Source organism: Catharus ustulatus (genome assembly GCF_009819885.2).
Source record: "Catharus ustulatus isolate bCatUst1 chromosome Z unlocalized genomic scaffold, bCatUst1.pri.v2 scaffold_29_arrow_ctg1, whole genome shotgun sequence".
NCBI lineage: Eukaryota > Metazoa > Chordata > Aves > Passeriformes > Turdidae > Catharus > Catharus ustulatus.
In genome coordinates, this window is record NW_024879446.1 from 7444197 (window position 1) to 7889396 (window position 445200).

The window sequence follows — 445200 nt, forward strand, 5'->3', positions numbered from 1 at the left end:
AAGAGATTTGCCGTCAGTTGTTGGTATTGGTAACACCAATCTCTCCTTAGTAATGGTTTTCCCGGTTTTTTGATATCATTCCTTCAGTATTGCTTCAACAAACCATTCACTGTACTAGTAGTTATAACTATCTTCACTGTGTAGTAACAAGTTCTGATTAAGATCCCTTTGTCTAAGCATTTTATCATCAATTAAAATAACTAATGCTTTTACATTGGCTTGCTATCCTTAACTGCGCAGGACAAAGCTGTACTAAGGTTCAATTATGCCTATACAAATTATTCAAACAGAAAGTCTTGACTGAGTCTGGAATTGGGTTTGGATCCAGCCGTGCTTAGGCTCCTCTCTGTGGAGAACATTAGAAAGTTAGAACCTTTCTGAATGTCATGATGCAGCAGGAGGGTTTCCATTGTTCAAAGTTTCCATCCTGCCTCAGTGTCTCCTAATGTTAACCCCTACACATAATATCTTTATGCTAGACCACAGATGATCAGCATCAGTACTTAAAACCTGCTGGCTTGGACAATGGTGGCATTGAAGCATTATTTCAGACCGTATTACAAAACTGCCTCCCAAGAAACTTGGCAAGAACCTGGACACATGCCAGGCTCCATGGTGCAACTTCATCAGCTACCAGGCAGAGTACTTCATAGCCCCACCACCTGAAACAATAGCAACTGTCTGGTAAAGATACCTGAAAAAATGAGTTCAGTATCCTGGGTTATTCTTCGCCTCTCACATGACTAATTTCCTGTAAGCTCATGCTTTAATTTCTTGTGGCTTTCGAACTGCTGGAGAATTTCCAGTCTATCATAATCTATTCACCCACAATTCTGACCCTAGAAATTCCAGGGATTTGCTTCTTAAATAGTAAAACTCTTGCATTATTCAGGTAAGCTAGAGGTTTCAAGAATTATTTTCCCTTTATTCTTCTGTTTGTTGCAACTCCTGTGGTATACTGGAAGTCTATAATTCAGTAAGTATATTTTCATAATTTTTAATGCTACCTTTGGCTAGTTTCTTTGTTTATAGTTCATTGCCTAAAATTCCTGGATGTGACATGCAAGTTATCTGTTGTTCTATGCTGCTGATACTGATGTCGAGAAACCTCAAAATTATTCTTAGGAGACATACTATAGCGTTATATTACTTCAGGAATAATAATTATGCTAAATTACATGTCTGGAAGGGAAACATAAATGTAGGAAATAGAGAGATTCCTCATTACTTCCTCATTATCACTCTGTCTTAGTGCTGAAGTAAAATGGGAGTCATTGCAAAGCTCAACATTAAAAAAAAGCTCCTAGATATGCTAAAGAATTCTATTATATACAAAGCAGCAATGCAGAAATAATAATACAGATATATACTCAGAAGTAAAGATTGTGAAGAGATGCCTGTGAAAGATAAAATAATAAATTTTAAAAGAAAACCCAACAAAAATGTTAGCTCAGGCTTTTAACCTGCAGTATGTTTTCTTGCTCCCCAGCAAAAGCATATTAATTCCTTCCTGTTTAGATTTGCTGCAGTACCTTGATGAATTAGGCATGAATGAGTGCTATTTTCTAAACTATTGAACATATTTGAAAAAAAAAATGCAATTTACCATTTTACTTACTCTTTTTCTATTTTCTGTTGCTATTATTGTAAGGAAATGCCAATAAACCTTTAAATAACTGAACAAATCATATTAAAGCCCCAGAGCTTTTGTGTCAGAAAGAGAATAATGTTGCTACCACTCTTACAAAAATTACAGTGGTTCTTCTACTGCATATCCAGATAATAACATCATGAAACTGAGACATGTTAAAGCAATGAAACAAAGAGCATGTGAATACAGAGCTAAGTGAACAACTGAACTCTCTTTCTATCTCTGCCATAGGTATTCTACTTATGCAAAACACTCTCTGCCTCAGTATTTCTGTCTATAAATATTTCCTTGTAGGATGTTACAAGGTGTAGATTGTTAATATTTACAAAGCATTTTCAAGTTTTTTAAGGAAAAAGAGAAAACAATGCAAATAATAATAATAAGCAGAGCAATGATATTATAATTATATATATTTCTATATTATAGAAATATTATTTTCATATTATTTTTAGAGATTTTTCATTAATCCTTGCTATTTTTCTCCTCTCTACCCTTCTTTTTCTCCCACCCCCATTTTGCACATCATATTCTGAATTTCAATGTCTGTTGCTATGACAACACCATGATCTAACTAGTACTGCCTTCAGACCCTTTTCAAATCTATGCTGTGCTATTTAAAATGACATATTTTGTGCTTAAGGGGCCTGGAGCTTTCCTTAGGATTTTCCCAGCTCTAAGCTATGGTACAGATACACCTTCCTAAATCCTAGTACAGTAATTTCACTATTATAAGCCGCACCATTTTGACTAAAATTTTGCTCCCACCCCAGAAATGTGACTTACACTCAGGAGTGGCTAATATGTGAAAAATTTTCTGAAATTTCCAACCCCAGAAGTGCAGCCAAGGTGCCGAGCCCAGCACCTGCCAGTAAAACCCGGGATTGCGCAATTGTTACAAATTGGTTACTCTGTTACGCGGCGGGTACAGGCGGGCTTAGTGCCAGCAGTGTGGTGGCGGGGAGGGAGGTGGGGCCTCGCTCCTTTGGGCAGCGCAGCCTGGGGGAGAGGCGAGGGGCTCCATACTGCCATCCCAGTTGCCCGGGGGGGAGGTGAGGGCTCCATGCTGCCATCCCCACAGCCCGGGGGGAAAGCGGGGGCTCCCGCCCCCGCCTGCCGCCACAGGAGCAGGCAGGCTCCTTCCCCGCCTGCCGCCACCTCCACGGGAGCGGGGGGCCTCCTTCCCCTCCTGTCGCCAGCGCCATGGGTGCCGGTGGGTTCCGTCCCCGCCTGCCACTGCGGGGCGACGCCAGGCCAGGGCAAGCGAGCCTGGCAGCAGGGGTGGCTGGCCCCGCCGAGCGGCCCCACCGAACTGGGCCACCTGGCCTCTTCGGCAGCCCCGAGCGGGCCAAGCCCGCATGACCCAAGCCAAACCAGTAAACCCCGTGATCCCGTGATTCTCTTACTATTTGGCAACTTTGTTGCACACGGGTCCTCGCTGCAAGCGACAGAGCAGCTTATAATCAGGTGCGGCTTATTTATGGACAAAAAATGAAATGTTGCCAACACCCAGAGATGCAGCTTATAGTCCGTGCGGCTTGTAATCGTGAAATTACTGTACTTGCCAAGGCTTTTCTATCCCAATTCACATTAATTTGACTATTTGCTTCTCTATGGCAGCTAAATAAATGATGGTGGATTTAACAGAAGTAAGCATACTTGCACATTTCCATAAATATTTGCATATATGCTCATGTGTGTGTATATACATATACAAATAAGCAGGCTTAATATACACATACACAATTAGTTTTTCATCAGTGTAAACTGAAATCTGCCACAGAACTTCTCAGAGAAGTAAAAGGAACCAGCAAGTTCAGGTTTTTTTCACAATGAATTAAAACTCAGAAGACACAAGGAAAGATTCTCAGTGGTGTGGGGGAATTCAACTCATGGTTTTATTCTTAAAAGTAGCTACTGATCCTTGCTAATGCCTGAGTATAAAGACCAAGTGTGCAGTGAAGTGTCCACTCACAATCCAAAGCTAAAGACACGTATTCAAATTTCTGATTTAACATTTAAATTTCTGATTTTACATTTAAACACCTCATTTTCTAAAACTATCTGATAAATTTACTGCTGTTACCATTAATTAGAATCATAAGCTACAGCCTAGTAGCTGGTCACAGATACACTGTTCAAGTACTGGAACACATACACAGAAATGTAAACAGAAGGTTTAAATACAGTAATTTCATAATTATAAGTCACACCATTTTGACTAAAATTTTGCTCCCAAACCGGAAGTGCGGCTTACATTCAGGAGCAGCTTATATATGAACAAATTTTGGAAATTTCCCAACCCAGAAGTCTGAGCCAGCAGCAGCCCCGAGCTGAGCCGCAGCCCACCTGGCCCCGAGCGACGGGGCCATGGCGGCACAGTGGCAGCGCTGCCCAACCCTGGGGGGCACAGCGGCGGCACCAGCTGGGCACACCCCTCTCCCTTCTCCTGGCAGCAGCAGCTGGGCATGCCCCTCTCCCTCTTCCTGGCAGAACCAGCTGGGCATGCCCCTCTCCCTCTTCCTGACAGCACCGACCAGGCACACCTCTCTCCCTCCTCCCGGTGGCAGCGGACAGGCATGCCCCTCTCCCGCTTCCTGGTGGCACCGGCGGGGCAAGCCCCTCTCTCACCTCCCGGCGGCAATGGCTGGGCGCCTCTCTTCCTTGTCCCAGCGGCACTGGCCGGGCAAGCCCCTCTCTCTCCTCCCGGCAGCATTAGCTGAACACGCCGCTCCCCTGCCTCCCAGCGGCAGCAGCCAGGCAAGCCCCTCTCCCTCTTCCCAGTGGCACCGGCCGGGCAAGCCCCTTTCCCTCCTCCTGGCAGCAGCAGCCGGGCACGCCCCTCTCCCTCCTCCCGGCAGCAATTGGCTGGGCTCCCCTCTCCCTCCTCCAGGCGGCAATGGCCAGGCAAGCCTCTCTCTCTTGCCGGCAGCACCGGCGGGGCATGCCCCTCTCCCTTCTCCCGGCGGCAATGGTTGGGCGCCTCTTTCCCTCTTCCCGGTGGCAGCGGCCGGGCAAGGCCCTCTCCCTCTTCCTGGTGGCACTGGCTGGGCAAGCCCCTCTCCCTCCTCCCGGTGGCTGCGACCAGGCACGCTGCTCCCTTGCTTCCCGGTGGTAGCAGCGAGCGGAGCTGGGACCACTCCCTGGTGGCTACCCCGAGCAGGGCCAAGCCAGTAAACTCCGTGATCCCGCGATTCTGTTACAATTTGACAACTTTGTGAAAGTTGCATGTGGATCCTCACTGTGAATGAAAGTGCAGCTTGCAATCCGGTGCGGCTTATATATGGAGGAAAAATGAAATGTTGCTGACACCCCGGAAGTGCGGCTTATAATCGGTGAGGCTTGTAATCGTGAAATTACTGTAATATCCTGCTTCAACTTGTGATAAGGGAGGAGACCTGTAAATAAGTTCCTGAGCATTTAGATCAATTAAAGAATAATTACAGAGTTTACACAATGTCATTACAATGATCCCACATTCCTGATATGACAAGCCCAAGTTTTATCCTGTGCATTAGACGGCATTACAGACTGACACAGTGATTTAATTTTCCTACCTGTAGATCTGTGGAGCATCATTGCTAATCCATTCTATTAGGCTCCTGACTAATTTATGAAAAAAAAAGAAACAAACAAAAACACAAAAACCAAACAACCAAACCAATGAACTCTGGAATAATAATTTATCAACTAAATGTCTCTCCTTGAAAATCATAGGATTTGTATCTTACTGCTTATTTATCCAGACTAGAAAGCAGTGTAAATGTTTAACATTCAGATGGTACAGAAGCCCACTTAAAAGACTTCAGTGGTGTAAAAGCAAATTAATTTTCCAGCTGGTGGGTAAAAGCCCACTGAGCTTTCTGTTGGTTGTATTTCAGACTGCAGTTCATGATTTTAAATCTTTGGATACAGTGCCTGAAGTCAGCATCTATTCCTCTGCCACTCTTCCACCTTAGAAGTATTTCCCTCCTCAGTCTTCTGAGCATTCTTCTCACTTCTGCTCCCAGAATTGTTTATGCAACTGTTCTGCAAAGGAGATAAAGGAGATTACCTGGCTTTTAATAAATAGTCTTACTGTATTTTAAAATGTACATAATTTAATTGTGTAAGTCTTGTTATGATTTTTCAGACAAAGTGTGTTCCCTATCTGCTAAATACCACAATCAGAAAGGTGTTGGGCCAGCACAACTCAGCCACACAGTGATGAGTCAGGGAAGGAGGATTGCCACTAAAAAGTGCCTTTCCTGAAGCTACAGGGTTGAATTACCTCTTTGGTGGCATCATGCTGACCCCTCCAAACTTGGGACAGGAAATTTTTTCTGATCTGAGAAGACAGAAGTGTAATGCACGTGGTAAGCTACTGTATGTGTTTAAATAAATCACAGCCTTCACTGTGAATACATTTGTATAAAACAGTTTTCAGTATATTAAAAAACCCATCTTGAGGACAAATTCCATCTTAAAGTATTCCTGCATCTCACACACAATATACATTCCTCCTCCCATGCTGCAATATGCTGCTACCCTTGGTTGTGCTGACACAGCTTCTGTTAGGATTACATTGTGAAGAAAACTGATAAAACTAAATAAAATCCTACAAGCAAACACAATAAAAACCCTTTAAAACAGAACTTGTTAATCCATGGTCTAGAAGCTCAGCCTTTGCCTTGAGACGGTAGAACAGGTTGATGATTTAATAATTCTGGACAGATTATATCTACTACAGTAAAGGAGTGTAAGCAGCAGCAGAAGATAAAAATAAACTTCATTAACCTGAAAATCCTCAAGAAGGCAGACATGAAACAGACTTAAGCGTTTATAAGATTACATAATTCTTAAGTGTTGTTCTTTTAAGGCAAAGCTTTTTTAGGGTGAAGGGTTTATAAATTTGTTTCCACAGCATCATGGCTGGTTAAGTGTCTTGACATCTTTATAGGAAAGTGATAGAGGTATTTTCCAGAGCCAGTGTACCAAGAGATGCAGCTCTTCCCCTAAACCTCTCCCTAGATGCAACAAAAAAGGTTGCTCAGATTTTATTTGTGAAGTTGGACTACTGTTATTTTTACCTTTCTCTGGTGCCAAGGGTAATTTGAAATGAAAACCTGTTAAAATATTTTTCTCACTTCCTCATTTTCATACTTGGGAGATTTTTTTCTGAGTGGGATATCAGTTGTCCCATATTTCATAATTTTGTTTTTTCTACCTAGATAGATCTCAATGGAAAAGCCAAAGTATTATTGCAGTCCTGATGTCAGATTAAAATCCTACATCTTTTTGTAATAGAACTGTCCTGTTGAGCAGTATTTTTTCGCTATCTATTAGTAAGAGCGTACCTGGAGGTACACCATGTCATTGTAAACTATGGAGCTGAATAATTTAGGAAGAGGTAACAGTAGAGCTCCCAAGGCAAAAAAAGTCAATTTTGCCATTATTTACTTTGTAGCTTTTATGAAGAGACACAGGGATTTTTTTAGAAGTTCTCCAAAGTGGAATTTCTGGTAATCAGAAACTGCTTTAGGTTCCTGGAGCTCAGTACCCTGGGATACTTTAAGCATCATTACTCTTTTTGAATTAGAGTGTATTTCCCAATTAAAATTGTCTTTTAAGTATTACACAGCACAGCAATAATAACTGGGTATAAAGAGCTATCTGCCATGACGTCTGCCAGCTAGCTGTCTGTTTTTGATATTCAGTCCATCCCAAGCTGCTTCTGTCTATGTAAGAGCTCACACATCTTGCCTGGAAAGACTAGCTAGTCAGGTATGTGAATAAGCATACATACATTAACAAATAGATTAGTTAATTGAGGAAAAAATAATTAAATAAAAGTATTTTAAAATAAGAGAAAGAGAGAGGCAAAATGCAGATCACCAGTTTGCTCAGATTTTAATGGAAATTTGACTGCTCTCTGCTACTGGTAAAATTACAGCAAGCTGACTAGATCATAGACCTGGAAATTAAGCTGGTGCTATCTAATATTTTGTGTCACTAGACATGTAATGAGTACTTATTAGATTATGTCACATTTATACAGTTTAGGTAGCCTCTAGCAGACCTACACCATGTTTTAAGGATGGGTGAGTATGCACACAGTGGACATCTGGCAAGTGAATCACCCTGAATGAGCAGTAGGATTTGCAAACAAGGGTTTTATGCAACAGCGACTGTTAATCCACATAGAAGGAAGCCTTTCCTGGGAAGTCCTGATACCCTGCACGTTGAAGCCAGCATGTATCAACACTGATGGAGTGGGAGCATATCCAAAGGCCAGCATCATGAATTCCACAGCTTGCAGCAGTATGAAACAAATGAAAAATAGGCAGATATCCACCTTCCAGCTTTGAACACCTGCAAGTGAAGGTGTAACAAATTGATGAGTAGGTTTTATGGTTTTCTGCCCTTGTGTAATCAGCTGCAGTAAATCAGTTGTGCCCCTTAGAATCTATAGCAGGGTAAGACAGGCTCTGACTTAATTCTGTTTCATTAGTTAAATAAAAAGGTCAACAAAATACATCTTAAATGAAACAATTATCAAAATAGTGTGCTTTGTTTCATATAGGATGGCATAATCACTACTTTATTGACATGATATGTAATTACGAAGCATGTAAAACAATGGATTTTCCCTGCTCATTAGATATTCTAGGATTACGTTTAGAACATTTTTTGTTGAAACTGCACTAAAATTGTTTGTGAAAGTGCACAGAATATAATGTCTGTAGCTTATCAGCATTCCTTACTTTCAATATCAAATTACATAAATTGCTTGGCTAGTTTATATTGGATATCTGGTTTGTGCTTAGTTAAACTGTAGTAAATTCTGTTTTGATCTGATTTATTATAATTGTAGATGATGAGAGAAGTACATTTAAAGACACCTCTTGTTTCATCTGAGTGTCTTCTTGTATAACTTGTAAATGCAACAACTTGTGTAACCTTGAACAGAGTGTATGCATCAAGATTGATTTTACTGCATTAATCTAAGATTTCCATTGGCGCTTTTTCTATGGATTACTCAAATAAACATCTCTAACTATCCATGTCTCACATTATTTTTCTTCTTTCAAGCAAGACACGTCAGAGTTGTATCTTGAACTTTCTATGCAGTAGCAAGGATAGCTGTGAATCCCACATGTTAGTCACCATGTGACAATGTCTTGTTTCCAGTCGCCTATGTCTAAACATTTGAGCTGTGAGTGCAGAGAACCAGTCAACTGAAAATGTAATCATGACTAGGTGCCAGACCACAGTAGAGAACCAGGGATGCCCCCCAGGCCCAGGAAGACAAGGGAAACCCGTCCCTCTCAGGACAGGAACCTCACAGCAATCAATCTCAGCATTCCAGGAAGGGAGCAGGGCACAGGCTCAGTGCAGATAGGTTGAATCTAAGATCAACCCCAATTCCAGGATGTCTGACAAATGCATGAGGAGAGGGCAGGTCCAAGATCAAGCCAGGAAGTGACCCTATAGGTTAGCTAGCATATGGGTGGGTGGCTGGAGAGCAGTACTCCTTAAATGTGCCCTGTGCCCATGGCAGAAGGCGGCAGTGTGCCACACAGTTGAGGGTCCCATGTGAGGCTGAGCAGAGCTGCAGAGGTCCACTAGTGCCCCACCAGAAGATGGCCAAGAAGGGATTTTTGGGTGACATGAGTATCCTCTCCGTGACCTTCTGTTTCACTTGCTCCAGTTTGCCAATGTTTCTTTCACTGTATGTCCAAAACTGGAGGTAGGAGTACTTTAGATGTGGTCTAATGAGAGTTGCAGGAGGCAGGATAATCACTTCCCTTAGCCTGTGCTCATGTTGTTACAGGCTGGGAGGCAGTAGGCCTTCTTTGCTACAGGGCACAGAGCTGAATCACTCAAATTGCTCTACACCAGGATCTTCATCTCCTTTCCAGCAGAGCTGCTCTTCAGTTTGTTGCTGCATCTGTAACATCCTACTCTAGGTACAAAAGTATTGTAGAAGAGAATGTTCAAAGACTTACAAGGATCACAACATATTCAGTGAATAAATGTGGGAGTGCAAAGGTAAAAAGTAGTTAAAAATATATAAGCCGCAACATTTTGACTAAAATTTTGCTCCCAAACCAGAAGTGCAGCTAATATATGAACAAATTTTGGAAATTTCCCAACCAGGAAGTCCGAGCCAGCAGCAGCCCCGAACCAAGGCGGAGCCCACCTGGCCCAGGGCAGAGGGGCAGTGGTGGTGCAGCGGCAGCTCTGCCCGGCCTCGGGGGGCCCGGCAGCGGCACTGGCCGGGCATGCCCCTCTCCCTCCTCCTGGCAGCAGCAGTCAGGGACGCCCCTCTCCCTCTTCCCAGCGGCAGTAGCCGGGCAAGCCCCTCTCCCTCGTCCCGGCGGCAACAGCCAGGGACGCCCCTCTCCCTCTTCCTGATGGCACCGGCCAGGCACGCCTCTCCCCTGCCTCCCGGCGGCAGCGGCGAGCAGGGCTGGGGCTGCTCCCTGGCGGCCGCCCTGAGCAGGGCCAAGCAGTAAACCCCGTGTTCCCACGATTCTGTTACTACTTGACAACTTTGTGAAAGTTGCACGTGGATCCTCGCTGCCAATGAAAGTGTGGCTTACAATCCAGTGCGGTTTATAAATAGAGGAAAAACGAAACGTTGCTGACACCTCAGAAGTGCGGCTTATAATCGGTGCGACTTTTAATCGTGACACTTTGTTATGAAGACCTTGTATTGTTTTTGCCTGTTGGTAAATGTTCTCACAAACTTAATACTTCATAGAATCAAAGAGTCATGGAACAACAGAATGGTTTGCTTTGAAAGAGACCTTTAAAGGTCATGTAATGCAACATCCTGAAGTAAGCAGCAATATCAAAAAAATCAAATTGCTCAGAGCATGATAATTCCAGGAATGGGTCACCTATAGCTCGTCTAAGGAACGTGTTTTGGTGTTTCACCACTATCACCACAAAAAATTTCTTCCTTATCTAGCCTGAATCTACCCTTTTACAGTTTAAATCATTATCCACTGTGCTATTAAGGGCCCTGTTAAAAACTGCCTCTGAATGTTTTTATGGAGCCCATTTAAGTACTGGAAGGTCATATAAAGGTCTTCCCCAGAGCCTTCTCCTCTCCAGGCTGAACAATTCCAACTCTGATAATTTTGTGGCTTCCTCTGGACTCTCTCGAGCAGCTCCATGTCTTTCCTGTGCTGGGACCCCAGGGCTGGAGGCAGCTCTGCAGGTGGGGTCCGAACCGAGTGGGCAGAGGGGCAGAATCTCCTCCCTCCCCTGCTGCCCACGGGGCTCTGGATGCAGCCCAGGACACACTTGGCTGTCTGGGCTGGGAGTGCCCATGGCTGGATCATGTCCAGCTCTCATCCCCAGCACCCCCAAGTCCTTCTGAGCAGGGCTGCTCTTGATCTGTTCATCCCCAGCCTGGGCTGGCACCAGGGATTGCCCTGACCCAGACGCAGCACCAGCACCTGGCCTTGTTAAACCTCAGGAGATTCCCAGAGGCCATTTCTTGAGCTTTTCCAGGTCCCTGTGGGTGGCATACTGTCCCTCAGGAGTGTCAGCTGCGCCACTCAGCTTGGTGCTGTCTGTAAACTTGCTGAGGGTGTACTTGATCCCTTTGTTCATGCCATTGAAGAAGGTGTTAGAAAGTACTCAGCACTGGCTCTTTGTCTTGGTATGTAGTTGATATGTACTTGATGAATACCTGATGTATCAACTACAATGAGCTTATTTAAAGATAGGCCTTCATATGCAATCAAATGAAATACATCAGAGTTCATTAAGTCCTTCTCTTCCCTGCAATTCTGGTTTTTATGAAGCACTTTAAGCAGCAAATGCTGCGTCTTTTCTGCTTTTTAAAAACAAAGCAGTACTTAAAAATGTTTCTCATATCCATCTTTAAGTGACGTATGAATAGTCCAGTTTAAAATCTGGATATAGCCAGCTGTCACAGTTTAGCACTACAGAGAATTTGGTATAACTTTGATGTAAGTTATGTAATAAGATCCACCCTTAAATCTAAATTCAATTGATTGCTTTGAGAAGCAACTATAGTCAAATTTAGAAATAAATTGTTTCTTCCTTTCATTGCTTAGCAAAAATAAACTTCTGATGAGATAATGAATGTCAAGTCTCACCAATGGGCAAGTTGAAAGTATATTCAGTGTTGTGAAAGCCGGTAGCACTTCTTCAGAAGGCCAGCAAGGTTTGTGGCATATTCTTGTGGGGTTTATGTTGATTTCATTGTACTATTTCTGGAAGAAACTCATAGACAGCTGAAATTGAAAATTATTATCTGATGAATTGGATTAATAAAAAATCAGGCTCATAAGTTTGTCCTAACTGTAACTTGACAAATTGAGAGTGAGTATAGCTTCAATGGGCAACAAGGTTGTGAAACTATAAAGTGATCACCAACTTAGATGACTATCAAATTCCAATTGTCCAACTCCAAAATTGCCTCATTTTATTTAATCAGTAGCCATTCTTCTGATTTTCAAATAAAATCACCTGCACTTTTAATTAGAAAAACAAAGGTGAAATTTATCTTAGAATGCACCTCTTATTTCAGATGGATACATGTACCATATTCCACCTGTGTATTACATTTTTAAACTTTCTTCTCAGGCTCCTGGATGATAGCTATGAGTTCTGACATAAATCTCTTATTAAGACTGCATAAATCATTCAATGTTTTTTGAAATACTTCTAAGACTGGAATGGCAACGAATAAAATCTCCAAAATTTATAGAGCACTGAAAGGAGCAATGCTGGAAGAATGAGCAGTCTTCTATTCTTGACTTGCAGTAATAGCAATGGAGTCCGTATCTGTGTGTAAAGTTTTTTTTTGATAAACCACAGAAGCTACTTTCAAAGCTATTAGATCCAAAGCTCTTTGGGTATATCCTGCCATATTTTTGTCTATTGCTTAACATTGCCTAGAATTATTTGTGGGTGTGATTTGGGAGTCAGAATTCATTATCCCCTTCCACCTCTGACAGATAGCTTGCTTGCAGCTCCTCTCTTGAAGACCTGTCCGAGACTTGACTAGAAGAACTGCAGTCTTTTGTGCCAGTTGCTCTCCATTATCACAAATATTTTCCTAGTACCTGTAATTTACTGATGCTTCTGAACATACTTGACAGGACCTGCAGTTTTCCTCAGTGCTGTTTCAGGGTGCTCTCATATATACAGGACAAGAGGAAAGATTTTTCCTAAGACAGACGCCTCTCTGTGTATGCTTAAGTGACCTAAAAATTACCCCTTGGCAGAATGATGTGTTCAGAGTAGCATAAAATTATTTCCCAGCTATGATTCCCTAAATACATCCCAGTCTGCAAGTCCCATTAGTCTTGCCTACATTGCCCTCTGTCATTATTTCCTGACACTGCAGCAAGGGAAGAACACAAGACATGTGGGCATCACTCAGCAGAAATCCTCCTGACCAGTGCTGTCTTCATACTCATACATTAAATATTGTATGAAATATTAGTCATGCACCAACTGTGTGATGCTTGAGGTCCCTGATGTGTTACAGGCTCTCTACCAAGGGCAGGCAATACTGATTGTGATCACAGAGCTGATTAAAATCTTTTTTGCTTGGACAAAAGTGTTTACCCTCTATCCCTCTTTTATTGATAAGGCCTCTGGGTCACAGTCCCAATGGACAGCTCCAACAGCAGAACATAAATGGTCTTTTCTCACGGCCACATACTGGGATTCTTGAAGGGAGATGTAGCACTGAGAATATCTCATAAGGGCACATTTAAACTTTCTTTGTGCAACGAGATTAACCAGGGTCATTTTAACAGGGTATGATCCAAGGGGAGTGGAGGGGAGGGGAGGGGAGGGGAGGGGAGGGGAGGGGAGGGGAGGGGAGGGGAGGGGAGGGGAGGGGAGGGGAGGGGAGGGGAGGAGAGGAGAGGAGAGGAGAGGAGAGGAGAGGAGAGGAGAGGAGAGGAGAGGAGAGGAGAGGAGAGGAGAGGAGAGGAGAGGAGAGGAGAGGAGAGGAGAGGAGAGGAGAGGAGAGGAGAGGAGAGGAGAGGAGAGGAGAGGAGAGGAGAGGAGAGGAGAGGAGAGGAGAGGAGAGGAGAGGAGAGGAGAGGAGAGGAGAGGAGAGGAGAGGAGAGGAGAGGAGAGGAGAGGAGAGGAGAGGAGAGGAGAGGAGAGGAGAGGAGAGGAGAGGAGAGGAGAGGAGAGGAGAGGAGAGGAGAGGAGAGGAGAGGAGAGGAGAGGAGAGGAGAGGAGAGGAGAGGAGAGGAGAGGATTTGCATCAGTTTATTCAGAATTGTAAAGACTATCTGCTTTAAACAAGCACTCCTAATTGCAATCTGGTTAGTATGAGTTTTAATAATGGATCTCTTGAAAGAGTGTCACAAATCCTTTAGTGACAGTAAGGCAAAATTATTGTGCTACATTGTAAAAAACGCACCCTTGCACTGTATCATGCTTTAAATACTGCACTACAGCGCATGGCCATAAGTATATTAGAGATGAAACATCCATTTTAGAAGCTCTGATACCTTTCCATTTCACACTCATTTTATCCTTTTTATTTCTGAAGATGGGAAGAATCCATCTTGTTTCTCATACAGATAAGTCTAGTAAAGAATATTGCAATCCTATTAAATTCTGCTATGGAACAATAATATTTTAAGAGAAATTGGAAAGGTAAGGAATGGAAAAGAATTACTAAATGTCAATTATATGAGAGTAATTTTCTACTGTAATTTATTTTTTGTTTGGCTGTGCACATTGATGGTATAACATACACAGAGCTGTGTTGTGTTTTGCTGATAAAAATTTTCTGCCCACTGACATATCAACACACTATCATTCTGTGGAATCTTTTTTCTGCTTAATTTTCTACTGTGTTGATTTTTTTTTTTAACTTTTGCTTTGCTTTTTCCAAACTTGATATTTCTACTAAATTTCTACTGAGTTTTTCTTGCTTGCCTTTTAATTGTGATGTTGTTGGTTCATGACATTACTATAACTAACAGTATTTTATGGTAGCTAGAGGATTTTTCAGATTTCATGTCACTCATGGACTTCATGGACTCCTTTTTTAAATTTATTTTTATATTTCAATCATAGTTAACAGAACGTATCCTGGTTTTGTAGATGTGTGTTTGCAAAATTTGGATTTCTCTGATTGATATATTCATGACTGCGTACCTCATGTTACACTCCAGAAATCAAATTATGAATTTTTTCCTTGGCTACTACCTGTGATCTGATAAATTTAGACAGCTGCTGCTGTTATCTCCATGGAGGGATGCATGCTAATCCCAGTGGAATAAATGTATAATCTCTGTACGGTTTCCCATTACTAACAGTAATGTGGGATTTAGGTGTAAGGGAGATATTGACAGGATATCTTTTTATATGTTCCATTCATTCCATTAATTGTTTTCCAGATATCAGAATAGACAGAACTATTACAGTAAGTGTAGCAGATATTACAAATGAAGCTTGTGACCTGAAACCTGCAGCCATTCGTATGGCATTACATTAGTTTACATATTAGAGTTTCCCCCTCTGTTCTCTTGTATTTCCTTTTTTCCTTTGCCCAAAGTGAAAATTCAGATCTGAACAGTGGTTACACTATTATATTTTAAAGGATTTTGCCTTCCATTACACTTAAGTGACCAAGAGAGGTTTCAGAAGTACTCAGACATGCTGAAACTCCTCTGCTATGCCTGGCAACTTCTTGATGCTTCTTAGCAAACATCTGCCAGTGGCTGAATTTTCCATCTATCTCTCTAAAGCATTCAAATTTACCTGGGGCAGAGGATTTCTAAAATACATTTGAAATCTGAAACCCATTGCCAGGGCAATAAAGTATGAGAACTTCCCACTGTATTATGGTAATTGGTGCCTGGAGCACAAAATGACATGCTATATACTGTTACACGGTCTTCTTAGACACATCTGTTTGTACTTGGCTGGGATGATGAGTTCAGACAATTTATCCTTTGGTTCCACAGAGAATCTTCCTTCTCTCAAGGGTTACAATTATGGCTTGTCTTATACCTGTCTCCTTCTAGCCTTGCTTCTGGAAAGATGCCCAGTGATTCAGGTAAGGTTAATATGCTGTTCTATATGAGGAATACTGCTTGATATCTTTCAAAAATGGAACATTTATCTGGCAAAGTATGACAGACTTACTTAACTTAACCATTATCTGTATTTCCATGACATAAAATCTTGCAGTTTTAAGCTTTATAATTTTTTTCTTCACAGGTTACAGTCATATTTGGGGTTTCATTAGATTCCTATCAATGTGGGAAAAACACAAAAATGGAAAAGCACTGAACCAAGCTATTTAAAACCGGCACTAAACCCAGCAATAAACTGCACCAGATAATAAACCGCATGTCCAGGTGTCGGCAACTGTCTTGGATTACAATACAGAGTGTGATAAAAGGGATCTATTCTATCACCATCTGTTGAGGGTGGGGGCAGTGATCCTTATCTCCATGGGAAATATTCTGCTAATGGGCCATCCATTTAAACCAGGCAGGGCATTCTTCTTTATCTTTTCACAACCCGTCCTTCCTCCAGTGAGTCATTTTCTGCTAATGGCCCATTGAGTCCCACTATGTGACTGATAAAATTACTTCATCCCATTGGAAGTTGCTCAAGCCAGGGGGAAGAGCCCAACATTTCTTACCAAGATAAAACCAGAGGTTTTGGGACACTAAGGTAGCCCCTTTCTCCACTGGATTCCAGAGGAAAACTGGATTTCTCCACATCACCACTGGACCTCCGGAGGGAAACTGCACCTTCCACCGAACCTGTGCTTCAACTGAATCACATCTGTCACTGAAAGAGGACTGCAGCCACCATCTAATCAAACTGCTACCAACACCCTGCCTGACGGGACGTCAGGTTGTACTCTGACTTTGTCAGGGTTTGGAGTTTGTTTCTTTGTAGTACTGTATTTCTATTTTGATTTCTCTAGAAAAGAACTGTTATTCCTAATTCCCATATCTTTACCTGAAAGCCCCTTGATTTCAAAATTATAATAATTTGGAGGGAGGGAATTTATGTTCTCCATTTCAAAGAGAGGTTCCTGCCTTTCTCAGCAGACACCTGTCCTTCAAACTAAAACAGCAAGTTCTCATTCTTTGTCCACATATAAGCAACACCTTATTATAAGCCGCACTTCCAGGTTTGGACCAAAATTTTAGTCAAAATGGTGCAGCTTATAATTGTGAAATTACTGTAATTAGAATGGGAATAAATTGAATCCCATTTCTGTACTGTCAATTTAAATTTTTTCTAACTTTTAACCTTTAAATCTATATGCAAATAGAAAGGAAGTCTGAAAGACTTACATCCATACATTAAAACACACTTTATCCATATCAGTTCTTGATTTAGTTTGTAGCCTGTCAATTCTCCTTCATTGTAAAACTAAGTTGTGTACAAAAATACAAGAGTACTACAAAGGTATTTTCTTCTAAAAAAGTAGTATTTTAAGCTTTTTTACCTTTCTTTCTCTTTCATATGTACAGTAATTTCAAGACTATAAGGTGCACTGGATTATAAAGCACACTTCCAGGTTCTGGAAAATTTCCAAACTTTTTCCATATATAAGATGCATCACATTATAAGGCACACCTTTTTTTTTTTGCAGCGAGCATATGCGTACAAAAAAGTAACCAATAGGAAACAGAATCACATGAACCCCGCCGAGCCGTGCGGCCCTGCCCCGGCCAAGCCGCGTAGCCCACCCCAGCCCTGTCGAACCGTGTGGCACACCCCCGGCCCCGCCGAGCCATGCCACACCCCGCCCCCAGCCCCGCCAAGAAGCACGACCCTGACCCTGCCCCGCCAAGCAGTGCGGCTCCACCCTGGCTGAGCCACGCAGCCCCGCGTGGCTCAGCTCGCTGCTCTCACTTCCGGGTTGGCAAATTTCCGGACATTGTCCATATATAAGGCACACCAGATTATAAGGCGCACTTCCAGGTTTGGACCAAAATTTCAGGCTTTAAGGCGCACCTTATAGTCATGAAATTACTGTATGAGAAATTACCAAATATTAAGATTGTTCAGTTCTCTCTGGGAAAAGTGACATACCAGTTTTACATATTTGTGAAAAAACAAATAAAACAAACAAAAACCAACAAAAATAAAAACAAACCCCTGGAATTCTGAGGAGGAATACTAAAAATTTAGGATAAAAGTATTTTAAGTTACTTATCTGTCTCTGCTTCTTTTGTAGAGATCTTGAGAATAAGTCTTCCCCTTTCTAAACAGTTTTAAAAACTACAACAAAAGGAGTATTTCTTTCTAAAAATTTAATGTTCCATATTTGTAACGATCATTAGTCTATGTTTTATTAAAAGTTTTCTGTGAAGCAAGAATATGGGCTACTGGGACACTATGAAATATGCAGAGTTTCCTGATTGACTTATTAAGATGCTGCAATCAAGGTGATGAAAAACAGTCAGGCAATCACTGCCAACAGAATTAGAAAGGTGACTTTCTGAAAGTAAAACAAAACTGTCAGTGTGAATTTTTAATCTAATTTTTATACTTACAGATGCTGAGAGCAGTCTTCTCTTTGTTTGACTTTGGGTATTTAAATTGAAAAAGATGCTTCTGTAGTTAGGGATATCAGGTGAGATTAATGTCTTCCAGATAATTCAGCCAGGAAATGTTGGGTTTCATTCATATAACAATTAACTTTCCTTCAGATTCTTTTAACAGCATTCATTTAACTTGACACTGTTTCATTAAAATTCAGCCATCTGTGGTAGGATCCTAAACTTTTAAAATAAGGTATTAAGCTGACTTGAGAGAAGCAGGAGAAATACTACCTGAAATCTATTGGATCAGCTGTTGCATCAGACTAACCTGTGGCCACTGCCATGTCTTAGTGAAAGGCGTTAAGAGAGATAGAGATCTCCTAAACATTTTACATACTAAATATAAAAACCATTCTGGAGAAAAATTACCATGTATTTATATCCAAAAGCTCAACTCTTGGAATTCAACCTCTATTTTCTTATCTCCTGGTATGCACCATAAGCCTGCTTTTAATTAACTGATCACATACATCCCGCTCCCCACCTGGATTCCTTTTTCCTGTGGTGCACAATACATAGATAATGGCCCCTGAATGAGGAACTATTAATAATTTTGTTTCTTTGTTATTGTTCAGTGTATGGTCCCATGTCACATTTTTAAGTTCTGCTCTGAAGGCAGAATTTTTAATTTTCTCGTGGGCTTTTCCATGGTTCTCATCACTACAGTGTCTGAATGCTTTACAAATCTTAATTGATTTATCTTCACAGCACTTCTGTGCACTGAAGAGGAATTATTATTTGAATCTGACAGAATAAATTAGAAAATATCCACTATTTTTGACAGTCAATTTGAGATGCTTATGAGCTGATTTTTCTGATGGTTGAGATACAGGATATGTTTTAGTTGAGACATGGTACTGGATACATTCTATGCCTGCTGCCTCTGTTGCAGGTGTAGATACCTAAAGTTTTCAGATCCCGCGAAGGGCTTGGAGTTGCAAGAAAAACTTGGCAAAAGTTGTATTTAGGTGATGTAGTTGTGAGAGATCCACAAGAAAATGAGTGGTCACCATTCAATTTTCCTGAATTTTCAAACCATCCCTTCTTTTCACTAGGTTTCTGCTACATCCACTGCTGCAGATCTTCTAACTTCTGCAAAATATTAATGGAAGGATTATATAGCATCCTACTCTGTATAATTCTGATTTGTCCCTAGAGCAAGACTATTCTGAGAGCATTGGATGGGGAACAAATCTTTTGCAAAATAGATTTCCAAATTATAATGCAAAGACAAAAGAGGAATTTATTAAGTTTGTATAGGAAACATCAATAAAGCTTTAAGCTATGTTTTTGCATGTGATCTCCCTTTATTTTTTTTTTAATTCCCAAGCAACAAAACAAAGCTGTGGACTACAGGTCACCATATAGATACTTACCTGAATCATGCTGGGTCTTTATGCAGCTCCAAGGTAGCTGCAGCATAGTGTCTTCAAAAACTGAGTGATAGTAAGGATGATTTGTGAAGCATTGCTGAGAGTCTAGGAACTCTGAGATTTGGGAATTCACAGTTTAAATCTAATTTCTAAAGAAGACTGTGTCTCTGTGAGTTCACGCCCCTTTTCCAAATTTGATCCTTTCTAGTCCTTTCCTTCCAGTTTATGACAGATCCAATTTTGTTCATTTATTCCCAATCTGAGTCCTTTCTTCCCCTTCATACCCCTTTCTCCCCATTCATCACAGTTCTTATTATCTTAGTTTGCTCTCCTCTGGAGTCCCTAATCAAACCAATCAGACCCCACAGCCAGGCCTCAGAAAAAATGGCACTAAAAATATCCTTTGGTACATATTTGTCATAATTCTGTGCTATAAGTAGTACCTGTTTGTTCAGAAATCTGTAATTTGTGCTTCTGTTCAACACACTGCAAATCAAAACACTACTGTTTCTATGCTGTTTCGGCTTAAGCCTTATTCCTCCTGTTGATAATAGGATGCAAAAAATAAAGATCCATAAGATTACTGACTGAAAAAATAGTATCTGTCTGTGCCATTAATTCCTTGTGTGTCCTCGATAAATCATGAAAATTTGCTGTCACTTCCTACCTCACAGATAAAACAGGGGCAGCAGAATTTTCATTCTTCAATCCACATATTTCCTTGTCCATGTCTAGCCTGGACATGCTTAAGATCATTACTGAGTTTAATTCCACTCTTTTCACAGGGTCAGAGGGTGAAAATTTTTGCCCTGTGGCAGTGCTATTGTAATAGGATTCTGATCTCAGTTAGGGCCTTTGAACTCTATTACAGTTCCAGCAAAAATAGCAAAGTGGCAGGACTTATTACACAATATATAAAACATACATGGTGCTGTGTGGAAGATTAGTTTTTAACAAAATTGGCTTTCTATCCCACACAGGAAAAAGATCAAATTATTCGTCTCAAAGCATGTTTGATAAGACAGTCATGATATAATGGATTTTAAGAATTTATAGCATTTATTCTAGAAGGAGAATATTGTCTTTCTTCGATGACTACATATCTGATATTGCCTCTGACTATGTCAAGGTGTTATCTATGGCAGCAGACATACAGGACTGCTGAAGAATACAAAAATTAAAAGCTTGTTCAAAGAACACAAGTTGCTTAGGGGGAAGAAAGAAAAGAGAAGAAGGTACAGAGGAAAAATTAATCTGGGAATAATGTAAATAAGACTTAGGGATAAAAGAATTTAAAAAATTATCTCACACTAAAACCAGATTGCTGAAACTATGCTAAAGAATTTTTAATCACCTCTGGTTTTTTCTGTGACTATTTATCTAAAGAGAGAAATATGCACTAGCTCCTACTTTGAAAAGGATCTACATATAATATGTTCCTAAATTTATAATCACACATCTGTTAATGAAACATGTTGGAATGATTCAAGTATGAGATGAAAAGATATTGTTACAATCTATTTAGAAAATGCTGATTGTCCAGAAAGAAATAGGGTGTGGTCTATATGTCACATACGCTTAAAATTATTTACAACCTGGAGTGAAAGTTATCTTGGATGCATATGGATTATTTTCTAACAGGTAAAGCACAAAGTAGCACCTTTTATACACCATAAAAGTGCCACGTATCACTAAATGTCACTGAAGTGCTTGGTGAGCAGCTCATGGCAAACAATATATAACATGTAGAGTGGTAAAAACACAGTTTGAATTACCAATCTGAATGACATTAATTCATTGAGTTTTTCTACCAGCACTACATCATCTTTGAAAACTTTGAAAATTCTAAAGAATAAATTCTTGAACAAGATTCAAGATGAGGGGAGAGCATTCTATATCACTCATTATTTTGTAATGTGACAAGATTTTTTGTGATGAATTATGAGTTTGGTACTGTATGACAGCTTGCTATATCTGATTACCTGCACATGAAAACAGAACTCAGTCTCACATGGAACACATGAGACCTCACAAATGTATTTTTAAATCTCAGTAGTTGCCATACTCAACAACTTAAGCTCAAAACTGCCACCTTCCAAAAGTCAGATGTCCTACAGTCTAATACAAGAGAAATATGAAGTCAATAATGATGTCAGTTGCTGACATCAGCATGCACTGGGTACCTAACCTTGATTTCCGCACATTCTGCTCATAAAGCTCAGCATTTTCAGTGCTGACAAGCTCACTGTGCACCACCACAGCTCTCTAGATCCATGTCACAAACCATGCAGCATTGGTGGGTGCTTGATCCATCTATTTGTACACCAAACATAGTCACAACATAAAAAGAGATGAAAACTTCAGGCACAACCAAACAGAACACCAAAAACTGTTGGAATTGCCTATACATTAAGTTTGTGGTAGAGTTTGATGGTGAAATATATTCTAACTTCTTGATAGGTAGATGCATGCCTGGGTCTCCCTCAGAAAAAAGGAGACATCCAATATTGTCAAAGACCAGGGAATTTCCAGGAAGCTTTCAGAGAGAATGCTTCTTATGAGGGAAGAATAAAGATACATCTCCAGGTTTTATGCGCAATTCTTACTCACTTATATCCATGATAACAGTTTTATGGATGTAATGAATTAAAAGTGTACCAATGAATTGCAATTACAATAATTGTATTGCAATTTAACTAAGAGTAACTAGGATTAGTCTCTCTTATAGGGCTGCTAACTTCAAAGTTAGTAAAGGTTAGAATTACTATCCAGTGGAAACTGGGTAAAGAGATAAATAAAGAAAATCTCTTACATAAATAGCACTTAAACTCCACAGTTTATGCTGTCCGTCTTTCTGGAAAATTATCTACACAGGCATCTTGCTCACTCAGAGTCTGTGAATTATTCTCCAAGATGCTTTTAGACTGGTTTATCATTTAATAAAAGATATGATGTTTGAATATTTAGAGCATCTTCTTATTCTACCACATTCAAATGACAAAACCTTTCTTATTAAGTATAATAGTTGTATGAAAACAGGAAACATTGGGATTTCAATATTGTTTAGTCAAAGACGTAGAATTGGGAAAATAAGTAATTGTTAAATAAAATGGTTGGGCTTTAGGAAGCCATTTCAAATAGGCATTCTTTGCACACAGATGTATTTTTCACATCTGTTAAATTACTTGGATGGACCCCCTCTTTATCAAGTTTGGCTTAGTGAGAGGAACTGGCTACAAAAGCATTGCTATGCCCTTTGTACCTGCTTGGAAGACAATAACATCACATCCGTTTATAAAAACAAAGAACGGTTTAATTTCAGGCCAGTTAGCGTGCTGTATTCAAATGAAGTGTTGTAACCCTGTACCCTGATGCTTTAAGAATGGTATGTCCCTTTAACCCTGTAACCCCTGTAAAACCTATGGACTGACCCCCTGAGTTCCTACTGGAAAGAAGCCAAGAAGCTATTCCCTCCCCTTTTCCTGACCCATAGAAAAACCCTCAGACTGTGAAGATCTTCCTCTTTTTCTCCTGCTCTGCCCTCACGGAAGCCTAATAATTAAACTGCTGAGATTAAGAGCCTCTAATATCTCATCTGTTCTACATGATAGCACCCCAGGCCAGCTCTGCAGAGTATTTGACGAGCAGGGCAAGACCAGGGTGTTGTGTCAATGAAGGAATGCGGAAGCTACTCACAAGTTTAAGGACAGAACAGCCCGTGAGTCTGTTCACAATCTTACATCTTTACAAAAGAAGTTTGCAAGCAGTTGCATGTTCTTTCTCTTTCTAAAACCATTTGAAACCAAGTGCATCTGTATTTCTACTTATAAACAGCAAAAATAGACAGGAGAAATTTTAATTTAAGCACTGTCAAGATCTAAGTATAACTTTCTGTTCAATAGTGTTAAATACAGCTGAGATATGAAGCTGGTTATTACCAGTTGGGAAATGTTTTCTAATTCCATGAAAGTTTCATGAATTACTCTTAAGAGATCTAAAAGTAAATTTCCACTCGCCTAGGAAACTTGAAGTCTCTAGCTTCTTCAAGGCTTGCTCTAGCCAAGGCCTATGGTAAGGAAACCTTCCCTAAAATGCATAGTTATTAACTGTTATTAATCATTGTGCCAAGGTGTTCTACTTTCCTCAAGACCTTTGACAGTTGAGCTCACGCAAACCTTGTTGAAGTGCTTCAAAACATTCTTTTCCCAGATGTTTAAATGATCTTGTTCTGAAGATTGTGCCCAGTAGCCATGCTGGAAAACAGAATGAAGTTTTTGAGATTCAGTTGCTCTTTAAGCCAAAACTGTAATGTAAAATGTGTCTGACAAAGCTGAGCTTTATGATAGTCTTGATGTATGTAGAGCTGACTGTGAAGTAGGTTGACTTCGCTGTAGATAAGTGACTTCTACAACAATTTTGGTGAGAAGCAGCTGCAAATTGGTAGAATCAAGATGGCCACAGCTGTTTGATCATGTATTTCAGTGTTCCTACTCTGTTTTCTGCCTAAGGAATACTCAGTTTATCACACATGAGAGAAACATCTTTGTAGTGCATTTTCCACAATCAGCATAGCTCTTTAATATAGATATCAAAGACAACTGATACATGGGTTGATCATTTCAACTGAGGGATCAATAAGTTTAGTGAATAAATTGTTCTCTTGTCTGAAGTAGAGATGAAATACAGCATAAATATAACAAGAAGAATTACTTTTCAGTAATTTTTTATTATAGGAAAAGATGCTTATCAGAAAAATATCAGTTTTCTACTTTTTGACGTGTATACTCCAATTTATAAGAAGAGTCTTTAATTGCCTGTTCTAATCCAAGGATTCAATCCCTTCAATTCATTAAAGAAACATCAGAGCATGGACACACAGAGCACTACTTATAGATGCTCCTTCTGAATTGAAGAGCAAATGAAGATGCTGAGCTGTTTTCACAAGAGATTTATGAACAGAACTTCTCTAATACCAAGCCACAAAAATGAGAACACAGACATAAAAAGCAGCGTGGATTTGCCTCTTTGCAGAAAATTTATTCACTTCTTGGACCCAAGGCAGAAGGATCAAGCAATTCCTAAAAAGGACTGAGAAAAGTTTGCTGGAAGGGATTAAGCAGCATTTTCTGGCTGCCTCTTCATTGCATCTCAGAACGGAGAGAGCGCTAAAGACAAAGGACCGTGGTTACCTTAGATTGCTTAAATTTACTGTGCAATTGTTATTTGAAGAATGAAATTACGGGAAGGGATGAGATACATTTTTTTTACTTCAATTAATTAATTTTTGAATCATATGCATAGAAATGTAAAGACTTCTTGGAGAATGTCTTTTGTCACATTAGACATTGAGCATGTCATGGGTAACATGGTCTTCCTGTGCATCATGTATCCCCAGAAATGTTACACTGGCAACACACTAGGACTTCAAGAAAAAAAAAATTTAGAAATCCACCATACCAGAGGCTTGTGCAGAATCTGCCACTTCCTGTGGCTACTGAGTCCTTGAAGACCATGGAAACTCTAAAAAGGATATCACTCATGAATACAATGGTCCTTGAATTCATCACTTTCATCAGTGATGAATTCAAGAAAAATTCAAAAGCAGAGTACCTTTTTCTTCTAGTCTATCCTTTCACTCTGCCTGCTAATCTTATCCTTTGTAAACTTGCGTGGTCTGGGAGATGTGCATAATTCATAAATATCTTGCTAGTTTGGAATGCATTAATTTCCAAATGTGGTTATTTTATCCATGAAATGATCTTTGCCTCCAGCACTATTTGGTCAAATTATCAACCATACCTTCCTGTCTTTAATCTTTGACAAGTCCAGCTGTTCAGTCTCAATCAGCACAGGCAAACAAACTTGCTTCCAAGTCATGCAAAGCTTCTACCATGTAGCAATTTACTCCTCCTACTTCTGTTTTATTTTTCCCTCAGCCACAGCTGAGTCAGCCTGAAGTTGGAAGGAAAGTTCTTACTCCCCCCTTAGAGAAAAATGTTACAGCATTTGGTCTCGTGCAAATAGTTTTCTTCTTTCTCTCTGATAATACAGAGGAAACACTTTGAAATATTTAGCAGAGTTTAATGAGTTTGGAAAAACAAAGCCAGTATTGTTCTGCAGTGAGTGTTCACTTTCAAAAAATGTTTCCATACGTTTATACTATCTGTCTGCTACCACAGAAGATGAGATCCTGAGCTCACTCTGACTGAGCAGACCTCTGGTGTGACTTTTGTATCTATACAGAAAATGAAAAGATTGATTGATCATGAAACACGCACGCAAAAAGAGAGAGAACTCCATGAAAGTGACTTAAGTCTTCCATATATTACAGCCTCTTTGAAAATTTGTTGCACAAGAAGCTGGCACAAGAATAAATTCATGTGCAAATGAACTCAATGCGTTTTTTTTTCCTTCAAAGATAGTTTAGGAATTAATCAGCAGTGCAGAAAACTAAGTGCAAGGTAAAATCCTGGTTTATTACTCAGTGGTAAATTAAAAATGTGTGTCTTAGTATAAGCTGTCTGTTTTCATGCTGCTCATTCTTTTGTCTCCCCGCGATGTGAAGCCATCTGTTGTGTTAACAGGACTACCTGGGAAAAGAGGACAGCATGTACAGACACTAATCTAAGTGCTGAAACTTCTATTTTGCCAAGGGTTTTTTTTTGTCAGATTAGTCTCCATCTTTTATCCACAGGATGTCCCTGCAAGCAGTTGTGCTGGCTGTAGAAGGAGGGAAGTAGGAGGACTGTATCATGCAGAAGCAGGGCTGAGTCAGTGAGCTGGTTCTGGCTGGGGTAGAGTTAAGAAATGAAGAACAGTTGATGCTAAAGTAGAATCATACTAGTGCTCAGGGCAGACTTTTATTTTTAAGAAGGCATTTCAGCAAAATGTGTGCAGCCTGTGGAATTTCAAGTATACCTCAGGCTCTGATGGTGAAATTGAGTTTATAGAATCCACTGGTTTTTTTCCTATCCTCATCCCAGACATCATTCAGGATAATAAAATGATTAATTTTTCCAGATACCAGCAGTCTTCTCTCACAATACCTTCAATTTAAAAGCTTTGCTCGTAGATCTGCTGTGATACAATACATCAGTGCTGGCAAAAGTATAAAAATGATGCCATCTGTTGTTGGATTAGATACAGACATCAATTCCTTCAGCTGGGCAGCCAAGTTGAATTGCTCACAGCAAAAGCAAGCAGGGCATCCTGAACATTCGCAATCAGAATCGGCAATCATTGTGATTCAATAGGTACTCAAGCACCATTCAGTAACTTAAAAGATCTCTTAAACACAAGCTAAACTATATAATATCTTTCACCCTTTTAAAAATTCCAATAGCAAAATTAAATGTGACTTTGCATCTGGCAGCTGAAAATCAGCCTGAAGCCTTTATGGTCAGTGAGAATAAGTGAACAAACAAGTTCACAATATTCTATTCCTGCCTGTCAAGTTATAATTTTGTTTTCCATCTCTCTCTCCTGAAAATTAAAGAAGCCAATTCCTGTAACAGTCAAGGTGAAAGCACAAATACCATGATGTAAGATCAAATTTTAAAGAATTTTTTAAAAATCTGTGAGCCCAAAAAGACCATGTTTAAACTCAATGACAGCACCCTGTTTCTTTTGTACCATGCTAGTACAAAATTATTGTTAGAGATAACTATGTATTACATGTAAAAATATTATTATAATTATCATTGTGATATTGACTGTGATGTTTATTTTGCATTATATTCAAATAATTTCAACTCTTTTGAACCAAGAAACTAGACAACAGCATGGAGTATTGCCAGCTCTTCTAATTAGGACAAATAATGTTGATGCCCTTTCTGCAACTCCATTTATTTTATTCAAAAGTAGCCTGGCATTTTTTCTTTCCTGTATTAACTCCTATTTTCCTGAACACTGGAACAGCTGAATGTTTATTCCATGTTCACTGTCTCATGTTATGTCAGCTGTGCCTATGTATAATCTTATTCTCTTAACGATTTTTTGAGGGTTGTATTCTGGTCTTCATATAAGTCTTCAGCTTTAAATAAGGCTGTCAGGTTTCATACTATGAACATTAAATGCATTTGGCTTCTTCCTCCTAGTCCCTTTTAGCAACATTGGCATCTCTCCCCTCACCCGGGGGGTGCAAACCCCAAAAACCCTGTGACACTGGTGCTGCAGCCACTGAGGGGAACCCCACTACAGCCCAAGCTCAGCGTGTCCCTGAAGGCATTCACACTATTGCTGGTTTAGCCATTGGAAAGTAAGTTACAGAGTCCTGCTCACCAGGAAGAGAAGAGAAGTGTACTTCATACAGAGGGTGTCAAACTGAGAATTATGTGAGACACTTGCTTAGTGTAAGGAACAACTGGATTTTGTGTTTAGAGAGACTGTGGTGTGATTACCACACCTTGAGAATCATACCTGATTGAGTTTTTCCAATTTTAGCTGCAGAGAGAAAATTACTGAAAGAAGTATAATAGTGGGATACAGAAAATATCCTACAAAAAAACCAAAATCCCCCAAACCTTAAATTAACCTATGCAAATAACTGACTTTTGGATGCTTTTGCTTCTATTTGTCTCTCAGTTATGAGATTGAGTATAAGCAGCTGTTTCATTCAGTGGCAATAACTTATAACAGTAACTGGAAAATTTGGGGAAAACATTTCTAAATTAGCCTTTGAATTTAAAAATTTTAAAGGAGAAACAAATGTTTGTCTGTTTGGTGTGATGTCTTGTAAAGAGGAAGACATCAATCCAAGTGCCTGTTCAAAATCAGGCAATTGATGTTCAATTTCTTTGTAGCCTCCAGCCAGGATTAGAATCTTCCAGCTCTGTGGAATATTCTGGGATGGGTTTCCCGCTCTTGAGGCTTTCCAGCTATACATGAAAACTCTCCACTTGAGAGCTCTTGCAACCTAAAAGCTTCCATTTCTGTTAGTTGTTTTTTGTTTTTGTTTTTGTTTTTTTTTAATGTTAATCAACTTTAACAGAATAGGCTTCAAAAAGGCTGTGAAATGGTTAATCACAACAGAGCAACTAATTGACTTCCAAGTTGTGATTGGTGAATCTGTCCCACAGACTGTTCATATCCAGCTTGATGTCAAGGGCAGCTAAGTGCCTCAGAAACTTGAGAAAATGCTGCATCTGGGGCTGCTGTGACAGAGGTGATGATGCTCAGGTGTCCTATGCTTCAGGAAAAACAGCAGCTGAACAACGAGAATGTTCAGGGCTCCAACCTTGAAGTGCATCCTTCAGGAGATTGCATTCAGGGTGAATACTCATGGTGGCTGCATCTTCACATCCCAAGTATCTTCCCTAGAACAAAGAAAGTTGGGATTCAGTAGTTTTTCCTTAATAATTTGATTTTAATTACATACAGGCATCCCTGAAAATCCTAACCTTAGATTTTTATTTATATTCTTAAGATAAATATGCTAGTCAGTGTCTGCCATTTGCTTCTAAATTCTGTCTGATGCATTTTTTAAATTTATGTACAGAAAAGGAAGGTCTCTATATCTGGAGCTGAAAAGACAGTCTTGCCTGTCACAGCATGTAATGTCAAAATACAAGGACAGTGGTCTGATTTCAATCAAACGACCTTTAATTATTTAGTCTGTTTAATCTATTATTGAAAAACTCTCATAATGCAGGTCTAGAATAGCTTCCTATACTGAACTCTTTTTTCTTCTGGCATTGTATAAGAGGTTTCCAATATTCTTAATTAATCATGGCTAGATTATCTCACTAAAATATTAACAATATATGAAACTTCAGTATTTCATTTCATCTTGGTAAAAATGGCCTATTAGAACCAGTGAGTTGTTCAAAATGGATTAAGGTACAAAACTCAAATTATTAAACATTGTTTTCTTTTTCAAAGAAGAGATCATTCTCAGATTTCTTCAGCACATTCTACAGTTAGAATGTTAGTATGTAAAACCTAATTTAAAGCTTGATCCTCCCAAACACACTTCTCAGGGGGAAAAATAAAAATCAGTATTTATGGATTGTGATTACTTAAATTCTTTGAGCATTTGGAGGTCTGTAACTCTGACCAGATAATTAAAAAGGAAGGTGATCGTTTAAATTCCAGCAAGCATATATTCTCATTCAGTCAAGGTCACTTATCAATCAACTGAATGTCATTTCATAAACACCCTTGAACAACTGTGTTCTATTATCTAAATGGGAAGGAGAGGTGTTAATGGGTGTCTAAGGGATGAAATCTATTTAGCTTGGAGGCACTCAGCTGTTAGAACAGTTGTGAACATGTCTGGCTGCTAATATATGCTGATTGGTATTAATACCACACAATGACTGATATGCAACTGGCATGACATTTCTAAACCAAAGAATGGTGATTATAACTCTCTTTTCTTTATCCTCTTATTTGAGTAATCACTTTTGGCTGTGTGGGCTACCAGGTTTGCAATAGGCACAGCACTGAGTTTGAAGATTTGTACCCACAGGCACCTTCTCGTCATGGTGATCTGGCTGGGAGAGGAAAATAAAGAGCATTTGTACCTATTATTTACTGGCAGCAGAGGATCCTGCATGGCTCACTGAAAAAGTAAGAAGGATCTCACTAAGGAATTGGAAATACAGGTTTATCACAAATATCTATGCTCACAACCTATACTTAATGATTTGACACTGACCAATGGAAGTAGAGTTTTCAAGTACTGAATAACAGAATATACTAAATAAACTTCTTTTCTCTTTGTGATTTTTTTTTCCTCTCGAACATGATGTCAATACTACGAAAAAGTTTAGTGCCAGAAGGGAAATAACATTGATTAAAGTTACCAAAAAACCCATGACAAAACAAAAGTTTTGTTGTCTTTGCAAATGAGTAGCTTAGTAGTAGTAACTCTGCCATTTGAGTAAAAGAATGCAGAGGGTTCAGGTAAAATCAGTCATGTCCAGACTGCACCATCTTTGTGAAGGCAGCTTTGCTACTTGGGCTACCTGTCTTAGAAAAATAATCTCTTCCATAAAATCTATTCAGGAGAAGAGATGATTAAACCTTTGCTCAGAAAACTCCCCATTTTGACTTCAGAGTACTCAGCAATTTCTGAGGGTACAGGCAACAAAAAAAATCAGAACTTAGGGGAAGAGAGGAAGGAAGGAAAATATAAAGGAGTTATCAACACTGGTAAAGCTCTTTATTATAACAATCCCCCTGCCCCCCAAAAACAACAACAAAAAACAAAACAAAATGAAAAAACCCCACTAAAACAAAAACATAACAAAAAAAACCACAAAGAAAAACAAAAAATTCAAACAGAGGGTAAAATTGGAAGCAGAAGACAGAATTTCAAGATCTTGAAAATAGAATTCTTAGAGAAGATAAGCTTTCAGATGTCTTTATCTCAGCTTGATAATGCAAGTGGTTTAAGTCTGGGTTATAAAGTAACAAACTGTTGAAGAACATTACAAATAATTCCAATTTTATACATACATTCCTTATATAAGAAAATATCACAGTATACCTAACTTGTGTGCAAAAGGAAACCACTTCCAAAATCTAAATCTGAATAAAATTGTTTTCAAGCTTTGTATTAAACTAAACTGTGTCATACAGCCTAATTTAAAATTGACTAATTGTAATATTAAACTTTATTTAAAAAAAAGGACAAATAGAAACAATTCAAATTTGCAGTATCTCTAACACTGTCTTGAATATTGTGTCAGCCAAGGTCAAGCTGGAAAACATGTTGTGATGTGTCAAAAGTCTAAATGTTAAGCATCAGTTCCAATTTTGTTCCCCCCCTCACAGAGGAATGAGAGAAAGTAATATTTCTATAATGCTGGAATGCCACCAGGGAACATTCAGGATAGTACGATCCACCACATCACCTTGGATGAAACACACCTTTTCTCCTGTCTGCTTGTCATACCAGAAGAATAGACAATTTGAAGAGAAAAAATTTCATGGGGTATAAACAGAAACAATAAAAAACCACTTTCAGCATATCTGTATAAGAAAACAAGATCTCTGTTAATTGCTAGGAATCAGTCCTTAAGCTGTATAGAACAAAGAAATTATTGCAGTTACGTTCTCATGGAAAAATTTTTCTTTCCATATTTTTAACTTTTTTTCCCCCCTCAAATTAAGGTAGTTTGCACATGCATTCATTACATTCCAAAGAAAGTAAAATTCTTTGCATCTCAGATGTGCTTAGATCTATCCAGCAATTTTGCATATATATTCAGAACGTTACACTAACAGTCTTGTTACTGATACAAAACCATGGGCTAACAAAGACTACAGCATATGGATTTCATTTCTAAATAACTATAGCTACTTTCTATTTTTGCTCAATGTAATCCAGATAACATAAATATTAGAAATTAATTTAGACACTAAAGTTAAGATACAGATTTAAGGCAATAGTGTAGATAATTCAGTTATAATTCTTATGTCAAAGAGGTACAGTAATTTCACGATTATAAGTCGCACCATTTTGACTAAAATTTTGGTCCAAACCCAAAGTGCGGCTTATAATCAGGTGTGGCTTATATATGGACAAAGAACAAAAAGTTGCTGTTTTAGTTTGGAGAACAGGTGTCTGCTGAGAAAGGCAGGAACTTCTCTTTGAAATGGAGAATGTAAACCCCCTCTCTCCAAATTATTATAACTTGGAAATCAAGGGGCTTTCAGGCAAAGGTATGGAAATTAGGAATAACAGTTCTTTTCTAGGGAAATCAAAATAGAAATACAGTACTACAAAGAAATAAACTCCAAACCCTGACAAAGTCAGAGTACAACCTGACACCCTGTCAGGCAGGGTGTTGGTAGCAGTCCCATTAAATGGTGGCTGCATCCTCCTGCAGTGACAGATGTGGCTCAGTTGGAGCAGTGCTCCTGTAGAAGGTGCAGTTTCCCTCCGGAGGTCCAGTGGTGATGTGGAGAAATCCAGTTTTCCTCTGGAGTCCAGTGGAGAAAGGGGTTCGCTTAGTGTCCCAAAGCCTCTGTTTTTATCTTGGTAAGAAATGTTGGGCTCTTCCCCCTGGCTGGAGCAACTTCCAATGGGATGCAGTAATTTTATCAGTCCCACAGTGGGACTCAATGGGCCATTAGCAGACAATGACTCCCTGGAGGAAGGATGGGTTGTGAAAAGATAAAGAAGAATGCCCTGCCTGGTTTAAATGGATGGCCCATTAGCAGATTATCTGCCATTGAGATAAGGATCACTGCCCCCATCCTCAACAGATGGTGATAGAACAGATACCTTTTATCACACTCTGTATTGTAACGTGTGGCTGATAATCAGGTGCGGCTTATATATGGACAAAAAACCAAAAAGTTGCTGAAACCCAGAAGTGCGGCTTATACTCAATGCGGCTTATAATCATGAAATTACTGTAATTATTTCTTTACTGTCATTGTTTTTGTAGTAAAACTGTAGGTAGAGCTTGTGTAAGAAATAGAAAACAGAACACAAAAGGAGATTTTAACCCCCCCAACAAAAAAAAAAGTTTCAAATTCTTTTTTTTTTTTTAAGAGGATTCAATGCGTAAAAATCTTACAGTCTCGTGCCAGTACGGTGTTAGTAACCTAATTAAGGCATAAGATTTAAAAATTTACATTTCTGAAGATAATTAATTAAATAGTAAGAAAGGATAGAAATAACACACACTTGGTTTAGAATTAATCTACTTTCAAAATAGAATTTTAGATAATGCAGAAGAACAATGTTATACTATTATTGATATTCTAAATAATTTAAGAAATATGGATTGTGCTCTAGTATTTCTTTTGAGACAACATGAAGACTTTGAAAGTAATTTTTCACAATTTGATTCAGGAGTAGAACTGGATAACTCTTTGAACCACTTCAGCTGTGTCCTAATTCCCTCGTGCATTTTTAAGCAGACAATATTGATCAGAGCAGCGTTCCTGAGTTACCAAAAAGAAAACCAAAAGCCTACAAACAAAAGAAACCAAACAACACACCAAAAAAAAAACCAAAACAAAACCAACAAAAAAACAAAAGTTCCTGATCTTATACAAATTAGAAGAAACAAGAAATTCAATGAAGTTACAGGCCTAAGGGTTTTTACCTTATTTTGGGTTTTTTTTGGTTTGTTTTCTCTGTTCCTATTTTCAAAGCTATAACTGATAATCAATAAAGCAATTTAACCTAGTCAGTAATGTTATATTTTTTTAAAGTATTTAAAATTATGCAGATCTTAAAAAAATTTAAACACATTTCTAAAAGGATAGTCTGATTTTGCTGTTTGAAGCAAACAGAAGTGCTAAACCCTTTAACCAGAATAAAAGTATGCTCTTTAAGGAGGGCTTGCAATGATGCATTCTTGAAAAATACAATTGTTTAGCTTTTTGTAATATTTAAATATTAGGCCTGTTTGTAATATGTATATTTAAGAATACAAAACAATGGGGATGAGTTAAAGAATAGAGATGGATGAGAGAGAATCATCTGGGCAAGTGGGTACCTTTTAGAAAGGCAGGGACCTGAGAGAAGGAAAACTTTCATTGCTCATTTGAAAACCCTCTGTATCTTCTCCAAGGAGACCAACATGAACATAGGGCAGTTCCTTTTCCTCTTAAGGAAACCTGAGGGGCACAGCAACATGCATGTGAGCACTTTTTGAGTGAAAAACAGCACTGGGAAGAAATAACTTCATCCTGGGACAACTGTATTTCTTGTTTCACAGAAGTTTTGCCTTTAAAATTTTCAGCAGCTGTCCTGTGAAAGAGGTTCAGGATGGAGAGAGCTTAACCTGCCCTGTGTCATTCACGGCCTTGTGTTTTACTTGTCATCTCAGCTGCAGCAAATGCCCTGGTTCATGAAATAGCAGTGCCCAAATACAGGCTTTTGTGCTGCCAGTAACCCGCACCATTGTACTTGTTCAGTGTCCTCTCATGGGAGCCACTAAGCTTTGTTCTTGCAGTAAATAATGACCAGGGAATCATGTGCTTTTTCTATAAGTGTCCACAGCAGTAATATGAGTGAATGCCCTCCTGACTTGATTGATCCTTCCTTTCTGTAGTTCTACTGAACCAAGTTTGCTTGAAATACTGTAACCCATGGTCCATATCTTATCCTATCATATGGCACAAAAGAAATGTTTCTTTGAACTCATGTGTGTTAGCCTGTTTTTTCAATAAAATTGCTGTGATACGAGTAGCCCCAGCTGAAATGGAGGTGTGTATGATATTAATGATATAGGCTAAGGCAAAAAAAAAAGACAAAACAACCTAGGAAACATTTTATCACCAAACTTGTTTCTCTAAAAATAAACAAGATTGGACTCTGCACTTAGTTCAGTAGAAGGCTTTTAAAGAATGGTTTATTAAAAAGAAAAACTATCTCACTTGTCCTACAAAAATAACTAATTTTTTTTTAATTACTAGCATTACTAGTTTAGGATTGCCTCTGCTCCATGATGATGACCAGAATCTTACTAATTACTGCAATATCTATTGGGAGTTTAATGCAATGAAACAGCAAAAGAAATCTTATATTTAAAGTGATCACATCAGTTTTAATTTCAGAGATTCTTCTTCCACTTTCTTGACAGAATGATATTGTGCAGAAGAGTTTTTCCACAAAGGTCTTATATATAGCACTTCTGATGCCTGCTGGTTTTGCCTTTTTTTTCTTTTATATATTCTCTACATTCTTTACACATATATATGTACATACACATATACATATAGCTCCGCAACCTGTTACTGCATTCATAGCTAGTTTTCCCAGTACTTTGCTCTGGCCTGATGTGTAGAAAGCCAAACATATTCCAAAGCTCCTATCATACCTTGATCCTCCTTAGAAACCAGAAAACCAGCTCTTCAAGACACATTTTCATCAATGAGTTCAGTTTCCATCTGAGGGGGAAAGACTTAGAAGGGGCTTGGCCTGTAGGGGGAATTGGATCATCACTTGAGCTCCTAACTGGTGATTTTTGTCAAATATTCTAATTTACTAAACTTATAAAAACTGTTTTCACCCCTTGTGGTGAGTTTTTGTGGACATTTTCCATATCTGCCCCTGGAGGCCTCCAATAAAGATTAGCCGTATATTGCCTCCTATACCAATATTATCTCAAAAGAATGTAGTTTTATTGCTAAGTTCTTTAAGGCATCCCCTCTACTCCAAACATCAAAATATCAGTTATGTGGAGCTTGTCACTGAAAGAGAGGGCTGTTCACAAAAATGAACACAATGAAGAAAGAAAAAACACAAATGAAAATAGTGGCATGCTAGTTGGAATTACAGTAAATTCACGAATACAAGCCGCACTGAGTATAAGTCGCATCTCTGCGTGTTGGCAAATATTTAGGTTTTTGTCCATAAATAAGCCGCACCCGAATATAAGCCGCTCTGTCGTTCACAGCAAGGACCCGCGTGCAATTAGTAACAGAACCACGGGAGGGCGGGGTTTACTGGCTGAGCTAAGGCTGTGCAGGCTCGGCCCGCTAGGGGCTGCTGACGGGGCCAGGTGGCCCAGCCCAGCGCTGCCGCTCGGGGTCGGCCGGCGCTGCCACTGGGCTCGGTCACCCCAGGTCGGCGCTGCCCCACGGTGGCAGGCAGGGATGGAGCTTCCCCTGCTCCTACGGCAGCGGCGGTGGGCGGGGACGGAGCTTTCCCGCGCCCATGGCGCTGGCGGCAGGCGCGGACAAAGCACCCTGCCTCCTCCCCGAGCCGCGGCAATGGCTGCGCGGGGCTCCTGTCGGCTCCCCGGGCCGCGGCAATGGCGGCGCGCACTTCCCCCCCCCCCGCCCCGGGCCGCGGCAATGGCGGTGCGCACTTCCCCCCCCCCCGCCCCGGGCCGCGGCAATGGCGGCGCGCACCCCCCCCCGTCCTCCCCGGGCCGCAGCAATGGCGGTGCCCCCGCCCCCCCCATCCTCCCCGGGCCGCAGCAATGGCAGCGCCCCCGCCCCCCCCGTCCTCCTCGAACCGTGGCAATGGCAGCGCGGGGCCCCCCCCCCGTCTCTCCCCTGGGCTGCGGCAGAGGAGGAAAGAGAGCTCTCCCACCTCTCTCCCCGCCCCCCGTGCTGCCTGCAGGGAGCCAGGGCAACACAGTAACACTGTAACAATCGCAGAATGCCGGCTTTTACTGGCAGGTGCTTGGCTCGGCGCCCTGGCTGGTACGTCTGGGATTGTAAATGTCAGAAAATTATTCACATATTAGCCGCCCCCGAGTATTAGCCGCACTTCCGGGTTTCCACCAAAATTTTTGTCAAATTGCTGCGGCTTGTATTTGTGAAATTACTGTACTAACATTCAGTATAACATATAAGATGCTAACTGAATACCTGGGATGTCAAAAAACCCCATCATTTTGTATCCCTACTACCTCAAAAGAGAGTTGTCATAGGATCAAGAAACAATTTAAGGATGTACTGTATAGAAGAGATAATATATGCCTGTGCCTCATCACTTCCTATTAGCGCCAAGCAAGGTTATAATTTCATAAGCAAGTTACTGACATTCTTCTTTTTGTTTTGAAAGGTTAGTTTTCCATGTCTTACAAGGAATTACCACAGCAAAATAGTTCCGTAAATTGATCCTTGTTCGTGCCTTTGTGCTTGTAGAAGTATAAATTCATTAGAAGGCTGTCAGTGACCCAGTTGAGCCACAGCACTGCACAACTCTCTAAGATCTGCTGGATACAGACATCTGGATGCAACTATATTTAACTGTGACTAAAGTCACTACATAAAAGGGATGAACATTGTCTCCATTATGGTCATAAGCAGAATACCACTGATACAATTTTGTCCAAGTAGTTTATGCTGAGAAACAGAATTTTGCTGCATTTTCTAAGTGTACAGGAGAAAAGACAGTTTAAACCTGTTGTAGGTCTTAAACTACTGTCTCCTAAGGCTTACAAGTCTGCAGGTAGATAAAAACTGGCCTGTTGTGCTGTGCCCTACAGCAATGTTGGAACTGCGTCTAATTAACCTTCCGATAAACCTGAAATGTCAGGAAGGAATAGCACTAGACTTCAAATGCTTTTTCACTAAGTTAAAATGCTATAGGTAGTACTAGTTTTTCTAGAATTCATGCCAATTGCTATAAAAATTGACTAGACAGTAATGAGTAGTTACATTTAGGAACAGATTGTACTAGACAGTACAATTTTAAAATTGCAAAATACATTTAAAAGCCAATATTATGCCAGAAGGGAATTTGATTTTTTTCTATTTTGTCAACCTAATGGGTTAGGCAGAACCTAATACATGAAATTATTTTTGTGCTCTTCAATTTTAAGAGTGAGGTTTATTTGTAATACTTGCTTTTTCCTAGTGTAGAGCTTTCCCCTCCTGTACATGCTTGTACATGCCTGGAAAAATTTTAATTTATATGAATGTGGTAAAAGGAAAAGATCATGTGTAGTAATTTTAATCTGAGTGCTCTATTTATTTGGTATAATTTTTGATGCTCAAAGTTGGATCTGAATCTTATGAAAAAACATTATTTAACATTTTTACAGGTAGCTTAGTAAAACCAGATAAGAGGCAAAAGTAAATGTTAGAAATTAAAATACCCTCTGTGAATATCTGCCTGGCTAGGCATATATTAGTTGTCACATATTGATCTTGCATATGTGCATCAGAAAATAGAGAGTATTAATTTCCATATTTTAATTACATGTGGTCAAATTTACATTCCCACATGGAAGAAAGTTGATTTTTTCATTAAAATCAGATTTTTTTTTTATACAAATCCAGGAACTCAATGAACAGGGAGGCATATATATGGTTCCCATGTTTGTCTTTTATTATTGATGAATTATCTTGCTCATATTCAAAAAAATTTGGTTTGGGAGGCTTAAGTTTAATGCAAATTCACCCTCTCAGTAAAGGTTCCTATAAGGACTAAAAAATCTGGTTGCTTCTCCTGCCACCCAATTTCAAAAAACCCAACTCCTAGTTGTATTTTACTAGCATTTTGCTCCATCCTAAAGTACTCCAGCATTCCCCTTATCTTCTGCAACTTCCCCAAACCAGCTACTGCAGAAATGAATGGTCCAGTGGTTGAGGTTATGCATGAGGAGGAAGTGCTTGCATACAAATAAGAAATTGTGCATGACTTTTTGGAAAATATGTATAACTCTTCAGAGTCTTCCAGACTTCTTCCAGAAGAACCCATAGCTACCCTCAGGCCTCACTGTAATGGATGAGGATACAGATTTAGTTTGAGAGAGATCTCTACTGCCTATGAAAATAGAAGATTAAGGGCTTTTTTCCCCAACTATTCTACTGTATCTACTGCCAGTGATGAAAAATATCAGTCGGCTCTGAATGGTGCTAGTTTGGTCTGGCTTAAAATAAAATAACAGAAAAATACTGTTTCTGGGATATCTGCCTAATTCTAGTTCCAGGAGGCTTCAGCAGTTTGGGACTAGACTGACACTGCCCTCAGAGTCCTGTGTGCATGTTTATTACATTCTTCGGGTTTAGCACACTGACACTGATGTAAGGCTGATTGTTACCGGATTTCAGTTGGGCTGCAATATTCAAGTATTATGCTTGAGAGAAAAAGTGGTAGGAATGAGTTGTTACAAATCCACTATCTCCTCAAAGCAAAGCATTGTGGTTTAACACACGTTAAAAATCTTGTTAAAAATGAAAAATCCTTCCAAAGATTTACAGAATTTGGTTCATTAAACAAGTTTATTTGCACACATTCTCTAGCCTCCTCACTACTTGAAAAAAAATTCTAAAAAATCTGAATGATTTTCAGTCCTAAACCCTGACATTCAATGACCTTTCCACTTAGAAAATCCTACAGCATAATTGCACTGAGCATGAATAACAAAAAGGGGCAGTAAGCCACTCAGAATATCTGAGTTGATTCTGCAATCTAATAGCAAGAACTGATGGTACTTGAGGACTTTTGGAGTCACCAGGTGAATAACCGGTGATTTCAGATAATAAGTGGTATCTGGCATCCATGGCAGTTTGTGGTAATACATCATGTATCTTCAACACCATGCCTTTGTATTAAACACTCAAGACAGTTATGACAGCTGCAGTAAGTGACCCTTGACACCTCTGACAGGATACCAAAACATTAGGAAAATAGGACTTGGTGAGATGAGTACAGAAGTAAAAACCACAGAGTGCCAGTGTTTGCCCAAAGGCTTTTTGAGGTCTTTTCAGTTACAGTAATTTCACGATTATAAGCTGCACCATTTTGACTAAAATTTTGGTCCAAACCCAAAGTGCAGCTTATAATCAGGTGCGGCTTATATATGGACAAAGAACGAAAAGCTGCTGTTTTAGTTTGGAGGACAAGTGTCTGCCAAGAAAGGCAGGAACTTCTCTTTGAAATGGAGAATGGAAACCCCCTCCCTCCAAATTATTATAATTTCAAAATCAAGGGGCTTTCAGGCAAAGTTATGGGAATTAGGAATAACAGTTCTTTACTACGGAAATTAAAATAGAAATACAGTACTACAAAGAAACAAACCCCAAACCCTGACAAAGTCAGAGTACAACCTGACACCCTGTCAGGCAGGGTGTTGCTAGCAGTTTGATTAAATGGTGGTTGCAGTCCTCTTGCAGTGACAGATGTGATTCAGTTGAAGCAAACAAAACAAAACAAAACAAAACAAACCACCCTATTTTTATTTGAGGCAATCACAATAATAATATTCCTTAAGAATATAAAAGGCAGTTAAATATAGAATTGCTCCTAGTCCCAAGACTGGTAGCCTTGAGAGGTAGAAGAATGATAGAAGAATGCAAAGGAGTATGCCAAGAAGCAAACATCTGTTCAAAATAATTTCACTGTAAGAACAGCCCCGTACTTCTGTCAAAAAAAGTTTGTCCAAAAGGTTGACAGTATATTGATGATTATAGATCTGGATTTTTGCAGGTATTTTCTTTATCTTCAGTTGCTTAGCACAACATTACATCTGTCCATGGTACTTTATGATCCCTTTATGTATGAACGACGAATAGTGCAAGAAGGACTCAGTTGGACTAAAAAGTCTTTCTGTCAGACTTTTAAATGGTGCCAGATGTGCAAGGTACACAGACTTGTGGATAGGGCACACAGACTTCTCTGAAAAAAACTTTGGCCCTAGATTTTGATATTTTTCTTAATAATTCAGTGGAAGCCAAATCTCTACAAAGATCTGATGAGAACTAGTAACTAGACTATGTCAAGTTGTTCAGTTGAAATTACTTCCCTAACTAAATGTTTGCATCCCATGTGACATACTTGTATTTCTGCTGTCTGAATCAAACTTATGTATGGAGAGGAAACCAAGTCCCAGATTGTGTTTTAGATTTAGTAATATTTTCAAACTCATAAAGGAAAATAAAAAGCATCTTTTTGGACCTTTCTTCCTTTCATAGCAGGAGGCAAACCTTGCTGGGTAGGCCCACAGAAGCACATCTTGCCTAGGACCCCTCTGCAATTGCAGTGTTTCAGTCACATTTAGCACTCTCTTTTGGTCCTTCAGTATGTGTCCTTCAGTGTGTGATGTCCTCCTGGAGTGAGTATCGCCCCGCCAGCAAAAAATAGGAGGAAAAGAGTCAAGGCAGACCCAACCATCACAGATGGTACACATCAGCAAGGAAGAAAGCACTGTAAACAATACAGAAATGACATCTCAGAAGAGGTAGAAAAAAAAAAAAGAAATGCTCTACTGTATGTAGTACAATAGACCTACCAAGCACCTACGGTCAATGGGATTTGGAGTGGGATTCAACTTTTGGGTTCTTTTACTCCTTCCACCTTTTGTTTGTTTTCTAGAGAAAGATTAAGCTTTTTAAAAGCTGTAATACAAGGAAAAGGCATAATGTGACAGAAGGATGGTAGGTTGGGTTTTTTCTGTTCTATAGATCTGTATTTCAATTCTCTGAGTTACTGAATGTAACAGAAAATAATTTGGTGTTAACCTCTGGCCTATGGCATTCATTTCTATCATCTGTGAAACTATAAATAAAATGAGATCATCCTAATCACATATGTTCAGCTGGTATGTTCACTAATGATATCCCTATCCCACTAATGAATCCCTTAAAATCAGGAAATAGACTACAAATACGTGTTACACAAAGAACAATTGCCTTTTTTGAAAGCTCTGTGACATCAGCAAGATGACAGAAGTAGCTCTTATACAACTACATAGGTACAATGAAAATGGTTAGATGAGAATTTTGAAGTAGTTCCACCTGTACAACAAAGTGGTTTTGAATGTTTAAAGTTGTCTTTCATTTCAGCACAAACTAGGATAGGGCAAAGCTTTTATAAAAACACAAAGGAAATGCAGACAGACTTAGCTAAAGGTTTCCCACAGGAATATGTCCTTACCTTGTTTGCTCATGGCAAGGCATTAATCTCATTTAGGCTCATATTGAGATGGAAAAACTTTTATTGGCCTCCTGACTCTCCAGGACTCTCCAAACCTGTATAGAAAGTCAGAGTTTCAATAAGCCCTCTGTCACCTTTCTTTACCGGGCCTTGCCCTGTAACCTGTCATCATCTTCTGTCGCAGACCATGCTGCAGAGACCCACAGGGAAGTAAGGTCTTTTCCGTTCAGACACAGCGCAACCTCAGGCAGAACAAAGAAGTACCCTCTTCTTTGTAGCTCAGTCACCCCACTGAACATGCCCAGCTGTCAAGATACAGCAGACTCTGAATCAATCAGCAGCTGCACAAATTACTTAAAAAGAAGAGCTTGCCACCAGAGCAAGAAGCTGTGAGGACTGCAAAACAGTGAGATAGTCAGCTATAACTTTCTTGATTTGCAAATTGTCAGTCTGTCTTGAAGGATGTAAGTACTAAAGACATGGAAGAAATATTAATTAAAGGGTACGTACAGTCGTATGATACCTTTTGCTCTGTAAAGGCTTTTATTGTCTCGCTCACAGCATCTTTCTGAAGAAGTGATCCAACTGTGAGATGAGCTGGTACGTGGTGGGCTGGGTGAAGAACCAGCTGAAAGGCAGTACTCCAGTGTTGTAGCAAATGGGGCAACATTTGGCAAAAGACCAGTTACCAGCAGCGCTCCTTTAGGGATCAGTACTAGGGATAGAGCTATTTCATACATTTACCAATTGTCTGAATGTGGAGGCTGGATGCATCACAAGAACATTTGCTGGGAAATGCTATTGACTCTCTTGAGGGACAAGGGGTTTTGTAGAAGTACCTAGTGTCCTGGTTTAAAGGGACAGTATTGCCAGGAAAAGGAAATTCGGGAACTCTCTGGCAAAAAGGTATGGGTTTGGAATAACAGTTCTTCACTGATATATTTACAAGACAAACAAAAACAGCATCAGCTATATGAAAGAAAAAAAAAACAGTGACAGAACAGAACGAAACTCAGTCTCAGTCCGTTTGTCCAGTCAGAGATGCCCCTCCTCGTCCGTACAGTCCTGATGGAGCAGGGCAGGCAGCCTCTCAGTCGGGGCTGCTGCAGGAGCAGGGGGACGAGGCGGCAGTGCCGTCCCAGGTGGGAGAAGGGTGAGGGAGGAACTTGCTCACCATGGGCGTCCCGGTTCTCAGCACTGTTCTCAGAAGCAGGAAGCTTTAGCAGTCAGAGTCCAGGGGACCTGATCCCACCATGGAGAAAGCAACCTCTCTCCCCGAGGTCGGCCGGCGAGCTGCCAGTGTCCCCCCACCTGCCGAAGGACAAAAGCAGCACTCCACCTTCTGCAATCAAGAAAATCAGGGCCAGCCCAGCCATCCTTTTGTCTTGAGCACTTAACAGCTAAAAGGGGAGCCACCCCAGCCAGCTTAACATAATAATGGGAAAAATTTCTAAACCTCCCCCAGCCCACAACACCTAGATAGATTGAACATATGCTAATCATCACTGGTGTGCAATAGAACAAGTGTCAGATTCTGCATTCGGCACAAGCCTGAACTGGAAAAGGATTGGTTGTATATCAGCTGTGCAGAAAGGAGTCTGGGGGTGTTGGTGGACAGCAGGCCCACCTCAGTCAGCAGGAGGGGAAATCCCATCCTGAGATGCATCAGATACAGCACAACCCAACAGCCAACAGAGGGGATTGTAGAGTGTGATGTTTTCGCCCAAAATTTAGGAAGGATGTGAAAGCTCTTGGATGCACTCAGAGGGGGAAACAGAGCTGGTGGAAGGGCTACAAGGCCTGTCCAGTGAGAAGCAGCTGAGCAGACTGAGTTTGTCCAATTTGGAGAAAAGGAGACTGAGGGGGGCCCTCATTGCTTTTTGCGGCTTCTTAAGGAGGGGCAGTGGAGAGCGAGGTGCTCTCTTCTTCCTAAGATCCAGTGACAGAGCCTGGAAATGGCTCAAAGCTACTAGAAGAGTTTAAGATTTGATATTAGGATACAATTCTTTACTGAGAAAGTGGTCAGACCCTGGAACAGGCTTCTTAGAGAAGCTGTCAATGCCCCAATTCTGCCAGTGCCTAACAGGTATTTACACAATGCCCTTTGTAACACAACTTCTGAGCCCTGAGGTGGTGAGAAAATTGTATTGGATGTACATGTCTTCCAATTGAAATTTGCCATTCTATTTTGTTCTATTCCATTCTGTTCTGTTCTGGTCTATTCTAAATGGGCATTTATGACAGTTTCATTCATTATTATTTCCACAAACTGTACAGAGCAGTCACCAACTTCTAACAGAGAAACAAAAAGATTCTCCACCAAGCAGCTCATTATTGCATTGAATGTTCATGCCCAGGCACTGGCGCAGTCAGTTTTGCCCATGATGGTGACTGGTAAATAAAGTCCTTGTCTTTAATCTTGTTTCTCAAGCTTTGACATCTTGTTTTCTCTCCTGAGTGGAGGAAAGAAGTGAGAGAGTAGCTGGGTGGTCATCTAGCAGCCAGCCAAAGTCAAACCCCACAATTACTGTCTCCAAGTCCAGACTAGAACTAATTTTTCCAACAGTTTTACTCTTATGAATGAGTTTCCTTCAACTTTTTCTTGATCTTTGGCAAACTGTGAAGCAAGTAACATGATAATGGCAACACACTAATCGCAGTTGAGTCAGTGTGAGCTGCAAGGACAGACGATACACTTGTTCAAAAAAGTGGTTTTCAGAGCTTGTGAGTAATACATTGCCTGTGAATCAAAAGCTGGGAAATACTGATAATATAACACTGTAAAACTAAAAAAAAAAAAATCCAGTTAATGTCTTCAAAATGCTGTCAAGTCAAGTACAGTGTAGATGAGGAAGGAGGATGGGTTTATAATTTTCCATCTACATTCTAATTAAGACTTGATTTTTTTATAGTCGGAAGCCTTTCATGCTGATAGATCACAAGTTGTGTGTCAAAAAGTAATATAAAATTTTCTGAAGTCTCAAAATAAATCTCTTCAAACTGGAAGCTGTTCTCTTTTCATCTCCAAATTATTTCACACACATTGCATCATGAAGTCTTCAGAACATTTAATCCTAATGAAGCTGAATAATCTCAGACATTTTAAGACACTCCAACATTTTAGGATTTATCTCAGAGACTGTTGTTATTCAGGATAGCATGACAGTCCTGAACACTTCACCTCTCTTCCCCCACATGAGGTTCTATGAGTATTAAGATGTGGAACTAAATTAATTCCCAGCCCCCATTACGGGGGCAATGAGGTAAGTAAGTAGATCATGGGAAATGCCTGGCAAATTTTGCGCCTTATTTCTTACTCTGTCACAGCTTTCCTATGCAACTATAGTCTGTCTTATCCCATCTGTTCCTCATATTCCCCTCCTGTGCATGTAGAAAATAGGCTTTTTTCTTTCTTCATGGTAACTGTGAATCTGAGTTCATTAATCTTTACAAGTCACATTGTCCTTCAAGAGTAAACTTGTTGTGCATAGTTCACTCAGTAAACTTAGGAAGGCTGACATTATTCTCTTCTCTTTTCCTCTTCCCTAGATTTTTGAAGGCATTTCTATTTCAGTGTTGGCTAAGATTTCCAAAAAGCCAGGACAGCAGAAAAGCCCTCTGTCCTTCTCTTGCTTGTGGCTGTAAGCACCAGTGCCAACATCAAAACTTTTCCTTAAACAAAGTTGATTGAGAAATATGGACTACAAGGAAGAGAAGAGGAGGCTCACTTTTGCAATTAATTCGCAAAAGATAAGGATCTTTTGAGGATCCCTTTTCCAATTCATCTATTTTTTACAAAAAGTGCCCCATTGATGTGTATGAAAATACTTTGCAGTTACATAGGAAAAGTGTTTGATCTTATAAACAAGTCAAATGATGAACAAGCAACACATCTGATTTGTCTGATTTGTGAAGAAACATTAAAATACTTCATTTACAAGAAATTCAAGTTTCATGGCTTACTGTGCTCTGCAGTGGTGTACCTGTAAGTGCACCAGATCAAATGGGAAAGAGCAAAGTGAATTTATAGCATTTCACTGCTCTCATGCATTCAGATCAAAGCTTTAATCTGCAGTCTCTGATTTTAATGATATTTAAAAACTTTAAACAAAAAGTTTGGGGTTTTTTTTAACATGAAATGCTACTTGTCTTAGAAAAATGTGCTTTGAACGTGAAATGCACATGCCTTAAGGAAGAAACGCAAGATTACTTTGTGCATGACCTATTCCTACACTTGAGGACTTGAGGAGTTGCAGGCAGGACTAATTGACTTTTCACCAGTAGAGGTTCCCATGGAAGTAGAACTTAATAATCAGGCTTCAACTTGTACTGCACTGTGTAGCCCATGTTAGTACTGACAAGCCTAAATCCAAACACTCAATTTAAGAAATGTATCTAAATGTATCTAAACACTAAATGCAGAAAAACAGTAAAATTACACAACCCAGGTGCACCTTTCTTTCGATCTTTACTCTAGGTTACGGTCCTCTTCTTTTCAAAATCACAGCTTCACAAAGCTGTTTCTACCAGTCGCTTCATCATTTGTACCTCTTTCAACATAACTTCACTTGGTGCAACTGGTACAACTTGATTTCATACAGATAATTTCCAACATCTACTGCACAGAAATTGTTGTGATATATCTAAGATACTTTATGTTAGAATAGTATGTTTTCTTTTCAAAGACTTGTCAGTGTACAAAGCATTCTGGGAGAGCATAAGGCACTACAGGGCCATTTTAATTACATATTAATTATACTGAAAGTGACTTAGCTACAGTCATTTCATGACTATAAGGTACACCCTTTTGACTAAAATTTTGGTCTGAACCCGGAAGTGCGCCTTATCGTCTGGCGCTCCTTATATATGCACAAAGTTTGGGAATTTGCCAACCCAGAAGTGTGAGCCTGCAAGGGCCCCGAGCTGAGCTGAGCCCGCTTGGTGGCAGTGGGATAGTGCCAGGGTGGGGTGAGCCTGGCAGCATCGGAGTAGTGACAGGCCGGGGCGAGCCCAGAGACAACAGCGGCCCGGGCGCGAGGGGGAAAGGCGGTGGCAGCGGCAGCCTGGGCGCTAGGGGAAAGGCAGCAGCAGCCACAGCCTAGGTGTAGGGAGAAAGCCAGTGGTGGCAGCAGCCTGGGCACCAGGGGAAAACCAGCGGTGGTGGCAGCCTGGGTGCAGGGGGAAAGCCAGTGGTGGTGGCAGCCCGGGCATGGAGGGAAAGCCGGTGGCGGCTACAGCCCAGGCACGAGGGGAAAGCCAGCGGCGGCCATGGTGGCCGAGTCGCAAGCCAAGCTGCGCCAGCCAGAACCAGGTGGGAGTGCTGGGGCTCGCGCATGGGGAGGGCAGCTGGGGCTGCATTTAAAGGCTACGTCGATCTGTGAAAAATGTTTGCAAATTGAGCACCTGCCAGTAAACCCTGCGATTGCGCAATTCCTTTACTAATTAGCTACTTTGTTGCGCACAGATCCTTGCTGCAAAAAAAAGTGTGCTTTATAGTCATGTGCGCCTTATTTATGCACAAAGTTCAGAAATTTGCCGACTCCTGGAGGTGCACCTTATAATCCAGTGGGCTTTATAGTCGTGAAATTACTGTAATTTAAAATACTTACATCATGACCAAAGCATTTACGTGAGTAAAGAACTTCATTCTGTAGATTTACCAGGAAACATTATCATAACCAACTCAAATTTACATTGAGGTACAAAGTGGAGAATAAGACACGAGGAAAATCTACATGGACTACAGATTTTTAATTAATGAATATTAGGTACTACTCTCCAAATAACTGAAACTTAGAGAGTGTCCCTCAAGCAGTAAAGCAATATTGTATGCAGCAAGCGATTTTTGCAACTACTTCTAAATAATCCCACTTTGCAATAAGACAGTGTGTATGTTTCTGAGAAGAAGATGAATAAATACTAAATTTCAGAAGTCATGTCATTCTGCAAAATTAGGTAGCAAATGCTCTAGTTCTTGAAAAAACTGACATGCAGTTATTTTGTTACTGATTTCCTGTAACAGCATGACACTTTCCGCAACCACCACAGCCATGCACTGTTTTTTGCTTGTATTGCAAAATGCAACCATCTCTCTCTGAATCCTGTGAATGATACTTGCCTGTGGGCTGGACAGTTTTCTGCAAAACACAGGTAGAAGAGGAATATACTGTACTTAATGGATTGCAACAAGAGTATTAAATGTACATTTAGAAGAAAGCAGACACTGCCTAGCAAGGTTCAGATGGCAAAAGAGTATATTTTCATTTATATGGACAGTGAAATAACAGATTTACTTTTTTCCTTAGATACTTTGATGGTCTGGGTTTGTATGCCCAAGACACACTTTCAAAACGTGAGTTAGACTCAAGGCTAAATGTTTTTCACAAGTGATCAAGATCTACAATGGACACCAGTTTTCAAGAATCCTCTGAAGCATCTAAAGAACCTTTCAAGGTGTCTGCAACATCCTGGACAGTTAAAGCAAGAATCACATTTTCAGTTTGGTGGATTTTTTTTCTTATAAAGAAATCTATATCAATAAGCTAAACTTTTCCTGTTTTAATACTTGGAGAAAAGCTGTTCAAATACTGACTTATTTCTATTTCATTGTTCCTTTAGCTATATGAAGCCTCACAATCTTTTATTTTTCTTCCCAACTTTTCCCTTGCATATTTAAACACGAGTAAACAAATTGCACAGTACATCTGTGACAGAGAAGTTGAGTCTAAGCAGCAAAAAGCGCACATCTTTTACAGCGTGTTGATGCACAGGTGGGAGAAAGGGCTGTGGCCCTGTTCAATTCCTTGAAAGCGGCATTACAGGCTTTCTCCCAGCTTGGGATCCCAATTACCTGGCACAGACAGCCAACAGCTAATGCCAACTGTCTGCATCACAGGCTCTTTTCACACCAGGTCTACATGCCAGATATTGTTAGACAAATGCATCCGGAAATGCATCCAGCCAATTCTGCAAGTCCTGCATGGAGCACAGCAGGCAGCGGCGGTCCACAGCTGTCTCTGTTGGTCCCTACACACTCGAGAAATTTTTGTGGCAAGGTCCCTCATTTAAATTTCTAGTGCAGGAGAATTGTTGCAGTACATAATTCAGGACTCGACCTTATAACCCAAAGTCCCACAGAGCTATGCTGGACCTTGTACATGGATAAAACCTGATGAGTTGGGAACACCTATCCAATATTCAACAACCTGAGTGCAGTATTACAAAAGTAACTGGAAGAGCTCTGTGTGAAGGCAGAGCCTTGGTGTCTTCGAACAATCTCTACCTCTCTTTGGAAACACACTGGTAGGAAAAGTTAAAAGGTGCACATGAAATATACAAAGCTTGCTTTATGCAGTTTTTATCAAATAGTTATGTTCTCTATCATCCCTCAGCCATGGGACAACATGGAATCCAAATAAAAATGCATTCTTTTTTTTCTAGTTAGGCTAGCTGATCTCATAATATATATCACATGCATTTCCCTGGCATACTGATGGGGAAGATGTGTGCATTTCATTCAGTATACATCAACTCTTCAGCCTTATGTCCCCTCTTACTAACATGTGCAAAATGCAGAAGCTATCCTAACAATAGGATTAATAGAATCTGCAAAAGTGCCTCTCATCTTCCCAACTTTTTATATTTGCCTTTAGATATTTCTTTGATTTTAAGGATATGCATTTTGCTGGAGTAATAATGCTCAACAGAATTCCTCTTATGGGAGCAAGGTGAGGAAACCTTGAGAGGTTACTGAGAGATACATTTTCTCTGAAATGTTGGTTCTGCAGCTGCTACTTCAAGATAAAGGGCAAGTTTGCCTGTAGGTTTTGACAGTAGTAGTTAACATGAATTCTGGCAAAGACCCCAATTTCTCCTCAAAGACAAAGACTGAAGGGAGTTGGCACTGCTTAAAAATGTTGCTACAAAGACTACCTTTACAAAAATATTTCATAAATATAATAATTTTTTATTACATTTAATACATAAAAATACATCTGCCAAGGTTTTAAGTTTATGCCATCAGTCTAATAGACAGACTCTGACAAGGCAGAATACTATGACAGTGTGAGCAATTTATTTGCAGCCATTCTGTTGTTTAGTTGCTTGAAACAAACATTTGTGGGCTGGACAGAGATATGAAGAATAGACCAGATGTGAAAGAAAGATATCATTACATGAATGATGTTATAGATTTATAAATTTATCATAAAGATTTCTTACAAATTTTGTTTGCAAGTGATTAGTCAAACATCCATTTTTATGGAAAGAAGCATGGACTATTTACTTGCTTTCTTGGGGGTTATCAAGATAGAACCCTCTAACTTGTTCCTTTATTTTTTATGTAATCTTATATAAGAGAGAATCTTATATAAGGTGTTGTTTTCAGAAGGTTTTAGCATCTACTTCTATATTTGGACATCCTATACCTAGACAGATTGTATTCTCTGTCTGTGCCCGCTGGTAATCTAATTTTCCTACAATGCAATTTTCCTACTCTTCCTTAGAAGTATATGGCAGAAACAGCAATGATGTGGTTGGTTTCCTTGCTTGCCCTTAAAAGTACATGTATGAATCCTGCTTGGTAGTCATCCCCTGAAACACTTAACAGTTTTTAAAAATTCCTGCCATCTTTTCTAATGCTTTTAAATTACTTTAATAACCTCTAAATTACTGTTCCAGTACCCAAACACCCTCTGGGTGTAAAACATTTTTCTTGGGTCCATTGTAAATTTCCGCTGGCACAAGTTCATGCCATTCTCTCAGGTCCTGTCACTGGTCTCCTAGGAGGAGAGATCTGTGTCTGCCTCTCCTTTACCCCTTGTGAGGATGTTGAAGGCCCCAGTGAGGTCTCCCCTCAGTCTCCTCCAGGATAAACAGAGCAAGTGACCTCAGCTGCTCCTCCTAAATGCCTTTTCCCCTCTAGACCATTATCTTCATGACCCTCCTTTGGACATTCTCTAATATCTTTATAACCTTTGCAAGTTTCAACACCCAAAACTGCCCATAGCACTGGAGGTGAGGCTGCCCCAGGCCAGAGCAGAGCAGGACAATCCCACCCCCCTACCAGCTGGTGATGTTGTGCCTAATGTCCCCCAGGACAGGGTTGGCCCTCCTGGCCACCAGGGCACTGCTGGCTCAGATCCAACTTGCCAGTGACCAGGATCCCAAGGTCCCTTTCTACAGTGCTGCTCTCCAGCCTCTCATTCCCCAGTCTGTGTGTACATCCAAGGTTGTCCCATCCCAGGTGCAGAATCCAGTATTTATCCTCTTTAAACTCCACCAAGCCAGTGATTGCCGATCTCTCCACTTTTTGGAGGTCTCTTTGCAGGCCCTCACCACCTTTGAGGGAATCAACAGTTCCTCCCAATTTTGTATCATCTGCAAACTTAGTGTACTTTCAAATCCTTTGTCAAAATAATTTATGAAGATGTTGTAGCACACAGGGCTTAAGACAGAGCCCTGTGGAACCTCACTAGTTACCATTCTTCTGATCTTGTAAGACTCAAACTCCAGTTTGAGAATCACAATTCTACTTTGGAAGCAACTGTCATAAATCGTAAAAGGTTACCAGAAACTAATTTCTCAAGTCTGGTAGCAGCCAAGAACATTGTAGTTATTATGTCCACTTTCCACTTGCATTGACTTTGGGAGTATTGTGCAGTATTTTACCAAAGCAATGAAAAGAGGTTCTTTCACTCATGTAACCCTCTTAAATTAATAATTTGGAATGGTGAAAAAAGCCCACCTGCATAACACAGACAGGATTTCCACAAATACATTGAAAATAAGACTCGGCCAGAATTTCTGTTTAAGATAACTTCTATTTTGATTTGTGCTTTTGTTTTTTGTTTATTTGTTTACACATGATTTTTTACATAATGCTCCTGTAAAGAAGAAACTTGCAACAAGGTAACTGTAATTATTCTGTGAATTACTGAAAGATATCTAGAGAGATTAATTAGTAAGCTATCTCCTTTTTCTCTTAAGATTGCAGCCCTTTTGTAGCTGCATAAAATTTTAACTTAAATATGGCGGTTCATAGCTAACCTTGAAATACCTGGATACTAAATTCAATGTATGCTCAAACATAAAAATTGTGAAATGGAAACATTATAGTGCAGATATTTTTATCTTTATCACTTAATTGGAGGACAAGTCTTAATTGGTATTTTATTAAAAAGAAAAACCGTAAGAAATTAGGGATTTCTTAGGTAAGGATTTCTGGAGGTTTGAATGCAAGTGTTGCAATATCTGAAAATAGATTATTACTACACACTCACTAGAGAATCTTTATGCTGAGAGAGAAGGAGAAATTATGGCAGGTCAGAAGGCTGTGAAACATGCCCTCTCTTCTCCTACCCTCCCTTTAATTATTGACAGCCTGTCACTTAGGTGCCATGGTATGATGAATAATAAAACAGGATCTAAGCTGCATTTCTCTCCAGGATTTATTCTTCCAAATGAAATACTGCCATCTTCGGGCAGACCATTCTTCATGTTTATAAATTCAAGGATTATTAGTTACTGAGGGGATCGTCACCTCAAACAAACAAAAAAATGATTATTTTGAAGACCTTTCAGATTGATACGTTATATGAGATAATGAAGGGGATCTCCAAATTTTGCCTTCTACCTTTGGGAATAAAGTTACAACTACCTAAACACACCTAGATATTATTTGGGGCAAAACATTAATGAAACCATTCAACTATTTCCCTTGTTGTAATGAGAGATAGGCAGTTAAGATTACAGCCATACAAGAGACCCTGCCTGCTAAGCTCTTGCAAGTATGCATACTGTGTATTCTCAACACAAGCAGGTCATTGTGGAAGCAGAGTGTAAACTATTGCAATTTAATGGGTTGAAATTATTTATGTCATATTTATGCTTTTTTCCTTCCAGCAAAGTAGAACTTTAGGTGACATCTGAGCATTAGACGATTATATCCGCAGAACAGATATGGCAAAGTACCTCTGCAAACAGATAATTCATAATATATACTACCCAAATATTCATCAGAGTAGTGACATTAACCTTCGTTTTCATTGTGAAGTGCCCTGAAACTGAGATTCAGTCATGAGAATCATGGCCTCCATTCAACCATGAGAATCCATTAGACAAGGAATTAGACAATATAATGATTGCGATGAAGAGTATAACTTATAAGGAATCAATAAGTAGGCAAGCCTTTCATCTAAGCGCTGCTGATTTTGGCCAAGGTAGAGTTAATTTTCTTCACAGTACCTGGTATGGGGCTGTGCTTTGGAATTGTGCTGAGCACAGAGTTGATAATACAAAGATGTTTTTCTTATTGCTGAGCAGGGATTGCAGAGTCAGGGCCCTTTCTACTTTTCACACTGCCATGTTGGCAAAGAGGCTGGGGGTGTGTGGGTGGCAGGGGACACATCAGGACAGATGACCCCAAACTGACCAAAGGGATTTGCCAGACATTGCGACATCAGGTTCAGTGTATAAAGTCTGGAGAAGAAGGACGAAGGGGGGGATGTTTGGAGTGATGGGGTTTGTCCTCCCAAGTTACCATTAGTGTGATGGGGCCCTGCTCTGCTGGAAGTGGTTGAACACCTGCTCAACTGCAGGAAGCAGGGAATTCATTCCTCATGTTGCTTTGCTTGTGTGTGTGGCTTTTGCTTTCCCTATGAAACTGTCTGCGTCTCAACCCACCAGCTTTGAAGCTGTGACCCTTTTGATTCTCCCTGTTGGTGGGGCAGCAAGAGACTGTCTCCATGGGGCTGGGCTGCAGGTGGGGTTAAACCAGGACAAACATTGAGACACATTTTCTAAAATTTCTTATTAGAGTACAGAACCAGATACTTCTATTTAAAAAGAAAATTTAATAATGAGAACTGCTGTTGCTATCTTATGATTCTGGTAGGATATGGTATTTGATAATATATATAAATACTGTATTGAGTACAAACACAACAGAATACCAGCCAACAAAAAAAAAATCAAGAACGATCAGATCCTGACTGCCATTTTCAATTAAGTAAGCAAGTCAGTCAAAATTAGATAGACTTTTTTATATTCATTAATACAGTAATTTCACGAATACAAGCCGCACCAATTTGACCAAAATTTTGGTGGAAACCCGGAAGTGCGGCTAATATTCCGGGGCGGCTAATCTATTAACAAAATTCTAAAAGCTGCCAACACGGAAGTGAGAGCCCGCGGCAGCCCCAAGCCAAGCTGGACCCCGGTCGGCCCCGGCAGAGGTGGGAAAGCCTGGCAGAGGCGGGGCCAGTAGTGTGGGGGGCGGGCGGCAGAGCCTGAGCCAGCAGGGCGGGGCAGGGAGGGCGGCAGAGCCTGAGCCAGCATGGCGGGGGAGCCCGGGAGAACTGGGGCTAGCAGTGCAGGGGAGCATGGCAGAAGCAGGAAGGCCGACGGGTGGGGCTGCCTGGCAGCGGGGGAAGCCCAGCATAATCGGGGCCAGCAGCGTGGGGGAGCCCGGCGGTGCGGGGGCCTGCAGTGCCGGCCAGGGCGAGGAAACGCGGCGGCGGTGCAGACGGGAGGGGGCGGTCGGCGAGCCTGGTGGCGGCGGCGGCAGCCCTGCCGGCGGGGCGAGCGAAAGCGCCGCCGCTCGCGAAAGCGGCGCTCGGCGAGCGAAAGCGCCGCCGCTCGCGAAAGCGCCGCCGCTCGCCGAGCGAAAGCGCCGCCGCTCGCCAAAGCGCCACCGCTCGCCGAGCGAAAGCGCCGCCGCTCGCCAAGCGCCGCCGCTCGCCGAGCCAAAGCGCCGCCGCTCGCCAAAGCGGCGCGGGGCGGGCGCGGCGCGGGGCGGGCGCGGCGCTCGCGAGGCGCGGCGCGGGGCGAGCGAAAGCGGCAGCGGGGCGGGCGGCGAGCCCGGCGGCGGCAGCCCTGCCAGCCGGGCGAGTGAACGCGGCAGCGGGGCGGTGCTGACGGGAGAGGGGGGCCAGCGAGCCCGGCGGCGGCGGCAGCACCACCCGGCCAGCCCCGCCGAGCCGTGGCGCTGAGCTGGGCCACCCGGCCCCGTCGGCAACCATGAGCGGGCCGAGCCTTCCTGGCCCCGCCCCGAGCCAGTAAAGCCCGCTATGCCGCGATCCTGTTACTAATTGGCCAATTTGTGAAAGCTGCGCACGGATTCTCGCGACGAACGAAAGTGCGGCTAATATTCGGGGTGCGGCTTATCTATTGACAAAGACAGCAACATTGTCGAGGCACCGGGGGTGCGGCTTATAATCCGTGCGGCTTGTATTCGTGAAACTACTGTATCTTATAACGGAAAAGAATTAAACCAGAATTTGACTAGACTCAAATTTTATATTATGTCCTTACAGATTTCATAATGTTTCATTTTTTGCTTGTGCTGTGTCTGAAACTGGCATCTATTACTACGTGTGAGCTCTTTGATTTCAGAGAACATCTTACCTCATCTCTATGCTGGAAAATTCTGTATTTTCATATGCAGCCTTTGTGTTGGGGGAACTTACCCTTTAAAGTATTCCTCCCACCATCCAAAGAATCAGTTTTTTCCAGAAGAACAGTATCTTTAGAAATTTTATGATGTAATTCATCAAACATATAATGACTTCTGAAATCTTGCCAACTCTTCCACCAAATCTTCAAAAATACAAATCTCCCACACTGTACAAACTAACAGTCTCTATTATGTTTTCAGGATAAGGGCCATAAGGCATTATTCCCCTCAAATTGTTTTATCTCTGGGTTTATTGTGAGAGGCAGTCTGTCTTACTATTTTCCAAATGCACATTTGAAAGCAGAGGTTGAAAGAAGATAACTGCTCACTTCTTTTTTATCTTCCCGCCTTCCCTTTTTCCTCACTCCTACGCCTATAGTTCCTTATCACTGCTCATCCAGTGCAGCGCAGTCAACACTCTCTTTGTTGTTGCCAGCAACCACGCCTTCCTCTCTATGGCAAAATCAGCCAGGAGGAAAGATACTTTCTCCACCTCCAGTACTCTGCCTGAGCAGAAGTGAGAATAACCCAGGGAGTAGGAAAGCCTAATTTAATCTTTTAGCTGAAGAGATCTACCCTCCACCAACAATACCTTACTGTTCTATAGTGGTGCACTTTTGAGCTTGATAAAATGGCAGGTCTTCAGGAATGGAGAACTGAGGAACATCCGTTTACACCCATGTAGACCAAGGGCACCATCAGGGTGCAACCCCAGCCAGCAGCTAAACCCACACAGCCCCTTGCTCACTGCTCCCTGTGGGATGGGGGAGAGAATCAGACGGGTGATGATGAGGAAACTTCTGGATACAGATAAAAACAGTTTGACAGATAAATGCACAAGCAAAGGAAAACAAGGAGTTAATTCCCTTCCTATGGGCAGGCAAGTGGTCAACCATTCCCAGGAAAGCAGGGCTCCATTACATAATAGTGACTTGGGAAGAGAAACGCCATCACTCTGAATGTCACTCTGCCTCCCTTCATCTTCCCCTCACTTCACTGCTGAATGTGATGTCACGCGATCTGGGGTATACTGTCCCTGTTGAGTCCCCTCCCAACTCCTCGTTCACTGGTAGGATTGAGAGAAAAGCAGAAAAAGACCTTGGATCTCTATAAGTCCTTCTCAGTAATAAACAAAATATCTAATTTCACGAATATACGCTGCACCATTTTGACTACAATTTTGGTCTCAACCTGGAAGTGCAGCTTATAATCAGATGCGGCCAATATATGAACAAAGTTCAGAAACTTGCCAACCCGGAAATATGAGCCTGCCAAGCAGTGGCAGGCGTGCCCCGGCCCTGGAGGGGTGGCCGTGAGTCGGGCCCGCCTGGCCCTGAGCCAATAAACCCCGCGATCCCGCAATTCTGTTACTAATTGGCAACTTTGTGAAAGTTGCAGGCGGATACTCGCTGCGAACGAAAGTGCGGCTAATAATCCGGTGCGGCTTATTTATGGACAAAGAACGAAATGTTGCTGACACCCGGACATGTGGCATATAATTCGGTGTGGCTTGTAATTGTGAAATTACTGTAGTCTTTCAACCACCAATCAAAACACAGTCCCCTACAAACTACTGTGAAGAAACTTAAGTATATTCCAGCTAAAACCAGCACAAAAGTGAAACAACTAGGATTTTACAAAAGAGCTTTTAATCTTTTTCTAAAACAAAGCTGGAAATTCTGCTATTTCCTTCCATCTGTTTCATAATGGCATTCCTAACACACCACTTCAAAGCTACTGATATTAAGCAAGCAAAGCTATGCAAAGAGAATAAACACACTAAATCACGCAGTGTTATAACTTCCTAAATCAATGAAACTAATTCTATTTCAAACTCACTTAAGCGAAATAACTACTATCACTCAACATTGGCAATATGGCCAAAGATAATAGACCCTGTTTTCTAAAGGTCAGTCCTGAAACACAGATGAACATGCACTTAAGGGGTATCAGGACTAGATTCAAATGGTAACTTGCGGAAGGTTTCGGCGAGGGAAGAATGCAATCAATCAGTATGATTGGTAAAGCATTGTTCAACTTTATTGCTCTTATCACTCATTATTATACCCTTGCTAAAAGCGTACAGCATACTTGCTATTATTTCATTGGTTCATCGTGTATTCAGCAGGTACATGATTGGCTAAAGCAAGGCAAGCAACAGAGGGTTCCTTTTTTAACATGCTTGGAACACATTCCCTCAACCACAATGATTAGGACACCTTCTCTCAACCACAAGTTCCTCATCTTCATCCTGTGTCTGGTTTGCAGCTGTCTCAGAGGCAAGCTGACCTTGCAACATATATATATAAGTATATGTAGACATACAAATGCTTATACTCAGCATTTGTCCTCAGCCAGAAGACACTCTAATGAACTATGGCCTTGTTCTATCAACCATTCCCCAACAGTAACTTAAAAACTTTCTTGTTCCCTTGCAGTGCAAACTTAAATACCGTACTTATCTTGGGTCACCAGTGTTTGTGCCTATTCAAATATGCACAGAGAAAAGAATGGAAAGTCTCATATCTATTGCTATGCTATGTGTGTACTAAACCCTTACTATCATAAATTGAGGGGATTTTACTGCTTAATTCTGAGATTAAGTTGTAGTAGCTTTCAGGTGTCTCATATTACTGTCTCACATGACTTCTAATTTAATGAAATATAAGAAGTGGTAATGAAGAAATGAACTATTAGCTACATCTGCTTTCAGACATTATTCAGTGAAGATTTCACAGCTGATATTTGGACATGTAATATTTCCTTCTGCTTTTACTCTTCAACAGGTGGTTACTGTGCTTGCCTTCCATGAAGCAACAGTGACACTCAGTGTTAAAACCCTTGCATGGACTAGAAGCACCCTCCTGCTTCCTTGTATTTCTCATCATTCATTTAAATTACCATAGTAATTAAAATTTGTTTGGCTCTCGCAGGCTGTTAGAAAAAGAACAGTCTACCATAGAGAAACATGAGCTACACTCTCCCTCTATGTTTGTATCTAAAAAGTTATGCCCAGATTATTTTCAAAAAAAGCAAACCCAAAGCTTTGTTATGGTACTTACATAACTCTCTTTTTGAATGAAGTCTTGATTAGACTGGATTGCACAGTACAGAAATTGAAGTGGGTGGTGTTTTGGGAGAAGTATGTCTCAACTTCAGATGGAAGACTGAAAACAATAAAAAGAATTTCTCCTTCTGCCTACAGATATTGCAAACCTTTGAGGCACATTGAATATGTATTTGGTTGAAATAGTTAGACATAAATATGTAGGTTTATGTAATAAAGACATTTGAAAACAACTGGAATGTGGTAAAGTTTGCCTCTGGTCACAGCTGGTGAAGCCCTATTCTGCCCTGCCTGATGCCCTGACCCCCACAGCACTCTGACAGCGTAATTGCCTTGGAACTTGCCTACTACTGTGATAAAAATTTTATACATGCAGCATCTTCAGAAATACTGTAACTTCTGATACACATTATGTCTGCTAATGGTGGTCCAGCTTTACAAAGTAATTCTGGGATACCAGGGGAATAAAAATCTCCCTTTCTAACCAGGTGACCCACCAGGCAGAGGAGAGAAAGGCAGTGGGTGTTGCCCGCCTGGACTTCAGCAAAGCCTTTGATTCCATCTCTCCAGAAAAGCTGGCAGCCCACGGCTTGGACAGGTGCACTCTTGGCTGGGTTAAGAATTGTTTGGATTGCTGGGCCCAGAGAACGGTGGTTAATGGTGCTGGATCCAGCTGGCCTCTGGTCACGGAGGCATCCCCCCAGGATCAGTGCTGGGCCCAGTACTGTTTAATATCTTCACTGATGACCTGGATGAGTGGATTGAGTCTAACATTAGCAAATTCACAGACAACACCAGTTAGGGTGGGCGTGTTGGTCAGCTACAAGGCAGGAAGTCTCTGCAGAGGGATCTGGAAAGCTGGATTGATGGGTAGAGGCAAATGGTCTGAGGTTCAACAAGACCACAAAAAATCCCTGCAGTGATACAGGTTGGGGCAGAGTGGCTACCTGGTGGAAAAGACCTGGGGATGATGGTTGCCAGCAAGCGAACATGAGCCAGCTGTGCCCAGGTGGCCAAGAAGGCCAAGGGCACCTGGTCTGTGTCAGTAATAGCGGGGGAGCAGGAGCAGGGCAGTGACCATCCCCCTGTGCTGGGCACTGGTGAGGCCACACCTTGAGTGCTGTGCCCAGCTCTGGGCCACGCAATTCAGGAAGGCCATTGAGAGGCTGGAGTGTGTCCAGAGAAGGGAAAAAAGGTGGGAAAGGGTCTGGAGCACACGTCTGATGAGCAGCAGGTGAGGAATATGGGTGCACTTAGCCTGGAAAAGAGGAGGCTTGGGGACTTATTAGTCCCTGCAACTCCCTGACCCGAGGCTGTAGCCAGGTGGGGTCTCTTCTCCCAGGGAACCAGTTACAGGACAGGAGGACATAGTCTTAAGCTGCTTTAGCGGAGATTTAGATTGAGCATTAGGAAGAATTCCTTCATAGAAAGGGTGATTAGACCTTGGAAAGAGCTGCCCAGGGACATGGTGGCGTCACTGTTTCTATAGGTGTGTTTTCAAGGAAAAGCTGGGTGTGGCACTTAGTGCCATGGTCTAGTTGATATGGTGGTTTTTGATAAAATGTTGGATTAGATAATCTCAGAGATCTTTTCCAAACGAATGGATTCTGTGATAATGTAATCTACTTGAAGGGAAAATAATCATACCAAATATACTTACAAACATAACATATACTAAATATACTAACAAACACAGTTGTTGTGGTTTAATTTTAGCTGGCAACTAAGAGAAACACAGCTGCTCAGTCCCTCTCACTCCCCCACCCCAGAGGGAGAGGTAAAGAACTGGAAATGTGAAAGTGAGAAACAAACTCATGGGCTAAGGTAATTAATAGCAGTTTAATAAGTTAGAAATACTAATAATAGTAGTAATATTGAATTGCAAGGAAAAGAGAAAAATGAAAACAAAACAAGGAGAAAAGAAATAAAACTCAAGAAAAACAAGTGACTAAAATGAAAAAAAGAACAGCTGGGGTTATACCATGTCAGTTGTTTTGGCACCCAGTGCTGTGCATGAAGGGTTGAAATAATGGCAGATTTGATTGGAATGTGCTACATTGAATTTATATCTGTTACTGCTATTTAGCTACTAATGGCAGGCTACTGTGCTTGCCATGGGGATCGCTTTCCTGTTGGTTTGTTTGAATCCAGTGCTTGTAAGTGGCTGCTCTGATTTTGCTGTTTGCTGCTGCTGGTCACCTCAATGTGTTGTGCCTGGGAACACTTTAGTGACAGCCATGGCAAAGTGCCTGGGCTGGAGGGTGCTTAGTGCCATCTGTGCTCCAGTGCTGCTGTACATGCTGGAACTCCAATGTGAACTTGAGTCCAAGAGACTGTGTAGGAAGGACACATATTGGAGAAGTTGAAGGCAGTATTTATTCTGAGTTCTGATTGGTTTGAAGATTTGACTTGGAGTTTCATCTTTATTTAACACTGTTTTTGTTTTTACATACTGAAGTAAAATTTTGCAGTCTGTGGGAGGAGAGAGTGTGTGAACCACCACTGGCAGGCAGCTGCGACAGCCACAAACCAATGGCTAAGGCACAAAGAGAGAATTTATGTCCATTACCTTGCTAACTGGAGGAGCCCTGAAGCAACACCTGGATGACACAAGTGCAGAACAGGCACTGTTAAACTCAGTCCATGTAAGAGGAATACTGGCCTGCTGTTGACACAGTCTCATTAAGAGTTACAGTAATTTCATGATTACAAGCCGCACCGACTATAAGCCTCATGGCTGGGTGTTGGCAAACATTTCGTTCTTCGTCCATACACAAGCCGCACCCAATTATAAGCCACTCTATCATTTGCAGCGAGGACCTGCATGCAACAAAGTTGCCAAATAGTAACAGAATCACGGCATGGCGGGGTTTACTGGCTCAGCTCGGGCCGTGAGGGCTTGGGGCTGCCGACGGGGCCAGGTGGCCCAGCTCGGCGCTGCCGCTTGGCGGGGCTGCTCAGGGCCGGCCGCCACTGCCTCTGGGCTCGCTTGCCCCGGCCCGGTGCTGCACCGCGTTGGCAGGCGGGCACGGAGCCCGCCAGACCTGTGGCGGTGGTGGGAGGCGGGGACGGAGTTCCCTGCTCCCACGGCGGTGGCACACGGGGACGGGAGCCCCCTGCCTCCCCCCAAGCCGTGGGGCCAGCAGGAGGGAGCCCCCACCTTCCCCCCGGGCCGGGGGGACGGCAGCAAGGAGCCCCCCACCTTCCCCCCGGGCCGCAGGGCCAGCAGGAGGGAGCTCCCCTGCCTCTCCCCCGCCCCGTGCTGCCTGCACAGAGCCCAGCTCCACCCGCCATGCAACGCAGTAACCAATTTGTAACAATTGCGTAAATGCCGGGTTTTACTGGCAGGTGCTCGACTTGGCAGTTTGCACTGACTCAGTTTGCACTTCCGGGGTTGGAAATGTCAGAAAATTATTCACATATTAGCCGCTCCTGAGTGTAAGCTGCATTTCTGGTGTGGGAGCAAAATTTTGGTCAAAATGGTGCGGCTTGTAATCGTGAAATTACTGTACTTCCAGCTAGCTTCTGCTTTCAACCCATTCTTCCAACAGAGCAGAAAAGGCCTTGTCATTTTTTTTGCAAAATTTTGCTGTGGTTTATATTGATGTAGCTCATTGAATTATAAATCCAAACAAAACATTATATTGCTCTGTTTTTATTCAAAGATATATTCAGTACTTTTCTCATAGGAAACATTTTTACAGAGCGGCTGAAGACTAATAATAGAGGTAGCAAACAAAAATAATAGCAGCATGGGTATTTTAATTCTAGCTTAACTCATCCCTGGGCAAAAGGCCAAAACAAATACACAATATAAAATACTGTGCATTTCCTCTTCTGCCCTTTGCTGTTTAATATTAGTACTGAGCTGTATATACTCCAGCTATAACTTGACTTCTCCTTTCCCAAACACCTTTTACTAAAGACAAAATTACGCATATATTTAAACTACATATCTAAACCTGTATAGCTAAGTCACCTGTTTAGAACCGAATGCTGAAACAAATTGCTTTTGCTAGGCACTAAGCAGAGTCTTAATTAAAGCAGTGCAGCCTCCAGCAAGGATTTACACACCAGGGCACCTGCATCGAAGTTCAACACACTGCAGTTAGAGTGAGTGTCTGCAGGAGGGCATAGGAGGTCAGAGGTGCCATACGAGCCCTGTTTCTGGATGTACAATGAATAAAAATAGCAGAAAATAAGTATTTTCTGGGAAGTGTTGGTGGGAAGATGATGTTGACAGAGGAAAATTTGGAAGACTCTCTCTTGGTGGTCTCTAAGCTTGTGTTCTTTAGTACTGCAAAACTTTGGCCACTGTCCTGCATATAACCTGAGACCAATGGGCAGGAATCTTCACACATTTGACTACAAAGTATAGCACAAAAAAATTTTATTACAGTTACTCAAAAATAGGCCATGTATTTTATACGCCTTATGTATATATATATATAAGGCAATGAGCTAAGGGAGGGGGTCCAGCAGATGCCACAAAGATGATGATGGGGTCTGGAGCATCTCTCTTGTAAGGAGAGACTGCAGGAGATGGGCCTGTTTACTTTCGAGAAGAGTAAAAGGGGTTGCCAGTGATGTGTATAAATATCTTCAAGGCCAGTGCCAGCAGGATGGTGACAGCCTCTTTTCAGTGCTGCCTAATAAAAGACAAGGGGAAGTGGCCATAAACTAGAACACAGTAAGTTCCACCTGGACAAGAACGCCACGTCGAGGGTGGCAGAGCACTAGAACAGGCCGGCCGTGGCGTCTCCCTCTCTGAGGACACTCCAAAGCCACATGGACGCGTTCCTGTGATCCCTGCTCCAGGCGACCCTGGTTTGGCAGGAGGGTAGGCCGAGATGATTCCAGAGGCGCCTTCCAACCCCTAAAGATTCTGAGATAACGCGTACACGCATCTATGACAGGCGTACGTGCCGTATGCGGTCTGCAGAGACGCGCTGACACAGTGAGCTCACTGATGTGACACACAGCAGGCACCCACCCGCGGCGGCGCCTCCCCGGTCCAGCGCGGCCGCAGGCGGCAGCAGCGCCAGCCCGCGGAGCGCCGCCCCCGCTCCCCGGGAGAGGTCAGCCCGGCGGTAGCGGAAGCTTCTCGCTCCCTCCCGGCGTCCCGGAACCAGCCCCACCGCTGCCGCCTCCTTCCCCGGCCCGCCGGCAGCATGTCAGCTCCCAGCACCGCCTCCCGCAGGTAACACCCGCCCTTCCGCTGCCGCCGCTTCCCCTCCTATATGGGCCACCTGCTCTCGAAGGAGGCAAGGAGCCTGAGTCGGGACCACCGCCGCCGCCCGCGGGGGAAGGTACCGCCGCCACCGCGCAGCCGGAGCTGCTTCCTGCGCGGGCCCTGCATGCTCTGCTTCATCGTGCACGGCGCCAGCCCGCCCGCCCCGGAGCAGCCGCTGCCCGCTGGGGAACCGCTGCTGCTGCTGCTGCCGCCGCCGCCGCCCTACGTGTCGCTGACTGCCGCGGAGCAGCGCGTCGCCCGCCGCCTCCTGCGCCTGGCGCCCGCCGCCTGGGAACCTCCGGGCCGCTGCCAGCGCCTCTTCCTCTCCGGCCTGCTGCCCTCGCCGGTTCGGGGCCTTCTGGGGCCGCCCGGCGAGGTCTCCTCCGAGATGGTGTGCAAGCGCAAGGGGGCCGGGCTGCCAGCCTGCCCGCCCTGCAAGCAGCCGCGCTGCGCCGCCGCCGAGCCCGAGCCCGGCGCCTGCCAGTGCCCGGCGGAGCCGCAGCTGCTCGCCCTGCCCGGCGCCGCGGGGGAGAGCGGCGGGGGCACCGCCGGGCAGAGCGGCGGGGGACAGGCCACCTCGCCGCCGCCTCCCGCACCCCAGGACGAGAAGGAGCTGGGCCGGGAGGAGGAGAAGGAGCGGGGCGGCGAGGCGGGCTGCGAGGAGCCGCTGGAGTTCCCCGGCGACGGCTGCCGGGACCTGCCACCGCCGCCCACCCCGGATATCAATCAGCTGCCACCTTCCATCCTGCTCAAGGTAGGTCGGGATGGGGGGGATGGACGGGCGAGCCCGCTCCCTGAGGATTTGGGAAGGGGCTGTGCTAGTCCCCGGGGCGCCGGTGTCTTCGGGCGAGCTTGGTGCAGGGGGGGAACCGGAGGAAGCCGGCCCCTCAGCGCCTGGCTTTGGGGAGATAGGGTTCTGGGGGTGTCGTCTGCTTTTGTCCCGTTCCCCGACCGCATGTGTTGGTCGTTGGAAATGGCGTCGTGAGCCGTTACCTGGGGGTGCAGACATACAAATCAGCTCCAGAAGCTGTCTCGCAAATATTTTGACTGTACTCGTTGCCTTTGTAAGGTACACTTCACAAGCTGACTTTTCCTTGCATCACTGGTGTAGTACTCGCCAAGGGGGTCTGTCACTGTAGTTAGTGCTTCCGTGGGTGTTGGAGCTACATAGAAAAGTTTTCAGTGTTGATTATTAAACAGTTTGTATTGTGGATCAGTTTTGGCCTTGGTAGTTCCACAGTGTTTGCAGCCTTCTTGAATAACATACTTTCATAACCTCTTATGCTGTATATCCAAGCAACAGTCTCGCCTCTCCTGTCCCTTTTGCTGTCTTTCTGTTCCTTTAATACTGCTGTCTATTGGAACTATTTTCCATTTTTAAGCTACTCTCTTGACCACTCTGCTGACTTCCTTCAGCTAAACATTAGCTGAAAGGCTGGAACTGAGTTTCTGATGTTTTCCATAATCTGATGTGAGTGTGCCTTTAAATTTTGGAGAATAAGTTTTCAGGATTGCAGGAGTTTCTCAGATGGCAGAACTTAAAGCAGGACATAATAATGGAGTAAGAGACATGACTCTGGGTGTTGATATTTTGCTAGTTGTACATCCAATGTAGGAAGTACTTCCTTTACTCTTTTGTTGTCAAACAGTAGCAACCTACTTATCTGTCTGTCTTGCACATAACACTAATTCTGTGGGAGGTTTAGTTGGTTCGAGGGGGTTTTGTTTTATTTGTTGGTTTTGTTTGCTTTTGTTTTTCTTTAAATATTCCTGAGTGAGTTAGTAATGGTATGTCATCTTTAATGGATGCGCTATGCAAATTAAGTCTAGGCAAATATCACATGAGAGATCATCTGAATTAATCTCATCTGTGATTACAAAATTGAAACTTTGTCTTGTAGTTCTTCTAGAAAGGAATCCATTTGTTTACCACTGTTAATGGAAAATAACTTTTTTCTTTGATATTTAGTTTTAGGATTTGAACCTGGACTAATTTGATTAGTGTAGCTGAAATGCTTTTTAATCAATGGTGTGAGCACTTTTCCATGGTTACTTCTAGTACAGTAATTTCACGAATACAAGCCGCAGCAATTTGACAAAAATTTTGGTGGAAACCCGGAAGTGCAGCTAATAGTCGGGGGCGGCTAATATGTGAATAATTTTCTGACATTTACAACCCCAGACGTGCCAGCCAGTGTGCCGAGCCAAGCACCTGCCACTAAAAGCCGGCATTTTGCGATTGTTACAAAGTGTTACTCTGTTACCCTGGCTCCCTGCAGGCAGCACGGGGGGCGGGGAGAGAGGCGGGAGAGCTCTCTTTCCTCCTCTGTCGCAGCCCAGGGGAGGAGTGGGGGGGCCCGCGCCGCCATTGCCGCAGCCCGAGCAGGAGGAGGGGGGCCCGCGCCACCATTGCCGTGGCTCGGGGGGGGTGGGGAGCCAGCGCCGCCATTGCTGCGGCTTGGGGAGCCGACGGGGGCCCCGCGCCGCCATTGCCGCGGCTCGGCGAGGGGGGGTGGGGGGCTCTGCCCCCGCCCTCCGCCGCCATGGCGGGAGCAGGGGGTGCTCCGTGCCCGACCGGCGCTGCGGCGGGAGCGGGGCGCTCTCTCCATGCCCGGCCAGTGCCGCGGCGGGAGCGGGGCCGGGGTGAGCAAACCCAGAGGCGGCGGCTAGCCCCGAGCGGCACCACCGAGCTGGGCCCCCTGGCCTCGTCAGCAGCCCCTAGCGGGCCGAGCCTGCACAACCTTAGTTGAGCCAGTAAACCCCCCGCCATGCTACGGTTCTGTTAGTATTTGGCAACTTTGTTGCACGGGGGTCCTCGCTGCGAACGACAGAACGGCTTATATTCAGGTGTGGCTTATTTATGGACAAAGAACGAAATATTTGCCAACACCCAGAGATGCGGCTTATACTCAGTGTGGCTTGTATTTGTGAATTTACTGTATTCAGTTTCACTTTTTCAAAAATACCTATTTATAACTCTACCATAACTTTAATAGTGAAAGATGTCATGTCCATCTTACCTGTGGACTAATTTAAATGTTATTTAATCTATTTTTTTATATAGACTCAGTGCTTTCAAGGTTATGGGGATTTTGTGGTTTTTTTTACAAACATGGGATTTTGTTTTAACCCCAGCTGGCAATTAGGTACCAGGCAGCCACTCACACACCACATCCACAGACTGATTGGATGGAGAATTCTGGGGAAAAAAGTGTACCATGTGAGTTGTGATAAGAACAGTTTAATAAGTGAAGAAAAATAAAGTATACTACTAACAATGTTTGTATAAGAAGAGCAAGAAAGAGAGATTGAGGTGATGCACGATACATTTCTTTTGTACCAGCTACAAAGCACTGTACCAGCAGCTGAGAGGAAATCTGTCCTAGTTGAAACCAGGACAGACATCTACCTTCCCCAGTGATTTTATCTCTAGAGTTGCCCTGTAGTTCCAGTTCCTTCTACAATGTCTTTGAAAAAACAGACCGTTATTTCCAGCACCGTGGTAGGAGCCAACCTACTCACCCCCAAATTTACCATTCCATCCATAGTTATATAACAAGTTTGGTTTGTGTTTTTTTGGTGGTTTTTTTTTTTGTGTGTTTATATGTATATATATACACACGCACACAAGGCACGTATCTTTATCTGTGTCTCCTAACTATTCCATTATTTTTGGATTTTTTGGTTGCTTCCAAGATACACTACTGTGTTATGGAACTTTTAACTTCGGATGTCTAATTAGGTGTCCTGTCAACTGGATTTATAATTCTTTTCTTATGATGGATTTTGATACAGATAGGATTATATTCAGGATATTCTTTCTCCAAAGGTGTTTTTATGTTATTTGGGAAGACCAATATCCCCATAATCTTTACTGAGCTTTTTATGGTAGGAGACACAAATCTTAATGCAAGGACAAACAATTCCATCCAGGAAAGCATTAGGAGACAGATCCTGATGTTTTTTTATTGATTCTCACATCTGACCTTCTGATGCAGTGGTGCTGGTGCAGGAGTACCAATGTCTTTAAGTGGCCTCAAGACAAGTCCAAGGAAATACGTCAGGAACTCCTTTAGTAAGAGCTTGCCACTTTGTCTGCTCAGGTGCTGTTCAACTGTTCATAGTCGTTCAGTCTCCTCTAACCCAAGGGTTTGGAATAGATGGATGGGTTTGTTGACTGAAGTTGGCCTGCAGATCATTTGATGGGCCCTGTGGAATTTGGGGGCTCATGATGCAGTGTGCCAGTTGATCCTATTTCCCTGGCTAGTGAAAGGTATCCTGGTCAGTATGAAGCGTTAAAAGAATGGTGCTTCCACAGTCAGCTTTGCTTTTCATTTTGATGCTGAAACATGTATGAGAAAACAATGTTCAGTAGTGGGCAAAATGTCGTCTTTAATCTTGGTAGAGGGGGTGATTGCCTTTGGCTAAAGGGTAATTTTTAAGCCATTCTCTTTAAAACTTGAAGAGAATCAAGGAATTGTAGATCAGCCAGGTATAGACTGCTCAACCATGTCCTAGACCTGTGTGAATGAAAAAAAAAGGGAGCTGTTTCTAAGCATGCATTACAGAAAATTACAAAATCTTCTGCTGCATATGACTAAGTTCTGCAAATTTTGAGCTGTATATGACAAATTTGTGCCTATTGAAGTGTCACTGCTACTTATTCCTGGAAAATAAACTAGAAAAATAAATTTTCCTGTTGTATCTGTTAACTCTTTGCAGTGCTACTGTTTAATAAAAAAAGGTGTAAAATGCTCTGCAGGCTGAGCTGTGAACTTACGAGAGAATGCCAATTCAAACACTTCACATTTCCTTCTGAGGTGTATTAACAGGAGTTTTGCCTATAAAACACAGAAAGGAAATTCTGTCCTGTGCTTGGTGCTTTTAAAGCCTGTGCTGGAGTACTGCATTAGGCTGTGGGCACTGGGATCTCCTTAGAAAATCCATGCACAAGTGGGAGATGCATCAAAAAACATGGCCTATTACAGTAGTTGGAGCATTCTGGACAAACTGAATGACAGTTCTTCAGAAAGAAGATTGAGATGCAATCTTTATTTAAGAGAAAATTGATAAAAAGTTCAACTGTGTTCCTGTCCCTTGTTGAATAGAAGGAAATAATAAGCTTAATTTGGGTGAGATATTTAAATGTTCATACATTGTATAGTTTTCCAGGTCATGTCAACAGTCATTTCCCATCTCTTAGGTTATGTAACAAGTTGGGTTTTCTGTTTGTTGATCTTTTTTTAACATCAAGGGGAATGCCCGTATCAGGAATATTTGGGGTGTGCTTGAACTTGATTCAAAACAGAAGTGTCTAGAATAGATGATGTCTTCTTTTTGAGGTCCTCTTTCTCAGTTTGCTGATCTTGTTTTTATAAAGCGTGAACATGTACCTGTAGCACAGACTCTGTCGGTTTTTGGCTTAGGGCTAATACACTGTAAAAGGAAGATAAATGTGTGTGTATTTTATTTAATGTAGGGTTTTCATAAATATATTATTTCTGCTATTTGAAGCCTTTTATAATATTACTGTTATATTGACTCCTTTTCTTGTATCTTTTACTCAGTACTTTTTACTTATTTTTTCTCATTCTTCCCTTGTTGCAATGTTAGAAGTTTTCATTTGTTGCAATAACAACTTAACATGTTTTTTTTTTAATAATGTTGATTGCTACAAAATGCATTGCTACTGTCATTGTACTGCTAGCACTAAATTTTAAGATAATCTGAGTGATAAGTGATGAACTAGAGATAGACCATTAATTTTGTCTTCTGGTTTTTGAATGCTGGTATTTATACCTGAAAAGACTGCATGTGCATTTTATTAGTTGCACTGTAATTTTCATTTAAAAATTATTTTAAAAATTATTTTTGGCTAGTGAGGAGACAGAGCTGTCAAAATACATCACTTGGATTGGACTTTATCTACAAGTTCATTAAGTCACTTTTGCTATACTAGCTAAAGTTTATGTTGAGTCTTAAATGTAGCACTATGAGAGATGGAATGGATTTTAAACTTTGTGGCTGATGCTAGGAGGTAAAATGTCCTTTAATTTCACAATTATTTCACCTGAACTCCTTTTTCTTTAGTAATGCTCAACATAGCAAGATGGTTTGTTATGGATTTGTTTTGGGTTTTTTTGGCTTCTTGATTGTTTTTTGTTTTTCCCATGAAGCTTACTGTCACCCTGTGATTCTAGTGGGGGAATGAACCCCATTGAGGCTTATTGTGGTGTTACTGAGCTTCTGGAATACAGCTGAGGGGCAAATTTGTGAAGGGAAGGTGTGCCAGTAGACTAGTAACTAAAGAGAAGACAGTATATGCTCATTATTTCAATAGTGAATTTCTGAAAGATATTATTTAGATGTGCATTTTATGATTTATTGCAGAATTACAAAAACAATTGTTTTCCTTTGCAGAGGTGTGTTTAAAAAGGTGACTTTTGTTGAAGCATGTAGTTTTTAACATCACAGAATGAGCTATGTGATGGAGGAGAAGTGTCTTGGAATGAAATTTCTGCTTTTTTTGACAGTGATAGATGCCTTAACATTCACTTAATTTCTCTAATGTTGTTTAGGTTTTTCTGCATCTCCAAAATTATATTTTAGTGCATGGAGAAAAGTAACAGATTACAAGTTGTCCAGTGTTGGTATGTAAAGTAAATTAAATGTAACTTCTGCTTTCATTCCCTATTTATTTCCTTCTTTTGTTCAGATTGCGTGACCCATATTTGATCTTTCACAGATTTTGCTTTGTTTTTTTTGTCTTTGCTTTCAAACTGGCATGATGACTCAGAAGCACTACCTGGTGTCTTTTAGTGAGGACAGTTGGGTTTCTGAGAGTAAAAACACAGTGAGCTCCTGGAAGTAAAGCGACTCTGCTTGTTGGTCAGGAATCTTCCGTTAGGAGGACAGTAATTTCTTACAGAAAGAATCTAATACTGTGTTTTGCCTTGCAGGTAAGGCAATTTGTAAGTGACTGGTAAGGCCAGTGTCTGGCTCCCTTTGTAACTTCTGGGTGTGTGTTCTTCTGGCTGTGTGTTTCTGCCACTGGCTTTGTGCTCTGTAGAGTGATCATGCAATTGCAGGGCAAGTAAATTCATCTGGCTAATCTGACACCAATCTAATGTTGCAAAACTTTTCCTTAGTTTCAGCCGCCTGACAAGACTTTTTCTAAGTACAGTCGCTAAGTCCAGTACTAAAATTCAAGTGACTGGAAGTAGGGGATTGGAATGGCAACTTGCCAAGAGAATCCTGACTGTGATGTGAAATTGCACCATCACTTTTCCTGGCTGGCACATTTGTCTTAATCACAAGAGCAGTTTTAACCTGATTTCCTTCATGCGTGTACTGTATGTGAGTTCAATACTCGCATCTCTGTCATAAACTCAGAATCATTCATATTTCCATCATTCTTTTCAAGTTATGTGTGGGCAAATTGAAGAAATCTCTTGAAAGCAAAATAGATATTTGTTCTTCCTTCCTCTTACCTATAATTCTTGAGTCTTCTGAAATAGAATGAAGCAGTCTTTAATAAACATAAATCTACTGGTAGTTTAACTGATTTATGCCTGCAATTAGCAAATACTGTGTTTTGCTGTTCATAGTAAAATGTAATGCACTAAGCATGTTCTTTTTGTGAAATGGTACTTGAGAAATATTTTTGTTAATGGAATTTTGGTTAGTTGCTGAAAAAATTGATGAAACAAATGAGCAGTTTTCTAAGAATGAATGTCTCGAGTTACTTAGGCACCATGAAATATTTGAGTGGTATTTTATCGTTCTTTTGCTGTTATTTCCATAAGCTTTTAGGTTTCAAACAAATCTGTCTGATGCAGTGTAATGAAAACAATTTGTAGATACCTGTTTGTGAATACAAAAGTTTCTTATTGATAGAGGAGAGCTTCATTCACAGAAATAAAGCAATTTCTTTCAAATGAAAATGGTGGACTGAAATAGATTAATCTTTTACAGTCTCTTCTACTGTGGGGTCTTCATGTCCATAGAGGTATACCTTGTTCTTAAAGTTAGCAGTATCTTTTTAAAGGATACTATTAGCAATCAACTGAATTCTCTTGTTTCTTTTCTTGAGGCAAAAGCTTCTTTAGTATGTGCAATCAATAATTCTAACTCCTTGATTATGGTTTTTAATTTTTTTAAAATTAATATTGTCTTTTGATAAGTTAAAATTATTTCTTGAATTATGCTCATGTTTACTTTATATTTGATTTTGGTGATGTGAATTACTTTTTAGAAAACTTAATGCTGAGGATATTGTGTTAACAACCACATAAACTATTTTCTACTACCAAACTTTTTTTCTTAGTAATTCTAATGGATATGGTTGACTTCTCACTATTTCCTTTGATTAAAAGTGGAGTTAGCTTCTTCTCTTGATTCACTTTGAGGAACTTGATTTAAGGCCAAAATTACCAAGTATTTAAAGACAAGCTAAATAAATTCAGTATATGGATTTCTGATTTTTCAAAACTGATCTTTTTAAAATAAAAGGTATTTATAGGATGCTTTGTGGCGTTTTTTTGTTTTGGTTTTTTTTGTCCCCTCTGTTCCTGCTGAAATATTAATATTTCACACAAATGTTCTTTGTGCAAACATCTATCCCTGTCACAAAAGACTAAAAAAATAGTCTTTTTAAAACACACAGGTTGAGCTATCTAGCACACATTTAATTTAGAAGCAGTGGGGAGATGTTAAGGGTGTAATGTCTGAGGCCCGTTATGCAAGGACTTGGTGGTAAAGGAGAGAATTACGCAGAATAACTTCATCTCTAGTTTTTCTGGTGGTACCCTTCACTAATATTAATCAGCATTTGCTTTCCCCTTTTCTCATCTATTGTCTTACAAATATTCAAAAAAGTTGAAGAAAACACTGAAACTTGGTCAGGCACTATTTTTGGTGGTCTGAATTGTGTTGTGCAAGGACTTGGTTTAGCTGGTTTAAAATCATTTGGACGTTACCTGATTCAGTATGTTGGATTGACGCGTGGGGTACTGTGGAATTAGCTGTGTTTTGTTGTTTAAAGGTAAAACAGTGTGGCTTTTGTCGGGGATTTGTGTAGGTGTATCTGTCAACATAAAATTGGACTGTTTGAATTGAGTGAAGCAGGTAGAATGTGATTTGACTGAAAACTTCCTATATCTGTTAGTTGACTTTTGCTGTTTGTGGGCATTGCATTTTTGTATTTTCTTTTGATGTAGGATCACTTAGGTTGGAAAACATCTCTCAGACTGTTAAATCCAACCATTAACCTGGTACTGCTAAATCCACCAATAATCCATGCCTCTAAGTGCCACATCTGCATGTCTTTTGAATGCCTTCAGGGATTGTGACTCTGCCACTACCTTGGGCAGCCTGTTTCAGTGCTGGATAACCCCTTCAGTGAAGAAATTTCTCCTGATGTCTAAACTGAACCTCCCCTGCCTCATCCTGTGGCCATTTTTTGTTGTACTGTCAGTTTTTGCCTGGGAGAAGACCCTGAATTCTCCTGGCTACACCTTCCTTACAGGCAGGTGTAGAGAGCAATAAGGTTCCCTGTGAGCCTCCTTTTCTCAAGGTTGAAAACTCTCAGCTACTATCCATTAGACTTGTGTTCCAGACTCTTCCCCAGCTCCAGTGCCCTCTGGACACACACCGACACCTGAGGGTTTTTCTTGTAGTGAGGGACTCAAAACTGACCACAGGCTTGAGGTGTGGCTTCACATCTGCTTGTAAATAATGGAAAGTGGCTTGGTGAGCACTTTCTCCACTTGGTGAGCTTAGGTGGCCCCACTTAGGGCCCGTGTATCCTATTTTGCCCCATAGACTTGTGTGGGTCTTAGGTGATGTAGCAGGTAACTGACCATTCCCCCAGTCTGTGGGGAGACTTTATTCTGCTCCCTGTCCCTGTCTTCCCATTCAGTGGGCTGGTACCTGGAGAGCAAGTAGTCTTGCTATTAGACTGAAGCAAGGAAGGTACTTCTGGTCTTTAATGAGTCTGCATGACCAGTTCTACTTCAAAGCAGGAGCTTGTTAAAGAATTTACTGTGCCTGGAAGGTATGATAAGACTGTCAGTGAGGAAGATCAGGTATCCTTAAATGGAATGTAGCCTGCAGGCTCAGCCTTGCAGCCATTCAAGGGGAAGAGAAACCCACTGATCTTAGCAATGACATGAGAGGGTGAAGCAGAAGGAACTGACATCTGCATTAGGAATTTGAGCTCAAAGAGGGCGAGATGAGAGAGAGGGAGCTCCTTTTCCAGAGCTCTGCTTCCTTTATTGCTGCCTTTTGCGAACAGGGAAAATAATGTAAAATGATTTTAGAAAAAACTAATAAACATTATTTTTCCTTTTACAGTGCTGAAGGATATTTTGATATTTGGAAGAGGGATTAGACAGAGTTGAGGAGGAACAAATTGAATGGTGGATATGAAAGTGTATATGTTTGCATACAATTTTCAGGAATTACATGTGCTAACTAGTAGAACCATTGCCATCCAAGTTATCAGTCATAAGTAGGAGTTAAATAAAGAGGCTTGTGGGTATGAATGGTTTTAGCTTTTGGCTGTATTTATACGTCCTTGGGAATTAGAAAATTTAAGTCAGGACAATTAAACTGCCACAATATCGGTGTATATCTGGAGAGTAATATTGAATTAAAGGGTGCTGAAGTTATCAAAGTGAGTCAAAGCATTTTATACACTAGTATAGTATTTTATCAGTAGCTTGGCTAATCCTGTAATGTAGGGGTGGTGTGCCACCACCTGGAATGTGTATAGTCCTTGCTACTAGTTCCATTTGGTGTAATTCAATATGTCATCTTTTAATAATTGCAAACTCTGAAGAGAAGCTCTTCTTTTACAGCATTCTTTTATAGCTGGAATTTTTTAGAGCTACTACAGGTAATAAAACCGACAAGATCTTGTTTTTGAACACATTCCGCTTCTGTAACTTACATGACTACTCCTGTGCACACTGAGGCATCTGCAATGACTTGGTCTCTCTTCTTGTCCTGGTGGCCTCACATACTGTTTTCTGTGAAGTTGGTTTGCCACACCTGTACTCCTTAATTGTCTCTGCTTCTAGACTTTAAGTACAGCGTGGACTAAAACATGACTACAAATGCTTTTAGACGTTTTTCAGAACATTTTCTATGCAGCAGTACTGTTTATGTCAAGTGCTTAATCAAACTTGTTTCTCGATTGTTTTGTTGTTGCTTCAACTACTTTATGCAGGAGAAACAGGTTAGCAGTAGGTCTGTGATTTGTGAGGACTTTCAGCTTTTGGTGGGATGGTAGTGTAGTGGGTTGGTCCTGGGTAGACACCAGGTTCCCTTCCAAAGCCCTGACACTCTCCTCTTTGGTGAGAGGCAACATGAGGAAAGAGTCACGAATTAAGATCAGCGAGAGATCACTCAGTGGTTACTATCATGGGCCAAACAGACTGAACTTGGGGAAATTGGTTGAATTTATTACCAATCAAATCAGAGTAGGATAATGAGACAAAATCTACATCTTTCCTAACCCTTGTATCTTTCCTTGGCCTAACTGCATTCACAATTCTTTACCTCCTTCCCCCAGCCATTCAGAAGGACCAGAATAGGGGTTACAGTCAGTCCATCATACCTTCTTCATGCTGCTCCTTCATCATCACATTCTCACTCCATCTCTGGTAGCAACTTGCTTTTGTTCAGTGACTTTTTTTTTTTCTCCTTACATTATCCCAAAGGTGCTACTGCCATCACTGACTGTCTCAGCCTTGGCCAGTGTGGGTACATCTTGGATGCTGGCTGACATTGGCTCTGTAAGACATGAGGGAAAGTTCTAGCAGCTTCTCAGAGAAGCTGCCTTTATAGCCCCCATACTCTCAAAACCAGGCTATACCAACCCAGGATTAAGAAAATAAAATACAAAAATTATTTATGAACTTTCATTTTAACAGTGGCAGCTGTATTAGGAACAATCTTTACTGTATCATGTTTACTTGTTCTTCAGAACTGCAAGCTTTTGTTTCTCAAAGGTGGTATTTCCGTAAATAAGCATATTTATTTCCCACTTGAGTAAAAATTAGTTAAGTATTTTGTAATGCCAACCTTGATGTCCTTTGTTAATATTAATTCAAGTTGGTCAAACGTCTGTCTGAACATAATGTGGATCATGTTGCTTTATTCTCTTCTAAGGTTTTTATAACTGTTAAAAGATTCAATCTTCTGTTTCATGCTGGTAGCAGGAATTCAAGTTTCCTACTATTCTTACTAACTTAGAATTACTGAGTATCATCAGACTGTCACTTTTTCTAATGTTTAGAATTGCACTTTTGTGGGAAATGCCAGATGTCAAATTACTGCTTACTATTCAGTACTTTTTTTATGCTTGACTGAGGATGATGGTATTTTTTGAGTGCTGATTGCAGCCACCTCCTGGTTCTGCACATGAGTTCACCAGTACGGACAAGAACTGCAGGGAGAAAGCAGGCAGTGATTGTTTTGCTTGCACTTCTGTCTGCTGTGTTTAACTGACTGTCTAATGAGAAGCGGACACTGACTTGTAATGGCCAGGCAAAGGCCTGCAGGAAAATGGGATTCGTGCACAATCCTTCAACACAGACTACAAGTTTCTCATAGCTAGAAAAAGAGGAGAATGATAAATCTTGCAAGCAGGTCACAAAGTGTCGTGAATTTGACCCCCTCCTCTCTTATTAGAGCTCTGCTTCATCAAGGGGTCTTCTCGGGATATACATATTTATACATATTTAAAACTGCTGCTAGAACAAGGGGTACAGTTATAGTTGTTACTCTTAACAGTTTATTGTCTTGTCTGTTCCAAAGACCGCCAATGACCAAAGTTCTCTAAGTTACCATTGTAGTTCAGTGCTTTATTACTCCTTTTTTCTTTCGTCTCTTTTTTTATTTTTTTTTTTTTGGTGTGTTTTTCCTTTTGCAATCCCTTTTCCTTGGCTAATCAGTCCTATTACAGTAATTTCATGAATACAAGCCGCACGGACTATAAGCTGCATCTCTGGGTGTTGGCAAACATTTTGTTCTTTGTCCATAAATAAGCCGCACCTTAGTATAAGCCGCTCTGTCGTGCACAGCGAGGACCCTTGTGCAACAAAGTTGCCAAGTAGTAACAGAATTGCGGCATGGCGGGGGCTTTACTGGCTCGGCTAAGGCTGTGCAGGCTCGGCCCGCTCAGGGCTGCCGACGGGGCCAGGGGGCCCAGCTCGGTGGGGCTGCTCGGGGCTAGCCGCCGCTGCCACTGGGCTCGCTCGCCCCGGCCCGGTGCTGCCCTGTGGTGGCAGGCAGGGACGGAACCCGCCGGCACCCGCGGCGGCGGGCGGGGATGGAGCCTGCCTGCTCCTACTGCGGCAGGTGGGGGCAGGAGCCCCCAGCTTACCCAACGTGCCACAGGGATGGCAGCACGGAGCCCCTCGCCTTCCCCCCAGGCCACAGGGATGGCAGCACGGGGCCCCCACCTCTCTCCCCCGGGCTGCGGGAGAGGAGGGAAGGAGGGAGCTCTCCCGCCTCTCCCTGCCCTGTGCTGCCTGCAGGGAACCGGCTCCACCCACGGTGCAACAGAGTAACAATTTGTAACAATCGCAAAATGCCAGCTTTTACTGGCAGGTTGCTCGACTCGGCACCTCAGTTTCCACTTCTGGGGTTGTAAATGTCAGAAAATTATTCACATATTAGCCGCTCCTGAGTGTAAGCCGCATTTACCAGTGTGGGAGCAAAATTTTAGTCAAAACGGTGCGGCTTGTATTTGTGAAATTACTGTAATTTCCTTCAATGTTTTCATGTTTGCTAGACTTCATTGCTTTCCTATTGGACACTCTCCGGTATTTTCAAATTTTCATGAGAAAATTGCCTGAGATTGGCAATAGTACTTCTATTTAGTACTTGTGCTCAGATCAGTGGGAGGACTTTTTCGTTTTTTGCTGTCTGTACTCCTGTGTAGGTATAATGCCACTGCTGCTTTTTCTCACTATAGGATCACATGTAGATTTGAGTTCATTTGTGTTGACAGGGTACAAGAGTTCATGTGAGCTCTTGACAGAACCTCTTTATATTTATTAATAAACAGCAGTAGTTTTAAGAAAGGGATGAATGTAACACATACTGTAGCAATTTATGATCTTGCTGTAAAGTTACAGTTTATTCTTTTTTTGCCAGCTGCTATAGCACTCAAAACCTTGGGGTATAAAAGGCTAATTTTGTGCTTCAGTTCTGTTCTATGACACTGCTTTACTCTGCTAATCTACTGTACCATCCCATGCCCCCTCCTCTTTATAACTCTTCTTACCAGTTCAGTTAAAAATTGAAAAGAAAGGTTTCCCATCCATTTCAGGATGGGAATGAAAGCACTTTAGAAATGGCTTGCAAATAACACTAAGCGAATTTGTGATTCTTTAGGTGTGTCATCTCAGAAGCGCTTCTAAAACTTAGTCTGTGAAATGAGTACTTATGATATATTCTATTGTTGGTTATGCTAATATGACTTAGTAATGTTGTCAATTCTTGTGGGATATAGGTATTTTTGTTATTTCTCTGACTAAACAAATATATCTGTGTGTTACAATGTGTGCTAATACTTTTCTGTCTTTTACAGGTTGTATTGGTAATAATTTTTTTTTTCTCTTTACAGATATTTTCCAACTTGTCTCTGAATGAGCGTTGCCTTTCTGTGTCATTAGTCTGTAAATATTGGCGTGACCTCTGTTTAGATTTTCAGTTTTGGAAACAACTGGATCTCAGTAGTCGTCAGCAGGTATGAAAATATCATTGTGGAGTAATTGTTTTCATGACTCAGAATTTGTTTTTGGAACTTATACTTTTGACCAGGGATAAACAAAAGAGTGATATCTGTAGCTTCACGGATTTTTCTGCTGTTGACTGAAAATGCCTGGAGCCTTAGATTGGTTTCTTTAAATATAGCGTGTTTTGTCTGAGATCAGTTGTTAAACAGTGTGAGCACAAGCACTGTTTGAAATGGGTTGTGGGTTATCTGTCTCAACTCTGCGGTCTGGAACTATAGGACCTCTTATTAATTCAAAGACAAACATGAGCATTTCTGAGGATGCTGTAGTTGGAAGAGTGGTCACATATGTGGTGCTTACTCTGTTTGTTTTAACAAATTTTCTTTATTTTATTCTTCAGCTGGTATGGATCCTACTCATTAGAGAAGGGACTGTTTGTTTTGGTTTTTTTAGGCAGATCCTAGAAGGAAATATTTGTGGGTTTAATTTAGTGAGATCCCTAGGAGCCTAGCCTTAAACTGTACGGGATAACTTCCCTCCATGAAAAGCTTTAGGGATGTCAGTATTGTTTGGTCAGTGCCCTTGGGTTTCTTGTTGAGTAGTGACTTACAGGGATTTATAAACAATATCTTGAGAGTTTCATGAAAATAGAGGGTATGGAGAAATAACAACTAGATGGTTGCATTTGTAGAAGGATTTTCTTTTTCTTTGCAATTTGTTGTTGCTGTGGTTTGGGCCAGACAGCAACCAAGACCCAGGCAGCCCTTTTCTCACTCCCCCACCAGTAGGGTTGGAGAGAGAACTAGAAGAATAAAAGCTACAAAACCCATGAGTTTAAAGACAGTTTAATAGTGAAAGCAAAAGTTGCACACAGACAAAACAAGCAGGAGAAGGGGAGCAGTGAATAAATTATATTGGCTGGCAGGTACTCGGGCATCTCCAGTAGAGCAGAGCCCCATCACACAAAACAATGACTTGAGAAGACAAACCCCATCACTGGAAATGTCCCCCCCTTTCTCCTTCTTCCCCTCACTTTATACACTGAGCCTGATGCTACATGCTCCAGAATGTCCCTTTGGTTAGCTGGGGTTACCTGTCCTGGTTGTGTTCCCTCCCAACCTCCCAGCCTGTTTGCCTGTGTGGCTAGGTGAAAAGCAAAATAAGCCTTGGCACTGTGCAATTTCTGTTCGGCAATAAGAAAACCAGCACAAATACAAAACACAGTCCCGTACTAGTCACTGAAGAAAATTGTTTCTACTTCAGGCAAAACCGGCATGGTTCTTTTCCATCTTAATCTCTGTCTGATGAAAGAGGAAGAAAAATGATCTAACTCACTACAAATGAAAACCATATTGCATGCAGCAAAGACTTCGTCAGCTGTATAAGACAAAAAATCAAAAGGGATTCATGTTGCTCTCTTGCTCCTTTTGATTAAAGCTCAATCTCATCTATACCAAGTGATGGATAAGTATTTCTTAATAGTCCTTTGTAGGATTATCTTCTTTTAAGATTATTGTCATTTTGGGTAACTACAATGTGTATAGATACAAAATGGATGGAGTATGTTTTTACAAAGGAGTTAATGAAACTCTGTGAGCCGTACTGGTACCACCTGCTTGGGAGTGAAGCCCTCCACAGTGGTGGCACCAGGGAGGTGATGGATGCCCTGCTTGGCTCCCTGCACACCCCACACAGTCAAATAATTTTTCTTACTGCATTGACTTCAGGCTTCCCACAGCAGAGTCTCAGACCTCTGGGCCCTCAAAATAATGTAATCATTGTGCAACAGCAGAATAACACTTCAGGCTGGAGGAGGAGGGACCCCAACAAACCCCTCGCAGTCTGTGCATGGGTACATCTTGGGACTCTTGGCTCCTGCTGTGTTTCCAAGTCCCTCACCTGACTGTGCCACAGGTCTCTGTGCCCTTTGCTGTGTAAAGGATTGACACCAGTTTGTGGCCTTTTGCCTCTGGCTGTGTCATGCAGAGCTCAACCTGAGCTATGTGCACTGAATGTATTCCTCAACAGTCCTTCTTTTAATGAAATCAAGCGTACCTGCTAATATATTAAAATGAAAAAAGAGAAGTTTTAAGACATTGAAACACTGCTCTTCCATAAGGTATTGCTATTTGCTACAAGTAGCAAACAGAATGAGGGCTAGCACAATTGCCATAGGGGAGAAATTATTATCAATATGAAATCACATACATTTCAGTAAACAAAGGCAGCAATGTTTGTTAGCTACAAGTTACATAGTTATGTTATTAGTCAGTATTCTACTTTCTGTTGGTTGAGTGATTCCTGGAATTCTTTTACTAAGCAGTCCACATACTCAGTCTTTCTGGTCTTTTGGGTTGGTGGGTTTCTTGGGTTGGTGGGTTTCTTGGGTTGGTAGTCTGTGGTGTTTGCCATCTCCCCTTGCCAGAATCACCTTTTACTCAGTTGGAGTTGATTCAAAGCAGTAGCCGAGCTGCCTTTGTTAGTTTCTTCCTTATCTAAGAACTTCTGTCAAATGTCATTGTGGTCTGTGAATTCTGCATTCTTTTTCTACACTGTCAGTAGAACAGCTTTGTTAACCTTCCCTAGGAGCTGAGGTCATTGAAGCACATCAAGCCCTAAACCTTAATAAGGCAATTCTACCAACAAGTAATTTATCTTTCTAGTACCTGAACATCACAGATGGTCTATTCATAGCTAAGAAGAGAGGTAGGTCTGTGGTTACACTCCTAACTCTGGAGCTCAGTCTGATGCTTGAGAACTTCTCTCAAGTTGGGCAGTTGTTTGGGATTCTTTTTGTGGCAACATAAATTCTGGCAGGTGCCCATATTTTCTGTACTTGTCTAGCTGTTGTCTCTCCCTCTCTGAGCTTTATCATGAAACCATCTGGCTAGAGTCTGCATAGTCAGAACTGGCTTTCCCTCAAATACCCATATTCTGTCAAAACCATCTCCTCCAAAAAAACCCAATTGCAGTAAAATATATTCAACCGTAGGTAAAGCAGGTAGTTTCATTTTTGCTATAGCTCATGGATGTGCATCCTAGAAACAGCCATTTTTGTCCTAATGGCATTAAAGATCTTTATGGGAAAAGTTATATATGAGTATTTGTTTTTTCTTTGCAGGTCACTGATGAGCTGTTGGAAAAAATAGCGTCAAGAAGCCAGAATATTACTGAAATCAATATTTCTGATTGTCGCAATGTATCTGATACAGGAGTATGCATATTAGCAATTAAATGTCCTGGGCTTCTGAGGTATACTGCCTACAGATGTAAACAGCTTTCTGACACCTCTATTATTGCAGTTGCCTCTCAGTGTCCTCTTCTGCAGAAAGTGCATGTGGGCAATCAAGACAGACTCACTGATGAAGGCCTGAAACAGGTAACCATCCATTCCACAAATTCTTTCTGTAAACTTAGTATGTTGCAGCTTAGCAAGTAAAATAAGATACCCTTTCTTAGGATTTAATTAAAAGAACAAAAATCTTTTAAATGTTGATGTATGGAAACTTTTTTTAGTGCTATAAATGCTGTTCTCTAGAGACTGCACTTTCTGCAGTCTCTAGACTAAACTTTCTTTTTTCCCTGGGATTAAATGATAACTTTTGTAGTTAAGTCTGCAGTTTGACATCTTATACTTCACTTCTGTTGGATTCAATTTTCCTAAGCTTGGTTGCTATTCAAAACCTGTGTTTAAGTATGGTAATTTCACGATTATAAGCCACACCATTTTGACTAAAATTTTGGTCCCAACCCGGAAGTGCAGCTTACACTCAGGAGCGGCCAATATATGAACAAAGTTCGGAAATTTCCCAACCCGAAAATGTGAACCATGGGCCGAGCTGAGCTCGTGAATTGAGCACTTGCTAGTAAAACTTGTGATTGCACGATTGTTACAGATTGGTTACTCTGTTGCATGGTGGGGGGGAGGTGGGCTCCTGCCAACCCCGCGATGCTGGGGAGAAGGCGGGAGCTCCGTCCCTGCCAGCCCTGCGGCGCTGGGGGGAGGTAGGGGCTCTCTCCTGCCAGCCCCGTGGCATGGGGGGGAGGCAGGGGCTTCCGCCGGCACTGCGGGGGGAGTGGAGCTCACAAATTGAGCACCTGCCAGTAAAAAACCGCGTTTGTGTGATTGTTACAAATGGGCTACTTCCCTCCGAGCGAAACTGCAGCTTATACGCCAGTGTGGCTTGTATATGTACATAGAACAAAATGTTGCTGACACCCGGAAGTGCGGCTTACAATCAGGTGTGGCTTATAATCGTGAAATTTCTGTGCCTTGTTTTTGCTTCATGAATGGTGGAGGTGACTAAGATCTTTATTAGACATGTAAGAAGGCTTCATCAACTCTCTGAGAATGTTAAAGAAGCATAGTTAAGGTAAATCAAATAAGCTGCTGACTGTAAAGGCATTGTTAGTTACCTGTACACTTAGTAAATAACTTAGTTCTTATGTGCTGCTCTTAGCTCCGTTTTGTTGACTGTAGTTAGCCACTTCATTTTGTCACGTACGTAATTACAGTACAGTAATTTCATGAATACAAGCCTCACCATTTTGACTTAGATTTTGCTCTCAAACTGGAAATGCGGCCAATATTCAGGAGCGGCTAATATGTGAATAATTTTCTGACATTTACAACCCCAGAAGTGCCAGCCAGGGTGCCGAGCCGAGCGCCTGCCAGTAAAACCCAGGATTTCACGATTGTTACAAATTGGATACTGTGTTGCGTGGCGGGTGGGGCCAGCTCAGCGCCGGCAGCGTTGGGGGAGGGAGGGAGGCAGGGGAGTTCCCTACTTCAGGCGGGGGAGAGGCAGGGGGCTCTGTGCTGACATCCCCACACCTCGGGGAGGAGGCAGGGGGCTCCGCCCCCGCTCTCAGCCGCGGCGCCGGGAGCAGGGGGCACTCCGTGCTCGCCCGCCACCGCCGCGCCAGGACCAGGCGCCCGCCGCGGGAGCGGGGTGTGCTCTGTGCTTGCCCGCCGCGCCGGGAGCGGGGTGTACTCTCCGTGCCTGGCCGGCGCCGCGGCAGGAGCGGGCCACTCTCTCCGTGCCCGGCCGGCGCCGGGAGCGGGCCGCTCTCTTCGTGCCCGGCCGGGGCCGCGGCGGGAGCGGGCCGCTCTCTCCGTGCCCGGCCGGGGCCGCGGCAGATACGGGGCACACCGCCCGTGCCCGGCCGGCGCCGCGGTGGGAGCAGGGCTGGGGCGAGCGAACCCAGAGGCGGCGGCTATCCCTGAGCGGCACCACCGAGCTGAGCCACCTGGCCCTGTCAGCAGCCCCTAGCGGGCCGAGCCTGCACAGCCTTAGTTGAGCCAGTAAACCCTCCGCCATGCTGTGGTTCGGTTACTATTTGGCAACTTTGTTGCACGCGGATCCTTGCTGCGAACGACAGAACGGCTTATATTCAGGTGCGGCTTATTTATGGACAAAAACCGAAACATTTGCCAACACCCAGCAATGCAGCTTATAGTCAGTGCGGCTTGTATTCGTGAATTTACTGTAATTTCACGACTATAAGCCGCACCCTTTTGACTACAATTTTCCCCCGAACCCGGAAGTGCACCTTATAGTCCAGTGCGCCTTATATGATATACAAAGTTGCGACATTTGCCACCCTGGAAGTGTGAGCTGTGAGCTGTGGGGGCAGCTGGCAGTGCCACGGCAGCTGGGTGGAGGCGGGCCCAGGGCCCATGACTGCCGGATGGGGGCGGGCCTGGGTGCCTGCGGCACCGCCCCTTCTGGGTCCGAGCGGGCCCAGTGGCTCGCAGCACCGCCCCTGCTGGGTGGAGGTGGGCCCGGGGGGCCCATGGCTGCCAGGTTGAGGCGGGGCCTCGGCCAGCAACTGCGCGGGGGAAGCTGGGGGCAGAGCCTCACTTCAAAAAAAAAGTGCACCCTATAGTCCGGTGCGCCTTATATGATCTACAAAGTTACAAATTTTGCTGACTCCCGGGGGGTGCGCCTTGTAGTCTGGTGCGCCTTATGGTCATGAAATTACTGTAGAATCTTTGTTTGCACATAGTATTTCAAAGTCTGAAAAGAAAGATAATTTTTAATGGAGGGTGGAAAAGCAGAAAAAAGTATCTTTTCTACCATCTCTTCATTTCAGTCAAATTCTGTTGTTTTTTTTTCCCTTTGATTTCATTAATTGCAGCTCGGTTCAAAATGCAGGGAATTGAAAGACATACATTTTGGACAATGTTACAAGATCTCGGATGAAGGAATGATGATTATAGCTAAAGGCTGTCTGAAGCTGCAAAGAATATATATGCAAGAAAACAAATTAGTAAGTACATATTGTGAATTTTTTCTTCCTAAGGCATTTTGATCGTCAAAACTTTCTGTTGCTCTTTATCTTTTAAAATTTTTCTTTAAAATGGCTGTTTTTTGCATGTGAGTTTCTTAAAAATGTGTCTGGCTGTGAAAATTGCGGTTCTACAGAGATGGCTCAGAAGGTGATGCTAAGTACATGTTAAGCTGAATGTATTGACTTCTTGTTTTTAACACGGTGTTTCAAGAGTAGTTGTTTGGGAGATGTGTGGTTTGCAGTCTCTGAAATGATGGTTTCTAGTGTAGAAAGAGAGTGTCTTGTAAAAGGTGTTGAAGAACACTGAATTACGTTTTTTTGAAAATTTTATTTTATTTTTTAAATTTGTTTCTAGCAGTAAAACTTGCTTGTGTTGAATTTTTACCTGTCAGCTAACAGCAAGGTCATAACCATTTGTTTCAAAAGTGCTGAACTGGAACAAATAAATTGTGTTTGTAAGAAAATAGCATACCTTGTATTCAAAAATAATTTGTTATTTCGCTTCAAATAAACAAAGAGAAACTAATGTTTGAGGGGTTTTTTTTAATATAAACTATTCTCAAATCAGCAAAGTGAGGAAAAGGTAGCCAGTTACTGGTTTTGATCAGACTGTAGAAAGTTAAAAAACAGGAGATAAAGACCTCAACAGAGATTTCTGCATAGTTTAAATGCAAAAAAAAAGGCACATCCGTCCTCCTGTATTGAAATTTGATCTTGAATACTGTCAAAGTTAATCCTTCTAATACTTACCTTAAAGCATAAAAAACTTTAAATATGGAAAAGAAAAATGAATGATCTGAGAAACCTGGAAGGAAAAGCATCTTCCTTCTCTGGAAAGAGAAAGGTGGGTTAATTGCAATTATTTATCCTTGAAGGGAAGGAGAAAATAGTTAAGATTTGCATAATTGTATGTAAAAAATGGCTTATTTGTAATTAAGAATGCACTATGTTTAAATACTGCGTATGTTCTTGATCACTAGAGAATATGGAGGCAAAGTATTAACTTACCTTTCCTTGTAGATACGTCTTAGAGGTCTCATCATTTAAGTTTTTATTTTCTTTGTAGCATGAAATCTAACCTAAGAAGTTGTTATTGCAGTTATTAGCACTTAGACTTTGTGGTTTTAATATCTTAAATGTTATCGAACTTCCTGGTTGAAATGGAACATAGGAAGTATCTTAATTCTTTTTAAGAAAATAGTGAAATATGCTCTTAACTTGCACTCTAATTGATTGCCTTTGTTGTTGAAAACATAACACTGATTTTTAATTGCAAATAAGACAAAAATATTTGCTGTCAAATGAATAGAAAATTTCTCTAAATTTTGTCCCTCCTGGTAATTTCTCTAGTGACTTACCAAAACTGAATTTTTGCCTAGATTTTCATAGTTGTACTTTCTTTTCTTAGTATCTAATGGTACTTAAATTCCTGCTCATCCTTAATTTTTCAGGGGGAAGAAAAAGTCTTGGGGCAGTCTTAAAGCAAGTTCTGTAAAATTAAAATTCAGCTCCATAAATCTTCATATGTACACATGAAATAAATTTTGAAGCTGTTATAAACTCCAAGGTGTTGAATCGTAGAATAAAATAATGCCTGAACAATGCCACTAGATGACAAAGCTGAAGAAGCTGCTATGCTTTCCCCTTGCTCAGGGCAAGAGACTTTCAAGTCTTGCCAGCATTGTAGTTTTGTGTGATGAACCATATCAACATTTAAGGATTCTTATGCAATTGTAAAATAGAAACTTTTACAGCCCAAAATAGACTAAAAATACAGGGATTGTTTAGTTGTGGGATTACCTTAAAAGGGGATAATGGTTGGCATATGGTTTGTCAAATTCTGTCAGTTACTTTTCTCCATTCTGAAAAATCTTCTTAGTATTTGGTGTGGCACATATTGCTTCCTACTCCTCTGGTGAAGAAGGTGGTTGGGGAAAATATGTGTTTGTATGTGTGTTTTCAAAATGAACATGTCTTCATTCTCTAAAATCAAAATATTCTGTGGCTAGAAGAGTGTATGTGACATATGAGAGCTTGGTCTGTGTATTTAAAATTTGTACATTATCAGTATGCTAGCAAGAGGACTCCTGTCCTCCCTGTTTAAGCAGCTGCTGTAGCATCCATGTAAATAATATAAATTGTCTTGTGTAGTCTTTTGTGTTTTCTTGTTTATTCCTTTCTCAGAGGTGCTCAGAATCACGTGACTCTTACAGGCAATTTCTGTTAATTTCAGAATGTGTAGTGCATTACTGGTAGTACATGATGGTTGCATTTTCATGTAGGCTTGCCTCACGCTAATGGATTTTACATTTCAAAAATACATCTAAGCAGAGGCGACCATCATCTAAATAATGCCTTTGTGAGTGTTACTTTGCAGTGAAATGTATGTGGATCAGGCAACACAGTTCAGTTGCTTCATCTGTTGCTAAGTAACTCTGTTACCAGACTGCTGAACAGAAATAGAAAAAGGAGAATTTATGTTCTGATTGTTCAATATGCTAGCCATTTTACAGAAAAATAGACCCTTTCCTGTCTTTGAAGTGCTGATTATGTCATGGTAATAAGCAAAAGCTGCAATTAATAAATGGAACAAAGGACATAGGAGAAAAAGTTAATGTTACATGGCTAACTCAGCAACATAAGGTTCTTGTTATTTGTATAACTGTTTAGGATTTGTGTCTCTTCAAAACATGTTTATTTTTTCTCTGTCCTTTGAGTGAAAGAACAATTATATGCTGAGCCTCTTTTCTGAAGCATACAGGTCAAATTGGGAACCTATTAAAAAAAAACAAACAAAAAACCAGAAACAAAACAAAAAAACCCAAGACCCAATAAACTTTACTGGGCTTGGAAAGTGTTCCACTGTGTTGTCTCTCCTGATCTACCCCCAAGCAGCCTGATAAAATTGAATAATTTCGCAGAATTTCAGTGCAAATGGAAGAATAGATGATAGCTCTGTCCAGACAAAACTAGAAAATGTCTTAATTTCTTGGCTGAATTTAGTTGGACTTCTTGTTTTATGGTGACTGGTCTGGTATGCTATAACTTCTGTGTTTGCATTATGTGAATGTTCAATGTGAGTGAAACTGGAGAGGATGGATAGGTAAATTTCATTGTTGTCTTTGTACCAGCTACTTTTTTTTTAATCTTCCCCCCTGCCCCCGGCGTGCATAGTGCATAGCTTAAGTGCAAAATCAGAGGACTGCTCCATGCTAATGTGTAGTACTCTCTCACTGAGACACAGAGTTCGGGGGTACTTAAACTGATTTGCTTTTATTGCAACCTTGCATGGAAGAGTGGAGTCCTAAAAGGTTTTATAGGTTTTGTGAGATGCAGAACTCAGTGACTTCAGTGCACCCAAATGGAAAGGTTATCTCCAGAAGCTTTTGTACAAGCTGTTTTCCTTATTTTAAATAGAGTAGATCTAGATATGGGAGCTCACTGTAGAGCTGGAGAAAACCCTTCTCCACTTAACCAATTTGATTTAACAAACTATTTTCTTTCTAATTGCGTTTCCTTAACTGGGTAACAATATAATGCAATAGTTGCTGAAATTTAACAGGTGATAGTTGCAAGTTTGTTCTTTCCTATTCCAGCCGATGTCTGTGTTTTTTTGGTGGTGAACTAGATACGGATAATGAGAGCTTCTAAAGATAAAGTGAGGTAGAGTTTTAGATATTGTAATAGAAGGACAACATGCCTACCTCTATACTTTGTTCCCTTGTTCTGTTTGCTTTTACAAGCTCATTTAGGAGTGGATGGATTACTAAAGTAGGTCCTATGGCAACATTTCTTCCTTTCCAGTAAAATGCTGTTGTGAAGTGGATCCTCAAAGGCAAATTATTTGTTTGAGAGTTCACAAATATGTTCATGAGGACAGTTAGACAGTAAACTTGACCATGTTTCTATTTCTTTGTTAGACTCTTGATGCTTCAATTTCAAGATAGCCAAGTTTTCACCCAGTTGGCAATATGCTTGATATGTGATAACACTTTCTAAGTACATATTTTACAGGTTTTTAAGATGAGTATTCTGTAAGTGTTCTACGTACCTTTGCAGTTTGCAGCAGATATGAGTTGAAATTCAAGTTAACTGTGATGCTATGTTTGATAGAAACAACAATGCTTAAAATATGTGAATAATACACTTTAGTGTCAGTAAAAAATAATTAAGATAGACTGAACAGATTATCACAGTTTTGTCACACAATTAAACAGTTAACATATACTTTTAGAACATTTACTGGAATCAACTTAATATAAAATGCGTAGGAAAAAGTAAACTTAATTCTCATATTATCTGGATAATCAGCATTGTGTAAGCTGATAAATTTATTTTTGTCTTTTAATTGCATTTCCCTCCTCTCTTCTGTTTTTACTTTGGGAAGCATTTCCTTTCCTGCTTTGTACTTGCCACCTACGAAACACTTACTTCAGCATTGTACCTTCTCACAAACATTGAGAGGAAAGAGTATTTTGTTTTGAGTTTAACCCAGGCAAATTGTTTCAGGAAAAAAGTATTATAAGGCATATGAAGTGCACAGCATGTATGGAAATAATTTACTTTGTTTCAATGGTAACAAGTAAATGAAAGAATTTTTTTAACAATAGTCCAAAAGAATGTAATTTCCTTGTCTGTTTTCCATCCCCCAAAATATATTCCATATGCTATTTTACTTTTTACATACATGATTAAAACTGTTCTTCCACTTGAAGAAACTTCAGAAAAAGAATTGTTTTCCCATGATTCTTCAGACATACTTTCCCAAAATACTTTTGAACCACTTTATTTCATTATTTGATGTTTTGAAAAGAACTGTAGTTTTTTCAGACTTCCCCCTTCGATTACTATTTTTTCAATTAAGCCCCATGTTCAACCATGTTGCTGGTTTTCTTTGCAGACACAGGCACGTCCTCCTCCTTCAGGTGTGGCCTAGGTTTCCTGCAGCAGAATCTCAGATATTGGATTTATAAAAATAGTGGATTTAATGGAGATACAGCATCAAGTCAGTGAAGGTCAAGTGCCTTTAAAGAGGGACCCAGAACAAAGAAAACACCAGGAAATTATACCGTTGTGACTGAAGCCCCCACCTCTCACATGCTCTTCTCATGCCTTGATCAAATGGGAAATTTGGTTTGTGGTCTTCTAGCACTTTCCTGATTTCTCTCTCCATGTCCACCACACAGGCAGACCCTTGAATTCTTTTCTTGTTTAGATACAGCTTCTGCTGTCAACTATAGCCTCCATATTTTCTGGTTTTTTTCTAGTGCACCTGCTCACTGGCAGAGCATGGAAAGCTAAAAAACCACTAGTCTTAATATAATAAATATTGCCTAGCAACAACTGAAACGTCACTATGTTATCGATATTCTTTTCATACTACAGCTAAAACACAGCACTGTACCAGTTCTTAGGAAGATGACTAAGCAAATTAATTATTCTGTCTGAAAGCATGTTGAGATCTAAGTCCACAGGTTCTGGCCTAAGGCTTCAGCAAATCCACCTACTGATGCTGAACAAACAACACACTAAATCACACAGCTTTGCAACTTCATGTAGCTAGTCCTACTTAGGACTTGTTTGTGCTGAGTAGCTACCATCTCTCAACTAATTGCTGGCTAAAAGTGTATATACATTGTGGAGTCATGGGATGGTTTGGGTTGGAGGGGACCTTAAAGAGCTCTGGTCCCAACCCCACTACCACTACACCAGCAGGCCAGGTGGCTCAAAGCCCTATGCAACCTGTCCCTTTCCAGGAATGGGGCAGTCCACAACATCTCTGGATAACCTATTTAAAGGACTTTGTGCATACCGAGATGGATTTCTTTCTCACATACGCTGTATATCATAGCTTTGGATAATGACGTTTCATCTTCTGTCAAGTATTAAATTAGAGATTTCTCAAGCAGAAACTTTGTGCAGATGGCATGTTGGTATATGCACTAGTAATGATAAAGCCAGTCTTGTATTATAGTTTCTCAAACACTTTACATATGTACCAGAACCACGTAATATACCATACAAGTAAAGTTCAACACTTTAAAAATGCACTTAATAGTATACTGATACTAAGATGAGATATGAGAAGTCATATTTTCGTAAGAGCTACATGAGACATCTGTCTGGTAGTAAAAATATTATGTAAAAATTTACCTTTTGACAAGCTCTTTTGAAACATTTACCTTGTTAACTTTTTAACAACATAAAATGATTCAGTCAATTTCTTAGAAATCTAACCTACAGAACCTTTTTTTCTTTTTTTTTCTTAATTTTTTTTTAGATCTGTTGCATTTTAACATAGGCAATTTATGTAATATTTTTCCTGCAGTGAAACATTTATACCAAGTTTGATGTTAATAGAAGGGAAGAAGGCAAAACTTGTGTACCTGTGCATAAATCAGGTACATATATCTGCTGTAAAGGCATTAGAACCATAGTGCAGGAGTCATACCTATTTTCAGTGTAACTCTGGAAGTACTGTGCCTATAAACACTGTGCGGTGTTGCCACCCTTAGGTGGCGACATTGACTTCGTAATGGTGATGAGCTCCTGCCCGTGCTGTGGGGAATTGCCAATGCATGGCAGATAATTTCTGACTTATTGTGCTGGTTCCACACACCCTGTGTTCCCTTCAGCTGCCAGGATTGTCATCAGAGTGATTCTTAAGTATCAATGAGGTCAGCTGTATGGTTTCACCACTTTCTGCTTCTTTTCTATTTTTTCTTTTTAGACAGGTACTGCACTTCAGTGTTGTGAGTTTACCTGACATGTACACTGTGTGTGTGTACACATTTAAAGGCACCCAAGAGCTGGAGTTGTAATCTGTATTGCTGCATTAATTATGACTTGTGTCAGGTTACATGTGGTTGATTAATGGCTGTACCTACTCTACTGTTTAAAAATGTTCCAGTTTTGATATTGATATACCACTTACAGCATTTCTTTGGGCTGTAATTTGTTACCACTTTTAGTAAATATTCTACGTATAAAATGTGTATTACATATGCTGTGGATTAATACAATAACAAAGAAGTGAGTGGTGGAATGAAAGAGTGGAAAAATGGCTGATACAGAACTTTTTTCTACTTTTTGGTCAGCATTATAAGGTGATTATTTATTGGATACTTGCAGATGATGTATTTTGAATATCATTTTAGTAAAGGGTAAGTACATTTATTTATACATTCAAGTGGCATGTTTTTATGCCTGTACCGTGATGGCTGGCATGTTAGTGTTGTACATCAAACTTAGGAATAATGTTCTCAGTGTTTAAGATTCTGGTATTGAAAGTCCAAGAGGATGGAGATAATGCTAAAATCCTAGATGCAATATACTTGTGAGTTATGAATTTTAAGTTAGAATGTAGGCACTTCAGCTTTTTTGGTTTTTTTTTTGTGTGTTTTTTGGCTACCATTGTTGTTGAATAAGTTATTTGAGCGTTTAATTAAAAACTTAGTGACCAGTAATTGGTAACTGGATATGGAGACTTTTCAATTGTTTAAATTACCCGTATTTGATTTTCCTTTGGGATCACTGGTATTACAGTACTTTAGTCACAACCAAATTCCATGATACTAGAGTGAAAAATCCTTCAACTAATATGTATGCTGCTAGATATTAAAGTTACCTAAATGGAGCTGAAATTTATGCAGTTTGTTTGTTTTCTTGTTGGGGTTTTTGTTTGTTTGCTTGTTTTAATCTGGTGGTATCTTGTGTCAAAGAGAGCACTGGCAAGCTTCAGATGAATCACTTGTAGGTTCTTCATCTATTAAGTTGGTGTCTTGACTCATACTGTATTTTGTAAGAGTCTTCAGCCATTCACTAAGGATAGCAATAAATCAAAACTGATAGCATTTCTCCCAGTGAGCTGCGATGCTTACTGAAAGAGATCATAAATATGATGCTGTGAAGCAAATCCCTTAAAACATCAGTGTCATTATTTAAAATAGTGGTAATTTGCATCAACCAAACAGAATTTATATATGTTTTTATTTGTATACAGCAGAGACAAGATTATGTAAAAGTAATGAATGACAGGCAGATATCTTTGTTTATACAATTTCTTTCCAGCAAATTCCAGTTGAACTTTTTTATCTTTATGAAGGTAGAAAAATGAACGTGTCAAATTTCTGTAGTTGTGAGAAAATACTGTTGTTTCCCAAAGAACTTCACTGTAACTTACATAGGTTAGTTTTCATTATGAGAGATCAGATCGTTGGGGTACACTTTCTACAAATTCATTCCCTCTTTGCCTTTTTCTATCGTGACTAGTACCTGGAAGACATCTATGAATGTGTGCTCTCTGTAGTGCCCTTCCAGGTCTTCTCCAAAATGCTACATTGCTGGAAGACAATGTTACAGAGTAAATGGAGCAGGCACCCAGACCAAACTGCTGAAATCATGCTAAATACTGTCTTTTTTGAGTCAAGGTTAAATTTTTACAAGTTTTAAACTGCAACATCAGTCCCCCCAGTGGTTAAAGTTTTCCATTTATATTTGGATTTACACTTAAATTGCAAATTTGTCATCCATGCAAACTTTATGCACTTTCATCCTAAATTACACTGTTATTTATTTTAGAATTTGCTATAGCCTTTCAACTGTCATTGTTATTTTTAATCCAGAATGATAATGTCTAAAAAACTGTGTCTGAACTTTGGACATGGGTACTGTTGTAGTTATTGTAGTTAATTTTGATCATCCTATTCTGCTATGTGAAGCTTTGCCCCAGTATTTTTAAACGTTCTTAGCTTAGTGTTTCCTTTTCATTGTTTCGTAGTTTTGTATTTTTGGGTTTTTATTTTTATCTTTTAATTCATATTTTTCAGTAATAACTATTGAAAGTTCTGTTGTATCTGAGGCTTTCCTTAAAAATTGTCTTGCTGGGGTGATCCTCAGAGACTAACTTGTGCTTGTCTTTGGTCTTCTTGTTCCATTCTATCCAAGTGTGGTTTGCTTAGGTTTTTTGGGATTTTTTTAATGTATGTCTCTCTGGGAATTGTACATTATTGTGAGATTATGCAATTGAATTACAGTTTTCTAAAACTGCAAAATTATTTTTAAACCTTTCAAGTTTTTATGAGATTTCAGATATATGTAATATATAGAATATGGAATATTTTCTATCTGAAACATCAAAATGTAAATTAGAAAAAGAATCTGGATTACAAAATCATGAAAAAGATCAAATATTATTGGAAAGTGCTTATTTTAAAATATTTTTCTTCTTAAGCATAAAAAAACCCAAAAAACTTTCAAGGGCAAGTTTTTCATAAAATGTTTTTGTTTTACTCACTCTCAAAAGAAAAAAATACTGGATTAAGTAAACGAGTCAATGGACCAGCTTCATTGTGGGTGAGTGTGCTTTGCCAGTGGAAGTTTTTCAGAAGACTTCTTAGGACTGCCTCCGAGGGCTGCATTTTTGCAGTGATGATTGCATGTAGTACTACTGTTGGAGACATAGCTGTGCCTCTGCAGTGGTCTCCCTCATTAACACAGCCCTGTGCTCTGAACATGTGCCTTGTGTGTCTGGGGATGTTACCAGGCTGGTGATGTCAGTGGTTTTGTGCCATAGGTACAGCTGTAGAGTTCACCGGTGTGAGGCTTTGCAACGATGTATAAGTATGACCAAAGAGGGGATTGCTTTGCATAAAATGTCAGCTTTGCAACTCTCCTCATCTGCACAACTCTCCTTTGTTGTTTTTCCCAGTCTGTTCATGTTTGGAGATGTTAGAGTTTTTAAAAGATGCCTTTATAAAAGCAGTTTTATAGTTTTCTTTAAACTAGTCTTGCTTTTATTGATTTGCTGTTTAAAATATGTGAAAATGAAAGTTGTTGATCACCCTGAAGTTATAGGATTGTTTTGATGGGAGGGGGAGCATTTGCTGTTAATCTTGTGCAGCTTCTTGAAGATAAGAGGGATTACTCAGATATGTAAAAAATATCTATATTGCATAACATGGGAGAGATTTGTGATTGTATTCTTGAAATTGTATTATTTCAGCTACTACATAAGGCTGTTTAAATATATTTATTACTTCAGACAGATGGGAATTTCTAGAATGAAATAGTAGTTGATAATTTCTGGGGTTTTAGGCATTTCTGAAATAACCTTATTGGTGCCTACTTCAAAAGTCTATACTTTATACATTTCAGGACAGCACTATCTTGTACTGTTTTCCTTCCTATTTAGTATGTCACATCTCAGAATACCTTAGAAAATTTATTCTTCCTATAGAGCTTATTCTTGAGCTAATGTTCCTGGGGTTTTTAAAAATGTCTCTTAGCACTGTACAGTCTACCAAACATCGTACTGTTCCTGTTGCTCATACACTACAATTTCTCCAGGTTTTGAAATATTTTCAACAAAGTTTCAGGAAGTTTTGGAGTGCTTTTAATGAGATGTGTGGGTGTTTGCTGTATGTACATCTTGCAGATGTTCTGTGCTTTTTAAATGTTTTTTTTTAGTCTCACTTGGGAAAGGTGTTGCAAATAAACTATTATGGAAGGATTGCTACAGCTGACCTTTTGTTTTTTCAATTGTGATATCTATCCTCCATGAAATGATGTGAATCTCTGGTGCCTGTAGAGATAAGTGGTTGATTTTTTATATGGACAGTGAATTTTAAATTTGAACGGCACTACCTTCTTGCCAGTTCTATTATACAAATGGAAAATTGGGAGACAATCATCCTTTGGAGGAAGTAATTTTTTGTAAGGCAACAAAATCCTTGTGATTATGTCTGGTAGGACTGTCATGTCCTGTGAAGGCCACTGCTTGCCTCCTCTGTGCTTCATTCTGTGGTGGATGAAGCTGTTTGGAAGCTCAAAATGTCTCTGTAGGTACTCCAGCCATTTCAGATGCTGTGGCAGTGACTTAGTTATTGTTTTCATGTAGGTGACAGTTGGGCTACATTACAACTGAAACTCCAATCATTGTTTTCCTCTCTTGTAAGGCATTCTGTCCTGGGACTGAGAAGTATTACAGTAACAGGGGATCCTGGATTTTCGTGATGAGATACTGCTGGTTTAGTTCATTGTCTTGTGCTTTTACATGGCAATAGTGATTCTTGGACTGTAGAAAGAGATCTAATAGATCTGTAAGCTGACACCTTCCCAAAATAAAACTTGGGTGAGGTAATGAAAAAAGGCTGCCATGCTAAGTTCTGTATTTTTGTTGCTAACTTTGGCTTAGCTACTCATTTCCTCTGATATTTTGGAGATAATGGTAGTAGAGTTTATACATTAAAGTAGGCACAAGTAGAATATTGCAACAAATATTTTAAGCTTCTGCTCTCAAAGTACAAGTATTTGTAAGGAAAATTTGAACTATATTTTATCAAGAAGTATCTCCAGATACCTATTTTGATTATTTTTGTGAATTTTAACCTGTTTACTTAGAAATGCATAGAAATGTGGTTTTCATGTGACATTAATTCAGTTATTTGTAATGTATTAGGTATTTTTGTGTCTGCAGAACAATGTCTACTTGCCATTTAGCAGTAAATAGATTTTAAGTTTGAAGATGGACAAGATGATAGAAGGTAATTAAAGATACTAAATGTACATTGAATACAATTGAAAACTTGGTGGTTTTTGTAGTATAAGCGCTTTTGATCTGAAGAGTATCTCTCTGCAGTTGGTTTGCATTTAGATGCTGCTAACTGTGCAGAAATTTTGTAGTGCAATATGTATATAAATGCTCCATCATTTTTAACATTACATTTGAAGAAAAAGAACTTATATGTTTCATTCTATAATATTGTTTGGCTTATATTTTCAAACAATATTTGCAAGTAAAAATGTAATATTTTAGTCCAGTAAAAAAAAAAAAATACATTCTTCTTGAATTAACCATGCTTAATGTCTTTCTGTCTTTCTGGTCTTTTTGGGACATGCTGCTTTGAAAGAAGACAATCTTCAATGCGTAATAAAAGACGACAGGCAGATCAAATATTTAGATACTTAATCAAAGATTTAGGGTTATGAATGTGTGCTTTGATAAATTGTTCTTTTAATCTGGTAATTTTGTTAAAGATGTCATTCTTTATGTATCAAATCTGCCATGCATGAATTGGTGTGCTAGGGCTGTGGTTACTAGGACAGGCAACTTCTGTAATAGTCTCCATCACAGGAGACTGCACCCCTCTTTATCTTTTTAATTCTCCGGGCATATTTGTTCCTGACAGATTTGGCTATCTTAAAAATAGTGTTCAATTAGTTTTATTTTTTCAGATAACACTGCAAATTATTTTCTTTGCTTAATATATTAGGTGGAATTGCTACTGTTTTTGCTGGTTAACCTGTTTGTAATTGTATGTTCAGAGCACATATGTTTATGGTTTTCTTGATTTATCTTTTGTATGGCTTCTTTTCTTGTCCATCAGAAAAGATAGGCTCCTGCATGTAAGGAGTAATTACTAATGTTGTACACCACAAAATCAACATTTTTGTAAAAGTAGCTGTTGATTCTGAAAGCAAATATTATTGAAGACTTACCAATTAATTTCCTATTTCTATCACTGCAGTATGTCGTACCTGCATAAATGTAGCATTACAATTTCCATTTTGCTCACATTTTTAGTTGCATATAGCTTTCCCTTGCTTTTTACTTTATACTGAAACTCTCCCATTGGCTAGAGAGTTTGTGTGTGTGTCAATGTTTTGTTTAGAGAAGTTCTCATTTTTCACCAATAAGTATGACTATCTCCTTATGAACCCTTAAAATCCCAGGGTTTATCTGCAGCAGTTAACAGGAGAAGCCACAGCAGTATGACAGATATGCTTTTGCTGTTTTATTATCTTTTGAAAAATACAGCTTGCCTATGTTCAAATCCATGTTTGAAGAGAAGCATTATTATTTTCTGTGTGTACATGCCATTTATGCTTAAGATAATTAATTTTGAGATGGATTACTTAGATGTATGTAGAGCAGTGTGACATGACTTGGCACAGGATGAACATTTTCTACTCAGGGTGTGAAAAGGTTTGGTGAAGCTACCTGGTACTTCTTTCACTGCATGCTGTGGTCTTCTCCAAGTGTAGGATCAAATAAAAGCAGGCAATGGTGATTTTATGTTGTTTTGTCTTGGTTTACTTTTACTCATCTATGCTTTTTTCTTTGGTGGTTTTATGAGAGAAACATGGAAAAATAAGAAAAGTTAGTAGCTCTTGACTCTCTTTGGTCTTGTATGAGAGGCTTTCCATCCCTGTAGTAAGTCAGTGGAAGGCACTGATATTTCTTTTGCCAGCATTAACCAATATGTCTAGGTTTTGTCTTGGAAAAATAAGAATAAATTTCCTTGGTGATGGGTTTTGGGTGGAGTTTTTCACTTGTTTGCTTTTGAGGTTTGGGGGGGTTTTATGATCATTTGGAGAATATGGCTTGGGGATTAAAGAAAGTGATAATTCTGGAAAAACCCTGCTGCTGAAATCTACAAGATGATTAAACAAACTTGCTTTCCCAAAAGACCTATGTTCTCTGATACTGAAAAGAGACTTTGATAGGTGCTGTAAGCTCCAGTCCTACTCTTTCCGTGGTTCTGCCCTAAAGTTGAAGCTTGGCCTAATCAAAGGATAGATCAGTTCTAAGTGGTACGGCTCTCAAAATACAGCCCATTCTGGCTTTTTTCTGCTGGAAGAGAGTGGGGATTGGCAGTCAGACTTTCCACAAACTCATGTTTGTTTGCTTTTTTGTTCTCCCTCTCCCATTTCTGGGACATGTTTAAGTCAATGATGTTACTAGTATTATTTCTGAGAGTGAATGTAAGGCATTTTTATCATACAAGATTGCTAATTTGTGTTCCACATGATCTTGTCTTTCAAATGGAAGATTACTAAAGTAATGGATGGGTGTGGAATAAAAGGAATAGATTATGAGCATCAGACTAACTTGGGAAAATTAATTCTTGAACGTGTTCCCTGGTGTATAGGTTCCTCAAAACAGAAGAAGGGGAAAATCACGTCTTAAGACATTGAGTCTGGGAATAGGAATAATGAAAAATGGTTTTGGATCAATCTTTAGCGATGAAATCTCATACAGCTGTACAACACAATGTGAAAGATTATTTCACTGCTGAGCTGGAGTGCTTTTGCCATGGGTAGACTTTGGCTGTATAGATTGCATGTCTAAATTGTCGCAGATATCTTCTATGCTACCATTTTATCAGCATTTACCAGTGGATTTCAGTGACAGAAGAATGTCTTTTTTAAAAGTGACAAATGTGTTAAGCAGAGTAAAGACTAAGAACTGACTAGTAGACAGGTGGTCACTCAGTGGTGATGCACTATTTATAAATTTGTGAACTTATCACTGAATTGATATGTATTCCAGTACCTTGATGAAATCCAATCTATTATACTAACACTGTGATTTTTGTAGATAAGTATAGAAATATAAATAAATCAAAAGTCTTTATCAGTCAGTTTTAAAACTATTTCTGTGTGATATTATGAGCCTAAATCACTACTTTGACTATTTAGAGGCGAGTTGCACAGATGGTAACGTTTTAAATTACAGTAATTTCACCATTACAAGCCGCACCTGATTATAAGCCACAGCTCCGGGTGTCGGCAACCTTTAGGCCTTTGTCCACGTATAAGCTGCACCTGATTATAAGCTGCACTCTTGTTCACAGCGAGGACCCATGTGCAACAAAGTTGCCAATTAGTAACAGAATTGCAGGATCACGGGTTTTACTGACTTGGCTCGGAGCCAGGCGGGCTCGGCCCGCTCAGGGCTGCCGAAGGGGCCAGGTGGCCCAGCTCGATGCTGCTGCTCGGTGGGGCCGCTCGGGGCCGGCCACTGTTGCTGCCGTCGGGCTTGCTCCAGGGCGGCAGAGAGCCCCCTACCTCCCTCCCCCACTGTGGGGCCGGCAGGAGGGAGCCCTCTGCCTCTCCGCCGTACTGCTGGCACAGAGCCGGCCTCCACCCGCCTGCGCAACAGGGTAGCCAATTTGTAACAATCGCACAATGCTGGGTTTTACTGGCAGGTGCTCAGCTCGGCACCGTGGCTGGCACTTCTGGGTTTGGAAATTTCAGAACTTTTTTCATATATTGGCCCCTCCTGAGCGTAAGCCGCATTTCTGGGGTGGGAGCAAAAGTTTAGTTGAAATGGTGCACCTTATAGTGTGAAATTACTGTAGTCACTATTCCATAGCTACTCTTTCTGCAGCTCTTGAATGACTGTTGTGATTAAAGGTATTTTGGTATGCCATATGCATTTTGTTGGGTTTTTTTTTCCTCCTAAACACTAGCTTAATATTATCTAAATAATTAAAATATAATTTTATAAAGTATTTAGGAATAAAATTAGTTGGGGTAAATTATATGTCTCTGTAATGTGAAGACCTCTCCTATGTCAAATTTTTTTGAAAGGCACATCACACAATATTATTTGTCAGTTGTACAACTCTAATACACAGCTTTTTGCCAATGTATGAGGAGTTCTGATGGATGGAGGCTGACAATTCAACCTTAATATTCTATTCTTGTTAAAAATGTGTTTTTTCTGACTACTGTGGACTGCTTCAGGGGATAGTGGTGTGAGGGCAGGAAACGTGCAATTTTCCGCTACTTAATTATTGTATATTTCAGGGGAACTGTTTATTTGTTGCCATAATCAAAGTTGGTCTGTGCAATGGTTTTAGAGTATCTTATCTTTTTGAAAACTTTCCCTACTCTCCAGTCAAGCAAAGAATTTCCAAAGCTTCAGATAGATGAAAAAATACGGTGTTCTGTTAATTGAGAATTTTGTTTTGAACAGTAGCAGCATTAAATGCTGACCTTAATTAAAAATACAAAGAAAATCACATAAAAACTGTTATATTTTTGATTCCTCATAAAACTGTATTTTTATAGCCTTGTTTTTTCTTTACAACTCCTCTGAAATCCAAATACTTTTGCAAAGGTTTTATCCTTGTTATTGAGTCTAATCTAGTTGTTATACAAATAGCATGTCATTTAGTAGCTAACTCATTTTTTCTATATAGTGCAAGTGGTATTGAAAATGTTTACTGAAAGTTATTTGTCTGACAAAGATTTTAGACTTTTTTCTTTTTATTCTCTTGCAAACTGTTTGAAGGAGGCAAAGGGCTTCTGTCTTTGCAGACCATAATTCCTTTTCGAATTCAGGTAGTAGATTACAATTATGATGCAACCCGATAATTTTCACCTTGTTGTTATTCAGTGTTGCAATCCTTTTAAGTTGACTGAAGTGATTTCCCGCCCCCCCCCCCCCCCCCAAGCATTCCTTCTGTTGAACACTTTTGTCTTTGCCTTATGTACTTTCAGAGCTTATTTTAAGTTTTCACTTGCTGACACTGAGTTTGTTCAAGGTCAGTTTGTTTAGCTTTATCTGTCTGATACCATTAACACTGGCATCCTCGCCCAGTAAAAATAAACAGGGTTTCAAAAAGATTGTTGTTTTGCATCAGAATGGGTGTTAAGACTTCCATCAACAGTGAAGACAAATTATCAGCAGCAATCCCTGAAGTAGGGGGTATCACCCCGAGTTGGTGTAAGATGTGCTCTGTTCTGCACAAAGCAGCTTTTCAGTAGGATGTGACCTGCAGAGTCCATCATACCTTACTGCAGGCATGTAGGGGTGTTGCGTTGTGGTTTTTTTCCTTTCCCCTTCATACCCTCTCATGCAGAGAGTTGTGTTGCTGCTCCTTGCAGTTGGTCATCGTTTCCATTAAAGTTACAATTTCAATCATTTTTTGATCTATTTCTGGAAAAGTGTCTAGCTCTAAATGTCTGCTGTCTTTCTAATTATTACTTTCATTGTCTTTCAAGATTGCTAAACTTAAGTTTTGTTCTTTTTTCCTTTGCCTGAGATTTGTTTTTGTAATTCCAGAACAGCTGAAATATTTGTTATTTAGGCTATCTTTAAAGCTTCACATAACCTACCATATGCAAAGGTATGTCATCAGTTTGATCCACGTACATTTTTTTTATTCTGTTTCGATAAGCCAAGAAATATATTAAGATACTTTCTGTCTTCTTTTCCTCAGGTATTTCAGATGTTTTTGTTATCTTTATGATTTTCATCTGAATTCTGCAGCTTTCTATTTCAATTCAAATCAGAGAGAGATCTGTTCCAGTTTTATTCTCACAATTTTGTAAACTTTTCCTCCCTGTATTATTTTGTTTTGAAGATCTATTTTTTTACCTATTCTATTCATGTCTTAACCCACTTGTAGGTTAAATAGAATCCCATTTGGAACAAAGATGCTGTAGGGATAGACACTGACATGTAAGACTAAATTGTCAGACAAAATGTGATTGTTCTATTTGAAAAAACTGAATTTTCTCAAGAAACCATAGCTACATTAAAAACTATGAATATCATTATTTGTCTTAAGGTAGCCAGCTTCTTTAGATAACACTGAAGTGTTCCTTAAAGAGAAATTGTAGTGCCATGATGTTCCCACTTAGTGCCTCGCACAAATTCTGACAAATCCATCTGTTGTCATGACATCCTATTACAGTTTTTATATGGTCTTGCAGGAATGGACTTGAGTAAATCTTTCTGATGGTAACGTAGTGACCTGAAGTTTCTTCATAGAAAAGGGATGAAAATGAGATGCCCCATTTTCTATGTATTCTTTCTCTTCGTTTCAGGATTATTCTAGGATGCATGTGGGAATGTCAGCAAGTTATGATGCTCTATTGCTCTGTGTAATTGTTTTGCCATGACAAGTTCAGTAGGCCTCAGAAGAGGTCATCTAGCTTCTGGAGTTTGAATGTTACTTTTCAAAGGCAATAATTGAAAAAAAAAAAAAAAGTTGAATTTTCAACAGAATTTAGTCTAAAATTAATAGTGATTGGAGGTACTGATTCCTGAATTGTGTTAATTAAATATGCAGCTCTTTAGAATATCTGATTTCAGTTTTGGAAGTTAAGAAGTTGACATAATTGAGTTCCTATACTCACACTTAGGTCTTCAAAAAGTTACTTCAAAATGTTTTTATAGTCTCCAAATACTTTTAATGTGCTCAGTTCCTATTAATTTTGAAGAATGATCAAGCAACACTCTCTAGGAGTCAGGAACCTCTTATTTAGGGTATTAAATGTGTGGTCTTTAATATTAGACTCTGGTCCATGTAATGCAAATCTGTGCTGGAAAAGTGTGATTGTGTCCTTTGTGATATGAATTTCAATTCTTTGACTGGACTTTCAGACCCAAAAAGATTGTATGTCTTTCAAATATATACTACGCTGAAATTTGAACAACCATAGCACATGCAATTGCAAAGCTAAACTGAAATTTATATTATTATTATTATCGTTCAGTATGTAAAAATATGTATACTTTTTTCTTTTGTATGTTCTCCAAGTAACATGATCTGATTTAAAGTCCTCCTATACTTTTCTTTACCTGCTGTTAAAATATCCAGTTGCAGAGAAAAAGTGGATATAAAGAATTTGCTCATTTAACTCTAAAACACTTTTTTTCAGTAAAACAAAATCATACCCTGCTCTTCTCACGTCTGCCCTTTGGGTGGTATGAACCAGCTGGCCTTTCATGACTTCCTCCAACACCAGTTGCAAAAACTTTAATAATAATATTGGGGGGAATATGTGCCTCTAACTAGAGGACATTTACTGGCTTTTCTCTTACAGGGAAAGAGGATTTAAACAAACTTTCCATAACATTTGTTGGTTGTGTATTTCATAGTAACCACCATGAAGTTCACTGCATTTAGGGAGACGATGAAACAGAGATGAAAAGATAGAAATTCATGAAGACTCAGCCTCACAGCTGGTGTATAATCCTTTCTGTTGTCACAGATGCCCTGGCCCCGGCACCCACAGAACAAAGGGAGCTGAATTGGAAATGTTGGGAGCTTGGAGCCTCTCGCTGGCAGCACATCTCACAGCCATAGGCCTTGTCAGGGCACAGTGTGATATCCTTTATTCCGGGTGACAGATGCGAAGTCGTTTCTGCGAGGGGGAAGTCATTACTAGTGTGAGGGCAGTGTCAGATCAAAAGTAACCAGTGATCAAACAAGGTAGAGGGCTGTGGAAAACAGGCTTTCTGTCTAGTCTCCGCACCTGCCGGATCATGGAGGGACCAGCCCTTGTGTGTCAGGTTGTGCTGATTCCCTTTGATCCATGGTGAATGAGCCAGGATGGAAACTGAAGGGGAGAGGGAAGAATTTTATTTCCCATTTCTTCAGGGCAATTGAAGATACTTTGCTATGTACTGCTGACATGGACTTTGCAGCTGAAAAAAATCACTAAAAGACCCCTATCAGAAGTAAAGTGTTCAGGGCTTGGGTTTTCTATTTCTAACCTGGTCTCACTGACGAGTTCTTCAATGATGTTTCTTTTTGATGACTGAGGATAAAATCTGCAGTTTGTATTAGAACATATTAATATTCTAATATTAATTAATATTAGAATATTATTACGATTAAAATATTTGGAACATTTGTATTATTTTTCTTTAAACAGGGATGTAGCTGCGTATGCTACATATAGATACAATATTTCTTTCTGTGGCAACTTTAACTCATAAAGTCTAACTAGCTATAAAATACATAAGGGATTACTTGTAAACATTAAAGTAAATGAGGGGTTATCTGTAAACATTTCAAGTGCGATGATAAGCCATACATGGTGTTCCACAAAGAGTATTCCAATTCTGAAATATTTTCCCATATATATGCACACCTGTGAATCTAAGTAATGTTGTTTTCAGTGTTCCATGACATAATTCTGTAAATTAATATATTTTATTATGCAAAATTTCTTGTACTAAAGATAATTTCCTCATGTCTGAACCTTTTTTATTCTGTTAAATATATTATACAGTTAATTTTGTTATGGATGACTTTCCTTATACAGCTATGCAGTAATAAAAATTAATTTTATTAGGAGACATACTTGTCACATTTCAGTTATAAATTTAGTTTTCTGCTAAATTTAGTTTTCTTTCCCAGAATGAGGAATATCTACATACATCTTGTAGCGTGTATACTAAAAAAATTGTAGTCAAATAAACTATTAGAAATTGTTTTGTAGTTTAACTATTACATTGTTCTTTTTTCTAAGATCTAAGTATTTGTATTTTAAAAAAGATTCCTAACTCTCCCCTCCCTTCCTTTCTCCTCTCCCCTCTTCTGTCTCCCCTCTCCCATCTCCCCTCCCTCCTCTTTTGCTTTTCTTTTCCCCATAGAATAATAGAATGGTTTTTGTGGGAAGGGGGAGCTTATGAGTTACGTGGTTCAAGTTCCCAGCCATGGACAGGGACACCTTCCACCAGACCAGGTTGCTTCTAAGCCCCGTGCCACCTGACTTCCCAGGGATGGGGCAGCCTCAGCTTCTCTGGGCAATCTGTGCCAGGACCTCATTAACCTCACAGTAAAGAATTTCTTCCTAGTATCTGATCAAAACCTACTTTTTCTTTTTTTTGGAAGCTATTCCTTCTTGTCCTGTCATTGCATGCTCTTGTAAATAGTCTCTCTTGCATCCTTCTCGTGGGCTACCCTTTGGGTAGAAGTCACCCCAAAGCCCTTTGTTTTCTAGGAGGAACAATCCCCATTCTCTCAACCTTCACTTGTAGCAGAGGTGCTCCATTCCTCTGATCATCCCTACTCTGGACTCACCCCAAGATATTCGTGTCCTTCCTGTATTGGGACCTTAGAGCTGGATGCAGCAGTACAGGTGGAGTCTAATGAGAGTAGAATATAGAGTGTTTTTGTCTTAATGAGTATGTTTTGTGGTTTTTGTTAAATCTCAAAGTGTTACTGTGTGTATATTGCCAGATATTTCAGAGAGTAAAAAGGTGCATAATCTTCCTTGATAACTTAAAATGAATTTAAAAAAAAAAGAAACCTAATTAAAAATACTCCAGCAGTTTTACTATCAGCTCAAAAAGTTTTACATAATTCAGTATTGCCTAGGCAAAATTGAAATGTCCTGTGCTGCTCTGTAATATTTTTACTGTTACTATGGAAAAAAACCAACCTGGTGTTCTGAGCTCATTCTCTGCTTTTATGACAGGCCTTTTCTTCTTGATCTCAACTTTCATGCAGCTTCTCAAGCTTTACACTTGCATTAATTTATCTTCAAGTCTTCCCTTTCAAGTGACCATGTATTTTAAAATCAAACTAACACAATAATTGCAATGAGTAACTAGTATTCCAATATTTTTTAGAGAAAAATAATATTTAGCTCAGTTTGTTCTTTTCATCTCTGAGATGAAGAAAATAACTACAAATCTACACAAAAAATTCAGAATACATTTTTGTATTCAGAGAGAAAACAATGTATGGTATGCAATCCAGATAAATGGGAATGGGTTTGCTATGCCTTTGGTACTTCTTTCCTTTGTTATTTCTGTTGTTTTTATTATTAAGTAAAATGGCACTTTTAATGTTTCTGTGAGCAGTAAGTTATTATAAAGCTTCAGCTGCAGTGCCATCTGAGTCCTTCTAGTACAGTAATTTCACGATTATAAGCTGCACCATTTTGAATAAAATTTTGGTCTGAACCAAAGTGCAACTTATAATCAGGTGCAGCTTATATATGGACAAAGAATGAAAAGTTACTGTTTTAGTTTGGAGGACAGGTATCTGTTGAGAAAAGCAGGAGTGTCTCTTTGAAATGGAGAATGTAAACCTCCTCCCTCCAAATTATTATAATTTTGAAATCAAGGGCCTTTCAGGCGTAGATATGGGAAATTAGGAATAACAGTTCTTTTCTAGGGAAATTAAAATAGAAATACAGTACTACAAAGAAACAAACTCCAAACCCTGATAAAGTCAGAGTGCAACCTGACACCCTGTCAGGGAGGGTGTTGGTAGCAGTTCGATTAAATGGTGGCTCCATCCTCTTGCAGTGACAGATGTGGTTAAGTTGAAGCAGTGCTCTTGTAGAAGGGTGCAGTTTCACTCTGGAGGTCCAGTGGTGGTGTGGAGAAATACGGTTTTCCTCTGGAATCCAGTGGAGAAAGGGGCTACCTTAGTGTTCCAAAACCTCTGTTTTTATATTGGTAAGAAATATTGGGCTCTTCCCTCTGGCTGGAGCAACTTCCAGTGGGATGAAGTAATTTTATCAGTCACACAGTGGGACTCAATGGGCCATTAGCAGAAAATGACTCACTGGAGGAAGGATGAGTTGTGAAAAAATGAAGAACAATGCCCCCGCCTGGTTTCAATGGATGGCCCATTAGCAGACTATCTCCCACGGAGATAAGGATCACTGCCCCCACCCTGAACAGATGGTGATAGAATAGATACTTTTTATCACACTGTGTATTGTAACCCAAGACAGTTGCCAACACCCAGAAGTATGGCTTATAATCAGGTGCGGCTTATCTATGGACAAAGAATGAAAAGTTGCCGACACCTGGAAGTGTGGTTTATAATCAGGTGCGGCTTATAATCGTGAAATTACTTCACTTTGGCCTAAAAATTTAAAACCCTATTGCATTTGCAATCATTTCAGTAAAAGTAGTGCGAGACCTGTGTGTAGGAGATGAGCTATTTATATTTTATTTACTTCTTTTTCCTTTTTTTTTTTTTAAATCAATATAGACACTACTACAGCTACTTTGTAGATTTTTTAGCTCTAGCTTACATACAACCAAACAAGAACAATGGCAAGGAGACACGAAAACTGGCCCAGATTTTATAAATAAAGCAGCTAGTGTTGAATTAGCTTTGTTTACTGGGCAGTTTTTTTTTCCCACTACAAAGGTAAATAACTCTATACGGTTTTAAAGTAAAACAACTTTTAGTAGGAACATTAAAATCTTCTGGTTATCTTTGAGAAGTTAACATTAGAGAAATTTGCGTACATGACAAGCTCAGAAAATTTGATTAAGTAGTATATACATACCAACATCCCACAGGTGCATGCCAAGAGGGATGGTACCAGTCATTCCAGTGGTGCCCAGTGGCAGGTTGAGGAGTAATGACTATAAATTAAACTATGAGAATTTCTACCTCAATATGTGGTAGAATTTCTTTACACTGAGGGTGGCAGACCTGTCAAGGGAGAACATTGAGTCTTCCCTTCTGGAGACATTCCCGCCCCAACTGGACATGTTCTTTTGTCACCTGCTTCAGGTGGCCCTGCTGTGGCAGGGGTGTTGGACTGGATGATTTCCAGAGGTCCCTTCCAACCATGATAGTTCTGTGATAAGGGGTAGATGAATAATTTAACACAAATACAGGCTAATCAAAACATTAGACTCAGAAAGAATAAGAAAGTAATTAATTCATCCTTTTTTAGCTAATAAATTGCTAGAAAGATCAGAGTAAAATATTCCTGTTCACTGAAAATAAATAAACGAATAGAGAGACTTCCATGATCATCCAAGTCCAAAATCAATGGTTCCTTGTGGGATATGTGGTAATATTTGTTATAATCATTAAGGCTTGCATTTACTGGAAAGGCCTGTAGGAAGGCACAGCTGGAGGCTGGATGGTTGGAAGTCGTTCGGAGGGTGAGAAGCAGTTTTGAGAAGGAAAACGTGGACGGCAGATGAATGGGAAACCGATTGGGTGGAAGGACTCAGGGACAGCAGACTGCAGAGGAGCAGCCAATGGGTGCCTTTCTGTTAAGTTTTGGTTATGTCTGGTAGAAGTAAGAAGTACAAAAAGGGAGTGAATTCTACAATAAAGCGATTTCTTTGGCATACATAAGGCAATTGGTGTCTCTTTGTTCCCTATTGCTACAGTTCCTTATATTTACAGTGTTGTAATTGGAGAGGGAAATATAAAATGAAATGTGTTTTAGCTGATGCAGCTTGGAGGAAGAGGAAATGGGTGAAGTTCTGAGTCAGAGCTATCTAAGTCATAATTTCTATTAATGCAGTCAAGATTTTTTTGAAGACATTGCTTGTCCCTTAATCTGATACAAGGCTTGTTATATAATTTACTTTATGAAAGCATTGCTGTGGTAGAGGATAAAGAATTCAAAATGGTAATTTTTCTACTCCAGTTAACTATATAGCATGTCATTTGAATGTTTTGCATTAGTATGTATGGAGTCATCCATTAGTAATGTAAGAATATATTGTTTTACTTAATGAGTTCATAATTAGTTTGCATACTGAGAGATGTTTAATTTTGTAGTCTTTTGAAAAGAATGTGGTGTACTTCACTTGTAGGTTCATGCTACAGAGTCTTTAACTCTTTTGAGCTATCTGATGAATGTATCACAGTTTGAGAGAGTAATTGGAGGTATTAATTTCGGCTGACTCATTACTTTGGATGTCTTGAGAGATGTTCTGCTGTGCCCACTGGGCTTGCTTTTATTCAAGGCTTCTTCTTACATGTAAAATTATAAATGTTTCCAATTTCAATTTTGTCCTTCGAACAAAAACCACAGTGTTTCCTGTGCCCAGCTTTTGCTTAACTAATGCTGAAAGTACAACTCTATGTGTGTTGGATGCTTTAGGTACTTACTTCAACAACATTTCTGTAACAGTGAAACAATTAATTTTAAGAACAAGATAGATTTGTGTCATAGGATGTTGTGACAGTGTTTGATAAAGCTCAGCTCCAGAATGAATAATAACAGGTTGTAATGGATTTTGGAGTATTTGAGGACATAATTTAACAAAGGCTCCAACACAAAATCTGTATCATATCCTACTGATTTTGGTGTTTTGTGTGTTGGGGCTTTCTGGTGGATGTTTTGGTTTTGTTAGTTTTGGTATGGTTTTTGTTTGGTTTTATTTGAGCTTTTGTGTGTGTATGTGTGTTTGTTTGTTTTGGCTGGTTGGATTTTTTCCCTCCATAAAACCACTGAGCTGGCACAATGTGCTTTCTTTATTGTTGTGCAATATATTTGCACAAAGTCTGGTCCTGTAGTGGAGGGCAGAGCTTAGTGTTAAATATTCCAAGCTATTGTTAAATATTCCATGAACTTCTAAACGTGGCAAAAATAACTTTATAGTTTGGCATAACAGAAATACTGCAGATAAAAAGATGAAAATCCTTTTGATCTGCAAACATACCCTTTTGATGTGTCAGCTGTTTATGTAGTGACTAATGACAGCATATTTCTGTTTTGCATGAATTACATAGGGTGTGTAGCTGATGATTTCTATTACAGTGAGATGAACATATCTGTGTATTTCCCTTGATGACAGCATTAGCAGTATGTGTAGCCTGTACACATTTTCAAGGATTCAGTTAAAATTACTTTTTAACACAATTTCAGTAAATTTAAAAGGGCTATTAAACTCTGTATTTTGTTATGGTATGTACACTAGTGATTGTATTTCCAGCATAAGGATGGCATTTGCAATTGCAAAAAAATGCTACAAACTGACTTTAGAAACTCCACTGTATATCTTAGTAATCCTGCTTGAACATTCTCTACTTCAGTGAAAAAAATGACTCCACATTTTTGAGTACTCTTTCACAGTTGGGGGCCATCTATTTTCAAGAGGGCGTCATTCAGGCAGCAAGATAAAACCCTTGTGGTGTAACAAAGTGTTGACTACCACTTCAGTTTATCTGTTTGCCAGAGTGCACAGAATGAACAGGAGGGGAGTGGTGGGAAAAAGGAAAGCTTGGACATTTTCCAAGGCCTGCCAGTGTCTGTGTATGAAGGGCTATAATTATAGGCTGGGAGGCTGACTTTTATTGGGCAGGCTTTTCTGGTGGACTTACAGCCCCCCTCCATCCCCTCCCAGGTGGTAGCTGGCTTTTATAGCCAGAATTGCTTGACATTCTCAGACATGGCTAAATGGAACCTTGGCCCTGGGGTTCACATGCTGCCAACTAGAAGAAAGTAACAAATGAGGGCAGATGACAAAACAGATGTGCATAGTAAGAGAGGGGAAGAAGAAAAGGAAAAACAAAAGGTAGGAATAAGAAAAAGAGAGGAGGGAAATCATAGGGGAGGATAGGATGGGAAATGAAATGGTGGCAAATACTGAGCTCTAGGAAGCTCTTATTTATATGGAAGAAACTCTTTGTTGCTACATGAAATGCAGTAGCATTTGTTTCTCAGTATTTTCTTTTACAGTGATAGTGTGCCTTGTAATGATAAACAGCTATCAGGATGGTGAAATTTGAGGGTCATTTAATGGTATTCTATGTCAAGGCCATGTGGTTGTTGATTCTCTTGTAATAATTTTGCTGAGTGGCTTATATTATTCCTTTTTGAAAAGTTTCTTCAAATATTTGCTTTGACCTGCTTTGTACTTATATGAGCTATATCTTTGAGGTGGCAAAATGGTGGCAAAACTCATAATATAGAGATCCCTCTAACTCTGATAATGGATACTAATAACCACCACACAAATTATTTATGAAGGAAGAGAAGGGAAATTAAAATGGAGAGCAGTAGGTCTGAAAAATGAATTGAGAGATCCTTCACTTGATGTGCTAGCATGTGTTCAAAATTACTTGTTTTTAGTTCACGTGTAAGTCTTTGTTTACTGTCCTGTAGGGAAAGAATGCTTCTGTTTTTTACATTAGATTGTTTTTCATACAAAAAAACCTTTTTGTGGTTAATGATGCTGTTACCTTAAATTCTTTTTGGTCTGCCTGGATTTTGTAATAAGTTAAGTTTTAATCTTAACAAGTCAAGTCAGAAATTTGCCCAATATTACAAATTTGAGTATTGATCTCATCTAATTAACTTGGATTCTTAAGATGCTATAAATTAACTTAACTGTCAAGTACCAGAAACATCTCAGATATTTTCTAAATTTAATTTTTTAAAATACAAAAGCATTTTAAGTGTCTTACTGTGTTTGGACATGGTAAATACCAGGTTACACATGCACTGTCTGCACTGGCTACTTGGAGCATGCTGTGTTTTGTCCTTTTTATATTTAAGACTATGCTATCATGTTGACTGCAATATGAAGTAGGTTTACTGCATGATACTATGGTAATTGTGGAAGTACAAGCATTTGTCTGAACTTCTAAAATGTTAAACAGCAGTAGGAATTAAATTTAAAAGCGCCATGGATTATGCTTTCAAGTGTAATATATTAAGAATACAGTCTGCACATAGTTTGATGGTACTGAGACCTATCATTCGTGTCTGAATTTGTAGCTCAACTAGAAATCCTTAATGACTTAATAAAACAGAAAATAGCTAATGTAGATAAGTGCTGTGGCTTGTTCTCATCCCTGCTTTTCTGTACCAGGCTTGATGACCACTCATCTGCTGGTTAGTCTTGCACTGGTAAAGCATAACTAAAAGTTTTTAGGGATTGTTTGAGAAGGGCAAAACACCAAGTTGCAGTATGAAGATGGATGGAAATGAGGAAATCAATATTTCAAAATTTATTTTGAGCACAAGTTATAGTGATGTAAGGGATAGAAAAAATTCCTGCTGCAACTAGTACTGTTCCAAAAAAAAAAAAAGAAAGTGATTGTGAGTGGGAGATGTGTGAGATTTAGTAGATGAATTTTTAAAAGGTGATTTTCTCGTCATTAGATCCAGTGAAATCTAATACTTCGTTTTCCTCAACCATCTAATTTGCTTTTACTCTTTAATTAAGAAATTATAACAATTAATTAAGAAACTTTACAATAAAATATAGTGATAGAACATTAGTCGTGCAGCTCTCCAGTTAATTCTAGTGTACCAAGTTCTACTACCTCACAAATAGAGTAGTTTATCACCTTATGAATATGTTTAATTACAAATTAGTACTGATCACTTTTGTACTGTCAAAAAAGCTTTTGTATAAGTTCACAGTGAAAGTATGACCAAAACATGTTTGTTTCTCAGCTATAATTTATCAGGAGAGGGTTGGAACATGTTCTTGTATGACAATCTTGTATAATTTACTGTACATTCATTTCCATATTCCTGGATTATCATGGTGCTTCATATTTTCAAGATATCTGAATGAACTGTTTATCAAAAATGAAGAAAATCTGAGGAAACATATGATTTGGTTGTCATGCTCTCTTCCTAGTGCTGTTTTTGTGACAGTGCTTTTTCTTAAACGTGTTAGTAAGATCTCTCTTGGCATGTGTTTTGTTTGTGTTGTTAAGTCACACCATAAATGTCCACAAAGTAAAGAACAAGTAAATTAAATCCTTTGAAAGGGATCTATGTTAGTATCTTTTTTTTATTTACTAGCTCAGAAATATTAGTTTGAAGTTAAATGCTAAAAATATTAACAGAAATGTTGAAAAATGTTAAAAATGCTAAAAAAGTTAAAAAAATTGAGAGAGATGTCCTGTGTCTGCTTTTCCAGTTTGCTTTCTGTGTTTTGAACTTCTTTTTGAGATTGTCTTTAGCTATATGAAAAATTATTATTTTTATTGAGCCTCTTTCATGTAGCCTTTTAGGATCAAGCTTTCATTAGAGGAATTATGATCTTAATTTTCATCTTTAATTAGAAATTTTTTTAATTTATTGTTCCATAAAATACTATTCCATATTTTTGTGTGTGTGTGTGTGCAGGGACTCTAAAGGCTATATTAAATTTGTTAAAGTCCTTGTTTTTAAAATTTAACGAAGTTTTTTTAAAAATTAATAAATTTTATTTGAACATAGCTACACAAAACATATTCTGTTTTGTCTTAAATTTTTCTTTTTATTTTTTTTAGCTTTTATTTTACTTATTTGTTTTATTGAACATTAATGTTGCTACGTTTACTGAGCTTCCCCATGAGCAAAAAGAACTTGCAGATTATGACAGTCCTGTCTAAAAGTATGATTATTGAGAAAAACTTGCCTTTGTGTTTTTCTTTGTTTTTTTTCCCCTCTCTATTTTCAGTTGCTATGCTGGACATCAGTATTAGTGAAAGGCTTCTTTTTGCTAACTGTACTTACTACTGTCTTTTGTGAAGCTGGTTAGATGGAATTTACAATGTTATAATCTATGTGGTTTTAATACCAGTGAACTCAGACTGGTATTCAAGATACTGGTAAATGTAATAGCATGGTTTTTGTTTTGTTTTTCAGTTTGTATAAAAAAATCACCAAAATCATACCATTATACTAACTGTCTTATAAAAGAAAAGTGCAATTAGTAATCTAGCTACAATACTTGCAGTAAAATCTAACCAAAAATGGTGCAAATACCCTTCTTCTTCTTAATATTTTCTGTATGTGTGAATTTAACTACTGAATTTAAGATTCTTTTGTTTTTTAAGAGGTGTAAACGTGCCAGTGATTTCGCATAACACAAAATCATTGTTTTATAGAGTCAGATATATAATTAAATGTAGAAATTAATGTAAATCTGTTAAGCAGAAATTGTTTAATACTTCCAGGCACAGATTAAGTTAATTTCTAAGTTTATGTGGTGTTTTTTGAATATGAGAAAAGCACCTCTATGTAGACTATTTTAAATGCATTTTTGAGTCTCCATCAGCTGAGAGTTCAACACAGGCATGCGCACAAAGGGGGACATGGGCATTACCTTCACTGTAAGCTTTGTACATGGGGCAAATCCTTAGAAGCAGGGAGTTTGTAGATTAATGCAAGAACTTGAGACTTACTTTCTAATAAATTGTTGTAAGGAAAATTTTCGGGATAAGTGCAAGTCATTTGGTAGTGCATGCGTACAATTTAAGAACCAAAAACAAGATCATGATGAGCATCTATGTTTCCTTCTAAATTGAAAACGTAGTGTGCCACACTCTTTCTCAGTGAACTACCTCTTATTCACTGTAAATTGCATGTGTAACAGAGTAGATACTTTTAAATTAATGGAAAGAGTACATTTTATGTAATAAAGAAAAACCTTTGAGTCAGAAGTGCAGCTAACTAGTCAGTGTTACTACTGTTCAGTTAATATTAAATGGTATTTTCCTTTTAAAATTGTTCTCAATTTTTTTAACAGTAATGGAAGAACTTAATACATTTGATTCTGTTCCTGACATTTGTTTGTGATTAACCATTATATGGTTGTTCTTTGAAATTGAAATTTAATATATGATAAATGAAGTTCTTTAAAAGAAAAGTAATAGTTGTTAGCCTGTTACCATAATGCTGTGGTTCTGTAAAACAGTGCCATTGTTGCACTCTGGAATTTTATAGGCGGTTTTCTCCTAACTTCAGCGTACATTGTTGCCACAAAGTTTACTTGTGTGAAGTTTGTTCTCTAGTAATATATTAATTTAAAGAGTAGTATTTATGAAACATTAAACATTAATTTATATAATGTCAGGTACCAATGAAAAGAATGTCAGAATATTTTCTGTCTCCTAACTTACAAAAATAGTCTTGAGGAGTAATACGCAAACAGTTTGAGGTTTTGAAGCTTGATGGCTTTGTATTAGAAGTCAGCTCTTTGTGCTAAAGTATACATTGTAAAATTTTTATAGCTGCAAAATGTTTAGTGTGCTCATTAATAAGCACCATAATTGTTGAGAAGAATGGTTAAGTGTCCTAATGAGAGAAATAGTGTCATAATACCTTGTGTGGTTTCATGTATCTTATGATCATTAGCAATAGAAAACTATTATTTACACCATTTATCTTTATTGTATATGTAATACAAAATTGTTTGTTCCTGTGATAGGATAGACCATCTTGCTACTGTGAATATTCAAGTAGCTTTGTTTTTAGGTCTTCCTTTCTGTTTTGTTCTGTAGTGTAAGTAGCATCTTCCTTTAGGTTCACTATCTTTTGAAGATTATTTAAAATGTGTTTTCTTTCGTTTAGGTAAAAGTGACTCAATGTAGGTGACTACAGGTCAGGCTGTACAAAATAAAATACATCCTTACGTGATTATTTCATAGCCTGTTTTTGGAATATTGGAATATTGGATGTTTGTTTGAGCAAGCCCTTTTTGAAAATTTTGTTCAGGACCAGTGTTACACTGCATAATCCATGTGGTGCTGCAAGAGAGTAGCTTCATTTGCTCTGTTTATATCTCAAATAAAACAAAACATATTTCCACCTAGCTGTTCACTGTTTTTATCTCAGTATATGGATAATAATAAATCTGGAGAAGAAGAAAAAAGTGCATAAAAGAAAGCGCCTCATCACAAGAAAAAGGCTCATTTTTGAAAAGGGACTAATAAGTGACACTGATGAAAAGAGGTCTCTGAATCTTCATTATCTGATGTAGGTGGCTGAGCTCTTGAATTTTGTACTTATGAGTCACATTTTTCAATGCAGTTTATCAAACTAGAATGTGATTAATCTATCTGTCATTCTGAATTGATATCAGGAAACTTGTCAGAATGTACATAATGATGCATGACTTTGTCAGCTTTTGATAGTAATATTATATTTACAACTAACAAAATTTAAGCATGCATCATGTTGACATCGAAATGAGCTTATTCTGTTCCCTTGATTTGGGAATCCATGTGGCTCTTGATAAAAAGAAAGTGAGCACTTTGCTGGAAAAATAGACCTCATTTTGTAGTCATTAATTAAGAATGCTTGTTGTTACACACCAGCTCGTATGCTAAGAGTTTGAATTTTTTTTTTATTTTGCATTTTCTTACTGCCTTTGTGTTTGTAAAATTTGAAAGACATGAAGTATCTTAAAGCATTGTTTATATTTTCAAATGCTACCTAACATATCAAAATAATGTTTTGCAATTTATATTTACCAATCATGTCCCTGAGACAAGTTTAGAAGTGGTCCATAAATATATTTGACTTGGAAGTTGAAGTGATATTTTTTTTTTTGCATTACCAGTAAATCATGGCTAAAATCCTGTAGAATGTCGAGGCAGAGGAAGGGTCTGTTCTTTCTTTGTGATAAGCTTTTCTAGGTACTGTAATACTGAATTTTTCAAAATTAAACAAGCTTTTCTTGAAGTCCTGTGTAAGTCACCTAACTCCTCTGTGCGTTGACTTGCCCGTTGATACAACATTATATAAGAGCTACCTCATAAACTGAGGAGCAGGAGTATTCTTAGTCTCCTTTGAAAATGAGACTTATGCCTTACGGAAGATGTTGTTTGAATTGTCCATGTTTCAGTGTTGAAAATATATTCATTTAGCTGTGAGTCAGAATAGGTGTTAAACTATACTGTTTGTCAGTAACAGTAATGGATAATAACCAGCTCATACAAATCCTTGAATTGTTTGTCATAAAATTGTGTAGATGAGGGTAGACCTCCAGATGTTATCTAGTCCAGCCTCCTGGTCAAGGCAGGTTTTTCAGGTCTTCTTCAGTTGAGTTTTGAGTACTGCAAGGATGGAGATTCCACATCCACTCCAGACAACCTGCTCCAGTGTCCAGCTGCTGTCTTACTGTTGTACTTTTGCTGGCCCAGCCTGTTACTCATTCCAGTGAGGCAGATATTTGGAATATCCATTCATCTGTTGTCTAGCAGTATTTTGTCTCACTGGTGAAGATTGATAAATTACAGTGGGACAGAAGTGCTTGATAAATTGTGTTCCAAAAATAGGAAATAATTTTGAAAATCAAGAGCATGTTTTTTATTTCTTCCAGACTTTTTGTGTAACAGATAAGAACTTTACATATCAGTAATTAAATAATTATTAACAGGAATAAGAAAACTAGATGAAGAATTTTAAATGCTTTCAAATATTAATCTTTTCTTATACAAAACTAATTACAGTAATTTCACGAGTAGAAGGCACACCCTTTTGTCTAAAATTTTGACCCAAACCTGGAAGTGTGCTTTATAATCTGGTGCACCTTATATATGGACAAAGTTCGGAAATTTGCCAACCCGGAAGTGCGAGCCGGGGCGGCTGGGCCAGCTGAGCTGAGCTGCAAGAACTGCGCCAGTTGGCGCTAGGTGCGGACGGGAGTGCTGGGGCCTGCGGCACGGGAAGGGTGCCTGGGGCTGTGTTTAAAGGCTACGCCGATCCGTGAAAAATGTTTGCAAATTGAGCACCTGCCAGTAAATCCCGCGATTACGTGATTCCGTTACTAACTTGTTACTTTGTTGCACACGGATCCTTGCTGAAAAAAAAGGGTGCCTTACAGTCCGGTGCGCCTTATGTGTGGACAAAGTTTGGAAATATGCTGACACCTGGAAGTGTGCCTTATAATCCAATGTGCCTTATAGTCATGAAATCACTGTATATTAATAAATATGTAAAGAAATTATAAGGATAAATAGAATGGAAAAAAATACTTAGAGGTTGTAAGAATATGATTGTCAGTTCATGTTCTATGGTACCTTTTAGTCATGGAATTGTGTCTGAACAGTTAATCTGGCAGTTTGTGGGAGGACTGTTTAAATTAAAGTCAAATGGTTATGAAATTTCTTGTGTCATTTTATGACATTGTAAGCAATGGATATTGATATTTTCAATGGATAAGTAAGATGGGAGAGTATAAACATTTTATAGAATGTTCAGTGATACTGCCCTGTATGGGAGAATTTGTTTGCTAAAATATATAATTATAAAGAGCATGAAACAGCTAAACGCATGAGGAACTCCAAAAGCTCTCCTTTCAGGGCTGTAGTTGGCTATATTGTTTTCAGTAAATGAAGCTTTTTATGAGGGTAGTAGCTGGTTTCTTATACATGAATTTATTATGTTGCTGTATGACTTGATGGTGGGAGGAATGGCACATTTGACAGAGGAAATGGTTGATTCTTTGTGGTATCCTTGTATACGTGCAGGTGCCAGAGAAGAAAGAATAATCTTTTGTAGTAATGACAAATTCAAGAAACGGCAACAAAAAATGCTGCAAAACCCTGAAAGTGCTTATGTAACAAGTATAATTTGCAACAAAGTGAGAGATATTGTTCTTTAATAAGGAAGTGTTTTAGGAGAGCCTTCAGAAGTCTCTGAGATGTGGGCAGTGGTAGTTTATCTGTGGACAGGTCATGCTATTAATGAAGGTAACAATACTATTAGACACCCCCTCCTATTCTCTCCCTTCCTGTCTACTCCCTCCCACCTGCCCCAGTTATTTCAGTGCCTCAACCATTCTTTTCTTCCAAAGTTTTCATTTGGAAATATAGGAATGAGTGGAGGTAACTTAAACAAACCAGCTGAACATTAGAAAGGATGAGTGCTGGAAAATTTGTGATATTTGTGGCTGGCATTCTGCTTTGTAAGGTCATTGACATGAGAAAAAATTATAGGGGGCTCAGGTGCTCTTAAATATGTAATTTTTGAATGTGAAAAATTAGAAACCTTAATTACAGCTTGCTGGAATTCAGACTATTTTACTGTATTTTTAAGTATCTGACAAAGGAAAAGTCAAAGGCAAAGTATGTAGTACATGCTTCTGGGTTTGAGAAAATTGTTAATCTCAGTTTTCTGGATGGGGAAATTGTTAAGCTCAGTTTTCTGAATGGGGAGTGTTTGTGGTTATAAAATTGTAATGGAAGGCAATTATTTTTATGCTGGTGGGATAGATATAGGAATTCTTAATCTACTCTAATGGTTGATATTCTGATCTTAAAGGAAATTATTACACTATTCATTATTCTTTTATTTAGTATATTGTTAAAAGTGTAATTTTTTGAGTAACTCTCAGTAACTTTGGTCAACTGATATTTATTTGAAATTGTTCCCCTGATGCACTTCGACAGATGGTTAAAAAAAATATTTTTGTCAAGTTCAGCTTATTCTGATTTGACCCAAGTCTTTAAAGTGTGTCTCTAACTGTACCATTCCATGTGAGAAAAACATAATAAAAAATTAGGAATTTAAAAAAAAAAAAAAGTTCCTACCAGGAACTGAAGTCCAATACTTTTGAAAATCCTCTTTCTAATGCATTTAATTTTTTTTTCAAGAGGACAATACCTTGTCTTCAGCCTATTGGTCGGAATGATTTGAATTATAATACCTAGCTCTTAGATAATTCTCTGCATTTCTAAAGTATTTTATAAATATGTAGTAGTTAATCCTCTTGAAGTGTATCAGTATTAAACAATGAAAAGTTTCGTGAAACCCAGACATTTTCTGATGTCTCAGATTCTCAGGCTGGCAAGTATTAAATCTTCTTTTGTCTTCTTATTCTTCCAGCACTTTGGTGGAGTATTAAAGACACGTTTCTATTCTAGGGATTAATTTACCTCTGCTTATGTCTTTTACAACCAGGAGATTGTATACATGATTCCTGTTCTTGTTCTCTAACTGCAACAGAATCATGGTAGGGACTTGGAATAGTGCCTACCAAAACATTGGTTGTGTTGCTGATATTTGTTTTTGTAAGTCATCTGCAAGAAGTTCGTTGATACATTTATGCTCTAGTGCTGAAATTCTGGTAGTCTTAAACTCATAGTTGCCAAGAAAGAGTGAAGGCTGATAGCTTATGATTCAAGTGGTTAACTGTCGTTTTCGCTAAGATTTGGAAGGTGAAAAAGTACTATGTTAAATAAACGTTCACAGAGAAAAATCACAGAATTTAAGAAATATTTCCTAAAGGACATTTGTAATGATGTTTCTAAAATTTTCTGTGTCAATATATCTCTTTTGTTGTTCTGCTTAAAATAAAATTTGAGTAATTTCTTTGTGTATTGCAAATAACTACCGTGTGTATGGCTTCTGCTCTATGGTAGAAGCTGTCATTAAAATTTGCATTAAGCTGCGCACATTTTTTTAATTAAACATGCTGGATATAACAAGGAAGTATTTAAAGCAGAGATGAAAGAAACGGTGAAACTTACCGGTGTACCACAGTAAACACATGGATCAGATAGGAAAGAATTCTTTAACAAGCCTTGCTTTTTAAAACATCATATGCATTAAGTTTTTAACCTGTGCTTCAAAAAATGACAATATAATTATGTATAATATTGAGAGAGAAAACTTTAGTTGTCTATCAGTGATTATTTGGCAGCATGAATGAAGAATCCTTCCACATTTCACTTTATCATACTCTTGGAAAGATCTGGCAGCCATAGCTATGAAGACCTTAACAATAGTGTAGGGAAGTTGTGCACCTGATAAAACAAGCTCTTATTCTTGTGTGAGATAAGAGAGGTAAGTGGTACTGATTATTTTACTGGTCTACAACATACTCTATGTAGACCTGGCAATAACAAGGTAGGATTCTTTACATCAGTGCACTAATGCTTGAAATGATGACCTACTTCGAATGTGTGATGTGTTTATAATCAAATCCTTTCTATAGTGGCAAAGCTGACTGGTCAAAAATTAGGGAAACCTGATTTAGCACTGTGCATGTCACCTTTCTTAGCCTTATTGATTATGATAAAAGATTTAGATGAAAAAAATAATATTTTCCATTTTGTATTTTTGAACTTCTTTTCATTAATTAGTTTTTATTTTACAGATGTTGCTTATATTATTGAGAATTTAGGCAATATCTTCTTTTTCACTTAGTTTTCAAATTATAACCAATGGTAGTGGTTTACACTTTGCTCCCTGTTCATATGCTTTTCTGAGGGGAGAATGTTTTTCTCTCCTGTTCACACACTGTTGTTGAACTGAGGAGGCAGTGGGGAGAGGGTTAAGTCTCAAGGATCCAGCAGTCAGGGTGACCAGGTTGGGAGCAGTTAGGAGAAAATGCTCAGCTTCACTTTTCCAGCAATTCAGAAAAGAAAGGCTGGAAAGTCTTCTTCTGAAGGATGGGCATAAAGATTTTAAATTTTCCAGCCTATTCTGTCTTACTGAGTGATGTTTTTTCCCTTTGTGATTTTAATGATTTAGTAGTCTAGAGGGAGGATAATGAAAGACAGAAAAAAGTAAATGTGTACCAGCTTATTAATATTCAGGAGAAGTCTTTTTTTCAGATGATCTTCAATAAAATAAGGAAATGTTACCATCGTAAAAGAACCAAGAGCCAACAATTGTATATCGTTAATACACTGGGATTCTGTGATTCATAAATAGCTCCAGGAAGGAATCGAGGATTTCATTCAGTTTTTATTTTGTATTCATGCCACGAGCATTTTGTAGTATCGAATATTTTGCAGATAGGTGGTAGTTACTGTTGTAGAGAAAAAGAACTGCTTTATTTCTGTGTCAGTTTAGGGGAAAATAGATAAAATCTTGGTTCACTGTTGTATCAGGTTTTGGCTTAATGTTTACTGAATGTTTTAAAGTAGTAATATAACCTAATACCAGAATGACAAATTATGTTACTTTGTGACAAAGGTATATGAGTTTGGAGTTTGTAAGGAAAATAATAGTCTAAGACAATGGATTGAACGTCCTTATCTTCTTCAATTAAGATTAGCATTGTATCAAACAACAGACTTTCAGGTAAATAATTGAGATGAATCCTATTTGCTGTGTAAAAATCTCAAAAATTTGAAATACTTGTCTCAGATTATGTAGAAACAAATTATTTGGTGTGTGTTACTTTATCATCTTCTGTTATATTTCTTGAGGAAGAAAGCCCTTAATTTTCTGGAGACAGAAATGCATGTCCCAGAAATGGGGTGTCACTATTTCCATTACTTTTTCCACTTTCAACATTGTTTTATAAGCAGAACTATACTAAGAAAATACTGTTTTCTCTTTAGAAATGTCAGAGAGGGAGTCAACTTTAGAGAATGCATATATGGATACCTTAATTGTAGTTCATGAATTGTTCTCTCCAGCTGTTTCTGGCAGCTGTGAGGTTCCACATCAGCTTAAATGTATTTGGTGTTTGCAGTTCTAAAGCAATGCCTTAAATAGCAAATTGCTCTTAAATTCATATGCAGAAGAATGTGAGGAAATTATAGTACAGGATAAAAACTCAGATTTCGATAGGGTCTTCCAGAAAAGCAGGGTATTTCTTTGTGAAGAGCTATAGCTGAAGATATGGTGATGATGATGGTAAGTTGATGATTATAATTGATAAGATAAAAATATGTGACAAGTATTACTGAACTGTGTTCTTTGAGTTACCTATGGCAACAGGAATAATGTTCAGTATTAGTACACTTGCAGATATTTGCTGTAATGATTCAAAACTATGTATTTTTCCTATTAAAGCTTCATTTTGCCATAGACATAACTCTTCAAACCCTCTTGTCATCTGTCAAGATTTGAGCAAACAAATTTTGACACAAATCAGAAAACTGTGACATTTGAATGACAAGCTGTCAAAGATTCCAGATCAGTTGTACCATTTATTGCCTTAACCTCTGCTAAGCAGATAAATACCAGGAAAACCCCTGAAATTAATATTACAAATACTGCAGAGGTTTAAATAGTAGAAGAGTAGTAGATATGGAGGATCTCAATTTTTATTTCAGGACTAGAAGAAAACATTGCAGCATTACTTTTTGTAAGAATCATCAATGCTAAATAACATTTCATGTTTAGGAATGCTGAATATTTTCAGATGGTAGTAGAAACATGACTTAAATTGTAATGTTTAAAGAGAAGCATGGAAACTGAAAGGTCAGTAGGCATTTCATACAGAATCACAGAATGGTTGGAATTGGAAGGGACCTCTGGAAAAAAACTAGTCCAACCCACTTCCTAAAGCAAGTTCATCTACAACAGGTTGCACAGGATCTCATCCAGATGTGTTTTCAGTTTCTCTAGAGATGGGGACTCCACCACCTCTCTGGGCATCCTGTTTCAATGCTTTGCCACCCTCACAGAGTATTTCCTCCTATTCATATTGAATTTGCTGTGCTTCAGTTTGTGCCTATTGCCCCTTGATCTTGTCCAGAGCACAAGTGAAGAGTCTGACCTCCTCTTGATACCTGCTATTAAGTTACCTTATCCTTCAGTCCCCTCATTGCCTTTTGTAACCTCTGCTGGAGACCTTCTCTAGTAGCTCCTTGTCTTTCTTGAACTGGAGAACCCAAAACTGGACATAGCACTCCAGATGTGCCTCACCAGGGCTGAGTAGATGGGCAGGATCACCTCCCTTGTCCTGCTGGCAGCGCTCTTCCTAAAGCACCCCAGGTTCCCTTCTTGACCCCAAGGGCTCTCATGGTCAGCTTCTTGTCCATTAAGACACCCAAATCCTTCTCCTCAGAACTGCTTTCCAGCAGGTCAACCCCTCACCTGTACTGGTGCCTGGGTTTTTTCCTCCCCTGGTGCAGTGAGCTTCACTGGGTTCCTCTCTGCCCAAATCTGCAGCCAGGTTTCACTGAACAGCAGCACAGCTCTCTGGGTATGAGCCACTTCTCCCAGTTTTGTAAAATCAGCAGACTTGCTGGGGGTACAGTCAGTCCCTTCATCCATGTTATTGATGACTGGACCCAGTATTGATGCCCAGGGAATGTTAGTTACAGGTCTCCAAGGTAACTCTCTTCATTGCAGTCAATATTGGACTGAACTTTGTGTTTATGATTGAACAATGTAGGTATCACACCAAGATTTTGACTGCTGTTGGAGAAGTGCTTGTGCAGGGTCAAGGCTTTTACGTCCTGCCCCATCTCTCCCAGAGATCTGTAAACTGAGTGTGGGTTAGAGGATGGGAAAGGACAAAGCTGGGACAGGTCGCAACGTTGACCAAAAGGATTTTTCCATACCATATCCTCAGCAATAAAGATGAGGGTAACGGGGAGACTGCAGTGAGATTTGTAGTTACGGTTTGTCTTACCAAGCAACTTCTATGCATACTATGGCTCTAAAATACTTCTGGTGTTGCCTGACAATGAGAGTTACTGAAAGAACTCTTTTTTTTTTTTTGCTTATATGGTGACCTTTTGATTATTCTTCAACTGTCTTTATCTTGATCCACAAGCTTTTCCACCTTATTTTCTCTCACTGTCCTTATGAGGAGGAGGAAATAGAATGCCTGTGTGGACATCTGGTAGCAACCAAAGTCAGTGCACCACATCTTTGTAAAATTTCAAAATGTGCAATTACTGAATAGAATATTTACAGGATGCACTACGTTGAGGTTGGATTTAACTGCAGAAGATATTCAGTAGATTTTTGAGGAGCAGAAGGTAACCTTTGCTTGAGAAATGGTCTAGCATGTTAGGTCAATGTAGACTAGGACCCTCTTTTCTTATGTTGGTACTCAGTCAACTGGTGTTTCTTTTCACCAAGCATGCTTTGCCACCAGCCTACTATAAATGTGACTGTAGCCTTTTTTTGTCTCAGTGACTTCGGAGTCTGAGATGGTGTACCTGTAGGAACCAACATGTTCAGAATTTCATTGTCCTGTCACTTCTTCCTCATTCTGTAACTAAGGTAGCTAAGGATTGCATGAAAAATAAAAAGCAAGACTAATTCTTTGTTCGAAACAAATGTGTTTAATTCTCAGAACACCAGTTCATTATTGGTGGACTTGTGAATTTCACTTTTCTGTGAAGTTTGAAGTCTATAGATATTTTCTTTTAAAAATAATAAATCTAATTTTGACCTATTTGGTAATTCAAGTTTTCCTCCTTCAAAATCATTAGATTTTGAGTTATCCTAGGAAAAAGAGATCAAATGTCTTCAGTTAGATTTAGAACCTCAGTCAGACTTACGAATTAAATCTTTTCTCGGTGCCTAATTTTTCTACTTTTCCTTGGAGATTATGCTGTCATTATGAAGTTGAGCTTAAATATCTGATAATATTTATTATTTCTGTATAATTTTGAAAAATATTTTTACATATGATTGTCCAGTGTATATCTCTCCCAGTTTTCTTTGTTCTGGTCTATTTTTTAAGAAGGAACAGCTGCTCAACATTCAGTAGTTCATTCAATAGAACTACAAATGTACAGTAATTTCACGAATACAAGCCGCAGCAATTTGACAAAAATTTTGGTGGAAACCCGGAAGTGCGGCTAATACTCAGGGGCGGCTAATATGTGAATAATTTTCTGACATTTATAACCCCAGACGTGCCAGCCAGGGCGCCGAGCCAAGCACCTGCCAGTAAAAACCGGCATTCCACGATTGTTACAGTGTTACTGTGTTGCCCTGGCTCCCTGCAGGCAGCACGGGGGGCGGGGAGAGAGGCGGGAGAGCTCTCTTCTTCCCTCCTCTGCCACAGCCCGGGGGAGAGATGGGGGGACCCTGCGCCGCCATTGCAGTGGCTTGGAGAGGAGTGTGGGGGGGCCGCACCGCCATTGCTGCAGCTCGGGGAGGACGGGGGGGGGGGGGGGGGGGGGGGGGGGGGGGGGGGGCGCGCTGCCATTGCTGCGGTTCGGGGAGGACGGAGGGGGGCGCACCGCTATTGCCGCGGCTCGTAGAGGATGGGGGGGGGGGCGCGCCGCCATTGCCGCGGCCTGGGGAGGACGTGGAGGGGGGCGCCGCCATTGCCGCGACTCGGGGAGCTGACGGGGGCCCTGCGCCGCCATTGCCGTGGCTCGGGGAGGACGGTGGGGGGGGGGCGCGCCGCCATTGCTGCGGCCCAGGGAGGAGGGGGGTTGCTCTGCCCCCGCCGTCCGCCGCCGTGGCGGGAGCAGGGGGTGCTCCGTACCCGGCCAGCGCCGCGGCGTGAGCGCGGTGCTCTCTCCGTACCCGACCAGCGCCGCGGCGTGAGCGAGGCCGGGGCGAGCGAACCCAGAGGCGGCGACCAGCCCCGAGTGGCAGTGCCGGGCTGGGCCACCTGGCCCCGTCAGCAGCCCCTAGCGGGCCGAGCCTGCACAGCCTTAGTTGAGCCAGTAAACCCCCCGCCATGCCGTGGTTCTGTTAGTATTTGGCAACTTTGTTGCATGTGGGTCCTTGCTGCGAACGACAGAGCGGCTTATATTCAGGTGCGGCTTATTTATGGACAAAAACCGAAATATTTGCCAACACGCAGAGATGCGGCTTATACTCAGTGCGGCTTGTATTTGTGAATTTACTGTAAGATTTTGTTCTGTAGAGAAGAAATGAAACGGTGAGATAAAAATATAAAACTTGGAAATTGTTTTAAATTATTGAAATTTGGATGTCAACCAGAAAAATTTCTTCATTCTTGGGCTGCTATAAAATAAAGACTCAGTGGCTACAATTTTTATCTGTCTTGAGCAAGTTGCACATTTGAATTTAGAGAAAAATGTTTTTCTCTGGAGTAAATTTTTTTTTTTTGTTGAATTCAAACAGTCTGAATTTAGAAAGCCAGGAGTTTCAGTTTGCATATTTGCTCTGTTTGGGATAAGATGACATAACAATCATAAGTTATCTTTCATGTTAGCTGAAAAACAAGGGATTGAGAAAACATGCCACACTATCAATGTCTTACAAATATTTTATTCATTTTTCTTTATGGTGCTCTCCAGAAAATCAGAAGTATAATTTCTTCACTGTATATTTAAACCTGATATGAAGAAAAATTTAATTTGTTCCTAATCTCAAGATTGTTAGAAGAATAAGGATACAACTTGAGTTCTTGACAGTGTACTTGACTCAATGTGCTTATTTCCAATTATCCATGCATAAAAGATGCTCATTGAGATTGTAAAAAAATCTTTATGAATGTTGAAATTTTACAATAACCTTCCACCCCTAATTTTACCTTAGTTATGTTTTGCTAGGTTTTCTTTTTTGTTTCGGGTCATGTGACTGCATTTTCTGGGCTGAAAGCAGTAGGGTGTTTATGGGCACAGAGTCCCTCTGTCTGCTGGTTGTGATTTCATTTAGATTCCAGATTGTGTCTATCTGTATTTAGGTATATTGACAGCAAGAGATGAAACAGACTGCATTTCTTTGTCATTGTCTAATGCAAAAAGTGAGAAAACAACAGAGCCTACACCCCCTGCCACCTCAGTACCTTCTGTTTATATTCAGAATACCTTGTTTCGTTTATTTAATGTTTCTAATAATGGATATTGTCAGATATAAATATTGTTTTTTAAATGTCATTTGCCTTTTATTAAACTCGAGGGTACCAGGAAATATAATATCCTGACCATGAATTTGAAATAATTTCCCTTTTTTGGATAGCTACGGCATCTGTGTTAGAGCTGTATGATTTGCCTCTTAGAGAAACAAGCAAGTAAATGACTAGTGCAGTGTCTTTAGGTGCTCAAAAAATGTTTCAATATAATTGTGGTGCAATATGGAGTAAGTCCAAGATGACATTTCGTTATGTCAAAAAAAAAAAAAAAAAGGCATTAAAAATATACATTGTTCTGTAAGGTGACAAAGAAATTTGTAGCTTTTTTTTCCTCCCCTGCTGCTGACATTTTAGAACAAATGTCATCCAAATCTTAATCTATATCAATGGCTAATAAATAGGTAGTGTATCTTTTTATTGTTAATACAACCAAAATGAATCTTGTAAGGAACATTTTTAATTTGAAAATTTTGGTAGTATTAGTAAAATGGATATAGATTTTTAATCAGAAACTTCCTTATAAATCCCAATCTTCCTTAAAAATTAGTTTTTAATTCTTACTGCATGCTTTCTCATATGTTTCTGTAGGTGACTTCTTTCCTTCTAAATTTGAAGTTAAAATATTTCATTTACCAGAAGTAAAAATTCAGAGATACTGCACTTGTGATATTGTAATAATCTTTTGGAAACAAATTTAAAGAAGTACTTTACAAATTAGTACATTTGCTTACTTATCTGGAGTTGTGAAGTATGAATGTAACATTCTATAGAAGTAATACTTTACTTTCCATGAGTGTAAAGCTGTTTCAAGAGTTAAAATTTATGTTCATCTACATTTGAAGGGGAAGTTATCTTTAACCTGGATAGCCAGCAATTTTGTGTAAGCATAGAAGGTTGTAGTTTATGAGGAAGAATTGCACCTGTCTACTACTTGTATGTGACTTCAGGGAAGAGGAGGAAAATCTGTTTTTAAATTAGAAGTGGGGTGTTATAAATCTAAATTTCATGTCATAAACACATAATTTTCATAGTGAATTTAGAATAGCAAACCTTGTTGAATGCTAGGGCTGTTTTGAAGAGTTTTTATGAACTGCAAAAGTGAGGTAACAGTGAAAATAAGGGCAGAAAAAATGAAAGGTGCTTAAAGGAGATGCACTGTCAGAATAATGTGTTTATTTATGTTTATTATATGTTTATTTTAGATTTTAGAAACATTTTAAATTTATTATATATTTATTTTACACTTGTTGATATGAAATCCAAGACAATATGGTATGTATAGATTGCTGCTTCTAAACCTAGTAGTACTGGGTGAATATTTCCAATTTGTTAATTGAACTCTTGTTTTGTAACTTTGTAAAGAGAGGCTTTTAGATTTCACATATACTGGCTTTCATTGAAACTTTTTGTTGCAGTAAAAATACAAGGGGAAAAAATGCTTTTTAAAAAAAAATTTCAACATTGGTTAGCTTTCTTATGCGGTGCATTTTTTTTAAATCACTTGAACTTGACATTAAATTTTATTCTTTGCACTAAGGGAATTACATTTTAGAGTGGAAGCCAGAAGAAAAATAGTTTTCATGTTATAGGAAAGTTGTTATGATCACTAGCTGCATGGAACATACTGAAGGAGATAGGAGAGCAGGAAAGTAAAACTAAACAACTTATTGAAAAGAACAGAAAATGTACAGTAAAGAAAAATTAAACCCCCATAATAGTCAGTGAAACATACTTAAGAAAGAAGAGGAAATACACCATTAAAAAGATGTAAAAACGTGTCACAAGATAAACAAGCAAGGTTAAACAAGTCAATGAGATAAATCAGTGGAGGCCAGAATGCATCTGTTACAAGATGAAGTTTCAATCAGATAAATGAATCAACACCATAAAACAAAAACAACATTAGGTATTTTGCATCTTGTTTTTTTTCTCATTTAATATTTCTGTGCAGGGAATTATAGGATTGTAAGCCATGTAAATGCATTGGACAAAGTAGCTGAAAAATAATAGAGGGCAGAATTTACGAACACTTGAGTAAGATCCTTTTGGAACAAGTGTTTAAAGATAGAATTATTTTGGAAGAATTAACAAACATAGAAAAAATATTTTGATTGGTGAAGTCTATTTGGAATTCCAATTCTTTTTTGCAGCCATTAAAAGGTACTCAGGAGATTAAGCATTAGTAGGATAAGAGATAATATTTCTGAATGACCAAAAACTATCTTAAAGTGTAGTAAGCTAGTGGCAATGGATTATGTTAAATTTAGAATGTGAAGTCACAGAAACATTTTTATATAACCTTCAAGTCATGTTGTTTTAGAAAGCAATAATGATTTCATTTTTTTTTCTTGCTATCATCCATGCTAAGTATAGTATAGAGGCATTAATAGTTGAAATTTATTTAATTGAAGAGACCTGAAAATTATCTTTTTGCTTAGTATGTGGTTAAAGTTGTTGTTTCCTTGTCATATTTATCTAAAGAGGAAGAACATTGCATTATGGTTATCTAAACAAGAAAGTAATCTTTGTGCTTTTGTATTGTAATTGTGATTATAGCTAATCATATGTAAAATAATTTTGTTATCAGTGATATTGCTCTTCAATATGTTATTGTATATTTAAGGAGTTTTATTTGATGCTTTTAAATGTTTCTTTCCTTTTTCATTTAGAGATCATTTCAAGTCATACTGGAAAATAATTTAGTCAACTATATTCAATTTTAGTAAATAAAATTATTTAGTGGATTTTTATATGCTAGTTGAACAACAAAGTAAGTTTGACTGGAGGCATTACTTAGAAGCTGTGACTAAAAAAATATTTGTCACTGTTTAATGCCTTCAACTTTTATGTGTCAGATTTTTAGCCTTAATTTTTCAAATGTCTTTTCAGTTTAGCTATTTTAAACAAAATGTAGCAATGTGTACATATGGTAATATGTATGAAGATATTTTATTTAAATTATAACCAGGAGTGGATTTTTTTTTTAATTATGGAATATTTAAAAATACAGGTGTTTTATTTGTCCAAATATATACTGACTTCAAATATACACTGATATTATTAAGAACATTTGGGGTTGGTGTATTTTCATAATTAGTGAGCTTCCCACATTAATAGTATTTCTATAACATCCTTAATTTATTTCACATTAGGAAAATACTTGGCAACAAGAGTAGCAGTGGCACTTCAGGAACTTCTGTTGTGAGAAAGTCATAGAATCATGGAAGGGATGGAGTTAGAAGGGACCTTTCAATGTGGTCTAAACCAAGCTCCCTACCATGGGGGCAGGGACGTCTTCCACTGCATAAAGTTGGTCAGAGGCCCATCTAACCTGTCTTTGAATGTTTCCAGGGATGGACCTTATCTCATTGTTTTAGTGTTTTACCTACCTCATTGGAAAAATACCATCCTTCCAGCTGATCTCACTCTACCTTTCTCACAGTTTAAAACCATTACCCCTTGTGCTACTGGATCCTAGTAAAAAGTCCATTCTCATCTTTCTCATAAACATCCTATAAGAATTGAAACAATGCAGGTGGAGAGGCAGAAAGAAACCACATCATAAACGAACCCTCAAAAACTATCACTCTCCATCCCCACCCGGAATAAACCAAGCAAAAATTATTATTTCTTTCTTAATTTTTGTATTTTTCATGTGGGAGAAGTTTTCAAAATGGGAGTAAGTGCAAAAGTTCGGGCAAAATATCAACATGTATGTTGGTCTAAAAACCATTTTGTTTCTCAGACGCAATTTAGGACTTGAGAAGAATCTGAAAATTAGGTTTATCTGAATCAAGCAGCTCTTCATGTACATGTGATATACTCTTGTGTTGCCCAGGAAAATTACATACCAGTGAATATTTTGGAAGAAAATGCTGGTTTATTATATAAACTCTTACAGCTCATTTTAAGAATGAGAGAAAGAAATGGTTCTCTTTTTTCAGAAGAAAAACCTGTTATTATTCCTAGTTCCTTGCTGTTGTTAATGATGAGGGAAAAGTAGTTCAGTTTTTCACTGAGGCTGTATCATGTCTTTTTATGTAAGTTTTGCAAGTAAGAAAACAGGTCTGTGTTCTTCCACCTTGTGCCTGAAGCAGTGAAAGGAGCTATGATTTATTTGTTTACAACAGTATATCTTCCATAATTGGAAGATTCTTCTGTTTTTGATAAAGGCATTTATTTGTATGTGTTGAAATCTAGTTACAAGAGCAGAAATTACCACTGATGTTGATGAATCCCAGTTATCAGAAGATTGTTTTCAGTTTCCGAACAATCTGGGTACACAGCTTAGCAGACACAGCACAATACGGTCTTGTTTAAATAATTTCAGTGAAAGTTGCAAGTTGTAAACATAGAGGGACTCAGTGAGTTATGCTTCTACAAAACAGCGCAACTAGGACAAAATGCACCAAAGTAAGTGACTTTGTCTCCAGAAAAGGTTTGTTGAGCAAACTTGCAGTGAATGTACTTACAGCAAATGTGTTTCTACTCCGTTACTTAAGTATAACCGTATTACTTAGAAATTTTAGGTGGCTTGTTTGATTTCTGCTTTTGTCTGTGCTTTACCTTGAATCTGCCCATTGGCATTTGTAGCATTTGGCATAGAATCCATGGACCCAGCAGGTTCCTTTCAATTGTGATCCCAGTAGAAACAGTGGAATCCTTTGACAAACTTGCTTTGGAAAATTAATACAGATTTAAACTTCTCTGAAGATGTGTATATTCACTGACTACTGTGGAAGTGTACATATATATATGATTATACAATGAAGTTTACACTGTAGTGCATATATTATATTTTTATAAGATATTGTTATATGGTAGAAAAGAATTTCTTAACCTGAGGTTTTGTGTATAGGTTTAGATAAAGCTTTTCAATGCTGTAGATAGTTTCATCTAGCACATGTATTCGGAAGTGCTAAAGGAGAAAGAGATAAGATGTATTGAAGGGCCAGTGAAATATCATTACTACCTCAAGAGACATTTTTAATATTGGGTTTGTTCATAGTTTTATGGGCAACTCAGTTTTCTTGTGTAGTTTAGCTTCTGAAGTTACTGCTTTAACCTTTAAAGGAGCCTAATTAAAGTATGTGAAATTATAGTTAGAATATTAATGTATAGGATTCTGTGATTTGAACTTAAAAATATTTAAAGCTAAAGCAGTGATGGTAGAAACAAAGGAGTGGGATTGAATAGCTTTGCAGTCTTTCATGACATTGCTTTGGATCAGGTATGCAATCTGAAGTTCTTAATTCTGTGTTTATGTAATGGAATAATACTGGTTTTTTGTGACAAACCATGGAGTTTGGCTAATGACTGTCAAAGCTATGTATTATCATTTTAGCAATATGAGCCTGTAATTGTGACTTTTGTGAAACACTCTTGTATATCCCAAAAGCCTGTGTCACGGCATGGGTTTGAACCTAAACTTCCTGGACCTCAAAGTGACAAGAAGCAGTAACGTGGAAGTAGTCACTATTGGGAGGTCTACATCTAGTTGTCATCTTCAGATCCATTATATAATAATCTTATATAATTATATAAAAATTCCAACCAGTTTACTGGATTCTTTTTAGAGTTTGGGTTTTTAAAAATTTGTTCATTTCTCAGTGCAGTGTGTTCCTGGCAATGAGATGCTGGTGGTGAGATGCTGGCAATGTCTCAGAGGGGTGGCACCTCTGGTGAAGTGTATGCTTTGAAAAGCATAAAACTATTGCACAGCACATGTGAGAGGGGAATAAGAACAAAGTGTGAGAAACAGCACTGCAGACAGCGAGGTCAGTGAAGGAGGAGGGCAAGGAGTGCTCCACATGCTGGAGCAGAGATTCACCTGCACACCATGTTAAAGACCACTGTGGAGTTCATTTCTACATGGCACTCTGTGGAGGTGCCCAGAAGGATACTGCAGCCGTGGAGAACACATACCAGAGCAAGCTGCTCAAACCATGGCCTATGCAGGGAAGCCTACATATTTCCAGCAGGAACTGTGGCCATGGAGCAGTATTTTCCTGAGGACCTTATTTGGTGGGATGGAGCCGCATTGGAGAAGTTCATCAAGGACTGTATCTAGTAGGAAGGATCCCATACTAGGTGGAGAAGAGTGTGAGGATGGAGTAGTAGCATAAGGGAACTGTTATGGACTAATCTCCACTCCCATTCCCCATTCATCTGATTCCCTCAGAAGGGAAAAGAAGAGGGAAGAGTTGAGTCTATCCTGTAACAGTAATTGTGAGTGGTCTCCTTAACCTGACCTGTGAGCTTTTCTGTGTAGTGTTCCTCCTGTCTTGCTGAGGAGAAGGTGTGGGAGAATGACTGGATACATGTCTGACAGCCAGCCAGAGTCTGCGCAGCACCATCTTACAGTAGTTTCACGAATACAGGCCGCACCATTTTGACTAAAATTTTGCTCCCACACCGGAAATGCGGCTTATACTGAGGAGCGGCTAATATGTGAATAATTTTCTGACATTTACAACCTCAGAAGTACCAGCCAGGGTGCCGAGCCGAGCACCTGCTAGTAAAAACCGGCATTTTGCGATTGTTACAAATTGTTACTCTGTTGCTCGGGGAGGCAACGGGGGCCCCATGCCGCCATCGCCGTGGCTCGGGGGGAAGGTGGGGGCCCCGTGCCGCCATCACCGCGGCTCGGGGAGGAGGCAGGGGACTCCATCCTCGCCCGCCTCCACCGCTGCAGGAGCTGGGGAGCTCCGTCCCTGCCTGCCACCACGGGGCAGCGCCAGGCCAGGGCGAGCGAGCCCAGAGGTGGCGGCCGGCCACAAGCGGCCCCGCCAAGCGGCAGCACTGGGCTGGGCCTCCTGGCCGTGTCGGCAGCCCCGAGTGGGCCGAGCCTGCACAGCCCGAGCCGAGCCAGTAAACCCCACCCTGCCACGGTTCTGTTACTAATTGGCAACTTTGTTGCACGCGGGTCCTCAGTGCGAACGACAGAGCGGCTTATACTCAGGTGCGGCTTATTTATGGACAAAAAACAAAATGTTTGCCAACACCCGGTGATGCGATTTATACTCAGTGCGGCTTATATTCGTGAATTTACTGTATTTTCCTGGAGCAGTGTCTGTAGCAGGTACAAACCAGTAATACCCATGCCTGAATCTCTTCAAATTTCAGTTCCTCTTGGAGGCTGCCCTCTTTTGGGCTCATTTTTTGATAAACAAAGTTGATCAGCAGAGAAATTTCCTGACAGTTCTTTCAACTTTGCCTTTGTGAATCTTTGAGGAGAGCTTCTTTTAGATCCTTTGGATCTGTGACATTCAGGAACCTGGGTGTCAATGAGGAAGCTTCCTGATGCTATGCAGAAGATTTACTGTACCATGTAGAGATACATTACTTCCTGAGTACTATACCTGAAGCAAGCTGTCTGCATGGCCTGATTATCTGTGTTTCTGTATGAATTAAGATGTACTATTTCAGAGACTGAAAGTAATAGAGACATTTTTATCATGCATATGAGCCAAAAGAGTAAATGCTCTGAATATTTTCTGTCTCCTTTCAAAGCCCTTCTGGTTATCATTGCATCATGCATTCTGTCTGAACTTACTGTGAGGGAAGTACAGGTGAGGCACACTTGAGTAGCTTATCAGGACAGACTGCTTGTGATCAGGTCGAGAAGATATGTGTTGGTTACAGTTTTATGATTAAGTTTTTACTTTGTTTTTCTTTCATTGAATGAACCACAAATCACCTTTTAAGAATCTGTAGGATTCCCTGTCTGTTCACAGTGCTGGATACTTGTGAGCTAGGTTTGAAGTTGTTTTCCTGTTATTTAGAATTATGTTCTCTGCTAATGCTCTGTCATGGCACACTATTAGCAGAAAGATTGCAAATACTTTTTGTTGAATGTTAGTATTTTATTCTTGCACAGTATTGATCCATAAACACTTTAAGTCTATTGTGAAATCACTGTTGAAAGACTAAGGAACAAATTAAGAAACTGTGCTTACAGAAGCCATCATTATATGACAGGCAATTTAGTTCGAGGTAACTGGTGCAGCAAAGAGTATAATTCATCATATCAGCAAGTATCTTTACAAATTTTATTAGTCTGACAAATGTTATACAGACCATCAAGGTCATTTCTTAGTGTAAGATGGGATATTGTTTTCATATTCTAACAGCAACAATAGTGGTTTGCATAAACTGTATGTCAAGTTACCTTAGGTTCTTGCAGTGCAGCGAGACAAAATTTGCAGTGAGCTGAAAAGTGAGACCTTTTCCTATTTGTGTAGGGCTCATTATCAGTCTAAGAGTTCTAGCTTTGTGGAAAATAGCTCTTTTAGTGACAGTCACCTTCAAGTATTAAAGTTTCCTGTCTTTTTCTGTGAAATTACTTTACCCCACTAAAACACATTCTGTGGGCCTTGGGTTAAGTGTTTTTGCACAGGATATTTACTGGATGTGTTTCTTACAAGAAAATTACCACCATAGTTCATAACACTTGATAGAAAAGTGCATCCCTTAGATGAGATCTCATGAAATAAAAAACTTCATTTGAAAACGTAAGAAGTTTTTTAATATAGATGCAATTCTGATTTTTTTTAATAGAAATTTGTCAGTATATACAAGGATATAGAAGGTTTTTTCCTTCAAAAAGCATTTTTTTTCTTACCTCACTCCCTTGGAAACCATGACTCAATAAGCTTTTGATATTATATGTGTTATTATACCAATTTTTTTATTTCCCCATTTTTATTTTTGAAAAAAATTAGCATATATATCATATGCATATAGTCGCTCTGCTGGATGAGAGTCCCAGCCTGGTGGGTACAGTTGGTTTTGTAGGGGTTTTGTGTGATTTGGTTTGGTTTGTTTGTTTAGTTTACTTCTGCTTTTATGTTTGACCCTAGTCTACTTTCTCATTGAATTTCTAATTGTGATCTAGAGGAATATTTGACAGTTCAAGTCATTAAGAAGACTGAAGTAAAGGCATTAAGTAAAGTCAAAACCATTAAGCAAATTTGCTGCAACCATGAGTATAATTATGTTTTTCTTGTTAAACTTTGACTTTCCTGCAGTATATGTCACTTAGCTAGTTATTCTAAGTAGTGTAAGGAATATAGGGAAACATACAGAAGAGACACCCATTGTTTCAGGAAGTCTCATAACTTCCATACCTAATCTCCGGATTTAGAACTGCTTATATTTGTTTTGATCCAATAAATAGATTTCTTATACTTTTAATACTAGGAAGTTTAATTGCTGTGAAATTTGTAACATTTGAATTACAAATCTTTGTTACAAGTCCTTCCACTCAAGAGTTGTAGTTATAATTATGCTTAAGTAATAGTTTTTCCTTATGTTGTCACCTCCTAGGGTATCTCAGGTGGGAGATCAGATCATTCATAAACACTGCTCTCATTTGCTTAAATTCCATTATTTTGGTACCCCTTTTCTATGTTTGACTCAACAATGAGTGAATAGAATTGCAAAGAGCTTTTACATATTTTTTTGCTGAATGCATTGTGGAATTGTGTTCCTTCTTTCTTCTAGAAGACTTTACCTGGTATGTTATAGGGCATTTATTTGTGTTGATTATACTCCCAGCTTCACCAGTAAAGTTCATTGTCTTCTGCTTTTTGGGGATTGCATGTCCTTCTTGATAAAACTCTGTAATACCTGTTTCAAGACTGTTACACAAAATCTGTTTGTAACTGTTTAGCTCAACTAACAGCTGAACTATTCTCCTCCTAGTCTAGTTCTTTGCTATCTTCATTATTTTACTTTTCTGCCCTTAAATTCCTGTATTGATTTCAACTTTCCTCAGTTTAGTAATTTTTTGTTGATATTCAATGAAAACCATTAGTCACATAAATAGTTGATGCTGTATCTTCTTCATGCATGAAACCCCTCCAAAAAGTTGTAGAAATTACAGATACTAAGTAGACCTACTTTAGATAAATGTGTGCTTCAGGTTTTTCATTTGCTTCTACATCCTTTTTCTTTCCTTAAAATGTATTCCAATAATTATTGGGATAATTTATACTAAGGAGGTCAGGAGAAGAGGGATTGAATTAATGAGAGACAAACACTGACCCTGCAAGTCTCATTTCAAGGTAATGAGACAAAGACAACTAAGGATCTAACTAGCCAAGGATAAAGGAGCAAGGTAGGAGGTGAATATTATCGTTGCGTAGGTGGTCATTCTGTTTGTTTCTGAAGAGAGAGGCTGCCAAGGAGAGGCTAAAGAAGTCTGAGGCTTTATTGTTATTCTGCTCATTCTGTAGAGGATATGAGGATGAGATAGTGTGTTGGGGATGGAGAAAGACAAAAAACAAAAAAAGTTTCTAATACCTTTCCAGATATTACATTAGGAATAGGAATAACATGTTTTTTCTTCTGTTTGTACTTGCATGTAGGGAGAACTTCATTCTTGCAGTCTCTGTCTCTCTCCTCTCTCCCCCAAGAAAAAGAAAATAAAAATTGCTGATGCAGTATAACTGGAAGTAATGTAACAGTGTACTTGGGCTCTATTAACAATGATTTGAGAGCCGACCTAATTGATTGCTTTGCCAGAAGCTGGAAATGTTGAGGACGCATTGATTATGCAGAACATTGGATATTGTATATTTTTTGCTGTTTCAAAAATTGCAGCTGATTTGTGAAGGAATTCATTGGAAGGTTTAGGAGGCAGGCAATGGTTTGTGTGTTTTTCAATAATGACTCATCTTCCCTTATTGATTTATAGAGCTTCCTTTTCACCTCTGGCATAAAAATTTTCTTTCCCGGTTGTAATTGTAATATTTTACCATTTAAAGAAGGGTGAGGTGAAGGGTGTTACATTGGGAAAAATTAGAATGATCTGGAAATAAAAATGGTTTCTTTTTTATAATCTTGTCAACAATGTCAACTCAAAAAATTTACTTAATATGTCTGGGGTCTACATATCTATTCACAATTGAGTTTATTTGTTTAATGTGGGGTTGTTTTAGGGTGTTTTTTTTTTTTTTTTTTTTTTAAATTTGAATTTCTTAATCCAAAATTATAGTTTGTGATAATACTGTGTGCTATTTTTTTTCTGGGTTAGAGTGAAAATCACTGTATCTGGCAAGTAGCTGTGTTTGGTTTTGTGCTGCGGACAGTATTGATAACACAAAGATGTTTTTGTTACAGCTGGGCAGAGCCAAGCCCTTTTCTGCTTCTTACCCCACCAATGAAAAGGTTGAGGGTACACAAGGAGTTGGGGGAATACAGCTGGGCTGGGTGACCCCGGCTGACCAAAGGGAAGTTCCAGGCCATATGGCATCATGCCCATCAAGAACTCAGATGGGTAAAGGTGGTTGGCCAGACTGCCAGTGTTTGAGGACTTGCTGGCTTAGTTGTGAGTGACTGGTTTGGGTTTCTTTGCAAAATTTGTTTTTCTTAGTTTTCATTTTATCTTTTCTTTTTATTTTTAAAACTAAACTTTCTTTACTTAGCTCACAAGTTTCTCACTTTAACCGTTCTGATTCTGTCCCCTGTCCCACAACGTGAAGGATTCAGTGAGTGGCTGTGTGATGTTCTGCTGCCTACTGTGATTTTAAACCAGACACAGTGACATGTTGAAGGTGTTTCATAATTTTTCTTCTTTTTACCCACTTCCTTGCTACTTGCTTTTTGGGTTGGTTTGGTTTTATTTCCTTGCCTTTTCCATGGTGACCTAGAGATTTGTAGCAGTTGTGATCTTTGCTTTCTGAATGTGCTAAGCTCTGGGAAGAGCAAACAGGTGTTCATTTTTCTTAAATTTAAATTGATGAACTTCAGCATCCTCTTGTGCTGGTTCTGCTATTATCACACAGGAGGCAGGGCTTCACACAAGCCTGGCAGCCACTGGGTTCTGCGCTGGGGTTAATCAGGATTGTAACCTGCTTCCAATCGTAATTTACGCAGCAGTTCCTCTTAGATTTCTCATTAGCATGGTGCTGTTCCGAAATGCATGTATGCACTGATAGAATGATCTAATCTGAACAGGTATGCCTTTGAACAACATGTAAGGATAAAAAAAGCCACATCTAACTCATGTTCATATTCCTATCGTTATTACCTAGTTGTTTTTGTCTCAACCATGATTACCTGAGCCAGGTTATGCCTGGATATGATGGCAGAGAGCAATGTGCTGCAATTTTAGTTTCTGTATCTTTGTACGCATGTTGAAGCTGTAGATTGTCACTCCTTTGTTTTCTTCTATGTCAGGGAGGGCCCTTATGAGATGATTTGTCTTCCTAGTTTAGTCTTTGGCCTTGATATTGTAAAATTGTTTAATCCAGATGAAAAAAAGGCAAATGGATATTATTGATATATTTAAATGCCTCCCTGAATTTGTTCTTATTGCTGTGTATTCTCAGTTTTTGTTTTTGCTGTCTGCATCCAGGCAGCATCTTCAGACTTAACTCTAATAGATCAAAACTAGCATTGCAAATTATGCCAACTAGGTATTCTAATGGATGTGTGATTTTCTTGCCAAATAAGAACTTTTTTGGATGCCCATTCAGAAAAGAAAAAAATCAAGATTACTTTAAATATTATGAGATCAAATAAAATACAACAAAAAGATTCCTCTACTTCTGTGTTCTGACAATCTACTTGCTAAAAGGTCTTTTAAAAACTGCAACTCTCAGAAATGTTTGTTAGGAATTCTTTGAGTAGATCATCTGTAACCATCTATAAATACCCTTTTTTAATGCCTTTTGGAAGTAATTGATTTTTCTTGCTATTGTAGTTAGGACAAAGCAAAAATCATACTTTTTCATTTAGTTTGGCCATTTTTGTTGATGTTTTTTAATGCAAGAATTAAAAAAAAAAAATACGATAATTTCTATCTTAACAGTTTAAATTTTTGTCATTAGATGTAGTAGTGTATCATTTGCAGTTAAACAAAGGTGTACAAGAACTGTGCAGATATTCCACTTGGTTTGCCTTTCTCTGGGCTAGAGATGTTTACTTGCTAGAAATCTATAAATAAAATTTCCTCTGAAGTATATGCAAAGATGTGTACATGTATCTATGCTATATCAATTTTTTTTTTTAACCAAAGTGTGTTTTGGATCTGAATCTTTGCTACATGCATATTAAAGTTCCATTTTAGCAGGTTTATGGGTTTTTTTCTTTATTGTTGCTGTGTTTGGAGGTAGCTCCTACCAGTTACTACTGATATCAAACTGTGATTCTAATGAAGTAGTCAATCACAGTAGTGAATGTGGAAGATTACCATTTTAATGACTAATTTTCCTGCAACTTTTCATTGTTGGTTGATCCCATTCATGTAATAATTTTCACAGGATGTAACATGTTTACTTCCGACCATAAAATTTCTACAGAACTCTGTACCAATTGGTACATGTAGGGGCAAGACTCGAAAGCCACTGTGAAGGGAATCTTGATATCCAGCCTGTTCCAACAGTGCGTGCGCTGAGTAGCCTGAATGTCCACTGACTGTAGTGCTGATTTGATCAGAAAGCATGGAAACAACTGTATTTCATACAAGGGTGAACCGGAGAACTACAGTAATTTCACGACTATAAGGCACACCCTTTTGACTAAAATTTTGGTCCGAACCCGGAAGTGCGCCTTATAGTCAGGTGTGCCTTATATAATGTACAAAGATGCGAAATTTGCAAACCTGGAAGTGCGAGCTGCAAGACAAGTTGGGAGCCGCGGCTACCAGGTGGAGGGATGCCGGGACGTGGCGTGGCTGCTGGCTGGGGGGACGCGGTGCAACTGCCGGCCAGGGAGAAGCGGCGGGAAGTGGCACAGCCACTGACCGTGGGGAAGCGGCAACAAGCGGCGCAGCTGCCGACCACGGGGAAGCGGCGAGAAGTGCTGCCGCTGCTGACCGGGGGAAAGCCGGGATGCAGCGCGGCCGCACGGTGGGAACTGGGAGCCGTGAGCTGTGCCAGCCGGCACCGGGACGAGCAGGAGTACCACGGCCTGCTGCACGGGGAGGGTGCCTGGGGCTGCATTTAAGGGCTACACTGATCTTTGAAAAATGTTTACAAATTGAGCACCTGCCTGTAATTTGTTGCTTGCCGCGCAGCTCCTTGCTGCAAAAAAAAAGTGCACCTAATAGTCCGGTGCGTCTTATCTACAAAGCTGCGAAATTTACTTTATAATCCGGTGCACCTTGTGGTCGTGAAATTACTGTATATTAAATCACATCCTGTTTCTATACATGTTTTCATCAGATCTGATGCATTTCAATTTTTTAACGAATTCATGCCTAAAGCTGTTTCTTGCATAAGATTGATAGGATATGTTGGTATCCTACTTGATCTGACTAATATAACAGAGGTTTATTCTAAATTAAATTTTCTGGTAATGCATGCATTACCAGTAGAAAAATTGTGAAGAGAAAACTTCTTCATATTGTTCCTTATTATCAAGTATTCCTGTTTAGTGTGACCTCTGTTTAGTGATGATCATATGCAAATAAAATCGAAACCATTTCCACTTCCGTGCAGTATTTCTCTTTTTCACTGATTGTACACTGATTATGCTTCTCAACGGCATCTGTAATTGTGGTTCTTTTGAAAGGTGTTTTAAAAAGTCCCCTCCAGTTAGGATTTGAACTCCGACTTTGTCTGTTTTGTATGCTAGAAGAGCAGGGAATATTACATATTTTTCATTAATGACAGTTGAAGACTGGAACTGCATGGGGAGGGAGGAAGCCAACACCGGTCCCGACCCCAGCGCGGGGGGAACGAGGAGCCGCCGGCCACGGGGGGAGCGAAGAGCCGCAGAGTGCCACCGGCTGCGGAGGGAGTGAAGCACCGCGGGCCGCGGGAAAGCGGTGGAGCGCCGAGCTGAGCGAGGGAACGGCATGGCGGCTCCGCAGAGCCACAAGGGGGAACAGCATGACGGCACAACGGAACCGTGAGGGGGAGCAGCATGGCAGGAGCACCGAACCGAGCGAGGGAACGGCATGGTGGTTCCGTGGAACCGCGACAGGGAACAGCATCGCGGCAGCACGGAGCTGCAAGGGGGAAGCGGCCCCGCGGCTGCACCGAGCCGCACCTGCTGGCACCAGGGACGGGAGGGAGTGCCAGGGCCCACTGCACGGGGAGGGTGGCTGGGGCTGCTTTTGAAAGCCTACGCCGATCTGTGAAAAATGTTTCCAAATTGTGCACCTACCAGTAAACTCCACGATTGCGGGTTTCCGTTACTAATTCGTTACTTTGTTGCGCGCGGCACAGATCTTCGCGGCAAAAGAAAAGTGCGCCTTATAGTCCGGTGTGCCTTATGGTCGTGAAATTACTGTAGGGTGTGTTGATAGTCTCATTTAAAACAAATACATGTAAACTGTACTTAATAAAATTGTGAGATGATAAGAATCAGAGATAATTGTATTGAGAATTTAGATTTGTTTTCTAACTCAGATATTTAAACCAATTTTAAGACGGTTGTCAACAGTTATTTAGTATTTCAAACTAAAGATGTTCCCAGGATGTTGTTCTCTTTAGTACTAGGTAACTTGCAGGATAAAATAGACCAAAAAGGAAGGACAAGTCATCTTTTGATGACTCATGTCAGCGATAACAAAAAGATACTCTGTACCACAGAAACAGAGAGAATACTTTGTCTGGTTTTTAACAGAGGTGCTTAGAGTTTTGTATCTAAAAGTCATGTTGGAGTAATTAGGAAGGATTTCTACAGGCTTTCACTATTATGAAGATAAAACAGGAACGCTGTCTTTATAAAAACCAGGGAGAAACTTTGCAAATCCACATGCATTCTAGAAGAATTCCAAAATTATAATTCCCCCTGAGTATTGAATTGAGTATACTGCAAAATTTTAAGATTATTTTCACACTGTAAGGTATTTTAAATTAGTTGGTGTTACCATGATGTTGGTGGTCAGACCAGCTGCTAAATATAATGTAAAATGCTCCTTTTAACTCTTCAGTCCTAACACTCTAGTCTATCTTTTCCTCTTGTATATGGTTAGATTAGTGGTACTAATTCCTGGAGTGAACATAAGAGTGAGGGCAAGTATAGCAATTCTATCCTGTGACTCTTCTGCTCCACTCAAATGTGAGGCTGGGGTAGTGAATTGTTACAAAATACCTCAGAACAAGTAAATATTCTTATGACGTCTGAGGTAACAGGTGTGCACAGGACATCTAAAACTAAAGTTAGTCTTAAAATACTTAAAAAGAATTTTTGATTCTAACTTGTTTGTGAAAAGTCACTTATGCTGATGAATTAATTAATCCATTTCAGTTAATAATGGAACATGTTTTGCAGCCATTAGTAAGCAGCAATATTGTATTTTGTGAAAGACTGTACATTTGTTTTGTAAAAAGATTTTTTTTTTAATGAAAAGTACCTACTCAAAGTTATAAACTGAGAAAATACTGAATATCTAACTGAATCTTTAAAAGTATATTCTTCTACCATTAGTATTGCCTTGTGTAGTGAATACTTTGCTTCATGACTGACTCTGTATTTACATGACAACAAGTTTTTAATCTAGCAGAATTTATTCTTCTGAGGAATATTTTCATATTTTTGCAACTTTTATTTATGTATATTACGTGAAAAAATATGTATATTAAGATCTGCTTACTGACAGTGTAGTGCACCTGTTTAAGTAAGAAAACATGTTATTCGTTCTGTGCCAGTTGCTTTTTATATTCCTATATCTTTTTTCAGTTTATTCTGTTTTAGCTTCTGTAGGTGTTCATTAATTATAAGACTTTTTAGTTGGAATTTGAGTGGCTTTTATTGTTGTACCTCTTTCTTTTTGAATTATCATCTCTGCTTTTTCCCTTTTGCACTTTCATTTATTGAATAGAATGTCAAATAGAATAATACTTACAAAATTTAATTCAGAGTAGGCAAAATATTGAATTTCTGTAAAACAATGCAGAACTGGAATTTGTATGTAATGGGCTGCAATACATAGAAAGAAAATTATTAAATCATATCTCACTTATCATAGATCTTTTTGATGGGAGCAAAATCTGTGCCATTAGTTCCAGACCAGCATATTTCCCATTCACAATGCTTTAGTGCATAACTTATAAATCTGTCCTCATCATCTTATATTACTTTTTCAAAGCAAGACTAACATGAAGCAAGACAGGATGAATGAAAGTCAATGAAGGTCGACTAGACAATCCAATTACTAGAGATTCTTGGAAGAACAGTACTGTGATCTATTATAGAATTGTGTGTGAATTTCTGTCTTTGTTGACAAGGGTAAATTCTGTAGTATATTTTTTATAGTAGTCTAGTTTTAGATTATTCTAGTCTAACCTGTTTGTATAATACATCAGAATGTTAGTTGTTAAAAAATTGGTTGGTTCACAGAAGCCATATTTATAATAGACATTTTATGTACCTCTTCTGTCTCTTAAGTAGTGAAAATTTAACATATGGTTACATATTGCATAACAAAGAGGCACAGGGTTAAGTTGCATAGTCATTGAATATATATCACTGCTAATTTTCCATGCTTTTTTTTTCATCACTCAATTTTCTTTCATTCTGCAGAATAGACCATCTCTTGTGAGTGTAAAACACTTCATGCAGTAGAAGAGGTTTCTATTTCTGGCCCCTGCCTCTAATAGAAATAGGACCCAGGTTGCATGTTGGAACCAAACACAAAAGTTTGTCTGTATAGAAACCATCTGTGCTGGACAGTGCAGATGATGAATAAGAAGAAAGCCTTGTTAAGCAGAATAGATGCTTCCAAGACTGGAAGCATCTTCCAAGTCTTGGAAACGTCTTTGTACTTCAACTTCATTGCTTCTGTATCACAGAATCACAGAATGAGTTAGGTTGGAAAAACTGCTGGGGTCACTAAGTCCAAGCTTTTACCAAACATTTTGTTGATGAGCACTGAGTGCCGTGTCCATTCTTCCCTTAAACACCTTCAGGGATGGGAACTCCACTTGCTCCCTGGGCACCCTTGTCTGATCACCTTTTCAGGTAAGGCTGAACTTTACCTACTTTTTTTCTCCTTGATACAAATACATCGAATGGAAGAAAGAAAAACACTACCACTAACAACAAAATAACAATAACAAAAACTCAAGGGAAGAAACGAAAACCCAACCAAAAAAACCCCATTATGGTTTTGACCCATATATAAATGAGGACAGATAGGATTTAGTTATTTGTTATTGTAACTGAAGACTAGGTGATTTTACCTGACTATCATTTTACACATACAGTAATTTCACGACCATAAGGTACACCGGACTATAAGGCACACCCCCCAGAAACCGGCACATTTCGCAACTTTGTAGATCAGATAAGGCGCACTGGACTATAAGGCGCACTTTTTTTTTTTTTTGCAGTGAGGAGCTGCGCGGCGCGCAAAAAAGTAATGAATTACTGGCAGGTGCTCAATTTGCAAACATTTTTCAAAGATCGGTGTAGCCTTTAAATGCAGCCCCAGGCGCCCTCCCCATGCAACGTACTCTGGCACTCCCACCTGTCCCTGGCGCCGGCTCCCACCACGTGACTGCGCTGCGTCCCGGCTTCCCTGCAGCCAGCGGCGGTGCTTCCCGTTGCTTCCCCGCGACCACGCCACTTCTCTCCACATCCCCGGGGCTGTACCACTTGTTGCTGCTTTTTGGCGGCCGCGGGGGCTCCGCCGGCGCTGCGATTTGGCAGCTGCAATGGGCTTCCCCGCCGCCACTTCTCAGCTGCCGCAGGGGCTCAACCGGCGCCGTGATTTGGCGGCCACAAGGGGCTTCCCCGCCATCGCTTCTCGGCTGCTGCAGGGGTTCAGCCGGCGCCGCGATTTGGCGGCCGCAAGGGGCATCTCCACTGCTGCTTCTCGGCGGCCGCAAGGAGCTCGGCCGGCGCCGCGATTTGGCGGCTGCAGGGGCTTGACCACTGCTGCAATTTGGCGGCTGCGGGGGCTCGGCCGGTGCCATGATTAAGCGGCTACAAGGGGCTTCCCTGCCGCCGCTTCTCACCGACCGCAGGGGCTCGACCGGTGCCGCGATTCAGCGGCTGCAGGGGCTCGGCTGCTACCGCGATTTGGCGGCCGCGGGGTCTCCGCCGTCGCCGTGATTTGGCGGCTGCGGGGGCTCGACCACCGCCGTGATTTGGCGACCGCAGGGGCTCCGCTGGCACCGTGGTTCAGCAGCTGAAGGGGCTGTGCCAGCACCGCAATTCGGCGGCCGCAGGGGCTTGGCCAGTGCTGCGATTTGACGGCTGCAGGGACTCCTCTGGCGCCGCGATTTGGCGGCCGCAGGGTCTCCACCGGCGCTGCGATTTGGCGGCTGTGGGGGCTCTACCGGCGCCGTGATTTGGCGGCCGCAAGGGGCTCTGCCGGCGCCGCTTCTCGGTGGCCACAAGGGGCTCCGCCGGTGCCACAATTCGGCGGCCGCAGGGGCTCGGCTGCTGCCACGATTTGGCAGCTGCGGGGTCTCCGCCGTTGCCGCGATTTGGCGGCCACAGCAGCTCGGCCGGCACCGCCTTTTGGGGGCCGCAGGGGCTTCGCCACCGCTGCTCCGATGCCGCTGCCAGCCGGGCTCTGCTCGGGGCTGTTGCGGGCTCGCACTTCTTGTTCCCTCTGCGCCCGGGCCAGAGCCGCCCGCTTCTCGTTCCCCCCGCGCCCGTGGTGGCGCCACCCGGCTTCTTGTTCCGTCTGGGCCAGGACCGGCGTTGGCTCCCTCCCTCCCCTCATGGTTCCTGCCGGCTGTGGCCGCCCACTCCGCCCCCACCTCGCGACTCAGCGCTCCCGCAGCACCGCCCCCCCATTGCGGCCTGCACTTACGGTTTGGCGAATTTCGCAATTTTGTCCATCAGATAAGGCGCACCGGACTATAAGGTGCACTTCCTGTTTCGGGGAAAAAATTTAGTCACAAGGGTGTGCCTTATAGTTGTGAAATCAGTGTAAATTTTAAATACATTGCAAATTGCTACATGTTCTTGTTTTCCCCAAACCCTGTAAAAAAAATCCCAGAAAAGCATAATATAAATTTTACCTTTTAATCTTTTAGCAGATGTTTAGATTACAGGTATTTTGATCTCATATTTCCGTGCACAGTCTCGTATATTCATCTTAGGAGAAGCCATTCTAGTGAAATTACAAGTGCGTATGTATGTAAATATAGCAATACGTATACATATATTCCTTCCCAGCTAATACAATCATATTAAAAGTATTTAACCAAACAGAATATCATTTTATTACAGGCTGTCAGAATGGGAAGCCTGATATTAAAAAGTCAATTGTTGTAAATGGCATAGGGTCTGGAAAAGAAGTAATGAATTCTTAGATACTGGTGTAACAATGCTGAGAGGAAAGGTACAGCGTTGATTGAGACAATTTTTACAGTGTTTCCCAATTAAAGTGGAAGTAATCTTCTGTAGATAGTCAGGTTTTGTTGTCTGACAGCAAAAGACAGAAACACTTCTTTTTCTGTTTATTAGTCAAGATAAGAACAAATAGTCTAAATTGTTATTTGCAGTAGCAAAATATGTGTCTAAATTACCACAGTAATTGTAAGGCATAATCAGGTTATGTCACCCTCTTTTTGGCTGGAAAATCATGATGCTTGCCTGGCATACAGGAGTAGTGAAGAATCTTTTTCTGATTAAAAAGATGCTGCATATCTAAGTAGCACTGAAAAGGTTCACTGCTAATCTGTAAACTGTTTCATGTAAATAATCATAATCTGCTGTTATTAATTGTTATTTAAACTATTTTTTCCACTGGCTTTTTTAGAATAGAGAAAATGCTATAATATGGAAAGAATATATTTTAAGACATAGTAATTTTGTTATTTGCATTCAAAATGTCATTTTTCAAAGTCTTCATGCACCTAAATGTTAGTTGTAAGTAAGAAATTGTTTGTAGATTGAAGTTTTAAGCTCTGTAATGAATTTGTGATATTGGGCATTTATACTATTGATTTTTCATTACTACATTTTCTTGATAGGTAGGGCAAACTGGTTGCAACAGTGAATTACACTTAAATCTTCTGTAGGGAGGGTAGACTGAGATTGTGATAGAGTCCTTCTCTAAGATCAACAGCTGAATCAGAAGTTTTAATTTATTTTCTTCAGGAGATAAACATCTTTTTTTCAGCCCTGATTTGGTGCTGATAGCATCATAAATACTACAAATTTCTAAACCTTTGACTTGTGATAGTATTTGTCACAGGTTTTTGGTAATCAGTATCTCAAAAAAAGTAATCGTTGTTTCGACTGTCCTTAGCTGAGAGGGATCTGCAAAAATAAAAATCTAAGACTGTGTCAGATCAAATCACAGAAAAAATTCCTTACTAGAGTGGCTGGCTTTTGTTCAAGCAGGCAGACCTGACATATGGGTCTCTGCTATCCAATTTGTGATTGATCTGTTCGGCTGACCCTTTTTCCTTTCCTTTTGACCTGTTTTTAGTTTAACCGGGTTCTAAATACACAATACTAAAATACTTGCCTTTTATTTGGCAGATGTGCAGTAATAACAATCTCTGCTCGCTGAGAAATTGTTGCTTTGAGAAAACTACACTAGGTCTATAACAATTCTCAGTAACTCCAAAGAAGTACAGCTTTTATGAGGTAGTGGGCCTATAAGCTTGTATCTCTGGGTTATCTTTTCAAAAGTTGCTCTGCCAGAGTCCTCCTCAAGGTCACCATGTGCTGCCAGGGTGGACGAACATGACATGTTGGGCAAGTTGGAGCTCTGGGTTTTGGTCATCCACAACACAGCAGGAATAGTATTCCTATATGAATTCACTGGGTCTCAGCTGTGCACTAGATATTCCAAAACTTGTTTTGCTTTTCAGTTCTGTGGTAACAGGAAGATATCCATAGAAATTCGGAATGTTCTCAGCATTCAGGAGTTAGGATTCCAGACATAGTGGGACTGCACAGTTCCTAAGCAGTGTAGCTGGAAAATACAGGCTTTTCCCCACAGTCAGTAGTTTTAAACAAAAAATGTTTTTTCATTACTGGCATTTGCACTGGGAATATATACAGTAATTTCACAATTATAAGCTGCACTGACTATGAGCCGTACCTCCAGATGTTGACAACTTTTCGTTCTTTGTCTATATATAAGCCACACCTGATTATAAGCTGCACGTTACAATACAGAGTGTGATAAAAGGTATCTATTCTATTACCATCTGTTGAGGGTGGGGGCTGTGATCCTTATCTCAACGGCAGATATTCTGCTAATGGGCCATCCATTGAAACCTGGCGGGGCATTATTCTTTATCTTTTCACAACCCATCCTTCCTCCAGTGAGTCATTTTCTGCTAATGGCCCATTGAGTCCCACTGTGTGATTGATAAAATTACTTCATCCCATTGGAAGTTGCTCCAGCCAGGGGGAAGAGCCCAACATTTCTTACCAAGATAAAAGCAGAGGTTTTGGAACACTAAGGGAGCCCCTTTCTCCACTGGACTCCAGAGGAAAACTGCAACCATCATTTAATGGGACTGCTACCAACACCCTGCCTGACAGGGTGTCAGGTTGTACTTTGGCTTTGTCAGGGTTTGGAGTTTATTTCTTTGTAGTACTGTATTTCTATTTTAATTTCCCTAGTAAAGAACTGTTTTTCCTAATTCCCATATTTTTGCCTGAAAGCCCCTTGATTTCAAAATTACAATAATTTGGAGGGAGGGGGTTTACATTTTCCATTTCAAAGAGAAGCTCCTGCCTTTCTTAGCAGACACCTGTCCTCCAAACTAAAACAGCAACTTTTCGTTCTTTGTCCACATATATAAGCTGCACCTGATTATAAGCCGCACTTTGGGTTTGGACCAAAATTTTAGTCAAAATGGTGCAGCTTATAATTGTGAAATTACTGTACTTCTCATAGAAAAATAAAAACAACCCAACCAAAACAAACCGTACTTGTTTCAAGGAAGGTGTGTGTTGTAAGTGTACCTATCTCACTATTACATTCTTCACAAAGTTCCTGTTGATAATTTGGTTTATTTACAAAGCAATGCATTTATAGAATAGATTGTGTTTTGTAGTTATTATTTTTTACTAGACAAACTTAATTATAAATGAAAAATAGTTGTATAAATAAACAAATCTCAATAATAAACTAGATAACATCTCCATTTGGCTGATAACTGACACAGTGGTATATTGCCATGAGATTACCTAGTCTTATATGAGAAACAGATGTAATATTACTTTTAAGTTGGACTGTTCAATTGCTGTGTTTTAGTTAAAAGAAATACAAGACTAGGCATAAAAATTTAAGATAGCACACAATTGAAATTCTTTGCAGAGTTAATGATGGGTATAGCATGAGTCTACAGCTTGGCGATAACGAATTAGTATTTTCACTTTTGTGTATAATTAATGAAAATAGTGGGTACAGTTGTCTCTTGACAATTTATTTGCACATAAACAGGGTGACAGTAAGATCTGAATTTGTGATTGTCTTCTCTTACTGTGTGTTTCTTTTTTCTCTGCCTTTTGCCAAAAATACTTTTTCTTCCTGGTTTTCATGTATATATGCCCATGCGTATCTATGCAAACCGTGCATACCCAATGTTTTCTCTGAAACTCTTAAAATAAACAGTAGTAGTGGTAATAATAATACTAAAAGTCTACATAAACTGCTTACCAATGTTAGTGGAAATTTCTTAAGCTGTGTTAGGTATGTGCCTAATATCACCTATTCAACTGTTACCTCTTTATCTTTTCTGTAGGTGACAGATCAGTCAGTGAAAGCTTTTGCTGAACATTGCCCTGAGCTGCAGTATGTTGGTTTCATGGGCTGCTCTGTTACTTCAAAAGGAGTCATTCACCTTACCAATGTAAGTATCATAACTACTTTCTGGTGGTCAGTAGTGTACTGGACTATAACCATGTCGTAGGAATCAGCCAGGATAAGATTATGTGTATGATTTATAGAACTGGCATGGACAGAAACATGTTTAAGTGAGTGAACTTTACATCATTTAGATTTCACTGTATAAAACCACTGTAACAAAAATATATTTGTGGGATTATACATTTTCTCACAAACAATATGATATTCAGGTTAAAACTGATTAAAATGCATAATTGCAGCTGATTCCATCACAAACATAACAAAATTCCGTATTAAAATGCCAAATTCTACTTGCCAGAGGTTTAGACAGACCCCCTGTGTACTTATAGTTTGACTATATTCATCTTGTTTTATACAGATAGTGTGGCAGATACATTTTCTTTCTTTCCTTTTTTCTTTTGCATAAGAGGAGTGATGTGTGGGAAAGCTATCTTGAGTGAAGCTGCAGAAAGTAATTAAAGTGTTCAATAAAATTGATGACTTGGATGAGGTGCACTAACACCATCTAATTAAAATTTGTAACTGAAAGCAAATCCAGGGAACATGCAAACATGAAAATGGTTAAAAGTAGGAAGTAGAGAGCATATTTAATGAAAATGGAGTGTGCCTGATGAAGGCAAAAGTTTTTTGATGCAACTGTAAAGGTCTCCTATTGTTATACAGAACTGTTCAACATATCTGTAAATTTCATCATTTTTGAGTTGCTTAGCTGAACCTACAGAAGAATTAAAAACATCTTGGAACACACGCAAAAAGAAATAAGCCAGGGAAATCAATTTGTATGGTAAAGTCAGGACCTCACAGAATGCTGTTTCAAAAGAACTGTGTGTTAATAGGATGAGTAAAAGGTGTGCATATCTGTTGGAGAAAGAAATGATACAATTATTTTCATATCCGATGAAAATAAAGGTTTATGTACACAACGTAAGTATAGGACGTACACAATTAAAAAATTTAACATAGACCAAGTAGTCCAAGGCTTTGTGTGAAATTTCCACAATGATCACTTTTCAGCTACATGTTTTGGTTACTGCATTAATCTGACTTACATTTATTGAGTGTTTAATAGATGTTAGATGTCTTACAGTTCAACAAAATGACTTCATAATCACATTTATTAGATTGAAGAAGGGTCAAGATCTTGACTTTTTATTCATATATTTTTAATTTTCACATGTTTAATAACGATAAATTATTAGAAATCCTGGTTTACTTGGAACAACCCAGCAGAAAATAGCTGAGAGGCTGCTTAGACTCTTAATATGTAATCACTTTGTGAGTAATTGGTGCATGTTGGGATTTGGGATTTAGGTGTTTCAGTTTTCTTCCCTCAATCTGTATCTGTACAACTTCTGTAGGGTGTGAATACTGCAAAGACAGTGATATGATAACACTGAAGGTTAGGGACTGCTTAACCTGGAGAAAGCTTAAGGGAGACTTTACTGCAACCTTTCAGTACTTAGAGGGGGTTTATAAGAAAAATAGGGACAGGCATTTTAGATAGACCTGTAGCAAGTAGTAACGTTATTTGCTGCATTTGTCTTTCCCAGAATTCATCTGTTACTGACATAACTTTTTGTTGTAACCATCGTGCACTTCTGTGGTTGATTTTGTGTGGAGTACTTAACTGGTGGTTTATAAGTGTTTACTAGTAATTCCATTCTAGTGTTCTAGAGAATGTGGAAATCTGCTCTTTTGCTCTCTGTGACCTGTGAGTGTGTCCCTCCAGGCTGTGCAGAGCTAGTTGCCTTCTGTCCTGCTTCCTGTGTGCAAACTGGAGATAACAGCAGTGGCCTCAGTTGTGAAATTGCTTTAGGGCTGATGGATGTATAAATATTGAGTGGTTTATTATTACTGTATTTCCCCCCTGGTAATGTTAGCTCTCTTTAAAAATACTGGCACTTGAAAAATTCTAAATTATAGTGCTCCTACATTGCAGAGCTTTTTTAATAGCTAATTGTGGGGTATGGAATAGAAAGTGTTGTATACTTAAGGAAAAGAAGAAACATTCCGGCTTTATTATCACTATTTTTCTATGGAACAGAATGACAGTCAAAAAAAGATTGTTTTTTGAGCAAGACCGTGTCATCACACTGGTACCTTTTTTCCTTGAAGTTATTATAAACTGAAAAAAATATGGATAAAACAAATAATGACTTTTGGCTAAGATGATAGGCATTTCATGTGCAGAAGAAAGAGAAAAAAGGAGGGTGTTTACATGCAATTCACAGTTAGACTCAGTTGAAACCAGTTGTTTATTCTGATGACCTGAATGTTTCATTTTTCTTTAGAGTTTTAGTGTGTGAAACATTGTCACAAAAGAAGTGACTGACCTCCTCCATGACATCAGAGTATTTAGTGCAACACTTACCAACATTGTTTCTATGGAGGAGGGAGGAACCTGTTTAGTGTAGTAGTTCATCTTCTGTTTTCACCTCAATCTCCATGTACTGTTTTATCTTTCTTTCTAACTTTTTTTATTATTTAGTTAGCTTTCCATGTGTGATTTTTTCCCCCTTGTTTGCACTCTTTCTCCCCTCCACATATCTTTGTTTATCCCTGGTCATTTTTCACTTTGCTTCTCCTGTAAGAGTGAAGATCAACACAAATGTGAAAAGTGCCTGTGTACATTAGTGACTGTGTTGAAGACAGACCAAGCAGAAGGGTAACTTCTGTTCATTAACTAGATGGGAATAAGAAACTTTGTATTCTTTCTAGTGAGGTAGTGATTTTTTGATGTTGCATCTTTGACCTCAAGACCAGTGGCATTTTCCTCCCCTGTTGTGGTAATTCCTTCTCAGCAATGTAATTGTTGCACTTCTAATAGAATTGTGACAGCTGGCATCAGCAAACCTTGGCATCTAGATATAATTTTATTACTACGCCACTTCCTTGGCTTCTTCCTTTGGTTTCTTCTATATATCTATATCTATATCTATATCTATATCTATATCTATATCTATATCTATATCTATATCTATATCTATATCTATATCTATATCTATTCTGTGTCTGTATCTATATCTATATCTATGCAAGGGGAGTTACTTTGAAGCAGTATAAAACTATGCTTCTACACTGTGTACTTCCGACAGACTGTCTGATAATATTTGTTATTGATATTTAATTATATGTGAATACTTGTACAGAACCTTGACAGAAAAAAAATTCTGACTCAAAAAAAGATTCTGCTAATCATCAATGCATGAAGACAGTTCGTCTGAGAAGTACTTTCGGAATAATGTGATCTTCACTTTTTCTTTATCTCATAATAGTTACTCATGACCAATCCAGCTTAGTGATACCTGTGTCTGAGTTGGTGGTCAGTATGAAATCAATCAAAATTCAGATTGATGGAGCAAATTCTTAGGGTTCATTCAGTGTAGACATCATCAGCATGACAGATATATAATGATAATCTACACATGACAGGACTGATTTTGCAAAGCCTTTCTAATCTGGGTTAACGTATGGTTTCTTTCTAGTAAATGATTTGTTTTGACACAATTTTCTGCTTTATGCTCTTACTATGGTAGTATTTTAGCATACCTTCTGATCTTAAAATCATTAAACTTCCTGACTGAGGGCATGATTGCTGTTCTTTGACTAAGTACAGAGAAAACAGTATTTTAATCAATTTTGTATAATGGACCGGATTTCCTAAGATAGAATATGATTTATTTCGATCCGTTTGCCTTTAGTACTGTGTCCTTTTAAATATTAGTCTTCCAATCACAGGAAAAAGGTATTAAGTGAGGTTTTTTGAATACAGTGATTCTGAGACATTCTTCATGACTGCTGGCTTGAAACATTAATTGACATGGTGCTAAGTGAATGTTTTTGCTTCTTGTCAAACTCAATCTGATGATTTTGTTGAATTAAGTCAACTGTGTCCCTCTTAAGAGATGCTTGTTGCCATTCGGAAGAATCTGATGATTGTACCCAAATGTCATTACTTTCAATGAAGTAAAAAACATTGCAGAGAAGACTGCATGGTTGAAATGGTTGGCTCTGTGAAACTTCCACTTCCCTTCTACTCCCCCAAAAATTCATTGGAAGTACTTGACAGTAAATAGCATGAAGATGTAAACTATGAATCAGCAAAAATGTAATTCTACAGCAACTTTTAAAGTTTATAAACTGGAAATGAGTAGCAGAGTATACTATATGTGCAGTTGATATGTGTATGCAGATCCCTGTTCTGGAGGTGATTAAATATTTGTGCTTACACCTCTGTTTTTGATTGTGTGTTTGTTACTTAAACAATGGGACCTTAATATTTTGCAGTACCTGAGAACTGAAATGAAACTTATTAACATGCAAAACATTTAATCAGTTTATGAGAAAATAGACCCCTTGGTGGCTATTCAATTATTTTGCAATTCTTTAGACTATGTATGATTACTGTTCTAGGATCATGGTATAGCTCAATTGTGTAGTTCATATATGGCAGCTCTTCAGCAAAAATTTATGCATGTGACTTTTATAAAAATAGTTCTAGTTTATAAAAATAGTAGATTCTATTGACATTGCAATAAAAAGAATCTGGTTTAGAGTTTTTGTCATGTTGCTGTTTTTCATTTCCTGCGATCATACATTTGCTTTGGGCGACTTAAGTCAGAGAGCAGTTTATTCTCTGAAGGCATGTATACATAGAGAGTGTCAAGAAAATTAAGCTTAATTAGCAAAAGATGTGAGTTTAAAGCTCATTAAGTCCTTATAAGCACTTTCCTTCAGAAATAATTTGCTTTCATACTGAAGAGGATTAATCTTGCATGAATTGTTTAGTGGTGGACTTGGCAGTTTTAGGTTTCAGTCAAAGTTCTTTTCCAGCCTAAATGATTCTATGGTTCTGTTCTCTTCTATGCTTTTTAGGGCAGTGTGTCTGTACAGGAATTGTAGAAGCATGCAATAGGAAAAAAATTGCGTACTGTTTACATTAGCACTTTCAATACAATAATATCTAAATATTCACAGGAGTTGATATACTCACACTTAAATTATCTATGATCCCAATGTAATAGTGATTTTGTATTCCAAGTTTCAGTAGCCAAGATAAAAATCTTATTAGTTGCATGTGATTCAGGCACTCAAACAGTATGATAATCCCTGAATCTTCAAATATATCAGTTGGCATAAAATTTCATTTAAACTAATCATACAAAATAATTTAAAAACCCCAGATATTTTTAGCATATTTTAAAATACTTGAGATCCAAAAGAAGTAGGTAATAGGCATAATATCAGCAAGAATGTGTTTATAGGTATCGCACAGTTTAAGTATTGCTGCTTTTAAAAAATTCTGTTATTTTCTGTTTCATATTTTAAGCCCTCTGCCTGCTTATTTACATTGTGTTTTGCCACATTAAGTATTTCTTTTTCTATTAAAATGTTTTGACTGACTGACACAGTTGGGTTAAAAGTTTAAATTCTGCTCATGCATGCTTATTTGCAAAGCTATAAAATCAATAGTTCAAGAAAACCTTGAATATCCACAGAGGAAGGGCCTTAAAATTACTCAGTAAAATGGTGTTGCTGCATGAACAAAAATAGGTCTGGTTTAAAAAACAAACAAACCAAACAACTTTATGCATTCTAGTTCTGTAAACCTGGGCATTTAAGTCACAGAATATCCTCTTTTTGTTGAAAAAATGCTGTTTATAGCAGCACTATTTTAATCTCAATTTCTGTGAATGCACTGTAGAGTCTAGCATCTGTTTTTTCATTACCTACTTTGGAGAACTTTGATTTTTCTTTGTAATATTCTATTTTTATCTGTGAGGGTTAGTATTTGGATGTAAGACTTAAGTATTTTTCTCTTCCGAATTTTTCCTAGTAGTGATTGTACCATTGTAGCATTATCCCTCTAAAATTACTTCTCAGGTGAGGTATAAAATAGGAAATTTGTCATTAAGGTATATATTTATTTTTTAAAATTAATAATTATTACATGCACATTTATTACAATTCTCTCACCACTAATGAGATGTTAATACCTTTGATTTAAGTAGACAGAGAGGTATTCTTTTCACTGTCATATTCCGATTGTCTCAAAAGGGAGTGTACATTCAGTCTGCAAGTCTTGAAAGCCATTGATACTTCTGTAATTACAATTTTGAGGTTGTAGAAACCAAATTATACTTGAGTATGTATCAATCTGAAGTAGTCTCTTCAAACTTCTAAAACACAAAACTTTTCTTCATTGAGTATGTTGTGACTGGGAAAAAGAATTAACCTACCAAGTAGGTCAGGCGTTTAAAATGAAGGAATGTGACAGTAAAAAAGGCAAGTGATGGCTGAGTTACAGTATATTGAATATAATAATAGACTATTACTAGTATGAAAGAAAGAAGCAGTGAGGGAATGATCATTCTCCTGTGATGGTAAAGGACAAAACCTACCTTGAAAACCCTATTAATTTGGTGGATAGGAATACTAGGTATTCTGTGTAGATTTTCACTCTACCCGTGCAATGCCAAAGTTTTTTTCTGTGGGAAACTACAAATGCTTTCTGCTACATTCATCATTGCATCATTGAGGTAAATAATAGACTATTGTTACCTCTTACCTAACTTGAAGCCACATTTTTAAGGCACTTTTTAATGAAGCACTTCTCTCCATGTATTGATAGTTTCGTTTTAATTTATAGGTTTAAGTCCATAAGTAATAATAATGGCAAAAAAATCACCAGTATTGCTCATAAAAAGAATGTTGTTGAGAAAGAAAGCTTGGGGTTTTCTTAAGTGGGAAGATTTTCTACTTGTCTTTTAAGTCTCCTTTAATGTTTAATGTCTAGAACATACTCATTGTTGAATTGTCCAGCAGGTATATTTTTTTATGTCACAGTATCACCTTCATGATTTAATGGCTGAAATATCTAATATGTATAGCTGTATGAAGGTGAGGAAATCTACAGTTGCTGTAAGCTTCCTCTTCTTGTAATTTATGCAGGAAAAAAATCAGAGATTAGTTATGAGCTTTTTTTGGTTACATAGAAGATAAGACTTTTAAACTTCATGCTGGAGTATGTATGAACAAACATGTATGTATGTTCGTATATGTATGAGAACAGACAGAGCTTGTAAAAGGTGTCTATTTTACCAACACACAGTATCAACTACTATATGCTCTGTTCCCTAATAAGAAGGCAAAGAAGTTTATCAGAATTTGAGTGGGAATACCACAAGTACCTCTACAGTGATACCTGTGGTAGTATCATAATAATAGAAATTTATGGTCCTGGATTCTGTAGACATACCCTACTGGTGCTCCTTAGAGGTCAGGATTCTTGATTTTATGCTTGTTTTGAAGAATTTTTGGGAACGCTATGTAGTTTATCTTCAGCTTTTGTATTGGGGATGTTAAAAAACTTAACAAAACTCCATTTTCTGTAGGAGGCTACCTACATTTGAAGTCCTTTTCTTCTCACACTATGTGCCACCTCTCCCACAGACCCCCTGCCCTAAATACCTTGACTTAATAATTAACTACCGAAATGGACCAATTTTGTGATCTCAGTTGTATGCCTTTACCTAATCAAATCCTTAGTGACTTAAATCACTGATGAGGATCATTTTTTCTCTCTTTACAGGAAAAGTAAATTTAATTGAAGTGTCAATTGCCTAATGCAATTATTTTTCTGGAGTAAAACAGAGATTATTTCAGACAGTTTAAAAAGCAAACAAGACTTGGAGGTTATTATGACTAAACTGATACTGGAGAAGTCTGTAAAAAATTATTTTTTTGCATTCATAACTCATAAAAAGGCTTTGCTTTTGAAGGATACTTCTTGTGAAAGGGTTTGCTTTTGAAGGACATGAGAATGATTAACACTAGTAATAACTCAGTTTAATCAGCGCGTAACTCTTAATTGTATTGTTCTGTGACTCCAAGTTTTGTTGTTCAGAATATCTAATCTTCTATTGATAACTGTCCAGGTGAAAATAATAAATAATGTATAAATAATGTATTTTGTAGGGAGTTTATATTATTTGTTTACTTTGAAAGCCTTATACTCTGAAATTGTTAATTGCATTCATTTGAATCTAAGCACAAATGTGCTGTCTCACTTCCTTCCATGCCTTATTTTTGTTGTGGCTAAATGATATTTTACCTTGGTATCTTATACTCCATGTATTTAAGAAGAGAAGGAAGGCCTGTGCCCTTATTTTAGGTTGTATTGCCCCTTGAGTGAGAGTGTCTGGATTATGTGTAGTAACTGAGTCCCTGAATCACAACTGTGCTCAAGCTGAATTCTGTGAATATCTCTAGTATGTTTGCTTTTTGTAAAAGATACAGTTATCTTTCATGACTGACTTGCACATACTGTGAAACTTAAAAAAAAAATTAACAGTTTTTTCAACAGTTATGTACTTGAATCAATTTCAGATTATTTCTTTCTCTCATATTTGTCTCAATAGCTAAGAAATCTTTCGAGCTTGGATCTACGTCATATCACAGAACTGGACAATGAAACCGTAATGGAAATAGTAAGGAGATGCAAAAACCTTAATTCTCTCAATCTGTGTCTGAACTGGATCATTAATGACAGGTAACTTCATTAGCGCATCCAAAAGTAGTATAATGCAGATCTAACTAGTTGTGTTAGTTGAGAATAATTCCTCATGGCTTGGGGGTTGGAGGAGATTGATTAAAGCAAAGAGTGTTTGCTCGGTGCTTGTTCTTGTTTTTTTGGGTAAATCATCCAGACACCTATTTTGTAGAGTGTTTGCCTGTATCTGCAAAGGAGAAAAGTTTAGTTATGATGGCAGCACTAATTTGTTTCATGTGTATTTCAGGAGAATGTGCTCTGTACAAAGTCTGATTGAAATGTTCAATTGCAATTGAAATGGCTCCTTCAGTAGGTGTCCAGGATATAGATAAATTTAAAAGCACACAAACAGTGAAACATACATTTGACTACATAAGTAAAAATAAACTGCTTGTGAATTAAATAGTGAAATTCCTGTATTTTTAGAAGGCAACAAGGTTGTTTGGTTGGTTTTGGGATTTCTTTTTTTGCAAAGAACTCCAGAATGGAAGAATAACTGGGTTGTTACATAGACTTTTCCTTTTGACCAGAATACTTCCTATCCTGCTGTATTCCAGTCTTTTGATCAACTAATTTATTTCCACATTAAGTATGTGGAAAAAGACTATGCATACTTATATCATAGACCACATGAGAAATAAAAATACTGAGAATTTTAAAAGTGAACATTTTCTTTTAAAATGAAAAACTTGAGCAAACTCAGTGCTTGAGAGTACACAGGAAGGAATATTTTTAATTACAGTAATGTCATGGCTATAAGGCGCACCCTTTTGACTAAAATTTTGGTCCGAACCCGGAAGTGCGCCTTGTAATCCAGATGCACCTTATATATGGAGAAAGTTTGGAAATTTGCCAACCCAGAAGTGCGAGCTGCGAGCCGAGCTGGGACCCGCGTAACCTGCGGCCATGTGGGGTGAGCCGGAAACTGTGGGAGCTGTGGCCACCAGGCAGGGGGATGCCGGGACCCGCCGTCGTCGCTAGGTGGGGGGACGCAGCGCAGCTGCAGGCCAGGGGGAAGCTGGGACCCGGTGCGGGCTACCAGCCGGGGGGAAGGAGCACGGCCGCCGTCCGGAAGGAGGCGGTGCGGCTGCTGGCCGGAGGGACACCAGGACCTGCCGCAGCTGCCTGGGGGACGCCGGGATGCGACGCAGCCACGCGGTGGGAGCTGGGAGCTGCGAGGAGCCACAAGCCGTGCCAGCCGGTGCTGGGGACGGGAGGGAGTGCCGGGGCCCATAGCACTGGGAGGGCGCCTGGGACTGTGTTTAAAGGGTACACTGATCTGTGAAAAATGTTTGCAAATTGAGCACCTGCCAGTAATTCGTTACTTTGTTGTGTGCAGCGTAACTCCTCGCTGCAAAAAAAATGTGCACCTTACAGTCCGGTGTGCCTTATGTAATGTACAAAGTTGCGAAATTTGCCGACTCCTGGAGGTGCGCCTTATAATCCGGTGTACCTTATAGTCATGAAACTACTGTACTTCTACCAGACTATTTCATTGTAACTAGTGCTTTAAACAAAAGGGAAGAGACACTTTAAACAGAAAGGGGTTTTTAAAACACTTTCATATAAACCAGAATAATGTGTTCTAGCAATTGTACTTCTTTTCCATGATTACTTTTTGAATTTTTAGTAAGGTATACTTTCAAGGTTTTCAAAAGTCATTGATGGTGTACTGAAGTGTAGATGATCTCAGATTTTGCTGAAAGTGTAGTGTTCTAAAAGTAACAAAATTGCAATGTGTTCAGTAGGAAGTACCAGTAACCTTTACCATAACTCTTTTTCACCCTTAAGACGGTTTTTTGGATTTGTTGGTTTAGGTCAGACCTTTGATGCAATTTCATTGGTTTCAAAAGCATTTAGTTGCCTCAGATTTTTCTGTCTGTAGGACCTTATTTTCACATGTAGAATCAGGTTACTGGAAAAGTCTAAGAGAAGCTAGAACAAGTAATAGGAGTAAAAATGCAAATTAAAAAAATGGGCAGTTTTCAGGTTTTAATTAAAGAACTTAGAAACATATCTCCATCTACTTGAATGTTTCAAGTATATGTCCTAGTTTAGGGGACAGTATTGACAGAAAAGAAAAAGAAAAGAGCTTTTTCCCAAAATGGAGAGTGAAAATTCCATCCCAGTTTACTATAATTTGGAAATTAAGGAGCTCTCAGGCAAAAGGTATGGGTTTAGGAATAACAGTTCTTTACTGATATATCTACAAGACAAACAAGAACAATATCTGCTACGAACAGATCAGTGACAAAACAGAATGAAACTCAGTCTCAGGACTTTTGTCCAGTCAGATGTCCTCCTCCTCTGCACGGTCCTGGTGGAGCGGGGGCGGAGTGGCCTTCTCTCTTCTCTCAGTTGTGACAACTGCAGGAGCAGGCAGGCGGCAGCGGCAGGGAGGGTCCCAGGGGGGAGAAGGGTGAAGGAAAAACCTCCACTCACTGTTTGCATCCCAGTTCTCAGCGCTGTTCTCAGAAGCAGGAAACTGTAGCAGTGTTGGAGTGCAGGGCCTGAGAAAAAATTATTTCTCTCCTCCCCTGTTCGGGCTGGCGAGCGTGAGTGCCCCTTGCAAGGACAAAGCAACTTATAGCTATTCTTCCCTACCCCCTCTTTTGTGTTGAGTAATTAGAAATCAGGGAGTTGCCCAGTCCAGGTTCCTTTGACATGCTAATGGGAAAAATTTTCTCCAGAGTAAAAACTCCCCCAACATTATCTACCCCAAAATTTTTCCCATGCTAACATTCTACATCAAATTGGAATCTTTAAATTACATATATACATGCAGTTACAGACACAGTATCATATACAGTTCACCCTAGAACAAAATCTCGTTGGGGTATGCATCGGGTCTCTCCATCCTTTTGCATCACCCACCAGGTGCGACCTGGTCCTTAAGCAAAAACCACCCCAGAGACAGGATTGTCTTTGCTGGAGGCAGAGTTCACCCAAACAGTTTTCCCTAGCATACCTCTCATGTGTACCACTGGAGCCTTATCCCCATCTGGTGTTCCCAAGAGCTCAGACTGGGCAGGGCCTGCTCAGTTAGTGGAGCCTCGGGTATTCACTAACCATGTGGCATTTAGTAGATTACTCTCCCAGTTCTTAAAAGTCCCCCCACCAAGTGCCTTCAAGGTGGTTTTAAGCAGGCCATTGCACTGTTCGACTTTCCCAGCTGCTGGTGCATGTTAGGAGATATGGTGGACCTACTCGATGCCATGTTCCCTAGCCCAGCTGTTTATGAGGCTAGTCTTGAAATGAGTCCCGTTGTCTGATTCAATTGTCTCAGGGGTACCATGCCTCCAAAGGACCTGTTTTTCAAGGCCCAGGATGGTGTCCCAAGCTATGGCTCCAGAATCCCAGAGGTCAAGCTCGAGTCTCCCCAGGCACCTTCTGCCAAAGGCTCCAGGACAGGCTGTGGTTCCCGGCTGCAGTGTAAAGCACGTTCTTCACCTCTGGTATCATCCTGACTGGGCCAAGGGCTACCTCATGAGCGATCTCCTGCTTGATCTGGGCAAAGGCTTGCTGTTGCTCAGCACCCCAGTGGAAATCGTTCTTCTTACGGGTGACCAGGTAGAGAGGGCTCACAAACTGACTGTACTCAGGAATGTGCCTTCTCCAAAAGCCTATGGCACCTAGGAAAGCTTGTGTTTCCTTCTTGTTGGTTGGTGGAGACATCACAGTGATCTTATTGATGACCGCAGTGGGGATCTGGCACCGTCCATCTTGCCACCTTACTCCCAGGAACTGGATCTCTCTGGAAGGTCTTTTTAATAGCAAAGCCGTCTCTCAGCAGAATCTGTATGATCTTTTCTCCTTTCTCAAATACCTCCACTACCGTGTTGCCCCACAAAGTGATATCATCAATGTATTGAAGGTGTTCTGGAGCTTCACCCTTTTCCAGTGCAGCCTGGATCAATCCATGGCAGATGGTGGGGCTGTGTTTCCACCCCTGGGGCAGACGACTCCAGGTGTACTGCACGCCCCTCCAGGTGAAAGCAAACTGAGGCCTGCACTCTACTGCTAGAGGAATGGAGAAAAAGGAGTTGGCAATGTCAGTGGTGGCATACCACCTTGCTGCCTTGGACTCCAGGTCGTACTGGAGCTCCAGCATGTCCGGCACGGCAGCGCTCAGCAGTGGAGTCACTTCGTTCAACGCACGATAGTCCACAGTCAATCTCCATTCTCCATCAGATTGTGCACGGGCCAGATGGGGCTGTTGAAGAGTGAGTGGGTTTTGCTGATCACCCCTTGGCTCTCCAGCTCACGGATCATCTTATGGATGGGGATCAAGGCATCTCGATTTGTCCGGTACTGCCGGCAGTGCACTGTTGAGGTGGCAATTGGCACTCGTTGCTCTTCCACCTTCAGGAGTCCCACTGCAGATGGGTTTTCTGACAGTCCAGGCAAGGTGTTCAACTGCTTAATGCCCTCTGCCACTACAACAGCTATTCCAAAAACCCATCTGTATTCCTTTGGGTCTTTATAATAGCCACTCCTGAGAAAGTCTATGCCTAGAATGGGCGGTGCCTCTGGGCCAGTTACAATTGGATGTGTCTGCCACTCCTTTCCAGTCAGGCTCACCTCAGCTTCCAATAAAGTCAATTCCTGTGATCCCCCCGTCACCCCAACAATGGAAACACGCTCTTCCCCCACATTTTCTGATGGTATTAGGGTGCATTGTGAACTAGTATCAACTAATACCCTAAATTCCTGTGGCTCTGATGTGCCAGGCCATCGGATCGACACCATCCAATAGACTCTGTTATCCCGTACCTCTCCCTGGCTAGAGGCAGGACCCCTCTAGCCCTGGCTATTATTCCTTTCCTGGACATATATAGTGGAGGTTCCTTCAAGTGGGTCTGACAGATTATCCTCTCTTCTGTAATGCCCAGCGCCTTGGTCATGGGAGGTTGAGGCTACCTTCACTTTAGTGTAGCTCCCTCGGTAAACATTTCCCTCCCTGAGTTGACGCACCCATGCTGCCAAGACAGAAGTGGGTTTCCCATGCCATTTTCCCATGTCTTCCCCATGGTCATGCAGGAAAAACCGTAGGTCAGCTCATGGGGTGTACCCTCTTTCACTAGCTGGGTGGCGTTGGGCTGTAACCTTGGGTTACGAGGCTTGCACTGGTGCTACCTTGATCTTCCTGATCTCCTCCCTCATCTCACTTATCTCACCTCTCATCCCCCTCACCTCCTTCATCTCCTCCTTTATCGCTTCCTGTACGTAATCCTTGACCACGGCAGAAACCTAGGCCTGCATTGTGCCATTCATCATACTGTGAAAATCCCTAAGCTTGTTAGCAACAGAGCTCTCTGTTTCTCAGTGTTTATCAGCATTAATCATTGCAATGAAGGGGGTATACTGAGATGGCCCTCGGTTTGCCAGATTCCACAGCATGTGCCCTGTACACCTGACCTTGAGAGGGTCATTGTCATGCTGTCCACCCCTCTCAAGGAGGACCTCCAGTACTGCCACTTCTCTCAACTCTTGAATTCCTTCCTCAAGGAGCTTCCAGTGCATTCTGTGGTGGTGCTTCTACATTCTTTCTCTGTTGACAAACCTCTCTCTTAACACTCATTAAAAGCCTCTCCCAGAGGGGAAGGGGCCTGGCTCCCTTACAAATATCTGGTCCACACCTGAGTCCTGGGACAAGGATCCCAAATTCCTTGCTTCTGTACCATCCAAGTGCACACCTGTACCCATGAGGTCCCAGACCCGAAGTAACCAAGTTGTCAAAGCCTCCTGTCCCCGTCGTGCAATATCTTTCTGCAGATTGTGGAGATTTTCATAAGACAGGGACTTGGTGATGATTTCAACCTCTGGCTCCCCTGCTGGTTGTGGGGGCCCTCCTTTCTGGTCCTCTTTGTCTAGGTGCCTTGTTTTCATTTTAGGCTTTCTAGTTTCCACAGGGGCAACTGCTGCTGGCTGTGAGTGCCCTTGCAATTCAGCTGTAACCTGGGCAGATGTAACACCTATGGGTTCCACTGCAGAATCACTGGATTCTCCCCCTTTAAGGCAAGGCTTCTGACTAGCTGGGGAGAGGTACTCCTTCATCATCTGGTCTATCTCACGTATCTCCTTCATTAGAACCCCCACCCACTCTGGGTGGTTCTGTTCTGAGGTGTCCTGTGGGGCAGGGTCAGGCTCTGGGGCAGCATTTCTAGTCTTTGGGGCAGGGTTAATGTCTGCAGCACTATCCCTATTTCCTGGACTAGGTATCAGGGTTGTTATCTAGCTCAATCTTATCTCTAAATGTTAGGTAAGACAAACCTATCAGTAACACCAGCCACTGTATATCATTAGCCTTTAGAGGTGATTTGAACCTTTGAAAACTGGTGGGGTAGACCCAAAAATCTGGGTGAAGGGTTGGGAGAAAATTTTCCTATGGTGTTATTCCCTCACAGTAGGTGCCATTATTAAAGTAACCTCAAAAACATGCAGTTAGTTTGTGGTATCCCTGAATCCATGTACCCGCTTTCCAAAGGAAATTAAAAATCCATGAATTCCTCACCTTATCAACCCATAAAGCAAGATGGATAACAGTCACAGTAGCCTTAGTTACAGGGCCCATCTTTATGTAAGGGTTTGCAAATGGGAGAGATACATGTGTGAACACGTGCAGCCCAAACCAGGTTAAACTGGACCACATGTTGCTAGCACACAAAAAGACAATCTTAGGTAATGGAAGAACTGTTATTCTTTTTTTCTCTTCCCCATGTTTGGGCACCAAGATCTGTCCTGGTTTAGGGGACAGTATTGTCAGAAAGGAAAAAGAAAAGAGCTTTTTCCCAAAATGGAGAGTGAAAATTCCATCCCAGTTTACTATAATTTGGAAATTAAGGAGCTCTCAGGCAAAAGGTATGGGTTTAGGAATAACAGTTCTTTACTGATATATCTACAAGACAAACAAGAACAATATCTGCTATGAACAGATCAGTGACAAAACAGAACGAAACTCAGTCTCAGTCCTTTTGTCCAGTCAGATGTGCTCCTCCTCCACATGGTCCCGGTGGAGTGGGGGCGGAGTGGCTTTTTTTCCTCTTCTCTCAGTCGAGGGAACTGCAGGAGCAGGCAGGTGGCAGTGGCAGGGGGTGGTACCAGGGGGGAGAAGGGTGAAGGAAAAAAACCTCTGCTCACCGTTCGCATCCTGGTTTTCAGCGCTGTTCTCAGAAGCAGGAAACTGTAGCAGTGTTGGAGTGCAGGGCCTGGTCGCACCATGGAGAAAACAGAAGTTCTCTCCTCCCCCATTTGGACCAGGGAGTTCCAGTGCCCCTCACAAGGACAAAGCAACTTATAGCTGTTCATCCCCACCCCATCTTTTGTCTTGAGTAATTAGAAATCAGGATGTTGCCCAGTCCAGGTTCCTTTGACATGCTAATGGGAAAAATTTTCTCCACTTAGGGAAAGAGTGAAAACTCCCCCAATCCTCAATAGTATGGCAGTCTGCTAAATTTGATCCAAACTGCTGTCAAACTGTTCTTGAAAATCCTTTGTTAGAATTGCTATAATAATAAGTATATATTTTAATTCTACACATATTACTATAAAATTTCACACTGAGTATGACATAAGAATTGTGAATCCTAACAAGAAAAGGAAACCCTTTCCAGCAATAACAGATTATCTGCTTCTGTATGTAACTTCTGGTTGTTTATTTTTGTTTCTTAAAGTTTTCCATTTCATGTTTTTTTCTAATTGTACTTGTTAGTACTTACTATAGAAAATGAAGTTTGGCAATTTGAATTAATTTTTAGTTAAAAAAAAAAAGAAGAGAATTTAGAAGATAATTAATGTCTGTAAATCTTATTCATAAGCAGCTATTTGACAACTCAGAAATTTTTCTAATTTTAAAAGTGGTGTGAAACTCCAAGTACTAGTCTGAAGTGAATAAAGTTGTTTTCTCTACTCTTTCTGAAAGCTCAATTGAGAATAATGGAAAATTATATAAAAGCAACATGATACAACTGCAGGACTTTAGTTGAAGTAAACACCAGTTTAGCAGAGTATTTTGAGTGTACTTGCTTTGAGAATACAAGTGAACCTTTGGATGCTCACAGGACTGTTCAGGTGCTTGGGTTAAAATGCAAATTATTTTAAACTAAGTAAATTAACATTTAAGTTTAACCTTTTTTTTTTTATTTATTTTTTTATTTGATGCCATTGGGTGGCTCCTAGCGAGAGGGAATGTCAGAGGAGATTCTGTGTCTTTCCAGTGCATCTGATATAGTAGCAGTCTAATATTTTTCCTGATTCCTGGTTTTAAAATATAGATTAGTTTCAGCTCTCCCCACTTCCCACCCATTTTGAAGCAGGTTTACTTGTGAGATCCAGCTGATTTACCAAAATATGAGTATTGATCTAGTACCGATACTCCACTGTGACAAACAAAAGACTCTCTAACCATTTAAAGTTAGAAAGGGTATGTTTATTCAGCGCTGGGCAGCAGCGTGGGGTAGCCCCCTTATATTTGCTGCAAAATCACAGATGATCACAGAGTCTATTTATTGACAATACATATTCATAATACCAGCCTCTCCCATTCCCTGCTTCCTATGGTAATTAGCTGGAATGGCTATTAAACATGTGTAAATGGCTTCCTAAATTAAGTCTGGGGTGTTTTTGTGAGGAGGGGTCCTAAAAGGAGGAAGTAAGGTGAGTCTTTCTCGCCCTGAACTTTCGACCCTTTTTTATTAATGACAGTACAAATGATTTCTGGGGATATTCCAGTTTTTCGAAGAATGGGTTTCTGGTTGCAATTGTTCGTGCTTCTTCAGGCCTACCTACCAGTTTCGTCTTTTCCCATTGTAAGCACAGCTGAGCAAACATAAGATGGCAGATGATCAATCAATGATTTAAGTTTAACTAAAATCTAATTTTTCTAATATTATGCTTCACAGCTTCATAGGACTTGTATTCCAGTTATTTTCAAACTTAATGGGATAGTATTTTGCTCACTTTAGAGTTCTGAGGGCTTAGGCTTCCTTAAAGCTGTGGAAAATTCCATTTTTTTGCTCCATTTCTTTGTGCATAATATTGAGTGTGAAAGAAAACTAGAAAGTTTTTAAAGTACCAGTTAATTTACAAGACCTGAGTAGCTCTTAAAGGCAGTTGATTATTGCTTGGCAGAAATAAATGACTGGTTTTGAAACTTTCTTTTCAATTTCATGATTGTTTCTAAAAATCAATTAAAATTCTTTCCTTGAGCTGGAGTAAAACTTTAGAACACTTACAGTCCTTTCTTGCTTGTGATGTGGTGTTAAGGTTAATCCTTTGATCATTACAGTTCTTCTTAAACAATTGAAATTTTCAAAGTATAAGAGCTTTGCTTGGCAGGCACTTGCTAAGATTTTTACTGCTGTGATTCTTCTGCATATGCAAGAATTAATGAGGACTATTATTTCTGTGTTTTGATTAGAACTCTTTTGTTGTTTTGGACATATGCATCTAAAAAGTGTATGTGAGGTAGTAAAAAAAAAAAAATTTACGTTCACCTAAGGCAAAAAATACATTCAGTCGAGATACTCTTGACATTATTTCAAAATGAAGGATAAAGAGGTCTCTTCTGATGTCTTGTAAAAAAGTTTGTAGAAGTTGTGAGTTAAGCAAAATCATAAAACACCTATTGAAGAAATCTAATGTAATGATTTCTTCTCTAAGTATTTCAACTCACTCAAAAACTTCATGTACTATTTTTCAGATTGGTTAAGTTTGTTATAGAAACTATTCTGCTTTTTTCAAATATGAACAAGACCAAGTTTTCAATTCTTTCCATATACATCATGAGTAGATTACATCAAGTGTTTGCAACTGGAAAGCATTGAGTTCTTTGTACATTGTGATGTAAATAATATACTCTGAAGCTTACTTTTGGTAACCTTATCACCTTGAAGTTGTTTTTATGGTCACTGCTCTTGTTCTTTTGAATTTCAATTGATGAAGTAAAAATAGAACATCTAGAAATAAGTCTTATGGGGATTCAGGAAATGTAGTAAGATGTGCTGGCAAAGTTTTCAGGGGTGTGTGAGTTTTTTAATAGTTTGAGGAACATCTGCTATTTTATTATATCCATAATGATGAGGAAGCAAACAGCAGACAGTCTAACTTTTTTGGTGAATCACTGTAGACTGAGAGTCACAATTCACTTCAACATATGTGTAACATAATTCGCCTATGGATAGATATTTAAAAGCCATGCAGTGACTGTCAAATCTTAAGAGTATTTCTTCTTGCTTCAGTCATTCTCTTACTAAAATATTTCTTTATATTTGTGTAATATTTGTATAAAAGTTGTTTGCCAGCCCTTACTGTTTCTATGTTTTTTCTTAGAAAGAAAGGAATAATGCAGATAAGGCAAAGAACTTTATTTACAGGTGCAGTATGATTTTTTTGTGCCATGGCACTGCCAGTCACCCAAGATAAGATTCCACCTGCAATACAAAATTATTGATTGGATTTGTAGTCAAAGAACAGTATTTTCCCACTCATTAATGAACTTTGGTTCTTCCTCTGTAAGTGGTGCCACATGTTCTTGTAATAACATCTCAAAAGAACTGTGTTTTTTCATGTAATTTATTACATACGTTGTAGGTGACTTCGCTAGCAGATGCTGAGATTTGCAGAGCATCTGGATGTCATTGACAGCAAGTTATGATTGTGACTTGGGAGCTGATAGGCGGTATCTCCATGGCACAGTAAAACAGTGAGAATTTTGCTTATTGACCTTGTGTTGGTATCATTTGCCATCACTGGACTTCTGATTAGTGATGGGAGAGAAAGAGGGATGTTAATTTGCACCTCCTTGAGCTGATAGCGCAGATAGAAAACCTGGATGTCTTATTATTCCATTTCTGAAAAAACTGCTTTTTCTTCTTTTGTGTTTCCATGAAAATCCACTATGGATAAACCAGAGTAGGCAGTGTAATGGGATAGTCTACCCATACTGTAATGATTAAGATTTGTTGGTGAGGATTAGGATTATAGTTGGAGTCCAAAGCAGAGGAACTTGGAAATATGGACATTTCACAAGGAGAGTAGTAAGGAAGTCAATATACAGAAGAAATTCAGTGGAAACATGGAAACAGACCATAAACCTGAAAATCAAGCTGTTTGTAGAGCTTCAGAGTCAGGAGAAAGGAGAATTCACCTTCAGAGAGTCTCTATCTCCTTTATCTGACTGGGTCATTAATGCACTGCCATTAATTTCTCAGGTCTGGGTATCATAGTTGGCACAGAGCATATTGGGGTTTCCATGTTATTACTTAGTAAATTGTTAATATGGTCTTCCATATATTAGAGAAGTCTTCAAAATTTTATGTTTTCTGCCTGCCATGAGTTCATGTAAACCCATGTAATCAGCATTGGGAGCATCTGATGAGACCTGCATGCATTGTGGGTAGAGGAAACAGTGCTGAAGATTATCTCAACAGGAAATCAACTCACTGTACTTAGTCCCTGAACTGCTGGTGTATGTGGATGCCCCAACATTTCATTAGCAGACATGAGCATCACAATAGCAGCTCAGTTCTTACGGTGTATTTTTAATAAAATGCAAGATTAGTGAACACTAGAATTATTTTCTGGAAAAATAAGATAAAAAGTTTTCTTTTTCTGAAATTAAAAGTCTCTACATATTTGATGTGCAAATTATTTTAATGAAATTGCTTCTAAAGAAAAAATTCAAGGCTTTCATCTTGCCTATGTTTTTTCTGATCAAAAATGTCCATTTTAACTGTGATGACTACAATGCTGGCGTAACATTTTAGTATTCATTACCTTAGATGTGACTAAAGTTGCAATGTAATTCAAGAACATTGGTACTTATTTCTGTAATTTTGTATAATCTGGATTTGTGGATATAGTAAAGTCTTCCAGACTTTATACAATTTTATACAGTATTTGTCATGAATCATTCTAGGTGAATACTAGCATTTTTAGTTCTGATTTAATTTCGCCTATTCCAAGTTATCAGGTAGATGATCTCCTTAGAGTACTCTGCATATATATCAGATGTTTAGTCAGCTACATTAAAAACTTGAACTCAATAAAAACTGGAATAATGTAACACAAATCAATTTTGCTTTTTAAATTACTTACTCCTTTGAATGTCATATTTTTAAATTAAATTTAGAAGAAAATTTTCTTCACCTTGCAGATGTTTTGTGAAATTATTTGAGACTGACTGTTAATTTTTTTAAAAAATTCAGAACAAAGCATAGAAGTTGGACAAAGGGTACACCTAAGCATGGCAATTTTCTTTATCAACTTCAAATTTGGAGTCTTGTTTTTTTTTTTTAATGATTATGAAAAAAAGAGAAAAACCCCTTTGTGGTTAGTCCAGAGTAGTGGGATAAAGTGAAATGAGACACCCACACCAGGAGCAGGGGAAGAAAATTGTTGCCCGACAGAGAGACACGAAACAACTAGGTTGTTTAGTGCGGTGCTTTATTGAGGGCCCTGGGGTCTGAGGACTAGCGTCCAAAGTCAGAGCCCACCGTTCCCCTTTTTCGACAGGTTTTTATATCCTTTTACAAAGTGATTTACATACAATAGTACACCTTCTTCAAGACAATACAGTTACATAATCTCGTAGATATTATTTCTAAAAGTCATAAATTCTACACGCTTGTCTACTCAAAACTATAGGTTACCCCCCTTTAATCCCCCTTGCTCGTCATCCCACCACCAGAACCCTTTATCATTGATTATACATTAACCTTTATCATTTATTATTTCACTGTGTTCTGCATGCTCTACTAGATCCTTTAATTATTTATTTCACTGTGTTCTGCATGCCCTACTAGATCCTTTAATTATTTGTTTGTGGTTCTTAGTACATTCCCAGGGCCTGTCCAGACCTGTTTCTTAAGGCCTGCTTGTGAACTGCTGCTTTCTAAGCCTTAGCATAACTACTGCTATTGCTATATCTACATTAGTTCTTTTTCTCGTTATTTCGGTATCAAAATGAGAAGAAAGGAGCAACAGAGAAAAGTATTGTGAACTGACTGCAACCCACATTCCTCATTACTTTCTCTGGGAGAAGAGAAAAGGGAGTTTTTTTGCCCAGAAAAAAAACAGCAGCTGAAGTGTTTTGAAATTTGTTTTTATTTCTCCTGCCCTGTGTACTTGGCAACTGGATCAGTTTCTCCAAAACAAGTGTGTTTTGCATAGGTGGCAGGTGATCTCCTAATCTTTATCTTGACCTATAGGCCTTTTTCTTCTTATTTTCTTCCACAATCGTGCTGAGGAGAGGGGCTGAGAAGCAGGTGGGTGCCCACCTGGCAGGCATTTAAGGTATCCTTACCACCCCATCCCGCACTTCCACACTCTCCTGAACAAACTGCTCCAGTGTATGTCCTACCCATGGCCTGCAGTTCTTCAAGCACTGCTGCAGTGTGGGCTTTTTCTTCATAAAGAACAGGTTGCTCCAAGCATGGATCACTCACAGCTCAGTTTCTGTGATTCTGTGAACCTCAAGGTAGTGCTTATGCTTGCATGTGTCCTTTGGTGGACTTGGAAGTTGTCATTTATGACTTATTTCAGTGAAGTGATACCTTATATAATTTAGTTTTTGCTCTTATTGCGCAGTACTGTTCATGCCCATAAGTACAGGATGAACTTCCTCCAGAATCAAGCAGGGGCTGTATATTTGTGTCATTATGGGTATCTTTGTTTTAAATGTTTTATGGAAAAAGAATGTGGAATGTGATTCCACACATATCTCAGCAGTTATCCCAGAAATCGCTAAACTAACCAGTGTTAGTCATCCTTTCGGCTTCTATTAATGTACCCCCAATCCACATTTTAGCAACTTCTGGTAACTAGTTCTTCAGCATTGTAATCAAATAAATAAAATTTTCCAAGCATTTAATTAGAACAGATCACTCTTGTACTATCTGCAGAGTTTACCTGATGATAAAAATCAGAATGCATTTTATATAATTAAGTGTAACTTTCCATTTATTGAGGCTTTAACCTGCTAATTCTATGATCTCTATAACTGAGATAAAGCTGGTATTAAAATAAATAGTTTTAGGGACCACTTTTTGGTAGAAATGGATACTATCAGAGTAAAACTTTCAAGCTCTTGTCATGATTTACCATGCTTTTATCTGTCTTAACATACTTGGAAAATGAGGAAAATAGTCCACTGTTGTCACACTGCTGATATGTATGATAAATGAAGGTCTGTAAATAGGGAAAATATGAGGAGGGTGTTTAACTCTGACAATTCTCATGTAAAAATCTTGAGATGATAAATATCTCCTGTGATTAGTTGGTAATGTAGTGCAAGGGACTAGCATCAACCTAAACAATTTTATGGGATATGGCATAAAAAATATTCTGTGAGATAGGTATGCAGTTTTTAAGCCAAAGGAGAAATTCCTTAAACTTAGTTGCTGATAATTAAAAATGGCAGACTTGACACAAAATGTGGCTTGATGATTTTCTATATGACATTCCGTACAGAAATTAAGAAAGTGCATTGCTCCCTGAAGGCATGGAAATGACAGTGTGTTATAAATCTGATTCCTCAGTGCATCGTGAAAACTGAAAGGTTTTGTGTATATATATAATTTCTGTACAGATAAAATACTTCCAGTGTTACAATTTAAAGAAGTACAGAAAATTAAAAAAAAAAATCCAACCTGCCAAGACTCAGAAAAGAAGATGTAGTCTTTATTGCAATTACTATTGTATTATGAGGTTGCAACCTGTAATTCACCGTGCAGTCAGAGTAGACACAATACTTGAGATGATGAGAGAAAGAGGAATGGGTGTCCCATTGATTTACTGCACTGACTTAATTGTTTACAGCCTGTCAGTATATCTAGTATAAATACCATTTGAAAGGAGCATAATTATGTTCTAAATTCACTTTAGACTGTTTCCTGCTGCACGGGTTCTAAGTGTAAAATGAAAAAAAAAAAGCAATTGTTTAGCAATTAATAGCAATTAGTGTATGTGTGTGTGAGCATAAACTCATCTTATGGGGGATCATGCAATCACATAAACAGGAAATGTGTCAGATATTGCATATTAATTATCTTCAATCCTGATCTCAGTGATCCCTGCTTTTCTTTTGTTAAAAACAAAGGAGACTGGTGTATTATGAATTTTCTTTGATGTTAAGTGTAGGGGTATTTTTTGTTTAGAATTCAAGATTAATCAATAGGTACTGACTTGTAAAGGATACAGTAATTTAATGTACCTTTTGAGAAGTTGTAGTCAGCTTGAAGAGGAAGATAGTGATAAAGTGGAAATTGAGCTGAGAATGAATAAACTGGTAATTCTAAAAGTGCATTATTAATGTAATGAGGGAAATAACTTGAAGTGGTGATCATGGTGATGCCTATAGGGCATAGTCAGGAAAAAATGAGTGAGCAACACAAAGTAGTTTTAAAAGGCTAAAACTGTGTCTCTCTGCTTGAAATCCTACTGACTTCTGTTCTTGTGATTGTGATTTGCTGTTTTTCAGAACCATGATGAAGTGGTCTGAGACTTCCTTCAGTCCATGCATCTAGTTTTTAGTTTCATGGAGTAGAGAAGAAACTGGTAGATATTCACCTCCATGTGCCTGAGGAGAGCTAGGACTTAGCCAGCTTGTCCAGCTAACTTTCAGAGGAGCAGAGTGTTCCCAGGCCTCACAGTTCTATACAGACAGAAAAGACAGGAAAAATCCTGCCCACTCGTTAAATATAGCCTAAATTTTTCACTGTCAAAAACATTTATATTCATTTATAATTTAATAAATTCTGGCACAGTGGAAGTGATATGTCCATTTCTTGACTCCTCAGTACAAGAAAGACACGGACATACTTGAGTATGGATCAAGTCTTGCAAAGGACCATAAATAGGATGAAGATATGTGAGCAACTGTCATGTGAGGGCAGGCTGAGAGAGCTGGGGCTGTTCATCCTGGAGAACAGAAGGTTCAGTGTGCATAAACACATGAAACAAGGGAGCAAGGAGAGCAGGCTCTATCCAGTGGTGCCCAGTGACAGGTGCTGGGCAAACACTGAAACACAGGAGGTTCTCTCTGAACATCAGAAAACATTTCTTCATTGTGGTAGTGACTGACTGCTGGCACATGTTGCTCAGAGAAGGTGTGGATCTTCCTCCTTAGAGACAAGGATTCTAGGTGCCTACCAGGCCTCTTCCAAACTTACCCATTCTGAGACTCTCATACTAACCTTTTCTGTTAGTGTTTTGGTTGTTAAGGTAGATGGAGATAGATGAAGTGAGGTTCACCATAGCAGCCATCTTCCTTGCTTGCTTCTGATTTTTCAGAATTTGTCATGATATATTTGGAAAGACCATTATCTCATGACTCTGGAAAATGTATTGGTCAAGGAAGTCCTAATGAAGGCCCACAAGAAATGTGAGATACACTGATATCAGCATCATTGATATTAATGCTTATAGTGAAGAGTGGGGAAAATTTGTGTCTTGTCCTCATTCTTTCCATGCCTTTCTAGTGTCAATTACCTCCTCCTACTGTTTTATTTCTCATCTTAATTTTTCCTCCCCTTCAGACTTTATCTGATAAAGTCTAATTTATCTAGCCTATGGCATTTAGCAGATGGTTGTGTGTCTGTGGTGGTCAGAGAGTTAAGTGCAATTCCAATTACTATGCATTGGAACAAATTTACCAAGTTCCAGTCACTCTAGATTGAAGTTTGCAGTCTGCTCCCTTGCAGCCCAGTATCAAAAACTTTGTTTCCGAAGACAATGATTGTGTACTGTATTTGTTGTCATTCCCCTTGTCCTTGCAACACTTCCTCATTAACATGAAAGAGAGTGATCAGGACTTTCTATCTTGTTTCTAAAGGAAAAGTTTTATTCAAGTTAAAATAAAACTAGTTTACTTGCACTTACTGCTTTGTATTTCAAATTTTCATATTTTTTCTCAATTACGTTAGTTCATTTTTTTATAGGTGGTTATTGCCTCTGAAATGATAATTTTTTTCTGATTTAAATCCCATCTGTGCTTAACTGCTTAGTTTCATGCAGGGAAAGAGCCACCTTTGCTTTCCTGAAACTGCTTAATTCTATACAGTAGTACTTTTTTTTCTGTTTCCATTGAGAAAAGAAATCCTGTTACCTCTTGTCATGCTTTAGCTAGTCAAATTTACCAATACCTGCCAACTTGTCATTAGTAGAGGCGTTTCAGTGAAGTACATAGATCTCTAGTAAATGAAAAGTACTCCTAAACAAAAAGATTGTCTGGAGGCAAAACACTACCAGTAGTGTTTTCTTGACTTCTTTCTTGAGTTTCCTACAGACAGCATGGAAGCAAGCTACAATGAAATATTAACCTTCCTGGAAAGATTTTTAAAGTCTGTGAATAGTAAAATTACAAGATTGGTCTTCTTTTCACTTTTAGAAAAAGAGTCTTCACAAATACGAATGACAAGTCATTAATGATTAACACTTTAATTTCATTCTTGTAAAATTAGCTAATGTACTTTTAAATGAACATTTTATAGAAGTCAGCAGAATAACAGACCATACATGATACATTGGGTTTTACACAAAAAAATTGGTGTGTTAAAGTATACCTTACACATGTTATTTGAGATCAGTGTAGTAGTTACAGTTTCAGAAATATTTTGATTTTATTTATATGTTATTACTTTTCTTTCAAAAAGAATGTATCTTGAAGTTTATGCTTTTGCCTTTTTATTTCATTTTTTGTATGCAAATGCGCACGTACATATATATTATATTCTCTGAATGAGTGATAACAGATTTTTGCGTATGTGTAAGTCTGCTAAAGGGGTTGAATGAATGAATGCTTCCTATTTAGGGAAGTCTTAGGATTTAAGGGAGACGTATAGAAGTCTTAAGTGTTACATCTAGGCAAGTTTCTAAGTCTGATTTACTATAATTTGTTGCTGGAGGAGTAGTAGTATTTTTTTGCTGGAGCCACAGTACTTTTCAGTCAGACTTTACCAAGAGTTAGTGATACTAAACTCTTTGTTTCAAAACCTGAGGCTGGATGCAGCACCTATAAACCATGGCTGCCAGAAAGAGTAATCAGCTGCTTGTGGATCCTGCCCAGTGCAGAATAGAACAGAACCCAAAGGCTGATTTTTGTTCCCCATCTACTGTTGAACAGTGGGAATTAACTTATAAAATTGAATTTCAAATTCACAGATGTGTATGGTAGATTATCTATGAATTGTTCTGCCCTCCTTTGATTCTTTCCAGATACATATCGCTATTAGCTTAACTTTATTAGGAGTTACGTAGTTCTGCCAATTAATGTTTCTAAGCTCCTTGAAAGTCCTTTCCAATGCTAATGAAGTTGCACAATTTATTTCAATTTGAAAAATCAAGCATGATATAAAAGGGAAAAAAATTCAGCCGTACTGGAAGAGTAAATTCGGGAGGTACATTTGATTTGCACAGTACTAACAAGAGACAAAAGGCCTTTTATAGTCCTTAATTAATTCTATGCTTGGTATATAAAATACATTCATTCCAACATTTTTTCAACATGTTTATAAATCATACATACATACATACATACATACATACATACACACATACATATTAATCGACTTAGGATCTAACAAATTTAATTTTTTATGGTTCTGATTGCTGTCACTGAGAAGATACCCAATCTTGAAATGTTTATGCCCTTATTGAATTGATTCAGGTGAATTTTACTCATGAAGTCTAGATACCTTTCTATTGTTTAAGTTGTTTTTCTGTGGTCTTGGGAGCTTTTTATCAACAACGCATAACAATTTGCTTGTCAGGATGAAAAGCTGACAAAATATTCCTAAGAAAAGTCTGTCAGATGGCATTCAAATATTTATTCAGTCTTTTCAGATACTGAAAATACTTACCTAGTGTGAATAAATTACTTAAAGCAGAAGATCTTGCCTTGTATAGCTCTATTTTCTTTCTATCTACGTATTTCTTTTGGCTGATAGTTTTCAGCAGTTTCTTTTTTACACATCTGTATGTAATGCTTTTGGTTTCTTTTAAAGTGTTCCTTTAAATTTTGACATAGGTAGGCTGTGTTGAGAGAATGCTTTTCTTCACATATGTGATGTATTTCATGCATATATAAAATATATATCCATTTTGTTACACTTGCTTAAAGAATGTGTTTCTCTATATTGTAAACTGTGGTCCCATTTCTATTTTCAGGCATAATAGTTATTAACCAACTGAATTTAGCTTAGAAAATTTATGCCATCCTGTAGCAAAAATAAAAAGTGCGTGCTCGAGCTTTCATCCATTAATTGTCTTCTGGCCTGGGAGACCGTGTCAGGAATTTTAAATGATACTAGATTCTCCTGGGGCAACTGGAGAGAAAAGGAAAATACATTCTCTGTAACTAATTTGAGCTCAGTGGTCTTCATTTGGACTGCTTTCCTGCCTGTTTCTGGTCTCTTGTTGATGACAGTAGCAACAGATCTGCCAATAATTATTGTAGGTTGGAGCTGACTGTAATGGATGCTCTTGGTTTTACATAATAGCAAGAGTAGCTCAGAAAGTTCAGGTTGTATTCAACCCTCAATTCAGCATAAAACCACAAAAATATGTTTCTATTTTAAAACTGTAAAAACTTCCAAGAAAAATAGTGTTGGTTTGGGTTTGTTTTGGTGTTGCATTTAACATTCAGAATTCAAAAGAAGAAAATTGAAATACAAGTAAAAATTAGATTTTCTAGTAGTATTTTGCTCATGTATCTCCTTACCTGTGATGCTAAACAATTGTTCTAAACATGCTCTAAGCAAACGGCTAAAGATTCCTACTATGAGGAGTTTGTTGTATAATTCTCTTCTAAAAGATATTTTGTTGATCGTCATTCCTATAGATTACTATAATGTAATGCTGTAATAAACATTCTTCTTTGCTGTTCCTGACAGATTTAATTTTCTAATTAAAACATAGTCATGTTTTGAAAAAATCTTACCACAGAATTGAGGGCTGTTAAGAATGTGCTTAAACACTTTAGGTGAAATTGTAAAATATGCGTTTCAGAAGAATTTTCAGTAGCACACAAACGTTTATTTTTGCTTATAACATTGCTTTTACTAATTGTTCTTCTATATAATGAATGAATCCCAGTAGCCAATACTGTCAAATATTTGCTGAATGAAGTTTTCAGAGATGTTTCCTGATTAGTCATGGTCTAATGGTGATATATTCATATATCTATTAATTTTGAATAACTGAGTTTTACGAGATAATTAAGATGAAGCAATGTGAAAAATACAGTTTTTATAAAAAGGAGTACAAAAGTTATAATTTGAATTTTCTCTGTTGTAGCCATTTTAGGCTAGCATGCCAATCAGAAAACATTGAAATTGGAATTTAATTTTTAATTTTTTTAACAGCTACGGATAGATAGTACTGCTCCAAGTACCTTAAGACAATGGATGTTCTGTACTGTACTGTAACATACATTAAGACGAAACATGAACCTTTTAGAAGTTACAGGAATATGTAGAGTTTAAGCTGGTTTTATTTTTTCCTTCTTTCATAAAATTGTTTTCTAGAATTTTACATTATAAGAATCTGTAAGTGAATGATAGACCTTTGAAGCAATTTTTTGTATTGGCTGTCAAAATGGAAACTGCTAGGAGAGAAGCAAGGTAGCAGAATTTTATTCTTCTTTAGATCTTTCCCTAATCTCTGATCCTTTCCTTTAGAGTCTTATGAACACATTAATATAGTTTAGGTGATTAGGCATTTCTATCACATATTTTTGCAGTCTCCAGGTCCTAACACGAGGGCTCAAAAAATGAGTTTACAGATAGATTTTGTCACTGGATCTGCATCGTTACTTCACCAAATTTTTAATCTCACTTCCCTTTTAAGTTTGATCTTGCATCATTATTTTGAGCATTCAAAGGGTCAAAAAAGTATTGCACAGCAAAATAAAGCTTCTCTTTCTGAGTCTGCAAATTATGCTACTTGTCAGGAGGCAAGGCTTGGAAACCCTTTTTCATATCCTGCTTATTGCCTGTCAAAATTAGTCTTTCTCAGCAAGTGCTGTGAGAACAGTGGTGTTAAATAGAAACTTGTTTAAATTGTCTTATTATAGCAAATCATATGGTCATATATGAATCATATATGTTTTTCAATTGCATGATAAAAGGACTACAGGAAAAAGAAATAACTTTTAGGTACTTTGGCTGAGCATCCGCTCTCAGCTTAGAGTATTTTAAAATTCACTGGTGATATAGTTTACATAAGTAATCCAACTATGTTCAAATTAAAAAACAGCATTCAACAGTGGTATATTTGTAAATGTCTGGAAACAAAAGTTGCACAAAATCCCTCCACTTTTGGGAAACAAATTCTTACAAGAAATACATACTGTGAGGTGATGCTTTACGATTTTCTCTATAAAGGTTTCGTTATTCAATGGAATGCTTTAATTTTATTTTGAAAATAGTTTTTGAATTGGGATACTGAATACTGGATGACATCTATATATATAAAGGTATATATGTTCATGCATGTTATGCAGTTTGTTCAGGAAGATCGAAGTGAATTTTTTTACAGAATTTTCCATAAAGGATGTATGTTTCAACACAGAAGTTTTACTGATAAATGTACAGTGTCCAGATTTAGTCATATATTAAGATCAAACCCTATTCTAGTAACATGAGATGAAAATTAATGATGTATTATAAAGTCTGTATTATTAACTTAGTCTTAAAAAACTGATACAGTTTTCACGGGCTAATTGCAACATTACACACATTCTATAGGAGATTAATTTCAATGTTTTTCAACATTGCTAGTAACTGTGCATTTATTTCTATCTTATGAAGAAATCCCTTTCTAAAACAAGATACTCTGCAATTTCCCATTAACAATCATGGTCATTTTGAATAATAACACAACATAAAGAGTTTTGTGGTTGTTGTCTCATCGTAGGAGGTGGCAAGTAAATTCCGGCAGAGAAGAGGAAGACGGAATGAAAAACAAGGAGACAGCTCTAATACTGAATTGTTTGATGTAAAATCCAAATGTTATGAATTTCTGGGTATTTTTGATATGCACAGGTGGTTCGGAATATCTATAAAAGTATCTAGTTACTACTACTTACAACACACAGGCTCTAAATGAGCTGAAATGTAAGTGAAAATGTGAACTGTCATAAAAAAATATTACAATAATAGTGAAGGACACAAATGTTCATTGAAGACAGTGTTTGGGAGATCAGAGGATTTAAAATATTTCTAATATTTCATTTCTGTAGTTGTCACTTTTCATTTATTGAATTATATAATTTAAACAATTTTTTTCACTCCAGCTTTCACTCATCTATGCAAGTGAAAAATATTCTGCTGCAACATCAGCATGAAAAGGTGATTAACTGTGTGATACTTCTGCTTTTGCATATTATGTATGAGAAATAATAGAAGTGACGATTTGTCTAATTGCTCTACTGTAGTTACAGTTATAGAGAAAAGGTCAATCTAGTCATTGTCAATTAAACTGCAAAAGAAAACACATTTTATAGCCCTGAAGAACCATTATGTCAATTTTATGCTATTCATCGGTGTATGACCTAAGTGCTAGGATATATAAATCTTATCTTTCATGGAATTACAGTGGACTTGCTCTATTACAGGCACTTGGTGCTGCTGAGTAGAGATAACATTAAGTACTCTGTGTTAATTGTATGGTCTTTCGTTGTCTCATGCTTCTCAAGATTTGTACAGTAAAACCCAACTACCAGAGTGCAATTTGATCCTTCTATTTTCACACTGTTAAGAGACAATGAGTGACAGAAAAAGATCTTTAGCTACAAAAGCTACAATAGTGTTGGCATCAACTTTAACAAATGTGGTAATGTCAAATATTGAAATACTTGTGCTGAATTTGGTGGTATTGTACATATACAAAATAGTGCAGTGGTATCTTAACTGTGACATTCTTTTTTCTATGTTCTTCTCTTTCCCTGCTCTTTTTCCTTCGCTCTTGGTCCTCATCAGGATACACAGATAAAACAGAAGTCAGTTATAAGAATAATTCTGTTTAACTACAGTACTGACAACTCTATTAAGTGTAGTTAAGTTTCTGTAGGTTGTTCTGAAGGTGTGCTTTGCACTAAGAATATATTTTTATTCAAAAAATTCTTCCAGGAATGTCAGGTTATGGTAAAATTTTATGTGCAAATTTTGTTCTTATACAAGTAATCAACAAAACAAGGGAGTTTTTTTGTTAGTACTCATACCTGGAAATACCCTAAGAGAAAACTTGAGTCTTCCATTATACCTCTAAAAAAAAGGTTCTCACTATGTCAGACCATAGTATGTTACCACCACCTAACATAACTGTGCATGTCAAATTGGAACATTGAATCAATATTAATTTTTAAAAAAGTAATTTAGAAATTGACATAAGCCCTCAATTATGCCTTTAACATAGTTATTTTGTTAACATATGATAGGAACAGAGGAAATGTCAACATAAGAAATGTACTGTTGAAAGATTAATTGCTTTTCGGGTACATTCTGTATCAATGTACTAGAGGTACTCAAAAAGATATTCATACCTGTGGAGGTATCAAAAATACCTAGAAAACAGCAAATACCAAGACACCATATTTAGAAAGAGGATGTAGAACAGTAACAAGAGACAGAAGCAAAGACAACTTGTGTCTGGTCCCAGAATAACAGTCAGCGAATTTTTTTTATGCACATGTGTAGATTGGCATAATTCAAAAGAACGCTGACTGCAAGTCTTAACAGGCTTGCCCTAGGTGACATACAGGGGTGTCCTCCCTAAACTTAAAGCAGGCTCTGAACTTATTTCAGCATCCCATAATTTGTTTTATTTTTAAATAACATTTTTTCCAAACAATGCAGATTTTTTTGTTCACTTTCTTTCTAAGGTCATGGGGAAATCTTGTATGCAGAAATCAGTGGTAGTTAGACCATGATTATCTCTGTTTCCAAACTCTGTGTACCTCCAGATATCATCTTTTCTTGGTTGTGTTTGTGTCTTTGTTCTGATTAAAAACAAAACAAAACCAAAGAAGCACCAAACAAACAAAAGACCCCAACAAACTGGTGTAGTCTAATAGAGCTGGTATTAGTAAGAGCTATGCCTCAGGATTGCAAGTGCTGTGCATGTGAAGGAGTGAGGATCTCATCATCTCCATATTATTAAAAATAAAGAATAAATTGACAGTATGTGGGGCTAGATTCTATGTCTAGATATTGCAAGTGAAACTGCAATTATTTATCCTATTCATCCTATATCTGTGTTGTCGTCTGATTATAGAGTCAAACATTCAGGCAGATAAACTTTGTGCATTGAGCAGAAAGCTCTGGAAAAACAATGAAGGGAGAAATGTAGGGAGAAGAATTGTGCCTGGGCTTGGAGTCACTGTGACCTTTGCACTTCCCTGTTGTATGGAAAACAATCGACAAGATGGAAACTATTGAACTGATTGTCATTTCATAACCTTTGATACATCGTAGTATGTAGGATATTTGCTGTTTGGAAGCTGTGAATAACCTTTTAAAATGATTCTCCTTTATGTAAGTATGTTTCTGAGTTCAGCAAGGAAGGAGAACCTGGATACCTCCTGTGCTTGTCTTGAGCTCTTGATATGCAGAGCAGGAAACTGGACTTTGAAGGAGGAACTGATGGATTGAAACACTGAAATTCACAGTCTGGAACAGTGTTGTGCATGATATCTGGTAGTTCAAGTTTGACCCACACATTTTGCTAAATAGTCTTTGTTAAATAACTTATGCTCTAAAGTTATGAAAAAGTGGTTGAGTCTTTAAGTTTTAATTAATTTCACACTAGATGGCAAGTACATGAAGATATTTTTATTTTTAGCATAGTCCTCTATTGCAAGCAGAATTAGTTTTATGCTAAACAAAAAGAATTAAGCATTATGTATTTGTTTGCATAAAAAATTGGTTTAAGAAAGAAAATTTAGAAATGCTGAGATATTTTGGAAAACTGTATGGCCCTATATATAAAGTATCAGAGTTGAGTACCATTATAGGCTTTACTGTTAATGTCTTGGTCTTGTTTTTTTAATCTCTCAATGATCTCATTTATTCCTTTACAAAATAATAAGAAGAAACTATCTTTTTAAGGACAATTAATTAAACCGTCTCAAATATTTACTACAAAACACAGATAAAGTGAAGAGAAACTGTTCATTGTATAAACTGGGAGTTGAATTTAAGCTATATTTCAGTGTCTCATGATTTGAACATGTCTTAAAATTTAAGCAGCTGCTTAAATACATCAGACTTCTAGTATTTGTAACTCTGCAGAATTCTCTTAGTATAATGGAAAAAGATTAAGTGGAGTAGAGTTTAGTATAATTTATTTATAAAGACAGTATTTTACAGATTTGAGATTCACTGTATTCATTTTTTATATTTGCTGTGCTTCCCAGGAAAATGAACAAGAATCTGTTAAATACTTTGAGAAAGAGGTCAGAATGAGTCATTTGCTCCTGTAGCACTGCGAACTCTCTAATACTTAACAGAAGCTGAGATTTGTAGCTGTAATATTCTGCTGCAAGGGACATATGGCTTGATTTCTTGGGAAGTTTCTTCTTCCTGGGTAGTCTTATCACATTCATTTCTTTGTCAAGCAGCAAAAGAGGAGCTAAGAAATATTTATTTATTCATAAGATGACTAACCAGATTTATAAATCCAATTTTTATAACCCTCAGAATGAAGCTAACAGCATCTCTCTTTCACTTTAGAATCTTACTCTTACTTTTTCCATGAATTTTGGTTTCTTAATTTGAAACTAGGCTGGTATCGTATAGTGAAAGAGACTGGGGAGAGATCAACAGTCATTTGTTATTTGGATGTATGTCTTCTAGGTGTGTATAAAATTACAGCTATTGAAATCTTTGGGTGATACAAGGAGAGAGGTAGTAAATAACACTGAAGATAGACTGCTAAGCAGTCTAGATTATTTTAGTGAACTAAGATCATGCTGGGAAAAATGCATTTCAGTATAGCCATATACCAAATTGTATATTTAGTAACATAGAATATCCGTGCACAATGGGAAAAGAGGTACACCTTTGAGAATAATGATTCTTAAACAGATTTAGGGATTTTGAAGAATAAAATGAACTCATACTATCTAAGCATGGCGAAACAGCATTTTTTGAAAAGGCCTGGAGTGCAGAAACTTATTTAATCTTTGATTACACCCTTAAAAATGATAATACCACAGTGTGACAAACAGCACCCATATTAATAGTTTTAGAGTAAAGGAATATGGTCTTACAGTAAAAAAAAAAAATCAAAGACAATTGCCCTGCAAAAAAATGTGGAAGAATTTTAAGATAATAGGTGGTGACATTTAAAAATCTGTAAATAAGAATGAAATCACTTGCATTTGAAAATAGACATTTACATCTGAAATTACAAACATTTTAAATAGTTGTCTTAGAATGAATGAAAAAGAGAGTTCTGCTTACCTCCCGTCCCCACCCTCCCCCAAAACTGTCAAATTGCAAATGATGTGTTTAACTTTGAAAAACCACTGGCTTACTACAAACAATATCGATAGAATAGGGTCATTCAGCCCGGACTTCAGGGGGTCTTTAGTCTACTCCCGTGCTCACGGCAGGGTCAGCTGTGAGCCCAGACCAGGACAGCTTGTCCAAGGATCATGTCTGCACAACCTCTCTATGCCACTGCTTGGCAGTCCTTATGCGGGGAAAAGTCTGAAGCAGACATCTAATCTGAAACTCTTATTTCAAATTACACATTTTTTTTCCTCATTCTCACAGCATGCATCACTGTTGGAACCTCACTTTGTCTTGATGACCTTGCAGGTCCAGGAAAACTGCTTTAGGAAAGCTGCTTTATGTGCCCCCAAGCCACTTTTCCAGACTGAAAATGCCCCTCTGTCTCTCAGTAGGGCATGTGCTCCAGCTCTAGACCATCGTGGAGAGGTAATGTTGACCTTCTTTACTCCTCAAATGCACTACTGACTCATGTGCATTTTGCTGCTTTCCAAGATACCAAGTCCTTTTCTGCAGAACTTTTTCCCATACAGCATGTCCTTACTCTTGCGAAGAAGTGCAGATGAAGATCATAGAATTGTTTGGATTCTAAGAGACCTTTAAAGGACTTCTAGTCCAACCTCCATGCCATGAGCAGAGATATTCAACCAGATCAGATTGCTCAGAGTTCTGTCCAATCTGATCTTGAATGTTTCCAGGGATGGGACATCTGCCAGCTCTCTGAGAAACCTGTGCCAGTGCTTCACCACCCCCACTGTAAAAAAAACTTCTTTCTTATCTTTAAATTCACCCTCTCTTACTTTAAAACCATTACCCCTTGTTTTATCACAAGAAGTCCTGCTGAAAACTTAGTCCACATCTCTATTGTAAGCACTCTTTAAGTATTGAAGGCCGCAGAAAGGTCTTCCTGGACCCTTGCCTTCTTGACACCACTTGTCACAGATGCCCACTGGGTCTCTGAGCCATTGACTGTTACTCTCTGGATGCAACTGTACAGCCAATTCCTCATACACCAAACAGTCCACCCATCAAATTCATTGTCTGGTTTGGAGAGAAGGATGTTATTGAGGACCATGTAAAATACTTAATAAATCAGCTGACCATGGCTGATAAATTATGTGGTGCATTAGATGGTTATTCAATTTCAGATTTATTTAGTGCAATTATTTCATTGTTATGAAATGTACTGCTGCTTGAAAATCCTGAGAAACAGAAATTGCTTTGTAGGTTTTTTGTGTTACAAGCTTTAGAATTGCTTGCCATTTGTATCAGGATTTCAGTAGCTGCATGACTTTATCACTGCTAACCTCTTTATACTGAGATAAGTGAAATTGAATTGTAGCTAGTTCACGAAACAGTAGTAGTAGTGTCTTCTGAGAGAAGAATGTGCACAGACTGTTGATACTGTGTCACAGAGCTCAAGAGTTTGCTAATACAGACTTGTTCAGATGTGTAGAATAGCTAATTTCATTTCACTGCTATTTTCTGTGGATACTATATGCATATTCTGAGCATTTGTGGAAGTATTTAATTAAGGTATTCCTGTACAAAACTGGTTTTTTTTTGTATTAGTAAATCCAGATCTGGTTTTACCCAGTTTTGGGCTTTTTTTTTTTTTTTTTTTTTTCTGTTGTTGTTGTTGTTGTTGTTTTTAAATCATGGTGCTCTAAAATAGACCCCTGCAACTTCCTGGGATGCTCACATGCCTGGCAAAATTCAGGCAATAATACCTGTAAAACTTTTATCTGTCTTCATATACCAGCTTCTTTTTTTGTTTAAGTGAATCAGTGACTGTAGTGGGTTTTACATAACCAACAGTACCCTTTAAAGAAAGTATCCTGTAATGTATGCTTCAGGCAGTGATTAACCTCATAAATTCTGGTTCACAGTACTTCTGTGTAATTATTGTCAAAGCCCTAGGATATTAGTAGGGCATTAAACAGGCCTTCTTTACATATTGTGTGTCATTTCTGTAATTTCTCAGGAAAGAAAAGAAAGGTATTTAGATATAATTAACCTAAAGAGCTTTTAAGAGATTACAAGTTGAGCTAGGCAAAATGGCATAAGCCCTTCATGTTATATTAAAGAACTGCTTTGAGTAGCTTGTACTGTCCCATTGCTTTAACAACTTAAATGTGAGATTCTTCATTTTCACTGGATATAATCATGGTTCTTTATCATGTTTTATGCAAACAATGTCCTATGCAATCTCTTCATTTGAGCCTTTTGTTTAACTTACTAAAATTTAAGTTTTTCTTATGGGAAATGAGAAACTCAGGAAGAAAGTCAAGTAGCCTATGTAATTTGTGAAAGGAAATTTGAAGATGAAATATTCAACATGAAACTGGCAAGGTAGCAAGTACTTATAGTAGGATTTACAGATACGTGTATTTTCCTAAATAAAAGCTACCTAATACTTATTGGAGTACTTTGAAGGCATTAGAAAAAGACTAGAACTGATGAGAAACAAAATTAAATGTATTTCTTCAAGTAATACTTGGAAACACTTATTTTCAGTTTGCAACATTTGATATGACTATTGAGATAAGATATGTGCAGGACCAGATGTTTTTTATTTTTGCAAGACGAGGCTATAGTAATAGATCAGTGTCTCTCAACCTTTTCTTATGAGAAAAGTAAAGCTTCTACTGGATCTGCTCCAGGAGCACTTTGTCTATTGTCCTGAGAAGCCCAGAACTGTGCAAAGAATTCCGGATAACTACTAGGACTGAGTAGAAGTACCGGATCCCCTTCCCTGACCTGGTAGTAGTGCTATTCCTAATGCACCCCAGGGTGGTTTCTTGGACAAGGGCACTACTGGCTCATGGAGCCCCTGTTGTCCACTCCCAAGTCCTACTCAGAGCTGCATTCCAACAGGTGCCTGAGGTTATTCTTCAAGTGCAGGACCCTGCATTTGCCTTTGTTGAATTTCAATGATTTCTCTCTGGCCATCTCTCCAACCTCTTGAGATCCTTCTGAAGGGCTGCGTAGCTGTTGGGGGTATCGACCACTTCTCCCAGCTTTGTGTCATCAGTGAATGGGATGAGGTGTGCACTCTATCCCTTCATCCAAGTTAAATACCAGGTCCAGTACTGAATTCTGCAAGAGACAACTAATGGCAGGCCTCCAGTGAGAACCTGTGCCACTGATCATGACCTTCGAGAATTGCTGTTCAACCAAGTTCTCAGTCCACCTCACTGTCCACTTGTCCAGCCTACACTTCCTGAATTTGCTTATGAGACTATCATGGGACACAGTACCAAAAGCCTTGATGAAGTCCAAGTAGACAGCATCCACTACTCTCCACTCATCCAGATAGTTCCAAAAATAACTAATGCTGTCTTTGGAACTCTGGAATAGGAGTTGATATTGTTATGGCAAGTGTGATGTCTTCTTTGCCTGTATTTTTATAGTACTTACTTTCCATTTATGTATTGTTTGTTCTATATTTAGAAATTAATATATATAGAAATTGTTTAGGGCTACATTTACCTTAGCTTGGTTTGGGTCTTTCAATAAGTTGTAGTTAGTATTTAAATGTAATTAGAGTTGCATAATAATTAAAAAAAAAAATAAAATAACAACCAAGCCCCAGAACAAAACATAATAGATGGATGTAGAGAACTGTACAATATTTAAACTGTTACTGTTCTGTGAATATATTACATCCTCTGATGCAGATGTGTGTGTTGTAATACCCAAATGCAGTATCATATTATTGGAATGAGATTAAAACGTCTAGGAAGGAACTAGATATTCAGTGAGTTGCTGTCCCAGAGCTGTTACCTGTCATTCCATAGCAATCACTTCGTACTTTAATCACTGAAATCTGTTGACTGATCATGTACAAACTGGTACAGAAAAGAAAAGGTTCATTGTTCCAGTGCTCGTGGAGTACTTGGCAATCTTGTTTTGCTTTGGGTGGCTAAGGGCTTGTGACATTGTAGTATGCCCCTCAACTAGCTTATTATTACTGTGCTAACAGCAGTCGTCTGTTCATGCCCTCTGCATAGTCAAAATGAAAAAAAGTCCTTTGAACACAAAAGCTGAGGAGAGATTTATCCTGAGTCCCAATATCTTAGGTGATGAAGGTCGGAGTGGAAAGAGAAGCTGTCTTGCTTTGACAAGCAAGACAGGAAACTTCCTCCTGATATGCATCTACTTATGGCAACTGGGAGCAGCCACACACAACTGGGCCAGCCAGAGAATCTGTGGCATAAATACGGAGAGATGGGAATGATGGAGTCATCTCAAAACAAAGAACTTAAAATGTAAAAATAGCAAATGTAGAAACCGCATGGTACCAGGAACAACTTCCAAAGACCCCAAAACGTCAAAAACACAGAGATATATAGATGAGGTAGAGGGTCCAATCAAAATGAGGATAAGGAACAGAAGCATATATGTAGCTGGCCATTAACCAGCCAAATATTGGACCTAAGAGCAGCACGTTTTCTGTAACAAACTATTTAACATATTAGTTCCATTAGACAGCTCTTCTTTCTGTTCTTTCACCACGATGTAAAAGATGTCCTTTCTCCTAGCTAGGTGTCTCCCAGGGTTTGAAGCTGAAGCTCTCTGTATCTGCAGGTGAAGCCAGCTCCCTGTCCACTCCAATTTCTGCATCAACAAAAAATAGTGCGGCCATGTATTGTTAAGAGGAACCTTGGGTCTACCACAGAAAGAAAGTATACCAAGAAAGAAAGTATACCAAAGTTTCATTGTGTTTAGGGCTTTTAGTACCAGGAGAATAAATTGGTTCTGTTACTATAAATTCACTTTCCAGACAACCTTTAGCAAGATACTCGTGTGCTGCTCATTATTATTACTGTCTGAAGATGTTGCATGTGAGACATTTATACCTTCATTAGGTAACACCATGGATAATCATTATAGGGAGTGTGAAAAAGTAAGAACAGTGGGGGTCACTTGTGTAATGAAAAGGTGATGAGCCAAGAGTTTTACGGTTGCTGAGAGATTGCTGTAATGGGGACATATATTCAGGTAGAGATTCTAATACTGCTCTGCTGGATAGAAGCTTAAGCTCCCTCATTTGAAGTAATAGTCTAGGTTTTTCTGCTTGCTTGTAACTGCAAGTCAGAAAGTTTCTTTAAAAGAAGTACGTGAATAATCTTGTGCTTTATTTGGTTGCTAAAATCTTGCTAGTCTCATTTGGATATATTCAAGTGATTAATTTGAGCATATGCAGAAATACTTTGTTGAAATGACTCTTAAATTGGTAGAGTGGAAGAAGGAGTCATAATCTCTTTTTCTTCAGTATTTAATCTTTGAAAAAATGGGTTTGAATGAAAATGCTATTGTGAGGAGAATGTAAAAATCAACTTCTATTTCATCGCTGAACTGATTTGAGAAGGAGGATCTGTGATGTTAATTTAAGCACTTCTCAAAGCTTTATTACAGGATAGAAGTTCTTTACAGTGATAAGCAAGTGGTTGTGGAATATCTGTACTAACATTTATAGTGATTAAAGTTATATTGTTTGTAAGTCCATTAAAACCTTTAGCATACTAAACTTTTGCCTGTGGAGACAAAGGAAGTCAGATGCATGTTGGTTGTACAAGGTCCAAACACATGTGCTTCTTCAGGACCTAAATCTTACGACCATACTTTTTCCTAGTTCTCATATGACCTGCATTATTAAACTTCTGTTTTCCCAGTTCACTCATGTCCTAATTTGTCAACCCTATAGTGATATCAAAAATTCTGGTTTGTTGGCACTGTGTTATCTCTGTAAATCTCAGTACCAAATGGCCTTGGAAAGGAGAAGCATTTCTTCAGAAGTATTTCCTTTGCATTATTTTTCAAATTTTTTTTTTTTAAGTAATGTTGATACAGTATTTATGAATTTTGGTTTAATTAAAACTTTGAAATCTTAACTTAGTGTTATCTGTTATACAAATAGCAGGCATTTGCTTGGCAAATATTTGTTTTTATTTCATAATACTGGTTGAAAAATGACTGGAACTAATGCAATATGCCAATTGTCACCTTAAAATGTGTGTATTCACAATAAAATCATAGCTCAAAGGATTACAGACACCTGATTTTTATGGATGCAGTTAAACCATGCTGATATTAGTATGTTTTCTTCACCAGTTTCTTGGAACTGTGACACTACCAGAGTGTGGGGTTTTTCAGGGCCTTGGTGGGCGGCTGGGGCACTGCTGGACTGGACATTGGCCAGCAGCACCCTGGTAGCCTCCAGGCTTCCCAGTAGAGGAACATGTGACTACTGAGGTGTATCTGTTCATGTGAGCTGGACCTTCAATGAAACCTGATGAAATTTAGCAACTTACTTGGAAACACATGCTGGAAGGTTTACTGTTCCTTCTCAATATAACAAAGCCCAAGAGTTTGTAAGTTGCTGTGAGGAAAAAACTGGCATTATGTTACATATAAATAATTTCAGAGTACCCTCCAAATGCAAAAAAATTATATGCTACCTTGATCTTAGTATTCCTTGAATGAACAGAATGTATCAATTTTTTGTTTAATATTGCATTTTCTCTACAGAGTGCTGTGTACTGTGTACTAAAGTAGTCTGTCTACATATGTTTCATTTAGCCATCATACTGTCTCATTTTTAATTCTTTAAAACTCAGCGAACTAAAATGAAACTACTGATGTACAGCTTTTTTTTGGTTTGGATTTTTTTTTTTCAAATTTCAAAAAAGCAGTAACTGCAATTAGCATGCAGTTAGTTACCTAGTAATTGTAGAGGCAAAAGGAGTCAAAAGATTGTAACAAATAGAAATTTTAAGAAATACTTGCCCAGTGTTTTGTGAACCAAACCAACATTGTCTCCTGATGGTCTTTAAATAGACTTTAAAAAAGAGATATGGAGTATTTGGAAGTTTAAAACATAACTTGTTATAATTCTGGAAATGAATACAGCTTTAACTTATTAAAAACCTCTTAAAACTCTCCTGCTGCTCTAATAAAGTAGGAGGGAAAATTTGCATAAAACAGAAGGAAAGAAGCATTGACTGCAAAGTACGGTAATTTCACGACTATAATGTGCACCCTTTTGACTAAAATTTTGGCGCAAACTCGAAAGTGCACCTTATAGTCCAGTGCACCTTATATAATGTACAAAGTTCAGAAATTTGGCAACACAGAAATGTGAGCCGCGAGCTGTGGGGGGAGCTGGCAGGGCCGTGGCAGCCGGGCAAAGGCGGGGCCGCGGTGCCGTGGCTACTGGGTGGAGGCGGGCCTGCAGGACGGCGTTGCCATGGCAGCTGGGTGGAGGCGGCCCAGGGGCCTGTGGTGCCCCTCCTGCTGGGTTCAGGTGGGCCTGGGGGCCCATGGCTACCAGGTTGAGGCGGGGCCTCAGCCAGTAACCACATGGGGGGAGCTGGGGGCGGATCTGCGCTGCAAAAAAAGAGTGTGCCCTATAGTCCGGTGCACTTTATATATACAAAGTTGCGAAATTTGCCGACTCCCGGAGGTGCGCCTTATAGTCCGGTGTGCCTTATGGTCGTGAAATTACTGTAGTTACAATTACTGTGTAACTTCTGACTTTGCCCATGAAGTTGTGATACAGCTTATAAGAAAGGTACAATTGTCAAGAAATAGAAAAGTAAATATTTGTGATTATTAACATTCTAGATACTCTATTATCTTATCATGAGTTGGTGATGTTAAATCTGCTCTACAAGGATCATGCAGCCACAACACAAGTTGATTCTAGGCTAGATCAGTGTTTCTTTTGTAAAAAATCTTCCTGAGAACATATCTGGTGACATAAAAAGAAAATAACAAATTTTCTGAGTACAACCACTTAGAACTTTGTTAAGACTATTTGACTACAAACTGGAAAATACTTGGAGTAGAGTAAAGCAATTAGAGATTTTAAGTAGGTTTCTAAGGCCCTCTAGGACATTTCATAGATGTAGATACTTAAAGGAATCGGAGCACATTGTTTCTTCCTTCTCATTGCTTCTTATGCAATGTTATTTTCCTTTTCTTAGTTTAGAATCACATTCCTTTGCCTTTCCAAGAAAGTTTTAGTAAAATAGCATTCATCTTATTTTATATTCAGACAGGCAAAGGGGGCATGCCAAAGGAGAAGAATCTGTCTAGAGGCATTTTAAACTTCCATCTGTGCTCACAATGCTGAGTTGCCGACTTTCTTGGCTGAGATTAACTTGTACAATTAAGGATGAAAAGTTAATGCTGCAAAAGATTCACCCTCACACACATTTTCGTCCGTGAGAAAGTACTTGCAAGGGAAGAGTGCTCAAAAAATGGACACCTGCTTGATGCATAATTTGATATATTTGGCTTGAAACTTCACATTCATTGTGTGTTTCAACATTTCAGTCCCTCACATCTACCACCAAAACCTGTAAAGACCTAAAGGAACTGCCAACAGTTACTGCCCTTGGACTAGAGAAACCTGAGCTTTTTATTCAGTGATTTTAAAATGGTAAGCAAAGATAGGGCAGTGCTGCTAAGTGCATGTGCTCTGGTCTGATTTGCTTTCTGGATCTACTAGCTGCAGACCAGCTGTGCTGGCCTGAGTGCTGCCAGAACTGCAGGTAACCCTGCAAACAGGCTTTGTGCAGACAGGCAGCAGCAGAGGGGGCTCAGATTAATGAAATCTGTTTTTCTCTGACCTCTTTTGAAGGAGTAAGGGAGGCAAGCTGGGCCCTGGTGACAGCCTGGCTGGGCATGCGTGTGACAACACAGAAATTATACATTATTTCAGTGAGTACTGAATGAATCTGGTCTGAGGTTTTTCTAGAAAGCCAGACAAAGTGACTCTATCCAGTGATATTATCCTGGTGTTCTATTTGGAATGGTGCTAGGAGCACTGCTACACCTAATATTGTGTCCTACTCTATGTCTGTATCTCTGCTGCTGTCTTTATGATTTCCGTGGAAAAGAGTTATGGTTTAGCTTTCCTTGCTTTATGATTAGATAGCATTTGCTAAAATCCAGTCTCAAAACTCTGTGTTTAAAAATAGAGAATTTTCTACATACCAATTCCAAAACTGAATTTTCTCCTCTCTTCCCAGTTATCACTATACTACCAGCAGAGGATGATAGGAAAGGAGGGGATGAGAGACAGAGACCTGTAGACCCAGATACATAATTAGATTGTAAATCTCTTGAGGCACAGGCATGAGAGGCAAAAGGATAGGAACAAAACAGATTATTTACTGATGTTTCCAGGTGAAGCATATTCATCTGCTGCCTCCAGACGGCATTATAAGGGTCTCATAATTACCTTGAATAAGTCCCTCTCCCATTTTTTTTTTGCTCTAGTATTAATGCACTTAGTCTAGGTTAAGTAGATTTTTTACTCTGTCTTTTCTTCATGCTTTTTATAATTGGAATTCATATGTCTTGGTAAGTTCTTCCTCTGCTGTTCACTTCCTGCTCCCACAGTGGAGATCTTCACCAGCAGAGGGCAAAATCAGACCCATCAGTGCAGCTTATAAAATAAGTCAAGCACAACTAGAAGTGTTTTGCAGAGTTATCATATGGTTCACCATATTTATGTGATGTTTGCCTTGAATGACGTCTTTCTTTCCAGGAATATGTACAACACCAAAAAAAAAAAAAAGTTGCATACTAAGATACATCCCCAAATTCTCTTGTTTTTGGAAACAAGAGATTTCTTTGTCAGTATATAGTGTATTGCACCAAATATTTTTGCTCTCACTTGGGAAATCGTGTGGTGTCTATACCTTCCCAAAACTATGATTTTGACTGATGTTGCCCTTGTATTAGCTGCAGCCTATGAGCTTTCCTGTCATCCTTTCTGCATTTTTAATTGACCTTACACATCTCATGTCATGATGGCTTTTCTTACGCTTGTCCTACTGCTGCTCATACATCCTTTCTCTCTTGCCTCATGACACAGTAGCATTTTCTGTTTGCTTTCTTTAAATTAGGTGCATGGAGATGGCCTATAAAGTTATGTACTGTTGTGTTAACCTCAGAAGTTTCTGCTCTTTCATATCTCATATTTCATGGTTGGTTAGTGTTTTTAAATGAAGAGATTTTGTTCAATAGTAATTTAAATAAGTTTCTGTAGTTTGATCAGCATTCACATACTGAAATCTGTTTTTTGTTTGTATACTTTTTCCAGTTTCTTACTGCAGTTTGACACTTCAGTTTTACACACTAAAAATTCTTCCCTTGTCTGATGTTCTCTTTATTGATCCTTTACAATGATACTCTTCTTCAAACCACATTCTGTAACTTCTACAATTAAAAAATAGTACAGCTCTCTCCTCTGTGTTTAATCTATTTTTATTGTTCCGCTCAATCAACTGTATTACTGTAGATTTTCTGTTTCTTGATTTTTGGAAAAACTCTTCTGCGTATCTTGATGTTGCAGATCTTCTAACCATTAATAGCTGTCCCAGTGGTACTAACTTGGTCAGTTGCATAGTGAGTATGTGTGACATGATGAGGTTTCTGTTTAGGTGGCATTGGCATGCTTGTGAACTCGACCAAACTCTTCCATCAAACCTGAAATAGTTGGAAAAATGAATTGTGAAATATGGTTAAAAATACTAAATTTTAGAGGCTAGTACAAATGAAACTTGTATTAATCTGCACAATACTGACTGGTATTTTGGGATATATTTATGACTGTGTTTGTCTGTGACTTTGACTAAGTTACATGAAAAAATGATCATCTGTGTGCATTGCTGCCTGATCTTTTTCACTCTCTTGCACTAATCAAACTACTTAAGCATGACACATATTTCACTGCTTTTGAGAAATGTGGATCATTTCATAAATCTAATGCAATCTTTACATTTCTCAACAAATTTGATGAAGGCTACCTTGTAACTTTGATCACTTTGAAAAGCTGTGCCTGGAAAAGCCAGTTCTGGGATCTTAGTTTTCCTTAAAGGATTTCTAAAAGAGTTACAGTACCTAATTTAACTTGAGTGAGTAATATTCTTGCCAGAACAGTCATGGCCTAAGCTTTGTGTAATGCTTGTTTACATTGCCAGTACCACAACTGAGACCCATTCTTTGATGTCTTGCTTCCGGAATGAATGAAGGCAGTGTGTTAATTGGAAACCCATTTAACTTCTTCGTTTTCAGGTCTAAATGCCAGTTTCTCACAATGAGGTAACATTTTTACTAGATTTGAAAAAAATTGCTACTTTTTCAGTAATTCTGACTTTTTCAGCCAAAGTCAGTCTCTATGCTTGAGTACAGTAAATTCAGGAATACAAGCCGCACTGAGTATAAGCCGCATCGCCGGGTGTTGGCAAACATTTTGTTTTTTGTCCATAAATAAGCCACACCTGAGTATAAGCTGCTGTGTCGTTCGCAGTGAGGACCCGCGTGCAACAAAGTTGCCAAATAGTAACAGAATCGCGGCATGGCGGCGTTTACTGCCTCGGCTCGGGCCATGAGGGCTCAGGGCTGCTGACAGGGCTGGGTGGCCCAGCTCGGCGCTGCCACTTGGCGGGGCTGCTTGGGGCCGGCCACCGCCACCGCTGGGCTTGGTCACCCCGGCCTGGCACTGCCCCGCGGCGGCAGGGGGGCCACAGAACCCGCCGGCACCTGCGGCAGCAATGGGAGGCGGGGATGTAGCCTGCCTGCTCCTGCAGCGGCGACACGTGGGGATGGGAGCCCCCCGAGCCGCGGGGCCAAGCAGGAGAGAGCTGCCCCTGCTTCCCCCGAGCCGTGGGGCCAAGCAGAAGAGAGCCCCTGCTTTCCCCGAGCTGCAGGGCTAAGCAGGAGAGAGCTACCCCGCCTTCCCCCAAGCCACGGGGCCAAGCAGGAGAGAGCCCCTACTTCCCCCAAGCCGTGGGGCCAAGCAGGAGAGAGCCCCTGCCTCCCCCAAACTGCGGGGCCAGCAGGAGAGAGCTACCCCACCTTCCCCACCCCCTGTGCTGCCTGCACACAGCAGCTCCACCCGCCGCGCAACACAGTAACCAATTTGTAACAACCGCGTAAATGCAGGGTTTTACTGGCAGGAGCTCGACTTTGCAGTTTGTACTGACTTGGTTTGCACTCCCGACGTTGAAAATGTCAGAAAATTATTCACATATTGGCCGCTCCTGAGTATTAGCCGCTTTTCCGGTACGGGAGCAAAATTTTGGTCAAAACGGTGCGGCTTGTATTCGTAAAATTACTGTAATCTTGACAAACAAGAAGAATGGTAGAGCCTGAAATTCTGTAGGTTGACTAAATTGTTACAGAATATTCTATTTTAGTCATCTTTTTGAGTATGTGCTAAATTACAGTACAAGACAGGCGGTACTGTCTTCTCTACTACTGAAAAATGGACTACTCAAAAGAAACACTGGTCAAAACTGGGGAGAGTCATTAAAAGGGTTAACAACTCACTGGATGCAGTCTTTCTTTTGGCACAGATGACCTAAAGCACTAGTTGGAATAGGTCATTTCCTTCACCAAAGAATTCAAATACTCCGATTAGATTTTTCTTTCTACTCTTTGGCAAAGCCATGCTTATTTCAAAATTTATCAGCTTCTGTGATGATATCCCAGTCTGTTATTATTCAAAAACTGGGTTGTGCCTGACCTTGCATATATTGGAAAACAAAAGGCTTGCATGTCTGTGGTTGATAGGCAGTCTTGTAATGCATGATAGGTTTTGCTACCAGCTCTTAAAATTCTTCCAGCTCATGTTTTTTCCAGCACCAGATGACAACATCTCTGTGGCATTCCACTGAAAACTCATAAATTTCACATGGATTCTAGGGGATCAATGCCAAAATGGATTCTATCTGATTGCAAATCTGGTTCACAGTTAAGATATTTGTTACACAGCAAACATCACATGTGATAGATGTCATATAATGGAAAGTAAGTCCTGCCTTCATATTTCACTTTATTAGTAAAAATGTATTCTTTCAAAATAGCATTTAGTTCTACAATAAAGAAGAGATATAATCAATCAAGGAAAACTCTTCAAATTAATTGCTCCCATCTTGTAAGTTATCAGATAGGAAAATTTTTCTTTTAAATCATGTTAATTAAATGTGGATGCAGCAGTTATTATTGTGATAGCGTTGCTCTGGAATTATATGATTATGCATTTTGTGTAAATAATCTTGGTATGTTTTGTCCTTAAATAATATATACAGTAATTTCATGATTATAAACCACACCATTTTGATGGAAATTTTGCTCCCACCCCAGAAATGCTACTTACACTCAGGAGCGGCTAATACATGAAAAATTTTCTGAAATTTCCAACCCTGGAAGTGCAGCTGAGATGCTGAGCCAAGCACCTGCCAGTAAACCCGAGATTGCGTGATTGTTACAAATTGGTTGCTCTGTGGCGTGGCAGGTGGAGGCGGGCTCCGTGCTGGCAGCGCAGGGGTAAGAGGGAGGCGGGGGGCTCCGTGCTGCCATCCCTGCGGCTCGAGGGGGAGGCAGGGGCTCCGTGCTGCCATCCCCGCGGCCCAGGGCAGAGGCGGGGGGCTCCGTGCTACCATCCGCGTGGCCTGGGGGAAAGCACGGGGTTCCTGCCTCTGCCTGCCGCCACCGCAGGAGCAGGCAGGCTCCTTACCCTTCTGCCACTGCGGGAGCAGGGGTCACTCCTTCCCCTCCTGCCACCACCGCCACTGGTGCTGGTAGGCTCCATCCCCGCCTGCTACCGCGGGGCAGGGCCGGGCTGGGGTGAGCGAGCCTGGCGGCAGCGGTGGCGGACCCTGAGTGGCCCCGCCGAGCGGCAGCGCTGAGTTGGACCACCTGGCCCCGTCGGCAGCCCCAAGCATGCCAAGCCCACACAACCCGAGCCGAACCAGTAAACCCCGCGATCCCGTGATTCTGTTACTACTTGGCAACTTTGTTGCACATGGATCCTCACTGCAAACAACAGAGCCGCCTTATAATCGGGTGGGGCTTATGTATGGACAAAGAACAAAATGTTACCGACACCCGGAGATGTGGCTTATAGTCAGTGTGGCTTGTAACCGTGAAATTACTGTAATTGAAAAGTGTTTTTTTCTGAATGTATGACTTTATATTCTTGAAGCCTGTTGCTGGAATCATCCTCAGCTGGGTACTGAAGTGTCTCCCTGTTGCTTCTTCTTACAAGTGATATGAGAGATCAACATGTCATTAAATTTTAAAAGTTCATTGGAATAAAATGGTTCTATGGAACTTACGACTTTCAGCTGTTCTTTTTAGACTTTTATGGTGTTTGAAGTTGTATGAGTGACATGTCAACTACCAGAAGGTTTTTCTTTTTTTTTTTTGCTTCAGAGTAAGTTATGATAAGGTGACAAACTAAAACCAGTGGGATGTTAACCCTTGCAATTCTCCATGTATTTTCCAGTGCTTCTGGTTTTGTAATAAAGCAGTGACAAAACTAGTTTAACTGTAAATATCCAGCGTTTTTGAGCTGTATGTCAGCCATCCTTCCTGGAAATGTTCTGCTACATGTTACCACAAAAAAATGTTTGAGAGAAACAGCAGTTTTTGCTAAGGCATGTTTATTTTTAGTTTTACTGTTTCAGGGTGCTGCAAAACATTAAGTCCTACTCACTTCACTTGAAGCCTACATGAATTTAAAGGACTCTTTGGAAGTCCTCTAATCTGGACATTGCAGAATGATCAACTAGAACTCCTTGTGTGCTTTAAGTACTTTTTCAGCACAGAAAGATTTTAAATAGATGCCGTATTGGACAAAATTGCTCTTCACTCCATAATCTGAGTATGATTCTGTCATTACTTGATCATCTATAGTGGAACATACACACAAAGTTGTAAAACAACGTGTTTGTTTATAACTGCAGTTTTCAATATATAATTTCTCATTGTGTCTTTCTGTGTCTGATACTGTGAAAAGCAGCAAATGAGAAAAGCAAAGGTTGTGGATGAATTTAGAATGGTGGCTGAAGAAAGTTGAGACCCATGTGCGTCTTTACCTCTTCTTCAGCCACTCAAAAGAGGGGATTATCGCACTGTGTTGGTGACGGCTCACCTGGAGCACTGAGAGCAGTTCTGGGCCTCACAATCTAGGAAGGATATGAAGGCACTTGGATACACCCAGAGGAGAACAGTGGAGCTGCTGGAAGGGGGCAGTCCAGTGAGGGGCAACTGGACAGTCTGGATTTGTCCAGTTTGGAGGAAAGGAGACTGAGAGATGACCTCACTGCTCTCTCTGCAGCTTCCTGGGGAGGGGAAGTGGAGAGGGATGTGCTGATCTCTTCTGTCTGGGATGATACCATTCAGACCATTAGTGAAGATGTGAAACAGGACTCAGTATTGCCCATGGAGTACAATTCTGGTAGACTTCGTGCCAATTGCCATCACTCCCTGGACATGGTGTTTCTGTCACTTTTCAGTCTGTTCCACTGCTCATTCATCCTGTGCTTCACCAACCTCTCTATGAGGATCTTACAGAAAGCAGTGTTGAAAGCCTTAGAAAAGTCAAGAGTAGACAATATCCGCTGCTTTCTCCTCATCTACCAAACCAGTTATTTCATCATAGACAGTGATAACATTAGTCAAGCATTAATTGCCCCTGATGAATCTATGCTAACTATTCTTGATGATCTTATTGTCCTTCTTGTGCCTGCTGACAGTTTCCAGAATTAGCTGATGCACTACCTTCTGATGGATTAAGGTGAGGCTGGCCAGCCTGCAGTTCCCAGGATCACCTTTCCTGTCTTTCTATAAGATAGTGACATTTGCTTCTCCTTACTTCTCAGGCACTTCTCACAGTTGCTATGATTGTTCAGAAGTTACTGAGAGTGGCTTTGCAGTGCCATATGCCAGCTCCCTGAGCACTCAAATGCATCCTGTCAGCACCGCTATATTTATTTGTGTTTAATTTGTTGTAGTAGTCTTAAGTAGCTTCCATCATAAGGATATCTTTTTTGCTCCAGACTTTTCCCCTGGTCTCTCAGAGCTGAGATTCATCAAGGCCTACTCATGGAAACTGAGGAGAAGGCAGCATTCATTACCTAAACCTCTTTCCTGTTCTGTGTCCCCTGCTTCACTCAGCAGAGGGCCCAGATCATTTCTACCCTTTCTTTTGTTCTCTGTGTACTTAGAGAATTCCTTTCCATGGTCTATGACATCCTTAGTTAGACTCAACTCCATTTTGGCTTTCCTAACCTCATCTAAACTTCATCCCTGGAATGACTGAACAATTCTTCTATATTTTTCCCTCATTTGCCTGTTCCTGTCTCCACTTTCTATATGTTTTCTTTTTGTGTCTGAGTTTTGCAAAGAGCACCTATTCCTATTTCTCTTGTAGAAAAGATCTACGTAGAATTGCTGGTTTTCCTCTGTTCCATGAAGAACATTAAACACTTACCAGAGAATTTAAGCAATATAATAGTCCTCTCTAGATGGAACACTTTCTTGGATAAGCTACATCTGTGGGAAAGGAGTACAGTAATTTCACGATTATAAGCTGCACCATTTTGATTAAAATTTTGCTCCCAAACCAGAAGTGTGGCTTACATTCAGGAGCAGCTTATATATGAACAAATTTTGGAAATTTCCCAACCCGGAAGTCCAAGCCAGCAGCAGCCCCAAGCCGAGCCAGAGCCCACCCGGCCCCGGGCAGCGGGGCAGTGGCGGTACAGCAGCAGTGCTGACCGGGCCCAGGGGGATGCTGCGGTGGCATCGACTGGGCATGCCCCTCTCCCTCTTCCTGGCGGCAGCGGCCAGGCACACCACTCTCCCGCTTCCCGGCGACAGTGGCCGGGCAAACCCCTCTCCCTCTTCCTGGTGTCACTGGCTGGTCAAACCCCTCTCCCTCCTCCCGGCATCATCGGCTGGGCAAACCCCTCTCCCTCCTCCCGGTGGCACCAGCTGGGCAAACCCCTCTCCCTCCTCCCGGCGGCACCAACCAGGCACGCCGCTCCTCCGCTTCCTGGTGGCAGCGGCAAGTGGGCTGGGGCCACTCCCTGGCGGCCGCCCCGAGCAGGGCCAAGCCAGTAAACCCCATGATCCTGCGATTCTGTTACTAATTTGCAACTTTGTGAAAGTTGCACAGGGATCCTCACTGCGAATGAAGGTGCGGCTTACAATCTGGTGTGGCTTATATATGGACAAAGAAGGAAACGTTGCCAACACCTGGACCTGCGGCTTATAATCAGGTGCGGCTTATAATCGTAAAATTACTGTATTTATGGATTTTAAAAAGGATGATCTTTCTAAAGCTGTATTGGCTAGATTTTCTGTTGTCAGCAAGTGGAATATTGTTTTCATTTATTTGTCTTTTAAATACTGTTCAGGGACTCATGTAGAACATAATTGATGCCTGCAGAAAGATTTAGTATTTTATACTCTTTAGTGTGCCACACTTATGTGAAATAGATTAGACTAGCAAAGATACTTTCCGTTGAGAATGACAGAGATTAGTGCCTGAGTGATTGCAACTCCTAAACCTTTTTTGTAGTATATTTTCATACCAAGCTGGTTATTTAGCCAAGGTGTTGTTATAGAATAATTTTTTAGGACAAGAAAAAAACTTTCAGTTGTTTTGTTAATACAGTTTTAACACAATCTAGATTTATATATGCTATTTTACTTACATAATTCTAAAGGTGTTTTGGGACAAGAAACACCACGCAATAATTCCTTGCCCAGTGGACGCACTGAGGTTTACCACATAAAGGTCTTATAGTTCTGCTAACAAATCATAAACTCTTACATTGCCTCACAATTGTTTTCAGTAGATGATCTGCTTAAGGGAAATAATATATAGCAAATATGTGTAGGAAGCAAATCATGCTTCTTTTTCTTATTAAAACATTTGGCTTCATAACAAAAACCATTCCTTTGCTTCATTGTCAGGAAACACGTAAAGGTTTGGCAGGGTGTGAAAAGAGAAAAAAACCATGATTGTTAATGACCAAAATAATTTGCCCAATCTAAGAAAATTTTCTTAGATACTGGAGTGATTTGCATGCAAGACCATAAGTGGATTTGTGTGTGTTATGTACAAAGTCTGTGATTGCCTGCATAATATGAGTACATAAGTTGTATGGGAACTTCTATGCAAGTAATTTCAGTCTTTTTTAGGTACATCAGAGTGATACTCTGTTTTCAAACGCCCCCTTCAAGTGCAAAGAAATCATAAGGAGGCAAGTTTAGCTGAGCCCTGTGCTGTGAAGTACGGAGAATGGCGTTTATGCTATTGAGTTTTTTGTGTCTTGTGTTTTTCCTTTAGTTACATGCTGTCACATATATAGTAATTTCACGACTGTAAGGTGCACCTTTTTGGCTAAAATTTTGGGCCAAACCTGGAAGTACGCCTTATAGTCCGGTGCGTCTTATATATGGACAAAGTTGCGAAATTTGCCAACCCGGAAGTGGGAGCTGCGAGGGAGGGCGGTGCCGCGGAAGTGCCGAGCCGCAAGTGGGGACAGGAGCGGGCAGCCCTGGCCCAGGAGGCGCCAGGCAGGAAGACAGGGAGCCAGCAGTCCTGGCCCGGCAGGAGCCGCGCGGTGGGGCAGGGAGCCAGTGACCCTGGCCCATAGGAGCCACGCAGGGATGGAGGGAATCAGTGGCCCCAGCCCAGTAGGAGCTGTGCAGGGAGGGAGGCATCAGGTGGCCACAGAAGCCGCAAACTGCGGCCACCCCAAGCCAACCCGGAAGTGCGAGCTGTGGTCACACCATGGCAAGCTCGGGCTACCCTGAGCTGCCCCAGACCACGGGCAGCACTGAACCACCCTGGACCACTGCAAGGTGCGGCCGCCCCAAGCTGCACCTCGCCAGCCGGCGCCGGGGGCGGGCGGGAGTGCTGAGGTCCGTGGCATGGGGAGAGTGCCTGGGGCTGTGTTTAAAGGCTATGCCAATCTGGGAAAAATGTTTGCAAATTGAGCACCTGCCAGTAAACCCTGTGATCGCGTGATTCCGTTACTAATTAGTTACTTTGTTGCACGTGGCACTGGTCCTCCCTGCAATAAAAAGGTGCGCCCTATAGTCCGGTGCACCTTATATAATGTACAAAGTTGCGAAATTTCCTGACTCCCGGAGGTGCGCCTTATGGTCGTGAAATTACTGTATGTCCCATTGCAACAAAGATCGATATGACACTGACAGGATTAAAGTTTCCATAATAGAATGTCAGTGCTCTAAAAGTGCATTTATGAAGTCAAGGACAACTGAAAGAAAATAATACAAGGTAGAAAGGGCTTAGTGGGTACCCCACAGAACCCACAGTATTAAGTAGAAACCTCATACTGTCACACAAATAGAAAGACTTGGATATGTACACTTCCTCTATTCCTATAAGTAGCCTTCTCACACTGAACTGAGATGATATAGATAAGAAACTTTGATATTAATGAAGAAGAAACAAAATAATAAACTCACATACAAAAGTGGAAAAAAATACCTTTTATTTTTTTGAGGAGGAGAGAATAAGCAATTATCTCTTGTCAAATCAGACCATACTTGTCCGTATCACTAAATGGTTCATCAGGGCTTTTACCTCTCCTTCTTTGAATGTCCCCAAATAATATTTTACTTGAGACCACTTTGAGTTTAGAGTTCTAGGTGTCATATGTATATGCTTAAAAATTATAGTTTGGACACCCTGTATCAGCTAAGGAGTTAGGTGGTTCAAAATGAATAGAATGAATAGAGCTAGGTGAAAGAATTAAAGTATGGAATGACAGAATGCCCTAAATTAGTATTTTATGTAGGTAATACTTTATAGAGAATGGTAAAGCAGAAGTAAAGCATAATGGACTAGTAAGTGTGGTTTAGGTTCACAAAGATAGGTTTAGTATTCTAGAAGTTTCTAGAGCACTGAATTTTCTAGTACTGAACTAGTACTGAAAAGTAATTGCACCTAAAATACAATTTATTCTCTTCTACATTTTCTGCTAAGTTTAATGATGATTATTACGCATTTTTAAAATGTATGGGAGTTATAGTTGCCTCCTTTTTCTGTGCTAGACATGAGTTCTTAAGTTTGTTTTTTTGCCTCATACACAAGATGTAAAAAGCAAAAACCTTACTTGCGTATTTATGATCAGTTTTCAAAGTTCCAGTAATGAGGTTTTCTGGTCTCCTGCAATGCCCCACCGTGTTGTATTCAAGGGGTTTAAACTCTATTGTGTTGGGCTACAATACAGGGTGTGATAAAAGATCTATTCTATCACCACCTGTTGAGGGTGGGGGCAGTGATCCTTATCTCCACAGGAGATGTTCTGCTAATGGGCCATCCATTGAAGCCAGGCGGGGCATTGTTCTTTATCTTTTCACAACTCACCCTTCCTCCAGGGAAGTATCTTCTGCTAATGACCCATTGAGTCCCACTGTGTGACTGATAAAATTACTTCATCCCATTGGAAGTTGCTCCAGCCAGGGGGAAGGGCCCAACATTTCTTACCAAGATAAAATAGAGGTGTGGGGGACACCAAGCTAGCCGCTTGTCCACTGGACACCAGAGGGAAACTGGGTTTTCTCCACATCACTATTGGACCTCCGGAAGGAAGCTGCACCTTCTACAGGACCACCACTTCAGCTTAACCACATCTGTCACTACAAAAGGACTACAGCCACCATTTAACGGGACTGCTCGCAACACCCTGCCTGATGGGGTGTCAGGTTGTACGCTGACTTTTTTGGGGCTTGGGGTCTGTTTCTTTGTAGTATTGTATTTTTATTTTAATTTCCCTAGTAAAGAACTGTTCTTCCTAATTCCCATATCTTTGCCTGAGAGCCGTTTGATTTCAAAGTTATAATAATTTGGAGGGAGGGGGTTTACAGTCACCATTTCAAAAAGAGGTTCCTGCCTTTCTTAGCAGACACCTGTCCTCTGAACTAGGACACTATTCAGTAAATTAATTTCCTGATCAGCAAAACAAGCCAACCTCAATGTAAATACAGTAACTTAAAGGTGAGTACTTAGCTCAGTATTTTTTTGGAAAAGGATGAACTTAAACATTCTGCTTGCCTGATTTCACCCAAGAAACTGTAGATCAGTACAGGGCCATATTTTTGTAAATCCACAGTGGTCAGTGTTCCGACTTTTACTTTCTTAAGTATTTGACCCATGTGTTTTCAATTAGTGTCTATATTTCTTGATTGCTTTTTTTTCAATTTCATCTGTTTCCTAGATAGTATCTTCTGATCTATTTTTTTTAAACTCCTTAAGTACCCTTCCCACAACCTTTTTTTTCCCTCATGAATGGCTGTGTTTGCGTGGGCAGTGGTCAGCAGCTTATCAGTGCTTTCAGATTTAGTGAACTCAGTCAAAATCATAGCACATCCAGGCCCCCTAGTTTATACCTCTGTTACAGTTGTTTACTGACCATTCCTTAGTATTGCTTTTAGAAATTTCCTGTCTTTTACAAAACCAGTGTATATATAAGAATGATTTAAATGTGTACTTAAACATATGTTAAAAATTACCAAGTTTTGAATCCAACAATTTTATTTCATTTTACAGCCATAAAATTATTTTCTTGCATAATTTTCATCAAACATTTAGTGATGTGTGTCATTCAAGAACAGTGAAATTCAGTTATGAGAAATTATGATAAGTGTTTAATTTTCATAAATTTTCATACCTAATTTATGATAATTTAAAAATCATAAATCATATGGAACTTAATGCAATGAAATAACTCACTTGCTTTTCACTAACAAGTGAAAAGTACCTTTAAGATTTTAAAAGCTGAAATGCCAAGAAAAATTTAAAGGGCACTGTTAAATGGATAAGCAATTGTACAGTTTCTAAGAGGTGGGATAGGCAAGAATTAATACATGTGTAATTATGTCATGAAATGCTGACTCCTTTGTTACATTTATCATTTAGTATTTGTTACAGTGAGAATGATCAGAAAATTAATTAACTGACCTTCACATTTGGCATTAGTTTATAGAAATTGTATTTACTATTCAATACAGACTCCTCATGAAAAAGCAGAAGATAGCTTTGATTGAAACAGGGGTTAATAGGCATGAGTGATTAAACTAAGATACTCTATAATAACAATACATCCTAAATATTTGTGTAACACTGGCTCAAATTTAGGGTCCCTGATTTTGTATCACTACAAGAAAGTATGGGGTTTTTAGGATATTTTGAGTCTTCATGTAATAAGAATACATAGCTTTTCTTAGGTAAGCTCAGTATATCTTGACCAAGGCTATTGGGAAATATATAATGTATTTTAAAAATCTTTATAATGAAGTCTGAATTGAAACTTATATCTTTGCAGTTTTGAGGTATCTGCAGACAGATATTTTTTTTCTTTTGATGAACCATTCTGGCCTTTAAATAGAATTTTAAAATACAGATTTGGAATAATGTTTGTTTTAAAAGTCCAGCATGTTAACATGGATTTAAGGTAGCTTCTGAATACTTTTCAGTCAAATCTACAACCAAATAAAGACTTCAGAATTTTTAATGCTCAAATATATGTATTTTAGATGTAGTTCAGGTGATACATTATTCTGAGAATGGAATTGAATAATAAGGTGATTTTGTTCTAACTTAGTGCTATAATTTGTTGTGGAAGGCATTACAATGCTATTACATTAGCTCAAATTTTCGTGTTTTTATTTTCACGTGTCTCAATTGCTTAAGAGATGTGCAGTAATTTCACAAGTGTAAGGCACACTGGAGTATAAGCCGCACTTCTGGGTATCAGCAACTTTTCGTTCTTTGTCCATATATAAGCCACACTGGTGTATAAGCCTCACTTTCATTTGCAGCAAGGATGCTCACGCAACAAAGTAACAAATTAGTAACAATCACGTGATCGCGGGGGTTACTGGCTTGGCTCAGGGCTGGGCAGACTCTGCCCCATCAGGGCTGCTGACAGGGCCGGGTGGCCCAGCTTGGAGCTGCTGCATGGCAGGGCCACTGGGGGCCGGCAGGGCGGCGCTGCCACCACTGCCACCATTCAGTGGGACCGACCGGCCGGCTGCCGCTGCCGCTGCTGCCAGGCTCGCTCGCCCCTGCCCACCACCTGCACTACCACTGCTGGGCTCACTTGCCCCGGCCTGACGCTACTCCGTGGTGCCAGGGTGAGCCCCGCTTTCCTCTGCGGTGCCAGCACACGCAACAGAGTAACCAATTTGTAACAATCGTGCGATCACAGGTTTTACTGGCAGGCGCTCAATTAACAAGCTTGACTTGGCCCACGGCTCACACTTCCGGGTTGGCAAATTTCAGAACTTTATCCATATATAAGGTGCTCCGGAGTATAAGCCACACTTTTGGGTTCAGACCAGAATTTTAGTCAAAAGGATGTGGCTTATGAAATTGTGAAATTACTGTAATTGAAATTATTTTTAAAATCCTTTAGGATTAAGTCAGTAATGAAGGACATCATGACTTCTATTTTTCACTTTAGCCAGCTGAAAACTAAACTATTCTTTAATTAGATTTTAGTCCCTTAAGCTTTTTGGGATTTTTTTTTATCTGAAAAACACTGTTTTCACATAATTGTTTATATTTATAAATTCTCCAGCTCTTTCTAGAGCAAAACAAGTCATTCTGTAAGATATGTTACTGAATTTCAGCAGCTTTTGCTGCTCAGATGGTTCTGCTGAAAATGGAAAAATTTCAGATTAGTGATTTTTTGAGGTTACTTTAGTTGTCAAAGCAGGCAACATAATGCTAGTGTGTAAATTTCCACCTGACTGTATATGCACTATAAGAAGCAACTCTGTACTAATAAACAATTGGATTAGAATAATTATAGAATTATTAAAGTTTTAGACAGATTTTTTATTTTCATTCTTAAGAGAAAAATCATGTCAATCTTTGATATGTCCAATTTCTGTGTTTTCTCCCACTTTTGACCCTCTAGTTGGCAGCACATTGTGAAGAATTGAGCCAGTATAATTTGTGTAATTAAACCTGTTGCTTGAGTCTTGATTCTACCACTCTTAATCTTGGAAGTTGTACTTCTTTTTAAAATGCAGGAAAACTATATCTGTGATTTTTGTTCTATTAGTATTGGCTTCTTTGTACTTCTTGTGCCTGTGTTACTCGTGCACGTGATTTTGGGAGTGAGGGCAGAAGGCAATAGACTGTGATAATGCTGTTGAGCCATCAATAAGCTGCCTTGTAATCACAAGCCCATAGCTTCTCTGTGCCTAACAGAGCACTGAGTGCAGATCAGGGACTGATGTGAGAAGGAATGTAAAAAACTTAAAATATTTTGAACTTAATTTTCGGATTCAGAGGCTAATCTCAGGGGAGAAGGCGGTAGACTGTAAATCAAACAATAAGGTACAAATCATGTCAGGTGTATAAACATTTATTTTACCAGCACAAAAATTAAATACCACTTGTTCTTTCAGGACATGAAGATGCATCCAGGAAATCTAACAGTAATCACGTAACACATATTCAAATACTGATCTTGAGTTTTTAGCATTCAATCCTCTTTGCCATTTCTGATTTAAAGAATGTCCAGAATCCAATCTGTAAGACAGAATACCTGTAGTTACTTTTCAGAGGTACTATTTCAGTATGTATTTACTATTTCAGGGGCCTTTCCAAAAATGGAATGCTGAAGATCTGTGGCTTTGAATGGAGATAAAGTATGGAGGTTTCAGGTTGACAGATTTAAACAGACTTTTAGAAACCACTCAGCTTCCTCAAATTTGCCTTAGTTCTCTTCTCATTTTTCAAGTCTTAAACTTGAGCACAATCAAATCTGAATGTTCTAATCATCTGATGAACTGATTTTGCTAAGGGCAGCTTCAAATCTCACCTGAATTATATTTGTTTGATGCTGTAAAAGTAATTTTTAGGTTTTGACTAAAATGAAGAATTTTGGTGAAAAACTGAACGTTTGGACATTCCAAATAATTGGTAGGATATGCTCCCATTTTTAATTGAGATGTAAGCAGACTCAGTTGATTTCTAGTTTACCAGTGGCAGTCTTAGGTCCATTTCTAGTTTCTATCTGATAAATATAATTTCAAAACTTACAGGTTAGTCACATTACTGTTCAAGGCACTATGTGGGATCTTTATTATCCCATTTCTCCAGGAAGTAACCCATAAATAATCTGGTGTGCACTTTGATGCTGAGCTGGGAAGTTATCAGTGTGGGTGTTAACCTATATCCCTTTCAAATGCCAGGGATATGTTTCTGAACGAAAAAAGAAGGAAACTGACAATCTTTGTTAGATCACACAAAACTGTGTACTTTCTAATGTTTATATACTTGCTTTTTTCTTTCAATTTGTCCATATACTATGTGGGTTTTAATTTCCTTTCTGTACTGTAGGGCAAGTTAAAAGTTAATTTATTTTCAAATTCAGTAATTATTTCTCCACTTTCTGCTGAATGCATCTGCAGTTCAAGAGAAACTTTACATAGTTCAAAGTCACTTTGTAAATCAGAAGAGTTAACTAGAACAATACTACATTTAACTGTATTGTCTGCATTTGCTACTAGAATCTAACAGAGAAAATTAGGGAACTAGTATTATAGTGGTTTGAATTTTGTAGTAGAAATAAAATTTGTAATGTAAAAAAAGTAATCTGCAGTACATTATATGCTGAATAGCTCTGAATTTGCAGTCAGACTTCTAATCTACCTCAGAATAAATTTGATGAACCTGCCTTCTAACAAAATTCTGCTGTATGAGTGCAGAAGCATATGAGAGATAAGTGATTCTCTAAGGTTGTGGGAACTGATCTTTCATTTCTAGAATTCTTCCTGAACATTTTCTGCACTGTTTCTATTATCCCCTGAACTTAATAACTTAACAGTGTAAGAGATAATTGAGAAAAACAGTCAAGTAATGAATATAGGCCTTTTATTGCGAATTTCAAGTATGACTCACTATTGTGTTCAGTAGTTCTGCAGTCGCAGAATTCTTTTTGTAAAGTGTCAGTTTTTCTGCAGAGCTTCCTAGATCATAGAAATTATATTGAATTTATCTAAAGAAACATAAATCATTACTATGCATAACTGTTGAACTCTGGGCTAACATCATGGAAGGGAGGAATTCAAGTATTTAGGAATTCATCTTACAAGAAACAGTAATACTTCTTCATGAAATAAATACACATTTAACAAAATGTATATGAAATGCAAGAGCATTACCGAACCTCAGTAAGTGGCTCAGGCGCAGAAGTCATTCAGATACATTTATATTGTTTCATGCCTCAAGTATTTTTCAGTTGCATAGGAAATGTTTCTGGACTTTGTTGCTTTGAGCAAAACTATAATTACTTTGTAATGCTTGCTGTGTAAATTGTTACAGTTGAATAATTATCCAGACAAATTAATAATTTATGTTTATGGGGTTTTTTTACATACTGAAAAACACTGGTCATATTGAGAGAATTTTGCATGTCACAACTGCCTTGTAAAGTTCACCTTTCAGATCTCAAATTTTTGCTATGAATTTCATTTTCATTTCAGTGTCCTGGTTTGGGGGACAGGTGCTGCCAAGAAAAAGGCAGGAGCTTTTCCTAAAATGGAGAGTGAAAATCCCCTCCTTTCAATTTATTATAATTTGGAAATTAAGGGGTACTCACAGGCAAAGGTATGGGTTTAGGAATAACAGTTCTTTACTGATATGTCTACAAGGCAAACAAGAACAACATCAGCTATGAAAGTCAGCAACAAAACAGAACAAATAACTTAGTTCCAGTCCCGTTTCCAGTTGCAGACACTCTCTTCCTCTGCATGGTCCCAGTGGGGACCAGGGCAGGGCCCTCGCAACCGCGGCAGCAGCAGACGGGAGCAGGGAGGCGCGGGCGGCAGGGCCGTGTCCCAGGTGGGAGAAGGGTGAAGGAAGGCTCTCCGCTCACCGTTTGGGTCCCGGTGCTCAGCCGTGGTCTCAGAAGCAGACAGCTGTAGCAGGGCAGGGTACAGGGCAGATCTGACCGCAGAGAACTTCACTCCTCCACATTTCGGACAGCAAGTGTCCCAAGAAAAAAAATGACCAACCTCTCAGACCCCCAAACCCTGCCAGCGATTGAGGGAGGGAGACAGTTCCCACCCATCCCTTTGTCTTGAGCAATCAAAAGCTGGGAGAGCTGCCCTGCAGACTTCCTTAGAATGATAATGGGGAAAATTTTCCACAGAGGAGGAAGAGTAAAACCCCCCCCAACCCCCAACATTCAGTGAATAAGCTTGTGACTCTAACTTATTCACTGACTTGTGTTTTATAAAAGATGAAGTAATAATGGGAAAGAGTTGTGATTAAAGTTCTATGAAGGTAAAGAACTGTGAAGAAATTGTAACCTACCAAAATTGTTCTGGCATATTTAGTTCATTGTGGTCAAGCAAAATTAGTAGTGTTGGATCAGTGCAATGAATATTATGGGAGGAGGCGGGGAATTTAATTTGACAACATTCTTTTTGGTCACACAAAGTGACTTTTTAATAGGCTTTAAATATTATGTTATTTATTTACTTGTGAACAAAAAAAATTACTGTAAATAGTTCTGCAGGCAATTTCTTTTTATTTTGAAAGTGAAGCTTGTTTCTCTAAAAGTAAGTGGATTTTTTTTTTTACAGTGTTTTGGAATCAAGAATTTATAAATAGCATTTGCAGAGTTTAAACTCATAGTTTAAAATATTGTGGAGTTCCAAAAAGATAGTTGGTTGCACTGCAATTAATTTTAAAAAAAGGTAGTCTCAGTGGTGGCAATCTATGTGTGTCATGAGAAAATGTGTCTGACATCTTCAACAAGGAATGAAGAAGAATCCTTTATGTGAAATTTTTCTTTTTATAAAATCACTTTAGAAGTGTTACTCATACCACTGCATTTTACTCATATTTTTCCTAACCGTCTACCAAGTTTTTAATTTCTCAAACTTTGTAGCAGATTCAATCACCATTAATATATAATTCATTTTTTGCTTAAGTATTTCTAGAGGTACTTTTAACTTGTTTATAGAGGGTGAATAGCATGTGTGCTAGTGAATAGTTCCAGATTGGCGGTACAATACTGTAAATTGCTTCCAAAACCATGGAGTATTTATTCTGTTTTACTCACTGTTTCTGGTAAATGGGCTGCTTATATGATTATTTAAAAGTAATGCTAGCATGCTGACTCTTTTGTGTATTCCACTTTATCTAATAATCTGTTCTTTGTTATTGGGCACAAATGGAAGTGGAAATGCTAATTTTAGGAGTATTGTGTATTTCCCAGTGATTCTGATTTCATGTTTATTTAAATTACAGCAAACAATTCAGCAGGGTTAGCTCAGAGAGCATTTCAATTACATCTAAAATAGCATGAAATTTAAGAGGGTGAATTGCTTTTTCCATGCTACCTGCTCTTCTTCTTTGTGACTTCTCTATGCCCTGTAATGTTCAAAATTGACACATCCTCAGAATTCAGAATTTTAAAGCTTGTTGAACACTGTTGCAGTATGTTTGTCCTTTTGGGTTACATGTCTCCCTGTATAGTCTCTTACTAACTAAAATGCAGCGAGGGTACAGCATTTGTAAGAATAATCCTTCAAGAAGTTAAAAACTTTTAGATTTTCTCTTAAGTTATTAGGGGGAGTAGCATGTGCTATATTATTGAATTAAGAGTATGTAGCAGTGCAAGTTGTGTTTGTGTCTTTTAGCTAAGTTGCAAGATACATTTTGTGTTAAAATTAAAAGGAGCTACTTTTTGCCACCTTATATTAGTGTGTTCTATTTGCATCTTTTTTACTGTGTCAAAAGAACAACTGGCATGCTTTTTTACTTTGTTATAGAACAGAGTGGCAGTTCTGAGAAACAATACAAGACTTTTACACTTGAATTATTTAGATCATATTTCTTTAAAGTATAAGTCAAAAATAACAGTTAAGTTATGAGTGGGAAAATTCCAGCTGTTTGTGTTTGTAGTTGTAGTCAAGTGGTTTGACCTAGTTATAACAATGGTGGTTGTTAGCTGTCTATACTTATTTTTTCTTTTGATGTACATTTTAAAATATTATTAGAAACATAGGATCGCTTACCTTGGAAAAGACCTTCAAGATAATTAAATCCAACTGTAAAGTCCTTCACTAAACCATGTCCACAAGTACCACATCTGTATGTCCTTTGAATACCTCTGTGAGTGGTGACTCCACCACTTCCCTGTGCAACTTGTCCCAATGCCTGACCAACCTTTCCCATGAAGAAATTTTTCCTAATACCCAATCTGAACCTCGCCTGATTCAACTTGTGACCATTTGCTCTTGTCCTGTCGCTTGTCACTTGTCCTGCCACTTGTTCTCATCCTGTATGGGAGCAGAGCCCAACCCCTACCTGCCTCTACCCTCCTGCTGGAGAGCTGTAGAGATAAGGTCCTGCATGAGCCTCCTTTTCTCCAGGCTGAACACCCCCAACTACCTCAGGTTCTCCCCATCAGACTTGTGCTTCAGACCCTTTCCCAAGTCCATTCCCTTCTCTGGACATACTCCAGCCCCTCAATGGCCTTCCCAAACTGAAGGGCCCAGAGCTGAGCACAGGATGTAAGGTGTGACTTCACCAGGACCAGGACAGGGGGATGGTCACTGCCCTGCTCGTGCTGGCTACAGGATACCCTTGTGCTTCTTGGACACCTGGGCACAGCTGGCTCATGTTCAATTGCTGTTGACCAGCACCCCCAAGTTCTCCACCAGACCGCTTTCCAGCCACTTGGCCCAAGCCTGTAGAGCTACATGGGTTTGCAACCATGTGCAACCATTCTTATTCCTGCTGCAGGGTAACAATTGCTCTTCTGGGAAGAAAAAAAACAATCAAATTTTAAAAGACTCAGTTTGTCAATACACTTCGAGAACTGGAACATAGCTTTTAATATAATTAAAATTTTCAGGCTTTCTTTTAAAAAACTTTTTTTTTTTCTTCAAATGTCAGTGCAATTTATTTTAGTTCATTAGATATGCTCTTAACTTTTGCTTTATTTTATTTTCTGCAAAAAGATTGAATCATGCATCTTTATGCTTAGAAGAAACACAGTTAAGGACTCCAAAAAGCATCTTTGATTTCAAGATAGTGCAAGGGATTCCCATCTTGTTTTCACAAAAAAGCAAAGGGCAATATTTCAGCACTGTATTCTTGTAGAGAAATTGTAGAATATAGAGACAATCTGTGTGGTATTTAAAATAGATAAATGTTTTTTATAATTATTTTTACTAAGTCTGTCTGTTTCGTGTATTTTGATCAAATATCAGTACAGATGTATGACAGAAGGCTTATGAAGTGACCAGAAGAAAAAACCAACCATTGCATGCCATGTTTTAAGGAATAGTAGTAATAAATGACCAGAAGTCAAGAGGGTTTTATTACCAGTACTTATTAAATTGATTGAAAACATATAAAGGGGCATGTAAATGTATGTATAATTTGTTGTATATGCCTGCTATAATGATATTTAAAAATGTAATTTTATTTCTCTGTTAAAAAAAGTCATAGCAAGTGGTGAGATTACAAGCCTAGTTACACTTATTAATTATGCTAAATTTTTATTTTTAATTAGAGTAACTCTTTTGAGACTAAATCTTTTACCATTAGCTTTTTGAAACCTATGAGATAAAAAGGAAGAACTCTTTCAGAATCTTATTTACATTATTTTAATTAATGATTATAATCTTCATGGTTATTTTTGAAAAAGAGCACTTAATCCCTTAACCAGTTTTAATGATTTGCATTTTGCAAAAAACATGTAAGCCCTGAAGGCTTGTTATCTTTGATTTTTTCCAAAACAAACTTATTTTTAGAGAATTGTATTTTGTTTCTGCTCCAAGTCCCATTTCCTGTCATGACACCTGTTTCTCATGCAGAGTGAACTGATTGGTCGAAAAGTAAAGTTTGCTTCCTTTTGCCAAGACAGAACATAGCCCTTGGCAAGGTTACCTTTGAAAACAGTTTTTCATGCAGACACCGTATGTAAGCACTACTGCTGTTGCCAAGATCCTCTGACTAATGAAGGGTTGGAGCAGTAGTGTATTTTTTCTCATTGCTGGCGGCAGGTATATGTAGCATTTCTTCTGAGAAAAGGCACTCTAGTATTTCAAACAGAAGCTAGAAGTTTAACCTTCCAGGAGGAAGGTCAGTGTTAGTTTTTATTGATAGCACAGAAGAAAGTGACTGTATAGGAATATGAAAGATAAACTCTGTGGCAAGCTGAAACTCTTTAAAAGACAAAGTTTTAAAATGTTTTTTAACAAAAATTAGTTCTAAAACTTCCATGTTTGCAAAGTTACTTCTTTGAATCTCAAAACAGGATTATGCTTAGTGTTCCATATTGATGATTTGAGGAACCGATTCCTAGCTAGGAGGGATTAGCATATAGACTGAATTTAAAGGTCAGAACTTCTGGTGCTTACTTGCAGATTATTTTTTTTTCTGTTTCCTACTTAATGGAAAAATGTGTAGCAAAAAATATCAAAATTGCTCCTAGTATCAATTGTGTTCAGAAACCCTTTAAAATTTCTTTTTTTTCCAAATGTGTGGAGCAAGTAATCTTTTTTGTGACAAAGAATAAATGCTCAGGTATCTTCAGCTCAGATTTTTAAATAAAAGCTTGTGGTAAAACTTACTTAATATGGATGGCTACAATCCACTTAGAAGACAAGAATTTCTAATGTAAAATTTGAATAAAATATTGTGTCTCACAGCTATAGTAATATAAAGTATATATTCTAGCAACAAATGAGGAAATTAAAACAAAGTGAGGTAAGTTATTTCAGGTAATCCAATATCTACCCTGTGGGTATCCTCAGATAGCTAATGAAAGGTTTTTACTCCTGGAAAGTTCTTGGGCAACTTCCTTTATATTATCATTCTTAAGGAAATATAAAAGTCCATCATGTGCATCACTCATCATGAGGTCAGTAGTGAACTCAGCAGCAGCACTCACAATGATTAAAATTTGCTGTGCAATAAGAGCAACTGAACTCTTCTTTTATATGAGTTTTCCCAGAGTGTTAACTAATTTCCAGGAAAAACTTCTATGTCTTGTGTCTCAGATTTCAGCGGACTTGTTGCAGGAGACTTCTTTCTCTGCTTTTGTGATAGTGTTGTATGTCAGATACAACATTTTTTGTTTGTTTTTGGTGTCCCAAGTATGCTGTGTTCATCTTGATAGAACTTATTTTTATTTTAGCAACTTCTACTCTTTTTTTAATAGCAAATACATTTTTTAAAATTAAGCTAATCATCCCTGTCATGTAGCTTAGCCTTAAACAACAACTATGTGTAGATGCAAAGTAAGTGCAACCCTTATTAAGGAGCTGCAGGATGCTGTTTTTTGACTCTAGCTTGTCATTTGTTCTTTCAAAGCAAGGAGCATCTTTTTTCCTGGTTAAAATCTTTTTCTGATTAAAAAAAAAAAACTGTTTAAAACTGCTATATAGCACGATCATGGGCTATTGTATTTAATGCTTCATTGAACTGTATTAATTGGTTTGAAACTGTTTCTTCTTCATTAACTTGACATGTACATGTCACTGAGCTGGTTTGGGCTGGGGTAGAGTTAATTGTTTTCACAGCAGCTGTTATGGGGCTATGATTTCTATAACATTCAATGATTAGAATTTGTGCTGAAGATGATGTTGATATTGCAGGGTTGGAAATTTTAGTTATTGCTGAGGACTGCTTACATAGAGGCAAAGCCTTTTTTTGCTTCTCATGTTTGCAGCAGAAATCTGAAACATAGCACCCTGATACTTACTATGAGGAAAATTAACTCTATCACAGCCAAAAACAGCACGTAAAATGTGTCTGAAATAATATTGAAGCTTTCTCTGTGTGCTCGTAATGATCTTTCCAATTAAATTGGCTTAGCTTTCGACTGGCAGGATAATTAGCTCATCATTTCAGTTTCTTTTTCAGATGGAATTTACTATGTGTTTTCAACCCAATACATTTCCTTGCTTACAGTGAGGCATATGTATCCTATTATGTGTATAAAAAGAAACTGTTGAATCTTGAGGTCAGTATCAGTATATTGGATTTCAATTTTAATTGGATGTTTACTCTTGGGGTATAAAGCCAAAAAGAGCAACACCACAGGAACAACACTGGGTTTTTTTAGCAAAGTTAATTAGTCTTTCATGAGTTCTCCAAAGTTGCTTCTGAGTAGTTGTTGTGTATACTGGACCCATGTCTACAGTGGTGATAAACAAGGTACCACTCATGATTGTGTAACATAGTATTTACCACATATTTAATAATTTTCAAACTTTATTGTTATAATTGGTTAAATCTCTACATTTATGCAATGATGAGCTGATTCTGTAGTTCCGGTTATTGAATTAGCTATTAAATGCAGTCACCAAATGTTTATGGTGGTAGTTTTATATTTTCTGTAAGTTACTCCTACTGAGACTACAGAAGTTTTTGTCAATCTGAAATGCCAATAACTCCCTAAAAGATACTTCCTCTCAACCCTACATAACATAAGTAAGTATGTGTGATCCTAACAGAGGAATAGCAGAATGATAAAATCTTTTGGAAACTGGGTGTTTTGTTGTTCTTGTACTATGCAGAAATCTTCACGACTTTGTCTTTTCCTCATTAGAAACTTGAGGCATGAACGTCTCAGGTTCAGACAGCAACTAGATTTACCAATGATTTAGACAAGGTTTAGAGAAATGGGGACTACAACCACTGAAATAACTCAAGTAGTAACTCAGCTGATGAGAAATTCCTTATGTAAGATTACCCATATAAAATCAGTGGTTTTTTAAATTAACAAATCACTTCTGGGTGCTCCTCTGAGCATTCAAAAGTCCTAGCTTTTACAGTTTCTTTACATGATACTGAAAACGTGTGCATGATCTCATAGTCTTTCAGCTGTTCACTTGCTTGTCTAGTGACCTGCTTCAATCCTAACACAAATGAGAAACACAAAGAGCAGGAAAAGAAAGTAATTGGTCAGTTCCTTATTTTACACTTCAAAATACAGAAGCAACACTACAGTAATTTCACGACTGTAAGGCACACTCTTTTGACTAAAATTTTCCCCCCGAACCCGGAAGTGCACCTTATAGTCTGATGTGCCTTATATGATGTACAAAGTTGCAACATTTGCCACCCCGGAAGTGTGAGCCATGAGCCGTGGGGGGAGCCAGCAGTGCCGTGGCAGCCGGGTGGAGGCAGACCCGGAGGCCCATGGCCACCGGGTGGGGACAGGCCTGGGGGCCTGCGGCGCCCTCCCCACCGGGTGGAGGTGGGCCCGGGAGCCCATGGCTGCTGGCTGGAGGCGGACCCGGGGGCCCGCGGCACCGCCCATGTCTGGTCCGGGCAGGCCTGGGGGCCCATGGCTGCCAGGTTGAGGCGGGGCCTCGGCCAGCAACCATGCAGGGGTAGCTGTGAGCGGAGCTGCAAAAAAAAAGTGCGCCCTATAGTCCGGTGCGCCTTATATGAGCTAGAAAGTTGCGAATTTTGCCGACTCCCCGGGGGTGTGCCTTATATTCCGGTGAACCTAAAAAACGTAAAATTACTGTAATTTTATTTTGTAAACACTTACTATTATTGTAAAGTTTTTACATATTTTAGACCTTTCTGAAATCTTGTTTTACATAACACATCTGATAAACAAGAGAGACAGTTGAAGTGAAGCTTGCAATGGTAAGATAAATTCTGAATTTAGTGCAGAATCATGAAAAGTCTATATCACTGGTGTCTGTGGGAATGAGCTGGTCCTACCATTGTCTTCATACAAGATTTTGTAAAATGACATCTTACTGCCACATCTTTTCAGGTAGTTTTTCTTATTTAACATCACAGCTGGTCTTCTTCAATACACTGCAGTTTTACTTTTGGATTTAAAAAAGTGAAACATATTGTACTGCAGTCTGAACAACACCACTGATGAAACCTTATTGTGTTGCTTCCTTATAATCTATTGAGAACAGTCCAGTCATCAGTGTTTTCTTCCTGCAGCTATTTTTAACTTGAATTGATGAAAAAATCTGAGGGACTGGCTCAGGGACAAACTCAATAGCTACAGTAGTCAATCAGAAGAGAGCAGCTGAGGACTTTGGGCTGTGGTAACTTTGGATCTACAGCTGTGGTTTATGAGCAGGCAAAAGTAAGTGTGAAGTTAATGCAAGTACTGGATATTTTGCACCAGATGACTGCTTATCAGGGAGTGAAAAGAAGGATGAAAATAGTTTTTGGAGTAGTAACCATTGTGTGAGACTGGCTTTTTGGGACTGATCTGATCTAGAGAATTTTTCTAAAGGCAAGTTCAGACAGGGTTGGGAGGATTAGTGAGCTGAGGTTAATACTGCTGTGGTCATTTCCTTGCTAAAAAGGTCAAGTGGAATGAACAGTGGGGGTCACTTAGCTGAGCTGTGCTCCCTTGTGTCTCTGCCTTAACTGCAGTGAGCCATTCTGCTGGACTGTTAACCCTACATGAGAACCTTACCTACCTGTCATTTTAAACTTGTGATGTGGAATAGCTCTAAAATAATCCTAGATAATAATAATCTAGATACTCATTCAAAATACTCTCATACATAAAAGACATAAAAGCACATAAAAGAAAAGAATTAATTGAATTTCTATTGTAGAAAAAAGAACTACTTACAGTATTTTCACTGCTATTTTATACCTTAGTATATTACATACCTCTTGTCTGCCTCACATTTTTTATTGAATTCTCTTATCCTTCCTCTTCTCCTTCCTTGATCTGATGCAAGAGTAACATGAATAGTTTAAAAAACCAAAAGCAACACACCAAAAAATTACAAAACCACAATCATGGAGGTACTTCTACATGCTCTCTGATTTTCCCAGCAGAAGTGCAGTGGTTGTGGAAGTGTTTTACAAATGTCAGGTGATGGAGGTCAAACCACTGAAACCTCTTCAGAAGCAGCATAATGTTTCATACCCTGTGACATCATCCAGATTATGGCAGTGGTCACTATCCAGAGGTTTTCAGAGCCTTGCATGTAGATTGCCACAAAGCCATAGAAAATGAGGCTTGAAGTTCATGTCTTGATGAAGTTATTCCATTGTATGTTTTTTTTTAAATACCTTTAAGATTTAATCTTATTTGTAGATAAATTATTGCAGTGTCTTATTTTCTCACCAGTGAAAGGCTTATGTTAACATTATCTGGATATTTCTTCCTGTAACTGAAGACCACCTCACCACTGATGAGAAGCAAGATTTGTTTTTGATTTAAAGAGATTTTAGTCCATCATCCAGGTCAGTCCTTTATAATTGTTGTAATTGAGTTAACCATCCGCTCATGAACTGAACTTTAGTAAAGTCTGAAGTTAAAAAGGCATTTAATTCTGGTCTTTCAGAATCACATGTTGACAGATTTCCCTAGCAGTAGAGTGACATAGCAATCTTTTCCCAAGTTTTCCTGTAACTACTGAGCCTACTTTTTGCATAAAATGTGTTGTTTCAGTTGTTTACTGGTTTTGTTTCAGTTTGTGCTTGGTCTTTTCTGATTTTGTCCCTAAATTCTCAGTCCATTATACTTACACATTTGATACAGTATCCATTTCTTTTAAATCCCTACTGAGTTTAAGAGCATGAAGAGTTTGGCTTAGTCTGCAACAGCTTTTTCTTGCTATTCTTCCTCGTTCTACTAAATTTTGTTTCATGAGAATTTTGTTTTCTAAATGACTGGAAAATAAGAAGGAAAAAAAAGAGAAAGGAGACTACTAAGTTCAAAACTTGGGGTGCACCACGTCAAATCGTGTGCCCAGTTCTGGACCACTCACAACAAGAAGACACCGAGGGACTGGAACATGGCCAGAGAAGGGCAGTGGAACTAGGGAAGGGTCTGGAGCTCAAGTCTGATGAGGACCTGCTGAAGGAGCTGTGGGTGTTCAGTCTGGAGAAAAGGCGGCTCAGGGGTGACTTTATTATCTCTACAATTACCTGAGAAGAAGGTGTAGTGAGGCAGGGGTCATGCTCTTCTCACAGCTAATAAGCAACAGAAGATGGGAAATGGTCTCAACTTGAGGAGCCTTAGATATGATATTGGGTAAAAATTCTTCATGGGAGCATTTGGTTGGGCATTGGAACAGGCTGCACAGAGCAGTGGTGGAGTCACCATCTCTGGAGAGATTTAAAAGACATGCAGATGTGGAGCGTAGTGGTTGGTCTTAATCTTAAAAGGATGTTTTCCAACCTAATTCTGTGTTCCCAAAAATCAGCAACCAGTAGCCTGACTTGGTATGATGGAGAGCCTTAAATAACTAAGAAAGTGGCATTTTATTCAAGGTAGCAGGAAGTTTTTTATGGGACTGATCTCACTAATATAATCTGTATGAAATAATTATTACATAACTGTGCAAGATGGCCCTAATATTATGAAAATACAGCTAGAAAGCTCCTTTGATTCCATCATTAGTAAAGTGTCATCAATTTACATTTCCTTAAGAAAGCCATTCTTCATCTTTAACATGGCACGTGTTAACGCATCTTCTTTTCCATATAGAAGTAAATATAGTAATTACATCCTAAATAATAAAAGAAGTGTTTTTTTCAGTTAAGAGATTGTAGATAATTAGTTTTTTTCCCTGCAGTTGATTCATAGCAAACATTGTATGCATTTCTCAGCCTAGTATAGTGCACTCAGTGATTATTTTACTAGGGTCCTATAAAAATGGAAAAACTAAAATTCTCATACTAGATAATTGTCTTTAATTGCTTTGAGAAGTAAAATGCTGCTGGATCTTAATTTTAAAATACTTATGTAGAAGAATATTGCACCTCAATCTTACGATAACACTTTTTGAAAAATTGACTTATTTACAGGAGTTTCTTTTTCTTATATACCCAGATAGCAATCAGTTGTTCTTTAAGTGGAAATTGTTAGTTATTGGAAGGTTTCTGCCATTAGATAATACAGGACTGTAACAAGCGAATGTCATTCTACTTGAATTTAGAGGCTCTTAATGTGAGGAAAAGGATATCCTCAGGATGTTTTACATATATCAAAGCATGGAATTAAATTATAAATCAAATAAAACCATTATGTGCATCTTAGTCACATAGTAAAGCTGATCTGTCCAACAAACCAGTCAATGTGGCTGAACAATGGTACAGTAAGTGGTTTCTAAGTTATACATGAGTTTCAAACAATAACGGCATAATATTTTTCTGCACTGTTATTTAAGATAATGCAAGTTCGATCTTGTTAAACTTTGTAAAATTAGAAATTAGAGATTACAGAGACTGGATTGTAAAAATTTATTTAATGGAAGATTTCAGCTGTTCTACGGTTCAAAGACACTGTGAAGGATTAAAAGTGTGTCTATTTATTTAAACACTGTATATTCTTGTGTATTTGCATAAAAGCAGAAATTTAAAACAATAGTTAGTTGACTGTCAGTGCTTCAACATATTTCTGCTAACCTGCTTTCTGAGGGAACCTTCTGTCTGTTAATGAGAGCATCCCTTCCAGAGAAATCGATTCCCAGGTAGACAGCTTAGCAGGATCACTGCTGAGGTAGGAGGGAGTGTTACAGAGCTGTATAGCAGTGCTGCAGCCTGTGTGGACAAGTTTCCTGCTTCTCTGAGTGCAGAACTGGGCTCCATCCTGTAGCAGTCATGGTACAGCACTCTGGGACCTTCCTGAGGCACTTGTGGCCCAGCAAGGGGACAGTGTGTCATGGGGTGATTGTCATAGTGACACTGGACTGCCATGCTTGTGGTCAGGGTGCAAGGGAGAGGCTCTTGGGGGTGAACTGATACACTTGTGGCAGGTCACATTTCCACATTGCACTCTGTAAGGATAGTGAATTTTACCTGGAGATGAAAGTGTGTTATTACTCTTTTATTTCCCATGTTTGCTTACCTTCAAAGCAGATAGAGTCTTTTCATACTGTTACTTTATACTGCTTTTATCTTTATTATTAGCCTTAAAGTGCATGCTGAGGTCAGGAATTTGACCTATGAAGCATAAAATTTGAATGATGAATTTCATAGATAGGATAAAATGTACATAAAAACAACAGGCCATGGAATGACTCAAACAATTCAATGTACTGGTGTTGTCTAGTGTAACAGTATACATGTGGCTGTGGGAAGGTGAAACGTGTTTCAGCTAGGCTGTAAGAATTTACATTGAGCTTGTAATGAAGAGCATCGAGTTCAGTGAAGTTGATAGTGAGGACCAGAGGAATCCCAAGGAACTGTCAGCATAGGCAGGGGCATTGGTCCTCCAGTCACCCTCCCATTTACCAGGGCTCCAAAGCTTTTTGGGCAGTCTTCCTACCCTCTCTTCCTCGACTTTATAATGAGTTTCCCCTAATAGCTTCTGCCTCTGAGAAACCCATCCAAGTCAGTGTCTTCCTTTTATCCCTCTTTAAAGCTTCAAGGGCTAAATCCTTGCCTTGAAGGGAATGCACACTAAAGCCCTTAATGGCTTGTTGTGTTCATGCAAGAGAACTAACAAGAAACAGACAAAAAAAAAAAAAAGCAAACCAACTTTTGAAAGGTTTAGTAAATGGGGGGATAGAGAGCAGAATGACTGTGTTTATTGTTGTTGAGTACCATAGCTATCTAGTAATACACATAATACACTTATGGAAGTCGTAATGTGCTATTAACTAAGTAGTTTCATTTATTTTGTTTACAGAAACCCCTTCAGAGATATTGTCTTCAAACTTTTAAACATTCATACACAGTGCAGATGAAGAGAAAAATAAATATGAAAACAATTTATTTCTATAGTTATTACATTTATAATGCTTGAGGTATCCCTGGAACTTCCCATACCACCACACTTAAGAGTAAAGTAAAAAGTGAAAATAAAAATAGAGTATTACCATCTTCTCTGATTGAAGGCGATGTTACTCTAAAGATTGTGCATGTTTTTTAAATATACATGAGTTACAGTTACATTTGATGTTGAATGTGTTTCTGTAAAGCTATAAAATGCTGATTTCTGCTCTAGTTTCCCTGGGCTTGACTTTTCATCCCCTCACCAGAGTTAATGTTAAAAATAATATTGGTTAAAGGCCGTCTCATAGTCTTTTGTCTTAATTACACATCTGGTGCATCCACTTACCCTTTTACCATGTAAGCTGCAGAATGGTTACCTCTGTCTAAAATATTAACAAGATAAGTCACTTCTAAACCTCTACTAGCAACACAATGGTCAGTCTCTGTTGAGGAAATATAAAATTAAAACCATTACTCAAGACAGAACTGTAATAACACCATGTATCATTTGACATAAAGTGCCCAAACTTTGTAAAGTGCAGAAGTAATATCTCTCCCTCTTTGCTCTTCATTGAACAATTGTGTGCTTTCACAGGCTTTTCAAGAGAACATTTTAGACAGTGGAAGTGCCTGGAAATTAAATATTTATTAAATATTTATGGGAGAGAACACCTAATGACTTCTAGGGGACCCCACAAAGAGACTCAGTATCCATAGAGTGCACTTATCATTGTTTTTTGTTGCTGTGATTGTTGATATTAAATATTTAAGTAGTGACAATTTGCTCAAAGCTGTACAAGGCTGAAAAACCCAACATATTATTCCAGCCTTTTAAAACTTCATATTGGTAAAACAAGTGCAGAAAGTACATTAACTCCCTATGAAACATACCTGAAAATTAGACCTGAGGAGGGCATCTTTTCACATTGCCCCTGCTTTCTCTCTGCCGTCCTCAGTTACATGCCTTGCAGCAGCAGGAATTGCTGCAGGAGGAAGGTGCTTCCTGTTGAGGAAGGTCTAATCAAAGGCCACTGTTTGCTTCCTCACCTTTACAATAACTGCAGGGACACGTGTTTGACTTTTTTCACTTCCCTTGTGACATAGTGCTAGAGAGGATGGAAAGGGGCGCTGTTACCATCTCCAGAAAGACGAGGCTCAGGTACCCAAAGGCTTCACTAATCTAAGACCAGTCACAACAAAAGAACTTGTTGATTCGCTGGGTGAAAACATGAGAAGTACAGGAAAGTGTCTTAGTTTGGAGGACAGGTGTCTGCTGAGAAAGGCAGGTACCTCTCTTTAGAATGGAGAAATGTAAACCCCCTCTCTCCAAATTATTGGAATTTTGAGATCAAGGGGCTCTCAGGCAAAGATATGGGAATTAGGATTAACAGTTCTTTACTAAGAAAATTAAAAGAGAAATACAGTACTATAAAGCACAAACCCCAAACACTGACTATGTCAAAGTACAACCTGATACCCTGTCAGTCAGGGCGTCGGTAGCAGTCCCATTAAATTGTGAAGCAGTGGTCCTGTAGAGAGGTGCAGTTTTTTTCCAAAGGTCTAGTTATGATGTGGAGAAGTCCGGTTTTCTTCTGGAGTCCAGATGGAAAAAGGGCTGCTTTCGTGTTTCAAAATCTCAGTTTTTATCTTGGTAGGAAAGGCTTGGCTCTTCCTTCCTGGCTGGAGCATCTCCTAATGGGATGAATTCATCTTATCAGTCATACAGTCGGACTCAATGGGCCATTAGCAGAAGATACCTCCTTGGAGGAAGGATGGGTTGTGAAAAGGTAAAGAACAATGCCCCACCTGGTTTCAATGGATGGCCCATTGGCAAAATATCTCCTGTGGAGATAAGGATCACTGCTCCACCTGGTCTCATCAGATGGTGATAGAATAGATACTTTTGATCACATCCTGTATTGTAACCCAAGATAGAAAGTCTGATGGGAACTAGAGGAAACAGATATTAAAAAGGCGTAACACCCAATGCTGCTTGTGAAAAAAAAGGGTTATTATTTTTCAAAGCTATTTAACATCCATGCTAAATAGATCCTCATGATATCCTTGAAAGACAAAAATTATAAGGAGAAGGCTTGTTGGGAAGGACAATACAATTTGATATAAGGTGGTAGTTTGTAGAATGTGGTGTAGTAGTAGTAGTAGTATACCAAACAAGCAGCTTGACATTATAATGGTTTTGTGGATAGAGACAGGGAGGATACAACGCAGAACTTAAACCTCTGACCTTAAGAAAGGAAGAAATTATGCAGAATAAAGTGTTGCCATCTCCCTTGGATAATATTGTGTAGACTCAGACTTCTGTTTTGCAAAACAGACTAGCATAGGAGAATGAGAAAGGGTACAGAAGGAAGTTTGAGAATCATTAGCAGTTACCCACCAACACAGAAAGTTGTAACAAATAAGAAATTGGTATGACTGTAAATAAAACTACAAGAAAGAGAAGGCATCACAAATTTGATCTCTGGAATCCCTAAGCCAAGAGGTGTTCAAAATCTTTAGAGAAAATATGACTGAACACAAAGAGGCCTGAAGGACTTTTTAGGATGGGAAAATAAGAGCTTGTGGGAGCACTTCATTTGAACATGGAAATGAAAAATACTAAATCGGATGCAGGAACACATGAATAAGGAGGTGAATATGTATGCATTAGTTTCTCTTGCAGGTGGTGTTCATTCCAAGTTACGATGAACTTAAACCATTGTGTGTGAAGCATCTTTTATGTTAATTAGGAATTGATTATGATTAACTAGCACAGTCCTAATCTGTGACTCAGCTACCATGGTATTGATAGATCTATGTATGTAGTTTAGTGTGTGTCTGTCAGTTAGCAAAAGAAAGACTTTAACTAAACCCGTAAAAAAATTTGAAGTTTTATTACAGTTACTTTGGTTTTGTCCATTAGCAGATTTCCAAAAAGTATTTTAAAATAGAAAGCTTTAACTTTTTAGCATCAATGTATTCCTGTTTCAATTTATTTAACATTTTCTGAATAATTTAATTACAGTAATTTCAAGATAATAAACCGCACCATTTTGACTTAAGTTTTGGTTCAAACCCGGAAGTGCAGCTTGTAATCCGGAGCGACCAATATATGAATGATGTTCAGAAATTTTCCAACCCAGAAGTGCGAGCCCGCAGCAGCCCCCAGTTGAGGCAGAGCCCACATGGGCCTGGCGGCAGGGCAGCGCCACCGATCCAAGCCCATGATATTTCTCTGTATTTTTTTTGGTGTTTTCAGTCTTGTGCGGCCGCCTGCCTGTGCGGCTGAGTGCCTGGCTGGCAGAACGGTTGCCCGCCCATGCAGCTGAGCGGCTGTTTAAAGGCAATGCAGGTCCATTGAAAATGCTTGCAAAATGACCACACTATTGTTCGTATCTTTTTCTGCTTGTAAGTAAAGCTTGCGGGTAAACTGCCGCAGCTATTGTCTATCTTTTTTTGCTTGGAAATAATGTTTCCAGGGTTGGCACCTGCCAGTAAACCCCGCGACTCACGATTCTGTTACTAATTTGCAACTTTGTGAAAGTTTGTTGTGAACGGAAGTGTGGCTTATAATCAGGTGCGGCTTATATATGGACGAAGACCTGAACGTTGCTGACACCCCAATGTGGGGCTTATAATCAGGTGTGGCTTATATTTGTAATTAAAAGAATGTTTGCTTCTTCAAAAACAATTACACTGATTTTTAGTATTTCTTTATTTTGTAAAGGAGAATATGCACAGATTTGAACTATTTTCTGAATTTTGACAAGATAATGTTTTTCAGATGTTAAATGCGTTAAAAAATGAATATGTTGCATTGTCAGTAAAGTTTACAATAGTACTTTTGCTCTCAGGCATAATTTTGCATAATAAGGAAAAGAAGGCAGAAAGCAGTTACTAAGTTTCTAAAGGTTAAAATAGAAGAAATTAAAAAATCATAAAAATTATAGGATCATAAAAATGTAAACCTGGAAGACCAATAATTTATTTTAAATTCACTCTCTGCTTGAGGCAGTTGAGTGTGCTAGGACACCAATACAAAATTGTGTCTAACCTTTTATACCATGTTGCTTCCTAGGAAACCTGTTTTAGCATTTCACATGTTCTGACAGTAAGGTGGGGAAACAAAAGGAAAGCAGTCTTTATTACAAATAATTTTTTTTCTTGCAAAGATCATGCAGAACAATATATCAGTGTCTTTTTTAATAGCTTCTTTTGACATATGGGGAATCTGTTACACGTTTTCATTTTGGCTTTTGAATCAGATCACATATGCCCAATACCTTCAACCTGACATTTAATTACTAAAGTCTTCTCTAGAACTGATATTGTCTGTTTTGGAAATGGGTCCCTTGAACTGCAAGCAGAATGCAGTGTGAAGCACATCAGTTGTGCCTTTCACATCTTAGTTTTATTAATACAGTGCTGCATGAGATTCTCTTATATCATGATGTTGGCTCTTGGCTAGTCTGTAATAATTTGAAATATTTCACCAGTCTTTGTTCTGTTTGCTTTTATTTGTTGTACTAAAGCAGGAACAAAAATTCCTGTTCATTTTCTCTGCTTTAGTCTGAGGAGGAGTCTAAATTTGTATATCTTTAAAAAGAAAGCACATTGAAGATGCTATCTGGTTGTATATTATAGTTTCATGAGTAATAAATTAATTAATAAAAGCCTGCCTGTGAACTCTTAAGTACTTCTTAGCATGCTAGGAATTAGGAAAAATGGGAAAATAATATTTAAGGTTTTTTACCATGTGTAAAATTCAAAGTTTCTTCTTGTAACCAAAAAGGAGAAGGATGTGATTAGTACAAGTTTTGTTGTCAGTTGTGTGCGCAGGGATGTTTTAAAGTAAATTTTGGAAAACTAGTGTTGTGGTGCAGGACAAATGTCTAAAAAGGCTTGTAATCAGAAATCTCAAGTCACATAGTTGTTAATAATATATTAAATATGTGCTGCTACTCTAGCTGTCAACCTTTCTGTTTCCATTTTCCTATCAGACAGACTCCCTCCTTCTTTCCTCACACTTATTTCATCCCTTTCCTCTGTCTTAACCCTTGTATTTTCTTTCATTGTCTCTCCACTCTGCTCTTTTTTTCCCCTTTTGCTACACCCTCAGCAGTTCAGCAGTGATTTTCCACACCAGGGTTACAAGAAAGTGGAAGAAAGCTGAAAAAAATTCTGCTAGGTTTTTTTTAGTATTTGCAGTATGAAATGCAAATAGCTCTCCTTACAAATAAACTACCAGAAGAAAAATCAGGTGGAAAACTAGTCTTGTTTTTAAATTACTGCATTTAAATAAAATTAAAAAGTTGAGACCAGATTTGGGTAAGAATGGGAAAATTGAAAGAACAATTTGATTGTGCAACTCTGATAAGAATTGAGAACTCTACTGAGGCAAAGTCATCACACCCAAGATCATCAGCAGAACAGGCAACATGGTACACCATCTCATCAGATAACACTGGTTCAGGTTTATCAAAATCAAATTAGCAAGCAGGAAGCCAGGATTCAAACACTGTTGCTTACATTTGTACTTTTAGTTCCTGACCTGATGTTTCTGTTCAGGTGCCAGCTATCAAAGCATGGCAATTTGTAACTAAATGGTGGAGAAGTCTATATTTATATGACACGGTGTAGTGCTCCAGGTAAACCAGGGACATCCTGCATTATATCCTCCTGAGGATCCCTATCTACATCTGCACAGCACTTCACTGCACTCTGCAGGGGGAACCTGGACTTAACTTTTTGTTTTGGGGGTTAGGAAAAGCAATCTATACATACCAAAATATTCACGGAGCCCAGTATATATTTAATTGCATTCATATTGTTTACATTTTATTAGACAGTGATTAGGATAAAGCTCAAGTGTTTTTTTATTTACAGGGAGTGTGTAGGTAGCTGTGTTCAGATGAGCATTGAATATGGTTATAATCCACAAAACAACCTAATGTTTTGTAGTGATTTTTGTTCATGATTTGTTTCACATGTTCATAGGCAATTTTAAATAGCTTTATTTCTAATGCAAAGGTTCATATAATAAAATTTTAAGTACAGTAATTTCACAACCATAAGGCACACCGGACTATAAGGCACACCCCCCCAGAGTCAGCAAAATTCGCAACTTTGTAGATCAGATAAGGCACAGTGGACTATAAGGCGCACTGTTTTTTTGCAGTGAGGCTCCGCCCCCTGCTCACCCCACACAGTTGCTGGCCAAGGCCCCACCTCAACCTGGCAGCCATTGGCCCCCGGGCCCGCCTCCACCCGGCATGGGCAGTGCCGAAAGCCACCAGGCCCCACTGGACCTGGCAGCCATGGGCTCCTGGGACTGCCTGGACCCGGGAAGGCGGGTGCCGCGGGCCCCCTAGCCCGCATTCATCCGGCAGCCATAGGCTCCCGGGACTGCCTGGACCCGAGAGGGGCAGTGCTGCAGGCCCCCTTGATGACCTCCACCCGGCAGGGATGGTGCCGCAGGCCTCTGGGCCCGCCCCCAGCCGGCTACCATGGCACTTCCGGCTCCCCCCACGGCTCACAGCTTGCACTTCCGGTTTGGCAAATTTCGCAACTTTGTACATCAGATAAAGCGCACCGGACTATAAGGCGTACTTCCGGGTTTGAGGGAAAATCTTAGTCAAAAGGGTGCGCCTTATAGTCGTGAAATTATTGTAAATCTGACAAAATAATTGGAGATGTGTGCTTGAATGTGATTGTATATCTACATATCTCTTGAAATGCATCTTAACTTTTAAACAAAATTTTCTCCTCCCCAGTGTGAAGAATACAATTGATAGAACTGTTCATCCAAAATTGAGGAACAAGTAATAAAAATTTGCATAATCCATCAAGATATTTTTCCCTGCACAGAGTCACTATGTATGAACTTACAATTACCTCTTAGAAGAGATCTTTTCTACAGATATGAAGAGGAAAATACTTCCTTTTAAGCAAAATTTGAACCAATTGACTGCCTCTTGAATTACTTTTTACCATTAGAAAGAAGTACTGTATTCTCTGAGGTGCTCATAGGAAGGAAATACACAAAAGAAAAGTAGTTTTCTGAAGAGATATGAAATATTAAATAGTTTATGGTTAACATTTTAGTGATGGAAATTGTAAAATCAGCTATTTAGTTGGTCTCTGGTCCTTAAAAATTATGAGGATAGATCAAGTTTTCTAGAGAAAATCAATTCAAGAAATAGCAAGTTCATTCAGTATGTTGTTGAGGCAAGTCAGATTTACTTCTTGTTATAAAACTTTTTCTTTATTATTGATGCTTCATGTCCTACTACTTCATATAGGCTCTGTGGCAGGTTATTGCCTTGGGTTCTGTTCCTGTTTTTCTGATTTGCGGCATTGGAAATGTTGTGGGGAGGCAATTTTTGCTGTGCATTGCTGCCCATAAATGTTTTTGGTAATCATCAATTTAAACAGTGAAATAGGTATGGAAGGGATACTTTATTGTTACTACTATGGGTGTCTAGGATTGTTAGTGGTCAGGTAAATTGATGAAATTAGTAGGGATATGTGTTTTCTTTCTGTTCTGTTGATGGGAGAGTATGGATTCATCTGCAAATCACACCAGTGGAGGGACAGGGAACAACTCATAGAGACCTTTTGTCTCTCTAAATCTAATTTTGGAGATTAATGAGAAAGTGCTCAAGATCCCTGGGAATCTTCCTGTGCATTACTCTGTCTTGTAATACATGCTTTTCAATATTAAACATTTCATTAATAAATTAACAAACATAGACTGTGGTGATTTCAGTATGAATGCTTTTATTGTGGTTTGAATGAAATGCAGGCACAAGGAAGTGTTAACTACAGAGATTGCATCTCTGCAAAAGGGAAGCTGAATGTAGAAGTAAACAAAAGGCAAATCAGGACTTAGTATTTATTCTTCAGATATGTTTCTACCGTCATTGATCAGTTCTGACTAATTTCCTTATGAAATCAGTGGTTGACAAGCTGGTAACTGGAATAGCTGTAATCTCTCACTAGTCTATAACACTGAAAAAATCCAGTATTTTATTTCAAAATAGGATTTGGGTGGTGGTTTTGCTGTTGGGTGTTTTTTTAAAAATTATTTACACTGTATTTATAGAGTTGTCAGCATTGAAAATAGAAAAAATCTTCTTCACTTTCCTGTTTTAATTTGTTTGCTTATTTGTTTGGAGTGCCAAGGGAAATGTCTTTGTGGTGCTGACTACAGCTCTCCTCTGCTTACTTTCTCTTGGAGAAATCATGGGGTTTTGAAAAACAAAAATGAAGCATTAAAAATAGTTGAGCAAAAAAGCCCCACAAAAACTTGCAACCTTTTTTTGCATATTTATTTTTAATATTTTCTTTATACTTGTATTTGTCTTTTGGAAGCCAGTATTATTAAATTCATCATTATAATTTGTTCTTTCATGGTTTAATTTTCTTTATTCCCTTAAAATTAAATGCTTTTAATTCCTTCTGACAGAGGAATTAAATTTATGAATGAAAAATGTTTTCAGGTAGTAATTCTAATAAATTACTTCAATTAGCATTCAAGGATCAAACAGTTGTAGTATCCAGGTCTTTAAAAGTAGTTTTATTAAAAAAAAAAAATTAAACCATTCTACCATGTGTATTTGTGTATAATGTCTGTCATTAAATAATTCAAAGAAAACTTCCAGCCCCTACCCGATGAAGTGGCCTTAGAACCAATGTCTGCTAGAAGAGAGCTTTATCATTTAATGCCTAATCTAAAAAATACTGTACTTTCATATCTTTTCAGTGAATCAGGTATAACAGATACATCAAAAATATAGTTACATTATTAAAATAGTTTTGCTGTGAGCTGAAGGTGTTAATCTCATAGATTTCTGTAGGTTGAATTCTAATTCATTCTAATTCTAATTTACATTTTTTCTGTCATATAATCATGTCTTTCCATGATTTATACCTATCTTGTCCTTCTTTCATGATATATTCACAGTCATGACAATATAAGAGAGGGTACAGCAAGCAGTGGGTTTTTCTGTCTTCACTTTAAAGATTTAATCAGACCAACAAGCAAATGATTGGGCTTTATACCTGTGAACATAAATAATGCTGATTATACTGTTTAGTTTTTTATAGGCTTTCACTGATTGAAAAATGCATTTTTATATTAATTTCCTGATAATTAAGTCATGTTAACGAGTTGGTTAAAAGGGGGAAAATTGGGGTGGATGTATGGAATTATGCTTTCTATTTTTCAAGCAGTCCAGAAAGTACAAGGAATTTAATCTTTTGTCATGAAGTAGTTGTTCTCAGAGCAGCCACTGTTTTATTCAACAAAAAAAAGATTCAGGCTTTCATATTATACAGTATACGTTATTCTCTTTGCACTGATGAGCAGATAATCACTTGGACCACAAGAGTTGTGTACTCTGTTTCTATTGATTTTTCTGCTTGATTCTTCTTTTATTGATATTGAAGTATCTGGATATCTTTAAAAACCTTTAAAAATTTTGAGTACAGTAATTTCACGATTATAAGTCACACCATTTTGACTAAAATTTTGCTCCCACCCCGAAAATGCAGCTTACACTCAGGAGCGGCTAATATGTGAAAAATTTTCTGACATTTCCAACCCTGGAAGTGCAGCTGAGGTGCCGAGCTGAGCACCTGTCAGTAAAACCCGGGATTACGCGATTGTTACAAATTGGTTACTCTGTTGCAAGGCAGGTGGAGGTGGGCTCCGTGCCGGCAGCGCAGAGAGAGGAGGGCGGGAGGCAGGGGCTCCTTCTTTCAGGCAGCGCAGCACGGACGAGAGGCGGGGGGCTCCGTGCTACCATCCCCATGGCTTGGGGGGGAGGCGGGAGCTCCATGCTGCCATCCCCACAGTTCCAGGGGGGAGACAGGGGCTCCCTCCTGCCAACCCCAGGGCCCAGGGGGGAGGCGGGGGGCTCCTGTTCCTGCCTGCCGCCGTGGGAGTGGGGGACTCCTTCCCCGCCTGCTGCCACCACCATGGGTGCCAGCGGGCTCTGTCCCCACCTGCCGCTGCAGGGCAGCGCCGGGCTGGGGCAAGCGAGCCCGGTGGCAGCAGCAACCAGCCCCGAGCAACCCCACTGAGCGGCAGCCCTGAGCTGAGCCACCTGGCCCTGTCAGCAACCCCGAGCAGGCCGAGCCCGCACGGCCCGAGCCGAGCCAGTAGACCCTGCAATCCCGTGATTCTGTTACTAATTGGCAACTTTGTTGCACGTGGGTCCTTGCTGCAAATGACAGAGTGGCTTATAATCAGGTGCGGCTTATGTATGGACAAAGAAGGAAATGTTACCAACACCCGGAGATGTGGCTTATAGTCAGTGTGGCTTGTAATCGTGAAATTACTGTAATCTTCTGACATTGTATAAAACCTTACACATAGTGAAAGTGATACCAGAAAATTGCTAGTATATCTATTTTATTTCCTGAATTGTTGTTGTGGCCTTTCCCCTGGTAACTCTCACCAATATTCAGTGGGGCAGTTTGTGAATGCTGCTGCTATCCCAACAGTGTATGAAAGACAGGTCTAAAGTGTAGGATTTCAGGTTTTCTGCTATTGCGCTGCATATTTGTAACGATGTGTTTCAAGGCAGGGGCCTAAGTAACTTTTTGCTTTCTGAGAAAGGAGAACTGAAATGTATTAAAATTTTTCATTTTGATGTTCTGTTGTACAAACATGTACCTGAAATTCCAGTGATGCTTTGAAGTTGTATAAATTTTTTTTCATTTACAAGAGTCTATATTCTGGTATTATTTCTTAGATATTTCTAGTTTATTCACACGTCAATATTATTGTCTTTTAATGTGTTCTGTAATGACTTAATAATCATTCATGCCTGTTCTAATTGACTAACAGCCAAAAAATGTTATAAATGTAAATATTTTTTTTATTATTAATGTGTAAGCCAGTACTAACTTGTGTAATTTGTATTAACCAGTACAGTCTTTATGGCAAGATTGACCCTTTGTAACATATCCTCTGTCTGGGTCAGAAAGTGAGTGCGTTGTCCCTTGACCAGAAATGAGAATGTCACATTTACACCTGGTTGCCCTTTCTCTTCATGCATTAAGGTTACAATTTTTAACAGCTAAGTAAGCTGAACAGAACTGCTATTTTCCTTCAGAATTTTACTTCCCAATTTCCTGTGCAGCTATTTGATTTTATTGATGGTAAAGCTTATTGAGATATAAATGAGAAAAGGCAGCATTTCTCAGATCCCAGAAATTAATGAAAGCACATGCATGTTTGTTTTCTTTAAATGTGACCATTTGTGTAATATATCCTACTTGAAATTATTTTTGCTTTGGTTGGTGTAGACTATATTACAATATGTCTATATATTTTGAAGGATTAAGTTTACTTGCTATTGAATTAGCTGCAGCAGCTTTCACAGATGCATTAATTTAACAAATGCATTTGTAGTTAACTGCTCCCTTGGAAATAAAAGGAAATGAATCACCAAACCCCAGAGCTAAAAACCTGTCCAGATTAGCCAAATAGCCATGCTTTCTAACTACGGGTTTCAGCAGCTCATACCCCTGTGTACTGTGACAAAGAGGAACTTCTATGACACTATTATTTCTGAGGAAAATACCCGGTTACGCTGGAGCCATACTGCAGGCAGTCATCTTCCAGAAATCCTGGGTTTGTCTAAGTGAGGGAATTCCTGTCTCAGGAACATGCTGGTTGTCCAAATTGCCCAGAGTAATAGCTGTTCAAATCAAAACAGGTGTTACGCTCGGGTGTCTTTTTGGCATGTCACCTTCACTTAGAAAGGCCTTCCATGCAGAGTATTTGCAACAGTTCTTGAAATATCAGAGCAGCATCACAGATTTTGGTTAACTCAGCGAACAAAGGATTCCTGACAGGTTGGGACATTTTTTAGCAAGCATTTGCATGGAATGTTTTCCATGCTTGTTTGGATGACATCTGCATAGAGAAAATCTTTGCTTTATGAGCTTTATCTCACTTTAAATGCTTTGGGGTGTGTTTTAAATAGTAATGATGTACAAAAAATGCCCAATTTGCCATGTAAAAGTAGAAAATAGCCATGCCTTAACTCCAGTCAGCAACTAAGTACCATGCAGCTGGTACCCCCACCTACTCCCACAGTGGGATGGGGAAGAGAATCAGAAAGAAGGCAAAACCTGGGGATTGAGATAAAAAACAGTTTAATAATTGAAATAAAATAGCAGCAGCAGTAGTAGTATTCTACAACACTACTGTTCCTGCTGTTCTATTATTCCTGTTGTTACAAAAAGAGAGACAACAAAATGAGAGAAATAAAACCCTAGAGAAAGAAGTGAAGCACAATGCTGTTGTTCGCCACCCACGTACTGATTCCCAGCCTGTCCCCCAGCAGTGCTGGGCCACCCCCAGTCAATTCCCCCTGCTTTGTGTACTGGGCATGACGTTCTGTGCTATGAATATCCCTTTGGCCAGTTTGGACCAGTTCTGACCATGCTTCCAACCAGCCCCTTATCCACCTCCACACTGGTAGAACTTGACTTGTGGTAAGCACAGTTCAGCAACAGCTAGAACATCACTGTATAATCAGCATGATTCTCATGCTAAATGGAAAAAACAGCACTGTTCAGTGTCCTTTCAGTCTACTCCACCCCAAGTGATCTGTTGAAGAACCTCAGTAACCCCTCCTCCAGAGGAAGGTTTTAACATTAAATTAGAATCAAGGGCAGTCTAGGAGCGCTTCAGCATGTTAAACCACTTGAGGTTTTTGCTGGCTTACATGGCTTTTCTTTTAAACTCATGTTCAAAATGTTTCAATTCCTTACCCTCAATATTTTAATATGTGTGTTATGTTTTTTCAAAGGAACAGATTTACAGTTGACATGCTCTTCAGGGAGCACAAGGAACTTGGGTGCAAAGAGTAGCTTTCAAATCTAAATAGTGTCTTGTATAACAGGCCTTTAGAGTAGTGTCTAAAGAGTAAGGACCTGTAGATTGATTGTTTCTCTGCTTCTTTGGCAGTTAATATACTGCATTTTGCAGAAAGGATGTTGCAACTGGACTGTGATAATTTTGTTCTGATGCCTTCTTGTCGCTGGTATCTTTAATTATCTGTTAAGATGGTAATGCACTTTTCATTGTCTGATATTTAGAAGGTTTTCTTTTATTATTGTGGGCTTGGATAATTGCAGCTATAATTTGGATGTGTTCAAAATGTCTTCATAAGCAGTGTAAGTCTCCTGACAAGCTTTATTCTTCAGACTTTTAAGTCAAGGTGGTTGACAGACCTGAGGTTTTTGATTGCAGTGTTAAAGATTTATGTAGGCTGTCCAAGACTCATGAAAGAAAATAGTTTCTCCTCCTCGCATAGGATCTGAACATTTGATGACTTTTTTCCAAGTTGTCATTGATGGTTTTCCATGTTCCTTTATGGAAAGAGCCACTTAATTGTTCTTTAGGTTCCAGCTAATTAGAGTATGGACAAATAATTTGCTCATCCCAGTATGAAGCCAGATGAACTATACTTGTTTTATCTTCGGCAGAAGAAACTTCTTTATCATTCATAATGAATCTGAACCAGCAACAGAGTAAATCCATGAGGCTCTGGAGGTCAAATTATGGAATTCTTTTTTATATGTCTGGCAGGAAGACTTGTCAGCAGTTATCTTCCTCATCTTTCTACTCTAACCCACTTCAGAATCATAGAACAGAATAGCTTCTTCCAGAGCTTATTTAAGAAAGGGCAAATAGCCAGGTGATAAGGTGAGAGGAAAAGAACACAGGAGGTTCAGTAGTTGCTGATCAAGAGCTGAAGAGAGCCACTGGTTATTTGGATGTTTTTAACTCATTGGCACAGCCAAATAGCTACAAAAGTAAAAGGATGACATTCAACTCATTTATAGGTTGGGGACCCTTTAGCCTTCATGAAAGGAGATATTTATCCAGGATGCTTCATTTTCTTGCATGATTCTTAAACGTAACTGAGATCTATAGATGAAGGTCTAGGGTCCTTTATTTGCAATGTAGATTATTTGCAATGTAGATTCTGATGGTGTTTGAAACTTTTTTTACTGGTTAATTCTAGTGTGTCTTCAGTGGCCTTCGTTTTTTTCCCATATTCCTGTGTAGATGGTATTTTGTATGCTAGCAATGGTACATATAGTACTTGAATATATATAGTACATGTCTTGGTACCTTGTGGGTTGCTGTACCCCAGGTTTCTAGATAGATAACTTCTATCCTTACACTTCCTGTCTTTGGTTGCAGGCATTATTGTCTTTTCTGGTAAAGAAAAGTAAAAAAATGTTTGGAATCAATTTTAAAAAGCCAAAAACAAAAAAAAAAAAAAAAAACAAAAGAAAAAATAGAGATGAAGATATGCATAGGGCTTGTGCCTCAAATCATATGTCAAAGCATCTTTGCATCAGAGTATGCAATACAGGATAAGAATTTAGTGTGGGAGTGAAAGTGAGAGTTGTGTCCGTTCTTTTTGTGATGTTGAAAAAAAATTGAGATGGTTAGAACCAAAACACTTGCCTAACAGATGGGTAAAAAGAAAAATTTATTTTCTGCTCCAAGTCTATGAAAAAATGCTACTGAAAATATTTTTGACAAGATGTCAGGCGTAATTTTTAGTTTTCCAGGAGTGTTCTGGCTAAAGTAAATTGTCTTATTGAAACACAAAACTCAATATCGCTGTAAATCTTCAACAACTCTGATAGAAAATATATAAAAGTAAACATTTGTAGATGGATACCCCACCTTTTCAGGTAATGCTTTTTCATGTACCCTGAACTATTTGAAACTTATGATATTTCTATGGGCTTACCAGAAACACTGAAAACAAGATGTTTTCAATACCAGTTTCAGGCAAAATGGATTTCCTTAGAATAATAGATTTCTCCAGTAGTCCTTGATTTCTTTTCTATGACTTCCTCTAATAAAACCCACTCCCATTCTCAAATACAGTTTGAGACAGTACTTATGTGAGGGTTTATTAATTCTTCTTTCCACTGGAAAAGGGCATTCCTGACTTCTGATGCTGTTAAGCATAAAGATATTTTTATTATATCAGAAATTAATGAAAAGTGACTCAAGAACATTCCCCTATTTGGCACTGTAAGTTGAATTATCTTTAATTTTCTTTTTCTTAAACTGCTGCTATCAAAAGGTTTTCTGTTTAGTTCAACTGGCAAATAACCACACTGTTAGAAATATTTCTATTTTTATACATAAGGTGAAATATTTTATCTTAATTATAGAAACCAGACAGCTGAAGCATATGCTTTCAATACACTTAAAAGGAATTGCACTGATGTTTTTTTTACAGAAAGAACAGAGTATGTGTTTTTCCTATATGAAATAAACTAACTGATGTTAGGAAACTGTGATTTTTTTTAAAAAAAAGTCATATGTAGAAGGCAAATCATATTTGCCGTATATATTTCTGCAGTAAACTACAGTGATTTCACGAATACAAGCCGCACCATTTTGACTAAAATTTTTCTCCCACAGCGGAAATGCGGCTTATACTCAGGAGCGGCTAATATGTGAATAATTTTCTGACATTTACAACCCCAGAAGTGCCAACCAGGGTGCCGAGCCGAGCACCTGCCAGTAAGAGCTGGCATTTCGCGATTGTTGCAAATTGTTACTCTGTTGCGCCACAGGTGGAGCTTGGCTCCCTGCAGGCAGCACGGGAGGCGGGGAGAGAGGCGGGAGAGCTCTCTCCTTCCCTCCTCTGCCGCAGCCTGGGGCAGAGACGGGAAGGCCCCGTGCCACCATCGCCGCAGCCCAGGGGAGGAGGCGGGGACCCCCTGCCACCGTCGCCACGGCCCAGGGGGTAAGCGGGGGGCTCCTGTCCCCGCCTGCCGCGGCAGGAGCAGGCAGGCTCCGTCGCCGCCCGCCGCCGTGGGAGCAGAGGGGGCTCCGTCCCTGCCTACCACCACGGGGCAGCGCCAGGCCAGGGCGAGCAAGCCCAGAGGCAGCGACCGGCCCCGAGCGACCCCACCGAACTGGGCCACCTGGCCCCGTTGGCAGCCCTGAGCAGGCCGAGCCTGCACAGCCCGAGCCGAGCCAGTAAACCCCGCCATGCCGCGGTTCTGTTACTAATTGGCAACTTTGTTGCACGCAGGTCCTCGCTGCGAACGACAGAGCGGCTTATACTCAGGTGCAGCTTATTTATGGACAAAGAACGAAATGTTTGCCAACATCCAGAGATGCGGCTTATAGTCCGTGTGGCTTGTATTCGTGAAATTACTGTATTATTGGCTATGACACATCTAAATGTACACTATGTTCCAAGGTTCATTTGGAGTCTTGATTTTTACTGATTTTTCGTGAGGATTTTAAAGGATGCTCATTCTTCCATGTACAGGTTATCTGTAAGGAGCCGCCAACCTCTAATTCATGGCTTGAAGCCCTTTGATCTGCTATAGATAGTGGCCTCTATCATTTATTTTGAGCTTCCCACCTATTCTGGAAAGCTGGACTGATTTTCTTCTATGTCCTGCATTTTTGTTGGGTATTTTAGAATTCAAAATTTCAGCTGTTTTCCTGAGTACTGAACACTGCTACAATTTTCTGAAACATGAGTGTCAGCATGAAGGGCTTGAGGAAGTGTTGAGACATATTTCTGGAGGACTAGGAAGAAATCTTACTTTTGAACTGAATGTTAGTAAAAATTTGCTAAAGGTGGTGTTATGCAACAGTTTTCTGCAATTTTCTAAGTTTAAAATAAAATGTAAAGTCTGTCTGCCAGCTCCTCACTTGTAGATAAATACAAAAGGCAACTTCATGTAAAATTCTTTGGATAGATTTAGTTCTACATCTGATTTGTGCACTTTCAGGGCTTTTTTGGCTCCTTGTCATATTTGACAAATTCTTCCATTTTACTGTGTAGCAACTTATATTTTCAATAATAAATTTATTGTCCATACATAGATAAATAGTTATCTGGCTTTTATTCTTGTTATTCTTTATTTGTATTTATTCTTTTTTCTGGCCTTTATTATTATTACTATAGATTCTTGGGAAGCTGTGTATCTGTTTGTATCTATTTGTATTATTTGTGTATCTAGTCAGATGTACAAACATAGATGTTAGAGTTAGTACTCTGTTCAAACTGCTTTCCAGAAACATGAGCTGTTGCTGTATTAAGAACTTTACTAAATATTAAAAAGTCTTGGGTTTTTTATTAAATTTTCAAGGTATCTAACTTGTAACAATTTCTTTATGAGAACTGTAAATCTTTTTGCTTAGTATAACAAGCTGAGAGAATCATGACCAGCTATTTTTTGCCCTGTATAAGGTCTTTAAAATAACCCTAAAATCATTTATAACGCCTCAGAGTATTTTTGGGAAACACATGCATGTAATACATACAGTAATTTAACGATTATAAGCAGCAACTGATTATAAGCTGCACTTCTGGGTGTCGACAGCTTTTCGTTCTTCATTCGTATATAAACTGCATCTGATTATAAGCCGCAGGTCCGGGTGTCGGCAACTGTCTTAGGTTACAATACAGAGTGTGATAAAAGGTTTCTATTGTATCACCATCTGTTGAGGGTGGGGGCAGTGATCCTTATCTCAACTGCAGATATTCTGCTAATGGGCCATCCACTGAAACCAGGTGAGACATTGTTCTTTATCTTTTCACAACCCATCCTTCCTCTAGCGAGTCAGTTTCTGCTAATGGCCCATTGAGTCCCACTGTGGACTGATAAAATTACTTCATCCCACTGGAAGTTGCTCCAGCCAGGGGGAAGAGCCCAACATTTCTTACCAAGATAAAAACAGAGATTAGCCCCTTTCTCCATCGGACTCCAGAGGAAAACTGGATTTCTCCACATCACCACTGGATCCCCGCAAGTAAACTACACCTTCTACAGGAGCGCTGCTTCAACTGAATCACATCTGTCACTGCAAGAGGACTGCAACCACCATGTAATCGAACTGCTACCAATGCCCTGCCTGACGGGGTGTCAGGTAGCACTCTGACTTTGTCAGGGTTTGGAGTTTGTTTCTTTGTAGTACTGTATTTCTATTTTAATTTCCCTAGTAAAGAACTGTTATTCTTAATTCCCATATCATTGCCTGAAAGCCCCTTGATTTCGAAATTATAATAATTTGGAGGAAGGGGTTTACATTCTTCATTTCAAAGAGAGGCTCCTCTGTTTCTCAGCAGACACCTGTCCTCCAGACTAAAACAGCAACTTTTTGTTCTTTGTCCGTATATAAGCCGCACCTGATTTATAAGCCGTACTTCCGGGTTCAGACCGAAATTTTAGTCAAAATGGTGCGGCTTATAATCGTGAAATTACTGTAATTACAGGGGGGAATCTACATTGACAATACTTTCATGCAATTGCATTTTTCCAGGAGTCATAGGATCCAGTATAACCATCTGGTTGTTGACTGGTACATTCAGCACATAGCTTAAAAGACTTGGTTTTATCTTTGATTTTTAAAAGTTGTTTCCAAAGGCATTCTTATAAACATTATTTTCTTCTAGTATTTTTTCCTATGTAAAACTTTTTTTAGCTCATTTATTTTTATATTAGGAAATGCATTTTTCCCTGATGTGTTAGTCTTTTTTGTTTCTTATTTTCTTTCATCACTTGATTAACGTATTGCAGTTTTTTATTTATCTGGGTCTGTGGTTTTGGAAGCTTTTCATGGTTTATATCTCTCATCCAATTTTCTTTTCTATGAAAGAGTAAAACAAATTATTTGTTTTCTTGTGTTTTTTTTTTTTCCTTGCCAGTATTTGAGTGTATGTTTGTAGGGGATTACAAAGTATGGTAATAAATTGTTAATTGCATTAATTTGATTGTCTTCAAAGACCACTGCTGAAGTATTTGAGAATCCTTAGGAACAGCTTATTAAGAATCTTTATATGCCTTTGACTCTAACTGGAGTGCTTATAAAGATTCCTGGCCACTTCTGTCTTCCTTGAACTTGTTGATTTGAGAGGCCTATGAAGAGTTATTTGAGTGGAGTTTCGCAGGTTTGCTGAAACATTTTATGTGAGGCATAAACAAAATTTAGAACCATGTTATGTATAAACGAGGGACTATATTAATATTTGTTGCTCTTCTAATACTCTATTTTTTTATGCTAAGAACAGAAACATACTTTAAAAGTTCTTGGATATTGGCAAAACAATTGTTTTTTCCCCCATGACTTCAATACTTGGAGAATTTCTTGGTAGAAGCTTTAATTCTTTGTATGTTACCCATCTGCCTAGCTTTTCCTTTTTTTGATAGTTGTAGATACAAATTTTTATTTTATGACTCTTTCTAATAAACCTACTTGATTAAAGAAGTTTTCCAAATAGTGCAGGAAATCAAAAACTCCTACTGTGTGAACATAACCTGAAAATTCTTTTTCCACTGTGTTTGACAAACATCACGATTTTCACCCTCAGTAACCTTCAAACTCTTATCTTTTCTTTTTGCACGTTAAGTAAAATTAGTCTGGATGAGTACAAATGAACATTATTTTGAATGTATGTTGACATAGTGGACCCTGGAGGGGAAGGAAGATGATGGTTAAGAAGGCAGAAAGAGAATAAGCAGGTTCCTGTTCTAGTTCTTCTAGTTCTGGAGCTCCTACCTGCCAACCCTTCGAAACCATCTTGGGCTACAGCCACCTTTGCAGGGATTTAATTGCCTTCCTTGTTGTCAGGGGATATGCTACACCACGCAGTGATTATCTAAGACAACTAGAGGAAATGGATGCAGACACTGAGTTCCCTCTCAAGAGCTCTTCCTGTGCTGCAGCCCAAGGCTCCTTTTAAACCTTGCCTTTTTGTTTTTACGTAAAAAACACTCCAAACACCAAACTGACCAAAGAAAAAACCAAGTAAGCTTTTCAGATGTTTTCACTAACAGTATCATCAGCATATATTTGGTATGGGAACCTACAATGGTGAAACTGACTGGATAAAATAAATGTGGACCCTCTGGACTTTGGGTTTTCAGTGACATTTTGATATTTGTAACTGAAATAAGAATGTTAAAGCAAAGCTCTTAGTGATGTGACATGTTTTTATCTGCAGTCATAAATCAGTTGTGAACTTTTAGATTATGTAATTGTTTAGTAGTAGTAGTAGTAGTAGTAGTATAGTAACATAGGGTTATCTTTATTTCTAGGCTTAAAAGGATTCTAACTGCTCTTGGTTTAAGTTTGTGCTGCAATGTAACCAACAGACCTATAAAGCCATTTGACAAATCTTTGTGGAGGAGAAACGTACTATGTAAGCAGGCAGTACTATATTTAATAAGTATGAGCAAGATAGTGTGTGTCAAACCATCCTGAAATCTCTATGCTGCAACTCAATTGTCTTATTTTTGAAGTAAGGAGTCCAGAGGGTGGCAGTGAAAGCAAAGTTATCCAGCTTTGTCCAAGCATTTCTTACAAAGACAAGTCATGCTGAAAAGTAGAGACATTTTAGAAATCACCAGTTTATCACTGGTAAAAAGAAATTGGCTAAGGAGAAAAGAGAAAATTTTTTTTGTGTCCAGTTGAGAGGCACAAGAGGGGTGCACAAGAAACCAAGATCTGAGATTGCTGTGATCACTGTTGTATTTTTTGCAGGGACAGACAGTGTTTTCATAATTTCTTATGCTAAAAGAGTGGAAGTGGTTGAGAATAATCTGTTGGGAGCCAGTGGTAATTAATGTAGTTGATGCCAATAATAGGCTAGAATTATGGCTGTTTCTTGATTCCCATACTAACAGAGTTCTTAAAAGACAGAAAGGTTTTCAAAATCTGGATTCAGCTGAAGAGTTATGTGTGTTTCAGTTAGATCTGTCTCATTTGCAAGTGCTTGGCATGAACTCAGTTTCTTGAATCATGGATTATTACATGTTATATTACAATAACAAAGATTTATGGATTATTTTAAGATGCCTTTTCTGTTACATCCATTTCACTGAACTGCTGTTCTTGTAATTTATCAATTAGCAATTTTTGTTTATATCCAAAATAAAATTACTTAAAATTCATTTTACTGGAGGGGCTACCTTTTTTTAAACATTCACTGTCAAGTAATTGATAATAGCTAATTATGTGAACTTAAAATCAAGGTGAGCTGCGTAGAGAAAAATCATGCTGCCTCTAGTTGTAATATCCTACAGAATATCTTAGTCAGGATGATGAAAGGCATATATGTCTGAAATTGATTACATCTGATGAATATTGAGGAGTAGTCAAAAAATTTTCTTGTCAACCTTTTATGTTACTTGCGCCTCTTTGTGCTGTAATCAGTGTGACTTTAACCATGTCTATCCCTGACATGAAACAAAATGCTGTATTTACAGTTGTGGGAGTTCTTCTTAAGAGAAAAGTAGCATTGTTTTATGGACTGGCTCACAAATGTCTAATTTATGTATACAAGGTGGCAGTACTTTGCAGGTGATAGTAAGGGGTAGAATTAGATCTTACAAAAATTTTTCCTCTATAAAATATATTTACACACATTATTTTACCATTTTGATATTCTTGTACCAAAAAAATGGGAAAAACATACATTATCCTAAGTATAAATATATGCCAATACTGCCAATTTTGGGTATGTTTCCATCTATGTTATTATTTAGAAATATTAATGCATTAAAATATTTTAAAATACATTCTGAAGTTCTAATATTTATACTTTGAAATATTTACAGTATGTATAATAACCTTTATCTGAAAAATTTAGCACTAAAGAAGATAATAAAGACAGCAAACTGTGATATAATAATGTGATTTTAGTCTAAATTGATGTCTGCTTGTTATTTGCTCAGTAGTCTGCAGTTCAGAGATTTTGGATGCAGTAATCATAACTGACTCTGTGATGTTGGATGTATCTAAATCTTTAAGAAAACATGTTAACCGTCATCTAGAGGTCATTCAGATGAAATGTTAATACTCAGTTCAAAAATCTTTTCCTTCTTGTACCTTGCTGAGACAGTGCCCTTGTAACTGTAGTGTACAGGAGAAAGGAATCTTTTTTAGCCGAGATTCATAATTTACAATGCAAAATGTAACTGGGAGCCAAGAAAAACACAATAGCAGAATTTCATTAGGAGACAGTCAGTCACATTTTGCACTGTTTGCAATTTTGGAAGGTTCAGAAAATCTTGAGTTTTGAGATTCAAATATGTAAGCAGTGTATTTGTAAGAAATACATACTTCAAAAACTTCTTCACAAGGTATAGGTAAAAAATTAATTTGGTGATGGCTGAAATAAAAATTAAAGGCATAGATACAAATGTGTTTTCTGGTTTTGTGTCTGTGATGGTCTTGATCTTGCCAACCACTCTGGGCTCCTGCTGAACTGAGGAATTGTTGAGTGGTGACGGGTGTTAATTGATTGATGTAATCACAGGAGAGGATGCCATGTTGGTTTTCTGTGATCTGCTATTTCCACTTACTGATCCACCTAGCATAGAAACATTATTTTACATTGATTTAGCCTCATTACTATCCCCAGTTTCATTGCAGAGAAGGTAAATTTTTTTCCAGTAGATTAGTGGGGATGGACTTAATTTGAAGATTTTCAGACCTTGTTTCATCATGATGAACAAATTCATGTCTTGAGGTTCCTAGGACACAGTGGATAGTTGAACCAGAGCCACACAAACAAGTCAAACAGGAAACTGGAATCCTATTAAAACCAGTAGAGAAAAATGCGAGTATATGAACCCTGCTTACTAATACTTCCCTTGGTCTTACTATGACAGAAAAAAGCTGAACTAGTGTCATCATTTTCTAAAAAAAAAAAAAAAAAAAAAAGCAATAGAGATACCAAGCAGAAGTTTAGTCACATGAATAAATCATCCAGATAGCAGGAAGAAATAGTAAGTGAACTCTCCGAAATCCAGGATTAACCTGAAGTTGCTAAAATCAAAAAAGGCATTAGGATTCCACTTTTTAATGAAGTACCGTGCAATTGTGTGACAGCTGGCTAGAATGGGAATATGAAGAGTCTTGTTCTCCTTTTTGCATGCACAATTTGGTGGTTGTTTATTTTAGAGGAAACTGATAAATATCTTCTGGCAGTTAAATAATGTTAATTGATTCTGTTCATGGCCCCAAGCAAAAGATATAGCCTGCCATATCACTACTTATATGTTTCCTGCTATGTCCAAGATGAATGTTAACTAAAACACATCTCTGTAAACAGATTAGGATTCTAACTGGTACAGGAAATATTTTTAAATTTTGTCAATGCTTTGAAATAACCAGTAGTGGAGGTAATTAATCCTGTCAGTGAGCTACTTTGAAGGCATAGTATTGAGGCCATTACCTAGAGAATCTGCGTGGACTTAGAGATTTCAAACTACTTGCCGTGGCAAATAATTTTGCACTTATGATTTGTGGAGGATTTTTTTTTTCCATGGAGGGAGATCATTCTTTTTCAGCCAGTTATCCGATGTATTTCTGCTGAAAGTACTATACAAAAAAATTAAATAGAAACAACGGTAAATTTACCTTTCAATTCAATATGAATGCATTTCTTGCACTTTGTGAATTGCTTTGGCTAACTATTTACCTCTTAATGGAATTCCAATCTTGCAATTAGAAACCAAGTTTTCAGTCCTCCCGTGGATGTTGGGAACCAAAGACAAATAGAAATTCAATTTGGCTGTGCCTGTCTTTGGTACAGACAAGTTAGTAAGAATATAAAGAAGGCTTTTATCTAGATGAAAATTTGAATAAAAATGTTACGGGACTGTGTCAAACAATGAGTTACAAACTCCTTTATGTGTTCTGCCAGCAATCTGGGATATTCTTGGAACTTGCATGTGAAACTTGAAAACTAGTGATTTAATCAAAATTAAGAGAGTGAGAATATAGTCTTTTTAAATCATTGTTGTCAGTACAACCTGTGAATGGCTTAGCATACAGTGGATAGTAAAGAAAACAAGGTGTGCTTTAAATACAGGCTTCTTTATCTTTTTTCTAATTTGCTGCCTCCAGTAAGTGTGGTGGTAGCAAGAGAAATTCTGAACAGAGTAATGTCAAAACAACTTGGCAAATAGTATCTACTTTGAGTTCTTAAAATCCTGAGACAGTGTTGGACAGTTGGACAGTTTGCTCCAACTGACCACCAGCATACTGTGCTGTCTGTTTTGCTCACCCGTCTAAAAATGTGTAGGCAAATTTATGTCTTACTACACTATTCTTTCTGTGATTTCTCAAAGTTGCACATACTGAAAAGATGTAACATTTTCCTACTCCCCACTGTTTCTATCAAGCACACACACTCACTGCTTTGCTTTTCCCCTAACTTCCCTGGTGAGGGGGTAATGTACCTCTGTTACTTTTATACAGAAATTCCTACTTGCACAGATGGGCAGACAATTTTAACTCTGTTTGACCTGGTTTTAGTGAATGCCACATTTTAGGGTTAATAGGATAATACTGTCTTTTCTTTGGAAAGCTTTAACTGTTAGCAAAGTTTAGTACATTAAAGCAATACAATATTACTATGGGAAAGTAGGGAAATTTAGATCTGTAGTTGTGGTGGTTTAGAGTAGATTTTTATATGTATTTTATTAATAATGGTTTACTAGATATTATATTATAGTTATGTATAATGATTTATGAATGCATCACAGAATTCTTACCTGAACTCTTCAGAGGAGTAAAAGTACAACACATGGAAATTTCCATAGGTGTTTTAATATGTAGATTTTAATTACAGATGTAGATGTAATCTACATAGGTAATTAATTCTATGTAATGTACATGATTCATATGTAATCTACATATGTAGATTTTATTATTTTAATTTTAATAATATTTAAAATGAAATTATTTTAATTCAACTGCATATTTTCTCATGGGTTAGACAGGTGTACTTTTACAGATATAGCTGAATCAGTTTAAGAAATCATTTAATGCTGTTTGTGGTTGTCCTGCAGCAGAACATTAATAGTCACTGTTATAGCTGAGATGCCTTGAAGGAATCACGTGACTATTTCTGTTCTGTTTCAGTGCAGAATTAGTTGAGGCTTGGTTGGAAGACATCTAAACTTAGGGTGTCAAGCTTTAAGATATTCAAATCAGTGAGCTGAGCACTCAGTTAGAAGATGATATTGTACCATTTGGTTTCAGCTAGATGATATTGTACCATTTGGTTTGTTAAATGCTACCGGAAAATTAGGAAGAAAAAAATTCATACAATTTCAGTCAAAATCTTTCTACTTGTTTTTAAGTGGGTTTTTTTTGTTGTTGTTTTGGGTGGCAGTTTATTGCTTTTTAACGTCATGATAGTGTTTGGGGTAGCCAGTGAGACAACACTAAGGTGGAAGCAGGCAGGTAATATTAAGTCATTTTCTTTTACAAAATTAAAAGCTATGCTATGATACAACAACTGAATAATTACTAGCCCTTTGAATTCCTAACAAAATCAGAACTGTATCAACACGATTCAGGAGGGAATGAAAAGTTTCTTCACTTTTCCCTGAATGTGTTTATAATTATTCAGTTATGGAATTTCCAGCTATTGAAAACTGCCATGTTTTCTCACTTCAGTTTGAGAGGACATTATGTATCCTAATATTCCATCTAGACAGATTATTTTCCAGTAAGATTGCAAGAAAATTTACCCTGTTAAGTACTTTCAGAATTGAATAACGTTAGGTGAAGTTTGTGCATTATTAGGTGGTATTAAAATCTGCATTTAGAGACTGTAACTGGCAATCTATTTAAATCATGATACATAGAAAGATATATGCTCTTCCAGCTTCCAATAAATATGTTTGCTAGTATATTCTCTGAGTTAAAAGGAGGTAATTTTGCTTCATACAAATCATGTAGACCATCGTCAAGGTTATTTTCTGTTGCTTTCTCCAAGTAGTGACAAGTAACAGAAGTGCTAGCCAGACAGCCATATGGAAAGAAATTCATTATAATTTCATGAAGAGCTTCTGAAATTTACTTTTAAGTTGGTTGGCTTTTTTGGCCTTGTGTTTGTTTATTTGTTTGTTTTTAAAGACATTGCTATCTCAGTGCATTCTTTCCAAGTTAAAGTGAAGTTCTAAGAACCTTGACATTCTTATCAAGGTTTAGACAGTACGTCATGGCAAATCAAGAGTTTTATAACTTTAGCAGACATGGAGATTTTTCCCTATGCTAAATTTGTATGCTAAAATATTTCCAGTGAGGTATTATGTATGAAGTATTCCAAATTTCTCATAGAAGCTTTGCTGTGATGTTGTTCTTTGGATGAGACCTGAGAACTGCAGAACTCAATTATTTCTCACATTCTCTAATCTCTCTTCTTTACAACATTGGTAAAAAAAACATGCATTGAGCTTGATTTTTTTCTTTCATTGGTTTTGCTAACTTGAGCAGAATTAAATGAATGTAACAGATCTACCAACTTGCTCTAATTCTTAAAGTATAAAGAGAATGGACCCCAAATCAATTCTAAAGATACATGAATTTTGATGAGTACTGGTTTTTATTTTTTTCCTCTTTGATTATCTTGGCTCTTCTCCTGCTCTGTCATTGCTGTATATAAGTAGAAATTCAGTGCAAACTTGAATGTCCTTCAGCAGTACAGGAGAAATGTGATGTGATGATATAACTATTCTGAAGAGAGCTTCCGCATTTCCTGTAAAAGACTCCACTTCTACTGTCTAATGAAAGAAAATATCCATGTAAACCTTGTTCATCTTGCACAAACTTAGATCATAACTCTTAGAAATACTGCTGTTCCCATTAATAGCATTGAGAATTTTGTCAAACTTCTATAGAGACATAAGGTTTTCACAGAACTGAACCTTTGCAATATTTAAATAACCTGTTTACAGTGTACATGGTTTACAACTTGTTTTTACAACACTGTAAAAAATAGATTTGTGGAATATGTTCCCATTTTGGAAAGGGGAAACCAATGCAGAGGTTTTGCAGTTTTCTTAAAAGTTAGCAGGAGAAATCCTTGATGAAATCCATTCTCAGTGCCCATTGACCATTATCTGCAGTGTCATTTCAAATAAAAACACTCTTTAAAGCTATACATTAATGAATAGCTGGTAGAGGTTAGGGGTTCTTTTTTAATTAGAAATAAAAAAAGTCTGAGATACAAAGGGGTTTGAAAGGATAAATCGCAATAGATAAGATCAGCTGCCTACTGGCAAAGCTCAGTGAAGCATATGTCAGCCCCTCTGGTATGAAAATAAAGCAGAGAATGTGGTGAAATATTCTCTCATATATGTGTACTCCTGGTTGAGATCAAGAAGTACAGAACTGTATAAACACAGTATTTTATTTTCAAAATATCAGGTGAAGTTTTTTTCATTTTTATGGACCTATTTTAAAGTTTATCCAAGCATTCAAAAAGCACACTTCGAAGAATATTTATAGGAAGTTAGAGCATGGTAGTTGCCATTTCTTACTTTTGCTATTAAACTTAGAAACTTTTTTTTTGGTGGGGGGGGAGGGGGGAAGCTATTTTTACTCTTACTGTATACCAAGTCTTAATGGAGTAGCACAAGACTACCTACAAAAATAGAAAATCTATCAAAACTGAGGCCACTGTTACTCCAGGAAGTAGCTTGAGGCCTGAAACTTATAAATGTAATCTCTAAAACCTCAGGAAGAATGAAATCCATGCTGCTCAAAGCCCAGCTTCTCCATGCATGAAATGGTACAACTGAGCTGGTGTATGCCCTTTTGTATTTTGTACTGGGAAGGAGAATTATGGCAATACTTCAAGGTTTTCTTCTCTGGACTGTCTCTTCTCCTTCACACTTCTCTGAATTTGCAGCATATATGGTGGACTGTCTTGGAACTTCATTCCATCTGCAGCATCATTACTAAATTATTTCTACTACAGACTGAACCATAAAACATATTCTGGATGTCATCCCACCCTCTCTGTACACTGCTGTGGCAGTGGGATCTCAAGGATTTTGTTTGAAGTCACAAGGATTTACTTATTTGTATAGAAATAGAACCTACAGTCTGCAAACTCCCCATCTTGACTGTAGCTACTATGCAGTCATTATTTTTTAAATCTGCATATTTTTACATTTAATAAGTTAATATATGACAGTTTCCTTTACACTTGTCTTAGGAAAAGCCATCATGGCATTCCCTGTCTAAGGAAGTAATATCTATGTAAACAATTCTACACCAGTACACTAGTCATGAAATCATACAATGGCTTGGGTTGGAAGTGACCTTTGATTCCAACATACCTGTCATGGACAGAAATACTTTTCACTAGGCCAGTTTTCTCTGAACTCTGTCCAATTTGACCCTGAACAGTTCTGGTAATGGGGTATCCACAGGTCTTCTGGCCAACCACTTCCAGTGCCTCACCATTCTCATAATAAAGAATTTCTTCCTAATACCTAAACTAAACCTACCTTCTGTCTGTTTGAAGCCATGCCCACTTGTCCTAACTCTCTCTGTATGCCCTTGTAAATAGTCCCTTTCCATCTTTCATATGAGGTTCCTTCAAGCACTGGAAAGCTACATTTAGGTCACCCTAGAGCCTTCTCTTCTTCAGGCTGAGCAATCATAATTCTGTGAGCCTTTCCTCATAGCAGAGGCTCTCCATCCCTCTGATCACCTTGCTGTCTGTCTTCTGGACTCTCTCCATCAGCTCCATGTCCTTCCTGTGCTGGGACCCCAGGGCTGGAGGCAGCTCTGCAGGTGGGGTCTCACCAGAGTGGGCAGAGGGGCAGAATCCCCTCCCTCCCCTGCTGCCCACGTGGCTCTGGATGCAGCCCAGGACACACTTGGCTGTCTGGGCTGTGAGTGCCCTTGGCTGGCTCGTGTCCAGCTGCCATCCCCAGCACCCCCAAGTCCTTCTGGGCAGGGCTGCTCTCGATCTGTTCATCCTCAGCCTGGGCTGGCACAAGGGGTTGCCCTGACCCAGGTGCAGCACCAGCACCTGGCCTTCTTAAACTTCAGGAGATTCCCAGATGCCACTTCTCAAGCTTTTCTAAGTCCCTCTGGATGGCATCCTGTCCCTCAGGAGTGTCGGCTGCACCACTCAGCTTGGTGTCATCTGAGATTTGCAAAGAGGGCACTTGATCTCTTCATCTGTGTCATTAATGAAGATATAAAATAACACTGATCTCAATGTGGACCCCTGAAAGATATTACTTCTCACTGATGACCTTTAGGACTCTGAACTATTAACCACTGTAGCAGAGTAATTCAACAGTATCATATTAGGAATGTAAATATTTTGCTAGTATTTCAGAGGGAAAACACCACTGGAACAGTTCAGGAAGGAAACTATTACTTATATTTATAATACAAAACAATGTTTACCAGGGAATATGCGTGGACTTGCTGATTGTGAACACTTCCTTGGTTCTCCTTATGACAGTAGGCAGATTGCCGCAATGCATGTAGGAAGTCGTATTTGAAGTGCTGTATCAGATATGCCTTTTCATTTAAGTCTGAATTCCAAAATATTTTAGAGTTCTTAAGAAAGTAAGATATACTGTTTAATTGTTTTCCAGGCTTAAGCATGATTATCTGTGGCAAATCAGATTTATGAGGGGTTCAGGGTATGATTACTTTTCCTAGTCGTTTATTTATGTTAAATCTGTTATGCTATCTAGTTTTTCCAAGCCGGAAAGGAACTGCAGGCCACCTGGAATACTACTGCTTGTAAAAATCAGATAATGGAATTAAACAATTTTCTAAATTTCTTCTTTCTTGATTTAATTGCTTGCTGGATTTATGTTCAGTTGGGGTAACAGGAGGCATTTAATTTTAGATAAGACTACTAATAAATATTTGAAAATAGATATTTATTGCTGAAAGACAGGGCATAATAGCATAAGCAAAGAACTGATTCATTTATCTGTGTAGCTCTCTGGTTGGCGCTTGCATGCACCTGACTAGCTTAGAGTACAAGCAGACACTGTGGGACTTGGCTGCCCTCACCTTGGTTATTTATAAGTTCCAGCATGAAAAAAATCGTATCTGTTTTCCTGTGCTGTAAATGGCAGAACTGTTTTGCAAACTTAATTTTAAATTACACTGATTTTTCTAAAGAATACCTCCCTGCTAATCACAATTTAATGACTGTTCCAAGATAATTGCTGTTAACATGTATAGCTGGTGACACTTTGCATATTGGCTCCAGACGAAAAATGCTTTTCAAATTCTGCTTGTGCTTTTGATTACAAGTCTTATCCCGTTTTGCTGTCTCTATGGTTAATATTTTTTCTTTCAGACACAATTCTTGGTCTTGAAATTAAAAATAATTTTAAAACATGTATTTTGAATGTGATTCAAAAATGACAATAACAACTGTATACAAGAATAACTGAAAAACAAGTAAAAATCATACTTCTTGTTAGTATAAATTTTTAGAGAACAAATACATTGGAAGAAATCTATTGCTCATAATGCAAATAAATTATCAGTGAAAGAGAATCCTGAACCAAGAATATGTATCCGTCAGGGTATTAAGTTCATCATTTATTGTTATGAGGTTTTACAAGGGTTTGTAGATCTATCAGTAAAATGTTAGTATTCTCACTATTTTAGCCTTTAAATTATTCTTTTTTAGTGCAGTGGGCCTCAGATTACATCAATTTCTTAAGACTATATGTACTTCTGTGGTCAGAGATGTGGTTTTGTTACAGGAGAGATTTGGTTATTGTATTGCATTACTGCCTTCCATTGAATATTTAAGTCATCAGAACCAATGGCTCTGAGTGTTGTTTCATGTGCAGTTATTTTTTTCTGCCTGAATATAACGTTTGAAATGCTAATTTTTGAGGAGCACTGTATATTTCTTTATGAGAGGTTTATGGTTTCCACGGCATATTTTAGTGTTTGTGTTCTTTCCAAGCTCCCTCTTGCTTCCCAGTAGTGCTGTTGGTTATGATTTGAGGGATAGTGAGGTGTTTACTGCTTAGAGACAAGTACAGTCGAATAGCAGAGAAGTCTTGCAAGCAGTTTGATGTTCATTTTGAGCCTTACCAAGGTGGTATCTTAATATTCTGGGGGTTTTATACGTCTTTGGTGGGTGAAGCTCACTCACTCCCTCAGATTGTAGACTCATAGCCAGTACATAGTGACTCCAATTAGCTCTACCCACTTACACCACAAATACTGCGCTCATATTTTCTCGTTAGTTCCTTTCAGTTGCCAGGAATACAATTTTCCAATGTTTTAAGATTTAGATCAAAAATATAATAGCTCTGTGTTTATACAACACACACATGCATGTAAAATACATACACACATATACACAGACATATATATAAATACAATTATTTTTCATAACTTAAGGATCTGTGTTATCTTACAGGTAGGAACTTACAGTTCATTTCATTAACCTTAAGCTTCCATTCAGGACAAGGAATGTAGGGATCAATTGATAAGAGAAGAAAAAATACAGGATTTCAAATTGCAGTAATTTCACAACTATAAGGCGTACCCTTTTGACTAAAATTTTGATGGAAACCCAGAAGTGAGCCTTATAATCCGATGTGCCTTATATATGGACAAAGTTCGGAAATTTGCCAACCCGGAAGTGCAAGCGGTGAGCTGTGGGGGGAGCCAGCAGGGCTGTAGCCAGCAGGTACAGGCGGAGCCACAGTGCCGTGGCTGATGGGTGCAGGCAGGGCCACGGGGCTGTGGCTGCCGGGTGGAGGCGAGGCCATGGGGCTGTGGTGCCGCGGCAGCCAGGTGGAGGCGGGGCCACAGTGCCACGGCTGCCGAGTGCAGGCAGGGCTGCGGGGCTATGGTGCCATGGCTACCGGGTGGAGGTGGGGCCGTGGCCAGCAACTACGCGGGGGAAGCTGGTGGCGGATCCTCGCTGCAAAAAAAAAGTGTGCCTTATTGTTCAGTGCACCTTATATATGGGCAAAAGTTCGGAAATTTGCTGACACGTGGAAGTACCTTATAATCCAGTGCGCCTTGTAGTTGTGAAATTACTGTAGTTATTTTTTCTAGTTTATTAAAGTTTTTCATTTTTTTTATATTTTTTTTAATTTTTTTTTTTTTTTAAGTCATGAACCTTGACTCTGAGAAATCATTGCACATATTTGTATGTGTGAAGTTGTCAAGAATATGGGCCTAAATTTGAAATTTCTAGTAGATGTATCTGTGTTTCAGTCATGCAGTTTTATGGCTTCTGAAGACAAAAGAATGTTGACAGAGAAGCTTTATACCAGTTATTCTTTGTAGACCTAAGTAATTTTATGTGTCTACAGACCAGGTAGGAAGAGTGGTTTACACAGGTACGTGTTAGTGGATAAATTTCTGTAGTTTCTGTAACCCAGATGGAGAGTTTTCTCCTGATAGCAATTGCTAAAAGTTGAGCAACATTGTTTTTACCTTGTGATTTTTTTAGTTTTCATCTTGAGATTTTTTTAGTTTTCTAAGTAGAAAGACATCTTAAGAAATTGTAAACCTAAGAGGCAATCTTAGGTTTATTAGTCTCGGAGTGTAGTCTCTGAATGTCATGAATTTTGGGGTGTTTTAAGTGTTTCACATGCTCAGTTATCTTACAGACTTCTGTGGTCTTGTAACTATTTTGAATTAACAGTATTTGGGTACATTTTTAGTTATATTCTTGATTTCATAATATTGTTTGATTGACTGGTTTATGTCAAACCAGTTTGTGCTTTTTGCCTTTTTCTTGCTCCTTATTGCACTATAAATTTCACAGTATGTGATATTAATTTCTTACTTTTAGAATCAAATGCAATGTAACTGAATTGGCTGACTGTCAGAGAACAGTATTCATAAAATATTGAGTGGGGAAAGCTTGGTGTAAGCATTTATTGGATAACATTTTCAGGTTTAATAAATAAACAGTGTCTTCCTAAAATTTTTCGTGTTCTCTGTTTTGATATTTTAATGTGTTACATATTTCTAAATGATACTCATTTGCAAAATAGGAAGTGAAAAGATTTCAACTTTGGCCAGCTCTCATCGAGACATGTTAGCAAAACTCTAACTATAGTTTTATTTCTTTATTCCCTGTCTCATCTTCGGCAATGTGTTATTTTGAGTGTAAAAATCTCTTTTATTTCTGGAAGATTATTTATATTTAAATACATTTAGCACAACTGATAACAGCCTGCTCAGTAATGTTGGGTCAAGACATTTAAGACATTCTCTCAACCTTGACACAGAGCTGTTGCCACCATATCCATGTTAGGTCCCTGACAGAAGGGGATAAGTCGCCAAGTTTTACAGGGCTGTTATCTAGCATGCTCACTTCTGAAATTTGTCTCAGCTTTGAATAATAACTTTTCTTTGTTTATTTCCAGTATGATGCTGGGTTATTTGTTTTGGGTTTTTTTAGGTTAGGCTGCTTTGTTGTCTAATTCAGCAACATCATAAATACTTCCAAAGATAGATATGACAATATTCTGACATCATTTTGATGGATTATTGCAACAGAATTAAGATGATCCTTGCTTTCTAGAAAAGGTTAATTTGATTTTTTTTCTTTTAACCTTTTTCTTTGTTGTCATATATAAGTAAGATTAAAAGGTAAAAGCAATAAATACACAACTCTTATTTTTCCTCATGTTGTAAAGAAGTCAATTGTTACAAGCAGTTATTTATTGTGTGACCATCTATAGAGCAGAGGCAAATGAGACCATGTAAAGTGTTTCTTCTGTCTCTGTAAGTTGATTTACATGAGGATGATCTGTAGAAAGGTTAATAAAAATTAAAACTGGAATTAGATTGACTTATGCAAGGTATAGAAAGCACACAAAAGCACATAAATTCAATTCAACATTTTAGGTATATGTAATTTTTTCCTCCAAACTAAATGTGCCATTACCTCATTCTTTTAGATGTTAGATTATTTTCATATTTTCAAAAAACAGAAAGAAATGAGGCAGTCAAAGCATCATTTTTTTTAACCTTTTTTTCTTTTTACATTTTGGTTTTTTTCTTCCTTGTTTAATGAATATTGTGAAGGTTTTCTTTTCCTAGTAGGAAACTGAGATGATTCCAAGATGTCACTGAGAAAAGGACTGGAGTCACTCAAGCCACTTTAAAGAACTTTAACTCTGAGAGCTGGCACTACCTGGAAGGATTAAAGGATGCATTTATAAGGGCTACACAGTTAAGGGCTTTTACATTTGTGCAGATAATACAACATTGACCCTGACTGATTGAGAAGGTGTGCAACTGAAGTTGTAGAGAAAATTAGTTAGTCTTTTATGTCATCTTGACTGCCTTGTGATGGTATTTTTTGATACTGATTGCTATACTTCGTTTTTGTTAGATTAGTTGTCTCTCAGTGAGCAAAAATAAGCAAAAATAATTTGTAAACCTTTTAGCAGTTTACAAAATATTTTTTAGGTTCAGCAATTTTATCCAAGGGTAAGAAGTATTTCATAACATGATTACTCTGCGAAATTATATATATGATAATAAAAACTTCTTTTAACATCAGTGTACATTGACTCTTCAATTATATCTTATTTGCTGGAATGCCTAGTGAAAATAGTACTTATGAAATATGTGATAATGATTTTTCTTTTATTAATTTACTAATATTAGCAATAAAATCTCATTATTAGGAATATGGAATAAATAATAAAAATACTTTCTCATGGCTTAGTCATCTTAATAAAACAGGTAAAAAAGATGAGTATGTTCTTCAAAATCATGTCTGACAGGATCAGAAGAAATTTTCCATGTATATGGAATGTGTTGAGTGCTCTAAATCTTACCTTATTTAAGAAAATGTGTAGTTCTGAGGTTACCTTGTATTAAAAAAGAATTGTCCTGGTGTAAATATTTATTTCTTTTCTTTGTGTATTCATGAGGTAGGGTAACCTTTACCTAATTATAAGAATTGCCAAAATTTCTAAATATCAGGCTCTCACAGTTTTCCAGGGTTGAATATTTATAATAATGTTCAAGGAACTGTGATTAAGGTATTCTGTCAGAGGTGTACTGTTTATTAGTAGTTGTGAATTTTCACTGTACATTTTAGAAGATGGAAGCAGGGAGAGGACAAATAGGTATGAAGGGCTGTTGTTCAGTTATTGCCTTATTGTAAACTGTAAGAATTAGATGGTTACTTTTAAAAGCCAAAATTACCAGCATGGACAGTTAGATTATGAGATAATCTATTAGCAGTGATAAATGGAAGAAAAAGGTCCCTGGGGATTTAGGTGTATCTTTCAAAAGTATGACAAATTCAACAATACTTATTTTCTTAAAAATTGGCAAGTAATTTAATTTTGTATACCGTTCAAGGGTTGATTTAAGTGTCAGAGTAAGTGATTGAGTAATTGACCTGAAAATTGAAGTTGAATATATTGGGTTGGAAGAAATTCTTGTAATTCATCCAATAAAATACACTTTTAAAAATGTATCTATGTGGAAAATAGCGCAATAGTCATGCTAGCTGATTTAATGAACAGCTGATCCACATTAATAGGATTGAAAACGTATTTTATGATTCTGTGATTTCTGAGTTATAAACAATGCAGTTGGAAACATAGCATTATAATATAGGCTTGGTCATAAGTACATAAAAAGCTACTATTTAATTTCATTAATCAATTCATATTAATTTTCTTGCTTACACAAACAAACAGCAAGAGTATGATAAAAACCTCTGTGTTTCATAGTATATTCATCACAGTCATGATAAGTCAAATGAATGAGCTGTTTTCTCATCTATACAAGCTTCTCCATCAATGTGTTGGAGCACCATGATTGGGTAACATTTCTTGACCTGAACAATGCTGACTCATGCAGTAATCACTGAAGAAATACAAACATGAATTTAAAATTCCATTTTCTTATATTTTGAGCTCATTACAGTGCATCTATAATTCTTCCCTAGAAGAAAGCTGTCAAAGCTTAAAATTTGCAACAGAAACTTTGCAAAGTACAGTAATTTCACGAATACAAGCCGCACTGTTTTGACCAAAATTTTGCTCCCATACCGGGAATGCGGCTAATATTCAGGTGCGGCCAATATGTGAATAATTTTCTGACATTTTCAACCCTGGGAATGCAAACCAAGTCAGTGCAAACTGCAAAGTTGAGCTCCTGCCAGTAAAACCCTGCATTTACGCGGTTGTTACAAATTGTTACTCTGTTGTGTGGTGGGTGGAGCCTCTCTATGCAGGCAGCACAGGGGGTGGGGAAGGCGGGGCAGCTCTCTCCTGCTGGCCCCGCTGCTCGGAGAAAGGAGGGGCAGCTCCCTCCTACTGGCCCCACGGCTCGGGGGAAGGCGGGGCAGCTCTCTCCTGCTTAGCCCCGTGGCTTGGGGGTAGGCGGGGCAGCTCTCTTCTGCTAGCCCCGCGGCTCGGGGGAAGCAGGGGCTCTCTCCTGCTGGCTCCGCGGCTCGGGGGAAGGCGGGCAGCTCTCTCCGCTTGGCCCTGCGGCTTGGGGGCTCCCGTCCCCGCATGCCGCCGCCGCAGGAGCAGGCAGGCTACCTCCCCAGCTCCCATGGCCGCCGCAGGTGCCGGCAGGCTCTGTGCCCCCGCTGCTGCCACAGGGCAGCGCCGGGCCGGGGTGACCGAGCCCAGCGGTGGCGGTGACCGGCCCCGAGCGACCCTGCCGAGCGGCAGCGCTGAGCTGGGCCACCCAGCCCTGTCCGCAGCCTCGAGCCCTCATGGCCCGAGCCGAGCCAGTAAGCCCCGCCCTGCCGCGATTCTGTTACTATTTGGCAACTTTGTTGCACACGGGTCCTCCCTGCGAATGCAGAGCGGCTTATACTCAGGTGCGGCTTATTTATGGACAAAAAACAAAATGTTTGCCAACACCCAGTGATGCGCCTTACACTCAGTGCGGCTTGTATTCGTGAATTTACTGTAATAAAGAAATGGAAATTCACATTGGTGTAATTTTCCAAAGAGCTTGTCTGTATACATTTCAAACAACTCACATATCCAGAGACTTAGGAGAATATCCATATTAAGATATTAAATTTAAAATAATATTTTTCTGTAGTGTAAACATGTAGCCATATTCATTTTCAGTGAAATGTATGGAGCCATTTGCAAAATGAAGAAACTGAGATACAGTACATTTTACCTGTGTAGTGCACTCTTAATATTTAAAAGTGATTTACTGACTTATAACAGTAACACATTTTACTGTGTTTTCCAGATGTGTGGAGGTGATTGCCAGAGAAGGACGGAACCTGAAAGAACTGTATTTAGTATCCTGTAAGATCACAGACTATGGTACGTGATATGTCTATATCTTTATTTTTTGTGAGGATTGAACTGGAGTTCACAGGAACTGTTATCAAAGTATCGGAAATGTAGAGATAAAAATTTTCAAAAACTTCATCCATAAAAATAGGAAATCTATAAAAAATATTTCATTTGCTTAAAAATATCTGTGGCTGGAAGTATAAAAGTCAGTATATGTATTTGCTTCAAAGTATCCTTACAGAATTGGCAGTTACCGGGCAGACTGGGTAGGGTCCCCTTTGAATAGTTCTGGAGACCAGGAGAAAAAATCAAAAAATATATATGTGTTTCTAGATGCTATAAAAGCATAACTAAGCAAGTAAGAATGTGGTTTGATGTTGTAGGCCATAAAATTTGAATGAGGTTGATTATCCGTAAAAAATTCTGTTATGGTAAAAGAGAGAGGAGCATCTTAGGAGTTAAATGTCCTCTCTGATGGGCCACATAGAAAGATCTTTTATTTAATATAAGAAAACTTACAAGTGCTTGTTTGGAAACTCTTTCTGTGGGGACACTGTGTGTCTTTTTCAAATAAGACACTGACCTTAAATAAGACACTTATTTTTGTCACAAGACCAGATTCTCAAATGTCTGTTTCCCACTTACATGCCTTCATTTCAGTAGGATTTACAAACTGTATATTTCAGATGTTCATTCCAGGCTTGTTGACTATTTTGTTTCTCATTCAGTATTTTTTTTAAACTTTATAGTCCCTAGATTTTAATAAAGAATTACTATGTCGAAGTGATAAATTGCCATTCCAGTGGTTACGAATGCATTCTTCTGTTTTGCTTTTCAAATTCTGCACTTTGGAGTGTTTGATTGTGCATTCAAGGGTATGTTTTTCTGCAGAGTTCTGTTCACCTTATGTCCACAGTACTGGAACCATGCAGCTGTTGCAGCTGCAGAGCTTGGACCGTGCCAGAGGAGAGGGAACACGAGCCTTTACTGCCCTTTCCTCTAGTCTACTGTAATTTGTACTTCCATGGGCAGAACAGTTGTTCTCAGAGTTCAAAATAGTTTTTCTCAGCACTTGTCCAAGATGAATTTCTGCATTTGTGAAATGCCTTGTGGTAATTCAGGCAGGGAAATTTTCTGTAGAACACAAGGTGATAATAGTGAACGTGCTTCTTGTCACTGCTAAAGGACAACAGGTGCAGGACGGAGTCTGAAGGCAGACTTAGCCTTCTGTCTGTGTACTGCGGATCTTGTCCCTTCTGACTCTGACACCCCACGTGGAAAGAGTTATCATGGGCACAGTGGAATCCATGTCTTGAGGATCAATAATTTTGCAAACTGATTTCACTCTTAATTCACTGCAGTTACTCAGAGGAAAACATTATTTTTCCCCAAAGAAGGGAAACAACTGAAAAACTGAAGCAAAGAAACCTAGGACAAAGAAAACCATATTTATGAAAGAATAAAGAGAGAAAAAAGGCCATAGGTGGATAGAAGGCAGGAAGCGTGTTTCAGAGGATGAAGGAATAGAGAATAAATGTAGCTTTTGGCTGATTAGCTCTATCCAACCTCAGCTGCTCTTCTGTATACTAAGACCCATCTGTCACTATCATGTTGTAATCTGCAGTCACTTAACATCACTGCACTCAGTTACTGGGACTTTGAGAATATTTTCTGTTGATAGTGTTGCTACGATGCTTTACTATTCACTTAAAAATGCAACTATTTTTGCTATTAAGCGTCCAGTAAAACAGCTGAGATACTGACTGGATTTTGATACTGTATTGACTAATCGATTAGCATTATAGTCTTCAGCATGTCTCAGCATGCCGACCTGACAAATAAATTCTGCTTTTAATATCTGAGCTGAAAATGAAAAACAAACTGTAACAAAGTAGAATTTACAAGCATAATTTGTGATTTCTAAGGAAGTCAAGATTTTAACTTAGATTAAAAATGTGATAGCAAGTGAATGTTAATTAGGTTTACAAGAGTGTTGCAATGTTGAGCCAGGCATCATCCTTTTCTCATTTATTTTATGGCAATTCAGTTGAAGACTTTCTCGCATTTGCTTTTGATGCTTTTGTAAGTTTAAAAAGCAAGTCCCTCTCAGTGCTGCAAGCTCTGTTCATTGTTGAATCTCCTTTATCTAAGAATCTGTCTCTCTCCTCAAGGGGAGAAGAGCAGCCTCTGTTCCTCAGAGGCTTTTGAAGCCCTCATGTCCTCAGTTGAGGAAATCAGCTGAGGAGTACATGCCTGACTTCTGAAGGAGCCTTTTAGGTGGTGTCCCATGGTCTTACAAAGACTGAACAACTTCACACATGCAGTTGTTCGGGCTTTACCAGGGAGTGTCTGAGGGTCTGTGAGACTGTGACTGGGTGGGAGCACAATCCTGTGTTTTTGATTATCCTGAGGGTGAAACACAGAGTTGTCTTTGCTTTGACAATTAAAATCTTGACATCAGGTTTGTACAGATACAGGATGTTGAAACTCCTTTTTGAAACTGGTCAGTGGTAGGTTTTTTATGCTACAAAAGTTAACAGAATTCTGATGCCTGGGACAAGATCATAATTGCCTAGTAACTGGGGAAAAAAAAGAGTAATATTGCTAATTTCCAACCAAAATTTTAATCATTTGATGCATTAACTTATCAATAATAACTTTCATAAAGAAATAATAATTTCAGCAAAAATTGTTATTGTTGTTCTTCAATTAACTCAATAAGGTATGTATGTGTGAGGTAATTTCATGTCCTCTAGAGAAGGCTGTGGAGTGCGATCTTTGTCATTTTATCAACATCCTTCTTTTGGTTTTCTAATTTCTGCATAGGATAGATAGTATACAAAGCTACCAGGCATGCATTTTTATAGTGCACTAAAATACTACATTTTATTTGGAAGCCTAAAAGATTAAATAAAGCCCGCTGCACTCTAATTATGTAGCCATAGGCTGCATTCTTTTCTCTGACATTTTTCTGACCAGAAAGATATTCTTTATAGTATACAGACAGATAGGATTCAAACAAAAATTGAAGTATGTATACATATTGAGAGCTGTCAGCTGATGAGAAAAAAACCCTGTTCTTTATTTCATGTTACATTACAAAATGAATAATTTTGTATTTTTGTATATCAAAAATGTGTTTTGCTTCATTCTGAAATAAATTATGTTATTATATGCTTATGTAAGTCTAGCATAATTTTCTCAAGATGTATTTTTAATTCATGATGTCTTGTAACATGCTAGGATGTTGACAATTAGTTTGGCAATCCAACACATTGTTAAATGCTAAATAATCTTTAGAATGCATCCAGACTGACAGGACAGACTGAATTAGTATAAATTTTGAGATAAACCCCTGTTTGCCCGAGAGCAGAGACAGAGTGAAGTTAAAGCTAAACATTAGCTCCTTGTAGCGTTTCGCCCTTTTGTTAGGCAATCATGAATTAAGCATGGATTGTCAGTATTATCTTTGAATTTCCTGCCTTTTGTTGATTTGTGTCACAACCTTAACTTTACTTAAACATAGCAGATTTTGTATTTAAACCTTTCCTAAGAAGTGGTAAGAGAGCGGGACTTTCTCAGCTGTGGGGAGACTGTGTGTCAAATGAATTAGGTTGATGTAAAGATGCAGAGCAATGAGCTAGGGCAGCAAGCACACACAGAATTGTGTAACTACCTCTTCAATTTTATGCTCAAGTTCTGGGTATTATTGATATCCTTAGTGCTGGGAATTTGTTTTAAGTAAATTATTACTTATCAAGTTTTGTAATAGTGCAGAGTGCTATGCACTCTGAAACACAAAAGTGAGATTTTGTGCTCGAAGACAAAAAGACTCGATGAAACTAGTCTGTGAAACAGGAGTAGATGTTTTAAGGGTCTGGTCTTGCAGTAAAGTGCATATTTACTAAGAATTACTTTACAACCACAGTCTTTGCAGTAGTGAAAGATAAAAGTCTAATGCTTTACTTCCACTTTTCTAAAGCAGTCAGACCAGTGTTTCCTCTATAAGTGCAGAAAATAATTTCAAGGGGAAAGAGCCCAAACACCATCCCCCCCCAAAATAAACTCCTAAAGGAGTAACCTTTGAAAAATGTTTGTCAGGAAGTGTTCAAATCCAGCATTTTGTACAACTGTGCCTTGCAAAATCACCCAAGAGCTTTCTGAAAAAAACAAGTGCCCAAATGGTCGTTACTAGAAGTGCAGCTAGCAGAGTGCAGGGAATAAATTTATCTCACAATGTTGCCTGCCAAGTAACCTGCAGAAGATGACGGTTGTCTTCATAGTTATCTTGTAGAATTTCCATTACCTAGTAGTTCTGGATTTTGTGTAATTTTAAAAGTCTCTATTTCTAGCTGTAAAGTAATTGCACAAAGCTTTTCAGAAGAAATGCTTGACACAAGGAGCTGAGATGAACTGTGGTCTTTTGCTGAAAACTATCAGATTCTGAGTATTGAAAAAACCTCATTAGATATGTAGCCTTTTTCTTTTCTAAAATGGCTACTATTCCTTTTTCAAATTGCCTGTTTTCAAAACATTTTCTGTCCAGTTTTTGTTCTGTTAGTTATTCAGAAACCTGAATTCACTGAAGTAAGTCAGCTGGATTGTTGATGTTTAGTGCCAAATTCCGAGGTTCTTTGCTTGGTTTTTGTATGCATGTACTGTGCATACAAAAACCAGGAGACTGTAAGATTTAAATTACCTGAAGAGTAAGTAGGTGGCAAGCAGTCTGTACTCTCTTGTATGTATTAACGATACTTCCTTTCACAAAATCTAGCAACTAGTAGAGAGGTTTTCTTTGCTTTTGGCATTAAAATGTTCGCTCTTTCTGAATTCTGAAGCAAATATTTCCAGAGGTGAATTTCAGATTCTTATGTAGTTTAACCAACCAACAATGTCTATAACAACTTACTGCCTTTTCCTCCATTATAATGGCATTACTGTTTATGTTGGAGGGTGCAGGGAGAAGTTGGAGTCTTTTCAGATATTTCAAAACCTCTGAAAATTTCCCTTCAGCTAGGAGGAAAAATTGCAGTGTAGAGCTTTTGTAAGGACATTTAAAAACTTGTTTGCTTTTATATTTATTTATTGTTGTCATAGTTTGTAGTAGTTGCTCTTGTGGAGTCTTGCAGGTATTGACACCTAATTTTGTTTCCATAAGGGATCATGTTGGCATTGAAATGAGGAGACTTGTTAATGTGAGGAAAGTATTGCTGTGTATTGATGTATTTTGGGAATGGAACCTTAGCAGAGGACATTTTTTTTCAGTTCTGTTAGGAACTTTAGGAAATGTTCAGCAGTGAATAGAAAAACATCAGTCATCTGTCTGTAGAAATCATTAATAAGGAAAAGTCAAATTAAAACTTTATCAAAAGTAATCCCTGAAGCAGAAAAGAACTCTTGTACAATCTTGTCAGCACCATATATAATTCATAACTATCAAAACCCCAAATTTTCTTTTTGTTGAAGTTTTATCTGTATTCCCAATGTCACAAAAATGGCATGCAGTTTTCTTTAGAAGTTGATTTGAGATACCACTGTGTGTCTTCAAGACCCATGCAGTGAGATAAACTACTAAAATACCGTATTTCTTAAATAACAGAAAGTTGCAAATCCTTTGTTCTATGGTACATAATAAAGGATTTTCTGTATAAGCAATGAGATGAGACCAAATTTCAAACTGTCTTTTGAATAATGGGAGGTGGGTTGTCCCCCTTAACCCGTACCTTTAAAAATAATGCAGTATAATAGCCAGCTGGAGGAAGCTGGATTTAGATATACTTTTGAATCGTCAAGATGAACAGAGCAGAAGTCTATGATTTGTACACAGCTTGTTCCCAGTTGCTTGTTCTGACTGGAAATCAGAGATGTGTTGTACTTCAGGTTTGATTTGTCTTGTAGAGAGATCCACAGGTACTGTTATTTTAATTTACACTTTTCAATGGGAAACATAGTACTTTGTGTTGCTATTTCAATTCTTTGGTGTGAAATTTGGCAGCAATTTATCAGTCATAATAGAAAGTTTAATTTTGTGCTGTTTTATCACTAGAGAGAAGTGCTTAAGTTAATTTTCAGGAAAAATGCATCTCATTTCTGAGTTCCAAGACACATATTTCTGATACAGCAAAAATTGAAGTGGCCACAACCTCTGCATGTACTACCAGAAATACAGTTTCAGGTTCTTGCTTTATTTGCTGTGTTAGGAGACTTTAATGTAAAACCAAACTTCCATTTAACTCAAGATCTGGTTTCTGTTCTCTTGTGTTAGTTGTATTTTCTTTTTTTTTTTTTTTTGTGCGACCTAAAAGAAAAACATATAGCTTTAATCCTCCAGTGCACTTGTTATGTTAAACCCTGTATTAAAACCAGTGTGTTGGGTGCCTCTCCTAGTAAACTATTATACAACAGAAGTAATAATTCCAAACACTTGTGTGTGAAACTCAAGACTGATTTAAAGTGCAAATAAATGATTATGTGCAAATTGTGCAATTATGATTATATTAGGAGCATTAGGGTAATTGTTGTTTTTTGGTTTTTAATTTTGATTTTGACCCTCAGACTACCAACAAAATGTATTGTCATTTTATACTTTCATTTCAAATGGTATCTATTATGTCACCCTGCAAGGAGGAATACCAATTCTAAAAGAACATTTGATTTGCAGTCAGAGGTATATTTACTTGATAAAAACAATAGTGAAACTTTATTTAGCATTAATTTATTTCTGACTTGAATAGAACAATTTAAATATTTAAAACCTGTAATATTTTCTAATAAACACCAAATTACAACTCATATTAATCCACTGTTGCTATAATCCAGTTTTAAATTTAATTAATTGTACTTCTGAATATGTTTGAAATTTTCCCCTAAACCACATTTTCTGGAGTAGCTATTACAATATACATTAAAAAATCCATACATTTGGCACGTTCAAAATTATTCATATAAACATGGTATTAGTCCCAGAGGGGACTGATGACTCATAGTTTGCGGTTTTATCAGTAGTGTAGTTATTTTGAATGCCTAAGTTTTTAAAAAATATTCTTGTAATGATTTGTGTAGTCTTCTGTAGTAGGATTGTGCTAAGGGAATGAATACCTAGAAAGGTTTTATTTTTCTTTAAATGTATGAAAAAACAGTGATTAAGATATTGATGTAACTGACTAGAATAAAAAGGAAATTACTTTGCTAATACCACAGCGATATGATAAATACTAGCTTAGAGCTTTATTTTTTTTAATTAAAAACATTAAATGTTTAATTAAAACAGTTCAGCGCTTCAATGTTTTTAACAATTGGAAGGAGAACATGTAAACAAATTCCAGCTTTACTACATATCTGTCTTTTCACAAATTACTGAGGTCTCACTATGAATATGCATTAACGACATAATTTAGAATTATGCTATTAACATTATGTTGTGTGTAATTATTGGATTTGCCAAATACTTAAATATCAAGTAGTAGGGAGTTGATAAATTTAAATTCACTTTAGTTTGAAGCATGAATTACAATTCATCAACAAAATACTTATTAAAAATATTTAATAACATGGGTTTTTATCTACTTGTCTAAGAACAGAGGATGCATCCAAAAAACATTTTAATTTATTTGGTCAAATGTAATGACTGGTACTTCCCCTCTGCATTCCTATAACTGTGATTCTGCGTTGGCTTTATTATGACAAAAGCATTTGATTTTTACATCTGTAATGAATTATACAAAGAAGTTCATGCTGTCTTTGTAAACTGTAAACTCTTCACAGCATAGAACAGTCTAGAAACCGTACTGTTACCAGTGGAGGGAATGTAATTTACTTCCTAAATAATCAAGTAATCATTGTGCTTTCAAAAATTATTAAATTGACATAAAAATTTGTTTTGGTCAACTTCAAATATTTGAAGAGTTTTCTATTAAAAATTTGTCTCAAAGTGGCGTTTAAATTATGTATTTTAGTTTCCCTTAATTCAAGTGGAATAATTTTAGCTTTTGAAATGTCAAGTATCTTTCCAGAACAGTCAGACAGCAAGACTACTTTATCTGTAGTTCTCTTTGGCTTGGTGCCATCATCCCTTAATTTTAGCTGCACATACTGAACCACGTTTCTTCTAATTACAAGATGCCTAATACGAAGAGTAGGAAAGTATGTCCAGAAATGTGATACACAAGATTGTTAGCACAAAGAGAAATGAAGAAATATGGTTAAAGAGAATTCTTGAATAGTGTAAGAAAACAATTCTAATATATCTGAAAATCTAAATAATGTGCGGTTTGGAATATTTTGTTCATTTTAATGTATTTTGTGATAGATATGAGAAATACGTGCCACGATGTCAACCTGTTTAGTTACTTCTAAAAAGAATGCAAATATGGGAATGTTTAAATATTATTATCTAGGCATAATGATTCTGATTACAAACTTACAAGATTTTTCAATAATCTGAGGACATTAATTTTTTTTGGGGGGGGGGGGTGGGCGGGGGGAGGTGTCCAGGTCAATGTTCTGTTGGGATTTTTTAAAACTGTTTTTTGCTATGTATGGATATTAGAATAAATATGAAATGGAAAATAATATTTTCATACTTCCTTATTTTGTATAGGTTGCATTTTGTATAAATAATTTTAATTTGCATTTTGTAGAAATAATTTTAATTTGAAGATACAGTAAAAGCGTTTCTCTCTGTTTCAAGTAAAAAATCAAATATGTTGCTTGATTGAATCTGTAAGTCTACATTACTAAGAATTGTCTAGTCAAATTTATGTTTTAAAATGTGTGTTCTCTCAAATACCTAATTAATTCATGCATCTTGTTTTATGAGTATGTGAATTAGGGGACCTTAAACAGAAATATTTTCTCAATTTAACTGAAAAAAATTATTATCCTGAAGTTTAATGAGCAACCAGTAAACAAAAAAAGTCAAGTATGAAATCATCATTGTTTATTGTTTGTGAGGGTTTCTCAAAAGTCTAGGTCTGGCATTAGAGCATTAGCCATACTATTAATTTGATACAATCAATAAATCATAGAAATTTTGATTGAAGGAGATCTGTGTTGAGTCACTCAGTCCAGCCAGGCATCCAGGGTGGGGATGTCACCCTTGATCAGGTCCAGTCTGGCTCTCTGTGGCTCTGCTCTGCCTAGATATTTCTTTAAAACCTCCATGGACTGGGGATCCACTATGTGTCTCTGAACATTTTATCAGTGCTTCATTTACTATCCTAAAGACTTCTGGTTTTTCCCTCTAAAGCCCAGCCTAAATCTCACATGATACCTGTGGTCATTGACCTTATTACATCTTTTGGTGAACTGTGAGTCAGCTTTGACTCCATCATTTTCATAAACACCGAGTACAGCTCAGATCTTACCAAAGTATTGTATTTATGGGAAGAAGGAAGGTATGTTATTTTTATGAAACGAACCTAAAACTTTAAAAAAAAAAGATAATTAACACGTGTTAACAAGTAAGAATAACTTTCTATTTCTTGGTTAGTCAACCAATGGCTCCTCCTATTGGGAGCTTTTTATGCTGCATATTTATCACACTGAATTTTTCCTTAGGCCACAAGCACTTGTTTCACCATTACCTTTCAACTTATTATTTAGAGAAAAAAACAAATGCCTTGTGAAGTAATTATATTTGTTTTCTTCTTTTCAGTTAACATTGAAATGTCATTAAAAGTCAGTGGCAGGGTTATGTTGCCTACAGCTTTGTTTTAAATCAATGTGTGTGATATTGGGGAAAAAAGGTAAAGCCTCTTTCTGGCTATTTGGCTACATTTTCATGTTGGTAAAACCCAGTTTCATTAACTTTCCTTTTGTTTTTAAATCAGACACGATGAACAAAACTCAATAATATTTGAGCAGCAATAAGTACAGTAAATTCACGAATACAAGCCGCACTGAGTATAAGCCACATCTCTGGGTGTTGGCAAACATTTCGGTTTTTGTCCATAAATAAGCCGCACCCGAATATAAGCCGCTCTGTCGTTCACAGCAAGGACCCGTGTGCAACAAAATTGCCAATTAGTAACAGAACCGTGGGAGGGCGGGGTTTACTGGCTGAGCTAAGGCTGTGCAGGCTCGGCCCGCTCGGGGCTGCCGACGGGGCCAGGTGGCCCAGCCCAGCGCTGCTGCTCGGGGCCGACCACTGCTGCCAGTGGGCTCGGGGCCGGCTGCCGCCGGTGCACTGGGCTCGGAGCCGGCCGCCACCGCTACCACTGGGCTCGGGGCCGGCCGCTGCTCAGCGCCGCCCGCTGCTCAGGGCCAGCCACCGCTGCCATTGGGCTCGGTCACCCCGGGCTGACGCTGCCCCGCAGCGGCAGGCAGGGACGGAGCTACCCCCGCTCCTACGGCAGTGGCGGCGGGCACGGACGGAGCTTTCCCGTGCCTGTGGCGCCGCGACAGCGGCGGGCCAGGATGGAGTCTGCCTGCTCCTGCCGCAGCGGGCGGGGACAGAGCACCCCGCCTCCTCCCCGAGCCTCGGCAATGGCTGCGCGGGGCTCCCGTTGGCTCCCCGAGCCGCGGCAATAGTGGCGCGGGCTCCCCCCCTCCTTACCGGGCTGCGGCAATGGCGGCACGGGCTTCCCCCCCCCCTCCCCGGGCCGCGGCAATGGCGGCGCGGGGCCCCCCCGTCTCTCCCCTGGGCTGCGGCTGCTCCCGCCTCTCTCCCCACCCCCCGTACTGCCTGCAGGGAGCCAGGGCAACAGAGTAACACTGTAACAATCGCGGAATGCCGGCTTTTACTGGCAGGTGCTTGGCTCGGCGCCCTGGCTGGCACGTCTGGGGTTGTAAATGTCAGAAAATTATTCACAGATTAGCTACCCCCGAGTATTAGTTGCACTTCCGGGTTGCCACCAAAACTTTTGTCAAATTGCTGCGGCTTGTATTCGTGAAATTACTGTACTCCAATATCCTAGCCTACTAGTTTTGCTGGTACCATCTGTGTTATGAAAAATGAAATCAAGATCATAGTGTTTAACTGTGGCTGCCTAGTAAGAGAATATATAGCATAATTAACTATAATGAGTTGCTGGTGTGGTGCACCGAATCTGAAATTATGTATTGTACATCTCCTGTGTTCCTCTAACTCTTTATCTGAATCTCTGCTATTTCCCTAAAACCATTGGTTTGTACTTTTTTTGCCAGTGAAGTTGGTAATGTAACCTTTACATTCAAGTTGAATGTAACCTTTATGGGTAGTCTATACTTGGCTCCTTTTCATTTCTTCCACCACCTAAAACTTTGTTATCTGACTTGGTATACCAGATTTTCTTAATTGATGTTACAGAGAAACAGAAGTACTCTACGCCATTGGAAGCTGTTTTCAGACCCTTGGGGAGTTGTGGTCATAACTAATGATGTCCTAAAGTGGCCCTGCTGTAGCTACAGTAATTTGACAATTATAAGCCGCACCATTTTGATTAAAATTTTGGTCCGATCCCAAAATGTGGCTTATAATCAGGTCGGCTTATATATGAACAAAGAATGAAAAGTTGCTGTTTTAGTTTGGAGGACAAGTGTCAGCTGAGAAAGGCAGGAGCTTCTCTTTGAAATGGAGAATGTATACCCCCACCATCCAAATTATTATAATTTTGAAATCAAGGGGCTTTCAGGCAAAAATATGGGAATTAAAAATAACAGTTCTTTTCTAGGGAAATTAAAATAGAAATACAGTACTACAAAGAAACAAACTCCAAACCCTGACAAAGTCAGAGTACAACCTGACACCCTGTTGGTAGCAGTTCGATAAAATGGTGGTTGCAGTTCTCCTGCAGTGACAGATGTGATTCAGTTGAAGCAGTGCTCCTATAGAAGGTGCAGTTTCCCTCTGGAGGTCCAGTGGTGATGTGCAGAAATCCGGTTTTCCTCTGGAGTCCAGTGGAGAAAGGGGCTACCTTAGTGTCCCAAAACCTCTGGTTTTATTTTGGTAAATGTTGGGCTCTTCCCCCTGGCTGGAGCAACTTCCGATGGGATGCAGTAATTTTATCAGTCACACAGTGGGACTCAATGGGCCATTAGCAGAAACTGACTCACTAGAGGAAGGATGGGTTGTGAAAAGATGAAGAACAATGCCCTGCCTGGTTTCAATGGATGGCCCATTAGCAGACTATCTCCCACGGAGATAAGGATCACTACCCCCACCCTCAACAGATGGTGATAGAATAGATACCTTTTATCACACTCTGTATTGTAGTGTGCGGCTTATACTCAGTGCAGCTTATAATCGTGAAATTACTGTACATTTTAGATACGTGGACAGAGGAACATGGAACTGCTGACTGAAAACATGGTATCTTTCAGGATTATGGATAGGCCAGGCAGAATAAGAACATTATAAATAAAATGGTATTTGAAGCTATGTTTTTCAGGGAAAAATGAGCTCAGTAGCATATTCAAAATTTCATTGCCTGTTCTTTGATTTATGCGTTTTAGTTGCATCAGATTAATCAGTCAGAATTACATAGCGAGTGTGTTTCATTTTGGGTTTGGTGACACTGGACCCTACGAGTTCTTTGAGGTCATGTGCTGTTATGACTCATGAAGGACTTTGTTCTTTCTGTCCCACATGGAACTGTTCCTGTATATGCCAAGAAAGTGTGAAAACGTGTTGATATGGAATTTCAATTTAAAAGACCCACTTCATTTAGGGAATACTTTTGGCAACTGCAAAACAGTACCTATTTGAACAAAATATTGAAGTATCTGGTTTTTACCTCTAACTCCCTGAAGTGATGTTTGTGTATGTCACTGAAAGAAAACATAACACCCACTAATTTCACTTTGGCTGCCTAGATGATTTCTTTTGTCTCTCTTCTGTTGTTTAAGGGCATATCAGTTCTAATTTTTCCTAGATGTAGTTCAACAATTCTGTGTAAACAAAGCTTGTTTTTTCTACCATGCTGTGTTCTTGTCACATAATTAAAGAAGGAGGATTAAGAAACCATTCTGATCAAATGTAACTACTAAGAAAAAAGAAGGCAAGAAGAAATCTATTTTGTTCTGTAATCAATAAATATACAAGTGCATTTAAAACTAATAGAAACTGCAAACTGAAAGAAACCAAATTCCTTGAGGTCACTATTCCCTCTGCAATCAATGTTTTCTTATAAGCTTTGATTTATGACCAGTGAGGTTTTGCACAGGTTTTATAAAAGAGACTGAAGATACATTGGCTTTGTGTGTATATATTTGTGTATATGTACACAATACCTTTTTGTGATCCTATGTAGAGGGGTTTGCTACCAGTCATGTGCTTGCACATATATTTGGTTATCAAGACCTGCACATGCAGGTGCGAACACGCACACAGAAAAAACACCTTGTATTATGTTGGTTTCTTATATAGTCATAATTGAAAAATTGCCTTTAGAGTACAGAGATAGTTCACATCTTACAAGGGTGTCCTTAAGGGAAAGGAAAAAGATAAGATAGCAGTTTAACTATTTTTTTTACATATTTGGCTTCTAATGCAGCTGAGCATTTCATAAGTCAGATATTGTACTGGCAAATTTCACATGCATTCCTGTTATTTTTTAATCAAAATAAAAAGGTCGACAATGTAGTCTTTCTAGTAAAATAAAGTACAATTTGATTACTTTCTGCTAATGCATAATATCATATAATTTGATTTTAGGAAGAGGGAGGTCTCTAATGGAAAGGAAATGGACTGTATAAATTAGGTGTACCCTCTTGCATTTACCTCTGTTCATGCAATTGCAAATATCGTTGCTAGTGCCAAACAAAGAAATAACAATGCTTGAATTGTAAACAATATTGAGCACATATATATGAAATGCACAGGCACAAAACCTCTTTCAAATTTACAAAGTGCCTGAATGTCCTCACTCGGATATCTACCCAAAATGTAGTGTTGTAATAAATAAATAAAAAATTAAATGTCAATCTGAAAACTGTAGAGTCTAAAGATACAGGATAGGGGAACACAGTTCCCCAGTTCACAGAGATGTATTAATTATCATATTATGATCTTATGGAAAGATTGTTTCAGATAAAATACAGAAACTGTATAATACTTTTTTAGCATGTGTACACAAAGCTCTTAGTTTAGGTGGTTGAAATTACCTATCCACTCTTCTCTGCTTCGTTGCTCGTGTAAGATGCTTATGGTTCTCTAATCATCACAGTTGCAACTTCATGTATTGTCTCTTATCTGATTGCCGAAGATTCCAGTACTAGAGATTTTAAAGCACATTGCAGTTTACAGATAAAAAGTCAGTAATCTTGAATCAGGATTTAACAAAGAAGCATTTGTGTAGTTCCTATGGGAAGTGGCTTAGAACTGCACACAGTAGTTAAGCTTATTACTGTACTTGATAATGGAGCTACTGACAGGTCTTTTGTTGAATGAGAGTTGGTGCACATCAGATTGTGAAAGATGGAAAGCCTTGATTTCTTTTATGTTTGGTTTTTTTGGGGTTGAGGTTTTTTTTTGTTTTTGTTTTTTTTTCTCCTGACATACACTTTAAATCTGGAAGATCTGATGATATCATATAGGGAATAAAAGCCACATTAGATATGTGGGAATAAAAGCAAAAAAAATTCAAAATAAAACCAATCAGTCACAGAAATAGCATGTGCAACTACAGTTTAAGAAAAGAATCCTTGGATCTTTTGCTGCCAGCTGGAACCTTGATCAGTTTAGGAACTCAGAAAATGTTTTCTCTCTTCTTTTTGAAGTTTTAATTGATTACGTAAAACATTCTCAGATTCCACAATACCGAATACAGAGTTTATAATACAGTAAATTCACGAATACAAGCTGCACTGAGTATAAGCTGCATCACTGGGTGTTGGCAAACATTTTGTTTTTTGTCCATAAATAAGCCGCACCTGAGTATAAGCCGCTCTGTGTTCGCAGCGAGGACCTGTGTGCAACAAAGTTGCCAATTAGTAACAGAACCGCGGCAGGGCGGGGTTTACTGGCTCGGCTCGGGCCATGAGGGCTCGGGGCTGCGGACAGGACTGGGTGGCCCAGCTCGGTGCTGCCGCTCGGCAGGACCGCTCGGGGCTGACCACCGCCACCGCTGGGCTCGGTCACCCCGGCCCGGCGCTGCCCCGCGGCGGCAGGGGGAGCACAGAGCCCGCCAGCACCTGCGGCGGCCATGGGAGCTGGGGATGTAGCCTGCCTGCTCCTGCGGCGGCGGCATGCGGGGATGGGAGCCCCCCGAGCCGCGGGGCCAAGCGGAGAGAGCTGCCCCACCTTCCCCCGAGCCACGGGGCCAAGCAGGAGAGAACTGCCCGCCTTCCCCCGAGCCACGCGGTCAGCAGGAGAGAGCCCCTGCCTCCTCTGAGCCGCGAGGCCAGCAGGAGAGAGCCCCTGCTTTCCCCGGGCCGTGGGGCCAGCAGGAGAGAGCCCCTGCCTCCTCGGAGCCGCAGGGCCAGGAGGAGAGAGCTGCCCCTGCTTCCCCCGAGCCGCGGGGCCAGCAGGAGGGAGCTGCCCTGCCTTCCCCACCCCCTGTGCTGCCTGCACAGAGCAGCTCTACCCACTGCGCTACAGATAACCAATTCGTAGCAACCACGTAAATGCAGGGTTTTACTGGCACGAGCTTGACTTTGCAGTTTGCACTGACTTGGTTTGCACTCCCAGGGTTGAAAATGTCAGAAAATTATTCACATATTGGCCACACCTGAATATTAACCGCATTCCCGGTACGGGAGCAAAATTTTGGTCAAAACAGTGCGGCTTGTATTCGTGAAATTACTGTACCTTTCAAATCTCTTGATAGTCTCGAGGCAACCTTGATCTGTTTTGGAGTCAGCAGCATTCAATGTTACTTTCAAAAATGCTTGGAGAAAAAAAGAAAAAATCAAGTGTTAACTCTGGCTGTTGCAAATTTTGGATACATATTGCTGAAATAAGTCACTTTGTGTGAAGAATGCTACTGTAGATGCCTTCTTACCTACACCTGGCCTCTTTTCACTTTGCTAATGTTTTCTTAAGTGCAATGTGTGTATTTTCAATCTCTTCTAAAGTTCATAGGCAAACCACTTTTTCTCAGACAACCCAAGCAAGCAAGCTTACCTTATACTGGGTGGTGGTGGCCTTTGGGAATAAAGAGGAGGGATCCAGAGATTTGTTCACTCCCACAGTTTGACTGGCCCTCATGAAGTCAGGATGTAGTTTTCAGCAAGAGGAATGTGGGCTGTGACATGGCTAAATGGGGAACTCTGAGCTCAGGCACTCAGAAAAATTTCAGAATAGGGGGTCCCTGGGTAGAAAGTATTCATGGATTAAAACATAGATAATTTTATCTCAGGAAAGGAGAAATAGCCGGTATGGATTTTAGAGTGGAAGGATTATAACACTCTGAGTTGGGAGAGCATCTTCAGAGGGATTAGGGGTTGCCCAGGCCACTCCTTTGCTTGAGGAAAAGAATACACGAGAGGCATGTAACGCTATCCTTCTTGTCCCCTGTGCAGGAATGTTCATTCCCAATCCATTCAGCTTTTCTGTTCCTACCAGTAATGTTGTATGAAAGAGTGCTTTTGTAAATACACCCTCCTGCTCCCAAATTTAACATTTAAATGAACCTTATCTCTATAATGATTAATTAATTTTTTTTCTGGATGGAGTCTGAGTATTAGAAAATGGCATCAATTTGTGACAATGCGTCATATATTCCAAAGCTTTTTTTTCTTTTTGTTACATGCTTTAGGTGATCAGTGTTTCTAGTCAGGAAAAAGGTCTTTGAGAGTCAGATCTATGTTAAGAAGCCCTGGAACCTGTTATAAATATTACCAGGATGCAAATTGTCATGAAGTTTAAGATATTGGAGTCCGAAATTTGCACAGAGTCAGGCACTTTTCATTGATATTTTTCATTCTTTGTGGGTGTTGTAAAGGCAACCATTTACATTCACACTGTCTTCAGCTACGCTTGCCCTTTAGATTTGCTCAGAATTGTGGCCTATCCTTCCTAGTTTCTGTGTCAATGATCAGGACAAGGGGATCAGATACCCTCTAAGTCAGTTGATCTGTGAGAGGGCAGGAAGGCTCTGCGTAGGGATCTGGGCAGGCTGAATCCATGGTCCCAGGCCACTGGTCTGAGGTTCACCATGGTGAAGTGTCAGAACTTTCTTGGGTCACAACAACCCTATAGTGTTACAGGCTGCTGCAGAGTGTCTGGAAAGCTGCCTGGAGGAAGAGGACCTGATGGTGCCGGTTGACAGCAGCTGAGCATGAGCCAGCTGTGCCCAGGTGGCCAAGAAGGCCAAAGGGCACCTGGCCCATGTCAGCAATAGTTGTGCAGCAGGAGCAGGGCAGTGCCCTGTGTGCTGTGCTGGCACTGGGGAGGCTACACCTCGAGTGCTGTGCCCAGCTTTGGGCCACTCAATTCAGAAAGGCATTGAGGGGCTGCAGTGTGTCCAGAGAAGGGCAGCAGGGCTAGGGAAGGGTCTGGAGCACAAGTGTGAAAAAGAGTGGCTGAGGTAGCTGCGGGTGTTCAACCTGGAGAAACGTTGTCGGGGGCAGGGAGTTACTCTTCTCTAAAAGAGAGAATGTAACCAGGTGAGGTTCAGGTTCTTCGGTTCTTCTCCCTGTTAACAAGTGACAGGACAGCAGGAAATAGTGTCGATTGAGCCATAGGAGGTTGAGATATCATCCTAGGAAGAATTTCTTCACCAGAGGTGTTGAAGTCTGCCCAGGGTAGTATTTAAAAGACATGTAGAAGTGGCACACAGGGACATAGGTTAGTGGTGGACCTGATACTGATGGTTAATGTTTGGACTTTCCAACCTAAATGATTCTGTAATCTTAATAGGTAATTTTGTGTGTCCAGATAGGAAGAATTTCTAGTGTGTTCATATTCTGAGATTGGGAACTTTAATGAAGCATCCATTTCTATTTTCTATTTACAGTAGCATTACAAACATCAACTTTACTAACACATTCTTACTTAGCAAGTACTTAGGAGAGTAAGAATTTCTGCTTCTCTTCATTGGTTTTGTTGTTGTTGTCCCCACATTACAGTGTCTGTTGTTTGCCATTGGTACCTACATATTTGCAGGAAATTGTCTTAGCTTTTGTGAATAGTTTTGTTCTTCAGATATGTTCTGTGCTCTCTTTTAATTTATTCTGAAGAAAAGCAAATCCCTATTCAAAAGTGATTGCTTTATGATGGGAAAGAAGCTTAAAAAATTAAGTTGTTCTTTCCAGATCCTAGTATATGTTTAATTTAGCTTTCAGTTTGGTACTTGCATTCGTTTCATTACTCATATTTACCTTTGCCATGTACCTGTTTTTCATCTTACTTCTCAGAGTAAGAACTAGCAAAATATTTCAGCTGTGGTAATGACAATAGAATTCATCTGAAGCTGGGGTTTGCTTTTGTTTGCAAACCGCAGAATAACAGGTGAAGAGTTCTAGCTTAAATATTTACCTGTGAATTTAGTGACTACAAAATCAGTAATCTGATTAAAATTAGATGTAGCACTTATGGGTTCTGTACAAACTCTTGGGCACCCAACTTTTAAGCAGATTTCAGAAATATTGTATGTCATACAGTATTTAAAAACTTTTTGTGAGCTTCTTATGAGTATCATGGTTGTCAATTTAAAAGTGGAATTAGCTAACAGACATTTTAAGACACTTCTGTCTATTCAAATAGTATTTGAGTACCAAGAGACCAATATTGATTGATGAAATATTTGTTGCTATGTCTAGAATCTTTGGCACCAATTCATTGTTCTTACTGAAGAAAACATAGACTAAAATTACATAAAACTAAAGTGGGTGAAAGAACTGCGTTTGTGGTAGGGTTACATAATATACTTGGAGCTATTTTATATTATTATGAAATTATTGTTCTTATATAGTATAAGTAGTCTAGAGTGACATTTTGAAGGAGAAAACAAGATTTTTAAAACAAAAAGTACAGTAATTTCACGACTATAAGCCGCACTGAGTGTAAGCCGCACTTCTGGGTTTCAGCAACTTTTTGTTTTTTCGTCCATATATAAGTCGCACCTGATTATAAGCCATGTGTTATAATACAGAGTGTGATAAAAGGTATCTGTTCTATCACCATCTGTTGAGGGTGGGGACAGTGATCCTTATCTCAATGGCAGATAATCTCCTAATGGACCATCCATTGAAACCAGGCAAGGCATTGTTCTTTATCTTTTCACACCCCATCCTTCTTCCAGGGAGTCATTGTCTACTAATGGCCCATTGAGTCCCACTGTGTGACTGATAAAATTACTGCATCCCATTGGAAGTTACTCCAGCCAGGGGGAAGAGCCCAACATTTCTTACCAAAATAAAACCAGAGGTTTTGGGACACTAAGGTAGCCCCTTTCTCCACTGGACTCCAGAGGAAAACCGTATTTCTCCACTACACCACTGGACCTCCAGAGGGAAACTGCACCCTTCTGCAGGAGCACTGCTCCAACTGAGCCGCATCTGTCACTGCAGGAGGATGCAACCACCATGAAATGGGACTGCTACCAACACCCTGCCTGGTGGGATGTCAGGTTGTACTCTGACTTTGTCAGGGTTTGGAGTTTGTTTCTTTGTAGTACTGTATTTCTATTTTGATTTCCCTAGAAAAGAATTGTTATTCCTAATTTCCATATTTTTGTCTGAAAGCCCCTTGATTTCAAAATTATAATAATTTGGAGAGAGGGAGTTTACATTCTCCATTTCAAAGAGAAGTTCCTGCCTTTCTCAGCAGACACCTGTCCTCCAAACTAAAACAGCAACTTTTTGTTCTTTGTCCGTATATAAACCACACCTGATTATAAGCCGCACTTTGGGTTCAGACCGAAATTTTAGTTAAAATGGTGCGGCTTATGATCGTGAAATTACTGTATATAAAATTTATATGATCCAGAAAACTCACAAATTGATCTGTTACTCTAATACTTAAAATAGAGAACATGAAACTCCTTTCTAATTTGATTAATGAATAAAGGAAAGCTTGTTATAAGAAGATGTGAAATATTAGAAAAAACTCTCCATTGAAAGGACCCTGAGAAATAATTCCCTCCATATCAAGGTCCAGGAGATATCTTTTCTGTCCTCTAGGCAGAGGTAAGCCTCAAACTGACTAGCAGCAAATGAACAGTGAAAATTATGCACAAAATACATGTCTACTTTAGATTCCAAATTAGGCAAGCTGACCTGCAGAGTCACCATTTCAGAATGGACACAGCCTAATATAAGAAGCTTTGCAAATGCATTAGTCAGAGAGAAGTCACCAGGAAAGGTCTGAAAAAACAGGAGCAGCAAAGAGAGGGATTTATTTTTTCTGCTTTGTAGAAATTCGCTTCCTGAAGTTTTGGGTTTGGATATCATAGATGATTAGAATCATTTGAAGCTTATCAAATCCCTCTCAGCCAGAAAAATAAGTAAACATTAAGACATATGATAAAAAGAAACAGACAGTTTTCATGAGAAAGATCATGATTTTTTTTACATGAAAAACTATTTTCATAGTTACAGACATTGGCTTCACTTTGCAAGCACAAAGCCAGTCATTCATGCTGTTTAAGTGTTTCTCTATTGTCTTGTAAATTCTCATCTGATTTGTCATGCAAATTTCCGCATTAAATATCAGGGCTAGACACCTCCTTTTTAAAACTCTTTAACTTCCTGCAAACTTGCAACAAAATCAGTGATGGAATGAGTTCTTGTGATATTTACACTTGAAAGGTAAGATTGCTTTAAGTGATGGGATTTGAAGAAACTGAAAATTCATCTTCTTCAGATCTTGGTATCTTCTTCTGTATTGCAGTGGTTGTAGTTTTGAAGTCCTTCTGCCTTGAAATAAAAATCCAAGCCTACCTGGCATGATTTCATGACTGTCCCTGTAAAGTAAAACATTTTTCTGTTTCTAGTCTTTTATTCTTGCCTGGAGTATTTTTTCAATCAGGTTGTTGTTTCTGCCCACTATTGCTGCATGTTTGATTCCTGCTCAGCCTCTCTTCATGTGGGTAAATGCCATTTCCTAGATTGCTCATTTATTGCCTCTAGTAGGAAAGAGGAATTATGCATGTTTTGAGATGCATAATAATGGTCTACTAATGGAGTTTATGAAAAATAAAATTCAGTGTACTGTCCCTGTTGAGAGTGATTTTTGACTTCATATGCCTGAGTAGATCAGAACTGCGTGATCAAGTCTTGTGGAGAAATAAGCAGAAACTGAGAGAAAAGTTTTGAAAAAGAAAGAGGTATTTAAAGAATGATGGAGGAGGGAAGGGAGGAGGAGGAGGTATAGGATACCTCTGTAGAATATTACATGATTGGAAAAATTAAATTGTGCTGCAACATCTGGATTTGATGGATGGACCACTTGGGGAATAAGGAACTGTCTGGATGGTTGCACTTAAAGGGTTGTGGTCAATGACTAAGTGTCCATATGGAGACTTGGTGATCATGAGGAGCTGGTATTGGGTCTGGCCCCACTAAACCTTTGTAAGTGACACAAATCTGCTGACACCAAGCTGTGTAGTGTGATGGACATATGGCAGGGAGGGGATGTCACCCAGAGGGATCTTGACACTCCTGAGAAGGGATCCTGTGAGGTTCCACAGGGCCACGTGCAAGGTCCTGCACTTGAGCTGGGGTAATTCCAAGTACAACATAAACACAGACTGGACAGGAAATGGGTTGAGAGCAGCCCTGCCCAGAAGGGCTTGGGGGTACTGGGGGTGAGAGCTGAACATGAGCCAGCCATGGGCACTCCCAGCCCAGACAGCCAAGTGTGTCCTGGACTGCATCCAGAGCCCCGTGGGCAGCAGGGGAGGGAGGGGATTCTACCCCTCTGCCCTGCTCTGGTGAGACCCCACCTGCAGAGCTGCCTCCAGTCCGGTTCCCCAAACCGAGAAGGATGGGGAGCAAGCCTAGAAGAAACCATGAAGATGTTCAGTCTGAATACCTCTCCTGTGGAGACAGCCTGAGAGTGCTGGACTTACTCAGTCTTACAGCAGTCTTTCAATTACCTTAAGGGAGGTTACAGCAGAGCAGCAGAGGGAGCTCTGGAGTGGCATTAGTGAAGGAATAATGGGGTTTTAAATAGAAAAAGAGTGGTTTTGAATTTACATATTAGGAAGAAATTTATTACTGAAAGAGAGGTGAAGCCCTGGCACAGGCTGGCCAGAGAAGTCATGGCTTTCTCATCCTTGGAAATGTTGAAGGCCAGGTTGGATGGGGCTTTGAGACATATGGTCTAGTGGAAGGTGTTCCTGTCCATGGGAGCAGGGTATGAATGATCTAATCTTTAGTGTCCCTTCCGACCCAAGGCATTCTGTTATTCTCTGATCTACCTTACTTCTCTGCTTTTGAAATATATTTTAGTTCATGTTACTTGCTAGGAAAAGCGGATTCCAAAATTTACTGCTGTCACTCTTCATTTTATTCTATTTATTTCAGGCAGAAGTAAAGAAGATAAAAGTTTGGTGCTGTGGGTTATTTATATATCTTGTAACTTACATAATGTCCTTTGGTTTTGCTAGTACTTTCCATGAGCTATTCAAGCAGCTTTACATGCTTTATGTTCTCTGTGTGTGGAGCAAGGCTGGTTGTGCATACTTAAAGATGCAGGATAATTGTCTACTCAAGCAGTTAATGAAGTATAAAGTACAATTACTAAATTCATACCCTCAATTATTTTGCTATTACTTTCCTGGGTAGGCAAACCAAAAGAATTGTAGAGCTATCCTGCACCTTCTGGATCAATACTATATCGTGGACCATGTACAAAGAAACAGTCTGACCTTCTTCGTATGTAATGAAACTGTTTAATATCATCTCTTAGTTGTAGCACATAATGAGTCATGCGTAGGTTGGAATCTTACTGGTTTTTAAAGGAATGTTTCTGGTTTATGTTTCTCTTTTGCATGAAGACTGGAGGAGACGATACAAAAGGATACAGTTAATCAAGTATGAAGCATTTTTCAAATTGTTTCATTTCAATTGACTAAGAGAATTTTTTTTAAGCATTGTTTTATCATTGGTGGTCTTTGTTTTTCTGCAATCAGCTTTCACGGCATATGCTAGGGTAAAGCTTAAACAAAGCTTAAAAATGGAATTGTGACTTAAATGGTCAGCAGTGTTTTGATTTCATCACTTTGATATCTCATATCCAGAGAATAAGGATGTACAGTAAATTCACGAATACAAGCCACACTGAGTATAAGCTGCATCTCTGGGTGTTGGCAAATATTTCGTTCTTTGTCCATAAATAAGCCGCACCTGAATATAAGCCGCTCTGTGGTTCGCAGCGAGGACCCGCGTGCAACAAAGTTGCCAAATACTAACAGAACCGCAGCATGGCTGGGGGTTTACTAGCTCAACTAAGGCTGTGCAGGCTCGGCCCGCTAGGGGCTGCTGACAGGGCCAGGTGGCCCAGCTCGATGGTGCCGCTCGGGGCTGGCTACCACCTCTGGGTTCGCTCGCCCCGGCCCCGCTGGCGCCGTGGCGCCAGTCGGGCACGGAGAGCGCGCCCCGCTCTCACCGCGGCGCCGCCCGGGCATGGAGAGCACGCCCCGCTCCCGCTGCGGCGCCGGCCAGGCACGGAACACCCCCTGCTCCCTCCACAGCGGCGGAGCGCGAGGGCAGAGCCCCCCCCTCCTCCCCGAGCCACAGCAATGGCGGCACTGGGCCCGCGTCGGCTCCCCGAGCCGCGGCAATGGTGGCGCTGGGCCCCTGTCGGCTCCCCGAGCCGCAACAATGGCGGCGCTGGGCCTCTGTCGGCTCCCTGAGCCGTGGCAATGGCAGTGCGGGCTCCCCCCCTCCTCCCCGAACCGCGGCAATGGCGGCATGGGCTCCCCCCCTCCTCCCCGAGCCATGGCAATGGCGGCATGGGCCCCCCCTACCTCTCCCCCGGCTGCGGCAGAGGAGGGAAGAAGAGAGCTCTCCTGCCTCTCTCCCTGCCCCCCGTACTGCCTGCAGGGAGCCAGGACAACAGAGTAACACTTTGTAACAATCGCGAAATGCCGACTTTTACTGGCAAGTGCTTGACTCGGCGCCCTGGCTGGCACGTCTGGGGTTGTAAATGTCAGAAAATTATTCACATATTAACCGCCCCCGAGTATTAGCTGCACTTCCGGGTTTCCACCAAAATTTTTGTCAAATTGCTGCGGCTTGTATTCATGAAATTACTGTATTACATAGCAAAGTGGGATGATGATTTTATCAAATAAGCAGTTGAGTAATTGTGATGAGATACTTCAATTAATGGAATGGTTTTCCAGATGGGCAGTGATTCTTCAGCAGATTTCTACTTTATAATTTAGAGAAGTAGGAACGTGTTTAGAGAAGTAGGAAAGTGTTTGTAGGACTAGCAAAAGACCAATTTCTAGTATTCCAGGAAATATTTTTTCTTACAAATAATAATCTATTCTGAGGTAGCAATTTATCTGGCATTGAAGAAAACAAGTTGTTTTCAGGATTTTTTAGCAGTTGAAAAAATTTATTAAAGCTAAATGTCTTCATGCAGTTTCACAAGCTAGCATTAACAATCCTACTTTTGTTTACTGCAGACAAAGTTCAGGAGAGCATCCCTGTTCAGGAAAATAGTGAAGTAGCAGCTACTATGAGAAGAGATAAGTTTAAATGCAATTTAACTGCTATCTGAAATTAATGTTTGCATTTGCTATGTGCAAGAATATTACTAGTTCAGTGTCGTGCTTCGTTATTTATGGATAGTGTTTGTTAATAACCCTAAAGTAAGTATACTTGAAAAAGATCTGTTCAAAGCTCCAGATAATTTCTCTCCTCATGACTTCTCTTCACGTTATAAATATTCTTATTATAAAATGCAGCCCAAACATTGGGCAGGTAATAGAAGCATTTACAGTAATTTCATGATTATAAGACGCACCATTTTGACTAAAATTTTGCTCCCACCCCAGAAATGCGGCTTACACTCAGGAGCAGCTAATATGTGAAAAAAATTCTGAATATTCCAACCCCAGAAGTCCAGCCAAGATGTCGAGCCGAGCACCTACCAGTAAAACCCGGGAATTGCGCTATTGTTACAAAGTGTTTATTCTGTCGCATGGCGGGTGGAGGCGGGCTCCGTGCCAACAGCACGGGAGTGGGGGGGGAGGCGGGGACTCCCTCCTGCTGGCCCCACAGCTCGAAGGGGAGGTGGAGGCTCCCGCCCCTGCCTCCCGCTGCAGGAGCAGGCGGGCTACATCCCCGCCTGTTGCTGCCACTGTGGGTGCCGGTGGGCTCCGTCCCCGCCTGCCACCGGGGTACTGCGCCAGGCCGGGGCGAGCGAGCCCAGCGGCAGCAGCAGCTGACCCCGAGCGGCCCCGACGAGCTGGACCACTTGGCCTCGTCGGCAGCCCCGAGCGGGCTGAGCCCGCACGGCCCCAGCCGAACCAGTAAACCCTGCAATCCCACAATTCTGTTACTAACTGGCAACTTTGTTGCACGCGGGTCCTCACTGCAAACAACAGAGCGGCTTATAATTATATATGGACAAAGAACGAACACAACCAGAGATGTGACTTATAGTCCGTGCAGCTTGTAATCGTGAAATTACTGTACTTCTTGGATCAGAAAACAAAGAAATGTGGTGTGTGGACTAGAGCAATTATTGATGTGTATGTTTTCAAATAATGATGTAATCTGAGGTACAAGGAAATGGAGTTAATAAACAAAGATAGAAAGATAGACACCTGTGCTTAGATGTCTTCAAGTCAGCAGAAGACACATTAGTTTTGTTTTAGTTTATATTTCATTTAATATTATTTTTAATGTGTGACGGGTTGGATTTTATTTGTGGTGGAGGATAATGTCAACAAGTGATAGTTTTCAATGCAGATCTTACAAAACATTTTCTATAAATGTGCTCTGTTCGTATATAGGTATTTTATTATGGAAATCAGAACTGGAATATGGCTTTGCAGAGATGTCAAGGTAACATCATCCCTTACAAATAATGTCTAAAAATATTGTTAGAATAAAAGCATGTATGGACTAGGTATTTCTATCCCCTCCTACCCGTGTGAGCATTCATATTACATGCAATCACCCTATGGATTGCTTTCTGCAGCATCCTAAAATCTTATTTTACAGCTATGTCCTTGAATATTTTGTCCTAGCGCACATGCACACATACATACATACCTCTACCCGTGCATTGTTATGCAAGCTAAAATTCTCCTTTTTGTCTGTATCATCTTTGAACAAGACAATCAACCCATCCCGCTGATCGTTTCCTTTTATTCTGACAGTGTCCTATGAAGATCATCTATTTAAGTTGCTATATTCCTCCATTTGAGAGGGAGATTTTATTTTCTACTGTAGGATATATTGGAAAATATTGAAATCATTATTGTGAATACTACTTATATTGGTTTCTTGGTGTGGGGAAAGACTAGGAGAATATGCTAAAAGAACTAGGAAGCAATAGAAATACGGTAATTTCACGATTATAAGCCGCACCATTTTAACTAAAATTTTGGTCCAAACCCAGAACTGCGGCTTATAATCAGGTGCGGCTTATATACGGACAGAGAACAAAAACTAGCTGTTTTAGTTGGGAGGACAGGTGTCTGCTGAGAAAGGCAGAAACTTCTCTTTGAAATGGAGAATGTAAACCCCCTCCCTCCAAATTATTATAATTTTGGAATCAAGGGGCTTTCAGGCAAAAATATGGGAATTAGGAAAAACAGTTCTTTACTAGGGAAATTAAAATAGAATACAGTACTACAAAGAAACAAACTACCAACCCTGACAAAGTCAGAATTCAACCTGACACCCTGTCAGGCAGGGTGTTGGTAGCAGTCCCATTTCATGGTGGCTGCATCCTCCTGCAGTGATAGATGTGATTCAGTTGAAGCAATGCTCCTGCAGAAGGGTGCAGTTTCCCTCTGTATGTCCAGTGGTGTAGTGGAGAAATACGATTTTCCTCTGGAGTCCAGTGGAGAAAGGGGCTCCCTTAGTGTTCCAAAAACCTCTGGTTTTATCTTGGTAAGAAATGTTGGGCTCTTCCCCCTGTCTGGAGGAACTTGCAATGGGATGAAGTAATTTTATCAGTCACACAGTGGGACTCAATGGGCCATTAGCAGAAAGTGACTTTCTGGAGGAAGGATGGGTTGTGAAAAGATAAAGAACAATGCCCCACATGGTTTCAATGGATGGCCCATTAGCAAAATATCCCCCGCCGAGATAAGGATCACTGCCCCCATCCTCAACAGATGGTGATAGAATAGATACCTTTTATCACACTCTGTATTGTAACATGTGGCTTATAATCAGGTGTGGCTTATGTATGGACAAAGAACAAAGAGTTACCAGCACCCGGAAGTGCGGCTTATACTCAGTGCGGCTTATAATCGTGAAATTACTGTACTTAAATAATGAGCTTATGCGCAAACAAGTACAATTTACAAGTTAACTGTACACAACTAGCTACTTGGTACCAGAAGTTATTGTAAAAACCTATCTAGGGATTCTATAGGGACCTTCCTCTCTATTCTGATTCTAGTAGATTTTGCATGTAGTAGATTTGCATTTTGGTGTATACATTTGACCAGCTTTACCAGTAACTTTCCATGTACTGCTAATATGCTATCTTTTGCACGGGTTTTTAATTATACAGGCTGTCCATACTTATCCTCAATACAGTTCATTTTTCTGGGGTTTTCTGTTATGGAAATAGGAGTGATATGCACATACAGTGTAGGTTTTTCAATAATACCTTAGAAGCAGTAGAAATAACTTTTCACTTTAACCTTGCTAGAAGTCTACTTTTTTTAAGTAATTATGTAAAATACATCACTGTTTATAGACAATTGATTGTCTATAAACCTGAAAAAGTTAATGGTATGCCAATAGAAGGTACCACATTTAGTAGCGCTGTTTACCACATCACTTTGTTATTGGTAATGTGAAAAGGAAAAAAACTCCAGAGACCAAACTATGATGTTTGCTAGGACAGTCTGAAACTTATCAAGGAATGAATTACATTACTTCAGAGCAGTCAGACTGCTCTCCAAGGTAACCCAAGAATACCTACACAGTCTTTACTTCTTGTATTGGATTTTTAGTTTTCTCTTGAGACAGCTGCCAATGTGCCCTTACAGCCTGATGCCGAAAGCAAATGGCTCATCATCCCTAAACACCATTACATATCATCTATAGAGGTGTGTTACAATCTTGCAAAAACAGAAATCTGATCACAAGACTGAAGCATGTTTTTTTCAATTAATTTGGTCACTGAAGTTTATACTTCTTGCTGTCACAAGAATTCGTGATAAACCTGTTTCACATGGAAAGACCTAGTTTCATGTGAAAAGGGGGTGCAATGGTTTATTTTTCAGTCATTTCCTTTTTGACACTTTTGATTTAAAATTGTCCATGTGGTTGACAAGAAACCTGACATCTGCAAAACTGCTTGAGAAGGAATTGGTTTGTACCCCTGTGTAATGACACAGTGAGTTATAATATTCTTCATATTAATTTGTTCTGGTTCCATAATGAAGTTAATTTGTTCTACTTCCATGGTTGTTTATCTTTCTACGATGAAGAAGGAAAGGCAGTGTAGTGAGAGAGAAGCTGCAACTTTTTATGTCCTGGTTTAAACCCTCTATGTGTTAAATTCTGTCATTTATTGTCTCACAAAAAAACTAACAGCAGTTGCGTAATCTTCAATATATCACACTGAATACTTAAGATTAATTTACCAGTGCTTACTACATATGTGTTTTGGTTGGGACTATTTCTGTGACAGAGCAGTCTGGAATGGATATAGACCTAAACTGAAGTGGACATGTTACTTTGGACTTTTAGTATGTTAGCATCCTAGTAGGTTTTTCCCAGCATATTGTTCTGTAATAATTAACTCTGCTTTTAATGAAATATAGTATTTTCATATGATTCGAACTGTTGCATGAATAACTTGTTTTGCAAGGGATGTGTGCTAACTAGGCCAGCTGAACCAGAAGTGTTAACATGACCTTTTTTTGTGTATTAATTAACTAAGACTTGAGTTTCAAATTGAGAACCCTCAACTGACTTTATCCCATGATATATAAATGCCAGAATTCAAGACAAATTCTTAAGGCTAAGTCTGTGATAGTAAACTATAGCAGTGGGTCTTTTGTTTGGATTGTTTCCATTTGTTTCCCTCTTTCTCACTAAAATGTAATGTTGCAAGTTTTTGGAGTTTTTTGTAGATTTTAGTTTTCTTTCCCATGAATATACTTACAGCTGAGGTAAATATGTATGTCTCCAGCTATTTCAAAAGATATATATATATCCCAAAATGTTAAAAATTGCAGGTTCTTTAGCATATCTGATGATACTCAATTTCTGCAAAATCTGGCTTCAGTTGTGGAACCTCAGTTTAGCTTTAGTCCTGTATTCCAGTGCAGGAAATCAATTAATTTCCTTACATGAAAAACAGGGAGAAAATTGTCATGCAAGGAAGATGAAATGATGTTTAGTGAATCTAAAGAATGTCAGCATCAAGATGGAGGTACTTCTTGAAAAATATATGTTCCTGTAAGGATTTGTACCTGACAGCTTAATGATTAGATCAGGAACTCGTAGTTCTTTTGTGGAGTTTTAAAATTCATCCTTCTCACATTAACACTGCTTGTTACTCTATGTCATGATGTTCTAGGTGCTTATTATTTAAAAGCTAACATTCACAAATTATACATCTAATAATTTATGCCTGATGCAAGAAGAAAGTGAAGACATTTTATAATGGAAATATGACAGAACTTTAACTGGAAAGGCAGTGCAGGGTGTTAGTCTAATTCATCACCTGTTCTGTACATTTAGGCTGTTTTCTAGAAATCCATTAAATATGATAGGAAGATGAATTATGGTCTATTTCTGAATTACATGATCATCAGTACACATGGTAATTAAGATCAACTTACAGAAGTTTTGTCTGCAGCGTCCATCAGCTAGCAATTTGAAATAAAGTGAGATGAGTGAACCTAGTGATTTTTAAAGACCTGCTTGTAGAAATATGTGTGGCATACAGCAAATATTTCTCTGAACTTTGGATTTCTGTTAAAAGATTTATCACTTCATTAGAACATACTAAAGTTCGTAGCAATATTTCTGATACAAGGGGGCTTTTAAAATCAAGCATACATTTACAAAAGCATAAAGAAAAAGGTTGCTGTTTAATTAATGATACCTCCACTGTGAGATCTTTGTGTTATTGTCTCTAAGTGGACACCAAATGGCATAAAATATAATGTTGTCATCATATTCTGCTTTCTTTAGTGTAGCTTGACAAACACGCAGTAGAGCATGTGTCAGACCACAGCATGACTGAGCAATGACTCTGCATTTTTTTGTATTAAAGCAAATCCACACAAATTTATGCATTTAACATGTCATTGCTGTCTTGTTTCCATAAATGTCAGTGTCTTCCATAAATTCAGATATTAAAAGCAACCAAATAGATAAAATAAGTGTGGAGATAAATTTATGTGTATTGTGTATGTGCTCTGTAGCCAGCCATCAAAAGATGAAAATGTTACTTTGTATTATATTTTATTTACGTTCATCACATTTTTTTAATGGACTGCTTGGTTAAGTTTCTTTTACTTTAAAAGAAAATCCAACAACTGAAAAGTGCAGTATCCTGTAATATTCTTTCTGGTACATGTCATGGGAAAATAAATGAGCCGGGTATCATTTCCTGAAGTTTTATTTAACACTAGTTTGAACCTGAAAGAGAAGTTTCAAATAATATATTCCTTTGTAACCTGTACTTTGAATGTAGCAGACATTTCTCATTATATTGGTTCAGTTCCAGAAAGTCTTTATCTTGAACTAGGACCTGGAGATAGAGCAACATAAATTTGTTGCCATCCTTCTTGTAGAGGGACATGCAATGAGAGTACTGAGGATCTGTGGTTCTGGGGTTAGGAAGTGTGGCCAAGAAGCACCAGTGTATTTGCATCTAAAACCCTTCATGAGGACAGGGGTTTTATTCCTCCTAGGCAGAGAATCAGCTTGTCACAGCTTAGTAGCCAGGTAAGTATGTAAAAACAGAACGAGAGAGTTAAAGATGTGGGACTAGCCTAATGTAACTGGTCATTCCCATTGTTAAACAACGTTGTATCCTTTTTCACCAGAAATTGATTTAAATAGGTATATGACTTAGCAAAAATATAGCTTATTTTTTATGTTTTTAAGTTAGACTATGACATGATATTTTCTAAGTTTTTATACTTGTGGTTTGTATTATGCACCATTTGCCTAGAAATTAGGAATGCAATTTAAATGTACAAAAGCAACATTTCATTTTTGGTGCTGTTGGTTAAATGAAACTGCTGTGAATGCATGAAATGCATAGAAGTGCTTATCAAAACATGGATCACAATAACAGTCCAAACACACTGAAATTCTTTAATCTCTAGCTAGGGCAGCATTCACGGTTCACTGCCTACCCATTGCCACGGGTACTAAAAGATGAATGAATACCAAATAGTAGGACTTAAAACATGGCAAAATAGATCTTAAACTCTTATTTACTTTCTAAAATATTTTCCTTTGCTTTTGAGTAAGTACAGGAAGGGATGTGCAATATGAGGAAAGGGGAGAATGTCTTTATTCCCTCATGTTTCCATCATATTTTCATTTTGTAAATGTTAATAAGGTGGTGCATGATATTCCTTAGCTATTTAAAACTGGCACAGTGCATTTATTTTTATATATGGAGGGCTATTTCATGGGGAAGTTGTTAAGTAAAAAGTAGAAGTTTGTGAAACGTCTGGGCTGTAACTGTGGTGCTGTACATGCCAGAAGATCACAACATAATTATAGATGCTTAAGATACAGTATCTTCTCTCTTCTTTCTGGCAGAAATACATACTCCAGTGTTTGTTGGGGAACTTTTCTTTCTATCTCCCCAGGCATATTTAAATACCTCTTGTTTTAAATGTCATTTTTCTTATGCTTTTTAAGTAAATATATGGTAAATAGCCATCTGTATTTTACCTTGAAATATTTCTGAAAAGATACCATTCAGTGTTATGAAGAGTGCTCACCCTGAGAATGTTGCTTGCTAAACCCATTGTCCGTGTAGGTAGGATAGGTGACTGATTACACCCAAATTTTCAATTAAAGAATCAAAGATTGTTTTCACAGATAAAAACCTCATCTTTAAACTACTTCCTAGGTTTCTTATGAGGCTGTAGCTTGCCTGATCATCAGTTTTGGGATATGTGAAAGTTGGCAGTGTGCATCCCACTTGGCAGTTCAGACAGATCTGACTTCTAAAGCTTTAAAAAATCTGACTTCAAGTGCAGTGTTAGAACATTTGGAAAGTCCTGGTGCAATACAGGAGGAGGATATCGAAGGTCTTTATAACCCACATTACTTGTGTTTGGTTCTTGGCATTCACATATTACTCATTTATTATATAGAGATTCAATATTATGATATTTTCTCAGCAGTATGTGGCTTTTTCCATTTTTCAAGATCCCCAGTAGCATTACAGAATTTTCTGCAATATGCAAATATTACAGCGTTAAGTATTTTGCAGTACGTGGTCAGTTAATTCTAATCTAAAGAGTTAGTACCTATCATCATTGTGACAAAAGTGGCATTGAGCTGGTGCAACCCTTCTTTAGGGCACCCCTCTGTAGGTCCCAGCGGGGACCTTATCCTCCTGTGCACTGCAGAACCTTGTTAAAGTTTTTGCTGAATATCACTGATGTTTTCACTCTTCCCGTGCGAATCTCTTGGCTACCAAGATTTATTTGAGTCTTCATAGGCCTACTTGGACTGCCACTCAGCGAGGAAAAAAGTCTTCTTCCTTACATTTTTTGTTGTTTTTATTGTGGCTCCATAGTAAATGCCAATTATCAATTTAATTTAATGCTCTAGATTGTATAATACCAATTTATGGTAATTTTTATTTTAGTCATTTATACCAAGATTATGAAGATTATGTACCATCTATCTAATAAGATGTCTGCCTAACTGGAGAACATTTCAGAACCAGTGCCTATTTTGAGTCCATTTTGACCATAGTCAGGAAGACGACTGGAAAATAGTGAAGACTAATTCTTGGTGGTGTTAGCAGGTGAAAGTGTTGTTTGTGGCTGGTTACCTACCTTGCAAGTCAGCATGTCAGTAGAATTAATTAATTAATCTTGAGATGAGTACAGTAATTTCACTACTATAAGGCACACCGCATTATAAGGTGCACCTCTGGGAGTCAGCAAATTTCACAACTTTGTACATTATATAAGGCACACCGGACGATAAGGCACACTTTTTTTTTTTTGCAGCGAGGAGCTGTACTGTGTGCAACAAAGTAACGAATTAGTAACAGGGGCTGCCCGTGGTTCCGGGGCGGCTCAGGGCTGCTGTGGCGCGGCCACGGCTCACACTTCCGAGTTGGCTGTGGGTGGCCACCAGCTCCCTCCCTCCCCACATGCCGCTCCTGCCAGGCCAACCGCTCCTGCCAGGCCAGGGCTGGGCGGCTCCCATCCCCCACCGCTGCTCCAGCTGGGCCGGGGCCGGCAACCCTGCCCCCCTGCTCGGCTCCTGCCAGGTCGAGGCTGCCAGCTCCCACCCCCCTCACAGCTCAGCACTCCCACAGCACCACCCCCCCTCGCAGCTCCCACTTCCAGGGTGGCAAATTTTGCAACTTTGTACATTATATGAGGCGCACTGGACTATAAGGCACACTTCTGGGTTTGGGCCAAAATTTTAGTCAAAAGGGTGTGCCTTATAGTCGTGAAATTACTGTATTTCAGAGAGATGTTTTGCAAAGTGCTTGCTGGTCATCAAACATTCTTAGTGGTGGAGATCTGGACTGGGTAATAACACTGAGAAAAGAGAGAGCTTCCTTCTTCTCTTTCTATTTGCAATTAATTTCTAATGCTACAATTTGGCCATAGTCTCAGTATCTGCCATTTATAAGTTTGCTACAAGGTGCTAAAAACAAAAGAAGGTGAGGGCATGGCAGGGAGTGGAAACTAATGGAATGGAGTGCACTACTGGCTACCTCATCATTAGTCTATGAAAGCATTTGATTTTTTAAAGCAGTGATATAATGTATGTGATGCACCTTTAGTTTCCAAACAGAATGTATGTCATTTAGGTTTATTTCTTTTGCTTGTTACTAGAGTTAATAGATAAATGTTACTTTAAAAGATGCCCCTAAAATTTAATTAGTATCTCAAAGATATTTTAATCATGTTTATAAATGCTAAAATGTTATGAATCAAACAATTGGATGAATCATTTCATCATTATATAATTAAAAATGACTAAAAGTAAAATTATATTTTAATGACCTCTTCTTTTCCCATTGATGCCAATGGCAAGAGTCCCATTGACGTCAGAAAGTGCAGGATTAGGCCTTAATATGATCTGCTTTTTTTGTGAGTAACCTCAGTAAAAAATGCTTAGACTTTTCTTTTTAGGTGTAAATGGTTAGCTTACTGTTGAGTCATTTGTTCAAAGCTTGTAGATGGAAAAAATGTTTCTGAGCTAACATAAATATTTTTCTCAAGATCTAACAGATCTTATAATTGTTTTTTCAACTCTGAAAACAGATCATTAAAATATTGATCTGTTGCCTGAGGTTTGTATGTTTAACTCCATTACTAAAACAATAACTTTCGTAATCTGTGTAGAATTATTTAGTGGGAACAGCAGTAAAATTACTTGATTCACTTTAAAGTGTATCTACCTCTGCTTCTATTCAGTGGCACGCAGCAGTGTGACAGTGTCATTGCAAAGAAACAACTACTTTCAGTTCAACTAGTTGTTGATACAAGTTTGGATTGCCACAACTCTCAGTAGCACTACAAGTTGATAACCACAACAGGGCGAAATTTGTTTGAAGGACATCAAGAGTAACCAGTCAAAGGACTGTAGTAAACTGAGAAGAGTAACGGAATTGCAGTTGAGGTTCACAATCCTCCTGACTTTTAACACATGCTCTTTGAATGACTATGAGTTTAATTGATATTTTTTTCAACTCCTGGACAGAAAACACAAAAGTAAGGTTAAGGAAAACAAACACAACATTTGTTAGATGCTCTGTTGTTGTTGTTGTTGTTGTTGTTGTTGTTGTTGTTGTACATTGGTTCCTCTAGGTATTTGTATGAAAACCAGAGAAACCTTCTGCCTTATATCCCAAAACTGGATTTCTCACTCCTTTCTAAAGACTAATCTCTATTTTTCAAACTAGTTAAACGCATTCTTATTGTGTAAGCATTTTGTACAAATCTGATCCCACTAGGGAGAATTGAGAAAGATTGTACATTGAATATTGTAAGTATGGTAGTGTTCAAGTTATTGTCTGAGAGTATAAGAAGAGAAGTTTTGTTCTGAATTCTTGACCTGAGTCAGGTGGACTTCAAAGTTGTGTTTTCTGTATTGTGGTGATTTCTTGAATTGTGTAATTAAGAGAGACAAGGAGAAGAATAAACAGCGGAAACCACCAGTTGCTTTTCTGACAGCTTCATGCATACAAAAAGCCAACAAAAAGCCCTGACATCTTCACAAATGCTTTAGGATGGCTGGAACTGTTTTTTCAAAAAGGTGTTCTGTTATTCAGAATGTTTGTCTCATATCTGAATAGAAGTGTCTATCTTTTGTAAATCTTTTAATCTAAACATTGCAGCTATACCATAATTAAAGTGTGAATAGCTATCTCCATCAAAATACTACTTTGCAATAACTGGAACTAAAAAAAAATAAAAAGAGGGATGCTTTTGTTTTCTTTTCCTTTTAAGTTTGTGTCTGTGAGAGATTCCTTAAAATTAAACAAATAGAAGTACTGTGACATTTTTCCCATGAAGTATAATGTTAGTGTATAAGATAGTTCATGTGTTTGTGTTAATGAGTTTACATTTGAGATCAAAATATATAGCTCTTTTTTTTCAGAAGTCAGCAGTGCAGCCAGTAAATTCATAGGCATAAGAAGTGTAGCTTAGAGGGAGGAGTGGCCAAGACAACTGAAATACAAATTATTTGTTCAGTTCATTATTCAGTGTGCGTCTTATAGTAGACTAAAAAAATAAAAACGATACATAAATCAAAACACATATTTTCCAATTCAAAATTAAAAAGAAATTTAAAAGAGTGGATCAGTGTAATTGTGATTTATTATTATTCTGTATTGTCTCCTCTATTTCAGTGGAATCAAAGTTTTAATATCACAGGTGAAAATATCCATAAAAGCTCTTAAACCTAGGTAATTTGTTTCATCGGATTAACATGTTTTACATATTGTGCATTTAATAATGAGTAAAGTAGCTAGGCCAATAATAAACCAATACAATATAGACAAAAGAGAACACTGATTTAAGGTCATTGTGTCAAACGCAGCAAAATACTGTTTATAGCATGCCAGGAATGGGTTTACAATTAACACTAATTACTGAGAAAAAAGTCAAAACATCGGCTTTAAGGAAGGACACTTTTCAGTGCAAGATCAAAGCCATGTCTCTACAGAATAGCAAAGCTGTTTAATTGCACTGAAGTGCTAATTGGATTTTCAGGTGCTTTCATGTGTTTCCCCCAATTAGCCAGTCATCCCTGACCAAATCCACCTAAGACGAGATTATGAGTTTTAAAACTCTTTTCTACACAGTTGCAATTGGGGGTACCTGTGTAAAAGCAGTAGTGCCTTATTTTTATGCAAATTGAGGTCTTTCAGGTCATGTTACTAGGCTTGCAGGGATGAATAAATAAGGAGCAAAGCAACCCCACACTGTTTGGTAAACCATTACTTAGACATTCTGTCGTCTTTATATCAGTTCAAGAAAACAGAAAAGCTACAGCCAACCATTTTTTCTTGTTATTTAGTTCATCAGTACACAGTGTTTAAAGGGTGCTTTTGATGCCTGAGGAAAGACTTGTCTTCAGAGGTTCTGCATTTCTGTTAATTAGAAAGAATAATTTACTTTTAATGTTTTTAGGTAAAATTTACAGTCTTTTCCTAACTTTTTAAATAATTTAATTTGTGGTTTTCATATTTGTAGAAATTACTGCAATGGTTTTTTTCACTACTCTCATTTATGAGTGTAATTAACATCCTACACATTAATAAAGCACAAAAAGTCAAGACAGTGGTGACAATTGGTAAAACCCATACAGTTTCAGAAAAAGCTATTATTTGTCAGTAGTTGAACTATGTCACATACTCATAAACCATGATCTCTTGAGGCAAAATGCCGATACACTATTTTTCTAACATGATTTTTTCTACTTTTTTAAGAGTCTTACATCTTCCCCCTCAAAATGCTTAGACAATTTGCTGTCATCCATTCACTGCAGTGGGATCCTGAGGAAGCGGATAGTTTTCATCCTGATGGAAGAGAGGCATAGAGCAGAGTTGCCTACATAGGAATGTAGTGAAGCCATATAAGAATGTCTTCATGCATTCTTCAAGAACTCTGAAGTCCTGTCACAAATTGCTCACAAAAGCTCTGTTGAGATTTTCCCTAACAGAGAAAAATGACTTGTGTAAAGGAGACTCAACCCAGATGACCAAGCTCCTGTTATGCATTGTGGTGGTGAGATTCATCACAGGGCCACTCTGCAAGTTATTTGACCTGAATTCTGAGCATTCACACTGTAGAGCCCTGCTCTTGTAGTCACAGTGCTGTGAGTGGACCTGTCTTCCTCCCTGTGTGCCACAGAGCCCCTGGATGAGTCCACTGGGTTTTGAACTTCCTTAAAATGAGTTTTTCTCATCTGTTAATTAATCGTAGCAGACCTGGGCCCTTTGTATGTGGAGTAATTATGGTAAGCTGGGTGGGGAGATCTGTAGTCTGGAGCATCCTTTAGATACAGGAAGGAGCTTGGGTGCCAACCAATGTGCTTGCAATGCCTGTACAGAAAGGATTGAAGATTCATGGAAACAGAGGAGTGAGTAGGAACCATCATGATTCTGTGACATGTGGATAAGAGGAAAATATTTGAGTTTTGTGACAAGTGTCCTAGTTCCTTCACTGCATTTTGCAGTGAAACTTATAACTCTTTAAACATTTATATCAAGATTTATATCAAACATGCACAGATATACTGTCATATAAATGATATGATATGCTATCATATGAATGCAAAGTTTTTTTCTCAAACTATGATATTTATTATTGCTGGTGGTTACATGGTAAACTTCAGGGCTTAATATAACTCTGATAGTTCTTTGAAATTGAAGGACTTCACTTGAGGACTTCTTTGAGGCTATGTCCTCATGCTGTACACTTGACATTTTATTGTGATTAAGGTCTTCCATACCAGGTTCTCATAATTTAAGAGGCAGCTAAAGCAACAGGTCTGTCATGCTGATTTCAAGAGACTTTTTTTTCTTTCAGAGTGTTGCAATAGAAAATATTTTTAATTAGTCATTTGAATATTTGCTGGGCTTTTAGGGAATATGTAGTTCTGTTGAAAGCATTTACTTTAAAGTTTTTGAGTTGAGTCTGAATTTGAGAAACATGTATTGCTTTTAGAAATTGCTAACTTCATTTTGTAGGACCTGGTTTCACTGTTTCATGACTGTGAGAAGATACTCAACAGAGAACACCCCTGGAATTACAGTAATTTCACGAATACAAGCCGCACCGTTTTGACCAAAATTTTGCTCCCATCCCAGAAATGCAGCTAATACTCAGGAGCGGCCAATATGTGAATAATTTTCTGACATTTTCAACCCCGGGAGTGCAAACCGAGTCAGTGCAAACTGCAAAGTTGAGCACCTACCAGTAAAACCCGGGATTTACGCAGTTGTTACAAATTGGTTACTCTGTTGCACAGCAGGTGGAACTGCTCCGTGCAGGCAGCACAGGGGGTGGGGAAGGCGGGGCAACTCCTTCCTGCTGGTCCCGCGGCTCGGGGGGAGGCAGGGGGCTCTCTCCTGCTGGCCCTGCGGCTCGGGGGGAGGCAGGGGGCTCCGTGCTGCTGGCCCCATGACTCCGGGGGCTCCCGTCCCCGCATGCCGCCACTGCAGGAGCGGGGTGGCTCCATCCCCGCCTTCCACCACCACTGCGGGTGCCGGCGGGCTCCATGCCCCCACTGCCACCGAGCGGCAGCGCCAAGCTGGACCACCCAACCCTGTCAGCAGCCCCGAGCCCGCACAGCCGAACTGAGACAGTAAATCCCACCCTGCCGCAATTCTGTTACTATTTGGCAACTTTGTTGCACGCGGGTCCTCCCTGCGAACGACAGAGCGGCTTATACTCAGGTGCGGCTTATTTATGGACAAAGAACGAAATATTTGCCAACACCTGGCAATGCGGCTTATACTCAGTGTGGCTTGTATTCGTAAAATTACTGTAATTGTGTAGGGCACGCATGCAGAATACGTACTTGCACATGAAGTATTCTTTAGTTGTTGTTTATTTTTATTGTGCTTACGCAAAAAGCTACCATGCCAATTAAAAGCGAGAATTTCAGGTCTTGAAGTACATTATTTTCTTACCAGACCAATAGGCCAATAAATCTTGCATCTAAGAATAACTAGGATCACATGTTTCATAAGAATATAAAAAGGAAATAATATATCTGTAGAAAAAGGTTACAGTAAATTCACGAATACAAGCCGCACTGAGTATAAACCGCATCTCTGGGTGTTGGCAAATATCTCGTTTGTTGTCCATAAATAAGCCGCACCTGAATATAAGCCGCTCTGTCGTTCGCAGCGAGGACCCGCGTGCAACAAAGTTGCCAAATGCTAACAGAACCGCGGCATGGCGGGGGGTTTACTGGCTCAACTAAGGCTGTGCAGACTCGGCCCGCTAGGGGCTGCTGATGGGGCCAGGTGGCCCAGCTCGGTGGTGCCGCTCGGGGCTGGCCGCCACCTCTGGGTTCGCTCGCCCCGGCCCCACTCACACCACGGCGCTGGCTGGGCATGGAGCACCCCCTGCTCCCGCCACGGCGGCGGAGGGCGGGGGCAGAGCCCCCCCCCTCCTCCCTGAGCAGTGGCAATGGTGGCGCGGGGCCCCCGCTGGCTCCCCAGGCCACGGCAATGGCGGTGCGGGCCCCCCCCCCCCTTCTCCCCGGGCTGCGGCAGAGGAGGGAAGAAGAGAGCTCTCCTGCCTCTCTCCCCGCCCCCCATGCTGCCTGCAGGCAGCCAGGTCAACAGAGTAACACTGTGTAACAATCGCGAAATGCCAGCTTTTACTGGCAGGTGCTTGGCTCGGCACCCTGGCTGGCACGTCTGGGGTTGTAAATATCAGAAAATTATTCACATATTAGCAGCCCCCGAGTATTAGCCTCACTTCTGGGTTTCCACCAAAATTTTTGTCAAATTGCTGCGGCTTGTATTCATGAAATTACTGTAATGCTAATGCTAATCTGCTACCAGTCAGGCTATAATATTTTCTAATAAGTTGTGACATGATGAAGTAAATGCTATACTGTAATGCTAACATAGTCCAATTGTTTACATGAGAATTTGAAATTTTGTATTTATAATGACATTTAAATAATATCACTGCTTACTGTTTTGAAAGTACTTAACAGAGTATTTACAGTATGCACTGGAGCTGTGTAAGTGGTACTGTTACTAAGTTTACCATTACTTTTTTATTTTATCAGCCTACAGTTGCTGTTACCTTTTATTAACAGGAAGTTGTGCTAGAATTTGAGTCTAAGTTTTAGTACACTGTTCATTTCTAACGGTAGAAATACATTCTGTGTTTTTTTCTAATGCAATCTAAAATTCTTTTAAGACAAAATATGTTCCAAATATATGCATATCTGGATCTGACAGTATGAACTGTACACATACCACATACTGTATGGATATTTTTACCCTTTTTAAAGGACTTACAAAGATCAACTATCATGAAAACAGTAATTACATTCTAAGTTTTCAAGAAAAAGCTTGTCTCATTTTGTTTTTATTTACTGTTGAATTGTTCCTCTTTTAATAAACAGGTCTTATATTAACTCAGCTATTGACCATGTCTCAGTTGAGACTGGCAACAATTAAGTACCTGTAATTTAGTGAGTTAAGTTTATTTGTTGAATAATTTAGATGCAGAATTGAAAAATCTCAGTATTAAGAAGACAGAATTTCAAATACAGCTGGGACAATAGACATACATTTAGTATTTAATGCTTATTCTTTCTTTCACATGTAAACAGCTAGTGTTTTGTTAATCCAGAATATATACTTTACACCACAACTTTTATGTCTGCTAATGTATTGGAGTTTATTCACTGTTAGTGCCTGGGTTCAGTCAGAAACTTCGTGTTTGTATGACCTCGGTCATTGGCATTTTCATCCTTCTTTGATGTTCAGAAACATATTTTTGAAGGAGATTTGAAAAACACCAGTTTAACAGGAGCTGTAGTGTTTGGGAAAAATTCTTTCTAAAATCTATGAAAAAAGGTCAATTTGCATTAAAAAACTGAAGTATTCTACTCCTTTATACTTTTTCTCAAATGATCTGGATTTTCACAGTGTCTGTGTGAACATAATTTCCGTACTGCTCTCAACACTTCAGATCCTGCCGGGATCTGAGCATAGGCACATACAGTGGAGGATAAGGGTGCTTTGCAACTTGAACAACTTTTGTTTGTTAGGCCCTGAGGATGAGCATCTACTTTTTTGTTTTAAGTTCCATGAGGTCATGATCCTTTTCAGTCTTCCTCTCTCCATCCTATGTGCTAAAGCACTGGAAGGGATTGGAAGGCCAGGCTGTTCTAAGCATTCCTTACACAGTTTTTCTTATTCTGAAGAAATTAAAGTTGGCTACCCCCTTTTTTACATACATACACACACACACACACACACTCTATGTGTATGTATATGCCTGTATGTGTATATATGTACATGTATATGTACATTGAAATAATTTATATATTTTCAATCTGTATGTATGTTAGAGTCATTGAATGGTTTGGGTTGGAGAGGACCTTGAAGAATCACCCTCTCACCATGGAACACTTTTGACCTGACCAGGTTGTCCAGAGCCCCATCCAACCTGGCCTTGAACCCTGCTGGGGTGAGGTATCCCAAGCTTCTCAGGCCAGCCTGTGCCAGGGTCTTACCACTATCCTAGAATTTTCAAGCAGTTCACATGACTCCTGAAGAGCATCTTTGTAACAATACTTACAGAGGAAACTTAAGAGTACAGATCTGAATATTATCTTCAGAAAATTAAGCTTACTTTCAACGAAAGCCACAGATGATACTCTATCACTAAGAGGCAATTTTTTCTTTAAAATAATAAATCACAGTTTTCTGACAGGTTGGAGCATTTGTCATGGAGAAGAGCTGTTGGTGACACTTTCTAAAGTGCTGCAACATTTTACTAATTTAAAAAAGTCTGCCTCAGATCGATTGCGACCTTATCAATAGGATGGTCTCATTCATCTCCTACGCCGGCTGCTGTTGCGTTGCACACTAATGGCTTTCAGTTGCAGCTACTCCTTTTAGGAGATTCAACAGTTTGTAATGCTTTCAAGTTCTTTAGAGGAGGTGAAGTGCTGTTGGTGGCTTGGTTCAAGACAATGATTTTTACTATTGCATTCCCCAATTGTATCATATGAAAATGTAACGTACTAAATCATAAATTGACAGTAGGCATTTTCTTTAGGATGGGTAAGAAAAATATGGTAAATTTCTACCTTTTTTCTATTCAATAAGTAGTACTGTCAATAATGTACTACAAATAGTTTTCTAGTTATAGGGGATAGTGACTGTGATTGTTTTACTTTCTTCATTAGATACCTGTTTTCAATTCCTTTGCAACTTGTTCACACCTTTGGGAATAATTTCTCCATGGGAGATATATATTTCAATTTAACCTTCTGAAAAATATTTTTTCAGGCGGTTCAGCAGTTTTCAAGAATTAGATTACAGTAATTTCACGATTACAAGCTGCACTGACTATAAGCTGCATCTCCAGGTGTCGGCAATATTTCATTCTTTGTCCATACATAAGCTGCACATGATTATAAGCTGCTCTGTCATTCGCAGCGAAGACCTGCATGCAACAAAGTTGCCAATTAGTAACAGAATTGCGGGATCTCAGGGTTTACTGGCTCGACTCGGGGCCATGCGCACTTGGCCGGCTTGGGGCTGCTGAAGGGGCCAGGTGGCCCAACTCGACGCTGCCGCTCGGTGGGTCCACCCAGGGCCGGCCACCACTGCCGCCAGGCTCGCTCACCCCGACCCAACTCTGCCCCGCGGTGGCAGGTGGGGACGAAGCCCGCCAACACCTGCGGCGGTGGCAGCAGACGGGGACGGAGCCTGCCTACTCCTGCGGCGGCAGGCGGGGGCAGGAGCTCCCCACCTGCCCCCCAAGCCGCAGGACCAGCCAGAGGGAGTCCCTGCCTCCCCCCGTGCTGCGCCACGGGGCCAGCAGGAGGGAGCCTCCACCTCTCCCCCGGGCTGCGCTACCTGAAGGAAGGAGACCCCCTCCCCGCCCCCCCCACCCCCACCCCCCGCGCTGCCGGCACGGAGCCCGCCACCAACTGCCGTGCAACAGAGTAACCAATTTGTAACAATCGCGTAATCCCAGGTTTTACTGGCAGGTGCTCGGCTCGGCACCTCGGCTGCACTTCTGGGGTTGGAAATTTCAGAAAATTTTTCACATATTAGCCGCTCCTGAGTGTAAGCCGCATTTCCGGGGTAGGAGCAAAATTTTAGTCAAAATGGTGTGGCTTATAATCGTGAAATTACCGTAGGTTTTTTTGTCCACATGAACCATTAATAAAATAATTTTGTTGGGTAGTTGTCATGACTTTGAAATTACATGAAGTTTGAAGTCAGGGTCACACTAGTGTAATTGGTCTCCTTGTAAATTCATCCACATGTGCCTAAATTGTAAAAACATAAGTTTACATATATTCAGAGAATACTTGTCAGAGATTGGCAGTGCTTGGTCTGTTGTGGGTATTATGTCTCCCTTCACAGTTCTCCATTTAAATTGTCTGGAAAAAGGGCACAGGCCTTTAAGGACTCCCAGCTGCTACTGGCAACTATGAAGTAACCAACCATTTGTCCAGTGGGGGAAGCCAGCAAAGAAAATACTTCCTGTGTACTGTCCACCCCTCCATCCAGCACTTTGGATCCTGGCAAGCTAAAATGAAGGAGATTGTTGAGAATGAGGAGGAATGATCAGAGACATTCATAGTTGTCCTAGTTTAAGGCAAATTTAGGTAAAACCTCCTGTCTGCTGCCCACAGTATCTAGCAGGGTGTGATAAACATATGCCAGGGACCAGCTCACTGTAATGATCTTTTCCTCCTTGGAGTTATCATGGCACTTCTCTTTCAGGTATTTTGCCACCTCAGCTGAGTTCTGAATTTGTTCAGGTGGAAAGTCCCAGAATATAGGGTCAGAAAATTCCTTCAAGATTTGGCCCATATCCTCCCATTTTCCACACCACTCAGGATTCCTCACACTTGGCTCTACTCCTAAGTCAGGAGTCTCATCAGCCCCTCTAGAAATCTCAGCTCTTATCTTATAGAAGCTGCAGACTGTATAAAGAAAGGTTACTAGATTGAACAGCAGAAAGATGGCCTCTTTAGCATTCAGGGGAAACTGAACATACTCTAATAGGGATGTAAAAAATTCAGGGGAGTGGAAGGAAAACAAAGGCTGAAAAGCCTCATCCCCTGCTTCTCCTCTAACAAACTGGGCACATAACCATAACCATGAACCATACATTCCTGGAACAGACTCCAACAACTTTATAAACCTCCTACAAGCCATTACAACCAAGACCAGCCCAATGGATATTCTGGTCATTGCCCCTCTACTACAGAAACTGCATATTAGGGACAACACCGGAGCTATTTCTGGATGAGAAAATAAACCTAGGGACCACAGAGGTATTAAGACCTCAAAAAACCCTAGGGAGCAAAAATACATGCAGGCCTCCACCCCAAGCGACATTATGAATTCAAACAACATTATTAGAACAAAGTTTTTTCCACTTTCTCTTGCCCCACGTTGGGCACCAAATATTTGTCCTAGTTTAGGGCAAATTTAGGGAAAACCTCCTGGAGGAGCCCCCAGAAAAAAATAAAGCCCCCCAAGACACCTCCCCCACCACGGGTTCGGGAAGAATTTCCTCAGAGGAAAAGTGGAAAAAACTTGTTTATTAATCAAACAAAACACTCCCCAACACAAGAGAAGAAAATGAACAACACTGGATGACAAAAAAAACTCTTTCACCGGTGTGAGAGGGTGACAAACTCAGAAAATCTCTCCTGCGGGTGGTGTCAGTCTCTGGCACTGGGAGTGACTGCAGATCTCAAATTGCAGAGTCCCGGTATTCCTCGGTGTTCCAGGTCCGGTCCAAACAGGTTCAGAAGGTATACAGAAAGGTAAAAAGGAAAGAACAAAAAACAGTCCAGGGAAAGAGATTGGACTGCCTAAACTAAAGTAGCTAATTAGCAAAAGCCAGCAAAACTAAGGCTAGCAAGCAAAGTAAAGCAAGCAAAGCTAAGCAAAGCTAAGCAAAGCAAAGCGAACCAGCAAGCCAGTAAGCAGCCAGAGCCAACCTGATCCAGCAGGGCGAGCCTCCCAAGCACAGACGATGGGGGAGGGGAGCCAATTGATAAGTAGACAAAACAAACCTTTGCTTAAACAGAACACACGATTGGGGATACAAGCCACCATAACGTCACCCCAGGACAATAGTGTATGTCAAAGGAGAAGGAAGACATGCAGACAGATGCTGGGAGAAAAGCAGAAAGTTGTTGCTGGAAACAAAGGAATCAAAATGAAGAGTAGGTGTTAGTGCTATAAAGAAGAAGGCAACAGTTTAAAAAGTTTGGAAGAAAAAAGGGCAGGAAATGTTTGGAAATAAGAATCGGGAGTTGGTCAATGAAACAGGGGAAAAACATGAAGTAGAAACATCAAGAAAAGAGCAGGTGTGTGGGGATGAATGGGTTTATGCTCACTAGAGCATATTCCTCTAGAATCCAGAGATTTTTTATCAGCTTACTATCAAGACAGAGAAACAAGTTGCTGCATGGTTGTATGAGAACCCTTGATGTTAGTTATGGATTTTTAAATTTTATTGTTTTACAAATCACAAAAAAAAAGGAAAGAGGAAAAGAAACCTAGGAAAAAAAAAGAAAGAAAAGCTTATTTAATGTTCAGATTCCAAATGCTTATTAAGATCAATTCACTGGTGAGGAAAGCTCTGAATTATTATTTGCCTGGTTATTTTGTGTACATTGCACGATAGGTTTTAAATATCTGTTGCATAGTGTTTTCCATTCTCTCCTTTGAACGGGACAGATTGTGTACTGGGCATGCATTAGGACTGCAATGAGGATGGCGGTAGTACATCTGCTTCTTTTATTGCGGAAGTTGGAAAATATGTAGCGCATGAATTGGAGACTGTAGAAAAAAGCATAGTGTCATGCTAAGACAACCAAGTGCTCTGCCAGAGAGTTGAATTGCTGCATGCCTCTGCCAGAGGCTTCCTGTTTGATGCCAGGCAAGGAATCTAGATTTTTTACAGGCCACTCTGTGTCCCAGTGCATTGACCTACTGTATTTAAGGTGCATAAGTGAAGTCAGGATGCTCTTGTGAGGTATGTTGAAAACTTCTGTTGCCAGGCAGTTCAGCATTATTTGACTGTTTCAACCCTCTGGTCATTTCAGGTTTTAATCTGCATCTCAGTTCCTATGTGCAAAATTGTGATGATCATATAATTCAATGTAACTCACAGTGTAGTTATGGACATACCATCAGATCATGATTTTTGCAAAGAACAATGACACAGTAACTGTGTTGCCATATCCCAAGGTTGTAAGCATATTAGCATACTGTGTGCAAAAATAACAGTACATTTTGAAGACATTACATGTAGTAAGAAATGTTAAATTGATTCTCATTCAGTAGCAAGCAATCTATTCTGCACATTCAGTGTGACAAGGATTTGTTGGGATCTCATGCTTGATTACATGGAGGCACGAAGGATGAAATTAAGCAGCTAACCTAAGTTCTAGTTTTGTCACTAGTTCCTTGTCACTCTGTGTTTGCTTGCACATCTTCGTCTGTTTTGGCCCTCCTACAAACATACTTACATTTTAGGTTTTCAGTGAATTTCACATAAGTGTCAGATGTTTTCATTTCCAATAAATTTCATTAAAACCATCTTCTGGGTAAAAGGTAGAAACACTAATAGTTGCTTCAATCAGCAATGGGTCCAAAATGCTATATGTCAATTTTTAATATATGTTCAAAAATAGCTACTGTGAATACTCTAATTGTTAAAATGAATTCTGTATTGGATGTCAGAACACCTCATCCTCAGAAAGAATTTATCTTCTGGTTGAGTTCCTTACTCATTGATGTGATGGCTTTTCCGTGCTATATTGGTTCTTTTCATACATAAAGTATTAGAGGTTTTTCTCTAAAATCTTAGCATAATGCAATTTAAAAAATAAACAACATGAATCCTTTGGAAATCAAGCTTCATTAATTTACATGATTGTAGATGGCTTTTTGATTTTTTTTTTTCTTTTCCCATTTAATTAATGTGACTTTAAAATAATTTGGGAAGTACTATGAAACTTCTGTGGTAGCCCATGCAGGAGCTCATGGTTTTGTAGTGCATACAGTGACCTACGGCAAATAGATTATGCACATCACAGCTGCAGTGTAGGGTTCCTGAGGGCTAGATCTGAGCTCACCACTGAACTCTGTCCAGTCTCTCACCATGTCTGACAGTGCATTTTGTGCCTATTTCCTTTTAAAACCTTACAGCCACAAGGTTTGTTTTCCATGCTTTGTAGAGACCTGGGCCTGCGTAGCAGTGTGTTTGGCAGAGTTTAAGAACCGAATACGCAAACTTGCAATGTCTAAAAGGATTTACAGTAATTTCACGATTATAAGCCGCTCCTGATTATAAGCCGCAATTCTGGGTGCTGGCAACTTTTCGTTCTTTGTCCATACATAAGCCACACCTGATTATAAACCGCATGTCCAGGTGTTGACAACTGTCTTGAGTTACAATACAGAGTGTGATAAAAGGTATCTATTCTATCACCATCTGTTGAGGGTGGGGACAGTGATCCTTATCTCAATGGCAGATATTCTGCTAATGGGCCATCCATTGAAACCACATGAGGCATTGTTCTTTATCTTTACACAACCCATCCTTCCTCTAGCGAGTCAGTTTCTGCTAATGGCCCATTGAGTCCCACTGTGTGACTGATAAAATAGCTTCATCCCATTGGAATTTGCTCCAACCAGGGGGAAGAGCCCAACATTTCTTACCAAGATAAAACCAGAGATTTTGGGACACTAAGGTAGCCCCTTCCTCCACTGGATTCCAGAGGGAAACGGGATTCCTCCACACCACCACTGGACCTCCGGAGGGAAACTGCACCTTCTACAAGACCACTGCTTCAACTGAATCACCCCTGTCACTGCAAGAGGACTGCAACCACCACTTAACAAACTGCTACCAACACCCTGCCTGACGGGATGTCAGGTTGTACTCTGACTTTGTCAGGGTTTGGAGTTTGTTTCTTTGTAGTACTGTATTTCTATTTTAATTTCCCTAGTAAAGAACTGTTATTCTGAATTCCCATATCATTGCCTGAAAGCCCCTTGATTTCAAAATTATAATAATTGGAGGGAGGGAATTTACATTCTCCATTTCAAAGAGAGGCTCCTGACTTTCTCAGCAGACACCTGTCCTCCAAACTAAGACACAAAGTCAGGGCACAATCTGACACTCCGTCAGGGTGACACCCATCAGTCAGGGTGTTGGTAGCAGTCCTATTAAATGGTGGCCACAGTCCTCCTGCAGTGACAGATGTGATTCAGTTGAAGCAGTGGTCTTGTAGAAGGGTGCAACCTCCCTCCGAAGATCCAGCGATGATATGGACAAAAAGTCTGGATTTCCTCTGGAGTCCAGGGAAAAGAGGGTGACTTGGTGTCCCAGAATTTCAGTTTTTATCTAGGTAGGAAAATCTGGGCTCTCCCCTCTGGCTGGAGCAACTCTCAATGGGATAAAGTAATTTTATCAGTCACACAGTGGGACTCAATGGGGCATTAGCAGAAGATAACTCCCTGGAGGAAGGATGGGTTGTGAAAAGATAAAAGACAATGCCCTACTGGTTTCAATGGATGACCCATTAGCAGAGTATCTCCCACGGAGATAAGGATCACTGCCCCACCTGGTCACAACAGATGGTGATAGAATAGATACTTTGATCACATCCTGTATTGTAACTCCAGACACTTTGTCAGTGTTTGGGGTTTGTTTCTTTGTAGTACTGTATTTCTATCTTAATTTTCCAATAAAGAACTGCTATTCCTAATTCCCATATCTTTGCATGAAAGCCCCTTGATTTCAAAATTATAATAATTTGGAGGGAGGGGGTTTACGTTCTCCATTTCAAAGAGAGGCTTCTGCCTTTCTCAGCAAACACCTGTCCTCCAAACTAAAACAGCAACTTTTCGTTCTTTGTCCATATATAAGCCGCATCTGATTAGAAGCCACACTTCTGGGTTACGACCGAAATTTTAGTCAAAATGGTGCGGCTTATAATCGTGAAATTACTGTACTTCTGCCTATTGAAACAGTTTATTAAATTTGTAACTCTCAGTGTAAGATATGCCTTCACTTAGTGTGGTAATGATGTTACCAGGACGTTGCTGTCCACATTCACAGTGAGCTGCACCAGAGCAGGCTTTAATCTGCTGCGTTACTGCACTGTTTATCGCAGCATCGTGAGTGACTGTAAAATCTCTGGCAGCAAACTGAGGAATCCACTTACACTAGGCATTGTTTAAAAACAGAACAAAAGAGTCCCAGGGAACCTTACCCTTCAGAACTCACCCTCCATGTATAAAACTAGAGGCCAGATGTAAATAAAATGAAACTGGAAAGTGTGAAGGACCAGTGAGGTGGTCGTGATCAGCATGACAGCAGTCTCAGTGTCATGACACTGATGGTAATTTTTGAGACTCTGTGATACTTATCATATTTAAACTCACAAAAGTTACAAGAGTTTAGAGGATAAGAGATTTTAAGAGAAGTCTTATATTTTTATTGTATGGGTCACAACAGGTCGCATGCAGTTTCTTTCGGCTGGTGTGTATTTAAAGTTATTTAAGAATGGTTTTTCCCAAGTAGATGATCTTGAGGGATTTTGTGTGTGATACAGGGTGTGTTGTACTAGTTGGTTTATTGTTTTATAAATTATGATACCTTTTTACTGGAATTCTGAAAGTTTCTGAAAGTTTCCTGTGTGTCATTTAAATTGTCTCCACTTTACAGATTTCTACCACTTGTGCTGTTGGTTGAGATTTTTCAGCATGTTCAGTTTAGACGGCCTTTTCTTTTATTTCTCCTTTTTTTTTTTCCTTTTTTTCCCTTTTTTTTCCCCCATAACAATGGAAAAAATATGCTAATCCTTATGCTTTAAAATATTTAAATCATGCAGTTCCAATCTGTCTTAAAATTTTATGTACTTCTGGTAGAAAAAAATCCGTTTGATTTCACCAGACATTAGAAATACTGAAGAGAAATAAATTATTTCAGAAGTCTTCCCTGAGATGTAAACAACTTCAGAACTCTTCCCTGTATTAAAACTTTAATTATTGATGTTTCAGATACTTTTTAAAATCTGAGTGTGCTTGAATGTATAGAAACACATACTGGATACAAGGAATCCTTCTTATATTAAATCTTTCTTACAAGATTGTTGGGGAAAAAAGATCAGCATAAGGAAAATAATGGCTTTTTTTTTTTTGATTCTCAAAGAACATAAAAGAAATGTAATGCCTAGGAAGGTGGAAAGATACAAAGATGATACCCTCATTCTCATTTCTAGAGAAGATAGTGTGTGATTGAAAGTAAAATGAGATAAAATTGATCTGTGAATCTCAAAATCAAACAGAAACATGAATTGACATTTTTTAGGACAGGAAAATAAATTGACAAAAATATGTGACAGTATGAGTAATTTTCTGGAATATCCTTCCTATCAATACATAGAATAAGAAAAATACACTCTTGCATAAGTAGTAATTTTAGTCCGTTTTTTTTTTTTTTTTGTAATTTTAGTATTATGTAAAGAAGTACAAATAGTGAAGGTGCCTTGTAAAAGAATCCTAATTTTTTTACTTCCGTATGAACATAGCGCCACTGCTGTGGTTGATCCGCATCATTGAAAATAGGGGTGGCAGCCATAGCAAAACTGCATTGGTAGACCTGGAAAACAGGATGGAGAAGAGTGAGAATTCTCAAACACATTGCCCTGAGATAGCAAAATTTCATTTTATGTCAGTGACCTCTGACTTGAAGCAGGCATTGTCTGGTAAGACAATATCATGTGTGTGCTGCTTGAGACAAGACAGAGGTCCTGATGGCTTCCTCTGCTCTTAAATATGACCTCAGAGACAGTCGATTCTACAAATATGTATGTTTGCTATAAATAGAATAGGCAGTAGTTTTGAAACTCATCAGTATGATTCAAACATAGCTTGTATGAATTTATGACATCTGGAATTACAGCATGTCTTTATGTCCATGGGATGATTGTCATAGATTATGACTCATGAATCACTGCTGCATGAAATATGGTTACAGTTACTCATTACTAGAATTCTAATAATTTCCCAAGTGTTGTATGTACTTAGGTGTGTACAATGCAACATTATCTTTAAATTATAAAAGATCCTTGGCATAATTCTTCTATTTAAATATTTCAAATTTAAGGAAAAACATTTGTTAAATGAAAAAGGCCAAATGTACGTCTGAGGACAGCACCAAGAAAATTCTTTACAATTAACTAACTGCAAAACTGATAAACAGGATTTGTACATCTAGGAAATGCTAAACATCTTGGATAAATTATATTTCTAGCATGATGGAAATGAAGGTGAAGGAAATACATACATATATAAATAAATGTGTATGTGCATGTATGTGTCTGTGAATGTATGTATGCATATATATATATACATATATATATATACAAAGTTCCAAAAGGAATAGTTTTGTATTTCTATTAAGGATATTTAACAGTATCTCAGAAGTAGGGAAGGGCAACTCTATACCAATCATCATTAAACTGTCTTAGAGTCCTGTACAGTTTTATACTAATAAATAGTTTCAGCCATATAAGAAAATCAGATTAATTTAAGATATTTATGTATCTTTATTTGTACAAATATGGTATATTCTAGAAGATTGTTGAGATTTGTGTTCGCACCAATCTCCCAAAAAGATGCTTTTAAAATTTTTTTACCGAAATTTCAATTACAGTAATTTCACGACTATAAGGCATACCCTTTTGACTAGAATTTTGGCCCAAACCCCTAAGTGCGCCTTATAGTCCAGTGTGCCTTATATATGGACAAAGTTTGGAAATTTGCCAACCCGGAAGTGTGAGCCGTGAGCCACGGGGGTTCCGGCAGGGCCATGGCTGCAGGTGGAGGCGGGGCCGTGGGGCCGCAGCTGCCGGGTGCAGGGGGTCCGCAGCGCTGCTCCTTCTGGGTACAGGTGGACCCAGGGCCCCGTGGCCGCTGGGTACAGGTGGACCTGTGGGTGCAAGGTGCAGGCGAGCCTGGGGGCCCACAGCGCCGCTCCTACCGGGTACAGGCGGGCCAAAGGCCCCGTGGCTGCCAGGTGCAGGCGAACCCGGGGCCTGTGGCTGCAGGGTACAGGTGTGCCTGGGGTCCCATGGTTGCAGGGTATAGGCAAGCTCGGGGCCCTGCGGCGCCGCTCCTACTGGGTGCAGGGGGGCCCAGGGGCCCATGGCTGCCAAATTAAGGCGGGGCCTCAACCAGCAACTGCGCAGGGGGAGCTGGGGGCAGATCCTCGCTGGAAAAAAAAAAATGTGCACCTTATAGTCCGGTGCGCCTTATATATCGGCAAAAGTTCAGAAATTTGCTGACACCCGGAAGTGCGCCTTATAATCTGGTGGGCCTTATGGTCATGAAATTACTGTACATCATGCCAAAGAGAGTTACCTACTCCCCAGGTGAAAAGATACAAAATGGATCTTTCAATGCGGTGTAGATGCAGCCCTATTGTGAGTGGTAGGATGTTGTGTCACAGTTGATGGGACCATAGAACAGCATTAGATAGTGATGGTATCCTCTGTGTTTCTTTATGTATACCTACTTTTTCTTTTGGTTCAAGAGACCATTTAGGTAGACAGACAAGGAAGAATTAACCATTCTTCTGCATTTTGCTGTTATGTGAACATCAGAAGGGTGAAAATGTTGAATATTGAAACCATTTTAAGACAGAAAATACCTGTTTCTGTGTACTTTACTACAGAGCTATTGTTTACTCTGGGCTAAGAAGACTAAGTTATTTAAAACTGTTAAATATTAATGAAATATTAAATAAATAAATATATTTAGAAATACATTCTCTCCAAGCTGATATTTTATGAGACACTGAAGAATACCACTCTTTTGTGCATCACTTCAAAGATATTGAGAAGAAACTTTCAGATTAGTTATGTTTTTCTGTTCTGTTTAGTATTTCTATGTTACAGTTCATGGATTTTTCAGAGGAGCACTACTAATAAAGTATGGTTTCCTCTGTATTTGCATTGGTGTGCTAAGCTCAGGTTGATCCCCAGATATGACATTGCAATTGTTTCCTCTATGTGAGCATTGATGGGCCCTCAGAAGAGAGTTCTCTAAAACCTCATGAGAAATTGGCAACTTTGAGACTCCTCCTCTGCCACACTTCATGCTGAAATGGGGCATTGGGCTTTTCGGATTCTGTTGGTTTGTGGAGGTCAGGAGAGGGGAAGAGTGGGCGCACTGATACAGACAGGAACTGAATGTGCTTTGTTTAATCTGTGTTGTCTTGGGGCACAGGTAAAAGACCCAGTGCTGGTTGTTAGCAGGTCTGGTGTTGGTCCTGCTGCCCTAAGTGACCATGCAGACCATATGTGTAGGTGCACTATGCAAAATTAGGAAGCCTGGAATTTACTACAGAAAATCTCCTGCAGTGACGTGATTAAATATGGAAATTAGTGTGTCATTACTGTCTTTTTATACCATAATGTGTTCTTTTGTTCTAGTAAATTAATTCTATATTCAGCTCTGCAAGTCAATTTGCTTCTAGTTTTCAAAGATCCCATTTTTTGGCATTTACATTGTTACACAGCTATTAAGGAGAAAAAACAATAATCAGAATTAAAAGTGCAGAAACTTAAATTATTTTTTTTTAATTCAGGATTTAAATATTCAGGAACAGTGCAGGTTAATATTGTTAATTTGTTTTGTATGTTGGACTGTAAGACTATAAAACAGATGGCAGAAAACTCTATTACTAACTGGGAGACTCCACAATTTCTCTCCTAGTAAATTTCAAGTTTTTTGTGAGCTAATTATTTTTATTTCTGAAATAAGTATATCAGTTACATATCAGGAGACATGTGATGCAAATTGATCTCAGGCTATAAGTAAATTCAAAATTAGAGGTTAATACAGTTGTACACAATTTTCTGTATGGTTATATTTTGTAGATAAAATTTTTTTTTCGGTCTTATTTTAGTAAAATAATGAGTTATTTTAAATGAGATTGGTAATAATATTTTATCATCTATCTTTTCTGGTTCTCAAAACAAATAAAGCAGATGTCTGGAATCATAACATATTGTGTTAATATACTTTAGGGCTTTTCTGTGTAGTGATGAATTAGTATATGTAAACACAGATGAGTGTGGGAACTATAACTGAAATTAAATTCATCATCTGCTGCTGGCATAAACCAAGGGTAGAAAAAGAGAAATAAAATCACATTTGATATAGTGTTGGGTTATATAAATTTCATTTCTATATTTGGAGTTCAATTTTGCAGATTTTTTGCTATAAGTAATCTCACTGAAGTATGTTAATTTCATTGTGTAGAAAGATGCATATATATGCAATAATACAAAGTAACTGAAGTTTGTGTAGTTATTTGGATGTAGAACCTCTGCATGTGTGTTAATTGTGTTTACAATCACAACCTTAATTGGAAACTTGTATTTCTTTTTGAGGAGAGTGGATAAAACTGTAGAGGAAGACACCAGTTACAAGGCAAAGTCACATTGTCCCTTAATACCCTGAACTTTTATTAGCGTTTTCACTTGTGTGACCACTAGAAAGGAAAGAGCATACACTACCTGATAGCTAGATAGTTCTCTCTTCAGGAGGGTTGGTATTTTAGCCTGATGTGTTTTACTTGGATAAACAACAGTATAAATCAACTGAAAAATAACTAGCTGACTTTATTTTAATCCACATTTTAATAGAGATATTTTTAGTAATGTATAATAATTACAGTAGTTTCACGAATACAAGCCGCACGGATTATAAGCCGCACCCCCGGTGCCTCGACAATGTTGCTGTCTTTGTCAATAGATAAGCCGCACCCCGAATATTAGCCGCACTTTCGTTCGTCGCGAGAATCCGTGTGCAGCTTTCACAAATTGGCCAATTAGTAAGAGGATCGCGGCATAGCGGGCTTTACTGGCTCGGGGCGGGGCCAGGCAGGCTCGGCCCGCTCATGGTTGCCGACGGGGCCGGGTGGCCCAGCTCAGCGCCACGGCTCGGCGGGGTGGCCGGGTGGTGCTGCCGCCGCCGCCGGGCTCGCTGGCCCCCCTCTCCCGTCAGCACCGCCCCGCTGCCGCGTTCGCTCGCCCGGCTGGCAGGGCTGCCGCCGCCGGGCTCGCCGTCCGCCCCGCTGCCGCTTTCGCTCGCCCCGCGCCGCGCCTCGCGAGCGCCGCGCCTCGCGAGCGCCGCGCCCGCCCCGCGGCGCTTTCGCGGCTCGCGGTGGCGCTTTCGCGGCTCGCGGCTCGCGGCTCGCGGCTCGCGGTTCGCGGCTCGTGGCTCGCGGTTCGCGGCGGCGCTTTCGCGGCTCGCGGCTCGCGGTTCGCGGCGGCGCTTTCGCGGCTCGCGGCTCGCGGTTCGCGGCGGCGCTTTCGCGGCTCGCGGTTCGCGGCTCGCGGTTCGCGGCGGCGCTTTCGCGGCTCGCGGTTCGCGGCGGCGCTTTCGCGGCTCGCGGTTCGCGGCTCGCGGTTCGCGGCGGCGCTTTCGCGGCTCGCGGTTCGCGGCTCGCGGTTCGCGGCGGCGCTTTCGCGGCTCGCGGTTCGCGGCTCGCGGTTCGCGGCGGCGCTTTCGCGGCTCGCGGTTCGCGGCTCGCGGTTCGCGGCGGCGCTTTCGCGGCTCGCGGTTCGCGGCTCGCGGTTCGCGGCTCGCGGTTCGCGGCGGCGCTTTCGCGGCTCGCGGTTCGCGGCTCGCGGCGGCGCTTTCGCGGCTCGCGGTTCGCGGCTCGCGGCGGCGCTTTCGCGGCTCGCGGTTCGCGGCTCGCGGCGGCGCTTTCGCGGCTCGCGGTTCGCGGCTCGCGGCGGCGCTTTCGCGAGCGGCGGCGCTTTCGCGAGGGCCGCTTTCGCTCGCCCCGCCGGCAGGGCTGCCGCCGCCGCCACCAGGCTCGCCGGCCGCCCCCTCCCGTCTGCACCGCCGCCGCGTTTCCTCGCCCTGGCCGGCACTGCAGGCCCCCGCACCGCCGGGCTCCCCCACGCTGCTGGCCCCGATTCTGCTGGGCTTCCCCCGCTGCCAGGCAGCCCCACCCGCCGGCCTTCCTGCTTCTGCCATGCTCCCCTGCACTGCTAGCCCCAGTTCTCCCGGGCTCCCCCGCCCTGCTGGCTCAGGCTCTGCCGCCCGCCCCCGACACTGCTGGCCCCGCCTCTGCCAGGCTTTCCCACCTCTGCCGGGGCAGGCCGGGCTCCAGCTTGGCTTGGGGCTGCCGCGGGCTCTCACTTCCGTGTTGGCAGCTTTTAGAATTTTGTTAATAGATTAGCCGCCCCGGAATATTAGCCGCACTTCCGGGTTTCCACCAAAATTTTGGTCAAATTGGTGCGGCTTGTATTCGTGAAATTACTGTAGTTTATAAGAACTGTGTATTTTTTTTAAGTGGGTATGCGACCGCAAAAACTGAGATTACTGAGATTAAACATTTTATGAAGTGCATACTAAATAACCTTCAGATAAGCAGATTTTCTTTGTTTTCTGTGGGAACAATTCAGAAAGAAATAGTGACATTATACTGAGACAGCACAAAAAATACAGTTGTTTATCAATAAAAAAGTCATGCTGTGAAAATGGTTTTACAAGTGGCAGTAAAGAACTTCTGATTAGACTCTTTTACTGGACAATTTTAAATTTTATTTTAATTTTAAGCCAATTAATCAAAGTGTTCAGAAAGATCTTACAAAGTCAATACCAGCCTAATTTTTTTTAATGAGAATCTGTGAAATTCACCATGCCTAGAATAACAAGCCTCCAGTCTACTAGAGACTGAAGGATAAGAGATTTTAACAGGAGTCTGCCATTTTTTTTACATGTTGGTTTTGGGTCTGGTTGTAATTTGAGACATGGCAATAAAATGTGGCATGAAAAAGTCCATAAGCTTGTTTTACTTTTCCACAAGGACATACTTTTTCTTCAATCACATGAAAGTTCCTTGGCAATTGGATTTCAAGATGAGGGGTTGAGTCTTAGGGGCTCAGAAATAGCTCATCTCCATGACATCTGTTTCCTTAGGATTTTTCTGAGTTAATGCTCTCTGCCATTAGTAGCCTGCACACTATCTTTTATCCATACACACAGTGTGTCTCAGTCTCTAGAAAGAGAGGGAGCTATTCAGAAATAGGAGAGTGTAAGACCATGCAAATTTTATTTAAAAGCATTCAATTGAGTACAAATGTATTGTATTCATTGTGTTCTTTTTGCCAGTCTGCGTGTGAGAGTGGCATGGATTCCTTGACCAAAATGTGAGCTTGCTGTTGTGGCCCACACTCCTGAAGGCTGTAAGCAGATAGATGTGAAGTGGAGGGAGTGTGGATGGAGAGGACAATCCTCATCCAGCATGGTCCTGGTCTATATAGTTTTTCACTTTTCATGGCTTGAGCCTGGCCCAACAGGCAAGGTGGAATGTTTGGAGTTCCCCAGTCCCCCCATTACTCCAAAGCAATGCTGTGGCTGTGCCAAGATGCAAAGAACTGAATTGCCTTCCATGAATCAAAGTCAAGACTGAATGTTCTTTTATCTGCTTATCTGTTAAAAAAATACTCACTTCTGTTTCTAGGAATAGTGGGGAAAACTATGCATAGTCAACACTGAAGTCTAGAAATATTTACAATTTTTTAAGAATCATTGCTGAAAACAGTTGAGTGTGGAAACATTTCCAATTGTAGCACTATAGTGCAATATAACATTAATTATTGTCATGCTACTTAATGCCCACAGATATTTCAAATGCACAGTGAGAACAGTAAAAATGCAAGCAAGTCTTCAAATTATGTAGGTTTAAAAGTGAAACATATGGCTATTTCCTAGAAGATATGTTACTAGTAATGTAGCATATGGGTGTCCATATGGAAAGGATTGCACTGCCAGTACTGTAGAGATTGAACTCATATATCACTACTAAGGAGATAGAAAAATGTGTCTTAGTCACTTGCTGATTATTAGTGTTGGTAATGCAATTTTTTGGTTTTGTTTATTTTTTTAAAGCTGCAGGCCAGACAGATTGATTATTTGTAAATTCATAGCTTATAAAATTGTAAAACAGAGTATTTGAATAAATTCATAAATGGTATCTAATCCATTTTACTGCATTTCTATACCACTGTATTTATTGTACACCCCATCAAAACCCAAATCTGTTTACACTCATTAAAATAAGGTGATTCAATCTACAGTTGACACAGTTATTCTCTAAGGTTATGTTTCTTAAGCCACTCATGAAGTTCTTTCATTTATTCTCCCCTTTCACTGAGAGGATTCCAGTGGGTCATTTGTCTATTCCCCCATTTTTATACCTGGCAAATAACCAATCCTCTCACAAAATGTTTTTTTCCACCTTCTTTGTTTCCTTCTTCGTTCAGACTGCACTAAGAAGGAAAGCACTTATCTTCATGCTGTTTTCTGTTGGTAACATCTGAAGTGGAAGGGTTTTCCTCTGTGTGGACTTGGGCCACTAGGAGAAAAAGTCCACGCTGCTCTGACACTGCATTCTGCCAGGAACATGAGCGCTTCTCAGCAGCATCTGGTGCATCTTTGAGTTTAAAAATTCCTGCAGGCTTAAATCTGTATGGTTATTGTTATGTTATATTTGATCCATCACAGTCAGTAGGTGCTTCAGAAAGAGGTGATGGTCAGGTACAACACGTTCATACTTGTGCCTAAGATGGATATTCTCCAGCATAAACACTTCACTCAATGATTAATTGGCAGCTGGGCTATTCACGTTCATGGCTGCTTTTATTATAAGTAACCAGTGATGTTAGTGATGATGGCAAAAATCAAGTTTGCTGGCAGAACTTTGTAGCAAAGGTCTGTATGAGATATATTTATTAGCCTTTTTAAGGTTTTCAGTAATGGAAGTAATTTTAAAGTAAAAACATTTTGGGGAAAAAGCATTCATAGGAACTAAGGTGTGCTTGAAGGTATTCTTGCAGGCGAGGCAAATAAAAAATGTCATTTTCCAGTCTGATGGTGTTAGTTTGTGCCCAGTACAGAATACCTAAGTGCCAAGCATAGCGTAGCACGTGTTTCTTTTTTTAAAGCTATGTGAATGGGTTATGTATTCATCAGAGATGTATATCTGCAGCAACCTTCCAGACAGCAACTACATGTAGCAATTAAAACAGTTACATTTTTGTGGCATGCTAGAAAAACACTAGTCATGCAAAACATGCAGTCCGTGCTTGTCCTATAGTGGTTCATACAAAGTCTACACTAAGATGAATGACAGTGTGAAATATATCAATATTTATAATAAAGCAGAAACTTAGTTTCTAAAAAAGGGTAAAAATATGCTAAGTAGATTTTGAGTTTCAAGTTAACACTCTCTAAATGACAATAATATAAGGTACAGCATAAAAATAATTGTATGACAGAATCTTAAGTTATGATTCTCCTTTGCTCCTTTTATAAAAAGGATTCTCCTTTGCACCTTTTATCTTAGGCGTATAAACCTGCAAGCTGTTTATTGCACATTGATTCAGATGTATCACAAGCATTGTATATGACTCGTGGGTTTTGCCAATTTTAAACAAAATAAATTACACTCATACAAATTCCACTTTTGCATCAAAGTATGGCATTGCTGTGTTATGACCACTCCCGTATGTTACAACTATATGCAAATAACAGCAATTTTCATAGAAAATATGTAAGTAATTGTTCAATTTGCTAATTGTTCAATTGCCTTCCATATTTAGTCAGATAGTGTGGAGTTCACCTCAGCTTGTGCTAGCCATGAGTAAGTCATTTGTACCTCTTCAGCTGGTGACCTGTGGTCCACAAGGACAATTCATCTTTTCAGACATTTCCAGAAGTACCTCTCCACTGAGCTGACTACAGAGCTTAGACAAATAGCAAAGATAAGGCTTCTCACTTCACATGACTAAGATTAGATGAGATTAATGCATCCTTAATTTTTTTCTAAATTATATTATTATGTCTTTAAAGAGAGAGTACAGCTTTATGTTGGCACACAGTTCATAACACATAACACACATTTAACACACACATTTAACTGTGAAAAAGACCTAGTGACATAAGCAAATAAAGTCCTTTCTTTTGAACTTATTAATATCAGTAGTATTTGAGATTAAACTTATCCTTGCACTTAGTTGCCTGATAATTTGAAAACAGTTTGTCAAAGTTAGCAAAGAATACTGGGACATTTAGCTAAAGACAGAGTTGCTTGATATTAGTTATTATTATGCTTAAAATATCCAGCCCATCTTTAAAATCGCATTTTGAATTTGTAGATGTATTTTTCTATATATGTCATCAACATACCCTGCTGTATTTTCACATCTCTTTTAAAGCACTGAAATACAGCAGTTCAGAGTTTTCTTTAGGAAGTTTTAACTACAATTGTTTCTTTCATTCTCCTAAAAGCTGAGAGTCAATACAAGATCAAGTTCATTTGGGAACACATTATGTCTCTAAATGTGTGACTTTTAAGTTTGTACGGTCTCTAACTTAGTTGTGCATTTGCTGTATGTCTTACTGAGAAATGTTATTTTGGGTGCTTGAAATTAGACTAGCAGAGACTAAGATCTCACGTGTCAGGGGAGGGATTTAGACATATATCTAACACAGAACGTCTTAGCTGATTTGTATAGTAGGACTGATGTCAGGAAGGGAAAAACGTATCTAAACGGGTTTGTAGCCAGAATCATGGATCATGAGTGCCAGTATACTTCAGGAACAAGAGAAGATTCTGCAAAATCAGAAAGAAAAGTCAGAAAGCAGTCTGGTGGAAGTGTCATGTACAACTGTGCCAGGTGCAGTGAGTTTAGATTAGTGTGAAAGCCTTTCTGCTGTAGCTACTGTATTCTAGTAGTTGCAAATTCTTTTACAATCTTGAGCTACTAGAGTTAAGAATCATAAAGTCAAAAGTGAATGTGGATTTGTGCAGTTGCTTTGAGTGGTGGTAGGTGCTCTGATCATCACTGATTCTGCTCACATGCCCAGGAAGGAGAACAGATGTGTACGTGTGAGCACAGAGGGGGACATTCTCACATCTGGGCTGCATTTACTGCCCAACCAGGAAGTGTGGAGGGCTTGCTCTGCACCTCGCTGCAGATCCACGCCTCTCAAGACTTCCAAGAATGATCCAGTATGAAAGTTTGCTTAAAAGAGTGGAGTGATTACTGGTTTGACGGGTAGGAGAAAATTGATCTTGATGCCTTTTGCCACTGATCATCCCTCTTGTGAGGTTCATGTTAAAATAGATGTGATAAGGCTACCACACATACATACCAGGAAATTCCAAAACTGACTGAATTGATATAAAAGTGGTAAACTTTTTTGAATACTGCACCAGTATTTTTTTGTTTGTTTGTATTTTAATGTCTTAAACAGATGTTTTAGTTTTCATTCTGAGAGCAGATTTTTAAAATACCATGATAGAATGGTACAGTAATTTCACGATTATAAGCCGCACTGAGTATAAGCCGCATCTCCGGGTGTCGGCAACTTTTCATTCTTTGTCCATACATAAGCCACACCTGATTATAAGCCGAACATTACAATACAGAGTGTGATAAAAGGTATCTATTCTATCACCATCTGTTGAGGGTGGGGGCAGTGATCCTTATCTCAACTGCAGATATTCTGCTAATGGACCATCCATTGAAACCATGCGGGGCATTGTTCTTTATCTTTTCACAACCCATCCTTCCTCCAGCGAGCCATTTTCTGCTAATGGCCCATTGAGTCCCACTGTGTGACTGATAAAATTACTTCATCCCATTGGAAATTGCTCCAGCCAGGGGGAAGAGCCCAACATTTCTTACCAAGATGAAAACAGAGGTTTTGGGACACTAAGGAAGCCCTTTCTCCATTGGACTCCAGAGGAAAACCGTATTTCTCCACTACACCACTGGACATACAGAGGGAAACTGCGCCTTCTACAGGAGCCCTGCCTCCAACTGAGCCACATCTGTCACTGCAGGGGGATGTAGGCCACCATTTAATGGGACTACTACCAACACCCTGCCTGACGGGGTGTCAGGTTGTACTCTGACTTTGTCAGGGTTTGGAGTTTGTTTCTTTGCAGTATTTTATTTCTATTTTAATTTCCCTAGAAAATAACTGTTATTCCTAATTCCCATATCTTTGCCTGAAAGCCCCTTGATTTCAAAATTATAATTTGGAGGGAGGGGGTTTACATTCTCTATTTCAAAGAGAAGCTCCTGCCTTTCTCAGCAGACACCTGCCCTCCAAACTAAAAGAGCAACTTTTTGTTCTTTGTCCATATATAAGCCGCACCTGATTATAAGCCACACTTTGGGTTTGGACCAAAATTTTAGTCAAAATGGTGCGGCTTATAATCGTGAAATTACTCTACTTCTGTTATATTTCATTTTATACTCTGACCAGGTTTTCTCAGTCCTTAAATATTATTTGGGATTTTGGTGGGTTTTGGGTTTTTGTTGGGTTTTTTTTATTTTCTCCTTTTTCTACTGGTCCCACAAAATCTTCTGGCTTCTGAAATTAGTCTTGATTCTACTGTGCCTCCTCCCACATGCTGGTTACATAGCCTATGTACCCTTTGTCAGCAGAGGAGTTCCCAGGTGGAAGCCAGGACAAATTTCAGTTTGCTGCTTTGCTTCTCTGCCTTGGGAATTCAAATCTTATCCATATGAGACTGTTACACTGTTTTAATTAAAATGTTTTAAAGTCAATATGGTTAAATCTGTTCAAACTCCTTATACAGAAGCACTTAAACCTGCTTAACCTTTGCTAGAATTTGTTTAGCTAACATTGATAAATTGCTGAAGTAAGCTAAATTAATTTAACTGAGGTCTTAGCTGGGATAAGTGCATTTACATTAGATGTTTGCACCAGTTTAACTGGATTTAAAATCAATCACTTTAGTTAAATCAATGCATTTTTCCTTGTATGAGCATGACCTTAGTTAAATAATTTTGTTGTATGCAGCATGGTTCTTACAAAAAAAGAAAAAAAAAGGTCCCAACATTCTGGAATACACGTTTTTATTCCTAAGTAAATTGGACAGGTTTGTGATATCTTTAAATCATGCTTAAGATTCCTTGGTGGTTCTACTCAGTATGGCTTTTTTTGGAGACAGGAACGTAATCACCTTTTTGAAATTGAGAGATCTAGAGTCTTTGCCACCTGACATAACTTCTTGGTGTTTTAACCATGATAAGCTGCACAAAACAACAAATAAGTGGACTTAAGTACTTAGTTCAGAATCAAAAATATTCTTCTGGAATGATTTGACTAAAGGAATCTGTTCAAGTTATTGAATGAAACTCAGTCTGTTCTTTAACTGTTATTATTTACTGATAGCAGTAATGTAACGCATATAACACGAAATCCTTGATACTTGACCTAAACATAAATTCTGAAAGCTGCTTCAAAGAAAATGATTGCTGAAATTATTGTTGAAAATTTTTCAACATTTCTGCATTCTGGTTCAGTATGAATTCTTACAGAGCTTGATATCTAGAGTGCAGACATCTAATGTCCTTCCATGTCCAAAAATAAATCTCAGATATCTAAGGAATAAAAGCTTATGTTATGTATGAATTTTGTTCCTTTGTAAGATGTAACACTTGATTAAAGTGTAACACTTAACTAAGTCTTGCTGCACACCTTGCAACAATTGGAATTTTTAAATTGTGCTTGAGTAAAGGACACACTCTTTGAGTAGAACAGAGAAAAGCTGAAATAGAAATCTACAGTAATTTCACGAATACAAGCTGCACCATTTTGACTAAAATTTTGCTCCCACACCAGAAATGTGGCTAACACTCAGAAGCGGCTAATATGTGAATAATTTTCTGACATTTACAACCGCAGAAGTGCCAGTCAGGGTGCCGAGCCGAGCACCTGCCAGTAAAAGACGGCATTTCGCGATTGTTACAAATTGTTACTCTGTTGTGCCACAGGTGGAACCTGGCTCCCTGCAGGCAGCACGGGGGGTGGGGAGAGAGGCGGGAGAGCTCTCTCCTTCCCTCCTCTGCCGCAGCCCGGGGGAGAGACGGGGGGGCCCCATGCCGCCATCCCTGCGGCCCGTGGGGTAAGCAGGGGGGTCCTGTCCCCACCTGCCGCGGCAGGAGCAGGCAGGCTCCCTCCCCACCCGCCGCCACCGCCGCGGGAGCGGGATGGGCTCCATCCCTGCCTGCCACCACAGGGTAGCATCGGGCCAGCGCGACCGAGCCCAGAAGCAGCGGCCGGCCCCAAGCGACCCCGCCGAGCAGCAGCGCCGGGCTGGGCCACCTGGCCCCGTCAGCAGCCCCGAGCGGGCCGAGCCTGCCACAGCCCAAGCCGAGCCAGTAAACCCTGCAATCCCGTGATTCTGTTACTAATTGGCAACTTTGTTGCACGTGGGTCCTCGCTGCGAACAACAGAGCGGCTTATACTCAGGTGCGGCTTATTTATGGACAAAGAACGAAATGTTTGCCAACATCCAGAGATGCGGCTTATAGTCTGTGCGGCTTGTATTCGTGAAATTACTGTAATTTGGGTTTTGGTGGGGTTTTTTTTGTTTGTTTGGTTGGTTGGTTGGTTTTGTTTTGTTTTGGGGTTTTTTTTGTTGTTGTTTGGTTTTTTTTTAGTTTGTTTACTTGTTTGCCATTTGGGGGTTTTTTGTTGTTTTTTTTTGTTTGTCTATTTTGGGGTTTGAATGGGTTTTTTCTTTGTTTTTGTTTAGGTTTTTGGGGTTTTTTTTGGAAGTCCTTTGGGTAGTAGCTGGGGAGAATATACTCAGCTTTATTTTGTAATCCAAAAGTCAAACAGTGTACAGTAAGCAGGGAAATTAATTTTTATTTTCTTATGTTCTGTCCCCTAAGACTCAATTAACAAGCATCTTGCTTGTTTGGGGATTTTTTTCTGGGAAGTGAAGTAGTTTTGATCTTTCAAGTCAGAGACCTGACTGCTTTCATTTTACATGCCAGAAAATTAAATTTAAGTTGTGGCTTTAACAAGAATATTTATAGTAGATATGCCTTGCATAATATGATTACATGTATTCCTGATAATCCACCATATACTTGTCAGTATTCCTGAGCAAAGCAGGTCCTAGGCACCTGTGATTCCTCAAATAAAAAGGCGATACATTCTCTGTGTCAGCTTTAAAAATGTTGGAATATGCATGCTGTGTTTATTTAAAATGGCTTATCTCATTGAATTTGTCAAAGATTGCATAATAAAACCTTAAATGCATTATCCTGTGCTCAAGGAAAAAAAAAAATATGGCCAGTGATCCTTTGTTAGACAGAGGTTCCCAGGGGAAAGCAATAGTAATTACGAAGTAGTGCAGCCCTTTGGAGATATCATTTCCAAGGGACCTTATGCAACAGGGTTAGAATTTCACATTTTGTTTTCTCACATCACGAACTACCACCTGCAGAAAGGAAACAAGACTTAAAATATCCTTTTGTCAGGATACACACCAATCTCCTGATCACATTAGAAATAGTATAATATTTTTCTGAGATAAAGGTTTATTTCTTTATCTTTATAGATTTCAAAATAGATCTGTAATGCTGTCATATTTTAATTAATATCTTCTTTCAAATGTCTATTAGTGTAATGAATTTTCCATTCTATGATTCTTTTTAATGGGCTCTGGATACTCTGCGGTACATGCTGGGTACTGGGCTTCTGCCCAGTAAAGCTTGAAATCTGAGCTATTACATGAATGATCCATCTCTTTTTGTGATGCAGATGTACTTTGTCAGAATTTCTGTTTTCATATCAAAATTCATGATGAGGAGTCTGCAGTACTTGTAATGCATTTATGTTGAATTCTGCACTCTGAGTTCTTCTGGTGCTGCCATGCTGAAATAGCCTTGAAAATATTCCAGTGAAATTTTGCAGCTGCACATACATTCATGGCATAATTAAGACAAAAAAATGAAGAGTGAGAGATCCAGTTTGATCACAGACATGCAGTTAGTGTCTGATTCTTAACTTCTGATGTAGATCTCTGCAGTTTGTTGTGAAGGTTGAGGAACAGTTTGAGATTTTTACACACTGGCATGTTTTTTACAGATATTTTCCCAGCTGTTTAAATCAGCCTCTACAAAATACTCATTGAATATGTGTGGATGGTCACATGCAACTCAGGACTCTGTGCCTGTCTTATTATATCTACTTGCACTTAACGCTAATTTCCACTTTTTGTTTGTTTATTTTGTTTTTAGAGGGAATCTGAAGGTTGACCATTTAGCTATGTATGTGTTTCAAACTGCTTAAGCTGCTAGTAATGTATTATTTTGGTAGGAACTCCCAGCACATGAAGTATTTTAGATACACAAAGTCAATGCATGTAAGAGTTAGCAGTAATAAAATGTTTCACATACAATTCCCAAATCCCTTTCCTTCCAAAAAATGAAATTGAAAAATAACTTGCTTGAGTACAAAGTACAGTAATTTCATGAATACAAGCCGCACCAATTTGACCAAAAGTTTGGTGGAAACCCGGAAGTGCGGCTAATATTCGAGGGCGGCTAATACATGAAAAATATTCTAAAAGCTGCCAACACGGAAGTGAGAGCCCGCGGCAGCCCCAAGCCAAGCTGGAGCCCGGCCGGCCCCGGCTGAGGTGGGAAAGCCTGGCAGAGGCAGGGCCAGCAGTGTGGGGATCGGGTGGCAGAGCCTGGGCCAGCAGGGCGGGACAGGGGGGGCGGCAGAGCCCGGGCCAGCAGGGCGGGGGAGCCTGGGAGAACTGGGGCTAGCAGTGCAGGGGAGCATGGCAGAAGCAGGAAGCCCAGCGGGTGGGGCTGCCTGGCAGCGGGGGAAGCCCAGCAGAATCGGGGCCAGCAGCGTGGGGGAGCCCAGCGGTGCGGGGGCCTGCAGTGCCGGCCAGGGCGAGCAAACGCAGCGGCGGTGCAGACGGGAGGGGGCGGCCGGCGAGCCTGGCGGCGGCCGCCCCACCGGCAGAGCCTGGCAGCGGTGGCAGCCCTGCCGGCCAGGTGAGCTAGCATGGCGCGGGGCGGCCGGCGTGCCTGGCAGCGGCGGCGGCGGCTGGCCCGCTGGCAGGGCGAGTAAACGCAGCGGCAGGGCGGCCGGCATGCCTGCCAGCAGCGGTAGCGGCTGGCCCGCCGGCAGGACGAGCAAACGCGGCAGCGAGGCATTGCTGACGGGAGAGGGGGGGCCAGTGAGCCCGGCGGTGGCTGCAGCACCACCCGGCCGGCCCTGTCGGCAACCATGAGCGGGCCGAGCCTTCCTGGCTCCGCCCCGAGCCAGTAAAGCCCGCTATGCCGCGATCCTGTTACTAATTGGCCAATTTGTGAAAGCTGCACACGGATTCTCGCTACGAACGAAAGTGCGGCTAATATTCGGGGTGCGGCTTATCTATTGACAAAGACAGCAACATTGTCGAGGCACCAGAAGTGCGGCTTATACTCCGTGCGGCTTGTATTCGTGAAACTACTGTACCCAAATTTGTCTCTTTTAAGTCCTCAGAGTGCTCTGTATTTACAGTAGGGCTTCTTTTTACAGTTGATGTGGCAAAACTCAGGGACAGAGAGAAGGAAGAGAGAGGGAGATAGAGGAAAAGATCTTCCTTTTCACTGGCAGTATTTTTAAATGACCTGTGGATATATAAACCATAAAAGACTATGTTTGACAAAGCAAGGCTTGAATTCTATCTAAAGATATGCTAGATGTTAAGTATGTAATTGTAGATATTTGCTGAATAAAGTGTCTTTTTGGAGAAATCTATATGCAACTGACTAAAATGTAAAAGCACTCGTCATAGAACCAGGAAAATATTGATCTCTTTTCTTTTTTGTGAGAAGTAATTCTAGATCAACAGTAAGTCTATTAAAGGAAAGAGATCCTTTTTCTGAAAGCATGGGCTGTCTATCCAGCTTGCAGTCAACACTTTTTTAATGCCTCTGACCAGAAAAACGGCAATGATTTTTTTTAAGGCTTTTGATCTAAGTTTATTTTTAAAAGTTAACATTTAGTGGAAGAATAAAATTACTTTTCATTTAAAGACAGTACCTGTGTCTACAGGTAAAATGAAATTTTATTTCTATTGTTGAGAAGAGAGATCTCTAGTGAAAATTAAATCAACTTCCTGCTTGACATATCAAATCATAAACTAAAACTATTTTCCATAAATACTGCATTAAAAAGTTTTAGAACCCTGAGTGGAACAGATTGCTACTGTATACCCACTTCACTGCAAAACTAGTCAAAGGTTCACTGAAAAGCTGGTCAAAGGATTCAGTTTCATTTCCCTTTTTAATCTCAGTAAAAGCTGTTCCTGAGAGTTTGAACATGCACCATAGGCGTCCTATTTTCCCATTATTTGTCTCTACATGCTTCTTCTCTTCACGAGACTTTATGATATGACCAAGTTTCCTACACCAGTGGTCAAAGAGAAACAATGTATTCTCACACTGATTATTATTTAGAATCTATTTTGTTATGGATGAGAGTATGTCCAAAAGCTGCTTTTCCCAGGACAATGCTAATGTTTTTAAATGGGCCCTGCAGGCAACCGGAACTTCAGATCTCTGAGTGACACATGCAACCCTGAAATGCTTTCTTTTCTGCACTTAAATGTCAAAGAAGGTCAGGGGAAAAAAAAACCTAGGTGGAAAAAGTGTAATTCATGCTGTTGTATGGGAAGAGTGGTAGTGCTTGCAGAACAACTGCTCAGCTTTGAATTAAAAAAAAGGTGTTTTATGATTCCTCTTTTCCCTTTCTGGCATTCCACCGCAAAACTTGAGTGACTGCATTGATTCCAAAGACACAGAAGTTATTAAAGAAAGAGCAAGAAAGATCAGGAGATCCATGCTTTGTTCCTGTCACAGATTTCATTAAGTTTTGGGAATTACCCTTAATTTGGCTTTTTCTTTTTTCCTATCTGATAAAAATACCTTTTTTGAAGTGGCTTTTAGATGGTGTATTTTACCTATGATACCAATGCTACCAACCTTTAATCAAGAACATTTTACTCTAATTACATTATTGCATCGAAATAGTGCTTCACAAACCTTACTGTCACTGAAATCTCATTTTGGTGCATCATGAGGAAGTGTTTCCAGGTAGCCAAATGCTTTGGCAGTGCAACACAGCACATGATCTGCAGGCTCCTGTCAGCTGCCCTAGTGAAAACATTAAATTTAGATATGGGTTCACTAGTTTCTGTCTTCTGTGAGGGACTTGATAGAGTGAAAAAAAAATGCAAGAAACAAGAGGGTAGTGGAAATTTGTCATGGGATTAGATATGTGCATGAAGACTTTAAAGTCTGCTAAGTTCTCAGACTTTTTATATTTTATCATTAAAAATTGAGATGCATTTTTTCATATAAAGAGTGTCACCAACGGCTCTGTTGGCTTTAGGCATAGTATGTGATTCCAGATGCACTGCATGTATTTCAGGAAGACCCTTGTTGAAAATCTTTATCTAACCTTGGAAAACAAAGAGTTTTTTGAAGAGGGGTCAAAACAAATGCATTATACAAAACCTTGAGGATTTAGTTCTTCAATGATAGAAAAAATCTGCTTCAAAATTACCTTTGTTATTTATCTTTTTAAATATTTTCAGATCATAGCTATATTTGCTGGTATAATATATATTATATAGACCTATATATAGGTATATTTGCTGGTATAGTAAATACCAGTACAGCAAATATTCAGATTAAGTTCATAGTCTTTCCCAAGTTCAAAGATAGTTTTTAAATTGTGTAAAATCCCATTCAGTTTGTCCCCTTAGCAGAAAAAATAACCAATAAATACCACAAATTAGTCAGATGTGCATTTTTCTATTGTTCCTGGAAGCAGACTTCCAAAATCTTTCTAAGAGGACTTGATCCCATTATTTACAAAAAAAAAAAAAAAATCAGTGGCAACTTTATAGCTGACGGTTGGAGAGGTATTGACTCTGAACACAGCACTATTTTTGTGAAGTGATTTTCAGAACTCCATGCAACAGTTCATCAATTGAGAAAAAAGCCTATAATCAAAACCTATGCACACACACAAGAGGGAAATCAGCTTCATCCTGATTCTTTGACATTTTCTTGCTTTTGAGTAGATACAAATAAAAGTGTGTGTGTCAGCTCTTTGGTAGTTACCCTGCAATCAGCTGGCCTAAAGAGACATTTCACAAGTTACATTTTTCATTTTTTTTTCATTGAACATTACACTTGATATTTTTCTTTCACTTTGTTTTTGTCTCTATCTAGTCATAAAATATGAAGGATGAAAGCGCAAAAACATAATTAACAAAGAGTTAACAAAAGAAACTGTTGAAATTGCTTGTAAATTATTATACTTATTTATCTATTATTAATGCAACTATCTGACAACAGTCTTCCAAATTTGCAACTAGAGCAGTCAGATCAAAAAAGGATAAAATGAAAGAAAATATTATATAATTAGCTCATGGTTTTTTGAATCTATGAAAGCTATTTTATAAAGAATATACCCATTCCCTCACAATTTTCTGGAAATAGCTTATGTTGATTTAAACTACATGTAATTTGCATTCAGATTTTAGTTCTTTAGTAGGGAGAATTCTTATTTCAGCAGTATTCTGAACTATAGAAAAAACTGCATTGAAAAAAGAAACACTGAAAAAAACAGCATGAGAAGGTGTCTCATTTACAGTCAGACAAATACCACTACTAAGGAAAGGATCAGTATAATACTGCTTAATATATTTCACAACACCTCTTTTGGTTCTTCAGTTATAGATATACTAAAGCTTTTAAATTTTAAAATGTGATGTAAAATCTAAGATTTTAGTTTTGTATATACGAAGGTGTTGAAAAGTTGTGCATTTCAGGAAGAAATAAGCAAATTGTGCCCTTGTGATAGTTCACATCCCAAACTGGTTTTTAAAAAGCCACTGTTTTTCATAAATATTCTCTATTAGCTTCTCTATTGGTCTACTTCCTCTTCTTGATTCACCCAGTTTGCCAGATTGCCAAGTAGACAAGTCCATATGTAATGTGTTGTACTGCAGGGTGCAAGGGTAAACACTTTCTGGTCCAAGAAGCTTTTTTGCAATTATTTTTACTGTCCTTTTGGAGATCAGTTCACTGATAGTGGCTCTGACTAGTGTTAAACATCTACAGATTGGCAAGCTTTAAAGTATTTCTTCAAAGTTACAGTGCTAAACTAAAGTTGCCTCAGATTTTATTTTCTGTAACTTGTTTTTCAGTTCAATTATTTGTTTGTCAGTCCTCCACAAGTTATTTATTCAAGCTCTCAAATTTTCCTGGTTTAGGATTTTGTAGCAATCAGATACACATAAAACAAAGTAAGCAGTCTTTTAATGACAGTGGTTGTTCAGGAAAAGAAATGTTGGGTTTTGGGTTTTAAAAAGAAATACATATATATTCTACTGGTCATTAATGAGCGGTATTCTACAATCTGTCGTGGGAATGTAGGAAACCTTCCTTCTCAGGTAGTGCTATAGAGAAAGATAGTATTTAATGTCATTTTAGTGCAGCCACAAAATGGTCCAGGTTCTTAGTCACGAAAATCAACATAGTGCCATTGAAGTGAAGGAAACTTCAGATTATGACAGGTTAGATCTTCCTGAATGAGGAATGATAATGCCTATTATATGTTCTTTTGCTGCCGTACTAAGTTACTGTTTTCAGTGCACCTGGGAATGCGCTGCAGGTGTGACTGAGAACAAAAATGTTTTACAGATGTGGAAAATTTCTCATGTTTTCTTGTGTTTTCTCTTTGAGTAAAACTGTTCTTACCATGCTCTAATGCTGAATGTAACTATTCTTAGAGATTATTTTGTAGCATACAATTTCTTCTTCCTCAGAAATAACCCTCACTTGTTGCTGACAGCTGAAACCACTGTCTGTCTACATGTATAGATCTTCTACTGGAAACTTTAATTTAAAATATCAATACTAGGAGAATTCTAATTTTTGTCTCCCAAAGATAATGCTTAGAAGAGAATGGCTTCACACACAAATGCAAAATACTTGGACACTAGGATTTTGCTAGAAGTTCTTGAATCACTGGGGAGCCGTGAAACTAAGTTCTGTCAGTTCCATTTGACCATATGCATGATTTTTGCTGCTGTAGGCCTTTAACTAAACAGAAATGGCCACTATTGTCTCTGTAAGGTTGCATGAAGGGAACAGCAATTTGTGAAATTATTTTACATGAAAGGGTCCTTAATGTGCTTATTGAACACTGCAATTTCTTGATGATGTGTTACCAAGATATATATATAGAGAGAGAGAGAGAGAAACAGAGAGAGAGAGAGAGATGTATATAGATAAATATGTTATAGCATCGATTTCTTGATAATATATTATGCAAACTGAGAGTAACTGCATGTTGTTTAGCTGATGAGTTGCTGCAGTGGGAGTTGTATTTGTGGCATCACCACTCAATTGACTGGCATCTCACTTCTGTGTCATGTCTGGTGCTTCAATCTGAGCTGTTAATTTACTTCAGAACCAAAGGGTTTCCCACATGGCACAGAAGTGTCATTTTGGGGGGAAAAAAAGAGAAAGGAAAAAAAAAAAAGGTTTATTTTCGATCAATTAAATACAAAATTAGAAATAAAAAAGGAACAAATCTTGTTATGGTTTTTATCATGAAACTTCATCGTACTGAGGTGAAAGGTAATAAAATAATTAAATGTTTTTCCACTGACTTGTTACTCCCTAGTGTATGGTCTAACTAGTACAGGAACAAATATATTTTAAAAAACAGACAATCAGGGCAAATGTGATTATCTATGTTCACCAGTACATTTTTATGTCCTAATGTTGTTGTTAACACACTTTTGCTACAATTATGTCTGAAGTTTATGTGAGTGTAGCTCACATAGCTGAAATATTCAGCTCAGTGAATATTCAGATGAAATATTCTCACTAGCTGCAATACTGCAGAGGTCAAAATGGATACATTAGTCTTACAGTTTACAGTCCCTGTAGAATCAGTTTGCAAATGGTTGCAGAGGTGAAATTGGCCTTACATCTGAACTTTCTGAATCTATTGGTAATGACTGTATATTCTAGGGGGATGAGCATCGTCTAAGTACAGTAATTTCACGATTATAAACCGCACAATTTTGACTAAAATTTTGGTCCGAACCCGGAACTGTGGCTTATAATCAGGTGCAGCTTATATATGGACAAAGAATGAAAAGTTGCTGGTTTAGTTTGGAGGACAGGTGTCTGCTGAGAAAGGCAGGAGTTTGTCTTTGAGAATGGAGAATGTAAACCCCCTCCCTCCAAATTATTATAATTTTGAAATCAAGGGGCTTTCAGGCAAAAATATGGGAATTAGGAATAACAGTTCTTTACTAGGGAAATTAAAATAGAAATACAGTACTACAAAGGAACCAACTCCAAACCCTGACAAAGTCAGAGTACAACCTGACACCCCGTCAGGCAGGGTGTTGGTAGCAGTCCCATTAAATGGTGGTTACAGTCCTCTTGCAGTGACAGATGTGATTCAGTTGAAGCAGTGCTCCTGTAGAAGGTGCAGTTTCCCTCTGGAGGTCCAGTGGTGTAGTGGAGAAATCCGGTTTTCCTCTGGAGTCGAGTGGAGAAAGGGCTCTCTTAGTGTTCCAAAACCTCTGTTTTTATCTTGGTAAGAAATGTTGGGCTCTTCCCCCTGGCTGGAGCAACTCCCAATGGGATGAAGTAATTTTATCAGTCACACAGTGGGACTCAATGGGCCATTAGCAGAAAATGACTTGCTGGAGGAAGGATGGGTTGTGAAAAGATAAAGAACAATGCCCCACATGGTTTCAATTGATGGTCCATTAGCAGACTCTCCCACGGAGATAAGGATCACTGCCCCCACCCTCAACAGATGGTAATAGAATAGCTACCTTTTGTCACACTCTATTGTAACCCCAGACAGTTGCCGACACCCAGATGTGCGGCTTATAATCTGGTGCGTCTTATAATCGTGAAATTACTTACTAAAAATACATAAAAGTGGTAAATAATGTGAAACTTGTGCTCAGGCCCTGTGGACTGGCAGCCTGAAGTATTGCTGATTCCTATAGTCTGAAAAAAACCCTTTCCTTCTTGTTTTTCTGACACAAGGAAATCATACAGTTCTTAGTGAAACTGTGCAACTATTTCCACAGCTTCAAAACTGCAGCCAAATTTTCTAGCACTGACAGGTTATGCTTTGTAGATCTGTTATACATTTAGACACTATGAGCACCAAATATGCCTCAGCAACAGGTTAATTGCCCTGAGAAGTGTTTGTTTCAGATAACTGGTATGAATGTGTTACAGGTCTGAACTGATCAGCAGTTCATTGATAGTGAGTTTTTCTGAGTATATAATTTCTGTAAGTTATCTCTGAAGTCTTACAGTGTAGAATATATATTCTTTTAAGGTATTGTTAAACAGAACTCGTTAAAGAAATTTTAAACTACACGGCTGTTTCCTAAAAGGAAGCAGCTAACTCAGCTTAATTACAAATAATTAACATAAGCCTTAAATAGCTGAAGCTTCTTCACTCCTGGTGTTTGGCATCTTTGAGATATTTAGAGGAAATAACAGGTCACAGACCTAAATCTAGATATTTTTTTCTGGTGTCCAGATATTGGTTAACACAGTAAATTAACTCTGCTTCTGGAGCTAATGCCATCCATTCTTCAAAGTCTTTCATTGGTGGCCTTTAGTCAGTGATGGAGATGATTACATTTTGATTTAAAACGAAATTCAAATAATCAAAGTCAAGTTTGCCCTTTTCATTGAGATCAAAATAGAAATTTCTTATAATCCAGGTGAATAATGGAGATATGGGGAAGGCTGCTTACACAACTGAGTTAGACTCAGTTATCACATAAAAGTGATAATTTTCAGAAAATGAAATTTTTTTAGAATAAACACCAAGACAATTGATTTTGTAGTAGACGATACTTAATATTTGCTGGTAAAGCATTCTGTCTATGAAAATTTTTCAATTGTTATCTACTTTGAAATGATTAAGTAGAAGTAAACAGGCAGTAATTACATTTGGTGAGGAGACTTCAGTTTTTTTCCCAGCTTTGGTCTCCACCCTGATGTCAGCATCTATTGAACTGAGATTTATTAAGGCAATGTGTCTCCTTCTTGAAACTATGTCTTAACCTGGTGTAAAATTCTGAATAAATTACTGCTGGCTTCTCCACTGGATTATTTGCAAAACTTCTCAATATATGCCCCAGAACATGCTCTAATTTCTAGATAGCTTTTAAGTTCCTTCCAAATGTTGATTTTACTGTAAGACTTTGGTCTTTTGGTCGTATTACTGTATTAATTTGTTGCAGATAATTTCTATGGGCATGTCCAGGCCTATAAGTTAATTTTAGTTCAACAGCTAACTTGCAACAACCAGAATAGACAAAGATATTACAGTATCTCTTTCAAAAAGACTGTTTATTTCATTCAGGATCCTGAAATTTAATCTCACAATGAACCATTGAATGTCTGCCTTTCTAAATTTAAAGTTCACATTTTTATCTATTAAATCTTTTTAAAGAAGGAGTGGGTATCTGTGGAAGGCATGAGGACAAGGAGTGTTTTTCTTTTAAATTTGTAGAAATTTTCAGCCAAGTGATGAAACAAATTATTCTTTGGGTGTATTATTAATCTTTTTAACGTGTTCATGCAGATTTCATTTGTACATTTATGTATGTGTGCATTTAGAAATTCCCACTTTTTTGAAATTAAGCATTTTTTTATGTATAATGTTGTGTATTTGCTGCTTTAAATGTGACAGTATTCACTTTTCTTTTAAATATACCTACCTCAGTGTAAAATATGCATCATTGTAGCAATTCACACTAGTGGTGTTCAGCCTTCCTTGATTTGTGGATCTCTACAAATTTTGTACTGGAAATATGGATATTCTACAAATATGTGTATTGTACAAAAATGTGTATGCTGGATTTGAGTGTTCTGTGAAGCCCTTCAAAGTATTGCATGTTCCTACAGTCCACAAAAAACTATTTGAAAACCACTGCATTATAATAACGAAAAGCTTATCTGTGTTCATTCTCAAGTAAGTCATGCAGTCATAAATTGAGTGGTATTATAGAACTTTGCGTTAATTTCTTGCTACGTTTGGGAAAAAGTACAAAACTTTGCATGATCAGTAATTTTTTATCAAATTTACAGTGTAATTCTATTGAAACTCTCAATCATCTTGCCTCTACTACTTTCTGTCAGTGTTTATGGCGGTTAGAAAAAAGAGAAGTTTTGCCTGGTAGAATTCAGATTTCTGTTTCTCATTTACCAAGTCCAAAATTGCAACCAAGATCTAATTTGGTACACAAGAAGATATATATTTGAACATGACTGGACGAATTAAACACTCTGTTGCTTCTTGTACTATTTATCAACCTTTATACAGACCATCTATTTATGTTTATTTTCATGACAGTTATGACTTGTCTCCTAATTCATCTACCATTCTAAAAACTTCCACTATAAGTTTTGGCAAGAGAACAAAATCTTTTGGTTTTTTTTTTTTTTTTTTTTTTTTTTTTTTTCAATGAGAATAGGATAAAAGATTAATTTTATTTATTTACATTTTAAGACTAAATTCCTAACTTGAGATCTTAATCAAAGGTTTCATTAAAGGAGGATGAAATACATTAATAGTATGTGATTATGCCATTGTCCAATATAATCAATCAGAAAAACAATTTCAAAAAACCAAAGAAGATAATTAAGTTCGGACTTTTTTCACTGCAACTGCTAAATGAAAGTTAGATGTCTTCTTCCTAGCTTGCACTGAAGTTTGGAGGACTGTAGAAGAGGTCTTGTAGTTTGGGGGTTTCATTTATTGGAATTTCAGTCTTCTAAGAGGCTTTGAGAATGATTTTGGTATAAAGTCTGTGCAACCTGGGAAGCAGAAGGGTAGAAAAATCATGATATCTCCAAACCTGCAGCTACCTTTGTTCTTTTCTTTTTCCTTTCCGTCTTTGTCATGGATCTGTTATCCATGTGATACAAGAACAAGGGAGCAAAAAGACCTCAACTTTCTTCTGCTTGCAGCATTTTGATGGCAAAAAAATGTTAGTGGGTAAATGAAGGTTATCAGCCATAGAGAAGATAGTGTCTCCCATCACTAGTGAAACTTTCAGGTAATGTTCATGTATGAAACTTCTTCTGTCTGTTAATATTTTTTTCCTTTTTCTGCTCCACGATAAGACTTACTTTACTTCACTTTCCTGAATTTTTCAAAATTTGCCATTTTGTGGAGTGCAATGAGAGAGGATTGTGACTTTTGTTCAGGTTACAATCCTTAAAAGAGGAGTAATTTCATGCCCATAAGGCACACCAGACTATAGGGTGCACCTCAGGGAGAAGGCAAATTTCGCAACTTTGTACGTTACATAAGGCGCACTGGACTATAAGGTGCACTTTTTTTTTGCAGCGAGGATCCACTGCTGGCTCCCCCCACACGGCTGACGACCACGGCCCTGCCTGCCCCTGCCAGCCGCGGCCTGGCCTGCCCCTATTGGCTGCGGCCCCGCTGGCCCTGGAGCCTTGACCCCACCTGCACCTGCCAGATGTGGCACCGCAGCCCCACCTGCCCCTATTGGCTGTGGCCCCACTGGCCACGGCACCGCGGCCCGGCCTACCTGTGCTGGCCACAGCCCTGCTGGCCACGCCTGCCCATGCCAGCCATAGCCCCGCTGGCCCCTCCTGCTCCTATCGACTGCGGCCCCGCAGCCCTGCCGACCGCTATTGGCTGCGGCCCTGCCCAACCCCAGAGCTGCGGCCCCACCTACCCATGCTGGTTGCAGCCCCGCCAAACCCAGTGCCGCGGCCCCGCCTGCACCTATTGGCCGTGGCCCTGCTTGCTCTGCCTGCCCCTATCAGCCACGGCCAACCGACCCCATCTGCCCCTATCAACTGCGGCCCCGCTGCCCCCAGCACCACGGCCCCGCCTGCCCCATCAGCTCTGGCCCCGCTGACCCCGGCACGGTGGCCCCGTGGGGCTACCCACAGCTCGGGGGCAGCGCGGGGTGGGGCCGCCCTCAACTCAGGCTGTCCGCGGCTCGGGGGAGGCACGGGACGGGGCCACTCTCGGCTTGGGGGCAGCGTGGGGCAGACCCGCCCTAGGCTCAGGGCAGTGCAGGGCGGGGCCCCCCTCGGCTCGAGGCCACCCTCAGCTTGAGGCGGCACGGGGCTGCCCGCTCCCTCCCTCCCTGTGTGGGGGCTGCCCGGTCCCGCCCACCCCATGTGGCTCCTGCTGGCCGGGGGCTGCCCAGTCCTGCCCCCCCTCATGGCTCGGCTCACAGCTGGCACTTCCAGGTTGACAAATTTCTGAACTTTGTACAATATATAAGGCGCAATGGACTATAAGGCGCACTTCCGGGTTCGTACCAAAATTTTAGTCAAAAAGGTGCGCCTCATAGTCGTGAAATTACTGTACTTCACACAGCTCTGAAGTACTAGCTTCCCAACAGCATTTTACTAATTTCCTGTCTGATTCTGCAACTTCACATAATTTTTTTGCCAAAGTAAATTAAATAATTTCTGATGAATAATTTCTAATTTTACTAATTTTGGTGTTATTTGCATTGGAAATAAATCAGTAGTTAGTAGTATAAGATCATTCTTCTTTTGTGTTTGAGTCTACATTTAATTTTACTGTTCAATTTACTGAGGGATCATTTAATTGCTTAATAGAAGAGGAGTTATAATGCTCTTGAACATGACTCCAAGCAACAAATGGGCTGAAAGAAACAAGGAAAGTAACAGAATTTACAGAATTGACTGAAAATATTTTATGGGGAAGATTCAGAAAGCTGGGAGAGGAGTTACCACATCTAGACTTAAGAAGAAGAAGATTCCATTATGTAGCAGTGTCCTGACTAATGTCCTAGGTAATAATGGATTTTACAGGGTAGGTTCTATGCAGCATCTTATTTTTTATACAACCAAAAAGGTTTTAAGTGCAAGGGATAGAGGTTTACTGTCATAAGCACAGCGTTCTGGCACAGGTACAGTTTTGAATGAAAGAAATTTAAGTTTTTGGGGTTTTTTTGATTTTTGGGTATTTTTTTTGTTGTTTGGGTTTTTTTTTAACAATTGCTGCCAATATGATTGAAGACAGACGTACTGAGGCAAAAAGCAATAATAATGAAATGTGGTGGAAGTCCATTTCAGCTTTGGCGATGTATTGTCTGCAATATAATAGAACAAAAGGTATCCAGGATAAAAGCAATGTTCATGGCTGAGGAAATCAAATATATTGATCTATTGCAAGGATCAAAATTATTTTTTACTTTACATGCACAAATGTGTGTTCACTGTTGAAATTTATCTGTAGCAGCACTGTTGATATTTCTGAGTAATATTCATGAAATTGTGTGGCTAGCAGGGAAAGAGGAAAAACATACTTCCCTGGCAACAGTTTGTTCTTCTTTTTCTCCTCTTACTGTTGAAGAAAAATAAAACTGTTGAGTTCAAATGTCATCATACTGACCTGTTGATTTTGTCTCATTCATGCCTGGTCATGCCTGGTGTGCATACAATTCCACTAAATAGTAATAGTGGAGTTTCAGTGTCACAGTTCAGCTCTGCGAACCTTGGGACCAGACCAGCCAAGAGTGGTGTGGCAAATAAAAATGACAGACACGACTGGGTTACCCAAAAAGTAAAACAACAGAAAGTGAACACACAGTATAGGGTCAACCACCCAAGGCTCCAAATGGGTAGGTTGAACAGTATATATATGCATATATGTACTGTAATTTCACGACCATAAGGTGCACCGGACTATAAGACGCACTTTTTTTTTGCCGTGAATATCCGTGCAGCGCACAGCAAAGTAACTAATTATTTTACTGACAGGTGCTCAGTTTGCAAACATTTTTCACAAATTGGTGTAGCCTTTAAATGTAACCCTAAGCACCCTCCCCGTGCGCGGGGCCTGGCACTCCCACCTGCCCCCGACTGGCAAGGCGGGGCTTGGGGCTGCTGCAGCTCGTGGCTGCCTGTGGTTTGGGGCGACTCGGGGCTGCCACGACTTGGGGCCACCACGGCTCACACCTTGGGGTTACTGTGGTTCAGGGCGGCTCAGGGCCGTCCACAGCTTGGGACTGTCTGCGGCTCGTGGCCACCGGCGGCTCGGGGCCACCGACGGCTCGGGGCAGCGTGGCACTGCCTTCTCCCTCTCTCCCTGTGTGGCTGCTGCTGGCTGCAGGCTGACCAGTGCCGCCCAGCCCGCGTGACTGCTGCTGGCCGGGGCCCAGCCGGTGCTGCCCAGCCCGCACAGCTCCTGCTGGCCGGGGGCTGCCCAGTGCCACCCAGCCCACGTGACTGCTGCTGGCCGGGGCCCAGCCGGTGCTGCCCAGCCCGCACAGCTCCTGCTGGCCGGGGGCTGCCCAGTGCCACCCAGCCCACGCAACTCCTGCTGGCCGGGGGCTGCCCGGTGCCACCCAGCCCACGCTGCTCCTGCTGGCTGCGGCTACCCACTGCCGCTCATCCTCGCGACTCTGCGCTCCCGTGACACCGCCCCCCACATTGTGGCTCACACTTCTGGGTTGGCAAATTTCACAACTTTGTCCATTATATAAGGCGCACCGGACTATAAGGCGCAATTCTGGGTTCAGGGGAAAATTTTAGTCAAAAGGGTGAAATTACTGTATATGGTAGATCTCGGGTTTGGTCTGAGTGCAGGGATCCAACCACAAACCAGGATTAGGAATATGCAAAATAATGTGGCAAACGACAACCAGTCAGGGGAGAGAACTGGAAACATTCTAGAAGCACAGTCTTATAGGGGCAGGCCTTCTGACGTATCGGTCCCGTGGGTCCTCGCTTCTCTAATTTTGATCACACTAACCTGACCATTAGTCCCTCTACCTACAGACCTGATTCCCATGGCCTTAAGTTGTTGCTTTCTGTGTAAGAAGATGGGACTGTCCCACTCTCCATCTCAGTCAGCTCCATTCCCACATGTCAGCAGCCTAAAAATTAGTTACAAGTTTGGAAATAGCTCGCCAGCATATTTCCCACATTGCCTGTATTAATGGAGACTGTATTAATTGGAATTTTGTGACCCACATTCTTTAATGAAGACTGCAACCCTGTCACCTGTACACCAAATCATTTGTAATTGAGTGTAGAGCAATACAGCCCCTGTAAAAGCTGTCAGAAGACAAGGCAAATAGGAGTGAATTTATCTGCTGAGATCATGTATCTGGAAATATCATTTAGTAGCAGTTCAGTTAATTTTGCTTTTCATGGTCACCACTCTGCTAACACAACTGTTTAGCCTTCTGGATTATGAAACAGAAAATGATTCACCACATTTTCTTCCTCATAAAATTCTAAAATTCATGCTGCTCAAAAGTATAAATAATATTGAAAGTACAGTAATTTGACGATTACAAGCCGCACCTGAATATAAGCCGCAGTTCCAGGTGTCGGCAACGTTTTTGTCCATATATAAGTCACACTGGATTATTAGTCGCACTTCCGTTCGCAGCGAGGATCTGCATGCAACTTTCACAAAGTTGACAGATTGTAAAAGAATCGCGTGATCACGGGGTTTATTGGTTTGACCCTGCTCGGGGCGGCCACCAAGGAGCAGCCCCGGTCCCACTTGCTGCTGCCACCAGGAAGCCCAGGAGTGGCGTGCCCGGCCGGTGCTGCCGGGAAGAAGGAGAGGGGCGTCCCCAGCCGCTGCCGCTGGGAAGAGGGAGAGGGGCGTGCCTGGCTGCTGCTGCCGGGAAGCCCAGGCTGGGCGGCGCCGCCGCCCCGCACCTCCTGGGGCCGGACAGTGCCACTGCTGCCCCACCTCCCGGGGCCAGGCAGCGCTACCGCTGCGCCACCACTGGCCCACCACCCGGGGCTGGGTGAGCTCCGACTTGGCTCAGGGTTGCTGCAGGCTCGGACTTCCAGGTTGGGAAATTTCCAAAATTTGTTCATAAATTAACCACTCCTGAATGTAAAGCCGCACTTGCAGTTTGGAAGCAAAATTTTAGTCAAAATGGTGTGGCTTATAATCGGGAAATTACTGTAATTATTCTTCAGGCAAAAAGGAAGAAATTTGTTTCTTCAGCCTGTGTGACTGCTTACCCATCAAGAAAAGTCTTCGAAACTGCTGCAGATGTGCTACAGATAAATGTTTGCCGCTCTAGTGTATGACTGTGTGGATCCTTTCCATAAGCTAAAATTTGCTTAAATTTTGTTCCTGATAATAGAACAGACTGCATTAGCATTCCCAGAAGGATTGTTTTTACAGAAAATAAGGCACGGTTTTGCTTTATTTTTTTAAAGAAAAAAAAAAGGCACTCATTTATCTCAATCATACCACTGCTGAAGGAGAGAACGTTTTCTATGACAAAACAAAGGGTTTTCTGAAATATTCCAGTGATGATTAAATAGATTTTTTCATCATTTTGTTTTTAGGCTGCAGGTTTTAAGCTTTATTAATGAGTGAAGGAAACCTGAAACTTCCAGTGGTTGTCTGACTTAAAATGTGTTTGTATGTGATTGTCACTAACATTAGTAAGACCACTTTCACTTAAGTTTGCAATCATGATTTCATTAAATGTATATACATGTGGGTCATTTGAATAATTACAAGTACAGTAATTTTACGATTATACACTGCACCATTTTGACTAAAATTTGGTCCCAACCCAGAAGTGTGGCTTATAATCAGGTGCGGCTTATATATGGACAAAGAACAAAAAGTTACTGGTTTAGTTTGGAGGACAGGTGTCTGTTGAGAAAGGCAGGAACTTCTCTTTGAGAATGGAGAATGTAAACCCCCTCCCTCCAAATTATTATAATTTTGAAATCAAGGGGCTTTCAGGCAAAAATATGGGAATTAGGAATAACAGTTCTTTACTAGGGAAATTAAAATAGAAATACAGTACTACAAAGAAACAAACTCCAAACCCTGACAAAGTCAGAGTACAACCTGACACTTGGTCAGGCAGGGTGTTGGTTGCAGTTCAATTAAATGGTGATTGCAGTCCTCTTGCAGTGACAGATGTGGTTCAGTTGAAGCAGTGCTCCTGTAGAAGGTGCAGTTTCCCTCTGTATGTCCAGTGGTGTAGTGGAGAAATACGGTTTTCCTCTGGAGTCCAGTGGAGAAAGGGCTCCCTTAGTGTCCCCAAAACCTCTGTTTTTATCTTGGTAAGAAATGTTGGCCTCTTCCCCCTGGCTGGAGCAATTTCCAATGGGATGAAGTAATTTTATCAGTCACACAGTGGGACTCAATGGGCCATTAGCAGAAAATGACTTGCTGGAGGAAGGATGGGTTGTGAAAAGATAAAGAACAATGCCCTGCCTGGTTTCAATGGATGGCCCATTAGCAGGCTATCTCGCACGGAGATAAGGATCACTACCCCCACCCTCAACAGATGGTGATAAAATAGATACCTTTTATCACACTCTGCTTTGTAACCCCAGACAGTTGCCAACACCCAGACATGCAGCTTATAATTAGGTGTGGCTTATATATGGAAAAGAATGAAAAGTTGCTGACACCCGGAAGTGCGGCTTATAATCAGGTGCTGCTTATAATCGTGAAATTACTGTAATTCAGATCCACAGTTTAACATGGGCTTTCTTCTTCCTCACAAGAATACTCATATACATTGCTTGTCATTTATGGCAAATATGTATTTAATATTATTTTTAGACTGGTATAAAGAAAATTTAATATTTTGTGTATCAAAAATTGTTGCTGCCATTTTGAGCACAAACTATAATGAAAACTAGTGGCTGACACACAAATAGACCTTATTATCGAACTGTGTAGCTTCCAATATACAACTTTGGTTGACCTGTACTTTGTCTACTGATTATATCCCAATTTGCAAGCAAACATTGTCTCCTTTGGTATTGAGGCACTCTGCTTTTTGGAAAAGTAAACACGTGATTCAAAACTGGAGAATTTTTTTTATCTTCTAAACGAATGTGGTGTGTATACATACCAATTGTTTATCTAGCCCATTAAATCATTAATTATTTCAGTTTTTAGTTTTCTTTTTAAAAAGGTGTCCTGAATTAAGTTATTTGGTAACCTATCTCATTCTTATGTAACCATATAAAAGGGAAAAAACTTTCATGTTTATTAAGGTGTTTATGTAAAGGAGCCAAAAGGTAAATTAAATCCCACTAAGCAACTTAGATGAGCAGTTACTTTAGCATGGATGTGCATTTTTACTCTGTTGAAACCATATTTATATTTTAAATTTGGCATTTTCCTAATGTTTAGTACTAATAGTTAGACATGCTCAACTTGGCATAAACAGTGCTGTATTTTCTGATCTAGTTAGATTTTGTTAGAGAGAAAAGGTTCTGCTGTGCTAAACTTCTTTGCTGTAGAAATGGCTTTTATTTTTAAGGGAATGGATTAGATGCCTGAATGTGAAGTACACTAGAGAAATACTTTATAAAGCAAGTATTTTTCAAGCCCTTAGGAGATATCGTTTTTTGTTTGCATTTCATCACACTAATTGTTATTGAAAGAGTTCCTCAGGTGAATACACTTGGCTCATTTTATGACGTTTTATTATATTCATTATACAAGACAGCTAATTAATGCTAGAAGTGTTATTATTCTAAGAGAGATTATGTAGCCATTCAATTACAAACATCTTGGAGATCCACTGCAGGTGACGGTATTTGACACCTTACTCTTTAAGGAATTACAGATAATTTATGTTTTTTCTCATCAAAACTCAGCTTTAGCTGTTATAGAAGAATAAACACAACTTAGTTCAGATGTTAAACAAGGAGGATTTTCAAAATGCGTTCTCTGAAAGTAGTTACTTTGTTATTTTTCAAGCCAACTTGTGATGATTCACAGTATGGAACCTTTAAAAATTATCTTCGTTTCTCCCTATCAGCTGTGCTCACTCTCAGCATCCAGCTGTATTGATTTATATGAACAACTTCAGCTGCATTAGTCATAATGAAATGAATGTCTAGTTACATCACTTTTCTCTGACTGTGTTTTCCGAAGCAGAACAATATAACTGCATTGGAACGTATTAAATGTTATGTTAACAGACACAGAATCCTGTGTTAAAGTTAATTTATGTTGAGTTGTGGAGTGATACATGCTGACAAAAACAGGAAAGTGCAGAATTGAGGCTGACAAGCTGTCCTTGCATGATTGCATAGATTTGTTGCAGTACATGCTGTATGTAACTTCATGCTGTGATCTGAGACCTAAGCAACAATTTCCACAATAGGAAAAAGAGCAGTCTGTCAGCCACTGCATCAAACCTTATTGTTCTTTTTTGATTCCTTTTAGATCTCTAAATGTACTTTCAGTAATATGTTTTAACTCAGCAATTTTAAGAAAAGTATTATATCAGTTCCAGACTTCAGTGAAGTAAAATAAGTACATACAGATTATTTATAAAAACATGTGTTTCCACCTTACTTTATTTTATTTTACTTTAAAAATCACAAGTAACATCTTCACAATGGCTTAAACTCCACTTTGGCAAACATCTTTGTGATTCTACTAGAGATAAATGCACATCTGGAAGGATAATGTAGACCTTGCTTTAGCCCTCTTCATGCCTTTTTCCATGGCTGCCCAGTCTTCTCTGAAAAGATTCCTTTTCCTTGACGAATAGAGCGCTAGCACTTCTGATCACTGCAAAGCCTCTACCAGCAAATGCTATTCCCAGAGCTACCTTAAAACACTCATCCACAAATGTACTCAGGCATAATTAGATAAGAAATCTGCACAAGCTTAAGGTAAAATAAATACTGTCACTGCCTGTGCTCATATCATCCTGCCTGTATCCTAGCTTCATGCCCCTCCTGCTCAACCAGGTTTTCTCCCTTCAACAGTGGAAACAGAAATACTATTACCACTATACTTGAACTGTATCTGTTACTCTTAAGCTAATTTCTTTGGCTGATAATTGTCTTAAAATCTGTTGTGCCTGGAAGAACTTTGTTGTCCCTTAGCTGTAGCTGTCCCTATGCTGTATCTTTCGAACCACAGAATTTTTTAGGTTGGGAAAAACCTTCAAGATCATTGACTCTAACCATTATGCTAAATATAACTACCAAGTCTACCTCTAATCCAAGTCCCTGAGTGCCATCTCCAGGAATGTTGACACCACCAGTACCCTGGGCAGCCTTTCCTGGTGACTGACAACAGTTTTGGTGAAGAAAGTTTTCCCAGGATCAAATCTAAACTTCCCTTGTCTCAGCTTGAGGCTGTTTTCTCTCATCCTGTTACTTGTTACTTGGGAGAAAATGCCAATCTCCACCTGGATTCAGCCTCTACTCAGGGAATTGCAGAGAGCGGAAAAGCCTCCTTGAGCGTCTTTTTCTTCAGGCTGAACATCCTCAGCTCCCTGAGCTGCTCCCCATCAGATTTGGGCTCCACTCCCTTCCCCGCCTCAAGTGCCCTTCTCTGGACGCCCTCCAGCACCTCAGTGTCCTTGTAGTGAAGGACCCAAAACTGAACACAGAATTTGAGGTGAAACTTCCTATGTGTAGCAATCATATTAGCGTTAGTTACATGGCTAACAATTGGTTGTTGATAAAAGAGGGCAAAACTAATGTATGAAGACATTCTAAACAAAATTAAACTATCTTAAAAGCAAGAAACAGTTAAAAGAACAGTGATGGTGCACATGGATTGCTTTGTCTGAAAGTTCTTTTTTCAGACCCCTTTTTTAATACTATGAAAATGCTATAATGGTGCATCAGTCAGATCACTAGGTAACATCAACTGTTGCTGCTATTTTTCAGATTGCTTTCCTAGTACAAGCCTAAGCATTTCTTCAGTATGTATTAGAATAATTTTTTACTTTTCTACCACCATCTGAAGTTGAATAATTTCTTCCTTCTCTTTATGGACCTCTTAACTCCTCTTTTTGAAATAATAGCTTTCAAACTGTGGTCCTCAATAATGTGGGAAGTAGATGGTAGACTGATGTTACAAACAGGTCTTTTGTAGAGAAATTTGACAATCAGGATGTTTGATGCTTTATCAGATATATTGAACATTTGCATTGGTTTGTTCACATTTCTAGCAGTTAGCTGCACAGTCAAAATGTTACAGATGTGCACATGGAAAGCATTGTACTATGTTCAATGAAATCTTTTTTATTATTATAATTTATTTAGGAGAAAAATTGTTTAAGGGGAAACATAATGTGCCAGAGAATGATATTCCAGGGCTACAAAGAGTTGTAATAAAGATGTTGATATTCTATCTTATGAAATATTCATGTATTTATTTTGACTATACAGATATGTCTACATATATCTATATGTGTAGGAATCTCTTCTTGTTTCACTTTTTAATATTTTTTCTTTTGTCTTCATTTCTTTCAAAATGTGTTATATTTCATAAGATCGCTCACTTTCTGTTCTACCTAGCCCTTTCAAACATAGCTGCCTTTTGATAACATAATGCATAGTCTCTTGAAGTGCAATTTTTTCATTCAGTGATGTTCTGTCAAGCTCTCTGAGTTCCCAGGCATTCCACTGTACAAGATTTTACACAGCAACCCTAATCCTATTGCATGAACCCCAGTTTTCCAGTCTTCACTTACCATATTGCAAGAAGACTGAGTAAGGAGAGTGAGGATGAACTGGCAGGGTTAGAAAAATAAATATGTGGTTCTTATTAATAATAAACAGTACTCTTAAAGCAGAGAGCAATAGATACTGTATCAATATTTTAAAGTGGCATTGGGTTTGTTTCTAGGACTTAAAAAGTACTGCATGTTCATTGAAGTACATGAAGAGCCTGTCTGGTGTAACACCTCATGCTCTGTGGTTTATTTGGTTGTATTGCCAATTACATTTCGTGAAAGTATTGTCTTTTAGTTTTTGTGTGTTCTGGTGAACAGTCAAATATGTAACCTCTCATTGAGTGTGGTGCAGTTGTACATCAGGTGTTATACAATTAAATTCTAACTTTCTATAGCCATTTTCTTCCACTTTTAGATTGTGTACATTAAATTCTCTTTTTGTAACCAGTTTTTATCCTCTAGTAAGTATTTATTTGGCTCTTTCGTCTCAATTTGATTCAATTGTATGTACTAAAATTGTATCTATTGCACTCTACTTGCTGCTAAGCTTATCAAAACTTAGGAGTTGTTACATTGAATCATTATTTAAGTAGTTATTGTTCTACCATCAAATAGTGTGAAATTCTTTAGTGCGTGACAGAAGTAACATGCTGTCATGCATTTATTAGATGTTCTTCATCCTCCAGTCTTTTAATCTTTTTGATGTGAACTCTTTCAAATTGATGAATTTATGACTCCTCTTTAAAAGGGCAAAATGCATAATTCTGTTGTTCTTGAGCTTAGGACCTGTGTTTTCAACATTTTCTGTCTTTGGCAGAATGAGTACAGACCTCTGTCACAGATGTCATCCTCTGTCTCAGCAAGTATTCGCAGACCATGGAGCAGGCTTTTCAAAGTCACTATTTATTAATCAGAAGAATACAGTAGCTAGATTCCTTAGCTAAATGTACAAAAGGGTGTGTTCCCACATCATTTAGGATTATCTTCTGTCATTCTCCAAAGAGGCGCACTCTAATCTTGCCTGATCTCACAATTGAACCAGCTAAACTGTTAAATTCCCTCTCTGGGAAAGCATCTTCAGTCTCTACCTCCTCTCTTACAATCCCATATGACTAACAGTACTTTTTTGACGAGTATCTCTACATCCTGATTTTTTATTTCTTCTGTGAAATTTGGACTTGACAGACTTTAGCGATTGTAATATTTTGAATTACGTACGTGTACATATTACATATATACAATTATATGCATGTTTTTATGTAATAGCCTAAAAATATATATTAATTAATATATCTTTGCTAAGTGATACAAAGTGAGTTTTCTAGCTTCTGCCAGTTTATCATCTTAAACTGCTCCAGCAAACATTCAGTGATCTTTACATCTGTCTATATTTGATGTTCTGCCTTCTGTGACTGTGTCTGTAGCTCCTGGAGTACTCTAAGGTATGGCTTTTTAGAACCATTTACAGAAGTTTAGGAGCACTGCATACACCAGTTATCCAAACAATTCAGGATTTCCAAACAGGTTGTTTCTTTCCTAGATTAATGCATTGCATTTACATCAGATCATTCAGGTTTACAGATCTGGCTTTTCGCTGTCCTTCAACAGTGGCTGTTGTATCTGAATGCTACTAAGTTTCTGCATACAAGGGCAGCTTAGAGTTACAACTCTCAGAGGTTAGGTACGTGTTGTTTAAATAAGCCTAAGCTGCATTATTTACTTTGAAAAGAGAGTATTTAAATTTCTTTGTTCCAGATTAAAGGGGTTCCATTAAATTTTGGTGCCTTTGTGAACATGACCCAAAAAAAATTTTCTGTCTCTAGACTGGAAGAAGTCCTTTTAAGAGTCCATAGCACCACTTCTCAATACTCTTCTGATGTAAAAAAAAAAAAAAAAAAAAAAAATATATATATATATATATATATATATGTTTATATTTACATATTCCTGTCCACTGATTCAGTTGTCTCATGAGAAAAAGGCAGTCAGATTGACAAGGCTTGGTTTGTACTTGCTATGTCAGTGCTGCCTGTTCCCAGTCATCTTTCTGTTCCTAAGATGTGGCTTCCAGGAAAATTTGCTTAATGATTTTCTTGGGGATTGAAGCCAGGCTTACTGCCTTCCGCTGATAATCAGGCTGTGTGTGTGACAATGACGGAAATTACTTCAGTGCAAAATAATGCGAAGAAAATGAGTTATGTTTTAGTGTCCCCAGGAAAGTGAAAATTGAGCTGGTATATAACAGCTTGGTCCATAGGGACTATTTTATCATCGACCTTAGGGTTAAAAGCAGCAACTCCAGCCACTTTCGCAGTCCATTTCTGAAAATGTTATTTTTAAATATTTTTATAAACGGTCGGCAGTCAGGACTGAAGTAAATATGCTGCATGCCTTTCAGTTTGTAATACTAAGGTCTTTTTGCATTCTTGTACTGAAAATTTGGGTGGGGAGGTGCTTTGTTTAATTTGTTTTTTGCTGTTGGTGTGCATTGAGTAAGATATACTGAAATGGCTGAAGAGTCACAGAGCTTATGTTCAGGATTAATAGATTTAATTTAGACTGCAGATGTATTTATGATTAAATCATTGCTGTCAGTGTTGGATTTTTTCTTGAGAGACATGTATAAAACACAACTAACCATTTTCTTTGACTGTCCATAGGTTAGTTCTTAGTCCATGGTATAGTTTGTTCTTAATATGGACTTTTGGGGTAACAGGTAACATTACGATAATTACTGTTAACAGGTAACAACATAATAGTTGTAACATTAAAGATAATTTTGAAAGATCATTCTTTTCTGTATTTTCAATTTAATTTCTAGTTTAGTATAAAGCTTTGCTTACATTGTAGGACAGCAAGTAGTAACCTTTTTGCAAATGTTTATTTGTACATACTTTCAGTCTCATCAAATAGCCAAGATAAAGAAATAAAGCAAACAATAAGATTAATTTTACCTGGGAAGTCATAGCCCTCTAAGTGCCCTGTGTTTCATGGAGTTTTATCTGTAGGATTAAAGTTGGTTAGCAATTGCCTGGTCTCTTTGTATATTAAGGTGGCATTGGGTACAGCAATTAGGTACTGTACCAACTTAATGCTAATCGTATACCACAACCAGACCACTGCCAAGTAACTATATGCCAATTATTTTTGTGACTCTCAAAGAAAAGATACTTACCTGTATTAAATGTATTTCATGTTAAAAAATATAAAGTAAAATACTTCTTCCGCATGGAAGATGTCTGTCGTCTTTCCTCTCACATGAGGACTTTTCAGTCCTTAGGACTTTCTTGCCTCCAGGGTTTTTACTAATATTTCTTTAAGTAACAAATACTTTACACAGTGTGATTTAATTTTCAAAATTTAAACCAGAAATACATAAATTTATGTGTTGCCATTTTCAAACAGCTTATTTTTTTTAAACTTACAGTGATATCACCATTTGAGTGGTTTGCCACCATACTCCCAAATTAAGGTCAAAAAATTATTTCAGAGAGAAGATATTTAACCAGATTTTCTATACTCTTAAACGAAAAAAAAAGGTTACTCAAGGGGTACAGTATGTCTCCTTTTCACTTCCTTGAGGCAGCTGGTTAGGTTGGTTTCCCGTTGTGGTCATGTCAATCTTTCTTTCTGCATTTTACTGCAGTCCCATCCTTCATTCTCAAGAAATGTTGCCCAATCTGCTTATGCACAAAGGTTCAACAGTAAAATTATCACAGGAGACCTCAAGCAGCCTGAGGGGAAAAACTAAATATACCAGGTTGGCCATGCTGAGATATGATACAGCACTCCACTGGGAAAACTTTTGAAGTTGGGCAACTTTGTTTCAAAACATCTCTAGGAATTACAAAGGAAGAAATATTTATTTGTTCACGTACCTTACTGGGTACTGTGTTTTGTGAGCACTTGTTATAAATATTAAAATACCAGTGGTGTAAAATATTTTTAAAATGAACACTGACCAATCTGCTTTTTGCATCACTTCTGTACCATAGGGAAAGGATTTGCTTGTTGCCTTATAATGTCTCTTACATGGATGTACTGTATGGGAATTTAGTTAAGGAGTAAAGATTGACATTTGATTATGAGAACGGTGAAGTTCAGGGCTATGTCCTCTTTTTATGCTTTTACTTTAATTTCAAGGGAACTGCAATGAATACCAGGAATGTGCTTAAGTGCATGACTGCAAATGGATTTGGCTGAGTTTCCTGGTAGAAGACCAGTTTTTGTACAGATTCTGTCTCATTTGCTTTGCTATTTCCTGGTGGCATTGAAATGGAGAAGTTATGAGAAGTCTTGATTATAAAGGAATTAAAACCCATGTCATGCTACCTGACAGCTGAATGTGCAAAAGCTTGAGCAGAATTAGAGTTTTTACCAGGAAACCAGAACTGGAGTTTTGTGCTGATACATCCATAGTAACCTTTATTTGCTACAAGATGAACAGGAGATGATGAACAAACATTCATTTAGTCATCAAAATACCCTTACAATTTCTAAACAGAAATAAATCTATTCATATAAAAAAGTTGTATCAGGTGGTGAGTCTTTCGTTTGAGGCAGAAGCAGTATGAGTTGTGAACTATGATTCCTCTGCTGGGTGAGCAAGGTAACAGAGAATTCAAGTAGAGATTTCTTCAACTGCTCTGCATGGTTGCAGCAGCTAAACACCTTTTGACACATGAAAATGGAATTAGGCATGTACTGCCTCTCTGCACACAGCAGGTTAGCTAAACTGCAGGATTTGTGTAATTTGCATGGCAGACGACCACCAATCCCATCAGTGCAAGGTCTAAACATGCACATTTAGTTTCATGGACAAAATTATTGAGCTCTTTTCTTATGACATCAAGATTTGCTCTGGAGAATAAAATTTGGTTGCCCTATATAGGTTTCTATAGGCATGCCTTTGTGAAGGAAAGCCTTTTCTATGTATCAGCAATATTTAGTCAATTCTATACTATAGGGACCTGCTAAGATTTCCATTTGTAGATAGAATAATATATTAAAGTCAGTTGATAGTGCATTGTCTATATTGAACAGTATTTTACAATTGCAAAGTGTTTGTGTCTAGTTACATGCTAATTTTCAAGTTCTTTTCCACAAATCACTGGAAATGAAATATTAAACTAATTTTGGTAACTGTTAAGACTTCAGTGCATTCAGATGTTTATAATTTACCTGCATGATGATTACCTTTCTCTTTTGTTTCTAATTCAATAAAACAACATAAATAAAAGATAGTAAATACTTTTTACGTTGTCTATTTTTGGTCTATCTTGTAGCACATTTTCTTCTCTCTCCAGAGCTTTGTTTATTTATATTTTAAACAACTCAGGCAAATGACAGTAACTCCATAATGCAAACAACAGCAGAAGATTATTTCAAAGTATACTAAGCTGAACTGTTACACCATTGTTTTACCACCTGAATGTATTGGTTTCTTTGCTAATTTTATTTTTATTACATCTACTTATTCCAGTTTTAAGTCTCATAAAGTTATAAAGTTTTTTTTGTAAATTAGGCTCCCCAGGACTTAGTAGAGAATTGTCCAAACCATCTTAAAAGCTTTCGACTATATAATAAATTAAAGAATAATACAATATGTTCTTTTCTATAATTTTTTTATGTTTTATATAGGTATTAATAGATAAATAATTATTATATGTATATACTACATAATGTATACATATAAAAATAAAAATGTAATGGAAGGTTCTGTAAGAAGATTGTTGCTTGGTAATCCTTGGTTGACTGTTTAAAAAAATCATTGGTTGCTCTGTTTAAAACCCTTAGAGAGATTGGCAATTTAAAATTCTAATTCTTACACATTTCAGTGTTTTGACACTTAATGAGAAATAAATAAATGCAAAAATTATTTTTGCATGAATGCATATATGTCTATAATGCCCTTGTGTAAGGATGATATCAATCATAACTAATTTTTAAAAGCATTTTTGTTCGGGCATTACTGAAGGCTGACCAAATGCAGTGCCTTTTAGATTTGCATTTTAGGTAATAACAGGAAGAAAACAGCAACACAATTAAGTCTTACAGAGGTTTTTTTTCAGTTAAATTGAAATAGGATTTATTGATTAAACATTCTACGGTGCATGTAGCACTCTACGGTGTAGTAGGTGCCTGTCATTAAAAAATACTTTAAATTGAAGATAATGGTGTTCAATACACCAGATTTCTGAACAGTTGTATTTGGCAATATTATGCAAAACCTGGGATATTTGTTTCCAGATGTAAAAATAACTTAAAATGAAATTAAGAGTAGGCGAGATATAAGTTGCTTGTACCAAATATATATGTGTTATTTTTTCTGTTGAAACAGCGTTAGACTTGATGACACCCACATAGCAGCCACTGGTTTCACAGGTTATGCGCAGCTGAACAGATACCTTTCCTCTGACAGTCATTTGTGTCTATACTAGCAGATGCATTTACATGTGTAAGTTTAACTTAAAGTTTTCTGAACTATTCCAGCTGATCATCTAAAGATGTTTCCCTTTGCTACAAACCTGGCTCTTTCAACTTCTCAGCTACATCCAAATACCATTGCAACCAGATAACAGTTTTGCTTGATGCAGCTCAAGGCTGTAGGGGTGATTTTCCAATTCCAGTTGGAGACATTACACTTTATCTTGTGCAGAGTAGGAGCTGTACATCAGTTGATTTTCATTCCACAAACCTAGCACTGGAAAAAGAAATATGATATCTTGCTTTTGCCAAAATAAATGGGAGTATAAAAAGGGGGAAAATGAATTGGATGCCTTGTTAAATATTAAAAAAGAGAGAGGTTTCATATGTCAAAGCCACATCTTCAAACTACATGGAGAATTTTTTTGTATCCTTCTCTACTTTATTTCAGTGTATCAGGTTCTTCCTTTTGATTGCTGACTATGTTTTTAATCCTGGCTGTCGTTAGTGTTGAAACACACTTTTGACTATTCACTGCTGGTTGTGCTACAAGTTCTCATGTCACAGAATCCAAACTTAGTCTTGTAAGAGTTTTCCTGTGTGTTCCCTTGTTAAATTACTGCCAGGCTTTTGAAGAATAGCAGTGTATTTTGATTATTTTGGGCAAATGCAGGGAGGAAGAAGTGCTATTGAGCAATGCAAACATTTTCTTAGCTGAAACTTGAAATGTTTTGCTCATACAAGCAGGAGAAGTGTGTGTACTCTGTAAAACAACTTGAGGATGAAATAGCCAAGCTCCTTCACTTAAACCTACCTAACTACCACAGGATTGCAGAAGAATCTAAAGAAAATGTTTCAGGGAGGATCAGAAAAATATTGACTGATAATACTGGCATCTGTATGAGGCAAGTTAGTTATAATATGGAATGCCGTTAGTGAACATGTGAATAAATGCAACGTAACCAGGAAGAGCTTTTGTTAAGAGAGGTTGTGCTTCAGTACTTTGGAGAAGTCAGGAAACTATTAAAAAGACCTGGGTGATACAGTCTGTTGGGATTTCTAGGAAGCATTTCCCACAAGGGAAGGTGATTTTTGAGCGAGGAGAAACTCCTGAACTGCACAATTGCTTTCCACAGGATGTTGTGGATGTTGTGTTTTGTGGGCTATAGGACTGATCAGGTTTGAGAGTACGGAGGCATAAACCCCAGTTTAGAAAATCACTGGCCACATTTTTCAGGTGAGGAAAGTGTTCTGGAAAAGTATTGATACATTTTCAGCAGTTCTCTTTATCTCCCATTGCTGAATGCTGGTAGAAACTGAATAGCATGTCTTTTCTCTAACCCAGAGTGTTCTTGTAAGGGTGCAGTTGTTCACATGGAAATTCCCAGAAAATATGATCACTGGAATTTTTAAATGGCATACCTGCTGTGTTTGATAGATGAACTGTGGTAAAATACGACTTCAGTGTAATATTGTACACTCTTGTCAAAATATTTGGTTTTCCAGAGAGATGTCTGCTAATCTGGGGACAGATATTGTCAGTGTCTTCTACTGGTGTTTAATGGTGATTCTGTGAAAATATTCTCTGTTGATTTTCTTCTTTTTGTCAGTTTTACATGAAGCAGTGAAAATAGTAAAATATGGTTGTAACTTTACATACAGTGGCAATTTATTCAAATGAACTTACATTATTCTAATGTAGTAGAAGGCTTTCAGTATTTTTGCACTACATCAAGTCTATAACATTTTATGTGGAGGTACAATAATCTATAATGACTATAGTTTTTCCCAATTGAAAAATACATGCAGAAAGTTTCTGACTATGCATACTTCTTTTATAGTGATATTTTGAAAGGTTACAAAGGTGTTAAAAGGATACAAAGGTTATTTTCTGTTACATATATATATGTACCTTGCAAAATTAGGACTTGTTTTCAAGAGATGTGCTGGAAAGAAACCAAGAAGTTGATACTGTCCTACAAATATAAGTGCAACCATAATGAAACTAAATAGGTGCTTTTATCATACATTCAATATATGACAAAATTGAGTTAATATTGTCCTTCTTGAAAAACCGCTGCAAGAAAAAAATTATGCACTACTTCCCCTTCCACAGCTTCTGAGAATGTTTCTGACCTCTTTTGGCATATTTTGTTTCCTAATCAAGTCCATCTATATATTTATAAATAATCAAGGTACCCTGACTGCTCTACACCATCAATTCAGTTCTTTGCAGAACTACTGGAACGTGAAGTGGGTTCTTTTTCTCTTCTAGATGTCAGTTACATGCTGATTGCCAGCTCTTTGTAGTTCCTCTTTTTTTTTTCCCCCCTGACATTTGGGAATTTAGAATTAATAGAAAAGCCTCATAGCTGCTGAAAAATCAACTCCTTAAAGATATACACATGACACTCCTTCAACTGTGAATTATCCTACCCCTTGATATGTGGGGGGCTGACTTCTACACCAGAAACCTTGGCCTTTTTTCTTAAACTGGAATTTTAGCTGCTAAAATTTCTGTTAATAAATCCCAGTTTGACTTCCTGAGTCTATATTTCTGAAAAGTGCTATAGTCCGTGGTGACCAGGGTGCCACTGATTTGTATCTTTTATGTCATTGTCATGTCATAACAAAACCTTCCCAGCTGGTGCAGATCCCTTGTGGTTTCTTCTACATGCCTTTTTCCAGCCCATTCAGAATTTCCAGATCCTCTTTCTTTTCATTTCATAAAGGTTAATTTTTTTCTTTTACAGTAATTTCACGACTATAAGGCACACCCTTTTAACTAAAATTTCCCCCCAAAACCGGAAGTGCACCTTATAGTCCGGTGCGCCTTATCTGATGTACAAAGTTGCGACATTTGCCACCCCGGAAGTGCGAGCCCACCGGCATCAGGGCCCCCCCGCGTGGGGCGGGCCCGCCGGCATTGGGGCCTCCCCACCGACATCGGGACGGCCCCCGCGCGGGAGGGGCGAAAGCCGCCAGAATCGGATCGACTGCCGCGCGGGAAGGGGGAAAGCCGCCGGAATCACAGCAGCCGCCGCACGGGAAGGGGAAAAGCCACTGGAATCACAGTGGCCACTGCGTGGAGAGGGGGAAAGCCGCCGGAATCGGAGCGGCTACCGCGCGGGGAGGGGGCAAGCAGTTGGAATCGGGGCAGCGGCGGCACGGGGCAAACCTACCGGCATTGGGTCACCCAGAGCACCAGGGAACTCCTGGAACAACGGGGCCCTGGGGATGCTGCACGGAGCGGCGGTGGGCATAGCCCGGCCCTGCCGGGTACAGGCAGGCCCGGGAGCCAATGGCTGCCAGGTTGAGTCGGGGCCTCGGCCAGCAAACGTGTGGGGGGAGCTGCAAAAAAAAAGGTGCACCTTATAGTCCGGTGCACCTTATCTGATCTACAAAGTTGCAAAATGTACCGGCTCCCGGGGGGTGCGCCTTATAGTCCGGTGCGCCTTATGGTCGTGAAATTACTGTAATTCCTTATGAGCTTTTTAACTCTTTATTTTTTACTGGTAAAGTGTTTGTGAAGAAAACTATTCTTACAAACTAACCATTTGTAAAAACACTTGTTCTTACATCACTAATATGAACAACGAGAAAAAATGCAATCTTATAATATCATTATAGAATATATGACATGAAATTTCCTGCAGAGTTTTCTAAAACCATGTTTTATTGACTCACAAAATGTCCTGCTAATCTCAGTGTTTTGCAGTATTATTTTCCTGGGGAAAAATGTGTTTGTAATATAAAGTCAGTTATTTTCTCTGAAAAGTGGATAGAATTGGTTTTATTCTGTATTTATTTCAATTTCATTAATTGATCCTTGATTCTTCTGAAAAAAGTAATTAAAAGAATTTGTATAGATTATATCTACTAATTGGTCTATTTATCTTGATTGATAGAAAAATATATAGAAAAATATGTTTATCTGTGTGTTTGTATGTGTTTGCACATGCATGTATTCCTAGTATTAAGAGACGACTTTTACATAATTCAGAATTATGAAACATAATCTCATTTACAAAGTGTATAACAACTGCTTCTCAAAACTCAGTTTCAACTCAATTTCACCATTATTCAATGTGTGCATGGAGCTGAGGTTGCCATCTGCAGAGCTGTGTATTTCATGCCTTTAATGTCTTTCCAGCTCTGATAGCCATTGGGAGGTACAGCATGACAATAGAGACAGTGGATGTTGGATGGTGCAAAGAGATCACAGATCGTGGAGCCACCCAGATTGCTCAGCGCAGCAAATCCCTCAGATACTTGGGACTGATGAGATGTGATCAGGTAAGGAGCCTTTGCTTGAGCTGGTGCTTGAGTCTGAGTGTGAGAGTGTTCCTGTGTGAGTGTGAGGGTGACAGCAGGATTTATGAACATATTCACTACTCAACATATTCACTACATATACGCAGTATTCACTACTGGGACAACTGTTCTGGTGTGCTGTGTTCACATATGCAGCTCAAAAGCCACCCAGAGGACTAGAAAGAGCATTATAAGTGTTTGCTGGCATAGTGTCTTGGCTCACAATACAGATTGTGATAAAAGGTCTATTCTATCACCATCTGTTGAGGGTGGGGGCAGTGATCCTTATCTCCGTGGGAGATAGTCTGCTAATGGCCCATCCATTGAAACGAGGCGGGGCATTGTTCTTTATCTTTTCACAACTCACCCTTCCTCCAGGGAGTTATCTTCTGCTCAATGCCATTGAGTCCCACTGTGTAACTGATAAAATTACTTCATCCCATTGGAAATTGCTCCAACCAGGGGGAAGGAACCAACATTTCTTACCAAGATATAACAGAGGGTGGGGGACACCAAGGTAGCCCCCTTCTCCACTAGACTCAAGAGGAAAACCGGATTTTTCCACATCACCACTGGACCTCCAGAAGGAAGCTGCACCTTCTACAGGACCACTGCTTCAGCTGAGTCACATCTGTCACTACAAAAACACTACAGCCACCATTTAATCGAACTGCTGCCAACACCCTGCCTGACGGAGTGTCAGGTTGTACTCTGACTTTGTCAGGGCTTGGGGGTCTGTTTCTTTGTAGTATTGTATTTTTATTTTAATTTCCCTAGTAAAGAACTGTTATTCCCAATTCCCATATCTTTGCCTGAGAGCCGTTTGATTTCAAAATTATAATAATTTGGAGAGAGGGGTTTACATTCTCCATTCTCAAAAAGAGGCTCCTGCCTTTCTTAGCAGACACCTGTCCTCCAAACTAAGACACATAGATTTTTAAAATTCACCCGTAGGTTACACTTGCAGCCTGTGGTGCTCACAAAAGTTTTTTTAAAATCAGCCCTCTGACAGTTTTAAATATTTTTGTCTGAAAATTATAACTGTGACAGACTACTTTGTTTCTTAAAAAGAAAGGAAAAAATCTTTAATGTTATTTCAAGAGTGATTTAGCTAATTTCTATATATCTATGCTCTTGATCATATATCACGGTTTTGAAAACAGAAGGACAAAGATTTGAATCAACCCATTATGCTAAAAAGAGGAAAAAATACTGAGTTTCTTACTATGTAGCTTTATACTTGGAGTATAGTAAGAATGTCTATAAGGTTTATCACTTTATCATTAGAAGAAAAGAGGAGAAGGCAGTTCATCTCCACTTCACCCTGTATATAGCCTTCACAAATTATGTCCCTGATTAGAAGAGAGATCAAGAGGCCTGGGAGCACAGCAGAAATAGCAGAACAAGTCACTGGGAGTCCAGAGTCCCTGACATCAAGTCTTCACAATCCCTGAAGGGATTGATTTTTTTTTCCAGCCATCATGAACAAAATGGCCAGCTTGTGATGCCCATCAGAAGCATCTCCCAAGCTTGTGAATTTCTTATTGGATATACTTTATCGAAAGACAGGTTTTAGTCTAAGAAACTTCATGCTCCAAACCAGTACCCTGCATCCCTCACAGTGCACTATAGAAGACAGTGACAAAACCCAGTATTTCAAATAGCAAGGAATAATAATGTCCAGGTCAGTGGTGAAGTTAGAAATAGCATTTTGCAAAGCCAGCCTTAGGCAGTTTCCAGTTTGTGAGGAGTTAGAACACTTTGGAAGAATTGCTCTGTCTATCAAAGCTGAGTCCACTTAATCTCCTAAACATTAGTGTTTTATAAGAGCCAACAGAGAAAAAGAGTGTGTGAATCTCTTTGATGGATTGTGCTAAGATTATTACTTAGAGAGTGTTAAAAGGCTAACTTAATGTTGGGAATTAGGCCTGACCCGGAATCATCTAACCACTTCTGCATATGTATTTATTTTGTGAATTTAGCTAATGTTGAACAATCAACAAGGATCTAATAAGTGCAATAATTTTATCCTGTGTTCAACTTCTATTGAAAATCAATGATCTTGATGTTGAAAACAAGCTTTACTGCCTCATAAGTTAAACTATATGTAGTTTTTTGGACATGTATTACAGTCTGTATTCCTCTAATTGCTGGTAAATGCTTTTCCAGTTCTTTAGAGGAGTATACATCTTTTGCATTATGAAAGTTAAATGCTAAAAATAAAAGTAAGAAATATTACTTAAGAAAGCTTCAGGGAAGATAGAAAAGCACTGTTGACTTTGTGCATGCGAGTGTGTGTGTGCATCTGCAAGTATTCAAAATATGGTAGCTAAAAGATGTTAAGAAATTTGTAAACACTGTTGCAGCAAACAGTGTAGTAGTGGGACTACCACTGGGAATTTTTTTCTTGTTTTCAAAGCCTTGATGGGAAGAATAGCTCCACAGACAGAATGAAGCAAGTATCCGTGACTTAAAGGATTTTTGACAGCTAGAGGATGCCAACTCCCTTTTTCCACTGCAAATGAACAAAGAAATTACTGAACAAAATTGTGTTCTCATCTGTCTCTCCCCAATATCATGAAGAACTAATTTTTTCCAATGGCTGCTCTATTAAATTACAAGTGTCAGTGTCCAGCACATCATTAAAGAAAATTCTTGGGTGGTGCAGAAGGGTTTATTTACACTCCCTGTTGGCTGAAATTCTTATCTTTCTACTGTTGTGAGCTTGAAGTGAAGGTTAAAAGATTTGTCCCTTTTAACCAGACTTCCTTTTCTGAGGTATGACTGTTATGCTAGTACCAGGTAGCTTTTATGCCTTTCTAAGAATTCCCAGGCATTTGGAATGGAAGTACTTAAACACAGTTACATAAGGAACATATGTAAGTAGACTTCAAATGGGTACCATTAAAACAGTCTTTATGAGTCAGGCTCTTTGGAATTTCTTTGATATGCACTTGACATAAATTAGAGGCGTCAAGGGTCCTCCCCAGAAAGATCAAGAGAGGCTGTAAGCCTGTGTAAAGGCAGTCTCTGTTTTATGCCATTGATTATCCAAGTGCCTCCAGGCAATGTGTTTCAGTAGATGCAGAGCATTATTGATCCACACCATGAAAATAATGAAATTATTCTTTTTTCGTCAAACTGCTATTGCCCTGACCTTTATTTTTATCATTTTTCCTACCAGCTAACATGCACACCACAGGAGCAATATGGTCTTTGCCCTAAAAGAGATGATATTGTGTTGAGAAATGTCATTAAAAAAATGCTGACTTTACCATGAGGTCATCATAATGAGAGCATATATTTCAGTTGTAACTTTTCTGTATCAGATGGGATGCATCTGAGAGATCATCCAGACCTCCTGAAGTGTGAAAGCAATCTACAGTAGAGTCTAAATGTTTTTAAATACCTGTGTTCTGGACAGAACTCCCCACTTGTCTGCATACCACTTATGAACAGGTTCTTAAAGCAGCTAGGCCCATTCTCACTTCTTATCTCTCTCGAAGAACAGAGTATCAACTGTGCAAATAAATTTTTGTGTACATGGGTATGTGTACGTCTGTGCAGGCACCAGGCAGCACTCAGGACTACATTCAGGACAACACAAGTCATATGTTCCATAGAAAGAAAATGTTGCCATTCTGAGTCTCCATTTCTTTTGAAAGCAGTAACAGATAAAATCAGTAGTTATTTAAGGGCTAAGCAGGACATTTTAGAGGTTTGTAACTGCAATGAAAGAGAAGGCATTCCTAGTTTGCATTCTGGGGGTGCTGCCTGTGTTTGCGCCATGCTGCACACCCAGAAGCAGCGAGTCAGGTTTCGTTTCTTCGTGTCACCCCTTCATAGTACTCTGGGAGTAGGGTGGAACCACAAACTCCCTGTTCCTCTGCGCAGAAGAGTGCTGTTCTGCTGGTGGCTGCAGCCCAAGGTTATGTTTTAGGACTTGATGTGGATGTGTGGAAGCACATAGTGGGTTGGTGTTGGTCGGGGGCACAGCAGCTCTTGGTTTGTGTATAAACACCAGGAAAAGCATAGCAAGGGATTATATTGAATTCACTTCAAGTTAGTTCCCCACAGCAGAAAAAGAACATGACTATCTGTTCTTCCAACCAAATTTTAATTTAGCTCTGTATTTTTTATCACAGCTTAGGAAAGGGGATATTTTGAAAATAATTGAACCTTTCCTTTAATTACTTTAAGTACCTTGAGAAAGGTGTAGGCAGTTACAGGATGCTTTCTTTCCTCCTGCAAACACTGACATCAGAATTCCTAAGAGCTTTACTTGCATCCTAAGGACATAAAATGATGCCTACATCAGAATTACAGATTAAAATGCACATTTCAAGCTTTTCTTTCTGGACATAGTGAATCATACATTCCTACCATTAAATTGATCTAGATCCTATTTACATGTTCTAGTTAATTAATCAATTATTTTAGTGTATTTGTATTTAATTTTTTTTTTTAATTGAGGAAAAGGGTGATGTTCTCTACATTATTTATTGCTAGAACTCATTTGAAAGATATCGTTATAACATTTATTTCTTGTGCTCTCAAAAGAAGTGAAACAGCTTTAAATAGTGGCAGCTTGAAATCTTTACCCTTGGGGAAAATGCTTGAAATCTTTACCCTTGGGGAAAATGCCTGGGTATCAACTGGGAAATAGGGACTAAAAATTTGTTGGATTGTTTTGGGGTTTTTTCTGGGTGATAGCTTGACTGGTTGAACAATCTGTCACGATAACCTTCCTTCAACTTTTCTCACACATAATTTTCATATTTCAAGATGCTTTTCCTATAACTCTGGTACAATTTGTAGTGGTTATCAGCAGTGCTCCCAAGTAAATGCAGGAGACCTATTTCTTGGGAAAATAGGTAGAAAAATGACACTGAAAAACAGATGCCACAAAATTCAATATTCACCACTCTGTGTGAATGAAATAAAGACAGTCCAACAAAGTTGACTGTGAAAGGATACATAAGTTAGTTAATAAATCATGTTGGCCTTTATTCCTTGTTTCTTCTTTTTTTTCTTTTTATTTTTTACCTTACTTTTTTCTTTCTATTTTTTGAGATGAATTTCTCAAAAAAGACATGGTTGCTTTTCATGAAAATACTTCTGAAAGCCTGTAGCTTATTCCAGATGACTTTCTCAGATAAATTGTAGCATATATTTCCTAGCCTAGTTTTGCTGAGATATTAGAGCACAGAAGTTGATGGTCAATACAACTGGCAAAATGACAAATTATTTTATGCTACCAGAGAGATGAAAAAAAATAGATGATCCCTGAAAATAAAAATGGTCAGTTAAGAAATCATTTGCATCTTAAGTAATAATAAGATTTTTAGACAATATGTTGCTTTTTAGTATAATTTTTCACTTTATCCTTCTATAAAACCTGTTTTACAAATATTTTTAAATACACATTCAGTGAAGACTGCAAATCATTAGCCTAACAGGAATGCAACCCCTGTTGTTTTTTACCCATCACTCACAAGCTTTTAATTTACATAGCTGATCTGTGACTGAAGGTAAGTGCATTAGCACTTTTATGTATTCTGGGTTCTAGTGACACATCTTTCAATTTCAAATATACTTTTGAGCTAAACTGTTCTTAATCAATGGCAGAGTGGCTGGAATACAGAACCATGGCTTGTTTTAATATAATTATCACAGCAATTTGCTTTCCACTTTCCGAAAATGCTATCATTAACCTGATCAGAAAACCTGCCAAATTGCTACCATTTCTTCTTTTATATTACAAGGGGTTCATTTTGAGATTTGAAATTATGATTGTGTGATTTGAGGAGGAATGAAAATATCCAATCCTTCTCTTAAAGAAAAATTCTGTAGCCCTTTTTTTCTCTTAAATTACTCTAATTTGTGCAAGTACATTGCTACATATTAAAAAAGGAATTGCTGTATTTTTAAAATTTTTATATGTATAATGTAGGAGCTGCAATTGATCTATCTCTCTATGAATAATGAAGATTTTAGATTCATGAGATCTGTGAATCCCGTTAGAAGGAAACCACAGCTATCCCACAACAAAAGAAGAATAGCATTTATTTCATTTTGGTTTTCAATTATAACAATTTTAAAAGTCTGAACAATACTGCTTTTGGATTTTTCCCCTTAGCTAACCAGGATAACAGATCCATTATATGTGTAAACGAAAGCATCTGCTAAAACACACAAAAAAAGAATTTCTATACAAGCTAAAGATTTTGCTCTCCTAGTTTAACTGTTTCTTTGCTAAAAGATTTTTATCCTCCAAACTGATACCTCTGCAGCAATTCCATGGCACTGGGCTAAAGATGTAATTTTTGAGAGTTAATGAAATTGTCCTTGTTTTTAAAAAGCACTCACCTGACCATGTCATTCTCCAGTAGAAATATGGGGTCTCAGAGAGCTGTTGATGGCTGATCAACAGTTCAAAATCATGATAAGGCTTACTATTAAGGGAAGATGCAATGTGAACTGGTCAACATTTTTATGAATAAAAATTTTAGAAGGGAGAAATTATTTTAGAAGTATTGCTTGCTGGAACTTCTAGTTATTTTTTCCAGCTAGCAACTTTTGAGAAATACTTCTCTATTAGTTTTACATGCCATCATTTTGACAGGTACTACAGTAATGTGCTCAAATTATTGTTAATGTAGTCAAATAGGAAGGAAAATATTCCGTGTTATTAATTCAACAGGCAGAAAGTAATCTGAAAGAATATTTATCACTATATAAATTACCACACTCATTTTACTGCACCTGGGTCTTAACTGCAATTTTTAGAAGAACAAAGATTTTGAAATGTGTATAATACTGGTAATATTTTTACCTGGAAATATTCTATAGGTGGAGTCTGTAAGTTCATATGATGAAATGAGCAGAAGTAGTAAAACAAATAACCAGCCAAATTCAAGAGCTCCTTTAAAATAGTTTCTCTGATTTAATAGAAAAATAAACCCTCACAATAAGCAAAGAGAATTGAGAGTGAAACTTTTGTTACTTACACAACTTCAATAAAAATTCATGTGATGCAGGAAACTGTGCATACTCATAGAGATCTGAAATGGATGGTGCTCGTCTGCAGTAGACTGGCAGTTTGAGGCGATAGCATTCTCATGAGAAAACAGCCACAGCAATGAATTTCGGTCCTTTCAAGTAGGATTTAAACAAAAACTGTAAAGTAGATATACTCTACAAGCAACCTTGCCACACTTTCTCAAGTCCTTCCAGAAGTGCTACCATGGAATATTAGAAGATTTGTGTATTCCATTTATTTCAATTCGCATGGCAGAAAAGGTTATGGATATTTCTGTTTACCTACTCCTTAATTGCTAAGGTTTAACACAATTAAGATGTCAAATGTCGTGATAATAATAGCACATCAAACTATACTTGCCGATTTCACTATTCATGAGTCTACAAATACAGTGTTTGTATGTTTGTGTATATGCGATTGTTTTTCTTCTTTTTTTCAATAACAGTATCCTCTGAGTAAAAATACACTGTTTTCTCAAGTCGTAAGGGACTTCATTTGGACTACAGGATATTGTGCTAATATTGGTAGTGTTCTTATTTTGTTAAAGTCCTAAACAAGGGTTCTGCCCCTGGGCATAAGGGCAACCACTGAAGCTCAGTGGAATATGTCTGCCGTAGCTGATCAAGTGCATTTCACACAAAACGTTTCCAGAAATCTTTAATTTTGTTTTGGCTACAGGCAACAGTTATAATTGGGCCACCAGAGAATATAATTCATTCAGTTATTAGCAGAAAAAAATCAAAGTACACTTTTTAGAAGATGCTCACTTGAGAAGGCGAAATACAACTTAGAGAAAGACTGTGAAAATGTTTTGCTTATAACTCAAAGTGTGTATATACTGGAATTTTTTGTAAAACATTAGAGAAAGAGGAACAAAAAGTGTTTCCCTAATCCATCATTATGGATACACACAATGACTCTAAAGTCTTTTCTTTGACCATTACAAAAAAAATTTGGCTTTCATGCAATACATCTCTGTGTACTGAGAGAGACATGCAGACAAATTTCAGTAGCCCTAATGCTACAATACCACTCCATAAGTAAAAATGTCAACAGTATTGTAAGAAAGCCCTTTGGGGACAAATTCATTTGCATTTCTTCTGTGTGAAATTGATTTTGTGATTCTTTATATGTAGAATGTAATGATAAAACTTGTGCCATTTTTCTAATCTAACTAAAATCTTTTCATCTGAATGTTGCCTCTCACCTGCTAACATTTCCCTAAAATTCTTAGCAAGTACAGTAATTTCATAATTATAAGCTGCGCCTTATTATAAGCTGCAATTCCGGGTGTCGGCAACTTTTCATTCTTTGTCCATACATAAGCCGCACCTGATTATAAGCCTCAGTTACAATACAGAGTGTGATAAAAGGTATCTATTCTATCACCATCTGTTGAGTGTGGGGACAGTAATCCTTATCTCAACAGCAGATATTCTGCTAATGGGCCATCCATTTAAACCAGGCAGGGCATTGTTCTTTATCTTTTCACAACCCATCCTTCCTCCAGAGAGTCATTTTGTGCTAATGGCCCATTGAGTCCCACTGTGTGATTGATAAAATTACTTCATCCCATTGGGAGTTGCTCCAGCCAGGGGGAAGAGCCCAACATTTCTTACCAAAATAAAAACAGAGGTTTTGGGGACACTAAGGGAGCCCTTTCTCCACTGGACTCCAGAGGAAAACCGGATTTCTCCACATCACCACTGGACCTCCAGAGGGAAACTGCACCTTCTACAGGAGCACTGCTTCAACTGAACCACATCTGTCACTGCAACCACCATTTAATCGTACTGCTACCAACACCCTGCCTGACCGAGTGTCAGGTTGTACTCTGGCTTTGTCAGGGTTTGGGGTTTGTTCCTTTGTAGTACTGTATTTCTATTTTAATTTCCCTAGAAAAGAACTGTTATTCCTAATTCTCATATTTTTGCCTGAAAGCCCCTTGATTTCAAAATTATAATAATTTGGAGGGAGGGGGTTTACATTCTCCATTTCAAAGAGAAGCTCCTGCCTTTTTCGGCAGACACCTGTCCTCCCAACTAAAACAGCAACTTTTCGTTCTTTGTCCATATATAAGCCACACCTGATTATAAGCTGCACTTCTGGATTGGGACAAAATTTTAGTCGAAATGGTGCAGCTTATAATCATGAAATTACTGTACTAGATTTCTAAGATTAAGCTAGCAGTTCTATATATTATTAATGCCTTTTTCTGCAGATATTGCTGAATCAGAGTATTATAAATGAGTCTGTAATTTTTTATTAATGAGTGATTTATAAAACTGTGTAACTGCAGATACTAACCTGCCTTGTTCTCAGAAATCAGCCAGCCAGTGCCCCTTCCATGGACTAGGTTAGATACTATGCAGAAATTATTTCAGCTGTCATCCCTGAATGGTGGTCTGAAGGACACAAAGAGGTTTTTTGTATGAAGATCTAGTAATGCACCTTTGCATTAATCCAGTTTTGCAATCTTTAGCTTTTTTATTTGTATAACTGCTTATTGGTTTCATTTATTAACTTGGAATGGAGATAACTTTTTCTTTTCAATTATCGAGTGAGTTAGTCATTAAACTGAAGTCATTAAGATGTTTTAGGTTTTGTTATTGGAAAAAAACACTCAAACTCTTCAGATTAACATTGAATGCTCATACACTGTATAGAACTGTGTAAAACTTGCAGTTCAGGGGATGGCTCTGCTCTTGTTTTTCAGCATTGCTTTAGATAACACAGCACAGACATTCTTGGCACATTTTAGTAGCTTTGGAGTCAGAACTTCATTCTAAGACTCGCCCTGATGGACCTGTAAGAGGAGATCAGTAGGAAATCCTACAATTCTTGGCAATTAAGTGAAAGAGTATCCAATCCCAGAGAGGATTTCCAGGACATGGTATTGACTTAAGACAAGCTAAGGAGAAGTAACTAGGAAAGAGCTGTTTATGAAAAGCCCCTATACCTGTTTCTCTTCCTAAGCTTTGAATGAAGGTATCAGTCTCATTAAAAAGAAATACCTAGTTTGGCTGATGGTTTCAAACATAATCACTAATTTGCCTTAACAGGATTACAAAAACTTGAATTACTCCTTTGACTTTAATAAGATCTTTTTGAAGACAGTAATGAAAACAAGGTTTCAAAAATAAAAAATCCTAGATTTAGAAATTCCTAATTTTAGAATCTGGAAGTTAAAGAAAATAATGCTGAAATATCACTAGAACAAAAAAATACTAAAATCACCCAATAACTATTCTTGCTTGCATTTTGAATTTTTCATGAAAACTTTCATGAAACATGAAAAATTTTCATGCTGCTTGTGGCATAACAGAAATTTCTGAAGATGCTCTGTGTCCATATTTTGTATGTACAGAGCAGAGTGATGATGAGTGTTCTACAAAGACATGCACAAAAACCTTTTGCCAGTGTTCCATTTCATGTGGACTAGAAGGGTGTTCTTGTTCTTCTTTCCAAGATGAACTCCTAATTATCACATGAGAAATGTTCTCTAGCACTGATAATATTTAAATACTCTCTGCACAACTAAACTGTCTTTAGATGAAGAAGAAGTTAAGGAGGTCCTACCCCAGATAACATTTGTCACAAAGTACTTTCTTCTGGGAAATAGGCAATATGTGTTCAGGTGTCTTTAGGCAAAAGGTATTCAAAATTATGACTTCTAGGTAATTGCTCTAACTGAGTTAAAGGGAGATGATACCACTTAGTCTTGCTGTTTTCTGTAACCCATCTTCTCCTTTGTTGTTTTTTTGGGTTTTTTCAATCTATTCATTGGCCTGGGATAAATTTTTATTTCAGAAAGAAAAAATAACTTTCAAACCAGTCTTTGTTATTATTTTGGGTTTTTTTTTTGTTTGATGACCAGGATTTGCATAAACCTATTACATTCATTCTTAGTTATGCAGGCTGAATCCTTTCATTACGTGTTAAAATATAATTGAAGAGCTATTCAAATTCAGATGAATGTATATGTATTAGATAATTTAGATAGTTTATCTGCAGACAGTAGTCTTTCTTTTGACAACTCAAAAGATTAAGATTAATGAAAGAGTTGTGAAAGAAAAATAATAGCATTCACAGCATATTAAGATGTGGAGATTTTTAGTTTTCATTCATTGAACAAGAATGTTTAAGTTCAGAAGGGAAAATTGCTCTGTTTGTGTAATGAACTTATTTTAGGAATGACATTCAGTATTTTTGTTTTATCGCCAGCCAGGCTGATCTTAAGAAAGAGACAGAAACTTGTGTTCTAAAGGCTGGACATAAGACTTCTTTTCATCTTAATCCTACTGCTAGGGATGACAAGGATACTAAAAAAGTTGACTTAGATATTACTTTTCACATTCATTAACAGAATACAATCTTAATTCTCTTTTTCCTGTTTTTCAGGGAATGCAGTTTTAGGTCAATAGTACAGAGAGTTTATAATACTAAAACTTAATTTTCAGTGTCTGACCTGACTTTTCTCATGGTATAGAAAAGGTATCAAAATCTTCTGATAGGGAATACTTTTTTCTCATGTCTGGACCCAGGTTGGTTTTCCCACTGCCAATTTTTTTTTGTTCTTCTTCTGTTGTGTAATCTTACATTGAATTTGGTTTGGCATAATTTTTATCTCAAAGTTAAGAAGTTTTCAAACTGAAAGTAATTTCTTTCTGTAAATGTTGCGGTTCCAAATACATCCATAGGTTTTGTCTGTTTAACAGACAAATTACTTTGCTGTTTTACAAGCCATAACACAAGTTGTTGCCTAGGATCACACTAATAAGTTAAAATACTTATTTAATACTCCAGTAAAAAATGGAGAAAAGCTTCTACTCTTCAGACTTTGGTCATAAACCAGCTGTTTTTGTCAGTGGCACTTTTGCAATGTCATCTTCATATTCATGTTTATTTTGTAACTGTATTTGGCATTTGATACTAACAGCTTCCTTCTTCTGTTTAATAAGATATTAATGACAAATAGCAACAATTTCTATAAAATATTATTTTATCTAGTAATAATTGTCTCGAAAAAAGTTAGAACAAACAATTAGTGAAAGGTGGTTTATCACAGATTTCTTCATAGGTTTTGAGTCTAAAATATACCACTGTAACATCCTCTGTCTTCCTGAGTGTCATGGACAATGCCTAAGCAAGTCTGGTAGTAAATACATCAGCTTAAACCTAGCTAGACTGTACCTTGTGTACATGTCCTGAGTCCACAGGACATGGAGAGCATTTACTACCTTCCTGTGTGTGAGCATCATCTTTGTAATTAATCGCCTGATTTTTTTCATATAACAGAGAATATACATATGACACTGGCTCTAAAGGCATAATATCTGTGCTATTCTAACAAATAATGCCCAACAGGTAAGTGCTAAATCATAATAACTTCTATGTACAAGTAATACTTGCAGCCATCTAGTAGATAAATAATGTATCTTCTTCAAGTTTCCCATTAAGAAAGAGCAAAATAAGCAGCTGTTGGTTGTAAGCCTCTGTTGTGGCTGAGTTAGCCATTAAGAGAAGTTTCTGGCAGCGTGATAGATTCTGCAATGGGTCTCTGCAGCATAACTCTAATGAAAAGAAACTTTTGACTATTTTTTGGATAGGCATAAAATAGGAAATTACTGCTACTTTAGGGATTCTTCCTTCCAAGCAATATTTCTATGACTTGTAGCTTACAGTTTGCAAGTATGTATTCAGCTGTAAATATCAAATATTATGGGGGACTTGTGCTATCTCTGATTTAATTTTGATTTATTAAAAGTCACTTCTTGTTTTTCAGCACTGAAAGATGTTACTGTAACATAGCAATTTGCCAGAGAAGTACAGTTTGTGCTGTGAAGTTAAACCAGTTTTCTATCCAAGTCAGTCTCAGCTAGATGAAACTTCCAATGAAGATTGAGTATTTCTATTATCAAAGTAGAAGAACTGGATATTAAACCTTTCATTTATCCTTGTCATTGAGTGCAATCACTGTTTAGAAGGAAGCTCTCCTTGTTACCTTTTAAGGACAAAAATATTATTAGTTACTGTGGTTACCATGCTTTAAAATATTATTTGCAAGACAGATCTTTGTAATGGTAGTAAACATTTCAGTCTGGCTTTTCACTTTTGGCCTTGAATGTGGAACACTGAGGGGAAAAAAGCAAACAGTTCCATCAGTTGTATATGCTACTGATGTAGGAAGTTCAGTAAGTGTAGTACCAATGCATTTTAAAATGCCCAACTGCTCAGGAAAGATTTCAAAGAAAACCAACTAGAAGTCGTGGTTCTTAGGTTAATCTTTTATTTGTCTAAAGGTTAAAAAAAACTGTTTACCTCTGTGATAGGAATTGCAATAACTGAAAAATTAATCCCCTTGCAGCAGTGCAATTGTAAAGGTGTTAAGTTTTTTCTGGGTTTGTCTAATTACCTTGTCTTATGAAGAAAAAAGGTGCTAACTTTGATGTCTCAAATTTAAGAGGGACATGCCAGACTCAACGATCTTGTATGTTTTAATTAATGATCCCAACTCCTTAGTGTTATTCTCACAAAAGAAGGCTAAAATAAAATCTTCTACCAGTGATATATGTGAAGACATGGAAGACTTTTACCTTTTAGAAAAAGGAGCATATAGGAGTAATTGATCTACCTGCAACACAGAATGATTCATAATTTTTCCTCATCTTTACTCATGTTTTGTATTACTTTTCATTTCAGACTTGTTGATAGCAACCATACAGTGCAAGTTCATTTCAATAAATTGTGGACTTACTACTTAGCAGTTTTAAATGCCTCCATAACTGTACCATGAATTAATTAATTGATGTACTCTATTTTCATTTTCCAAAGCCAAAAAACACTCACATTTTTAAATGTATGTCTGCTTGAACAACTTTGAGTAGCTTCTATTTCAAGGTAGAAATCTGTTACTTTATGCAACATTTTCTTTAAATTCTTCCTTTACCATGAAATCAAAGCATGGGATTTGATTTGGTTTTTTTTCATTCTCTTACCAGAAATTACATTCAGTATATTTATTTTGTGATAAATGCACCCAGACCTATAGTAACAATGGGGAATCCCATCCTGCAAGCCCGCCAAGGAGTCCAGTTTATCCATTCTTCTAGCTTGCATAATGTTACCCCTTTCATTCACTTTCTGCATATCACAGGTTCTGTTCTTCTGTTGTAGGTGAACGAGGCCACAGTGGAGCAGCTGGTGCAGCAATACCCACATATAACCTTCAGTACTGTGCTGCAGGATTGCAAGAGAACACTGGAGCGAGCTTATCAAATGGGCTGGACACCCAATATGTCTTCTGGCTCCTAACCTTCTGTACCAATGTTCCACTCTGCTGCAATCAGTAGATCTAATGGGGATTGAAGGGTTTATAACCTTTCATATGATGCAATATAGTTGTGAGTTTACAGAGGTTACAGTAAAATGGCAAAAGCTGTACACTGACTTTAACGTACTGTAAAAATATTGAAGTAAAACTTTAGAAATGCATTGTGTTTTTGTTTGCATAAAAGTTATAAAAGCCTTTGGCAAATTTCTTGAAGTGGATTCCTACTAGTTCTCTGGATAGTTTGAGTTATAGATGTTAAGCTTGTTTTCTTCTGTTTACTTTGCCTTGGTCACGTGTGTTTCCTTTTATCTGTAAATGGTAACTCAGTGCTAGCATCAGTGCAGTTGATCAACAGAGGCCTGTGTTGAAACTAGGAACTAAACTTGTTGCTCTTTACTTACTAAATAAAAAGGTTTTAGGAGGTTTTAAGATACAGAGTACCTTAACAGTGAATTACCATTTTCTCATCTTTTTTTTCTTTAAATATAAGAAGCTGTAGCGATATTAAAAATCTGTCCACCTTGACATTTTAATAATGAGTAACAATACTTACCAGCTACACTTCATGAAGACAAAGAATAACTCAATACACCAACTATCAGAATAAGTTGTTGATGCTTATTGTATTTGGCTGAAAAAAAATACTGTCTATTGTAAATTAATTTGTCTTCTCTGACTATGCTGTTCTGTGGATGAATTGGAAAATTCAGATGAATAAGTCAATAACAGGATCCCTCTCATTTTCTGTGTGGTTTTATTTTAGAATGGATCTTATAATGCAAATATTACTTACCTTGAGAAGGCCACTAAACATGAGTCCCATTATGGGTATCAGTGTATGCAAGGAAATACCCAAATTAAACACATAAAATGATTAATTTTCTTGTAGGACTGTTATGGCTTAACCCCAAACCACAACTAAGTACCACACAACCTCTCTTTCACTTTCTCACACATTGCATTCTAAGTATTTGAGCAGGGAATTGTGAAAATACAGACATTGCATCTTCAATTTGGAGTTGCCTTAACCTTTAGAGTATTACCATTTGGTTAAGAATGTTGTTAGGTGTGTAACACTGGATATTTGTTTTTCAAAGGTTACAGCATTTTAATCCAAACTATGAAATGCTTAAGCTTCAGCTGAAAAGTTGTCATTATTGTCAAAATGTTTTGCTAATCCGGGAGGCCTAATGCAACATAACATAGAAGCTTGTTTAGTATGGCTGTATAACTGTGTAAAGCTCTTTGTTGATTTCCATAGCATAATTTTTTGCAACAGAAACATCAGCTCATGTTACTTCCAGTGAGGATGCTGAATGTTTTATTATTAGACTTTTCAAAATGGGGATGAACTAATTTCTGTGGAAAAACAATATATCATAAAGATTTTGTTTAAAATAGGTGGTAAATACTTGTGAACATGTGTAATGCTATGCTGTTTATTTACTCCAAAATGGCAACAGTATTTTAAGAATTAAGTCAGTGAATTATATTACAGATATAGTACAGAATCTCAGTCAATTTTATTTTAATGTCTCTTTATGAGTGCGTTAAAACTATTTCCACACTTTGTAAGTTTCTATTTTTTGGTGAGACCTTTGATCTTGCAATAAACTTTTTGAATAAAGATGTGATATTTTCTGTTTATCTGTGCTGCTAACTGCACTTAGACAATACTAACAGGGAGTTTGAAATCTCCATTATTGAATAGATAGAATTCACCTGGACATGATCCTTAGTAAACTGACCCTGCGGTGATTGACAGAGTTTAACTAGATGACATCCAGAGGTTTTTTTCAATCTCAAATGTATTATAACTGTACAGATTTCTTTAATTTTATGGGTCTGGTTGGTAATCTCTTTTCACTTCTGTCATTTAAGTCACTTCCAGTTGTTTTGTCTTTTACTAACTATTCATCTTTCAGTTTTATGAACATACTAATCTATAGATCTCACTGTGACTGATTAATTTTAGTTTAATGCATGAGAACTCTAGATGAAAATATGTTTTTCTAATTGCAGTGTTGACACAGATAGTTCCTTAATTTCCTTATATTAATCAGTTTCCAAAGTAGTTTTAGAGGAATAAATAATACTGCACACTCATTAATCTTTGACATGTTGTACAGGGGAAATATATTCTGGTGGAAGAAAAGCTACTGCCTCCTATAAAAATTAAAATTAGCCCTGTTTTCTCATATGCAAAACTTAGAGTGAACTCAAAAACTTGTAGGCAGCTTCTGGATTCTCTATGTCCTAAAGGCCTACTTCACTAGAAAAAAAATGTCCTTTTTGCCTTCTAATTCTTCGTAGGAACCACCGGTTAAGATAAGGTAACCTGTGACTTAGCACTTGTCTTATCAGAAACATTTCTAGGATGGGCTTGTTCAGCTTGCAGGAAGGGCTAAGACAAACTCTTAAGTGTTTTAATTAAGGGGTAGGTGGTTGTAGGAGAAAGACAGATAATGTTTATTTTCAGTCATTCACTCTTTAAATCCAAGTGTAATTAAGGCTTAAAACAAATTCAGATAATCCGCCTGGTGATCATTCCACCCATGTCTCCCCACCTGAAGGCTATGTGGAGGGGAGTGTTCTCATGCAATTTGTCTCACCAGGGGGAATGGATAGTGGCTGGTTCTCATGCAGGTTCAAAGTCACTTTGTCCAGGCTCCCAGATTAGTGGGAAATTTAGTGAAATGCCAAATCCAAGATGGCATACCTCCCTTCTTACCAGTTGTGTCCTACTGGGCATATTCCAGTAATCTTTGAACAGGAGCAAAGTGTATTTGTCTTAAGAATACCAAAACTGTGTAGTTGAGCCAGTTATGCCCCATCAGATGGGATGAGTATCTTCAGGCTTTTTTGTGAATGTCCTGATACCCCAGGTGTGAGTTTTGCACCTGAATCAGTTGTGCAGGGGAGGACATGGTATGGTAAAATGTTATCCCACTTCATATGATCTACTTCTTATTAACCTCCTCTCTGATCTGGCTCAAAAACCCAGCTTACTGTGAAACAACTCCACTGGCTCAACCCCTCTACACCTTGGCTGTTCTTAGGCAGATCAGAGATTTTGCCACTACACACCTGAAAATTCTCCCCGCTTTGGTTGGAGGTGCATATCTGCCCCCAGCAAATCACTTGCTTTTGCCTGTGGCTGATAGAGTCATTAACCTTTACGACTTCAGTGTCTCACACTCGCCAGCAAAGGACAGATATGGACCTCTTGGAGCAAGTCCAGAGGAGGCCACCAGGATGATGAGGGGGATGGAGCACCTCTGCTTTGAGGAAAGGCTGAGAGAATTGGGATTGCTCAACCAGAAAAAGAGAAAGCTTAAAGATGAGGTAGTTCTGGCCTTCCAGTACCTGAAGGGAGCCCACAAAAAAGATGGAGAAGAACTTTTTACAAGATCATGTAGTGACAGGTCAAGGGTAATAGTTTCTAACTGAAGGAAAGTAGGTTTAGATTAGATACAAGGAAGAAAATCTTTACTGTGAGGGTAGTGAAGCACTAGAACAGGTTGGCCAGGGCAGCTGTGAATGCCCCATCAAGGGAACATCAAAGTCAAGATGGAGTTCTGAGCAACCTGTTCTCTGTCAGTGTCAGAATTTGACCACCCTCCTGGTAAAGAAATGGTTCCTAACAAAATAATGCATTGCAAAAGAGCTATGGTAAGAGCATGCATGGAAAAAATATGATTCCTGACCTTGTAAATGTTCAGATTTGTATTTTAAAGCAGGTGAGGGTTTATGTTGCTTATTAATGAAATCCCATATTAACTGAGAGACACTTTAAAGCAGATCCATTTAAAGAGTCCATTACAATAAAATGTTTAAAGCAATGTTAACTTGCCTCCTGTAATATTTTTTTTCCTACAGCTTTCCCCTGAGTGACCTGTGATATTGGCAGTATATAGGTGGCTGAGATTTTTATTTGGAGTTCTAGTACACTTAGAAGCAGAGTCGTGAAGCTGTTTTTTCAAACCACAGATACCATGGGAGAAGTTCCAAGCTTGAGCATGTGGCATCTGCCATAGATTGGCACCACAGAAAAACCGAATAATTCTTTGTGGTAGTAGCTGTGCATTGCCAATCTACGCAGGGTAGGTACATGGTCGGATTTTGTGATTCGTATTTTATGAGGTTTTATATTTCCAAGTCTTGCTTTACAAAAAGCCTCCCTGTGCTAGGCTCCTTGTCTGTATTTTCCACACATACAATCATTGTAGATTTCGTGAGTTGATGGAGAACTGTGAAGAAGTTCAGATGTTCCTCTGGATCTTTGTCTGCATTAAGCTCAGATTAACATGAATAAATTGGGTGAATCACACACAGCTTTGTGGCTGTGATTGTTTAACTGGTGATACTTGCACAACCTGGAATAAACTACCATGGAAATAAAGGTCTGTATATAACAACTACATCTTCATCTGTTGAAAAGAAACTGAGGCAAAAATTCTTTAATTTATGTTTAGGGTTGGGCTTTTTTGTAAAGGCTGTCAGGATTATATAAGGTAAATATAAGTGTGTCAGCTTTATACAGTTTTACTAAGGGACTGTGTTTCAGATTTATTTGCAGGCAAAATCAAGAAAAACAGCAAGATTAACTGCTTTCAATATTTGAGCAGGTCTTTCTATATATAGCTGATGAAAAGTGTTTGTGTTTAAATGAACATTAGAAGTCTTAATATGAAAAATGATGAGGATATTGGGCATTTCCAGCTACTGTGAAGTTATAAAGACTTCTGGACTGAAAACTTCATAATCTCATGCTTTTATCATGTTTTATTGCAAACTTCTATAGCCTTTGGTGTTTTCAAAATACCAGCTTCTAGAAAAAGCTGCAAGAATATTCTCAGCAGTGCTAACTCCCAGTGCACACAGTTTACTTGTCCCAGGTGCCTTGATTCTTGAACCAAGATCAACATCTCAGTTCTTACTTTTTTTTTGAAGGACTAAAAGGTTGTCTTTGTGCCGTTGTTTTAATCTCTGGTTATCTCTCCAGACCACGTTATGTGAGTCATGGTCTCTGAAACAATATAAACTAAACTCTGTTGTAAGGGATGGGTATTTTTTCTCAAAAATAGGCAGTAATATTTATACAAAAAGCAAAATGCTTCATATCCTTCTTTCCTTGGAGACAAATGAGAAACAAATGTAGTGCATGTTAATTAGCTTTGCTTGAGTCTTTCAAAGATGTTCAAATATCGAGGTCAATAAGAAAACTTAAAAATAGAAAAAAAAAAATTCCTGAAGAGAAACAGAGCAAAGATTTACTTCCTGATTAGGGAGCAAATAAACCTGAAATCTTTGATAGCAACCAAAAAGGTCGTAGCTAAAGCAAAATTACTTTTTAATGACCCTGCAGAAGTTTGAAAAGTCCAAAGCCCAAATGCCTTCATGATCTTCTCAACAGCAACAATGGAAGAGTTTGTTCGTTAGTAGTTGCCTTGACTAGGCACTGTGTTTTCCAGGACGTGGCGTTAGTTTTGGTGGGTGCACTTCTCCTGGTAGCAAGAGCTGAGCAAGAGCACTGCTGGACTCTCAGGTCATTCTGTCTGTACCTAGAATGCTTCTGAGCTGTGACTTGTTCTAAAAAAGCTCAGTGCTAATCATGGCCAATATCCACTTCCTTAGGTTCTCTGGATGCAGCTGTGGCTTCCTGAGGGCAGGAAGGTTGAATGGCACAGGCGTGAGTTGTCCTGTGTCCTGTGTCTGTCAGCCTCAGCACTAGACAGCTGCTCTGGGCAAGTTCAATCTACTCACACAGACATAGCCCTGTGGCTCATCTATTGTTTGCAGGGCGTGGTTGTCTATCAGAAGCTGCTTCTTAGTGTCCTCGGTCCCAGCTCCCAGTCCTGCTCCTGCCCAGTGCTGTGCCCCAGAGCCCCTTGCAGCTGCAGTGGGTCTCACTCACTCCATGCAGGGCAGCAGCCCCTTCCAGCCCTTTACAGCCTTCCAGTGGAGCAGAGACCAGGGAAAGCCCCTCACTCAGCCAGAAGCCATGGGCCAGCTGCACCCTCAACACACAGGTCCCTCCTGCCTCTCTTCCTGGCTGCCAGGCAGTCAAGAAAGGGGACCTGTGGTATGGGACAAGGCACCAAAGGTGCCAGGCTGACAGAAGGTACAGTACTGAGGAGGCAACATCACCGTGAGGGTTCCTGGATTCTTACAGAGCAGTAAACTAGTGACAAACAAACCTGCAGCTTTATCACCATGTTCATTAGTTGAGCTTTCCCACTCTAGACCAGACTTGGTCACTAATCCCCTTTAGGGTCTGAATGAATCCCTACTTTTTAGCAAAATTTTCTGAACACAGAACTTAAATTCAGGAATATTTCTGCATTTAGTTTTTTCTGCAGCACTACAGATATTGAAGTTCTTTTTGTAGCATAAAGAGAAAATGACCCATTGACCTTTCTGTTTGAATATATGCCATATCCTTTATGTTTTCTTGTGTGTGGCTTCAGAAACAGTTAACAGCAGAAAGACTACTTGCATTGCATTAGCCAGAGATAGGAGAAAAACGAATTTATGGATCAGTGTAATCCAGTCATTGGTTTATGGATGCAAAGTCCTTCAGGGATCGTCACAAGTTCCCAACTATCTTTGAGAGCTAGATTTTGCAATTGCATCTCTGATCTATCTGCGAGGCATGTAAAATCATATATATCCAGGCAGTTCTCTGTGACTTCGCATCTGCAGAGGATTGAGAGCTATTCCAGCAAGGATGTGCAGTAAATTAAGCTCAAGAAATTTGTCTCTGAAAAAAATGCCTCTGAAAAGTAAGTACAGTAATTTCACGAATACAAGCTGCACTGAGTATAAGCCGCATCGCCGGGTATTGGCAAACGTTTCGTTCTTTGTCCATAAATAAGCTGCACCTGAGTATAAGCGGCTCTGTCATTCGCAGCGAGGACCTGTGTGCAACAAAGTTTCCAAATAGTAACAGAATCACGGCATGGTGGGGGGTTTACTGGCTCGGCTCAGGCCGTGCGGGCTCGGGGCTGCCGAAAGGGCTGGGTGGCCCAGCTCGGCGCTGCCGCTTGGCAGGGCCGCTCGGGGCCAACCGCTGCTGCCTCTGGGATAGCTCGCCCCGGCCCGGCGCTGCCCCGTGGTGGCAGGAGGGCACAGAGCCCGCCAGCACCCGCGGCAGCGGTGGGAGGTGGGGATGGAGCCGCCCCGCTCCTGTGACGGCGGCACGCGGGGACGGGAGCCCCCCGAGCTGCGAGGCGAGCAACACGGAGCCCCCTGCCTCCCCCGGGTCACGGGGCCAGCAGGAGAGAGCCCCCGCCTTTCCCTGAGCCACGAGGCCAGCAGGAGAGAACCCCTGCCTCCCTCCCGAGCCGCGGGGCCAGCAGGAGGGAGCTGCCCTGCCTTCCCCACCCCCTGTGCTGCCTGCACGGAGCAGCTCCACCCACCGCGCAACAGAGTAACCAATTTGTAACAACCACGTAAATGCAGGATTTTACTGGCAGGTGTTCGACTTTGCAGTTTGCACTGACTTGGTTTGCACTCCCGAGGTTGAAAAAGTCAGAAAATTATTCACATATTGGCCACTCCTGAGTATTAGCTGCATTTCTGGTGTAGGAGCAAAATTTTGGTCAACACAGTGCAGCTTGTATTCGTGAAATTACTGTATTTTGATAAATCTTCCATGGGTGGAAATCTCTTTAGCAGAGGCAGAGTTGAGCAAACACAGACAGCTGTTAAATACTGGAATTATCACCAGTCCTCAGAAACTTATCTTTGTCACCTTTGTATGTTTGTGTCTGTACTCATCACATTTTCCATGAAATTTTGTTGATATTCTAGAAAACTGGAGATAAATATCGCATCTGAATCCATTTTAAAAACACACAAAAAAACCCCAAAGCAAAACAAAACAAAACAAAACAAAACAAATGGAAAAGAAACAGAATAAAGCAAAATTGACCAAAGATATATAACTTTCTTAAATGTTCTACAGTCCAGTGAATCATGGCATAAGGATAAGATCTGGTATTCGGCAGAAACAAAGATGCCTTGGTTAGGATCTGTGTAGGATCTTTGCCAACATGACAAAATAGGTTTGGGAACTGGCAATGGTAACAATAAAGGAAGTGAAATTTTCTGTAAGATCAGCACATCTCTGTTTCTAGTCTGGGAAATTGCCCTTTATGCCTAGGAGAGGATAAAATTTTATTGCCATAGTGGCAATTCCAACATGAACATGTATTTGTTTGCTTCCCATTCACCTATTTTTCTAATTCCCACATGAACATGATGAATGGGAAGCAAACAAATAAACCACAAACAAACAAACAAAAAATCCCACCCTTGATACAGATAGCAACTAAAACATAATTCTTTTCCTCATCGGGATATAATAGACAAGAACCACAGGTAAAAGAGAAAGGGTAAGGATTTCAAAAGCCTCTGCATTTAGATGAGTAAGTCATTGGGGCATATTGGAAATTTAACAGGAGGTGAACATACGATCTGTTGTGATAAAGGCCACAGAAACTTCTCTCTTGTAAGTCAGGCTTGCATCAATAAAAGCAAAAAAAAAAACTTCCTTGCTGCATGTGCATCTGTCCTTCCCTCCCCATGTTTGTTGCTGTCCAATAAAGGGAAAGGTGTTTTCTCCTGACAGTGAAATAAATAAGAAATCAGCGATATGTAGCCTGTGCTTCATTTTAGGATGTCTGCAAAACTACCAGCCTAACTTGCTGGCAGGTACATTTCAAGGACTGTTTTTTAATGTGTTCACTTCCCTAGAGTCACTCCTGAAGTATTTTTTTAACCACAGTCTTCAAGGCTCAGTTAAACTCACTTCTAAAACCATTGATATTGCACTGGCTAAAACATGGTGTGGAATCCACTTCATTGTCATTATAGTGACCTATGTTCTTACATATATGTTAAATGAGATTTATCATATTAGTTACACCTTGTTCTTGATCCTTTGCTTAGAAGATACTTTGCGCTATGTACTAGGTACTCAACATTAACATTTGTACTAGCATCAGTAGTAGGAGTCATGCTCAGTAATACTGAATCTGCTTTATAGCTGAAGTTACAAAGGATTAAGATCCACCAAAAGCTCCCGTAAAAGAGAAAAACTGCTACCCTTCTAATCTTGAGCAAGATTTGCCTTTTTTCTCTTAAATAAGAGTTCCTGTAGATGCAGAGGGTATTTCTGAAAATCGTGTTACCTATTGTAGTCTCCGAGTAAGCAACAGACAGGAGCTAGCAGCTAGAATCATTAGCCATAAAGTGCTACGTCTGCTCTTGGATTGAGGGATCAGACCTGAGAGAGTTGCTGAGGGCTAAACATGACGATTCTTCAAAATGGAGATGTGGATTTGGGCTACCTTGGCCTCAGTTAGGCTAAGTCAGCCAGTTCAAACTGGTCTCTGTACTCCCTAGGTCAGAATTTTCCCTTCAAAGTTAGATAGTCTGAGCTGAGGACCTATCTAAAAATCCACAAACACAGGTTGTCTACACAGGTTGTTGAGTGTAACCTGTGTTACATCAATTTCTACGGACTCTGAGGAGGCTGAATTTTTTTAAGCCTGTGAAAAGCATAGTTTGTATAAAGTTCTGGGTGGTGAAAAGAGCAACAAAGTCTTTCTCAGGTCAGTCAGAAAGTGAGAAAAGAGTTAATACTACTTTTTAACAAGTTTCCAATGAGAATTAACAGTGGCTTATACAACAGAAAACATTTAGAAATTATTGCACTGCTAAACTAGAGCTATCTCTGACAGCAGTGCAGACATAGTTAAAAAGTAGGTATTTAATGTAGATTACAGTTAACCTTTACCTTAAATCTTCAAACCAAGAACACAGTACTAATCAAGACGGAACTTCTTAATGTGCTATCTATTCAAGCAGTTGGTTATATTTTGTTTTATCAAGAGCTGTCAACACGGCAACAACATTTTCCAGCAAAACTAACAAGAGAGCTTCAGAATTTGATGCCATTTATATTTTAAGTGGTTACAGAAGTAAGTTTTCTTCCCTCAGTATGTTCTAACAAGAATGGTAGAAAATCACTTAGTCCCTTCTGAATTAAAAAAACCTAAGCTATTTGCTTTTGCTCTCTTCCTAGATACAATTTCTTCTCCATGTGCACTTCCCACCACTCCACCCTACCCACAAAATTCACTATCATTCATGTTGGTATTTCATTCTTCATTCCTTACTATATAAAATGAATGTTGATCTCTCACCTTCAATCTGTTCAATAGAAAAATCAAACTATAAAATGGAAATCCAGCAAAGAACCTAGTACAGAGCCTCATTCTGCTGAAATCAGCAAGAACATGACACCTCAGCAGCAAGATATATCACATGATCCATGCCTACTCCAAATCAAGAGCAGGCAGACTACTGTGACTACTGTGACATTCTCTGTGAGCTTGCTGGTCAACAGAAGCATTTCAGGAAAATTAACCCATTAAATGATACTTTTGGGCATTTGTGCTGTGACACCCAGCAATCTCAATGAGTCTTGGTACTTGAGTTTAATTGATAGGCCACATCCCTGCTTCTCTTTCTGCTCAATTTCAGAGTCCTTCACTTCAGACTTCAAATACACCAGATTTGGGGTAAAATTAATTTTTTATTTCAATGGTTCATTTAATAAAATAATGAAGACAGAAAATCTGAAATTCTCTTATTTGGCCATCTGCAGTTCCATCTCTCCCTCTTAAATTCTACTCTACCTATCTTCAAAGTTAAATTTCTTTCAACCCTTGCATTATTTAGCATCCTCCTTTTCTATCCTATTTCCACTCTACTTCCCCAAGGGAAAAAAAAAGACTTTGACTTTTAGGGTCAGTTCAGTACAGTAGTACATCTTCCATTTTGAATACTTCTTTCTCTGTTTCATTTTGTGGCCCGTGGCAGTGAAAAGTGGCACAATTTCATGTTCCTAATAGATTAAAAATTATGGTGTGCTACTTTTGGTTACCATATCTTCATCCTCTAAACCAAAAAAACAATAGACTTTTGCTTCAGAGAAATTATCATGGAGATCCATTTTGTGACATGTAGCAAGATGAATATTTTTCTCTTTTTTAACCTCACAAACCTTCTCTATTTCCAATCAAAATTTTAAACTGATCCTCCTGTAGCATTTACACTGACAAGCAAGTAGGCTTTTAATAATTTACCCATGTTGCTGCAAAGAGGCGGGGAAGGACTGCAAGTTTAAAACACAAAGGAGAAAAGTTAATTTAAAGTGATGTTTGTTAAAAAGTCCCCTTTGAGATCCTGTTGTGTAATTGAACAGATTAAGAGAACTGACAGTAACTTCACGGTATGCCTAAGTGGAGGTCTCTACGGGTCAACTCTCGGATCTTGTGCCGACACGTTAAACAAGTTTGTCAATTTTCCATCAGATTGATTTTTCTCACAGGTCTGGAAGCCTCGTCTCATTTCATCTTATTTCCACAGGGGTTCTTAACATTGCTAACTGCCATTTACTTTTGTCTCAAAGTATGAGGAATGATTTTTATCTCTGAGTGGCAATCACGGCAGGCAGCTCCAGCACTGCTTATAATGTTGCACATTGTCCTCCCTCACCAACTGGGGTTTCTTTTGTGTTTTTCCACTCTTTGGGAATGATGTGGATTTTTAGAATACATTCAAAGTAATTATTAACAGAATGTACTTAGGGCAGATGTCTGTAGTCTCTGAAGTGAACAAAAAAGCAACAGAAACCATGAGTCTTTTTCTTTGCAGTTTTCAGCATAATGAGAGGTCAGCTTGAGAAAATATAATGTTTCTGGGAAGGTCACAGGGAAGAGTATTAACCTCTCTTTACATTTCCATGTCTATTATCCCCTCCTGTTAATGTCAAGGGAAGTTATGTGCACAAAATAGAGAGCATGCTTCAGAATAGGTGAATGCTGCTAAAGATTATAATGATATATATTTGAATTAATTGCACTAATGACAAGAATCTACTCTTACTCCACACCAAGTTAAATAAGTGCAAAATTTGTCTGAAAGCATGTGGGACCTTATGGTATTCTCATATGGGTTGTATAAACATGCAGTTCCCTTGACATAAATTAAGCTACTAGGAACTTAACCACTTGGTTGACCTAATGACCTCTTCATGAAAGAAGACTACCATTTAGATCAGTGGTATGAGGGTGAAATCATAGGACAGCCTAAACCCCATGTTTTCTCTGGTTTCCACGTCTGGTATCCCTTTCCACTTGTGAAAACTGTCTGTAGTCAATCATTAAAAACATAATTACTCTCATACTCTTTGTAAGAATTTCTCACAATCATCAGCATCTAAGACAATTACAAAGCAATGAACCTGGTTCTGAATTTCCCTAGTGCTAGCTACATTGTCCTGCCAAAAACATGGAAAGATTCATCATCCCTTCTTTTGGCGTCTTGTACTACATCCAACTTTCAATACAGATGCAAATAAGTTCCATTAATTTTTCTTTTAAATGTGATATACTAGACCTAATTAAGTGATTAAAGACAATGTGGAAGTTTCAAAAACATTTGGTAATAAGCAATTCGTCGCTGCTGTAAAATAGTGGCCACAACTTTGAAATCTCTGTAAAAAGTATCAAGAGGAAAAAAAAAAAACCCCAACAAAACAGACCTTGTATGATGATTTTTGCTGCTAGTATGATTGGACAGGAAAGGAATTGGAACTGCTGAACTGGTGGTCCATGGGTCACTTCCAACCCAGGAGGAAGCACTGGATGCCAGCCCAGCCCTACATAAGCTGGCATAGGAGACAGCAGTCCTCACCTGGTGGGCCAGGTGTGCCTGCAGCTGCATGGGGCAGGGAAAGGGGAAGGTAACCAGGAAAGCCCCTGGGAGCCTCACAGCTGGAGCCACATCAGACAGATTCTTCACCTCAGACTGTAGACAGGGGGTGCAGACCTGACCACCACCTGTGAGGGGCAGCGGGGGAGGGATGGGGAAGTTCTCTCAGAGTCAGTCCATGGGGACTGGAGGTAGGGAGGCCAGGCCAGAGGCGCAGGAGCTGGGGTCACATTGAGGAAGTGAGGGGCTGGGAAAGAGCTGGGTATTGAGTGTCTCTGCTCTTCCTTCTGCCTTTCCTCCTTCCTTGTTGGACTTTTTGTGGATAGTAATAATCCAAAGGTGCTTTTTCTAGGAGAGACAACAACCTGCACAACCTCAGAGGCCCTCAAGGCATTGACTTGCCAGAGAGAAGTGTTTTCAATGAGTTAAGCTTAAAACTGCGTATCACACGTTACAGAAAGTATTTATTAATTTTTATTAATTGTTATTTCTGTACTTCCATTTTGTGTTCCTCCTTACAGCTGATAAGTAACCACCCAAACAGGAGCTGAGTGAAATTCCTTCATTTCCATATTGTATCTGAGTTACTCAAACATAGTGAATAAGGGATGACTTTGTTGTGCCAATAGTTGTGTTCATGACAGTTCAGTTTGTTTTCCACAGATTGGCTCAGTCTATAATTTTTTGGCAAACTCTCTGGAGAGTCTGCTGGGTGAGCAATTCCTTTTTGCCTTGTTGCAACTTAATATGAAAACACACAACAGCAGATTGTGTTAGTAGAAGAGCATTTAGACAAATATTTTCGGGCTTTTTATCCTGATGTAGATGCTCCAAACAACACTGCCAGATATAGTCATGTGTCACAGAGGTGGTTTAGTGAGACAATGTGAGATACTTAAATGAAATTTAAAATATAAACCAGTTTTTTTCAGCCGTTATCAGTTTCTGTGTAAACACTTCCTGAAAACTGAGACTTCACTATGTGAATGAAGCACCACCACTTCCACAGTATCCAGGTTGGCAGAAGGATGTGGCTCAGCACAGCAGCCCCAGCTCTGTCAACCCTTCCGGGAGTTTAAGTTCCCCAGCTCACCTTCCCTCTCCAGCCTACCTGGAAAAAGCCCCTTTCCCTGTGACCCTGCAATGGCAGTAAGAAAACTCTTACCAGGCCCTGGTCTTGATTGTAAGAAGTAGAGAATTTTGTTTTCTGTAGTCCATGTAGATCCCAAAAAGAGAAAATCAGTCTTCTGGCCATTTAGGCATCTCAAAACTGGCACAAGTGTTTAAAAATCTTATAAGTTCACTGTAAAGTTACTTTAATAGGCATTTCTCACAATTAAATATTTTAGACATCTTACGTTTTTCCCATAATTCCAACAATAATTAGATCACAATATGAATTAATTTCTTGTCACATCTAATTCTTTTTTTGCTGCAAGATGTTTTGAATGAGTGAAACACAAAAACAAGTTGCTGACATTTTAAACTCTCCCTTTTGTTGTACACACAAACATAAAATAGCTGGCATTTGGCTCTTTCATTCTTTTTCCCTGCTTGTTCAGTGCAAATATTATCCAGACAGACATGTTAAACAAATATCATAGTATCTACAAACAAGGATGTATAAATCTCATTGTCCTGGTCAGCAACCCAGGACTAAAGTATCCTCCTAAGCCGTTCTGATCTGCAAATGACCTTGAGCTAATTGCTTTCCTACGTTGTTACATGAAGGCCACTATACTTCCTAATATCACACACTTTATTTATTTATATGTGCAATACTATATCAATATCATAAAGGTAACCTTTAAATTGTATTTGTATCATTTTATGCAGTGGTCTTGCAGGATTATTTATAAGCTACTTTGTGATTATTGTTTTCTGGTTACTGTATTTGTAGGAATGTAAACAAGGAATAATGAGTTTTTTCATCTGACTTTTTTGGGATGGAATGGGGTGCTCAAACAAACGATTTTCTGACCAATGGCAGAACTACAACCTCTTTGAAAATTAACAGGAGCTGTGCCTGCTAAAACTCCATTCTTCTTAATACAAATGTACTCAGCTATGCATTGCTTCAGAATTTGTGTCTTAGTGCTGTAATTTTTTAAATAATATTGCAAGACAGTTGGCTGGTACTTAAGAGTGTGTCTGTCCTCTGCATTCATTGCTGAATACTAAATGTTCCAGTCTCTTAAGATCCTTTTAAATTACAATAGTGCTATCTTTTTTTGCTTTTAGATTTTTGTTGGCATGTGAAAACGTGGATAACCAGAAAAGTTTACAGTTTACTTTAATGACAAGTTACCTGAAGTTGTAGAATGGCCTCTGTGTTTTCTCTAAGCACTGACAATGCTCAGCATATCCCAGAATCAAAACCCTGATGAGGATGGAGTGAATTAACTGTTCCCTGCTTTCTTATTGAATACTTTTATATTCTTTCATAAACTAGCAAAAGTGCAATCATATAAAATTAAGAGGTCATGGTGAAACGACCGAAGTAGTTAATTAGAAGAGCCACTGCATCCTTTAAGGCCCTGATTCAGGGATATCTATCAATACTGTGGATACTGCTTAATCATGAAATCAATACTTCAAATTAAGCACATGAGCTTACCACTTGGCCAGGAGTTGATTTGCAATAACATTTCCATAGTGTTTTAGAACAAAGTATTAGCTTGCTTTGAAATGTTTTCTGACCACCTTAGTGCTCAAACCGCTACAGAACAGCTTTCCCCTGATGAGCATCAGAAAACTCTGAAGAGATTTCTACCAATTGTGATTTTAGAGCATGTGGATAAAGGAAACATTTGGCAAAACATTAAGCAGAGATCAAGTTTGCAAACATTGGCTTTCAGATGTCCTGTCTAACCAGACACTGGTGACAATGGAGAGCAGAGACAACAAAGCCTCAGCAGGGGTTCTGAGCCTCTGCTGAAATCTCATCTGCAAGTGCAAAAACTGAGAGGTGGGAAAAACCCCACAAACCTACTAAAAATAGCTAAAAATATCCCACCTGACTCCAATCCTATGAGAATAAAAAGAGTTTTAGATGCTGACCTCTAGAGATTCCAACCTGGTCCATGTAGCACTGAGGCTTTCTTCTTACCTTGCCAGACTTTGGCAGCCTGCTGCCACACCTGCTATTTATGCTGCAAACTATTGACCAAACTGTGCCAACCTACTGCATTTGCTCCATCCCTGTCTGCCCTTACGGCTGATCCAAGGCACAGAAATTTCTCTACATAAAGAGTAGGCAGACTGGAAGCAAAAATTTAAAAATAATTGTGTACACTTCTTATTACAGTAATTTCACGATTACAAGCCCCACTGACTATAAGCCGCATCTCCAGGGTCGGCAATATTTCATTCTTTGTCCATACATAAGCCACTCTGTCATTCGCAGCGAGGACCCGCATGCAACAAAGTTGCCAATTAGTAACAGAATCGCGGGATCATGGAGTTTGCTGGCTCGGCTCAGGCTGTGCGGGTTCGGCCCGCTCAGTGCTGCAGACGGGGCCAGGTGGCCCATCTTGGCGCTGCCACTCAGCGGGGTGCTCGGGGCCAGCCGCCGCTGCCGCCGGGCTCACTCGCCCCAGCCTGGCGCTGCCCCACGGTGGCAGGTAGGGATGGAGCCCACCGGCACCCGCGGCAGGTGAGGATGGAGTCTGCCTGCTCCTGCGCTGGTAGGCGGGGCGGGAGTTCCCCGCCTCCCTTCCCGGCAGTGGGGCCAGCAGGAGGGAGCCCCCTGCCTCCCCCCCGAGCCGTGGGGATGGTAGCACGGAGCCCCTCCTCCTCTCCCCTGGGCTGCAGGGCCAGTAGTAGGGAGCCCTTGCCTCCCCCCACCGCCCCCGCACTGACGGCATGGAGCCCGCCGCCACCCGCCATGCAACAGAGTAACCAATTTGTAACAATCGTGCAATCCCTGTTTTTACTGGCAGGTGCTCGGCTTGGCACCTTGGCTGCACTTCTGGGGTTGGAAATTTCAGAAAATTTTTCACATATTAGCCGCTCCTGAGTGTAAGCCGCATTTCCAGGGTGGAAGCAAAATTTTAGTCAAAATGGTACGGCCTATAATCATGAAATTACTGTACTCTGAGCCTTGATTTTGATGTGACAAAAATTCAGTATATAATAAAATTTTATTAAAATGAGTATGTGTAAAGGTGTAAAGGGATAAAGTTACACACTGAAGACAGGATAAATGGCTGATGTCTGAAATATTGAGCTACAATAGGTGAGGATAACAGCAGTGGTAAAAGAAATATTTAGACTACAGTTTATGATGCTGGGAGAAAAAAATTGTTCTTATATGTTATGGGTAAAGCTACCTCCTCTTAATAAATTAATCCTTCCTCAGATGCAGATATGCATGAAAACTCTGACAGCATGCAGTTTAGTTGATAGGTTCCATGGATGTCTGTCAGGCAGTTTCTCTTTCCAAGCAGGACAGTTCATTTTGAGGTAACTATCACAGAGCTCACTTACTACCCGCACCATACTTGCAGGATGTATTGCCAGCATGCTTGCTCTCAGTAGCCTAACACTAGATCTTCACCTTCTGAAATCCTGGCTGTTTCTACATTTGCTCCAAAATTAGCGAGTGATTCATCCTGGCATACTAGCAATGACACAGCCTGAGGACACTCAGAGCAGCATCTTCTAGAGATAAATGCACACAATGTATTAAACCTGAGTCATGATCTCACACCTCAGGCAGTACTAATGAAGAAAAAAAATCAGTTAAAGCCCATCCAGAAATACCAGTTTGTGAAAATCAGTTCTTTGCTCATTTCTACTGGCACCCTTTAGCAGCCTTCCCCAGCCACTCGTTGCCTCACCATTTGGAAGCAAACCATGAAGGGTCCATGGAGAGATGCCATATCTGCTTGGTTATTATTAGTTGCCTGGTACTGCAGCTGTTGTATTCCTGGTGTCTTTCCTCATGCTGCTGCACATGGTCACGTGCTGGGATATCAGTAGTTCATGGAGAGAGAACTCTGTGTGTGCAGCGACAGGGCAGGAGCTCTGGAACCACACACTGGGGTCAGGTGCCCATGGGGCTCTGATGAACCAACCTCACCTGGCTACCAAGTGCCCACTTCTCCCCAAGAGGATGTGGGTACCTAGTAAGAAAAAAAGTGTTACAGATGAAGATAACAACAAGATCAGTCACCAGTGATTGTCGGAAATAAACCAGGTACCACCTGGGGAAAAGGAGTTTAATTTCTTACCAATTCAAGTAAGTTTGGAAAGTGAGCAATAAAGACAAAAACTAAAGCACCTTTCTCACCTCACTCATTCACTCAGGCTCAACATGTCTCCCTGTTTACAGATTTCTTCACCCCTTCCCTGCAACCAGAGCAGGGGGATGGGTAATGGGTGTTGTGGTCAGGTATGACAGTTCATCTCCTTCCTCCTTAGGAAACTTTCGCACCTTCTTTGTCATGCAAGATTGGTCCAGGATGAGTTTTTCCAGCAGCCAGCTGAGCGCACAAGAAGTAGGCTGGGTAATGGCCCTGCCAGCGAAAGCAGCATGTACCTTGCAGACAAAGACTTAATAAGTGCCACTCCCAAGGCCCAACAGGAGCCTAAAAATGAATGTGCGCACATTTCCTTCCCTTCTGGATTCTGCAGGGTTGTTTGCAAGAAGCTGGAGAAGTTAGTTTTCCCAATGGAGAACAGACCTCTGGTTAGCAATCAATAAAACTATCGTTTAATATTCCTCTGGCTGGGCAAAATAAAGGTGTGTACTATAAATTTGTATTAAAAGAAAGCTGCCCCTCCTTTCTCTGAGGGAGGGCCTGGGATAGAGAAAGATGGATAAACAAATAATCCTTTGGTTTTAATGAACACATCCATTATATCAGCAATAGTTGTGGCGACAGGAAATATGTACTTCAAGACGGCATCTCTTGTGCCCTGTAAACACCTCAGCCTTCTGTCAGGGCCCCCACTGGGGCTGTTTACAGCTTCAATAATACAAGGTAGCTATTCTGTAGTTATACACAACTGGATTGGTTTCCACTGCTCAGGTCCTTTGTTAACCCTTAATAATAATTAATTTTTTACTGGTACACTGTATATCAACTTAAAACTTTCAAGATGTTGAGGTATCCCAGTAGAGTAGAAAACCTATTAAGATATCAAGACATGCATGCTTTGCAACTTCTGTTTTCATTAGTGGCAAAAAGCCCCACAGAAGGAAAAAAAATAAAATAAAAGGGGAGCAACACAGAGTCACTGAGACTGGGACTCGGAGCTATACAACAACACTTGGATTGCAAGAGGTCTGTTATCCTCGTTATCTTTCTTTTTCTTTTCTTTTCTTTTTTTTTTTTTTTAACAAAGAATTAACCTGTACTCAGGGCTTGGTTCCAGTACATGAGTGTGTTAATCAGAGCTACATTAGGCAGCCAGTATGTGACACACGAACTTTGCTCAGCTGATTGAGTTTTCCTCAGTGCTAAGATTGGAGGGATTTCATTTGTCTTGTCAGTGGGGGCTGCAGTCTTTATGTGGGCATTTATTTAAGCCTTCTTGTAAACAGCAATGGCCTGCTTAGAGTAGATGAGGTGAAAGAAAGGGAATGTCTGCTGCCAGCACACTGACACCCTTTGAACTAAATCAAAATTACAGTGATTTCACGACTATAAGGTGCACCCTTTTGCCTAAAATTCACCCCCAAACCCGGAAGTGTGCATTATAGTCTGGTGTGTCTTATATAATGTACAAAGGTGCGAAATCTGACAACCCGGAAGCGCGAGCCTGCAACGGTCCCAAGCCGAGCAGAGCCCACCTGGTGGTGGCATCGGGCTGGCACCGGGCCGGGGCGAGCCCGGTGGCATTGGGGCAGTGCCAGCGCAGGGGGAAAGCTGGTGGCAGCAGTGCAGTCTGGGCCGGGGCGGGGAAAGCTGGCGGCATTGGGACTGCGCTGGCGTGGGGGAAAAGCCTAGGGTGGGCTCAGGGCTCCCAGCACAGCACAGGACACCCAGAGCGCTGGGGCAGCGCGGGGCTCCCAGAGCGCCAGGGGGGTGCGGGGCTCCCAGAGCTGCATGGGGGTTTCCGGAGCGCCAGGGCAGTGTCGGGAGGGAGGGAGTGGGCTGCCACAGAAGCCGAGAGCCCGGGCTGTTCTGAGCCACCGTGAGCTGCACCTGCTCCGTGCTGCCGTGAGCCGCGCCTGCTCTGAGCTGCGGCTGCTCCGAGCCGCTCCGAGTTGCTCCCACTCCAAACCACTCCCACTCCGTGCTGTCACCAGCCCCGGCCTCTCTGAGCCGCCCCGAGCCGCCACCGTCCTGAGCTGCCCTGAATCACTGCAGCCCCAAGCCCTGCCTCGCCAGCTGGCACCAGGGGTGGGCGGGAGTGCCGGGGCCCACACACGGGGAGAGCGCTTGGGACTGTATTTAAAGGCTACACAAATCTGTGAAAAATGTTTGCAAATTGAGCACCTGCCAGTAAACTCCATGATCGTGGGATTCCGTTACTAATTCGTTACTTTGTTGCGCACGGCACGGATCTTCGTGGCAAAAAAAGAATGCGCCTTATAGTCCAGTGCGCCTTATATAATGTACAAAGTTGTGAAATTTGCCGACTCCTGAGGTGCGCCTTATAGTCCAGTGTGCCTTATGGTCATGAAATTACTGTACTCTAGGACCTTCTGCCTAATCTGCACCCAAAGAAAAAATAAAGGAAAAAGTGAAAGAGTGGGGAAAAAATGGAAAAAAATCTCTCTGTTAATCTTTTTCTCCCAAAATTCCTCCCGTTGCTCCCATAGCATCTGATTAAAGACGTAGACTGGGCTCTGCTTTCTTTGTCACAGGTTGCAATCAAGCAAATCAGGGAATGTGTATTTCTCCCAGTTCAGGAAACATTCAGGGATACAGAAGAACAGTTGGTGAGAAGGGAATGTGAAGCCATTTGACAGGAGGGAAGATCTACCCCTGAGAGCAATTCCAGAGGAAATAAACATCAAAATGAATTACTTACAAGGCACTGTAACCTCATTTGTTGTCAAATTGAATACTCTTACCACACATAAATATTCTGGAGCAGAGATCTGATCTTGTGGGTTCCCAGGTATTGAAACAGCACAGTTTTAACAGCATGCAAGAAGAGGTTGAACAAACATCTTAGCTGTAAAACTCATTAATGAACCATCATAAAACAGTAAATTTGATAGTATAAATGTTGAAAATCAAGTCAGGTCTCACTGTATTTGCACATGGATGAACATAGAAGGGAGAAGAGCACCTCAGATGGGTGAAGTAGGACTGCTGAGTGAGCTGTGAAAGGACACAGCAGGACGCTCCTGCCTTTCAGAACAAGGTGTTCTGCAGCAGGAGGTGCAGGGATGGTGCATCACTCAAAGCTGAAAGGTTTGTAAGCAGTAGATAGGCCTTTGGCGGTGATCTCTTCTGCAGCTGGGTAACCTGAGAGTGCAACATAGGGACAGTGACCTCTACATCCAAAGTTGGAAGGAGGTGAAAGCAGTGGGCTTGTAGATAGCACAATACTCAGAGTGGGACTGCGGTAAATACTGGAACTGCTAAAGAAACTCTAAAACAGGAGGACTCAGTTGCTCTTCCATGTGTCTTCAGGCTGAAACTGACTAAATGTGTTTTCCTGTATCACCTAATGGGAAAGGAATTGAAGGGAAAACAGCCTGTTTAGGGTATCTCCAGGAAGACAAATACAGATTAAGAGTACAGCTTTACTAGTTCTGGGAACCATTTCTAGAGCTCTGGTTTAGCCAGGAAAATTATTACATCATTAAATAAGCCTTAGGGCATTCAAATTTGCTTTTGCTTCATTGCCTTTAAAGCTTCAACAACTGTAGCAAGTGCATATAGTGGTGTGTTAGTCCTGACAATGCAAGTTACATGATGATTTTGTTGCATCCTCTCTCTTTAAACCCAGGATAGATGACCGTGACTTCTTTAATGGTAAGGTTTCCTGCATTTATCAAAACAACTAGACCAAGGTGGTTTTTTTCCTGTGAAAGTGAGAACACAGAAGGTTAATTATCACATTATCAAAAGGCATGTTTTTTAGAGATAATAGACTTTTTAGCACACACATGTATTTCCGAGCCTAGATCATACAACATAAATTGTATAGTTGCTCATTTGCTCGTCAGTTCATGCAAATGTGACCACTGGATGTCTAGACTTGTGGATGAACGGGAATGTATGCAAAATGAAAGCCATCACAAATTCAGCTTGATGTACCTGAAAATACAAAAGAAAGAACAGCTTCTATAAAAGCTCTTTTCTATCAATACATTCAGTTTTTATTTCTTCTATTTTTTACAGGGAAATATTGTATGGTTTATAAGACTTTCTGAATTTGCTAATGGATGCACGTTCTTTTCTCTGAATGAATATCCTTTTCAAATTCTTTTTTGAGAAATGCATATTGTATAAATTTATTTTGCTAATTTCCAAAATAATTTTGTTTTGGTTTTATGTTTTCATTTGTATAATGTGGGTCAGAGGCAGTGACAAATAATTTGGCTGTTCCTAAATACTACTTCACAAAATTTGCCACCAATATACTGAGCAAAAGGTAGGGTAGAGGGAGGACAGTGACAGAAATAGCAAAAAAAGCAGCTACAGAATATCTGGCAGGCATACCGAGTGCAGCATTATAGTGCCATCATACCCTCTCAGCATGTTGCTTTAAGTAAGTTGAAGATGATTTTTTTACCTTGCCAATTGCAGCTTACAAAGAGAAAAGAATACATAGAAGAGTTCTCCTATCTAATGCCTAAATTCGAACTTTTTCTATGAAACTTTATTTTTGGATTTTTTTTTTAATAGAATGTCTTCAGAAGTTGGGTTTTGTTGGGATTTTTTCAGTGCTTGTCCTCCTTTCTCTGCTTTTCCATTCTTTGCCTATGTCCAGGCAGGTTAATTTTTAATATTTCCATTTTCCTTCACCTTTCCATAACCCATACATATCCATACTTAGCAATGGCTACAGAATGACAAGAGAATTCAGATGATGCAGAATTTTTGCTCTGCAGCTTGAAAACACTGCAGAATATTTGTAAACTTGGTAAGCAGAAAAATAACCTTGATTTTCCTTTCCTTTCTTCCCTTTCCTTCTCTTTCTTTCTCTTTCCTAACTTTCCTTTCCTGAACTTTCCTTTCCTTTCCTGAACACTCCTTCAGAGCAACAGAGGGAAAAACATACAATTAAAACAAATGTTTAAATTTTAAAAGATAATATAAAAACAATGGTTTTGTTTCCAAGTTTTTGCAAGTTCCTAGGTAAAAACAATTTTATAAATTGTTATAAATTCATGAACCAAAGTAAATCCATCTCTTTAAAATAAAATAAAGGCAATTTCCTGAAGGGAACATTTAATTGAAAAACCTTGATCCTTCTTACTAAACTCTGTTATTCCAGTCACTAATAGCTAGATTTTCAACCATGCTTCCATTTCTGTGGTCGCGCTGTAGCAGCTGATCAAAAGCTCAATGGTCAGTTTAAACCACAAACCTCTTTAGTATGTACTGCTATGATGATTGATAGTTCATCACCTATATTATAAGAGATTTAACTGTATTACCTCCAGGGAAAAGTAAAAAAAACCAACAACCTTACTGTATAGTTATTTAGACAAAAATTTCCATAGGCAGTTGCACGATAGTTAAATCAGTGTTATCGATTATGAAATTACACTGCAGTTTAAGACACAAGCTCAAGATACACACAATCTAATGTGTGTGTATCCCCGAGTTCTGCAGAGGGCTCATCACTGCAATTGTGAGCTCTACTGGGTAATGTCTGCATGGGGAAAGTCTGGTCAAAGCAATACTCAACTCAATAGTCCACCAGGCTTGTCTTCAGGAATGTTTGGTAAAATAAATATTAATTAAGTCATTGGGAGACTGTTTCAAGTACAGTAACAGTCATCCATGCAGGTGGAACAGGTATGACATTGCTCTGCTGTCAACCCAAGTTAATGGCCAATTTGGCAGCCCTGCTTCTCATGAACCATGAATGAAATCCTGGCCCCACAAGGGCAGGGGTAAAACTCCCACCAGGTATGTAAGGGAATTAAGTGACACCTTCCACAATGAAATACCAGAGTTTATGCTCTTATTGTACTGCCTGAAGCTGGATGTGAGATATTGACATTATGTCCTTGGCTTGGGTTTCATGTCTTTTTACTATAATCCATGTGTTTGTAAAGCCCGTGTAGAATTTACCATTTCACAAGGAACCTCCCTGCTTTAAATTTATACTTTATGATTAAAATGGCTCTGAAAATGCAAAAAGAGAAAAATCATGTGAAAATTTCAGATTCTACCCTCAGAGTTCGTGTTTAAGTAGTAGTAGATTGAAAACATTACTAGATGAACTCCGAATATAGACCTTCAGAAGTCAGTTTAAGTCCCCAGTCAATGCACTCCCTAGCAATATTCCCGTATTACTCTGTTGGGTGCTCTTGAATGATGTGATAAAAAAAGAGACTCTGGAAATGGCGCAACAGCTAATAAATAAAAATAAAATAAATAATAATGATTTAAAAATCACCCACTACAACAACAGCGACAACAAAATGGAAACAAAATAACCCTGGAGGTCTTCATTACTGTATGAAAAAATATTCTGTAGAGTTTCAAATAAATTGTTATCTCTTTAAAGTAATCTTTCCATGAGATGTACTAATGTATTTTAAAAAACAAGCTCTCTGCCACACTGCAAGTTCCTTGTTGACTTATTTGGTGGCCCCTGAGAACATCAGGAGAGCTTTTTTTGTGAGGACACTGGGGGAGAGCAGATTAAACAGGTTTTTGGTTACATTCGATTTTCTCTAGTTTGGGGAGATTTTGCACCTTGCTTGAAAATTGTATCAACTGGGATTAGCACATTCCATTTCCTGCACTCCTCATAAAGCTGAGAACTAAAGAAAATTAAAATAAAGGTCAGTGAACTTGGCTATGCTTTTCTCTTGCTAAGAATTCGTCCATATGTTTGCTTCTTTTTGCTTTGATCACATTTTGTTTTGGCAAGCTGTATGTATGCGTGCATGTGTAGGGCTTTCATGGTTTTCCATTCCACTATGCAACTGCTGTGCAAATCCATCAGAATTCAGCCCACTTCCATTCGCTTTATGGAAACAATTTGTGTGTACCTTTGCTTTCAGTCTTTAATCAAATTTACTCTTACTCAGTGATGGAGGGTAGCCCAAGGTATCCCTTTTTCTGGCTTTGAGTTGGCAGTGCTCCTTTCTTCCTCATCCCCCCATGTCCTCTCCTGCTTGGCTTGTGTAGAGACTCACTGTCCTGCCTGTCCTGCTGTGCAAATCAATTGCAGCCTCTGCAGGAGCCTCCTTCGTGCCACCCTACAGCATCAACAGTGGGACTTTGTTCCAGACCAGGGGCAAGAAACCTGTGTAAAAACCCATCAGTCGGTTGCTTGGTAGTTAATTGGGTCATTTGAACAAACTGGGTTTAAATCAGAAACCCAATTGTCACTACCAATGTCCTGAGCAAACTGCAAATCTTTGTGTATTTCTACACCTGTTTTTTCTTATCATAGTCCTAAAAAAACCACACAAAGGACTTTTTTTTTTTTTTTTAAGAGATACCAACGATCACCCCTTGGAACAGGTGTGAGATCAGGCCTGACAGCTTAAAGCTGTACTTGCTGGCTTATGTGCAGGCTCTGGACACTACATGGCAAATTCATGGATGATTTCTACTCTGAAGGTTTCACAGTTAAAAAGCTCCTAGGCACCAGGCGGAGGAGGCAGGTCCTTGGCAGAGCCCACACAAACCAGGGGGAGCGGGTGGACATGACGGTGCCTTCACAGACCTCCCTCGATCAGATCAGACTTCCTGTGCTTGCCTGCAGTGCACCGCCCTTGCCATTTCGTGTAGTGTTCAGAGGCTCTTTACCAGTTCCTCATTAGTCTATCATAATGACATTCAGTTTCTATTTGACTTCCATGATGAGTCTGAGCAGCAGAGCCCAGGAGAAGTCAAATAAGGGCGGGGTACTTTACGTGACAAGAGCTGAAGCGTAGCTGAGCTTGATGAAACCTACAAGAGACAGCAAAGGGTAAAACAGCTTATACTATACTTGGCCAGGCCTTAGTGCTTTTCTTCTTCCTGCCTCTAATTCCATATTCTAAGCATCTTGGGTCTACAAAGAGCTTTACCACATATGTCATTAGAGCTCCTTTTAATTTCCTTTTTTCCTTTTCACTAATATATTTCAAGTTAATTTCGACTTAATTCTCACTAGCTCTGAGGCTGCCAGCACCCCTCTCTGTAGGGAGACTTGTTCAAAAAGCTCACCCTTCAGTTTCACCTTTCCATTTCACCATCCCATTTCACAGGAAATCCAGGTGATTGAAAGGTCATGTGAATTCTGTTCTCTGGCTGTACCACAGTATCTGCAACTCATAGCATGGTAAATCTTTGGGAAGTACAAAACATGCGGCTCCCATGGCTTGAGTTCTTGCTTCTTTCTTTATAGTGCAGTTCAAGTGAGCAAACTAATGCATGAAATTTCTATCTGTAATTCCTGCTTAGCTAAGAGATTAAAAAGGAAGATTAGAATCAGAGTCAGGGAGATTTGTAGGTATTATGGGCAGAGAAAATGTTAAATATTTGAGTAAGTAAAATACGTAAATGAATATATTTAGGGTTTAGGACTGTCCTTAATTCAGGAATACATTCTTGTCAAAGTTCTTGTCACAAGTTCAGAGGTCCAACAACAAAGGTTGAAAACATACTTCAGTACTGCAGAGATTAGGAGTAGTTTGCAGACATTTTGTACTCAAGGCCTACTTAGCCACTTCAATTCATGGAAAACCTGGCACCAGGCTAAGCACCATCTGCAAAGCTCTGCTTGACAGAGATCTCATGAGGCACTTGGGAAGATGTCTATTTCTCATCATATGTGTAATTTTTACTTGAAAACAGGCTATGGAGAAACCTGCAAATCATCAAAACATATGCTGTTGGAAAAGGCAGGAATAAACACTACCCACAGTGGCTAGCCACCCTCCAGCTGCAGTATGGAAAGATGTGACTCACAAGTGGGGTGCTACAAAAAGTGATACCTGGAGCTCTAAATGCCACAAACATGAAAAGTAAGGCATGCATAAAACGAAAATGGATTGTTACTAACCCACTATGCTGGGGCAGGACTGGTGGTGTCAGTATATCAGTGATCAAGAATAAGCAACAATTACAAGGCATTTTTGTTGCTATGGATGGCATTGTGAGACACTTTAAAGAGCGTGACAAAATTAAGGCAATTAACAAAAGAAATTAGCTGGTGGAAAATATATATTGAGAGGAATTTTTGAAGCACTTGTGCTAATTGTTGTATTTTACAATGGCAACACATCGTATTAGTCACATTAGCTCATCATAAACCTCATTTCGGTTATACAGCTGTGGAGAAAAAGTTAGACTTAGAATGTATAAAAAATGGAGTAGAAACTAATATCTAAAATGTTATTATGTCATATACAGTGACACTGAAGCACGTTCACTTGGTATTCTGTTCTGCTTATTTTCGTGTGTCAGTTATACTGCAGAAATTAATAAAGATTCAGAGTCTGGATATGAACTAATAAGTAACTGTCCTGACACTTCTGAGTTCAAAGAACAGGCTCTCCTTCAACTTCTTGGTGAACTGAGGAGTGCAACTATTAATGAAAAGAAAATGAAGCTGAGTGACAAAAGGGTAATGCCATCTCTCTCTTCCTGATCTACTGAAGAAATTATGTCTTCAATTATATAAATTAAGCTATGGTCACTCCTTTTGCCAAGTCAATGAACACCCACATCACCTTCTCTCCGGTCTTCAAAGTTAAGGACAAACATAGCATTGAAAAAAATAATGTTTCATATGCTCCTACACAAAAGTCCCACTATAAAAATTTGTGTCAGGAGGCCGGCCACTGTTTTCTCTGTGGACTTATGTGATGACCTGCAGCATATCCTTGGAATGGTTGAGCCTGAGTAATTGGAAACTGTGATGTAGGTGATAGTAGTGGTGCTGCACTGCAGCCACAGTGTGCTAAGCTTGTGCTCTTTAGTTACCACAGCTCTTAAAGGATTCAGCTAGGCAATCATATGTATCAGGAGCTTAGTGCAGCCAAGTGACAAATAGGGATAATTGGGTGCAGATCAAATGGGCTTTCATAGCGTCCATTCAAAGGCATGGACAGACAATGGCTTTCTAAGTGAGGAGATGGCAAGGCATGTGTGAAAAATGATGACTTTGGCAATAATTTTGCTGGTGACAGATAATCAGAAATTTAAATATTATTCTCATCTTTGGAGAGCTCCTAAAATAATGGAGGATGCATGAAACCATTTGTATTTGAAGAAAGAAGCTAAATGTTTTAATGTTATAGAACAGGTTGCACAGCACTCAACAGAAAAATGATGAAATCCCAGTGCAGTCTATCTTGTGCAGTTGCCATACTAATTACGGATCGATTACTCCTCAGTTGTTTGCAACCTTATCAAAGAATAGTAAATTTACTGAAAGTAAAATGTGATCTCTTTTCATTATTATGGTAGATTTGTTGAAACAGCTCTGATGTTGAGATTAATAAAAGTCTTCACAGAGGTAATATGATCTGTATATATATATATATATATAGTCTGAATTTTAAAAGATGAGAACTTGATCCTAGTCAGTATCTTAAAAATTTTTGCTTCTATTAATTGTTGTCATGAAAACATCCTTAGTACAGAAGAGGTGGAGGAAAGAACAAAATGAGTCTGTTGATAAATTGAAAGCTTGTTATTAAAATATAAGTGTATCTTTTGTCTTTCACAGATCAGATAATTGATGGGAGTGAAATACAAAGACTGAAAAAGTCTGAAATTCATTTTTTGAGTAGGGTGACAACACAGAGAAGTGCAACAGGAAAAGGGATGAGTTTTATAGAATATTAGCATGGAGGGAAGAAAGCAGTGAGCCTACACAGTATTAAAAAGAATTAAATGCAGTTCTGTCATTTTAGAAAAGCCACTACCCAGCAAAATGTATTGATTTTTCCCTACAACATTTCCCATGTCTTGACTTCTTCACCAGAAGTCAATTGTCTTGCGATATAAATCGCAATAGAGCTCACTCTGCATGAATTTCATATCAGCAACATTAGCTTACACTTCCTATACTTCCTTTGAAGATAAGTTACACGTTTTTACTGATCCCAACTTTTGAAATTCTGGAGAATAATTTTTGATTGCAGTGTAATTGTCTTTCAGATCTTTTATTGCCTTCAAGATAAGGTTTGATTTAAGTTCTGTTTTTGGTTTGTTTCTTGGTTGCTTATTTGATGTTTTTTGTTGGGTTTTGGGTGTATTTCCGTGCCAAAATTGACTAAAGAAAAAATAGTCTAGCAGGCTTCTGACAGCAATAATTTAATATTTTTGTTGTTACGTTAACTGTTTAAAATACCACAGCCATCACTTTTTACTGACTTACTCCCCTGCAACAACCCAGTCACTCTTGTCAAAGTGGATCCGACTACATCATCTATGACTCCAGGACAGTTTGATGAACTGGTTAGTTCAAATGGGACTGAAGCTCTGGTCATGTTCAGGAGAGCTGACACAACTGCCCCTAACGGCTTACCTTCAGGAAAAGGAGCAATTTTTGAACAGCTCTTCCTTAGATAAATTCTCCACAACAACACTCCAACATTAAACATCATTTCAGGATGCAAAATTGCTGGTGATTCAACACATCTGGTTCAGGTAAGTGCAGATTTTTCTGCAGTCCTCATTGTTGTTTGGTTTTATCAACCCAATAACTTTTTAATTCTTCCAGTCATAGAGTGGAAAAGTAGAAGATCACTGATTTCTACTGGAGTCAGGTCCTCCATTAAGAAGAGCCTTTTCATTAACTGGTCATAGAGATGACTTGTATATTGAAACCATCAATAATGGATACTGTGACTCGGCATGTTCAGAAAATAGCAATGGAATGATTTTTGTTCTGTGGCACTCAACCATTTATGAAAGGCTAATAAAAATTAATTTGTTAATGGTGGTAAAGTGTTTTAGCCCAAAAAAAATACAATTGAGATATGATGTATTGAGCAATGAATTTTTCTAAAGAAAATTAATTAGGGAATAAAATGATCTATTATTTTAGTTAGCATATACCCCAGAAAATAACAAAATAATTAGGTTTAATTTAGCAGTTGGGGTTTTTTTTGTAAATAAAAATTGTAAACACAGTTTAATGTGCCATAACTTTATCAATGAGAAACTTCATGTCTTCAATAAATATGGTTTTCCTCAAGTAAGTTAAAAGAATTTAATCCAAATATTCACAGTGTCAAATTCACATAGCTTTGCCCAAACTTTATCAGGCTGTGTGGACCATGATAGGAGACTTTGAAAAAGACCTCAGGTTCTATTTATGGATATAAATAATGGATTCCTGAAACTTTCCTCATAATCTCCTGTTCCACTTAAGCAAATCTTTCTCAGAGTTTAGCCCAATTAGGTGCCTAATTCTTCTCCTGCATTCAAGCTTGCAAAACAGGATTTAACCCAAGAAAATACCTGGGCTAAGGTGCTGAAAGACTGATTGTTGATATATGCCCCAGTCTTTCCAGTGGATGTATCCCCTAAGGATCTAGTCATGTAACCTCATCAAGGTAACCCTAACCAATGATTTCTCGTGATGGGCCTTGAATTGGAAAGATACTTGCTATGTAGCCATGTGTGAGATATCATTTCTAGCACTCTAACAACCACATGTGTCACTGAAAGAGATGGAAAGTAGTATTATAAATACTACATCAATGTGCAGAAAAGGTCACTTTTCCACCTTTGCCCTGCTGTGGAGGATGTGTCTTGCTTCAGGTGTTCTCAGAGGGACTTTTGGAACTAGAGCTTTTGCAAGGTAGTGCGACTGGGACCTCATTCCAACTCTGCTTAAGGACCCTAAAGATTTACACTAATTTCAAGGATTTAAACAAGCTCATTGCTGTTCCAATTAATTTTTAAAGAGCAAATGTATTGACAGTTTTCATGGCTTAGGATCACTCTTAAGACAAGAGAGGAAACCGCACAGAAAAAGATGGTTTAACTGTCATGAGGAAACACACTGATTAAAAATGTGAAGTTTTTCTAATAATTGTCAGACATTTATGGAGGTTATAGTTAAACTGGAAGTTCTTTTTTTTACCTTTGCCTGACAACGTGATAGATTACAAGGATGTACAACTACACTCAGAACACAAATATGGAAATCATGATTCTCCTAGGGAACAGCCTGTGGAGTTCACTGATGCGGTAGGGTTAACTACTCTGGATATTTGAAAGATCTTTGACAGCTTACAATATTTACAGGTTTGCAAACTGGAACAGTAATAACCATAGTATAGAAGCTCTGTGAGCTAGAAGATACCCTTTGGTGTGTTCATTGCACTTGGGGTGTCTCCCCTGTTTGCGCACAGATGCCTTGGAGCTCCTTCTGAAGGATTTGTTGTGGGTTGTTGAATTAGGAGGGAAACCATTCTCAGTGGAACCTGTGCCATGATCCAGCATAGCAAACCTCGTGCTGCTAAATCAGGGCTTTAAAGCAATTTTTTGGTATTCAGAGAGGCTTTTCCTTTCTAGGCCACAATGGAAAATTATCTGGATAGACCCTGACCCTTTACCCACAACAGTGAATATCTCAAGCATGGTACAACAGATGAGAGTTGTTCTTGTTGCCCTCTGCCCTTTAGCATGTCTGAAAGGCAAACTTCTCACAGAATTGGACATAATCACTCCTGAATGCTTAGCATCCCAGGTTTCAGCTTTAGGGCATGGGGGAGGTGGAAAGATGACCTCCTGAGGACCCTCCAGCCTTTTTCCTTATAATTCTATGATTTGTACTGTTGACTACAGGTATTGATACAGGTATTGAGCTGAACACAAGATGAAAGTGATTTACATAGCAAAAATATTACCTGAACATTATTCATTAGCATGTAACTTCTATTAGTGAGTAAAGTTTCTTTCACTGATTGGTTTTGTCACTTGATATGCTAGAGGCATCTCACGCTGAGCAGATGCTGATTCTGTACATGGCAGGGTCACTTCATACCTAGGGCACTGAAAATCTAAAATTGTTCAGAATTCTCTGAAGTGTAAACAAAGTCTTTCATGATAAGTAGATGAATAATGGTACAACAGTCATAGATCTGATTAAACTGTTTCACACATATTACTTGTTACCACACTGCATGCAATTACCTTGCCTCAGGATTTGTCCAGCAGTTCTGGATTTTCTCAGGTTATGGGGAAGCCAGATGGAGAACTGTTTAATATGGGTGGAGGCCAGTTGACTGCAAAAAGCACTAAGATAGGTAAGCCTGTATTTTAGTTCTCTCCTGTGGTTTTGAGATTTGGGTGGTTTTTTGTCACAGTGCTCTAGAAATCCTTGGTTTGGGGCATATGAAGAACAACATTTCTAACTGAGATGCCCTTTTGTGACAAAGGAAAGTTGCACAGAGAAAGCATGGATAAGCACATATCTAGGATGTAATGATCCAAGCTTCCAGAGGGGTGCTGTGCGAATAAGCCTTACTTCCCTGCTGGCTTGCGGCTTACACTTCTGAGTATAAAGGTTTTTTCCTTCACTCTCACAAAAATTAAAGGACCTGACTTTTACAGTACTTAATAGTGCAATTTGCTATGGCTCTTATATAAGGAGCGAGGTTCTTCCCTTCCCTTCTTCCCTACCTTGTTTTCAGTTACCCATCATAGCTAGGATGGCTTGCTCTAAAGTGGCTGCTTCTATCAAGTCCTGTGTGTATACAAGGAAACTCCTCTGTAGTTCTTCATGCTTTCTTTTCCAGGTGCGTTTACAGAGTGAACCATCAAAAAGTGAAACATAGCTCGTTTCCTTCTATTTTCACAAGAAAATTAGAATACTAAGTCTGGGGTTTTTTATCCGCCTGGAAAAATATCCTTTCAGATAATGGTTGTACTGCTTTTTGTGCTCTATCTGAAAGAGGGCAGTTCTTGGAAAGTAGGTCTCTTCTAAGTCATTAAATTCTGCCTAGTTCCTTGTGAGAGGCAATATGAGGTATTAGGACCCTCTGATGGTCTCTAAGGAGTAATTCAGAGGATCTGCATGAAGCCCTGAGGGGAGGTAGTCCCTGAGATCATGGAGAGACAAATGGGATTTGTAGCCCAGTAGGACACAAGATTTGTAGGTTTTGCTGTCCTGGGGTCTGTTGCTGTGAACTTTTGCTCATCAATTTTTTTACCAGAATGAAAATCACTCTAAAATTAATGTAATTTAATTGTGAAGTTGAATACCCCTCAGCTCCCTACATTAGATGTATGTATTAAGTTACCTAAATGGACCACTGTCCAGTCAGAACAGCATTTTCCGGACTCCTGACTCACTAGTGGTCTGGGGCTGAAGTGAGTTAAGTAATACTGTAATAATTCTTGCAAATTATTTAACAAATATTATTTTCTCGAAAGGCTTCTTCTGCCACTGCTCATTTGTATCATGGTGCTTGAAGTGCTCTGCTTCCATTTAAAGCTTTTTGTGCCTAAGCCTCTGCCTTCTGCTACCCTACCCGTCTTGATCTTTTTGCAGCTGCCACTTCAGAATTTGAAGGGGCCAGCTAACACAGCAGCATTTTTTTTCCTCTTTCCATGGCCATTAACGTTTTTCCTTTTTAGTGCTTTTTTTTCTTCTTCTTAAAAAGGCACCTTTGTCTATAGCTTCCTGCTACAACTTCAAGGAAGAGTCATTTATCTATTACCTTACTGCTGCATTGTGAAAGTCATGAATTATGTTCGTCTACTCAGATAGATTTTCACCCTGCTTTCAGTAGGTCTCCATTAACCCGCATCTGCCAAATTAAACTGACAGGTTTAGAAAAACTTGACACAACAGATTCTAAAATTAGAGCTGCTACAAAAATCGGAGAGATTGAGACCGTGGTTTCCTCCCTCTGTGCAGCCTTAGTTGAATCAGAGTGACATGATAATACAAAGAGGTAAAAGAGAGAAACAATGTTTCAGTCCTCCTTTATAATAGGGTTTTGTTATTCTTGCTTTAAATTTCAACGACAAAAGTGGTACAGAAATCACTAACAAGAGTTTTCTGACATAGATGTACCTTGTGTTCCTTTACTGGGGGCTTTTTTTTTCCCCCCCGACTATTCTGAGAACTTCCAAGGACAGTAGGTGGAGGGATTGTTAGAAAAGAAGGGAACATCATTTTAAAAAGAAATTGCCAAGCTTAATTGGTCAAAAATGAACATGAGCTAAAGACCCAAAAAATAAAATCCCTGCAGACAGCGTGTGCTCACTGTGAAGTGCAGTCAGAAACTGGAAATAATATTCTAAAAGGATTTTGGTCAGAGTTCCCAAAAAATCAGCTGTTTTAGCAGAAGTCTTAGCAGTGAATTCACTGATAGACTTGAAAGCCTTCTCCATAGCAAGAACTTTGTGGTGAACCCCATGCTCTCCTACTGTATGGGGACCCAGTTCCCTGGGTCTAATACAATTATATTGACTAAAAGTTGCTGTCTTTAAAAATAAAGGAAACAGAGGAGATGGCATGGCAAATCCCAGCGATCCCAAGATTACATACCATTCTCTCTGTATTGAACTTCCTCTCATAAAACTCCTGAAGGACCTGAATTGTTAGGAACACTGGATTAAAAAATGTATGATGCCAAATCTTGACCTTCCTTTGCATCTCTTTCATTTTGCCACAGAGTTCTTTATGGTGGTCCGCTGCTGAGGAAGCCTCCAAAATCCTCAAGGAAATGCAGAATATAAATAATTTTTCTGTTCTTAAAACTTGGCAAACAGTGAAACAGGAAGTGCTTTCTAGAAATTAATATTTAGTACACAACAGATGACTCTTCATTTTCATTTCTGAAAGTGAAAATCAGAAGTAAAGGACAAAAATGGGAAAGTTGCATGTCACAAGCCACAGTTAGAAACAGAATTTCTACACATTTTATTTTTTTATCAGGTAGAAGGATTCATGCTTTACAGCAGCTGTTTAAATTTGCAGAAGATTTAAGTTTGAAAAAGGCTGGGGCTGTTAGCTTTTTTTTTTTCAAGAAAAGAACTACTGAGATTAATAAATCCAGGGAACTTAGTTAAAGCTTCCCTCTTCAGCTTGTTTTCTGGTGCTGCTGCTTCACAGATTCTAGAGGCTGGAATCTGGAAATCTTGGTATACCGACTTTAAAAATTGCTTGGCAGGTTGTGTTTACCTGAAAGTAAAATCTAGCCCTTCACAGACGGTGAAATTAAAACTGCACTTAGGAATAGGGAAAAGCACCTTTATATTCTGTAATACCACTGCCTTCACAGAACAGTAGTGTTGCACTGTTCTTAGGGTGATCTTTAATGCGGTGAATGTCAATATTTTAGCATGTTTATGTTTTGTATTAACTCACTAGTCAACATTTAGTTAATTTTACAGGATTTAACATTTTAGAGCAATGACAAGATCTCATGTTGCCATGTGACTTCCCTGAAGCTGGCAATATTGATACAAAATGTCTGCAAATTAACATAAAACATGTAATTATAAGAGCTCTATCGGAGTGATTTTAGGTAAATTTTATCCTGAACAAAATATAAAACTGAACTATCTGGTGATTTCTTTATCAGACTCCAAAAAAATAGCAAATGAGCAAATGAGTTTTTTGTTGATACATTACATTACACAGTCTCACTGGACTTATTTCTCTGGAGTCTCTAAGATTTTTACTTGGGTATTTCCCCAAGTATACCAAATACCAATTTGGGTATACCAAATAGCAATAAAATTGTTCAGAGTTCTGCCTCCCACCAAAGAACTATTAGAAATTTTGATTCTAAGGTCTAAATCAATAAATCTTCACTCAGCAGACTGGGGTTTTTTGGTTGGCTCTTTTGGGGTTTCATCCTAAACGTGAGTAAAGAATGTTGGAGATTTTGTTTTGAGAGAAAGTGCCAAAACCCTAGAAACCAATAATTATAATTTAATAAAAGGTTTAAGTGCAAAGAATTATGTGTTATCTTTTCCAGTGGCTTGTCAAACACCATACTATATTACAGCATATGCAGGTCTCAGTATGTGTACACATGTTCTTGTGAACATGCATACATGTAACTTGGTCTGCATAGATGGACATAATTTATTTATATGTCAAACAGGATTACACAAGACCAAAAGTATGTCTTTCACCCTCACTATGTTAAAAACCTCTAGTATAGTTGAGACCCCAACCTGTTGAAGACAGAATTCAGATTTTTAAAAATTTTTTAAATGATATATATTTTTATATTACTGTGTGATAGGAATATCATTCTATAGTCTCTATCATGGTTTTAATTTTTTTTTGCACAATCATATTCCTCTGTGTGTTATAAAAACTGTACACATATTTATTTTACTATTCAGTTAATTTAAAACTGTGTGCAACTCCAATGTAAACAACTGTAGGAGATCAGGCTGGAACAAACAGAAAAAAATTGCTTTCTGCAATGTTGACTTTCAAATTGGTTGAAGGACCCCAGAGATTAAACGATGGATGTTTGGTATCTCTCTGTTAGGATCATTTTTTACTTTTAATAGAAAATTTCTGACTGAGACAAAAAGGTCAAGCAAGTTAGTAGCAAAGTATTTCTCATGTGGATAAGGCAAGAAGAAAATAAAAAATCCCAAGCATCATACAACACCTCAATCGCCTTACACAAGCCAAACATTTTGAAACTAGTAGTAATTCATCCATCTATGGATCTACATCTGTTAGCTTAATAGGTGACACAAGGCTGGATTTTAAATGAGTCTAACCCAATAACCAGACTTATGTAATAGGCTTTTCAGGAAGACAGAGAAGGAAGCTTTAATGTTAAGAAACCCTAGCTCAAAGTATCAGTTCCAGTAGCTCCAATGGCTAACATCAAACCGTTCTGTCTGTCTTTCAGTATTACTTTCCTTTGTGTATGCTCTACTCTGGCTATCACATTTGCACTAAGGCTCCTTTTGCCCTCCCGTTAACCTATGTGAATACACAGGTGTGTGCATAATACATTAACAGAGAAATACTATTCTTTCAAAGAATTTATTTCTCATGGTTGTTGCTGCAAAAAGAAATGAATATCACATGCAATTTTTTTTCTTAGTTACTCATGAAATGTTACTCATATTATGTGTCATACTCTATCACTTAAGCTACATTAAAAATTGTAAGAAATAAGTTTCTCTAATTTGGTTGGTTGTAATATAGGTTGTATTTTGTTTTCTTTTACAGGGTTGATCAGGTAGAACATGATTTTCTCTTTACACTGGTTTAACTCCATTGACTTTGGGATTTCTCTTGGTTATTCTGGTGAGAGATGGAAAGGCAGCTGATTTTCTACCTTAGATGAGTTGCCAGTATGGAAGCAGAAATATTATAGGTGTGTCCTGGGGTGACGTTATGGTGGCCTGTATCCCCAATCGTGTGTCCTGTTTAAGCAAAAGTTTGTTTAGTCTACTTATCAGTTGGCTCCCCTCCCCCATGTCTGTGCTTGGGAGGCTAGCTCTGCTGGCTCGGTTTGGCTGCTTGCTGCTGGCTGCTTTGCTGCTTTGCTGCCGCCACATGCCGCTTGCTTCTGCTAGTTTTAGTTTGTTTTTGCTTATTAGTTAGGCAGTCCAATCTCTTTCTGTGGACTGTTCTTTGTTCTTTTCTCTTTTTCTTTTCTGTATACTCTTTAAACCTGTTTGGACCGGACTTGGATCACCGAGGGACACCGGGAACCCTGCAAACTTGAGACCTGCAGCAGTCATCCTGCCCGGAAACTAACGCTACCTACAGGAGAGACTTTCCTGAGTTTGTCACCCTCCTACACGGGTGAAAAAGTTTTTGTTTGTCATCAGGGGTTGTTAATTTACCTCTCTCGTGTTGGGAGAGTTTTGTTTAATTAATAAACAGGTTTTTTCCACTTTTATTCCTCTGAGGAAGTTCTTTCCCGAACCCAGTGGTGGGGGAGGAGTCTTGGGGGGTTGGTTTGTTTGTTTTTTTTTAAATTTGCCCTAAACTAGGACAAGGTGCTGGGAGAAATATATGGTATGCACTAGCAAAATGTCTCACACAACTCAGTAAGTTTAGCTTAAGAAATGTTTTCTCCAAGAAAATGCCAATTAACTAGAGTAACATTTTATTTAATGGTCTGGAAAAATTCCACATTATAGCCATATGAGAAATGTATTTAATTTTCTTTTTTTAAGTCAGTCAGCAACTAAGGCAAGAGAACATATTACTGAGTTTGCTAGCACTTCCTAGAAGAGCATATTGAAAGATCCCCTGAAATGCACAGCAGGATGAAATGCTAAGATGGAGTATTTTGTGCAGCTGAAGAGCACTTTGACAAACTATCTGGCTTCAGATGCTGTGAATCTCCAATCTTGTTATTGGTAGACATTAAAATAAGAGAGTAAACCTTTTGTCTCTTATTTTCACCTGGTTATACCAGATGTGGTGGCACAGAATAAACATGGCAAGGCATCTTTGTGCTGGAGATGGTTTTAGTGATAAATACAGCCCTGGTGTAGGGAGACAAAACTCTTGTTGACTTCAGTCGGTGCTACGCTGGATTACTATCGTTACGTGTTTGATCCTCAGTGTCTTTCTAGTAATGAGTGCTCTGGAAAGAGCATTAGGCCCTGCAAGCAGAGAATTAGCAGCTCCAGCACTATCCATGGGGTCAACAGACATGAAGAAAAAGCAGGAGGCAGAAAGGAAATATTGTGTGTGCTTTACTTGTTTGCAAATGTACACTGATTAAATCAGCAGCAATGCACTGCAAAACTAGGACTTCTTTTCTAGTCCCTTGTAACTGTACATAAATAATACGTTTAATACAGTTTAAAGAATTTATTGAGGTACATTCACTGCAAGAAGAAGTAGGTGGTTAGACAGCAAGGGCTGTGAGAGCACTAGATGTGATTCTGTCTTTGAGTGGCATTCATAGTGCTGCAAATCATTTCATACATAAAGTTGCAAAGCAATATGCATCCTACCTTGAAAACAGATTGTCAATATCTTAACATGAAGGAAGCTCATGTTGACCGTGCAAGAAGTCTGGGGATGTTTATGTATGTTCTTTTTAAAACTGCTGTCTTTAATTCCTGTCTGAGCTCCAAGTAAAGCCTTTCTGTTCAATATGATTTCATTTCATGACAGGGCAAGGAGGGCTACACTCTGAGAGACAAGACTAAATTTTAATTACCTCCAAATAGAAAAAAAATATTGAGACAGAGAGAAAAATAAAAATAAAAAAAAAGAGCCAACAGCAGACATCAAATAAAACAGAAAGAAGTAAAAAGAAATTGACAGCCAGAGATAGGTGAGAAAAGAATAGTAACAGGCATATCAGGTTTTCTGAGACAGGTCCCCTCTCCCTCTCTCTCTCTCTCCTCTCCACACTTAGCAACAGGACCACTTGGAGACAGCACTCCCTTGCTACTGGTGCATCCTTCTTGCCTAGAAGCAGCAGGACTTGCACCAAACTGGAGCTACATAGAGGCACAGAGGAGATAGCTGAAAAGGTGCTTGCCATGGTGAGGAGCTGAGGTTTGCCTGTGGGTCCATGAGAACCTTGACCAGGAAATGAAAGTCAAAGGAGCATTTGTAGTGCCAGGCCATACCTCTCAGCACTGCATCAAGCAAAGCTTAGCCCCTGAGAAATCTCTTTGGACTATGACTCCTTTCTTTCCTCTGCTCTAGTTGCTCTACCTTTTCTTTTACTATATATGTCCTACAGCATGGGGCTGATCTTATCACCACATTTCTGGAGCACTAGACATGCCCTAGGATGCTGGGTAGTCTTCTGAAAAGTCTTGCTGTGAAATGTGAAGGATGGTTGCACTGGGGTTTTTTGCCGGTTATATATTTTGGTTTTTGGTGTTTTCTTTGTTTGCTTGGATTTTTTTTGTTTGTTTTTTCGGGTTTTTTGTTGGTTTTTTTTTGTTTGTTAGTTTATTTTGTTTTGTTTGGGTTTTTTGTTTGTTGTTTTGGTTTTTTTTGGTCTTTTTGTGAATGTGTATATGTGTGCGTGTGTGTGTGCGTGGGTGTGTGTGTGTTAATCACATACTCTTCTAAGCTTTAAGCCTAGATGATGATGAATAAAGCCTGAAGACTGCTATTAAAAATCTGAAAAATTCTTTGTCCTAGCTAAGTCTGTGTTTCCTGTTGGACTTCAAGGAAATCATATACTGAAGACAAAAGACTAAAAATTTTCAGACAGAGAGAATTGAGACCAAAATATTTTTGCATTATAATACCTGAAAAGAAAAATACTTCCAGACAAGTGAAGTTTGGTTCTGAGCCTCGTTGAAGCTACGCAAGCTAAAAATTACCAATAAAGTATTTTCAGCATAACTGCTCTGGGAAATTATTCCAGGGATCTCTGTGGACTGTTTTGTAGGTTTATAGAAATAAATGTCACATTGACTGGTAAAATGAGAGATACATGAAGTTTCTATTGTGAATGATACAAGCTTATCAGAGATAAAAGGACTGATGAATTACAGCTCTAGTTTCCATATTTACTACTGCAAGCTCTAATTTTTTGTCCTATGAACAAGTAAACTGTGAAGGGATGCACTGATTTCTGATAAAACAAGAGCTGATGAAAGCCCTGGTGCAGGATGGAGAATATTTGGGTTGTTTATAGCATGCAATTAGTTTTTCTTCCTAATCTCCTGACCTTTGCTGCTGCTACTAATTCAAGACTATCCTCTCATAAGAAGTGCCACTGCAAAGCAAAGCATGTACTTTTTTCAGGCAAAGGGAATATAGGACAGAACAAGCTGAAAATAGATTTTACCCTGTGTTATAGGTCTTCTGTCAAGGTAAAGAAGCATAATTCGCTTGCTAGTCCTTCTTTCAAGGGATGGGAGATTTAAAAGAACATTCTGGGAGTAGCATTTGAGCTTCATCTAAACTTGTGCATTCGCTGCAGTGGAAATCTAACAACATCCGATGTATGAAGAAAATTATGTACTTAACCATGAGGTAGTCATTGATTCAGAGAGTGTTTGTTGGAATTTTCCTCTGGAAGAAATCTAGTTCAACCTGAAGCAAATTTACCACCAGCTGTAGATCAGAAAAGGCATTTCTTTCCCTAGTCAAGTTGTACGATCTCTCCTGTGCTGCACTTACCATCTTTTCTAGGAACTTTTCCCAAACATTTAATCTGAACATCCCAGCTGCAATAAGGGTTCATGGTTCCATCAGAGGTAATTTTCTTCTAAAGGGAAATTTGGCCCAAGAAATCGTAAATTCTCTTCCAGCAGCCATAGACTGGTATCAAATGACCCCTGTGTTTGCTGAACAAGCCCATCTTTCTTGACTTCTCCTTGAAGGTCATGTGCTTTAGGATCTTGGTAGCCTTTGGTTGATACTGTTTCCCTTACCCCTCTTGACTTGGAACCCAAAACTAGGTACATTAGTTTAGGTGCAGCCTCACAAGGGTCAGGAAAGTGTACATAGTCCCTCCCCTTGACCTGCTGGCCAGGCTCCTCCAAATAGACAGTCTGCACTTGCCCTTATTTATGACGTGTCTTTTCTTTTCTGCAATGCTGGCTTCTTTTCTGCTTGATATTCACTGCCGTTTCCAGGCATTGACATCAGGATTGTGACTTAGTCCCAGCCTACCTTTGTGCATGAATTAGTCTTTTACGTCCGTGAGCAGAATTTACACTTCTTGAACTGTTCACCAATCTTCACGTTTCATGAGGTCTGTTAAGGTCTGAGGTGTGTTAAAAATGAGGTTTAGCTGTTCATCTTAATAATGTCTTCCCTTTATTTATAATAATTTATGGATCACTTTCTTAACTTTAATTTTACAAATCACTTTCTCTAACTTATTCAAGTTACTGATTGAATTATTGAAGCATATGAGACTCACCTCCATTTCTTCCTAGCTGCCGTTTAGATACCAAGCTACATTTTTATTACTGATTAGACTGTCTTGCTCATTCAACAACAGGTCGATGTTTTCTCCTACAGACATACTTACAAATGTTACATTAATCTCTAAGTCTGGGCCTAGATTTAGTTCCATCTGACCTTCTGCCTTTTCCTTAAATTCTTTAGAAAAAATTTTGCTCAATAGCTATATGTGGCTGAAGTCATGTAATTTTTTTTTTTTTCTAAACTGTTTTCACTGTTATTTCACCAGGGTTCATCAGTCAGAATCCAAGACCACCAAAAGATTTCATCCCAGTACTGTCCCATCAAGTACCTTCTTTAATACAGGATGCAATCCTCCCTACTTTTCCTCTCCTTAAGGAAGCCTGCGCTCATGGTGCATATGCTGTGTCTCTGTGACTCTGCTCAAACAGTAGCCCTGAAGCCTTGCAAATCCTCCTGACTCTAGCGCTTCCTGACTGTTGCTGCACACACTGATATAGAAGCACTACAGGCTGGTCTCAGAATACACTTGCCTCTGAGCATAGACTTGATTCACTGGTCAACAGATTCTGTCACAGAAATACATTAGCTGTGAGAAAACAAATCAAGAAGATGATCAAAGATCAGAAACCTAGTAGAGAAATGTAGTAAAGAGAAACAATCAGTTTTTAGCAGACAATGTTGGTCTTTCAGAAATAGTAACTTCTGAAATAGTCAATATCCAGGCTCTGGATACCGACCAGTCTTGATTGCACAGAGAAGGCAAATTTCGTGATATAGACACCACTAATAGTACAGGTGGCTGAGGCATGGGACACTTTTTCTAACCTACTTTACCTCCCTCTTAAGTCTCTTTTTACCAAAATTTCAGAGCAGAATGCCTATCACTTGCATAACCACAGAGTTATCATCAAGTTACAGCATGAACCAGCCCTACTTTCTGGGTGTCCTTCTGTGACCCCACTCTGACAATGAATTCTGCAAATAGAATATAATGGGTGCAAAACAATTGCTTCCTCTTTTGTTCTGTGTCCCCATATTCATTATATTCAGCTTCCTCGTTGCTGTTTCTACTATGTCCAAAGGTTGATTTTCTTTGGTACCCTTGGATGGGTTTTATCTGAGCTGTGTGATTTGCTGTACTTGAACTCCAGAACATACTCCATGGGATTCGCTGTAGTTACAGCTCCATCACTCCTATTTGCATACTTGCTTGCCAAAGCCATTGCTCTCCTAAAAGTATCCCAATCCCTCTTCTCTCTCCCTAACATTTTTTGCTATCTGTCCTGCTGACATTGGTTCATTCTAGCTCACCACTGAAACAGAAGGATTTCTCTCTCTGCTGCCCTCCAATTTTTTCACAACATCTTGGATAGGTGAGGTTTGCTTTAACCTACACAGTCTCAGACAGGCTCTAACAACTGTCTCATAATTATTAGCTTATTCAATTCAGCCCAATACACCAAGCACATTGTAAAGAACAACCTCTACAAGAATTCAACCTTCTCAGACAAATTGTTCAGAATATCTGCTTTTCAACCACATAGTCTCCAAACGTCACTGCTTTCAGAGTCTGGTGGTTCCATAAAAGTTTGCCTTGCTAAACTGCTGTCGGCACGTATTCCAGGGTGAGTACCCATTGCAAGTTTGGTGAAGACTTAGTAGAAACATATATGTTCATGCAAGCAAATAAATCCTTGAAGTAGTTTCTTTAAGAATTGTTGCCAACACTCTGTTACACACAGACTGGTTTAGCTGCTATTGACAGGGTATAGATATTCCTGCTATTGACAGGCTATAGATATTTCTCTCTGAACTGCATGAAGCTATAAACACAGAAGTTTCCTCACCTTATTTTCATCAGCATTACTTAGATAAATTATTTATTTCTATTGGAAATGCTGTAAAAAGTACACAAACCTTATCTCTCTCTCCCCACCTCTGCTCCAATTCCTTTCCATTAGATTGAGAAGAAAGTTTCAGCTTCAGTCACTTTCTTTGGTGCATCACAGTGAACCAACATGAAAAAAGTGCCTTACAAACTTGTTTATAAGTAATTTCTCCTATTGTCTGCTTTTGTTCCCTGACACAGGCAAGACACTTTCCTAGATGGTTTGGTTGGATCCAGTAGGATTAATTTCATCTCATGTTCTTTCCATCATAATTCACAGCAGAGCCTAAAGAGGTAATGCAAAGGTCTTGTCTGCTACATGCACTCTGTCTTACTGTAGGCAGTTCCTTGCAACCTATTGGGTTGTGCTCTGTTTACCTAGGTAACCAGGTTTTCTCTGTAGAATCATGACTTTATGAGGGGGGAAAAGTGTGTATAAGAAGGCAAATTTACTGCTGTCTGAGTTAAATATTACAAAAGACTACAGTAGGAGAAAAGTTGTGGAGCACAAGAGTGTCTGCAGCGACAGAAAATGGCAAACATTGTTCTTCTACCCATAGATATGGATGGAACAGGGAAAGAGACTTAAAAAGCAGCACCTTCCATTAAAAGGGTTCTGTCAGCGTGATCAGTAGCTATATGCCAACCCAGACACTCAGACTCCTGTGGACTGCTAGCAAAACCCACAAATTTTCTCCATTCAGATTAGCTGCCCTGGGAGAAATATGCATTCCTGTGTTTTTCTGCACTTGTGTCTAAATAGTCTGCATCCCTTCGTATTTTGTCATAGTAATGCTTTGGGACAAACTGATCAGAGGGCTATACTTGAGGTATAGTATATTTTATTCAGACAAATTATTTTCCTTAATATTCAGACATACTGTGTTGGGAAAACAGTACAACTTGTAAAATGCAAAAATGCAAGCCCAAGAGTTTCTACTCTCACTAACTTGAAAGGTATCTGTCAATGCACAGATTTTTTTATTTATTACTTTATTACATGTTTATGTTCTGACAATCCTTCTCTTTATGTCTCTCTAAGGCATATTGCAAAATTTGCCTGACTTTTGCACTGTGTTCAGGACTGTCCTTTTATATCAGAAATACAAAGCAGTTTTTGTGCAATGGAATACATCATGTTTTATCATTGTTTATGGTAATGGGGAGTGAAGGTGGCCCAACTATAAAAACATTTAGTTTGTCTGTTACAAGACAGTCTTCATACCTTGTGTTCCAGTGTCAGCAGTGTTATTGTTTTCTGCACTAAACTGATTGTGACTGACCATTCTAGCAAATGTTTAAATAACTTAACATAAAACCTGCTACATTTTTGTGTCCTAACAACCCCCCCCCCATACAATTACAAAATATTATTACTACTTACTACCTTTTGTCCTAAAGTACCTAGAAAATGGGTTCCTTACTGCATTTAAAAAAAGATTAGGTCAACAACAAAATGACCTGTGTTTATCAACTGAACAGAGCAGAAGCAGCTACTCTACAGATAGAGACCTTGTGAAAAGCTGAGTGTGCCTGTAACAGGTGATTTGGAATGCCTGCACAGATTGCCAGTGATCTCCTTGCATCTGCTTTTGTCTTGTCTACCTGGAGCAAGACCTCTGTGTCTGCAACAGAACAATTGATGTTTCGTGGCTGAAGATTTACATGGATTTGATTTGAGATGGTGACTATTGTCCATGAGCATTTCCCTCTTTACTCTAGAGCAAGCTACAAGTCAAAACTCACCTGAGGTCAGTTTCAGAAAAGGAACGACAAACACTTTCCCAGTCATGGATGTTCCCGAGGATTCACAGAATCACTTTCTTCTTTCACTGCCTGACTGAAGAATATTAGTAGTTTGCTGTGGAGGAAATGTTTCCTGCCTTTGTATTCTTCTGTAGACGCATAAAAGAATCTCAGTTCCAGTTGTCTCTATCTTTAAACACAAAATCCTCAGGAAAGACAGACCTTTTTCTTTTTTCCTTCCTTCTATTTTTTTAACAAGGAAGCAGTGAGTTCACAGCTGATGAACACACAGCTGGCAAACAACTGGTTCAGTGTACTGAGACTCTTGACACGGTCGTAACATAAGTTTAGAATGTGCAGTGGTATATCTATTCACAGTAGCTAGGTAAAAGTAACAGAAAGTCTCATTTTTCTGCCTGGTAGGCTGGTATCTTTTTTGTTGCTGTCTATATTGACTAGATAACATTGGCTGTGATGCTTCAAACACTGTAATTCATCAGACAGATGCTGACTAGTTACTTGTTCATTGTTTATTTATGAGCAGGGAAAGATTTCCAAAGGTGTTAAGATAATTTAGAATACAGTAATCAATTAACATTTTTTTTAGGTTGCAAAATAATAAGCCTAAGTCAAATTATATTTTGTTGTATGAGGTAGTAAAAAAATGCACCCTCAAGGGACAAGCTGTTGTTACTGAAAGAATTACCCATTCAGGATGGACTCAGTTGCCTAACACCTCATTAACTATTTAGCAGTTCTTTAGAAGGAAAAATCTACTAGACGGTGAATTTCTATCAATATTTAATATAGCAGTGCCTGGAGCACTGGACTGAGTTCCTCACTTGTGCAGGTGGCATAAGCAAAATGTGTACTGCCACATCTCTTCATGGGGGAAACCTCAGATAAATCCCAAGGCTTCTTTCCTTTGTTCTGGTTTACTTTATATTCTTAGAATTGTTAATGACCTGTTGCTGAGCATTTCTGTGGAGTTCATGCCAGTTTTTTCCTTTCTAACACACAAGAGCACATATTGATCACCAAGCAGTTTCACCTGAAAGCCAGAATTACACCATATTGACTTAATGCTACCATCTTCTTGGAAGGTACCTTTTCTCATCCAACTAGTTGTTGTAAATTTATTTAATTTTTTAAAATGAGATAAAACACGCTGTGATATTTTTGTCTTGATCTAGTTTTGGTACCTGATCACACACCATGAAAATAATTAGCCTGTCTTCGAAGATTAGTATACTTTTCTCTTAGTTTTAGGATAATCCATCACAGGCGGAAAGCTCCATGAAAACCTTGCTAGCTCCTTTGCTATTTCTATAGTGTCTGCCTCCCTATTCTGTTCCTAATTATAGATAATCTGCTATCACAGCTAAATTTACAGTTGCCAAATTACAGTTAAATTGGTTCTCATCACTCTTTTAGCCAAACCTCTGTTCTCAAGCTCTTCCATTTTTCACTGTCCAGACCTAGTTCCTGACCTAGTGTGACACTGCTGCACAGACAAAGGAACCTAATAGTGCTTTACACTCACAGTGTTGTATCTGTCTAACCTGTCCTGAAACAGAAGTGTAGGGATTTGTTTCTCACTGTTCAGTGGCAGAGCATTGCCATGTCATTTCTGAAGTGGGAACTTCACAATAGGAGATGATGCCTGTTGAAGAACACTAAATTATCTTGGTCTCAGCACCAACAGTTATCCCCAAGAAAAATAGTGGGTTTTTTTTAAAACCCCAAACAAGCAGGGATTACCATGGATTGGACACAGGTGGAAAAGAAACAGTAAAATGTGAGATCTCTAAAGGACTAAAAAATAACTCAGATTAGTGCTATTTTTAATGCTATCCACACTATGTATTGTTACTGTATTTACCCCACCACCCAGTTCCTTGCAACTAGTGACTCTGCTTTCAAATCTCTGCAAAACTACTGTGCTCTGAGATGAAGATAGCCAAAATATTTTTCTCCCCAATAGACTTGTACACAATAGCCTATTCATTCCCACTTCGGCATGAAGTACAGTAATTTCACTATTATAAACCACACTGAGTATAAGCTGCATCTCTAGGTGTCAGCAACTTTTCATTCTTTGTCCATACATAAACCGCACCTGATTATAAGCCGCACATTACAATACAGAGTGTGATAAAAGGTATCTATTCTATCACCACCTGTTGAGGGTGGGGGCAGTAATCCTTATCTCAATGGCAGATATTCTGCTAATGGGCCATCCATTGAAACCATGCGGTGCATTGTTCTTTATCTTTTCACAACCCGTCCTTCCTCCAGAGAGTCATTTTCTGTTAATGGCCCATTGAGTCCCACTGTGTGACTGATAAAATTACAGTAATTTTGCTACTATAAGGCGCACCCTTTTGACTAAAATTTTCCCCTAAACCCGGAAGTGCGCCTTATAGTCTGGTGCGCCTTATATGATGTACAAAGTTGAGACATTTGCCACCCTGGAAGTGTGAGCCGTGAGCCGTGGGGGGAGCCGGCAGTGCCGTGGTAGCTGGGTGGGCCTGCGGCACCGCCCCTGCCAGGTCCATGCAGGCCTAGGGGCCCATGGCTGCCGGGTTGAGGCAGGACCTCGGTCAGCAACTGCGCGCGGGAAGCTGGGGGCAGAGCCTTGCTGCCAAAAAAAAGTGTGCTTTATAGTCCGGTGCACCTTATGGTCGTGAAATTACTGTACTGCATCCCATTGGAAGTTGCTCCAGCCAGGGGGAAGAGCCCAACATTTCTTACCAAGATAAAACCAGAGGTTTTGGGACACTAATGTAGCCCCTTTCTCCACTGGACTCCAGAGGAAAACTGGATTTCTCCACATCACCACTGGACCTCCAGAGGGAAACTGCACCTTCTGCAGGAACACTGCTTCAAGTGAATCACATCTGTCACTGCAAAAGGACTGCAATCACCATTAAATGGGACTGTTGCCAACTCCCTGCCTGACAGGGTGTCAGGTTGTACTCTGACTTTGTCAGGGTTTGGGGTTTGTTCTTTGTAGTATTGTATTTCTATTTTAATTTCCCTAGAAAAGAACTGCTATTCCTAATTCCCATATCTTTGCCTGAAAGCCCCTTGATTTCAAAATTATAATAATTTGGAGGGAGCTTGTTTGCATTCTCTATTTCAAAGAGAAGTTTCTGCCTTTCTCAGCAGACACCTGTCCTCCCAACTAAAGCAGCAACTTCTCGTTCTTTGTTCATATATAAGCCGCACTTGATTATAAGCTGCACTTTGGGTTTGGACCAAAATTTTAGTCAAAATGGTGCGGCTTATAATCATGAAATTACTGTAATCTCCATTACCTTGCTGCCACACCAGGCAATGAGGCAACAGACCTACAGGGGGGAAAAAAAATTTAAATTATTTGTTCTCAAAGTTATTTGTCATACACAATAATCTGCTAAAGCTTTAGCCGCCAGTGGTGATGTGATATGGATGTGACCCTCATGATTTGATTTCCCTCACAACTCAAAACATCTTTGCCTTTAATTCTTTTTCTCTAGCTGCTCATATATAACTCCATGATAAACACACATTGTCTCCTTGTTTCATTTTAGAGAGACATTTGGGAACACTGTGGCAACATGCCATGAAGATCAGGCTTATTCCACTTCAGTCCACTTACTCAACTGTTCCACTTGATTTTTTAGTGTCCTGAAGATTTATTAGAAAGTTTTATCTTTTGTAGTGCCCGGTCCTTCTGTCAGATGTACATGGAAGCTCTTAAAACACAAAGCAATCTGTCAGAGCATTTGCCAACAAACATTTTACAACACTGCTGACCTGTTAATCTAGAACTGTCACTCGCAATGTAGAACACACTGTATTTCTCGTAGGAGATTCCCCAAGAGCACATGATTTGACAAAAATAGCTAAAATTAACAAAACACATACAAAACTTTTAGGTTACCATTAAAAATAATGATGTCTTACAAAATTAAGCAAAATAATTATGTTGTTTACAAATTCCTTTAATGTATTTTCCAGTAATGCCTATTTTTTTTTTTAAATGTATATTTTCCCTGGGGACAATAGATTGCATATCCAACTGAAATTACAGAAATTCCATGTTCAAGAATACAGATTTTTAGCATTTATTCAGTCATATGTAGACCACAGTTGAGGGCTGGGAGAATTTTTACTCTTTCCCTCCGTGGAGAAATTTTTCCCATTAGCATGTTAAAGAAACCTGGTCGGGCAAATCCCCGGCTTCTAATTACTCAAGACAAAAGAGAGGGGTGGGGATGGATAGCCGTGAGTTGCTTTGTCCTTGCAAGGGGACACTCACTCTCTCTGGCCCGAATGCAGAAGAGAGAGGTTCTTTTCTCTGTGGTGAGACCAGGCCCTGCACTCCGACACTGCTTCAGCTTCCTGCTTCTGGAAACAGTGCTGAGAACCGAGATGCAAACAGTGAGCGGAGGTTTCTTTTCCTTCACCCTTCTCCCACCTGGGACCCCCCCTGCCGCTGCCACCTGCCTGCTCCTGCAGTTACTGTGACTGAGAGAAGAGAGAAGGCCACTCTGCCCCACCCCACCGGGACAATGTGGAGGAGGAGGGCATCTGACTGGAAAGAGGAACTACAGTAATTTCACGACCATAACGCGCACCGGACTATAAGGCGCACCCCTGGGATTCGGCAAATTTCACAACTTTGTACATGATATAAGGCGCACTTTTTTTTTGCCGAGAAGATCCATGCCACGCACAACAAAGTAACTAATTAGTAACGGAATCCCGCGATCGTGGAGTTTACTGGCAGGTGCTCAATTTGTAAACATTTTTAACAGATTGGCGTAGCCCTTAAATGCAGCCCCAAGCACCCTCCCCGTGTGCGGGCCCTCGCACTTCTGCCAGCCCCCGGTGCCGACTGATGAGGCGGGGCTTGGAGCTTCCGCGGCTCGTGGTTTCTGTAGCAGCCCGTTCCCTCCCTCCCTGGGCCACCCCAGTGCTCCAGAAGTCCTGTGCAGCTCCGGGAGCCCTGTGCCCCTCTGGCTCTCCAGGAGCACCGTGCTGCCCCAGTGCTCCGGGATCTGTGTGCCGCTCTGGGAGGCCCATGTTACCCCCGGGCTTTTACCCTGCGCCGGTGTAGCCCTGATGCTGGGGGGCTTGCCCCGCACTGCCGCTGCCCTGATGCTGGTGGCTTTCCTCTGCTGCCCAGGCTGCACTGCCACACTTTCCCCCAACCATCCAGGCTGCACCGCCGCGGCGCTTTCTCCCTACCGCCCGGGCTGCAGCGCCACCACCGCGGTGCTTTTCCCCCACCACCCGGGCTGTGCTGCCGCAGTCCCAATGCCAGCGGGCCCAGGCCGCGCTGTGCTGCCGCTGCCCCAATGCCGGTGGCTTTCCCCCGCCACCCAGGCTGTGCCACTGCACTTTCCCCCAGCTGCCTGGCTGTGCCACTGCGGCGCTTTCTCCCCGCCGTCCAGGCTGCGCCGCTGCTGCCCCGATGCCAGTGGGCTTGTGCTGCGCTGCCGCTGCCTCGATGCCAGTGGGTCTGGGCCATGCCGCCACTGCCCCAATGCCACCGCCGGGCGGGCTCTACTTGGCTCGGAACTGTTGCGGGCTCGCATTCCTCATTTCCCCCACGCCTGGGCTGGGGCTGCCGGCAGCTCCCTCCTGCCCCGCACGGCTGCTGCTGGCCGTGGCCGCCCTCTCCCGCCCCCCTCGCGACTCGGCGCTCCTGCAGCATTGCCCCCCCATTGCGGCTCACACTTCTGGGTTGGCAAATGTCGAAATTTTTTCCATTATATAAGGCGCACTGGACTACAAGGCGCACTTCCAGGTTCGGGGAAATATTTTAGTCAAAAGGGTGCGCCTTATAGTAGTGAAATTACTGTAAGTTTCGTTCTGTTTTGTCACTGATTTTTTTCATAGCTGATGCTGCTCTTGTTTGTCTTGTAGATATATCAGTAAAGAACTGTTATTCCTAAACCCATACCTTTTGCCTGAGAACCCCTTAATTTCCAAATTATAGTAAACTGGGAGGGAGGGGATTTTCACTCTCCATTTTGGGAAAAAGCTCCTGCCTTTTTTTCTGGCAATACTGTCCTCTAAACCAGGACAAATCTTGGCATTCAACGTGGGGCAGAGAAAAAAAGAATAACAGTTCTTCAGTTACCTAAGACTGTCTTTTTGTGTGCTAGCAACATGTGGTCCAGTTTAATCTGGTTTGGGTTGCACATGTTCATACATGTATCTCTCCCATTTGTAAGCCCTCATATAAAGATGAGCCCTATAACTAAGGCTACTGTGACTGTTATCAAACTTGCTTTATAGGTTGATAAGGTGAGGAATTCATGGATTTTTAACTTCCTTTGGAAAGCGGGTACATGGATTCAGAGATACTACACACTAACTGCATGTTTTTGGGGTTGCTTTAATAATGGCACCTACTGTGAGGGAATAACATCAGGCAAAATTTTCTCCCAACCCTTCACCCAGATTTTTGGGTCTACCCCACCAGTTTTCAAAGGGTTCAAGTCACCTCTAAATGGTAATGATATCATACAACAGCTGGTGTTACTGATAAGCTTGTCTTACTTAACATTTAGAGATAAGGGGGGATTGAGCTGAACAACAACCCTGATACCTACTCCAGGAAATAGGGATGGTGCTCCAGACATTAATCCTGCCCCAAAGACTAGAAATGTAGCCCCAGAGCCTGACCCTGCCCCACAGGCCACCTCAGAAAGGAACCACCCGGAGTGGGTGGGGGTTCTAGTGAAGGAGATACGTGAGATAGACCAGATGATGAAGGAGTACCTCTCCCCAGCTGGTGAGAAGCCCTGCCTTAAAGAGAGAGAATCCAGTGATGGTGCAGTGCAACCCATAGATGTTACATCTGCCCAGGTTCCAGCTAAATTGCAAAGGCACACACAGCCAGCAGTAGTCACCCCTGTGGAAACTAGAAAGTCTAAAATAAAAACAAGGCACCTAGACAAAGAAGACCAGAAAGAAGGGCCCTCACAACCAGCAGAGGAGCCAGAGGTTGAAATCATCACCGAGTCCCTGTCTTATGAAAATCTCCACAATCTGGAGAAAAAATACTGCACGATAGGGCCGGGAGGCCTTAACAACTTGGTTACTTCGGGTCTGGGACCTTATGGGTACAGGTGTCCACTTGGATGGTACAGAAGCAAGAAATTTGAGATCCTTGTCCCAGGACTCAGGTGTGGACCAGATATTTGTAAGGGAGTCAGGCCCCCTTCCCCTCTAGGACTGGCTTTTAATGAGTGTAAGAGAGAAGTTTGTCAACAGAAAAAGAATGCAGGAACACCACAATAGAATACATTTGAAAACCCTTGAAGAAAGAATTCAACAGCTGAGAAAAGTGGCAGTACTAGAAATACTCTTTGGAAAGAACGGACAGCATGACAATAACCCTGACAAGGTCAGGTTCACAGGGCAGATGCTATGGAATCTGACAAACCTAGAGCCATCTCAATATACCTTCATTGCAATAATTAATGCTGATGAACACCAAAAACAGTGAGCTCTGTTGCTAACAAGCTTAGAGATTTTCACAGTATGATGAATGGTGCAATGGCAGGCCCAGGTCTCTGCCGTAGTCAAAAATTGCGTACAGGCAGAAATAAGGGAGGAGATGAAGGAAGTGAGGGGGATAAAGGTGAGATAAAAAGTGAGGTGAGATAAATAAGATGAGGGAAGAGATCAGGAAGATCAGTGTAGCACCAGTGCGAGCCTCATACCCCAAGGTTGCAGCCCAACGCCCCCCAGCTAGTGAAAAAGGGTACAGCCCACGAGGTGGCCTATGGTTTTTTCTACGTGACCATGGGGAAGACATGGAAAAATGGGATGGAAAATCCACTTCTGTCTTGGCAGCACGGGTGCGTCAACTCAGAGAGGGAAATGCTAACCGAGGGAGCTCCACTAAAGTGAAGGTAGCCTCAACCTCCCATGACCAAGGTGTTGGGCATTACAGAAGGAAGGATAATCTTTTAGATCCACTTGAAGAAACCTCCACTATGTATGTCCAGGAAAGGAATAATAGCCAGAGCTAGAGGGGTCCAGCCTCTAGCCAGGGAGAAGCACGGGATAGCAGAGTCTATTAGATGGTGCAGATCCAATGGCCTGGCACATCAGAACCACAGGAATTTACAGTATTTGTTGGTTCACGATGCACCCTAATACCATCAGAACATGTGGGGGAAGAGTGTGTTTCTATTCCAACAAGTGCCAATTGCCACCTCAACAGTGCACCGCCAGCAGTACCAGATGAATCCAGATGCTGTAATCCCCACCCACAAGATGATTCATGAGCCGGAGAGCCAAGGGGTGGTCAGCAAAACCCACTCACCCTTCAACAGCCCCATCTGGCCTGTGCACAAGTCTGATGGAAAATGATTTACTGTGGACTATCGTGCACTGAATGAAATTACTCCACCGCTGAGCGCTGCTGTGCCAGACATGCTGGAGCTCCAGTATGAGCTGGAGTCCAAGGCAGCAAGGTGGTATGCCACCACTAACATTACTGACACATTTTTCTCCATTCCTCTGGCAGCAGACTGCAGGCCTCAGTTTACTTTCACCTGGAGGGGTGTGCAGTACACCTGGAATCGTCTGCCCCAAGAGTGGAAACACAGTCCCACCATCTGCCATGGACTAATCCAGGCTGCACTGGAAAAATATGAAACTCCAGAACACCTACAATACATTGATAACATCATTGTGTGGGGGAACATGACAGTGGAGGTATTTGAGAAAGGAGAGAAGATCATCCAGATTCTGCTGAGAGTTGGTTTTGCCATTAAAAAGAGTAAAGTCAAAAGACCTGCCAGAGAGATCCAGTTCCTGGGAATAAAGTGGTGAGATAGATGGCGCTAGATCCTCACTGAGATCATCAATAAGATCCCCACGATGCCTCCACCAACCAGCAATAAGGAAACACAAGCTTTCCTAGGTGCCATAGGCTTTTGGAGAATGCACATTCCTGAGTACAGCCAAATTGTGAGCCCTCTCTACCTGGTCACCCGTAAGTACAACAATTTCCACTGGGCTGCTGAGCAGTAGCAAGCCTTTGCCCAGATCAAGCAGGAAATCACTCATGCAGTAGCTGTTGGCCCAGCCAAGACGGGACCGGAGGTGAAGAATGTGCTTTAGACTACAGCCAGGAACCATGGCCTGTCCTGGAGCCTTCGGCAGAAGGTGCCTGGAGAAACTCAAGGTCGACCTCTGGGGTTCTGGAGCTGAAGCTACAGAGGGTCTGAAGCCAACTACACGCCCACAGAGAAGGAGATCTTGGCTGCCTATGAAGGAGTCCAAGCTGCCTCAGAAGTGACCGGCACAGAAACACAACTCCTCCTGGTACCCTGACTACCAGTGCTGGGGTGGATGTTCAAAAGAAAAATTCCCTCTACCCACCATGCCACCGACACCACATGGAGCAAGTGGGTTGCCCTCATCATGCAATGCGCCCGCATTGGAAACTCGAATCGCCCTGAGATTTTAGAGATAATTACGAACTGGTCAGCAGGTGAAAACTTTGGTCTAGGCAATGACAAGGAGCAAGAACAAGTGAGCCGGGCTGAGGAAGCCCCACCGTATAACCAACTGCCAGCAGATGAAATACGCTATGCTCTTTTCACCGACAGTTCCTGCCACGGAGGAAGATAAACCGGAAGTGGAAAGCAGTCGTATGGAGCCCCACACGACAGGTTGCACAAGCAACCAAAAGAGAAGGTGGATCAAGTCAACTTGCTGAACTCAAAGCTGTTCAGCTGGCCCTGGACATTGCTGAAAGAGAGAAGTGGCCAAAACTCTACCTTTACACTAATCCATGGATGGTAGCCAATGCTTTGTGGGTTTGGCTGGACAGGTGGAAAAAAGCAAACTGGCAACACAGAAGAATACCAGTCTGAACCACTGATGAGTAGAAAGACATTGCCACCCGGGTAGAAAAGCTACCTGTGAAAGTCTGTCATGTAAATGCCCATGTCCCCAAGAGTCAAGCTAATGAGGAGCACCAACACAATGAGCAGGTAAATCAGGCCTCGAAGATAGAGATGTCAGGAATAAACTTAAATTGGCAACACAAGAAAGAAATGTTCCTGGTTCGATGGGCCCATGATGCCTCAACTCATCAGGGCAGAGACGCCACATATAAGTAAGCATGAGACCAAGGAATGGATCTAACCATAGACAGTATTTCTCAGGTTATCCATGACTGTGAGCTGCCATCAAGCAAGCCAAACGAGTGAAGCCCCTCTGGTATGGTGAGCATTGGTCCAAAAATAAGTACGGGGAAGCCTGGCAGATTCACTACATCACAATGCCTCAAACCCACCAAGGCAGCGCTATGTACTGACCATGGTAGAAGCCACCACCGGATGGTTGGAGACCTACCCTGTGCCTCACGCCACTGCTCAGAACACCATCCTGGCATTGAAAAACAGGTCCTTTAGAGGCATGGTACCCCTGAGAGAACTGAGTCAGACAACAGAACTCATTTCAAGAAGAGCCTCATAAACAGCTGGGCTAAGAAACATGACATAGAGTGGGTGTACCATATCCCCTACCATGCATCAGCAGCTGGAAAAGTCAAACGGTGCAATAGCCTGCTTAAAACCCCTTGAAGACACTTAGTGAGGAGACTTTCAAGAACTGGGAGAGTAACCTACCAAAAGCCACATGGTTAGTAAATACCTGAGGTTCCATTAACTGAGCAGACCCTGCCGAATCTAAGCTCTTGGGAACACCAAATGGAAATAAAGTTCCAGTGGTACACATGAGAAGTATGCTGAAAAAACTACTTGGATGAACTCTCCCTCCAGCAAAAACGATCCTGTCCGTGAGGTGGTTTTTGCTCAAAGACCAGGTTGCACCTGGTAAGTGATGCAAAAAAGATAGAGAGACCTGATGCATACCCCAAGGAAACCTTGTTCTAGGATAAATTATCTATGATACTGTGTCTGTAAGTGCATGTACGTATATAATTTTAAAATTCCAATTTAATGTAGTACGTTATCATAGAAAAAATTTGGGGTAGATAATGTTGAGGGTTGGGGGAGTTTTTACTCTTTCCCTTGGTGAAGAAATTTTTCCCATTAGCATGTTAAAGAAACCTGGTCAGGCAAATCCCTGGCTTCTAATTACTCAAGACAAAAGAGAGGGGTGGGGATGGATAGCCGTGAGTTGCTTTGTCCTTGCAAGGGGACACTCGCTCTCTCTGGCCCGAATGCAGAAGAGAGAGGTTCTTTTTCTCTGTGGTGTGACCAGGCCCTGCACTCCGACACTGCTTCTGCTTCCTGCTTCTGGAAACAGTGCTGAGAACCGAGATGCAAACAGTGAGCGGAGGTTTCTTTTCCTTCACCCTTCTCCCACCTGGGACCCCCCCTGCCACTGCCGCCTCCCTGCTCCTGCAGTTACTGCGACTGAGAGAAGAGAGAAGGTCACTCTGCCCCACTCCACCGGGACCGTGAGGAGGAGGAGGGCATCTGACTGGAAAGAAGAACTAAGACTAAGTTTCGTTCTGTTATGTCACTGATTTTTTTCATAGCTGATGTTGTTCTTGTTTGTCTTGTAGATATATCAGTAAAGAACTGTTATTCCTAAACCCATACCTTTTACCTCAGAACTCCTTAATTTCCAAATTATAGTAAACTGGAAGGGATTTTCACTCTCCATTTTGGGAAAAAGCTCTTGCCTTTTTTTCTGGCAATACTGTCATCTAAACCAGGACAACCACACAGACACATATATTGACATATCTTATGGTAATAAATTTAAAACCTTGCTGTGATAGCAACTGCTCCAAGCTGTGTTCCTGTACTATTGCTACACTCAGGCATGTATGTGGTCTATTCGGGTCTCCAAGTCAAATGTAGTAACAGTATTCTGTCAGAGTTTAGTAGAATAATTCATTTAGATAATTTATGCATTTGTAAAACTATTAGAATAATTCAGAGTCAAACATACTTCCCAGAGGAATACTGTGGTCTTAGATCAGTATTTACTTTGAAATCTTTGCTTGAAAGGAATTAAAATAAACCTTAGTTGTGTTTTAAGCATATCAGTCTTGGTTTGTTCATCTCTTCTGTCTAAGGTAATCTAAGAAAATGGCCATAATCCATTTAAGGAATATATTTATTTCCATAGATTTTTGGATTAAAACACTTCTCAAGTTTGACTGATGCTAGTTAGTGACCCTGGCGATGTTCCTATTACATTAAGAATGTAAGAAAGCTGCACCAGGTTGGACAAAAGGTTTGATGCGTCCAGTGTCCTGTCATGATAGTGTTGTCAGAGACACTTAGAAAAAAATAGGTGTCAGGAAAGGATAAGCATTAAAAGCATCCTGGATAGCAAAGGCACTCTGACTTCACTGCTAGAACTACTTCATCTAATGTATATAGATCTCAACTGAATTTTTATTATGCTATCTGCTTCTTCAGAATGGTGTGATACACATATAACAGCCAGGGCCGTCCCTCCCACTTTCGTTCCTGATGACCTCACCAGTGCATTAGCTAAAGTGCATCTATCTTAACATAATTGTTTTCCTCTCACTGTAGAAATAACTATAAAATCACTAAGGGTCAGGTCACATCAACCATAACTGAACAGTGAACCTCCACAATAGAGGAAGACCCAGAGGAGACGGGTGAAGATGTGTTCTTGAGGTTCAGGGAAGAGCACAAGGGGTGACCACAGTTGTTGTAAATAAAGCGGAACTTACCCCAATACAAAGGGGCATGAGGCTGCTTTTGGTTTAATCAATGGCTCTTAAAGTAGATTAATGGGTTGTGTAAATGTCCTTCCATAAGTTAAGAAAAAAAGGCATGGGTGTCATCCTAAGACAGCAAGATCATAATGGAAGAAGTCTACAAGTGACTCAACCCAACACAGGGATATAAAAACTGAAGAACCAACAAAACACACTTCAAATAGAGAAGCAGGTATGAACTGGTTTCAAGCAACCACACCAGTGATGGTAAGAGACATCTGGAATGGGAATGAGATTTTTGTTGTATACTGCAATTGGTTTATTACCCTTGTGTTGCATTTTCTACACAATACTGCTGTATTTCTCTGCTAAATCAAAATCCCTTGTAATGTCAATTATCTTAAAAAAAGTAAATTTATTAAAATTAAGACATGAAAACTGTCCCTATGTGGAATTTCTGCATCCACCTAATATGACAAGGGCAAAACTAGTTTTGATCATTTTAATTTGAAATGTCTTCAAGTTAATTTCAAACACCTATATTGCAAGATTGTAAATCCCGTGAAGGAAGAGCAGTTGCTTATCATCCAGCTAGCAAGAATGGTATAAGATTAAATGTGAGCAAATGTAGTTTAAATGTCAGAATATACATTTTCATGTTTAGATCTGCAACATTATGGTGTAGTTTCTGAAGATAAAGGGAAGACTCATCTCTTGGCACTTGAAGCTTTATTGGCAAAATCACTAAGGCTGACACCACAGCAAATCTGTCCATCTCTGTTTTCTACATCATGTAATTTATATGTGGTGTTATGCTTATGATATTTCTTCTTTCTAATTGTAATAAGAATGCTTGGTTTCTGTGTCACTGATGTCTTTATCGTTATCTTAAAAACAGGACAAAGTCAAGAATGTATTTTATTAAATGGGAAATACGCAAATTTTTAGGTGGGAAAAAAAAATCAGACTACAGTGTTCTAACTAATGCAGAAAAAAAAAGAATAAAATGCCGTTTACCCATCGTTGAGGTGAGAATAAAGTCTGAGGTCCCAGAAGAAGAAAGCAAGGAGACAGTGTTTTTAAATATTGTTCTAGACAGTTTGAAAGAGAAAATGAGACTGAGGGGACATGTCATTGCAGTCTACAACATCTCTGTTAGGGCAAGAGGAGAGGTAGACACTGATCTCTTCTCTGTGGTGCCCAGTGGCAGGACCCAAGGGAATGGCCTGAAGTTGTGTCAGGGGAGGTTTAGGTTGGATATCAGGAAAAGTTTCTTCTCCTAGATGGTATTTGGGTACTGAAGCAAGATCCCCAGGGCAGCGCAGGATCCACAGCACGGGTCCAACAGAGTGCAAGAAGCTTTTGGAAAATGCTCTGGCACATCGTATGGCTTGGGCTGTCCTGTGCAGGACCAAGAGTTGGACACCATGATCCTGAACAGGTTCCTTCCAACTTATGATGGAATGTTCTGTGGCTCTATGCAAGAAAGAAATAAAGCAAAAAATTATGGGGACACACAAAAAACAAAGTTCCTGTGAAAGAAATTCTTGAAAGATGCTGTTATTACTTGGTGATCACAGGAATTCTAAAGCATGTGAAGCTACAAATATATGGCACATATAAAGGCTACCTCCCAAAAACTTTATGTGTATCCCACACGTATTTATGTTTGAACACATAGATTTTTACATGTTATTCCTGTGAACAGAGTCTGATGTTCCTATATATGATGCTTGAGTGGATTAAAATGTAGCAAAGTGTTCATTTGTGGTACTTTTATCTAACGTACAAGCAAGAGAATAGAGGAAACACTGATCTGAACAGAGGAGCAGAGGGATTGGAGTGCTGATCAGTGAAGCTGGGAGTTTATTGAAAAAAATACCAGGGAGAAGATACTGTTTATTTAACAAAACCAAAACCAAAACCAAATAATGATATTAATAAAGCTGGGTGTGCAGTCCTTTTCTTTTGTCTAAAATTATGGTGAAAGATGCTTAAAAATATATTAAAAGGCACTGTTTATTGAAACTACTCACCACAGACAGTATGGTCTGAGTTTCCACTCCCTATCTGATTAAATACAGCTTGGTGCTGCCTGGTATCAGCAGGCAGGGTGTCCATAAACCCTGGTCTGGATTTATGTTACATTAAACTTGGTAAAATTCTGATTTCACTGTAAGCAGTAGTAAAATTTTTCCAGACTTCAGTCTTAATCCAGGTGCTGTTCCTAATGAAGAGTATTTTGAGCACTGCTGGAAAAGGCATTATTCCACAGTTCTGGTTTTTCTAAATGGGGTGGCTCCTACAGAAACTATGATTCTGTTAGGCAAGCTTTGACTGTTCAAGAACAGCTGAGGAAAGCAAACAAAAAGGAACCATAGTTTTCAGAGCTGCAATATTATGGAGTTGTATTTGTGGACAATTGCCTGAGCTAGCAGTGATCTTCAATCCACAGTCAATTGTAATTTCAGGGACCCATACAAAAGTCTCATGTACAGATGTGAAGCAGATGCTTCTAGAGAAGCACTGAACTCAAATGCCTCAGGCCTCCCAGTAAAAAAGAGGGCAAAATTCTTCTCTACCTCTTTGCAAAACACACTGAAATGCTGAGTATCTAAACCATGATGCTGAGGCCTGAATTTTTTCCCTTGTTTACAACCAATTGCATTTTCCATATATTCTTCTGCAGGCTCCTTGACTGAGCAACATACGTCTTGATACCTGCAGAATGCAACAAATCAAATAATTTTCTTGTATATTTTGGAGTGAAATTTGCAAGCTTCTGAAATGCTTTATTTTTTTTTTCTGTTAGTTGCAAATAAAAGAAAATCATGCTAGGAGATCTGGCACAGTATTCTGAGATTTAACACCACTGTGTTGCATATTGCAGATAGTCTGTTTGGTGTTATGTTTCTTACTCACCAAGTGAGTGAAATCCAGATCTCACTGAAGTCCATGATGAATTTTGCCTTCATCTTTCTAAGGAGACCAAATAAAAAACTTGAAATCTAAAAGGTCTAGGCCCATACACATTACTGAGAAGTTATTGGCAAGCAAGGCTGAATACTTTCAAACAATTGTTATGCATATGCAGTACAAACAATAGTATTTTGTGTATGTGGAAACTGTGTAAGTCTGAGACCTTTACTGCTTCTCTGTCTTTTGATGTTAAAATGCCACTTCTTTTAAAATGCATGCTACCAAATTAAAACCAGCTCTTATAAATCAACAAAAAGTAACAAAAGCAAAGAGCAGAGAGAATATCGGAGTAATATGAGTGCAGCTATACCTGACAAATGTAACCTGCCTTGCGTTTTAAATGCAATTTCTTAAATGAGTATAAGAAAAGAAAATAAATATAGTAGATGAGGAAAAGGGGAAAGGAGAGTAGAAGCATTTTAGGAAAACAATACAACAAAGCATCTGTTTTTTTCAGCTGTCTAAAGGGTTGACATGCAGGATGCTGTTCTTTTCCAACCTTTTTTCTTTTTAAATGCTTCCACATAGCTTTAATAGATTCCATCTACGCTTAGAAGAAAAAATGAACTGATGAATAGATTATACTTTGAAGGGATTAACTGACTGCTGCGGAACAAACTAGATTGACTGTGAACTACCCCCAAAACTTAGTGAACTTATTATTTATAGCTCCTTTCCAACAACAACAACAAAAAGCAATATAGTCAAAATTAAGTAGTCTTTCTTTGAAAATTGTAGTTATTTTGATAGAAAGTGCTGTCAAAGCAACAAACATTGATGCCACAAACTCTAGATCATTCCCTTTCATGTAAGGTTTACGAGGCTCTTTGTGAGAATACTTCATAGTTAAAGTATGTCTTCCCTTGGGTAACACACAAGCATTTAATTCTTGTTTTGGCATTGGGCCCATTGTGTTTACGAGGTTCTTTAGAGAAGTGGAATTGATCACCACAAAAGAGAAATTGAGAAATTGAGAAATTGAGAGTTACTGATTTTGAACCATTATTATAACCTTTCAAGGTTTTCAAGAACAAAAAAAAAAAAAAAAGCTCTTTTACAGAGATAGATGATAGATAGATAAGATAAGGACTTTATTACAAAAAAGCTTTAGAGGTCCATATTTTGTGGACATATGACAATAAAAGCCATCATATCAGGCTTTATACTGTCGGGCTATTTATTTTGCCATAATGATATCCTTTGCTGCTTTGCCAGTTACATTAAATACCACATACTACATTTTCTCGATGTACATATTTTTGTTGACAAGAATAAGGTTGCAGGTAAAACTTCAACTCAATTGAATATTCTTTGATTTTTCATGTAAGCTTTTCCATTACTATGTATCATATATGTAAATTTACATTACAGATATAAGAATCCCCGAAGTCTTAAAGCCTATGCAGTGGAGCATGATCTTGCTGGTATAAGCCATGCAAAAGAAACCATGCTGTGTGAGATCTGCATAATTTTGGCACAATTGTGTTAAGTGCCTTGCTACAGCTTTTCTCATAAGTGACTTGTAAATCACTCTTTATGACAATTCGCATGGATTGTGGGCACAAATATGTTTTATGACAACACACTAATTTTCTTTAACATGTGGAAGATGTAGCCACTCTAGGTTTAATCCTGTTGATCCTGTTGGATTAATTCCAGCAAAATTCTAAACATCCTTTACTGAATCAAAGAAGGAAAAAAAATATGCTCAGTGTGTGACAGTCTCACTCAGCACCTTGCAGGAGCAGGATGTTTTACTGAGCACTGTGATACAGCAGTTGCAACCTCAGTGGTACTCTGACTGAACAAAGAACATTCACTCTGCAGATAAATAGGTCATGTAGACAACTCAGAATTTAACCTCAAGTTTCTGTTAAATGGGAATATGTGGCAATAAAATTAAGTGGCAAATTCCTTCTGATAAAGTTCTGATATTCTATTACCTGTCAAAGGAGGATCAAACCAATCAAATCCTAGGTAACTTAGTAATAAAAGTTACTCTGACTATTGACCTCAGACCTTAAGAGTGCCACATTCTGATTCAATTTGCCCCAGGGTTTTTTCCCCTTTCCATTTTTTCCCTCTGAAGTAAAGTTTAATAGTTACACAAAATTAATCATTACTCCTATTGCTTGGCTCAGGGAAGATGAAGGAAATTTTGCACAGCAGAAAACAGCAACTCTCACTCAAAATGAAAAACTTTTTACTGTTTTAAATGATAGTGGATATCTTGACTTCATCAGCCTGTAGTTAATGTGATGTTCCATTCTGTTTCTACCATATATGCCTGTTGACAAAAGGATTTCGGAAGTATAAGACAATTACTGTTTATTTTATTTTGTTTATGCTGAAACACTAAATTATCTAAGAATACACAGCTGATTTTATAAGATATTAATAATCCCACCTAATTAAGAAGTCTGCTTATGAATTCTTTTTCAAGATCTTACATCTACCCTTTTAGAATTTATCACTAGTCCTTCAATTCTTCATTTTGGCATTTTCATTCAACACTTGTAAAATAGTCCTACATTTCAAAACTGTTTTTCAGTTATCTGTTAGCTGGATTACACTATCTCTTGTTTTCTTTCCTTTGAAATGGGAGGTTGAAAAAATTAGTTTTGAGAACACCTTTCCAATGTCAAAGGCAAGATCCATGTCTGTGGAGTGCCTATGGCCAAGGTCCAAAACGAAGAACAGTAAAAGCAAATGATTGCCAAAAAGGTGTGAAATTAATTTCTTAACTGTACAAATCTCCTGTAACTTCAATTTAAAAGAGTAATATTTTAATGAATAATTTTCATTAAGCAGAGAAATGTGTGCAAAAGCTTATCTGAGATAAAACTTGTAAAAAAAATAGTAATGAAGGAATAGGGATCACGGCTGCCAAAAGACTACTTTCTCTCATCTAAGTGTTTGATATTATGGTCTGAGAAAATAAAATTCTCATATTTTCTCTTCTGACAGTACAATGTTCTAGAAGCTAAGGCACAGCTGATGGTAAGGAGAATAATATTCACTTAGAACTGGCACAAAGCAGGCAATGATTCAAAATGTTTCAATGTTTCCACAAATCTGTTCTCCTCTATATCCACAGCACCTTCACTGACAGTGAGACTGCAACCAAAGTCTTGTTAAATAGTCCTAAAAAATTTTAACCTTGTTGCTTTTCTGCATCTGGCTTTCCATGACGATTGTCAGACTGGCATTTGTCAAGCTGATGGCTGTTTTGTTGGCATAGATCACACAAGCTAATTCTGCTCTGTTCTTGTTTGGCTGAGTCTAATCTCCTGGAATTCAAGAGTCAGCCAAACTTGGTATACTATGCAGTGGAAAAGATTGCATACAAAATCTACAACAAATGTGCTATATTAATGGACCTCTCCGATAAAGGAAAAAAGAAGGTTAAGAAAATGTCCTTTCTCTCATGACTCTGTCTTGAAAGTTGTTTGTTGTGCTCATAAATGTCTTTGATAACCCTTCTCTTTCTGTTTTGTGTTGGAATTCAAACAAATACAGGACTACAAACAAAAGGTACCCAGCCGTAAATGTGACATCTTCTATTTCAAAAACATGTAGGCCCCGCTCTTCAAACTCTACTCTGCAAACTGTTCAGAAATACAGTTTCTAGAGGAAAGGGTGTATTTTCTCTTAGTTACATGACTCTTAGGCCTTTTAATTAAAAAGCATTGTTGGAGTCTAAACAGAATAGCTAAAAACACTTGGTCTTCCACCCCACCTACAGTAAATAACTTCAGCATTTTATCACTGAAACCGCTGAGATTTCTTTCTTTCAGCTAAAATCTTCCAAAGTGCATAGTTGCATACAGACTTCTCCATAATTTGCTTGCTAATTAACTGCAATAATATATATCTGTCTTATTTCTGTTTGTTCTTTTAACTAGATTAGATTTTCTCCCCCGCACAAAGGACCTCGTTCCATGGCTGCAGTACCGGTGTTGCTGCAAGCAGCAACAAAGCAAGCAGCGTTGGGCGAGAAGCTGCACCAAACACCTGTGGGGGGTAACATTTGTGCTGTACTGAGAGATGTCTTGGAGACCACCATCTGCACAGGCCATGTGTCACCCACAGCACCCAGCAATGCCCTGTTAGGTCTGCTCCCTTGATCAAGGACAGTGTCTCCTCTGCACAGAGCTCTCCAGAGTATGATGCTTGCTGAGCCTGCCTTAGTGGAGGAGCTCTGAAGTTTCCTGAATAGAGAGACTGTCTTGTGCCATTCAGGTACCTCTGCATGCAAACTCCTTAGAGCTGTCTTTAGACCACAGAAATCTTACTTGAGCAACTTATCAGGGCAGTGATAGCTTCCAGAGCTAACTTAGTGCAGACATGTGACACAATCTGTAATAACCTACTCTGCAGCTCTGCTGTTTGGGGTTTTCAATGTTGATTCATTTTCACTAAGGTGAGTAATATTAGTTAATGGGTGGTACTGTGTGATGACGGAACAGTGTCAAAGTCTAATGCTTTGCTATGCACTGAAAGATATGCACAAGCAAGCACAGGGTTTTGCAACAATAGGAACTGTTTATGATTTTACAGCTTATGATTCATATGTAAAATGAACAGCAAGAATAATGATTGCAGTTGCATAAACTTAAATTGAAAATCATCCCGAAAGTTGATTAAATTCAGAAAATTATTAAAGGGTATCTTGTGAACTTTTTTATTCTTGCAAAGTGTGCTATTAATAATAAAAATTAATAATCATGTTTACTACACAGGGTTTTATGGCAATCAGGTACAGGATTTCCATCATATTTCCAGGTGAAAACCTATGCCTTTACTTTCTAACTTGTTTTTCTTCACTCATCTGGACACAGACAAAGAAATACCATAGCTATCTATCCCATGCAACAAAGCTTAAACCAGCAACAAACAAAATACAGCATGCCCACAAGCAAGATCAATGATTTCTCCATTAGTCAGCGTATAGCTACAAAACCAAGAACCACATGTACTTGCAAACACCTGTTTCTGCTCATTTTATTGCAAATTCAGTGTTTGGTTTTACGTGCATGTGTACCTCTTTTAATCTTCTGAGGGTTTTCTTTTGTTTTTCTGTTATTTTTTAGATCTCCTTCTGTTTTGAAAAGACCACTTGAAAAGAGAGTTTATAAAGAAACACTGATGTTCTAGACCACCATCTGCAATTACTCAGTGCAGAGAAAGAATCCTGAAAGGCTAACTTCCATCATGAGGAGTCTAGAAAGATGCAGTCTCAGCATGTGCATTTGAACAGCAAGCAACACAAAATATAATTTAAGAATATCACAAGGTCAAATCTGATTACAGTAATTTCATGACTATAAGGTGCACCATTTTGACTAAAATTTTGGTAGAAACCCAGAAGTGCGCCTTATAGTCCAGTGCGCCTTATATAATGGATGAAGTTGCAAAATTTGCCAACCCGGAAATGTGAGCCAAGAGCCAAGCTGCGAGGTGGGGCGGGAGCGGGCAGCTGTGGCCGGCAGGAGCTGCGCGGGGTGGGCAGGACCAGGCAGACCCCGGCCAGCAGCAGCCGCACAGGGAGAGAGGGAGCGGGCAGCCCTGAGCCACCCCAAGCCGTGGGCGGCCCCGAGGCGCCCCGAGCTGCCCACGGTCCCCAGCCACCCTGAGCCTGGCAGGGGGAGGGGTGGCGGGGCCGATCCGAGCCCACACAGCCCCAGTGGGGGGGCGGTGGGGCTGATCCGAGCTTGCCTGGCTCCAGCAGGGGAAAAGCGGGACTGATCCAGGCCCGCCTGGCCCCAGCGGAGGGGGCAGCAGGGCCGATCCGAGCCTGCACGGCCCCGGCAGGGGAAAAGCGGAACCCATCCAAGCCCACCTGGCCCCCACAGGGGAAAAGTGGGACCGATCCGAGCCCGCCTGGCCCCGAGGCACCCCGAGCTGCCCGCGGTCCCAAGCCACTCTGAGCCATGGGCGGCCCTGAGCTGCTGTGAGCCGTGGTGGCCCTGAGCCACCCTGAACCACAGCAACCCTGAGGTGTGAGCCATGGCCACCCCGAGCTGCAGCAGCCCTGAGCCGCCCCAAGCCCCACCTCGCCAGCTGGGGGCGGGTGGGAATGCCGGGGCCCGTGCATGGGAAGGGCGCTTGGGGCTTCGTTTAAAGGCTGCACCAATCTGTGAAAAATGTTTGCAAATTGAGCACTTGCCAGTAAACTCAACAGTCTCAGGATTCCATTACTAATTAGTCACTTTGTTGCGCGCAGCATGGATCTTCTCGGCAAAAAAAATAGTGCACCTTATAGTCCGGTGCACCTTATATAATGTACAAAGTTGCGAAATTTGCTGACTCCCAGAGGTGCACCTTATAATCCAGTGTACCTTATAGTCATGAAATTACTGAAATATTTACCTTAGCTGGAATAAATGCTGCCCTGTCATCACAGCAGATGCATGGATGCTGAAATGAGAGTCTGCTCATGTAACATAATCTGTATAATCCATATAGCCTACCTGCTCAATACAGAGCTTTCTGCAGGAACAAACAGCAGTCTTTGCAGTAACTACATTAATACTGTCCATTGTGTCTTTTTTTTTTTTTGCATTATACTTTATTTTTACAGTACAGTGCTTAATCTTTCTCGCATCTACAAGCTTTAAATACTTGTTTCTACAAAGATAATGCCACCACTGCAGGTTTTGCAAGATCCAGACTTTGTAATAAATTAAGATTGAGCAATTGCTTTCAAAAATCTTTAAAAAAAATCTTTCAATTAATGTCTTTAGAAATTGAAGTGGATGGGAAAAGCTCCATATTTATCCTAGGGCCATGGATTCTCTTGCTTTGACTTTATTGATGAGCTATTTCAGTTATTCTTATTGAATCAATATTAATGACAAATCAGTGCAATGAGCTTTACATTTTGTAAAGCCACATACTCTACACAGGGTCTTGAGTGAGTAGAAACAAATGCTTTTATTTGGCCTTTCAAACTGACAGTACTAAAAATACTTTAACTGCACAAACACATAAATTTTGAGCTCTTTAAAGTCAACAAATAAATTCCTCATAATTATATATTTAGCAAAGATGAGCTAAAGTATTTATGATGACAAACACAAATTTGAATGGCAATACTATATCTTAGTTATTACCTACATATATGGAGGGGATATTACATTTACCTTCATAATTTACTTCTGTGTCTAGGGATAGATAAATAACCTGCTTCCATTTTGGCTTTTGAAAATGTTGTCCCTTGTAATTCTTTCCCTTGCAAACTTTGGTGGTTGTGTGGGGGAAATCATGAAGTAGCTATATAAAGCTAGTAAATATTTTGGTTCCTTCTCAAAGTTTTCCTCAATGTATTAAATTTCCAGACTAACATTCAAATAGTTACGTGTAGAAGAGATCTTGCTCAATTTATGAGCTAAAGATCATTTGACTGCTCAGCCAGACACACAGGATTTGAGCTGACAAACTGAAATAGAAGCAAAGTTGATAACTGCATGATTTTCATTAAAAACAACAGCAAATTTTTAAGCACCATATGCAAAAATGAATGTGCATGATTCCTGGACAAAATAACATGCCTGAAAATACCTTGGAAAAACACCCCTCTAAAAGTTGTCTAAAATTCAATTACTGTATTTTGTGCTATGGTATTTTCTTTTTATTTTATACAAGGGTCTTGAAGCTGCCTCTTTGAACATCCAAAACCATGAAGTTATCAAGCCTCAGTAGATCACAGCAGAGTAAACACATAATCTATCTCTGGTTGGTGGACTGGAAAATGAGGGTTAGGGGAGCAAGGGAGTCACCAGACAGTTTAATAAAAAGAATATCGAGAATCTTCATTTAATTTCTCTATTCTAGCAAGTTGAAAATATCCACACACACAAGTAAATACTGGTTAAGGTTTGTACGAAGCCATTTCCTTATGTTCTTTTCATAAGATTATTTCTTCTTCCTATGAGAAAACAAAAAATGGATAAAAGAAATAGGGAGCACATACACAGAGTCCCTCACTGGCAAATGTGTTTGAGAGGAAAAAATATCTTTAAGTTAGAGAAATCTCCTAGAAAGAAAGCTCTTATCCTGTTGAGAATATTTGCAATCAAATTAGGAACATGCTTCTCTGTAAACAATTCAGTAATTCTCTCTAACAGTACTGTTTATGCCTATCGTACCTAGTCTCATATGGAAATTAATCTAAGATTATGTTCAGAATTATTCTCTAGCAGTTTACAGTACCAGGGATTATTGTAAAAGATGAGAGAATTTGTGATAATTAACCATTTTGTTCAGTTATCAATTTGCAAAACTTGAAGCTGAGATTGCTTCTTAATCACTTTTTGTCAACATGTTTATGCAATCAGAGAGTGATTAAAAAGATAAGAAAGCATGATGCTTTCAGGTCCTG

General features: G+C 39.3%; 1 protein-coding gene across 1 annotated transcript; it reads left to right on the plus strand.

The window, feature by feature from the left end:
* The first annotated feature begins 63482 nt into the window (after window positions 1-63482).
* FBXL17 (F-box and leucine rich repeat protein 17) lies at window positions 63483-377420 on the plus strand. Its single transcript, XM_033086616.1, has 9 exons — window positions 63483-64414; window positions 78299-78421; window positions 81532-81789; window positions 84552-84683; window positions 150867-150974; window positions 159412-159542; window positions 262678-262754; window positions 361251-361393; window positions 375630-377420. The coding sequence occupies exons 1-9, from the start codon at window positions 63668-63670 to the stop codon at window positions 375765-375767; spliced, it is 1857 nt and encodes a 618-aa protein (XP_032942507.1). The 5' UTR covers window positions 63483-63667; the 3' UTR covers window positions 375768-377420.
* The last annotated feature ends 67780 nt before the right edge of the window (window positions 377421-445200 follow it).

What these genes read in the sequence shown, in the direction of transcription:
- FBXL17 (XM_033086616.1), top strand. Translation starts at nt 63,668, where the DNA reads ATGGGCCACCTGCTCTCGAAGGAGGCAAGGAGCCTGAGTCGGGACCAC. An exon ending in GAGTCATTCACCTTACCAAT is followed by an intron (nt 150,975 to 159,411) that starts GTAAGTATCATA and finishes TTGTCTCAATAG; the next exon opens with CTAAGAAATCTTTCGAGCTT. An exon ending in GACTGATGAGATGTGATCAG is followed by an intron (nt 361,394 to 375,629) that starts GTAAGGAGCCTT and finishes CTTCTGTTGTAG; the next exon opens with GTGAACGAGGCCACAGTGGA.